This window comes from Lepidochelys kempii, chromosome 1 (genome assembly GCF_965140285.1).
Source record: "Lepidochelys kempii isolate rLepKem1 chromosome 1, rLepKem1.hap1, whole genome shotgun sequence".
Classification (NCBI taxonomy): domain Eukaryota; kingdom Metazoa; phylum Chordata; order Testudines; family Cheloniidae; genus Lepidochelys; species Lepidochelys kempii.
In genome coordinates this window covers 69,282,802-69,859,517 of record NC_136380.1, presented here as the reverse complement: position 1 = coordinate 69,859,517, position 576,716 = coordinate 69,282,802, and the positions used below count along the sequence as shown (strand labels likewise).

Below are 576,716 nucleotides of genomic sequence, written 5' to 3'. Positions count from 1 at the left end.
TTGTCCTATGTGAAACAAAGCATCTAGTTTCATATTCAGGTGTTATTTTGTGGTGGGGGAGGTTCTGTTAAATCTATCTAAATTTCTAAATTAAATATTTTTTCAAAATAAAAAGTCAAAGCATTTCATTTACAAAATCCTGAAACAAAATGTTTCTACTTTTTCAGGGTTAATTGGTGGGTTTTTGTTGTTGTTTTTTTTGCCAAAGTTCTTTTCCTTTTTCAACACAAATTCACAGTTTCAGTCAACCCCAAAAATGTTGGGTTCATTTTTCAGTGAACAAATTATTTGCCACAAATTTTGCCCAGCTCTATTGCTCATCCAAAAATCATACGCAAGTTTTTGAAAGTGCAGGTTTAGGTAGCATGTGAATGCAATATGTGTGCAGGCAAAGTGGGTAGTTAGATATTGAGCTGCTTGATCAATTAACAGAAATCCTAATTCTGGGGCAAAACAGGAGTATATCAAACGTGCAATTTTTGATAGATTTTTAGCCTCTTTGCATACTGCATCCCAAATAAAATCTAATTTTAAAATTTTGAAATGTTATAGTTATTTAGAGCCAAATTATCCCTCATGTCAGTTCTTCCAACATGGAGAACAGCTAATTCACTGAGATTTTACCTCCTTCCCCTGCCCCTTTACTGCCATGTATGGCCAAGTGTCAGTCTAGCCCCAGGCTAAGGAACAGTGTTTCAATGAAGGATGTTTTACACCAAATTCTGACAAGGGTAATAGCATGTCACTGAGACTACAACAAATGTCAGCAAAAGGCTGAAATCATAATGACTTTCTAAGAATCATTACCATGTCAATGGGAGAACTGTAATAGATCAATTTCCAACATATATAGTCTGCAGCCTCATGTAATGTGAGTGCAAGCATTGTGTCATTGCTCACTCATTTTACTACATAAAATCCCAACTGATGTACTGAGTAACATGTCAATTAGTAGCATATTACTCGGTTGAAGAACCATATTAACATTCACTTTGCATCAAGTCCTTCAGCTCTGATATGAAGCAAATGAAAACAGTGGAGACACTGATTATGTATAGAATTATTATTATGCAAAACCCTGACCATCAGAAGGAATCCTGCATTAGGCCCAAACATCAGAAATGATATGGCTGGGCAAGTGGGGGAGGGTGTCATTTTTATACTACCTTAAAACAATTACTAATCAAACATGGTTGTTACTGAAACTAATAAAAGTAAATAGGGTTAAGGATTGGACTACGACACCACCCTTACTTCACCTCATTGAGCCTAGATCATGTTGCACATGAGGAGAAATAATATTTATTTCATGTTAAGATATACAAAAAGCTGTCTATACTAGGCTGTAGGCAACTTGCCAAAATATTTTTAATCCACAACAGTAAAATAAAATAGAATTGAAAATAATAGGAAAAACTAAAACAGACCCCAGACTTTCCACGCAGATCATGACAAAAATCTCAAACCCTTCAGTTCCCCAAGAACCCTTTCAATCTCGCAGACCACCTTTCCCCAATATCCAAAGAGATAGGCCTTCAGCTATCTCCTGCAAAAATCCTCTGGGTCACTTCTGCTAATCAATCATTTAAAAACAGCTGGGAATCTAACAAGACCTCTAAGTTGTGTATCTAACTAACAACGGACAGATACACACTCTCCAAGTAGCCAATACAAACTCTGCCATATCTTCACATTGCTCTCTCTATCAACACCGCAATCTTATCCGAATTGAACCTCAGTCAAGTTATTCCAATCTCATTCATCCACATTCACCCATATGGAGACATAAAGGTGGATTTCATGAGCATTCTGAAAACCCAATTCTCCCCACTAGACCTCTTATCAGCCTCCTATACTTGTTTAACAAGAGGAGTGACAGAGTAGAACCTGACAGAGTTTGGAAGGCCAAAAAGTAATTGCCTAACCCTATCCTCTGTGTTTTCTCTGAAAGACAACAACCCCTCCTCGTGATCAGCAGTATCAAAAGCAGCTGGTAGAACTAATAATATCACCATGAACTTTAAAGGCCAGATCCTCAGCTTTCTTAAATTGGCAGAGCTCTACTGACTTAGTGAGAGGAGCAACAGTGGCTGGAGTGTAATAAGCGTTCACCCCAGAATCTCCTCCCCTTCCAAAGGGAAAATGGAGCCCCAGAGCTTCACAAGTACGATGTGCAGTTTAGAAATAGCCTTGCTCTGGTGAACTCTCAAACAAGGTCTCTTGCCCAATGGGAGAGACTGGCTGTAACCACTACCCACAAGAGGTGGTGGGTTAAAGCAGATGATTCTTGCAGTCCCTTCTAACCCTATGGTTCTATGATTCTGTGATAAGGCCATGCCATGGAAATAATGTCCTAATGCTAGAACAAAAACTAGATCCAGAATGTTTGCAGATCAAATGAGTTAAGCCTGCAATCACCCCATGCTTTCACAATGGCCATGAATTCCTGAGCCAATTCAGAAGACTCATCATCAGGGATCCTACTTTTCCATGATAAAAAAAAATTCTGATAAAAAAGCATAAAAATCTGTGGTTTTCTGTGATTAAAATGAAACACTGAACTTTAGTTTCCCTAGCCACAATATATATAGGTATCAGTTGAACACAACGTTTTATTGATATATTTATAATTGTAAGCAAGTTTGAAGCCAACCAGTGCCATCAATCATTGTAATAAAATAAAATTAATAGAATGATCCAATCACAGTGCATTGTTTCATTACTGTTGTCAATGGCCCTGCTGTTTCAGCCTCTTGTTTTTGTTTCTTTTCATTCAGTTTATGTTTAGCGCTTTCCATGTGTTCTGCAGTTGTCTGCCTTCTAATGTAATTGACAGCCTTGCTGCAAATGATACAGAACAGCACATTACCATCAACATGAAATTTGTCCTTGCCAGACTCCGTGACATGGTCTTTAGGGGTGATTTTTAAAGTTTTCACCATCTTTTCATAACTTTAATTACTCACGTCTGGAGGCTGAAGTGAATTTGAGATGCATTAAAACACAAAGCCCTAAATGCTGTTCAGTAACCTCTATATGATATGAAGAGTTTTGAGCTGCTCAATTTTGTTTCTTAAGCACAGCACTGGAAAACATTGCTCTGTCGCCATTAACTGAAAAGAAGAAGAAAACATGAATAAAATTAATTGAATTGGTAAGAAATGGCGTGGCAGGGATAGACGGTAACATTAAGGTGCTTAAGTTAACAATTAAGTATATACTAAGTAACTTTTAGTAATTTAAGTGTGGGTACAATGTTGGCACATAGCCAAAGACAATGAGATGGCAGTTTCAAGCAGTTCAGTCTATTGGCTAATGTGTTGGTAGGCAGTATGAACTGAGGTTAGGTAAAGGTCACTCAAAACTGAAGGAAGGGGGGGTCATTCATACATGCTCAGTCCAAAAACTAGGTGAGGGTCACCATCCTATAATAATCAACATCCCATAAAACTAAAATTTATTGTGTAACAGCTTTGATTGACAGTTATATTTAGCAGTTGTGATTGGTCTATAAGTATGGACCAATCAGAAAGTGTATAAAGATAATTGGAGGATAGGTATGCTAATGCTAGGATTGAAAAATAAGTCAATCAGAACAGGCCAAACACTCTATGAGGCAGAGAGCAAGCAGGCAAAAGTCAGTCAAGATAGGAGCAGGAGAAGGAGAACCAGGAGAGATCAGAAGAAACCTAAAAGAGCAAAGAAATCAGAAGAAACAGCAGAAGCAACCACAGGATGGCAGCAGCAGCCACCGCCATGGTCTTGCTGGGACAGAACTGAATGACCAGGACAGAATAGAGGGAGAGAAGCCTACAGAGAGTAAGCATGCCAGCCAGAGTATAGGACAGGGATCAGCAACCTTTGGCACGCTGCCCGCCAGGGTAAGCCCCCTTGCGGGCCGGGCTGGGTTTGTTTACCTGCCACATCCACAGGTTAGGCCGATTGCGGCTCCCACAGGCCGCAGTTCGCTGACCCAGGCCAATGGTGGCTGCGGGAAGGGCAGCCAGCACATCCCTTAGCCCGTGCCGCTTCCCACAGCCCCGATTGGCCTGGGACGGCGAACCGCAGCCAGTGGGAGCTGCAATCAGCCAAACCTGCGGATGCAGCAAGTAAACAAACCAGCCCAGCCTGCCGGGGGCTTACCATGGCAGGCCACATGCCAAAGGTTGCCGATCCCTGGTATAAGATATAGAATAGAAATAGAAATTAATTAATGTGTAAACTTGGGATAATAAAGATGAGTGTCTGTGGTGTGTATGTTTATGTTACTATGTATAAAGTTTAGGGTTTATTAAGATCGCTGTCAGTGTTCTGCATCACCACGTGCGGAACATCATCACTTAATACATTCCAACTGTATGACATTACAGTCTTGGATACTTTAACTTATATACCTGTGCTAAAGGATTTATGTTTAAGATTTAATTTAGGATTAGATTAATTGTTTTAGGAAAGATTGGTTACACTAAAAAAAGAACATACTTTGCTTTGGAAAAGTACTGCCAGGGTGTCAATCCTTTGAGTTGAAGGCTGTATCCGTGTCCTCCCAGGGGTGAACAGATCTACTTTGATCTGGGGGAATTTCCTGAAGGGCACGGGGAAATCCTGGGTAAACCCTGGCAATGCTACTAGGGCAGGGCCCCTCCTTTCACCTTTCAGGAACAGATTGGGAATCTGGAAGTAAGCAACAAGAGGGCTACTCTGGGATCCCTGAGCCTGTTCTTGGGGTAACATATACACTGGAAGCCATTTATTGGAGTATGATTAGCTATGTAAATTTAAAGTCCATTCAAAAACCAGTCACAAGAGGGGAAAGTTGCATGTATTGAATAAGCGACACTGTTACTTTCAGCAAAATTTAGTTAATAGTTAATATATATTTTTATTTTTTCACAAAATGTAATAACTAAAGATTCTCTGTAAAAACACAGATTATGTATTTTACCATGGCAAATGGATTTCTAGGATCCCTGCTCATCAGCTCTGCAATTATTAGAGTCACTGAGCACTATCAACCATGGTGATTAACAGCACCACAGTGAAGTTTGAGCAAGTCATCTCATTTCTAGGAGCCTCTATTCACCTACCCTACCTGTAAAATGAGGCTAATAATACTTACCTACCTGACACAGACATAGAAAGGGTTAATTAACTTAATGCTAGTAGAAGGACTTGAACATCAGTTGAAGTATTAGTATCAATCCTGCTGCAGCTGCCAGAGCTACATCTGTTCTGTGGCTAAATTCAGAAGTTTCCAGTGCTGTCAATCTGGGATCTTCCTGAATGACTAAATTCACTTATAAAATATACAAGAAAGAAAGAAAGATCCAGTAGAAACACTAAACCTGATTCTTAATCTCACTTTGATGTAAATCAGGAGCACTCCACTGGATTTAAAACCAGTTATGTGTAAGGTCTGAATCTGACTCAGAGTGTGTTGGAATCAAGCAATCATCTTGAGTTGACAGTATGAAGCTTTGTGCCAGAGACTCAGCTGCAGCAGGGTCAGTCTCCTAGTAACACACTGGATACAGCTGATCCTAGCTAGGACTGCCTGATTGATTGTACCTCCTGATTGGTGGAGGCATGGAGCTACCTATTACTTGACACAGCAACAGACAGAGCTCACTGGCTGCTGAACACTTTACATGCCTGTAGCTGTGATTGGTCCTGCTTCCTGTGCCTGCTCCAGTGCTTTCCCTTCTCCATCCTTGACACCCCTGGCTCTGACCATGGCTCCATTTCCTGACCATATCTCTGCGTCACCCATTGGCTTTGTCATTCAGCTTCTGATTCCTGGCTCTGACCCTCAGCTTGGCTCTCGATCACACCCCTGTGAAATCCATGATCCTGATCTTTGACTCCATTCTAACCTTAAGGCCTGACTACTCCCACAGCTCCAGCATTAGGCCCAATTGCCCACTTTACAGTCATGTCCCTGACAGTTGAGCAGCACAAGAAAGAAAGACCATAGAATCATAGACTTTAAGGTCAGAAGGGATCATTATGATAATCTAGTCTGACCTCCTGCACAACGCAGGCCATGGAATCTCACCCACCAACTCCTGTAACAAACCCCAACTTATGTCTGAGCTACTGAAGTCCTCAAATCGTAGTTTAAAGACTTCAAGGTGCAGAGAATCCTCTAGCAAGTGACCCATGCCCCATGCTTCAGAGGAAGGCAAAAAAACCCCAGGGCCTCTGCCAATCTGCCCTGGGGGAAAATTCCTTCCCGACCCCAAATATGGCAATCAGCAGAACCCAGAGCATGTGGGCAAGACTCCCCAGTCAGACACCCAGGAAAGAATTCTCTGTAGTAACTCAGATCCCACCCCATCTAACATCCCATCACAGGCCATTGAGCATATCTACTGCTAGTAGTCGAAGATCAATTAATTGCCAAAATTAGGCTATCCCATTATATCATCTCCTCCATAAACTTATCAAGCTTTGTCTTGAAGCCAGATATGTCTTTTGCCCCCACTGCTTCCCTTGGAAGGCTGTTCCAGAACTTCACTCCTCTGATGATTAGAAACCTTCATCTAATTTCAAGTCTAAGCTTCCTGATGGCCAGTTTATATCCATTTGTTCTTGTGACCAGGCTCGGCTGAAAGGCTGACCCCCGCATTAAGTCTTCCCTCTTCCTGACAAAGGTAATGGACACCTTGCAAAGGCTGCAGGCCCTGCAGGTACAGATCTTACTACCTGGGGCCGAGGTCCACCAGGAACTGAAGATTCTGCTGTCAGCCAAGTTTGACAGTGACGGGGGGGGGAGGGGGGGCAGAATTTTGCGGCTTTCTGAATTAATGTTGGCTCGTGTTCATGCCACAACTTCTGTCATTTCTCACTGACCTGGCCCAAGTGGAGCTCATTATCATCCTGTTAATCAGGGAGGCCCCAGTATGGGCATCCCCTATCCTAGAGACTTCCAGTCCCCTGCTGAGGCAGCTTGAGGAATTCATCTGAGCCATGATGATTTTGTCAATGACCCAGATTGTACCCACTCCACCAAGAGCGTGCTTTGGAACCTACATGAGGGGAATAGACCTGTCATCAGGTTCACCACAAAATTCCAGTGCTTAGCAGCCAACGCTAGATTGAACGAGGCAGCACAATGCTATCATTTCCAGCCTGGCTTACATGAAGAAATTAAGGATGAGCTGCCACCAGGACAGCCACCACATAACCTAGATGCCTTAGTCAAGCTGTGCATCAGCATCAATGATCACCTGGCTGAACGTCAACTAGAAGGGGAGTCCAGATTTCAACCCCAATTGGCCAGCTATATTCAACCCTGTCTTAATGACACAGAAAGGAGCCATCAAAGAGCTCGAGACTTTTGCCTACATTTTAGGGAAGGGCCCCAGAAGGACTTGTGTACTGCCCCAGTTGGGAAAGTCCAATTTGTTAATCAGTACCCTCATCATAGTTAGCCAGCAACAAACAACCCTCCAATTTCCTCTTTGGTTACAACATCCTGATGTTACTGATGTCAAGCTGAGGGCACTTGTGGACTCAGGAGCTTCCAGTACCTAAATGGAACCAGATTTTGCTCAGACCCGTAACATTCCCATTCAGTGTAAGACCATCCCAGATTTGGTGGAATCAGTGGATGGGTCCCCCCTCTCCTCTGGCCCAGTTACTCATCAAATGACACTACTGACTGTGACCACACTCCAGGGCCCTGGAAGGTTCTGCAGATTGGACTAATCTACACCCCTCACTTCCCCATCATCTTTGGTATTCCTTGACTGGTCGACCACAACCTGCCCATCCAGTGGGGAACAGGCACATTGAGCTTTACATCAAGATTCTGCCACCAGTCATGTCTCCAAAGGTCAGGTGTCAGACCGAAACCCCCTCATGATGTAGTGACTGAAGGATGGTCTTAAATGGTAGATGCTGGCCTCTCCATCACCCCTTCATCCACTTTGGGTATTCCAGAGAAATATCAAGACTACGCTGATGCCTTTGACAAAAGGACAGCAGATGTCTTGCCATGATCTCAGAGTTATGTTTACCCCTTCAACCTATAGCCCACGACTGATGTTCCCTTTGACCGTATTTACTCCCTCTCAGAACCAGAATTCCAGACACTCTAGGAATACCTCTGTGAGAATTTAGATAAGGGTTTTATTTTTCCTTCTAACTCTGCACCAGGGGTTCCGCACTTGTTTGTGACACGCACAAAAAGATGGCTCCCTGCGCTACTGTGTTGGTTACTGGGCTCTGAATAGAGTGACGGTTCAAAAATTGCTACCCTTTGACAATTATTAATGAACTTTTTGAGAGACTTCACTCAGCCAGGGATTTTGCTAAACTTGATCTACACAGAGCCTACAATCTGGTCCATATAAAGGAAAGTGATGAGTAGAAGACAGAGTTCCACACTCGATAAGGACATTTTGAGTAGTTAGTTATGCCATTTGGGCTATGTATCGCTCCAGCTACATGTCAGGATTTAGTGAATGGCATTTTCAGGGACATGTTAGATTGATTTGTTATTTAAATATATTCTTGTCTTTTCCAAACACCTGAAGTTACATGAGCAACATGTTCATCTTGTCCTTGACAGACTTCCCCAGAATCGCCTTTACACCAAACCAAAGAAATATGAATTCAACAAGGACATTATTGAGATCCTCGTTTATATTATTTCTCTCTAGAGTCTACCAATGCATCCATGGAAAGTGTCTGCCATCACTGGGTGGCGCACCCCATAAGATGCAAAGGGATTTCAGCAATTTCTCAGATTTGCCAATTTGTATCAGTGCTTCATTAAAGGATTCTCCCTGCAAATAAAACCAATAACTGCAATCTTCCAAAAAGAAGGTTTGTTTTGTCTGGTCATTGGAAGTACAGTCTGCCTTTGATCAGCTAAAGAAAGCCTTCACTTCAGCTCCTGTTCTTGTTCATCCAGACCCGAGCAAACCTATTACCACTGCTCTAACTGCACAATCAGGGCACTTTTGCAAAATGCAGGCCCACATAATCAACTCCACCCTTGTGTATATTATTCATGTAAACTAACCCCTTCTGAGAAAAACTACGGTATTTGGTACAAGGAGCTGCTCGCACTCAAAACAGCATTTGAAGCTTGAAGACATCTTATGGAGGAGCTCAGTTCCGAGGTCAGGTCCTCACAAATCATAAGAACTAATAACATCTTCAGATGGCCTGTAATCTTACTCAACAGCAGATCCATTGGTGGGGGGTCACTTTTCTTTGCCAGATTCATCAATACCTTCCACCCTTGGTCACAAAACAGGAAAACAGACACCCATTCCCACATGAATGAATACACCGAGCTCACCACAGCTCCCCAAGATGCTGTGATACAATCATCTAACTTTATCTGGGAAACCACAACCTTGGATTTTATGTGCCTTATTTGGACACTACTCCCAAAAGACCCACAAGTGGCTAAAATCTGTCAGACGTTTGATACCTCTGACACTCTAGTCCACTTGGATTTCCATTTGCACAATGGTCTACTGTATCATGAGAAGTGCCCTTACATTCCAAAAGGTCAGCACAGACATAAAGTGTTGAGAATGTGCCATGACATGCTGGTGGCCACCCATTTTGGCCATCATAAGACTCAGGACTTGGTGGTAAGAAGTTTCTGGTGGCCAGGGATAAATACTGGCATGAAAAAATATGTCATCTCCTGTGGCCTGTGCTGTTGGAGCAAGTGACCACCATACTAAACTGCTTGATCTATTCTTGCCTTTGCCCGTCCCACTTCTATCCTGGGGTGTGGTCTCATTGGATGTCATTGTAGAACTACCTCGCTTCCATGATTGTGCCATCACCCTGGTAGCTATTGATCTTTTTCACTAATATGGTACATTTTATTTCTTTTCACACTCTCCCCACTGCTCAGGATACAGCCTACTTTTTCCTAAACCATTTTGTTTAGCATCATGGATTTCCATTAGGAGTAGTGTCTGTACAGGGCCCACAATTCACTTCCCAATTCTGGCATGGATTCTGTAAACCCCTAGGAAATGAACTCTTCACCTCCTCAGCCTACCACCCACAGACCAATGGACAGATGGAGTGGGTAAATTAAATCTTAGAGCAATACCTTTGATGCTTCCTTAATTATTCCCAAGATGACCGGGTCACTCTCCTGCTATATGATGAGTTTGCTTACAATTACTCCATCCTTGCCTCCATCTGACATAGTCCATTTTATGCCAGTTACGGTTTTCACCCTCATCACTATCTAGTTCCACCTACAGACTCGCAAGTTTCTGCTGCGACAGACCTTGTTACCCACCTTCATCAAGTTCACCAAGAACTTATGGAGCATCTGGAAGACGAATGGTCTTGGGAACCAGAAAGGAATGTTTGTGCTCCACAGTTCATACTCATTTTTCACCAGAAGAACCCTAATCAATTCGATTTCACCAAAATCAAGCCCTAAAGCCCCTAGAAAGCACTTCTATGTGTGTGGCGGGGTGTTCTGTCAGGGAGCCAGCTGAGCAAGGTCACTCTCCCAGCAACGCACTCAACACACCTAATCCTAGCAAGGATTGCTTGGTTAATTTCACTTTCTGATTGGAGGAGGGGTGGGGCTAGCTACTACTTGACCCAGCAACAGCGAGAGCTTGCTGGCTTGTCAACACGTTCCATGCCTGGAGCTGTGTTTGGTTCTGCTTTCTGCTTCCTGCCGCCTATGCCTGCTCCTGCCCCATTGCTTTTTGTGCCTGCTTCAGCCCCTGCCGTTCTCCATCTTTGACACCCCTGGCTCTGACCTTGGCTCTGCTTCCCGACCATGTCTCCATCTCACCCATTAGTTCTGGTATTCAGTGTCTGATCCCTGGCTCTGATCCCTAGATCTGCTTCCCCACTACATCTATGTCTCATCCAGTGGCTCTGGCATTTGGCTTCTCCATGGCTCCACTTGCTGACCATATTCATGGCTCCCAATTGTCTTTGGCATTTGATCCTTCCTCTGCTCTCAGCTATGTCCCAGGTATTCCAGGGTTCTGATCTTGACTCCACTCTAACCTCCATCTTGGCTATCCTCATGGCTCCAGGCATTAGGCCTAACTGCTCATGTCCCAGTCGGGTCCCTGACACTTTGACAATTTGACCAAATATTTGTTTCCAATATTAGGCTGTGAGGGACCTGGATCCTTCCTCTGCTCTCAGCTATGTCCCAGGTATTACAGGGTTCTGATCTTGACTCCACTCTAACCTCCATCTTGGCTATCCTCATGGCTCCAGGCATTAGGCCTAACTGCTCATGTCCCAGTCGGGTCCCTGACACTTTGACAATTTGACCAAATATTTGTTTCCAATATTAGGCTGTGAGGGACCTGGATGGCTTAGGGAATTGTAATGGAATATGGAACATTTTAGTTATAGGTTACTATCTCTGTTCAAATGTGGCAAAGGTCAGCTGGTGAGTGGCCTCTACGAAATGAGTCAGTGGGTTTGTGTCAGGGGCCAGTGGACAAATATCCACATCCCACCAAAACTCATAGTGGCATCTGGCAAAAATTAGCTCCCTTATTGGCAGTGTCAGCAGAGAGTCCAAGCACCAAAGAGTCATTGAGACTCTTATGCAATATGGGCCAAATTTGACTCTCAGATATAAAGTCAGAGTAGTTCAATTTGCATTGAACTCCATTTGAATTAATGGCATTATTCTGGATTTGTACCAATATATAAGGAACAACACACATAACATATATGGCTCAAAATATTTTTGCTGATACATAGTACATAGAGTGGGGCATGACTATCAGTTATTGTTATCTATTTCTCTAAATGCTTGCCATGAGCCTGAAACATTTAAGGGATTAAAGTTATTTAAAAGTGGGATTCTTAGGGCTGGATCCTTAGCTGGTGTAAGTTGTCATACCTCTATTGACTTCAGTTGAGGATCTGGTCCTATATACAAAATGGAATAAATGTTTGTTAGGCTTCTTACAAATAGGTATGTGCTGCTCATTTGACTATATTCAATTCCATTCCATATCATCTAGCTCATATCAGACTTCCCAGTTTCAAACATCCATCAAAGGCTGTAAAGGGGTCTGGCCTATTTTACACATTTTTAATAATGTTACAAAGACAAACATGACACAAAATTCACTTTCTAGAAATCTAAAGAGAAAATATTTAGTGTCAATGTCAAGCTAAGTCACATATGTACTCATCACAAAACCATAAAATCAGATTAGCAAAGATTTTTAAAGAAACAAATGGCATTATCTCTCAGCCATAAAGCAGTGGGTGCAGAATACTGAAGGAGCTGATGCTTTTGGGAACACACTGACTACATCATCAGCCAATTTCCTTTTGGATCATCATGTATTGTTTTTGACATGGTGCTGCCTCTTAAAGTTAACATCCTTAATCCTAAAGTGAAAGCTAAATAATACAGAAGAGAAAAAAAATGAAAAGCTGTGCTCCACTTTCTTCAGTGAGGACCTTTTTAAAGTCCTAAGGCCTTCAGGAAAAGCTGTTTATTATTCCTAGTTGTGTTTGCCTTTTGCTTTCTGCTTGCCAGCTTTCATGTCTGTGGAATGACTTCTTTATGCTTTCACACCAACAGCCAACATGACTTGGATGAGAGCATGTGCCCACTCAGAGAAAGATTAATATGACTATAACAATACATTAAAATCACACACAAATGTCAGAAATTCCTTGGAATTAAGGTAAGGAAAACTTTTAAATTGAAAGCAAAATACCAAAGAAAAACAGAATGTATTGCCTGGGAACAAAATTTTCATAGAAAACCTAGAAAATATTGATCAAATAAATAGCACCAGTGCAATAACAAATTTATTAAAATAAGGATAACAAATATGATAGCAATACATATAATATTTTCAACTTCCTCAAGTCTTCAAATAGTCCTTAATCCCTTGCGCAGAATGAAACTATGGTACAGTTTTTATGGTTCATAAAAATTGGTTTTGCATCAGTATGCATTTACACCACTATAAAAATGCAGAATGCAACATTCAATGCATCTTTAACTAAATCCACTACTATTGTAATGAATCAGATTTTAAAGGTTAAGTTTGCATGGCAGGGACGCCTAATTAGTTAAGCCTCACTTTAGTGTTTGGATACTAGCTGGCAGCCACTTCTTCCCCCTAACAGCTGACATTATTTAAGTAAAATACTTAATGCAGGGCTGGTTCACACGTCTTGAATGATGGAGCAATAGGGTCTTATTAAACCTTTCCATTGCTCTCAGTGTTTGATAGAATCCAACTATCTTTCACTTTGCATGTAACTTATGGTGTCTCTGTCCAAACATGTCAATGTTTCCACAAAAGTGTTTTTGATCACCTGCAACATTCAGCTAGAATTAATCTGATTATGCATCCAATGAAGTGAGCTGTAGCTCACGAAAGCTTATGCTCCAATAAATTGGTTAGTCTCTAAGGTGCCACAAGTACTCCTTTTCTTTTTGCGAATACAGACTAACACGGCTGCTACTCTGAAACCATTCAGCTAGATGTTGACTTTTATCATTAAGAACATGTTGAATTCATTTGCAAATGCCTGAACATTCCTTTATGCACATCCCAATTTTGTTTTTAAAACTATAATGCTAGTTCACACCGTACTTTTCATTGTATTAAGTATCTGTGCTATCTTATGATATGCAGATACTATACTTCAGTATTACACAGAGACTTGAGATATAGAAATAGATATACAGATCAAAAATTTTGGATGGTGACTTTTCTTGGGATTACTGGGAAACTCTGATAAAGTTTGCAACGATACAAAAATTGGTGGAGTGTTAAATTTGATAAGGGCAAGGCAGGGCAATATAGCAATCTGGATCACTGAGTAAGCAGGGCTCACTTGAATAGCTTGTGTTTTAAATACAATGAAATTCAAGGTCATATAATAAGAACAAATAATGTAGGTCACAGTCACAGAACAGGCGATTGTATTTTGGAAAGCAGTGGCTCTGAAATGGACTTAGGGCACATGGCATATGCCCAACTGAACATGAGCTCCCACTGCAGTGCTGTAGCAAAGAGGATAATACAAACCTGGAATGTATAAATACAGGAATATTGAATAGAAGTAGGGGGTGGTATTAGCACTATACATAGCAATAGTGGAATACTGTGTTCACTTCTGGGGACTCCAATTTAGAAATGATTTGTCAAGTAGGAAAGCATTCAGAAAAGAGCTACAAGAAGGATTCAAGATTTGAACAACCTGCCTCACAGTGAGAGAATAAAGAAGATGAATCTATTTAGTTTAGTCAATTGAAAGTTTAGAGGTGATTTCATCATGGTGTATGAGTACATACAAAGTGAAAAGAGTTCTTATGGTAGAGAGCTCTTCAGTTAACAAACAAAGGCATGAAAAGATCCACTGGCTGAAATATGAAGCTAGACAAATTCACACTAGAAATAAGGTGCACATTTTTAACAGTGATGGTCATTAACTATTGGAACAGCTAACATAGGGATGTGGTGGCTTCTCTGTCACCTGAAATCTTTAACTCAAGCCTGGGTATCTTTCTAAAAGATATGCTTTAACTCAGCCAGAAGCCATGGACTTGATACAGTAATTACTGGGCAAAATTCTCTGGCCTGTGTTACACAGGAGGTTAGAATAGATAATTATGATGATCCCTTCTGGTCTTGAAATCCGTGAAAGCGTCCACGCAAAGGGCTGGTCTTGATGACTTCTTGAGGTCCCTTCTGGCCTTACATGTATATGATTTTATGAATCTAAATTATATATATTTATGTATTGATATTTATACAAAAAATAAAAAGCAGCACCTAGCTAAGGCCCCAGGCCACCCCTACTATAAATAGGGCCTTACCAAATTCACAGCCATGAAACACACCTCACGGAAATCTCATTTTTTGTGTGCCTCTATCCTATACAGATTTCATGGGAGAGACCAGCGTTTCTCATATTGAGGGTCCTGATCCCAGCACAGAGGTAAAGGTGGCAATACGATACCATGCCATCCTTACTGCTGCGCTGCTGCTGGTAGTGACTCTGCCTTCAGAGCTGGGCTTCTGGCCAGCAGCTGCCGCTTTCCAGAGGCCCAGCTCTGAAGACAGCACCGGCGCCAGCAGGATCACAGAAGTAAGGGTAGCAGTACTGCAATCCCCCCTATAATAACCTTGCAACTCCCCCCTTAACTCTTTTTTTTGGGTCAGGACCCCTACAATTACACCACCGTGACATTTCAGATTTAAATAGCTGAAATCATGGAATTTATGATTTTTAAAATCCCATGACCGTGAAATTGACCAAAATGGACCATGAATTTGGTAGGGCCCGAACTATAAATTACAAAAACAAATAAAGTTAAACTCCAGATTCACCATAGAAGAAAACCATATGGTCTAAATCATTATATATCGAACATTTGTGAAATCTTTCTCTCTCTTTCTAATAGCAGTTTGCTTTTGAAGTCAGTAAAAAATTGACCATAAAAAAGCATAATAACTACTACGTAGTCTCTAATTATCTTGTTTCTAAAACTGTGTCAGGAAATGAGAAAAGTGAAAAAGGAAACCATTTAAAACACTTCTCTCATGTTTGATTTATAATAACTTAAACCAGGGGTCGGCAACCTTCTGCATGCGGCCCATCAGGATAATCCGCTGGCGGTCCACAAGACATTTTGTTTACGTTGACAGTCTACAGGCACAACCCCCCAGAGCTCCCAGTGGCCGCGGTTCACCATTCCCGGCCACTGGGAGCTGCGGGGGGCCATGCCTGCGGATGGTCAACGTAAACAAAATGTCTCGCAGCCCCCCAGCAGATCACCCTGATGGGCATGCAGAAGGTTGCCGACTCCTGATTTAGACAATCTGGTAACAAACAGATAAAATGTAAAGTAAGTGATCTACGTCCAATTACACCTCATCTCACTACTTGCCACTGTTTATTGCAGTCTTCATATTCTTGCTTTATTTTTCTTTGGTCAGCAGTCTGTTTACCAGATATGAATAAGGATACCTTTGAGATTCTTTTGTTATTAATACAGTCTTTTTTTCCCCTCTTAACAATTGTACCCATTTATGCAAGCAGAACAAAGAAAAAGGTCAAAAAAAGCACATGATAAACAGTATAACAGGGGGTTTGTATTTGGCTTGTTTATTTTTATATTTTCTCCATCTCTCATGTTGTTGTGATAAGTAATGCAGCTGAAAATAGGCCGAAGGCAGAGTGAGGCCATAAGGCAAGCTTGTGTTCCTGACTGTATGAATGAGGCACAGAGGGATATGAGAGGGAGCTGATGTGACTTTGTTGCTCTACAAAGAAAAGTCTTCAATGGACTCCAGACACCAGCTGGATGAATATATCTATCTATCTAGATAGATATATATATATATATATAGATATAGATATATGCCTTAAAACAAAATGGAAAAAAAGATTACAGAAAGTAAAAAATTGCACAGTGCTTCAAGAAACTCCAAAGGGGTTTGGGCATTTGGGAGCTTCATTGTTTAAAGAGGATGTTGAGCATCAGTTACAAATCCCAAGTAAATTGCCCCACCCCACTACAATGCCTCTAAGTGCTTAATCCTAGAAATGAAGATGAATGAGACTAAAAGAGTCTTTCAGTAACTATTAAATAAATAATGCTAATGAGCTGTTCCATGTGAAATATCATTACTCACTATTGTATTTTAATGCCTCAGTTGACAATTGAACTGAACAATCCTCTGGCTGGTTTTTGTGTGGGAACCTTCTCAAGGACAATTAAAAAAAACAACAAATGATCTGGAAACTAAAGATACATCTGATAGCAACAGAGGCTTGTTTAAGTTTTGCTTTTCCATAACAATCTCAAGTATTTGCCCTGAAGGAAGTAAAGAAATATGCAGAGTCACGTACAGTTTGGCAGTTTCACCTTTCAAGACTTTCTGAGAATATTTTCTTTGATTTCAGTCCAAGGAGGTTTGCACCTCCCAAGGTTTGACTTAAGCTTCAGGTTTTAATAAATTCAGCATCTCAAAAGACAACTCTGTTGAAATCACTGAGTTTTAAGTTGGTTTTATCTTGAAACAATGCAAACAACGACATCCATATGATTTTGATGGAAAGCTGGCCCAACGTGTGCTTAAAACTGGGTCCAGATTCAGTTGAAAGGTCTGTGAATTTTCTAATGAAGTTGGCCTGAAATTCAGGTGAGTTTCATCAAGAGTATTGTACACAACTATAGAAATAAAGGGCAAGATCTTCAGCTGGTGTAAATAAACATAGCTCCGGACTTCAATGGAGCTAGGACATTTTGTACCATCTGAGGATCTGGATGAAGGACAACTTTCCATATAGATAGAAGGGTGGGGAGGGGAGTGTTCCTTTCATTGTTCACTGAGAGATGATCTGATTATAAAACATGTTCATGAGACATTCCAAAATTCTTGGAAGCCAAATAAAATTATTTGCAGCATGACTTTGTGTTTCTCAACTATCCACATCAGCTAGCAATGATAACTTCATTGTCACATTTCTAATCTAAACAAAGGGAAATTAAGTGAATGAGAAAGTATTTCCCCCTCCCCTTCTCCTTGTTTCTGTTGAATTTGGTTTATAATTATTATCCAAAAAAATGTACAGCATATTTTTATGTGAGTCAATGATCTTCATCTGATTTGTTGCTCAAGATCAGTGGCATTAAGAGATGACCCTTTCAAATGAGAAATATGTATTATAGTGTATACACCAACACTTTAATGAGTCCATCACATAAGTATTTCCTTCAGTTTCCTTAGATTCCACCTTCTGGTTTACCTAAAGGCTGCAGTGGTGTTATTGACAGGTACCATTGATACTTCATCAAATAAGAAGAGGATGTCAACCATCTTCAAATCTGCAGAGGTCCTACCTCTCATGAAAGAGAAATTACAGTACAGTCTGAAAACCATAACCAGTTTTCTAGATCTCCAGAAACATCAGCGGGTTCTCAATCTACAGCTAGAACTGAATGAGTGTGTCCATTTTCTATAAGATTCTTCAGATGGGGATCACATATTTCAGCCTACATGCTAGTTTTGGTTTCCTCACAAAGGTTCTGTTATACATTGCTGAGATTGATTATACTTGGTGATTTTAATGTCAATACTTATCACTTCAAGATTTCATGACTCCATGACAGCCATAAAACTAACTATTCTGGGTTTTGGCTTAAATCCTACATCTGGCCATACTCTGAAACTGGTTTTGAGATTGGCTTAGTGATCATTGGGTTGGGGTGGAGTGGGGAGGTGTGGAATACTGAATTAATGAATGCACTGAGGGAATTCAAGGGTAGAATCTGAGACCTCACCACATTTCGTCTTCAGCTAATGAGTCAGTGGAGATTTATTGATTCTGCTTTTGGGAAGAGTGTCAATTACTTCAGAACAAGGGTCGGCAACCTTCAACATGTGGCCCATCAGGATAATCTGCTGGCAGGCCACAAGACATTTTGTTTACGTTGCCTGTCTGCAGGCATGGCCCCCCGAAGCTCCCAGTGGTTGGGAATGGCGAACCGCAGCCACTGGGAGCTGTGGGGGGGGGGTTGTGCCTATAGACTGTCAATGTAAACAAAATGTCTTACGGCCCACCAGCGGATTACCCTGATGAGCCGTGAACCGAAGGTTGCCAACCCCTGCTTCAGAAGAATAGGTTGCCAGATGTTAATAAGGAAGCACCCGTGAAGCCTCTGCTTAAGAAATTATCTACTGACACTGAGAATCTTGCTAATGATCAGTAAGGGACTAATATACAATTTGGGGGAAATGTCATTGAGAAAAAGGAGAACAGGTATTGAAGCAACTCTGATGGCAACTGTAGTCTTCAAATACCCTGAACCTAGTTAGTCTGGTGTCAGGCATGGTTACAGCATAGAGACTGTGCTGCTGCCAATTGTCCTGATTATAGACAAGCATGTCCATGCTGATTCTTTTAGATCTATCAGCTGCCTTGGATTTACGGTTTGGCCTGATGTGAGAGTCCATCTCCAGATTCCAAAATCCTCTGCCCAGACTTTAGTGGTGTTTGGATCTGGGATTTTGGTGTGGGGCCATCTCCAATAATTCGTATAATACTTAGATGATAATGATAAACATTTTGGCTTTTATCCTTATGGATCTTAGAATTCTAGCTCTTTAACTGCAGCTTTAAGTAACCATGTTCCTTGATATCTCTCTCTAGCGAGTGTGGATCCCCTATTCCAGCTACCTAAGAATTTATGGTATTTGCAGCCAAATTAACATATGCTTCCTTTGGTGAGAATGAATAAAAACGATGAATTACGAAGCAAGGAAATGTCTGCTGGGTCAGCAGTGCTCCCATCTCCAGAGGTCCTAAAAATGTAAGAGCCAGATGTACAGTGCAAGAACATCAACAGAAGCAGCCTTATTTACTGTGTTTCTCAACTTCTGTCCAACAAAGAACAGCTTCACCTCAGGGTGACCATGATATTTTGTAACCAGGCTGTTATGTATATCTGTGATAGGGTCCCCTGTGGCTCAGATGGTCTACTGGTTAGCATCCTTAGTGCCACCTTCATAGAATCATAGAATATCAGGGTTGGAAGGGACCTCAGGAGGTCATCTAGTCCAACTCCCTGCTCAAAGCAGGACCGATCCCCAATTAAATCATCCCAGACAGGGCTTTGTCAAGCCTGACCTTAAAAACTTCCAAGGAAGGAGATTCTACCACCTCCCTAGGTAACACATTCCAGTGTTTCACCACCCTCCTAGTGAAAAAGTTTTTCCTAATATCCAACCTAAATCTCCCCCACTGCAACTTGAGACTATTACTCCTTGTTCTGTCATCTGCTACCACTGAGAACAGTCTAGATCCATCCTTTTTGGAACCCCCTTTCAGGTAGTTGAAAGCAGCTATCAAATCCCCCATCATTCTTCTCTTCCATAGACTAAACATCCCCAGTTCCCTCAGCCTCTCCTCATAACTCATGTGTTCCAGTCCCCTAATCATTTTTGTTGCCCTCCGCTGGGACTCTTTCCAATTTTTCCACATCCTTCTTGTAGTGTGGGGCCCAAAACTGGACACAGTACTCCAGATGAGGCCTCACCAGTGTTGAATAGAGGGGAACGATCACGTCCCTCGATCTGCTGGCAATGCCCCTACTTATACATCCCAAAATGCCATTGGCTTTCTTGGCAACAAGGGCACACCGTTGACTCATATCCAGCTTCTCGTCCACTGTAACCCCTAGGTCCTTTTCTGCAGAACTGCTGCCGAGCCATTCAGTCCCTAATCTGTAGCGGTGCATGGGATTCTTCCGTCCTAAGTGCAGGACTCTGCACTTGTCCTTGTTGAACCTCATCAGATTTCTTTTGGCCCAATCCTCCAATTTGTCTAGGTCCCTCTGTATCCTATCCCTACCCTACAGCGTATCTACCTCTCCTTCCAGTTTAGTGTCATCTGCAAACTTGCTGAGGGTGCAATCAACACCATCCTCCAGATCATTTATGAAGATATTGAGCAAAACCGGCCCCAGGATCAACCCTTGGGGCACTCCACTTGATACCGGCTGCCAACTAGACATGGAGCCATTGATCACTACCTGTTGAGCCCGACAATCTAGCCAGCTTTCTATCCACCTTATAGTCCATTCATCCAGCCCATACTTCTTTAACGTGCTGGCAAGAATACTGTGGGAGACCATGTCTAAAGCTTTGCTAAATTCAAGGAACAACACGTCCACTGCTTTCCCTTCATCCACAGAGCCAGTCATAGAAGGCAATTAGATTAGTCAGGCATGACTTGCCCTTGGTGAATCCATGCTGACTGTTCCTGATCACTTTCCTCTCCTCTAAGTGCTTCAGAATTGATTCCTTGAGGACCTGCTCCATGATTTTTCCAGGGACTGAGGTGAGGCTGACTGGCCTGCAGTTCTCAGGATCCTCCTTCTTCCCTTTTTTAAAGATGGGCACTACATTAGTCTTTTTCCAGTCATCCAGGACTTCCCCGGATCGCCATGAGTTTTCAAAGATAATGGCCAATGGCTCTGCAATCACATCCGCCAACTCCTTTAGCACTCTCAGGTGCAACTCATCTGGCCCCATGGACTTGTGCACATCCAGCTTTTCTAAATAGTCCCAAACCACTTCTTTCTTCACAGAGGGCTGGTCACCTCCTCCCCATGCTGTGCTGCCCAGTGCAGTAGTCTGAGAGCTGACCTTGTTCATGAAGACAGAGGCAAAAAAAGCATCGAGTACATTAGCTTTTTCCACATCCTCTGTCACTAGGTTGCCTTCCTCATTCAGTAAGGGGCCCACACTTTCCTTGACTTTCTTCTTGTTGCTAACACACCCGAAGAAACCCTTCTTGTTACTCTTAACATCTTTTGCTAGCTGCAACTCCAGGTGTGATTTGGCCTTCCTGATTTCACTCCTGCATCCCCAAGCAATATTTTTATACTCATCCCTGGTCATTTGTCCAGTCTTCCACTTCTTGTAGGCTTCTTTTTTGTGTTTTGATCAGCAAGGATTTCACTGTTAAGCCAAGCTGGTCGCCTGCCATATTTACTATTCTTTCTACACATCGGGATGGTTTGTCCCTGTAACCTCAATAAGGACTCTTTAAAATACATCCAGCTCTCCTGGACTCCTTTCCCCCTCATGGTATTCTCCCAGGGGATCTTGCCCATCAGTTCCCTGAGGGAGTCAAAGTCTGCTTTTCTGAAGTCCAGGGTCCATATTCTGCTGCTTTCCTTTCTTCCTTGTGTCAGGATCCTGAACTCAACTATCTCATGATCGCTGCCTCCCAGGTTCCCATCCACTTTTGGTTCCCCTACTAATTCTTCCTGGTTTGTGAGCAGCAGGTCAAGAAGAGCTCTGCCCCTAGTTGGTTCCTCCAGCACTTGCAGCAGGAAATTGTCCCCTACACTTTCCAAAAACTTCCTGGATTGTCTGTGCACTGCTGTATTGCTCTCCCAGCAGATATCAGTGTGATTGAAGTCTCCTATGAGAACCAGGGCGTGCGATCTAGTAACCTCTGTGAGTTGCCGGAAGAAAGCCTCATCCACCTCATCCACTTCATGTGCATAGGGTTTCCAGTCCAGTCACTCTCTTAATCAGAGGTGTATTGAGGTGGGCAGAAGATCTATGTCCCTCCTGTAGCAGGGGAAGTTGGTAGGGGAGCCTGGGTCTGCCCACTAACCAGGCTCCAACCCAGAGCCCTAGGAGAGTCAACTGTGTCTGGCTCCTGATGGTGCCTTGCAAGCTATCCTCCATGGATCACTTCCTACCATCCACCTTTCTCCTCCAGCCTCCAGTCAGAAGAAGGCAAAAAAAAAAACCCCAAAGAAAAGGCAAATAAAATCATCAGCCCCAATCGGGATCAAAATGCAGTCTTCTTCCCTCAAGAAGGCTTCTCCAGTACCTGTACCAGGATCCTTCAGGGTAGGTCTGTCCTCCTCCCCAGCCTTACTCCTTCTGAGCTGGGTTACTCCCTTTTCAACCCTTTCTGCAGTTGGAGCAGGCGCTGCTGGTCTGGAGAGGTGGGCGGGGGGCGGGAAACTACCTGGGTCCAGTACTGTCCTTTAACCCCTTCAGGCCCAGTGTGGGGTCACAATAAATGAGAACAGCTAAAACGACAAAGGTAAGACAAACACAAGGTGGAGACCTCCAGTTGGGGAGAGTGAAGGAAGAGAGGGAAAAAGGAAAAACTCAAAGCAAGCCCGATACTGATAACACACTGGACACTTTTGAACCTGCTTCATTACCGAAGGCTCTAATGAGAAAATAAAGATCATCGGTGCTGAGGATATAAGATCATTTCCCTTGAAAACTCGACTTCAATGCTCAAATACAGTTACAACTGCTGGCAGCTTTCCCTTGCTTTTCAGCTTGCCCACCTGAACTTAGAGTAGTGGCATGAAATAAAACAGTTTGACAGCTGGAAGGGGGGAAACAATGGAAACAACCCTAACTGCCACTACCACGTCAGGCTTTTGGCTGAAGCGTTCGAAGGTCACGGCATGCAGAGCAGTAAAACACAATAAGGCAGGACAGGTTTTAGATTACGTGCTTGCACACACACAAAATCACATAACAGCAAGTCCCTTGCCAGAGCGACTGCTAATTTACTTCATCATTAAAACACATTTGTCTAATAATGTTTCCAGTAGGTAACACTGAATTCGCCTGAAAATCCTGCATTAAAGTGCTACTCCTGCCATTAGGAGCTTTTAACTAAGGTCAGAAAGCTATAGCCAAAGCTACAGCCTAGCAATACTGCTACCCTCTAACTTAACAATATTTAGCCATTATACAGCATTTTATGGCATAGCTCCAAAGCACTTTACAAGAATTAATCTTCACAACATGCCTATGAGATTGGTATAATTACCCCATTTTATTGATGGGAACACAGACACAGATAAATGAAAACTTTAGCCGAAACCAAACAGTAAACCAGTGTCAAAACCAGGATTACAATGTGTTGCTTGCAGTCCCTACTCAGATTATTATATGATACTGCCAATCTATTTTCATTCTGAAATTGTATCTGTCATTGCCTGGGTCAGTAAAGGCTAGAGTGTCAGGGGGAAGAGAGGACCCAGTGATGCTGTTATACCTTGTGTGGAGCTAAACAGTTATTAACCTTTCCATAACTGTTGTTCTTTGAAATGTGTTGCGCAGGTCCATTCCACTATAGGTGTTTGTGTGCTCCACTTAACAGAGGATCTGATACTCGTGTCTTCAACTCCTCCACGCTCCTGGCTGATGTAATGGATACTAAAAACATTACCTTCAGGGAAAGGGGCAAAAGAGAGAAGATCACAATGAGTTCCCCCTGCCTTTGAGCCAATAAACTTTGTTAAGCTGAGATTCAAGCTGTGTGATGGAATAGAGTTCCGAATATGTGGAAACAGCCTGTCCAAACCTTTTAAATATCTTATGGCCATTCAGTTTGAAAACTTCTTCCATTTAGCAAAGTAAGCAGTCCTAGTTGATGGTTTTCTACTATTGATCAGGACCTCCTGGACTTCTCTACAGCAGATCTCCTGTCCTGATTTTAACCATGAAGCCTCAAGGCCATCAGGTGAAGGGCCTGAAGACTGGGATGGAGGAGGTGTCCACAATTCAGTTAAATCAAGTCTGAAAGAAGTGGGATTGACAGTGAGGACATGAAACATTGAGACATGAAACAGCTGTGAAAACTAGGGTTGATGGGGCCATGCCAGGGTGATCGGTACAAGATAGGCTGTCATGAGGTTTACTCACCTTTGGGGCATCAACTTGTGGCTGTGTTTGGGATTTAGCTCAGTTCTGACACCTTCATTCTGACAGATGTTCACACCACACACACACCCCCACTTCTCCCAGGACTCACAGAGCTCCTTCTTCATGATTCAGCCCTCCAGACAGTCCTCCCTTTGTGACAGTATCAAAGTCTCACTGGATCAGCTGTCCACATGCTGTTCCAGACTGGTTCCAGTTCAAGGCCAGGTCCCATGCCACTTCCTAGAGGCTGGTAGGGGAAAGCCACTACTCCAAGTTCCAGCCAGGAACCCTATGTCCAGCAACTATGGTTTGCTTGCTCCCAGACCTTGTGGCTATTTCCGTGGATTCCTTCCTACTCTCTACCTTCTGCCCCACCTCCTCTGGGTTTACTTGCCCAAATTTCCTTCTTCCAGGGAGTAATTGTAGACTGCTTTCCCTCATTGACTTCTTGCCAAACTCCGTAGCCACAAACAAACCTCCCTTTTTCCAGGGACTGACTGCACACTACTTCCCCTGAAGTCCCCTTCTATTCTCAGCTTCAACCCTTAACACAAGCCCAACCAGCTTCTTCCCAACTAACTTCATCATCAATTAGTCTTTATCAGTGTCTGGCTCTCCGCCAAGTGCAGCATATAAGGTTAATTGACCTAATTTAACCTGTTTTACCTTGTGTGGGGTGGACACCACATCATACAGGCCTTGTCCTGCTTGATCTTGCAGAGAACCTTGGACAGAAAAGGGATTGGCCGGGGGGGAGGAGAGTGTACAGCAGACCCTCTGACCACAGCAGTAGAAAAGTGTCCATTAATTAAATCAGACTGTGTTCCTCCTAGAAGCAAAACTGACATTTTCTGTTGTCTTTTGTCACAAACAGATCCACCTATGGAGTTCACTAGAGCTGGAAAATGGACCTTGCTATGTCTGGGCAAAGGGACCACTCATGGTGATTGATAAACCATCTGCTCAGGCAATTTGCCAGCATATTCTGAGCACCTAGGGGTAGGCTGCTTTCAGAAGTATAGAGTTGCTGACGCAGAAGTCCCAGACTAGGATTGCTTCCCAGCAGAGTAACAAGGCCTGGACCCACTCCCTTCCCTCCATTTGTATGCATAAAACATGGTCTTCGAATTGTCACTCAGCACGAACATGCCCCTTCCCCTGATGTGAGGAAGGAATGTCATGCAAGCTAATTGGATGGTTTACAACTTCCTGATGTTTATGTGTAGACTGAGATCTTGAGTAGACCACAGACCTTGCATCTGCAGGGGTCCCAAGTGAGCCCGACAACCCAGGTCCAAGGCATCCATGACTAAGGTAAAAAACAGTTTAGGCGAGACAAAGAGGACTCCCTTGCAGACATTAGTAGAGTCTTTCCACCAGTCAAGGGAGGACAACATCCATTTTGGTTCATGCACTAACATGTCTATGTGGTACCTCCTTAGCAAATTCACCTCAACCTTGAAGGAGTCTGAAGCACTGTCTGGCACATTGCACTATGCAAGTGCCCACTGCCAAGTGCCCCAGTAGGCACTTAAACAATCTCTCAGTGTGGTGTTGGGATTAAGCCTTTAAATCTAGAATGAGGTTTTGCATTGCATGAAACCTTGCCTGCAGTAAGAAGGCCCTGGCCATTGTCAAATCTAGGACCGTTCAAACAAACTCTCTTTTCTGAACTGAAGACAGGACTGACTTGTCTGTGTTAATTAACAGGCTGAGCGCATTGACGGGGCATTGGATTATACTTACGCTGGACAACTTGGATCAACCTCTTACCAGCCAGTAATCCAGGTAAGGGAAGACACAGACCTCTGATCTCTAGAGGAAGGCTGCTACCTTGTAAAAACCACTGGGGCAGCCAAGAGATCAAAGGGGAACACTGTGAACTGATAATGGTGACCGCTGACAGTAAATCTCAGAAGTTGTCTGTGGCCCTGAGGAATTGCATGTGAAAGTAGGCATCCTTTAAGTCAAGAGCAGCATACCGGTTCCCTGGTTCCAGGCAAGGAGTAATAGAAGCTAGAATGACCATCTGGGACAGTGGTTCTCAACTCTGGTCCACAGCTTGTTCAGGGAAAGTCCCTGGCGCACCAGGCCAGTTTGTTTACTTGCCGCGTCCGCAGGTTTGGCCAATCGCGGCTCCCACTAGCTGCAGTTCGCCGCTCCAGGCCAATGGGGGCTGTGGGAAGGGCGGCCAGCACGTCCCTCAGCCCACGCCGCTTTCTGCAGCCCCCATTGGCCTGGAGCAGCGAACCACGGCCAGTGGGGGCCATGATCGGCCGAACCTGTGGACGCGGCAGGTAAAAAACCAGCCCGGCGTGCCAGGGGCTTTCCCTGAACAAGCGGTTGAACCAGAGTTGAGAACCACTGATCTGGGATTTTGATATTTTTTTAGGAACTTGTTTAACTGCCTTAGATCTAAAATAGCCCTGAACACACTTTTGCCTTCAGGATCAGGAAGTATCAGGAGTAAAACCCCTTTCCCCTGAATGAAGGAGGGACCTCTTCTATAGCTCTTACAGGGAGAAGCAATTATATCTCTTGCTGCCTCGTGAGAGAAGTCCCTGAAGAGGGACAAGGAATGGGGATAGGAGGGGAATAGAATGAACTGAGTGTGTATCCCACTTCCACTGTGCTTAAAACTCACAGGTCTGTTGTGATATGGTCCCGAGCATGACAGAAGTGAGACAGGTAGTCTTCAAAAACTGGAAAAGACAAATATGGCATTCCTAGAACTGCTGCACTGCTCTCGAGCTGCCCATCAAAATGAGCTCTTGGAAAATGCCACCTGCATGAACTGGCACCTGCTGAAGCAGAGAGGCATGGTGGACTTCTTTTGTAAATTCTGCTTCTTCTTGGCAAGGCTTGGACTCCAGAGGCAAACCCCTGAAAGTGCTATGACTGATGAGGATGGAACACCTTTGGCTTCACTGCTGGGGTAAAAATGCCCAGGGATTTCAGGGTTGCTTTAGAGTCTTTGAGATTATGCAGCATCTCATCCATCTTTTCTGAGAAGAGTGATGGCCCTTCGAAAGGTAGGTCCTGGATTGTTTGTTGCATCTCTGGCGGGAGGCCAGAAGAGTGTAACCAGGACAAGCACTTCATTATCATAGCACAGGCCATGTTGTGAGCTGCAGAATCTGCAGCCCCCAGAACACCTGAAGAGCTGTTTTAGTGACCAACTTTCCCTCCTCTATTAGAGTCTGGAACTCCCGTTTCACCTCCTCTGGAAGCTTGTCCTTGAACTTTGAAACTGTATCCCCAAGGGTGAAATCATAGCTCCCCAGCAAAAGTTGCTGGTTTGAATACAAGCTGTAATACACCTGTGGAATAAAGCTTCTTCTCAAATAAATCCAGGTTTCAGAGTAATAGCCATGTTAGTCTGTATTCGCAAAAAGAAAAGGAGTACTTGTGGCACCTTAGAGACGAACCAATTTATTTGAGCATGAGCTTTCGTGAGCTACAGCTCACTTCATCCGATGAATTGAGCTGTAGCTCACGAAAGCTCATGCTCAAATAAATTGGTTAGTCTCTAAGGTGCCACAAGTACTCCTTTTCTTTTTGCAAATAAATCCAGCTTTTTCTCCTCTTTATTTTTGGTGGTTGGCACCTGGTGACCCGTCGTTCTCTCTCATTGGCTGCCACCAGTACAAGGGAGCCCAGAGCAGGATGATTATATATGTGCTCAACCCCCTGAGAGGGGACATAGTACCTCCTCTCCACCCTTTTTGCAGTCGGAGGCAGGAAAGCTGGGGTCTGCCACAGGAATATATTAAGCTTTAAGATAGCCTCATTTATAGGGAGAGCTATTCTAGCAAGTGCCACAGATGTCAAAAATGTCCACCAGCTTGTGGGATTTTTCCTAGATCTCCTCCAGGTAGATGTCCAGGGCCATGGCCATCCTCCTCAGTAACTGCTGATGAGTCTTAAAATCATCAAGAGATGGAAAAATAGGCTCCACCACAATTTCTTGAAGAGGAAGAGGATTACTACAACACTGGTCCAATTCCTGCTCCTCTTGTGTGCACTCATGAGAGGGATCCCGGTGCTGGGCTCAGTACTGATGCTATGGTATCTGTGGCGGCAATGTTCCTGATGACCTTTAGATGGAGCTTGCTGACGTGGCTGCAGGGATGCTCTCAGTTGAGGGGGGGAAACTCTGGGCTTCAAAAGGACCACTGGTATATCCCTAGTCCCAAACTGGGCATAGCCCTAGTATCCCTTCTATAAGTCCCTTGCTGGTGCTTAGGCTGAATCCAGAGTGAGCAGGTGACATACTCCTGATAATGGGACCAGAAACACTGGATCACATAGGATACCACTTCAGAGTCTGATGAAGAAAAAGCCAACTCTTATGATCATGGTGGTAGTGTACCCATTGGTACTGACGAAGGTTAAAACTCTGAAGAAAGAGGAGCTGACGACATCATCCGTGGCTTTTCCCTAATTAGTACCCTGATGCCTGAATCAAAAGGAACTGCCCAATGTGGACGTGAAAGCACTGATGTTGGTACCTTGAGTGTCGGTGCCAGGTGAGTCTGTTGAGCTGCTGGTGACAGCAACACCAAGATGTTTACTACTCTCTCAGCCTCAAATGCCTCAGAAGTAAATGGTACTGGGAAGACATTCTGCAATACTGGGGCATGAGGTGATGTCAATGAAGGCGCTTCAGAAGCCGGTCTCGACAGGCCCATACTGGGCGCTGTAGCCAACAAACTCCCCTGTGTAGACGTGTGCTCTGAGCAGTGCCTCTTCTTTGACACCCTCCCGAATCTTTAGAAGAACTCAACCTCTTTGCATCTTTCGATGATCCCGGTACCAAGTCCGAGTTCTGAAGCCTCTTCTTTGGTACCAGCAATGCCGATCTGCCTCTCAGTACTGGTAGCACCGACCATGCACTACTGACCAACATCAAGGTGCTCAGAATCCAGACTGAAATAGATGGCTCAGATGGAGGATTTCAGCAGCAGATATTTCAATCTAGGTGCCCTATCTTTTTTAGAGCAAGGTTTAAAGCCCTTACAAATATTACACTTGTCACCCACATTAGCCTCCCCCAAGTAAATAAGGCAGTTGGGGTAAAGGTCACTATTAGGCGTTGTCTTACCAGAAGAGCAGCAGGGCTTGAAACCTGCTGAGCATAACATATGTCTGATACCCGGGCCTGTACCCAGAGCCACACAAAGCAACTTTTTGTTTACTAACCAACAAACTAACTATAAGACTACACTGACTATACACTGGGTACTATTTACAGGCAAGGAAGGGAGCTTCAGCAACTGTCAGGGGTGGTAGGAAGGAACTGAGAGGGATCTATGGCAGCTCAGCCATTTATGCCTGTGTATGGTATATGAGGCAGTAGAAGGCGCTTTTGCTACCCTGACGGGTACAAACAGCTACAGTGGAATGGGCATTCAATCGCTTGAAGAACAACTGGGAAATATTTGTATTTTTTGTGGATGTTATACAGATCATTGAATAGTTATTTAAAATGGGTTACGTGCCATGGAGTTAGAAATGGGGCTGTCAGAGGAATCAAGCAGGAAAGGCAAAACAATGGCCTAGATAAGGAGCATCCCAGCAAACATGTAGTCACAATAGCCAGGTTAATAGCCAGTGCAAAGGTGACTCCTGGACCCCAACCTTGGTAACACAGCTGTTTTGCCAAGGCTGAGAACCTGGAGATCAAAAGATACTGAGAAGTTAAAAGATCCACTCTGCAGAAAGGGAGGAGGGAAGCTGTCATCTGCTGCAAGTTGACACAGGATGATGGAGAGTCAGAGTCTGCAACCAGTACACTGTAACTTGGTCTCCAAGGGAATGGGGGCACCCAAGCTAAGTCATGTCTACCTAGGAGCTAGAAGGAAATGCTGCCAAGCATAGGTGTTCTTTTAAATATATTTTTCTGAGTACTGTGCATCCTTTAAAAAATAAAACTATACTTTGTTTTGAAGAAGCTGCTTCTGTGTCACTGAATATTATTATTGTCTACAGGCTCCCAAAAGGTGTGGGGGTGTGCGAGGTATCAGGGATGGCAATCAGGGAAGTGTAACCTGGAGACCCAGTTGGAGAGTAGCTGGATTGTGGGGTACCACCCCAGAAAGAAGTGGAGCGTTGGGCCTGTCAAGTAACAGGAGTTCACCTTGGAAACTGGAAAAGGATCTCAGAAGGAGTAGCGTACCCAAGGATCATGACATTCTCTACTAGTTCAATGGAAGGAGGACACCTTATCTTAAACTTCATAGATAAAAGAGGGAAGGTCAAGAATATTCCTACTGAATGGCTAATGTGTGCTCTTAGGCAAGAGTAATCTTTGATAGGTGGGGAAAAACTGGGAGGAATTGCCGTCCAAGTATGCATAGTGTATCATTAAAAAACAAGGAATTCTATCAAGGCTACAGGCTTCTCTACCCAAGCACTATCTTTGGTGATAGATGCACCTGCAAACAGATGATGAAGTTAGCAGTGAAGGCTGGGATTAGGGAAAGGAACCACACTGAGATACTTTGGGTTTAAATTGTTATATATTGATTAAATGTGAGATACTTTAGTTTAATTACAAAATGAGGTCATGTAACTCTTGTGTTCATTATCCATTTAGCACAATAACAAATTGGCAGTTCTTCATCTATAGCCCAGTTTGAAAAGGAAATTGTTGACAAATTGAGGAATGAACCTGAAATATTTTTATTATACTAATTATTTGTACTACAGTGACACCCAATTTTTTTTATTTCTGCTAGGTCTTAATTTAGGAGTAAACTCTAGAATGAGGATTGGTGAAGTGGAGATAAGGAGCCAGCACTCATAATCACTTTCTAGTTGCTGTGTTCTTCTGGTGATGTGCAAAGAGACAGTAAAGAAAATACAGTTGAAATGGCTGGTTAAATCAGATTTAGTGCAGCTTTTTGCCACTAGAGCACAACAAACCAATCCAGATATACTGGTGAATCTGCCCCAAAGTGATATGAGTCTATGATTAGTCTGGAATACATATTGTGGAGCTTGTTGCTTATATTGTGGCCTATTCTTCTAGGTCAGTGGTTCCCAAACTTGTTCCGCCACTTGTGTGGGGAAAGCCCCTGGCGGGCCAGGCCAGTTTGTTTACCTGCCGCGTCCGCAGGTTCGGTCAATTACGGATCCCAGTGGCTGCGGTTCACTGCTCCAGGCCAATGGGAGCTGCTGGAAGTGGCGCGGGCCGAGGGACGTACTGGCCACCACTTCCAGCATCTCCCATTGGTCTGGAGCAGCGAACCGCGGCCACTGGGAGCTGCGACTGGCCAAACCTGCAGATGCGACAGGTAAACAAACTGACCTGGCCCGCCAGGGGCTTTCCCTGCACAAGCGGCGGAACAAGTTGGGGAACCACTGTTCTAGATTGTTATTCATGCTGGCTTCCTAGGATGCAACTCATAAGTAGTCCTGATTGAAAGACAATGCATTTACTACCAGTCTAGTTAGGAGGAAATCCTCATCTCAGGTCCACCTGACCTATTTCAGTTCGGTATGGGAGTCAGAATGCATTAGATGAGGCTGAAAGAAGGATTTTGCCATAATAAACTGAATCCCAGGCTTAGGGTCATATTATTGAAGCCCATTTTAAATGATGGAGGCCATAAAGAAAATACGAGATCATTTTACAACTCCTTTGCACATCTTTGAACAATCTAAATCTATTATATATTTAATTACAAAGGTCACCATTAAAAAGTTAGCACTTGCCAACAATTAGCATAAAATGGTGTCTGGGACACAACATATTTTTAGTGATATGTAAGCATTTTTCTCCTTAATTTCATATATTTCATGACCTAGTAAAGTAAATAGTCACCTACCAGATATCCCCATGCTCTTTCATATCCAAACTTTTCTACCCCAACTCTTATAGTTTACATTCCCAGCAATTTCTAGACTGGGCAATTTCTAATAAAGTGAGTGTGGTGAAACAGGGGAACCACCTACCACACAGAAGGGGTTAAGGAGAGGCTTTGGACCCAGCTAGTCCGTTCCGTTATACCTGCAGCCAATGCCAGGCCTGATGGGGGCGGGGAGAAAGAAAAAGGTCTGTCTCAATTCAGGGCTGACTGCTTAAGAGGCAGGAAGTAGCACTCCCTGCCTAAAGGGACAGAGCACTGGCCTGCCACCCAGGGGAGCCACCTGGAACTAAGCACTGGTTCCCCAGCCAAAGAATACTGCTGAGGAACCGCCAGCACTAGAGCTAACTGACTGAGCAAACCCCAGAGACATTGTGGGGCTGACCCTCACCAGTTTGTGGCTGCCCCTCCCGTAGAAGCCTGGGACCACAGTAAGACACCATTTGGATCCAAGAAGAAATGAAGCCCGCCGCCCAGTAGATTGGACTTGAGAGGCCACGTCCCAAACTGAACAGACTAACAGACTGGTAGGCAGTAGCCCAGAGCAGCGGATTCTGACTCCCTGCTGGGGAGGAGGTTAACATAAACAGGGCCCTAGGCTGGAACCCTGTGGAGAGGGAGGCCCCAGGTCCCTCTAACCCCCTCAACCTTAAAGACTGAGGCCACTCAGCCAGCAAGGAGCTGAGAGCTAGGCGATCTAACCACTAGTCCACCCAGCCACCCAAGCCCTGTCACAGTGAGATTAGTGGCAAAGAGTCCTGTGCCACCTTATAGACTAACAGACGTATTGGAGCATAAGCTTTGGTGGGTGAATATCTGATGAAGTCGGTATTCACCCATGAAAGCTTATGCTCCAATACGTCTGTTAGTCTATAAGGTGCCACAGGACTCTTTGCCGCTTTTACAGATCCAGACTAACATGGCTACCCCTCTGATACAGTGAGATTAGATGGTCTTTGTACTTCTCTCACCCAGGATGTAAAGACTGATTTTACCAGCTTAAAAAACAAATATAGTATCAGAGCAGCAGTACCCCACCACGTTTTTCATAAAAATGAGCCTCTTCCATCAATCAAATATTTAGTCACCTCCTACTACATTGAATATAACAGTAGTTACCCTGTTCCAGCTACCGCTAAATTTTTTTGCATTCACAATGTTACACTCAGTTCACCTAATAAGAACAAATCCAAGGATGAACATGCATTTGACTTTTAATTCATAGAACAATACCAGTGGTTAACACTGCGTTTCAGGTTCTAACAGAGATTAAAGTGATCCTACTTGCATACTAGTGAGTGAATGTATTAAATGTCCACAGCTCCTTTCTTAGCTCCTGTGTAATGCATGAGTTGCTCATTCAGTGAAATGCAGAGGCCCCGCCCTCACAGATCTAGATGTCAGATAGTCCTGTATCTCTTCTTCATAATTTCTTGTAGCCAGAGAGGGCACTTGAAATACCTTGTTTTTAGGAGCACACCAAGCTATGGAAAGGGCACAAATTGATGCCATTGTCATTCCAATTGAAGTTAAAAGCTTTTTGAATGAATGTTCATATCAGCCTGATACTAAATGTCACTTCTCTTGCACACTTCACAGCTCTAAGTGAAGAGTAGTTAGGTCATGCAGTCCAAGCACATTTAATGGGAGGCTGAGGTTGCATATTGTTTTGAGGAACCACCTAAGCTTAGATAATGTGAATTGAAAAGGTGGATCAGCAGAAGAGGAACTAATCAATCAATCTTATTTCAGTTTGCACAAACAGAGCTGTCAGATACTAAAGTCTTGGATTCACAATGCTTGAAGATAAGGAATTAACTACTTACTGGAAATATTACCTGCACTAACCTGTTCTAAAGAGTAACATCCTACAACAAAGATTGTTCTGTTCTATGTGCATTGGAAATCTTACCCGTAAGGCGGGGAGAAAAGCGATGCTTTGAACATTAGTGTACTTGGCACCAGAAGCTTCCACAAAGAAACAAAATTTCTTCATCACACCATTGTTCTAGATCATTTTTCATTTTCCTGACTTGGTTACCCATCCATGAAGCTCAATACAGGGATTAACTAAATTTAACCAACATTTTCAACCGTTAGGGTTAAAGGCCTAGATCTTCAGACAGTGTAAATTAGCATACCTCCACTGAAGTCACCAGGCTACTCTGATTTACACTAGCTGAGGATGTGGCCCAGTTTTTGCTGTCTAAAAAGGTGCATTCCATTGGTAACATAGAAGAAATATGAACTGACATATTGCACTGATTAACTTTTCACCAATATTGCACCAACACATTGCACAAATTGATAATGCACTTACATTAAATAATTAATTGTTCCGGATAAAATACTCCGATGACATCTATCGGAAGGTGCTGAGCTCCAGGGTTCACATGATGACTATTCTCATTTTCACTACAGAAATGACGCTTCTGCAGATACCTCCACATTCTAAATAAGGATTTGAACTAGCTATATGCCACATTTGCCTTGGGTACAAAGTTTCTGTAAAAGAGGGTGGCCAAAGAATATTTTCTCTCAACTCACCCTTCCTCCCAGCCCATCTGTCTCAAATCTGCCTGCAGAGACAACCAAATCAGAGCAAAAGACAGAATGTTCTTGTGATTAAGGCACTCAGATCTGAGTCATGTGAGGAAGCACATTTTGAGGCTTAGCTCTATAAACTGAGCAAATATTTTTTTAAAAAATGTTTAAATAATAATTTATTCAGAAAATGTCATTAAATTTAACCAGATAACTACTTTAGTCTAGTATTAAATCAGCTCAAATTGTTAATCAGGCCCCAAATTGAGGAGGAATGAAATTCCATGTTTAAAAAACTTGCATTAAAGGAGCTATCTTGAGAGAGAGAACAGAAGGCAAAGGAAGTTTCTGTTAAATGTTTACCATCTAGGATCTCTTGAGAACATTTCAGATTTTAAAGCAAGACAAGAAAAAACATCTGAACACAGAGAAATAAAACTCTCTGATTAATGTTTAATGCTAGAAAGCTATTCATACAGTATACTGTACAGGCCTTTAGGGGAAACCATCACAGTTTCTTCCTCCAGGCAGGAAGATGTTGAGCCCCCCACCCCGAACAAAAAGCTGTATTGTGCAGAGACGGTGTCAAGCAATTTGAAGTTATAAAATCATCATTAGCCTGAGGAGGAGGGAAGTCAAGTCCCATAGAAACTCCTCAAATGTAAACATGAAAACTGAATTTTAACAAGCACAAACAGCTTCTCTGTTCCATGGCTGACTTTTTTTTATTTAAAAAAAATTAAACACATGACGGCTGAGAACAGCTTGAAGGATATTGAAAATCATTTTTATTTAAAATGTCTTCTCTTTGAATTCAGTCAGAGATAAAGGGAGATTTTTAAGAACACAAAACTATGAAGTTTTAAATCCTCTAAGTAAGAGACACAGGGATTCCTGTAATCAATACAGTCCTGGGAGTAAACCATCTTCACTCAGTACAAAGAATCTGAGTCATTGCCTCTAGTGAGAGTTCCCTCACAAACAACACTTGACTCAATATGCCTTATTATACTTATGTTATCAAAAGAGCTGGAAATACTTAAGCCATTAAATAGCAGTAGACACAAGTCGGAAGGACGTTTCCCACTTGAATATTCCCCACAATGTTTTTCAATTTTATTTTGCATGTAACATTATACCAAAGCATATAGTAAGAAACTGCTTTAGGAGAGGTGTAAACATAAATGAAAACACTGTAGATGCAACAACTGGGCTATAAAAAACTAGACGGATCCATGCAAAAGCAGAAATACTGAAATGTATGACATTCTATCTAATTCAACTTATTACAGCTACCATGTATCTGCCAGAATTCAGTGATAACAGAAATAAATAGGTAGACTTATAAGGCTGAGCAAAATCAGGAATTCTCAAACTTTTTTTCACATGCAGAGTACCTTTTAATCCAAATATTGTCTTGTGGCACACCTGCCCTCTCATTTGCAAGTGTGCGGAAATCTCCCTTCCCATTAACAACCATTAGCATCGCTGTGGGAACCACAGCAGTTGCTAACCTAGGCTATGTCTGTGTAATGCCGACAAACCCTAGTCATTGGCAGACAGGATTGAACCTGGGACCTCTAGAGCTTAGTGCATGAGTCTCTACCACATGAGCTAAAAGCCAACTGGCTCATAGCTAAAGCTGTAGAGCAGACTCATTTTATTTCTCTCTCTAAGTGGTCTTGGTGCCACTAGATGGGACAGAACACCACACCCAGGAGGTGTGTGGGTTACATACTTCCCCTAGCAGAGAAAGCGTGTCCCAAGCTTCAGATACTTCCCAGTTGAAATCCAGGACAAGCCCCCACTTGTAACGCCTACAAACCCCAGTGGTCAGCGGGCAGGATTGAACCTAGGATCTTTGGAGCTTAGTGCATGAGCCTCTACCACATGAGCTAAAAGCTAACTAGTTTTTCGCTAAGGCTGTAGAGCAGACTCATTTTATATCTCTCTGTAAGTGCTCTCGGAGCCACTAGACAGGAAAGAACACCACACCCAGAAGGTGTGTAGGTTATATCTGCACTCGCACTTTTGTCGGTAAAACTTTTGTCAGTCACAGGTGTGAAAAAACACACCCCTGACAGACATGTTTCAGTGACAAAAGTGCCAGTCAGTGGGAGATACTTTCCTGCCAACATAGCTTGTTGGGGGTGGTTTAATTATGCTGACGGGAGAGATCTCTCCTGTTGGCACAGAGTGGCTACAGCAGAGACCTTACAGAGGTGCAGCTGCAGCAGTACAGCTGTGCCACTGTAAGTTCTGTAGTGTAAACGTAGCCCTAGTAAAGTGATCCTGGAGAAGTATTTAAGGTTTGGGGGGTTTTAACTTCTTTTAATGCAGCTGTAGGTAAGAAGGAGAGGCAGCTGCATGTCACCAGCAAGCTCAGTGCAGACCAGCAATGATCCATGGACTACAGTTTGAGAACCTCTGAGTTGGTCTTCGTCTCAAAAAAACAATCTACCAGAGAATATCACAGCTCTCACTGCAGGAAAAAAAATCTATAGCTCTTCCAGTGTATGGTACAGAGGCTACATCAAATTATTCCACCACTTGAATTTTTAAATGCTTCTTCAAGCAGCTCCACTTTTCTGTGTTAGGAGCACACAATACTAATTACACCAGAGATATTAGATACCCAGCACTTATAGGGAACACACTGACACTCTTTCTCATAAAGCATAGCCTCATCAAAATAGCACCAATGCAGAAGAAAAGCAAGCCACTGTATCAATAGTAATTCATGCCGGCATAACATATGGAGATGTTTACACACGACTCTGCTCTGTAACTGTTATGCAACACACAAGTCAATTAGGAGAGTAAGATTGAATTTCTGTTGTAATGCTTGTTGTGGCGGGTTTAGTGTATTGAAATTTCCATTTGGAACAACATATTCATGTTTTGGTCATACTCACACCACAATCAAATTCACTATGGAAGAATCCCTGCTATCCAATTCATATTGTAGATGACACCTGACAGTGTTGCCAGTTCTCATGATTTTATTGTGAGTCTTGGGATATGTTTTCTTAAAGCCCCAGCTCTTGGAGTACTGTGATGAAGTCAGAGACTCAGCTTTCATTTGAAAAAGAAAGTTTCTAGCCATCGTGGTTGCAGAGAAAAGTTTGAAAATGTGATCCATAAAGGCTAAATCCAGAAGGCCAATAGCTAGAATGCAGTTGTTTTAATCTCATATTTTTAAGCCAGTCTCTTGATTTTGGGCGCCCTGACTTGATTCCTGAATACTTGGAGCTGGCAATGCTCGTGCTTTGACATGTTTCTCTGACAAAAAGCTCTGCCTGCGCTGGACAGGGAAATCCTGCCAGACCTTTGCTAGCATGTCCATACAGTGAATACTGCAGTGCTGCTACCTCCAGAGTGAATCACTACGTCTCCCAGAGCAAAATGACCTGAGCAGCAAGTCTCTTTTCAGAATGATGGAAACTTCAGAAAGCCCAAAGAGAGTAAATTATTACAGATAAAAGGGAAAACCCCTACTAAGTAATTTCCTGTTACCAAGGAATTAACAAACCAGAACAAAAACACACGTACAATAGCTACTGCCTAGGTGAGTCCAACAATATATGGGGCTATATTCCAAACAGGGTGGGGGGCCCTTGGCAGCAGAAAATGCACCTGATGTGTGGTTTGCATTGACACAAGGCACCAACAGTGCCCCTCCACTAGGGGCTTGCAGCTATTCAGTGCTGCCCAAAAAATGAGAAGTATTGACTGGGGAAGGAGCATGGTTCAGACAACAAAAGGAGGCACTGAATTAACGTATCCCCAATACAATTTCTATCAGCACACTCCAACTACTGTTTACTGCCACTCTTCTCTGTTAGAAACCTGGGGGAGATGGGGGGCAGCAATGCAACCACCACCTTTCCTACCACATGGTTTGTCCTCACCTCTACCCTATGGTGGAGTAGACCCCATTGGCTCAGGGAGATGCACAGTCACACCAGCAACTCCAGATTGAGTTCATTGTATTTTGTACAAGGAGATCATGCACAAAAATAACTGACAAACATTATTTCGCCTGCTGTGCCAGGCCTAGACTAGCTGTCTGGGAAAATGGATATTTGACTAGTGAGCTAGCCGGTTCCCTAGGCTACAAAGCTGAGGTCTGCATGAATGCTGTCTCACTGCACTCCAGTACTTCCCTTCCTCTGTAGGCTTCTGAGAATATAGCAATGAGCTGTGCTTACATCTTCAGGGCACAAAAAATGAGGAGTTAATGTGGCTCTGTCTGTTTTGGTTCATACTACAGAAAATGTACAAGGAGGAAGATCCTGTGCTTGCCAAGTGTAAAAAGGGGAAAACAGGGAGAGAAAATTTATATTTTAGTTATTATAAACAATAGAGATTAAATGACAAAAATCAATATTTTAAAGAAACCTGCCTTTCAGAATGCTCTTATAAAAGTCATAGACAATACCAGAAATAATGGCTTCAATAAAATTGTGCAGAATGTGTCCTGTTTCATTTAAACAGGATGTTGCTCATCACTTGTATATTTTAATCATGATTCAGTTCCTCACGATATTATTGACATCTCCTTATCAGAGCTCACACCTGGAAACAACATTAATGAATTAAAGATTTGAGTACAGTATTAAGGAAGCAATAGTTGTTTCTTGTCACTAAGACTGTGTGGTTCTTTAGAGATAAACATCACCACCAGAATAATGAAAGGAAGAGTACGTAAAATCTGAAAGCACATTTTCTGGCTTGAGATATTGGAGCTGCTTCTTTCATTCAAACAATCAAGCCCTGTAGCCATATACCCAGGAAGCACAGAGATCTGAATTCTTGTTTCACCACGTACCTCTCTCTGTAAATGACTGTGTTGAGTGGGATGAATATCTGCTTACTTTGGAGATATGAGCTGAACATGTTTCTAAAGAGAACATCAGAATCAGGGAAGGTATCATTAGCATAGACACTACAGCAGAAACGGATGAATACTAAATGGTACTTAAAATAGAATAGTGCTAGAAAGGTTCCTTTTATCCACAATTTCACAAGGTTTTCCTCTACTATTATTTCTGAGAACTATTATCCAAATATCCTGTCATTGCTGCTTATATGGGCTTATCATTCCGTGAATCCAAACAAGCCCCTAAAAACGCACCCCTTCCAAGCTGCAGCAGCAGGATACCTTTCAAATGAACCCAACAGCGTAGTAAAGATGTAATGCTCATGTTCAAGGCAGATACCAAGTGTAAAAGCGATTTCACAGATGAAAGGCAAGTTATCAACAGGGTAACTGCTGTACTGGCATATTTTCTTTGGAAATTATCTACCGTATTCCACAGAATCAGGATAAAAGGGTAATCTAAGGGTGACACTGACTTTCAATCTCCAGAGTTCACTTCGTGTGTGGCTGACTCAAGTAGTTAAATTATGCCCCAGAGATGTGGCAAGAAACTGAACTGACAATGACCACATCACTTTGCTTTGTTGTGCTGAACTGAATGGCAATAGCGACTGACTCCTGTTTCAAATGATTCTGTAGATAAGTGCTACCCTCTGGAACCTCTTTGAAAGTGTGACAGTTCTTAAGTGCACCCTCAAAATATCTGACCTGCCTACCAAATTTGTTGTGTTCATCCAGCAAATTTTTCCTTTTCTCTTCAACTCCTCTCCAAATCCCTACAGTTTACATGTGACTAAATGTCATATACTAGCAATAATGAGAGACACAATAATAGCACTGTAAATGGACCCAAGAGGTTAGCATTGTAAAGGCAGCCTCACATGGCTGGATTTCTTTTACTTCTAATCAAGCTAAAATGCACATATAAAGGGAACTGAAGATAAGGCAACAATTTCTTTGTTGATTTTATCTTAATAAACTGGAAGCTATGTGTGAATAAGTGCTATTAAATGTTAGGGGGGCTGTGGAAGAGATTTTTGCTATTGCCGTTTGTTTGTGCAGAGTGGAATTTGTATCCTAAAAGCATGTTTAAAATAGTGTTAAACTGAGTGTTTGGTTGAAAGGAAAATTTAAAATTAATTAAATTATTCCAAACTGGACCACTGGGAGAGCTGCTCATTGTGGCTCTGATTTGGGAAACCTTCAGTGCCACACTGGCAGATATAAGGATATGTGGGAGTAGGAAAAGCTGGCTGAAGAAGCTCTACCTGTATGGAACTTGGAGGGAGAAGCACAGGTTGCAGGAGGGAAGAGCTGGGTGCTTCAGAATGACTGGGAGACCTTTCCCACTTATTGGGCAAACAAAGAAATCCAAAGATAGCAAGCCAAGGTATTAAAGACCTCTGTGCCAGAGTCCTGCCCAGGGAGGATGAGGAGCCACCAACAGGAGAAGATACTGTGACTATATTCTTCTTCTTGCAATAAAATTCTATTCATCTTATTGGGCAAGTGTTTCTGTGCTTTTTATTCCTTCCAGCTCTCCTTCATATTCAGAGTATAACAAATCTATTACCAAACCCATTTAATTAAATAACACTCAATATTCTGATACGAAAGTGTTTTGAGATCACTGAATGAAAGGCATGATATAAGTGCAAACAATTAACACGATTGTTTCATTCCAATATTCCTTCTAGTTCTTTTGGTATTTTCCTATTACATATTGCTGACATCTTTTAAATAGCTCAAATTTCTTATTATAGTCTCCTGGACTTTCCCCTTGGAATACCAGGTGATATAACTGTCCAGAATTCCCTGTGAACTGAATATCAAGATACATTTCCTCTAATCCATCATTCTGAGGCTAATTTCAGGGTGTCTTTTGCAAGAAGGCAAAGGGTACACACTTTCTCTGATGTTGCCTGTAGATTCCACTCCAATGGGCCCATACACACAGAATAGGTTTTGCTTCCCCAGCCTTTGATTTTACCCCTAAAACACAATTAATTGTCTTTGGAGCAATGCAATGATTTCTAATCATTTTTTATATTGTAACGTTATAACCCTGGTGTGTTCACTGCCTTCACAAGAAGCCCATAACCCCTCATAAAACCAGGCCCACAGCTGCTAATATTTGTGTCCATAAAAATGAGGGCTAGACTGAGAGCCAGCTGAACACACACATCCCATAATTTTCCAGTGTATATCAACATTGATATGGGAAAATGTGCACCAGATATCCAAAAAATGGAAAGTTGTTTTTAAAGGGATACTCTCAAGGTTGATAAATCTCACATATGACCCCTTCTCCTGCAAATGGCAGCCTTTAAAATACGCTATGGAAAAGACTATCAAACAATCAAAATAAGAGATTCCACAATTTTATTTTTAGGATTGCAAGTCAGGGCATAATTTGGTCCTGGATATAGAAGGCATAACTTACAATATACGTCTTGGTATCTTGGCAAGAAGACAGCGTTCTTTCTGAAGTCAGTCTGTGACCATCAAAAAGCAAAGTAAAGCAACACCCGGCTGACTGGACAGCAGGTCTACATTAAAAGCAAGCAGGCTTCAGGTAATGCAAATATAGCAGTGGAAAAAAATCAGTATGTTTGTTAAGGAGGCAGCAGACTTTTCTCTGTGTCTCCATCCTTCCATCTTATTTTGCAATGTGTAAAACCATCTTTTCCCGAAAAGGTTAACAAGTCTCTTTGAAAGCTCAGTCGATCACTGGACCTACAGATATGAGGAAGCATTCATACCTATAAAGAAAGTGTCATAATATATATCATTGGACCTGCAATACTTAGACGTAGAGGCTCAATAGAGAAAATGGAGTTGGAGAAGTGATCCTGTGAGCTGCAGAATTTGCACAGGTGCTGGACACCCACAAAGAGCAATGACCAAAGCAGATACTTGCCTAAGGCCAGGGATTGATATTCCCACCACAAAAGACATAGGGGAGCTACTGAATAGCATAGTGACAGGTTTCAGAGTAGCAGCCGTGTTAGTCTGTATCCGCAAAAAGAAAAGGAGGACTTGTGGCTCCTTAGAGACTAACACATTTATTTGAGCATAAGCTTTCATGAGCTACAGCTCACTTTATCGGATGCATGCAGTAGCTGAAGTGAGCTGTAGCTCACAAAAGCTTATGCTCAAATAAATTTGTTAGTCTCTAAGGTGCCACAAGTCCTCCTTTTGTTTTTTGTGAATAGCATAGGTGCTCTCTGAGGTGCCCCACTGCCTGCAAGATTCTTTGACTTTTGCTTTCTATGTTACGTCTATTTGGATTAAATGATTCTCGGTATCTTTCCACCATCTCCTTTCCTCTGCCTTCATTTAATTATTTTGCCACTGACCTCCTTTTCTTTGTCATCTTTGGATATTTTTACCAGCAGGCTCAGTCAAAGTAATCCAGTCATCTCCCTTCTGAAGACATTTAATACAGCTGAATTTACCATTGACTTGGTATTAACTCATGTCACCCAGAATCAAAATCAAGCAATATCTGGGAATAAAAAAAAAAAAAAAAATGCAGTCCAGAGAGGGTTTTATTTTATTTTTAAATCTGTAATGTTTTTAATGACAAAAAAATGCACACTTACAGTGACCAAAATGAGAATAAAATGAAGCTACAAGTTACTAAAAGCTATAAGCTCTATAAATTAATAACTACCTAACCTCTAGCCTTGGATTGTCCGCATTAAGAGTAAAAGACTATTTTCTCTACCTTTTCTTGAAGTGCACAAACTATTTCATAAAAATAGGCTATTTAAGTGGTATGTTATAGATGTTCATAGTTTAGTGTCAAATACTGAAGCTAAGAGTTAGAACTTCCAGCATACGGTACAACATTTAGTGCTCTATTTTGGCTTTTACAGCCTAAGCCAAAATCACGATGTAGACTCATTCTGTCCCAGCAGGAATCCTTGGAAACTTTCCAGCTGAGTGAGCCTGAATTCCACCTGGACCACACCACAGTTTGAAAAGATGCAACAGGTACTCTGTCAACAGGGGGTTAAGTTTCTGCACCCGCTATGAATAGGGAATAACCTATGGGGTGTCTACTACTCTTTTGTTACTGTATGTAGTGTGAGGACATAAACACAAAGAGTCATGCTGTAAACAGCAACTAGAGAACTCCCCTAACAAAGGACTTTCTATGCTGCAACATGCATCCTGGTCCTCTCTGGTAACCGGGGAGGACCAGTCTTCCAGACTGTTCTCAATTCTGTTGAGTTTGTGCATGGGGATCCCTGCAGAAGGGACTCCCTGAGAGAGTAACTGCAGGTTCCAGATCTTCTCTTCATTGTGGAAATATTGAAGATGAACCTGATTCATCCAGAATAGTCCTTTGGGAGTCTTCTCTAGGAGGATCTGGAAGTTCCTGACAAATTCTGAACAGTTCCAAATATCTGAGAGCTTTGGAGCCAAACTTTGTTCCCATCAAAAGTTCTGCTGAAGACTGTCCACATGCAAGCAGCGTTGATCGACATGCCAGGAGTACTTTATATGGGTCCACTGATATTTGCAGAAGTCTTTTAAGGCCTTCACTGCTCTCTCCACCTCCTCGTTGCTTTGGGGGTAATGTGGACAACTAGTTTGATGTTCAAAAATCAAAGTCCTGTGCAAATGCTAAGAATGTTTCAGAGCTAAACTGAGGACTTCAGGAGCTCCATGTCTTGCAAATATTGACTTTAGTATCCGGATGACCTGTGCCAATGAAGTCATTGTAAGTATAGCCAAGTCAATAAGTAATTGACTACAATGACGTATGTGTCCTTTCCAGAAAAACAAATCTGTGCCTGCGCACTGCCAAGGTCAATCAGGTAGCTTTGTAGAGAGTAATGGTTCTGGGAATTGTTTTTTAAAAATTTGTTACACATCTTGCAGCCCTCTACTAAAGTCTGAATTTGCCTACTCAGACCGGGCCACCAGATTGTTGTGCTCATGCCTTGCACTTGTTTGTACCTGGGTGTCCCTCAGAGATTTCAGAAAGCATCTCTTTCTGGAGTCCCAGAGGGATAAAAATGTTCCATCCTTTCAGAAGCAGGCCATCAGCCATGTGAAGGTCATTTTGGTCCTGGCAATATGGTAGTAGGTTTGTTGGAAGTTGACTTCTTTGATCCCACTATCTTTGCCACAGTTAAGTCAGTTTCTGGCAATCTCATCCTTTCATTGTTCATCTCTAATCTGCTGAAGTTGGCTGGCAGATGATGGAACTGCTGCCAGAAGAAGGTCAATGTAGACTTTTACATCTTTCTCTAAAGCCTTTTCTTCTTCCATTGGGGGGCTACTCAATTGTGGCTCTCGATAGAGTATCTGCTGCTCTGAGTGCTTTCCCTTGTATGTGTTCAAAGTTAAAAGAAAATCACATCAGCCATAGACAAAATCTTTGAATCTTAGGTGAAAGGCCATTCCATGGTTTTGAACCCAATGCCACTAAGAGCGTGTGGTATGCTTCTGTGTTAAAATTCAAACCAAACAGATGTGCACAGAGCCATTCACACGTCCAAATGAATACTAGAGCTTCCTCTTCCACTTGAACATATCGCTGCTCGGTTTTTGTGAGGATTCTGGATATGACTCTCACAGGTCTCTGGTCTCCTTCTGGCTGATCTTTGCCCAAGCCTCTTCCCTGCTTTTCCATTTTCCCCACTCATTCACTACTTTGGCAGTATGGGTGGGGTGGATGTCTCTTTCCTTTCTTTCTTTTTTTAGAGAGAAGCATATATCCTACTGCTAACACCATGTAGTGTGAGAACGTAAACACAAAGAGCCTTGCTTTAAGTAGCAACTAGAGAACTCTCCTAACCAAGAACTTCCTTTGTTTATTATTAAGTTCCCTGCTACAACATATCCTGGTCCTTTCTAATAACAGTGAAAACCCAGGAACTCTATAATCACTTCACACTGAACATCCTTGGGTCTTTAGATGCTACAAGCACAAGAATCAATATTGTGGCTGTCTGTTGTGTGGAAATGAAAAGGGAGGAGAGTTCCTCACAACCTCTCCCTCTGCACAGGGATAGCCACAATCTAGTCCTTATAGTGTAATTTATTATGTTTAGTATTTTTCAAATGAATTGTGTAAACCCTAGTTATAAGCACAGAAAATAGACACAATTGGAGCCATTTTTCTAGCCTACCTCATCATACTTCTTTCAGCATTTGGGGGTTCAGATACAAGAGTTTGGGCTCCATACCCCTTGGGTTTTGATTTTGGTGGTGTTTTCAAATTCAATTATTTCACTTTTCAATTTTTCACCAGAAGGTCCCATTTTATTTTTCATTTTTGTCAAAATTCTCCACAAGGGAAAAACATCATTTTTTCACTCAGCTCGAATACAGAACCTATGACAAACTCTAAAACAAAAAATAGCACTTTGTACTTTTCATCCCAAGATCTCAAAACATTTTCCAAAGTTCACCACAGATCACTAACCCCCATCCATTTACCCCCCGTATAGAGCCAAATAACCTGGATTAGACTAAAGAACTACAGTCCTCAATATAATAAACTATTGTATGCCACAGGCAAAAAATAGGAAGGACCAAGGTACATTAATGTCCAAGGCCCCTGAAATGGCAGGAAAATCATTGGGTGGGATATTTTAACTGTTAGCCCTTGTAGTCAGAGAGACAGCCACTTCTGTCAGCATTGTGTGACAGTTTTATGATGTATATAAATACACATGTATTTTTCAGAGTGCTGCAAAAGTAGGCCCATTAATAGCCATAACCCCATGCTCTGGGTGTCCCTAAATCTCCAGCTTCCAGAAGCTGGGATTGGATGAAATTGAAATTGCCCTGTTCCGTTCAATCCCCCAAAGTATCTGACACTGGCCACTGACAGAAGACAAAAACAAGGAGGAGTCCTTGTGGCACTTTAGAAACTATCAAAATTATTTGAGCTTAAGCTTTCATTATACCCAACTAAATTTGTTAGTCTCTAAAGTGCCGCAAGGACTCCTCCTTGTTTTTGCTGATACAGACTAACATGACTACCACTCTGAAACCTGTCAGAAGACAGGATTCTGGGCTAGCTGGGCCATCGTTCTGACCCAATATGGCTGTTCTTAAGTTCAATTTTTACATACAGGTAAACCACAACTAAAAATTGAGTTTGGGAGCCTCAGCCTACTCCCTACAAGACATTGTTATTTACATTTCTAGCTTCTTTTTTTATTTAGTCTTCTAAACTTATATCTTATTTCCTGAATCTCTCGTTCTTTTTTCTGTTTCCTTTACTAAATCCGTTCTTATTATTTTAATGTCTGATTCATCCTCTCTCAGGGGACTGTCACTGTATCTTGCACTGGCAAGGGTACTGGATGATCAAATGGACTGGATGATCTGATCGGTCTTTACCATCTCTGACTTCTATGATCTATTATGTACAAGTCATACCTTTTCCCCCCTTCCCCACCTTTATTCACTGAATCTGTCAAAACATTATAGAAATAGGGCAGAAGTTCACAGGGTTACTTTTGTAATCCCTGCAGTACACATACACACCCCAACTCTTTGCTTAAAAGCTTTTATAGTGCCATAGGAAATTTACTTAGAAAAGAACAATAACCCACATTCTTGTTTATTCAGGAAGAGCACAATTAAATAGCACAGATTCTACAATCATTCAGCACATGGTAATGACAATATGCTACTCAAGAAGACAAACTGCATGCAAGACGTGGAAATACATCATTAAGTAATACCAAAGATGTTACACATTTCAGTTGAGCCCCTCCCTCCCCCCGTTTTCCCCGAGAGAACTATATAATTGGGGTCACAAGTAATAAGCTCAAGGCTGGGAGTCAGGAGATCTTGGTTCTATTCCTGATTTTTCCCTGACTTTCTGTGTGGCTGAACAAGTCACTTACAATTGCTTTCACTCGGTTTCCCCATCTGTAAAATGACAACAATAAAGTTTTCCCACCTTTTGATTCACTTGGGGATAATGGAAGGAAAAGTATGGTGTAGGTGAAAAAATACTATATTTACATGCATATCAGATTTTCTTGGTAACACCCTTATGATGCCAAATTGCTGCTTTTGCATGAGAGAATGAGGAAAGAGGTAAGAGGAGGAAGGGGGAAATCACTGGGTTTCAGGCTTCCCTTTTTTTTGGCCAACTTTGAAGCCAAAGATGGTAATTTTCTCCCCACAGATAGTGTGTTAAAATTGTGGCACAGAATGGTTTGTTTGAAATGTTTTCATCAGTGAAGGCTGGTGACATCTGAAAGTAGGTAGATGAAATAGACATGTAAAAATTGCATCCATGGCCAATTTACAGCAGCAGGAAATGCTCATAATGCACCTGGTTCAGAACAAAAATAGACAATGCCTGGTTCTCATCTGAGAACTTCCTCTGTTTTTGAATGCAAAAATGTTTTGAAACCACCAAGACATTTTCTTTTGAAAAATAACTACTGGGTGTGTGAGCTTACTTATTTCTATACCATTTTAATACCCATGTTCTTTATCCTGCTGGGATGACCCTTTAAGGGAGCTGGGCTTAGTCTTCACCTGTGACTATTCAGCTGCCTCCCACCTGGGGATATAAAGGTCAACAAGTAGTTCACCCAAGGGTGAGAACTGTAGGCGACACTGGGTTAGGGAAAGGACCTGAAACGGGACTTTCCACTCCAGCTAGGTGAAAGACCTGGCTGAGGATCCCTGCTGTTTAATCATAGAATCATAGAATCATAGAATATCAGGGTTGGAAGGGACCCCAGAAGGTCATCTAGTCCAACCCCCTGCTCAAAGCAGGACCAATTCCCAGTTAAATCATCCCAGCCAGGGCTTTGTCAAGCCTGACCTTAAAAACCTCTAAGGAAGGAGATTCTACCACCTCCCTAGGTAACGCATTCCAGTGTTTCACCACCCTCTTAGTGAAAAAGTTTTTCCTAATATCCAATCTAAACCTCCCCCACTGCAACTTGAGACCATTACTCCTCGTTCTGTCATCTGCTACCATTGAGAACAGTCTAGAGCCATCCTCTTTGGAACCCCCTTTCAGGTAGTTGAAAGCAGCTATCAAATCCCCCCTCATTCTTCTCTTCTGCAGGCTAAACAATCCCAGCTCCCTCAGCCTCTCCTCATAACTCATGTGTTCCAGTCCCCTAATCATTTTTGTTGCCCTTCGCTGGACTCTCTCCAATTTATCCACATCCTTCTTGAAGTGTGGGGCCCAAAACTGGACACAGTACTCCAGATGAGGCCTCACCAATGTCGAATAGAGGGGAACAATCACGTCCCTCGATCTGCTCGCTATGCCCCTACTTATACATCCCAAAATGCCATTGGCCTTCTTGGCAACAAGGGCACACTGCTGACTCATATCCAGCTTCTCGTCCACTGTAACCCCTAGGTCCTTTTCTGCAGAACTGCTGCCTAGCCATTCGGTCCCTAGTCTGTAGCTGTGCATTGGGTTCTTCCGTCCTAAGTGCAGGACCCTGCACTTATCCTTATTGAACCTCATCAGATTCCTTTTGGCCCAATCTTCCAATTGGTCTAGGTCCTTCTGTATCCTATCCCTCCCCTCCAGCGTATCTACCACTCCTCCCAGTTTAGTATCATCCGCAAATTTGCTGAGAGTGCAATCCACACCACCCTCCAGATCATTTATGAAGATATTGAATAAAACCGGCCCCAGGACCGACCCTTGGGGCACTCCACTTGATACCGGCTGCCAACTAGACATGGAGCCATTGATCACTACCCGTTGAGCCCGACAATTTAGCCAGCTTTCTACCCACCTTATAGTGCATTGATCCAGCCCATACTTCCTTAACTTGCTGACAAGAATACTATGGGAGACCGTGTCAAAAGCTTTGCTAAAGTCAAGAAACAATACATCCACTGCTTTCCCTTCATCCACAGAACCAGTAATCTCATCATAAAAGGCGATTAGATTAGTCAGGCATGACCTTCCCTTGGTGAATCCATGCTGGCTGTTCCTGATCACTTTCCTCTCATGCAAGTGCTTCAGGATTGATTCTTTGAGGACCTGCTCCATGATTTTTCCAGGGACTGAGGTGAGGCTGACTGGCCTGTAGTTCCCAGGATCTTCCTTCTTCCCTTTTTTAAAGATTGGCACTACATTAGCCTTTTTCCAGTCATCCGGGACTTCCCCGGTTCGCCACGAGTTTTCAAAGATAATGGCCAGTGGCTCTGCAATCACAGCCGCCAATTCCTTCAGCACTCTCGGATGCAACTCGTCCGGCCCCATGGACTTGTGCACGTCCAGCTTTTCTAAATAGTCCCTAACCGCCTCTATCTCCACAGAGGGCTGGCCATCTCTTCCGCATTTTGTGATGCCATTACTGTTTAGAAAAGGTATATCTTCACTTCAAGATGGGGGTATAATTCCCAGCTCAAGGAGACCTATCCATGCTAGTTCTGATAGAACTAGCGCACTAAAAATAGAGTGTAGCTGTACCAGTGAAAATGGTGGGAGAGGCTAGCTGCCTTGAATATCTATCTATCCATGTTCTCAGGGTGGCTAGCACAGTTGCCAACTTTCATGCGGTAAATAAGCACCCCAACTTTCACAATAAGTCAAAAATCAAGCTAATCCCATTTCAAAACAAAGCCAAAAAAAAGGCCAATCCCTAAGAACCCCGACACTCTATGTGACTGGATCCTCCCTGCGTGTAGTCTGGGACTGTGATGGGCCCTCTGTGCATCTCTGACTCTCTCCCCCACTTGCCCATGTTTGCCAGGAGCCAATCAAAAAAAAGAAGCAACAAGCTACAAGCCAAACAAGCAACAAGCTATAAGCCATAAACTAACCAACAAGCAACTCACAAGCCAATTAAGCCAAAAACAAGCCCAATTTCTGCTTTTTTTTCCTCATAAGTTTGGCATGTCTGATGGCTAGCCCCTCCTGGCACTAACACCACCATGGCTACACTCCATTTTAAGTGTGCTCGCTCAATCAGATGTTGCATAGATATGTCTCCTTGATCTAGGAATCACCCCCTCAGATTGAAGGGTAAAATTCCCTTAGGCAGAGTGTTTGAACAGTAAATGCATCCATTGGTAAACTGAGTTGGGAAACTGAGGCAGACATGGGGTCTGATGCTGGGTCCTGTTACATATTGTGACAAAGTTCCTCCTCTACCTTGGTGGGTCTTGCGCTTATTGCTGGATTTGCTCGCCTTGGATCTTCACGGTAGCCCTCAGTTTGGCCATTTTCGTGGACCCACAGTCCAGGTCAACTCCTCCTGTGTCTGACCAGGAGTTGGGAGGAACCTGGGCCCGCCCTCTACTCCCAGTTGCAGCCCAGGGCCCTGTGGAAGGCAGCTGTCTAGAGTGCCTCCTGGAACAGCTGTGCGACAGCTACAACTCCCTGGGCTACTTCCCCATGGCCTCCTCCCAACACCTTCTTTATCCTCACCATAGGACCTTCCTCCTGGTGTCTGATAATGCTTGTACTCCTCAGTCCTCCAACAGTCCACATTCTCACTCTCAGCTCCTAGTGCCTCTTGCTCCCAGCTCCTTAAATGTGCACCACAAACTGAAGTGAGCTCCTTTTTAAACCCAGGTGCCCCAATTAGCCTGCCTTAATTGATTCTAGCAGCTTCTTGATTGGCTGCAGGTGTTCTAACAGCCTGTCTGTCTTAATTGTCTCCAGAAGGTTCCTGATTGTTCTGGAACCTTCTGTTACCTTACCCAGGGAAAAGGGACCTACTTAACCTGGGGCTAATATATCTGCCTTCTGTTACTCTCCTGTAGCCATCTGGCCTGACCATGTCACAATATATATGAGGAAATATATAATGTTGCATACCATAGTAAATATTATGGCATGCTAGGCTTAATATTGCAATAGTTTCAAATTGATCCTGAAACTTTGTCAGTGTTGGAGACATTTTTAGAACAGAAGGAAGTACATTTTCCATAGGTCACCCCTCTTTTGAGATAAAATATTTTTTACAACGAACTTACATTTAAAAATCTTTAGCAGTTGCCTTCTTCTCTTGCAACTGTAGGCTGGCAATGCTTCAACAAAGAATCCTCCTGCAAAAAGAAGAAAGTTAGAAAATCAAGATGCAGTATTCCTCATATTTCTAATGAAAAAAAATAAGCAGGAAAACCTTCTGAGTCTGTCTTCATACATCACAAATGGGCAGTAAAGAGGTTTATTCCTCTGCAGTTCACCTTTAAATTCAAGTGTGTTCATTCCCATTCATCCCTTTTGTTCATGTGTTTGCCATTACTGTTAGTCCAAACAGACTCTCAGTATTCATCTCTCTGTTACCTTGAGAACTGAATACCTCAGCTGGTTTCATTTATGAAGCAATAGTGATACAGATGCTCTGGCCCAATCATACAGGATGCTTGAACATCTCCTTTTATGTAGTAGTACGATCAACTGATTTATTGCAATGGCTGCTCTGTATGCTCAGACTCAGGCCCTCAGTTTCTCAAGTCCCTGTAACATTCTGATTGTAATGTGTTGAATCTGCTCCAATTCTACAGTATATTTCTTCTTCTTTGTGTATGCGCAACGTGCCTCTGGTGGCACCTGACCAGGATTCATCACCCAATTTGGTCCACTGGTTGGATCGTTAGTTTCCCCAGCCAGGGCTGGGTACTGATGGGGAACACGACATAACCACTGATCCATATTTCTTAAAATAAGATGACCAAAATAGTCAATGCTATTCAATATTTTTATCCATGATCTGGAAGAAAATATAAAATCATTGCTGTAAAATTGGTAGATGACACAGTGATAAATAATGATGGGGGCAGGTCAGTTATACAGATTGATCTGGATCACTAGTTAAGGGGAGCTCATTAGAACAACATGCATTTTAGTACAATCAAATACAAAGTCTACATCTAGGAATAAAAAAACATAGGTCACATTTTTTCAGATGGAGATGCTGGAAGACAGTGACACTGAAAAGGGTAATAATAGATACCCAACTGAACATGAGCTCCGCGTGTGATGTTGAATCTAAGAGGGTGAACGCAATCTTTGGATACATAAGCAGGGCAATAATAAGTAGTTCTGGCGATGTGATACTACCTCTGAATACAACATTGGTGAGTCTATTATTGGAATACGGAGTCCATTTCTGGAGTCCACACTTCTAAAAGCAGAAAGAGTTCAGACAAGAGCTACAAGAATGATTTGTATTCCAACAACCCTGCCTTACAGTGAGAGACTTAGAAAGCTCAATCTAAAAAAATAAAAATATAAAAAGTCACGGTTTCATCCAGACCATCTTTGCAGCTTTGAACAAATTTTCTAGATTCCTGTCGCTGGGGCCATCTCCCTTAATTACTTTAATTACAAATCAGGAATTTACCCCTAGGAAATATCAAAGTGACTATTTTTGTGGGTAAAGAGCTGAGATTACTGAATTCAGGCAGCTGTTCCTGGCTACTGATTTGAAATCATACCAAGAGGTATGAAATAATGTAAATAATATGAAGATCCTATAGTTTCAATATTTACAAGTCAAACATGTTATTGTGAAATCTGGATACTAGAAGGCTTTATCTGGACCTTCCTTTAACCACATTTGAGGAGTTGACCCAGGTGCAAGCTGGAACAAAAGATTTAATTCTTTATACAATTTTGACTGAAAAAGATGTTGATAAGTAAACAACCCAGATGAAAAGATAGGAGAGTGAGTTGACAAAGAAACTGATCCAGATGAATGGGTCTTTATATGAGAAAGGGGATACACATCTTCAATTTGAGTAGCTCATGAAGAAATTTTTTATAAATTACTGTATAGATGGCATTCGACTCCAGTTAAGATCCACCATATTTTTGCTACTAGGGAGGTGCTCTGTTGGAGGAGTTGCAAGAAAAGAAGAATATATCTGCACATGTGGATGTTGTGTCCAGGGCTGGCAATGCTTCAACAAAGAATTCTCCTGCAAAAAGAAGAAACTCTAGACAGTTTTGGGATGAAATTTTAGAGATTCATCTTTTTACAAAATGACAGCTTCCTAGAGAGCCCTTTACCTGTTTACTTAATGCTCCATAAAAGAATCTACATTTTAAACTGATTGACAAATTAATGTATTTTTTATTGTTAGCAGCCAGATTTTGTATTGCACATCATTGGAAAAATGTGACTCTGCCTATGGAATTGTGATATAGTAAAATATGGGCTATCTTCGTTATGGAAAAGCTTTCACACCAATCACATGCACAAAAGAAGTACCAAAAAGAGGATTATATATTTAGAAATGTGGTCACCCTTTTATCATATTCAGAGGTGGAGGGCTCCCCAGCCAGCAAGTCAGAATCTTTCACCAGATTCTTTGAATATTTACCTGATCCTGAATAAGTAATAAGTGATGTACGATGCAGTATATTAACATTCTGTTGTAACTTGGCTTAATAAAAAAGTTTCAAAATAACAACAAAAATAATAATAATTAATAGCTTTCCCCCCACGCACATAATAGGAAACAAAATGAGGTTGTGAGAGACCTAATACAGGTTGTCCCAATTGAAGACAAGTTGAAGGAGGCTAGGCTACGTTGATATTGACATGTACAGCAGAGACCCAACAGTTATATCAGTAGGATGACCCTTGCAATGATGGACAGAAGATGACCTAGGGGGAGGCTAAAGACTGGGTATGTGGGCCAGATATCAACAGACCTCTTTGTTATTGACACCTCCTCATCAATTATTGGGAGTGGACCACATCCACCCTGATTGAATTGGCCCTGTCAGCACTGATTCTCCACTTGTAAAGTAACTCCTTTCTCTTCATGTGTCAGTATATTTATGCCTGCATCTGTAATTTTCACTCCATATATCTGAAGAAGTGGGTTTTTTACCCATGAAAGCTTATGCCCAAATAAATCTGCTAGTGTTTAAGGTGCCACTGGACGCCTCATTGTTTTTGTGGACACAGACTAACATGGATCCCCCTCTGATACTTGAGAATTAAGTTCAAATATTGTAGGGGCTCCTCATATTAAAATACAAATGTTTCTGTGGGTTTAAGTATTTACGGATTATTTGGGGATTGTATGTAACTTGTCTAGGAGACCTGACTAATGTAAACTTGGGAAATGGTGTGAGCTTCAAAGAAATCTTTTAAATAATAGGCTAAGATAATAATGAACTTTAATAGTTAAGCAGGCTTCCCATGAAATCTCTAGGGAGAGATATGCAAATGAACCTCCTCCGTTTATGCAAGGATTTAGCCTTTTGAAGCTTTGTCTGGCTGATTACCTATTCACAGTGTCTTCAAAGACCTAAATGGGATAAAAGAGTGACCCTTTTAGGGTGCTGGTTCTGAGCTGAAACTGTGATGAACTTGAGACCACCGGAAGAATCCCTGTGTGGGGTTTGAAGTACAAATCACAGAGACCAGGTTGGAGTAGGGGTGATCTCTGGTCAGCTTATTAGAATGTGTGTAGATTATTTTATTGTTTTTAATATATTTTCTCCGTAATGCTTTCACCCTAAGAATAAATGTGCTTGCTTAGAAAAGTCTATGTGATAACTTAACTGTGGCAATTACGCTGTGGACTCTTTCTGAGGAGAGAAGTGAAGCAGGCCTGTTCTGGAAGTCTGTCTTTTGCTGGGTTTATCCCAGTATACTCAGGGAACTGTGCAGCCTGGAAATATTCCAGTCAGCAAGGAGAGAGCCATATGTCTCTACCCAAGAGAGCAACATCTAAGGAGCCAGAAGCCTAAAGTGGGTTTCCTTGCTGGACCACAGAGGGCAATACAGATGCAGTTGTCCTGAACTGAACCGTGACAGGCTATAAAAGTCACCAACCCTGAACAGGGAAGTGGCAAGAAAGAAAAAGAGACTCCCCACCACCACAAATAAAATCAAATAAAATCTCAGTCTACTTAATTTAGCCAAAATAAAAAAAAAAGGTGAAGAGGTGACATGTTCATGGTCTACAAGTAATTACACAGGGAAGCCATTTCTGATAGTGGGTGGCTTTTTAGAAGAAAAAGACATAATGAGATTCAATGATTGGAAGCAGAAAGTAGACAAATTCAGACTAAAAATAAGATACACATTTTAGACAATGAGGGCAATTAAACTTTGGAACAACTTACCTAGGGATATGGTGGAGTACATTACTTGAAGTCTTTAAATGAAGACTGGACATCTTTCTAAAAGATAGACTATAGCTCAAAACAGAAGCTATCAGCAGAAATTCCTGGATAAGGTTTTATGCCCTGTGTTATACAGGAGGTCAGACATTGTCCTGAAATTCTCAATAATTTTTCCCTATCAGAAGTAGATCCAGCATGTCGTCTCCTCCAGCTCGTGATGAAAAATGAAGTTGTCTTCTACACTGTAAGAGGAACTTTTTGTGATGGCCCTTTCTGGCCTCAAACTCTATGAATATACACAAACAACTATAACATTCTAAATGTGGCTTTGCTGTACTATCTGATATGGTGATAGAATTATTTTCTCAGGCTTATATTAAAGGGGCTAGATTTTCAGAGGTGTAAATTGTTGCAGCTCCAATGAAGTCAGTGGAGTGGTGTCATTTTACTCCACATGAGGATCTGGACCAATCTTTTTTTTGTTTCTCTGCATACCACTTCCTCTTACTAAATCCACTCCTTTTCACAATCTTGGCAATAAAGATCCAACATTCCCATGTAGACCTAATGAAACCTAAATCAGGCATTTATTTTTGAAAGGATCTAATGTCTTTTTGAACCTAGAGCCAAATCCTGCTTCCATGGAAAACAATGAGACTTCAAGGAGAGTAAGACCAGTATCCTTGCTTGTAAGTTCCTTGATACATGGACCATGTTATGCATGACACAAATGATGGCATATAAAAATATTAATAATAAATGAGTGTTGCATTTATTTATTGCTTTGTTATTTACTATTTCAGACTTTTATCCTTTGCTACACTCAGATATTCCCCCAAAGAATTATGTAATCTGACTATTTTCCTTTGAATATTTTTAATATCATATTGCCCCAATCTACAGTACCTTACATTTCTCAGTGCTGACGTGCATAAGCCATTTATCTGCCCAGGCTTCTAGTCTATTCAAGTAATTTTGAATTATATTGCCCTCTTTTGTCAGAGACTACTAGACCTGTTTCAGGACATTTTATCTCTTTATTGCACATTTCTACCTCCAGGTTATTGCTATGCAAAATGAACAGAACTGTTTCTAATACTGATCGTGGAGCACTCCCTTCCTCTCTCTAAATATTTAGCAATTATCCTCTGTCTTTGAGTTCCAAGCCAGTGCAAGCAAGTAGATCACCTCTACAGTGTATCTGCTGTCCTTGCAGACCCTACATTTTCAGAGCACGGTTTCATCTACACAATTTACTTCTCTAATAGGAACTGTGTAGCTAACAGCCTGTGTACTGAATAGAAAATGCATAAGAAAGTTAATGTACAGGCAAATTATATCCCTATCTTTCCTTCTTCAGCTTTCTGTTACTTCTTTAAAATAAATCAAATGGTGGCTACAACCTCCTTTTTGTGAAATAGTACTGACTATCCTTAATTAAATGACAGCTTCTTGGGTGTTTCCCTAGAAACTAGCCCTGATTAGTGTTTCTAGTATACTCTACTTTGTAAGTCAAATATATAAGTCTCTCATTTCTTGAAGTTTCCTTAACTTCTTGTTTCAATGCAGATGTTACATGAATTTCTCAAGTCCATTAGTTCCAGCACCAGTTTTCAAATACATCTCTACAAGGATCCACATTTGCCACCACCGCTACCCACTCCCTCACCTTGAATCCATCAACTTCTTGGTCAGATTAGAGAAGAAGGACCATAATTTATGCCCCAATAACCAAACAAATTAAGGATCCAATGCTTTCCTCCAACAGCAAAAAGAAACATAAGCAAGAGAGGAGTCTCTGCCAGCCCCTGAGGACCTCTGAGATAAGCAGAGTGAAACCATGCTGCTCCTAGGCCATACCTTGTGATGATCTGCTCCCCCACACTTACAGCAGGAAATCCTCCCACATTGCAGCAAGGCTCCCTTAGGAGCTATATGGCCATTGATGCAGTCTTCCAAGGCTGCTCTCTACTACCCTATTCAATAAATGTGGCGGGCATAGAAAGGAGTAGCTGCACATGATATGGGACTTTCTCAGATGAAATTTTCTGGGTACCTTTGGAAACATGACACAGAGAGTTGCAACAATTTGATTCCTTCCCATTTTACCCTGAAATCCCTCCCCATGTTCACTGTGGAGTGCCTCCACCACATGGATTGCTGTGGAGGTTCAAAACATGACAACCTGTAGCAATACCAACCTCTTCTATGCCCCAGTCCCACCTGCTCTGTTTCACTCAAGGTACCTACTGAGGAGAGCATCAAGTCCCACATTAATAGGTAGTATAATAGACAATGGAAGTGCCCGGGGGAGGGAGAATATAAAAGGGAACAAAGGGTAATATAATCAAGAAACCCATTTAAAATATTTCATGTTGATGCCCATATAGAAGCCTGGAATAGGTGTTGTCTGGGAACTTGAGTTTTAATGGTATTTCAGTGCAACAGAACATTTCAGCATTCACTGAAAGTTACTGATCAATTGGGATAAGAAGGAAACAACAAAGTATCTTTTGGGAAAAGATGGGAACAAAATGTCACCTCCATACTGTTGTCTCCCTTGGGGAACATACATCTGAGGAAATAACACTTTTTTCAGCAGTGAGAAATGCTTGCTAATTGCTTGTATTATCTGGTTACCTGTATTTCATAACAGGTAGTGGATAAATTGTAACTGGCAGACAGAGGCATAAATACACAGGGGGGAAAAATATAATTTCACTGATTACCTTCAAGCCCTTAATAAAAGTAGTTAAGGTCTGATTTAAAAGCTTTCCCTCCGACAGTAATGGCTTATTTGTCAGATTTTATTATACAGTGTTGATAGTCATTGTGCGGTAAAGTGCTTAGTGTTTAGTGCTAAATGTTGAATTTTTTCCAGATGTTTATATTTTGGAGAAATTGTCCTTAAGACTGGCAATACAAGAGGGAATATCAAATGTCTAAAACAAAGTCAAGCTTTCAAATACAGTTCCCAAATTGGCACTTATTTACTCCTAAAGGAAAAGCTATGGCATTTTATAAACAATAAATATCAATGACTACCTTATTCAACATTAAACCCCCCATGATAAAAATTGGTTACATTATGTTAATTCTAAATGAATATTTTATGAATAATCAGGATATGTTTTCCTCAGTATATAGTTACCTAAGGAGTTAAGGCCTTATCCTGTAAATTCTCAAGGAACTTCATGGGGAACTTAATGGAAATTCCATGCATGGATGTCTTTGCAGGTAAAATCTAGCCCTTATGTTTGTTACATTTTAATCCCAATAAACTATTTAAAGGTCTATTTAGTGAAATTCAATAACGGTTCAATAAACACCTGTGTATCTGGTGCCCTTTAAGGTTTCAATCTAGCTCCTATTAAAGTCAATGGAAAGACACTCATTGACCTCAATGAGAATTGGGTCAGGTTCTCAGTGAGTTTCTTTTTAAAGAGTTAGTATCCAAATCTCTTTCATGGAGTTTCATTGCATCATTTGGTTAATGAGTTGGGATGTTTTTGTTTGTCTGGTAAATTTTCTCTAGATTAATTTGGACAGAATAGGAGAGGGGAAATAAATTGAGCAGTCTGTCCCCGCATATATAGCATATTTCAGAGTAAAGCTGGTTGAAAAATACAGACAAAAGGGTTTTGTTTTGTTTTTATTTTGTCAGAATTAACCAATTCACTGAAATGGAAACAGTCTGTAAAGACATTTTGATTTCAGTGAAGTTCCTCCAGAAACACGGCAGGACCCCATTTGCTGGGCAACTTTCTAAAACTGTCTGGTGTTGTACCAGCTCACTTGCCTGGTTCCTCAAAAGTCCATTTGCTGGGCTTCTGGAGAGTCCAGACTTCCAGGGACTGCAGTTCCAGGACAACCAGCCAGAGAGGCTGCCTGGATATCACAGACCCCAGGTCTTCCAGAGTCTGTGACTCTAGAACAGTGAACCAGGTGGACTGGCCCTGAGTCAAGGACCCTTGGTCTTCCAGAAGGTGTGGCTCCAAAGAAGTCAACATTAACCAGGTGGACTGTCCCAGAGCTACTGACCCCAGGGTTTTCCCTTTCATCATGAATTTTGTAATTTGGGGGTTTGTTCCTAATAGAAACAAAACCAATTTTTTATATATTGAAAACTTCTGAAATAGAATTACCTTTCTCCATACAAGTTTACTTTGGGTACAGATTGTTAGCAAACATATGCCATATGAAAATCATTTCAATCTACCTATGAGCTAGCTAAAATTCAGCAAGTATTTCATTTGTTTATAATAATGTTCAGTGTATTTACATTAGTGTGAACTCATATAGAATCTAATAAGGATGAAGCCAGTAGGATTCTATAAAAAATACCCTAAAAACTATAAAAACTTTAATAGATAATTATATTATTTCTTTAACACATTTTTATTTACAAAATATCCCTAAAATAGCTCAATGTACACAACAGCAAAATACCTCATATTTAAAATGGAATAATAATATTCAACTTTAAAGGTGTTACAGTTTGTACTTTCAGGTGTACCAATTAGTTGTTACTGTGCAACTAATTTAACTACTGGGCATTCACTGCATGTACAGCAATAGTGTATTTACACAGCATTTACTTTAATATATAGTGTATAAACCAACTACCGAGTATTTTCAAAAAGCCAGGTGTACACAAAAATAAATGTGCAATAAATGTCCCATTTTTCATATAGTTACTGCAATTGTGTGTGCAAATGCTCAGCTGTGCGTCTAACTGGCCATTTACACATGCAAAAAATGTAACAATTTGTACATGGAATTGTGATAATTGCATCCAAAGATGTAATTGCACACTACGCTTTTTTTAATAAAGTGTTATTAAAACTAGGGCTGTCGATTAATCTCAGTTAACTCACGCAATTAACTCAAAAATTAATTGTGATTAAAAAAATTAATTGTGATTAATCGCACTGTTAAACAATAGAATAGCAATTGAAATTCATTAAATATTTGTGGATGTTTTTCTACATTTTCAAATATATTGATTTCTATTACAACACAGAATAGAGTAGTTTCTAAACTAAGGGCTGGGGAGGAAGCCAACCGGTATGGAGGAGCATGTGGTTCAAGTAGAGACATCACTTAGGGAAGGATCTATTAATGGAGATTCTATATGTCCTAGTAAAGAGTAAAGGATGTGAGATAATAAAATACAGGAAGTATCTGATGAGAAACAGTCAAATGGAAAAAAGTCCCATTCAATTACATCATGTAATGGCAGACAGCTAAAACGTGACAAGTTTTTAAGGTGCTTGTATACCAATGCTAGAAGTCAAAATAATAAGATGTGTGAACTAGAGTGCCTCGTATTAAATGAGGATATTGATAAAATAGGCATCACAGAAACTTAGTGGAATGAGGATAATCAATGGGACACAGTAATACCAGGGTACAAAATATATCGGAAGGATAGAACAGGTTGTGCTGGTGGGGCAGTGGCATTATATGTGAAAGAAAGAGTAGAATCAAATGAAGTAAAAACCTTAAATGAACCACACTGTACCCTAGAATCTCTATGGATAGTAATTCCATGCTCTAATAATAAGAATATAGCAGGAGGGGTATATTACTGACCACCTGACCAGGATGGTGAGAGTGACTGTAAAATGCTCAGGGAGATTAGAGAGGCTATTAAAAATAAAAAACCTCAGTAATAATGAGGGATTTCAACTATCCCCATATAGACTAGGCATATATCACCTCACGACAGGATGCAGAGATAAAGTTTCTTGAGACCTTAAATGACTGCTTCTTGGAGCAGCTAGTCCTGGAACCCACAAGAAGAGAGGCAATTCTTGATTTAGTCCTAAGTGGAGCACAGGATCAGGTCCAAGAGATTAATATAGTTGGACCACTTAGTAATAGTGACCATAATATAATTAAATTTAACATCACTGTGGCAGGGAAAACAGAGCAGCCCAACACTGTAGCATTTAATTTCAGAAAGGAGAACTACACAAAAATGAGGAAGTTAGTTAAACAGCAATTAAAAGGTACAGCACCAAAAGTGAAATCCCTGCAAGCTGCATGGAAACTTTTTAATGACACCAGAATAGAGGCTCAACTTAAATGTATATCCAAAATTAAAAAGCATAGTAAGAGATCCAAAAAAGTGCCACAGTGACTAAACAACAAAGTAAAAGAAGCAGTGAAGGGCAAAAAGGCATCCTTTAAAAAGTGGAAGTTATATCCTAGTGAGGGAAATAGAAAGGCGCATAAACTCTGGCAAATGAAGTGTAAACATATAATTAGGAAGGCCAAAAAAGAGTTTGAAGACGAGCTAGCCAAAGACTCAAAAAGTAATAGCAATTTTTTCAAGTACATCAGAAGCAGGAAGCCTGCTAAACAACCAGTGGGGCCACTGGACGATCAAGATGCTAAGGAGAACTCAGAGATGATAAAGCCACTGCGGAGAAACTAAATTAGTTCTTTGCATTGGTCTTCATGGCTGAGGATGTGAGGTAGCTTCCCAAACCTGAGCCATTCTTTTTAGGTGACAAATCTGAGGAACTGTCCCAGATTGAGGATATTTGGAACAAACTGATAAACTAAAAAGTAATAAGTCACCAGGACCAGATGGTATTCACCATCTGAAGGAACTCAAATGTGAAATTGCAGAACAGCTAACTTTAGTCTGTAACCTATCATTTAAATCAGTTTCTGTACCAAATGACTGGAGGATAGCTAATATGATGCCAATTTTTAAAAAGGACTTCAGAAGTGATCCCAGCAATTACAAGCCAGTAAACCTGATTTCACTACCGGTCAAACTGGTTGAAACTATAGTAAAGAACAAAATTGTCAGACTCATAGATGAACATAATTTGTTTGGGAAGAGTCAACATGTTTTTTTGTAAAGGGAAATCATGCCTCACCAATCTACTAGAATTCTTTGATGGGGTCGACAAGGGGGATCCAGTGGACATAGTGTACTTAGATTTTCAGAAAACCTTTGACAAGGTCCCCCCTCACCAAAGGCTCTTAAGCAAAGTAAGCTGACATGAGATAACAGGAAAGGTCCTCTTATAGACTGGTAACCAGTTAAAAGATAGGAAACAAACTGTATGACTAAATGTTCAGTTTTCAAAATGAGAGAGATAAATAGTGGTGTTCCCCAAGGGTCTGTACTGGGACCAGTCCTATTCAACATATTCAATAATAATCTGGGAAAAGGGGTAAACAGTGAAGTAGCAAAATTTGCAGATGATACAAAATTACTCAAGATAGTTAAGTCCAAAGCTGACTGTGAAGGGTTACAAAGGGATCTCACTAAACTGGGTAACTGGGCAACAAAATGGCAGATGAAATTCAATGTTGATAAAGGCATATTAATGCACATTGGAAAACATAATCCCAACTATACATAAAAAGTGATGGGGTCTAAATCAGCTTAAGAAAGAGATCTTCAAGTCATTGTGGATAGTTCTCTGAAAACATCTGCTCAATGTGCAGTGGCAGTCATAAAATCAATCAGAATGTTAGGAACCACCAGGAAAGAGATAAATATTAAAATAGAAAATATCATAATGCCACTATATAAATACATGGTACACCCATATCTTGAATATTGCATGCAGTTCTGGTCGCCCCATCTCAAAAAAGATATATTAGAATTAGAAAAGATGAGACAAAGGCAACAAAAATTATTAGGGGTATGGAACAGCTTCTATATGAGGATTGAAAAGACTGGGACTGTTCATCTTAGAAAAGAGATGATTAAGAGACAAGATGATAGAGGTCTATAAAATCATGAATGGTATGGAGAAGGTGAATATGAGGGAATATTTATCCCACATATAAGACAAGAACTAGGGGTCACCAGAGGAAATTAATAGACAGCAGGTTTACAACAAACAAAAGGAAGTATTTTTTCACACAATGCACAGTCAACATGTGGAACTCTTTGCCAGAAGATGTTGTGAAGGCCAAGATTATAACAGGCTTCAAAAAAGAACTAGATAAGTTCATGGAGGATAGGTCCATCAATGGCTATTAGCCAGGATGAACAGGAATGGTATCTCTAGCCTCTGTTTTCCAGAAGCTGGGAATGGGTGACAGGGGATGGATCACTTGATGATTACGTGCTCTGTTCATTCCTTCTGGGGAACCTGGCATTGGCCACTGTTGGAAGACATGATACTGGGCTAGATGGACCTTTGGTCTGAACCAGTATGGCCATTCTTATGTTAATAAGAAGTGTACAGTGTTCACTTTATATTATTATTTTTATTACAAATATTTGCACTGTAAAAATGATAAACAAAAGAAATAGTATTTTTCAGTTCTCCTCATACAAATACTGTAGTGCAATCTCTTTATCATGAAAACAACGAGGAGTCTGGTGGCACCTTAAAGACTAACAGATTTATTTGGGCATAAGTTTTCATGTGTAAAAACCCCACTTCTTCAGATGCAAGCTTATGCCCAAAGAAATTTGTTAGTCTTGTGACAAAGTTCTTCCTCTACCTTGGTGGGTCTTGCGCTTATTGGCGGATTTGCTCACCTTGGAGCTTCACGGCAGCCCTCAGTTTGGCCATTTTCGTGAACCCACAGTCCAGGCCAACTCCTCCTGTGTCTGACCAGGAGTTGGGAGGTTTGGGGGGAACCCGGGCCCGCCCTCTACTCCCAGTTGCAGCCCAGGGCCCTGTGGAAGGCAGCTGTCTAGAGTGCCTCCTGGAACAGCTGTGCAACAGCTACAACTCCCTGGGCTACTTCCCCATGGCCTCCTCCCAACACCTTCTTTATCCTCACCATAGGACCTTCCTCCTGGTGTCTGATAATGCTTGTACTCCTCAGTCCTCCAACAGTCCGCGTTCTGACTCTCAGCTTCTTGTGCCTCTTGCTCCCAGCTCCTTACACGTTCACTACAAACTGAAGTGAGCTCCTTTTTAAACCCAGGTACCCTGATTAGCCTGCATTAATTGATTCTAGCAGCTTCTTGATTGGCTACAGGTGTTCTAATCAGCCTGTCTTGTCTCCAGAAGGTTCCTGATTGTTCTGGAACTTCCCTGTTACCTTATCCAGGGAAAAGGGACCTACTTAACCTGGGGCTAATAATCTGCCTTCTATTACTCTCCTGTAGCCACCTGGTCCGACCCTGTCACAGTCTTTAAGTTGCCACCAGATTCCTCATTGTTTTTACGCGTCTACCCCTCTGATACTTTTTTGTGAAAGTGTAATTTACAAATTGGCCCTAACAGTCCTCCAGCAGCTTTCCCAAAATGCCCACTTTCCCGCAACAGTGACCGCTCTGGTCACAGTTATGAACTCCACTGCTCAGGAGTCAGAGAAACCTTTTTCTGATTGCCCAGCTTGGCGAGCACACCTAGCAGTTCTCTTATGTTGCATGCAACTCCACAGCCGATCATACCGACTCCACGCTGTAGATGCACTCCTGTCTGGAGTAAGTAGGAGGTATGGATCTCCTACGCCTGTGGGGAAAAGAGGCTGTGAAGGCACAGCTATGGGCTAGCCAGAGAAACAAAAAGATTTGACAGGAGATGCAGCCAAAGGAGTACCACAGGGCTCAGCAGCAGTGCGTCATGAAAATGAAGGAACTGAGCTGAAGACCTGCCATTTTTACAATGAGCCGCATGATATACTTGGTAGAGACCCCTCATTGTGCCCCCAGACCGCCATGAATCCTTCAGATGAGCCTGAGACAGAGACTGCTGCTATGAACAGCAAGGAGTGGGCCGATGAGGCCATGGTGGACACAGCCATGCCACAAGCCAGGACTAGTTCAAGACTCCATCACAATCTAGCTAGTCCCACCAGCAGAGAATGGAGAAGCATGATGAGGGGAAGGGATATCAGGTGGGGCCGAGGGGTTCAGAATGTGGGAGGGGACTCTGGGCTGAGTCTGGGGCAGGGGTTTGGGGTGAGGGAGGGGGTTTGGTCACTGGGAGAGAGTTTGGGTGCAGAATGGGGCAGGGGGTTGAGGTGTGAGAGGGGGTTTCGGTGCAGGAGGGGGCTCTGGGCTGAGCCTGGGGCAGGGGATTGGGGTGTGGGCAGAGGTGAGGGTTCTCTGAAGGAGTTCGGGTGCAGGAGGGGCTGGGGCAGGGGGTTGGAGTGCGAGAGGGGGTTCAGGGTGCAGCTGGGCAACGCTTACCTTGGGTGTGTAAGGGGACTGTTGCTCCCTTACTAACATTCAGTGGGGGTGTTTTGGTTGGCTAGCTCCCAGTACTAAAAGGGGAAGGTCTATGGGAAACCAGGACCCTGCGATTGACAGCCCCCAGGTACAATGGGGAGAGCCCAATGCTCCAGGTTAGCCTGAATGACAGGGCAGGCAGGCTAATCAGGGAGTCAGGAGGCCAGGAAGGTCCCGTCCTCTGTGTGAGCTGAATTTGCCTGGGTCAGACAGTGTGGTGCCGAGATAAGGAGAAAGCAGGAGCCCAAGCTAAGCTGGGGAGCGGAGCTGGGCCAGATCCAGAGGGATCAGAAAAGCAGCCCAGAGAGAGCAGACCTGTCCTGGGAGCAGAGCTGCAGCAACCAGAGCCAGAGGGGCCAAAGAAGCAGCCCAGGGAGCTGGAGGCAGAGCAGCAGCCGCAGCAGTGCAGAGACAGAGTGGTGCAGCTGGGGCTGGAGCAGTCTGGAGCTGGATGTGTTGAGCAGCTGGGAAGACCGAGGGGAACCCTGGGCAGCAGGCCCAGCACAGGGAGATGCCTCAGCCAAGGGGCTCTGCAGGCCAGGCTTGGATCGTAACCCCGACAGGGCGGGGGCGACACTGGGCAGAAGGGTCCTACCACTTAGAGCAAGTGTCCAACCCACAGCATCCCTGCAGCACAGCCAGGGCCTGAGAAGAAGGCCTGGGACTTACAAGGAACAGACTGTGAACTGCCCTGACGTTCCAGAGACACTGTTTATGATGTTCCCTGCCACAGAGCAGGTTGATGTGTTTCCTTTAACCTTTCCCATTTTCCCTTATTCTTTTTTAAATTAATTGTTGATTAAATAGCTTGCATTTGCTTTAAATTGTATGTAATGGTCAGTGGGTCAGAGAAGGGCCCAGTGCAGAGAGAGTACCCCGGAGTGGGGACACCCTAGCCCCTGTCCTAGGTGACCACAGTAGGGTTGGGGGTCGAGCCCCCAGGAATCCTGGGCCCAGCCTTGTTGGGGTTACAAGGACTCTGCCAGACAGGAGAGTGGAAGGGGAGTCCTCAAGGGCACGGAGGCCACTGGGTAAAGGAAATGGGAGCGAGGACTCAGATCCTTTCGTTAGCCCACTTCACTGGCGTAGTGCAGAAGCCAGGAAAGTTCCCCACAATAGTGGGACTATTCCCCCGCTTACAGGTGGCTCCCAGAAGCAGCAGCACATCCAACAGCTGCTCCTAGGCTCAGGGGTGGCCGGGCAGCTCTGCACGCTGCCCCTGCCTGCAGGCACCACCCCCACAGCTCCCATTGGCCACAGTTCCACGCTCCCTAGCCCCACCAGAGGCACCACCCCCCATGAGTCCTGATTGGAGGAGCACCCTGCCCCATTGATTGGGCCAGCTAAACCAGAAAGAGGCACAGGAAGTTGTCTGGGCAACTGGGCTCATGCATTGGACCCTGCTGTCTTGTCTGACTCCTGAGCCCTGCTTCCCTGCCTTTTTTCCTGATGTCTGCTTTCTGGGCCTGTTCTCTGATTCCAACTCTGGCTCTGACTCTTGACTCAACTCTCTGAATCTGATTCTAGCTCTGACCCTTGGCCCTGGCATTCAGTCTCTGACTATGGTTCGGACCCTTGACTCCATTTCCCAGCACAGACTCCTGCTCTGACCACTAGGTCAGACTACCCAAGTCCTGGTCCCTTACACACTGCCCTATACTCATACCCATGAAAAAGGAAATCAAAATTGTATTGTTTCATGCAATCAAAATTCCTTTGTCTCCCTCCCACCCAGGCCCTGGGCAGACCATACTCCCTGTGGCTGGGGCTGAGAAGCAATGCTGTGCAGAGGTGCTCCAAAACTGACATGTCAGTAAGCATGTCTTATTAAAAGTTTATATGGGAATAAAGGAAGGGGGTTCTGAAACTATTTTTCCTTTTCTGTTGTGACTGAAAATATAGAGATGTGTCTGTCTGTTTTTTTTCAGCCACTGTTGGCATTGCAGCCTTGAGGTTTGCCCCCTCGACATCTGCAGAACACCTGATACTGATGAGGAGGAGAAAGAAGAGGACTAGGGAAGATATGTTCAGTGAGATCTTGCAAACCAGTGTTGCCTCGGACTGCGAACAAAGAGCAAGGAGAACCAACATGGCAGACAGCATGGAAAAGAACAGAGCAGACAGGAGAGAGGCCCAGGAAAAGGACAGTGAGATGCATCAGTACGTAAGGGGTCTTCTCAAGCAGAAAACCCAAATGCTGCAGACCCTTGTTGGCCTACAGGCCCAAAATTCCCAGACCCCCCATCCTTTGCAGTCCTTAGAGATCTCCATGTTAGCAGCTCCTTGCACCCCCGCCCCAGAATAACACGTGACATCACAGGCCATATCCTTACCCCTACTGCTCCACTCCAGGGGACATCAAGGAAAACCACAGCTTCACTGACCTGTAAGAACCACAGTTGGTTTATGAGTAACCAAAATGGACTACATTTGTGCACTGAAAGCAACAGAAATGTTTGCTGCCTTTCCAATTTTAAAGTTTTGTTCTGTTGATTTATGTTAAAACTTTGTATTGCATTGCTTCTTTTTTGCACATTGTATTTCTGCATTGTTGTTCACACTCACTAAATTTCTATTTTCTAAAAATGAAATTATCTTTATTAGTTCACAACACACATTGCAGAATGCACAGTGCAACTCACAGCACCCAGTACTTGTAAATGTGTAAAGCATCATAGAACCCTTAGGTTCAAGAAAACACACACTATATGTGTAACCCACACACCTTCTGGGTGTGGTGTTCTGTCCCATCGAGTGGCACCAAGACGACTTAGAGCCAACTGGCTCCACTTGTAATGCCGACAGACCGCGGTCATTGGCGGGTGGAATTGAACCTGGGACCTCTGGAGCGCAGTGCATAAGCCTCTACCGCATAAGCTAAAAGCCAACTCCTTTTTAACTAAGGCTGTAGAGCAGACTTATTTAGCTCTCTCTCAGCGGTCTTGGTGTCACTAGATGGGACAGAACACCACACCCCGAAGGTGTGTGGGTTACATATGTAGAATACAAAGAAAGCACGGCATAATTCATAGCATCGGTAAAACACAGTTTAATATTTATAAATTGCAAGCACTGTTCAATTCCAAGCAGCGCCCAAAGCTCCACAACCAGAGAACAGTTCAGCACAGCACAATACTGCTCTTCCAAAATCCTTCTCAACCACATAGCTCCAAATGGGACTCTTGTACTGGCCCTTGTATCTGGCTGTTCAAAGTCAGCACACAGCTGCTCCACCTCACCTTCTCACTGAAATCCAATCTTGTGAATAAACACTGCCAGTGCCCTTTTTATCTACCAAAAGAATATTCAACTGTCATCCTGCACTTGTAGTTGAATCTTTCCTTGGTGCTGTCAAGGTGGCTAGTGTACAGCTTCATGAGCCAGGGGATCAAGAGGTAGTCTGTGTTGCCCAGAATCCCTATGGGCATTTCCATATTGCCTATGGTAATCCACTGCTAGTGAAAGAATGTCCCTGCTAGAAGTTTTCTGAACAGTCCTGTGTTCTTAAAGATGCACGAGTCATGCACCTTCCCTGACCAGCCAAATTGATGTTGGTGAAGCATCCCAGTGATCCACCAACACTTGTATAACCATAGAAAAGTAGCCCTTTCTACTGATGTATTCTCTGGCAAGGTGGACTGGTGCCAAAATAGGGATATACGTGCTGTCTGTTGCTCCACCACTGTTCGGGAACCCCATTGCTGCAAAGCCATCCACTACGTCCTGCACGTTGCCAACAGTCATTGTCCTGCATCGCAGAAGACTATTAATGGCACTGTATATCTGGATAATTATGGCCCCCCACTGGCCCGATTTTCCAGCTCCAGAATGGTTTACCGCTGACCAGTAGCAATCCAGTATTACAAGCCTCCAGAGCAGGATTGCCACTCACTTCTCTACTGTCGATGCAGATCTCATTTTGGTGTCTCTGCTCTAGATGGGTGGGACAAGCTTTGCACACAGATCCAGGAATGTGGCCTTTCACATCCACAAATTCTGAAGACACTGTTCATTGTCCCAATACTGCATTATTATGCCCTCCCACCAGTCAGGGCTCATTTCTCGGGCCCAGAGCTCCACCATCTGCAACAGCTCCATCAATACCACCAATACTTTGAATTGTTTTTCACGTCATCCTCTAGCAAACTGTCCTCAAAAGAACTGTCATGTCCCCCAGTGTTGCAGTATGTCCTTCAGGTCTGCAAATACAGAATGATCATGCCTCCTGTATTTGCAACATTGCATCTGCAACTTTCACAAGAACCCTGCAGAGTTCTGTAGGCTCCATGCTTCACTCAGAAATAGCGGATATCGAAAAATGCCATGCGGATTTGTGGGATTAAAAAAAAGGTGCAAAAATTATGGGATATGGATGGCATTATGGGATGGAGAAAATTGCATGTTGGGAACTTGACCCCTAGTGACCTAATCACCCCTGGGTGACTTATTTCTATCCCATAACACATTGCAAAAATTTCCCAACTGGCATTGTGCCAGCGTGGTGCATGGCACACCTATCTATGTTGCACTGCACTTTGCATTTACATAAGCACACTTGGTGAGTATATGTAGTGTCAATGCAAGCAGCCAAATATGCACCTGCACAAACAATATACTAACTTTGGTGGCTGCATGCTGATTGTGTCAACCAATATTTGTAGTGTAGACATGTCCTAAGTGACATTCTAGAAGGACACACAGAGCTTAGAATTGAACACAGGTCTCCTGAGCTCCAGTCCACTGCCTTAACCACAACCTCATTGTTCCTCTTTACATACAAAAATAGAAGTTGTTCACCACAGTATTTTTGAGCAAGAGAATAAGAAATGTTGGAAATCCCATGGGAAAGCAACTCTTTTTCCGAATTTTAATTTAAAATATCAAAATGACACAGTTTAGGTGCAGATTAGAGGCATTGTTATAAAAATGCAAAACATCTAGAAATTTGAGGGTTTTCAAATTTCATTACGAACTTGACAAATTATTCCCATTTGTGCAGGGAAATTTTAAAGGCAAGTTTAGGAGTATACTATTATTAGGAATATCTTTTTTCTATGTGGAGTGACACAGGAAGAATACAATGTAATTTTAAGAAAGCCGCTGCAGATATAAAACATCATGGTCTCTGAAAAAAAACATCTGATTCAGTGTACAATCCATCACATACTTCTTGTAGGGCCATACTATCACTTCAGGGTGAATCACACTGAAACCTGATTTACTGAAAGCTATTGTGAAAGCACCTGTACCAGATGATAATTTAAACTACCCTAATTCTCAAGTTTATGGGAGCACTTTGCCACCAAGTTAGCAGCCCTACAAACATTTAATATACAAAAGGGATGATGTTTTCCAAAAAAGTTTCCAGCTTGTCAAGCAAGCTATCCTACTAAATCCATTCCTAAGTGAATTCGATATTCCCTACAGATATATTTGAATATAGAGTTGTTGTTGAAATTAAGGCGATAGATAATAACAGCAGTAACAAAGAAACTACAGGTGTATTTCTCTCATAAACTTTAAATGATACAGAAATAAGATATTCAGTACTCAGAAAGCAAAATTAAGTATGCTACTGGGCACTGCAATATTTCTGTACCTACAGCATTTGTACAGCCAACTACTAATTACTATGTATTAACTACATTTTCACTACCAAAGGCTCAACAGAAGCACATTTATTCTTAAGGTGAAAGCACTACAGAGAAAACATATTAAAAACAATAAAAGAACCTACACACATGTTAATAAGCTGACCAGAGATCACCTCAACTCCAACATGGGCTCTGGTTAGTGATTAGTTCATCAAACCCCACACAGGGATTTTCCTGTGGTCACAAGTTTATCACAGCTTCAGTTCAGAGCCAGCTCTCAGTCTTGTGGTACCTCAGTAGACCAAAGCCCTGTCAACCATTCCCTAAGAATTGGGGACCCCTTCCACTGGAGGTCGTGTCCATTTGTTGGATCAGTAAGAAGGCCCTGAGCGAATTTTAACTCTGGCTATTTAACCACAAATCCTTTCTTTGTCTGTTTGTCCCTGGAAAATCTAGTTTGAACTAGTATATATGAACCTCTTTTCAGGGGGTGATAGCTGTCTGGGGGTGTTACAATGTAAGTGAATTTACATAACCACTGTTCTTAGTTCCTGGATGGTTCTGGCCTCCCTACCCCCAGGAAATTAAATAGAACCCCTCAATAATACATAAACATTTTCATTTTTAATACCATGAACTCCTAAAATACATAAAATTAGGGCTTGTTTTTACTACAGGCTAAATTGATGCAGCAATCAATTTAGCAGGAGCGTCAATTTAGCAACTCTGGTTAAGACATGCTAAATTGACGGGAGAGCGCTCTCCCATCCACTTCTGTAATTCACCTCAATGAGAGGTGGAAGCTATGTTGATGGAGGTATGGCATATGGATGGTCCCATAGTGCAGTGTAGACACCGCAGTAAGTCGGTGTAGGTTACAGCAGCATGACTTACATTGACTGTAGTGAAGACAAGCCCTTATTCTGTAAGACTTAATTTAATTCAATAAGGTTGTCCAGGATGTTTCAGGAAACTTCCATAACTGTCCCACTTAATAGTTTTGAAAATCAAGCTATTTATATTTAAGTGTTTAAATACATTGATTTATGGGTCTAACTTAAAGCAACTACGTTGCTAGAGTTTTACAACAGCTTAGTACCCAGAGTTTTCACAACCTGCATAAATGTTAGCAGTTTTGAAAATCTGCCCATTTCATTTACGGGCTGGAGTAACAGAGGAGTAATTTTGTAAATCTGGCCCCAATTGTGGGGAGCTGAGCTCTTTTAAAGTCTGGTCCCTATCCTTTCGGTGTCAGTTTTCATACCTATAAAATGGTGCTAACATTACTTACTTACCTACCTCATCCAAATATTGGGAGGTTTAACTGGTTAATATCTATAAAGCACTTTGGCCTCAATTCAGGAATGCATCCCTATTTGGGAAAGCACTTAAGCATGGACTCAAATGCTCTACAAAATGAGAGTCTTTGAAGGTTTATGTTTGAAAGATTCATCACAAGATAAACTCTGAGGTTTCCATATATTTTAGGATAACAGATAGCATCTGAATAGTTACACCTGTGGCTAGATCCACAAAGAGGATTTAGGCTAAGCATTGCAATGCCTAATTTTAGGTGGCCTGCCACAAAATAGAACCTACAACTCTAAATTAGGACTTAGGCACCATATACAATCCATGGGCACAGTTAGGCCCCTAAGAATGAGGTTAACAAAACCCAACATGCTGAACAGGAGCCACTACAACTAGCCAATAGGAAATGCCAAGGAAAGGCGTGTGTAGCCTAAGCCGCACCCTTCAAAGGGATTCAGGCACCTAGCTCCAGGTCAGAGGGTGGCACCTATCCCAGTTTGGGATTCTCAGCAATTCTCAGCAATGAATTCACTCCTAGAGTTAGACACCTAAGGCAGGTCTGCCCTTCTTGCAAAAACTAAAAAGGAAGACATGTGAGTGATGGTGCATTTTTACCCAAAGCACTCATCCAGAATGTGGGTGATCAGAGTTTGAGTTGGAGCAGGGACTTGAAGCTAGCTCTCCTTTCTCCTAGATTAGTGCCTTAACCACTGGGCTATCCTGAGGCAAAGCTCTCACAAGCCCCTTCTGTTGAAGGCCTCTTTGCATATTAAATATTCATTGGACCAGAGAGCAAGTGAGATTGACTCTACAGTTCACTGGTTAGGACACTCCCCTGAAGTGTCAGGTTCCAGTCCCTCCTCCTATGAATTTTTAAGTATGTTATGCAAAGTGGAACAATTTCAGGATTGACAGAAATCTGCCCCTAACTATCCTAGAGAACATCTTGGTTCAAATTTCTGCTTCTCTCAGCCTCAGTGAGGATTTGAATCCAGGTCTCCCAAAAGTGCTCTAAGCACTAGGCTATTGAGTAAAAGAAGGAGGGAACTGATCTGGTACACATGTCCTAAGAGAGCCTGGCAGCATGTCTACCAGATTGTGTCCCATTGGCAAGATAGGCAGGGAATTCTTAGTTTGAGGATCCCAGAGGAGCTTCAGCATGAACTGAGTGCTGGGTATTAGGCTGTGCACATGCCCACTGGCAGATGTGTAGGTGTCTAGAGCATTTTAATCAGTCAAAACTTAGGCGCCTATGGGGTTAGGTGGCAGCTGAACGGGTGTTTTGAGGATCAACATTTTTGAGTGAGGTACCTGAACTGGAAGTTAGAGGCCTTAATCACTTTGTAGATATAGCAGTTATACTTAAGCCAGCTTTTCAGATACATTTTTCAACACAGAGTTCAGTTCTTTTCTACTACATGCCTGAACTAATATCAATAGGTAACCCTATTAACCAATGGAGTGTTGTTACTCTGAAAGTGAAGGTATATCTCTCACATTCCCAAGGCCCAAAAATGGGATACAATTTGTATCAGAAACATAAGCTAAACAAGAAAAATAGTAGAACTGGACACCTAAAATGGCATATTGTTCATTTCTTTAGATGAAATGGTATATTTAAGGGACTTATTTTCCCACCAAATGTGTGCACTATATATTATTGTGTTGGCACAATAAAAGGTATCATACTATAGATCTTGTCTACTTTTTCTTCAAGACTGAAACAGTTACATGCACTATATGTTCAGCAGAAAAATAACTGGTATTACTTTAAGATGGTTATTGTCATAAATATAAAGGGAAGGGAACCACCTTTCTGTATACAGTGCTATAAAATCCCTCCTGGCCAGAGGCAACATCCTGTTACCTGCAAAGGGTTAAGAAGCTCAGCTAACCTGGCTGTGACCTGACCCAAAGGATCAATAAGGAGACAAGATACTTTCAAATCTTGGGGTGGGGGCTTCTGTTTGTGTGCTTTGTTTACAAGTTTGTTCTCTCTTGGGACTGAGAGAGGCCAGACAGAAATCCATCTTCTCCAACCCATCCTGATCCAAGTCTCCAATATTGCAACCAGTATAGGTAAGCCAGGCAAGGCGGATTAGTTTATCTTTTGTTTTATGTGAATCTTCCCTGTGTTAAGAGGGAGGTTTATTCATGTTTTCTGTAACTTTAAGGTTTTGCCCAGAGGGGGATCCTCTGTGTTTGAATCTGAATACCCTGTACAGTATTTTCCATCCTGATTTTACAGAGGTGATTCTTTTATCTTTCCTTTAATTAAAATTCTTCTTTTAAGAACCTGATTGATTTTTCATTGTTCTTAAGATCCAAGGGTTTGGGTCTGTGTTCACCTGTACAAATTGGTGAGGACTATTATCAAGACTTCCCCAGGAAAGGGGGTGTAAGGTTTGGGGGGATATTTTGGGGGAAGACGTCTCCAAGTGGTCTCTTTCCCTGTTCTTTGTTTAAAACGCTTGGTGGTGGCAGCATACTGCTCAAGGACAAAGCAAAGTTTGTACCTTGGGGAAGTTTTTAACCTAAGCTGGTAAGAATAAGCTTAGGGGGTCTTTCATGCAGGTCCCCAAATCTGTACCCTAGAGTTCAGAGTGGGGAAGGAACCCTGACAGTTATGTTTTGGGCTGAATTAATATGTCTCAAGATATCTTATTCCAAACTAAATGCATCACCACTTGAACTTTTGTACAAGGACAGGTATTGTAAGAGTAATCAATGTAAAAAACAAACAAACTGTATTTAGTTCAGATGGTAAGTTTATTCAATTGTATATATTGCAGTTAGGTACTGTTAACACTCCTGCTATCTTTCAGTACTTCATAATTATTGGTATTCAATTTACTGTCAATATACAGTGTACTTCAATATCTTTTTAGCTTCACCTATATTTAGACAGCATTTAACAGAGCCGAAGCTATGTTGCAGACATTGACAAATGTTTACATAACAACTGAGATAACTAATTTCTGTAAAATGGTGGTTATCTTTTCTGAGAAATATAAGTCAGAGTCTTGCCTTACACTGACAGCTAATACTGAATTCTCCATGTTAGAGTCTTAAATTATGATCACCCACTCCCATGATTCTTAAGCTGCAATAGAAGATTTATCTCCTACTTCTCAACCTTTCATGATCTTTTTTACAACATTTAAGTACTTTTGTATAAGAGCGGCAACTACCAAAAAGCACTTGAAAGACTCAAATACCTTGTAACTACTGACCCACTCTTGTCTTCTCTAGATCATAGCAGGCCATTTGCAATATATTCCCATGCCTCATACACAGGTCTCTAAAGCAAGTCCTCATGCAGAAAACTGTAAAAGCTACTGACAAAGTAATAGCTTTCTGCCAGCAGTACACTACATAAATGTGAGCACTTTCCCTAAACCACTAAAAACATCACTCACTAGAGTTTCAGTTTTCCAAAATTGCCTTCCCTATACTCAGAGGGCTGCCGCTCTTAAGACTTCAGATAATTTCACAAATTGCTTATGATTTATTACATAAGTTAGCCTGATGGAGCATTAGATTCAAAGTATTAGATCCTTAAACTCTTACACAAGGAAAACAAAATTTGATGCTTAAGATACTGACTGAGAATTCAGTTGAAAAGACTGAAACTGCAATATCTGCTTTATGGCATTATACAATTCCTTTCTTTTAACATCCATGAAAGCTACATTTAGCAACTATGAAGAGCTCTGGACTAACTACCTTAGAGACTAAAGTAATTTTCCTACCTACAGAACATGTTCAGCACCGTACAGCACCAGTGCAAGATTCCACTCACATACATTGCTCCACGAATGTGACTCAAAACTGGACGATCATTTCTTGGGATGAGAGTGAGACATTTTCCAAGTCCATTCAGATCATTGGTCTCTCAGCTGAAACTTCCAGCCAGGGTATGAATTAGTGCCAATTGTGATATGAGAGACAGAGAGAGAGTCTGTGTGTGTCTGTGTTGTGAACAGCTTTCTCTTTAGGTACAGGATTGACAAACAAATAAAATTTTACAACCACCACCAAACAGTCTTCAGAGGAATAGACCTGGAGGAATTTAAGTGATAACCCAGAAGTGTATCCTTTCCTTGTCCCATCCCCATTCCACAATTGTGGAATATCACCAAGATCAGTACTTTAGAAGCATTAATGAATTTATCACAGCACCCCTATAAGGGAGTATTGCACGCTTGGAGTGGAGTATTGCACATCTGGAGTGGAGTATTGCACGTCTGGAGTGGTTCACGACCATGATTACCAACCTCAGGACAGACCCTAAACTGGTGATATGTTCTATAATTATATTTCACCAACCCTGTAACAAATGTGAACTCCGGGGTCACTGTAGCAGTCTTACCATGGAGTCAAAGACAGTCCCCTGGGGCACTCCAGTCTATCTTGCCACCCAGGCAAGCTGGACTTAGTGACAAATGGTCACTTACACTAAAAATCACAAAATATTCAGGTTGATCCCAGTCCCAAGAGACCAGTCACTTACCCAAGGTCGATTGTACCTTAGATCTCACACCAAAGACAACACTGGTAGGTACAATCCTATAGTAAACTAAAGATTTATTAACTAGGAAAATGAAATGAGAGAGTTATTTACAGGTTAAAGCAGGCAACACACAAGCACAAATGAGTCACAGTCTATGGTTGCAAAAGGTGACAGAGATGTAATAATCTGTCCACTGCATGTCTTTTAAGGTTAAACCAGGTTGACCCTGGGGACTCTCTGCTTTTTTGTTTCTTAGCTCGAGGGGTCCAAACAGCAAAGAGAGATTCAGCTTCTCCTGGTCATGGATTTTTATCCCCTCCACTCCAGAGTCCAAACTGATGGAATGAGTTAACGTGTAGGTCTCTCCTTCATGGCAGGAGTTAGAAATGCAGTCAACAGGGCCATTCTCCTTTGATGCTACACAACACCCCATTTGCTTTCAATGGACCATCTTGTATGCAGGACTAGCCCTTTACCTTAATACCTTCTGTCTGGTGAGTTATACAATTACATACATTTACAATGCAAATACTCAGTATTACTTTGGCAATAGAAACCTTGCAATACCTCTCTGGTTGACCAGGGAAGGGAGGTAACTCCCTCCTGCATGAACAGGTTGTCACCAAGTAATATTTCTCCCTGTTGATGCATTTTAACCTTAAGACTATAAAGGCATAAACTTCAATATAGTTATATTATTCCTTACACATTACCCATACACACATCACACCATGATTATGAAAATCGATCATTTGCGAGCTTACATGTTACCTTTTATGGACCAATACCCTGTAAGCAATGAATTTGGCGTAGTGAGTTTGTCAGATCTGGGACGAGAGTTGTTTGCAAAAAACAGGGCATCCTTTGCTAAAGGGCCTCTGTGTCACAAGTGTTAAACCATATCTAGACTAGGTGAAAAAGCATATTTTAAAATGTTCTAGCTAGTACATTTTTAAGCATGACCCATTTTCCTAGTTTAGATGGGACCTTACTTGTGTCGTGGGTCTCAGTTACTTATAAGCATTCAGAGAATGTGAACATTATAGAAAACTAAATAATTTTTTACTCTGATCAACGGTTGTGGGGGGAGAATGGTGTGTGTATAATGCAGCAAGTTCTGCGTTATGTGGTAAGAGTACTGCCCTACTTGGTAAGTGCTAAGAGATCTACTGATGAAAAGTTGTATACAAGAGCTATTATTATTCTTATTGTTAGGATACCGCCAAAAGCTTTGCTGGGCATTGTTGGTTCTGAAAATTATAGCTTGTGATTGTCAGGAACTGGTAGGATGTACACTGAAGGCTTGATCTGGAGCCCACTGAAGTCAATACAGTCATTCCATTGATATCTGTAGGCTTTTGATAATTTCTTAGAACCTAATCCAAAGCCCATTTGTAATCAGTGGAAAGGGTCCTACTGCATCATAGAATATCAGGGTTGGAAGGGACCTCTGGAGGTCATCTAGTCCAACCCCCTGCTCAAAGCAGGACCAATTCCCAATTTTTTCCTCACATCCCTAAATGGCCCCCTCAAGGATTGAACTCACAGCCCTGGGTTTAGCAGGCCAATGCTCAAACCACTGAGCTATCCTTCCCCCCTAAACTATTGACTTCAATTGGTTTTGGAATGAGCTGAGCTAGAGTTTTTCCAGTTCATCTTGCAGGACCACAGCTGCAAAAGTCTTTGTGTTTTAAGTTAGGGGAAAGGTTAATTATAGGGGACTAGGACTAATATGGCTCCATTTTATAGTGCTTCTAGCCATCATTTGATATCTGACTTATAGCATCTGTCTTTATAAATCTTAATTAAATGCCTCTTCAGATTCGAAATTTAAACAGTCACTTATCATATGTCAGCAGTAGTGTCTATGTCCACTAAAACCACATGAAAATGCAGCATCTTCTGCCAATGCAGCTCATGCTGTGCTCATCTCTACAAGCATCATTAATGTTGAAAAGGTAGATATATGCTAGCCGCAGCATAGTGTTTTTTGACAGGTGATATTACAGCCAAGAGGACTGAATTTTTTTCCCCCATCTCACCTCTGTGTATAGTTTAGAATATTCTGTGTTGCTGATTGGTAGGTTCTATATTCATCATGCTTTGAATAGTGAATACACTGTATAGACTGTGATAAGAGAATCTCTGGCTGAGACTATAGAAACTTGTTAATACCAGGTAGGGCCTATAACTGTCACATTGTACCAGTATGAAAGGCAAGTAAAATATAAAGTGTAAAATGCACTCACTGTTAAAAAGAAAACTCTCCATAAACTAGGTGTCTCTGCTGTTCCTATAATGAAGATGAAGCTGTCTGTTACAAATTAAAGCTAGAGGTACTCAGAAATGAATTTGAAATGGTTAGGATTTGAAATAAGGATCTAAAAAAGACTACTAGCAGGATGTTTGGGCATAAAAAGTGGTATATTTGGCAAAGTGAACTGTCGGAATGGTGCTATTTTTCTAATGTATCACTGAAGTGACACAAATAAAAACATACAAAGGTTTTTTTTAATTGAAAAAGAAATCAAATCTAACACTTTGATATACATTCTTAACATGTTGCAGCACTAGCCCATTTGATAAATGTAAAGGCTGCAAAGCTACTGTCACCAAGTTAATATTAAGGTTAAAGAGCCTACCCATTTTAGTGCTGTGATACATGGCCTCGTCCTTTAAGACAGTGAATGATAGAGCTAGAAAGGACTGTAATACCAGCAGAGCTCAGTGTTAGTTACAATGATTAGGAATGAGATTTAAAGTTTAAGTCCCTTTTTCGTCTATTCAAGGAGCTGTTTTAACTCAAGCCTATAGGTCAACCAATGGCTCAAACAACTTTCTGGTATATTATCAAGATTATTTTCCCAAAAAACATTCAGGGATACTGAATTACTCATTTTTAGGTGGGGAATTACTCAAAACTACAGTTGTCTGCATTTCATGTCACTTAGTCATTTGTTCAGATTGGGGATGATAAGCAGCTGCAGGTGCTTCTAAAGGTGGTTTAGTTCCGCAGCTTTGCAATTTTCTGAGTCAAATGAAGAAAATTTCTAACAATATTTTCACTTATTTATGGACCTTTATTCCAGGATCTCAAAATCCTTTACAAAAATTAATATATTTGTCCTCGCAACATTCCCTCATGGTGGGAAAGTATTATTCCCACTTTACAGATTGGGAAACTGGGGCAGGAATAAAATGTAGGGTTTTTTATTTTCATTTTTGTACTTTAATCCCTAGATCACACTTACTCTTGCTCCTGCAACATCTGGAAATTTACATCTGAACAAATTCACATACATGATGAAGATGCACTAAACATGTAAAGTTAGCAGAAACATCAGCTAACACTTGAAATTTTAGGGATTGGGCTATACTAAAAATATTACAAACAAAAGGGTCTCGTTCATCAAGTTCATAAATTTGTTCTGTAGAACTATTAAATAGAGGTGGACTGGCAATTAAAATATTGATTCCATTTTATGTCTGTGGATAGTCCTTAAATACTCTTCTCCCATGTTGGTTTGCCTTTGTAATAGGGAGCCTAATATTATTATGTATCAACAATTACAGAAAGTATTGCTTCTAGCCAGGGCTGTCCCTAGGGGATGCGGGGCCCAGGACAAATTAGCCTGTATGGACCCTTCATGAGGCAGGGGGCGCGCTGGGTCTCCGCCGGGGGTGCTGGTGGGGGGGATGGGGCCCCAGCTGTTTCGCAGGGCGTCGGACGAGGAGGCTTACCTGGAGCAAGGCGCACCCATTGGTGGTTGCAGGTGCCTGTCTGCTGAGTGCCGGTGCTGGCTCCTGCCCAGCCTGGGCTGGGTCCCCCATACTCCCCAGCCTCTGCCTTCAAATAATGGTGGGGCCGGGGTGAGCGCACGGGGCGGGGGAGCTGCATTTGCAGCACCCCTCTGATAGTGCTGCCTCAGGCCTGGCAGGGGCCCAAGAGCTCAAGGAGGATGTGTAGTTTGTTCACAGGTGCCATTGGGGACCCCGGCTGCACACACAGCAGCCAGAAACCCCTGACCCAGGCCTGCCGAGCCCACTCACCCCCGCAGCTACGCCAAATGGTATGAGCCGCTGGGAGGAGGCGGGGCCAGACACACCACACTGCCTCCTGCTCATTGGCTGCCTCTGCCTGCTCTGCTCAAGGCAGACAGCAGCTGTCCTCACCCCATCTAACACGGTGATGTCGAAGCGCGGGGCCCCCCAAAACGCAGGGCCTGGAGCAGTCACCCCGATTAGCCCTACCCGAGGGACGGCTCTGCCTCTAGCAGATGGTACTTCTGGGAATGAGGTTATAGTGTTAACCAGACATTCAAGTCTGTTGTTGGTAGAGAAAAGATGGTCTTATGGTCAAGGCACTGGACTGGGACTTGGAAGATCTGGGTTATATTTCTGGTTCTGACACAGACTTCCTGTGTGACCTTGTAGAAGCCATTTATTCTTTCTGTAACTCAGTCCTTTATCTGTAAAATGAGGATAATAAACTTGTGACACTGGCAGACCAGGTGCCAGCTCATGCCAAGGCCACAGGCCACACTGAACACTTACAAATGCTGAAAACCAAACTTGCTTATCTGTATGTTAGTATTATCAAAATTGATATTAGATGTTACATTGATAAGAATGTGTTTAGTGTTTAGACTTCATAAAATGCTTGTAGGATGCTGCATATATTGATCTCACTTTTAGCCCAAGGTGTAAAGCAGTTTTTCAACCATTTTTCATTTGCAGACCCCTAAAATACTTCAGATGGAGGTGTGGACCCCTTTAATTTTAGACACGTTCTGTGCACCCCCCCAGGGGTACACAGACCACAGGTTTAAAACTACTGCTACCAGAGAAAGGAAATAAGCTATACCAGTAAAATGCATTTTATACAAGTATCAGTGCATTGTACAAGTAGAAATGTAAAAAGTCACAACATATCTGAAATAGGTACACTTATACAAAAGCTGAGTGTAGGCCATACCGTAGTATCTCTGGCACAAGACACACATCAAGGTTGGAGTTTCCAAAACACACACAGTTGGTCTAAGTCTGCTCTCATTGAAGTCAATGGCATTTTCCCATAGACTTCAATGGGAAGCAGAGTTAGATCACTATGGAGTACTCAGGAAAATCTCACCCTGAGTCATGTCATGTTGTTTGTAATAATATAGACTAGGTAACATATTCACGAGAGACCATGTTGTTGATAAGTTGGGTTAAGCATCGTTGCCCGCCAACATTGTGTAATGAGCTGTGTCATATTCACTCCTTTTTGCCTGAGTTTGCAGAAATGAGAAGCAGAAGTGTCCTGGTTTTGCTGTCATTGTCACTGTCTTTCATGTGACTGCCAGGGCACAAAATGCCTGCGGGCTCAACTTTCTTGTTACATACTTTTTGACACTGCATTTTAACTTAACACTGTCAAGAATGTTGTTTTAATTCTGGAGTGCCCAAAACTTTTCAGCATTGAGAGCTGCATTAGCAACTTGCTAGAAGACCGAGGACTGCCCTTAATTTGCATGTACATTTAGATCATTTTAAAAATAAAATATAATGAACACAACAATAACATTTGCTTCTCCTCAAATTTTCTTTGGTAGATGAATAGAAAAGGAATATTTTCCTTTATCTAATTTGTCCTTTTCAGTTTTATTACATACAACATTTTCTCTTCTCCTGACCTCTGTTTTTTCAATAATTATTTATATCAGGGATTCCCAAACTTGGTTCACGGCTTGTTCACGGTAAGCCCCTGGCGGGCCGTGTGACGCTTTGTTTACCTGAGCATCCGCAGGTACGGCCACTTGCAGCTCCCAGCGGCCGCCATTCGTGGTTCCCAGCCAATGGGAGCTGAAGGAAACCCTGATTTATATCAATAAAGCTCTGAAATAGGGTTCATTTGTTAGCTGCTCTTGTCAGGAAAAGATCAAGAGCACACACATTGTTATTGTGCATGTCCTACAAAAACAGTGAAAATTAATTCTCTTCTCAATACTTTTACTAATGAAAGTGGTGGACTTAAATAGGTATTTGAATTTAACAGTAAGTCAAACAATGGGGCCTTGATCTTGGTTGGTTCTTAGTCACTTCTGTAAACAGGATTAATAAATAAAATAAATAATAAATTACTTCAAAATGCCCTATCTGTGGCTTTCTCTAGCACTTACACTTACACAGCTTGTGTTATTGGAAGCCATAGTACAATCTCTATCCTTTTTTTTTTCCTTTTTTAAGAATTCTATTATTGCGTGGGTAATTTTGTTTCTGTGTGTTGGATGACTTGGCCCTTAAGTATCAACAAATGCAATCAAGAGTAAAATGGCATATTGTGACATTGAAACAGACAACAGTAACCTAACCCCCAAATCCACCTTTTGAATATGGGTATATTTCATTGTGGCATACATGCCTAACTCTAAGCACCTAAGTTTGAAAATTTTGGGTAAAAGCTCTTCTGAAGTTGAAGAAACAATGTTGCAGGATGCCAAGTGCTTTGAAAAGCTGACATTAAATTTCATGCCACTGGCATCAAAAATACTCACTTTGCAGCAAAATGGCTGAAATGATTCAGATTCAGAAATGACAAGATGGGTCAGGCAATATCCTTTATTGGACCAACTTCAGTTGGTGAGAGAAAGACGTGCTTTCGAGCTTACACCGATCTCTTCTTCAGGTCTGGGAAGAAGAGCTCTGTGTAAGCGCAAAAGCTTGTCTCTCTCACCAACAGAAATTGGTCCAGTAAAAGATATTACCTCACCCACCTTGCCTCTCTCATATCCTGGGACAGACGTGGCTCCAGCAACACTGCATAAATTCAGAAATGCCAATTCTAATGTTAAAAAGTCCCTTTGGACTCAATTCTCCACTGCATTCAAGATTGTTTAGTGTGGGCATCGGCGAGTTAATTATGGCTGTCCAATTCCATGCTGGCCCAGCATGAATTACAGCAGCTTCTAATGCTAACGGCGGATCAGCACAGCATAACACTGTCACCTTCCTGTACCAATCCTGACAGACCCTACTCCCCATTTAGCCTCTGCTGGAGTGAGGCATGGCTGATGCAGGAGCCTGATTCACTGTCTTTATAAAAACTGGAAAATCTTTGCTGGTCTCTCATAGCACTAATCCAACCTCCTTTACACCATTTAAGCCATGCCAAGGGACTGCAGCACAACAAATCTTGTCCTTTATTTGCAAATGTATTTCATGATCTACAACCTGAGAAGCATTTATCACCTTGTGAACTTGCAGCTTGCTGTGGTGCGCAAAACCGGTATGATTTCTTCTAAGAACAGGCACCCCTGTATCCAGATTATTAGGTTTTCTATTGCTACATAATTTTTGTTGGATATTATACTGCCTGTTAATTTTCAAAGCACACTTACGCTGAAAAGTTAGTAATAATAACCACAAATTCATGAACTGTGAAATTGGTGCACTGAAATAAATTGCATTAATTTGGCACTAGAGCTGAATGCTGTCAAGTAAATACTTGTAACATGATAATAAAAACACAGCAAAAACATAATGACTCACACTGTGAACGGATCTTTTAAACAGAAACACTCAGTTGTGTCAATCAAAAAGAGTCAACATTTTGCTGTTGCCATGGCGTCTGAGCTCTCAGAAAATATTGAACTCCAATTGTGGGTTATTCCTTTGCTTAGGAAAAATAATGTGATAACACAAGCCTTGTATATACACAGAAATTGTGCCAATTTAGCTTAATCTTTTTAAAAATGTTTTAGTTAAACCAATCAAACTCCTGTGTAGACACTTGTAGTTGGGATTAAGTGTATTTTATCAATGTAAGGGTATCTACTCAGCCTTTTGCACCTATTTCGAATCACATCTTACTTAAACTACAACTTTTCATATCAGCAAGTCCATAGACACAGGATCTTGAGCTCCTAGTGTAATCTATTTACAATATAGGTATTCTCTGGCAGAACAAAGTTCAGCTTGTAACTGACAGATGTAGGTAGCATCCCTTTCAGAAACCAAGCAACGCTTTGGGTTCAAGTTCTTCAGTCAGACTGTGTACCAGCAGCTGCTGTTTCCCCCAAAGACTTTGTAAAACCTCCCAATTCTAAGGGCTTCTGTACATTAGCAAATTGCACCAATCTAACGAAAGGCTCGTCTATAACGAAAACTTATATTGCAATAGTTATGTCTCTCAGGAGTGTGAAAAACCCACACCCCTAAGTCTCCTAGCTATGTCAAACTAATCCCCAGCATAGACAGCACTAAGTCATCAGAAGAATTCTTCCATCAGCCTACCTATTGCCTCTCTGGGAGGTGGCTTAACTGCAGCAATGGTCATGGGTGTAGTTTGGGAGGGGTAGGGGGTCATTGCAAGGCATCAGGGGCACACAGGGTCACATGCCACTGCCTCGGTCTCCTTTCCTCCCCCCACTCACTGGGAGGGGAGGGGGACTCTGTCTTTCCCAGTGGAGCCCACCCCCGGCTGGTTTCTAGCTCACTCAGCCCATCTCAGCAGCAGCCAGGCCTAGTCAGGCAGCAGTGGGGCCAGAACGGAGCTGCTTCTGCTGCCGGGTGAGGTTGGCCGCGCTGGCTCACTGCCTCGGCAGCTGGGTTCTAGTGGGTCCTGGGTCCCCTAGTGCCCATCATTGTTGCCTTCTGCATGTGCTGGGTACCCTGCATGGCCACCATCCTGTCTCCTGTACAAAAGTGAGTGCCTGCAGAGGACAGTGGGGAAGTAAGGGGGATGGAATGGAAAAGAGGGTGAGGGGAATGGGACAGGGGTAAGGGAAAAGAAATGACTTAGGCCTGGTCTACATTACAAAGTTATGTCAATGTAAGCTGCCTTGCATTGACCTAGTTGTGCAGGTGTCTACACTTAATTTTGTCTCCCATTGATGTAAGTTGACCTTTACACCAAGATAGTAACACCACCTCCCTGAGCGGCATTGAGCCAAAGTCGATGTATGGAGATCGACACTGCATTGCCTATGTCAACCCTACCAGTCCTCCAGCAGCTCTCCCACAATTTTTCTGCTCTGGTCACATTGTGAACTCCATTGCCCAGCAGTCATAGAGACCAGAAGACCCCCTTCCCTTTAAAGCCCCATGAATATTTAAAATTCCCTTTCCTGACTGCCCGGATTGGCAATCACCTGTAGCAGGCTCTCCATTGTTGAGTGCAACTGCCCAGGTGACCATGTCAGCTACAGATGTGCTCCTGCCTGGAGTAGACAAGAGATATTAGATCTCCTGGGCCAATAGGGAGAAGAGGCTGTGCAGGCACAGATCCCAACCAACCACAGAAACATCAACATCTTGCACAGATTGCATGGGGGATGCAGGAGAAGGGGTATGACAAGGACCAGGAGCAGTGCCACATGAAAACCAAAGAGCTGCAGCAGGAATACCAGAAGGCCAGAGAAGCCAACAATTGATCTGGTGTCAAGCCACAGACCTATCGCTTTTACAATGACGTCATACTCAGTGGAGACCCACTACCACCCCACACAACACCATTGATACCTCTGAGGAGCCCAAGTTACAGGTCCCAGCCATGAACAGCAAGGAGGAAGAGGAGGAGTATGCAGGACAGGCAACCAGGGGATCCTGGCGTGCAGCATGCCACGACCTGTTTTTGACTCCATCACAATCTAGCCAGGCCTGGCAGTCAATCACGGGCAAGCCTGATGCAAGGGAAGGAATCATGGGTAATTGTGTCATACATTTTCCATTACAGGGATGGAAATAGGAGGACACAGCTTTTGACTTTTCATTAATTTGCTTGTCCTAGAAGAGGTTGTGATAAAAGGAAGAAAGTTAGAGTTGCTCTGTGCTTTTCATTCCCCTAGAGTTGGGGGGGGGCATGCTGAGCAGTTTGTTTATTCATATAGAAGGATGTCCCTTGAATCATTCTGAGAGATCTAGTTGAAACTTTCATGGAGGTACGCTGCAATATTCTGCTGATATGCACTGTACAAACTGTAGAAAGACAGTCCCTGCTCCACCAAATAAGAAAAAAGTGTTCATCATAAAATTTATTTGACAAGTTTCATCATACTGCTGGATGAAGAGTGAAAACATATATAGATTCAATAATTTATTAGAAAAAATATTATGAAATGTATCATCTAAATTATTTGGCAAATATCAGTTGAACGGTACTAATCTACAGTGACTGTCAGCCCCTTCTGAGAGTTTCCATATCAGATACTTCAAGGAAGTTATTAATTTCATATCTTTACCTCTTACAGAGTGATTGGATGGGCCAAGGGATTACTGTGATGATCAGAGGAGGGTTGAGTTTAACACATAACCACTCCTCTGCTCATCTCTCCAACCTGGTTATGTGCCAGACAGACAAGGAGTTCTTATTAGATTGACTGAGGGAGAAGAGAGTAATAGCAGTAAGCACTCATGTCATTGGCAAGGTCAAAACTAGAGAAATGGGCAGGAATGGAGGAGGAAGCAAAGCAAAATCCAAATGTCCATCTAGTTCTGTGCAGTCTCTCTCCAGTCTGTGACTGAAATGTGGCAGCTCTTTGATATCCATCTTTATTCTTGCAACACAACTTGCTCTACAAAAGGGCCAAACAGTATGTTTTTTTTACCCTGTGCTCTTGTTATCATAGACTCTCACAGGCATCCATTAACATGCAAGGATTAGAACCTAATGGTACATACAACCAATACTTAGGTAATAGACTTAGGAGGTAATAGAGCTGAATTATTCTACCATTACCCAATTAAGGATGGAATAAGCAAATTAGGCTATGAAAAAACACAGGCATCTACAGTCCTTTATAGGTATTATGAGTTTTTTTCTACAGATCAGGAGGTAGGCAAATTGAACCTGCTATTAAAACCTTTGGGTCAGGTTCTGACATGGTTACTCATGTATCTGTAGAAATCAGTAAAACTATAATGTACTACATCAAAATGTACTACCCAATGCGAGTCAGGCTAAATCTGGACCTTTACCGCTAAATGCATATGCTGATGCTCTGTGGTGCTGAATTCTAGAAGATAGTTGATGTTAAAATTAGGGAGCTTTCTGGGCCTTCCAAATGCCAGAACTGATATAATTATGAGAACAGAAGTAGGGATTTCTTCCTATCTATGTTATCTGTGGGGGAAAGCTGTGTGATCATGGCGAATCTCAATTTGAGTGACATGGTGGAGGTCTGATGCTGACAGTACTAAAACATCCTTGGAATTTTTAATTATACTAGATGATGATTTCCTATCTCAAAAAGCGTTGCATCTAAACACAGGGGAATGCTATGTTAGACCTCGTCTCGACGGATAAAGAGGAACTAATCACAGAACTAAAAATTCATGGCCACTTAGGTACAAGTGATCATTACTTGATCACATTTATAATGTTCAAACAGAATATAGTATAGACAAGTAATATAAATACGTAATGATTTAAAAGGCCAATTTCACAAGCTGAAAACAATTATGATCCAAATCAGCTGGAAGGTAGAATTTAATGGATTAGAAAACATGTTTTATAGTAACAGACTGTAGAAACTCATTCTATTTCACTTAAGTAAGATAAGGTTAAGAGGTGACTTGATCTCACAGTCAATAAGTTTCTACATGCAGAGCAAATATTTGATAAGGGCTCTTCAATCTAGCAGAGAAAGGTATAATGCAATCCAGTGGCTGAAAGTTGAAGCTCGACAATTTCAGATTGGAAATAAGGCATAATTTTTTAACAATGAGGTTAATTAACCATGGCGGCATCAATTTACCAAGGATGAGTGGTAGAGTCTCCATAACTGTCATTTTTTAAATCAAGATTGGATGTTTGTCTAAAAGCTATGCTCTGTGAATTATTATGGAGAAGTTCTATGGCCTGAGTTATACAGAAGGTCAGACTACATGATCACAGTGGTCCCTTCTGACCTTGGAATCTACATTGCAGAGTAACAAAAATAAAATGAAATACTGGGTTAAAGAGACAAATCCTCTGCTGGTGTAAATTGGTTTAGCTCCATTGACTTCAGTAGGTGAGGCTCTCCATTGACTCTGAAGGAGCTGCAGCCAAATTATACTAACTGAGGCTCTAGCCTAAAAGACCATTTCTTTTACATTTCTTAAGCTGCAATATGTTTACTAGAAACTGGGGGAAATGTAGTTCCCTATTTAATATAGGCCACTTAGATAGTGATTTGAAGAATATGGGATTGGGAAAATAATGGAACTGAGCACAAAAAAAGAGGATGACAGGAAAGAGGAAACAATTAGAAAAGAAGCTTGATATATGTTGCTGCACAGATAGAGAGGGAGACAACAAAGTGTCTGAACTAAGTCTTTGGAATTATGATTTTTTAAAAGAAGATAATATATGAGTCCTTTAAAACCAATGAAGTATCGCAAATTCAGAATTTCACCTACAAAAACCACTGTGAGGGGACAATATGTGGGGATGCCAATAATAAAAAGTGTGTAACACTAGTTGCTAAGGCTTATAGGAGATTGTTATCTTTATTTGATGGAATGCAGTTTTTACAATGATATAAGGAAAATCAGGTGATGACCCGTAATAAAGGAAAGAAAATTCCTTTTCCATGAAAGAATGATCAGTTCTATCTCCTCTCACAGAGGACAGATAATTCCATGCTTGTAATTGCAACCTTTGTACATGTGGCTGTCAAGATTAGATAGGAAATAGAACTGCTGTATCATTTATATAGCATATGTTGTTTGCGTCTGTCATTTTCTTCCAATGTTTTCTTTCATTATTTTATTGTATTACTGTAAAAGCAGGGCTAATCACAAGCCCTTGTTTGGTTTTAACTAAGACCTTTCATATGTAATTGCTCTTCAAATGCATGGACAGGAAAGGCAGAATTCTCGGGGAGTTCAGAAATGGGCTATTTCTGTAATTGGGCCACCTTGGATCATCCATCATCACACTACACGAATATTAATATTTCTTCCATGGGTGAATCTATCTTGACCTTCACAGGTTCTACCTTCTTCATTAAAATTGATAGTAAAAGGTGATACTTAGTGAGTATAAGAACTCAGCTGTCTGCTTAACTAAACCCATATGTCCAGAAATAATAAGCTAAATAGTTTATCAGGTTATGAAGGTATTCTGATTTATGGAGAAACCAAATGAATCACTGTAATTGTATTTATTTCCTTTCTTTTTGAGCTGCCTTGGTTCTCTTACTGAATACAGTGACAACTTAGGCTATGTTTACACTTGGAGCTAGGGGTGTGATTCCCAGCTTGCGTAGATATACTCACAATACCTTGATGAGAACTAGCATGATAAAAATATTAGTGTAGCCACCGGAGCACAGGCAGCGGTGAGCAGGGCATGGACTAGCTGCCCTGAGTACAAAGCTGCCTGGAGACCCATGGGTATGTGCTTGGAGTGGCCAGCTTATCACTGCCCATGCTACCACAACTACGCTGCTATTTTTAGTATGCTAGCTCAATTAGAGCTAGCGCAGGTATGTCTACATGAGTGGGAAATCACATCACCAGCTCCAACTGCAGACATAGTGTGTGATCTTCAAAGTACCAACAAAATTTGGCTTCTTACCAAAGGTAGTCTGCTAATACAGATGGAGCAGAATTGTACTCAGTACATTTGAGACAAGAGGTTTCTTAGTAAGAATAGGTTTTTATACAGTTTTCTCTGGACTTGTAGCTTTTGTGTTTGCTACAGCTCAAAGTAATTTCCTCTACTGTCCTATAAAACGCAGAAAGTAGCCAAGCAAGAAAGTTTCCAAAGTGGTAATTCACAGGGTTCTATGGAAGAAGCAATATGAATACTCAAATACAGGTAATGTTCACATTCCTTTACATCTAAACTAAATGGCAGTGTTAGCAGAGGGCTAAATAAAATCTGAATCCAGGAAAGAATATTGAAGAAGAAGTGGTACATAATAAAGGATATCACATTAGTCATTTCCCCCTCTAAATCCTACTTACAATTCTAAGTAGGGGTAGTAATTGTAGTTGCAGCAGCAAGGACATTGTCATTTTAGCAGCTGATTGACAAGAGCTAACTGTATCATTAGATAAAAGTGAGTGGCAGTGTGAGGCCCAGAACCATGGTGGCAGTCTTCAGGCAAAGTAATTTGGTTCCTGTCTTGTAATCAAGTAATTATATACTTTATGAAGTATGCATTTTGTTACTAAAAAGAGGTCTTGGAGGGAAGGTGGACGTATGACACAATGAAAGGCCCAAGCAAGGTTGGAAGCATAAAGTTTGAAGTAGTTGTGTTTAGCAGTTTCCTACTTCTTTGTCAAATGCTATCATACAAAGCTGTAATAGCACACTGTAGGTGATCCCATCACAAAACCTAAGGAAATAGTGGCGTGATGTTTGTGAGGTGTTTTTAACTGTTGGTGCAGAATAACTAGACTTAGTACACGTGTATCCATGGCTGGCACATGATCTCCTCTTAGTGAACTTGGTGTAAAGCCAGAGTAATTCAACTAAAGTCAGATATACACCAGATATCCAGATGTACACCAGATATACACCAGCATAAAGGGAAACAGAATCTGACTCATTGTCTCAAGCTTTATATACTTCTTGTATGATATAATAGGAGGCCTTTTTGACAGATTGCAAGGGGCCAAAAAGCACAATCTTGAGCATTTGTCTCTCCATTTCAGACAACCAAGGGTGGGTAAAGCTGGATTTGTAGCTGTTGTACATCACTGGAGTAGCACAAAGTAGCTGGAAAGTGCTAATGAATCTAGTGATGCAAATAATAATGTCCTAAGTGTGGCTGTGATAGAGTGCTAGCAACAGCACCCCGTTTACTGATGTGGCTGCTGCACAGAAAAGGCTGCAGGCTTTGCTGAAAGTTAACCACTTTTCTACTGGGGGTTGTGGTGGGGCTGTGCTCCACCCCCAGGCAAGATTGGGCCACAAGAGGCCTGTGGGAGAGCCAATTAGTGCCGAGCAGAGGGCAGCCAATCAGGATCAGGCTCAGCCCTATATGAAGGCTGTCAGGAAAGGAGCAGGCAGTCTCTCCCAGACCTTCAAGGGAGAAGGTTGGTCTCCTAAGCTAAGGAGACCAGCACCTTGGACTCGGCAGGGCAGGGCAGGGCAGGCTCAGCAGAGCAGAGCAGAGCAGCGCAGCGCTGCGGGCCCTGAGGAAAGGGTCTAGAGGGTGCAAGGGGTCAGGGGGGAAGTGACCCAGGAAGGATGGACAGATGAGGGGAGTGAAGGAGGGCATAGAGGCCATCCTAGAGGGTCCCTGGGTCAGGACCCAGAGTAGTGAGTGGGCCTGGGTCCCCCCATTCTCCCTTGTACTACACCTGGCTGAAGAGGAGCGTGGCCTCATCCAGGCTGTGGCTGGTCCCTGCAACAAGGGGGCTAGACTCTGTGGCTGCAGCTGGCCACTACAGCAGGTGCAGATCATGGACTGCTGATAACACGAAACCCCCGGAAGGAGGCTAATCTGGAGCAGTGGGCATGGCCAGAGGGCAGCGTCCTGAAGACGCCGAGCGAGGAGCAACCCGGATCCAGACACCAGCAGGGAGAGAGATGGATGGGCCACCACCAGCAGAAGGCGCTCTGCACTGGACAGAGCTAATTCCCAGACTTGTCAGTGGGAGGTGCAATCGGTGGTGAGTCCAAAACCCATCACAGGGGATGATGAGCACCTGGTGGTATTTACTAGACTAGTCATGCAATTAGCAGTGATTGGGGGGATATAAGTGGGAGGAACAGGAAGTGTGGGGGAGGAGCTCAGGGGGTGGGCTGTGTGAAGAATAGAAGGTATGTGGAAAGCACCTGTTGCAATATGTCTGTATACTCTTCTGTTTGTAAAAGAACTATGGAATAAAAGGTACATGTTACTAAAGGAAACCAGCCTGGGTGTGTTTATGACCATGAGGCACAGATCAGGCAAAGCAGCACATCGTACAGAGTAGCTGAGGGAGCGCCCTGGGACAGTGGCTTACTTAGAATTGTATACATATAACTCTGACAATGGGAAAGGGAAAGTGGAAAAACAGTAGCACTGAACTATCTATATTCTATTATGTAAAACAGAAAAAAATCATTCATAGCCAGTATTGTTTAAATCTCTCTCAGCGTACGCGCAATGTACCAAACCATTTGATGGTGTCATCGTCAGCCAGATAGAGAGCCGACAGTCTGCAATCAAAATAAGTCAAAATAAAGGGGGCTGTGTTGGTGAGTATCTGTTGTGGGGACAGTTTGTCAGTTTGACCACGTGCTTGATTGTTTGAAAAGTGTGAATTGGGAGTGCTTTGTTCCAGGTGAGCCTTGAGTTGGCCTGACTGTTATAAAAAGCCAGTCAGCTGCAAACAGCGGAGAGGCTAACCGAGGGAGTTTGCCTGGGAGCTCGCCTGGGGAGAGCCCACTGCAGCTTTCATCTTGAAGGCTTCTCTGAGTAGTTACTACAACACCTAAGGAAACTCTTAGAATTAAGGTAATATGGATGGTGAGCGTTCAGCTGTTGTGACCTGGACAGGATATGCCATGTTTGTCTTTCTTCCACAGGACAGAAGCGACTTTGTCTGCACAAAGTGCAAACTGGTCTCCATATTGGAAGAGAAGGTTCAAGGTCTGGAGAGACAAGTATCTACCCTGCGTTGCATAAGAGGAAACTGAAGATTTCCTGGACAGACGTCAGGATATGCTTCTACAGACACAACATCTGAAGATTCAGAGCAGGCTGCGCAGCGGGGACAGGAGGACGGTGAAGAAATTTGGCAGCTTGTGACCTCCAGAAGACGAAAGGAGAGCGTCCATACACTAGCAATGCAGATACAGGTAAGCAACCGTTTTCATGTTCTCTCCACAGGTACTAATGCAGAGAGTGAACTAGATGATACATCTGAGGGAAGGGAGCAAAAGGAAACTCCGACGATTGGAAGGCATGAGATACTGTCCTAGGGATGGGGATTCCACGACCACCGCTCCCAAGAGAAGGAGGCGGGTGGTGGTGGTTGGGGACTCCCTCCTCACGGGGACTGAGTCATCTCTCTGCCGCCCCGGCCAGGAAAACCAAGAAGTCTGCTGCTTGCCAGGAGCTAGGATTCACGATGTGATGGAGAGACTGCCAAGACTCATCAAGCCCTCGGATCGCTACCCCTTCCTGCTTCTCTATGTGGGCACCAATGATACTGCCAAGAATGACCTTGAGCAGATCACTGCAGACTACGTGGCTCTGGAAAGAAAGATAAAGAAGTTTGAGGTGCAAGCAGTGGTCTCGTCCATCCTCCCTGTAGAAGAAAAAGGCCCGGGTAGAGACCATCTAATCGTGGAAGTCAATGAATGGCTACATAAGTGGTGTTGGAGAGAAGGCTTTGGATTCTTTGACCATGGGATGGTGTTCCAAGAAGAACGAGTGCTAGGCAGAGACGGGATACACCTAACTAAGAGAGGGAAGAGCATCTTCACAAACAGGCTGGCTAACCTAGTGAGGACAGCTTTAAACAAGGGGAAAGGAGGCTAACTCCCTGAGGTAAATGGGGAAGTGGGATACTGGAAGAAAGCAGGAGCGTGTGAGAGGGGAGGGCTCCTGCCTCATATTGAGAAAGAAGGATGATCAGCGAGTTACCTCAAGTGCCTATACACAAATGCAAGAAGCCTGGGAAACAAGCAGGGAGAACTGAAAGTCCTGGCACAGTCAAGGAATTATGTTGTGATTGGAACAACAGAGACTTGGTGGGATAACTCACATGACTGGAGTACTGTCATGGATGGATATAAACTGTTCAGGAAGGACAGGCAGGGCAGAAAAGGTGGGGGAGTTGCATTGTATGTAGGGGAGTAGTATGACTGCTCAAAGCTCAAGTATGAAACTGCAGAAAAATCTGAGTGTCTCTGGATTAAGTTTAGAAGTGTGAGCAACAAGGGTGATGTTGTGGTGGGAGTCTGCTATAGATCACCAGACCAGGAGGATGAGGTGGATGAAGCTTTCTTCCGGCAACTAACAGAAGTTACTAGATTGCAGGCCCAGGTTCTCATGGGAGTCTTCAATCACCCTGACGACTGGAAAAAGACTAATGTAGTGCCCATCTTTAAAAAAGTGAAGGAGGAGGATCCTGGGACTACAGGCCAGTCAGCCTCACCTCAGTCCCTGGAAAAATCATGGAGCAGATCCTCAAGGAATCAATTCTGAAGCACTTAGAGAGGAGGAAAGTGATCAGGAACAGTCAGCATGGATTCACCAAGGGCAAGTCATGCCTGACTAATCTAATTGCCTTCTATGACGAGACAACTGGCTCTGTGGATGAGGGAACAGCTGTGGATGTGTTATTCCCTGACTTTAGCAAAGCTTTTGACACGGTCTCCCACAGTATTCTTGCCAGCAAGTTAAAGAAGCATGGCCTGGATTAATGAACTATAAGGTGGATAGAAAGCTGGCTAGATCATCGGGCTCAATGGGTAGTGATCAATGGCTCCATGTCTAGTTGGCAGCCGGTATCAAGCAGAGTACTCCAAGGGTTGGTCCTGGGGCCAGTTTTGTTCGATATCTTCATTAATGATCTGGAGGATGGCGTGGACTACACTCTCAGCAAGTTTGTAGATGACACTAAACTAGGAGGAGTGGTAGATATGCTGGAGGGTAGGAATAGGATACAGAGGGACCTAGACAAATTAAAGTATTGGGCCAATAGAAATCTGATGAGGTTCAACAAAGACAAGTGCAGAGTCCTGCACTTAGGACGGAAGAATCCCATGCACTGATACAGACTAGGGACCGAATGGCTCAGCAGCAGGGGTTACAGTGGACAAGAAGCTGGATATGAGTCAACAGTGTGCCCTTGTTGACAAGAAGGCCAATGGCATTTTGGGATGTATAAGTAGGGATATTGCCAGCAGATTGAGGGATGTGATCATTCCCCTCTATTCGACATTGGTGAGGCCTCATCTGAAGTATTGTGTCCCATTTGGGGCCCCACACCACAAGAAGGATGTAGAAAAATTGTAAAGCATCCAACAGAGGGCAACAAAATGATTAGGGGACTGGAGCACATGACTTATGAGGAGAGGCTGAGGGAACTGGGATTGTTTAATCTGCAGAAGAGAAGGAGGGGGGATTTGATCGCTGCTTTCAACTACCTGAAAAGAGGTTCCAAAGAGGATGGCACTAGATTGTTCTCAGTGGTAACAGATGACAGAACAAGGAGTAATGGTCTCAAGTTGCAGTGGGGGAGGTTTAGGTTGGATATTAGGAAAAACTTTTTCACTAGGAGGGTGGTGAAGCACTGGAATGCATTACCTAAGGAGGTGGTGGAATCTCCTTCCTTTGAGGTTTTTAAGGTCAGGCTTGACAAAGCCCTGGCTGGGATGATTTAGTTGGGGATTGGTCCTGCTTTGAGCAGGTGGGTGGACTAGATCTCCTGAGGGTCCTTCCAACCCTGATATTCTATGATTCAATGATAAGTCAGTGGATCATTAGAAAAACCTGATTGGTTGTATAGTTGCCCTGTCCTGCTCGATACCAGTTCAGAGAAGACCACAGGTGCTTTGACAGATCAAAACCTGGTGGACAAATGGCTGGATCAGTGACAAGAGAGTGATTAACAACTGTGGTCACTGACCACTTGCTGCGCTAAGCAGCTTCCACCATCTCGTGGTAGCATAAATGACCGCAAAGGGTGTCTAGAAGACTGATGAGATGACAGGTGGTTGAAGATGTCTGTGTACAAAGCCAAGTCACTGGTCACATGGGTCTTGGCCAGCAGTATGACAGGGGCCTTCTCACAGCAAATATGGGGCAATGCTATGTTACTATGTATTGGCAGCTCTGGAAACAGAGTTGCACATAAAGTCCCAGTAACAATACGCATAGCTTTGTTAAGTTCTACAGTGACCGGCATGTGAAACAAGTGACACCAGACAGGAGCACAATACTCTGCTGTTGAATATTTATTCTTTAAATAAAAAAATATAAAGTTACTGATACTAAACCATCAAGTTAGGGTGTGACTATTATACATACATGAAATGTCAAATCCATGCATAATAAACATGTCAATCAAAAATATTTTTATGCATGTCTGTCTTCAGATCTCTGCATAATAAGGTACATATTTTAATAGACATTTAAAGGTAGCAGATGACATTTTAATTGATCATTTTTAGCTAAAACAAAACATAGTAAAAGCTCCCAATTTAGCTTTTTAAACATATATTTTAAAAAAAACACAACTTTCAACATTAGTGCCTAAAGCTAGACATTTACATCTAGATGTAAGTGCTTAAACACAGATTTAGACACCCTAGTTTGAAAGCTATGAGATAGGTTAAGAGCAAGCATAGTCAGTGAATACCACTGAAAGCAGAAGCACCATGGGGTACTTTTTGTTTAGAAGTGTAGGATGAAGTACAGCTGAAGGACATAAGGGAAAGTAATGCAGCATGTAGGCTTTTAAAATTAGTATTTTGTATGTCAGAATATGATGATAATACATAATACTGTCAAGTTATTCTTATAGAATTACATTTTTCCATTTGTCTGTTGTGATTTCAGAATGCTCTTATATAAATTTGTGTGTTTGCCTGGTAGGAAATTTTCTAGGAAGAGGATTAAATTGTGTTCAACAATTGTTTTTCTTTGAAATCATCTGACAAAGCTGGAATAGAATTCAACTTAACGTGATCAAATGTTTTAGCTATATTTGCAGCATAGCCACCTTTTACCTTATATCAGTTGGGGACCTACATGAGAAAACACAAAAGGAGGGTTTTTTTCTTCAAAATAAAGAGGGAATAAGAGTCCAAAAGAGTCATTTAAAAAAGGGGGAGAGAAATAGACACACAAATACACACAATTTATTGAGAGATAAAATAAGGTCACTCTGTTTCTATTCCTTCATAAATGGGTACAAGAATGTCAGACACGTATAAGAAGATAAAGGAATGCTGTCCAAATGTTCTCATTAAAATACACAATATTATTCTTCTTGGAGGGAATTTCAGAGGAAAGTCATCTTGTATTTCTTTAAGACTCCAAATATTCAATATGAGATAAAAATATCTAGTTCTCTGAATTGCTGGAAAGGGAGTTGTGATAAGGAAACATTCACATGCTTTCTGGCTCTGTCTTGTAACAACATTTTTGAACACTATTTCATTAGAGTGCACAAGTAAAAAAAATTTTAACCAAAAATTACCTTTCACTTTCTGAGTCACTGGAAAAAGAACCATGAGAAAACTGGACAGTAAAAGAATGCTCACTCCTGACATTATTATGGATAGCAGCCTAGAAATATAGAACATCTTTCTAGCTAAAATAAGACAAGCCTACAAATAAACAGGTCACAGTGCATCAGATCAAAGAAATGGAAAAACTCACTGTAACTCTCCACCTTCATGATAATGTTTTATTTCTAGAAGGAGATTTTAAGACATTGCTATGTCCCTGCCAAAATGTTAATGTCTTGATTGCTTTAAATTTCAACTTTTTGACATCTTGCTAAATCCGCTCCTCCTCCTCCTCCTAAGAAAGTTTGCTCTTTAATTCATATGCAGGCTGCAGTGATGGAAGGTGATCCTGGAATGGTGGCACAGAGTTGCAAACCACCTTCAATCCCTGCTCCTTTGGAGGAACAAACTGCCCAAGTGAGGAGGTCTGTCTCAGAAAGGGATGGAGCCAGGCTGGTGAGAAAAAGCACTGATTCAATCTCTCTCCCTCTTCTGACAGGGATTCTCCAATTTGAGAGATATCATCTCACTATTTTTTAACTCCCTTACCATGTGTTGAGATGGAATGTATGAAGGACACTCTGTAGAAATAATAAATTAAATTGCACTAGGTAGATGAATATTCAGGTGAATCTAACTGTATCCATGATAATAAGATAGCTAATATAGGCACTCAGGTAGAGATACAGAGTGTACTATATTAGTACACTGTTAAAACATGTAGTTACAATAGTTTTATTTCAACAACTGTAGTTCAGCTAGGAATTTTTTAAAATATTATTGTATATCAATATTCATTTACTGTTTTACTTATTTGCATAATTCTCAGTCAAAGGTAGCAGGAGGTCTGATTCTCCCTCGGACTACCTTTCTGCCTCAGTTTCCCATCTGCAAAATGAGGGTAACACTCAATTAACCCCCAGGCAGAAATGTGATGATTACAAACATTGATTGAAATGTTATATAACAATTCACCAGACTTCACACAGCACATAGAGTTTAAGCCTCAACGACCCAGGTTCCCTTGAGTTTTTCAAACTATTGGCAACAGTGGACTGAGCTCAATGCAAATATGTGGGCTCCATTTCTCCCACAGCCAGTGGTGAGGGCTGGGCTAAGGAATCCCACCCCTCTTTGATACAAAAGTAGCACTGAAGTATGAGGCTGTCCAAGAGAATTGTATGAATGCAAATATATTTCATTAAACCATTAACATGTACTTAAAATAAAAATCACTCATATCTTTCTGGTGGGTTCAGTATATTCCCTCAGCAAAAGTGGAGCAGTCTTCCCAGTAAAGGGAAAGTACTGGCAAAGACAATTGCTAAGGTTTGGTACTGACAGCTGTATTTTAATTGTACAGTAATAAGAACAATAAGGGTGATCAGATCATTAGTGCAATGTTACTCTTACTGTACATCTACTGTATGGTATTCTTAGTGCTCTAGATGTACAGTGAAATATTCCAGACAATTATATAATAAATATTAAAAAGATATATTGAGACAATGCCATTAGTGCAGTCCCATCCAGTCATCTTGCAGAATCAGCTGTGTTCTTCTCTGATAAAATAGCATTTGATATTAATGTGTGATGGGGTATGTACCCCACAGAGGCCCTGAAGGGGTTAATATGGGCCTGAGAGCCCAGTTATGGTACTTGGACTGCACTTGAAGGGAGGGCCAGGCTTAGTTGATCATGAGTCCCAGTGGGGCAGGAGCAGGCTGGTTAGTATAAAACCAGGAAGTTGACAGCAGAAGAGAGTGAAGGGAGGGACTCACAGAAAGGTGATGAGGAGGATACTGAAGAAACAGAATAAGTGCTAGCCCTAGCCCTGAAAGAAGAGTGAACCTATGGAAGTTACAGGGAAGAAAGGCTGAGAATAGCTGGATAGGAAGATGACCAGGGAAACAGCAGCAAGGAATGGGACTGTGCAGACCTTGGCTGCTGGTTATAGGGCCCCTGGGCTGGAACCCAGTATAGAGGCAGGGCCTGTGTTCCCCCACCAGCCACTGGGAAAGTGGGACAAGACCAAGATACTTGGAATGGAAGACCATCTGAGACAGCATCTGAGTCTTACTAATCTATTAGAGTTCTTTGATGGGATCAACAAACATGTGGACAAGGGGGATCCAGTGGACATAGTGTACTTAGATTTCCAGAAAGCCTTTGGCAGGGTCCCTCACCAAAGGCTCTTATGTGAATTAAGTTGTCATGGGGTAAGAGGGAAGATCCTTTCATGGATTGAGAACTGGTTAAAAGACAGTGAACAAAGGGTTGGTAAATGGTAAATTTTCAGAATGGAGAGGGGTAACTGAGTGGTATTCCCCAAGGGTCAGTCCTAGGCCCAATCCTATTCAATTTATTCATAAATGATCTGGAGAAAGGGGTAAATAGTGAGGTGGCAAAGTTTGCAGATGATACTAAACTGCTCAAGATAGTCAAGACCAAAGCAGACTGTGAAGAACTAAAAAAGATCTCACAAAACTAAGTGATTGGGCAACAAAATGGCAAATGAAATTTAATGTGGATAAATGTAAAGTAATGCACATTGGAAAAAATAAACCGAACTATACATACAATATGATGGGGGCTAATTTATCTACAACTAATCGGGAAAGATATCTTGGAGTTATCATGGATAATTCTCTGAAAACATCCACGCAGTGCGCAATGGCAGTCAAAAAAGCTAACAGGATGTTAGGAATCATTAAAAAAGGGATAGAGAATAAGACGGAGAATATATTATTGCCCTTATATAAATCCATGGTTTATATCACATCTTGATTACTGCATACAGATGTGGTCTCCTCATCTCAAAAAAGATATACTGGCATTAGAAAAGGTTCAGAGAAGGGTAACTAAAATGATTAGGGGTTTGGAATGGGTCCCATATGAGGAGAGATTAAAGAGGCTAGGACTTTTCGTATTGGAAAAAAGGACACTAAGGGGGGATATGATAGAGGTATATAAAATCATGAGTGGTGTGGAGAAAATGAATAAGGAAAAGTTATTTACTTGTTCCCATAATATAAGAACTAGGTGCCACCAAATGAAATTAATGAGCAGCAGGTTTAAAACAAATAAAAGGAAGTTCTTCTTCAGACAGTGCACAGTCACCCTGTGGAACTCCTTGCCTGAGGAGGTTGTGAAGGCTAAGACTATATATAACAGGGTTTAAAAGAGAACTGGATAAATTCATGGAGGTTAAGTCCATTAATGGCTATTAGCCAGGATGGGTAAGGAATGGTGTCCCTAGCCTCTGTTTGTCAGAGAGTGGAGATGGATGGCAGGAGATCACTTGATCATTCCCTGTTAGGTTCACTCCCTCTGGGGTACCTGACATTGGCCACTGTCGGTAGACAGGATACTGGGCTGGATGGACCTTTGGTCTGACCCAGTATGATCATTCTTATGTAGCATCTGGACATCTTGTCCAGTGGGACTTTGTTACCCAGGAAGGGGGGTGTGAGCAGATGTGCTAACGTGACAATTTCCCTTCTGGTTAGGCACAGCATTGCACAGAGTCTACTTGGTCTGGCGGGGCAGTCAGTCAGCTCCTCCTGCCTGAGCCCCTATGATAGTCCCATTCTGGGCTATGAAAGGTGCTAGCCACAGTCTCATTGAGATATATGGTTTCCCCTTATACTTGGTGAGGTTATGTTAGTCCTGATCCTCACGGGTCTAGAAACCCCTTTGGTTCTTAAGAATCTGAGGGGTCGGTAAGGGACCCCAGGCCAAAGCAGTCCACTGGTTTCCAGCTTGGGGCCCTTAAACCAGACAGGAAGAATCAAGCTTCAACACCTCCTCCTTCTGTGCTCTAAGCTCCTTCCTACCTCCCTTAGTTGTGTAGGTCCAGTCATCCCTTCTCTAGCATGTTGTCTCTGGGTGGCTTTTTATCAGCTAGCTGGCAGGACTGTCCTTCTCCAGCCTTCTTGTTCCTCTGGCAGCCACCCTGTCCCTCTGCTTCTCAGCTCTTTTATTCTCCCAACTGCTGTGAGCCTGCCAATCAGCACTGGCTGATGGTTGCTGCAGTAATTCATTAGTCACCATGCCAGATGGGGTCCATACACCCCATGACGGGGGGGTCTATATTGTGACCTTGCCCAAGGTCTGAGTCACAAAGAGGAAGCTTCTCTGAGTCACGGGGAGGAGGCACAGTGCGAGCAGCCAATGGAAGGGGGCATCAGACTAGGTGAGAGCTAATTCCCAGATCCAGCCACAAGGAGGCACACCTACAGTGAGTGGACCCTTTAACAGAATGAAATCATAATCCAATTTAAATGATGACATATTACACATCCAATAAACCTTGAAAACCCCTGAGCAATCAGCCCCACATTCTTCACAGTTATCTATACCTATAACTATTTAGCCCTGCTCCTTTCTTATGATTCCCTCCCTCCCACCGTCAGGTGAGCTAAATGTTTTCCAAACTTTGCACTGAGAACCAGGCCTACAGTGTGTTGCCTCACTCTTAAAATAAAGATGTAAAACTCATTATGTATGCAGAAAACAATTTTAAAAACCATGTCTTAAATGTCTGCAATCTCACAGTTAAATAACCTAATTTACTTGGAAACAATGAATACAACTGAAATAAAAACCTATGAAAAAATAATTTATACTTATTTGAGCAAATACTTTGGGTCTTTCAGTCAAAGGAAATTATATTAGAGTTGCTCTTACCCTTCTTCATACCAGCATGACCTCACATTTATGATACCCTGCGTATCATGACTAAGTGCATTTATTATGATGATAAAGTTGTCATGGAGGGAGAGTGGTTACTAGAAGACTTCAGATTTGCTCCCCATCCCACTCTCAGTCCACCACCTATCTTCCCACAAAATACATACTTCAAAATCTACCACCCTGATTACTTCACTCCAAGCCTACACCTACAAAGGAAAATGCCTCCTACTCTGCTCTATGACTCACACCCAACTTTCCTCATGAAAGGCCCTGTCCAACTAAAACTGAAGTCAGTGGAAGCCTCCTTCTTAATTCTTATGGGAGTTGGATCAGGTTCACAAGGATATGGCCTGCAGGCCTGTTTTCTCCCTTGCATCTATTTTCTCTGTCTGTTCCCACTGCCTCAATTGTTACCCGACCCAACTCTTTCCCAGAAGCTATGCTTTCATTCCTCCCCTCCCTCCTGCAGTACTTAACCCATGGTCTCTCCTATCATGCCGCTGCCTGATCTCCCATTTGAGATACCATACTTGGAGATTTCTTTTGATGATGATGCCATTATTATTTTCCTCAACTCTGAATTCTGGCTGTCCTCCTTATACTTACTGCAATGCCACAAACAGCAGATGTAGCATCCAAAAAGGCTGCAGACATAACAGCTACGTGAAAGAAACAAGAGCTGACAGCAGTTGAGTGCTTTGACAGAACTACAGAGCCAGTTGGTCCCAAACTTAAAGTGTTTCTCTTCACTCAGCCAAGGAATTAATGACCTATGATTGGGCTTGGGAGAATTCAAGTTTTGTTATGTAATTTCAACAGATATTATCAACGTTAATTTTTAAGCACTTTTTTTTCAATTTTTAACTATTTAAAATTTCAGTTGTGATAAATTATGCATTTTAGGCATTTTTTCTATAAATCAATTTACATTTTCACAGCTTCCACAGGATTTTCACAGGAAATTATGAGGTTGGGGGGTGTCAGACAGTAACTGTTTAATGACAGGAGACATTATAGTTTTATAACCTTTGAAACACAAATTGTCAACATATATAAAGTAAATATCCTTAAACTCTAGTAAGATCTCAAGCAGCCTGTTACATTACTTTACCTATATGTACATTTTTTTTAATCATCGATGGAAATATTTTTCCATCAGTTTGTGTATACAGTGAAATTGACATCTACCACTATTCCTTCCAAACCTACCTATGATACAGCATTGTACATACACATCCTGAACTATACTAGTGATGACTCCAAGGACTGGGGGGAGGGCATGAGCATAGAGTATATCGGGATGGCCAACCTGAGTGTGAGAAGGAGCCAGAATTGACCAATGTACATTGCCAAAGAGCCAAAGTAATACGTCAGCAGCCCCCACATCAGCTCCCCCCACACCCCACTCCCATCAGCTCCCCGCCACCCCGCTCCCTTCCGCCTAATGGCAGCCCCACCAATCAGTGCCTCCCGCTCCCTCCCTGTACTTCCCAATCAGCTGTTTCATGGCGTGCAGGAGGCTTGGGTCAGGGGAGGAACAAGGGCATGGCAGGCTCAAAGGAGGGGGTGGGAAGAGGTGGAGTGGGGGCAGGGCCTGTGGCAGACCTAGCGGTTCAGCAGTGAGTACTCCCCAGCACATTGGAAAGTTGGCACCTGTAGCTCCAGCCCTGGAGTTGGTGCCTACACTAGGAGCCGCATATTGACTTCTGAAGAGCCGCATGTGGCTCCGGAGCCACAGCTTGGCCACCCCGGAGTATATGGTCAGAAGATCACAATACACAGGCTAAGAATGACTAGAGATCTTTACAATAACAAAACTGACAGCAACTATACTGAATCCAAATCATATAAGATCTGATCTGTATAGTACAAATAAAAAAAAAATCTGACATAATTTGGGGAATAGATTGCATTGTCTTTTATGAAAACCTGAAATTATATTATTTCTATTATAGGTATGTTTGTCTTTTTTCTTTTCTTTTTTTTTTTCATTTTTAAAGTAAAACATAGTAGATAAAATACAGACTAAATGAATGTATCTGTTTGTCACTAAATTCAATCAATGCTTGAATAAGATTTCACAATAATTTTATACATTTCAACTACCCACTAGACACACAATCCCCATTGTAAAAATAAAAAGTTAAACACATTGCGTAAGGGCTGACACTGCAAATTTAAGTAATAAAATAAAGATAGAACCATAATAAAGTACAGTGTCTTTGTTTGGCTGCAGATGTATAAAGGCTGGTTTATGATTGGATTTGTCCCTTTTTATTTGTGATCTAAAAAGCTTTTTATTTTCTGTTCAGCTTCTTGTTCAACTATTGAGCATCTTGGCAGGGGATTAGACTAGATGACACTTGCTGTGATTCTATGATTTCAACATTAGTGAAGGGGAAAGAATCTGGTGGCTTGATCACATGATGAAAAAATAGCTAGAAACCATGCCATAATATTCGTATACATTATGGGCCTAATCCTATGCATTCAGTGTCCACTGAAGTCAATAGAAAGACTTCTGTTATCCAAGTCAATGCTCACTGAAGTCCCCAGGCATTATGGTCAGGGCTTTGGCTTGCCACTTTGCACTCCACGGCTGGTGGATTCTGGACCTAAAGTTCATGTAGCTTGCCACAGGAGGATCACCCCAATGTCGAGAAACCCTCTGGTTGTGTAGAAATGGCAGAAAGACCTGGCTACTGCTCCCAGCTGCTGTGCTGACCCATTGGGGTGTCAACGTAGCCATGAGTGTGCTGCAAGAAGGATAGCGTAAACCCGGAGGACCTGGCCCAAAAACTGCAAGACTTTTGCTTTACACTGAGGTCACTGCTAACATCACACAAGATAAACTCACTCCCTCATACCTTCAAATAAAAATATTTCAGGTAATTCCATGCACCTCTTTGGTGTATTCTACTTCCAGTTCCAGTGGAAATCTCTTAGATGGTAGCCATTTTCTTCACACACAAGAACAAACCTTTCCCTATAAGTCCAATGTAGCTATAACCAGAATTTAAATTTGCACACTGCATGCGCCAAAACCATTTTGGTCTTTTGGGTCTTTCATTCTGCTGTAACAATCTCTCATAGTTTCCTTTATTTTTCACTTATGGTTGTGGCCCAATAATGTTGTTGATGGTTGTTAAGTGCTTACAGTGTATTTGATGCTGCACACAAACAGATACCAAAATAAAGCCCACCCAGGAGACATTACAATCTAGACAGAGACACAGGAAGACAAGATACTCCAGAGAGATTTTCTTAAAGTTTTTCTCCCCATTTTCCCCTCATGTTAATTTAAATATGAGATGATAATATATTAAAATCTGTTCAATATATCTAAATATACTGCTCACACACAGGCTCTAGCATTCAAAATTACTTCCAGCTGAGTTACATGAATGCTGTGGCCAGCCACTCATGCATTACATACAGAGTAACACCAGCAAAACTCCCAGTTTCAGCCCTTGACCCCCAGAAATGTGTGTCTTTTACTGCCAACATCTGTTGGACAATGCAAGCTTATAGAAAGGCCATCATATTTCATCAATGGAAAATGATATGCACAGACGCTCTCATCTCAAGTGGAGGTTCCCACACACTTCAACCCAAACACACACTGGTTTGGATAAAACAATAAAACAAGTTTATTAACTACAGAAAGATAGATTTTAAGTGATTACAAATAATGAGGCATAAAGTCAGAATTGGTTACAAAGAAAATAGAAGATAATACGCAAACTAATACCTAACACAGCAAACTAAATGGATTCAAAGCAAAGGTTTTATCCCACCATATGCTTACAGCAATCTGTACTGACTGAAAAGCCTCCCAACCAGACCCCTCCCCCAGTTCAAAGGTGCTTCCTTTTTCTTTCAAGCATTGTAGCTGCCATGAGTAAAGATCAGGGGAGGGAGGAGAGAGGTGATATAGAGGCCTCTGTTTCTCATTTTTATACCCTTCTCTGCTCTTTGAGGATTATGTCCAGATGGGGTTCAGAAAACAGCCAGTCTGTTTACATGGAAACTCCCAGCAGTGTCTTTGCCAATATGTAACGTTCTAACTCACACCCTTCTTCCTGCCAAAGAATGGCCGCTTATTCAGGTGATAGTCCATGATAGTCCATTTGATTCTGCTGATACCTGGCCAGGATATTAGTGTTTCTTTTGTCTTGGACAACTAGTTTGGGCCTGCTTTTCTGACTTTGGAACATGTTACCACAGTGTTATATAATAGAATCTTATAACTGCATACAATGTTGATACACGTGGTTTATTGGGACAATAATGTTCAGCAGATCGTGAATTTTCAAACATTACCTCACAAGGCATATTGTGTATGAAATTTATAATAGTCTTGTAAAAATGGTGAACATGGGTACAGACTTGTCAAATATATGTATTATACTTATCAACCCCTCCTGATCCCTCCAATCACACCCCCTCTAGTGCTCAGGTCTCTGGCTGTCCATGTTGGGGTGGAATTATGTGATTCTACCACTCTCAGTGCAGGCTCTAAATTGCAGTCCCATGGTTATCAATCATGATTTACTTCAGCAGATCTGACGCATGTCCAGACACTGCAATTCTGTTCCCTCTGGGACAATGGCTAGTAATTATGGACCAATCAGCCGCCTTAAAGCAAAGCATTATATATTCGGAACTAAAGCATTTAAGAGAAAACACATTTTAAAAACAATAAAACAGACTACACACATGTCTAGCCTACCAGGTGTTTAAACATATACCACCTGGGGAACCTGGTAAAACTAGCTCCTTAGAGACATTTTCACAGATTTCCTCTTTGTCAGCTTGTTTCACTGTCAGAGCTCACTAACAACTTCCTGAGCAGCCCATGACAATCCTCTTCGCAGGCATCAGGACACTTTTTAACTGGTTTACATTGCATTGATCTGGTAACTCCAAGCTTTGCAAAATAAGGTTTGGAACATGTTGGAGACAGGATCCTTGAAGCTAATAGCTTGCCCCTTTGTCTTTCAAAAGCGTTTGGGTGTTCTTTTTTGAGAAGCTATTACATCACCTTCATGCACAGACCCCACTGAATTCAAGCAGCACAGGCACAGAGTGAACATTCTACTACCCCCAATGTAAGTTAGATCGATAGTCACATAGGAAATTTTAATAGCCCCATATGCAATAATTTGCCACCGCTGACACTGCCGCACACATTGTTCATAAAATGATAACATGTCAGTAATCGTAACATTACATATCAGCTCCACATCTGTCACAACTTTAATATACCCCTATTGTAATACTAGCTCTGGCTATTTTTTTCTGAACTTCTTCTCTTGTTTTATCAGCCATGAACTGTGCATTGTAGTTGCAGTAATACTGCTCAGAGGCGATGAGTAGACTTTCTGTTTGTACTATATGTCATCTTTATAACTGAAAATCTTTCAAATGTTGTAATACTTTTAAAAGGCATAAACAAGGACTAAAAAGGCCAGGTCAAACACCATCAAGCAAGGGTCTTCCTCAATAGCCCAAATAAATTACACTGTAGTGGACACATGACAAGAGGAAGGATTGGAACACTTCAAGAGGTTTGAAATCTCTGTTCAGTTTCTATAAGGAGTTGCAAAAGAGTTTATCTGATCTTTTTGGCACCTCATATTCGTAGATAGGTAACTAAGTAACAGACATCAAAGAGATGTCCTCCCCGCAGAGGGGCCTAGGCCTTCCCTGCTTAGATATCATCTCCAAAGTGGAAGACCCAGCAGCAACTCTTGGGCAGATTTAGGATTCAGAGCTCCCTCTGGCATATTTAGGGGACAGAGCTTGCTAAGCTTGCAGGGTTGGCCAACCGGTGGCTCCAGAGCCATATGCAGCTCTTCAGAAGTCAATATGTGGCTCCTTGTATAGGCACCAACTCTGGGGCTGGAGCTATAGGCGCCAACTTTCCAATGTGCCGGGGGGGTACTCACAGCTCAACCTCTAGCTCTGTCACAGGCCCTGCCCCTACTCCACTCCTTCCCATCCGCTCCTCTGAGCCTCCCATGCCCTCACTCCTCCCCACCCAAGCCTCCTGCATGCCACAAAACAGCTGATCGGGAGGTGCGGGGAGGGAGGGGAAGGCGCTGATTGGCGGGGCTGCCAGTGGGTGGGAGGCGCTGGGAGTGGGGCGGGGGGGAGCTGATTTGGGGGCTGCTGACGTATTACTGTGGCTCTTTAGCAATGTGTTTTAGTAAATTCTGGCTCCTTCTCAGGCTCAGGGTTGGCCACCCTGCTCTATTGCCTTTTCAGAGAAAGACTGGCCGGCCCATTCTTCCATCAAATCTCATCACATATCTTCCATGTTTGAGTAGCTTTCGAGCCCCGTTAAGGGCAATGAGAGTTTGTGAATGCAGCAGTGTTTTGTGTGACATCTTTCTCAACCACAGCATGTTTCAACATTATTAACAAGCTAGCCACTGCAGGACTCAGCAGAGTGTTTGTGGGTCCCACTCCTGAACTGAAAAATGCCTGCCCAAAAAGATGACCACCAGACTTTGGATTAAATGAATGGTTCAGCTGTCTGCTCTCTGAAAAGGCAGGAGTCTACTACTTGGTCTCTACCTCCAAAGGCAGTGTGAGGTAGGCAAGTGGGTGTAGGGAAGAATGGGGTGGTTGGACGTCTCCCATCTCCACATCTGAGGGAAAGAGATTGTGGGTTCCTTAACTGGATATGTCAGAATTTCCTAAAAGTTTAGTTCTAAAAATGAACAAAAGTTCAAGGAGAAAATGGTAGAATCGATTTTATCCAAACCAGTTTGCTCATCCCTCAGCAGGAGATTATAGATGTGGTTTTATTTTCATTATGAACTCTTGTCAATTAAAAAAAACAGCTTAGCTGGTGCTGGCCTGCCGAAGCTCCCAAAAGCTTGTTGGTTCCGCACTTACAAAGCTTTAACTAATCTAGGCCCCAAAAGAGAAATGCAATTAACGTGGAAAACAACATTAAGTCTTTCTACCAGCTGCCTGCAAAATAAACATATGAGGTACAGCAGATGAGTTACTTAAAAGCTCCAACAAAACATAAATACAAATCTTCATGAATCATGCTCAGAATTCTTCAGAATTCATTATCTGTATGTATTAATCTTTGGTATGCATCCTCTTTCTCTGTACAAGACATCATGGCAAAAACCAGAACTTTTTCATACATAAACATATACAGTCTAATTCAGGACATTATTGCTTTGAATCTCTCTGAAATTAGAAGCAGATATGATGAGAATTTTATCACATCCTTCATTCATTTCTACAGTACATGTATATATATATATTCAAAGCACTAATCTGCTCTCACCTACATGATGCAAAGGCAAAGGGATGTTTTTTCCTATAAAGTAAGTAGGTCTAATCCTGCTCCCATTAAAATTAATGGGAATGTAGCCATTCACTTCAATAGGAGTAAAATCAGTTCCTAACAGACCTATGCAAATTAGCTATCTATGCTGTCAGGAAAATACAGGTATAAATAGCTGAAAGAGCAGTATGTAGTAGAGTAAAAATATAGGACTAAATTTTGACACGGCTAACATGACGGAGCAAGGGACATAATGGGGAGCATGGTGGGGAACAAAGCAGGAGAGGAAGCAGTCTCCAGTGAGTTACTACTTCCCATCCCATCCCATCCCACTCCTCCCCTAGGTACAGGTGGACAGGAGAATGAAAAATAGGGTAGAAAATGGGCAGATCCTTGTCTCCACCCATGCCCATTTCACTAGGCAGAGTAGCTGTGCCGGTGCACTGGGCTGCACCAAAGATACACCCATTGCAGTTTACTCCCTCCCCAGCTGTAAAGGAACCAGGAGGGAGATTATGGCTCTGAACCACAATCTCCATCATGCATTGCCTGAGAGGCAGTGTGAAAAATTGCTACATCCTACCCAGGGTAGATCATCATTTCATCTAGCCAACAGAGATCAAGCTATTTCCTCATCTGTCTCCTTTGTCAAGCAAATTACCCCTGACAATAGGTCAGCATAAGTTCGCAAATTCAATTTGCCAACGTCTACAATAAAGACAAGTTGGGCCAGGCTCCTACCAGACAAAACACAGGCCTCTTAGCATGCAACAATACTTTCTATGCATGCTCATTAAATATGTCTTTCCAACAATTCTGCCTCCTTGCTGCATCATTTATTTCTAATGAAATCATGAACACCCGCAACTCCCAGTGCAGATAATAGCTGTAAAAGTCAATCCACTCTTTGTGGGCCTCATAGAAGACAGACATCATTGTCATTTTAACACATTCAGAGTTGTGGTTTCTTGCATTAATGTATGTTGTAAAATAAGATTTTTATACTGCATAAAATATCAGATTTGTCATACAGAGTACTGAAAATTTACCATATACACTATTTTAATACTTTAAATGTACAAAGGCAAACTGTCATTTCAGGCCAGATGACTCCTTTGAAAAGCATTCTCTCTAGAGATTTTCTGGTTACACAGCACAGGTTGTTGTATTTTTCTCTCTGGTTCTTTTTATTATTAGAAACATTTGCATGAAAACAGGATCTTTGTTTTCGATAGTTCATCTGCTCATTCCTCCCTTGAGGTCATACTCTTCTGTTTACAAAATTATGCAAAAACCAACTGTGATGTCATAAAACAGAATATTTTAATTTCAAGTAAGAATAAGCCTCTTAAAAACAGAGATCCTCTTTCCATGCTGATGTCAATAAAAATGACTTAAAATACATGTTTATATAAACAAAATTCTACCTTAAAATGCACTTCAGACTTTTCCAGTCTTAAAAAGAAATATGAAATCTCTAAACAAGAAGCACTTTTACCTTGTAGTGCTTCATTTTTCACCCACTCTTTAACAGAGTAATGACTTTCCTCATTTGGGATGGTTCCCAAATATGCCAACCTCTCCCTGGCCCACCTTGAGGAAGAATTTTTTGAAAAATACACAACAAAACCAATGATATACCTCAGATATATCAATGATATTTTCATGCTCTGACATAAACTCCCTCAGAGATTTCCAACACAACTTCAACAATTGCCACCCATCCATCAAATACTCTCTGGAACAGTGGTTCTCAAAGCCGGTCGGCCGCTTGTTCAGGGAAAGCCCCTGGCAGGCCAGACCGGTTTGTTTACCTGCCGCATCCGCAGGTTCAGCTGATCGCGGCTCCCACTGGCCGTGGTTCACCACTCCAGGCCAATGGGGTCTGCGGGAAGCGGCGCGGGCCAAGGGACGTGCTGGCCGCCCTTCCTGCAGCCCCCATTGGCCTGGAGCAGTGAACCATAGCCAGTGGGAGCCGCGATCGGCCGAACCTGCGGACACGGCAGGTAAACAAACCGGTCCGGCACGCCAGGGGCTTTCCCTGAACAAGCGGCAGACCGGCTTTGAGAACCACTGCTCTAGAATGCTGCCACACCAGTATCAACTTCCTGAACACCACAATCAGCCTCAACAATGGAACCCTACAGACAACCATATACAAGAAACCTACTGATCACCACACTTACCTTCACAGATACAGTAACCACCCCAAACACACCAAGAAATCTGTTATCGACAGCCTGGCACTTAGATACCACAGAATATGCTCCAAGGAGAAAGTCCAGGATACATACCTTAAAATACCACCTTTACCACAAGAGGACACTCCACCAGAGAAATAGATCACATCATGGAATGGGCCACCCAAATACTCTGAGAGAACCTGCTTCAGTACAGAAATAAAACCCCCACCAACACATCCCTAATTTAAATCTACCACTCACACTGGAACCCATACAGGGTATCATCAAACAATTACAACAATTACATACTTGATGAGGACCACATCTTGAAAGAAATATTTCCTGAACCCCCTCTTCTGGTCTTCAAACAATACCCACAACCTCACCAAGGGTTTTTTCGCTTTCCTCTGCAGCATGGGGTATGGGTCACTTTCGGTTTAAACTAGTGTAAATGGTGGAATCTCTGTAATTTGAAGTCTTAAACCTGATTTGAGGACTTCAGTAACTAAGCCAGAGGTCAGGGGTCTATTACAGGAGTGAGTGGGAAAGGTTCTGTGACCTGCAATGTGCAGGAGGTCAGACTAGATGACCATGATGGTTCCTTCTGACTTTAAAGTCTATGAGTGAAGCTCCTCATCCAAAGTAATAGACCACATAGACCAATACACACCAACTCAAATCAGCAGTAGGTCTTGCCAGAACAACAGTTGTAATACCTGCAGACATATTTGTACTGCTGTGATGATCAATACCTCCCACAATACCCCTTTCAGGATCTTACATATGCCTACCACAATCGTGGTGTACCTCATCCAGTGCATCAAATGTCCCAACAATTATGTGGGTGAAACCAGACAATCACTGCACTCTCAAATGAACACACATAGAAAAATGATAAAAGACACACAAAAAACCCTAGCACCTGTGGGCAAACATTTTTCACAAAACAGTTACTCCATATCTGACCTTTGAGCCCTTGTCCTCAAAGGAAACCTGCGTAACACCTTCAAAAGATGAGTCCAGGAGCTTAAATCCATAACTTTGCTAGACAAAAAAAATCATTGACTTAATAAGGATACTGGTTTGATGTCTCATTACAACAATCTTTAATGTACTAACTCTCTTTTGACCTATGACCGCAGGTGTTAATGGCCCACTTCACTTTGAACTGTTCCTTGTAACAGGTGGTAACTCCTATGCTTAACAATCTGTTCCACCTAAAATTTAGCTCAGGCACTCTAATTACCTTTCCCAGACTTGAAGAGCTCTGTGTAGCTCAAAAGATTGTCTCTGTTCCATCAACAGAAGTTGGTCCAATAAAAGATCCCATAATATTATCTGTATCCCATAATTTGCAGACCTTTTTTTCAAATACCCACAAACCCGAATCACCCACCTCGCTATCCGCCATCTCTGACAGAAGCGTGGAACCTGCACAGCTCTGCACTATTGTCATAAGCCCTGCAAGCACAGGGTGCACAATCCTGACATATTTTCAGAGCCACAGGAAGAAACAAATCAGTGAGGAACATGACAATTCCTTGGAGGACAGATTGCTGTGGGACATAAGCCCCAGTTCAAGGTTGTGAGGGGCATTAATGGAGCAACTGCAGATGGTGTGGTGCTGCTTATGGGCCTGAGAAATGAGCACTGACTAGTGGTATCGCACCTTAGGAAGGTTTGGGATGATGAGCAATGGCTGCAGAACTTTCAGCTGCTCAAGGCAACATTACTGGGTCTGTGCACTGAGCTCACCCCAGCCCTCCATCACAAGGACACCAAAATGAGAGCTGTCCTGACAGTTGAGAAGTGAGTGGCAATCGCACTGTAGAAACCTGTAACACCAGATTGCTACTCATCAGTCAAAAGTCCATTTGGAGTTCAGAAATCCACCATGGTGGCCACTGGCATGAAAATGACCAGAGCAATTAATTTCCTCCTGCTACTCAGGAGTGTGACTCTCGGCAATGTGCAGGACATGATGGATGGAGTTAGAATCATAGAATCATAGAATATCAGGGTTGGAAGGGACCTCAGGAGGTCATCTAGTCCAACCCTCTGCTCAAGGCAGGACCAATCCCCAATTGGATTTCCAAACTGCAATGGAGCGATAGATGGCACACATATTCCTATTTGGGCATTAGACCACCTTGTCACTATGTCAAAAGAAATGGCTAATTTTCCATCCAAACATTGGTCAATCACTGGGGATGCTTCACTGATGTCAATGTGAGCTGGTCAGGGAAGGTGTGTGACACTTGTCTCTTTAAGAACACTGGATTGTTCAGAAAGCTGCAAGCAGGGCCTCTCTTACCCAAAAAGTGGATTACCATTCAAAATGTTGAAATGCCAATTGTAATTCAGGGACCCAGCCTAACCATTGCTTCCTTGGCTCATGAAGCCATCCACCAGCCATCTCGACAGCATCAAGGAATGATTCAGCTACCAGCTCAGCAGGTGCAGAATGACAGTTAAATGTGCTTTTGGTTGATTGAGGTAGGCTGGTGTTTGTACTCACATGATTGGATCTCAGTGAGAAAAAATACCCCCATGGTTATAGCTGCCTGCTGTGTCCTGCATAGTATCTGTGAAGTAAAGGGGGAAAAGTTTCTGCCAGGGTGGCGGTGGAGTGGCTGTCTGCTGAATTTGAACAGCCACATACATGGGCTATTATAAAAGCTCAGCATGGGAGCTATATGGCTCTGGGAGGCTTTGAAAGACCATTTTAACAGTGAGACACAGTAATGCATTTGTCTTATTGTGCTCTACGTGGCCCTGCTCTTTTGTGGCCTGGTAGGAATCATCTGCTGTACGTGTAGGAATAAAACATAGACAATGCACTTATTAATTTTGTTTGTGAATGATCCAATGAGTTGTGCGACACCGTGCAGTTAAAGGAAATTGGTTGCTTTCAGAACTGCTGAGCACTTGGCAGCATCCTATGTGAATTGATAACGATGAATTACGTTCCAAACAATGAAACTTTACTGTGTAACAAAATCAGGGCAAAAAAAGTGCAATTTTAAAACAAATACATTCAAAACATAATAAAACTTGAATTAATTCACAGAACAAAACTTATAAAGGGGAAAGAGCATTCATATCAATTTAAGCTACAGCTACACCAACTGTGGCTTTCACAGTCCGTGTAGGTGAAGCTGTGATTGTCTTTAATGTCCCCTTGCGGAGCAGGTAAGGGTGCAGTGGCATTCCCAATATTGAGTACTCAAAGGGCTGCAGAGGGAGGCAAGCCCAGAATTGTTGAACCTGCAGGTCCATTAGAGTCTACAGCAGAGGAGGGTAACCTGCAGCCTATCAAGGTAATCTAATTGTGGGTCACAAGACATTTTGCTGACATTGACCGTCCTCAGGCATGGCCCCCCGCAGCTCCCAATGGCTGTGGTTCACCGTTCCCAGCCAATGAGAGCTGCGGGAAGCGGTGGGCCACAGGGACATGCTGTCTGCCGCTTCCCGCAGCTCCCATTGGCTAGGAACGGCAAACCGTGGCCACTGGGAGCTGCAGGGGGCCATGCCTGAAGATGGTCAACATCAGCAAAATGTCTTGCAGCCCGCAATCAGATTACCCTGATGGGCCACAGGCTGCCCACTACTGGTCAACAGCATCTGTATTTGCCGCCTGAGAATCCCCATTATATCCTTGTGCAACTCCCTCTCCTTTTCCTGTTGGGACTCCTGAACCTTTCTTCTCTCCAGGCTGCCTACAGTGTTCATCCTCCTGTGCTCATTGTCTGATGCAGCACTGACTTGCAGGATCTCACTGAACATGTCATCCCAAGACCTCTTCTTTCCCCTCCTTATTTGGCTCAGGCATTCCACAGGTGTGCAGGGAGAGACCCTGAAGACCTCAATGTCATCAGCTGCAGATATAATGCACAGAGGTACCATTGTCAGCATATTCACTATGGAAAACAAAACTTAAGATGCTGAACTTGCTCCCCTTCTCGCTTGTGCTTGGGTTTGATTATGCACACTGTCAGTCACAGCTGTGGTGAGTATGGCCCGCTGAGGGTGAGGGAAATGAGGAAGGAGTTGCTCTGTTGCATGATTCTAGTAGTATAGGGCAATGGCACTGAATACTGACACCATTTTCTACAGGGATTGTTAATTTTAGCTGATATATCACTCTTGAGGGTAACAAAGGCACAGAGAGGACAGCTGTTGCTGGCGTCCTGAAACCGCCTGAGCCTGTATGCTGTTAGCCTGTGTACTGCAATGAGGCCTGCCGAAGTTATCGCTGATTGGCATAGAAAAGTGTTCTGCTGTGGAGGAAGAAATAAGGCTGCCATCTCTAGAAACCTGCAGCAGAATATTGCAGAGTGCCTCCATGAAAATTTCATCGAGATCTCTGAGGAGGATTCAATGACATCCCTGTGTACATAAACAAACTGCTCTGCATGCCCACCCCCCACCTATTTCTAGAGGGGAAAGAAAAGCACAGAGGAACTCTACCTCTCCTGGTTGCACCACTACCTATTCTAGCAGGAGTAAATTAATGAAAAGTCAAAAGCCGTATCCTGCTATTTGGGGCAGGGGGTGGGGGAATCTCTGAAATGAAAAATGTATGTACATACTGTGACAAAGTTCCTTCTCTGCCTTGGTGGGTCCTGTGCTTATTGGCGGATTTGCTCACCTCAGAGATTCACAGCACCCCTCAGTTTCGCCACTTTTGCTAGTGGCTCAGACCTGCCGTTGACTCAGCTAACCTCATCACTGGCCAGCATGGGGAAATGGAAAGAGAACAATCCCCTCAGTCTCTGCTGGTCCACCTAGTAGGTCGGGACAGACCAGGGACCTTCCCCTCTGGTGGGACCCCCTGTATCCAATAGGGAGTTGGGGGGATGGGGGAAACCCAGGCCCACCCTCTACTCCGGGTTCCAGCCCACGGACCTGTGGATCACAGCTGTCTACAGTGTTTCTTGTAACACCTGTGTGACAGCTACAACTCCCTGGTCTACTTTCCCATGGCCTCCTCCAAACACCTTCTGTATCCTCACCACAGGACCTTCCTCCTGATGCCAGATAGCATTTGTACTCCCCAGTCCTCCAGCAGCATGCCCTCTCACTCTCAGCTCCTTGCGCGCCCCTCCCTGACTGAAGTGAGGTCCTTTTTAAACCAGGTGCCCTGATTAGCCTGCCTGTCTTAATTGATTCTAGCAGCTTCTTAATTGGCTCCAGGTGTCCTAATTAGCCCGTCTGCCTTAATTGGTTCTAGCAAGTTCCTGATTGTTCTGAAACCGCCCCTTTTACCTTACCCAGGGAAAAGGGACCACCTTAACCTGGGGCTAATGTATCTGCCTTCTATCACTCTCCTGTAGCCATCTGGCCAGACCCTTTCACAATACTTACCCATGGTTCCTTCCCCTGCATTGGGCTTGCCTGTGCTTGACTGGCAGGAATGCGGTGGAGTCAAAAACCAGTTCTGGCTCGCTGCACAGCTAGATCCCAGTCACCTATCCCACAGATTCCTCTTCCTCATCCACCACCTCCTCCTCCTCTTCCTCGCTGTTCATGGCAGGGGCCTGTGACTCAAGCTTCTCTGAGGTATCTACAGTGCTTTGGGGTGTGGCTGTGCGGTCTCCATCAAATAGGACATGCAGCTCATTGTAAAAGTGACATGTCTGCAGCCACAGCTCTTTGGCTTTCATGTGGCACTGCTGCTGGTCCCTATCATGCCCCTTCTCTGGTATCCCCTGAGCAATCTGCTTCTAGATGTTGACATTTCTGTGGCTGTTTCAGAGCTATGCCTGCACAGCCTCTTCTCCCTACAGGCCCAGGCGATCCAATATATCCCATCTACTACAGGCAGGAATGCATCTGGAGTGTGTAGCTAGCATGGTCAGCTGGGCAGTTTCACTTAACAATGGAGAGCTGCTAGGGGTGCTCGCCAAATCAGGCAATCAGGAAAAGAAATTCCAAAAATTCATGGGGCTTTAAAGGGGAGTTGGGGCTTCCACTCTCCTTGATCCCTGGGCAATGAAGTTCACAATGGTGACCAGAGCAGTCAGTATGGGGCATTGTGGGACAGCTGCACTGACCTAAGTGCATTGACCATAGTTCTATGCCACTCAGGGAGTAGCATTACTATGTTGGCATAACGAGGCACTTACATCGGTGTGCATAACCAGGTCGACGCAAGCTGCCTTGCATCAACCTAACTTTGAAAAGTAGACCAGGCCTGAATACAATTCCCAGACCTGAAAAGGAGCTCTGTTTAAGATCGAAAGCTCATCCCTTTCCCCAACAGAAGTTGATCCAATAGAAGATATTATCTCACCCACCTTGTGCTTAAAGTTAGGCAGGTACTTAAGATCCTGGTTGAACTGGGGTAAATTCTATTCCCTGAGTACAGAGATGCTAACATCTCATCAGCTGTGTAAACAAGTGCCAGTGTTCAAAATAGAGACCAGATTGAGGCCCTTCGAAAACATGACCTATTATTTTTATAATAGGAGTTACTTAACTTTTTGAGAGACACTACTATCAATATTACTTGTGGTCATTGTTCAGCCATGAAAGACTCAGGGAAGTTAACGGAATAGGATTAACCTAACATTATTAAATCAACCTGCTAACCTGCCTAAGTCCACTTTTCCATTCAGCATCTTTATAACCCTCTTGCTTTTTGTGGCTGGGTGTATTTTCCATTTTGTACTCTCACAGCCCTTAGCCATTGTGTCTATTTATTTGGGAGCTATTTTATAGCATAATATTTTGATTTTAGAATTATGATTTTTATTATCAGATAGACTTTGTATGACCAGTTGTCAGAGGAATTAAAATATAATGGGGATAGTTATAGGTACTGATCTTCTCAGTCACCCCCTGTGACACCCACAACACTCCTATAACTTAACTCAATACTTTCAAAGACTTTGAAAGCTAATAAACATTTCTTCATCCTCATGATTTATTTGTTTGCACTATTTAAAATTACTAGCAACCATAAAGGATAACCCTTCATCCTCCATACTGCCATGACCTTTCTGAATGAGGACTGCCATAAAAAAAAACAACACTGCAGCATTTCAAATCTTTATGACACTGTCTGACTGACTGTTCTTTCAACAGCTTGCTGGTTTTCTAATGATCCCTCTTTCTGTTTTATTTCTCCAAACCCATTTATTTTCAGGTCTATACTATCTTCCAAGGACATATACTTTCTCTCTGTACAATTTTCCTCTTTCCAATGATTGAATAAAATTCTAATAATAGGCTTTAAATAAAGTGATTTTTTTAAATAATATTGGTACATATACAAATATTTTCACTATCAGGAAGACAACAAGTACAGTACTGCCAACATTACTGCCCCACTTAATGTTCAGAAATGCTCCCACTACCACACTGAAAGGCTCTTTGATCCCAATCCTATATCATTAAAGCCAATGGGAGTTTTGCCATTGACTTCACTGAGTGCAGGATCAAGGTGTTTGTGAATTAGTAGGTGAAAGGGGAAGGAAGAAGTAAGGATGTTGCAGAAAAACACTCTTGTCTTGTCTATCGAGACCATAAGCTCTTTAGGAAAGGGAAGTCTGTTACTACATGATTGTAGCATCTAGCACAATGGGGCCCTGACTTCTGCTGAGGCATTTAAGCGTTACTGTAATGCAAACAAACAAAATAATAAGTCAATAGCAAAATGTGCTTTAAAATTAAAATAGCAAATGAGCATCAGAAACAAGTGACTGGGGTACAAGACACAAGTAATGTTGGGCAAAAAGTTGTGTGGGCAATGTTGCATGTATGTAACTGGAGGCCAAATTGAGTCCCTTTACATATTCAATCCCTAGTTTCACACACAATCTGAGTAACTCAAGGATGTTCTTACTATATCCCTCATTAGTTCTTCACCCCATTCCCCCACACCAATCATTTGTGTGTATGTTAAACAACTTGCTAAATTTACAATTTTTATTTTAAGCTCTTTAGGACAGGGACTGTGTCTTATATGTTCTGCAAATCATCTAGCACACCTCTACATGCTGTAATAAAGAACAGGAGATTTCCAGAGGCACACAGGGCAGTTAGTCACCTAAATCCCATTGATTTTTCCCTTTGTGCCTATGAATGTCTCCCACAATAATAAGAACAATATTTTCTGAAATATGAAATAAAATGCCTGTTTTAGAATGTAAAATGATTATAGGTCCAAGTATAGCTTAAAATATCATCAGTTATGAATACAGTATGCAAGCAGATTAAGGGTGTATATATGTTTATGTGTATGACTTGAGCCTTGTTTTTGAGAAGGGTTCCCCTCCATCTCTGTTCTCCATTCTGCATGTAAACATCATGACTAGAGCAGAGTGAAAACTCACAAGTTCCATCCTGTGCACAATTCCAACATGTGTTTTCATCCCAAATAGGATGAAAAGTTGAAATATCAACTTTTGGCTGAATGAAAGATTCCAGCAAATTTAGTGCAAAAATGTTGCACCGTTTCATTTTGACACTTCAGATCAAAACATTTCAACATTCACAAAATCAGCGTGTTTCAATTTAATTTGTTGAACTGATCCAAAACGCTTCATTTTGAGTCAGTTCAACATTAAACTGCCTTGAACCCATCATGGCACATTTCCCTATGGGAGTTGTCACTTGTGAGCCTGATGTCCTGTGAACAAGTAGCCTCCTCTTGGATGCCTCCTTAATGCCCTAGGACAGCTCTGCAAGCAGCCCCTCGCCTTAGTTTCTCCTCGTGGTTCCTCAATAAACTCAAAAAGAGGCTTTTACATGTCCAATAACAACAGCCCTCCTGGGTTAAAGTCCAAAATTAAACACAAAAAAATCTTCCTTCTAGATTTACACTGGGCATAGCCCTAAACTCCCCTGGTGTCTCAGGGCTTTCCTGCTTTAGCAATCTACTCTCAGCTCTTCTCAGCTGGGGAAACTACCCCAGTCTCAGGATCTTCCCTGCAGAAGCTTTTCACACTCTCTGCAGTCTCTCTGCAGCCTCCTGGGCAGCAGCTGCTGCCCTCCCTGCAGCTTCCTAATACTCTTTATAGGGAATCACCTAGACCCTAACCCAACCCAACCCACCCCATTCTACCCTATGGTCCAAGCTCCCTGGCCAGACTACTTCACCTATAATGCACCCAAGGTCATGTGGCTCCCATGAGCACCATGCAGCATCTCAGGCTGGTGTCTATGTTGCATTATGGGAGATGTAGTCATCCTGGAAGCCTACTGCAGGAGAGAATTGGTACCAGACCTACAACTCCTGTGAGGCAATGCACTGTTAGGGAAATGCAGTTTAATGTTTTGTTGAACTGATTCAAGACTAAATGTTGTGAGGCCATTCACAAAATAAAATATTCCATTTTTGGGTCCAATCAATCCAATTCAGTTAGATTTTCCTCATGGAGAATTGAAAAAGTTTAGCAAAATTAAAAGTTCCTACTTAAAATTTTGATTTTTCAAAAACTGCTTTTCTGCCAAAAAAAAATCTTTCAGATGGAAAATTCCCAACCAGCTCTAATCATCACATTATAATATAAACAACATGATATTGTGATGCTAGTGCCATAATGGTATGACATCACAATAGAAAGTTACCACTGTCACTGATCCAGGCCCTTTAGATGCATAATGTGTCCAAGACACCTTACTTCCCATAAGTTCATCATTAAAACGTGAGAGAGTGCATATGCAGAGTAGCCCATTACAGCTATCAGATTTAATGGGTCCCACTAAAAGCCTTGCAGAGTGGGGACCGGAGGAACTGATCCTAACATTGTAAAGTATTAATAATGAATATGTTTCATTTCATCTAAGTTACTTATGATATGACAAGCAATGGGTGCCTGAGGTAAGGAGTTAAGAGACTTTCTTATGACTTCGGTGTGATGTTCAAAATAATGCTAAACAAACCTGTAGCATTTTCTATTTAATGAATGAACAAACAAGAAAAGCCATCTGGGACTTCCAAGTGCCATATGAAATATCACTGTGAAGAGTACCATTAGTGTAATTATTTTGTTACTTGTCAGAGTAAAGTTGGCTCTACTTAGTGCTTTCTTTCCTCATGATCAGGGGGTTTTGCCACGTTTACTCTTATAAACTATGTGGTTTCATTCATTATTTTTATATGTCGCTGTGATATGGATTGATGCGCTCACAGTCAAGTACTGCCAAAGGCATAGAGCCTGACTTTCAGTCAGTAAGTATACACCTACACACAGGTATACCTGTAAATGCACTTCAAGATATGTGTCTATATGAGAGGTGTCTTGTCTTGCTCTATGTGCATAGAACACTGGGCTTTTGGCCTGTTTATCCAGTGGTGCACTGTCACAGGGTGGCTGGCCCCTATAAAAGAAGCAGTTCCAGCTCCCTTGTGCCAGAATATATGCTCTTGCTTCAGCCAATTAACAAGGCAGGGGCAGCACCTGGGGGGCTATAAAAGACCAGGAAAGAGAGACCTGGTGAGTTAAGGAGCCAGAGTCAGGAGACTGGAGTAAGTCTCCAAGAAAAAATGGAGAGAAGAAATCTCTCTGCAGGCCTTCCCTGGGAAAAAGGATGGAATTATCAGGAAGCCAGCAGTGGTCTAGCCTGTTTACTTTCAGGAGCCAGAGACAGTGCTGGGAGGCTGAAAGGGGCTGAGGACTGGGAGAAGCAGAGGAAGATGCCTGATGACTCTTGACCCTGGACAGCTGAAGCCAATGGGCCAGCCAGAGTGTGAGGAGGGATGCCGGGGCAGGGCTGGAGAGCCAGAGTGTGGTGAGTGAAGCTAGAGCTCTATTTGATATATGGCTTGGATTACGGTGTTTGGACTTGTAATGTGCCTGGGGTTTTCCCTTGTAATAAATAAATCCCACAAGAACTATGTTTATACTTGGACTATCTCTGTGACTCTGAAAGAGGGCAAGGGACATGTCATGTCTATCATGAGGCAGCTGAACACTCCGGGGGAAGAGAGGGCTGCTCTATGACACGCACCTGCAAATAAGGAACACAGAGGCACAATATGGTTCAAGTGTCCACCTCCACATCTACTGAAAATCAAACACTGGGGGAATATTTTAGTCATTCTTAAATATGCTACACAGTAGCGCTAAGTCACATGAACTAAACTTGCCAGGCAAAATTCTGTTCTTAGATGCACCCATGACCAATGAGGTCAACAGGGCTAGATGGATATAAGATAGAAGAATCTGGACCATTGTTTGTAAAAAAAAAAAAAAAAAGAGTCCACATTCTCTCACAATCCACTAACACTTAGGATATTTCAATACTCCAAAGAAAAATATGTCACTATGTGTTTTGCATTCGCACTGCAATTACATTTGCACTGCAATGGCATCCACACAGCATTCCTAAAGCCCTGTCACACCAAGGACTGGGCTCCGCATAAAATTTGAGAAGGAGTCTCTGGGAGCTGTCTTTTCTATGATTACCTCAAAGTCCTGGTCATGAGTCTGGTTGTGATATTCCTATGACATTATAGGACTTGTATGTACAAGTCAATCCACACTTGTAAAATGTATCTGTGTGTGCACTTTAACCATCACAAGAATTTTACCAGAAATGCTTGAGATTAAAAAGAAATATTAAATTAGCTGTCTGAGGACGAATTTCTGTTCTCTAATAGGTAGATTATCATGTATCTTATAAACCAGGTACTGCTCAGGCTGAGCAATTGAATTCTTTCCATTTTTCCTTTTCCTCTATGACTTCATGTAGATACTAGTGTCCTTGCAAAATTCAGGAGTCACTGCATGTACAGAGAGAGCTGGTCCTGGGCCACAGCACCAGGAGAACCACAGCAGTTTATTTAATATTCTGGATGCATCATTCTAAAAATTGAGGGCATGTTTTAAAAATTCCACCTTGCAATCATTTGTCATGCATGTGATCTAGCCCCTCAAAGCCTCCCCCATAGCAAGTCTTACTAATGGTGGTGCTCAAGATGAACATACACTAATGTTTTAAATTAATTTTTTCATATACAAGGTCTAGCTACAGACTACAGCCAAGGTAAATCTCTGTTCAGCTCTGCTGAAATGGGAGTCAATATGCCCCCTTTGAAACCATGGATGACTCATCTTGTTTTTGATGAGAGGTTATAAGACTGTGTGGCATGCCAGTGTGAACCAAAATTAAAATATATACTAATGTATGGCTTAGATACTAATGTGGTATGACTTATTGCAGAACATCTCAAGAACAAGAGGATCTCCATTCATATTCTGCTCTTAAAGGATCAGGAAACTAGCTTTCCTTAAGCAAAGTCCAAAGGGGTGTTTTTCTTAATCCAAATCCCAAAAGTAAGTCCACACTGTCACTCAGCTCACCAGTATTTCCTCAGCTCCACTCTTCTCCTATACTCCTGTGGCCCATGATGGCAGGCTCCTTGCTCCTCACAGAAACACTCTTTTCTAGGGTGACTCATTAATTGCCTCCACCTGGTCGGTCCTGTTATTATTTCATCACCACACTCACCGCAGGTAGCTGCACTCTTTCTCCTAATCATATGAAGAGAGTGAAGGCTCTCCTTCTCATTTTCTAGATGATGTCTATGAAGCCCAGCACAGACTCATACTAAAACATGACTTGTCTCTTTCAGAGGACAGACAAAGTTAAATATGTTTCTGTATGAATGTGAGAAATTCATATAAAGGATGATGAGCGTCTTTTTCCATTTTAGTAGTCATTCCTCCATTTCAATAGCATTTGGTGCCCAGCCTTGCTCCTGTTGAAGTCCTTGAAAAAAACTCCCAGGGATAAATGGTTTTAAAGAAGCCTCTAGTATTGGTGCCTCAAATTCTGGGTGCCCAACTTGAAACATATTCAAGGGTCCTGAGCACCCACAACGACAGCTAAACTAAGATTCTGCACAGTGTTTTCACACTTTCCTTTTTGTCAGCCTGAGGAAAGTACCATTTCCTATTAAACATGCAGGTGAGAGCTTATTGGGAAGTCATCATGGGCTAGACCTTAGGGCATGGAATTTGCCAATTCGACAGCACTTGTTTCTGAGTTTGTGGTGCCATAAGGAACCAAGGATCAAAAGTCTGATGTACCACAACACTCTTAGCATGCCCACCAGGGCTTCATGCATGCTTGATAACTTCCCATGTATCAAGATGAGACTATAGCCATGAATGTGGCTGTGTAACAACTCTGGAGACCACAGCACCTGCAGAGGTCTGAGAGACTAGAACTTGCTGTGATGTAAACACATTGAAGCATATTGTATATCTGACTGATTTTGAAATGTTGGTAACTTGCAGATGAGTTTCTGTTGCATTTACTTCTGCTCAAGACTTGTGTGCTTATTTGCATTTTGATATGCTTTGAGTCAGGGATGAGGCCACAGTAAGCAAATCTGGAATTACAGTCTCTTTAAAACGAGAAGATGAAATGCATTGAACACCTACACGTGTAATCTGGAAAAATAATGCTGCAGAGTGTGTTCAGACTACTACCGATTGTGTTTACATATTAAGTAGCCTTTCAACATGACACTACAATGATGTGAAGGGCAATTCAAGCCCTTTCTAAACTCCTTCCGTGCTCAGTAGGAATCGTGAGATACAGAAATGGCCCTTCAGAGGGTTATGTATACGATGTATGAATATTCAAAATATTCGGCCGAAACTAGATTTAAGAGGCAAGGTGGCACTTCAAGAAAAATAAAGCAAAACTTAGTTGAGCAAGAAAGGTCTTAACAAGGATATTTGTCTTCTGGGAGAATATTAGATCTATTGTAAGGACAAGAAAATGGGAAGTTAGAAGAGCTATTTTTGATCACATTTGTTAAAGATTATTAAGCCTTTTGTGGTACCCCAAGAGTCCTTGGTGTCTTTGCTTTTGAAAATCAAGATGAATGAGAAAAAACGGTCTTGGCTGGCTCAAAACTGTCATCCAAAACAGAATTTTTGGTTTATTTGCTGATATGAAACACACTCAAAAGTACTTATTAAGCTTTCCAACACTAATTTATCCTTGCCTATATGAATTTTACAACTCATAATCTTTCCATACTTGATCACATGTAAGCTACCTGGCAAATGCATGTGATCAGTTGAGACTGTTGAACTAACCTGGCAAACCAGTAGCTGTGTTGCACATGGCCATGCAGGAAGCTAGAGTTTAATTCTTTGTCCCAGATTCTTACTCTCTAGACTGTCACAGACTGCATTGTTAAGGCATAGTTAGGTCCTGGGGAAGAGGAAGTTGACAGTGACCACTGCAGAACAACACATCCCAAACTTTAGGAACTGGTGTCCCCCCACCCACTGCACCCAACTAAGAAATGTTTCATTATACCCTCTCCCTACACGTTTTAAAATGTATTTATTTTTAAAATTAAGATCGAATTTTTTTCTAAAATATATGCCTTAGGTCAAACGGACATTAATTTAGGGAAGTCCTGTGGCCTGTGTTATGCAGGAAGTGTCAGACTAGATCTGAATGGTCCCTTCTGGCCATGAATCTATAAACATTTAATCCTAGCCTCAAGTCATTATGGCTATAACCATACCAGGAATAACAGCAAATAGTGAAGTTTTGAAAAACAAATTTTATAGAGGGTGTGACCATGCCTGGTGTGGGTCACAGCTGAGAATGCCAAATTCAGGACAGACTAATAAAAAACAGAGTAGTTACCCCCCAAACTAGTAGTGTTTCTAACATTAGAGTTCACCAAATCAGTAGCAAAAGTGAGCTCCTGTATCAACTTACTGGTTATCAGAAAGACAAAATACAGTCCCCATTGGCCCACAGCCAGGCACAGAGAACCGCAGCCAGTGGGAGCCGTGATTGGCCGAACCTGCAGATGCAGTGGGTAAATAAATCGGCCAGGGTCTTTCCCTGAACAAGCGGCATCCCAAGTTTGGGAAACACTGTCATATAGAGTTCTTCTATTCCCAAAGTATCAGTCACTTCCCCAGGTCAATATATAGTTCAGATCTTACCCAACAATCCTGCTTGTAGCCAATCTTTTAGTAGCTAAAAACTAAAGGTTTTATTTATATAAAAAGAAAATAAAAGCATTATTAATTGGTTAAAGGACTCATACATTACAACTGATTTCAGAATTTGCAGGTCAGGAAAATAGCAGTGATGTTAAATCGGCTATTTTGTAATAAGTGTCTACGGTTCAAAAATTACATTGGGGGTCATCACTTCATTGTTCAAAGCTCTTCTTTGTTAAAAAATCATGTCCAGAAATCTGGAGCTGGAATGAAGACAAAGAGGTGATGTCACAGTTTCCTTTTATACTTTCAGCCCAAGTGCATGGAAAGATAGATCACATGTTCTTATCACATGTCCTTACATGCCTTGCTGAATCAGTGCTCTCTGAAATGTCTCCAGGAGGGGCTCATTGGGCAAGCCAATTGTCCTTAATGGACCATCAACTGGCTTGCTAGCCTTGATGCAAATCTGACTTGGGGTGTCACCCAAGAAAACAATATGTTTGAGATACAAAATCATAGCCAACATTCATAACTTCATATACAAAGATGATACATGGATTTAAACAGGATAATACTTAGCAGTTTGTAACTTTTCCATTGATACCTTACATTGTTACCAGGGGGTTTTAGAACCCCCAACAGGGGCAACTTAACTATTTCACTCCAGGCAGTGTAAGGAATAAATCAACAGGAACACAGCACTTCCATCTGATAAGATTCATGCAAGTAAGCATGCTCTTGTTTAGTAGATTTAAGTTTATTAGATTTAAGCACACACAAACATAAGCAATAGAATTAGAACTCCCAGATATTTACCTAACATCTGGAATGGTACTAAGTAATTAACAGCAGGTTTTCAGCGGCCAGTTGCTCACCCACCGTGGAAAAAGGATGTCAGGAAAAACGTCTTTCAAGATGGCTTCAGAGGACTGCTCCAAAGTACACGCTATTAGCTAACCTTTTATAACTAACTTCTACAAAAGATATAGGTCATAATGACTCCTACTATGTCATCACTTTTCTAACTTTCAATAAACTTTGAATATCAGAGGCCTCTAGACTCAAGGTTTCTCAACCACCAAGGTTTTCAGACTCAGATGTTTACATGTTTATCCCCTCCTCCCATTCTGATTAGCAGAAACTGCCAGCTAGATTTGACCTTGCTTCTGAAAGCCTGTCTCCAAATTAACGCTTAACTATGTGATATTCTATTTCATTACTTCAGGGTGGCCGAATGCACATAATAGGGTTGCAATTAGCTTGATCACATACTGGGATACACGCTTCAAAAATCCAGGGCAACAACATAAAATACTTTAAACAAGGTTTATTGTAATTTTGTAACAGTGATGATTGTATTAGTTTAACTAGTTCTCTTCTTTTTTATATAGCATCTCAGAAGGACAACACTTTAGCATGTACTAACAATTCAATGTAATGAATGAGTCTATCCTACTGCTAAGAGATATTCCACATAATGGTGAATTTAGGGAAATACACAGTAATCTTATGTCATTTTCAATCAAGAGATGATGGAAATGTTTTAGTTGTATCGCCACTGGGATAAAAGAGAGGCTCACAGAAATACAAAGATGAAAATACGATGAGAACTTCTTGGGAACTCCTTCAGAGACAGTCAAAATCTGCTGAGCTCCTGTCTAAGAGAAAGTCAGCCACTGGATATTGACACAGGAAAGGTCTATTAATTTGTCTTATAATCACTCATTCAGTGCTGCAGAGTCAACTGCAGCTTGGATGAATGGATGTGCAATTCATCTATTTTCTCTCTGTGGGTTGTCAGAAAAATTGTCCTGCAACCGAGTCTGAAGGTGCATCAGTTGCTGACTTATGAGTTTGTGATGGTTCCCAACCAACTCCTGCTTTTGGCAGCTTACACAGCCTTGAGAGAAACTCAGGATAAGACATCACAATTCACACTCCTCTTCCAATCGTTAAACCTATATTGGCAGGGAAAGAGTTACCACCTGTTGTAGCACAAAAATTGACTATCCAAAGATGGGCACTTTACATACACCACAGGGTAGGTAGTGCAGACGCTGCACAGAACCCCACTATGATTCAGGAATCCCTATGGAAAGTAGGAATGCCTGATGAATACCGCCTACCTCCGATGTCCAAGGATGTTTGGTGAGGTGCCAGCTATGCCCGTTTTATACCATCCGTGACTTTAACCGCTAGGACACACTGTCCCTTCGCGGCGGGCAGCCCGGGCTAGGCTGACGGATGCCCCAAGGTCCTAAACACCCGTGACTTTAACTGCTAGAGCTCAGAGCTCCTTCACAGTGGGCAGTCAGCACTGACTGACAGGTGCCCCAATGGCAGCACTAAGAGCCTCTCCACACCCGTGACTTTAACTGCTAGAGCTCAGAGCTCCTTCGCAGTGGGCAGTCAGGATTGACTGACAGGCGCCCCAAGAGTTTGCCCCATGGAGGCAGCACAACTCAACGCTAGGCTCTTAGTACTCTCACCTAATGGCCAGGCTTTAGAGCCAAAACGGCTGAGGTTCTTTAATTGTGTTGGCTGCTTTACAGTAAACCAGAGAAACAAGTCAGGCTTATGCACAAATGGTTACCAAAATTTATTAAGCTAGATTCTAATCATGTGGTTACAAAATTGCTAGTGCCTACTTATTTAAATGTAGAGATGTTACACACACAAACAAGTTACAAAACTGAAGCCACAATCCCAAAGAAAGAAAACAAAGTATAGAGCTCTATTTCAAAATATGTGTACACTAAAGATAGGAGATCAGGTGTGGGTGCTTCTTACCCTCCTTGCATCTCTCGATTCCAGAGGTGCCAAGCCAGGATCGGTCACTCAATTCCGCGGAAAGACGAATAAGGGACAAGGCTTAGGGACCCTCTTAGCTGCAGAAGCCTTGGGAGGCTGTCACTTATCTGACCAGCAGATAGATAGTGAAAAGCACTCAAAAATCATGGTGCTGTAGATCCCATACTTATACCTCTGTACTCCTTTATTCTCTTTCTCCTTTCTTATGCCAAATTGGGGCTGGTCTGTCTGGGTGACGCCAGCTCTCGCAAGAGTAGTTTACACTTGCAAGGGAGAGAAACAATAAGTGTCGACTACTGGACATTCCTTTTATCAGGGTAAATATTTTCCCACCTAGGATGTTGGGGTGTGTGCATCACGCTATTTAGTAGGGGCTAAGAGCCATGTCTGTCACAGCTTCTCTGTCTGCTGGGAGCCTAATTGTTGTATATGTTCCCAGAGGCACATTGGAGCAGCACACCTGGGCTTCTCACAGCTTCAAAGGCTGTGCTGGAATTGATGTTAAGTGCCCTGTTGTTTTGGCTCCCTTGTGTTCCCAGCAATGCTGGTCTGAGAGGGGGGGCTGGCTGTCTGGCTACAGTGCTGCAGAGTCAACTGCAGCTTGGATGAATGGATGTGCGATTCATCTATTTTCTCTCTGTGGGTTGTCAGAAAAATTGTCCTGCAACCGAGTCTGAAGGTGCATCAGTTGCTGACTTATGAGTTTGTGGTGGTTCCCAACCAACTCCTCAGTTTCCCTCAAAATCTTAAAGAGGAGGAAATTCCTCTTTGTGCCTGAGAAAGATCAATTTCACAGTTTTCTGATTAACGTTTCTACCCAGTCATGTGTGGCCAGAACATTCATATTTTGCCTCTGGAGAGAAAAGCTCAGCTCATTGAGATGTCAGAAAGATAGACTAGGCACACCACACAAAATGAAGTACTGAAGCCATCATCAGCAAGGGGCGATTGCTGATCATTCAGGAAAACATACACTCCTCCTGTCTCAGAGAGTCAAGTTAACACTTTACTTGATGACAGACACCTCACCTCATTGTGAAAGATAAGTTACTGGTGAAAGGAACCCATAGCATAATCACAAGCAATGTAAAAAGTCATGAACTCATTGGGCAACCTTCAATGAAGTTCACAGCATTAGCAGTTTCTGGATGCAGGTTTTCAGTTATTATCTCAGTAGCAGATATCTGGTGAACTGCATGAGAATGTGAAGCCAAGTCATTAGGTGCGGCTTTCCTGATCTCAGTGACCAGGATGGTAACCTTATTTGACCTTGGCACTATCAATCCAGCCTGCATCATCCTACGCCCACTAAATGTGGAAATGGTTGATTGCTTCTCAAAAAGTTTTGAATAAGCATTTTCCTGTTGTGCATCCTCACCCATCTTTACAAAAGAGCAAATCTTCAACAGAACCATTAAATCATAGAATCATAGAATATCAGGGTTGGAAGGAATCTCAGGAGGTCATCTAGTCCAACCCCCTGCTCAAAGCAGGACCAATCCCCAACTAAATCATCCCAACCAGGGCTCTGTCAAGCCTGACCTTGAAAATCTCCAAGAAAGGAGATTCCACCACCTCCCTAGGTAACACATTCCAGTGCTTCACCACCCTCCTAGTGAAAAAGTTTTTCCTAATATCCAACCTAAACCTCCCCCACTGCAACTGGAGACCATTACTTCTTGTTCTGTCATCTGCTACCACTGAGAACAGTCTAGATCCATCCTATTTTAAACTCGTATCCCAAACACTGGAAGCGGCACAGCTCCAGTGACATCTGCTGACTCATCAAACTGAATTACTCCAGTGAGCAGTCACTTTTCCTGTCTTGAAACAGCTACTCTCAGACATCCTTCACCACAAAGCATTGTTAGATTTGACAAAGGTCTTCTTCCAGCTGAAGAAGATTAGTCATAGCTACCACTGAAGCAAATCAAAGCTACTTTAATCATCTGTAATAGGGTTTTCCAAACTGTGGATTGAAACTTCTGCATGCATATATAGGTAGTCATGCAAAAAAAAATGATAATTCTGCAAAATTATAAATTAAAACAAAATAAATATCAGATATACAACACAAGCCCCGTAATGCAGTGTCTCTTCAAGACCACAATAATGTTGTAAACTGACACTACCTCTGGATCACTGTAGATTAATTCAGGCATCAGGCTGCTAGAGTGTCTCTGCTGGGCTAATAAAACTGCATTAAGGCTATATCCAGTGATGAGCTGCCAAAATCTGAAGAACCGGTTCCTTAACTCGCTCTGGGTCTTCAGCAGCACTGAAACACCGGCCGCCAAAGTGCCGCCGAAGACCCGAAGCGCCGCCAGGTGAGTGATTCTCAGCCAGGGGAGCGATTCTCAGCCAGGGGAGCCTCCCCAGCTGGGAGCTCAGGCAGGCCGGACAGGACAGTCCCGTGAGCCAAATGTGGCCCCCGGGCCAGAGTTTGCCCACCCCTTTAACAACCAGTTCTGGACCGGCTTCAAAATTTAACAACCAGTTTGCATGAACCAGCTCCAGCTCACCACTGGCTGTACCTCTGTATGTGCCTGGATTTACCTTATACAAAACAATACATGCTCCATTTACCTTATTTACTATGTTTAACATGAATTACAAGCATGCATGCATACAAACCGTGACATAATGTGTTACTGAACTGGACCACTGGATATGTGGGGATTGGTCCTGCTTTGAGCAGGGGGTTGGACTAGGTGACCTCCTGAGGTCCCTTCCAACCCTGATATTCTATGGTTCTATGATATGTACACAGCTCACTGCTGAGCCTCACCCAGACCACTCTGCACATGCTGTTTGCACTTTGGAGCTCAGTTCTGGCCAAGGGGTGATTCAGAAAGATTGATTATTCCAGAATAAGGACAGTAGCAAATTGTTCCAATGGTGGCTCAGAAACAAAGAAAAAAGTGAAGAAATACAATAACATAGATAAAATGTAAGATTTTACAACCATTGATTCAAAATGAAAGTATGTAGTTTGTTCTCAAGTGCAGGCTGCTCAGAGTGCGGCACCTTTGTTGTTGTTGCAACATTTAGAAACCAAACATCCATCACTGAAAGATAAACGTGAGGATTTTTTTCAGATGAAACTTGTAGCTGTGGGAAGAAAAAAAAAACTAGGTTCAATTACTCAAGTGGGCAATATCAACACCAATGTCTTTTAGGCATCTGATTTGGTGTATCTATAAATCACACAACAGAGCAAAGGTGAATACTGTAGCAGAAAAACTTATTCTACCATGCACAATAGCAATTGTTTTGAAAGTTATACAGCCTGCACCAGCTTCCCAATTGAAAAAAAGAATGGATGCTCCAACACAGGATCTTGAGTGAAAGGGATAAAGCAGGAGAAAAATGGAGGAATTTCCATTGCTGAAGCCTCACTGACAGGTAAATAAAACAAACATTCTTCGTTGATGCCTCAGAACCGGAAGCAGGCTTCATGAAAATTTTCGATCTCCTACAGACAAAGCTGTAAGCTCCCCCTACAACATATTTTTCCTAGATTTATGCAGAAATCTGGATGAATCTTTCACTACCTCAGGTACTACAGCTAAGTGATCATGATCAACAATCTTATAATGGATCTTGAACTGTAAAGTTCTGGTCAATGGATATTTTGTGGCCTACCACTAACCCAAAAGTGACTACCACATCCTGTTGCGGTTCAGTGATGAGACAGAACACAGCTTTATGCAAGCAAACAGGCTGGTCAGCAGAGATGGGCTGTTCTGCCCCCCCTGCCTTCCACCTTCTCCTTTTATTATATTTCTCCCCCTAAGCATTACACACTGCTACACAAAGGAATGTATGACGTTGATTCATATGCTTAGTTACCATCCTCTATCTACTACAATCCTGGTTCTCAGGCCTTGAGCCCAGGCTAAAGAAACCTCCCACAGTTGCTGTCCAAACAATCAAGTTCTCAGGGTTCATATCTAGCCCTTGTCCTTGGAATAGAGCAATGTGTGCATTGCTCCTAGGAAACAGTCAGGGTGTGCCCCGCCTGCTTCCAGGTGGAATAGCTAGACATTAACCCTTCAACATCCAATTCTTCTGCCACCTGTAACTAATGTGTCTCGCCGGTTACCAAAGCACGATAAGGTCACTAAGGGTAAGAGAAGAATTACAAACCCTTCACATTTCTTGAAAACAAACAGGCTTGGAATTGTTCTGCTTCTAGTCTCAATTGAGGCTGATGGTAATAGGTAATTTCCAATTCAAAGAGTAATGTTAGCACTGTGCCAGCCTCTGGCTCTGTTGCTTACCCTAACTTTAGATATGCTTGTTTACAGGAACAATAAAGTCAGGGAATTACTTGTCAGTACTAGAGCTTTATTTTTAATTTTCATATGCGTGTATTTGAATTATGCTTCACTAATTCCTGCCCCAGATACATATAAAACATAAACACCACATGTAATCATGAAGTAGGCATACAGTTCTGTGTAAGATACTATTGATTTGGGGGGGAGGGAGAGCTCAGTGGTTTGAGCATTGGCCTGCTAAAACCCAGGGTTGTGAGCTCAATCCTTGAGGGGGCCATTTAGGGATCTGGGGCAGAAATTGGGGATTGCTCCTGCTTTAAGCAGGGGGTTGGACTACATGACTTCCTGAGGTCCCTTCCAACCCTGATATTCTATGATTTTAAAGCCCAGGTCCTTGGTAAGCAAGAAAACAATCAAAATCTGGCTGATAAAAAAGAAACAGCAAGTACCTCCGTGAGGTTAGATAAGCTCAAGTACCATCTGGTTCTAAATGCAGTGAGACTATAAAATATATGCCACTCATCTTTTTGTTGAAAGAAAAGGGGTTCATTCAGTTGCAACAACAAGTGGAATCTGTGAAGGAGAGGCATGTAGCAGTACAGTGCTGGGGAGTTGGAGTGACCCTTCTGAGGATAAAATCAGCATTCATGCAGAATCAATTTCTGACTCTGTCACTCAGTTTCATCCTGGATAAAGCCTAGCAGGATTCATGATACCTGCTGTTGCTTATGACAAAAAAAAGCTGAGTCTCTGGATAGTTGCTTGAACTTAATATGATGCAGCATTTCTATTCCTAGCAGAAGTCCTTGCAGTAGGTATTTGAGATTTTCCTGGTCCAAAGACATTTTCCACCATGTTCATTTTAATAGTTTAGATCACAGCAAGAATAATGCAAGAGTCCTTGTCACATTGACAGTTTCTGCTACAGCTGTTATGCTGATTGTGCCTGATAAGGGTCATATTATTGTCCAATCAATACCTACTCCCAACAGAAGAAACAGCGGATCATGATGCTTTGCCCCAGTCACTAAAGCAAATCCTTGCTGCCACATTTATAGCATATGTCACAAGTTAAAGTAGGGAGGAAGGGCTGCTTAGGCTTCTTTTGGTTCCTCAGCATGCAAATTACACTTATTTAAACTGCCTTACACACCACCACAGTGTGTGTAATTAAGCCTGACTATAAGGGACTGTAAAGAACTTACACCACCACCTTACAAATCATTTCTGTACAAATCAATTTGACCTGCTGTATCCAGGCCTGAAGAAGTTACAGTTTAAACATCCAATATCACCCAAGCAAATCTGTCCATGACATTTACTCTATGCTATTAATATGGGCATTGGTATAAAGCACCTGATTCTAGATCTAGCGGATTTTACATCCTAAAATAAAAACATAAGAATGGCCATACAGGTTCCGACCAGAGGTCCATGTAGCCCAGTATGCTGTCTTCTGACAGTGGCCAATGCCAGGTGCCCCAGAGGGAATGAACAGAACAGGTACTCATCAAGTGATCCATCCCCTGTTGCCCTGTGATGGGTTCCCCCCGGGATGCCACCTGGAACTGGGGTACGACTGAGCCCCCCAGACCCACCAGCCTGGGCTACCTTTACACTGTACTGCTGTGACCAGCCTGCACTTTCACCAGCACACCCAGCTGCAGTTACATGCAGACGCTGTGACCAGCCCTGCACGGGAAGGCTTCAGCAAGGGAACTTCCCAGCTGCTCAGGCATGCCACCCACTGGAGCGTAAACCCAAAATTACACCATCTTGCACTGCACAGGGAAATGTATAGCATAAGCTCATGAAATTCGCCTCCTCCCTCAATGTGGAGAGGAATACACAACAGCTTTCTGCCCCGAGTTCTGGCTCCCACATAGTGGTTTTAAATAAAGCAAAAATAAGTTTATTAACTACAAAAGATAGATTTTAAGTGATTATAAGGGATAGCAAACAGATCAAAGCAGACTACCTAGGAAATGAACAAAAATGCAATCAAAGCATAATATTCTAAAGAGATTGGACACGAATAGCAGATCCTCACCCAAAGTGATGATACAAGCAGGCTGCAGATCCTTAAGGGTCAAGCTGCACTTGCTTATAGCTAGAATTCCTAGTTGTTCCATTCACAGGCTAAAAATCCCTTTAGCCTGGATCCAGCACTTCCCCCAGTTCAGTCTTTGTCCCTTAGGTGTTTCAAGGAGTCTCTTTGGGTGGAGAGTCAGTGAAGAACCAAGATGATGTCACTCTACTGCCTTATATAGCTTTTGCATATGGCAGAAACCCTTTGTTTCAAAGCTTGGTTTCCATGCCAGCCAGTGGAAAAATACTGCCATCCTAAGATGGAGGCCAGCACCAGGTGACCTGGTCACATGTCCTTGTTGTGTCACAGCAGCCATGATTTGGAGGCTGTCTGCAACATCCTCAGGAAGGCCCCCAAGTGAAAGATAAGCTTCTTCTAAGGCCTATTGTTTTCTCTAATGGCCCTTCCCCATCCAGCTTTTCAGAATGAAAGCATCTTGTCTAGTGGGCATTCTCCAGGTGTAAACACATTTGTAATATAGATAAATAGTCAATATTCCTAACTTCAGATACAAAAATGATACATGCATACAAATAGGATAATCATATTCAGTAAATTATAACTTTTCCATGATATCTCACATGACCTATCTTGCATAAAATACATCATAATTATATCATAATCATATCATAATATCACTATTAAGAATATGGGGTGCAGTGTCACATGCCCATTCCCAGCTTCTGGAAAACAGAGGCTAGGGACACCATCCTGTCTAATCATAACACTATGCTTTATAGACTGCTTTAGAAAATGTTTAGATTTTCTCTGAAAAGAGATGAGTAGTAATTTTTCTTTCATTCTACCTGTACATGGGACCTTTGAGGTAGAAGAGCAGAAACATAACAAATATTTTTTTTTAAATTATAGCAATTTTCTAAAATATGTGACATCTAGCTTATGGTCTGATGTGATGTAAGGCTTTTTCCTGGCATGAAACTTGGGTGACCATATTACTAATAAGCATCAAATCTATGTATGCCATCATGTTTTGTATACAAATACACACCCCATATACATTTGTTCTGATTCCAGACAAGGGATCTATAGAGAGAGGTATAAAGGACAAAAGTTTCAAAAGTGATCACTGATTGTGTGCCTCAGCTTGGTTGAGGCAACTAAAATTTGTGACCACTTTTGAAAATTTGGCTGCATAATACTAGTATGAGAGTGACTATGTAACTCATTTTATTTAATATTAATGTGAACATGATTATGTTAATATCTGTGTCAGGGCCGGCTCTAGGTTTTTTGCCATCCCAAGAAAAAAATTTGCCACCCCAAGCTCCAAAAGCACAACTGCCCAATCAAAAAAAAAAAAAAAGGGCAGCTGGAATGCTGCCCCTGGAATTGTGCCGCCCCAAGCACGTTATTGCTTTGCTGGTGCCTAGCACGGGCCCTGATCTGTGTTAATGCCTATGAACATGCACTGTGAAAACTAGATGTTTCCAGAAGCCTGAGCAAATTAAGTCTGAGCTGAATGTGTGTGCAGTTATTAAAATGCCGCTTCTTTTCTCCTGCCAAGGCTGACTGACACCTGAGTGCTTACTAAACATTACAGGAAGGGCTATAAGGAAATTTATTACTTCCCTCATCCCACTCCTCAATCAAATCCCTCCTGAAGACCCACTTGTACTGTGATTCCTATAAAAAAAAATAGCCAGCCAATGATGGAGTTCGGAGTTACTGAGCGTAGTCTTTATACCCTTTTGATGATACCACCACCACCACAAAAAAGCCACAATGAGTTTCAAATATTTTGCTCTACAAAAACACGGCCACTACTTATATGTATGTTGCATTCTCTGCCTCTGCTCAACTCACTTCCCCACACCCACTTTTGTTGCTGTGTTTTAGTCATTTGGGCCCAGATCCAGCAAAATCATTGCAAGTACATGAACCCCACTGCCAATGTAGAGCCCTACTAATTGAAACAGATGACTGACCACACACAATTTGTAGGATAGGGACTTCAGATAGTAAGTAGAGCTGGGTGAATAATGCATTTGTCAGTTCACTGTCAATTCAGAAAAAAAATCAAAACAAAATTTAGTTTTGGATCAAACTCATAATGGTTTTTTTTATTTTTAGCTAATTACAAAAAAATGTTCAGGTCAAATTAAACATTGTTTAAACCCAAATGAAATGTTTAATTTTAATTTCAAATATTAAATTAGTAATGTTTTTAAAAGGAAATTTCATCAAAACAAAAGTCACTTAAAATCAAAAAATTTAAACATGTCATTTTGAAAAGGTTGAAATGTTTAATTTTTTCAGAATTTTGAAAGGGAGGGTTGAAAAGAACTATTCAGTGAAACTGACATATTTGCAAAACCAGTGTTGGCAAATCTGCATTTTCGCCCCCAAAAAACAGTTTTCGTTGAAAAAAACCTCACACAGCTCGAATTGTAAGGTCTTTAGAACACAGCCCATGCCCTTTTTTTTTTTATGTTGGATAGCGTCAGGCACATTAAATGTGTTACCAGAAATAAACAACAATATACAAGTTTCACTCAGTGTGCAGAGAAAACAGCAACGAACTCATTTTAACAACACAGAAGACTAGACACAAACTGTGCTTGAATTTCTTGAAATATTTGAGTTGTAAATTCTGAAAGACCAAATTGAAAATGTTGATCAATACAATTAAACAGACTTCATAGCTCTTTCCAGTATTTCAACCACAATTTTATCGTTAGCAACTTTTCTTATTTAATATTTACAAATGTTACTGAAGTGCTGAACAAGTATGACTAATTCCAAGCTATATGCATCAGGTAGTTACCTACCCTATGATAGGTTTATCAAGCACAGATAATCACTGTTCCCAATACAAACAGTGGGGGGATTACTTTTTGTTTGTACATGCAGTGATTATAATACATGTAAGAAAGAAGATATGAGGAAATCATTGGCTTCTAGCCTTTCTGAGCGTTTATAACACACATTAGGATAAATGGGAGTTATGTATGTGCATCAAGGGAAAAATACACCACTTTGTATGCAAATTAAATTTGCCTAGCTTTAGCCTGTTTTCTTGTTAAAAAGTACTTTGGCTCAGATTTTAAAGAATCTTATTAGATGTTTCACTCAGCACAACATTCACTAACTGACTTAGGTGCCTACGTCTCATTTTAAAAAGTGTTTTAGGTGCCCTAAGGGCCTAAGTCCTATTAACTTTTCAAAAGTGATTCAGGGGCTCTGTGTGTGTGTGTGTGTGAAGAATTTTTTGTTTATATGTATATATACTTTGGACACACAGAGGAGAGAGAACTGTTTATATCTGGGGTTCCAGGCAAGTTTGTACTTAGGTGGCTAGCCCAAGCTACTGCTCATGCTACCCCCAGCTACACTACTATTTTTAGCGCTGGAGCTGGAGCAGAGCTAGCACCTGTCTGTCTACTCACACAGAGCAGCACCCTCCCAGCTGCAGTGTAGACATACTTTTTCAAAAGTGACTTAGGCAATTAGGAGCCCAAGTCTCACTGAAAGGAAGGCTTCTATGTCTAAGTCACTTCTGAAAAAGAAACTTAGGTTCTAAAGCCCGTTGGGCATTGCAACGTTGAACCTAGTGACAGAGGATGTGGAAAAAGCTAATGTACTCAATGCTTTTTTTGCCTCTGTCTTCATGAACAAGGTCAGCTCCCAGACTACTGCACTAGGCAGCACAGCATGGGGAGGAGGTGACCAGCCCACTATGGAGGAAGAAGTGGTTCGGGACTATTTAGAAAAGATGGACGAGCACAAGTCCATGGGGCCAGATGCACTGCATCCGAGAGTGCTAAAGGAGTTGGCGGATGTGATTGCAGAGCCATTGGCCATTATCTTTCAAAACTCATGCTAATTGGGGGAGGTCCCGGACGACTGGAAAAAGGCCAAGGTAGTGCCCATCTTTAAAAAAGGGAAGGAGGAGGATTCTGGGAACTACAGGCCAGTCAGCCTCACTTCAGTCCCTGGAAAAATCATGGAGCAGGTCCTGAAGGAATCAATTCTGAAGCACTTAGAGGAGAGGAAAGTGATCAGGAACAGTCAGCATGGATTCACCAAGGATAAGTCATGCCTGACTAATCTAATTGCCTTCCATGACAAGACAACTGGCTCTGTGGATGAGGGGAAAGCAGTGAACGTGTTATTCTTTGACTTTAGCAAAACTTTTGACATGGTCTCCCACAGTATTCTTGCCAGCAAGTTAAAGAAGTATGGCCTGGATGAATAGACTATAAGGTGGATAGAAAGCTGGCTAGATTATCGGGCTCAATGGGTAGTGATCAATGGCTCCATGTCTAGTTGGCAGCCGGTATCAAGTGGAGTGCCCCAAGGGTCGGTCCTGGGGCGGGTTTTGTTCAATATCTTCATTAATGATCTGGAGGATGGCGTGGGCTACACCCTCAGCAAGTTTGCAGATTGCACTAAACTGGGAGGAGTGGTAGATATGGTGGCAGGTAGGGATAGGATACAGAGGGACCTAGATAAATTAGACGATTGGGCCAAAAGAAATCTGATGAGGTTCAACAAGGATGAAAGAATCCCATGCACCGCTACAGACTAGGGACCAAACAGCTAGGCAGCAGTTCTGCAGAAAAGGACCTAGGAGTTATAGTGGATGAGAAGCTGGATATGAGTCAACAGTGTGCCCTTGTTGCCAAGAAGGCTCACGGTATTTTGGGCTGTATAAGTAGGGGCATTGCCAGCAGATCGAGGGACGTAATTGTTCCCCTCTATTCGACATTGGTGAGGTCTCATCTGGAGTACTGTGTCCAGTTTTGGGCCCCACACTGCAAGAAGGATGTGGAAAAATTGGAAAGCATCCAGCAGAAGGCAACAAAAATGATTAGGGGACTGGAACACATGACTCATGAGGAGAGGCTGAGGGAACTGGGATTGTTTAGTTTGCAGGAGAGAAGAATGAGGGGGGATTTAAGAGCTGCTTTCAACTACCTGAAAGGGGGTTCCAAAGAGGATGGATCTAGACTGTTCTCAGTGGTAGCAGATGACAGAACAATGAGTAATGGTCTTCAGTTGCAGTGGGGGAGGTTTAGGTTGGATATTAGGAAAAACTTTTTCACTAGGAGGGTGGTGAAGCACTGGAATGCGTTACCTAGGGAGGTGGTGGAATCTCCTTCCTTTGAGGTTTTTAAGGTCAGGCTTGACAAAGCCCCGGCTGGGATGATTTAGTTGGGGATTGGTCCTGCTTTGAGCGGGGGGGGGGACTAGATGAGCTCCTGAGGCCCGCCCCCCGATATTCTATGATTCTATGATTGCAATGCCTAAATACCTTTTAAAATCTGAGCCTGTAGCAAAACCACCCCAGGTGGTAACAGTCACTGAGGAGCTGCATATGTATGATTTTTCCCATCACCCATATCAAGATAAGTAACTAATTGAAATGGAAGAAGTTAGGAACAAGAAAAATCAAAATCCATAAACAAATTCTCAATAACATACACAGGATCTTAATTTAGCCACTACTTCTGTGGCAAGAACCCCTGATTTTGCAGCAAATTAACATTTCTATTTCAAATCAAAATAAACTAAGCACAGCAAATATCAAAGAAATATTGCCACCTTTCTGGTTAACTTTCTTGGTTCTCAAGTCACAGTGAACAGTTCTCTCCCTTCTGTTTGACCAAAATTGGAAACCAAAAAAAAAAACATTTTCTTAACAGGCACAAAACAAAATATGAGAAATAAGCTCCTGAGTGCCTGATTCACTTTTGAAACTTAATAGATCTTAAGTCCTTTGGAGCCTAAATCCCATTGAAAATAAGTCTTAGGCTGCTGGCGCTTTTGAAAATGTTATCTACAGACTCTAGACTTAGCAGTCCCATCTCTGGTATTTTTAATGTGTATTTTTAATGTTCCATTCTGCAATGAAAAGTGATTGAGCTGTGGAAGTAGGCAGTAATTGCTTCCCTCCATAAATGAGTAATTCTAAATAGATTAATAATTACTGACCCATTTCAAATTTTATCTACAGTAGGTAAATTACTAGAAAGGTAAATTACCAGAATGACTCCTCTATAATCAAGGGTATTATTTGCTGAAAATGTTTATTACCAGCAGCACAATATTCATTGAGCAGCTACAGCAATGGTGACAAATTGATAACTATACTCCTATGGATTCTATTTATTATTAACAATCATAATAATATTATGATTGTTAATTACTTTTATACTGCCATACATTTACACAGTGCTTTACAAAACCACAATTGAATACCTTGGGCCAAGGTATTCTTTGGATAACTCCCGTAATATTCAACAGGTTGAATCAGGCCCACTCTTTACTCCAAATACTTCACAATCCGCAAAGACTAGGGCGTACAATGACAGCTCAGTAAGAGATGATTTGGGGAATGAATAGTGAGGACTGAAAAGTAGGAAGGATTCCTGAACTAAATATTTATTTAAGGAGGGATAGGAAAGGAGAAGAGGCTGACAGGCAAAGGGCATAAGTGAGGTAACACAATAGAAGGAGTGACATGGAAATGGAGAGTAAAAGATAAAGGAAACGGTAAAAGGTAAAGAACTGAGAGTAGGAAATGAGAGACTGTGCGGGGACATGAAAGCAGAGATAGAGGCAGAGACAAAGCTAAACTGGAGCAGCAGTAACAGTGTGGACACACAAAACCGATGATTGAACAATTGGGTTTAAGCAATTGGCTGATATATCACCAGTTGATTTCTCTAATGTGGACAGGCCTATATTGCCACGAAATGTACTAGACTGATAGTTCAGTTCTGAAGTCCTCACTTAGTTTCACTATGCCCCAGCATAGTTCCACCCCCATGCTGAGCCCCTCCCCACTGCATGCATCCACCCCCACACAGGCCCCTCTACAGGCCTCAAAACCCATGCAGCAGCGAGAAGTGCATGCAAAATGCACAAGAAAGGGAAAGGAGAACATACCAGGGGACATGCAAAATTAGGGGATTATTCTGATGGCACCATTTGCACTGTTCAATGTTTGGTTTATACACTTTGTTTTGTTCGTGTTATTTCAGTGTTCTAGTAGCAGATGGCCTGCCTGGCAGCACTTTAATATTGTCATTTTTGTAATTCAAATAAAGTCTTTTATTTTATTAAGAAAATGTACTGCCATCACTACATCACATCTTATCATGTGTACTTGGAATAATAAAGATAAACACAGAGTGAGGCACGACAAGATGTATCCCAACATAATTCCTAAATACATCATTGGACAGCTATCAATAATGTAAATGCAGTTTTCTCCCATTATATTAATAGTCATAGCATCCAAAACAAAAATTCATGACAATCAATACCTTTCTCCGTTTACTGTGACAGTAACACCCCCCCTCATTTCCCTGAGTGATGTGACAGTACCTCGTTTACAATGTAAAATGTAAAAAAAAGGATGTTTATGAATGTACAAAAAACATTCATAAACATACTATTCTCCCTCTTCCTTTGGCCCATGCAAGTCCATAATATGAGAGCACAGAGCCGCCTTGATTTTGGTTGCTTGGGTGCATCCAGCTCCAGCTGTGAGGAGTGCACTTTCTGGTTGAGTGTAACATTTGAGCAATCCATTACTGACATCAGCCCACTCTGAGGCAAATGGCTCACCTTTGGTTTCACCCAAAGATTGCAAGCCACAATAACACAGACTGCATTTATAACACTGGAACCTTTAGACAACCAATGTATTTCACAGAAGATACCACAACCACCTCACATGTGGTAATAACTTTCAGTCACTAGCATTGCTGCTTAGGGTGAATTTGAACTTGGCCCCAGAGGTGAAAGTCTCAATGCTGTTCACCAACAACAGTGCACAATTTTAAAGTCAGACCATTTTAAAGTTTGTTCCTGCTTTCACTAGTTTAATGCCACTGACTTCATAGGAGTTACTCCTAAATTACACCAGAGCAACTGTGAGGAGACTCAAAGCCATATGGAAATTCAGGAGTAACTTCACTGAAAGTTAATGGAACTATGCTGATGTAAAATAACTGTGAAAGAAGAATCAGACTCTTGGACTTAATTTCACTATTGCAAGCTGCCTTTTATCATATCCAGAAAGGTAATGGAAATCAATGTAAATAAAAATAGGAATGATTATCTGTTGCCAGCAGCTTAATTACTGTCATGCAAAACCAGAGTAATGCATGAAATGTAATGGATGATTTACAGTTCCTAGAAATTAAGAGTATATTTTATAAGATAATAAAGGTAAACTATCTAATTTACAGGGCTTCTGTACAACATTTGGGAAAATTACTATCTCAGACAATAAGTGAATGACTTGGGGCAGGAGGAATCAGAAGCCAGGTGACATTTCAATCTCAGCACAAAATGAAATGGAATTTTAGACAGCCACATTTTATTCTGTTTTGAAATGATCTGCCATAAGGAGGTTTTGTGAACAGGAAGCTGCTTTCAAAAGTGTGAAAATGTTGTCATGTAACACTGAGTTCCTAAAATTCTTTTATTCATGCAATGAAATATGGGTACTTCGAGGTAATTTTCTTTATCCGTCAACACTACAGTTAATATTGACAGATCCAAAATAATCAGTATAGTAAAGAAGACCTTTGTGCACTGCCAGAGAGGAGGAACCATTCTCACAAGCTATCAGATAAATATTGAAGTCAACCAAGACAATAACCTTGGGTATCTCCAACACAAGGCCTCAACCCTCAGGACTCAGTTGGGTCAGAGAGGAAACCAACAATGAAGCACATCAGCCTGAACACCATCATGATTCCTAATTTAATTCCACCTTGTGACTCTCACATTTGGCTTACACACCTAAATCAATTTTTGGGTGGGACACCTCTTGCTTTGGAAGTGATGGCATAGCTACATCTTCTTTGTGTTCAATCTGTAGAAAGGAGAGCTACTAAAGGCCCAGTCATCCAGTATCAGTAATGTCAAACAAAAGCCATGTCAGTAAAAGCAAGTGTCTCATCCATGATTAATCACAGACATTGGTGACCATTAAACCTTGTATTGAACAGCATGAACTGCAGATTATGGACCAGAAATGGTTATAACCCAGATGATGAGATCAGTGGAACTGACAATAAACATACCAGACCCAAGTCTTTTTCTATGTCATCTCCTTACGCCCATCACGCAACAGATTAAAGGTGTCAAATCTCAGAGTCACTATGCTCCCACCTCACCTCATTGGTCCAAATCCCCAGCCTATACCAGTGCTGCCCAATTCTCTCAGCTTCCATACTGTGGCTATATCTAAATTGTCACACTGACACAGCAGACCATTTAAATAAGGACCATCTAGTGTCACAGACAGCTAGAGCCCAAACGTAGTATATTTTACAATGTGGTAGGGAAATAGTGTATAGTCCTAGCTCTCTCCAAATATTCAGCCCCCAAACTAGACTGGTTGTCCACACCAAACATCTTCCCACCCAGCTCCAGTTGATCTCACACCACCATGGTAATAAAGAAACATCGCACACCCGCATTTTCCCTGCCATTGAACTTGAGCAAAATCTGAATGAGAAACAAGATAACGGACACAGGAATGCATCAGACCAGTAAAACATCACAATAGGCACAACTGCTGAAAATGAGGAGGGCATATCTCCCTTCGTACAGCCACAGGATTAATATATTTTCACTGCTACCAGTTTTGCTCAAGCCACATGTCACCTGACCTAAATTCCAAAACAAACAAACACACACACACACAGAGCAAGATGTAAGTACCGCTTTGTACATAGATGGCAGGGAGGTTGGGCTGCAAAGGGGAAGCAGACCAGCAGAGTCTCTGAATCGCACAGATGAGGTAGAAGAGCCATGTGATAAGGGCTTCCTCTCCAGGAAGTAGTGAAACACTGAGTACCAGGCCACAATAAACGTGTGCGCGCCTTTTTTGTTTTTCAGACACACACATGAGTTAAATCCAGGTTCATTGTCTGCCTCACATGGAAATTAGCTAAAACTGCTATGGGTAATCTGCAGCCATTTGAGGAGTTAACTCCAGAGATAAACTGGGATCAAGTCTGCATTTGTATTCTACCAGCACTTAAACAGAGAACAAGGGGAACAGAACCATGAAACAAACAAACTAAAACAAAAAAAGATGAGCTCCATGATTCTGCCATGCTGAATAAAACATGGCTATACATGCTTTGTGTCCTGGGTCTGTGCTTTAAGCTGTACCCTGTTGGTTCTATAGCCAACTGCTTTGAAGCTAAAGCCTCCACTTTTAAGACTTGCAGAAAAAAATCTAGCTAAAGCGTGGCAATATTACGCTAGATAAGATAAAAAACAGAAGTAAAGAAAAATATAGCAAACTGCCAATCAACAATTCTTACCTGAGTCATCCAACATGCTGGAGTCTCTGGGATGAGATTGTTATGGGAACTCAATAGGTGGGGGAATTTGATGGGTCAAAAATGAAAGGAAACAGTCCCAGAAGCAAGCAGGGGGTGGGGGTGGGAGACATTGACAGAGGGACACCAAGTAGCTCCTCCTCACCCTTGGAGTCTCTGGCACCCACTGGCCAGCTGGGGGGGAAAGGGGCTGATTGGCCAGCATTCCTCAGCTCCCAGGATTTAACCAAGAACCGTAACGCTATGGCAGTTCTTTTGGCTCTGATACAGCAGAGAAAGGGTTAGTCACCATTCTGGCAGCAACAGAATGTAAAGGAATACAGATAAAGGCTCTGGGTCCCTTCTCCCACGGGTGGAGAGTCTGCCCTGGCAGTGGTGACTCTGTCCAGCTGTGAGGGTCATACCCCTTCCCCCCCAGCATGGAGGATCCCTCTGCTATCAGAGCTGGAGGAATTCCACAAGGGCTCCCTCCCCCCACCCTCTCTGTTTGGGGGAGGGAGGCCAGGGCTGCATGGGGAAGCTGACGAGGCTTCTGGGTCCTGAGATGGTGCAGCCCATGTTAAGCCTGAAATTGTGGCTTTCTCCCATTCCTGCCCCACCCCCACAGCTCATGGGAGGAGAGGACAGAAGATACGTGGGATCACTATTGTGGTGCTAAGGACAGGACGGCACAGCCAGTACCAGGTCCATTGGCACAGTCTCCCACCCCCACTCCTGTGTTCGTGGGAGGGGAGACCATGGACATGTCTCAGCTACCACAGAAGCGCACTGCTCCTTATGTCCTACTATACCCTCTCTTCCCATATGGGGCTTCGGCCAAGGGTGTGGCCAGAAGGCTTGTGAATTCCTGTTTCAGGAGCTACTCTGAGGGAGCCAGGCAGAATAACCACTCCCTTCCCCTGCTCTCTTGGGGTGGGGCACAAGTAGGAGGGTTGTCCTCCAGTTGGCACTGCCTTACTAGAGGCACTGAAAATGGTGGCCTTAGAGGTGGGTGAGGATTCATTTGGGCAGCTTTGCCAAGGAATTGTGGGCCTGGGATTGCTGCCTCATGGGGGAGGATGAGTTCAGTCTTCACAGGAATAGAGATCAAGCAAGGATCAGTGGCCCTCAACCAATGTGGATGAAGAGTTGCAGGATGAGGGGAACAGTGGGCAGGAGCCAGGACACCGGCTGGAACAATTCGCTTTGTGGATAGTGGTGAGCCGCAGAAGTGCATTCCGCTGGGATGGAGACCTGAACTTTCATACAAGAGGTTCATGTGATGGCTTCAGGGTCTGACTTTGAGGCTAGCGAGGGTCTAAGCCTCATTGAGGTGGATAAGGATGAAAAGGAATGAGTGTCCCTCACTCCCAGAACCCACCAAGAGTCCAGCAGGTCTCCTCAGGATACAGCAGTCGGAGTCTCCAGCGGCCTGCAAATGAGGAAGGAAGGAATTGTGAGCCTTGGCACTTGGGGAAATGGTGGTTTCCCAGGTCACTCTTCCCTGTGACAACCCCCCCAGCCCCCAGCAAGGGATTTGGGGTGACCTGGCCAAATTGTTGGCATTGGTGGCCCAAAGCTGGGCAGCCTGCCAGAGAAAAGTGAGCCACTCTCAGGCAATGGGATAACACTGTCAGAGATTTGGGGAGGGAGTAATATCCAAGGGATATGGAGCAATCGGGGAGGGACTTTCCTATCACCAGGTGGCAGCATTCCTAATAAGATACAGGCAGGAGACAGAGTGGCTAGAGCCCCTAGAACTTATGCGGGATCCAATCAGCCCCTCAGGAATCATCTGTTTAAAGGGGCAAGGAATAGATTTTAAAGGGGGATTTGTGAATTTATTTACCTTGCTGTTTCGAGAAGAGCACACAGAGGAAGGGGATAAAAAGGACAGGGAAGAGAAGGATTAATCCCACAGACCTAAGGTGCCTCAAACGTGTGAGAACTGGTCCACAGCCTTTCACATTTATGCAAGTATAAATTTGTGTGAGGAGCCCTGAAAGATGTATTTCCTTATTCAAGTTCAAGGACTTAATATCGAAGGCTTTGTGACGTTGCACTCCATAATGTTTTATGGAAATATGCTTGAGTGTGAATATGATGTAACTGGAATATGCTTTATGCCAACGGTGTCTTGTAAGGTATCATTACAAAGCTTATGATCTACTGAGTGTGTTCATCCCATTTGTTTGTAAGTATTATTTCTATGTCTGGAGTGAGGAAAATAAGTTATAAACTCGTATTACTGATATAAACATATTAAGTGGAAGCCATTAAGGGTGCTTCAGAACCAATGACCTGTGAATGGCTCTGTTTTCTTGCAAACCTTCTTGGGTACATGCGGGACAGCCCTGAAAGAATGGAGGTTGGGGTCTCCCAGCACATGTGAACATGTCACCTGATACTGAAATCCATCTTAAACCTGGTGCTTTTCCATTTAGAAGGAGGGGTGGGGACCCAGAGAGACAAAAGATTCCTGCCTTGTGCCAAAGGCCACTACTACTTTGATAAAGCCATGCCCATGGGATACTCGGTGTCAAGTGCTACTTTTGAATGATTCAGTTCCATGCTAGAGTGGGAGATTGTGCATGAGACTGGCCTGCATCACACAGTGCACAATCTCCACTACTCCTTATTTGCAGGAAGGTTAGGAGCAGGCATCTGCAAGTGCTTGCATCAGGCGCTCCAGAACCTAAGCAAGCACGCTGGGGTCCCCATCTCCACAGAGAAGACAAAGGGTTCTGCCCAAAGTTTCACATATCTGGGCATTGAACTGAACAGTTATCTGCAGAGAAGTTAAAATCGGTCAGGGCATTGATGCGGACTCTCAAACGGACAAAGAAAATTACGCTGAGGGAACTACAGGTGGTCATGAGGCACCCAAACTTTCAGTGCCAGGCGGTGGCTCCTGGTTGGGCATTCCGTGCCCATCTGGCATTAACCTCCTGAGGAGTACTAAAACTCTACCACTTTGTCAGAAAACAAAGGAAGTTTAAGAAGCATGGGAAAGATTCCTGAAACAGCTTAATGGGGTTTCAATATGACGTTTCGCATCGTTGCTCAAGACTGAGCTGCAGGTACAATCTGATGTCTCAGGAGGCATAGATTTGGGGTTTACTTTCAAGAATAGTAACGGGGGCACAGGTGGCCAGAAAGCTGGGTGGTTCAGGATGTCACAAGAAACATCACCTTTCTTGAGTTTTTTTCTTTACTGATGGCAGTCACTATTTGGGGAGAAAAATTGCAGAACCAAAACTTCCATTTCTGGTGTGACAACCAATCCATGGTCCATATCATAAATAGACAGCTGGCTAAGACTATTTGGTTAATGAAGCTGGTGATGGCCTTCATTTTACATTGTCTGTAGTTTAACATGCTTTTTCATGCAGTGCATGTCTCAGGAGTGGATAATGATGTAGCCGATTTTCTATCTTGATTTCAGGATGACATATGCTAGGTCCTCACCCAACCTTCCAGCAGCGATTTGTGGGTGATTTCCCCAACAATCTGAAACCTGGTTCATGACATCTGTAGGGCTAGTTGAGGACTTGGTGGCCCTGCAAACGTTAAGGACCTATAAGGCAAAGGGCTTCATCAGAGTGGCCCATATCTACACAACAGATGGCATGATATGTGGTGTCTTCAGCCTACCGCAGGTTGGCTCCCTCCACTATATCTGGCCAGCTAGTAGGCCTGTCCTATAGAAGTAGGCTGGTGGATTTCCCCAACTGATGCAGGGATTTTGTAGTACAGAAGCTCTTAGAAGGATGGTCAAGGAGGGTTGGGTGCCGGAGTGATGACAGGCTACCCATAACAGTAGAAACTCTGACCAGGTTATTAAAGGCTGTGCCACTGCTCTACCAAGGGTCTGGGAGGGATTCCATTTTATTTAGGATGACATTTGGTTTTGCCCTTTTTTGGACACTTTTAGTGACTGAGCTGGTGCCTTTGGAAGTTGCACTCAGGTTCCAGTGTGCATGGAACTTAAAGGATATATCACTACACACAGGAGCAGTGTCCCTGCACTTAAGGTACTCAAAAACAGATCAGAAGGAAATGTGGGGCTTATGTGGTGGTGAAGGAATGTGCAGATGAGTGTTTGTGTCCCATAAAAGCAGTAAAAGACTCTACTAAAAATCCAGAGTCAGCACCCAGGCCTGTGGTTGCTACACAGTGATGACAGCTTCCGGACAAGGTACCAACTGGCAGTAGTTCTGAGAAAAGCCTGGCGCTACTGTGGTCTTGACCCAGGTAAATTTGGGACCTTTAAGAATCGGGGTAATGATGTTAGCAGCTGCAGTGAGTTTTGGCCCACAGACAGTGCAAGTAATAGGGGCTGGAAATAAAGGTGTTACAAGACTTAGGTCTGCACCAAGTTAAAAATGGCAGGGAACAGTAAAAAAAATGTAACTCACCCCGTGCACTTTTTTTTTCCAGAAGATATCCAGAGCTTACTCAATATTTGGACTTGCTGGCACTCTACACTACACTGGCCACACAAAAGGGCAGCCAGGACACTGGTAGATCTCAGCTCAGGGCCAAAGATATTTGCTTCTAGTGGTTTGGCAAAAGAGGCATTCAGTGGGAATCAGCTCATGCCAGTTCTTCACTCACTGATGAACAATGCAGCCTCACCTCATGTCCTGGTTATTCACCTTCAGGAGAACAATTTTGGGGGGTGCACTGGAGTCAACTTCAGGGACAGAATCCAAGAGGGATATTAGCTTGGTTAGGCAATCATGGCTGGAGGTTAGGTTAGTATTGTGGGGCGCCCCGATGTGTTAGCACCACCACTGTGTGTGTGTGGGGGGGTAACTTTAATGAAAGTAAAGGAGTACTTGTGGCACCTTAGAGACTAACCAATTTATTTGAGCATAAGCTTTCGTGAGCTACAGCTCACTTCATCGGATGCATAAAGTGGAAAATACATTGAGGAGATTTATATACACACAGACCATGAAAAATACACATTGTAAGGAGAGTGATCACTTAAGATGAGCTATTACCAGCAGGAGAGTGGGGTGGGGGGAGAGAAAACCTTTTGAAGTGATAATCAAGGTGGGCCATTTCCAGGAGTTAACAAGGACATCTGAGGAATAGTGAGGGGGAGGGGGGAAGGAATAAACAAGGGGAAATAGTTTTACTTTGTATAATGACTCAACCACTCCCAGGCTCTATTCAAGGCTAAGTTAATTGTATCCAATTTGCAAATTAATTCCAATTCAGCAGTCTCTCGTTGGAGTCTGTTTTCGAAGTTTTTTTGTTGAAGAATAGTCACTTTTAGATCAGAAATCGAGTGACCAGAGAGATTGAAGTGTTCTCCGACTGGTTCATGAATGTTATAATTCTTGACATCTGATTTGTGTCCATTTATTCTTTTACGTAGAGACTGTCCAGTTTGACCAATGTGTCAAAAAGTTTTAATAAAAGTTACATCCTGCTGTTTAAAATCTATCTGTGTGTCTGTTCTCATTTCACTGCTGTGTCTGCATCGGCTGTCACTTTATCTGTCACAGCCTGGAATAGCTGAGCATGCTGATCCTGAGGAAAAGTGCAAGCAGAAAGCAATGTAGCTTCCATGTCTCCCAGCTGGTATACGGCAGCTACTGCAGAGAAGAACCAGGGAAATGTGTAGAATAGACAGAGAGATAGGCATCAGACAAGAACACTTCCATCAGAGACAGTGCTATCTTACATAGATGATGCCTTCACAGACATCCGCGGTGATATTTACCAGGAATTGCAGAAAGCCTGTTAGCAAGAATCTCTGCTCTATCATCAAATCTGAATAACTTGCAACTCAGAGTTTTTGAAGAGCATGGTGAGGAGTTCTCTGGACAATTAATGTTGATTTTCAATAAGTCTTGGAAAACTGAGGAAGTTCCAGAGGACTGGAAGAAAGCTAATGTTGTACCATTATTTTAAAACAATAAACAAAACAACGCAGGTAATTATAGGCCTGTCAGCCTGACATCAATCCCCGACAAAATAATGCTAATAGTGACACAGGACTCTACTAATAAAAAATTTAAAGGAAGGAAATATTAATCAGCATTGGTTTACGAAAATAGAATTTGTCCAATTAACTCAATATTCCTTTTTGATGAGATTACACGTTTGGTTGTTAATAGTGTTGATGCAATATACTTATGTTTATGCAAGGCATTAGACTTGGTACCACACAATATTTTGATTAAGAAACTAGAACAATACAAAATCAAAATGTCACACATTAAATGGGTTAGAAACTGGCTAACTAATGAGCCTCAAAATGTAATTGTCAAAGAGAAATCATCAGAGTGGGGGTGTTTCTACTGGGGTCCCACAGGGATCTTGCCCCTCCCTATTTAATATTTTTTTATAAATGACTGCAAAGAAAATATAAACCCACTACTGTTCAAGTTTGCAGCTGACACAAACACTGGGGGAGTGATAAATAATGAAAAGAACAAGGCACTGATACAGAGTGCTCTAGATTGCTTGGTAAGCTAGGTACAATCAAACAATATGCATTTCAATACAGCCAAATATAAAGTCATACATCTAGGAATGAAGAAGATGCCTTTGTGACCCTAAGTACCTCTGTATTCACACCCTACACACAATTATCATAAATGTGGTAAAAAAAATACACCTTGTAAGGTATCATTGGAAAACTAATAACTCACTGGTCAATAATATCATGGCAAAATGTATGTAGAAACATTCTATGTAAAGTTATGAATGTCTCCTGTATGATGAAGTGAGCTGTAGCTCACGAAAGCTTATGCTCAAATAAATTGGTTAGTCTCTAAGGTGCCACTAGTACTCCTTTTCTTTTTGCGAATACAGACTAACATGGCTGCTACTCTGAATCCTGTATGATGTTACGAGCACATGTTCAAGACCAGAGAGCCTTTCCTACATAAAGATATTAAACAGGTCTGTCCTAAGGAAAGGCTTACCTCAATTTACATATAAGCAGTAAACAGGGCCATCAAGTTAACAAAGGGAGGAGACTGCAGGAAACAACGCAGTTAGCATGTTAGCAAACACTGCCAAGAAAGAAAACAGTATGGCGATTCCTTCGCCACCAGACTCCATCTCGCCTTCTTCACAGCTTAAATACAGTTTACTTTGAGAAGAAACTTTCAGGAGAATCCATTTTCAAAGCTCCACTGGACTATAACAGAAAGGGGTAATGAACACTATATTACCTCTTTCAGCTAAGAAGACAAAGGAACCAGCACTTTGGGTTTCTGGAGGAGATCCTGACTGGGGAGGCGGGGGATGTCAGCCATCTTGCAGAAAGATTCTGGGTGAAAAAGTCATATTAGACAAAGACTTGATCTCACTTGTTTTACTTTTAATTTAAACCAACAGTGTTGTGTTTGAATTAGTTATCTCCAGTTAAAGTGATCATCTGTGTATTTTGTCCTACAGGTGCAAACAGAACTTATTATTCTGCTGAATGTTGCAGGAGAGGGCTGGACGTTGCAGAGCACACAGGTTTGGGAAAGCTTGGTGGGGTGTTTAGGGGTCACTTGCTAACTTTAACCAAGTCTGGTAAAGATAAGAGTGAGTCTGTGATAACTGCTTGTAGGCTGTTGGGTTCAAAGTGGTTGAATCAGAGCTGTACAGTACACAGAACACAGAGTGCATGCTGGCTGCATGTGTGTTCCAGGCAGGTACCAATAGTAGCAGAAGCATTTGGGGCACTCATGGTTATAAACAAGTGGTGACACTACATTTCAGTGGTCTGAATTGCACCCCTGAATGTGACAGCCAGACTTATAGGATGAGGGATCCTAGGAAGCAGACACTCTAGAAAAGATTTGGGCGTCATGGTGGATAATCAGCTAAATATGAGATCCCAGTGTTGCTGTGATTAAAAGGCTGATGTGATTCTTGGGTGTTTAAACAGGAGAATATTGATCAGGAGTAAGGATGTTATATTACTTTTGGATTCAGTGCTGGTGGAATTCTGTATCCAGTTCTGGTGTCCACAATTCAAGAAAGATGTTGAAAAATTGGAGGGAGTGCAGAGAAGAGCCACAAGAATGTTTAAAAAATTGGAAAACATACCTTGTAGTGATAGACTCAAGGAGCTCAATCTATTCATTTATCAAAAGAGAGGTTAACGGGTGACTTTATCACAGTCAATAAGTACTTATATGGGAACATAAATTTGATAATAGAGTGCCCTTAAATCTAGCAGACAGAGGTATAACAAGATCCAGTGCCTGGAAGTTGAAGCTAAACAAATTTAAATTAGAAATAAGGCACAATTTCTTAACAGTGACATAACGGTTGGAACAATTTACGGTTGTGATGAAGTCTTCATCACTGGAATTATTTTAATCGAGATTGTAAATTTTACTAAAATATATGCTCTGATTCAAACAGGAATTAATACAGGGTAGTCTTACGGTCTGTGTTACAGAGGATATGGTCTCTCACAGCAAGTTAAAAAAGTATGGATTGGATGAATGGACTATAAGGTGGATAGAAAGCTGGCTAGACTGTCAGGCTCAACAGGTAGTGATCAATGGCTCGATGTCTAGTTGGCAGCCGGTATCAAGCGGAGTGCCCCAGGGGTCGGTCCTGGGGCTGCTTTTGATCAACATCTTTATCAATGATCTGGATGATGGAATTAATTGCACCCGCAGCAAATTCGCAGACGACACTAAGCTGGGAGGAGAGGTAGATACGCTGGAGGGTAGGGATAGGGTCCAGAGTGACCTAGACAAATTGGAGGATTGGGCCAAAAGAAATCTGATGAGGTTCAACAAGGACAAGTGCAGAGTCCTGCACTTAGGAAGGAAGAATCCCATGCACTGCTACAGGCTGGGGACTGACTGGCTGAGCAGCAGTTCTGCAGAAAAGGACCTGGGGATTACAGTGGATGAGAAGCTGGATATGAGTCAGCAGGGTGCCCTCATTGCCCAGAAGGCCAACAGCATATTGGTCTCTATTAGTAGGAACATTGCCAGCAGATCAAGGGACGTGATCATTCCCCTCTATTCGGCATTGGTGAGGCCACACCTGGAGTATTGCGTCCAGTTTTGGTCCCCCCACTACAGAAGGGATGTGGACATATTGGAGAGAGTCCAGCGGAGGGCAACAAAAATGATTAGGGGCTGGGGCACATAACCTACGAGGAGAGCCTGAGGTTCCTGGGGTTATTTAGTCTGCAGAAGAGAAGAGTGAGGGGGGATTTGATAGCAGTCTTCAACTACCTGAAGGGGGGTTCCAAAGAGGATGGAGCTAGGCTGTTCTCAATGGTGGCAGATGTCAGAACAAGGAGCAACGGTCTCAAGTTGCTGTGGGGGAGGTCTAGGTTGGATATTAGGAAACACTGTTTCACTAGAAGGGTGGTGAAGCACTGGAATGGGTTACCTAGGGCGGTGGTGGAATCTCCATAGAATCATAGACTATCAGGGTTGGAAGAGACCTCAGGAGGTTATCGAGCCCAACCCCCTGCTGAAAGCAGGACCAATCCCCAACTAAATCATCCCAGCCTGGGCTTTGTCAAGCTTGACCTTGAAAACCTCTAAGGAAGCCTTGGTTGGGATGATTTAGTTGGTGTTGGTCCTGCATTGGGCCAGGAGCTTAAGTGCCATATTCACAAGTGACTTAAGGCCTGAAAATTGGACTTAAGCTTCTAAGTCATTTAGGCCCTTTTGAAAATTTGACCCAATACCTAGTGAAATACTAAAGAAAGAAAAACTAACAACAACATTTTCACTTGAATAATATGTTGGTTTTTTCCTATTGATTTTTCTTGATTGATCTTTGGTCTTGCTCAACATGCATGCATGCCCAATCAGGTTAAAGAATAATGGCCTCATTTGTGCATTTTCTTACACCTGGTGTATTGATTTACAGCTGTCCAAAAAGAAAGTAAAAGGCTATTGTATTCTGATTTGTAAGATTTTTTACACTCACTTTGTACCAACTTAATGACTACAAAAGGTGCTAGGCAGTACAGAATCAGATACCAAGAGTTGATATTCTATTTATTAGAGAGGTAAATATAATGACTCATGAATTTTCTCTTGAACTCAGGAAATCTGATCGTTCTTATTACTGTAAATCTCCCTAGAGCTAAGCCTAGAGAGTTCCACAGTGATTCATTGTTTTACATAACTCTAATATTATTGACTGTTTTTCCCTCAAGGATGTGCTTATAACCTCTCATTTTATTTCTATTTGTTCCCAGTTATTTAATTGAACTCATTTGTGTTACACATACAGAAACAGAGCTTGAATTGGATGCCTGTTTTATTGATTTCACAAAACAAAAACTGGAAAATACCTGGCTCAGCACACAGGTCTGACACAGAATATAAATACTATTATAAATACAACATAAATGCACACCAAACTAATACTTCCTGTTCCTCCTTAAAACTCTATAAGGATGCAGCTGGATCTATACATTATTATGTATAGATCCTGCACCCATACCACATTGTGCTGTGATCAAACCAAATGTTACATGCTAAGCAGAGTCAAGCCCATTTTGTACTTGGCCGGAAAACCTCCAAGGAACATGTTGTTGCTACAGGAAGTTGTGTTAGCAATTCAGGAGATGGCATTTCTCTCTCTAAGTCAGTACTGAACAAACAATCCAGAATAGCATAAAGGGACATTTTGCTGCTGGAGCTTCCATCTTTTGGACTTGGGTCCTGACCACTGCTACCAAACAGGTGCCTTAGCTTAACCAGAACTTTGATAATTACAGTATGCCTGTGTAAATTCCCCTTCAATTCTCAATTGGATATGGTGTTTTTTATCACTTCCTTTCAAACTGCTGCATGAGATTGGTATGCATGATGGGGGGGAGGGTATGCGAGTGAACCACTTTTAAATTTTCCAAATAGCATGAATATTAATGCTCTTCAGTAAGCCAAATTTGGGAAATAGTTAGCTCATGAATAGTGGGGGGAGTCCAATTCCTACCTACCACTAAATCTACCACATATGAAGATGTCATCAGCGGATCTGTACACCTGCAGTGAAACTCCTAGACACTTGAGAAAAGGTGGAGGAAAGTCACGCAAAAGGAATGGTGATCATTTCCACCCTATTGAACAGGAGGGTCACATTCATAAAATCACAGAATCATAGAATATCAGGGTTAGAAGGGACCTCAGGAGGTCATCTAGTCCAACCCCCTGCTCAAAGCAGGACCAATCCCCAATTAAATCATCCCAGCCAGGGCTTTGTCAAGCCTGACCTTAAAAACTTCTAAGGAAGGAGATTCCACCACCTCCCTAGGTAATGCATTCCAGTGTTTCACCACCCTCCTAGTGAAAAAGTTTTTCCTAATATCCAACCTAAACCTCCCCCACTGCAACTTGAGACCATTACTCCTTGTTTTGTCATCTGCTACCACTGAGAATAGTCTAGATCCATCCTCTTTGGAACCCCCTTTCAGGTAGTTGAAAGCAGCTATCAAATCCTCCCTCATTCTTCTCTTCCGCAGACTAAACAATCCCAGTTCCCTCAGCCTCTCCTCATAACTCATGTGTTCCAGTCCCCTAATCATTTTTGTTGCCCTTCGCTGGACTCTCTCCAATTTGTCCACATCCCTTCTGTAGTGTGGTGCCCAAAACTGGACACAGTACTCCAGATGAGGCCTCACCAATGTCGAATAGAGGGCAATGATCACGTCCCTCGATCTGCTGGCAATGCCCCTACTTATACATCCCAAAATGCCATTGGCCTTTTTGGCAACAAGGGCACACTGTTGACTCATATCCAGCTTCTCATCCACTGTAACCCCTAGGTCTTTTTCTGCAGAACTGCTGCTTAGCCATTCGGTCCCTAGTCTGTAGCAGTGCATGGGATTCTTCCGTCCTAAGTGCAGAACTCTGCACTTGTCCTTGTTAACCTCATCAGATTTCTTTTAGCCCAATCCTCTAACTTGTCTAGGTCCCTCTGTATCCTATCCCTACCTTCCAGCATATCTACCTCTCCTCCCAGTTTAGTGTCATCTGCAAACTTGCTGAGGGTGCAATCCACACCATCCTCCAGATCATTAATGAAGATATTGAACAAAACCCGCCCCAGGACCGACCCTTGGGGCACTCCACTTGATACCAGCTGCCAACTAGACATGGATCACTACCCGTTGAGCCCGACAATCTAGCCAACTTTCTCTCCACTTTATAGTCCGTTCATCCAGCCCATACTTCTTTCACTTGCTAACAAGAATACTGTGGGAGACAGTGTCAAAAGCTGTGCTCAAGTCAAGGAACAACATGTCCACTGCTTTCCCCTCATCCACAGACCCAGTTATCTCGTCAGAGAAGGCAATTAGATTAGTCAGGCATGACTTGCCCTTGGTGAATCCATGCTGACTGTTCCTGATCACTTTCCTCTCCTCTAAGTGCTTCAGAATTGATTCCTTGGGGACCTGCTCCATGATTTTTCTAGGGACTGAAGTGAGACTGACTGGCCTGTAGTTCCCAGAATCCTCCTCCTTCCCTTTTTTAAAGATAGGCACTACATTAGCCTTTTTCCAGTCATCCGGGACTTCCCCCGATCGCCATGAGTTTTCACAGATAATGGCCAATGGCTCTGCAATCACATCCGCCAACTCCTTTAGCACTCTCGGATGCAACACATCCGGCCCCATGGACTTGTGCTCGTCCAGCTTTTCTAAATAGTCCCTAACCACTTCGTTCTCCACAGAGGGCTGCTCACCTCCTCCCCATGCTGTTCTGCCCAGTGTAGCAGTCTGGAAGCTGACCTTGTTCGTGAAGACAGAGGCAATAAAAGCATTGAGTACATTAGCTTTTTCCACATTCTCTGTCACTAGGTTGCCTCTCTCATTCAGTAAGGGGCCCACACTTTCCTTGGCTTTCTTCTTGTTGCCAACATACCTGAAGAAACCCTTCTTGTTACTCTTAACATCTCTTGCTAGCTGCAACTCCAGATGTGATTTGGCCTTCCTGATTTCTCTCTGGCATGTCCGAGCAATATTTTTATACTCTTCCCTGGTCATTTGTCCAATCTTCCACTTCTTGGAAGCTTCTTTTTTGTGTTTAAGATCCGCAAGGATTTCACTGTTAAGCCAAGCTGGTCGCCTGCCCTATTTACTATTCTTTCGACACATCGAGTGGTTTGTCCCTGTAACCTCAATAAGAATTCTTTAAAATACAGCCAGCTCTCCTGGACTCCTTTCCCCCTCATGGTATTCTCCCAGGGGATCCTGCCCATCAGTTCCCTGAGTGAGTCAAAGTCTGCTTTCCTGAAGTCCAGGGTCCGTATTCTGCTGCTTCCCTTTCTTCCCTGTGTCAGGATCCTGAACTCGACCAACTCATGGTCACTTCCTCCCAGATTCCCATCCACTTTTGCTTCCCCTACTAATTCTTCCTGGTTTTGAGCAGCAGGTCAAGAAGAGCTCTGCCCCGAGTTGGTTCCTCCAGCACTTGCACCAGGAAATTGTCCCCTACACTTTCCAAAAACTTCCTGGATTGTCTGTGCACCGCTGTATTGGTCTCCCAGCAGATATCAGGGTGATTGAAATCTCCCATGACAACCAGGGCCTGTGATCTAGTAACTTCTGTGAGTTGCCGGAAGAAAGCCTCGTCCATCTCATCCCCCTGGTCCGGTGGTCTATAACAGACTCCCACCACGACATCACCTTTGTTGCTCACACTTCTAAACTTAATCCAGAGACACTCAGGTTTTTCTGCAGTTTCATACTTGAGCTCTGAGCAGTCATACTGCTCCCCTACATACAATGCAACTCCCCCACCTTTTCTGCCCTGCCTGTCCTTCCTGAAAAGTTTATATCCATCCATGTGAGTTATTCCACCAGGTCTCTGTTATTCCAATCACATCATAATTCCTTGACTGTGCCAGGACTTCCAGTTCTCCCTGCTTGTTTCCCAGGCTTCTTGAATTTGTGTATAGGCATTTGAGATAACTCGCTGATCGTCCCTTTCTCAGTATGAGGCAGGAGCTCTCCCCTCTCGCGCGCTCCTGCTTGTGCTTCCTCCCAATAGCCCACTTCCCCACTTACCTCAGGGCTTTGGTCTCCTTCCCCCGCTGAATCTAGTTTAAAGCCCTCCTCACTAGGTTAGCCAGCCTGCTTGCGAAGATGCTCTTCCCTCTCTTCGTTAGGTGGAGCCCGTCTCTGCCTAGCACTCCTCCTTCTTGGAACACAATCCCATGGTCAAAGAATCCAAAGCCTTCTCTCCGACACCACCTGCGTAGCCATTCATTGACTTCCACGATTCGATGGTCTCTACCCAGGCCTTTTCCTTCCACGGGGAGGATGGACGAGAACACCACTTGCACCTCAAACTCCTTTATCCTTCTTCCCAGAGCCACGTGGTCTGCAGTGATCCGCTCAAGGTCATTCTTGGCAGTATCATTGGTGCTCACGTGGAGAAGCAGGAAGGGGTAGCAATCCGAGGGCTTGATGAGTCTTGGCAGTCTCTCCGTCACATCGTGAATCCTAGCTCCTGGCAAGCAGCAGACTTCTCGGTTTTCCCGGTCGGGGCAGCAGATAGATGACTTAGTCCCCCTGAGGAGAGAGTCCCCGACCACCACCACCCGCCTCCTTCTCTTGGGAGCGGACCCACAACCCTAGGACAGTGCATCTCATGCCTTCCAATCGGCGGAGTCCCTTCCCTCAGATGTATCATCTAGTCCACTCTCCGCATTAGTACCTGTGGAGAGAACATGAAAACAGCTACTTACCTGTATCTGCGCTGCTGGTACATGGACGCTCCCCTTTCTTCTTCTGGAGGTCACATGCTGCCAAATTTCTTCATCATCCTCCTGTCCCCTCTGCGCAGCCTGCTCTGAATCTTCAGAACGTTGTGTCCATAAAAGCAGATCCTGACGTCTGTCCAGGAAATCCTCAGTTTCTCTTATGCAATGCAGGGTCGATACCTGTTGCTCCAGGCCTTGAACCTTCTCTTCCAATATGGAGACCATGATGTCATGATTTGGAGTTGTGCTGTTTCCTGACCCATGAATTTGAATATTATGTAAATATAAGACTATGCACCTATCTCATACCATACACTATAGCTGCACCATTTCACCCCAAAACCTCAGTTGATATATGGAGAGATCCCTGTCTATAAGTGTGCATCCATTTGTGAAGCACTTTGGGATGAAATACTAGATATTTTTAATGATATATTAATTATTGTGATTCCTTTTCAGAAATGAGACCAAAAGAACACTGATGAATGTAGTCCCAACTTATTATCAGTTTATTTAGATCTAAGGTTTCTTCCACAGATTGCAAGCAATGTGACTAATTTGATATAGTCAGTGCACATAACCACTCAAAATAGGAGCTTGCCGAGGCACTTTTTGATGGTAGTGGAGTGCTGAATCCTGATGATTTCTACATTAGTTTGTTCACTTTAAATTTATTCACCAGAAAAATCCGAGAGATTAAAGGCTATGGTTGAAGTCCATGTTATCTGTCCACTATGCTCTGTTTAAATCACAATGTTTTCATTATCTGCTGTATCTCTGTGATGATAAAATGAAATATGACTGCAGTCTGATTGTCAATCATAAGAACAACTTCACCAAACTAAGTTCTCATGTGGAGCAATGTGAGACTTATCATGACACATTGCTCCTTGACCTCATGTTAGATCCAGTTGTGTTAAAGCCACTGACAGCTGGGAGTTCAGCAGTATATTTTAATTCTGGTGCTATCACAAAGAATCCTTTAACACTTTTTGATTATAATGTAACTTAGCTAGCAGACTAAAGGTACTGTGTTTACTGTTGCCTTTTGACAGTTTTATATAAGCAACTTATTTATTACAAGACACATTTCCAGACTCAAGCAACTTATACTTAGGCCTTCCCCACCATCCCCCATTTCTGCTCATTTACTTTAATTTGATCACAGTTTCTTTCTCCTTAAGTTGTATTTCTGCTGCCTTTAAGATGTCTGTTGTTTTTATTAATACTCAGCAAACCGCCTCAGTCTCGTCACTCAATTTCTAGTTTCAAAACTTTACTCTCAGAGGCATATCATTGAGTGTACTGAATGGTATGTTTTCTATATACCATTACATGCTTATTCTAGCACTAACGCTCTTGTTACAGGTAGCCCACAAAGCTTTGTACTTTCTGTGACCCAAGGACCTCTTGGTGCCTACTGGCAGAGGGCACAAGGGGGGCATAGGGTTTTATAGGGATACCCTGGGTAATATATATATATATAATAATTCATCAAAGGGTGCCATGTGAGGTCTCTACCAAGAGCCTACTGGTCTATCATAATCATTGCATAATGTATGGATGAATAATATTTAAGAAGTTAGGTATCTATACTAAAAATTATGTTCTTAAGGTCTTGGAGTTAAGGCAAATCACCAGGAGGCGACATACCTCGGACATGTTCCTTTCAGGCAGGAGGTACCAGACACTTATCTAATTGTCTGGGCATGCATGTTTTGTGCATTGTGTATCTCACAATGGATTCCTAGTTACTACTAAGCGAGAAGCTGGTTGAAAGATTACAAAATCTACAAGAGAAAAAATCTGCAGGAAGAAACAAAACAGTAGGGGGAGAGGTTCTGTTTGTGACTAAAAACAAAGGCTTATTAAGGTATATCTGGGCATACAAGGAAACATACAGGGTTTTTCACCTAGGAAACAAGCTGACAACATATCTGTCTTATGAATGAAGGATTACAGCCACACCTGGCTGTAAACACTTCAAGGATTTTGGGTCAGCAATATTCTACAAGAGATTAGGTTATCTAGTTAGTTAAGTGTTGGCTCCAGAATACATATTATACTTTTATTGCATCTGTAACGATTTGTTTCCAAGATTTTTACTTGAATCTCTATTGATGAGGTGGATGAGGTGGATGAGGCTTTCTTCCGGCAACTCGCAGAAGCTACTAGATTGCATGCCCTGGTTCTCATGGGTGACTTTAATCATCCTGATATCTGCTGGGAGAGCACTACAGCGGTGCACAGCCAATCCAGGAAGTCTTTGGAAAATGTAGGGGACAATTTCCTGACGCAAGTGCTGGAGGAGCCAACTAGGGGGAGAGCTTTTCTTGACCTGCTGCTCACAAACCAGGAAGAATTAGTAGGGGAAGAAAAAGTGGATGGGAATCTGGGAGGCAGTGACCATGAGTTGGTCGAGTTCAGGATCCTGACACAGGGAAGAAAGGGAAGCAGCAGAATACAGACCCTGGACTTCAGGAAAGCAGAATTCGAATCCCACAGGGAACTGATGGGTAGGATCCCCTGGGGGAATAACATGAGGGGGAAAGGAGTCCAGGAGAGCTGGCTGTATTTCAAATAATCCCTATTGAGGTTACAGGGACAAACCATCCCAATGTGTCGAAAGAATAGTAAATATGGCAGGCGACCAGCTTGGCTTAACAGTGAAATCCTTGCGGATCTTAAACAGAAAAAAGAAGCTTCCAAGAAGTGGAAGATTGGAAAAATGACCAGGGAAGAGTATAAAAATATTGCTCGGACATGCCAGAGAGAAATCAGGAAGGCCAAATCACACCTGGAGCTGCAGCTAGCAAGAAATGTTTAGAGTAACAAGAAGGGTTTCTTCAGGTATGCTGGCACCAAGAAGAACGCCAAGGAAAGTGTGGGCCCCTTACTGAATGAGGGAGGCAACCTAGTGACAGAGGACGTGGAAAAAGCTAATGTTCTCAATGCTTTTATTGCCTCTGTCTTCACGAACAAGGTCAGCTCCCAGACTGCTGTGCTGGGCAACACAGCATGGGGAGTAGGTGGCCAGCCCTCTGTGGAGAAAGAAGTGGTTAGGGACTATTTAGAAAAGCTGGACGTGCACAAGTCCATGGGGCTGGATGCATTGCATCCGAGAGTGCTAAAGGAGTTGGCGGATGTGATTGCAGAGCCATTGGCCATTGTCTTGGAAAACTCATGGCGATAGGGGGAAGTCCCGGACGACTGGAAAAAGGCTAATGTAGTGCCCATCTTTAAAAAAGAGAAGGAGGATGATCCTGGGAACTACGGGCCAGTCAGCCTCACCTCAGTCCCCGGAAAAATCATGGAGCAGGTCCTCAAGGAATCAATCCTGAAGCACTTACATAAGAGGAAAGTGATCAGGAACAGTCAGCATGGATTCACCAAGGGAAGGTCATGCCTGACTAATCTAATCACCTTCTATGATGAGATTACTGGTTCTGTGGATGAAGGGAAAGCAGTGGATGTATTGTTTCTTGACTTTAGCAAAGCTTTTGACACTGTCTCCCACAGTATTCTTGTCAGCAAGTGAAAGAAGTATTAGCTGGATGAATGCACTATAAGGTAGGTAGAAAGTTGGCTAGATTGTCGGGCTCAATGGGTAGTGATCAATGGCTCCGTGTCTAGTTGGCAGCCGGTATCAAGTGGAGTGCCCCAAGGGTCAGTCCTGTGTCCGGTGTTGTTCAATATCTTCATAAATGATCTGGAGGATGGCGTGGATTGCACTCTCAGCAAATTTGCGGATGATACTAAACTAGGAGGAGTGGTAGAGATGGTGGCAGGTAGGAATAGGATACAGAGGGACCTATACAAATTGGAGGATTGGGTCAAAAGAAATCTGATGAGGTTCAACAAGGATAAGTGCAGAGTCCTGCACTTAGGACAGAAGAATCCAATGCACCGCTACAGACTATGGACCGAATGGCTAGGCAGCAGTTCTGCGGAAAAGGACCTAGGGGTGACAGTGGACGAGAAGCTGGATATGAGTCAACAGTGTGCCCTTGCTCCCATGAAGGCCAATGGCATTTTGGGATGTATAAGTAGGGGCATAGCGAGCAGATCGAGGGACGTGATCGTTCCCCTCTATTCGACATTGGTGAGGCCTCATCTGGAGTACTGTGTCCAGTTTTGGGCCCCACACTACAAGAAGGATGTGGAAAAATTGGAGAGAGTCCAGCAAAGGGCAACAAAAATGATTAGGGGTCTGGAACACATGAGTTATGAGGAGAGGCTGAGGGAACTGGGATTGTTTAGTCTGCGGAAGAGAAGAATGAGGGGGGATTTGATAGCTGCTTTCAACTCCCTGAGAGGTGGTTCCAAAGAGGATGGTTCTAGACTATTCTCAGTGGTAGCAGATGACAAAACAAGGAGTAATGGTCTCAAGTTGCAGTGGGGGCGGTTTAGGTTGGATATTAGGAAAAACTTTTTCACTAGGAGGGTGGTGTAACACTGGAACGCGTTACCTAGGGAGGTGATAGAATTTCCTTCCTTAGAAGTTTTTAAGGTCAGGCTTGACAAAGCCCTGGCTGGGATGATTTAATTGGAGATTGGTCCTGCTTTGAGCAGGGGGTTGGACTAGATGACCTCCTGAGGTCCCTTCCAACCCTGATATTCTATGATTCTATGCTTTGTTAAATAAAGTTATACCTGATTTCACAATAAACATACCTAAATGCTGTATGTTAAGCAGAGTGGTCATCTCAGGTGGAATTGGTAAGCTGAGGTATACTGTTTCCTTAGAAGCAGCAAATCTGTGAACATTGTGAGCATCCAGTAGACCTGGACATCCCAGGGAGATGCTCAGAGGGCTCCATGGTTGAAGTGTGTCTATCGCTAACCTGTAAAGAGACAGCAAGGCCTGTGGGATGTAGAGGAGAGTGCTTGAATTGCCTGTGGCTAGTGGAGTCAGGGAGTTGACTCCCAACAGTCCAGGCATTCTCATGCTAACTGCAGGTGGTAGTGAAGTGCCTTGTTACCTTGGGTACCCTGAGGAAGCATCACATTCTCTCTTATAGTTTTCCATTTTTATTAACTCAATATCAGTTGTTATTACATAGTATAGCATTATGTAGCATTTCCACGCAGAGGACACACCAATTTCATGAGCAATTGACAAACTCTATTTCCAGTTTAAAATATATTAATGCAAATAAGTTGGTCTGAATGCTTTGAAAACAAATTTGAAACCAAAACTATTGGTTTGAAGTCCATTTGCCATGAAAAATGTATGTTTCCTTTTTTTAGGAATGCTCTGTGCAGATGTAATTTACCTTGGAAGCAGGTAGATACTGTGGTGACAGATGCTATAAAATAAAATAAAAGACCTTTAGATTAGGTGAGAGAGAGAAAGATAGTAGTTGACCCCTAGTGCAAAGGTAACCACAACTGAGACTTCTGTTCTTTTCCCTTCTGTAATTATAAGCGATTTTGTGTGGGGTTGCTTGGCTGTTTGGTTTTTAAATCTAGTCTTTCTTTCATCTTGCTATGAATCTATAAATTTACATAATCTTCTAATAAAAAACAAGACTATGGGTAAAATTTTCAAAAGCATCAAAGTGACTTCAGAGCTTAAGACTCATTTTCAAAACTGACTTAGGCAGTTAGGAGTTTCACTGACTTTTACTGAGAATTAGATTCCTAAGTACTTAAGTCACTTTAGAAAATTGATTGTAGGCTGCTAAGTCACTTAGGTGCTTTGGAAAATGTACCATAAGCCTTTTACTGCTTTTTAGCCTGTAATTTACTTCTGATATTTTCATGTTGGGATATAACCAAGCTAGGTGGAGGATGAGATGAAATTCATTGTTGACAAATGCAGGGAGATGCATTCAAGAAGAAATAAGTTCTGTCTTTTTTTTTTAAGTTGATACATGTTTTATCACTAGGAATAGAAACGGGGATGTGTGACAATGAAGCTGCTTGGACCCACCTTAAATAAGCCACCTTTGCAAAGCTTAGCAGGAGATAAAACTTTCATTTATTTACCTCAACCTTATGTCTGGTTGTCCACAAAAGAGCTGCCAATTTGTACTTCCCATTTCAGACACATTGTTTTGTTCTTGTGTGTGAGTGGAAATGAAATTGAAACATCTGCTTTCATTTAACAACTTACATAACAACTTTTTATGCCGAAACATCCTTATTTACCATCAGCTATATCAGTGATGTCAGCCCAGGTCTGGGAAAATGTCTTTGGATGCTTCTGTAAAGCAGAAGGAAGCAAAAAATATGTGCAGATCCTCTAAAAATAATCTTATCTACCTTAGAGTAGGCATCTATCACAGTGATATGTAAACACTTTATAGCAGCTGTCTTTTTTACAACATTACGTACCGATGTCATAATAAACTGGAAAAATATTGTGATTACTTTTTACTCACTAATTTTTAACCTACAAGATTAGACACGATCTGTTTAATTTTACAGTCACTAGAACACTATACAAGTGCTTGCCAAGCACTTATTTTATTTTTTCTGGTCACTGGGGTGATAGAGGCTTTTTATTCCCCACCTGATTGCCAAATTATTGCACCAGCAAATTGTCGAAGTCAATGTGCACAATCAGTTGAAAATGAGGAAGAATCAGAAATATCTTGTTTTTTTGTATTCTTTAGTACTGAGACACACTGGACCCTAAGGACTGGTCTACACTAATGAGGTAAGTTACGCTAGTAACTGAAGTCAAGATATCTTAGGTCGATTTACAGTGGCATCTACACTGCACTCTGTCAATGGGAGACGCTGTCCCATCGACATAGCTTCTGCGACTGGGGGAGATGGAGTACAGAGGTCGATGGGAGAGCATTCTCCCATTGACTTGTTGTGTCTTCACCAGACCCTCTAAAATGACACTGCTGCATCAATCACAGCTTGTCAATTGAGCCCATAGTGTAGACATGGCCTTAGATTAATTTAGTGTATGAGAATGAGGTGACTGACATAATTATTATTGTTCATACTGCAGTAGTGCTGAGAAATGCCAATCAGGATTGGGGCCCCATTATGATAGGCACGGTATACACATAACAAAAGGATGGTCCCTGCCCCAAAAGCTTACAATCTAAAGGTATGTCTACACTGGAACTGGAGGTGTAATCTCCATCTGAGGTGGACATACCTGCACTAGCTCTGTTTGACCTAGCATGTTAAAATAGAAGTGTAACCATGGTGGCACAAGCAGTGGGACAGGCTAGCCGCCCTGAGTATGTACCTAGCGTTTCAGGCAGGACTGTAGTCAGGGAAGTTAGCCTGTCCTGCTGCTCATGCCACCACAGCTACATTGCTATTTTAAGTGCACTAGCCACCCAATCTGGAAATAACACCTCCAGCTCCAGTGTAGACCCTGAGTATATGATGAGAGACAATAGGTGAATACAACAAATGGAGAGGAACAAAAGGTAACAGTGAGATGATTATACTAGTGTACCAGCTGCTAGACTTACTATATCTCAGAATAAAAGCAGGTTAGACCTATCTCAACAACAAAAGTTTTCTAGTCAAGCATCCATACTCACATGGCATCCGTGCTATAAGGTCAGGTATTTAAGAGGTATGGTCTTCTCCAACTCCTGGGTAAGACACATAGCTGAGAAACGGTGAGGGAAGCCACTTCCCATGCTGGCTATGCTGTAACACATCTGAGGATAAAGCGAATAATTCTGTCCCCAACACTCTTATTCTGGCATTTTTCAGAAGTATCACATTCATTTCAAATTTAAAAGAAACAAAGAAAATCCAGTACAACTCTGTGCTGGCCATTTGTCAGACTTTTTATTAATTTTTTTTACGTTTGTTTCTGTTCTGTATAATGGACTAAGAAATACAGCCATAAGTATCTCTGCCTGCCCTCCAAGTCTCATTAATCTGAAGGAGATAACCTCATTTAGGATTCACTTTTAAGCAGTTTTTTCAAAATATCTCCCCTCTCATGATGAGAGATTTTTCAGTGAAAACACATTTCAGGACAAATATAAAAAAATGACTGCCTATATGTATATATAGAAACATTTGTGTGAATCTATGACATGAAAAACTTTCATTTACCCATGCAAAATGATTAACTGCATTCATACATAGAATCATAGAATATCAGAGTTGGAAGGGACCCCAGGAGGTCATCAAGTCCAACCCCCTGCTCAAAAGCAGGACCCATCCCCAATTAAATCATCCCAGCCAGAGATTTGTCAAGCCTGACCTTAAAAACTTCCACCACCTCCCTAGGCAACGCATTCCAGTGTTTCACCACCCTCCTAGTGAAAAAGTTTTTCCTAATATCCAACCTAAACCTCCCCCACTGCAACTTGAGACCATTACTCCTTGTCCTGTCCTCTTCCACCACCGAGAATAGTCTAGAACCATCCTCTCTGGAACCACCTCTCAGGTAGTTGAAAGCAGCTATCAAATCCCCCCTCATTCTTCTCTTCCGCAGACTAAACAATCCCAGTTCCCTCAGCCTCTCCTCATAACTCATGTGTTCCAGTCCCCTAATCATTTTTGTTGCCCTTCGCTGGACTCTCTCCAATTTTTCCACATCCTTCTTGTAGTGTGGGGCCCAAAACTGGACACAGTACTCCAGATGAGGCCTCACCAATGTCGAATAGAGGGGAACGATCACGTCCCTCGATCTGCTCGCTATGCCCCTACTTATACATCCCAAAATGCCATTGGCCTTCTTGGCAATAAGGGCACACTGCTGACTCATATCCAGCTTCTCGTCCACTGTCACCCCTAGGTCCTTTTCCACAGAACTGCTGCCTAGCCATTCGGTCCCTAGTCTGTAGCTGTGCATTGGGTTCTTCCGTCCTAAGTGCAGGACCCTGCACTTATCCTTATTGAACCTCATCAGATTTCTTTTGGACCAATCCTCCAATTTGTCTAGGTCCCTCTGTATCCTATCCCTGCCCTCCAGCATATCTACCACTCCTCCCAGTTTAGTATCATCCGCAAATTTGCTGAGAGTGCAATCCACACCATCCTCCAGATCATTTATGAAGATATTGAACAACACCGGACACAGGACTGACCCTTGGGGCACTCCACTTGACACCGGCTGCCAACTAGACATGGAGCCATTGATCACTACCCGTTGAGCCCGACAATCTAGCCAACTTTCTACCCACCTTATAGTGCATTCATCCAGCCCATACTTCCTTAACTTGCTGACAAGAATAATGTGGGAGACCATGTCAAAAGCTTTGCTAAAGTCAAGATACAATACATCCATGGCTTTCCCTTCATCCACAGAACCAGTAATCTCATCATAGAAGGCGATTAGATTAGTCAGGCATGACCTTCCCTTGGTGAATCCATGCTGACTGTTCCTGATCACTTTCCTCTCATGTGAGTGCTTCAGGATTGATTCTTTGAGGACCTGCTCCAGGTCTATTTCTGCATGCAACAGAGGATTTTATGCATATAATGGATGCTTGTCTAGGCTTTGCATTCACGATGTAGGTGCCTGCTTTTGAAATATTGGTTCCTAAAATCACCTTCACTTTTAAATCACCCTTGTTCAAATTGACAAAGCCCTCCTGCTAGGGGCCCCAGTTTCACCTCCTCCACACATCCCTCTGGTTTATCACCCTAATGTGAGTTATAGGAATATACTGTCAGTTCTGTGGTTGCTTTTATTTTGGGACAACAGCATAAAACCTGATAAATATACTCCTGGGTGAATTCTGCACTACTGCACAATGCAGAATTTGTGCAGAATTAATGGTCTGTGCAGAATTTCATCCCTCCCCCCCCACAAAAAAAATAGGCTGCCGAGTTGCTGGCTGCCATTAGGGGCCACTGGACCTGGCAGAGTCCAGCTCCCCAGATCACAAATAGAAGACCGTGCCAGGGGAGGGGAAGGAAGCTGGAGGATTCCAAGCAGCTACATTTCCTGGCATGCCCTGAAGGAAGGAGGTGACATGCAGGAAACTCCATACAGGTCCAGGATTCAGCATCAGGCTGTTTCTCCCTCTGGATCCCTGGGCTCTGGGGGGAGAGACCGTGAATGTGTGGGCTGGGAGATGCCCCACAGCTGTGCTCTAAGAGTAGGGGATGCTGATGTCTGGGCTGGGGTTAGGGTTGCCAACTTTCTAATTGCACAAAACTGAACACCCTTGTCCCACTCCCGTCCCATCCCTTCCCTGAGGCCCTTCCCCACCCCTTGCTCTCCCTTACCCTCACTTTCACCAAGCTGGTGAGGGGCTGAGGGCTCTGGGGATGGGCTGGGGATGAAGGGTTTGGAGTGCAGGAGGGGGCTCCAGGCTGGGGCTGAGGGGTTTGGAGTGCGGAAAGGGGGGTCTTGGCTGGGGCAGGGGGTTGGGGTGTAGAAGGGGGTGAGGGCTCTGGGATGGGGCCAGGGATGAGGGGTTTGGGAGTGCAGGAGGGTGCTTTGGGCTGGGGCAGGGGGTTGGAGTGTGGGAGAGAGTGAGGGCTCCAGCTGGGGGTTTGAACTCTGGGGTTGGGCCAGGAATGAGGTGTTTGGGGTGTAGGAGGGGGCTCCAGGCGGAGGCAGGGGTTGGGGTGCAGGAAGGGGTCAGGGTGCAGTCTCCATCCGGGAGGAGCTTACCTCAGGCAGCTCCCAGTCAGCAGCACAGAGGAGCTAAGGCAGGCTCCCTGCCTGCCCTGGCTCCTCATGGCTCCTGGAAGCACTGACATGTCCAGCTCCTAGGCAGAGGGGTCAGGAAGCTCTGCACACTGCCCATGCCCACAAACACCACCCAGCAGCTCCCGTTGACCATGGTTTCCAGCCAATGGGAGCTGTGGAGCTGGTGTTCGGGCAGGGACAGCACATGGAGCCCCCATGGCCACCCATGCGCCTAAGAGCCAGATGTCGGCACTTCTGGGAGTCACACAGAGCCAGGGCTTAGCCTGCCTTAGCCCCACCATGCCGCTGACCGGAACCGTCAGGGTCCCTTTCTGATTGGGCATTCCGGTAAAAAAAAGGAAACCTGGCAACCCTAACTGGGGGGGGAGGTGCCCTGCCACTGGGATCTGAGGGAGTAGGGTGCAAGTGTCTGGGCCAGGGGGCACCCCACAGCTAGTTCCTGGGGGGTATGGAGTGCAGGCGTCTGGCCCCCGAGCTGGGCTCTGGCAGGGAGGGGACAGAGAAACTGGAACTGGGTTGTCATAGGGGTTTCTTTAACTTTCTACTCCTGGGGGAATTTTTTTTGTCTGTACTGTTACAGACATAGTTGCTGACAAGTATTATGAAATAAATTACCAAAATAATTGAAACTGGCATGATTATACAGCGTTATTTTGATAAATAAAATATGCAGAATTTTCCGGAGTTTTAAAATATTGTGACAGAATTTTAATTTTTGGTGCCAATTTTTTAATTTTTTGGCACAGAATTCCACCAAGAGTATAAATAACACCATGTTAGTGTTAAATGCCAAAGAGAGATCAGGAATAATAGAAGAGTTCTTGAGCCAGATCTTCCACTTTAGTAAATAGGAATAGGTCTGTTTCTAGCCAATCTGTTATTTAGACCCCACCCCCCAAAAAAATCCTTAGCCTTTTTCCCACTTAGCAATGTTCTTTTTTCTATCCCCCACATTATCTCATGACCTGTCCGCCGTGAGACTTTTTAGTTACAGAAGACATATCGCCTAGTAGTTGCAAAAGTTACTGTAAGTGATGGATTAAACTAAAGTCAAGAAACTTACATGCATTTAAAAAAAAAAGATAGTCACTGATCTTTCTCTTTTTTCCATGCACTCAAGAGACACAGCTATCTTCCATTTTTGATCTTGAAGTTTACAGGATTAAAAATAACTGAAGAAAAATTCCTTTATCTTACTGCCTCTGTACTTCATTATTTAAGATAATGGAACTTCTATCAATTTTACCATTTGATTCAACTATTCTTGTTAATTTTCCTAGTACATTATACTGAAAGGCTCTTCTAAGGAAATACTTATGCCTCTTCTAATATATGCCAGTGTGATCACCGAGAATATATAAGATAAATAGTGGCACCCCAAAAAGATAACAGTGAAGTTCAAGAAATGGTTGTATATATAAGCTAATTACCTGGGCCTTTACAACCTTAACATATTTATATTATGGGCATTTCTTGCTTACCAAAACTTCCATTCAGTCACTGAGAGTTTTGGTCTTATGCTGATTTTGTTCTGCATGTAAAAATAAGGAGTAGGTGCAATGAATAATTGGAACCACAGTGAAAAGTTTACCCATTTAAATCCTACAATTTTTCTGTCGTGTATGGAACTTTAAGAACTGTGGTGTCTGTGTTTTATTATTGAACATTTAAGATCCAGAACATGCTTCACAGAACAATTCAAAAGGTTGGAAACAGTTGCAACTGTAGTTAAAGACGATACCTAAAAATAAAGTGGGACTGGATATAGCTTTTCAAAAAATGGTCTCTGTCATTGGCTAATTTGCTCATTTTGCTGTTGTTATTTTAACCCAATTAAAACAATCAGTAAATTAAAGGACATGACTGGCTGACTGGATTTTGGGGGACAATAAAATCACCATCACATTTTTCAATTAACCAAACATTCTTTTGGTACAGTACCTCCCAACTCCTCAGACAGATCATCTCTTTAGAGAAAAGAATGTTAATAGTTAAGTCAGTGGTATGACTATGATAGGAAATTTTACATTGCTTATCACTGCAAAATACAAAGGATGTGAGAAAATTCAGTGGAGAAGGGATCTGGAAATAAGGTGTAAGAAAAATACTTTTTAAAAAGGATGTGGATGCTGAATAGCGCATTTGTAGTGCTAATCAACACATATTATGCTTAGGTATTTAAACAATACGTTGGTTAGAAACTATTGTGATTACTTACTGAGTCAGAGCCCTTCCCTTATACAATGCTGGAAAGATGTTTCTATACACTGATTATCCTTGAAAAGGAGCCATATTTTACATTTCTTTTTTATTTAAAAAAAAACACACTGTGTAACAATAATATAGCAGCAACTTTAGGCAAAGTTTTAAAAACTGGGGATGGGGTGGAGGGAAACATATGATAAAAAGTGAACAAAATATTTCCCTATGTCAGACCATAATTACTACCAATTAGAGATGTCTACTTAAACTGAATATATCAAGAGCCTATTTATATTCTTATGTCATTATCAGCTGGGTCCATGGAAATCTTGACTGTACGATACAAACTTAGCAACCCATCACTCTTTCCTTGACACAGGCTCAGCCTTGCCTGTGGCCTACCCCAAATGTTGGTAATATGGCAACTTAATTATATTAGTGACCCTAGCTGCAGGGAATTAGGAAGGATTACTCATATAGAGCTGAGAATTCAGCCTAGCAGAAGACACTCCAGAGAAAGCAGATCTCTACTGCAGATAGAAGAACCTGAAGGCTCAAGTACCTGTGGGTGGGAACCCTGAGATAGGGCTTAAATAGGCAGGAAGTCAGGTAATAGAACCCACAGGAAACAGCTTAGGCTCCTGTGGAGGAAGCACTGAACTAGGGCAGACAGGGAGCAGGGAGATCTCTAGAGAAGCTGCCAGAGACCATGGGGAAGGGTGGCAGTGAGGAAAAACCTGCTAAGACAACGAAGAACAAAGGAAGAACTCTGCAGGAGCAGGTTAGGCTCCTGTGGGAAAGCCCAGAGTTAGGGTCAGTAAAAGCACTTCAGTGGAGTCCAGGGGTGGAATGCTGATTAGTTCACCAAACAATGGAGAAGCCAGAGACCTGAAAACCAAAGGGAGGCTGTGTTAAGCACAGGCTACAAGGAAGAAGCATTAGAGGGCTTAGTTGTAGAAAGGAGGAAACAGCAGCATATCTGAAGAACCAAATCTATCTGTTTAATACAGTGTCCATGGACCAGAACTGAGAGTAGAGGGTTGGCCTGGGTTCCTCTACTAGCCCCTGAGGAAGAGGCATGCAAGCCCAACTGCTGGAGCAGATCAGTGTCCTGGGAGGGAGTCCCTAAGGAAAGGCCAGTAAGAACACTTCAGTGGAGCCCAAGAGGGGTGGAAGAATTATTACTTGAATGTTCACTTGGACTTTCAGTTGGACATTTTAGATATGTCTATACTACATGCTGCGCAAAAGCTACGGGCCAGGTTTGATCCCAACTCACCCCCACAACACACACACACACACACGTTCCATCCACAAACAAATCAGTCTGACCTGGATCCTAAGACGCTGCGTGGGGGAGATAAGATCCTGAGTCCCATCATACCTTGTCATTTTTCAGTGTGGATGCATCTCAAGCCACAGGATGAGTCAGAAGGTCTGGGTAGTGCAGCATGGACAAGTTAGCATGGCTGTGAGACCCAGGTCCAGCAGTTATAAACCCAGGTTTATAATGCAGTGTGGCTGTTCAAACACAGGCTTGGAAACACAGCCCAAAAGCCCGGGTCCCACAGACCTGGGTTTACAATGCAGTCTAGACATACCCTTTGTTACTCCAGAACAGAACTGAACTTTGTTACTTGTCCGGAAGGCCGAAACATGGAAGATCCAGGGAAAGGCAGATGACCAACAGGAGGCACTGAAGAGAAGGACTCCTTGCAGCAATGTGCCCTGACAGAAGGGGGTGCTACAGATGATGAGTACACTACCTTACATTTCTCTTACAGGAAGAATGAGGAAAACGCATGGAAACAGATCGAACTTCATATCACTCTACTTTTCTCCTTTCTCCCCAACTCTTTCTCATTCTCTCCATTCTTTCTTAGTTATACTCCCTCTAAACGTCTGCATCTGATTCAAGAAATATAACAATATTCGCTTTAGTTAATATAGGTGTCATAAATATAAAGGGAAGGGTGAACACCTTTAAAATCCCTCATGGCCAGAGGAAAAATCCTTTCACCTGTAAAGGGTTAAGAAGCTAGGATAACCTCGCTGGCACCTGACCAAAATGACCAATGAGGAGACAAGATACTTTCAAAAGCTGGGAGGAGGGAGAAAAACAAAGGGTCTGTGTCTGTCTGTGTGATGCTTTTGCCAGGGACAGAACAGGAATGGAGTCTTAGAACTTTGTAAGTAATCTAGCTAGGTATGCATTAGATTATGATTTCTTTAAATGGCTGAGAAATTAAGTTGTGCTGAATAGAATGAATATTCCTGTCTGTGTGTCTTTTTGTAACTTAAGGTTTTGCCTAGAGGGATTCTCTATGTTTTGAATCTAATTACCCTGTAAGGTATTTACCATCCTGATTTTACAGAGGTGATTCTTTTTACTGTTTCTTCTATTAAAATGTTTCTTTTCAAGAACTGAATGCTTTTTTCATTGTTCTAAGATCCAAGGGTTTGGGTCTGTGGTCACCTATGCAAGGGTTGGGAGGATTTTGAGGGGAAAGATGTTTCCAAACAACGTTTTCCCAATAAACCCAGATAAACGTTTGATGGTGGCAGTGGAAGTCCAAGGGCAAAGGGTAAAATAGTTTGTACCTTGGGGAAGCTTTAACCTAAGCTGGTAAAAGTAAGCTTAGGAGGTGTTCATGCAGGTCTCCACATCTGTACCCTAGAGTTCAGAGTGGGGAAGGAACCTTGACAATAGGCAAAATTATTTTTTTTTAAATGGACGTGTATTTAGGTACCAAAAGGAATGGCTCAGTTCTCAAAAGCAGTTCCTGTTGACAACACACACATGTGGAAATTATTTTCTGGTTCTTTTCAAGATTTCAGTTCAGCAGAAATTGTTGATCAGTTCTGATCAAAATCTGGGGAGACTGAGTCACAGGACCCAATTCTCACCCAGAGATGTATACAAAACAGCCATTGATTTCACTGAGAGTTGTATGGATGTATGTGAATGATGGATAAGATATGGTTTTGTGGAAGGCTTCTAGAACCCTCTAATAACCGTGACTTCCATCTGACTAGAGACAAAAGCATTCAGAAGTGAGAAGTTCAAGGAATTACCCAATACCAGAGACAGGCAAAGGAGGTGGTGACTGGATCAGAATTGGGTTTAGGATAGAGTTTGGTGTTCAGAGTCAAGGTCAAATTAGGGCTAGATATCACAGATTTTCAGGGCAGGGATTGTCTCTCTCTTCTCAGAGGGGTAGCCGTGTTAGTCTGTCCAGCAAAAACAACACATGCATCTGATGAAGTGGGTGTTACCCCACGAAAGCTTATGCTTAGAAATAAATTTGTTAGTCTCTAAGGTGCCACAAGGACTCCTCATTGTTCTCCCTGTTCTGTGTTTGCACCAAGCACAGTGGGGTCCTGGTCCATGGCTGAGGCTTCTAGGTGCTCCCATGATACAAATATCATCATCATCTTGGCTTTTACAGCACTAAATCTCAAGCACAGCTCTCAGACACTTAGGTCCAACCTGAAAAATCTCACTAGCTTGGCTAATTCATGAGATTTCTACCCATAGGTGGGGGATAATATGGAAACTGCACAATTACATGCTCTGACTGTATTTTTATCTAGATGTTACGACCCTTATTTCCCACCAAAAGTGGAACATTGAATGTCCTCTTTGTGACTATAAGCAGAGGCGATTAAGGTTTTGTGGGGCACTGGGTCGCAAGTGGGGGAACCCCTCCCCACACCTTCCACCTGTGGTCCTGCCCCCATTCCACCCCTTTCACCTGTGGCTCCACCCACAGCCTCACACCGTTCTGCCCCTTCCCCCCACAGCCCCGCCCCTATTCTACCCACAGTCCTGCCCCCCCATTACACCTGCTTTTGCTCTTTTATACCCCCCCACTGCAGCCCCAAGTCTGGAGAAGCTCTGTCCTCTCGCCAGGGCCCAGGGCTGCCGCGGAGAGTGAGAGCTCCCCCAGCCATGAGGCCATGGAAGGGAGCCAGAGCTCCTCCAGGTCCAGGCCACAGCTGGGGTCAGGGTGCTGGGGCTTCCCTGCTCCTCCAGCCTAGTGCTGCTGCCAGGGAGCAGGGTCGGGACGCAGGGGCTTCCCCCGCCCCACCCTGGCACTTTTCTGCTGGGGACAGGATGCCCATTTTTCCAGGGCCCCCCAGTTGGCCGGGGCCCGTGGGCCCATTGGCTAATCCACCACTGATTAGGACTATAAGGACTATATAGGATTATAAGTAGGACAATACTTGTGGATAGGGTATGGGATTGGCAGTCAGGAAAACTAGGTATTATTCTCAGGTATGGCACTGAGTTGTTCCCTAGGTCACTTAGGGCCAGAGTCTGAAACTCTTATCCCTGCTGAATAGCATCTCATTCCACAAGCAGTTCCACTGATTTCAATGTAATTATTTGCAGGGTAAAGTACTCAGCGTAAGCAAGAACTTCAGAATATAGCCCTTAATCCCTCTGTCTCTCATTTTACCAACCCATAAAGCAGGGTTGGTATTATTATTTACCCACCTTAGTCGAGCAGTTTGAGATCTAAGCAAGAAAAATGCGAAGTATTATTAATCCAAAAAATGACTCCATCCACTACACCTCTAGCATTACTGTGCCCTCTAACACCATGATGTGGTTGGTATCTGCTCACACCAACGGAGAGAAAACAGTGCCACCACTAACAGCACTTCCCACAGAACCCAAGTTTTGCTTTTGATCCCCCATCCAAATATAGACTTGATTTAAGTTTACTGAGCTTATGACGTAGGATAGGGTAGCAGTGCAGGGTGGTTATGGGCTTAGGATAATTATTCCCTCCTGACAACACCTGCAGTCCCACAGTTACCCTATTAGAGTGACACCTGAAACAGCACATACATATGCTAAACTAATCACAAGGCATTGCGTTACTTTTCATCTCTTGGAGATCTAAAATTTCAAACACACTTTTAATGAATCATTAAGTCTAAGTACCTTCATCCATACCATTTACATGTTATAAAAGCTAGCGTTTAAAAAAATTAAATTTAAAATAAGCCTTTTACATTTATTCTCTTTAATTGTTAGAGTGGTTCAAACATAAAAAGACAATTTGCTACTCAAAAAAGTATTTTGTTGCATTTTGTCACAGCTGTGGGTGTTTAGAAAAGTGTGCTTTGTGGAAAAGCGCATGTCTTTTAGGGAAGAAAATGGCAATAGGTTCACCAGCCTAGTGAGAGCTTAATTATAGTTCCTTGCTGGTACTTTAAAATATACCCACTTCCACTTCTACTTCACTGCTGCAGAGCAGCAGCAGGAATGGGCATATTTTAAAGTGACAGGTATAAAAAATAATGTTCTCCCACATCTATTTGACTTCACCTTACCAGCAGCCGAATATCACTGCTGGCCACGTGAAAGCAGGTGAGGAGGTAGCAGCTTGTTTGCCAGAGTTTGAACCTTTCACAAAACAGCTTGCTGGGATTCTGATTTTTAATACATTTAACCTGCAGTCAGTGTGTTTTAATATCCAATCTTTTTTAAGTTCGCAAATTAAATCCCAATGCACTTACCCACAGTTTTATAAATGGGACCAAGGGGTGACATTTACCATTAACAGAGATTGAATCCTCCTACCCCCCATAAGGTTAAAGCAAAATTCTTTCCACTAAAACAAGGACCATGTATATTTTATGCACCAATATCTCCCATTCCTGAACAACAAATAACTTGTTCTTGAATCCCATTCCCTGAGGCAAGGACAAAAAAGCTAGTTACTGCTAGGCTATGGGATTCAGGTATCATTGTGCCAGCAGAACTCAACAGAGCAGACGGTAGCTGATGAAGTGCTGCTTTATGCAAGAGGGACTTCAAGCTGCATGAAACATTTCTTCTTCTGTTACAAAAGCTTATCAGGTTCCAGAGGCTTTAAAAACTCCACATGGGAAACTCAATTTATACAGAAGGTGCTTTAATCAATTATGCTAAAAAAAAAGTCTGAAAGAATGAAAACATATCCAACTGAACAATGTACTGTACAGAACAATGGAGGAAAGTAAGTACACACGGAGCTAGTGGGCCAGATCTGAAGGTCAGGCCTCCTTTGCTCTTGTGGGTGATTACGCTGCCTACATAATGCAATTATAAATGCAGTCATCCAGACACGATTCCTGAATTAATAGCAAATATAATTTTGAAGTAATCAAATGTTAGGCTGTGGAAACAGAATGATAGAGTCTAGTTAATGAACAGCTGACAACTGGTGCATTAAGTTTCAGTAAAACTATTCTAAATTCCAAGTAAAGGATACTTTTGTCCCCAGATACTTTGGGTAGGTTACACAACCTGTGAGTTACACTGGTACTATAGTAAGCCTCAATATCTCACCATCCCATACTAACTCTAGACTATAATTAATTCTATATGCCAGTCACAGAAAAGTGAAGCTTACCAGTAATTAATTTTGACCACTTTGTAGGACTGACTCTTGCTAAATAGACACCTTGTTTTCTGATTTTCCACAGTCAGAATCAATCTATATTGAGTTTACAGACAACAAATCAGATAAGATATGAAGACATAAGAATGACATTAACACCAGAAAAGCAACCTAAATTTGATGCATCAATTTTCTATAATTAACAGTAAAAAGAAATAGATATTTCTGAATTAACACTAAAGGAAATTAACGTAATTGTGAGATTTTCATGGCACAAGTAAGAATTGCAAATAGAGAGGAGATACTGTGTTTCATATTATAGGGAGGCTGCAAGAAGGTATCAACAGATGTTTAAATCATCCCTAAGAAGATCAATACATTTTATGAAAGGTGAATAGTTCATCATTTCTCCTGACTTATAGAAGTAATAAAAAACAGAGTGGCTTGGTGTAACCCCTGAAGTACTCTTCTTTAGGGTATACAGAGTATGTCCTGAAAAAGAAAAGGTTTCCATTATGCCAAGTGTGAGGTCATTGCAGTAAGATCACTTTAAGATACATGATGTATGTTGGCTAAGGATATAGCACTCACAGAGCCGAGTCTTTTAAATAAGTAACTGCACTTCTAAAGTGGGAACTATTAAAAAATCCATATTTGCCAACAGATACTTCAAATCAGCTACAGTTGCTTCCTTCTGGGTATAAACAGAGAAACTACACTCAGATATGACCATGTGGTATCTGTCGTCAAATGCTGACAAGTACAAATGGCTCTTCATATTCATAAAAATGGGGTTTGTGTACACAAATTAAATTGAAATTAGCACACACAGTTGAGATGGTGCCAACTATTTTGGTCACAGCTTTTGAGACTCAGACTCCCAATGGCTAGTTAATGTAAGGTTTCAATTTTAGAAAAATATCCTAAAACATTAGCTTGTTTAAATGCATGCGCAACAATGAGCAATATACCATCTGAAATGCCACATCTTTTTCAGATCATATGAAGATTCAGTGGCCCATGAAGTTATGTGGCCAAGTTGGTGCTGCTTCTGGTAAAGTTAGTTAGGAAATGGTATTTCAATGACTTATGTCATTTCCATCATGACTGGGCAGACTGACAAAAAATTAAAAGCTATCAATACCTATCTTCCTAGACTTCGCCACAAAACAGACAATTAATCCCTTTCACACCACCACCAATCCTGCCCACTGATAAACTACCACTCAGCTAGTGACCCAAATCAGCAAAACAGTACAGATGTTTCAGTCCAGGGACCAATATGAGCCAATTCCACAACAGGGCCACAGGGAAAGAGGCACCCTCAAAAACTATTTAGTATAGGGCTGATCTTAGCTGGGCTGTTGGCTGAAATCATGATACCAGTAGCTTACATTTTTAATGGTGGCTGCCAGTCAACATGGCAAAAAAATTGCCTTCAACTGGCAATTGAGCAGCCACCACTATCACAACCATATACGAAATACTTGAGCTCCTGCCTTCAAACCCTCCTGCCACATGCAGTGTCATCAGCAGTTTAAAAAATAGTTTTAGTTTAGCCCTTAAAGAAAGCAACACAAGGGGGCAAAAACACTGGTAACACCAACACATTTGAGTCATAAATAGATTTTAATGTTTTCAACTCCTCAGAGAAATCATCAATTTATATGTAAATCTTGCAACTTTTACATAAGGTTCTCCCCCAAAAAACAACCTTAAAATAACATTTTCAGCTGAAAGATCCCCAATGAGCTTTTTCACCTGATGTTTTTTAACTTTAATTTGACAAATAAATACAAGCCCCGCAGTAAGATGGCCTACAAAGTAGCTAAATAATAATGCGTAACACTTCCTCAATGAGCCATCCGAACATACAGGATACAGGTGGTGGTTTGAGGACATCCTGAGGAAGAAAGACAGCCCTGGCGAAGTGAGGATGGTCTGTGGTCAGTTTATGCTTGGAGAAGAAATTACTTGACAGCTGAAAGAGAACCCTGGCAGCACTGCCTTTCATCACAGATCAACTACAAGTCTGCCTACTCCCATCCTCCTGCTTCATCCTTTGTTTGTATTCCATTGAATTAGGTCTATCTTATGCATCATGGTATCTAAACACTTCAGGGCAGTGACCAGGTCTCACAATGCATTTTTATAGCACACCTATACTGCTACATAAATAATAAATAATCATAGTTAGGAAAAGGATGTCAGCTAAAACCAGGCAATTGTCAGAAAGGGAATGGGAGATAGGTGAAATGTTCTCCAGACATGGGGAGCTGATTTGAGAGAGATAAGCAGAGAGAGAAATCGCCCTCCTAGAAAGAGACAAACATCAGGCCTTGAAAGCAGAGATATTGCACCCTGAGGTCAGAAAGCAACAGTCAAAGACCATTTCAGAGAGATGCAACCTTAGGAGACCTGTGTAAGTCAGGTGTTGAATCTGTCCAGATATGTCCTTGGTAAATGAAGGTTTTTTAAGCTTTTACTATTTTCTTCATTGATGTGCTGCCAATATTTCAACAAGGAGCTTCCACAAAAGTTTCCCTCAATCTGTGTTAAACCCTGTGTACCAGAACTGCATGTCAGACAGGAGGGGCAAAGGACAGGGTGATCTAGTCATTTATTTTTTAATAAGTGGAATTAAGGATGAAACATTGTTTGGCAAACAAACTTATATTAAATGTATTTGATGAATTTTTTCTATGTTTTACTCTATTGAGTACATAGATAGTACATCACAGAGTTCAGCATATATCAATTGAAATGGATGTGGGGACAAAGATTTTGCAGGAAGAGATTGAAGGAAAGTCTATCACAGAATAAGATTTTTTAAAATACCTGATATGTGGTATAACCTGGTGAAACTACAATTCCAAAATATTTGCTCTTTAAAATTATTTGTATGACCTAGGGATATGTCAACCCTGACAGAAACGATATAGCAATAGCCAGAGAACCAAGCAAATTAAACTTTCACAGGGTTACAATGTATAATGACCCCTCTGGAAAAAAGAACCTTCCAATACAAGGAATGGGTCAACATTCTCCTATGAGATGTTCAAACACCATACACCATAAAGGCTGAATCTATGATAAGGCTAGATTCATTGCAATTACTATCACAGGGCTGTCTGTTATATGCCAGATTAAACGTGACTTCTACATAATAGTAAATACATAATCTACTCATTCCTTGATCCTGCATATCTAAACACGAAGGAATGCTTCCCTGGTGAGAAAGCAATTAGCACATTGATCAGATACAACTTCAGGGAGTAATCTAAATCTGTCCCTCAACCACCAGGGTGACAGGTAATAGCATTACATACTACATATTGTTTTTGAAGAAGTAGTGGCTAACATCCACTCTGTGACCCAGGGACCTTTGGGGCCACCTGAAGGAGAACACAGGGGTGCACAGCTTTTACAGGGATCCCCTGGGTCAGATATAGGCATTGTAGTTCACCATGTGGGGTCTCTACCAAAAACCAGTAGCCTTCTAGTCATCAGAGTCACTGTGAAAAGTATTTACAGATATTATTTATGTATCTATACTGAAACTATGTTCTTAAAGATTTGGGATTAATGGAAGTCACCAGGAGGTGACAATCCTCAGAAATATTTGTTTCAGGCAAGTGGTAACAGATGCTTATCTTTCTGTCTGGTCAAATATGTATTGTCTGCCTCACAATGCATGTCTATTTGCATATTAAGCCTGATGCAATCAAGCTATTGCAAAATCAACAAAAGAGGAAAGCCACAGGAAGAAACAATCAGCAGGGGGTATCCTGTTTATGAATAAGCACAAAGGATTGTTCTAATAGATCATGAGACACCAAAAGACACCCTGGATCCTTCCCCAGGGAGACAAGCTATAAGCATGTTTGCCTGCTGAAATCACTGCAGTCAGCATGGCTGTAAAATGCTGAAAGGACTTCAAGTGAGTGTTACTTTACAAGACATTAGAGTACCATGTTAATAAGTCTGGGGTCTAGAATGCCTAGACTTTTTATTTTATATGTAACCATTTGTTTCCAATGCTTCTGCTTGCTATTACTTTCAATGTCTATGGTTTGGTAAATAAACTTAATCTTGATTTCACTATAAGCACATCTAAGTGCTGTGTGTTAAGCAGAGAAGTGATCTGAGGTGACGCGGGTAAGCTGGGCTGTACTGTTTCTTTGTAAGCAGCAAATCTGTGAATACAGTGAGTGTCCAGTGGAACAGGGGCTGGACTCTCCAGGGAGACACTCAGAGGGTTCAGGGCCCTGTCGCTAACCTTTAGAGTGGCAGCGGGGCTTGCATAAGCCTAGAGGGGAGTGCCCGTAGCCAGTGGAGTTAGGGAGCTGACCACCGGCAGGCACAGACACAACTTTCTCATGCTAAAGGTAATGAGGTTCCTCTCAATGCTGGGTATCCGCCAGGAAGCATCTCACACTTCCAGCCAAAATTTCATGAAAATTATTGGAGACATTCCTGGTTAACAGCAAAAAAGTCATAGAACAATATGGCTTATGCAACACAATGACTGACTACAAATAATGACATCTGAATGTAGAAAATATGTTTTTAAAAACAAAATTGTGGAAGAAAACGCAGTCTTCACTCTTAGGTTGTTTCCAGCAAGTCAGAGACAGTTTATTCTCAAGCAATTGCAAGGGGGAGAGTGCACATGGACAGGGATTCCCCCTTCCTAGGCAGGTCTCCGCCAGATAAACAATTAGGGCAAGCATTTATACCTTTTGTTGCATACAATAATGATCAACAGCCGTGTCTTGTTTATACATATTCTTTCCTGAAATCTTACTTTTCTCAGCAGTTCCTGCTACAGTCTGCGTTCCGTTCTTATCTAACACAAGGTCAAAACAGCATCTCTTACAGTTTTCCCACTTGCTTCCCACTCACCCAGGCCCTGCCTTAATGTCTCGCATTATTAGAGTTTGAACGCAGACATCTTAGTTTTCTTAGGAATAGAGCAAGAGTCAGGCTAACTCTAATTCCCTTTATCCCTTTTTCTACTTCCACACAATAGAAACAATAAAAGCCAACCCACAAGAGCTGATCCCATGTATTGAATTGCTTATTACAATCAAAACCAATTATCCAGATATCATCCTCATTTTAAATGTGCTACAAGTGTCCCAGGCTCAACTCTATATATAGATCTTAAAAAATAAAAATTATCAGTGGGATATCATCATCCAAAATGTGCTGCTATTGAGCCCTCTCGGGATCTGTTCTTGGCTCAGTGCTATTCAATATCTTTCTCAATGATCAGGAAGAAAATATAAAATCATTGCTGGTAAAATTTGTAAATGTCACAAAAGTTGGAGTGATAAATAATGAAAAAACAGGTCAATTATACAGACTAATCTGAACTGTTTGGTAAACTAGTCTAATTCCAACAAGATTATTTTAAGACACCCAAAGGCAAGGTGATGCATTTAGGAACAAAAAATGTAGGTAGCATTTACAGGATGGGAAACTATATTTTGGAAAGTGGTGACTCTGTAAACATAGCTAAAGTTGGTTTGGCTACTACAAACATTGCAAATAAAGCTAAAATGGAACTGGAAAAAATGGTTATATCTTTGTCACATGTTAATTGTTTTATTTCAATTATTTGCTTTGATTAAAGTATCAAAAGGAATCGGTGTCAGGTTAACCAGCAACAACTACTGAGAATAGAGCTTCATCCATGGCACCCAATCCACCTGGTTTTAAGTCTAGTTATGGTGTGGTTACTGCAGTGGGTTTAGTCTCTTCATTTCAAGAAGTTACATCTATACAGGTATGGATTTTCCCATTTGGTTTTAGCCTAACCAGCACCTGTGTGCACTGGTGAGGTTGAACAGGAGTTTGAACATGAGAGAAGACTTTCAGCTACTTTGTAAACAGTGTAAGACTTCACAAACTGAAAAGGAGTACTTGTGGCACCTTAGAGACAAACTGTTTATTATTACAAAAATGAGAAGTGTGTGAGGTGAGGTGAGAGAATATGGAAATGCATTTTCTCACATCTGAATCCTATAATCTCCTTGAAGTCTGCTCAGATCCTCTAATACCCCTGGAAATTTTGCCTGAAAGTTTTAAGAGTCCTCTACCAAGTCAACGCTTCTAGCAGGGAGTAATAACAGTGTTGCACACAGGCCCAACAATGTGCTTTGTGAGCCCATTCACCACAAATACTAGAGGAGAATCTCTAGCCTATTTTAACTGCTCTTGCAAGCATCCATTAAATGTCTCGAGGGAACTACTGCTTTGTCCAGTCAGTCTCTTTATTATCTTCTTAAAGCATTATGTTGTCTATGATATCAAGCATTAGAAATAGCTTTTCTCAACTGATACTATTAAGAGCAGAACATACACGTCTTTTGACTGTGGTGAGCTACCTAGACTGTATCACCACAACTAGTTATTAGTATAGCACGTTTGAAGTATTGTAACACAGCAAGCAAAAAAAAAAAATGTTTTTGTCATGTCTCACTTTACAAAAAAGCATTTTCCAGAAAATACTGCAAGTTCATTTCATGTTTTGCTCAAGCTATTTCTGTTCTGAAGGGTTCATTCAAATAGGGCATTGTAAAACAATAAAAAGACAACACTACCTATTTTGCTCATCTCAGATGTATTCAGCTAAATAAGAAAATGACAAGTTAATTATGATACAAATTTACAACATATTCTTTACTTCAAAAATGTAGTATTATTGGTCTAAGGAAAGTAAGAACAAATTTACATAAAATGAACAGTACTGAAGCAAGGTTGTATCTATCCCAGACGAAAATAGTATATTTTATCTCATTATCATGCATGTGTTGATTTATGGACCCAGTGTTCTCCAGGGAGTGTGACAAATTCACATAGTATTCGTCAGTTTTATATTTTTGTTTCTGATGTAGCTGGTTGTTATGGAAGTCATAAGAAGCCAAAAATCTTCCTAGTGCCCCTATTGCTATGGATACAGAAGTGTGTAATTTATTCCACGTAAGGTTGACACTGACATGCTAAAATGTCCCCTTCCTAGCCATATTTTCCCCGATGACAGACGGTGGGTTAGTATTTTGTGCAGTTTCCGTCCCATTTTAGTCAAATTATGTCCCCTTTTATGGTATGATGGATGATCTGGAGTTGGGTCTTGTAGCGCTGCATCTTAGCAGTAGGAGCCTAATCAGATGTAACATCAGCCCCTTAAATACAGAGCGGGTGCCAGTTTATTGCTCCACAATGCGGGTCTAACACTACAACTGTCTGTTTAGGTTCTTATATCATGTCCAAAACAATAGTATTCAAGTTCCTTACAAGTTTATTAAAGCCAGCACAGTATATGAGGATATCTGATCACTCATGGAACTATTGCATACTTTTGCAGTTTAGTATACATTAGTCCCCAAAACTCATAGGTAATGTTCTCATTTATTTATCTATTTAGTCACTTTAATAACTGATGCCCTGCATGACCTCTACAGGTTCAGGGTATTTTTGTTTTGGGTTTGGGTTTTTTTCAGGTTTTGTAAATAATGAAAGTTGAATTTTGTTGTTTATATGCTATTTCCATCTTGTACGTATCTTTCTATGTTTTGATTCATTATGTGTTTATATTTTATATAAAAACAATAAAAATAAAGTTAAAAAGAGAATACAGTGAGAAGAGCATCCACATTTTTATTGAGTTCTGATTTATTTTAAGAACTTTCTTGTCTGCTTTTCTTTGCCAGGAGAACATTCGAAACATCTTTACAATGCTCTGGTGTGAAAAAAATCCTACATAAAGAAAATCTCTTTAGTGAGGGATAGGCTAACTAGCTTGCTTGCTTGTAATTGCCTATTAGACTGATATACAATGTACAGGTTTCCATGCAAGTGGATCCTCAGCCATTGGTCCATAGGTACTCCTCTCTTCTGCCTTGACTACATTTATTGTTTTCACAAGTTTTAAGGCCAAGAGTACAAACCTCTCCCCCCAAGCACAGGGCAGGGATAGTTCCTACCTTGCTCTTACCACAATAGCTAATGAAAGTAGCCTAGAATCACCCCCCCTCTCTTCCTGGAGTTTCCCTTTATGGAAAACTTAAATAACTGCAATATAAATCTCAGCCTAAGTTTTCTCCTGAGCGTAACTGTTCCTTGTGTTTTCGTGACAGGAGCCCCCTAGTTCTCTCTGCCTCAGAGAAGTACTCCATCTCACCTTATAGTCTTCTATAGCTAATAGAACTTAGCTGACTTAACATCAGATTGAATCAGTAAAAATAGTTCTGCGTGTCTAACACCTGACATCTGAGTGAGTCAGCAAAAACTAGGTCTGCATCCCACCACCCTGTTATAATAGTTCACTAGTCTAAATTTCTCATTTCCAAGCTCACCAGTGTATGTTGGGAACCAATAAAACCCAATTTTTGCCACTCCCCAAAGACTAATTCCACAGTATCTCTTTTTCCAGTTACTGCAGACACCTGGCCTAGAAAATGTGGAGATTTTAATTGCATCCATTCATTGTATCCTTAACTTATCAACTTTCTGTGAAGAATCTTGAGTTTTCAGGAGATCAGTTTTTAGTACTAAGACTCTAAATAACGGATATAAAAGGGGGGGGGGGTTGACAATGTTGTTAGATCTAATTTTCTCTGAAGAAGTGCAGAGTACCATGCTGCAAGGTTCATAAGTACTGACATAGAAGTTTGCTGACTACATGCATGCGAAGAACTGATCTGAAGAAAACAGACCCCCAATTCTCTTATGCAACATGTGTGAAAGTAAACTGATTACTGATTTTTCCCTAAATATGTTTTATTTGGGTTTGGGATTCCTTGAGTGGTGGGGGTTACCATTTAAAACTCAGACAGGGAAAATCACAATGTACACAGGTCACTGACCAGGTTTGCAAAATTTCTAAGACTGCTCAAAGTTAAATAGTACACATAGGTATCATTATATACTAAGGTAAACTTCTGATTGATCTCTTTAATTACCGTTGTTAGGCTAGTTTGATGGCTGAACAGATTAGCATCTACCAATAGTACAATACCCACAGTTTCTGTCTAAATGGCGTTGATGTGGGATAAGAGATTGGTTGACAGACATGTGACATTACTAGAAATGATGCTGTACTGAACGTAATCTTATGACCAAGTCCCCGGCCCAACTTACAGTAAGATTTGATATTTGGCTCAGAACCCCTAAACCACTGGGTTCAGCAACCACATTGTAGACTGTATACAAAAGAGGCAGTCCATTTTTAAAAGGACTGTTGATCTAGAATTACACACCTAAAAGATCCTTGAATATGATCTCGCCACCATCCATAACCAAGAGTTTATGAAGAGACATTACATGGGAAAAGTTGTGGAAACTGAATGAACAAATACAGTACAAGCAGTGTGTGAGGCAACAGAACCACACCATAAAGGGGTATGCAACTGTGTTAGCTGATGATTATCACAAGGAAAATCAAGAGATGGAAGAGGAAACACATATGACCCAGTCAGTCATGCAGCTTGAACAGTCTGGAGCTGGAGTCAATGTGAAACAATGAGACACTTGCTTTAGAGACAGCATATGGTGACACAAACCAGGTCAGATAAATGTGCTATCTTAAAATGGTAATGGTGCAGTCCAGTCGGGACTTCTGAACTCTTACTTTGGAGACTCATTACAAACAGCTGATTGGTAGTATAGCAAATAGTATAGGAGCAGTCATGGCAGATGGTTACCCACAGCAAATAATCATAGAAAAGAGTAGCAAGGAAGCAGTAAAATTAGGTGACGATACAAGCACAGGGAGGAGAATTGCAGGAGGTGTGTGAAACCTACTGATGTAGTGAAGCCATAAACAGTTCCATTAATATTTTGACTAACCTGATAAAAGGACTTGCAGTTCTGTACATGTGTGCTTCATCTATGCCTTACTAAAATTTAAATAGCTTCTGTACCTACATAAAGCTGTCCAATAAAAAAACGTATTACTGCTAACTTCCTTAAACATATTGTTCTTTTCAAGGTTGCACAACCATGCTTATGTAGCCTTGTTACCATTTTTCATGTGAATTGCAGCATTCTTTTCATCCTCCCACTATTCCATACCATTTGCAGCAGTGACTACAGTTCAAGATTTTTCATATGAGGAGGTCATTTTAGAGCGTATGGGGAATAGAAATCCATGTGCTCAAATGGACAATCTCCCTGCCTAGTTAGGTATGGATAAATCAACAGCACTCAAGGCCATTATCAATAAACTTTTATGTAAGCCCAGAAAGCATGGGAATTTGATAAGTAAGGTAATGGGCAAGTTAGCTACAGATTCATTTTCATCACAAGATGTAAAAACACCCTCAGTAGAAATTTACTAACCACAACATGAGAGATTATAGCTATTCATAAAGGGAAACAATAAACCAAGTAGAAAAGAATCACATCTCTAGTTCCATTAGCCAATTCATGCAAAAGATTTTTAAAGTAGAACCCGTGTACCTATCCCAATATATAAAATACTTCTGATGAGTGACACTTACTAGCCATGTTTCCTTCAAATCTCTCTAGAATTTATTCCTCGTCAGACTAAGATGACACTATCTCTCCTGTCTGTTGCCTTGGTCAAGTCAGTTGATTTATTTTTCCAAAGTCAGATACCTGAAGTTAGGTACCTAAATCCATAGTTCAGCAGCTAAATAAAGCGGCATGATTTCCAGAAGTGCTGAGCTCCTATAGATTCCATTGTGATACTCAGACTGTGTGTGTTTTGATTGTTTTTGTTTTCTCCCTTTTTAATGGAAAGATTTTTATTAGCACAGTACAGGGCCCCTGTTTGTGAGAAGTAATGAATACTTTATGGATAAGCCACTTTACCAAGGGTCTAGTCTAGAACAGAGTTCTGGTACAATTTTGCATAGTAATAAGGTTAAGTATTTCTTTAATTACTCCGCTCAATTGCTCAATGGGACTATCAGAAGTGAGGACTATCACATCATACCCCTCCAGTTCTTGCATTTCAGCGTACTAAGTTGGAAAGAGGACAATATATTTCTCTCCCTGTTTCCTGGACTGGCAAAACTGGCCAATCTAACTATTTCTAAAGATGAAGGTTGGTATTCCCACAAAGCTTTGAACACGTCCTAATATGGGACTGATGGCTGCCCCAGAGGTAAGGGGATTGTTTTTCTATGTGAGCCATTGCGGGGAGTCAAAATAAGGTAGTATGCCCTATTGTGCTAATAACATTCCATAAAGCTTAGTAACATACTTGCAAATATGTATCATAAAAATGTTAACTCACTGCAATTTTAAACTATCAATCAAGTCTTTATCATCATCCATTTACATTATGGTAATACCCAAAGACCTCATTGTGCTGGTCATTGTACAAAAAATGAAGGGGAAAGAATACAAGCCAAAACGGAAAACAGATTAGATAAATATTTACATAAATTAGATGTATTAAAGTCAGCAGGACCTGATGAAATTGACCCTACAGTATGTGAGGAACTAGCTAAAGCAATCTCATAACTATTAGGGATTATCTCTAAAATCTCTTGGAGGATGAGTGAAGTCCAGTGGACTGGAGAAGCAAAAACATAGTACCCATCTTTTAAAAGGCAGCAAAGGGGACAAGTCAGCCTAACTTCAATACCCAGAAAGATATTGGAACAAATTATTGGTTACTTAATTTGCTCAATCCTAGAGTATAATAGAGTGATAAATAATAGCCAGCAGGAACAAATCATGCCAAACACACCTAATCTTTTTTTACTGGGTTACTGGCATAATGGATGTGGGAAGCAATAGATGTGATATATCTTGGTTTTAGTAAGGCTTCTGACACAAATCCACATGGCATTCTCATAAGCAAACTAGAGAAATGTGGTCTAGATAAAATAACTATAAGATGGGTGTACAATTGGTTGAAAGATGTACTCAAAGAGTAGTGATCAATGGCTTGCTGTCAAACTGGGTGGATGTACTTAGTGAAGTCCAGCAGGGGTCTGTTCGGGGTCTGGTCTATTCATTGTTTTCATTAATGATTTGGATAATGGAGAGAAGAGTGTGCTCATAAAATTTGCCCATTACACCAAGCTGGGAGGGGTTGCAAGCAATTTGAAGGACAGGATTACAATTCAAAATGACTTTGAGACTTTGGAGAATGGGTCTGAAATCAACAAGATGGAATTCAACACAGAAAAATGTAAAGTACTACACTTAGGAAAGAAAAATCAAATGCACAAATACACAACGGGTAATAACTGGCTAGGCAATAACACTGCAGAAAAGGAGCTGAGGGTTACAGTGGATCACAAATAGAATATGAATCAAAAATGTAATGCAGTTGCAAAAAAACGCAAATATCATTGTGGGATGCATTAACAAGAGTGTTATATGTAATACAAAGGGTGTCTATATTTTTCCACTCTGCTCCGCACTGGTGAGTCCTCAGTCTGGAGTACTGTGTCCAGTTCTGAACACCACACTCTAGGAAACATTTGGACAAACTGAAGAGAGTCCAGAGGAGAGCGACAACAATGATAAAGCATTTAGAAAACACAACCTATGAGAAAGGTTAATTAAAAACTGGGCATATTTAGTCTGCTGGAGAAAAGAGGATTAAAGGGGGACATGATAACAGTTTCAAATATGTTAAAGGTTGTTATAAAGAGGATTGATCAATTTTTTCTCGATGCCCGCTAAGGGTAAGAAAAGAAGTAATCAGCTTAGATTGCAGCGAGAGAGATTTAGGAATGGTCCTTCCAGATTGGCACTGAGGCATTGTCTCCGAGCACTCTCAGTCTCCAATGAACCATTACCAAGCTCTCAGCTTCACGTTTAAAAAATTAAATCAAAAATTGTTTGGCCTGATATCTTAATAGAAAATGTGAATTTAAAAATGGATTTAAATCAATAAAACATAGAGAAGAAAACTGATGCTGTGCTCCTGTGTTAATGATGGCACCAGAATTCTTTACTACAATTTATTTATAACCTTGTAATTCAGTGACCATTTACTTTACAATAAATCTGATGTCAATCAAATATGGTCCCATGTGTTAGATGAATCAGCATGGAACACTGCTGAGGTGTGATTTTTAAAAGCATCTCAGTGATGTAGGAGCACAAGTGCCAGTGACTTTCAACTGTTTAAAATCCCACCCTGAATAATTTCACTGGAAATGCATTTTCCATCAGTTGGATGTGTCTTCCAATATGAAAGCAGCATATAATCTGAAGTTCTAACATAAACTCAGTTTTCCCAATGCAATATTCAAGCAGTGTTATCTGACTTCTTCATATTCCGGTTTCCATCAGATTCTGTCAATTATTTTCCCTCAATTATCACACCAGAGATATGCTATCTATCTGTATATATGCCCTTATGACATTTTTAACTGAAAAGGAAAAAAAAAACAGAACACACCTCTACATGAAACCAGCCCAATTAGTTTATCCTCTTGCTCTCAAGAAATTCCACTGAACAGGTTCAGAGAACTCAATAAGCATTAGGAAATAAATAAGTGAACTCCGCTAACAAGAAATCCCTGTGAGAACTCAATCTCTTGAACTGTGAAATATTCCCACCAGGCAGAGTGAACATACTAATTACCATATATCATCATCATCATCATTCCAATAAAGGATTTAGTCAGTGGACTAGTAGATGCAGCAAACAAGCAATTTCTGCTTGTCTGAAATGGAGACTTTAAAATAGAAATAATCTGTGTTCCAGTTATGTCTTTTCTCCAAGTTGAATAACAATCTCTGCAGTTGCCATATTAATCAGCAGCATGAGCAGGGTCTGATATAGAGAATAATACTGACTTTCATTATTATTTGATAGTATTGTAATAAATGAGATGTGCATAGAAAATCCAATTAAAGACACGGGGGGGCTCACAGTGGCCATGATCTCCATAAAGCTGATTTCATTGAATTAAATGAGTTAAAACTATACAGAAATAATACAGAGTTTGACCTAAACTCCTCAAAGAGGGAAAATCTGCACTCAGATTTAATTCTGCCTTTAACCCTCTGCCTGTTCCTAGGTACTGCAGGAATCACATCATATGCTGTATATATGACCAAATAGGCTGATTCTTCCTAGTATGCTAGTAACAGTAGCATGAGAAGACCAGACATTTTAGGTAATAGAGTGCTTTTTAATAAATCTCTCTCCATGGCACAGCTGCTTGTTCTGGGCTCCCAGGTCACAAGTGAAAAAATCTCACATGCTATGCTGGTCTCATAATAACCAGACAGCGAGACAATAACAATAAACCAACAATAACCAACGCCATCTAGTGGCAACTAATCATTATGTGAATGTAATGAAAAGTCCTAGCCTGTTTGACAAAAGAGAATGGAGCCAAAAACAATAAAAAGCACTTCAGGTGAGGGAAGGGTGACTGAGGCCAACAGATTGTATGAGACAAATAAGGACAGGAGACAGGGACAAAGTTGCAAGGTGCAGGGTCAAAACAAGGAATTCAGAGGTTGGCATGATCAAGCAGAGAACCCCAGACAATGCCCACTGCTCTGAGGAGTCGTCCAAGGAGTCAATGGACACCACTCAGAGGAACTCTGCACAGATGCATGAATGGACAAAGGACTGTAGATAGGCTGTAGATTCACAGAGAAATGCCCAGTCCAGCCTCCTTCTCTAGGACTGACAGATGGTCATCTAGGCCAGTGCCAGGAGGAAGTTGATGAAGAGGTATTAGGACATTGCAGAGCCACAGATAGGGAGCACATAGAGGAACAGGTGCAGGAAAAAAAGCAACCAGAAACTCAATAAGAGGTTCTGGAGAAGATGAAAGATAAGGCTGCAACCTGGCACATTGCAGTAAGCCATGTGCCAGGGTCCTCCAGAAGAGGCAGGCGCGGAGGGTATCAGTGAACAGTACCAACAGTGCTCCTGTGCTCATAGCCCCATGGATAAGGCCCTTTTTTTCACTATTTACAGATTTTATACTGGCAAAAACTGATTTTCCTGATTTTCACCCACACTTTGGAACATTCATGAAAATACTGATAATGTTAAGAAAATCCAATCCCCCTACATTGGGTAGATATGTTTATCTTAATAATAGATTAGTCTACGTGTAAATACGAGGCTGTCAGATAAAATAAGGCAATGTAATAGAAGATACACACCAATGCATGTGTGCACGTGTGTACAAACTGTTAATTTACAGTTCATGAAATAAATAAAAGTAAGGGTATTTAAATTGTTTTTACTTTAAATACCCCTACTTTGCCTCTACTTGTTGCTTTTTTCTGTCTTCCTATTCCCCAATACTAACCCAGACAAATTAATTTTTGCACTGATTTTTGCTCATTTATTAATTTATATAAAATACACGGATACATTTCTGGGAAATTTTAAACAACATAAAAACTGAAAACAAAGGACTCCCTGGAAGAGCTGTGAAGCAATGTCCCTGCAGGATGTGAAACTAGGGTGGAGTCACAACTTGTCCAGCATGGATCTACACCTTCACAAAGTGGCAGCAGGTCCTGCCACTTGGCATCAGGGTGAAGCCAAAGAAGTGCACAGATGGACAGCCTTGGAGAATGAACCATGTGTATACTCCCTGAAGCAGGCAAAGCATGTATAGTGAGAGTGCACACTTCCCATACTGCACCATCGATGTGCCTCAACCCTGTTCTGACAGGACCACTACTAGTGGGATAATGGAGTATTTCACTTTCCAGGCTTCCAGAATCTTTGACCTCTCTTTGGAGACTCCAACAAGAGCTCCCAGTAGTAACAGATGTGGAGGGAGTTGTATGATGTGGATACATGCCCACTGTGAACTGGACTGAGCCTATCAACTCATTTCACATTGACCACCGTGCAGCCTGAAGATGATGATAACTTAAGGCCACTATTGCCAGTGATTTGAATTAAAGGCTCACTTTTCTTATTACAAATACCCTGAGAAATACAGTCATGCTTTTGTGAGTTTCAATCAGACCTGTAACATTTTGTAAACAGAGGCCATGGCAGTTTTATACAATTTGTTTTGATGGTAGGAGAAATTATGGCAGTACTTAAAAAAAGGTGGCGGAGACATGTCAATCAGTATGTTTAAAATTTAGCTGAGCACAATACGTTATTCTTAATATGCATTCACGGTGCACACTGCAATGACTGAGAATGTTACAAATATAGAATGCAAATGGTTGTTAACGTGTCTTATAGAACCACAACACCAAATATATTCAGTCATGTTTTGAGTCTTAATTGACAGGTTGACAGATACACATTGACAGATTACACTGTAATGGCTGCTTTGACATCATTATTATGTACAATACAGTGCAAATGCATATTCACAATATAATACATTTGCATATGAAAGATCAATCATATGCACTGGTTCACTCTTATGTTTCCATAATGCTGACTATATAGTAAAAAACCAGGGTGGTGCAGGAACAGTGACTCTTTTCTCTACCTTTATATAATTAGTTGCTTTAAGTGTTTTTGGTGTTTTAAAGTAGTAGGTCCTTAGTCTTCATTATGAACGAATAATCTGAAATACAGATTTTAAATAATCAGTCTGTTTCTGGAAAATTAGGAAGATGAAACCAGTAAAGTCATAGGTGCGTACACATCCCAGCACTTGGGGAAAAGAAGTGACCATTTTATATTGGAGGAAAGTCACTCCTGAAACCTAGTGCTGCTTCTCCTGAAATTAATGACAAAGTGTGTGCCATACCATTGACTCCAATAAGAACAGGCCCCTACAATGGCTTTGACCTTGTTAGCTTAGTTTTAAAGCAAAATGAATGGTTATAGCTAAAATATTATTCCCTGAAAACAAGGATTTACCACACAAACATAACCATGGCATAAGCTATTGGTGTCACTGAAATATTAGACAACAATCTTAAATCTTTTTAACAGCTAATATTTGATAGCCAGCAAGGTATTTTAAGATCCCCAGAACAAAGCCAGTCAAAAAGGTGTAAACCTCTAATAAACATTTTTTATTTTCCAGCTTATTCACAAATTTACTTGTTGTTCACAACATTTACAAACAAATGCGCTGAGATTGAAACAAATGTTTCATGAGAAGGAGATTGATAATAAGGATATCCTCTATTAAGCACTAGACATACAATTAAACCTATAATTCTCATGACCATTCCACTATGAAATAGGTACTGAAAACTAAAGTCAAATTGAAGTATTTTTTCATTTGTAGAAGATCTCACACCTAATATAGGTAAATGTTCCACATACTAAAGAAATACATAGTACGGACTAAATACCTAGTGTATTTCAGTGAAGTGTCATAGCTGATTCTCAGTCTGTTTACAAAACAATAATTTGTGTTTGGACTTCGAATGTAAGTGCTATTATATTTATATTTTTCACTAAAACGATATTAACTTGGACATAAATGAATCACAGCAAACTACAGATTCCTTATTTGCTACATTTAATTAGAAATTATTCCAAGATCTATAGATTGTATAATCTCCTATCCCTCCTATGATTGCCATTGGCAATCTGCAGCTACAATAGGGAATCAGATCATACAAGAATGCATACTAATGAAGTGTCTGATGCAGCATTCTCTGCCAACACAGGAGACAATCAAAATGTTTCATTCCTTAATTGTACAGGTCATTGGAAACTGTGTAGGATTTTTTTCTGTACTATTAATATGTGCTCTAACGTTCAGTAGCATAGTGTGGCATGTCAATGCTTTAATCTCTTGAGGTTACCCCTCGTGCAAGTTTAATCAGTTTGCATTGACAGAAAGCCAATGACTTCTAAGATGTTTACATTACTGTGTGATTGATTTATTTTACTTCCCTTTTCCTCCTGTCTTCTCTTTTCAGAGCAAAGCTTAGCATATACTCTAAGCCCCTGCCAGAGAGCAGGAATTAAAGATACTGCTTTGAAGAGTAAGAGTCATCTTGAACCATCACAGAAAAAATAGAGAAACATAGCTAGACATGAAGAACTTCCTCTAAAGAGGTCTGGAAAAGAATTTACTGGCTGACAAAGAGATGATTCATTTACTGTACCTCTCACTATTTCTTACTACCCTATGTGCACTCTTCTGACAGTTTTATATTAAGAGGTGGCATCTTGTTATATATTATGTATAAGTACCACAAAAATCCCCCAAAGCCTATCAACGATGCTTCAGCTGAATGACCTTCTTCAGATTTCCAGCTGTGGTATATTCTCAGATACTGGATATAAAATAATTTGAGAAAATGGAATTTAAATTCACCAAAAACAAAGTTCTGAAAAAAAGGATACCGTTGCACTCAATTTTTTCACTGACTTCTTGGCAACATATTTCAAGTTCTATGTTGCTATTCAAAGTCTAAAGACATGATTCTGATCTCTGTTTAAATTTGATGAAATTCGTTTGACTTTCTCCTGCTTTAAACTGGAGTACCTGAGAGCAGAACTGCTTCTATAATAATAGTTTGATTTTCAAGGTGCTGAGCACCCACAGTTCCGAATGAAGTCAATATGTTGATAACTACAGTCCCCATTTACTTTTAGCCAAGGCATTAAGTATGTAACTGTTTCCACTGTGTGGGGAATCAAGCTATAGAAGCCTTTCAGGGAGAATCAATGCACGCCAAATATAGCACTGCTCATAAAAGTGAATTTTGCATAATTGGATTCACAAGGGTTCTAACAGAGGTCAGAATACCAGGTTCAATGCAACTTGAGCCGAGAAACAGGCAACTTGTATACATGTGGGGTGATGGTGTTGGGACATTTAGGAGTACCTTTGTAGTATTTAATTAATCTGGTGGAGCAGTCTGGAAATGGCCATAGTACTGGGGTATTATTATGCTGAAGCAGATTGAAGTGCTTATTAGCACTGTTGACTGATGCTGGAGCACTCTGATATGTTTGCAAAATCTGGTGTAGAAATTCTGCAGTAGTATGGAATGCTTGATGGCACTAGCATATTTATGACTGAAAAGTGAAGAGTGCCAGATAGCACTATTGCAGTGATGGCAAGGCAGTCCAGAATACTTGGTAGCACAGGTCTGACAATGTGACATGGTCCGGGTTGCTTGGTAACAGAGAAATAGTAATTCTAAAACAGTTTGGGTTGCGGCTCACCATAGCTTTTTAACCATATCTTTGATCCAGTAAGTTTTGTATAAACAAGAAATGGTGTTCATATATTCTAAGGCCAGAAGGGACCATTGTGATAATCTAGAGTCTGATCTCCTGCATAACAGAACATAGAACTTTCCTGAAATAATTCCTTTTTGAACTACAGAATATCTTTTAGTATCCAGTCTCAATTCAGAAGTTACCAGTGATGGAAAATCCACCATAACCCTTGGTAAATTGTTCCAACAATTAATTACCCTCACTGTTAAAAATTTGCACCTTATTTCTAGTCTGAATTTGTCTAGCTTCAACTTCCAATCAACTTTAATCTGGTAGATTGAAGAATGCTTCATCATCAAATACTTGTTCTCTAGGTAAGTACCTGTAAACTGTGATCAATTCATCTCTTAACCTTCTGCTTGAAACACTAAATAGACTGAGCTCCTCGAGTCTCTCTTTATAAGTCATGTTTTCCAATCCTTTAATCAACCTCATTGCTCTCCTGTAAACCATCTCCTATTTATCAACATCCTTCTTGAACTGTGAACACCATATCTGGATGCAGTATTCCAGCAGCAGTTGCATTAATGCTAAAGGCAGATGTAATATAACCTTTCTACTCCTACTTGAGATTTCCTGTTTATGCATCCCAGCATCTCATTAGCCCATGTTGGGAACTAATGTGTAGCTGATTATCCACCATGACCCCAAAGTCTTTTTCAGAGTCACTGCATCCCAGAATACAATCTATGGTCCTCAGTATATAACTTTACATAGGAATGGTAATAAAGGTCTACCGCTACTCTTCCTGGTTCCAACTCTAGTATCTTGAGATGTAAGGTTCAACAGGACATGCATAGAATCAAAGAATTGTAGAACTGGAAGGGACCTCAAGAGGCCATCTAGTCCAGCCCCCTGCACTCATGGCAGAACTAAGTATTGTCTAAACCATTTCTGACAGGTGTTTGTCTAACCTTCTCTTAAAAATTTCCAATGATGGAGATTCCACAACCTCCCGAGACAATTTATTCCAGTGCTTAACCACCCTGACAGTTAGAAAGTTTTTCCTAATGTCTAACCTAAACCATCCTTGCTGGAATTTAAGCCCATTGCTTCTTGTCCTAGCCTCAGGGGTTAAGAAAATCAATTTTTCTCCTCCTCGTAACAACCTTTTATGTACTTGAAAACTGTTATGTCCCCTATCAATCTTCTCTTCTCCAGACTAAACAAATCCAGCTTTTTCCATCTTCCCTCATTGGACATGTTTTCTAGACCTTTAATAATTTTTGTTGCTCTTCTCTGGACTTTTTCCAAATTGTCTACTTCTTTCCTGAAATGTGGCACCCAGCACTGGACACAGTACTCCAGTTGAGGCCTAATCAGCACAGAGTAGAGTGGGAGAATTACTTCTTTTGTCTTGCTTACAACATTCCTGCTAATACATCCCAGAATGATGTTTGCTTTTTTTTTTTTTTTTTTTTTTTGCAACAGTGTTACACTTTTGACTCATATTTAGCTTGTAATCCACTATGACCACCAGATACCTTTCTGCAGTAACTCCTTCCTAGGCAGCCATTTCCCATTTTGTATGTGTGCAACTGATTGTTCCTTTCTAAGTGGAGTACTTTGCATTTGTCCTTATTCCATTTCATCCTCCAGTTTGTCCAAATCATTTTGAATTTTAATCCTATCTTCCAAAGCACTTGCAATCTCTCCCAATTTGGTATCATCCACAAACATTATAAGTGTAATCTCTGTGACATTACCTAAATCATTGATTAAGATGACATTACCTAAATCATTGATTAAGATACTGAACAGAACCAAATCCCAATCTTTGTGGGACCCCCCCCTTGATATGCCCTTCCAGCTTGACTGTGAACCACTGATAACTACTCTCTGGGAATGATTTTCCAACCAGTTTTGCACCCACCTTATAGTAGCTCCATCTAGATTGTATTTGCCTAGTTTGTTTATGAGAAGGTCATGCAAGACAGTATCAAAAGCTTTACTAAAGTCAAGATGTACCACATCTAATGCTTCCCCCATCCACAAGGCTTGTTACCCTGTCAAAGAAAGCTATTAGGTTGGTTTGACATGATTTGTTCTTAACAAATCCATGCTGCCTGTTACTTATAACCTTATTATCTTCCAGATGTTTGCACATTGATTGCTTAATTATTTGCTTCATTATCTTTCCAGGTACTGAAGTCAAGCTAACTGGTCTGTAATTTCCCGGGGTTTTCCTTATTTTATGGACATATACTCACTACATGACTTCTATATATTTACAATAAATCACTCTTGAAGGAGTAATATATCGGGAGGAGGATATATCTCCTCACTCTCACTGTACCAGATCACAGAAGAATTACCTACCATCTGCCCCTTTGGAATGTGAAAGCCCCATTCTAAAGATTTAAGTCTCTGGCTCTGCTTAGCCTACCCTAATTTTTAACAAAACAGTGAGATTTTTCTGCCATCCACTCTATCTTTGATTTTTGAAAAAACACCTAAAAAGAGAATGCTCTGCTAGGGCAGATTTAAGCAAGATGCTTGGCTCCATCCTGGAGGTCTGAGAGGACCTGGCTTGCAGTAAGAAACCAAGATTTATGGGTGGACTAGATCAAGAAGCCTACTGGAGAGTTAAGGGAGGATTACAAGTGTGATGGGGCAAGGCCAGCTAGCTATGGAAAAGTAGTGGGAGATAGATATATTAGCTCCAGGCTAAACAAATCCCTGGTACCAGATTGAGTGAAATGGAAGCTGCTTCAGGTCAATTAAGACACCTGGGGCCAATAAAGAACTTTCCAGAAGGCAGGGAGAATGCTAGGTTGATTGGGACACCTGAAGCCAATCAGGGGCTGGCTGAAACTAGTTAAAAGCCTCCCAGTCAGACAGGGGGGTGTGCATGTCAGGAGCTGTGGAAGCAAGTTGCACTGTTGGAGAGGCTGAGTAGTACACACCATATCAGGCACAAGGAAGGAGGCCTGAGGTAAGGATGAAGTGGAGCTTGAGGAAGTGAGGGCTGCTGTGGGGGAAGTAGCCCAGGGAATTGTACATGTTATGTTCCTAAAAGGTCAGCTACCATAGCTGATACTATTAGGGTCCCTGGGCTGGAGCCCAGAATAGAGGGTGGGCCTGGCTTCCTGCCCCACCTTTGCCCCCTGATTAATCACTGAGACTGGGAGACAACAGAGACTGTGCAAGGAAGGATAACTTCTCCTCACCTCCCTTGCTGGCTTATGATGAAAATGGCTCAGTAGACTGTGACCCTTGTCTCTAGAGAAAGAAGGGTTCCGTACAGGGTCACAGTGAACCTCTGAGGCTAGCGAAATCTGCCAGGAAATGCGGGACCCACGGAGGCAAGGACAGAGCTTTGTCACACAAGAAATAATCTTTCCGGGGGATGATGAAGTTTGACTATCAGAGTTCAAAAGAGACCCTTTGATGTTCAAGGAGCCCTAAAGTTTTTGGTGGATCTGGGCCCATTTAGTGTTAATCCAGCCCTGGCTGAACAATTTGACCCCAGTGTTGATTGCCACCATCTAACTGATGATCTCAACATAAAAGCCAGTGGTCTTCTTCCCTCTATTTTGCATAAAATGAAATAAAAGAACCAAATAGTAAAAATGTGGCAACAAGAATAGCATTTCTGCAAGCTGCAGCATTGCACAGCAAAACTAGTTTATGGCATGGTGCTGAAAGTCAGGGAATGGTTCAACTACACGTGCCTAAACTTTTTCTGCTGTGTGGATTAATGGTGAACAATAAATCCACTGTGTTACTCTTTCATTAGCCTTAATATACACTCACTGGATAATAATCAAACTTTAAATTTCTAAGGCTGTAATTGTGATATGACATCACTCATTTTTCCTAGTACCATCTATAAATTATGACCAACTATATTATTAAAAAGCATAATAGAGGGAATGGTAAAATCAGAATATCAAAGTAAGGTAGTAGAAAGTAGGGTTCTGATTTTAAAGAAAGTATTTTACTTGTGCAGCAGAAAGAGGCATGTGACATTTTGTTGGAAGGGGAAGGAGACTGAACATGACACAAGTGTTCAGCTAGTAAGTGTTCAATGTAAGATAGTGTGACAGCTTCCATCTCGACCAACATACCAGGGATTGAACCGTTCCAGGCCAATGGGGACCGTGGGAAGCGGCGGCCAGCACATCCCTCGGCCCGTGACACTTCCCACAGCCCCCATTGGCCTGGAACTGCAAACTGCAGCTAGTGGGACCTGCAATCGGCAGGTAAACAAACTGTCTTGCCCCGCCAGCAGATTTTCCTGATGGGGTGCATGCCAAAGGTTGCCGATCCCTGGTCTAACCTGTTCTTAAAAACTGCCAGTGATGGAGATTCCTCAACCTCCCTAGGTAATTTGTTCCAGTACTTAACCACCTTGACAGTTAAGAAGTTTTTCCTAATGTCTAGTCTAAATCTCCTTTACTGCAATTTAAGCCCATTGCTTCTTATCCTGTCCTCAGTCTTTATAATGAGTATGAACTACAGCCTTTGGCCCTAATTAGTCAGAAAATAAGCTAAAAGGCAATGAGACCAAGAGTGTACAACTCTTCAAAGCTGTTTGGAGAAAATACTTCCCAGAGACATAGAAAACATTAACATTTTCCAACCACAGGAGAGTCTGGAAGACTTTAGAAACCAAAACTAACTATGGAGACAACTCACTCTTATGCCTTCAATGAGCTAGAAAGTATTGAAGTATGCTAACTATGCTAGACCTAGATATTTCAGTTTAAATTATGACACTACATCAGAAATGCTAGATTCCTTCCAAAGGCAACCAAAATCCCCAAAGCAGATGGCTATTTTGAATAATGCATAGAGAACCAGGTTATTTAAACTCTTTAAAAATCAAGTAAAAATATGTCTGTTAAAATTCTAAATTCTACAGAATTAATCCATAGAAGTACAAGTGCCTTAAAAGGCATAGAATATTCTTAGACTAAAGTAATGTAGGTTTATTTAAAATAATGCATTATAGAGTTTTATTCACTGCTCATTGGTGCACCATTAGGGCATCAAATAAAAGTGAAAGGTGTCGTAAACCTAGTGTGTGTAGTGAGGACAAAGAAATAATCCGAAGGGCCTCAGATATTTGAAATAAAATGAAATTCAACTTAGACAAATATAATCCTTGCCTGACCACTCCCAGTCATCTCCATCTCCCCATCACTGTTCCCCCTTCCAGTCCCAGAATCACCAGTCTACTCCTTTCCCTCCCCATCAGTCCAGCTTTACTCCTCCAGCTGCATAAAGTAGCATTACACAGCTCAATAAAGAAATGGCATGGAGTATCTGCCTGAGATATTTTGGACCTGTGCAGTTTTCTGTCTGCAGAAAAGACTCCAAACATGTCTCATGACTTCACTGACTAATGCCATAATTAATTAAATAATTGTAATTGCTTAGATTAAACATAACTTAATTAAAAGCTCTGAGTTTAAGTGTTTCAAATTAGCAACTTTTAAAAATTCATAAATTGATTTTCGGTGTGTTTTTGCTTTTGTTTCAAGTCTCTCCCTCTACCTAGCAAGCCAGTTTGCCAGGAGCTAATAGCCAATGCCTGCATGTTGTTCTCTCTCTCCAAGGGCTATGAGCAGTGTATTGCCAGCAGTTACCACACAACTCTTTCTAAGCAAGCACATTTATTCTTAAGAGAAAAGCACGCCTTAAAAAGAAAACATAATAAAAACAATAAACAGATTTAAATACACACTAACAATACAGAGAGCCACTCATCAGTCTTATGGAGCACTAGTAAGACAAATCTTTCCAACCCTTCTGCAAGGATTGGGACCCCGTTGGACAGAAGGTCCTGTCCATTTTTCATGGATCAGAAAGAAGGTTCTGTGTCAGTTCAAGCTCATCCCTTTTACACAAAGCTCTTTCTTTGTCTCCCAGTCTCTGGAAAACGCAGTTTGAACTGGTATATGCAAACAACCCCAATGGTTGGAACTTCTCTGGAGCTGTTTTACAATCCCAGAGGTACCATCCCCGACTGTCCTAGTTCCTATAGGAGCTTTATTAACCTTAACACACCCACCCACCCCGGAGTAGAACACAGTGACACAAATCATTCATACATGTAATACAACAGTCGCAAAACTACTGCCTGGGGATACAACAGCACTTCACAGAAGTTAGTTCATTAGATGGAAGAAATAGTATTTACCTTAGTCATAAACAGACTTGAATTTACATGTCCATGACATATTATAGGTGAGGCTGCCCAGCATGTCCCATTATAAAACCCTGTTTCAGTAGCTCGTAACTTTGCCAAACTACAACCATTTGGGCTGAAATTTTCCATCCTGGGTGTCTGCCTCAGACCCTGTCTTGTCAATGCTCTAGTGACCCTTTGCTTTGGAAAGGGTGTCTTGAAATTTAGCAGGGGGTGGCCTTTTGTCATCCCTGTGAAAATCTGCCCAAGTTATGAGCCTCTGAAAAAAAAATCATAGTTTGCACATACTCAGACACTTGAGCTTAACAATTAAAATCTCAGAAGGTTTCATACTCACTAACAGGGCCATCCTAACCCATATGCAAAGTGTGCAGCTGCGTAAGGCACCAGGAAATTTGGGGCATCAAATTTCCTGGTGCTCTATACAGCTGCATGCTGCTACAGCCCCTGCTCCGCCTCTTCCCCATGGCCCCTGCCCCGCCCCGCCTCTTCCTGCCCCTGCGTTCTGACCCATCCCCACTCCACCCCTTCGGGCGCCCTGTACTCACTGGGCAGAGGGAAGTGAAGCAGCCCAGCCCCAGCCTGCTCCACGCCACCAGTGAGTGCTGGGGGGTGGGTTCTCCCCTGCCCCCCAAGGCTGGGAGCCAGTGGGGCAGAGCAGGCTGGGGCTGGGTTGCTCTACTTCCCGCCACCCCGTGAGTGCAGGGTCAGGCCCACCCTATAATCACTGGGTGGCGGGAAGTGGAGCAACCTGGCCCAAAGCCATTCCGCTCCGCCGGTGGGTGCTGGGGGGTCATTTCCCTCCTGTCCCCCAAGCCTGGTTCTGCTCCCTGTGGAGACCTGGGCCACACACATGCCACGGTGGGGGGAGGGGTGCTGCATAGGGCACCAAAATCGCTAGGGACAGCCCTGCTCACTAAACACGTTTGAGCCTCCAATGTTCCTAGTGCTGACCAAACTGCGTGCATCATCCCCAGAAAGCAACTGAGCATGTACCATCTCGTCACATATTCTCCCTGCGACCATGCTGCATGTGTGCTCTCCCCACAGAGTGACTGAGCATGTTCTTTCCAGCCCAGGGCTATGGCAATACAGAAGGACTTTCCTTGTAATGGTTACCCACAGCTGCTCTGAGTCAGGGTGGGGCTGGGCACTGGAACTGAGAGTATGGAGCCTCTCTCTCTTTTGCTCTGAATGACTTCCTTACTGTCAGAGGGAGAAAAGCTGGATGGCGAGTGGGGTTGGGGAAGGAGTAGACTGGTGTCACTGGGAATGGAGAAGTAGAGAGAAACTGCAAATGGGAGTTGGAGACTGTGGCTGGTTGGGCAAGGAGACCAGAACTGGGAGCCAGTGAGGGAAATGGATGGGGATTGGAAGCCAGTTGGGAGATGGGGACACTATCGCTTTATAACTATTTTGTCTTTTGCCCTGAGAAACAAATGTATGAAATAAATAATCCAGTCCCTATGACTAAGTACTGGAAAACATATACAAAAAAAAGTGATTTTTCCAACTACAGTACTAACTTGAAATAGTAAAGCACTCATTGTTATAACACCACATTTCAAAGAATGAGACTTGGGTTTTCTCTGTTGTTCAAACAAGACACAGTTTAATAAAGAAATGAATGTTCCCAGTCTCTACAATTTACTACTCGTGATTCTTCTGCTTGCTATTTCATCTTGGAGCCTTTTACTCTACGGAAATATTTTGTGACACAAGGTTAAGAAACTGCAAGCTCGAAAGATTACATAAAAACATCAATCGATTTATGAATGAACCACCCCCTTTATAGCAGGAGGTTTAAAACCGCTTGGAGTCAATGGCTGTGTGTCTCCAGAAACATACTGGTTTCTTTATTAAAAAAAAAACAAAACAAAACAGTTCTCCTTGTTCAAATTGGAGTTGTCCTGGGTGGATTATGGGAAGGAAATACTTATTTTGTCAGCAGACGTTATGAAATCTTGCTAAAAAATCTCTGAGGCTGACAGTACTTTCTTTTCTTTAACATGCATAGTTTTTTATATGTAATAAGTTTTGAGCAATAGTTGCTGCACAATAGCTAAGAGGTGGTCAAATAAATTTAAGGAAAAAAGTCTTATTTCCCCTCAAAGGCTGACATACAATAAAAAAATCAAAAATAAATCTGCAGCCTACTACTAACAATACCAAACACTGCAGACAAATCTGATATCGATTTCATTGTACCGAAATATTAATTGTACTAGAATCAGTAATTCCCTATTACACTATATTATTAGGGCAAGGGTAGCAATGAAAAGCATGCTGTGAAATACTAATATAAGTATCTGATACAAAACGGTGATAGAAAGGTTAAATATTGGGAGCATCACTCAGGACCACGCTATGCAGCAACCTCACCAAAATGATCAGTAGGGATTAAGCTCTCATTTTATATGCCTGGAGATTAGCAGAGACCTGTCCACACTGGACACTGCTTATAGTCAGACCTGTCTGGGAACAGCTGGAGAAACATCTGACACACACCATTGAAGGAGGGTGTCCACCATTTATCAGACAAGTGCACAATTTAGGGGTGCTGATAGATCTTGGGCTGCTCCTGATATCCAAGGTAGCTGAGGACAAGAGCAATTTTTTCTCCTGGCAAGAACAGTACAATATTTTCTCTCTGATCTGGGCCCTCCCACAATACATTGTACACAAGGCTACACCTGGGGACTATCTGGAAGCTGAAGCTAGTGCAGAATGCTGAGGTCTACATTTTAAGCAGGGTCGCTGGCTGGGAACTCTGTGGTGTCCACTGGTTCCCAATTAGCTCATGGCTGAAATTCGAGGTGCTGGTTTCAACATATAAATCCCTAAGTGGTTTGGAACCTGGTTTCCTGAAAGATTGCCTCTCTCTCCTTTCAACATATGGCCACAGCTAAGATCAGCAGAGGAACTTGAGCTGGCACCCCTCACCGCTGATGGAGCATTCTCTGGGAGGGGACCTTAGTTTTCAAACCAGTCCCCCCCACTTTGTCAGCCAGAGCACAGATTTGTTACCCTTTCACACATGCTACATAACCCATCTTTTCTGAGACTACTGAGGAGGAGGAATGGACTGAGTTGTGATATTGCTAGACCACTCTCTTGTATTATTTTGTTTGTTTTAACCTATAAGATGGACATCTATAACTCCGAAGAAATACCTGTAAAACAAATTTGAAGTTCCTCTGAGTTTCAGAGCAGCTGGACAAGGGGAGAGTTGGTAGCCATGCTCCCTTGAAACATCCAGCCTCAGTATTTAGGCAAATGAAGGCCATTTGACTTTGGGTTGATGGATTTCTACAGAATAGATCTCGAGATGCTATCAAAACACAAAATTTCGGAGAATAACTTAGCTGGAATTTTCAAAACTGTATATTAAAGCATAATGTCATAATACTTTACATATAGTTTTTAAGCACAAGCCTATCAAATAAGTTATTCTATATTTAAAGCAAAACTTAAGTATATGCATACTGCATGTGTTCAATTGATTAATTTCATGTCTCATAACCTGAAGTTTGTTACAAGCAACATTTTATTAAACTTTTCATAGATTTAATTTCAAAATATTTAATTTTATCTTATTCAAAGATTTATATATTAAAACATTCAAAACAATATTATATAGGATGTGAAAAAGTGTCTTCCAAATATTTATGCAGTGAATTCTATAAATCATAACATTTATAATGTCGTTGTCCTCTGAGGAAAAAAAATCCATCATGGGTTTCATGAATAATATCTGAATCATGAGTCATTTAATGCAAACACACTGTACACTATTTATACAGCCATTATCAACAATTACATCAAACATTTTCTTCCAAGTAGTGTGTCTGACAAAGCTTTGTTTGCTTTAATTGTTTTATTAAGGGCATTTCTTAAAATCCACACTGTGCAAAAAAAAGAAAAGAAAGAAAAGAGTGTGAATCTTTGGAAAATTAATGTTCACCCTTACATGAATAATTGTTAGGTCACATGGTGGTTAGCTTCTAGTAATGTATATCCTGCATCTTTAATATCAGTAAATAATGCATAAGGGAAGATAGAACTCATACTTTGGCCCAGTGATTCTCTAAACTATTCATTTTGCAGACCACTTTCTAAGATAAATAGTCTATCATGGACTTCTCTCCTAGGCCTCTCAATCACCTACCTAATACAGTTTTGTTCCTAAGATACTGTACTCTTGGAACAACAAAAAGGGCTCCATGGATCATAATTTAAGAATCACGGCTTTTAGCTACATTTCTTCCCTTGTTATCTGTGGAAGGCCTTATTGTCTAATGGTAAGAGGACAACCCTGCAGACAGGTGCTGTGACCTTGAAGAGAAGAGATGAACAATGAGGTGGAAGTGTGGAGTAAGAGGTGAAGGAAGAGACAGAACGATTAGGGGATATAAAGGAGAATGGATTAGAAGGTTGGTAGAGAAGGAAAATGGAGGCGAGAATGAGAGGGAAAGAAACAGGGTGAGTAGAGAAAGGAAGAACAAAAATATGGACAAATGTCTGTTTTTTAAAATTGTTTTGTAGATAATACATTGTTAAAAATACAATAATAAATTACATATTCTCTGATTTAGTTGGCAGAGGACATTATTGTGTAAGGATGAAGGAGCTTAAAAGGTCTGGTTGTGGATGGGAAAGAGACAGTATTTTTCCCCAGAGACAAATTTTGCTGTCCTTACCCAGTCAAAACTCACATCAGCTGCTTTTTATTATGATTCTCAAGACAAAGAAAAGTTAAAACAAGAGCAAAACAAGAGAATACAAAATACACAGAATACACTAGAATACAAAAACAATCTAAGACTATCAAAAAGTTAGACCTCCCTGAACCCTGCAAATGTTTGTGCACTTTGGACTAGGTTTACAAAGGAAAGGGCAGGGGTTAGGCCCAGATCCTCAAAAGCACTTAGGTGCCTAGCTCCTATTGTACTGATCCTCTAGGCATCTGACTGACAGGCCAGAAGGAGGCACCTCCCTCCTCCCAGGATTCTCATTTGTGAATCCTCTCCTGGAGGGTTGCAAAAAAACAAAAGAGTGACACACACACACACACACACACTAATAGCCCAGTGGTTTGAGCACTCACCTGAGATGTGGGAGACACACACACACACCCCTCCTTGCCCCAGCTATCTTTTGTGTGAGTTAGAGAAGCTTTCAGCACGCCTACCAGATCATGTCTCACAGGCAAGACAGACTGGGGAATGCCTGGTTTGAGTATCCCGCTGGGGCTTAGGCGTAAGCAAGGGCTCCAAGCAACTCATGAGCTTTGAGGCAGTATCAGGACTTAAGTGGTGTTGCACATGCCCACTAGTGGGAATTTAGGCACCTACAGAATTAGGCAGCAGCCGAACAGTAGTTTTGTGAATGTGAGTGGTACCTAGAGAGACAAAGTGGGTGGTGAGAGACAAGCTTTCGAGCCACACAGAGCTCTTCTTCAGGATGCTCTATGTGAGTTTGAAAGCTTGTCGCTCTCACCAGCAGGGTCCAATAAAAGATATTACCTCGCCCACTTTGTCTCTCTAATATCGTGGGACCAACACGGCTACAACAACACTGCATACCACCATGGTACCTAAAAAGGCAGTTAGGCCCTAAGTCCCTTTGTGAACCTAGCCCTGTGTCACTTTCCCGTGTGAATAGTCCCACTGAGTTCCCTGGCACTGTACACATGCACACACTTGCAGGATTAGGACTGTAGTATAGAGAAAAGCTGACCATATTCTTGTAATTGCTAGTGGCACCTCCATAGTTAATTAAAGATGTCAGGAGATTATATACGGTCTCCATAAATTATAAGTATGCACAGTACAAGATTGTAAATATGAACAATACAGGAAAGCACTTTACTGTATTTATCATATTCTTATATTTATGTACACTGATCCTTTCATATGATTTCAATTATACCTGTCTGCATTAAATAAAGTTTCTCTGTGTGTCTCAGCACATTTCATTTTCTCAATTAACCTTAAGTAGCCGCCCAGGAAAAAAACTCATTATCCTTGACAAGTGTAAGTTGCAGCCCAATACATAATCATATAAATGAAATAATTGTTCCGGTTACACAGTGTTTTTTCCTCAAGCTTGATTATCCTTAAGGACCCTCTTTTGTCCCCAACCCTATCTCTGAGTGAGATATTTCCAAGCCTCATGGTTGGAGCTAACAAGATCCATCTGCCAGCAGGAGTGGATTCGGATTTTGTGGGGCCCTGGGTCCAAAGCAAATGGGGAGCAAATGGGGGCCCCTGCAGTTGCACCTGCCCCGCCCCCAGCGCTCCTGCCAGGAAAATGGGGTTAGGGCACAGGGGGCTTGCCCTGCCAGCCCAGCACTCCTGCCGGGGAGCAGGGTCAGGGGCTTGCCCCACTCCACCCACCCAGCGCTCCTGCAGGGGAGCCCCTGAGCCCCAACCCCGTTCCCCGGCTGGAGCGCCGGGCAGGCAGAGCGAGGCAAGCCCCCGCCTCCTGACACCACTCCCCAGCAGGATCACTGGGCAGGCAGATCGTGTTGGGGCACGGGGTCACCCATTTTTCTGGGGACTCCCAATTGTCTGGGGCCCCTGGGCATGGCTCTGTTGGCCCAGTGGTTAATCTGCCACTGCCTGCCAGCATGAGTCATCAGTAATTACTCTGGAGATTTATGCAGGGTACTAGCAATGAGTTTAGGGTGGGTCAAAAAAGGAGTTCTGCTGTCCTATGCACGAAGATCTGCCACCCCACTACACAGCACCATTGATTTTAGTAGGATTACACATCTGAGTAAAGCGAGCAGGATCAGAATTTGGTATGGAGGTGAGGAGTTACAGTTATTTTCCTATATGCAAACTATACAATAAATTTTTCTTGCTTAGTTTGAGGACAAGCTCCTTTCGGATTATTTCTCTGTGCGTCTCTCTTCATCTGCTTCATACTGCATTCCATCAATACACAGTGCCACATCTCCACATGATGACAAGGCCCAATATCACAGCATCCACCACCACTGGAGAACTTCCGTACCTATTTAGATTTAATTTTACCACAATCTGTCCCACTGCCACATCCTGTAACCAGCTCACTTTCACTACCTTCTGTGTAGTAATTACAGAGATCTGTAAAGAGTGGGTAGTCTTATGAATCATGCTAATACCTAGGCACAGCAGCAGAAGACTATGGGTACGTCTACACTGCAAAATAAATCTGCAGCAGAGAGTCTCAGAGCTAGGGTCAACTGACTCAGGCTCTGAAGGCTCCGGCTAGGGGGCTAAAAATAGCAGCATACACATTCTGGCTTCGGCTGGAGCCTGGGTTCTGAGACCCACCCTTTTGGCGAGGTTTCAGAGCCTGGACTCCAGCCTGAGCTGGACCATCTATACACTGCTATTTTTAGCCCAAGCAGTTGACCTGGGCTCTGAGACTCTTTGTCATAAGTCTTTTTTTGCAGTATAAATATACCCAGCATTTCAACCTCAGCTATTACTTGCTGGCTTTTATGTGTACCACTGGGGTCCCTGCAATTACTTTTAAATGTTTACTGGTGGATCTTTTAAAATACATTTATAGAATCAACAATTCTCACAGCAGAAGAATCATCAACTGCACTGTATGCTCATAATTGTTTAGTTCCTTATACTTCACTGACACTAGGGATCCTGATACCTTTTTTACCTTGTGAATTTTTTGTGAAGGCTTTCAGCCCACACAGGTGCTATTCATCAACTCTACAAAGGGACAAGATGCGCTGAGGCATTTCTAGCAGGCTGTCAAGAAGAAAGAAATAATTAAGTGCATGTGGGTATATAAATCAAAACAAATACCCTAACAACTCAATATCATACATAAGACACTGCAGCCTGTGTCAGACAAGTCACCATATTAGTCACCATTATATAAATTCTTTCAATTTAATAGGCAATACTAATATCCCCATTCTCGGAGTAATCAGGAAATGTAATCACTGATTCATTGTAAAAGTATCCCTTTCTAAGCAAAGAACCCTGAACATTTTAACAGCTCTACTACCCCTGAACTCATTGTGAACAAATGGGGTCATTAGGGACAAAAGGAAAAGAGATGAAAAATAGAATAAGTAGAGCATTTAGACCTCCTAGGAGGGTGACCACAATGAAATCCCAGAATATCCAGAGGCTGCAGGCTTGGCTACCTGGAAAAGTTTTACCAGTTATACCAATACAGGTATGATGGTATAACTCCAGTGTAGGCACACTTACTCTGGAATAAGAGTGGCTTTTTTGGTATAGCTTAAATCCCTTCCCAAGTGACAAACAAATCTGGAAAAGACACTCTTATACCAGAATAGCGTACCTTCAGGGCATCATGCCAGGATAATTTTATCAGTTTAAATTCTCACCTTATTTATACCCCCCAGAAACTGTTTACTTGTAAACCTCAGTAGATGGGGCCTCAGTAGAATGGTCATAAAGCAGCAGTGAAACCTGATTGGCCAATCTGCCAAGCATTCACTGGAGTAACCACACACAGAGATGGGGAGAAGGGGGTGAAAATATGATAGGAGGAGTGAGACTTGCTTAGTTCTGCAACTGCATGGAGGAAGTCATCAAAAAAATAGTAAAAGTGTCTGGGCTCTAAGGGGTTAATAGAGCCCTAGGGAGGCTGCGCAGGAGGCAGCCAATCAGAGAAGGGCTGAAGGGAGCAGCCGATCAGGGCCAAGCAGCCCCATATAAAAAGGGAGCTGCAGTGCAAAGGAGGGCAATTCTCTGCTGGGAGCCCAGGGAGGAAGGACTGTGTCTCGGGAGGGCTGAGAGAACTGTGCTGCTAGCAGAGACCAGGGGAGTGGGAGACAGCTTCTGACTGACTGCTGGGGTTTGCAGGCTGAGTCCCTGAAGCAAGGGCAAAGGGGGTGCTGGAGCCGCATAGGAAGCAGCAATGGACAATGGACTGCAGTTGCCACTGAAATAAGTGGCTAGACAGAAATTGCAGGTCCCCCGGAAGTGGGGAACACAGAGTGTGGCACAGCCAGAGAGCTGTGTCACTGAAGAGGATGCTGCGGTCCTTGGAGAGACATGGGTCCTGGAGCAGGAGTGATGGCTGTGAGGCATCACCAGAGGAGGGCACACTGGTGAACCTAGCTAATTCCCAAGACAGCCAGCAGGAGGTGCCACAGTGGTGAGTGAACCCCATTACAGTCCCCTTTATTTCTCCTCAGGGCATATTCCATTTCCTTGTAATGCCGGGAACAGTCAAATCATGTGCATGTGTAACCCATGCCTGCTTGGTGTGGCACTCTGTTCTGCTCCAGTGGCAGCTAGACCAGCAATAGATAGATGAGTCTGCCACACACTTGGCTAAAAGACATGTATCCATTAGCTCATGCAGTAGAGGCTCACGTGTTAAGCTCCAGAGGTCTCAGATTTGATCCTGGTTGACAATGACCAGGGTCCATTGGCTTTACAAGAGGGGGCACATCCAGGATATCAACTGGAAAGTCTCTGAAGCTCAAGACATACTTCCTCAGCTAAGGGAAGTATGTAACCCATGCCTTCTTGGTGTGGCAGTCTGTCCCCATCTAGGGGCAGCTAGAGCTTGATGGGCCTGCTACAGCCTTGGCTAAAAGACACGTGTCTTTTAGCTCATGCATTAAGTGCCCAAGGTGCCAGGTTTGATCCCAGACACCAACAACCAGGGTCCATCGGTGTTACACATGCAACAAAAGAATCAGAAAAAAGGCATCCCCCTTTCCCACCAGAACTTCCCAAAGGGATTGGGTAAAGGGGTGATCCACCAACATCAAGCCTCATTTTCTTTTTCCCTACCTCACTTTTCTAGTGCCTTGCATCGGGGCAATCTTTCTCCCAGTCAAGACCATTCAGATGCAACTTCCTCTCGAGATTATCCAAATCAGCCCAACTGTCAGCCCTTCCCCTCCTAGGGAGGTGTGCTGATTCAAGAATACACCCAGCCCTTGAACTGTGAAGAATGCAAATATGTAGCACAGCAGCCCAATATTGCCACTAAACTAGCATCTAGCACACTAGAGCCGTGGTTGTCAACCTGGGGTCCACAGACTATGTCTAAGGGCTCTACCAAAGACTGTCGTTACCATAGAATAGTGGTTTTTAACCTGTGGTCTGCAGACCCCTGAGGGTCTGCAGATTATGTCTAAGATTTCCAAAGGGGTCTGCACCTCCATTCAACATTTTTTAGGGGTCTGCAAATGAAAAAAGGTTAAAACCACTGTACTAGAGGCTTGAAACCTTATCCATTCAATTTAATGGAAACACTTGCCCTAAATTCAAGGGTACAGGACCAAGCCCTATGCAAATACCTAGTACAATATCGGTGCTATGAAAATAATTAATTAGTAATAGAAATAACTTAAAGAGGCTGTTGGTATGGTTCAAGAAGATGTTTTAAAGGTTTATTTCTGGAGATCATTATGTAGCTCATAATAGTAACTGCATTTCTGCAGAAAATAAAGACCACTGGGGGTTAATGAATCCAGGAGAACGTCCCTTTCAGCTGGCCAATAATCAGTGAGAAATACGTTGGTCTGAAATAATTGCGGCAGTTTAAAATAAAAGACCAAAGCCAAGTTAACAATAGTAGCTAAGAGCCTCTTCTGGAAAAGGTTGGTATTTACAGCCAAGTTTACATGCTGGACTCTTGAATTTTGTACAAATGAGACAGAATAGATATACCAAAAGGTTAAAGAAATAAAAATACATAGAAAGAATTTTGTGGTAAAGTAAATATTGGAAGGTAAAAATTGTATCAACATAGAAAATGGTAAAAATAACCAAGATTTAACCTTTCTGACAGCTGCTCAAAAGTTACAACATTCACAAAAGTTCAGTTACAATCACTAGAGCTTTACAATATGTCATGCAACATCTAACACATTTCAAATGGAATGGAGCAATAGGGGAAACTATTCCTCTGCCACACACAACACAGATCACTAACTTGCCTTCACACAATTTTCTGCATAATCACTTTAACTCTCAACTCAGTGTGTCCTTCTAAAATACTTGACTCTCCAAATTTCAACAACTAGCTGAAGTCTAAACAGGAATTTGAACTTTTTATTAACCACATTTAACAACTATTCTGTTTGAATACTGGATACGATTCAAGTCGACAAGACAGAAAGAAAGATATTAGCAGAGTTTGGGCTGTAATACATCTAAGTCAATTTAACTTTAGGGAAGTACTTGTAAGCAGTTTGGCTATACCGAGTGCATCCACTAATAACTGAAGTACAATAAAGGAAACAATTTCAGAATAATTATGATTACATTTTAAAGTTGTGACCAGCTAAGAAATAATAAAGGTGTTTGGTCAGAATCACGTAAAGACTAGCACAAAATTCAAAATACAACAAGTGAGGCACTGGCTATGCACTGTATTTTGCATACAACTCACTCAACAACAATAATTGGGCAGAGATTATCCTTTCTAGAGATTCAACTACTATGTACAGATGTACAGACCAGTCCTGAATTTATACATCCAGGCCTATATTTTATGCTGGAGTGTAGCTACACTGTGCTACACAGGTAGATTACTTCATTGCAGGGTAGCCTTCCAGTGACATAGCACTGATGCAGCAATTTCTACACTATCTCTGACTCTCACTGACAGCCCTGAAAATTGATGCTTGCCATATGGACTCCTAAAGGAGCTGGTATCATTTGGAGCAATAGTCAGGATGCTCTAAGTCACAGTGAGACACTGGTCCAGTACACAGATGTTCCAAGATCAGGTGACTACTAAGGCACCAGTTTATATTTATGTTGTGAGGTTGCCCACATGTTTCTGATTTACACAAGGAAGGATAGTCCAGTGTTTAGGATACTAGTCTTGGAGAGACAAGCTCAATTCCCTGCTCCACCATAGACTTCCTATGTGACTTGGATAACTCTCTTAGCTCTCTATGCCTCAGTTCCCCATCTGTAGAATGGGGATAATCCCTATTTCACGGGGATGTTCTGAAGACAAATACTTTCAAGATTGTGAAATGCTCAGATACTATGGTAAGATAAGCGGGGTCATATAAGTACCATAACCTGGATAGAGAGACTGCCCCAATCTGTTCCCCAGCCACCTCTCTCTCACTGGGACCCACCAACTAATCTCTCAGCTACTCCAGCTGCATTTCTCAGAATGGCACATCACTGAAACAACAGAGATCCTTCTCTATGATATAACAATATCGCAGAAGATTTTACAGATTTAAAATTGAGCGCTGTGAAATAGTGTCAGCATTAGAAGTATAAATATTTATCTGTGGCTCATCTCTGTGGCATCTAGGTGCCTCACAAGGCTTATGTTGGGATACCCAAGATCTCAATGACAGAGGACAAGTATCACATTTCCCTGCTGCCAGAAGCTTTACCAGTCAGCTAGAACGATCAGATACACATCCTGTTTTCATAACCCACAAGAAGACAAGGCATAGTTTCTCCTGCACAATCCAAATTTCATAATGGTGGTCATTCAATCTAAAAGGCTTGGATTTGCTCTCAAATTATGTTCAGATTACATGTATGCCTCATATAATACCACTAGCATTAGTCTGACCCTCTAAGTTTATCCAGTCACTTCAGAATATGAAGGCTGGTTCCATCACATAGGTCTGATCTTTCAGTAAAACACAAAACTCCCGGAAAGTATATGTCTATGCAATTACAACAGGAATGAACCTATGTAGATATATTGAAATTGTAGAGCTTACAAAATAGAGAAACATTTAATATTATTCTTCAATACCTGTAAAATACACAAATAATGAAGATTTCTGCCACTGATACAGTCAATTGCAAATTTGTTGAAATATTTGTACAGCATTTCAGGAAAATATTTTCAAATTCTAAGTGTGATTAATGGTTCTTTTAAAAATCAGATTTTTAAATTTAAATTAAATATAGGTTTATTTTTAAAGTATAAACCTGAAGTTAAATTTGAAACTGACAGCCTCTGTTAAGATCTAAATTTATTATAATCTATTATAATCATTTACATTAAAACCAATAAATAATATTAAGCAGAACACATTTGCTGCCAAGTTTTAAAGAAAGTCAATCCACTTAGGTAAGCACCTGGAACCAGAGTCTGTTGAAGCACTAAACTGACTTTTGACAACAGTAGCCACTTCTGCTTGTGCAGAGAGAATATTTTCTTCATTTCAGTTTATTCAGCTAACTCAGTTCAATAACTGGCTCATTTACAGTTGAGAAACTGATTGGGAGTTGAAAAAACAGGAAAGCTTGTTTGCCTCTTCCAATCTATAAATACTAACTAAGCATAAAAAAATGAGATCTGCCAGTTCTAAAATCTTAAAGGACATGGTGACCAGAAATAATCAGCTCAATTCACTATGTACAAAGAATACTTCCTTTGTGTAATAAATCAGTTAGTTTTAAATACAAATATGTTGATAAACTTTTTTCTTATTTATCCAGCATAAAGTACTTTTATGTAATAACAAAAATTAAATGCTGTTTTTGTACATTGTAATTGAATTTGAATTTCATTCAACCGTGCTTGTCACAAATCACAAGTAAAAGAGAAATCATCTCATAAATAAGAAACACAGCATTCACCATTTTCTGATATAATAAAATATGTAACAATTAAGAATCTGAAAATATATAAGTTAAGCTATACAGTTGCTTAAATAAAAGTGAACCAACATAGCGTATCTTCCTGGTTAGCCCAAAAAAGCACCAAATATAGTGCAAATGCTATATTTAATTGCAAATCAAAGAGTTTTAGTGGTTACGAATCAACATGAAATCAACCTTTCTTTAGGAAAATAACTGAAAAGTACAAACGCAAAACACAATTAAAATTGATTATTTAAATCAAGGTTTCCTGTGTGCTGATTTAAATCAGGATTAAAATCAGTTATTTAAATTGCTTTGATTTAAATCAATCCACCCTGCTGCCGTGGCATAGACCTCATTAAACAGAGATGACTGAAACCAACTACTTAGAAATTTCAAAAGAAAAATGCAATTTTATTCTACACCTTCATTTTCTTCCATTGAATTAGAACTAGAGCTGAATATATCAAAATATTTCATTAGGCTGTGGGGTTGTTTTTTTAAAAAAAAAGTCAAAACAAGCAATTCGCTGTTTACTCGTTCACTATAGAGACAATATAAAACTTAAACTACAATTATACTAATTACAGAACAGAAAAATAGGCTTTTGAAATTTTGGTAAATGGCTAGTAAAACCTAGCTCTTATGCATTCTGACTGGCTGCATCATCTCTTGCTTTAGCACTGTGTGTCAATTTATTAACATTGGATTAGAATAGACCAGAGGTTCTCAAACTGTGGGGCATGGAATGTATTCTAGGGGGCGTGAGAAAATTTAGCTGGGGGGGGCGGGGAACTTACTACACACAGTGAGATCTGGGCAGCCAGAGAGCAGTGGCTGCTGGCTGGGCATCCAGCTCTGAAGGCAGAGCAGCCACCAGCAGCAGCGCAGAAGTAAAGGTGTCAATACCATACCATACCATGCCACTTTTACTTCCCCTGCTGCTGGTAGCAGTGCTGCCTTCAGAGTCAGATGACCGGCCAGCAGCCACGGCTCTCTGCTCTGCCTTCAGAGCTGGGCAGCCAGAAAGCAGCTGCTGGCCAAGCGACCAGGGTTAGGGTGGGACGTAAATGACTACAAATACAAAGAAGGGGGCCTGATCAAGTAAGCTTGAGAACCAATGGAATAGACAAACGTTCCCATTTAGGTGATTTTATCCTTACCAAATCTAAATAAATTCCCAAAATTACAAACTTCATTTACAGGAAAAAATTAGAGAGTCACCGTTCACTGTAATATATTACCTTGACAGTTCAGAGCATATTCTCACTGCATATTTCAAGAGCAACCTGCCTGTGGTTTCAGTTTCCAGGACAATTAATAGTCATTAACTGATTGGTATGCTATATAGTTTCCCATTATTACTGTAACAAGAGAGAGATTATGCACCGTGGAAATAGGTACATGCACAATGGACTCATTTGTTCAATCCACATAGCTTGGAAACTAACTAAATTAATATCACAATGGAGAAGGGCCTGGTCACTATCCTTCTGGCTGCAAGCAGAGAGTACTCTCCATGCACTAGCGAACCTTAGGTGCAGTGTAATTCTAGAGTAGGCTCATTTGGAGAGAGAATACAGACTGCAAAGAAGAAGTTGTGGGCCCACATGATGCCATGCTTAGGATATAACTCATAAGGAAATACCTTGATATCAGTTGATCTCTAATCTTGTTTTATCCAGGACGTGCTCTGACCCCCGGTTTCATCCGTAATGTGCTCTGACCCCCAACAGAACAATTTAGTCAAAAAGTTCATTCACAAGCCTCTCAATATAAAAAAACAGCAGCAAAATGAAGAAAAAATACATAAACCTTAGGGACAGATTGTCAGCTCACCCCATTCACTTCTACAGAGCTATGCTGATTTACACCAGCTGAGGATCTACCCCTCCTAATTTGTTTCATTTACTCTTGCCACCCTTTAAATATCTCATCAAGTTTGTCTGTTAATATTCCCATAATTTTCAAGTCAAGCAATCTAGCTATTTCTGGGCCAAATGGTATATCTAGAATCAGAAAAGGGACCTTGCAACTTCCCTACTTGAAAGCAGCCCAGGGTAACTGTAACATAGCAAAATTATTCCAAAACATCAAACTGTTCCAATTTCCTTCTTAGATATTTTATATGAAGATATCAAAACAAAGTAACAAATTCTCAGTACGTCTAATAGAATATGGAAGAAGCCTGCACAACAAGCCTTCAGATCAAAATAAAGGTCACAAAACTCCACCATGTCTCAGAAGTCTTAAAGATCTTACTCAACAGTTAAAAAGACAGTGGACAACACACAAACCCCTGTTATTCAAACATTTATATGATCTATGGAAAACTGGCTTAAAATCAATAATAAGTATTTCTATTGGTATCTCCTCAGAAAGGATATTTTCTCAATGAAGGGCAAAAATGTAATAAGAATAAAAGATAATAATAAAAATAGCTACAAGATTAAAAAGCTGTATAAGCCCAGATTCAACGAGCTGACAAATAGCTCACCTCGACTCTCATTAACAGCTGAAATCTATTTGTGAGTCACTTAAGATTTGTATACAAAAATGGGAAATTACCTTAGGCCTGCAAGGGGGAGATAATAACTGATTCAGGTATAGGAACAAATTAAAGCACTCTCTGCTAAAGTTAAATACAAACTAATATTTTACATTATCAGCCATGAAAAAAATCACCTCCTATAAAAAAAATCTATTGTCATTAGATCAAAGTTGGATCCCACTTTGTGCAAATGTTCTGGAACTGTTGTAAAATGAAAAATATTCTGGACAAAGGCAATTAAATGCTAAGTGCCTGAGACTCCACTCCATGTACTGATGTAACACCAAAAATAAATGGACTGGAATGGAGAATTAGGAGTTTATGTGATATAATTAACATTTGGCTCTGGATTTCAAAACATGCACAAGTCTGAGAATGTTCAGCTCCATAGTTATGGTTCATCTCCTTATAAAGATAAGGCCCATTTTAAACAAATGTGGTGACATCCCGAGCCCATTGAACACAATGGCAGAACTCCCACTGATTTCATTGAGACCAGGATTTCACCCTTTGGCCTTTTATACAAATATGGGATGATCAGAAGTGGCTTCACCTTTGAGCTGTGGAAGGCCACCTTCCTGGAGTTGTGTACCAAGCTCACCCCAACCCTTCAGTGCCAACACACCAAAATGAGAGCTGCTTTGACAGTGAGGAAATGGATGGCTGTCATGAGTGGAAGCGTGCAACCGGATTGCTATCAATCAGTGGACAACCAGTTTGGGATTGGAAAAAAAATCTGTGGTAGGGACCTGTCATCATCCAGGTGTGCAAGGCCAGTAAGTGTGTCCTGCTGCACAGGATGGTGATGCTGGGCAATGCACAGGAAATAACAGATTCAGTGTAATGGGTTTCCCTAACTGTAGTGGTGCAATAGATGGGGACATATCCCAATTCTGCGCTCTCAGCTTGTTTTGCTGACAAGACATGCAATGCTTCAAGTTGCCTAGGCAACATGACTGCAGGCAGCTGACATCCTGACCAGCTGTGTATTGGAAAATGTAACAAAGGCAAGCAAATGTAGAACTGAATCGTCCGCTGGGTTATGGAGTGGTGCTCAGAGCCTGATGGCTGGATAGGGAGCAGCAGAGCTTGCTGAGTACCCACGGGCAGTTGCAGCTCAGCCTCTGTTCCCAGCTGGCAGAAGCCAGGAGCCCAGGTAGAAGGTGCCACAGCAGGAGGGGACTTGTCCATGGGACCTGAAGCCCAGCAGTGACAGGTGGAGTGGAGAGCAGGAGCCACTTCCCGCAGGTTCTGAAGAAGGCCTAAACGGAGCGAGGCATCGCGGCCACCTACTGAGTCTCCAGGGGTGGTGCAAAGGTTGGGGTGCCCTCTGCAGGGCCAGAGAGACACAGCAATAGCTGCCATCCCCTCTGAAGTTATGTGTACTGTGTGGAGACTGACCAGCTTGGGGCCATGCCTGAACTCCTGCCCACAGCATGCCGGCCCAAGCCAAAGACCCCTTGTCCTCAGCAAGCAACATTGAGGTTGACTTCTATCTGCTGTCCGTGCCTTCTCTGGCCTGATAGCAGGAGACTTCAGGCCCCTCCTGGTACTGAGCTGCCAGCTGTATCTGGAAGAAAAGACCATCAAGCCCCTCTCCTACTGAAAGAAGACAGTATGAAGTTAGCACCTGAAGCAGCACCTGAGCTCCCAGGTACATGTCCCTGCACCTGCCCTGTTCCATGATATTAAAAATGTCATGACACTCCATTGGTTAAATCATAGCCGTTCACGTTTTATACTGGGATTGAGTGGAAGGGGTACTGTGGCTGGCTATGCTGTTGTCTTGCTGGAGGTGGTGTGTATGGCATATGGCCCAAGAACATAGAATTGTTCAAACCTTGCTACTGGGGTAGAAGTCTGTGTGTGTTTTGCTTCATTATGTTTTGAAGCATCTGAGTTTGCTGTCTGAGGAGTGGCATGGTTCCTTAATGCACTTCTTGATACATTGTTCGATTCTTCTATCTTTCCTCTTGGTCCTTCTGCTTTTCTTTTACCATGTGCTTCCTCCAATCCGTGACTTCTTGTGAACCAGCCCCAGAGCACAGCCCATGAATGATTCATTTGGGACATAGGTTCTTGGACTGGAGAACCAAAGCACTGCCCCGTGCATGTTTACATTACATGTTCAGTTTTCAAGTTTATTCATAAAAATCAGCTAGTCTGAATGACCACTTACTGGATTGCTTACAGAGGCTATTTGAAATTTTCTATGGATTTTATTTGAATCCTCAGGAATCAGTTTCAGTACATTTCTTTTCATGTTTGTAATCAATGAACTGATTTATATTAGTAGAAATTTGACCTGGCTGCCCTAACAAAATCTTGAAATGGTCACAATCTTTAAATTCTTACAGTTTTCTCTAATTTTATTGCCAAGGCATGTTTTTGAAATAAAAATTGGCTACTTTACAAGGCAATTCCTATATTCTCTGCCCCTGCACTTTCTGTTTTGGAAGCTGAGGAGTGACAAACCGGGGGGTGGGTAGGGAGGTGTTTCAGGGAACATGAAGAGAGAGAAAACAAAAAGGAAATGTGTATTAATACACCTACCTGAACTCCCTTCCCCTCTGGATTCTGTCTCTGGACTCATCTGGTTCAGCTCTGGCTGCATCTCAAAAAAAGCTCCTGGCTTTTATCCCCCTCCTCTGTGAGCTCATCATTATTAGGCACTACTGAGGTTCCTTCCTCCAGATCTCATGAGGTGCCCACTGCCACTCATGGGTAATGGCAGAGTCCCTCCATTTATGGCATCCGGCTCCAGATAGAAGCAGCAGGCATGGGGGATAGCAGATTTTCTATTGCCCTCCCTCACTTTCTGGTAGGACTGTCACAGTTCATTCCCCTTTGCCTTGCATTGCTGCTCATTCCCGTGGCACCCCAGCTGCTGCATGCCCTCTGCAATGTCCAAATAGACATCTTTATTTCTATGGCTATTCTGCAGCTGGGCTTGTGCTGCTCAATCTTCCCACAGGCTGAGAAAAATCCAAGACTGCTTTCCTGGACCACGCAGCAGTGTAAAGTAACGTTAAGTGGAGCCATACCTAGGTGCTCACTAAGCAGGAAGAGAGTCATTTCAAAACCATCCTGGGGATTTTAAAGAGGAAGGGAGGCTTCCAGTCTGGGCAGCAGACTTCAAAATGGTGACATACCTAAGATAGCGTTCAGCTATCTTTAATCTAACTAGTGTGAGTACCGCTTATAATGAATTTACAGCAGCATGGAATTGAGCATGGGCTAGGCACCCAACAAAGTACCAGGCGTCCTTGGTGGGCCTGTACAGCTTAAGTCCATACTCCTGTGGCTTCCCTGCTATTTGTACTCACATTAGCTAGCTCAAAGCTAGTATGTCTACACAGGCTACCATCACATATCTAATGCAATGTAGGCATACCCCAAGTCTCTGTCTCTGAGATTTTACGCAGATCGGCCCACATCTTTTGTGAAGCCCCTCCCGTCTTCCGATCCTGAAGCCCAGCTAACCATGTGTATGAGAGTTTTAACAGTACTTTTTGATAGACTGGTGTCTGTATATTTTACACCTACATCTTTTGCTGTAAACATGTATGCAGTGTTCAAAGTGAGCAGAAGTTCACAAGGACTCGAGCCTCTGCAGTTTTCCTCCAGCAGGTGCTCCATAGCAGCACTTGTCCTGAAAAAAATCAAAAATTTTCTTGAACAAAAAGGAAATGCTAATGATGAAGAGTTTGAGAGAAAGAAATAGTACAGAAGGTTAAAAACCCATCTTGATTTTGGAAGGAGAGCAAACAGCTCAGTTAAGGGGTGGACTAGAACTGTTCTGCAGTACGTAACTTACCCTCCACCTGTACTTTGTTCCCTTTGAGCTGAAGCACCCACACAAGTCAACCTACACTTTTTCTTCTCACACTGAGCAGTGTATACGGAATGGGAACATTCGTACACAGATACAGACGTTACTTACTGATTTCATTTGATTCATATGTGGTTTACACTTTGCCTTTTCTAAATCAATATACAATCACTGTTCCCTCTGAAAATGATGGGGAGTTAATTACTTTAAAAGCCTTTAGGGAAGCAGATAAGCTTTTTGTCAATAATCTGAGTGTCAAAGTTGTACATTCTCCAATCCTTACATGATGTAAATACTGCTTTGTAGCTTACAAATGCAAAGCAAAATGACAGTATTAAAAAGAACAACTTTTTTTTCCATTTCACATGGTTTCTGTTTCTTAAAAATTATTTTTGTCACCCTGTGCAGACTTAAGATTATAGGTACAAACATACCAGTTACAAACTCAAACTCTTCTTTATGGATTGGACATGTCTGTGTTACTCTTTGTAGATCTGAGCTGTTGAGACTCACAAAGCCTGGGTTCCGGTCCAGGTTGTGAGGGGAATTTTAAGTATTTTTTTGTTATGCTTATTGCCACTTGGTGGCCAATGTAAGAATAACTATTTATTGGTAAAAGCCCCAAGACTGTACTGAGCATGTACCAGGGGGCTGGGGCAGGAGGTGAGGAAGTTTTTCCAAGATAGAGGCAGTACTAGGATAAAAGATCTTCTTTTTCAATTCTAATCTGTTCTAGGTCTCCATATACTACACTGGTGACAAGGAGAAATGGAAAACAACCACCAGCAAGTTCTACACACTGTGTGAGTAAGTGACAACCTTTTTTTATTGCAGAGAAAAATGGCTGAATATGGAAAAATCGAAGAGTATGATGCAGGGAGAGCCAGTACCCGGAGAGATTCTCGCAGAACTTCATTGCAAGTGATATGGAGGATGATAATAAGAAACACACCATTTTACTGAGCATTTGTGGAGGAAAAACTTAGAGCTTAATCTGAAGTTTAGTGGCACAAGAAAAGCCCAGTGCCAAATCCTTTGATAAACTGGTTAAAGTTGTAATGCACCATCATAAGCCCATGCATTCAGAGATGGTGCAGCATTTAAAATTTAACAGTTGGGAAGATGACTGCCTAGTCTTGGACCTCCTCACTCCCCACTTATCAGTTTGTCTCTAGCAATTATTTTCCTAGCAAATTTGCAATAAGTTTGTGACATAAATGCTTAAATTCATCCCCTCGATAAACTTCAACACAGGATAACCTGGCACAGAATATCACAACACTGAAAGAATGCCTCACAGACTGACTGGATTCAATCTCAAGTTATCTCTGGCATTTCCAAAGATATATATGACATAAAATCCTAAGTGGCTCACTTGGAACATGAGCTACAAAAGATTGTCATTGAAGCCAGTGAAATTAAAGAAGAAACTGCCTCCTTAAAGCTTAGACTAGACAAATTGGAAGGAAAACAGGATAATTTAGAAAACAAATCTCAAAGGAACAACCTTCACCTCTTGGGAATTGCTGAGGGTCTAGAGGAGAAAGATATTATTAGCTTTCTTCACAGAAGCTGCTTCCTGACATACTTAAATTGGACACCCAGTTGCCCCCATTAGATATTGAAAGGGCTCATCAAATGCCTCATACTAGAAAGCAGGAATCTTTTAAGACCAGACCCATCATCTTCAAACTCCTGAAGTTCAATGATAAAGTAATGGCAACAAATGCTGCCAGAAAAGGTGAAACCCTTATGTACAAAGGCCACAAAATTTCTGTTTTTCCAGACTTCTCAACTGATCTTAACAAAAAGAGGGCTGCATTCAATGGCATGAAGCAAATCCTGAGGGGGACCAAACTCAGATACAGCATCAAGTACACATCCACTTACATTATGGATTTATCAGACTCCCCTCCAGTAGCTCTGCATACGCACTACCCTGGTTTGAGATAGAAAAAAGCTTAGCTATTTTGGGTTCCCTCTCCTTTTTTTAATATACCTTAAGAGAAAAAAATCTGATCTTTGCATCTATATAGGCCATCCTGCAATACGTTAAGTGGATTATAGCATCCAGTTTTACTCATTCTCTTCTTGTACCACTATGGCATATCCCATGCCTCAGGATCAAAGCCAATTCCATGCTTAAGACTTTTGGATAGAACAAGGATTAACAAAAATTAAAGATCTAAAACAACCTGATAAACTGGCCTACTTTGATGACAAGTGTAAAAAATATCAACTACTGCTGTCTCCCAGTTCCTTCTTTCAGCAGCTATGCTCAAGGATTCATGAAAGGACAGAGACAATTGGTCTGTTTTGACTCTCTGATCTCTAGAACAACATGTTAAGAAATACGGAAACAAAAGTCATAGAATATCAGGGTTGGAAGGGACCTCAGGAGGTCATCTAGTCCAACCCCCTGCTCAAAGCAGGACCGATCCCCAATTAAATTGCCTACTTTTACAGTCACTTTGTAGGAATTACTTCTAGGTGGCTTAATGCTCCACATTACCCTCTCAGTCTCAAAGAAAAATGGGGAAAAGAACTTCGCCTTACTATCACCACAGAAACCAAGGAGGCTGTCTGAATTAATGTGAAAGATATGTCAAGTTCCTTATTCTTGCAATTCTTCTAGAACAAGCTATTAAAGGGATCCTGTGGGACTCCAGAACATCTCCACACAGCAAATGTTAGAGATGTAAACAGCTACATGCCAACCTTTCCCACATTCTCTAAACCTGGCAAAAAAAATGCATGTGTTCTGGAACACCACATTCAGCGATCTCTCAAAAATGTTGTGTCGCCATCTTTCCTTCTCCAAGATTGTGTGTTTCAGGGGCGCTGGATGAGTTGGTGTTACCAGATAACATTAAGACATGGATTGCAGGAACTATTTTAGTGGCCAAAAGAGTTACTTTGAGAAAACAGAAATCTGCCCTTCCTCCCTCAGCCCTGGTCTACACTAGGACTTTAGGTCGAATTTAGCAGCGTTAAAAAGATGTAAACCTGCACCCGTCCACACGATGAAGCCCTTTATTTCGACTTAAAGGGCTCTTAAAATCAATTTCCTTACTCCACCCCTGACAAGTCGATTAGCGCTTAAATCGGCCTTGCCAGGTCGAATTTGGGATACTGTGGACACAATTCGACGGTATTGGCCTCTGGGAGCTATCCCAGAGTGCTCCATTGTGACTGCTCTGGACAGCACTCTCAACTCAGATGCACGATTGTTTGCTGTTGCTCTGATGCAGGGAGGGGCGACTGACGACACGGCTTACAGGGTTGCCTTACAGGGAGTTAAAATCAACAAAGGGGGTGGCTTTACATCAAGGAGTTTTTCAGGCAGGACTTCACAGAGGGTTCCAATAAGAAATGGTGCACCTAAGTTATTGTTCTTATTGGAACAAAGAGGTTAGTCTGGCCTCTGATTGATACATGGCTAGATTTACCTTGCTGCATCTTCTCTGTGAGTGACTGCAGTGTGACCTAGAGGAATGAGTCCCCTAGACAGGGGGCGGGGGTTTGCAAATGAGTACAAAACAAATCTGGTCTATTTCTTGTTTCCATCTATCTTTTACATCTTTGGCTGGCAGCAGACAGTGCAGAAGGACTGCATGCCATCCACATCTCATGGCTGCTCGACAGAAGATGGTACAATAGGACTGCTAGCCATCCTCATCTCTTGCCTGCCCAGCAGAAGATGATGCAATAGGACTGCTAGCAATCCGTATCACCTGCCTGCTCACCATAAGATGGTTCAAAAGTACTGACTGCAGGACTAAAGAGAATGACCTGATCAAGTCACTCCAAATTTAGTCCCTGCGCCCATGTCTGCCCAGGTGCTCCTGATTGACCTCACAGAGGTGACCAGGAGCACCTCAGACATGACGATGACGGCTACCAGTCCTATTGCACCGTCTGCTGCCACAAGGCAATGGGTTGCTGCTGCTGTGTAGCAATGCAGTACCGTATCTGCCAGCACCCAGGAGACATACCGTGACAGTGAGCTGAGCGGGCCCCATGATTGCCGTGATATGGCGTCTGCACAGGTAACTCAGGAAAAAAAGCGCGAAACGATTGTCTGCCCTTGCTTTCACGGAGGGAGGGAGGGAACGGGGGCCTGACGATATGTACCCAGAACCACCCACGACAATGTTTTAGCCCCATTTGTTCTGTCCTTTCTGTAGTGGACGGCCCAAAACTGGACGCAATACTCCAGGTGTGGCCTCACCAGTGCCAAATAGAGGGAAATAATCACTTCCTCGATCTGCTGGCAGTGCTCCTACTAAAGCAACCCAATATGCCATTAGCCTTCTTGACAACAAGGGCACACTGCTGACTCATATTCAGCTTCTCATCCACTGTAATCCCCAGGTCCTTTTCTGCAGAACTGCTGCTTAGCCAGTCAGTCCCCAGGTAATGCATGGGATTCTTCCTTCCTAAGTGCAGGACTCTGCACTTGTCCTTGTTGAACCACATCAGATTTCTTTTGGCCCAATCCTCCAATTTGTCTAGGTAACTCTGGACCCTATCCCTACCCTCCAGCATATCTACCTCTCCCCGCAGCTTAGTGTCATCTGCGAACTTGCTGAGGATGCAATCTATCCCATTGTCCAGATCATTAATAAAGATGTTGAACAAAACTGGCCCCAGGAATGAGCCTTGGGGCACTCTGCTTGATACCGGCTGCCAACTAAACATCAAGCTGTTGATCACTTATCCCTTGAGCCCGACAATCTAGCCAGCTTTCTATCCATCTTATAGTCCTTTCATCCAATCCATACTTTTTTAACTTGCAAGAATACTGTGGGAGACCATATCAAAAGCTTTGCTAAAGTCAAGATATATCATGTCTTGATGAATGCACTATAAGGTGGGTAGAAAGCTGGCTAAATTGTCGGGCTCAACGGGTAGTGATCAATGGCTCCATGTCTAGTTGGCAGCCGGTATCAAGTGGAGTGCCCCAAGGGTTGGTCCTGGGGCCGGTTTTATTCAATATCTTCATAAATGATCTGGAGGATGGTGTGGATTGCACTCTCAGCAAATTTGCGGATGATACTAAACTGGGAGGAGTGGTAGATACGCTGGAGGGGAGGGATAGGATACAGAAGGACCTAGACCAATTGGAAGATTGGGCCAAAAGGAATCTGATGAGGTTCAATAAGGATAAGTGCAGGGTCCTGCACTTAGGACGGAAGAACCCAATGCACAGCTACAGACTAGGGACCGAATGGCTAGGCAGCAGTTCTGCAGAAAAGGACCTAGGGGTGACAGTGGACGAGAAGCTGGATATGAGTCAGCAGTGTGCCCTTGTTGCCAAGAAGGCCAATGGCATTTTGGGATGTATAAGTAGGGACATAGCGAGCAGATCGAGGGACGTGATCGTTCCCCTCTATTCGACATTGGTGAGGCCTCATCTGGAGTACTGTGTCCAGTTTTGGGCCCCACACTTCAAGAAGGATGTGGATAAATTGGAGAGAGTCCAGCGAAGGGCAACAAAAATGATTAGGGGACTGGAACACATGAGTTATGAGGAGAGGCTGAGGGAGCTGGGATTGTTTAGCCTGCAGAAGAGAAGAATGAGGGGGGATTTGATAGCTGCTTTCAACTACCTGAAAGGGGGTTCCAAAGAGGATGGCTCTAGACTGTTCTCAATGGTAGCAGATGACAGAACGAGGAGTAATGGTCTCAAGTTGCAGTGGGGGAGGTTTAGATTGGATATTAGGAAAAACTTTTTCACTAAGAGGGTGGTGAAACACTGGAATGCGTTACCTAGGGAGGTGGTAGAATCTCCTTCCTTAGAGGTTTTTAAGGTCAGGCTTGACAAAGCCCTGGCTGGGATGATTTAACTGGGAATTGGTCCTGCTTTGAGCAGGGGGTTGGACTAGATGACCTTCTGGGGTCCCTTCCAACCCTGATATTCTATGATTCTATGATTCTATGTCCACTGCTTTCCCCATATCCGCAGAGTCAGCTATCTCATCATAGAAGGCAATCAGGTTGGTCAGGCATGACTTACCCTTGGTGAATCCATGTTGACTGTTCCTTATCACCTTCCTCTCCTCCAAGTGCTTCAAAATGGTTTCCATGCTGCATTGTGGAGCTGTTTGGTGGGATCTGGCAGCTGCATGTGATCAAGAAGCTGCAGCTGCAAGGGAAGGAACTCTGGGCTCAGGCAGCTCAGACAAAGTACTTTCTGAGCTGCCTCTGCTCTTAACATAAGAATATAAGAATGGCCATACTGGGTCAGACCGAAGGTCCATCCAGCCCAGTATCCTGTCTACCAACAGTGGCCAATGCCAGGTGCCCCAGAGGGAGTGAACCTAACAAGCAATGATCTAGTGATCTCTCTCCTGCCATCCATCTCCACCCTCTGACAAACAGAGGCTAGGGACACCATTCCTTTCCCATCTTGACTAATACCCATTAATGGACTTAACTTCCATGAATTTATCCAGTTCTCTTTTAAACCCTGTTATAGTCCTAGCCTTCACAACCTCCTCAGGCAAGGAGTTCCACAGGTTGACTGTGCTCTGAGTGAAGAAAAACTTCCTTTTATTTGTTTTAAACCTGCTGCCCATTAATTTCATTTGGTGGTCCCTAGTTCTTATATTATGGGAACAAGTAAATAACTTTTCCTTATTCACTTTCTCCACACCACTCATGATTTTATATAGCTCTATCATATTCCCCCCCACACACACTTAGTCTCCTCTTTTCCAAGCTAAAAAGTCCTAGCCTCTTTAATCTCTCCTCATATGGGACCCGTTCCAAACCCCTAATAATTTAGTTGCCCTTTTCTGAACCTTTTCTAATGCCAGTATATCTTTTTTGAGATGAGGGGACCACATCTATACACAGTATTCAAGATGTGGACGTACCATGGATTTATACAAGGGCAATAAGATATTCTCCGTCTTATTCTCTTCAAAAATCCAGGCATAGCTTCTGATTTGAAAAACCCTCTGGGACAGATGGTGGAGGATCAAAAGAGAGGCGATGTCTGGGAAAACACGGACATATAGTAACCCGAGGGCTCAGGTCTCCAGGCTTCTTCCCTGCAGGGTACCGAGGCTCAGGGCTTTGGTCCTGCAGGGCTCTGGGCTCCTGGCTTTAGTTCTGTGGGGTAAGGGGGCTCAGGACTCGCAGACCCACTGAAACCAGCTCACAGACCCCCAGCTGAGAATCTCTGCTCTAGAAAATAGATCTAAACCCTATGTACTCCCTAAGAGTTGTTTCATTACATTTGCCTCCCATTTGAACTGTCAGCAGCTCCAGGTATTTTTCAAAGCATGCACCATGTCTGTTTATACCTCGATGATATCCTGGTTACAGGAGATGATGTGTCAGAACACTTGCAAAACTTGGACCATGTGCTGTAAAACTTGGCGGACACAAGTATGACTCTTAAGGGGGAGAAGTGTATTTTTCAGGTTGCTGAAGACATTTACCTTGGGCAGAAAATTGATGCAACTGATTTACATCCAGTTAGAGGAGAAAGTATGGGCCATTACCAAGGCACCACTACCAAAGTCAGCATCCAAACTGAAATCCTTTCTAGATCTACTAAATTATTATGGTAATTTTTTACCCAACTTGATATCCATATTGACTCAATTACACAAACAGTTACAGAAAGGGATAACATTCCAGTGGATTCAAAAACAAAAACTAGCTTTTGCAGAAGCAAAGAAATTGTTAAAGTCATCAAACCTTTTAGTTCATTAAGATAGCTGGAAAGAACTAGTATTGTCTTGTGATGCCTCACCATGTGGGGTGGGAGCAGTACTTGCTCATCGAACATCAGATGGATCTGAGCATCCTATCAGTTATGCATCAAGGTCACTAGTTCCAGCAGAAAAAAAATTATTCCCAACTGGAATCAGAAGGGCTAGCAATAGTGTTTGGGGTAAAGAAATTCTACTCTTTGCAATATGGCAGGTATTTTATTATAAATTCAGACCACAAATCTCTGAAAGGCCTGGTTGGTGAAAGCAAACCTGTACCCTATATGGTATCTGCCAGAATTCAGAGATGGACTCTGACCATATCAGCTTATGACTTCTGGTTTGATTATAAACCTGGAAAAGCTGGGTAATGCGGATTCTTTGAGTCACCTTCCTTTATCAGCTAGCTCACCAAATGTATCACAGCCTACAGAAATTATCTTCCTTGCTGAACTACCATCCGCGTCTCTGATCAACGCAGCACAGATGAAAAGAGACAGAGAGAAACCCACTATTGTCTTGAGTGCAGGGAATGGTTACAAATGAGTAAGAGAGGGTAAGCACAGAACTCCAACCTTATTACTATCAAAAGGAGACTTTAAGGGTCCAGAATGGGTCTGAATGATCATACCCAGTAAGTAGAGCAATGGTGAAGGTGTTACATGAAGCACATCCTGGCATTTATGGATGAAGGGGCTCTCCTGTAATTTTGTGTGGTGGCTGGGAATGGATCAGGAAAGTGAGACTGTTGTGCAACAATGTGTGATTTGCCATACTCCTGTGGAGGTTCCTTTGCACCCATGGGAGTGCCCTCAGCGAGCCTGGATGAGGTTCATGTAGACTATGCTGGTCCATTTATGGGTAAAGCGTTTTTAATAATAATTGATCCTTGGCACATGTGATGCCCTCCTCTGCAGCCAAGGCTACAACTGATAACTTGTGACTTACATTTTCCATTTTTGGACTGCCTGACACAGTGGTGAGTGACAATGGTACTCAGGTCACTGATGTTGTAGTTCAGGAATTTATAGAGAAAAAACCCTGCATCAAACACATTAGAACTTCGCCGTACCACCCTTCTCCAAATGGCCTAGCAGAGCAGGCTGTGCAAATCATAAACGAGGGAATGAAGATGTCATGTGGTAATGTAGAAGCCAAGATGGCCGGTCTCCTTTTCCAGTATCATGTGATATTATAAACCAGAATAGGAAATTCACATGCAGAACTCTAAATCAAAAGGAAATAAAGAACTCATCTGGACTCTCTACGCCCTGATGAAACTGCAGGCAGCACAAGTTTGTTATGAAGTACAAGCATCACCAAGAACATTAAGTGTAGGTAATACAGTATATACTCTTAATTTTCACCATGTCCCTCGCTGTTATCAGGTTGCATCATGGCACAGGTGGGACCACTTTCTTGGGTGATTGAGTTACCAGATGGGAGGCACATTCATAGACATCATAAAGGGATTCATCTGCAGTACCTCGAGGAGTTACCTGTATAACATTCTCATTCTGATGGTGAAGTACTACATTTTACAGAGTCATTAGACTACCTAATTGCTAATCCAGAAATAGCAAAATTGCTGGGGACCCCATACCAACCGCTACAGCAGACTTGGAAGTTGAACCTGCAGATAGACCTGTATCATCAGAAAGCCCTTCTGCATCTGCTAATAGTCCAGGTGTTTCCACTATGCCATTCAAGAAGTTCTCCCAAACCTAGAGACAGTCTGGACTTGTAGTAGTAAGACAGTGATGCTGGAGATTGCAAAATAATCCCTTGTAATTGCTTGGGGATTAGGTTAATCTGCCCCAACCTATTAATTAGGATGTTCTGTTTGTTGTTATAATGTTAAAGTTTTAAGTTTATTATTACTAATAATGTAAAGGGGGAGGAGTTTAACATTGCAGGTATTTTGATGTTTATTTCCACCTGGTGGCCAATGAGAGAACAGCTATTTACTGTAAGAAGATCTACTGAGCATCCTCCAGAGAGTTGGGGTGCGGGGGAGGAAGATTTTCCAAAATGGAAGCTGATTAGTTTTGTATGTAAACCTGTACTGGACTAAAAGATCTCATTTTCCAGTTCTGATCTGTTTTGGGTCTCTATATACAACAGGAATGTACTCTAGCAGTTACAGATACTTATGCCCTGTCCTCTCCGAGCCTAATCCCATTTTACCTGGCCCGAATCCTCCCTCAATTTGTCATCTCAGTTTCAGTCTTCCTCTCCCTCCACAGTTCTTCATCACAGTCTCCAGCCACACCCTGGCTCCTTGTCCCAGTCTCCACACACCCCAGCTACATATCCTAGTCCCTCCATGCTACCCTCAAGGCTACTTGTCCCAGGCTCCCTACTTCCCCAACCCTCTGTGTTCTGTCATCTTTAAGTATAAGGCAGGGTCTGAATGAGCTTTCCCCTGCCGTCTGTTGAGGAACCGGGAGAAAAGACTCACCTACTTTGCCTTTGGTGATCAGCAGACAGACCTGCTTTGCTAAAGTGATCAATTTTGGGTTAAAATTCACTTTAGTGTTGAATATAGGAGGAATTAAATGTTATCCTTATTGTCTGACTAAATGGCAGCAGAACTGTATTTAACATGCCTTCTTGAGGATGGTCACCATTTATCCTCACTTGCTAAGCAGGGGGTAGTGATGCCAAATCCAAGTGAAAGTCAGGGGTGAGGAGGAGACAGGTGTTCTTACCTGGGGGTGTGGACTCTGTTTAAAGAGTCAGAGCTACCATTTGGCCTTCCCCCTCCAGTGTTCAAGACTGGCTGATCAGACTCAATTTAGAGTCCTTGTTTTCTGGTCAGTGATCACTGCCACTGAAATCACTTATGAGTAGGGCTAGGGGACTGAACCTTAGACCTGGTTTGGGGATGGTGTTGCAATGAAAGACAACACAGAGGCTACAGCAGCAGTGAGGTTCCCCTCTACCTGGTGAAATCACTAAGTGCTGAAATCACTAAGAACTGAGTTAAGTTGTGAAACCTCAGAATATGGCATCGCAGCTAGAGGCAAAGATGGCAGCATGTGGCAAGTAACAGCAGAGACAGCAGCAGAGCCATTGATTGACCCCTCCCCTTCAGGGGTGGGAAGTGAAACCACGTGAACACTCCCCCCAAGTTCTGGGACTTGGCTGGTTTCACACAACCAACTGTGAGCGGAGTGCAGCAGAGGGAAAGGGGAGTGGTATGTGAAAGGGACATTCATCCTTTGGACTTTCATACTGCAAGGTGAAAAACTGAGGCAAACGAATACAGCCCAAGATACTGTGGGGCAGGCTTTTACTTATAGTTGGCATCATTTTGAATCATTGTTGTCCTGTTTTTCCAAATTAATGCTGGATTCCCTTTCCTTTTTAATAAAAGTTTTCTTCTGTTATATGCAGACTCAGTGCTTACGAGTGGAGAAGTGTTACCTCTTAGAGGCACCCAGGGGTGGAGTTCAGGTTTCCCAGATTTCTGGGTGGGAGCTTGCACCGGTTCTGTTTTGTAATATACAAAGGAACCCCTCAATATTGAATCCAACCTTGTTGCTGCCAACACCACTGGTAGCAGTGTTACATAAAGTCTCGTGGTGTTTGGAGTCCATGCACATTTATTCATTACTGTCTAGACCCCGTTGTACTACATAATCAAAATCACCTCCCCACACAAAGAATCCTGGCCAATTCTTGGGACCCCATAAAGGGCTGCTGTGCAGGCTGGGAAAACTTGGAATGCTACTTCAGGCTGCGCCTCGTTGAAACACAATGAAGTGAATGAAAGAAGGGCTGCTAAGCCTTCTCCCAACCCTATAGCAAGGAGCATCTCCAGCTTCACCCAGCCAGTCCAGAAGCCCCCTCAGTTCTTTCTGAGTCCAACACAAGTAAGGGAAATCAGGGTGGGGGAAGAATCACGAGGTGAGAAAAAATGATGCTGGGGCTGATGGAGGGTGGGAAAGAGATACAATATTTGGGGAGGGTAGAGAACATATGAACCTGGGGGTAGCTGGAATTGAAGTGACTGGCGAACTGAATGGGCAGGAGCCCGGATAGCTGAACTTGTTGGTGGCAGTACTGGATGATTGGTGGGGTGCGTTCTGACACATAGAACTGAATATGGGGATGCAGTAAAATTGGAGAACACCCAAAGGGAAAAAATGGACATGGGGAGGGAGCTCTCGAGGCAGATACAGTTGCAAAGAGTGAGAGCCCAGAAGCCCCCTCCCAAATGTAATAAACAGCAGCTATGAGGATTGGAGGGCGAAGGGAGCAGGTGAACTGCTGAGCCCTGCCCCCACTGAATGAGCAGCAACCATGGCAGTGGGGAAGTTAGGAAGCAAATAATCCATTCAAGAGATCCAAGTTCCCACAGCAGAAGGAGAAGATGGATGAAGGGGGGAACAGCAGGTGAACCCTAGTTCTAGTCCCAGTGGTAGGATCAATAACCATGAGGAATGGGGGAACCTTTGAGATGAGCCCATCCCACAAAAGGGCCAGCAGCTGTAGGGGGACATGAAGGTGGTACCACGTAATTAGTCCACTCAAAGAGCCCTCACTGGAAAAGCAACCAAAGTGAGGGAGAGAATCTGCTTGCTCTAGGGAGATTTTTGTGTGGGCATATTCTGAGTTGAGCTAAAGAAAATACCCTCCCATTCATATTAACATTCCATATCCTCTGGGTCTTTTAAATGTGTCCATTGAAGAAGTACCACAAACAGCTTAGTTTATTTAAAGAAGAAAACATTTGTTTTCCTCTTGGTTGGGTTGTTTAATCCATTAACAGTTAGTGCAACTAGATTCAGCTTTCCCTTTTTCTCCCCACTTAAACTCTTTCTTCAACTTCAAACCAAATTCTTGGACCTGAAAGATTACAGCTAGAAGAGATCCCTAAACTGTGTCACATATCCAAAGTTAAAACCACCTCATATTGAGGCCACAACCATTGTAACGGCCAGCATGATTTTTACACTTAAAACTTGTACACTTGTGATATTGGAATCTGTATTAATACAGGTTTCAGAGTAGCAGCCGTGTTAGTCTGTATTCGCAAAAAAGAAAAGAAGTGCTTGTGGCACCTTAGAGACTAAAAAATTTATTTGAGCATAAGCTTTTGTGAGCTACAAAAAATACTAAGCTGTTTGTGGTACTTCTTCAATGGACACATTTAAAAGACCCAGAGAATATGGAATGTTAATATGAATGGGAGGGTATTTTCTTTAGCTCACGAAAGCTTGTGCTCAAATAAATTTGTTAGTCTCTAAGGTGCCACAAGTCCTCCTTTTCTTTTTGTTTTAATACAATTGACTTTAATTCCAGTTTTAGAATTCCTCAAAAAACGTTAATAGACCTGTAATCTCTACAGCTCCACCCCCTCCAAACTGAGTACAGATAATAACAAAACAAAGAAATAGTGTGCGTTTTTCCCCTAATAGGAAAACAGTTGGAACAGAGAAACAAATCTAAACTGAAAATAACAAGGATGGTAGCAAAAAAGCCAATCATCCTCTATTGAATGCCACTGTATCTTGTCATTTTAAAAAACAATAAAACCTACAGATTAAGAGGTTCCCATGTGCAATAAAAATGGAAAGAAGACAGATATGCTTCCTCCTGGTGACCCCTTTGACCAGAAACTTCTGTAAACTAACAAACCTTCCCTCTGAGGATAGGAAGGAAAGGAACTCTGAAGGAACATTTTCTTTAATAGCAAATTTGGAGAATATCCAAACAACACATGGTATCATGGAACTAATAATACACAAAGATATAAGTGTCCTTTATCCAAAAACTGAATGCTTCAATTAGATTGAAAGACAGTGAATTTGAATATTTGAATTTGATATAATGTCTTCTGCAGTTTCCACAGTATGCATCCGATGAAGTGAGCTGTAGCTCACGAAAGCTCATGCTCAAATAAATTGGTTAGTCTCTAAGGTGCCACAAGTCCTCCTTTTCTTTTTGAATTTGAATACAGGATTAATAAGGCAACCAGCAGGTATATTGGATTGTGTTTTATTTACAACACTGCATAAACAGAATCACTCCGTAAAAACAGATGGGAAGTAGAATGCCCTATGGAAAGCCTGGGCCCAGAGACACCAATCTAATCCATACGGAAGCTAAAGAGTAGCAGGACCCCACATGCAAGCTGTTTATTTAGGATTCTCTCCCAAGGCATCCATTACTACAATCTTGCCTTATATAATAAGTCATATCTCTTAAACAGCACTTAACATCACTAAAAAGACTATTAACATTCAGTACTTTCCTCTCACTTCCAGAATGACATTGACCCAGCTCACACACTCCTCAATGTAAGAGAGATGAAAGGAAGGAACAAGGCTATGTCTACACTACTGCAGTAAGTCGACCTACACTATGCAACTCCAACTACTCCAGTCGACATACTTTAGGCCATCAACTCCAGTCAACATACCTTAGGTCGAGTTACCATGGGGTCTACACCGCAGGGAGTCGATGGGAGAAAATCTCAGGTCAATTTACCTTACTCTTCTCGTTGGGGGTAGAATACAGGGGTCGACTGGAGAGTGATCTGCTGTCAATTTGGCAGGTCTTTACTAGACCCACTAAATTGACCGCCGGTGGATCTATCTCAGAGCATTTATCCTGGCTGTAGTGTAGACCTGCCCTGAAACTCTTCAAGGTTTCCCCCAGGGAGTTTGTCAGATTCTTCCATTAGTATCCAATGGTTTACCCCACAACAGAAGAAGCAGGAGGAAATCTGAAGTCATAGGTCTATCCACATAGACCTCCTGTGCTTTGGCACTGACTCCAGGGCCACTGGCAGTGTAGCTCCATTTGTGCTTCCTCCAACTCTGGCAATTCACAGGACCCTGTTTTAAGAGGGATCCCTTGAAAGGAAGCAGCTCTCTAGAATGGATGACACAGTGTGAGTCTGCATCAACGTGTCTTGTGCAATTCCTGCAAGTTGTCTGTGTCTACTCCACACCCTCTAATGCTCACAACCAACCCTTTTCCTAGAACTGTTGAAGATGGTGACATGGTTGCAGCTCAATTCTCTTCCCTGCAACCAAGGACAGATCTACACACTTTATTACAAGAAACTGCTGCCTTGGCTTCCTCATCCCTTGTGGCAGCATGTCATTCGGGGGAACCATGTTGTTGATGTCTTTCAACCCAGCTAGCTCCAGCTTACCCAATCTAAAGGGACTGGAAAGTACACGTGGGCCACCCACAGGAATTAATGCTAAACTTATTTATTAAATGCAGGTTAGCTAACCAGCGACAAGCTGCTAATTAATGACAACAGACGATACAGAAGGAAAAACTCAAAATTAAAACCTAATGGAAATGAAAGGTACTACATTTTAACTGATGTGGTCTAACTGCAATGGGTGGAATAAAAATATTGAAATAAATATTTGCAGGAGAAAATATAGGTAGAAGGAGAGGGGGGAACTTTGCAAGACACAGTAACAAACACGAATGTATCAACCCTCCTCACCCAGGCCTGACACATTTTTATATATTGGCAAGCAGAGTGACCTTTGTCAGCCTGAGAAGAGAGATTATATCACAGCTACTAAAGAAGACAGAGATGACTTAAAACAAATAAAGAGCAATACACCTGACTTCTTCCAAGTTACTGAAAGCAACTTCCAATTCAACTTCAAAGAAAGTTTGCATGTTAGGGAGATTCTACTGAGAAAGCCATTATAGAAAGGTAGGATCCAAGACCAAATGGAAATATCAGTTACCAGATTATTTCATCTCAATAGCAGTAAGTGGCATCTGCTTGAAAATTAGTCCTAATACACAAACTGGATTCCTAAGCTACTTCGCAATTTGGCAAACTTTTATTTAGACATTTTCATTCAGAATTGGAGGGACGCAGCAAGTAAAATGGGTGAAAGTTTGTCAAAGTAATTACCAGAGAATCACAAAATTGTGTCAAGAGACGCTAAAAATCCAAGTAATCAACATGAGCACTTCAAAGAAAACAGTCAGAAAGACCCTTATCACGCTTATGCATTTGCCATACACATATCACTAAAGTATCTAGCACCCATTCATGACCAACTGAAAATAGTCCATTAGCTCTGTTTTTTCTCAGTGTTGGGTGAGGAAAGCATGTGCTGTGGTGAGCAGTATTTAGATTTTAGAATGGATCTGTTTGTTGCGTGGATGTAGACTCCTCTATTGGGAGGAAAGTTTTTCACAAATAAATGCAACTCGCATTTTGTTACAAAACTCATGGACTACTCCTAATCTCCAGCATTAGGATGTTCCACCTGTCAGACCCAAAAATAATTTTCCTTGGCACATGAGAGATACACCTTAAGTTTCATCAGTGTCTCTGTGAATCATGGTGTGTTGTGTGGAGGAAGTCCCTGAAGTAGCTAGGTCCTACCCTATGTAATGCTTTTAGATCAGGACTAGGACCTTACAGTGAATCCAGAATTCTATTTAACAGTGAAGTCTTCTCATGTAATATGTAATGATCTCACATTTAAAAAACACTCTTCTCCAGAATGTTCCAAAGCATGATACTCCAACCCAATGATGAAAAATACAATACTAGGGCCTTGTGGCACCAGGAAAAAACTTTGTAGGTCTCACTGAGCCATTTAGCTCAAACATTTAAATGGGCCTTTACAGGAATTGGCAAGATACCTTACAAGTCCCACATGTAGAGTGACCAGATGTCCCAATTTTATAGGGACAGTCCCAATATTTGAGGCTGTGTCTTATTTAGGATCCTATTACCTCCTATTACCCCCCATCACAATTTTTCACACTTGCTGTCTGGTCACCTTACCCACATGTATGATGTCCCTGATTCTTTCTGGCAATAAACACTGTGTGTACAAATGTATCTGCTTGCACTGTTCAGTAAAATACTGTTAAGAATAATACTTTATAATGGTTCTGTTCTCCGTAGGTGTTGACAGATTAAGGTTATTACAAATAAGATGATCAGATAAGAATTTAGCAAGAGCTGAATTTTTCTCAGTTTTACAGAAAGCATGCATCTTACAGAAATAAGGAATTCTGTACATCTAGATGAAGCCTTTCCTAATTAAAACTATTTTAAAAGTTTAAGGAGACAACTACTAGCAAAGTAATGCCTAAAATTACTGTAACTAAAATATTAGCAAAAACAATGTCTGTATTTCATTATTTTGTTTACTTTCTTCATTAAATTGGTCAGCATTTTGTGTACAGTCAGTTTTACTGTTTCCCCTGAATAGTCGGTGTCCTCTGTTTGTGAGGATCTTTCATACAGCAACAAAGGGAAAAATTTTTTAAATAGAAACATATAACTGTAAAGCTGCAAAGATTGGCAGGAAAATTCAGACAGGTGCAGTACAGGAAATCTCTCTGAACTCAATTAAAAAAAAAAAAAACTATCTAGCTATCGACTTAATGGTGTCCCTTGGGATTCTGAACTTTTACCCAATTCAAAACAACAAAAATTCATCCAGGCTCCTGATCATATGAGCTGATCTCATTTTGGCTATGATACACATAGATTTCTTCTATAGAACGGGGCCATTACTTTCTTGACCATATGAAAAGAAAATGTTTTCTGTCCTGCACAGTCACAGAATCCTGCTACATTCAACAGACTTACAAGAAGAATTGTCAAAGCCTGAAACATATTGTTACCAACATACAATGAAATCACATTCCCTAGAAGAGAGGAGTCTCATCAAAACGCAATGAATGTTTGAATTACTACAGCAGAAATGAAGAAGCCAATTTAATTCTAAAACAGTGTCAAATCAGAGCAAAACATATCCGACACACAATTAAATCGATCGTGTTAAAAAATACTGACCCAAAAAAGAGAAAATTGACATTTAGTCCTGAAACAAAGCAAAAGTTGTAACCTTTTGATGTGTGAACAGCAATTCAAACCATAATGTTCTAGTTTTCTTTTTTTAAAAACTGCAGTTTTTGAAGGCGCTGCTTATGTAAAAATGCAACATTCCTTTTTCTAATTTTCTGTATCATTCAATAAAAATCCACTGTGTCCCCTTGCAAGTCACCTACAGCAATGGCTAGGCTACAGAAAAAGATTTCTTTGATGCCTTGACATGATGGGCTGGGTATTAAAAATTCTTCCAGCTCCCATGAAAAGGACTACAGTCCCATATAACATTCAAAGAAGGCACATATACATTCATACAGATTTAGCAAAAATGACCAAAAAAGTGGGCAAAACTGCTACAGAAAGGCCAGTGATCAAATCAAAATATTCAGAGAAAATACAAAGGTAAGTACAATTCTGATCTGGCAAGTCTAAACAAACGAAAGCTACCACAGCATGACAAAGAAGAGGAGGAGGAAGAAGAAAATATAGCTAGAATGACATGATTCATCCACATTACTTCCCTGGATAATAAATACTTAGCAGTTACTTTAGAGCTTTACAGTTTCAAAGTGCTGTGTAAGCATTACTAATTAATCTGCCTTTACAGGTTTGGATTAGCAGAAGAGACACCCTTAAAAAAATTCAAGCAGCAAGAGCCCATGGAGCCAGATTAATTCGGAGCAATACAGCTCTTTTACAAGTTTTTAGGCCTTGCAGAGGAATAAGTGTACAGACACATATTTCACAAGGAACATCTTACATCTTGGTAATGAGTTTGGCAGATTATACACACAGTACCCATGTTTTATATGTAATGGAAAAAATAGATATGAACTACTAGGTATAAGGTTTATTGAACACAGTGGGCTCAACTGGGAGTTAGACTGTGTGCCTACGTAGAGTAATAGAATTGTATAAGGGGTCCCCTTGCATCCTATGTGGGCTACTCACATTCAGGCTGAGGGGGGAGGGGTAAAGGGAACTCAGCTGCTACCAGGATACAACTCCCCTTCCCACTCAGGTGGGTGGGGATTAGGTGGTGTCAAGATTCTTTCCTCACTCTGAACTCTAGGGTACAGATGTGGGGACCTGCATGAAAGACCCCCTAAGCTTTTTCTTACCATCTTAGTTAAAAACTTCCCCAAGGTGCAAACTTTGCTTTGTCCTTGGACCCTATGCTGCCACCACCAAGCGTGTTAAACAAAGAACAGGGAAAGAGACCACTTGGAGACGTCTTCCCCCCAAAATATCCCCCAAGCCCTACACCCCTTTTCCTGGGAAAGGGTTGATAAAAATTCTCACCAATTTGTACAGGTGAACACAGACCCAAAGCCTTGGATCTTAAGAACAATGAAAAAACAATCAGGTTCTTAAAAGAAGAATTTTAATTAAAGAAAAGGTAAAAGAATCACCTCTGTAAAATCAGGATGATAAATACCTTACCGGGTAATCAGATTCAAAACATAGAGAATCCCTGTAGGCAAAACCTTAAGTTACAAAAAGACCCAAAAACAGGAATATACATTCCATTCAGTACAGCCTATTTTACCAGCCATTTAACAAAAGGAAATCTAATTCATTTCTAGCTAGATTACTTACTAACAAGTTCTGAGCTGCATTCCTGATCTGTTTCTGGCAAAAGCATCACACAGACAGAGAGACCTTTTGTTCCCCACCCTCCAGCTTTGAAAGTATCTTGTCTCCTCATTGGTCATTTTGGTCAGGTGCCAGCAAGGTTACCTTAGCTTCTTAACCCTTTACAGGTGAAAGGGTTTTGTCTCTGGCCAGGGGGGATTTAAAGGTGGTTACCCTTCCCTTTATATTTATGACAGGTGGACAGGGGTGAGGAATGGGCAGAAATTTGGCAGGAATCAGTATGAAGGGGGAAGTAAGCTATACCAGGAAAGGGGCTGGTAAAGCTTACTTCCCTCATAGAAAGGGTAAGCAGGGGCCAAATTATGATTCTTCATCACAGTCCCTGCCTTGTAAGAGCTGACCATTACCCATTGCAAAATGCCCATCCAATATGAGTTTACAAGAACAGTTTGAAAGAGCACATGTTAACAGATGTAAGCAGTCAGGATGAGCTCCACCCTGACTTCTGGTGGTGAGTTGTGGCAAGTTGTGGAAAAGAACTTCAGGAGCTGATCTCATTTGCATAGGCACACCCACCCCGCCTAGCATGAGCCCATAGCTGGCCAAATGGTCACTTTGGCTGCTGTGGGATCCCCAGTTTCTCTGTTATTAGGGCAGGAAGAATAAATTGTTATCATGATTATGTGAATCAAGGACAGTGGAACTGTACTTGGCCTTTTGTTTGATGGAGGGACTTGCCATCAACTAAGTAGCACTCGCTAGGCAAGGGTCATGGGTTCCAAAACTCAGTAAATTGAGATAGGTTGGGGACAAATATTAATACTTGGTGGTATGGGCCCCTGGTGAGGGCCCTACATGCCAATTGCACCTCCTCCTCTCTCCACTGTGGAATATCAGAGCTAATTTTGATTCCATTAGGAGTCTAGTTACAGGCTGCTGAGCTGAATTCACTTTGGGCCAATGATGCACCAGCACTGAAGCTGAAACTACTACAGGCTGAAATCATGAAAGAGCTAAAATCACTAAGAGCTGAAATCACTGAGTGTTGTATTAAGTAGTGGAGGGGGGGAGGGCTGAAGATATATTGTGGAGCAGTTCACAGGACGGCTGGAGCAGCTCATGGTGGGGGGGGCTGGCAGAGCAGAGCAATTTGTGGGACAGCTGGTAGAGTGGAGCGGAGCCCCATGGAGAGGTGGGGCAATCAGCTTCATAAGGTGCCCCTTAAACCCCCCCCACACACACACACACACACACACCCTCCCTTTCTACCCAGGTTGGGAGGTAAAACTCTGCAGATAAACTTTCGCACTCTGGGGCTGCACTGACCACGGACAGAGACTTTGGGGTTGCTGGACTCAAGAACCAAAGGGAAAGGACATGGCCCAATTTGCTTGGGATGGGTTTTGCTCATGGGTTGTGTTATGAATCCTGTTGCTAGTGTTTCCCTAACATAATGCCACAATGTTTCTCTCTGTTATTAAAAGGCTTTTGCTACACTCAGTCTCTGTGCTTGCTAGAAGGGAAGTATTGCCTCTTAGAGGTGCCCAGTGGGGGTGGTATATATTTGTCCCAGGTCACTGAGTGGGGGCTTGAGCCAGTTTTGCATTGTGTTATTGGAATGGAACCCCTAGATACTGAACCTGGCCCTTGTTGCTGCCAACTCTGACGGGCAGAAGGGTTACACATACAAGATTCTCCTGTTCCTTTACAGCTGCACTTGGGAGTCCTACAGTACCTTTATGTTAACTACTTATGCTAAAAACTCTGTTCCGCCTTTAGCTGTGACATAGTGAGTAACTTTCACAGATATGAGAAAGAGCTCTGTGTAGCTTGAAAGCTTGTCTTTTTCACCGACAGAAGTTGATCCAATAAAAAATATTACTTGACCCACCTTGTCTCGCTAATATACTGGGACCAACTTGGCTAAACACTGCAAGCAACAATGGAAGATATTGAATTTTGCCATCCGAAAAGGAAACTCCACAATATAAAGAAAAAGAAGCAGAAGCTAACAGCAATATCTACTTCCTGAGCAAATGCAAGAAATAAAACATCCTCCCCGGAGGATTCACCATCTGTAACCCTCTGACCACTGCATACAATTCCAAATATGTTGAATAGCTCTGTAGAAGGACTTCAGAAAAACTGAGGAATCATCTCCTGCACCTCACATACTCCAGAAGTGACCATCCCAGACAAGAAATCTTCACATACTCACACACACTGGAAAGAAAAAATCAGGAAACGTACCTGGAGATCATGCAAGAACCCCAAAACAACTATAAAAACTCAGCAAAGAGCTGACAACAGCCATCCAACACAAAAACAAAAAGTGGAACCAACTACAACTGCACAAACCACAGTCCACCACCTCTGGGAGAAACCATGATACCAAGACCCACCATATGGACACTACATGACTCCCCAACATCGTTCATTTATCATCACCCCAACATCATCCATTTATCAATCAGAGCTGAATTATCTGTACTTTCCAAGGGACTGAACTTCTGGCCCAACATTAACAACCTCCCTCAGAACACCATCCTTGGCACCATAATGTCACTTCCCTACACATCAACATTCCTCACAATGATGCCATCTCTGCCTGCCTCAAATATCTACAAGACAATGAACAACACTCAGATATCCACCCCCAAACTCATCCTATTTCATCATTACCCATAACAATTTTACATTAAACAACAAACACGTTGTACAAACTATGGAAACAACCATAGGTACTAAGATAGCTCCCCAATATGCCAACCTCTTCAAGGGTCATCTTGAGGAAGCCTGGACAAGTGCATAAAGAAACCAATGATGTGCCTGAGATACATCAATGATATTTTCATCCTCTGGACCGACAACCTAAGTTACCTCATAGATTTCCACCACAACTTCAGCAACAACCATCCATCCATCAAACCCTCTCTAGAATATTCCCTTACCAGCATCATTTTCCTGGGCACCATGATCAGCTTCAACAATGGAACGCTACAGACAATTATACACAACAAACTCAAGGATCACCCCACTTATCTTCACAGATCCAGTAACCACCCCAAACACACCAAGAAATCTGTGACCTAAAGCCAGGCACTCAGATAACCACAGAACATGCACCAAGGAAAAAGTCTGAGATACACATTTTAATGCACTTAAAACGATCTTCACCAAACAAGGACACCCCAGCAGAGGAATAGATTGCATCATGGAATGGGCCACCCAGATACCCTGCGAGAACCTGCATCAATACAGGTGGGAAAAAAAACCCTCCGACTGCACAGCCTTAGTTGTCACCTACCATCTTACACTGGAACCCATATGGGGTATCTTTAAACAACTATAATCCATACTCAATAAGGACCACCTCTTAAAATAAATCTTTCCCAAACTCCCGCTTCTGGCCTTCAAACAACCCTCCAACCTTGTCTAAGCTCATCATCAGAGGCAAGGTTCCCACAGACGAGGACTCACCAACTCAAAGCAGCACCAGACTCTGTCATAACAACAGATGCAAACCCTGCAGACATATCTCCACTGCTACAATGATCAACACCCCCCCACAACACACCTTTCAATATCATTTGGTCCTACATTTGCCTCTTACAACATTTGGTTTACCTCATCCAGTGCACTAACTGCCCCAATAAACAACTGGGTAAAACCAGGCAATCACTACGCTGTCAAATGAACTCTCACAGAAAAATTATGGAAAACAAAACCACATCACCACCCATGGGCAAACACTTTTCACAAAGCCATTGCTCCATATCTGTCCTCTCAGTCCTCATCCACAAAGCAAACCTACACACTTTCAAACGATGAGCCTGGGAGGTTAAATTCATCGCTCTGTGTAACCGGGCACAGATTCATCAGGGGCGCCTCCTGCTGGTCGTCTCAGGGAATTAGCATTCCAGCCTCCGGAGCACCCTCTTCAGGCCAGTGTCTCACCTTGCTGCTGCTGGCCCCTGTATCCCTCCCAGGACCCCAGTGCCCCTTTCACTGGGTGCTGCCCCCTGGCAGTACCCCACAGTTCTGAGTCTCCCCCTCCCAGGGGAAACCCCCACCCACTATCCCTACCCTGCCTCAGTGGTAGGCTCCTGCCAGTCACCAGCTAGCCCCCAGACTGCAAGCTAGACTGCAATATGAGCCACGCATCACAGGCAAGTTTGGGTTTGGACCTGCTGCCTCTGCCTACCCGTGGCTGCCCCTGCAACCCCCATACCTAATAGGCCTTACCGAGCCCATAGCCTGGGGCTTTCCTAGGCCAAAGCTCCCTGGCTCCCTTGGCCTATCCCCAGTCCTGCTCCCCTCCAGATACTTAGTTAAGCTCCTGCAGCCAGGCCTCTCTCTCTCAAGGCAGAGAGAGACACTCTCTGGGCTTCTGGCTCACAGCCTTAATAGAGCCAGCTGGGCCCTGATTGGGCATGGCCCCCAGCTGAGGCTGCTTCCCCAATCAGCGTCGCTGCCTTTCTTCTGCAACAACCCTCTCTCAGGGATGTTTTAAATCCTTCTGGGCCCGAGCAGGTGTCCACCCTGCTACACTCTGCTAGACATTAAAAATCAGGGACAGAACAGACGCACAGGATTTATTGCTTATTACGCCAATCTGTAATCCACTAACCTCCCTTTTTTGTCCTAGGACTGCAGAGGTGTTAACTGGCCACTTCACCTTGAATGGTCTCTTACAATATGTGTTAATTACTTATGCTAAACCATCTGTCCCCGCCTTGTATTTCGCTGTGACCCTCTGAATACCTTCCCAAGAAGAACTTTGGGTTGTTTGAAAGCTTGTCTTTTTCACCAATCGAAATTAATGCAATACAAGAGTGACGTAATGGTGGGAGTCTGCTATAGACCACCGGACCAGGGGGATGAGGTGGATGAGGCTTTCTTCCGGCAACTCGCAGAAGCTAGTAGATCGCACGCCCTGGTTCTCATGGGCGACTTTAATCATCCTGATATCTGCTGGGAGAGCACTACAGTGGTGCACAGACAATCCAGGAAGTTTTTGGAAAATGTAGGGGACAATTTCCAGGTGCAAATGCTGGAGGAGCCAACTAGGGGGAGAGCTTTTCTTGACCTGCTGCTCACAAACCAGGAAGAATTAGTAGGGGAACCAAAAGTGGATAGGAATCTGGGAGGCAGTGACCATGAGTTGGTCGAGTTCAGGATCCTGACACAGGGAAGAAAGGGAAGCAGCAGAATACGGACCCTGGACTTCAGGAAAGCAGACTTCGACTCCCTCAGGGAACTGATGGGTAGGATCCCCTGGGGGAATAACATGAGGGGGAAAGGAGTCCAGGAGAGCTGGCTGTATTTCAAAGAATCCTTATTGAGGTTACAGGGACAAACCATCCCGATGTGTCGAAAGAATAGTAAATATGGCAGGCGACCAGCTTGGCTTAACAGTGAAATCCTTGCAGATCTTAAACATAAAAAAGAAGCTTACAAGATGTGGAAGATTGGACAAATGACCAGGGAAGAGTATAAAAATATTGCTCGGGCATGTAGGAATGAAATCAGGAGGGCCAAATCGCACCTGGAGCTGCAGCTAGCAAGAGATGTTAAGAGTAACAAGAAGGGTTTCTTCAGGTACGTTGGCAACAAGAAGAAAGCCAAGGAAAGTGTGGGCCCCTTACTGAATGAGGGAGGCAACCTAGTGACAGAGGATGTGGAAAAAGCTAATGTACTCAATGCTTTTTTTGCCTCTGTCTTCACTAACAAGGTCAGCTCCCAGACTGCTGCGCTGGGCAACACAGCATGGGGAGTGGGTGGCCAGCCCTCTGTGGAGAACGAAGTGGTTAGGGACTATTTAGAAAAGCTGGACGTGCACACTGGACTTGGAGATGGGTTCGGGGGGGGAGGAATATGGATGATAGGAAGTGACCCAGGGAGGCTACTCTAAGGGTGATGGACACTGTTGGCTCTCATAGGTCCCTGGGTCAGAGCATGGTGGAATGGGAGGGCCCAGGCTCCACAACCACCTGCCTCATTTCCATTCCACTCCCACTCTAGTAAGGAAAGAGCAAGGATGTTGTAAATCCTGAGGTGAAGCTCAGCCACACACAGGAGTTAGGAACTGGACTGAAAGCCCTCCCCACTGGGAGTTGAGACTGGGAACTGGGTGCACTACCCACCAGGCAACCTGGCCCTCCAGGGACTCATTACACTTCCCTTTACATACCTTTGACCTTTCTGGTTTCAGCCAAAATGCCAGAAAATGATCTAGCTTTTCTAACCTAGCTAGAAATGGAAAGTGCTGGAACTCTCAAGGAAGAGTATCTCCTCCATGATTTCCAGCCTGATTTCTTCCTGCATTTGTCCAGCAGCAGCAGCAGGCTGCAAAGTCAGATTACTCACCATTTCAACATTTCTCTGCAGCATGTAAGTTTTCATGAAAAATAAAAAAGGGGGAAAATGAGCGAGAGTAAGTGTGCAGCCAGTTTGGTTACAAAGAGAATCTTTCTAATATGAACTAACACACTTACATACTGCGCTTACTGAGAGCGCAGACAAGTTTGAAACAACACATTCCAACAGAGGTGTGGATTGCTGCAAAATCTGGTTAAAAGCTATTATCCAATTTGGTTTGATATCATAGAGATGTAAAAGACCAATTGACGTTCTCTTATCCAGCAAGAGGGCCAAATGATGGCTAGCCAGGGTTTTGTCCTGATCAGTTTACACTTTGGCCAGCTGGGAAGTATCCCTTTACTTTTCTATGACATATATAAAACCTCACTATTTTATCTCCAGTGGAGGTTGGACATGGTTCCCTCAGGAAACGTTTTTCTAGTTGTTGTTCCAAGTGCCTGTCCCAGAAGAAGGTTTCTTGGCAGTCTCATCCTCCTCTCTTTATTACGGAGGTGCCCGAGGCAAGTCTTATTTAGGGAGATTTCATGCTCAAACCACTTATGGACAAATAATTCAAACTGATGGGTGAAAGGTGTAACTGCAGCGCCTGTCCAGCAGAATGTATTTTCTGCAAAGAAAAAAAATCTGTGGGGGACATGAATTCTGTGCATGCACAGTGGTACAGAATTCCGCTGGGAGTACCCTTTTGAAAGCTGTGTCTCAAAACAAAAATTCACAAACCTTTTCCATATTGAACTTGAAAGAGTTCACCACAGCTTCAGTGGTGACAATACCGTGTTCTCCTCTGAAATCTGAACAGAAGAAGACACCAAGGCTGGGCATCTTTCTAAAATATATGGTCTAAGCTCAGCCAGAACTTATGGGTTTGATGGAAAATTACTGAGTGAAATTCTATGGCCTGTGCAGGAGGTCAGATTAGGTGTTCTTAATCGCCTTAATGTCTGTGAATAAACATCAACAAGTAAAACTAGGGAAAAATGGTCTGTAATGAAAGTAACTGGCACAAAAGTATATGCTCTAACCAGCACCAAATAATAGCCCAAGTTTTGCCATCTGCTATAGCAATGAAAAAAATCCAGAAAAAACGGCTGTGTTGTGAATCACAATGCAAATTATATTGGCTATGAATGTGATCCTGTGCATGCTGAGACATAAAAAGGAGCATTAGTATTACTAATTGTCAAGCTGGTGGCACATGTTATTCCAGGTATTTGCAACATAAATATAAGCACCACTGTCTAAAGTAAAGGAGACACTAACACGGTCATCATTTCTGACCTCAAATCAAAAGGAAAGACAGCCTTGCGTTAGTAACGGGTCATTTTTCTTAGTCCCACAGGAACAGAAGCTGCACATCATCTTCCCTCACGTACACACTATTCACTTAAGGAGAGCTCAGTAATAAGGAGTCATGCAGCACAGAGTGTCATTGATGTGATGAACCTGGTAAAGATGTTTATATTCATTGCAAGACAAAGAGAAAATAAAAGGGAAACATTTGTAATCTGGGTGGCCCATATAGGAGGAGATATCTTAAACATCATCATCCCTCTTCATCATAAAATACTTGGCACTTTGGATCTGTAGGTACTGCATTGCAGGATCCCATATACTGTGCAGAAACAACCCCTAAATTCTGTAGCAAAATTAATTTATTCTGTTGCCACACAATACCTTCTCTCTCCTGCACAACAAAGTTTAATAGTCAAACATACTTGCCAACATAACATTTATCAGAGCTTATTTTCGACAATTATTTTTTGTCCAGTGATTATTTCTGAGGATGAGAGCGTATGCTCTCCAGGTGGTCCCAGGCTTCAGCTCCTGCTATGTTTTCCAAGCACCCTGGACAACAGCAGGCTTCTTGCCATGTGAGTTAGGATAGAAAAAGTTTGTAAACTGATTTTGCCATCTAATATGCCTGGCTACTGCACTGTTTTTCAGTTAGCGCTGTGTACCAGCCTATATTTCTGGCTCCTCCACCCCCTGGCTGCAAACTGGACCCAAGCTCTGATTCCTAACCCCCTGCTCCCTGGCAGACTGAAGACACAGGTTCGCACCACAGCATTAGTTCACATGTAGTACAGTCAGCTGCACAGGTATAAGAATTTGATTTTTTTAAAAATGAAAGCTAACATTCTGGAGCACAATTCTGTGTCAAGGATTGTATTCTGCAGTTGTGGAATACATGGACCCCAGCTATATGTCTTACTTCTACTGTTACTGTCAGTATGACACGAACAGCCAAATCCTGAGGTCCTTAATTCAGTTTTTATGCAGTTTCATTCTGTGGGACTTTGAGAAATGAGCAAGTTAACCCTGAGTAAGGAACACAGTATTTAAGATCAATCAACACTATTACCACTACTTTAACCATCAAAATGAACCCAAACAAACAAAAAAAATTAAAAAAAACACCACATCATCATCAACATCCCATAACAGTCAAGCTTGGATATAATTACCTGAGCAAGAGATTGAATAAAATATTTTTTAAGAAAGAAAGAAAATCTATTTTATTTTGGAAGAAGATTATTTTACTGCTTTGGCTGGTATTCAGAAAATCGCTACAGTAATCTTGCTCTTTTATTCTCTCAGTTAGAGAGCTGACTGCTATTTCATTTGTGCCAGGTCAATACTATCACAGTGTATCATATTGGTTATGCTTTTTCTGTTATCTAAAGACCCAGATTCCTTTTCATTAAGAGGTTATGATTTGTTTCTTATTATCATGCTCAGCCACAGTAATGCAACTCTTAAATCATTCCCTTGCTGACTAGCACAAAGAGAAGAATCAACATGAGACAGATAATTAATGTGGATTTTAAATTGGAGCACAAGGACATACGATTAAAGCAGCTTTAGCAAAACATTAGTTATCCCCTCTAATAGTTGGAGTGCTAAGTTTGGGGGTTAAGAATAATATTTTTATTGTAAAGCAGTTTTAAAATGTTACCTACCTATTTCATACTGAGTTGTTTTTTCTCTTTGTAACAGTTATGTAGAATATTGTCAGAAATATTTTCCTTAGTGAAAATTTTTACAAATGTCTTATTGTTATTATCTACAATGCTTGACTGGTGTTCTGTGTCTGATTATCTTCCTTTCTAGGGTTTTTTAGCTATTTGAATGTAAGGATTAATGTCCCCTTTTTTATGGATAGCATTTTCAGGCTTCCTTTTCTGGAATATTCTGTACTTTCAAAAGGCTTGATTCTGAATGCAGTCATGGTTACATCCAAAATGTAACTATATCTCTTCACAGAGCATGTGGATCAGTGAGCATTCCTGATTATCCAAATGCATGCTTCATTCCGTGGTCCATAAAACTTCTGAGATAAATGAAGTTATGCTGCGGCAGTAACTTAATGTCTAAGGTATTCCGAATCAAAGGACTCTCATGGTGCCTAAGAAAATGTAACTGAAAGCAAAATTTATAATCAAAGCCAGAATGGTCCAGTAAACAAATATCAGATCAGGAGTAAAACAATGAATCCATATAATCCAATAAGAAATGAGCACTGGAAAAACCCAGCAAACTGAAAAAGGACACCATTGCCTTTCAAGGAGAGAGAGTGAGAGAGAGAGGGAGCATATGCCCATTCTGTAAAGTCCCAACATGGTTATCTACTCTGCTGGGAAAAGATGCTTCTGGAAATTTGTCAAAGTGAAAGGGTGTCTATATAGAATTTTGTGCCATGCCTATCACTGTGGTCAACTGTATAGTCCCATACTGTGGTGTGAGCCTCAGAGCCCCCCAATGCCAACTGGCAAAGGTGTCCTATCAGGCCTGACAAACTCACTACATCAAACACATTGCTGTCATATTTATCTATAAAGAATGTCACAAAAGGTATCTAATAAAAGCTTCTATCATACTGGTCATCATAAGCATGGTGAGATGTATGTACAGGTGTCATGCAAGAAGTTGTTTGTAGGTACAAAAATATCTTTAAACTAAGTAACCAGGAAGGGTTGAGAAACAAGTTTTCCATAGACAAAGGAACACTGATTTACCTGTCTGCCTAGGTCTCTGATGTAAAGGAATCAGGGTAAGCCAAACACAAAGTATGCTCCATTTGCATCTAGGCAATCAGAACAAACAAGTTAACAGGAGTATGAGAAAGCAGCATGGTGTGAGCACACCAGAGAATCTCATCTACTGGGCACAGTTCCAAAGGGTACATTTCAGAGGATTACTGGACTATGAAGAGGGGGAAAGAACCACTTTTGTGGTTCATCACTGACAGAGCAAAAAGGACAGCACTTTTTGTATCTATGAAAGCCGGATCCTGGCTTTAGGCCTGGTAACATTGAGAGGTTGCTGTAGGCAAGATGCTTATGTTTATTGCAGTATTGTTGTAGCTGTGTTTGTCCCAGGATATTAGAGAGACAAGGGGGTGAGGTAATATCTTATATTGGGCCAACTTCTGTTGATGAGAGAGACAAGCTTTCAAGCTACACAGCGCTCTTCTTCTTCAGGTCAAAGTCATGTTTAGCTCTTAGAAGTATGTTATTTGTAACCATTTCTGTTTCCATTATTCTCACTTTGTATCACTTAAATCTCTCTCTTTGGTAATAAACTTCCCTATGTTCTCATAAGAAGATCTCAGTGACCAGTGGAGTAAGCAAAGTGTGAATTCTTAGTTGAATCAAACAAGCTGGTGAGAACACTCTCTTTTTGGAGATAGCAAATTTGGTAATTTCTGAGGATTTAGTGGCAGGGGCTGGATACTCCAAGGAAAGACAGGGGGCTCGGGAACTGGGGTGCACAAAGTGTTATCTGCAAAGCGAAATGAGGGCTGACAGAGTCATGAGAAGTTTGTCAACATGGCTAACACAGAGGGGTGACAGCTGTCATGCAGTTTAGCACCGGCAAATCTCTCTCTTGATAAGTAATGGGGGGGGGGGAGTTTACACGATGACCTGCAGATTTGGGTGCATTGAAAAAGCATCACACCTGGATTTGCTGAATCCTTGAATCTTTGGATCTTATCCAGCTCTCACTGAGTCTATAGCAGTATTTTATGGGAGTTGGATCAGGCCCTTTGACATGGAGTTAGTTGAACTGGGATTCTATATGGAAGGAGGGAGAAAGGTAGGAGTTGAGTTAAAGAGTAGGAGAAAGCCAACAATAAACCTGGCATAACAAATATTGCACTGAACCACATGGATTCCCCTTATCTAGAAGCACACCCCAATCCAATAGGTCAGACTCCATTCTGCATTAAAAGACCTAGCTAAGGAATGAAATGGTATAAAACAAGAACTTTCCAGAATTGGAACTAATACTGTCTGGTTGAGCGGGTTAACACTCTAGAGGGCTGTGTAGATACTGGTGAATATGGGCTCAGCTAGCTGACTGAAAACATTGCGGGCTTGTGAGCTGAAACATTCCTTAGCTCTTTGCTGAAAAAATGATTTAAAAATATAAAAACCTGTCTTACCACCTACCTTGTGAAAAAGCTGGTGCAGAGCTCACCATTCGTGTAAGTGTGGCTTGTTCGAGTGAGTGAGCATCCTTGCCTTTTGTAGGGCGAGATCCTGGCTATATTATAATTTAGATAAGGCATTACATTCCTGACGAATGTTTAAAGAATACAAAGCATGATCTCTGTTTAAGACCAGCTTCCATCTTGAGCCATCCTTTTCCAATTTATCCATCTACGAGACAAGGATTCTAAGAATACAGGCAAACTATTGTATCACAGAGAAAAGAACTTGTTTCACACAGCTGGTGGACTGGGGAAACAACCAAAGAAGGGGAGGAGATATCATCTCCTTTGACTGGAGTAATAATTACCTTTTCTTGGTATCAGTAGTATATATTTACAGTATGGTAGCACCTAAAAGTCTCAGTTGTGATTGAGGCCCCATTGTGCGAGGCTTTGTATAAACAGAGACAATCCCTGGCCTGGAGGACTTACTTTTGTGACTAAATATGCAGTCTAAGGGTCCAACTGTAACTTTGGCTGCTTCTGTATGTCCAGAAAACAGGTTTGGCTAAGTGTTTTTCTGTGCATGTGAGGTTACAAATTATTACAGTGGATGCAGACTGTGTCATAATATTCATGCCTTTTATCCTTAAAGATCATTCTAACTTCAGATAGTGCAGACTATAGCTGCTTGTTTACTTGGAGCAATTTCATGCATGGGGGTTATTTAATCAGCATTCCATAGACTCCATTGGCTTCCAGATTGTTTCAGTAAATGCCAGGTGTCTGCATAATCTATCCAGTCTTACATGATTTAGGGGCTGTCTCTCTCAGGAACCAACCCTCTGATAATGCTCTAATCTGACAGTTAAGATCAGTGGAAGAATTTGATGGGCCCTAAAATTAGAGCTGGTTAAAAATTTTCCAATGGATGATTCCTCCACTAGAAAATGCCAGTTTTTCCTAATAGACACATTCCATGGGAAAATTTCAATTTCAGCAAAATTTCATTTAGAAAAAAATAATCAAAACAAAGCATTTTGATAAGATCAAAACTGCATGTTTCATTTTGAAATATTAGCGCTGTCAAGCGATTAAAAAATTAATTGTGATTAATCACACTGTTAAACAAGAATAGAATACCATTTATTTAAATATTTTTGGATATTTTGTACATTTTCAAACAATTGATTTCAATTACAACACAGAATACAAAGTGTATAGTGCTCACTTTATATTATTTTTATTACAAATATTTGCACTGTAAAAAACAAATTTTATTTTTCAGTTCACCTAATACAAGTACTGTAGTGCAACATCTTTATCATGAAAGTTGAACTTACAAATGTACAAAAAAACCTGCACTCAAAAATAAAACAATGTAAAACTTTAGAGCCTACAAGTCCACTCAGCCCTACTTCTTGTTCAGCCAATCGGTAAGGCAGACAAGTTGGTTTACATTTGCAGAAGATAATGCTACTCGCTTGAAGGGCCGAAATCTATATGCTATTTATGTAACAACCTGATATATAGACTGTGTCAGCTCTTTTTACAGGCCCAAAGTCCAGAGTTTGGTCAAGAGGCCAGAGCCTAAGGCAAATAGTGAACAATATTAGCTAAGAAGCAGAACAAACAAAAGACAACCTTGCTTATTGCTGAGATAAGCTTGGTCAGCATGATGCCAGATGGAGAAATATAACTGGTGGCTATATCTAAAAGTTGCAAACAGACCTAAGGAATGAAAGGGGCCCTGTTTCTTCCGTAGAAGAGGTGCCTTCCTACACACCAACCTTGAGTTTATGGAAGAGGTTCAAACTTGTCAGTATGAGATATGACATCCTCCCTCTCACAGATGTACACCCCTCCTCCAAGCCATTACCAGTGCCTGTCTTAGAAACACAAATGAGCAACTAAAAAGCAATCTTCATTGCCATGTACTTTTCATTTGTCTCTTTGCTTTAACCCCTAGGTATGTACCTGAGGACAATCAGAGGAGCTACTTCGTTCCTATGGATCCCGAATCAGAATTCAACATATATATTTTATAATAACACAGTTTATACATTGTTTAAAGGAAAACACCTGAGTACTAATTGTATGTTACTTCTTAACCTGAAACCATGGGCAGAGACATTATGTAATCGTTGTCAATTGGTTACTGTGCTTATTTTGTCTTGCTGCTAGACCTATCCAGGGGTTTGGGACTGCCTACCCTGCCATTTCCCTCTGCCCAAGGAAAATCCATATAATCCATTGTAATCAATTGTTTGGCAGTGTCTCTGAGCCTAATAAGCAAGGTGACACTCCGCCAGCGCTGTGCATAATAAACCCACGTGGTTGATTCTACACGGTGTCCATACTTTCTTCCTTCACTGCGTGTTTACAATGTCACCTGAAAGTAAGAACAGGCATTAACAGGTTACTGTTGTAGCTGGCATCACAAGATATTTACGTGCCATTTGCACTAAAGATTCATATGTCCCTTCATTCTTCAACCACGACTCCAGAGGCCATACGTTCATGCTGATGATGGATTCTACTGGATAACAATCCAAAGCACACAATGAAGACCAATGCACATACATTTCCATTATCTAAGTCAGATGTCACCAGAAGGTTGATTTTCTTTTTTGGTGGTTTGGGTTCTGTAGTTTCTGCAGCAGCATATTGCTTTTTTAACTCTTCTGAAAGCATGTTCCACACCTCCTCCCTCTCAGATTTGGGAAGGCACTTCAGATTCTTAAAACTTGAGTCAAGTGCTGTAGCTATCTTTAGAAATCTAACATCTTTGTGTTTTGTCAAATCTGCAGTGAAAGTGTTCTTAAAATGAACAACATGTGCTAGGTCATCATAGGAGACTGCTATGACATGAAATATATGGCAGAATGAAAGTAAAAGAGCACAGGAGACATGCAATTCTTCCCCAAGGAGTTCAGTCACAAATTTAATTAATGCTTTTTTTTAACGAGTATCATCAGCATGGAAGCATGTCCTCTGGAATGGTGACCAAATCATGAAGGGGATACGAATGTTTAGCATATCTGGCATGTAAATATCTCGCAACACCAGCTACAAAAGTGCCATGAGAATACCTGTTCTCACTTTCAGGTGACATTGTAAATAAGAAGTGTGCAGCATTATCTTCCATAAATGTAAACAAACTTGTTTGTCTGAGCGATTGGCTGAACAATAAGTAGGACTGAGTGGACTTGTAGGCTCTAAAGTTTTACATTGTTTTGTTTTTTTGAGTGCAGTTATGTAACAAAAGAATTTATATTTGTAAGTTGTACTTTCACAATAAAGAGACTGTATGATGTGTATTGAAAAATACTATTTCTTTTGTTTATGATTTTTACAGTGCAAATATTTGTAATAAAAAATAATACAATGTGAGCACTGTACATTTCTGTGTTGTAATTGAAATAAATATATTTGAAAATGTAGAAAAATATTCAAAATATTTAATACATTTCAATTGATATTCTATCGTTTAACAGTGTGATTAAAAGTGTGATTAATAGCAATTAATATTTTTAATCACAATTTTTGAAATAATCGCATGAGTTAACAGATTAATTGACAGCTCTACAAAATAGATTTCATTTCATTTTTGTTTCAAGCACTATATATGCATTGTTGATATAAAGTCAAAATTAAAACAAAACATTTTGATTTTATCAATACAAATTGACCGGACACCGGGGGTGGGGGGGAATATTGGTTCTTGGGAATTGATTTTTTGTTCCAATTCAGTGTCTGAATGTCACTCAAAGCAGATAATCCAAGTTTCAACCAGCTCTACCTAAAAGTACGTCAGAAGACCAATAGCAGAATGCTGAGTGGAGAACCTTGGAATCAGGAATTTACTACCCTTGTTAGCCCAACCAAACTAAGGTTTGTTAACTCTTGGGGCATACCTGAAAGCCTGCCTCACTAAAGGCTTTTTCTGAAAGAGAAGGCTTACTGAAGAGTTTTTGTTTCATTTTTCTCTTGCACGAGTGATTATATTTTTATAGACAAATTATTTAGACTGATATTAATATGCTTGAGTTTATGTTGTTTGTGTGCTTAGAGGTGTTTTGTGTTTGATAGATCAGTTTGGAAATCAAGAAAATAAGACATAAGGAGACCCATATTATCATCTTCTTTTTTCCATATGTTGGATCAATGATCAAGGTTAAATGCCGTGACAATATTTCATTTAAAAAATAAAAAGCCTTTCCCCTGAGAAACAGGTTGATGCAAACATTCTCTATCCAATCAAATCAATCATACTCAAGCGCCTAAAGAATCAGAGCAATGCAGCAACTTTTAAACAGAGTTAACTCAAACACAGGAAGGATAACTACTCCAGTATAGGACAGGGACTATAAAGATATGGAAAATAAGTTCCCTTCTTACATTATGAGAATCCCATGGTGGCCAGTTACACAAGCTTTCTAGTTACTGTGTACCACCAAGCAATGTACGTAGCTAGAGGGAGAAATGGGACATGGATGTTGACCTCAGTGCTTCATAAATAAAAATAGTTATGTACACATTTCATTTGTATCTGGACCAGTCCATTTACATTTGATAATTTCAGAATCACATGAGTGTGCCATAGAGGAAAGGCACATCATATTTTGTACAGATTCTTTGAATTTTCATGGATAAATTAAATTGACTTTGTATTGTTTTGCGTTTCACTAAATCAGACTGCTCTTTTCCTGGTTTTTATGGATTTAGTTCAAGAAAGCAAGAGATTTCAGATAATATAAAAAATTATTTCAATTTCACTGACTGCTTTGGTACATCGATTGTAGGGCTCTGTCCTTAATAATACTTGTCCAAGCACACAGTCTACTAGCACTGAAAAGACAAAACTACTTTTTAAGTAGCACTATAACCTGTATAGCTTTGTGAAGTTGAATAGCTGCTGTAAGGGTCTCATTGATAATGCTGGAAGGGAAACGTCAAACAGCAATCAGCAAACAGAGTGAAGCATGTGCATAAGTGTTTGCAGATTTGAGACCACAGTATTTGCCTTATATATTATATAAATTTATTTAATTACATCAGTATAAACCCTCTTTTTGTTGTAGTCGTTCTGGTATTCTTGGTGTATTTTGTATTAGCACTTAGTAGAGAGAAATTCAACTTCCACTCAGGAATGGATACTTTCAAACATGTTATTAACACTTCCTGTGATGGGGTTTACAAACCCCATACAAAGGCTGAGGCAGGGGAAGGGCTAGGCCCAGAAGGCCTTGTCCCTCAGAATCTGTCGAGCATGCTCCTGGGAAGAAGACCAATATAAAGGGAGCTCCTGCAGCCCCAGTTAAGGGAAGAAAGAGAGTGCATTTCAAGGAGTACCACTTTGCAGCAGCAGAAGCTGCTGCTACTGATGGGATGTGGCTGTGAGTTTCTTCCCTCCCCACCCCAGCCAAGAACCATGGGCAAGGGGGACGAGAGGGCCACAGGCATTGGCCCTAGACTGCAGGGATTTTGAAGTAAAGACTAAATAAACTACAGCCACATGCCAAACTGAGACACAAGGTCTGGTAGGAAGTGGCCCGGGGGGAAGGTGAGCAAAGGGCTGGCCAAACCTAGGCCATATCACACCACTGAACTTTCAGAGCCCTGGGTGGGGGCCAGGTGGAAAGGGAGGGTCCGAGTCCCCCTACCCACTGCAGAGATACAACTCCTGGCCCCAAGGAGGGCAGACCTAGGGGTTACCAGCCAAGAAGCAAATCCAGCTGGGCCAGTCCATCCAGAGGACCAGAACACCCCAAACTGATAAAAAGACTGGAATCATAGGCCCAGACCACAAGGTCTACTGACTGACGAAATCACCCTGCTAAACTTACCTGGGTGAAACTCACCTTTGTGCAGAGGACCATCACAATCATAGGACTGGAAGGGACCGCGAGAGGAAACAGAGCAGGAACACCTCATATATGACCTAGAAACCAGGGGGACTCCCTACAGGTTTCAGAAGTGCTACTGGTCTGGTGGTGGGCCCCAAAGACTCCCTAGTGGGCCTCAAAGACTCCTGGAAGGGACCTCAAAGACTCCTGGAAGGGACCTTGAGAGTTTTATAGTCCAGTCCCCTGCACTCAAGGCAGGATTAAATATTATCTAGACTATCCCTGACAGGTGTTTGTCTAACCTGGTCTTAAAAATCTCCAATGATGGAGTTTCCAGAACCTCCCTAGGTAATTTATTCCAGTGCTTAACCACTCTGACAGTTAGGAAGTTTTACCTAATAACAAATCGAATCCGCCTTTGCTGCAATTTAAGACCACTGCTTCTTGTCCTATCCTCAGAGGTTAACAACAACACTTTTTCTCCCTCCTCCTTGTAATAACATTTTGTGTACTTGAAAACTGTTATCAGGTCCCCTCTCAGTCTTCTCTTCTCCAGACTAAAGAAATCTTCCCTCATAGGTCATGTTTTCTAGACCTTTAATCATTTTTGTTGCTCTTCTCTGGATTTTCTCCAATTTGTCCACATCTTTCCTGAAATGTGGCACCCAGAACTGGACACAATCAGTTGAGGCCTAATCAGCATGGAATAGAGTGAAATTTTTACTTATTGTGTCTTGCTTACAACACTCCTGCTAATACATCCCAGAATGATATTTGCTTTTTTTTGCAACGATGTTACACTGTTGACTTATATTTAGCTCATGATCCACTATGACCCCCAGATCCCTTTCCGCGGTACTCCTTCCTAGGCAGTCATTTCCCATTTTCTATCTGTGCAACTGATTGTTCCTTCCTAAATGGAGTACTTTGCTTTTTGTCCTTATTGAATTGCATCCTATTTACTTCTGACTGTTTCTCCAGTTTGTCCAGATCATTTTGAATTTTAATCTTATCCTCCAAAGCACTTGCAACCTTTCCCAGCTTCATATCATCTGCAAACTTTATAAGTGTACTCTGTATGCCATTATCTAAATCACTGATGAAGATATAGAACAGTCTCGGACCCAGAACTGATCTCTGTGGGACCCCAGTTGACATGCCCTTCCAGCTTGACTGTGAACCACTGATGATTATGCTCTGGGAACAGTTTTCCAACCAGTTATACACCCACCCTGTAGTAACTCCATCTAGGTTGTTTTTCCCTAGTTTGTTTATGAGAAGGTCATGCGAGACAGTATCAAAAGCCTCACTAAAGTCAGGATATACCACATTTACTGCTTCCCACTTATCCACAAGGCTTGTTACTCTGTCAAAGAAAGCTATCAGGTTGGCTTGACGCAATTTGTTCTTGATAAATCCATGCTGTTACTTATCACCTTAATATCTTCTAGGTGTTTTCAAATTGATTGCTTAATGATTTGTTCCATTATCTTTCCGGATACAGAAGTTAAGCTGACTGGTTTGGAATTCCCCGGGTTGTCCTTATTTCCCTTTTTACAGATTGGCAATATATTTCCCCTTCTCCAGGCCTCTGGAATCTCTCCCATCTCCTATGACTTTTAGAAGATAATCGCTAATGGCTCATATATCTCCTCAATCAGCTCCTTCAGTATTCTAGGATGTATTTCATCAGGCCCTGGTGACTTGAACACATCTACCTTGTCTAAATAATTTTTAACTTATTCTTTCCCTTATACACCATTTCAGTCCCATTTCAGCCATCAATATAAGGCTTACATGGGACGTGGGTGGTGCACAGGTCTTGTAGTGCCTCTCCGCACAGGGATAAAATTTTACCCATTCTGCAATAAGGATTAAAATGAAATGTAGCCTTCCCCACCTGGGGCCCCTTTTTCAAGCTTCAAAGAAGATTAATTAAAACATTTCCAACAGTAACGGAAGCAATAAAAGCAAAATGTGAAACTATAAGAAAAAGTGAGAATTTAATATTCAACAGTTCAAGTGTAATCTATGTTCTCCTGTGCCTTTGAGTCTGTCTTTGGTGCTGTAAGCCCAGTTAAAAGTACCTTGATGCAAAACCATACCTTACTGTGCCACGTTCAGACAATATCTGTTTCCACAGCAAAGTACAATCAAGTTTTTAAAAGGAAGTATTTAGCTAAAATTATTTAGGATATTACTGTTGAAATACTGACCAATTATCCTTCATTAGCCTTTTAAGCACATTTTGTGAATAGCATAGCATGCAGAGTCATAACTTTGGCCTCAGGTAATTTTGGAAAAGAACCATATGAAGTTGTGTGGGAGTCAGTCCATGATTCCACTCTACAGTAATTACTGGAGATGTTCTAACAAGTTTTAGAATGGTTATTCTAGAAAAATAAAATAATATTAAGGGCCCAATTCTGCTTCCATTTAATGTAGTAGGAGTTTTGCTATTTTCTTTAATGGAAGCAGGAATGGATGCGTAGTCCACTCCAAATGAATAAAAAGTAATACTGAAGTTTATACCAAAGGATGAGTAAAATATAAGGCAAAGAACAGAATAGTGCACCGTGGGTTTATTGATGGCAGCAGTAACAATTTGCTTTTTTCATATGTAAAAAGTATTTTGCTTCATACAACTAAGAACGTTAAAAAAAGTCTTGTGTGCTGATCAGCTCTGGATTCCTCCTGATCACAACAGCAGTCTTTCTTGTATTCTGTTCCTCAGGAAAAACCAGAAGTTCTTCTAGAAGTCTCGAGCACTGGGGGGTTGTCGATGACTTTTTCCCCCCCAAGAACTTTGCTAAATGAAAAAAATAAGATACATAAGCTACAAAGCTCTCTATTTTCTGTACAATTTCTATTTTTCATCCAAAAGAGTACGTATCTATTCTATTGTACTTAAGAGAAATAAGCCTTTAGAAGAGTAAACTGGAAGGTTATACTTCAATGCAATAGACATGACTAATACTATATTACCAAAAAAACAAAACAACCCTCCCCTGCCCCACACATACACTTCTAAGCAATGAGAGTCTATGAAAATGACATTTTTTTTCTTTGGTGAGAACTTCAAGGGACTTTGACAAAGAGGTTTAGAGTAATTGTGACGGAGCAAAGGGAAGTCTAAAAAATAAATAAATGACCAAGGCTTTTAGGATCTCCTCAGCCTCTCTCCAAGACCCACAATCCACAAAAGCAGAGATTTTTTCTCTTTTAGTTATCCTCCTCCCCCTACATTACAGTGATATTATCTCTAGCAAAGGTGGGCTAGACAGTATTTTAATTGAAGTTAGGAGCCAGATTCTGATACCTTTACTTGCTTTGAGTAGTACATTACTCCACAAGTAGCACTGTTGAAATCATATCTTATGTGATCTAATTACTACTGGCATTGAAGGGACAGTTCCAGTGGGTCTTTTATTGATTCTTCAATAAATGTTTGAACTAGAATCTCCCTAGCCCTTTTCCTAGATAGCAGTAAAGTATCCTTTCTAGTTTGGGTGTGCCCAGTCTGAGTTAGGTTGCCAACTTTCTAACTGCACAAAACCAAACACCCTTGCCCCGCCCCATCCCTGAGGCCCAGCCCCCACTCACTCCATTCCCCCTCCTTCCGTCACTCACTCTCCTCCACCCTCACTCACTTTCATCAGGTTGGGGCAGGGATTTGGGGTGCGGTGCAGGGTGAGGGCTCTGGCTGGGGGTGTGGACTCTGGGGTGGGGCCGGGGATAAGGGCTTTAGGGTGCAGCTCCTGTCGGGTGGTGCTTACTTCAGGTGGCTCCCGAAAGGGACTGGAATGTCCAGCTCCTAGGTGGAGGGGCTGGGGGCTCTGCGCACTGCCCATGCTCACAGGTGCCGCTCCCACAGCTCCCACTGGCTGCAGTTCCTGGCCAATGGGAGCTGCAGAGCTGGCACTTGGGGTGGGGCAGTGTGCAGAGGCCCCATGGCTGCCCCTGTGCCTAGGAGCCGGACATACTGGCCACTTCCAGGAGCCGTGCAGAGCCAGGACAGGCAGGGAGCTTGCCTTTGTCCCCCTGCGCTGCTCACCGGACTTTTAATGCCCCTTCAGCAGTGCTGACTGGAGCTGCCAGGTTCCCTTTTCGACCTGGTGTTCCGGTTGAAAACCGGATGCCTGGCAACCCAAAGCCTGAGCTTCCTGCCTCCCCTACTTGTAATATTTCTTCTTGAAAGAATCATTCTGTTACTGTGTCTTCTCAGTGAAAGCTGAATGAAAATTTTTCAAATTTTTGTGGGGCCATAACAATTGCTTGGAATAATCAAGATCATAAAATAATTTGTGGGTAAATTTTTACAAACAACCTAAGGGATTTACAAGTCTAGGTCCCATTTTCATAAGTGACCAAGGCACTTATGAAGTTATTAGGCTAAGTCAGTGGAAGGCTCGTTCACCTGTGCATCTACCAATGTGATATATGCCATCATGTGCCAGCAATGCCCCTCTGCCATGTACATTGGCCAAACTGGACAGTCTCTACGTAAAAGAATAAATGGACACAAATCAGACGACAAGAATTATAACATTCAAAAACCAGTCGGAGAAGACTTCAATCTCTTTGGTCACTCGATTACAGACCTAAAAGTGGCAATTCTTCAACAAAAAAACTTCAAAAACAGACTCCAACGAGAGACTGCTGAATTGGAATTAATTTGCAAACTGGATACAATTAACTTAGGCTTGAATAAAGACTGGGAGTGGACGGGTCATTACACAAAGTAAAACTATTTCCCCTTGTTTATTCTCCCTCCCTCCCCCCGTTCTTGTCAACTGCTGGAAATGGCCCACCTCGATTATCACAACAAAAGGTCCCCCCCACCTCCACCCCGCTCTCCTGCTGGTAATAGCTCACCTTTCCTGATCACTCTTGTTACAGTCTGTATGGTAACACCCACTGTTTCATGTTCTCTGTGTGTATAAAATCTCCCCACTGTATTTTCCACTGTATGCATCTGATAAAGTGAGCTGTAGCTCATGAAAGCTTATGGTCAAATACATTTGTTAGTCTCTCAGGTGCCACAATTACTTCTTTTCTTTTTGCGGGACACAGACTAATACGGCTGCTACTCTGAAACCTGTCAGTGGAACCTAAGTCTCTTTTGAAAATGGGACTCAGGCAGTTTTGAAAAATGTACCCACCATCTGTTCAAACTGCATAGATTTCAGCAATTTTTAATGCCATTCATGCTTATGTCTCTGTGCAGGGAAGATTATCAGTTGCATTAGATAGGACAAAAATGAATAAGAGATATAAAACCTTCAGGATATAATGCAACTATGAACCAAGCTGGCAAGTTATACCTTGACTGCCCATCACCAAGTTTCTTGCATCTTCTAGGTCTTTAACTAATGACATAGGAACGACTTCACTTCCTGCCTGAACAGTACCAAATTACTCTTTAAAGAGGAAATGACACCCTCTCAAAAGTTCTCAGAAATAGATATGAGGAAGGGGTCAGCATTTGGAGCCTTTCCCCAATTACCTAAGATCTCGTTCCTACAGCCCTGAAAGCTCTTGTGAGCTAAAGAAGATAAAGGGGAAGGGTCCATTTTGACTTTATTACCTATATTTAAAATTGGGGAGGAATAGATTATAATGCTACTCCTTCCTCCCAAAGTTGGTTTAAAACAAAAAATACAAACAAATTCTGACATGGGGAAGTGCAAAGGAAAACATTTAGGATGAATTTTCAGCATTGGTCTAGCTCTGTTCCACTGATTTCAATGACAAGACAGTGAGATTAATTCTAAATCCTGCAAATCTCACCCAAAATGTAATGAACAGAGAGCAGCATAGTGATCTACCTGAAAAAGATACTAAGAGGGCCTGTCTGATGGATGTCTTAGCTATATTTGAAAACCCATCCACTGCAATGTAAAGCTGACCTTTTCTTCACCTGCCTACACCTCAGACAGACCAATTTCCTCTATAGATTCTGTTGGACTCATCACAAACTCCACAAAGCAAACCTAGTAAGCTCAGTAAAATAAAGAGAACTTTGAGATATACTTCAGTATCCAAACGGATTAGTGAAACACACAGTTTTAAAATTAAGCACAAATGCTTACTACTGAGATGGTTAAAAGTCTAACCCATTTCTGGAAAAGTAAACAGCCATGCCTCTTTTCTAAAGATTCAACAGCAAACACTGACGCGGTGTGGGAGGGAAATAACTTGTATTACAAATTCCAGAAGGAATAAAGTCAAAAGACTGTTTTACTTGGAACCGTTACATTATCTAGCCTAAATGGGAACCTTCATTAAGCTCAGATACACATATAATCCTAGGTTTCAGAGTAACAGCCGTGTTAGTCTGTATTTGCAAAAAGAAAAGGAGTACTTGTGGCACCTTAGAGACTAACCAATTTATCTGAGCATAAGCTTTCGTGAGCTACAGCTCACTTCATCGGATGCATGTGAGCTGTAGCTCACGAAAGCTTATGCTCAAATTGGTTAGTCTCTAAGGTGCCACAAGTACTCCTTTTCTTTTTACATATAATCCTGTTGCTTCTCCTGTTACCTTGCTATCACTTCACTTCTTTTCCTAATTACAGAATTTACTTAGAGAACAAAAAGCTGTAAATATAATTTTGCCTTAAAATATTAATGCTTTCTTTTGGTGTAAAAATGGAATAAACTTTTAACATGAAGTATAATAAAGATTTTCTCTTTGTAATTATTTCCTATGCTTGGTATTGGAAGTTTTCCAAATACAATCTTAAAGTTAATAATAAAAATAAAAGTTGATCATCATCAGATTTAAACATTTTTATTAATATAAAATATGCACACAAATCCACAAACACAAATGTGTAATTTTCACATTTTTAAATAGTTTACATTTAGTCATAGTTACTGAGATTTAACATTATAATAGGCAAGGAAAGCAACTCATTTAATTTTTTGATCTAGTCCAACTGAAGATTCATATTAGTCAATGTGCAAATGATATAGTTTCATAGTGAGTTGTAATGACAATGAATATTGGATATGCATAACCCCACTACATTTTATATTTGAACTGCATAAATACAAGTACGTTAAGACTGAACTGCACTGGGACTGATAACATTAGCCAACGTGTAACAGTCTAAGCTGCCATTGGCCATTTATTACATTTGGCCAATAACCCCAAGTTTTGGGTAAGAAATAGCTATTGGATGTATCTTTTTGAGCAAGTTTTGAAATAAGCAGCTTCTGTGCAGAATTGGAGGACAGGAAATATCTAATTTCTTCAGCTAAGGAATAATGTTTTAAATTGTGAGGAAGAAGTATAGTGATATTTTAAAACATATTATTTGGACTGTCTCTTAAAAGATGATAAAACATGCTAAGAAACTGTATTCAGCTTCATGAGACACCTGTTTTTTTTTTTAAATCCTCTATTTTCTTTTAAAATAAATTATATATCAATTTTCTCTGCAGAATTTAATTACTAACTGCAGATAGAGCGTGTTTAAGTTTGTTTTGTTGTGCAGATATTTTTCCACCTAAATATAGCCACTTAATTTAGAGAGGTTTCAGAGTAGCAGCCGTGTTAGTCTGTATTCGCAAAAAGAAAAGGAGTACTTGTGGCACCTTAGAGACTAACAAAGTTATTTGAGCATAAGCTTTCGTGATGCTCAAATAAATTTATTAGTCTCTAAGGTGCCACAAGTACTCCTTTTCTTAATTTAGAGAGTTTCTGCAAAAAACCAATCATGATTGACATTTTAGAAAAATGTTAGAAAAATTGTATTTGCCACCCAGGATCAGACCAGCAGGTCCAGCTAATCCTGTATCCTGTCTCTGTCGTTGGTCTGTACTTGATGCTTCAAAGGAAGGTGTGAGGAGCCCTGTAGTAAACAATTACAGAATAATCTACTCATTGAGAAAGTTTCTTCCGAAATCCCATCAGTTAGTGGTTTGCTTATGTTGTGAAATATGAGGGTTACTACCGCCTCCCATCCTATATTTTCACCTATTATGCAACTGAGGATGTTCCCATTATCCATAAACACGCCTAATCCTTTTTTGAATCCTATTTAACTATAGGGATTAGATCTTAACCCCACTGAAGTCAACGGGAAACTCCAGGATTTCACTCTTGGCCTCAATTTATCTCACAGTAAAGAGTTCTTTTTAGTGGATCAAAATTTGTTGACTTTCCTTTTAATTAAATATCCTTTAGTTCTTGCAATATGAGGAAGGGTAAGAAGGAGCAACCAAATATAACTCTCTCTTAAATCCCTTCTTTTCCATCTCACTAAATTAAACAATCCCAAAACGTTTCAATCATTCTCTTATGGAAGAGGCATGGAAAGTCTAACCATTATCATCATCCATCTGTGGACTTCTATTACTCTTTCTATATCTCTTATGCAATAAGAGTGACCACAGCTGAACATGGTATTCCAAGACAGCTTGTACCATCAATTCATATAATGAAAATACAATATTTTCATTATAATTTGCTATTTTGTTAGCTTTATTGACAGCCACTGAACTTTGAAAGGGCTGTTTATTAAGTTCACCATGACACGCAAGTCTTTTTTTTTCCTCAGCAGATACAGTTAGTTTAGAATCCACATTTGTATATACCCCACAAGATTTGGAAATACATAAAGGTTTGTTTGTATTTTTAATTATCTGTGAAATTTCTGGTGTTGGTGACTCACTCACCTTCTCTCAGCAAATTTCTCAGTAAATGTATTGGGTTTTAAAAATTGAATCTCTACAGAACACTAAACAGGGTGTTCATAATTAGCTCAATTATTACTTTGATACAAGTCAGGAATAAATTTTGTATGCCCAATTGCCAAAACTAAATGAATAATCTCCAAGAAAGCAGGATATTTTAGCATATGATCAGAAAAGGAAAGTATTTGTCCTTTCGCCTCAGAAACACTAGTTGTGTTCATTGCAGAGTATGGGTGGAACATCCCCACTGCAAAACCCTACCCATGCCAGACCCACATGGCTGTGTCCACAATGGTGCTGTATCAGCCTGTGCCCTGGGCTGGATTTCTAGCAGGATATCCCATGCAGCGCATTCAATTGTGCCACTCTATAAACTCATGCACAATTTGATATGGGAGACCTAGTCCCTGCACTGAGATTCCACCTGCTCAATTACCTCTGCTGCCAGCTTCTCAGAGTTATCATCACAGAACTCTTGATTATGGGTACATTGCCTGAATTATGGGTCCTACTGATATCACACACACAGCTTTACCAGAAGCCTGGTGTCAGCTTCTGACCAATTGGCAGCATGGAGGAAAGATTTCTTGGATGGCATATCTGTTCAAATGGTGTGGAAATGCAGCAGAAATGGAGCAGGCAAACATGGGGTTAAAATGCAGTGCAGAAGAAGGGAATGGTTAGACAAGAAGAGCCCAGATGGAATTGTGGGATTTGATTGGAGGACTAACCGCGCTCAGGTTTGATTATCCTGCATTCTCACTGTAAAGTAGGCAGATTGCCAGGCTGAAGTGAAACCCAAGCTAAAGCCATGCCAGCTAATCTGTCTTAAAGCACTGTCAAAACTGGGTTAGAGGTTTTTCTGTGTGGACAGAAGAGGATTTGGGTCAACACCCAAGTTATAGGTAGGGCCCTACCAAATTCACAGTTCAATTTCACAGTCATAGGATTTTAAAAATCATAAATTTCATGATTTCAGCTATTTAAATCTGAAATTTCACAGTGTTGTAATTGTAGGGGTCCTGACCCAAAAAGGAGTTGTGTGGGGGTGGGGGAGCAAGATTATTATAGGAGGGGTTGTGTTACTGCTACCCTTACTTCTGCAAATGCTTCTGCAGCAGTGCTGCCTTCAGAGCTGGGCAGCTGGAAAGCCATGGACGCTGGCCAGGAACCCAGCTCTGAAGGCAGAGCCACAGCCACCAACAGTGCAGAAGTAACGATGGCATAATATAGTATGGCCACCCTTACTTCTGCACTGCTGCCTGCAGAGCTGGGCCCTCAGTCAGCAGCCACTGCTCTCTGGCTGCCCAGCTCTGCAGGCAGTGCAGAAGTAAAGGGGGCAATACTGCAACCCCCCTAAAATAGCCTTGTGACCCCCCTGCAACTCCTTTTTGGGTCAGGACCCACAACTTGAGAAACGCTGGTCTCCCCTATGAAATCTGTATCATATAGGGTAAAAACACACAAAAGACCAGATTTGACAGGGGGAGACCAGATTTCATGGTCCGTGATGTGTTTTTCTTGGCTATGAATTTGGTAGGGCCCTCGTTATAGTCTAGACTAACTCCGCAAAACTAACTCCGTGAAAACATACTCTAGCAGATAGACCTTGCAAAGGAATTTAGAGAAATATACTCCGAGCCATGTGAAGGAGGAAGAGGACAGCAGAAGCCAACCACAAATTTAAGTACTGCTTAATAAAAACAAACATATAAGAAAACAAGAGGCAACTGAAAAAGATTCACTGGTTTATGCTCACCAAATATGATGCGACTTAAGACATCACTTCACTCATTACTGACCTTTGATCAACAGTTAAAGATTGAAGGATTCATTAGATTCACACGAAAGAAAAAGGCTAACAAGCGGGGCATGCTTGATAACTCAGCTGTTAATAGCCACTGCATTTTTGTTTTAATTTAGTAACATCATGCTTTTTGGGGGTCTAGAGATTATATGGTTTGCCTTTTACATTTGTTAGCATAGATGTGAGTTACATTTTCTGAGGATGAATCATCTCAATTTTAAAATAATAAATTATTAATAAATTAATAACTATAGCTGCAAAGATAATCTTCACTACAGATTCAGACCACAGTGAAGATTTTTATGTGCTATTTTTTGTGCTGAAGTCAGGTATCTTTTCACCTGACCATTTCATGATAGGCTCACTGGGGCCTAGACTCTAATGCAAGTTCTGTAGACTCTTTTTGCTGGGCTCAGTGAGTCAATAAAAAAGGGAAATTACTTGGCTGTGTACATTGCTCATAAAAGGGCTGAAGTGCGGGAGTCTTGGACAAAGGAAGACAATACTGATTTCAGTAGGAATTTCACTTATGTATCTGAGAGGAGACTTTGGGTAACTGGACATGGAACAGAAGGAATAGGCATCTGAATAGGAAAAAACAGGAGCAGTCCCCTGGCAACGAATTCCACTGATTGACTGTATCTTGTGTAAAGAAGTATTTCCTTATGTTAGTTTTAAACTGGCTGCCTACTAATTTCATTGGGTGACCTCTAGGTCATGTGTTACGTGAGGGGGTAAATAACACTTCCTTATTCACTTTCTCTATACCATTCATGTCATATGCCCCCTCAGTTGTTGCTTTTCTCAGATGAACAGTCCCAGTCTTTTTAATTTCTCCTCATAGGGAAGCTGTTCCATACCCCTAATTATTTTGTAGCCTTTCTCAGTACTTTTTCAAATTCTAATACATCTTTTCTGAGATGGGACGACCAAACTGGACACAGTACACAAGGTGGGGACGTACGATGTACTTAGATAGTGACATTATGGTATTTTCTGTCTTATTATCTATGCTTTCCTAATGGTTCCTAACATACTGTTAGCTTTTTTGGCTGCTGCTACACATTGAGTGGATGTTTTCAGAGAACTATCTACAAGGACTCCAAGGTCTCTTTCTTGAGTAGTAACAGCTAAGTTGGATCATATGGCGTCACTTCCCCTCCAGCGTGATCTACGCTGGTATTCCTATATATTTTGTACTCTGGTATTACTGTGTCCAATTTATTACCATGATTCCGCCAAGTTTCTGAGATGCCCATTATATCAATGCCCTAATTCAATACCAGGCACTCAAGTTCACCCATCTTAGACTTCTTGCATTTGTATTCAAGCACTTGTGAAATTTGTCAATATTTAGCTGTCTGCCTTCATGTGATGTAATTGAATGGGACTCTTTTGTTTATCTGTTTCTCTTCAATTCCTACATGTACTTTATCAACTTCTATCCTCTCCTCTTTAATAGGATATAGAGTATCCCCATTAATAAATCCTCCCCTAAGGGACGTGTCTGTTCGAACTATGTGGTCCTCCACACCTGTCCGCTTTCTCCCTGCCCTTAGTATACAAACTCCTCTATGGCCTTTTTAATTTTGCATGCCAGTGGTCAAGCTCCATTTTGATTTAGGTGGAGCCCATACTTCCTGTATAGATTCCTCCTTTCCCAAATTGTTCCCTGGCTCGTAATAAACCTAAATCCCTTCTCCGAACACCATTATCTCATCCACTCATGGAGACTCTAAAGTTCTGCCTGTCTAATTGACCACGTGTGTGGAGCTGGAAGCATTTCAGAGAATACTACCTTGGAGGTCCTGGATTTTAATCTTTCTTAGAAGCCTTAATTTGGCCTCCAGGACCTCTCTTCTACCTCTCTCTAAGTCACTGGTACTTAGATGTGCCACAACCATAAGCTCCTCCTCAATACTGTGCATAAGTCTATCTAGATATTTTGAGAGGTCAGTAATGTTTGCACTCATCAGGCAATTCACCATGCAATTCTCCCAGTCATCACAAACACAATTATCTGTATTTCTAATCACTGAATCGCCATTACTATTATCTGCCTTTTCCCTCCTAGGGGGGCACTGTCAGTGTAAGAGAATACCATGACATCATCTGGAAGTACAGACTAACACGGCTACCACTCTGAAACCTGCAACTATGAGATTGTTTCCCTCTGCTCCAGCTTGATGTTCTCCTTCCCCAAGATTTTCACCTTCTCAACAGCACAGAGGCTGGCAAACTGGGCGTGGGACTGCTCTACTGTGTCCCAGAACATTGTCTCTATGTACCTCTGTCTCTCTTATCTCCTCCAGTTCAGTCACTCTAGTCTCAAGAGTCTGCACTCAGTTTCTGACAGCCATGAGCTCCTTGCACCAAATGCACATACAGTGGTGGATCAGCCACTGGGCCAATGGGATCCGTGCCAGGAGCCTGGGCCAATTAGGGTACCTCTGTGCCCCAAACCCACTCTTCCCACCGGGCGCTCCTGCTGGGGAGCAGGATCGGGGTGCAGTGACTTGCCCCGCTCTGCCCGGCTGGGGCTCCTGCTGGGGAGCAGGGGAAGGCCCCGTGTCACAACAGTGCTCCAGGGCAGAACTGGCAGGAGCGGGGACAGGGTGGGACAAGCCCCCGCGCCCCAACCCCATTTCCCTGGCAGGAGAGCCGGGGGGAGAGGAGGACTTCAGGTTGGAAGGGTTGGGGAGGGCCCCCCCACTTGCTCTGGCCCAGGGTTCCACAAACCCCTAATCTGCCTCTGTGTACACATATGCCATCTGCCCACAAGGCAGGCAAACATACATGCTGCATTCAGTGCAATAAACTGGACAGCCCCCACTCTGCTGTCAGTATTCAGGTATACCTCATCAAAACATTCAGGGACAAAAACGCCAAATATATTTTCATCTGTCTATGTTCTGTCTACAGAATTGTACCCTATGTATGCACAATTTACTACCAAAAAGATATTAAGTCTTTATAGTTAAGGGGGAAAAGAACTAAATCAAAGCAAAACAGTATAAAATTAGTTGTGTAAAAGCTTTTACTTCTGACTGCAAAGGGTTGATTCTGAAAAAAATATATTAATAGTAAATTAGTAATAGTAAAATAGTAAATAGTACAATTTGTAATTAATAGTAAATCTTTATTTTAAAGATTACATATTAGGTTGTTTTATTATCAGCTTGATATAATATTTTGAAAGGAAAACATGAAACTTTTAAATTTAGTGTAATTGTTAAAACAAGTATTTTATAAAGACACAAACACTCTAGTACATACATAAAGCTGTAATAACAGTCATTTCTAGGTGTGGATTTTTGGCTTATGCCGCATTATACTTCTGAAAAATGCCATTATTACAATATAAAGCAGGCCATGTCATGTGTTACTGCTTACTTATTTTAATAAGACTTTTTATAAGAAACACTCATTTTCCCCCCTAGGAACTTTACACTGTAAATTTGGTCCTAGTATTTTATAATAGAAATTACTATAATTTATGGTACTTTTTCAACCTGCTCACCATTGGCAACTCAACACCGGAGACCTCAAGGCAACCTTGTCATTAACAAAGCTTCAAAGTTCTTTTTCTTTTTAATTATGGTAACTTTGAACAGGTTATATTATAACATTGAGGTACATACCCTTTGCCACAATGGATGCACTTTGTTGAAACTGAAATCCACAAATAAAATGTCACTACTACATATTTACCTTTTATTTTTCCTATCAGTTTCTAGCCCTTGGGGGTTGATAAAACTGTTGAGTTGGTCGTGTGGACCGCCTTGGCTGACCATCACCTCCTCTGCGGAACTCTAGAGTTTGTTCATAACCATCTTCCTCCTCCTCCTGCAGGTAAACAGCATTGTTTTAAACGTAGAAAGTAAATGAATGCATTATATATGAATAGAAACTGCTGCTTCTATGCAGATAATCACTCAGGAAACTACCATGACATGGAAACTGCCATAATGGATGACTATTTCAATTCTTTCAAATTTTTTCAAAACTGGGAAATCAAATAGTAAAATATTGAAAAGTTTCAAAACTAGATCTCAGAAACAGCAGGAAAAGGTTAAAGGGACTTGCAGCAGAGACATACATGTATAAAAGTACAATTATTTACCAAAAGTCATACAAGCAACATAATCAAAGAAGCAAGATATTTTTGCCAAAACCAGTGAAAGCTGGAGAAACTGGCCCTGGAGAGATTAGAAACATGGGGGGAATGCAACAAAGAGAAATTCAACATGGAAAAATGCAAACGAAGAAATCTGGGGAGAAATGTTCAGAAATACAGATCTGAAACAAGAGGTATATATCCATAAAGGAGTAATGCTGAAAAGGCCAACAAGCAACAGTGAACAGCAAATTAGATATGAATTTGCAATGTGCAGTGGTAATAAAAATAGCCTCTGTATATTTAGAGGCACCAGGTAATGGTGTAGAGAAGCAATTACACATCTAGTATATTGCATTCTGTCCTGGGCACCTCAAAACAAGAGAGATATTGACAAATTACAGCGAGTTCACAGAAGAGCAACAAAAATAATTAGGGGGCTGGAAAGATTGATTTATGAAAGAAGATGAAACGAGCTAAATATATAGCTTCTCTAAAATGTTTTGAGGTGCAAAATATTAGCTGTCTACAAAACTTAAAGGGTGTATACATTAAGAATGGGGAAGAATTATTTTGAGTGGCACAAGAGGATATAAAAACAGTTACCTACATTTTCATGACTGTTGTTTTTCAAGATGTGTTGCTCATGTCCATTCCATTCTAGGTGCGTGTGCCCCCATGTACACAGTTGTCGGAGATTTTTGCCTTAGCGGTATCCATAGGGTGAGCTGTTTTGCTCTATTGAGTGCCACACTCATGCATTGGTATATTAGGCACTGCTGACCCTACGACCTCTCAGTTCCTTCTTGCTGGCAACTCCGACAGAGGGGTAGGAGGGCGGGTAATGGTCGAAGAACAACAGTTAAACAAAAAGGCAGGTAATCATTTTATCATCTTCGTGTGCTTGCTCATGTCGATTCCATTCTAGGTGACTCACAAGCAGTATCCTCACAGGGGGGCTCAGAGTTCACAGTCTAGCGGCTTGCAGTACTGCTCTACCGAAGCCAGCATCATCCTTGGCCTGCTGGGTAACTGCATAATGGGAGGTGAATATGTGGACGGACATGGTAGGTGGCTCTGGTAGAGGGTTTTCTGAGTAGAGTCGAGGACCGGTCCAAAGAAATCTATGTGTTGTAGAGGCATTATGGTGTATTTTTTCTCGTTTATCAATAGCCCCAGATCACGACAGGTGGAGCAAATGAGATCGAGATGCCGCTGCACCTGATCCCAGGACCAGCCCTTTATTAGCCAATCATCAAGGTATGGATACATTTGCACCACTTGGTGCCTCAGGTAAGTGGCCACTGGTGCTATGCACTTTGTAAACACTTTTGGGGCTGACGAGAGACCGAAGTGCAGCGCCTTATTTGAAAATAGCAGTGGCCCAACACAAAATGGAGGAAACGCATGTGCCCCTGGAAAATAGAAATAGGTGTCATTCAAGTCAAGGGCAGCATACCAGTCTCCTGGATCCAGGGAGCGAATAATGGAGGCCAGCGAGACCATGCAAAACCTGAGAGACTTGTTGAGGTGGTCTGGGGCTCCCTTTTGCTTTTGGGATTAGGAAATAACGGAGCATAATCCTTTTCCCCTCAAGTGTGGAAAGACCTCCCTCTACCGCCCCTAGGCATAGGAGGCTCTCCACTTCCTGAACAGGAGTTGCTCGTGAGAAGGGTCCCTGAAGAGGGACGGGGAAGGGAGGTGGGAGGGAGGGTTGGTCACAAATTGCAGGGTGTAGCCTGAAAATATTATGTTGAGCGTCCAACTGTTCAAGGTCAACCGCGACCAGGCTGACCGGAAGGGAAGCAGTGGTTGAGGAAAGAACAGGGAGGTGGATCCTGGGAAGTGACTGGGGCACCGTCCGAGTGCACATCCTCAAAACACCTGCTTTTGGCTTCCTTGGCCTGTGGAAGAACAAGGTTGGAAGGAGGAACAGGAAGACAAATGGTCACGCCATTTAAATCCTTTGTCTCTGACCTTCTTTCTGTAGGATTTGGACCGGGGGACACCCCGGGGCCTCAATGGAGGTGAAGGCGGCAGTGGTTAGAACGGCTTTCTAGCCTGCTGGGGGGTTTCAAGGCCCAAGGAACAAAGAGTTGCACAGGAGTCTTTAAGGCCATGGAGCCATGCATCAGTCAGCTCCCAAAAGAGCCCTGCTCCCTCAAGCGGAAAAATCGTCTGCATCTCCTGGGAGCCCAGAGGATTGTACCCAGGAGCTGCACCTCATGATCATCATGAAGGGGACTATTCTGGCAGCTGAGTCCGTAACATCCCAGACCATCTGGAGGACATGTCTTGCCACCACTTTGCCCTCGTCCACCAACGTGGCGAACTCCTGGGCACGGTCTTCTGGGAAAGCCCTCCTTGAACTTGCTGATGGAGTCCTACAGGTTGAAGTTGTACCTGCCTAGCAGGGCCTGATGGTTAGACACCCCAAATTGCAGGCTGGCTGTCGAATAAATTTTCCTGCCAAACAAGTCCAGCCTGTTGGCGTCTATTTTTTGGTATGCCACTCGCCTGGGCCTTTCATTGATGGTGGAAACGACCAGGGATCCCGCTGGATGGTGGGTGACAGGTACTCAAATCCCTTTGTGGGGACAAAGTACTTCTTTTCCACCTTCTTGGAGGTAGGCGGAATGGAAGAGGGGGTCTGCTACACAGACTTGGAAATTTTAAGGACCCCTGGGTGAATGGGCAACATGACTTCTCCGCTAGCTCCTCTGCCTCTAAGTTAAGGTTGGCAGCCACCCTTTTGAGCAAGGTGCTCCTTGAAGTCATTGGGGGGAGGGGACTGCTTGTTTGCGAGGGGCTCACCACTGCTTTGTCCGGAGATGACAAAGATGAATGCACAGCAGGGGGAGGGGCTGCTCCTTGGGTGTTGGGGCCTGCTATGTCGCCCTGGTGTCGGATTCAGTACCATGCTCTGACTTAGGTGCTCGCTGTGCCAGAGGCAACTTGTCTGATGCGGCCTGGGAGAAACCATGGGAGTACGGGACCGACATAATAGGTACACACCATGGGTGCCAGGACTGCCACTGAGCAGGCCATTGCCCTCGCAGGCTGGTGGCGACTCACCTTTTACAGGCGAGGGGTCGGACGCAGGTCTCTAGCTGGACTAGGGATCCCACTGCAGCAGTACCCACACAGGTCCTTTGCCTGAAGCTCTGTTTTTCTGTCATGGCAGAGGGCCCAGGAACTCCAACTGCTTCTTGGGCACCGGGAAGGGGGAATGATGCCGGGTGGGTTCTGGTGCTGGTGAGGCAGTGCATGCTGATGCCGAGGTGCCGGGCATGGAGTCCGATCGAGAGGGCGCCAAGGTACGACAAAGCACAGCCTCCATGAGAAGGACCCTCAAGCAAATATCCCGCTCCTTCTGAGTTTGAGGGCGAAAGTTTTTGCAGATCCTGCACTTATCCTTTCTGTGGGACTCCCCCAAACACTTTAAACAGCTCTCGTGGGGGTTACTAATGGGCATCAGCTTAAATGAACATGGCTTAAACCCTGGGGAATGGAGCATGCCCTGCTCTGAGGTGAAGTCCCAGCTGACACTCTAACTCCTAAGCTACTACTTTAACACTTAATTTAAAGATCTAACTAAGTACCTATCAACTAATAACAAAGGAGACAGAACAATGGACTGTAAGAACTGTTAACACTCTTGCGATGCATGACAAGGTGCTCTGACCAACCGTCATGAGCGGTAAGAAGGAACTGAGAGGGCATAGGGTCAGCAATGCCTATTATACCAACGCTTTAGTGTGGAACTCAAGAGGGCATAACAGCCAACCCTACAGACACTGCTAAGGTAAAAAAAACCTGACAACTTTTCACGTGGGCATGCACACACCTAGAATGGAATTGACATGAGCAACAACAAAGGGAAAATTAAGGATTATCAGGGGAAAAAATCCTGACCACGGTGAATAATGAAGAAGACCGGTCACTGATTCAGAATGATCTGAATTGCTTGGTAAACTGGGTGCAAGCAAACAATATGTGCTTTAATACAGCTAAATGTATACATTTAGGAAGAAAGAATGTAAAGCCACACTTGCAGGATGGGGAACTCTCTATCCTGGGAAGCAGTGACTCTGAAAAAGATTTGGGGGTCATCATGGATAATCAGCTGAACATGAGCTCTCAGTGTGATGCTGTGGCCAAAAGAGCTAATGTGATCATGGGATGCATAAATAAGGGAATCTTGAGTAGGAGTTGAGAGATTATTTTACCTCTGAATTTGGCTCTAGTGTGACCCCTGCAGGAATAGTGTGTCCAGTTCTGGTATCCACAATAAAATTGGAAAGGATTCAGAGAACAGCCATGCGCATCATTAAAGGATTAGAAAACAAGTTTTACAGTGATGGACTCAAAGAGCTTAATCTATTTAGTTTAACAAAGAGAAGTTTAAGAGGTGACTTGATTACAATCTGTAGGTAACTACACGGGGAACAAATATTTAACAACGGTCTCTTTAATCTAGCAGAGGAAGGTATAACGTGATCCAATGTCTGGAAGTTGAAGCTAGACAAATTAAGACTAAAATTAGTATATTTTAACTATCAAGGTAATATAATCATTGAAATAATTTACCAAGGGTTGTGGTGGATTCTTCATCACTGACAATTTTTAAATCAGGACTTGGATGTTCTTCTAAAAGATTTGCTCCAGGCATTATTTGGGGGAAGTTCTAAGGCCTATCTTATACAGGAGGTCACATACTAGATTATCACAATGATCCCTTTCAGGCCTTGAAATCTATGAATCTATGACTGTTAAATAATCTCTCATAGGAGATGGTGGAAGCTCAATTTCTTGAGGTATTAAAACTAGCCTGGATGAAGCACTAATAAGTGTACTGTAGAAAACAATCTTGCTCTGGGGATTGGCAAAATGACCAACCCAGGTTGCTTTCATTTCTGATTTGATTCCTCAAAGAGGAATCCCCTGCCCAAGCACAGCACATTCAGTTCAAGAAAACAGTTATTTTTGTACTGAGGAGTTTTTCAGACAAAGAGGATAGTGGGATTGTGAAAAGTTGAAAAAGGGGACATTATTGGTTGATCCCAACCCTTAATCCTATGTTACACATCACTGAACACAAACTAGAGAATAGTTCATAACTTTATAGGGCAAAAATCTAATAAAGGGGTACAGGGAAATGTTAGCTCAAGAGGCGGAATGGGTGTATTAAGAAAGCCACATGGGAAACAGAGTCCTGCATGGTGAGTAAATTACTTTTGGTTCCCTCTTGCTAGTTGTTTTCCTCATAATGAATAGGAATATAAATCAATACTAAAAAGAGGACAAGGGAGAACTAGGATAAAAAAGACTAAGAGGAAGAAAAAGCATCTTTAATTCCGTCAAATACTATAACTAAGGAGGCAGACTTATTGGTTTCTTAAAAGTTCAGTAAGAAGCCACGAGTCTTTAGAACTGACATATCTTGCTATTCCTCTCCTATAATGCAGTGTGAAGTTAATAAAGAGTTAAGTGAAACACAGCAAAGTCTTCTATTACAAATGTGATTGAACGAGAGACATGTCTTATTTTCTAAAAGGGCAAATCTATTCTATTTATCCAGGGAATTAATCTGCAATCTGTTTCCTAAACAGACTGAATGATTTGGAGGTTATTTTAGAAATGCATATTATTTTCAAAGATTTTTCCTTTTTTAGTTGTCCAGCTGTTCAAATGAAGGTCCCCTTTATATAAACTAGGTTCTTGGACACAGCTAAGTTTCCTAGGGCACAAATGGATCTGATTGCCCTATGAAGGAGAGGCAATCTATACAAGAGAAGAAAACAGAATTTCCTGTATGGACATACAAGGGATATATAGGTGGGTTTTTTTTGTTTGTTTGTTTGTTTTTTACATTTTATGGATTCACTATATCCAAAAGCAAAGAACAAATGGGTTCTGGTATAAAAGCTCATTCAAATCAGTATTCAGCATATTGCACCTAATATTAAAACATTCTTCATAAAATGAAATAACATTACCAACATCAATTTCTCACAAACTAATAATGAGAAAAGTAGTAAAAAGAATGTAAAGAAGAAGGGGAAAGAAGGGTGATTATTTTAATCTGTCTTACATACAAAGTATCTCAAAATGTTTTGCAATGACGTATTAGTAATGTACAACTTTTCACATTAACTGTAGTCAGAGCTGAAGGACAAATGTAAGAACATGGAGTCGCAGGCAAAAGGGTGGTTATTTTTATCATTTGAATGCCTGCTCCTATTTAATCTCAAGGATAAACAAATTACTTGAGTTAACAAAAACACTGTCTTGACTAAAAGCTTAAACACAAAAGGAGTGAAAGCTAGCATTATAGCACAACCTTTTTTGTGCCTTAGTCAAAAATTTTCAGAGACTGTAGGTTAGAAACTGTGGATTTGGATATCTCGCCTTCTGTTATCTGTAAAGGTTTTACTTTCTTTGAAGTTGTATCTATTTTTCAATAGTTCATCTCTGAAAGGGTCTGGCAATTGTTTAGTCCCTCAAATAATCCCCTGCAATAGAACAAATATGGTTGATAGCTCTCAGTACATGAGGCAGAGCTGAAATATTAGTTTCACTTGCACAGAAGTTGATCGTGTGAAGGTACAGCTATAGCTTTATATTCCCAATTCTGTGAAGGTAATCATGTTTTGAAATTTTTTAGTTCGTTAACAGATACTTTATATTGGTCTTGTGGTTAAGTCTGAGGATCAGGAGTCAGAAAATTGGGGTTCTATTCCTGGTTCTGACACCAACCTCCTTTTTGACTTCTGACCAGTCACTTAAATCTCTTTGTGTCTCAATTTCCCTATTAGCAAAATGGGATAAAATACTTGCTTACTTCCAAGGGGTGTTGCAATGCTCAGTTAACTTTAATTAGTAAAAAAAACTTTGAATATGGATGGAAGATGCTATAGAAAAGCAAAGTATTGTCTCTGAAGTACCTCCCTTTAGGTCGCGCTCATTCATGCTAAGGCAAGTGAAACAAAGAAAGGGCTAGATCATGGCTTTTCAGACACTCTAGAATTGGGGTCGGAGAAGAGGAAGCTCTTAGTATCATCCTGGAGCAGAATACCTCCTGAAGCATAAGGTCAGCATGTACTGAGGCATCAGATTGTAGAAGGCATTTGACTCACCTGGGGCCAACTCTGAAGTAGTTTAAGGACTATTGCCCTGAACCTGCCCGAGAACTACTGGCAGCATTATACCCTCTTGTTCCTTGCAGTTCCTAAGTTTAAAGAATGTGACTGTGCCTATTCCCAAGCCCCTGTACAATCCATGTTGCATCTCCTTCCTCTACCCTCTAAAAACTTTCTATGTTAAAACAGTTCAAATAAATATGACCTCTGAACAATACACAACTCTAAATCCTCGTCACAGACTAATATAATTAATACCAAGAGTTTCTTTTCATGTCAAGATTCTCTGACTGATTGCACCCTTTCTTTCTTTATTTTTTGTTAGTGACAAATTAAAACTTCCATAGTAGATATTAACTGGACAGCAGTTGAGTGGGATCAGGGAAAACAACATAATGGATGAAGAGAATCTTCCAAGAATACAGTTTGCTCAACAACTGTTACCAAATATGTTTGACAAAACAAATGTGTTTAATGGCCTATGTAATGAAATCCTTTTCAGCTATCCACCTACAAAGTTGCCCCCTGGCAATCATTCTGTGTAATTGTATTGTATTATGAAAAGCTTACCAAAAAACTGAGTGTTCTAGAAAGGGAGAAACACCTTTCACAAATCACAGAACTCTCCATTATTTACCAAAGTATGTATTATTGTCATTAGATTCATGTTCTTGAAAACAAACTTAATATGTATCAACGTTGGTTGTTCTAAAATTGCAGATAAAGCAAACACAGTTAACAATGACATTTCAGCACCTAATTAACCCACTTTCATTTCTGCAACACTGAGCTGTATGAAATACAGAAGGTTTTTCACCTGCCACAGAAAAGAAAATAAGATCTACAATATAACAAACTAAAGTAAAGTAAGTCTTAGGACCTAAATCATGAAACCCTATTTTATACCATAATCAGACTTTTAGTACCGTCAGTGTAAAATTATTTAAACTTTGAGATGCTGAAAACTTTAATAGGAAAGTTTCCTGATTTTTTCATCACCGTCAGTATGTCTTTCTTTCTAAATTAGGGAATCAGCAGAACTGAAAGCAAAAAGTTTTTTATACATTTATTTACTTGCCAAGAGAATGAAGACAGATGCAATCTGAGATTTCCTACAATTCCCTGCCAAAGTCTTCAACCCTAAAATAAAAAGATTATCCTTCTTAAGAGTGAAGAATTAACCTGGTCTGTCTGTTAAATGTAGGTTTCTCTGGAACAGACAGACTATACTGCACAGAATTGTGGCTGAAGGTTTAGCAACGTATTCTAGTATTTTCAAACGAGTGTACTCAATCAGCCATTTCATTTTCTTTTTAACAGCCTAAGCCAGGCTTGAAGCTATTCAGTAGTTGCGTATACCATGAAAAACTCTACACATTATTTCACAGGAGTCCTCAAGAGAGACCCAGAAACTAAATTAAAGAATGAATTACCTTTCACCTGTAATGAATGGTGTCTCGTTGTAAGGATGACAAGCACTTCAGAGTAAAGGTCACTGATAAGGTACAACAAGAGAGTTTCCACAATATCTGGCTTATACAAAACCTCTGGTCCTAATGCTGTTGGTCCTGGGAACCCCAGAAACACAACTGATCAGTTGAAATTAAAACTAAAAATTGAGTAAGATAAATTTTACTGCACTGTCATTCCATTATAAATATAGTGAAGAGCTGAAGGTGCACACATTTCAATTCAGTTAGCTTTCCTACAATAGTCTGTAGTGAAACCTAAAAAAACCAACCGACAAAAAACATTTTCCCCTCTTCTTTGAAGCCTTGGGTGAATCAAAAGGAGGCTTTGTAACAAGTGAGAATGACAGAGAGATAGTTTACTAAACAACAGTCCATCTGACTCTTCCCTCTTCTTTCCTTGCATCCCCTCCCGATCTCTTTGCTCTCTCCAATACTTGGCTCTCCCTCCTCTGCTCACAATCTCCCACCCTCATCTGTTGATGTCTTGTCCCTTGTTAGCTTCCTGCCTTCTGACCTTCACCTTGTTTGATCTCAAATGCTAAATCAACTGTCTCACTCACCAAAATGGCCACTTGCTTGACCTTACCTTCACTATGTATACCTCCTTCTCTGATTTCTACATTCCCTCTCTGCCACCAGCACTTCACCTCCTTGACCACCGCCCACCCATTTATTCTTCAATCGCTAGCTACCTATCCATTTATGTCCAGGACTTCTCTGCCTCTCTAACTCATCTCCCTCTGTGGAGCCTGCTGTCTAATCCTTCCACTCCTCTTTGTCCTCCCTCTTGCAGCACAAAGTCCATCCTTTGGGTCATGAATGCTAGCTCATTTCCAAGATCCACTTCCTTGTTGCTGCTCCTGAACACCTCTAGAGAAGGTCCCATGACCAAATAAATTACTTACGTTACAAATTTGCTGTCCTCCTTCAGTTATGCCACATGCCTTGACTAACAACACTGTTTCTCCAGCCTCACTGAGTCATGTTCACAACTGATTATGTACTGGCTTTTGTAACTGTTGTTCTTCGAGATGTGTTGCACACGTCCATTCCAATGTACGTGAGTGCGTGCCCTGAGCATAGTTGCTGGAATTTTTTCCCTTAGTAGTATCCATCTACAGGTTAGGCGTAGCACCCCCTGGTGCCACACACTCATAGCGCCGGAATAAAATGCCCTGCCAAGCCCGCACCCTGCAGTTTCTTCTTACCAAACACTCCGAGAGAGGGGCTGGTGGGTGGGTCTTGGACAGGTATGTAAATATCATTGTAAAAGATAACCATTTAAATGATTAAAATTATATCATTTAGCCAGTTAACCGATTAAAGGGAGAGGGGCTGTGGCTGCTTCGGCCAGCCAGGCTGGGGCTATGGCTGCTCCAGCCGGCCAGCACGTCTGGGACAGCACCGGCCAGTGCGCAGGGGGTTAACGGTTAGAGTGGGTTAATGGTCAGACTTATACTTACCAGTTAACTGTTTAATATTTTACATCCCTGGCCTAGAAATGGACATGTACAACACATCTCCAACAACAAGTTACAAAAGGTCAGTAATCGGTTTTCTTCTTCAAGTGCTTGCACATAACCATTCCAGTGTAGGTGACTCACAGGCAGCTGCACCAGGGGTGGCCTCAGAGTTCAAGGAGAAGCTGCAACATAGCATGGCCAAAGTGGGCATCATCTCTAGATGCTGAGTGATTTGGATATGGGGGCTGTGAGGTGAGGGCTCAATCTCTGACGCTCTCCTGGCTGACATAATGACCATCAAAAAGGCCACCTTCCAACAGCGAGCATGTCATTAGTGGCTCAAAGGGCAGGTCTGTTAGTTTTGACAGAACAAGGGTTAGGTTCCAGGGGGGAATTGTTTCCTTTTTCTGAGGAAATACCCTCACCAGGTCTTTGAGAAAATGAATTACCATTTTGTGTGAGAAAACTGACCTACTGTGATGAAAGGCTGAAATGGCTGCCAGCTGAACCTTGACTGAAGAAAAAGCCAGTCCTTACTGCTTCAAAACCAGAAGATATTCCAGAACAAGCTGCAATGAGAACTGCATGGGCAGAACTCCATGATGGAAAAACCAGATGAAGAATCCTTTCCACTTTGCCAGGTACGTTGCCCTAGTGGAGGGTTTTCTACTGCCCAGAAGGATGCTACGAACCTGCTATGAGTAAGCCTGCTCTTCAAGGTTCACCGATGAAAGTTCCAGACCATCAGATGAAGCGAGCTGAGGTTTAGGTGGAGGAGCTGGAGATGGTCCTGTGTGATCAAGTCTGGGTGCAGCGGAAGCTGGATTGGGGCCTCCACTGAAAGGGTACAAGGATGGTGAATGAGTACTGCCTGGGCCAGGCCGGAACTACCAGGAAGACCCGTACTCGGTCCTGCTTGATCCTCATCAGAACCTTGTGAATCAACAGAATGGGGGGAAGGCGTAGAACAGGAAAGGTGTCCATAAGAGACCTGGGGCTGTGACCCCTAGGGAGCAGAACTGCTGGCATTTCCTGTTGTAATGGGTGGCAAATAGGTCTACATGGGGAGTCCCCCACTTTTGAAAGATGTCTCTTGCAATATCTGGGTGAAGGGACCACTCGTGGTGACTGGAAAAGGACCTGCTGAGGCAGTCTGCAAGCTGGTTCTGTGCACCAGGTAGGTAAGATGCTTCTAGGCTGACTGAATGTGAAATGCAGAATTTCCAGATAGACTGCCTCCTGACATGGGGGGTGGGGTGAAGAGAGTGAGCTGCGCCCTGCCTGTTGATGTAATACATGGCTGTTGCATTGTGAGAACTAAGACTGTCTTGTTTGTGATGTGGGCCAAAAACGCCTGACAGGCTAAGCAGTCTGCCCTGAGTTCTCTGATATTGATGTGGAGAGAAAGTTCCTCTCGACACCACAGGGCTTGGGTCTTGAGATATCCCAGGTGGGCTCCCCAACCAGCACCAAGGCATCAGAGACCAGATATGGGGATGGCCAGCACCTAACAAAGGGTACTCCCACATAGACTGTGTGGCAATCCAACCACCATGTCACTGAGTCGAGGACTCAAGATAGAACGGTGAGCATCATGTCCAGATGATGTCTGGAAGGAAAGTAAACCGTGGCCAACCACGCATGGTGAGGTCTGAGCTGCAGCCCCGCATATGATACCACATATGTGCATGATACCATGTGACTGAGGAGGCTCATGCAAACCTGCAACTGTCATGATTAGATGTGCCGGAAGGGAGCTTAACAAAGTTGAAATTGCATGGAAGTGGTCCTCCAGAAGCAGGACCATTGACGGCACAGATTCGAGCACTGCCCCGATAAATTCTATTCTCTGCACAGAAATAAGAGTAGACTTCTGGTCATTTATAATAGCCCCAAAGCTCGGAAGTTTGATTGCGTGAGATTGATGTTGGACTCCACCTGCGCTCTGAACGAACCTTTGATCAGCCAATTGTTGAGATATAGGAAAACATAAACTCCCCTTTTTAGAAAGACCAGTACCACTGCCAAACACTTGGTGAAGACCTGCGTGGCAGCTGATAGACCAGAGGTGGGCAAACATTTTCACTAGGAGGGTGGTGAAACACTGGAATGCGTTACCTAGGGAGATGGTGGAATCTCCTTCCTTCGAAGTTTTTAAGATCAGGCTTGACAAAGCCCTGGGTGGGATGATTTAGTTGGGGATTGGTCCTGCTTTGAGCAGGGGGTTGGACTAGATGACCTCCTGACGTCCCTTCCAACCCTGATATTCTACGATTCTATGAAACAATGCCCCGTGGGCCCATCCTGCCCGGCGCCTGAGCTCCTGGCCCAGGAGGCTGTCCCTCCTCCCCCGCAGCCACGCCACTGCACGGCACTATGCTCTGAGAGGCAGGGCTGCAGAGCCCGGCCTGACCCAGGGCTCTGTGCTGCACGGCGTGGCTGCTTGTCCTGGTGCAGCCGTGCTGTCAGCCACCGGTGTGCCAGGCAGTGTGGTAAGGGGGCAGGGAGCAGGGGGTGGGGGTTGGATAGACGGCAGGGGAGTTTGGGGGGTGGTCAGGGGCGTGGATAGGGGTTGCGGTGGTCACAAGGTGGGGAACGGGGGTTGAAGGGGAGCAGGGGTCCCGGGGAAGGCAGTCAGGAAGGAGAGGAGGGGTTGGATGGGGCAGTCAAGGGATGGGGGGGGCAGTCAGGAAGGAGAGGGGGAGTTGAATGGGGTGGTGGTGGGCAGTTAGGGGCGAGGGGTCCAGGGGCAGTCAGGGACAAGGGGTGGTTGGATGGGGCAGGGGTCCCAGGGGGGCAGTCAGGAAAGAGGGGGGGGTTGGATGGGATGGCGGGGGGGCAATTAGGGGTGGGGAGTCTGGGGGAGGTCAGGGGACCGAGAGCGGGAGGGGGGGTGGATAGGGCAGGTGGAGTCCAACATCGGGGGGGCTGTCAGGGGGTGAGAAGCAGGGGGGGTCAGGGTTGGATAGGGGGCACAGCCTCCCCTAAGCGGCCCGCCACACAATTTCAGGAACCTGATACGGCCCTCAGGCCAAAAAGTTTGCCCGCCCCTGTGATAGACCAAATGGTCATTGGTAATGGGTCTGGTTTACCAAAAATCTTAGAAACCATTTGTGGCCTTGGAAAATTGATATGTGGAAGTTTGTGTCTTCCAAGACGAGGGCAACATACCAATCCCCTGGATCCAGTGACAGGATGATGGAGGCCAAGGAGACCATGTGAAACTTCAACTTCTTGATAAAGCGGTTGAGCCGATGTAGGTCTAGGATTGGTCTGAAACTCCTCTTGACTTTTGGGACCAGGAAGTAGTGGTAATAGATACCCTTTCCTCTTAGTTGGTGCAGAACCTCTTCCACAGCCCCCCTCCAAAGGAGGGATTAGACTTCTTGCTCCAATAGTTGCTTGTGAGAAGGATCTCTGAAGAGGGATGGGGAAAGTTGGTGGGAAGGTGGAGCTGACGAAAATTGGAGGGTATGCCCATATTCTACTGTGTTTAGTGGTCTGAGGTAATGTGGTTCCAGGCACTAAGGAAATGGGACAGACGGTTGGAACATACAGGGGTAACTGGATCCTGAAGTGAAGAGATTGGTAAATCGACCTCGAACACCTCATCAAAACGAGTGCTTCGAGGTGCCTGAATAATGAGGGGTAGACTGTGATGGTCCTGTGGAGGAAGACGGCAGAGGGACCTATGCTCAAACCCCTTGTTCTTTCTCCTCTGCTGGTTGTGGTTGGGTGATTGAGAATAGCAGCACCCAGATTGTTGGGGGCTATCATGCCTTCTAAACTCTGCAGGCGAATATAGGCCCAGGGATTTCAGAGTTGCCTTAGTCTTTAAGGCCATACAGCTTTGGATTTATTTACTCCAAAAAGAGCAAGGACCTTTAGAATGGAAGTTCCTGGATCATCTGCTGCACATCCTGAAGAAACCCCGAGGCTTGTAATCATGAGTTTCTGTGCATGATGACAGCCGTGACCATTGATCTGGCCATGGAATTGGAGATGTCCAAGGCTGCCTGCAGGATGGCCTGGGCCACTGTCTTCTCCTCCTCCACCAGGGAAAAGAACTGTTGCCTGGCATCCTGGGGAAGCCTGTCTTTAAATTTTCTGCCTTGCTTCTCACACGTTAAAGTCATAGTGACTTAGCAAGGCTTGCTGGTTCGTTATGCGGAACTCCAATCCCCCTGTGGAGTAGGCTTTCCTGACAAACAAGCCCAGCTTTTTGGGGTCCTTCACCTTAGATCATCAAGAAGCTTACAAGAAGTGGAAGATAGGACAAATGACCAGGGAGGAGTATAAAAATATTGCTCAGGCACGCAAGAGTGAAATCAGGAAGGCCAAATCACACCTGGAGTTGTAGCTAGCAAGAGATGTTAAGAGTAACAAGAAGGGTTTCTTCAGGTATGTTAGCAACAAGAAGAGAGTCAAGGAAAGTGTGGGTCCCTTACTCAATGAGGAAGGTAACCTAGTGACAGAGGATGTGGAAAAAGCTAATGTACTCAATGATTTTTTTGCCTCTGTCTTCACGAACAAGGTCAGCTCCCAGACTGCTGCACTGGGCAGCACAGCATGGGGAGGAGGTGAGCAGCCCTCTGTGGAGAAATAAGTGGTTCGGGACTATTTAGAAAAGCTGGATGTGCAGAAGTCCATGGGGATGGATGCGTTACATATGAGGGTGCTAAAGGAGTTGGTGGATGTGATTGCAGAGCCATTGGCCATTATCTTTGAAAACTCATGGCGATTGGGGGAAGTCCCGGATGACTGGAAAAAGGCTAATGTAGTGCCCATCTTTAAAAAAGGGAAGGAGGAGGATCCGGGGAACTACAGGCCAGTCAGCCTCACCTCAGTCCCTGGAAAAATCATGGAGCACTACCTCAAGGAATCAATTCTGAAGCACTTAGAGGAGAGGAAAGTGATCAGGAACAGTCAGCATGGATTCACCAAGGGCAAGTCATGCCTGACTAATCTAATTGACTTCTATGACGAGATAACTGGGTCTGTGGATGGGGGGAAAGCAGTGGACATGTTACTCCTTGACTTTAGCAAAGCTTTTGAAATGGTCTCCCACAGTATTCTTGCCAGCAAGTTAAAGAAGTATGGGCTGGATGAATGGACTATAAGGTGGATAGAAAGCTGGCTAGATTGTCGGGTAGTGATCAATGGCTCCACGTCTCGTTGGCAGCTGGTATCAAGCGGAGTGCCCCAAGGGTCGGTCCTCGGGGCCGGTTTTCTTCAATATCTTCATCAATGATTTGGAGGATGGCGTGGATTGCACCCTCAGCAAGTTTGCAGATGACACAAAACTGGGAGGACAGATAGATACACTGGAGGGTAGAGATAGGATACAGCGGGACCTAGACAAATTGGAGGATTGGGCCAAAAGAAATCTGATGAGGTTCAACAAGGACAAGTGCAGAGTCCTGCACTTAGGACAGAAGAATCCCATGCACCGCTACAGGATAGGGACTGAATGGCTAGGCAGCAGTTCTGCAGAAAAGGACCGAGGAGTTACAGTGGATGAGAAGCTGGATATGAGTCAACAGTGTGCCGTTGCTGCCAAGAAGGCCTATGGCATTTTGGGCTGTATAAGTAGGGGCATTGCCAGCAGATCGAGGGACATGATCGTTCCCCTCTATTCGTCATTGGTGAGGCTTCATCTGGAGTACCGTGTCCAGTTTTGGGCCCTACACTACAAGAAAGATGTGGATAAATTGGAAAATGTCCAGCGGAGGGCAACAAAATTGATTAGGGGACTGGAACACATGACTTATGAGGAGAGGCTGAGGGAACTGGGATTGTTTAGTCTGCGGAAGAGAATGAGGGGGGATTTGATAGCTGCTTTCAGCTATCTGAAAGGGGGTTCCAAAGAGGAGGGATCTAGACTGTTCTTAGTGGTAGCAGATGACAGAACGAGGAGTAATGGTCTCAAGTTGCAGTTGGGAAGGTTTAGGTTGGATATTAGGAAAAAAATTTTCACTAGGAGGGTGGTGAAGCACTGGAATGGCTTACCTACGGAGGTGGTGGAATCTCCTTCCTTAGAAGTTTTTAAGGTCAGGCTTGACAAATCTCTGGCTGGTATGATTTAGTTGGGGATTGGTCCAGCTTTGAGCAGGGGGCTGGACTAGATGACCTCCTGAGGTCCCTTCCAACCCTGATATTCTATGATTCTAGATGTGTGTCCTGCTTGACCTTGGCAGCCCCTATCCTTGGTGGCTTCCACCACCAGGGATCCTGGGGGAGGGTGCAAGAATAGGAATTCACAGCCCTCAGCAGGCACAAAATATTTTTGCTCCGTCCATTTAGCTGTCAATGGGAAGGAAGGAGGGTTCTGCCAAAGAGCCTTAACAGGCTCCATAATAACCTCATTCAGGGGGAGATCCACTCAAGGCCTACCACTGCCAAGGTGTCCAGGAGGCCATGAGTTCTCTTTCACCACCTCTGCCTGGATGCCCAAATTTGAGACCAAGTCCTGACAAGAGGAGGTTGTGGGTGAGACTGGTAAGACCTCTAATCTCTCCTCTGTGTCAGCCAAGACTTGAGGGATGTGCTCCTGTGGCTCAGTACTGGAGCCCAGATCTGGTGTCTTGTGGCACAGAATGGGAGGTGCCCTACTCTCTGAGGCCTCGAGTCGGTGCCTTGGCCTGGGAGAAATTCCCAGAGATTCCAAAAACGCCACTGCATGGGTGCCGACCCTCCTTATCACATTGGCCAAGTGTTCAGAGGTACCACTAAACTAGATGCCCCTGTAGTGTAGGACGGGCATGGTGAGTGGCGTGGATGGCCCTGATGGTGGGAAGAGTAGGACTCCACCTCTGTCCCTGATGAGGAAGACGAGCTGCAAGGAGACCATGGTGGTGCCGACCCTCCCAGTGCTGGTGAGTGGTGTCGTGGGGACACCCGGGATGAGGTGATCAAAGTGGGTTTACTGAGGAAGAGTGGTCTCGGTGCCATTCGGAGGCTGGTGGATGGCTCTTTGCCCCATGGCAGCGCTGGCATTGTCAAGACCTGGATGTCAGGGGACCCTGGTACTGGCAGTGTGAGCAAGTCCCTAGCTACTGCACATGCCTCTGGGGTAGATGGTACCACGAACTGCCCAGTACACTGTCTGCTGGAGGATGGTGCGTTCCTTGCTGAGGGAAGCAGGATCGGCATGTGTGCCAGGGCCACTGGTGGGGTCTGTAGTGGTACTGGGGAGGGAGAGCAGCCCGACATGGGTCTCACACTGTCCCGATCCCCTTGCTTGCTCTCTTTTGGTACCAGGGAGTGATTTTTGTTTCGGTGCTTGCAATGCCTCCCTAGGCACTGGCAAGAAGGAATAGTGCTGAGTGTCCCTACTGGCGGGCTGCATGCTCTGTACTGAAGTGGAGATGCTCTGTGCCAAGTCTGATTGTGACTCTGATGCTGGTCTCAGTGATGCCTCCATCAGGGCCTTCAGCTTCACTGCCTGGTCTTTCTGGGTGCAGAGCTTGAACTCACTGCAGATCTGACAGCGAGCCTTCCTGTGAGCTTCCTGTAAGAAGTTGAGGCAACTAGCATGCTGGTCGCTCAATGGCATCGACTTGCCACAGGAAAAGGAGGGCTTAAAGTCTGGTGACCGAGGCATACCCCAGTAGCGGGGAATAGATAAGCCTCTCCAACAAGTGTAGAGGTGTCCAAGAACTCTACCTACTTAACTTACTAAAACTACTTTCAAACTAACTACTAAAAACTATATACAGAACAAATGAGAGGAAACCACTGGAAAAGATTGCTGAAACAATGAGGGATGGTCCAGCAACTGTCATGGGTGGTAAGAAGGAACTGAAGGTGCAGGCTCAGCAGGACCCTTTATTCCAGTGCTATGAGTGTGCGGCACCAGGAGTCACTAGAACCGACCCAACAGATACCACTAAAGGAAAAAATTCTGCCAATTGTGCATGAGGCGTGCACATACTTACATTGGAATGAACATGTGGAAGCACTCCAAGAACAACTACTATAATAACTATTTGGGACCCGTGTAGGAGAGGGAGGGTGGAGCATATTAGCATTCTTTAGCTATTTGCAATAGTTCATTTCTTTGAAAAAATGTCAAAATTAATCATACAGTATTTGCACTAGCATTACGTGAATTTCCTACACTACATCAATACTTAGCTCCTTAGCAAAGTGCTCTCCATCTCCAAATGCCTATCTTAAGGGCTTGAAGTGTTGCATGGAGTATCATGCGTGAAGTACTACCATCTAATCATACCCTGAAAGGAGGCAGTTTTTTGCCAAGGAGAAAGAATGCCACAAACTCATAGGGCAGAGGAAGGGAAGAAACTAAATTAAACCTCAATCCTTGAAAGGTCTTGAATAAAAGGCAAAAGACTTATAAAAATTAAACAAGGTAGTGTTTAACAGCCTTAAGTGGTATTGCAATTTCAAGTAGCCTTAAACCATAAGGTAAATCGAAATTTCACATGAAGGAATATATTAACAAAACACTCACTTGTATCCATTAATCTAAGAGGAGAGGTTAAACCTATCTGTCCACCTCAGCACTGTAATAGTCTTCAAAATACAAATAATATTATAAAGGAAAAGATAGCACAGGAGTGTATGTCTATGCTACATAGTTGCTAATCTGGATCATTACGATTAAGTTGTAGATGTATGGAAATATATTTGATTTTTAAAAATAACTAAAAAGACACCTATCCAAGGCTATAGGCACCGTAACACACAATTAAAAACACAATTTAAATTTCAACAGGATTAAAATCATCAGTTCTGCAGATCAACTAGACTGTCACCTACCATACATTTTTTCTCTCTCTATAATCTAAGAGACATACCTTCAGTCTTCTTCTAAAGCCCTATCAATCAGATGTTTTTTGCAGAGCACTGAAAGATGATGATATATCATTTCATTTTACTCAAAAGCTTAGATTAGAAGATCATTTAATTAAGAATTATGGGATTGTACAATAGTCACTTTGGGAAAAACATTATATTACACAGTGATGAGAATGTAATTTGAGTTTGGGATTAGAAAGAATATAAAACCATAACCAAAATAACTGTATTCCTATATGTTTGTTTTTCTTGCAAGACAAATTAAAAGGATAGGACGGGGAAAGGGAGGGCAATAGTGAAAACTAACACTATTATAACTGTACATTGCAAAACATTTGTAATTCATTTCAAATTAGAAGATTAATTTGCATAAAAGACAAATTATGCAGAAAGTAAAATATCTGTAATTATACTAAAAAATTCAGCCTGATTTGTATGATTAACCCGAGTTTGAATATCCCTCCCATAAATCACATAAATTACCTTTCAAAATTTAACAAACTTCACACAAAGAAATCCATGAGAGACCACATGAAAAGTCAAGTGTAACAGCATGTTAATGAAATAACTTCATGGTAGTCTTAATTCCTGACTAGCACATGACTTCCATAAAAAGGAAGATGTTCACGTCTCTGCCCTGGCACACATCTATACCTCTGATTGACAGATTGACAGAGCCAGAAGAGTACCCAGAAGTCACCTACTACAGGACAGGCCCAACAAAGAAAATAACAGAATGCCACTAGCCATCACCTTCAGCCCCCAACTAAAACCTCTCCAACGCATCATCAAGAATCTACAACCTATCCTGTAGGACGACCCATCACTCTCACAGATCTTGGGAGACAGGCCAGTCCTTGCTTACAGACAGCCCCCCAATCTGAAGCAAATACTCACCAGCAACCACGCACCACACAACAGAACCACTAACCCAGGAACCTATCCTTGCAACAAAGCCCGTTGCCAACTGTGTCCACATATCTATTCAGGGGACACCATCATAGGGCCTAATCACATCAGCCACGCTATCAGAGGCTCGTTCACCTACATATCTACCAATGTGATATATGCCATCATGTGCCAGCAATGCCCCTCTGCCATGTACATTGGTCAAACTGGACAGTCTCTACGTAAAAGAATAAATGGACACAAATCAGACATCAAGAATTATAACATTCAAAAACCAGTTGGAGAACACTTCAATCTCTCTGATCACTCGATTACAGACCTAAAAGTCGCAATATTACAACAAAAAAACTTCAAAAACAGACTCCAATGAGAGACTGCTGAATTGGAATTAATTTGCAAACTGGATACAATTAACTTAGGCTTGAATATGGACTGGGAGTGCATGAGTCATTACACAGTAGAACTATTTCTCCATGTTTATCTCCCCCTCTCCCCCGTTCCTCAGACGTTCTTGTCAACTGCTGGAAATGGCCCACCTCGATTATCACTACAAATGTCCCGTCCCCGCCCACCTCCGCTCTCCTGCTGGTAATAGCTCACCTTAAGTGATCACTCTGGTTACAGTGTGTATGGTAACACCCATTGTTTCATGTTCTCTATGTATATAAATCTCCCCACTGTATTTTCCACTGAATGCATCCGATTAAGTGAGCTGTAGCTCACAAAAGCTTATGCTCAAATAAATTTGTTACTCTCTAAGGTGCCACAAGTCCTCCTTTTCTTTTTATCTATACTTCTGTGTTACCTTATATTACCCTGCCTGTTTCACATAGCCCATTACATTTGCAATGTATCCAGTGTAACAGTAAGAATTTCTTTATTGTGCAGAACATTGTAAACCTTCTCCTGTAATTATTTCAGTATAGTGGCTTCAGTCATTAAACTCTGGATTCTTGTTCTCATAAACAAAACCAGTATACACTTATATAATTAGACACTTCAGTTCCCTAATGACAATGTTTAGTTAGAAAGTCAAAGAGGATCCTAAAAGGTTTTACCTACCTGTTTACCTTGGGTACAATATCTGTAGCACATTTATTTCTGCCTTTGTATTTAGAGTACTGAAGTTTGACTTGGAAATCCTAGACAAATTAAGGGCTTGACTACACTTATGAGTTACAGTGCAATAAAGGAGCCCCGGGCGCATTAGCTCACTACCAGTCCACACTGGCAAGGCACGTAGAGCGCTCTGACTCTGCGGCTACAGTGCTGCTGGTACTCCACCTTGGTGAATGGAATAATGTTTGCGGCGCCAGTGTGAACGAGGTGTTGCTTTACTGCACTCTGATCAGCCTCCGGAAATGTCCCTAAATTCCCTTAAGTCAAGTGGCCACTCTTGTCATTGTTTGGAATCGGCTGAAGGAATGCAGAAATGCCCTTTGAAAGCTCTGTTTCTGACAGCCGGCTGCTTATCTGCTCCGAGACAAGGCAACCATTAGTGTGGAATGCTGTGTGTGTGAGGTCTGCTGCTGTCTGAACTTACAAGACAGCATGCTGACATGCTTTCAGCCCCCCAAAACCCCACTCTCTCCCCCCACACATACACACAACACACTCCCTGTCACACTCCACCCCACCCCTCCATTTGGGAAGCATGTTGCAGCCACTTGCATGCTGGGATAGCTGCCCATAATGCACCACTCCCAATGCCGCTGCAAGTGCCACAAATGTGGCCACGCCAGTGCGCTTGAAGCTGTCAGTGTGGACAGACTGGAGCACTTTCCCTACTGTGCTCTCCGAAGGCTGGTTTAACTCAAAGCGCTCTACATCTGCCAGTGTAGCCATGCCCTGAGATTGATCAGGTGAATCCCCCCTCTACCCTTCCTGGCCAAATACATTATGAAAACAAGGAATTGGGAAACCTTCTCTTTGGGGAGACCACACAGGTTCCTTCCAACTCCGTTTTAAAGGACTCTGAGCTGCTTAAAATTCCTTCCAGGCCAAGACCAAGTGTTTCTAATGGGTCCAGGCTTTCCTTCTCTTCCTGTTCTTCCTGACATCTTTTGTACAAAATGGCAGCTTCCATGCATTAATAGGATAGATTCTAATCAGCTCACTGGATACAAATCCCATAATCCACCCATCATCACCAGGCAATTATCTAAGAGGTCAGTATTGAAAGACTAGGAAAGGTTTAGCTGTGAAAGAAAGAAAGACAAAATTTTAAGATCCTTTGTAAGGTTTTACATTATGTTTTAGGGTTTGTTATGTTTTAAAAAGTTTAAAGAAATTTTCTGGGTATTCTACAGACATGTTTTCCTGCCACTCTTTATGTGGGTTCTTCCCATGATGTACTGAAGCTTAGCTTGAGCTCTTTGAGATACTTTTTTCCAAAGCTAAGTGATGAAATGAGGACTTGATTTCACCCCTTTGAGCTGTCTTAGGAAGGAACAGGAGTTCTTCAGATTCTGCCTGAAATTCTCAAGGGTCCTTTTCCTGCCCGCTTAAAACATAACATTTTGCATAACCAGCCACTAGTATTCCTTCTATGATCTATTTGGTTATATAGTTAGGTAATCTTCATATTTTATATGGAGAGATAGATTGAAAATCTAGTTTGCCTAAAGTGGACATATTAATAAATATAAATAATATACAGGAACTTGATTTATTTAGGTGCACAGAATGGCATCAAGATGGTTGGCTTTATGCATATACATTTCTTTGCATCCCAGAAAGGTTGCAATTTATTTTTCCAGTTATAATTTTAAAAACATAGTAGTCTTGCACCTGGCCTGGGAGATGTGATTGCTTTTATACATGGAAGCAGACTTGATTAAAGAGCCTTTTCATGGGAAGGTCCTATATTAAGGTCGCTAGGTATACAGGCATGGGGAAACTGCAGTAAGGAGTTTTAAGGTGACTATACTCAACTGGAGTGAAATACTGGCCCCAGTGGCAAAACAACTGTTGAATCAAGGCTGTCGATTATTTGCAGTTAACTCAGGTGATTAATGAAAAAAATGAATTGCGATTACTCACAGTTTTAATCACACTGTTAAACAATAGAATACCAATCAAAATTTATTAAATATTTTGGTTGTTTTTCCACATTTTCAAATATATCCATTTAAATTACAATACAGAATATGAAGTGTACAGTGCTCACTTTATATTATTTTTATTACAAATATTTGTACTGTAAAAATGATAAACAAAAGAAATCATATTTTTCAATTCACCTCATACAAGGATCTGAAATGCAATTTCTTTATTGTGAAAGTGCAACTTACAAATATAGATTTTTTTTTGTTACATAACTGCCCTCAAAAACAAAACCATGTAAAACTTTGGAGCCTACAAGTCCACTCAGTCCTACTTCTTATTCAACCAATCGCTAAGGCAAACACGTTTGTTTACATTTACGGGACATAATGCTGTCCGCTTCTTATTTACAATGTCACCTGAAAGCGAGAACAGGCATTCGCATGGCACTTTTATAGCCGGCATTACAAGGTATTTACGTGTCAGACATGCTAAACATTCATATGCCCCTTCATGCTTTGGCTACCATTCCAGAAGACATGCTTTCACGCTGATGACGCTCGTTAAAAAAATAATGCATGAATTACATTTTGACTGAACTCCTTGGGGAGAGAATAGTATGTCTCCTGCTCTGTTTCACCTGCATTCTGCCATGTATTTCATATTATAGCAGTCTCATATGTTGACCCAGCACATGTTGTTCATTTAAGAACACTTTCACTGCAGATTTGACAAAACGCAAAGATGTTAGATTTCTAAAGACAGCTACAGCACTTGACTCAAGGTTTAAGAATCTGAAGTGCCTTCCAAAATCTGAGAGGGATGAGATGTGGAGCTTGCTTTCAGAAGTCTTAAAAGAGCAACACTCTGATGTGGAAACTATAGAACCTGAACTACCACAAAAGAAAATCAACCTTCTGCTAGTGGTATCTGACTCCGATGGTGAAAGCGAACATGCGTCAGTCTGCACTGTTTTGAATAGTTATCGAGCAGAACCAGTCATCAGCATGGATGCATGTCCTCTGGAATGGTGGTTGAAAATGAAGGGAGATATGAATCTTTATTGCATCTGGAACATAAATATCTTGCGACGCCAGCTAAAACAGTGCCATGAGAACATCTACTCTCACGTTCAGGTGACATTGAAACAAGACGTGGGCAGCATTATTTCCTGCAAATGTAAACAAACTTGTTCAAGTGATCGGCTGCACAAGAAGTAGGACTGAGTGGACTTGTAGGCTCAAGTTTTAGATTGTTTTATGTTTGAATGCAGGTTTTTTTGGTACAGAATTCTACATTTTTAAGTTCAACTTTCATGATAGAGAGATTGTATTACAATACTTGTATAAGGTGAACTGAAAAATATGATTTCTTTTGTTTTTTTACCACACAAATATTTGTAACAAACAATAAATATAAAGTGAGCACTGTACACTTTGCGTTCTGTGTTGTAATTGAAATCAATATATTTTAAAATGTAGAAAACATCCAAAAAATTTTAAATGGTATTCTACTGTTTTTTAATTGCACAATCAATCACAAATAATTTTTTAATTGCTTGACAGCCCTAATTATTACATATCAGTATTCACAGATTCTGACACATTATCATCTGCAAGTATCTAAAAAGTGTGAACCCCAAAGAAGGTGATAACTTGTTTTGGCTGATTTATAGGAGAATATCATGGTAGTAGTGGCCTAAAGTGATCAAAGGAAAATATAGGCTGGATATAATGAAATACTTCCTAATAGTGACATCTATCCAAGCCTGTAAAATGGCCTCCCAGTGATAGCACTGGGAAAACTGTAGCACTCAAGATTTAGCACTTAACATCATAATGTAGGAAAAATTCTGCTTTGATAAGGACATGGATTACTAGACTCCCTCTAAATTCCAGTCTCTCATTCTAAAAAACAACAACAAAAACAATAAATAAGACATTTTCCTTTTCCATGGATTTAAACTTGTACTTCTATTAGTGATTTAGGGATTTTTACAAAAATATATATTGCAACAGAAGAGTATTCCACCTCAATGAATAATAAGCCATTTTCCTCTTTTTTCTGGTGGTCCAAATCTGTCAGCTTTAAACTTGCTGAGTAACATTTGAATGTGTGAACACTGCCACTGTTTTCTACGTGATTACTCATGGAGTAAGCTACTACTACTCAGCATAAGTAAATGTGAGAATTAGATTTTAAATAAGTAAGTACCTTAAACAGATTATTTCATTTATGTATTCTTTCAGGACCTCGTTACTATCAGATGTACTCATAATTATTTTTTCTAAGATATATAATATATACACACACAGAATATATCTGTAGCTAGACTTACACAGTGTATAAATCTATCTATAGCTAGACAGCAAAATTGGCAAATCTGATTAATCTCACTCCAATTTTGAATCTTGAATCGTATGCTGAACCTTTTCAGCTTTAGCATCATCCTAACTGTAATAAAATCATTTGATTTACACAGTATTCTAAATGTAGTCTTACTAATAATATGGGATAATGGTGACAAATGGCACAGTTACAGGTATTATGAGAATTACAGTGAGATTTACTGCAAAATATTTTATTTAATGGGATAAAATAGAATTAGCATATGATATTATAAGATTTACTGAGAAATCTCTTGAGACGTTGAATAGTAGCTATGTAATTATTGTGTCAGCACAGTATATACAACCAGAATAATTCCTGTCCATTTATGCTCCATATCTACACATGATCCTGAAACAATCTTTATCTCTTATGCTGCTGCTCAACATTATGTAAATATTTTAATGTACTATCTAGCTATCACCCTATCTCCAATATCCATTCTCTGCAGTGTACCATGTCTTTTACATAGGCTAGGAGTTTGGTTCCCTGCTTCGCTGCTGTTTGAATATGGAAATTCATGAGCTACTGCAAGTCCATAAAACCACACTCCAAATTCATTTAATCCTTTACAAATCTTTATTCCTTTTTTAATCCACTGCTTTTGTGTTGTGTTTCAGCAACAAATGTTTACATTTTCATAAAGAATGCCTTAACAGAATTTCTGTCTGAAAGTAAATAAGTGATTCTAATACAGAAACTTCAGTAGGGCACTGCAATGTACCTTAAGCAGTTTTATTTTCCCCTGAAACTTTCCTATTTCCTTCCCTAAGCAAATTTCAACTTTTTGATTTCAACATTCCATTTTTTTGACCAAACTGTATCTCATTCATTACAAAGTATTAAATGCTTAGAAGAAATCGACATATATTATGCCTCCTATTTCTCCTTTCAGTAATGATTTCACAGACACTTTTTTACAAATGAAATTATAAGTCTACACTTCCTTGAACAATCCTTTGTTCCTTCCTTAAATATAGCAACTAAATTATTTGTACAAGACCTTTTCTACTACTTGCATCCCTAGTAAGCTGTCAGAAGTTGTCAAATTATTTTACATTTTCCTTGCTGGATCCTATGAAAGTCTATGATGTATTTCCATTGGGCATGGCATGCTGTCAAGTTTTTAACAGTCCTCATTGCTTTATTAGTCCCAATATTTCCCAATAACCAAAATAAATGCTCTTTACGTACTAAATTGGGATTCTAAATTGACAATGATTTATTTAGTAATACTGAAAATATTGGAAACACAGACATCTACAAATTTGAAAGCATTTACAGAGCAAGTAGAGCACCAATTGGGAAAATGATTATACTGTGTCACAGATATCAAAAGTCTTAAAGACAGCTGCCCTTTTAAAAACATTCTGTTAGATTAGTATTAGTATTTGTCCTAGCCCTTTTCTGGGAAAAATAGCTATCTAATATCCAAATGACAGGAAACGAATAATTCCTTATGAAAATCAAGGAATGAAAGATCAGGGCACGGACGAGAGGACAGATGACCCGTAGTAGACTTGAATTTAATAGAAGGTACACAACAACAACAGATGTAGCATCGACTATCAGCATTTCTTGACATTTCACTGGTTTGCTCCAGTTTTGAAGACAGGTCATTCATTTATTTCCTGAATACCAGACATCCCAGCAGATCTTACAATTATGTTCCTTTAAAATTAGGATCACATAAACCTGGGGTCCAATTCTCCCAGAGTAACTCCACTAGAATTGCTATTCTCCTGCGGCGGGAGATAGGTCCACAGGATGTCAACACAGGCCTTTCACATTTGAAACTATAATTATTGCCAGTGGCACATAAAAGACAGTAAAAATCTTATTGTGATCTATGCAAACATTTCCAGATGCAAGGTGTCATAATATTCTCAAAGACAGAAAATCATTATTTTTGAGAGTCCTTCTGAGATACTATTTTAGCTCCCTCGTAACACATTATGAAACCACTGGGTTACCTTGACATCTTGGTTAGCAGAACTGCTAATCAAGCATCTTGGTTTTGCTATCACAAAAATGAAGAGGTTCTTTATACTAAGCATTAAGAATGTGATCCAGTGGTAAATACCAGGCTGTAAATATTAGTTAGCAGTTAAAGACAAACTGATGCACTAAGGTATCTTACAGAAAAACCTTTCATTAATTAAGGCAGGACAGTAGAAATTTTAACAAACCACCAGGAAAAGAATCACTGATTAGAAACTGAGAATGCATATTGTATGTGTGTCAAAATATATACAACCCTTTACTTCCTGTGGAAAAATCCCAGAGAATTCTGTTTGGGTTCTTAAATCACATGTGAAAAGACAAGCAATCCAGCAAGTGGAAATAAAGATGAGTTACAGAAGACTATCCCAATAATTGGCTCAGTATTAGAAAAAATAAGTCTAAATTTTTAAATGATTGAGGTAAAAAAAAAAGATTTAAAAAAATTAAAATCTCTACAAAGATAATAAAGAATGATGATGTGTTAATTTGGTGCCATGTGGAATATATGCTTTAGGCAATTTCAGGGCTCTGCTTTTTTGAATTGAGTACACACTTAACAGAGATAATATGCTTTGCTTTTAGAGTAGGCAAAAAAATTTGCTATACTGCTGGACAACTGAGAAAACAATCTAGCGAGAATGACATCATGCATCCCGGCTTTTGGCAGTGGACAGAAAATTCAAAGGATTACAAGGAAGCCTCCAAAAGATAAAGTGAGAAAAACCACTTGGCTGCCAGGGTAAAAAACCACCATAAAAAATGATCATATATTTTTGAAAGTTACAATTTTTAAGTTAGAAAGAATTATATATGCACACGCATGATCCCAAATTTGGTAAGGAAATCCCTCAATCTGAGTTGCAGGCTGGAGTTTGGGCACATAGTATATGGCTAGTGAATAAACAAGCTCCAACTCTCATATGACTTGGGGTATTTGCATAATTTCAAATATGTGCACGATACTGAAGATTTAAGACAGAGTGAAGGAAAGAATGTGACAAAGCTAGTTAATATCTAGCTCTTAAAATGATAAATGAGGGAATTATTGCAAAAACAATTAAATGTTACAAATGCATACCACTGTTTGTATGGGAGTCCAAGAAATTTAAAAACTGAGAAAAAGTTCAACTGTCCATACAATAACTGAAAATTGAAGATTTTGTGAATAATTGTACGTATTGGCTTGCAAGGCAGTATCTCAACATTATGTGCAGACTTCAAAATTATAAATACATTTACATTTTAAAAGAAAATACATGCAAAAATTCCACCTTTACTTATGTGCTAAAATCAGAGTTCAGGATTCTGGGTCCACCTGCAAGAGCTGATGGTATCACGTGCACCTAAGGAGTGCAAGGATGTTCTCCTTTCAGGTGTTAGCAATGTCATCAGCTGCTGCAGGAAGAACAGAACAATGAGTCGGATTGCAGCAATTTTTAAGTCAACACGTAATCTGACATACATCTAACTAAAAGCTTTTCAGTTCACATAAGAAGCAAAACACTGCACAATAAAACCCAAATAAACAAGATTTACTCACGTTTGCAGTACTTCCTTTCCCTCCTTGATGAAGCTCGCCCAATGACATGGCATTAGATAGTCCTTTTCGGGTCAAGACATCAAGCTTTGGTCCGCAGTTCCCTCCTTTAATTGGGCTGAAACTTATGCTATAAGGCCAGAGTGATTCTCTCACTGAGGGCTCAACTTCACTCATCTCCTAGAACAGTGATGATGAACCTCTACGGCATTTGATGCCATTTCTGTTGGCTGTGCCACAAATGGAGTTCTGAGCCTTGGTAGAAGTGATGATCAGCAGTGGAGATCGCTGACGTAATCCAGTTGATGTCAGATGTCAAGAAAGGCAGGGCCAGAATGAGACAGATGACAGTAGACTGAAAGGAAAGGAAGGGAAAGACCAGGAAGAAATAACTGAAAGGGGAAAAATTTCAAGGAGAGGAATAGATTAGGTGAGAAAGGTAGAATAGGGAAGAAGAGTGAAAGCTAGAAAGGGGAAAGATTTAACACAACTGAAGCCCTTCTAAAGTCTGCATCCAATAACTAGAAAAATTTCACTTGTGGCCCTCTGATTCAAGAAGGTTCACCATCACTGTCACAGAGAGAAAAAGGAAAGGAGGTGTGCACTGAGGGAGCTCCATCAACAAAGGAACAGACACTGCTGCAACAGCTACACACTCATGTTTTTGTTTCCTCCTCAGTTCCATTTTGCCCACAATGGAAGATCTTTAAGAACAGAAATAAGGTGAAAAAGGGTAGGATAAGTAAGAACAGAGCTACCAGGACATCAGAGATAAAAAAGATGAGCTCAGGTAAACTATGTTGTAAGTACAGCAGGATGCCCATGAAATAACTTCACAAACTTTTTTGATTAACCTGTTCCAGTACAAGAATTATTAATTATTATTATTATTACTATCTCTAGCGAAATGAGTTAATAGTATATGATATCAAAGGCTTACAATAAGTTGACAGGAAAATTACTTCCAATAATTAACAGGCCAGATTCTAGAATATGATTCAACCCTGTTGTTCTGCTCAGAACCACTCGGAATTCCATGGTAGATGGTATCTTACTGCTGGCATAAAGCCTGCTTCAGTCACTCCTATCCCAGTATAAAGGACATAATAGAACAAAAGTCTGTGATTGCTAGATCTAGCTTTATGGGTGTAAGGTTCAGTAGGGCTAGCATAGACTGGCCCACAGGGTCAGGGAGCTGTAACTGGCTCCATGATGCTCCTATGCAGGGGAGAATCTGTTAGAATATTTCTGGCTACTGTACTATCAAAGCAATGCCTGGCATTTTGCTGAATGCTAATATGCCTCAGTTTACAAGAATTCACCCACAGTGTTATTTAGAAAATAATCTATATCACTTCTTAAAACATTTTACAACTAACAGAGAAATGTACTGCTCTCTTGATAACCAGTTGCTATTGTTTAACTGGATTCTTATTTATGGTACTTGAGTAGAGCTCATAAACACATTTTGAAAATGACACTCAAATCCACAGTTTTAGAAGTGAAGGAGCTGTTAGTCTTAAAAGTCCTTTGACATCCCCCCCACAAAAAGATTGAAGTATTCACTCTAACTCAATTCTGGCAGATTCAGCAGTTATAAATACTGTAATTATATGCATGAGTTTTCAGAGCCCAAGAGTTTAATTTGAATACTGAATTAAGATTTCAGAAAGATGCAAGTTTAGTTTTTCTGCATATGTGTTTAAAAAATAGTGTAGCTGTGTGACTAATATCTTTGTTTTTTCAATGGCTGTGCATTTAAATTATGTTAAAGCCCTGATTTCTTGGTTAAGAGTTTTTTTTATATAAACCAAAAGAAATAAAATGAACACTAATTCTGAAAACCCTAATGGAGTTGCTGTCAGGTGTACCTTTGACAGGATGTAAATTCTGTGAAAAGAGATATGCCAGATAATCTACAGTTGTGGATTATGTGCAGCTATACTGGTTAAAACACTTTTCTAACCTACGAGGTAAATCATCTCTATGAAACTTTTATCTCCTTTCTTACAGACTATGCAATTCGAAAAAAGAAGAGATGTAGGATTTTTTTCCACATTATTTCTTTCATACACTGGTGGCTATGATCCTGAAATTTGGAGAAAGGGGAAATGTATTCATATTTTTCATCTATCCATATTCTAAGAGCACGGGGTTGTCATTTTTACTAGTATGTACCAAGCATACTTTCACAGGGCCCAAAACAAGATGCTGATTTCCATGAGAGTTAAGATAGCTCAGTACACCTCACAAGAGAGATTTAGTACTTTACAGGATTGGACCCCTAGTCAGAAGGAGACCAATAAATTACTTCCAGTTAGACTTCAATTAGTCTGTGCCTAAATCTGGTTTTCAAGGTTGTAGGTCACATTACTTCAAAGATAGCCAATATGTTGTCATGGCATACATGTCATGGTTTCCAAGAAGCTGATTCTTGAGACAAGGTGTTTGCAGCAAGTTGTAAATGGATCCAATACCACTGAGTACTTCACATCCAGAAGACATTTCTTGCAGTTTGTGTTCTGTAACTTCGACTTAGAAATTAAAATACCCATACTCTGAATGTGTTTGAAACTACTCTTGAAGTATGGGACTAGGACTGCTGGCAGCTACATATGTAAATAATCACTATATCCTGAATTGAGGAACACAAGAATTAAGTTTCCCACTGTCTGTTCATATGGTAAGCTGCTGGTATGCTGTTCACTCCTATTTTGACTATGTGCTATTCTGAATATTAAAAATAGCATTTTACTATACTTTGCTATTACTTTTAGTGCATATACATGAGAAAGATGGAGATACTAGAACCAGATGTTGTCATCAGTCTTTAAAGTAGATATCAGAGGCCATTAATGACATAATGGCACAGGGAAATTTAGTATGAACTGTGAACTAACTTCTAACAACTTGGATAAAATAATACCTAGCTCTTCTATAGCACTTTTCTCATCAATAGATCTCAAGGGCTTTACAAAGAGATGGCGAAACTGAAACACAGGGACAAATGATTTGTCCAAGGCTACCCAGCAAACCAGTGGCTTAGCCAGGAATAGAACCCTGATCTCTTGAGTCCCAGTGCATACTCTATCCACTATACTACATTGCCAAGTTTTACTTACTTTCCATATCTCCCAGGTGGAGTGTAAATATCCAATATCCCACTGAGTAAGATATGGATTCTCAAAGAGGACTCAAAGATATGGTTCCAGGGTAAGTATTATATCCTGTTACTCATTAAAGTTGGGATATGTGTAAAATTAAAAAAAACCTTCAGTTTCTGCAAAGGTTTACATATTATAGTAGTTGGTTATATTGAGAAGACATTTGTATGAAGTACTCCAATCACCAAATTACTCAGGTCCTCTATGACAAAAATGGTTGTATATCGAGGGCCTTGTCTACACAACTGCTTAAGTCGACGACAGTTACGTCGCTCAGGGGTGTAAAACAATCAATTAGCTGAGCAACGAAACTTCATTGATTTAATGAGGCGTCTACACCATGCTACATTGGTGGGAGATGCTCTCCCGTTGACATAGCTTCCGCCTCTCGTTGAGGTGGATTAATTATGTCAATGGGAAAGTGCTCTTTCAATAGATTTATCACGTCTTCACCAAACCCGCTAAATCGATGTCGCTGCATCAATTGCACTGGTGCCGATTTAGCACAGTAGTGAAGACAAGCCCTTAGATGTGCCATAACAGTAGTGAGGTATTTTAACCAGAAGGGTAATATTTTGACTTTTACAGTCTGATCGGGATTGCATTTAACTCAGTGGTTCTTCTTAAAATTTATTTTGTCTGAATTACCTATGCAAATTCCCCAAAGAGATAAGGAAATAAATATCTGTCAAATTGCAAATTGGCTTAAATCAACTTGTTCAACAATGAACAGAGTTATTTTTTCTATTTCATTTCTTAGTTGTCTTAGATCTAGCCGTATTTGTACACCAACTAGCACAATGGTGTACTGGTTCATGACCAGGGAAACAGGCTCTCTGGTAATACATAATAATAATAGTACACATAATATAAAATGCATCAATGGAGATTATCTAAGAATTGAAGTACAAGACTTCAGTCTACAGAAGTGTCAATCTGGCTCTTTTTAAGACCTACCGTTTCACTTATAGAGTTTGCCATTAAAAAAGCCAACATTTGCCAACAGTAACTCCACAAGTGTATCTAAGATACCAAAAGCTAAATCTTATTTCTGAATATTAGGAAATACTGTGATATCTCCAATGCCAAAATATGATAACTACTGTCAATGGTTAACATTTTGGTAAAAAAAAAAGAAAATTAGATTATAACACTATTCAAATAAAACCCAGTATAAAGATAAAGGAAGATTTTCCCCCTAATTCCAGTTATTGAAATGCTTCAGAACTTCTCATATTAAACTATGTTTTGATTAACTTTATTAACTTTAGTGCTGGCTACAAGGGAAAAGACGCTAAGTTAGTTTGTGTAAGACCTAACTGGGTCTCAAAACTATGACACAAAAATATAGTTGTGCTAAATATTTTGGCAACTGAAATGCCAAAAACATTTTTTGGTTGTTTGTTCCACAGAGGATAACTAATGACATAATCTGACCTGAATTTTACAATTCTGTCCGCATTGGCTCACTGGTGCCTCGAAGCTTGAGGCTAAAAACGAAAACTGGCCTCTCCCACCTCAGCTCCCTTGTAAATGTCACTTGTCTCTCATCAACAGAAATCAGTCCAATAAAAGATATTACCTCACCCACCGAGGCTCTCTAATATCCTGGGACTGACATAACACTGCATACGTGGGAAGAACACACATGCAAAATTAGCCATATGTATTCATCTCATTATGCAACACAACAGATCAAAGCTAGAAGAGGAATTTAATGAAGTTGTTAGCTGTTCCCTAAATTTGCCTAACAGCCAAGCTTAAATATGGCAATTTTTATAGTGTAGATATTATTTTTATATAAGTCTCATACAGATAAATACCTCTCCAATTCAAGTTTTACATCTTCACAAGACATAAAAGCAGATTAATTTGTAGGAAATGTTATAGATCTCATGAGTTTCCTGAGCAGCACTGATTGTCAAACTATCACTATTCTCCTATAGTTGTAAACAGAAATGTCCAAACTCAGAAGCCTACCACCAGTTAACTCTCTAAACTGTAAAAGCCTTTCTTGGGACATGAAATAAACTATCAATTGAATTGGCATTGTGAACATAGAGGGAGACCCTCAGTACCATTCTTGCCAGTATTAGAACAACTGTCTGATAACTCAACCTGAGAACAAAAAATGGTTTGCTTGAACAACAGAAGCAGGAAACACAGTACTCTTAGCAAGTTTTTACTAATTGTCTTCGTATTTCTGCTATATTTTGCAGGTCTCAATGGGGAAAAAAAATATTCCCTATGATTTACCACTACCAAGGCAGGGAGCCATTTCACAGTCAATTGAAATTAATTTTTTAAGAAGTATTTCCTCAAGTGGAGAACATTTCTTGGCAGAGGGAATCTGATAATGCCTACAGAATGCCTACTAATGAAGAAAACCCAAATTATCAGGGCATTCGGTGTGACCATCCAAGGATGAGACACTAAACCTTCACCATGAGTTCTGTATCTACTGAATATGTACTGTGTGTAGTAGAAAAGAATAGAAAATGGCATACAATTATTTACTAAGAATACGGTTTGTCATAATTTCTTCTCTACCACTCAACATGTACATCTCCTCTTACCAGAGAGCAAAAAACAGTCAATCAAGGCAGGGATAATTCTTCGAGTCTTCTCACTTCCTTCTTTGTTCATAAAATTCCTGAGCTAATCCTTTAAGGGCAGCCAGTCAGACTCCCAAAATTAATGGGGGAAAAGAGGTTGGGAAGCAAAATAGAGAAAAGAGATTGGCAGCCAGACTCCCAAAATTAATGGGGGAAAAGAGGTTGTGAAGCAAAATAGAGAAAAGAGATTGCTTCAACAATTACCAGTCAGTAATTTTTTGTCAACCATTGTCTCTTCCCCCATCATATACTTCCAGATAGAGAGCAGATGTAGTGAAACAGTACCTACCCAAGAGGTGTCTCTATCTCTTTTCGTAACCGGCACATGTACTGACCAAATTAACTTCTGCACAGAGAATGCTTTCTCTATAAGAAATTAGATATTTCAACATCTTATTGGACTAAGGGAGCTAAACACGAGAGTTTATAAAGTCCCATAAAAAGAGAAACTAAAGGTGTCCTTTCAGATGACAAAAGGATTGTAAGATAGAAGTCAGAACAGCGTAGTCACATTATGCTCTGAGAGGCCTGGAAGCCACATTTTTTGAGGAAATGGGAGGGGGGAAAACAGTCCCTTTTAAAATTAAAGAACTTAAGGACTGTACCAAGAAAAATTACTCTGTCCCCAACATGAGAAAATCATCATACTTGATTCCTAAACCGTTGACTTTGATTAGGTTCAGTTAAAGACTTTCTGAAAGGTTAAAAGAGTGGGATGGTAAGTTTATCTTTTAGATGGTAAAGGTGTTTAACACTTCTGAGCAACCACAAAATGGGGAAAGGGATGTAATCTGTAATAACAAGTAGTGATATTACACAGGCTGGATGAATGAGAAATGCCTGAATGTAAGATGGGAAAATGGCCTACAATGGTCTGCTTGACGAGCATTTGCCAACCTAGAGTCAGAGAGAAACATGTGAAATTGTACAGCCTACACGTACCAAGATGAGAAATCTTCACAGACTCCTAATCCAGGTGAACCTCAAGAGCTGCTTTCCATACGGCTTGCATCTGTACAGGTATGTCTACACTGCAGCTGAGAGTGTGCTTCCCAGCATGAGTAGACAAACACACACTAGTTCTTTTTAAGCTAGCACACTAAAAATAGCAGTGTGGCCAGGGGTAGCCACCTGCATACAAACCTAGTCCAAGCCATCTCTTGGCTACATTGCTATTTTTAAAGCATGCTAATGAAAGCAGAGCTAGCACATATGTCCACCTGAGCTGGAAAGCATGCTCCCAGCTTTCGTGTAGATGTACCCTAGGGTTATGTCTGTTAGAAGATAATGAAGGAAAGGAAAAAACACTCTCAGAAGTATAGGAAACTACTCAAAGGAGAGTACTGTGTCCAGTTTGGGCCCCCACACTACAAGAAGGATGTGGAAAAACTGGGAAGAGTCCAGTGGAGGGCAACAAAAATGATTAGGGGACTGGAGCACATGATTTATGAGGAGAGGCTGGGGAAACTGAAATTGTTTTGTCGCAGAAGAGAAGAACGAGGGGGGATTTGATAGCTGCTTTCAACTACCTGAAAAGAGGTTCCAAAGAGTATGGATCTAGACTGTTCTCAGTGGTAGCAGATGACAGAACAAGGAGTAATGGTCTCAAGTGACATTGGGGGAGGTTTAGGTTGGATGTTAGGAAAAACTTTTTCACTAGGAGGGTGGTGAAGCACTGGAATGGGTTACCTAGGGAGGTGGTGGAATCTCCTCCCTTAGAGGTTTTCAAGGTCAGGCTTGACAGAGCCCTGGCTGGGATGATTTAGTTGGGGATTGGTCCTGCTTTGAGCAGGGGGGTTGGACTAGATGACCTCCAGAGGTCCCTTCCAACCCTGATATTCTATGAGTCTATGACTTCCTATGTAAAAGGAAAAGATGACCAAACATGAATGATACCCTTTGGAAGAAGTAACAGGAATCTAAGACTCCTTGCTGTTTCCTTTCTGTCAAAGTGTTCCCTCACAAGAATGGGGAAAGACTCAAGAAACTCAGAGACCCACAGCAAAGTCTTGTTTTAGTTTAACTGAGAAGAGATAGTATCAGAAGGGTAGCCGTGTTAGTCTGGATCTGTAAAAGCAGCGAAGAGTCCTGTGGCACCTTATAGACTAACAGACGTATTGGCGCATAAGCTTTCGTGGGTGAATACTTCACCCACGAAAGCTTATGCTCCAATACGTCTGTTAGTCTATAAGGTGCCACAGGACTCTTTGCCACTGAGAAGAGATTGGAAACTAAACCATCATAATGGAAAAACTGGATTTTGAAGGCACATATCCACAAAAACCCAAACCTAGAGTTTTCATGGGAGTAGAGAGATCATGACCATGAGACCCTTTATGGGAGACAGAGCCTGCAATGGTAGCCTTCCAGATGAAAACTATGTGAGTGTGTGGGTGGGGGGGTGGAGAGGAGGTAGTAGGAAATCCTGCATAAGGGAATCCTCAATCATTCATTCAACACATTGTGAATCCAACTATCAACCTGGAGGTTTTCCTAATGGTGAAAGAGCCAAAGAGCCAAAGTTCTTGAAGCTTATCTGAAGCAGATATAAAAAGAAGAATGTTGTGTTTCTAATGGATGCAGCTAGACATGGGTAGTTCTCCTAAGGCAATCTTTGAATTATTATATTAGATTGTTAGGGGTCCTCAAACTTTTTTTGCTGGGACCCTCTTTGAAAATATTTCAGACCGTGAAGACCCACCTCCATACCATACCTTACTTCTGCGCTGCTGCTGGCAGCAGCACTGCCTTCAGAGCTAGGCGCCTGGCCAGCAGCCACTGCACTCATGACCCCCCTATAATAGTCTTACGACTCCCTTTTGGGTTGGGGCCCTCAGTTTGAGAAACAGTATGTTAGAAGAACCTTACTTGGCTGACTCATTTTTAGGAGGCTAGACAAACAAGGTGATAAGCAAGAAGCCATCAGTAGTTAGATTAGAGAATAACAATAAAGTTGTCTCAGTCATATTCATTCTGTCTGCCTAAATATTAACAACAGGGAGGCTTGCTGCCTAAATGTAAGCTGTGAAAGCAGTGTGGTGTGATGCTAGGGCAGGGGCGGGCAAACTTTTTGGCCTGAGGGCCACACTGGGTTTCTGAAATTGTATGGAGGGCTGGTTAAGGGAGGTTGTGCCTCCCCAAACATCCAGGCGTGGCCCAGCCCCCGCCCCCTATCAGACCCCCGCTGCTTCTCACCTCCTAACAGCCCCCCCGGGACTCCTGCCCCATCCAACCCCGCCTGTTCCCTGTCCCCTGACAGTCCCCCCAACCCCTGACTGTCCCCTGACAGTCCCGGACCCCCAACCCCTGACTGTCCCCCAGCGTCCCATCCAACCCCTCCTCTCATTCCTGACTGCCCCCTCAGGACCCCTGCCCCATCCAACCACCCCTTCTCCCTGACTGCCCCCATTCGATGCCCCCTGTTCCCTGCCCTCTGACCGCCTATCCACACCCTTGCCCCCTGACCACCACCCCAAACTCCACTGCCCTCTATCCAACCCGCCCTGCTCCCTGCCCTCTTACCGTGCCGCCCAGAGCACCAGGACAGGCAGCCGTGCCGCCTGGCTGGAGCCAGACACACCACCACACAGCACAGAGCCAGGGGCACAGTGAGCTGAGGCTGCAGGGGAAGGGGGACAGCAGGGGCGGGACCAGGGGCTAGCCTCCCGGACCGGGGGCTCAGTGGACGGGCAGGATGGTCCCGCAGGCTATATGTGGCCCGCCGGCTGTAGTTTGCCACCTCTGTGCTAGGGCATTAAATACGTTAGTGCACAAAAAGAAAATCAGATCTTTCAAGTAATCTATAGTTGCTATAAATCAAGAGTCGCGGGGGGCGGGGAGTTGGAAGAGTTGCCCTGCGCCCTAGAATGACTGATTTTCAGACCCTGCAGCAAAAGTTTTCTCCAGCCAAGACACAACTGCATGACTGAGTGGAGGTAGAAGAGGCAGCTGAAAGCCCTGTCCGGTGCATTACTCCAACGAAGGAACGTTGCTGGAGAAGGGCCCTAAATTTCTTTTACTTACCCGGCACTAGAAACTGTTGTGGGAGAGGGCCAAAGATACAGTCTGCTTTAAGAAAGGGTCAGAACTTTTAAAGTGCCTACAAGTCTGTGAGGAAGGAGACAGAAAGCTGGAAGCAAGACCACCTAGAATTAAGATTGCTACCCTGCTCCAAAAGAAGTACTTATGCTAGCAAGAATAATGCAGCTGGAGCCTTAGACTCCTCTCTTTTTTCCTTTCCCTTCTGCAACCTCCCCATACTGGATAGTCCAAAACAAGAAATTACCTGATGAATGGATTCCATGCCTCACAAAGCCACAGAGTGTGGAGAAAGCATCATTATACTTATCTTGATTGACAGTTCTTTACACCTCCTTGCCTCATGGTTAGGAGACACTGCTCTCTATGCAGAATTGTACGGTGGGATTCAGGAAGAAGAGACTAACAACAAACAAACTATAGACTTTATTTTATAATCACTATTATTTAAGTAAAGAGGCACTGAGAAAAGCTCCTATGAACCTAATCCTATGAACCTAATTGTCGGGCTCAACGGGTAGTGATGAATGGCTCCATGTCTAGTTGGCAGCCGGTATCAAGTGGAGTGCCCCAAGGGTCGGTCCTGGGGCCGGTTTTATTCAATATCTTCATAAATGATCTGGAGGATGGTGTGGATTGCACTCTCAGCAAATTTGCGGATGATACTAAACTGGGAGGAGTGGTAGATACGCTGGAGGGGAGGGATAGGATACAGAAGGACCTAGACCAATTGGAAGATTGGGCCAAAAGGAATCTGATGAGGTTCAATAAGGATAAGTGCAGGGTCCTGCACTTAGGACGGAAGAACCCAATGCACAGCTACAGACTAGGGACCGAATGGCTAGGCAGCAGTTCTGCAGAAAAGGACCTAGGGGTGACAGTGGACGAGAAGCTGGATATGAGTCAGCAGTGTGCCCTTGTTGCCAAGAAGGCCAATGGCATTTTGGGATGTATAAGTAGGGGCATAGCGAGCAGATCGAGGGACGTGATCGTTCCCCTCTATTCGACATTGGTGAGGCCTCATCTGGAGTACTGTGTCCAGTTTTGGGCCCCACACTTCAAGAAGGATGTGGATAAATTGGAGAGAGTCCAGCGAAGGGCAACAAAAATGATTAGGGGACTGGAACACATGAGTTATGAGGAGAGGCTGAGGGAGCTGGGATTGTTTAGCCTGCAGAAGAGAAGAATGAGGGGGGATTTGATAGCTGCTTTCAACTACCTGAAAGGGGGTTCCAAAGAGGATGGCTCTAGACTGTTCTCAATGGTAGCAGATGACAGAACGAGGAGTAATGGTCTCAAGTTGCAGTGGGGGAGGTTTAGATTGGATATTAGGAAAAACTTTTTCACTAAGAGGGTGGTGAAACACTGGAATGCGTTACCTAGGGAGGTGGTAGAATCTCCTTCCTTAGAGGTTTTTAAGGTCAGGCTTGACAAAGCCCTGGCTGGGATGATTTAACTGGGAATTGGTCCTGCTTTGAGCAGGGGGTTGGACTAGATGACCTTCTGGGGTCCCTTCCAACCCTGATATTCTATGATTCTATGATTCTAATCCTAGTTGGACTCTAGAAACACCAGAATGAGATTACCATGTATGGAGGTGGGGGAAGACATAGTGTTGCCTTTCTTTACATTACAGGAAAAAAGCAGTTATAACCACAACCTAAAACTCTATCTGTAGATCCAGGAGCAAACCCTATCAGATTATTACCCAAGGATGACAGTAAGGAAAAGGAGAAAATAAATAAATGATCTTCATAGTGAAGTGACCGAGTAAACACTTATGCTAGAAAGAAAACCAGTAGTAATTAATAAGAAAAAATAAACCTAGAACTTTGAGGAAAAAATTAACACTTTAGGTTTAAAGTATTATCTTCACTTTATTTTATTTTTCAACACAACAGACTATTAATTTAGTCATGAAGCCCCTTAACATTTCATGCTTTTCAGTTTGCTAGTATAACTTTACATCTTATAATAGAAAAACAAGCAATTGTTATTTCTACAAAGGCTTTTTTGGTGTGTTTTTTGTCAGGAATATTACATTTTCATTAAGTGATCACTGCTACCTTTAGGGAAACAAGGGGGTACATTTTCAAAACCTTGTGTAGGAGATGACCACTAAAAGAATTCTTAAATAATGTAAAGTAAAAAAAAAAATTTTTAATTAAAAACAGTCAGATTGCAGGGCTTTTATACATATATTACAAGAACTAAGCAAAACTATAAAGATTTATTATTTTTGCATGACAAGTACAATGATAGTTGTTAATGGGGTCTTTAAAAAAACCAATACTCAGTAGCCCTTTTATTTACCTTGTGTAACCTATCAGAGCTAGGTTTGTAACATTTGGTATACTAATGCCAATGGTTTGGTTTTCTATATTTCTAGCAATCAGTATGTTTGCTGTCAGAGAGGTTTTTTTAAAAGAAACGTACCAGGATCCAAAGAAAATGAGATAAGGGAAGAACGCTACAGCAGGACTATCACTCTGCAGCAATAGATTTCCACATGTAATGTATAGCTCTAGGAACCTTCAGGTCATCTTGCATTAACTTCTTCAGATGAGGCGGAAATTAAAAGGGGATCCCAGAAATATCAGGCAGATGGGATCTACATCCCAGCAAAGAGAGAAGATTCTTTCACTAAAGCAGTCCAGTCCTATATCTATATTGACAATGAAAAATCTTTTTTTATTGATAACACCAAGAATCACTACACTTCTACAGTAAGCAGTTTGATAGTTATGCTTATGGGGAAAGCAGTATCTCAGCATCATTTGGGTGTGGTCATAGAGGATGTCAGCCAAAAGAAACAGAACAACATAGTGGTTAAACTGGATTTTCATATGCCTTCAGTTCAGTGTTTCTTACTTTGCTGCTGATTGACATAATATTTTTGCATCCTCCTCCTGCAGAGAAGTACTTTCTCTATTTTGATGTATGTTGAGAAATTTTAGGTGTGATTCAGTTTCTAAGCACCAAAAAAGTGTTTTGGAGAAAACAGTCACAAGGAATCTGAAAAATAGATTGAATATGCTTCGTGGTTTTATTGCAGCATAGACTATAGAGTTAAATCATTAAAGCTCCTCCTATCAGCACCGACACTTGCTTCAAAGGATGCTTTTAAATACAATGTGGGGAACCAAGCAGTATTACAGAACCAGAGCTGAAGTATGGGACAAAGAAGATGCCTGTGTGTAGGTAACAGCACATCTTCAATACAGATTATCAAGGACCAGTATTATGTGGAAAGACTAGGGTCAAACATAGAGAATCCCTCTAAAGGATGGAGCATAGCCACTCTTGTTGACAATAGAAAATGACTGAATGAAAGGAATCCCTGCAGTCAGTTTGGAGACAGCTATAAACTGGATCATACTGATCAAGCCCCAGAAAGTCTCAAATCTTATGGTGAACCACAAGACTTTAGAACTTCACTTTGAATTGCTGTATATGTTGCCTAAGTCACTCTTACATTGGTTAATGTATGAATACTGAGAGAGAGAAACCACAAAATAACTTAAAATATATCTACTAGCATTAGAACAAGATTCCAATAAGTGTTGAGAAGTTGAAGAGGAATGTATTTAAAATGAGAATTAGATCTAGCATCAGGACACAAAAGTAAAGCGCAAAGTGCAAATAGCTTTCTCGTGCAAGAAATTCAGAGCTGCAAGGATATCCAAGCAGCAAAATAGCGAAATCTCAGGGTTTCTCCATAAGCACTTTGAGACCAACTATCAGCCTGTGGTGAAACTCAAAGAGAGAAGATGGGAGAAAGGAATGAGGTGCCTTACAAGTGGAAGATTTTGAAATATCAAGAGTTGCGAAACAACTGTGTCCCAAAAGGTGGTAAGTAGCAGTTCGACCAGTGGAAATAAGATATTGAGACTTCATAGGAAAATTAATGCAGAAACTAGAAAACGTTTCAGATTCCTGTAGAGTTGCCAAACGAAACAAAAACAAAAAATCCACAAGGGAGGTCCACAGAATGAGAGGTAACAACTCAAGATGAAAGACAGTTGGCAGTGAACACTGGGTGACTGCATATTTCCAAAGCCTTTTAAAAAATAGATGCTATAAGGCCAATATGTTCTAAGCGAATCTCTGTAATCACACAATTTTGGCATGATATTTGGCAAAGAAGAAAAAAGTGAAACAAAAAAAAAAAGAAAAATCATGATACAAACAAATCTGTACTTTTTTACCTATACATATACACATAATAAAAATGTTTGGAATATATTTGTATATCTGAAAGGCTCTTTTCCTAATCTTTACATATTAAAAAAAAAAACAATAGCCATGTCTGTGAATCAGAAATCTTATTTTGACAATCACTTGGTATTCCATATATAGAGTAAACACAAACTTGAGAGAGAATAAAATATGCATAAAATGCCCATTTTGCATATACAAATCACTGTTTCTCTAACAAGTAAATAATGGTATTCATTTTCAAAACAATACAATTTAATTTTATTATACATGAAAAATAATACCACAGGATTCTTTTCTATTATCTAAGGGTGTTTATTTAAATAACTAAGGCAGATCTATTCAGTTTTAAAGTATTTTTCCACACCGTGCTTTTACATTTACACCCTCTGCAGGACTCATCTGTTTAAAGCTACATATTTTGTACAAATAATGTAGTTTATATCTTTGTATACAATTTGTTATCACATACCCATGCCTCTGCGTGAATGGGCTTGATGTTGCTTAGTAGCACCTCTTCATAGTTTCCATAATCACAGAATTTAACAACTGCAGTTGTTCCAGAAGAATGAAGAGCTTCAATTTCTGCTCTATAAAACTTAAAGAGAAATTTCAAAAGGTCATAAAACATTGGATTAAATATTACAAGAAAATCAGTAACATTTTAAAATATTATATTTTAAACAATTTATTATAAAATTTATTAAATTTTCAAAAAAATGTTTGTATCAAATATGCATATTCTAGAAACTCATGTCAGTTTCAAACCAAATGCAAATTTACATGTCCCTCATTACCTGGACATTTTTACACAATGGAAAAAAGATAGACAGTGGACAGAGCTAAAAATTAACAATTCATTTGGACTTTTTATTCAGAACACATTCAGATTATTACAAAAAATGTGTGAGCATTCCTAGACCAACAGAATGCCTAAGTGATTTAGGGTTTAAAATGCAGGGAAGTCCTGGTGGCATTATCAGAGACAGAAAAGTGGTATCAAGATGACAACTATTTTATCTTTCTAGAAGGATTTATAGAAGGAGAGTAGGGATTCACTTTTCTAATTCTAACAAAACAAGAAGTTTGAACAAGTACACTTCTAATTAATTTCTGCAAGGATCTTAAAGGGGATTTAGAGCAGCCGTGAGCCAAACTAACCTCAGCCTTTTCCCAAACAGAACTAAGCTGAAATATGTTCAAATCAGCTCACACAAATTAATCCTCCCTATCAAGCATCTATGTTCAGATAATCTCCAGACTGAAACAAATCTTTGGAGGCGATCCTATCACTCTTTATAGAGTTCAACAGGAAGAAATCATTATTTCCTATAGTAATTACAACCACCACTGCACTTGACTACCTGGCTACAGGATCTTTCCAAACAAGCACAGGCACACACCAGTCCACGACTATCTGCTGCATCAATACATTTCTTGTCGCTAATTTTCACCAAGATACACTACATCAGTAACAAGCAATGAATTACGTTCTTGCTTAGCACATTTTGTGAGTTCCTGACTATCCACAACCCAGCAATTCAAGCATCACACAATGATTAAATTATTTTTCTCAAAAAATTCCATCCATAATTTGTGTACACGATGCAAATGAACCAGTTCCAAATATGCACACATATTTGAAACATGCAACCCCCTATATTAACCTGTCCTCATGACGGCAAACATTTGTGTGTGAACATCTGACCATTTGTTTGTTAAGCCAAAGAGGCAGATTAAAAATAAAAAACCTTAATTGCTTCTTTATTTAAAAGAAAAAAATTCATTATTGTAAAAGTTTCCAAAACTGCCCTGGACAGTTCCCACTCTGAACATTTATACAGCAGAATGACTGCTTAAAATATTAAAATAATACAAATCACACCTGATAAAAAAACAGACATATGACATCATTAGAAATATTAGCTGTTAGACCAACAATGAAAAAATCCACATAAAAACCCACAAAAAATTAATGTAATTTTTCTTTTCAGATTATCAAAAAACTCAGGGTTGGGGGGGCAGAGATTAAGAAACCAAAACAGATGGATGGCAATAGCAATTGAGATTAACAATTGGGAAAAAATAATGTAAACTGGCCATAACAATGAGAAAAAAAAAGAAAATTTCTTCTCCTAATCAGAAGTAGCAGGAATTGGAAACATTAAAAAGTTCAAATGAAACAAGGGAATATTTATACTTTTAAAGTCAAGACAACAAAATTGTTGGTTTTTTAATATAGACACAAATAATTAACCCATTCTAGAAATATTTCAGCTAATAAACAATGTCCTGGTGACGTATAAAAATCAAACAGCAGGGAGGTGCCCATTTCCCCTGATCAATGTGATCTTCACCTATATTAAGAAGGGCTGTAGGCTGCTGCTGCTAGCACCAAAAATGTCATCTGTTCACCATAAAGATCACTCTGGACAGCAAGGAATTCCGTTTCCCTTCCCCAAGACTTAGTACGCCATGTACCTCACGTATGCGGTCCTAGGTAACAAGTTACTAGCTCAAATAAGAAATTACACACACGCTCTCTCTCTCCCCCCTCCCCCTTTGTGGCAGCACATTGAAGCCACCATCCCTTTTGTTTTTAAAGATACAATTTACAGTATTTCCTACTTGACTGGGGCATACCTTGTTGTCTTCCCAATAAAGAGCAAAACATTCATCCCTGGGCCTCCAGCTTTTACCATACTCCACAGGAATAGACGGTTCCAATATTTTTTCTGGTTTGATGGGCCCAGATCTCCTTTTCGGACCAGCGTTATAATATAACATTTTGTCTTCAAAAGGTGGAGCAACATTGGGTCCTGGTGATTTAATAGGTCCTACTCGTCTTCCTTTCTGTGGATATTCAGTGTCTCCATTTGGTAAAGCATTAAAACTATCAGTTCTAATAGGATTCTTGTAGTCACTATTCATACCAAAATGTTGCTCATTTTTTAAACTGAAAGTTTCATTACTTATTGTTCGTGTTTTCCTGTCATAAAAATTGTCAGGACTATGTATTTGGTTTTCCTTTTTTCCTCGTTTCTGATCATCATCATCACCAATGGTATCTTGAACACTGGTATTCTCTCTCAATTCCATGAATGCAGCCCCTTTTCCTAGTCTGTTTTGCATAGTATTATCCCTCTTTCTAAAAGAAACATCACTCTGGTGAATGGCTGAGGGATGACCAATATCCTTTAGCCTATCATTCCTTGGATAAAGTCTATCACACTTATTTTTATCCTCAGTCCACTGTTCTAGTCCTAAAGAGCTGTGTTTTTCAGGACCTCTGTTTCTTGGTAAGCCACTACTTTCCAAAACCTGTCTTGAATTCTGAATGTCCCTTTGAAAACGAGGGGGTTTCTCATTTCTTGGCTGTCTAGTATCATTTCGAGGAAGATGTCTTGGATGGGTGTAGTCTTTTATGCCATTCTGCTCTATATTGAGCACTCTGTGTTGCACTTGATGTGGTGGATGAGACTGTGATTTTGGTTCTACAAAGAAAAAGGACACAGTGTTTCAATTACTGGCACCATTAATTTGTGGCATGAACAATTTACTTCACATACAAAGAATCAGTTTTAAGAAATAACACGTCAGACACTGAAAGATACAGAGGTTCTATGATTAGTTTAGAAAAACAAGTGGCGTTCACGCACGTGGTGTGGCAATGGAATAGTACACCATGTTTAACAGGGACAGAACTAGGTTTGAACTTGAGATTATCATTCCCAAATCCAGTGGGAAATATGTACCATACTCTGTGGTACTTCCATCAAAACACGTACTCACCTGAAAGTGTGGGTGAGAGATCTGCAGGAAGCCACTCATTTTTCCCCAAAGGCAACTTGCTTGAACAGCTGCCATTTTAAGGAGGGGAGAGAAAACAAAGATTCCAGTGTGGAGAAAAGGAAGGGGAGAACACAAAGGGAAAAAAAAGGAGTACTTGTGGCACCTTAGAGACTAACCAATTTATTTGAGCATGAGCTTTCGTGAGCTACAGCTCACTTCATCGGATGAAAGGAAAAAAAGAAGATTTCTAATTTAAATTACGGCTTCCAAATTCAGAGCAAGATGTAGATGAACTCAGACATACTCAAGATACAACAAGGTGTGTTTAAGAACATAAGAATGGCATTAATGGGTCAGACCAAAGGTCCATCTAGCCCCGTAGCCTGTCTTCCGACAGTGGCCAATGCCAGGTGCCCCAGAGGGAATGAACAGAACAGGTAATCATCAAGTGATCCATTCCCTGTCACTCATTCCCAGCTTCTGGTAAACAGAGACTAGGGACAACATCTTCTCTTAATCTCTTCTCTCTGACAGCAAACGGGGACAGGTACAGTATCTGAAAAATGGATAGTAGCTAAACCTTTAAATGGAATGTAACAGGGAGACCTTCTTATGAAAAAGTCAGTGAGCTAACCAGAAAATTTACAAGCCTCAGAGACTACAAAGTAATACTAAAGCTTTTATCTGCTTATGCCATCTTTTCAATCTTTAATCTTGTCTGTTCCCAAACCCCCATTCACGAACATGGCAGGAAGAATCCAACAAGACAGCAATACCATTCCTGGATCGCTTTTGCTGGAAAACACTTGAAAATAAGGTGCATTTCGTTCTTTCACTATGTTCTTAACAGAGATCTTTCACGTTGGTTTTACATTTGCAAAAATATTCTTAAATGTTATTCCAAAGTTACACAGAACAGAAAAAATTGGGAAATAGCAACGAAATTACGTGAGAAAACAGAAAAAATATTTATAAACAGACATGTACAAATCTAGGAAAGAGCCATACTGTTAAGAACAAAAAAAAAAAAAAAAAAAAAAAACCCGACATTACCAGAGAAGTGCCAAAATAGACCTTGAGTCAGCAAGGAAAGTAAGCATATCAATGGCCCCACTGACTTCAGTGGGATTACTCATGTGTTTAAAGTTAATACATGCTTATTACCTTGCTGAATCAAATCCATACCAAGTACTAGCAACTAATAGTTGAGAATTATAATTGTATAATTGTAAGTCAAATTACACAGGACATTACAAAAACACATTGTGTAAGTAAACGTATTATCCTTCAGGGTAACCTGGCTTTTTTCTGGCCAATTATTTAGTGAAATTAATCACAATTCATTGCACATGCCCCTAGGGAAAATGATCAAAAGGAACAAACTGAATATAAAAATTTGGAACCACTGCTTATGTTACTTTATAGTCACATGTACGTCACTTAGTCCAATAAAACTATTTACCAAAAAAAAAAAAAAAAAAGGACTTTCACTGGGAATTGGGTCCTTGAAACTCTGTCAATTTTTGTATTTAGTCTTATGAAAAGGGTACAAAGCATTTTTATTAGCAGCACCTTTTAGCAAATTTTAAGACCATTCTTCCTTCTCAAGTAGTCTTTTCAAGTTCAATAGAGCTATTCACACTATTTAGTTTGAGATACAGCAGTACAGAATAATTGTAAAAAGTAAAGCCAAATTCTGTCCTCAATATACTCATTTGCAACCCTCCCAAAGTTAATGGGAGTTGCAGCTGTGTAGCTCAAGTCAGAATTCGGTCTCAAGTTAACACATTGCACCATGTAGCCATAGGTGTCAGTGGAACCTGATGCCTATGCCGAGCTCTGAGACCCTCCCACCTTGCAAGGTCCTGGAGCCGAGGCTGCCCCCAAGCCTGGATGTCTACAGTGGAGTTTAACAGCCCTGCAGTCTAACCCCTGTGAGCCTGAGTCAGCAGACACACGCCAGCCGTGAGTGTCTAACTGCAGTGTAGACATACCCAAGGGGTCCAGAATACCTGCAATTCCTTTAGGAGCTATCAAGGGATTAATGTAGGGTACATTGATTTAAATCAAGGCTATTTAAATCAGTGATTTAATTAATTATTTAAATCACCAAGTGGAAAGTCTCAATTTAAATAATTCATCGTAATCAACTTTTCCATTTGTACTTTAGTTATTCTCTAAAGAAAGGTGCATTCTCACTGGCTGATATAATCATTAAACATGTTGAGTTGAACTAAATAGAGCATTTACACTAGATTTAGTGCATCTTTTTGCTATCTAAGAGGGTACACTAGAAAGATGTACATTTATTTAAGCAATCATATAGTTTAATATTTTCAGATTCTTATTAACTGTTTATTTTTAGTATGAACTTCTGTTGGTGAAAGAGACAAGCTTTTGAACTACACAGAGTTCTTCTTCAGCTCCGTGTAGCTCGAAAGCTTGTCTCTTTTGCCAAAAGATGTTGGTCCAATAAAATATATCATCCCACCCACCTTGTCTCTCTTATTTCCTTGGACTAATACAGCTACAGTAACACTGCAAACATTTTTAGTATGTTAGAAAATGCTGAATGATATATTGCTTATTTACTAGATAATTAAGTTTTTGCACATGATTTGTATTAAGCTTCATTAGAATGGTAACTGGAATTTAATTAAACACACAAAGCAGCGTATAAGATTTATTTGTATTAAACAAAAAACCTTAAAAGATTTTGGATACAAAAACTTCTCTTATCAAAACATGTTTCACAATTACAACTAAATGATTTATTAAATGAGGGATTAACTATAGTCAGCTAATTAAACTGATTATTTCAGGTCAGCCTGGGAAAATTTTCAAATATGCTGAACTGAAAGTGACTGGAGCTTAAATTTCTAGTCACACTTCAGTCTCTTGAAAATAAGACGGCCTCCTAAATTACTTAGGCTGACCTACTGTGCCATATTTATAAAACTTGACCTCAAAAGTCAGATGTTTCCCCCTGATTATTTATATAGAAAAGCAGCCTTTAACTCAAAGATTTTGATAGAGGCTTACGGAGTCAGCATATTTTTTTTATTTACGTATTTTAAGAGATAATAAGTAGTTTAGGCCTTAACATATTGTGACGTGGTCTAATTAAAAAATAACCATGCAAATCAATGTTGCTACCACTGTTATGTAATTGAAAAGAATCTTATACAAAGCGTGACACATGGCCAGAAAGGGTTAAGCATCCTGCAGGCTAAATGACCCAAAGCCGACCATGAAAGACATATTAGAATGTATGTGAATGGTAATTAGGGCCTGATCCAACCACCAGGAGAGGAAAGTAATCAGGAACAGTCAGCATGGATTCACCAAGGGCAAGTCATGCCTGACTAATCTAATTGCCTTCTATGACGAGATAAGTGGCTCTGTGGATGAGGGGAAAGCAGTGGACGTGTTGTTCCTTGACTTTAGCAAAGCTTTTGACACGGTCTCCCACAGTATTCTCGCCAGTAAGTGAAAGAAGTATGGGCTGGATGAATGGAATATAAGGTGGATAGAAAGCTGGCTAGATTGTCGGGCTCAACAGGTAGTGGTCAATGGCTCCATGTCTAGTTGGCAGCCGGTATCAAGTGGAGTGCCCCAAGTGTCGGTCCTGGGGCCGGTTTCGTTCAATATCTTCATTAATGATCTGGAGGATGGTGTGGACTGCACCCTCAGCAAGTTTGCGGATGACACTGAACTGGGAGGAGAGGTAGATACGCTGGAGGGTAGGGACAGCATACAGTGGGAACTAGACAAATTAGAGGATTGGGCCAAAAGAAATCTGATGAGGTTCAACAAGGACAAGTGCAAAGTCCTACACTTAGGACGGAAGAATCCCATGCACCGCTACAGACTAGGGACCGAATGGCTAGGCAGCTGTTCTCCAGAAAAAGAACTAGGGGTTACAGTGGACGAGAAGCTGGATATGAGTCAACAGTGTGCCCTTGCTCCCAAGAAGGCCAATGGCATTTTGGGATGTATAAGTAGAGGAATTGCCAGCAGATCAAGGGACGTGATTGTTCCTTTCTATTCGACATTGGTGAGGCCTCATCTGGAGTACTGTGTCCAGTTTTGGGCCCCACACTACAAGAAGGATATGGAAAAATTGGAAAATGTCCAGCGGAGGGCAACAAAAATGATTAGGGGACTGGAACACATGACTTATGAGGAGAGGCTGAGGGAACTGGGATTGTTTAGTCTGCGGAAGAGAAGAATGAGGGGGGATTTAATAGCTGCTTTCAACTAACTGAAAGGGGTCCAAAGAAGATGGATCTAGACTGTTCTCAGTGGCAGTAGATGACAGAACGAGGAGTAATGGTCTCAAGTTGCAGTGGGGGAGGTTTAGGTTGGATATTAGGAATAACTTTTTCACTAGGAGGGTGGTGAAACACTGGAATGCGTTACCTAGGGGGGTGGTGGTATCTCCTTCCTTAGAAGTTTTTAAAGTCAGGCTTGACAAAGCCGTGGCTGGGATGATTTAGTTGGGGATTGGTCCTGCTTTGAGCAGGGGGGTTGGACTAGATGACCTCCTGAGGTCCCTTCCAACCCTGAGATTCTATGATCTCAGATCTGCTTGATGCTTCAATGCAGGGGAAGCTTATTTACAAGATTTACAAGATATACAAGATTGAGATCCCAGCTCTGACTGGACCACCCTGAATATAATTTGGACTATAACCTATGGACCAATTCTGAAAGAACTCTTTGCAACCACAAAGCTCACCATCTCTGCTATGAATCTAAACCTCAAGACTGTACTCATGTCTGTATGTATACTGATCTTTTAATCAACACTCTCTTTTCTTTTTTTAATACATTTTAGTTTAGTTAATGAGAACTGGCTGTAAGCATGTATTTGGGTAAAATCTGGAATATTCATTAACCTGGGAGGTAATGTGTCAGATCCTTTGGGATTAGTAGAACTTTCTTATATGATGAATAAGATTTTCAGTACTCCTCATCATATTTGACGTGGGTATCTGGGTGGAGGCCTGAGGCTGGGTTACTCTAAGGGAACTGTGCTGTTGGCTTCTGGGTAACCAGCGAGGTATTACAGAAGCTGTTTTGTGCTGGTTTGGTAAATCTACGTATTGGAATAGCCACCAACTTGGGGACTGTCTGCCCCATTCTTTGCATTTCACCCTAATTGAGTGACCTCGGTTGGCTCCTCTGCGACTCTGGTCACACATATTTTATATCAAATTGAGATTTCATTTTAAAAAGTTTTATCTTTAAAAATAAAAACTCCTATTATAATTTAAACAATAAAATAAAAAATCCAATTAAAATGAAAAAATCCCTTTTTTTTTTTTTTTTGGTTTTTAAAAACAATCATTGATTTTTCTCCACCCTGGTATAATGACAGTCATTTTTCATATTCCATAAATGAAAACATATTTACAATTTATTTTGATGTGAAAAGTAATATTACTTAGTGTATAAACTGTCACTCAAAGCATGTGATAGTTTAAACTAAATCTGGATATAAGTAGTTTTTGAAGAGCTTTTGGAGTGCATATTGGTAACACACAATTTCCCATGGTCTGAGGACAGTTTCTAGTTAAACTGATGACAGTCAGCTATTAAACAGACTGGTTTGCCTTGGGGGACATCAGAGGCATATGTTTATGTCTGCAGAAAAACTTGGAAGAGATTTTTATATTCAACTCCTGTGTCTGTTTTAGGGATGGGCAGAAATTCTATAATGGTGAATTTTCAAACTAATTTTTATGATAGTCATTCTGAAAAAGAAGGTGGTTAATTTATTGTATAGTCTGTTCATATCTTACATAACAGTATCTGATGTAATTACTATAAATTTAATGTTTTAACAGGTGGTTGGTTTTTTTAGTTTTCTTGCTGTGGGTTTAAATTTTTAAGTATCTGGAAACACTGTTTTGCCATTTTCTGAAATCTTTCTATGAATTATGTAATTATTTTGGTGGGGGTTGCAGTTTAAGGCCACAAGCAAGCAAGGCACTTAAGTATATACTTACAAATATAGAAGGTTTATTACCCAAAGTAAGAAATGTACAGTAAAGAATCAGTAGCATGCCATATGCTAGATTCAAATAATGCAATTCACTACGAAGCCACAATATAATTTCATATAATTAACAATCCCTGAACAGCAAAGTAACCAGCAACAAAACAGCTGGGATGTTGCAGGGCATGGTGTAAGTATCTCACACACTGATCCGCCCTGTAATTTCCTACACTACATTTGGATCTTGGTAGCCCCTTGCATCCATTTGAAGGGATTCATATTTTTAAGAGAGCCAAAAAATTTGAGCACAAGCCAAAAAACCCCCAAACAAGTCCATTTAATAGATGACTGAGATGTATAATAATGCATCAGGTATAACAGATACGCGTGGACATAATCACACAAATGTAATCACAAAAACTATTTCAGGATAATATTATAAAACTCCACAAATATTAAGCACACAGGTCTGGATGTCATGTAATAAAAAAAATTACACTTTGGGCCTATATTTAAAAGGAGTGTAATCTATGTCTTTTTCCAGCCATCTGAGTATGTCCTGCATCTAAACATATTGTGTAATGAACTCCAAATTGTTTAAAGTTTAGAGAATGTTCATGGCTACAAAATGAAAGGGCTCAATCTTGAACCACCTCTAACACCCATGGAGAGGAGTAACGGGGCATCAGGCACCCCATTATTTCCTTCAGATGGCAACCCATACAACTAATCTGTGCAAGTTGGGAAGAGCAGCTGCTGTGGGGCGCACCGTGCTCTCTACCACACAACTGAGCGGGGAATGGGAAGGCGGGGAGAAAGAGAAGGCAGTCTTGACTCTGCCCTCTCAACATGGATGAGTTGGTGTGCAGGTATGATGTGTTATCATTACAGGGCTGATAAAGCTTACTTCCAGTAGGGGAATAGGAGAGAGAAGGAACTGTGACACTGCGGACCTTCATTTAATCCTGGGGAACACTATTATATATAATTCCACAAACTAGCTTCAAATGTTTTTTTCCCACTTATTGATTTCAATTTCAAGGAATAGTTACAGAACATTACTAATTCAGATAATGCTTCTGTTCACTTTTTTAAAATCAAGATTGATTTTAAAGTCAAGAGAAGGAATTTTTAATGATTCAGAATTCAAATTATTTGTAAAGACAATCTTCTGTCTGGAAGATAATGTTCATTTAAGAGACAGACAGTTCATTTCTGAGGTGTGCAATTACCCTCCATCACACAGAGGAGCAAAAAGATTCAGAATAGCATAACAGTGATGTAGAAAACAGAAGCTTTTAGCAGAATGGTTTTGGCAGAGGGCTTAGAACTTGACACAGCTAAATATGTCCAAAATTAAGTTCTTGGAGGAACTCATGTAACAACCTTTTTTCCACACGTCAAAAATTTTAGCAGCAAGGTAACAAAGTTGGCAGAACATTGGCCTAACATACTGGAAAACAATGTGTTTCTAACGTATGTGCTATTGAGTAGCAGCACAGGGGGTGGTGACAACGGATAAAAACTTTATTGTTTTTATCACAGTATCCAAGAAATGAGCATCATTTAAAAAGATTCCACTTTGCCTAGGGAATAATTAGCTCCTTTAACAGTACCTGAAGATTCCCATGCTACTAAAAGAGGAGGTTACTCACCTGGGCAGTAACTGATGTTCGTCGAGATGAGCGTCCCTGCGGGTGCTCCACTGTCGGTGTAGGTGCGCCCCTGAGCTGCTGTTCGGAGATGTTTACAGCAGTTCCCGTATTAGTCACGCATGCACGAGCCTGCCTCACATACTAGTCTTGTCTTAATAGTGCGCATGTGTGGTCGAACTCCTCAGTCCCTTCTCTACAACGGAGGCTGCCCTAGCTCCGAAGTAGAGGGGAGGAGGATGGGGAGTGGGGCACCCACAGGGACACTTATCTCGAAGAACGTCCATTACTGCACCGGTGAGTAACCTCCTCCTCTTCTTCGAGAGGTGTCCCTGTGAATGCTCCACTGAAGGTGACTGAAAAGCAGTATCTCTCAAGGAGGTAGGGACTTCGGCTCTGGAAGGAAAGCAGTAGAAAGAACAGCTCTGCCCATACGTGTATCGGTGATGGGTCCCTGTGAAAGAGCATAATGTTTTATGCTCAAAAAGCCCAAATGGCAGCTCTGAAAATGTCCTTAAGGGGGACATTACGCAGAAAGGCCATTGATGCTGCTATGGATCTGGTGGAGTGAGTCCTGATAAAAGTAGGGGGAGTCACATTCTGTAATTGATAGCAGAGACAAATGCAACTCGAGATCCAGTTAGAAAGTCTGTGGTTAGGCACAGATGAGCCCTTAGAGCGTTCTGCAGTGGGGACGAATAGCTTGTCAGAACGCCTAAAGGTTTTAGTCCTGTCCAAGTAGAAGGACAAAGCTCTGCACATGTCTAAAGCGTGCATTGTAGATTCAAAGGAATTTGCATGTGGTTATGGAAAAAGGTAGGGAGAGGGATAGGCTCACTGACGTGGAAAGATGAGTGCACCTTCGGTAGAATTCTGGGGAGTAAGCGTAGGGTGACTTTGTGCTTAAAAAATATGGTGTATGGTGGATCTGTCATGAGTGCTTCAATTTCTCCTGCACGTCTCGCAGAAGTAATTGTTACTAGAAATGCAGTTTTCATAGAGAGATGTAGGAGGGAACATGTGGCTAATGGTTCAAATGGTTTTTGGGTTAGACAAATTAAGACTAGGAGAAGGTTCCAAGGTGGATTAGGCAGTTTGATGTCTTGGTATAGGGTTTGGGGTCCCTTAAAGAATTGCTTAGTAATGGGGTGAGCAAAGATAGGCCTATCGTCGGTGGCATCATGGAACATTGTAATTGTGGCCAAGTGGACTTTGATGGAACTCAGGGAGAGTCCAGAGAGTTTAATCTCTAACAGATAGCCAAGGATTAGCAGGAGAGGCACGGAAAAAAGGAGCGGTTTCTGTGGCAGCCTACCAGTGTGTAAATCTTGTCCAGTTATGAAGGTACATGGTGCATGTAGAATTCGTTGTGCTATGAAGGAGTACATTTCGAACCTGCTCTGAGCAAGTTCGCTTGGCATGAGAGAACCATGAAGGAGCCGAACCTTGAGGTGTAACATGGTTAAATTGGCGTGGAATAGTAGACCGCGTTGTTGGGACAAGAGATTCGGGTGGAGGGGTAGTGGGATGGGTGCGGAAGCGCCATCTTGGCAAGGAAAGGGTACCATGCCTGTCTGGGTGATCATTATGACCTTGGCTTGGTCTGTTCATATTTTTATCAGTACTTTGTGTATGAGTGGTATTGGGGAAATGCATACGTTAGGTTGGTGTTCCATGGAAACATGAACGCATCCCCCGAGGAGTGTTTGCCTAGTTCTGCTCTGGAACAAAATCTTGGGCATTTCTTGTTTGCTGCATTTCCAAAAGGTCTGTAGTTGGGTATTCCCATGTGTGAAATATGTCTAGTACTATATCCTCGTTTAGTTCCCATTCATGGTCTATGGGAAATCTTCTGCTGAGGTAGTCTGTGGTGGTACTGAGAGAGACTGGTAAGTATGCAGCTGATATTCAGTCATTGTGTCTGAGACACCAGTTCCATCATTTCATCACTTCTGTAGAAAGGGAGTGGGATTCCCTCCCCCTTGCCTGTTTACATAGAACATGCAGACAATGTTGTCAGTCATTATCCCAACATGTTGGTTTTGTATGAAGGGGAGAAAATGGAGGCAGGCATTGCGTATCGTTCAGAGTTCTAGACAGGAAGGGACGTCTCGGCAGGAGATGAAAGCTCCTGGGCAGTGTATTGGGGCATGTGTGCTCCCTATCCCATAAGGGATGCATCCATAGTTATGATAACCAGCAGGACATCCTGTAGAAAGGGGACCCCGGAGCAAACGTTGTGAGGCAATGTCTACCAGTGGAGAGAGTCCTTGACTCTGGGAAGTATGTATAAAAGGTTGTTCAGACCATAGACATTCAGTCTGTAGGCAGTGGTCATCCAACTTTGGAAACACCTCATGAATAGGCGAGTGTTCCTGACTACAAAAGTGCAAGAGGCCATGTGGCCTAGGAGTTGTAGGCAATCTCGTGCCATCACCTGTGGACTGTTGTACAGCTTGGCAACCAAAAGGCTGATGGTGTTGAAAAGGTGGAGTGGGAGAGATGCTATTCTTTTGTATGAGTCGAAATGTGTTCCTATGAACTCCAGTTGTGGGGTGGGAGTGAGTGTAGATTTTCTTTGTTCATTCACAGGCCAAGAGCATGGAAACATTGGACTGTCCGGTGTGTGGACTGAATGGCTTCTTGGAGGGTCCAGTCTTTGAAAAGGCAGTTGTCAAGGTAAGTAAAAATTATGATTCCCTGCCTTCTGAGATGAACTGTTACAACTGCGAGGAGTTTGGAAAAAGACACGAGGCGCAGTCAAGAGGCTGAAAGGTAGGACCCTGTACTGGTAGTGTTGTGAGCCCAGAACGAAGTGAATAAAACATCTATGGGCAGGATGTATGGTCACATGAACATAAGCGTCCTGCAGGTGGAGGGCTGAAAACCAATCTCCCTGCTTCAGTGCTGGGATTATGAGATTATGGGGTTACAAGAGTCACCATTTTGAATTTTTTTTTTAATAATGAATTTGTTGAGGTATCTGAGGTCAAGAATGGGTCGCCACCGCCCAGTTTTCTTTTCTGTTAAAAGTAATGGGAGCAGAACCCATTTCCTCTGTGTTGGTTGGGCACTGGTTCTACTGCTCCTAATTGGAGGAGGTGATGCACCTCTTAGTGGAGCAGTTGTTCGTGAGAGGGGTCCCGGAAAAGGGACAGGGTGGCGAGCAAAGATAGGAAGGGAACGGGCACTTAAGTAGGGATGATGTTTTCTATACCCTCGACCACATCTTCAGAGTTGCTTATTAGTGGCAGGGGGTTGACATGGAGTCGATGAATTGGTACAGCAATGTTGGTATCTTGGTTGCTGATGATGTTGTTCATATGGTCTATGACTTTGTTGTAGCGTGGATGTTGATAAGGTTGGTATCTATATTGTCGTCTCGTATTTGCAGGGGTTTGGATACAGAGACTGTAATATCGCTTTCAAATCCTTCATGGAGTGAAACACATTGTTGCTGTTACTGGCAAATAGTTTTTCACCATCAAAAGGGAGATCTTCGTTGGTATTCTGAACCGTGCGAAGAAAAGACAACGATGAAAGCCATGAAGCTGAATGCATCACAATTGTTGTAGCAGTGGACCTTGCAGCTGTATTAGCAACATCAAGCGCAGCTTGTAGTGCGGTACTGGAAATGATTTGTCCCTCAGAGACCATGGCTTTGAACTGATGGTTTTATTGCTCTCTGGGATGTCATCAATAAAGTCCATGAGTTTCTCATAGTTTTTGTGGTCCTATTTTGTCAGAATGGCCGAATAAATATCCAGAATTATAATGTGGACGAAGCATACACTTTACGATGAAGCAGGTCGGGCCTTTTACTGTCTTTAACAGTTGGGGTAGATCTTGGAAACTGGTGTTTGTTCTTTTGGTTAGCTGCCTCTACTACCAGTGAGTCTGGCGCTGGGTGAGTAAAAAGGAATTCAGACCCTTTGGAAGGAATAAAATATTTCCGGTCAGCTCGCTTACAGGTAAGTGCGCTAGTAGCCGGTGTCTGCCATGTGGTTTTGGCAGGATCCATAATGGCTGAATTTATAGGTAAGGCAATCTTGGATATGGAGGGAGGTTGCAGGACGTCAGTCAACTCATGTTGGTTTTCAGAAACTTCCTCTAGATTGATCCTCAATTCTTTGGCGACTCTTTTGATAAGGTCTTGAAATTTTAAGAAATCATCAGACAGCGTTGGTGGGGCAGTACAGCCTCATCCTGTGTGGATACGGGCTCCAGAAGGGTTGGGGAAGCAGGTGTAGCATATTTATCGAAGTGTGAAGTAACAACTTGTTGTTGTGTCTCATTCACAGCTGTACGCACTGGTGGTGGCGAGGTGGCATTGCTCCTATTTCTGGCACCTTGGCTATCATAGTGGAATCGCTTATATGGTGCTCATTGACCTCAGTATTGCCACTGACCGGGGAAGGGCATAGGTGGTGCCATCCACGGGTTTGTATACCAGGGAGGGAGGTCTTTGATGAACGAAGACCTAGATTTTGTGTGACCAGTGCAGATTTGGGTCTGTGACTGGGAGAACTGGTATGATGAAAAGTCTCCCTGCACTATGGCTTCCTCATCACTAGAAAAGTGAGGTATAGCAGGAGACAGCTGTCTGGACCGCATGTGAATGTCCGGGAAAAAAAAATAGGTGTCAAGTAGATGTGACTGTAGGTTAGGTGACATCTGTAGGTTTGGTGAATGAATGAACTGCGGTGCCAGAGAGCCTGTGAGAGAGAAACCCTCTGCTGGAGCGCCTGTGGCACTGAAGGGTCGTTTGGCACCAACTTTCTCTACACCGTAGCGATCAATGCATGCACTGAGGTCACTGGTGCCAGGGAGATAAGCGCAGCCCACGTCTGTTCCAGCAAGGTCCTCTGTGCTGGCACCATGTCCATTGCGGTGCCAAACGGTACCATGAGAAAGGCAGGCAACTGGAAGCCTGAACTCTCAGCACCGGGAGCTTGCGCTGTCGCCGCAGCCAGAGGCGGGATTAGCGTGATGCTGGAGGAACCCGGTGCATCAAAGGTGCGGAGCCGAGAGAAGGTCTGCATAGAAGAAATAGACCTGCTCAGTGACCTTTTTGCTTGCCATGTTTCCCTTCTGGGTGAGGGAGGCTGGCGTTTTCTCTTTTGTCCTTTCAGGAGGCAGGAGGGCTGCGGTTCACTGAGGAGCCCATACCTGGGTCAGAAGCAGGTCCGAGTGACTCCTGCCCAAGAATCATTTTCAGGCAGAGTTCTCTGTCTTTACATGCCCTGGATTTTAATTTGGAACAATGGGCACATTGTTGAAGAATGAGGGACTCCCCCAGGCATTTTATACACTGGGAGTGATCATCCAAGATAGGGATGATGTCCCTGCATGTAGTGCACTGCTTAAATCCTGGGGAGTCAGGCATATTAGCGTCGGCTGGAGGCTGAGGGGAAGAAGCGAGAACAAATTTTTTTTTTTTTTTTTTTAAGGAATGAACTTATCTTGTAACTAGAGTGCTAAATTAAGGGAAAAAAGGATGTAAAATGGGTAACAGAAAAAGTTTTAACAAGTCTGCTGTAGGTCTGACTCCAGCCAAGGATGGTAGAGAAGGAACTGAGGAGTTCGGCTGCCCGTGCACACTATTAAGACAAGACTGGTATGTGAGGCAGCCTCTGCGCATGCGAGGCCAATACGGGTACTGCTGTAAAAATCTCCGCACAACGGTGCAGGGGCACACCGACACCTACTGTGGAGCACCCACAGGTACATCTTTCAAAGAAGAACTTGACAGTCTGGATCTGTTAGAATTAGGGTTCAGTTCAATACAGAAAATTCAAACTGGCTCTTCTTTTCTATGCATATTTACTGTGACACGCAAGGGGCCCTTATAAAAATGCCTTATACCTTTACATTGAGAGAATCAAAATCTAACAAACTGTAAGTCTTACAACCACATTTAATTACAGGAGACAAACATATATTAGCCAAGTAATACCTATTGGACTAGATCTACTTCATAGCCAGGACCTAGCCGGAGGGTACTACATGAGTTTATTGTGCAATGTTTGACATCATCAGTTGTATACGGAAAAAATACAGAATGATAAGTGAAGCCTACCTGCCTTGTCATTCAGTGTTGAAAAATTTAGAGATAGGGTTAAATTTGCATGAAGGTTATAGTGTCTCAATAAACTTGGGCTATGTAAATTGGTCACTAAATAGGTGCAAGTATTCTATGCATCCCTTAACAGAAAAAGTTAACACTAATGGATGCTGGTCAAAGGTTTTCTTTTTATGCAGAGGTGGCAGACAGGGATGTCCCTTGTTTCCACTACTTTTTGCCCTCTCCAGTGAACCACTAACTAAAGCTCTCAGGAAAGCAACAGATTTCCATAGGGTAGCAAATACACAAAACTAAATTTGACACTTTATAGAGATGACATGCTGTTTTGTCACACAAACAGACACATCAGCCCTGTTATTATTATAACTGGAAGTTTGGGAAAATGGTTTGGAAAAATTTCCATTTCTAAATTAATTACATGCCAGAAGGCTTTTGTCTTCTGCCAAGTAGTTTTAAGGAAGCCAACTGGCATTTCCCTTTTAAACGGTCAGTCAATTATTTTACTTCTTTAGGCCTCCTTACATCTGTGACCTTAAGAAGATAACATGGAAAAAACCTTACTCCCTTTTTTAAAGGAATCAGCAGGAACTTGCTGAGTAGGAAATACCAGCCAGTGCTGTTTAATAAAATCAATTTTATTAAGGGAATGGTGTTTTGCAATATATAAAGATGTTATTTCTAAGTTTCTGAATATAAGTTAAGCAATTGGAAAGTTGTTTCTGTATTTCATTTGACACGAAAAAGTAAAGGGAAGTTGCTATTTTGTAATTGGAGACTAAGATTTACAAAAGATTAATTGACCTCGCAGAACCTTGAAGTAACATGCAACTAGAGGAACTAGAGGAAAAATATATATCTTTTTATTCGACGTTTTAGTTAAGTCTAACAGATGAAAGTAAGTATAGTAAAATAAATAATTAGAGACACATTAACAAAACACCAAAAAAATCAAATTTCCTTGCCGATCCTACCAATGTCAAACTACACTGTTAAAGAATTGAATATATCTAGTTTAATTTTCACCAATAATGTTGAATTACCTTTACCATCAATTTCACTTTTGTTTGTAGGCAGTTTCACTTTTTGGTTCTCATGTATTAGCACCATGCTGCAGTGCTTTTGATGCAAATACTGCACTGGAGTATTTAAGTCCAAATAAGAAAAGAATATTTTTTGATTCATAGAAATGATGCAATGAGGAAGTTTGGTTGTTATGGGGGGAAGGGTGGTATTCTTTGTACCTCCCCCCACTCCAAATCATAAATTTTGTCAGATAATACAAAAACCTACATTTAGGTGTTAATTGGATTGAATTGACGCAGGGAGACAATTTTTTTAAATTACATTTTTTTGTTCCGCCCTGACAAACGAAATGCACAATTTCATTTATAAAATTTTACCTTATTTTGAAAATGTATTAGGAACAACAACGTATTAGGAACAGACACATTTTACCTTTGTCTAGAATAGGAAATGAGGATGTTGAGGATGTGAAACATTAACTAACCCTAACCTTTTCTCAAGTGTAAAAATGAAGGTCAGTACCTTCTACCTGAAATCTGACTTCAGCCAAGTACATTGAAAGTGAAAGGTATGTAGACTTGTGTCTATGCTGTGGAAAAGGATGTGATTAGACTGGGGTTAGCAAACTCATATTAGTTAACCCTGGCCTAACCTCAAATTATTTTCCTAACCTAGACAAAACCTTTGAGAAACACTATAATGACAAAGTTACTTTACATAGAAGTTAGATGCAGAGTAGCAAATAATGTAAGATATATAAAATGCAGCTAGTAGCTCTTCTATAATGTGGGTCTATTAAAAATTCTAAGAACATAGATACACATTTTATTTAATTATAGAAATAGAATGTTAGCATATTTAATCATATTTAAATTATCATAGCAAAATGGAAAATTTTGTTCTTACCAGGTGATTTTATGGTGAGCTGACAGTTCCACAGTAAGATTAATATTAAATATTTTGATTTCCATCTGGGATTTCTTTAAGAATTACTGTATAGTTTAGCTACCTACCTTCATCCCCTCTTTTGATTGCAAAAATCCTTAAATCACACTAAATTACTAGTCCAAAAATGTCTCCAGAAGTAATCATCTTGATGAGTCTTATGAATTTGGTATCTTTCCCTTGCACAGTATTGAAACTGCCTTTTTGTATGTCCATCTCTTCTGGCTCTGCCCTCTCTCGCATCATCTTCTTTTCAATGCTACACTCGATACTGCACTTAATACTAAAAACCATAACAGCCTGTTCGATCACCTCACAGTTCACTGAAGCTTTGGGCACCTTGTGATATTTGTTTTATTCCGACTTAGTTATCACAGTTTAGGGTAACTGTGCCACTATTTCCCCCTCATGGTCCAGCAAGGGTAATCACTTTAGGCTTATGGTTCCACAGTTATCACCTCCCTCTGGTGGAGACCCATGTCTCTTTCCTTTCTGACGGGGCTTTCCAGGCTGTACATCTCCTTTCCTACACTGAGTTCCTCAGCATGCCAGACTGCCAAAATGGTCAATCTGCATGTTGCTTTCTCTCCAGTGGATATAAACAGTCTAATTTTCCACACTTGTAAGTTACCACACGGTCCTTTCTATGCAAGTACATTTGTTCCTGAGGTAAAAGCACTATAGAGAAAACATTAATAACAACAGAACCTACATACTTGCTAATAAACTTACCAGAGATCACCCCAACTCCAACAATGGCTCTGGCAGATGTCAATCCCACCCTTCAACTTGGACAGAAGAGGCTGTCTTTTGCAGGATCAGAAGGAAGGCCTGGAGTCAGTTTAAACTCAGACTATTAATCCAGAAGTCCTTTCTTTGTCTGTTGGCCTCTGGAGAATCCAGTCTGAACCATTACATGCAAATGTCTTCAGGTGGTGGTACCTCTCTGAGGTGTTACAACCGGAGTGAATTTGCCTAATCATCCCCCACTGTTCTTAATTCCTGGAGGAGCTGTGATTACCCTCACCTATGGAATTTCCAGACAATCCCTGGCACACAATGATACATAAACTTAACACAGTTAAGATCTCCCACACACACATTACAGGAAATTGCCATATCAGTCACATTAGTCATCAAATATTTTTATGACTGTTAATGGACACTAATTTCTGCTTAGGAAGATAGGGTAGGAAAGCCCTCTTGTACCAATTTTTCTGTCCACAGGCATATCAAGTCACTATGAAAGGAAAAGGAAAGTGAAGATCTGCCCAGAAAAAAAATGTACTCCTAGATAATAATTTAGTGGACTGACAATCCCTTTTAAAAAAAAAAAGATTGCTGGTAAGAGAATTAAGGACACACTATAATTTACCATTATCACTATGTTTTTTTATTGGTGGTCTGTATTTTCATATCAATAATTATCCCTTTTAGACCCAATTACAAGTACTCCTGTTTCAGTTCATAATTACAGGTAATGCTTTCTGTTACATCTCACTGCTATCATAATCCATTCCCCAGTCCATAGAATCCAATGCTTATAGCCCTTGAGCTCCTGCCAAAATATGGGATACATAATGCTTCTAAATTCCCATTTACTAAAGGAAAGATGTAGTTACAAGATACTTAAGATAAAAGACGAAGACAAAGGACTCAGCCCAATGTGATTCAATATATTTATCAATTACTTGAAGAAAATATAAAATACATCGTTAAAATTTGCAGATGACTCAAAAATTGGTAGAGTATTAAATACTGATGTTGATATATCAGTAATACAGACCAACCTGAATCACTGTTATGATGGGCTTATTTGATCAACATGCACTTTTATCGCAGCCAAATGCGAAGTCATATATATTCAGGAGCAAAGAATGCAGGCCACATTTATAAGATAGGAAACTGCATCCAGGAAAGCAATGATTCTGAAAAGGACTTAGGAGCCGTGCTAGATAACCAATTGAATATGAGCTCCCCCTGCAATGCTGTAGTTAAGAGGGTTAACACAATTCTTGGATGTATAAAAAGTAGAATATCAAGTAGAAGTAAGGAGGTGGTATTGCCTTTGTGTATAGTAGAGGTCAGACCATAAATTGGAATACCATAAATTGGCACCCACACTTCAAAAAGGAGGATGACAAATTGGAAAAGATTCCAAAAAGACCAAAAAGAATAATCTGAGGTCTGGAAAACATATCTTATGGTGGGAGAGTAAAGAAGCTCAATCTATTTAGCTTGTCTAAGAGAATGCTAAAAGGAGACTTGATCATAGTTGACAGGTACCTAACAAGGGAAATTGATTTGTGACAAGAGATAGCTCTTCATTCTTGCAGAAAAAGACGTAACAAGATCCAGTGCTTGGAAGCTTAAGCTAGACAAATTTAGACTAGAAATACAGGTCCAAATTTTACTGTAATTAACTACTGGAACAATTTCTCTTGGGACATGGAGGATTTTCCATTACTTCAAGTCTTTAGCTCAACACTGGTTATGTTTCTAAATGTTACACTACGGCTCAAATTTAAATATGAGATTGATACAGAAGTACTGGGTGAGGTTCTTTGGTCCGTATTATGTAGGAAGTCAGACTGGATCACCACAATTGTTTTAGGTAAGAGACCTCAATACTGATACAGAAATTATATTAATAATTTTTTATAACATAATTGCCACCATACTTGCCTGGGTCTTGATTGAAGAATAGGGCACATTTATCATTACTTTTAAACATATGGTGCTTTGGAAAAGGTACCTCAGATATATTTGTTTTTGTTTAGTTAGTTATGTGAACTAGGGGCTGTCAATTAATCACAGTTAACTCAAACGATTACCACAAAACAAATTAACTAGATAAAAAATAGTTGTGATTAATCGCAGTTTTAATCACACTTAAAACTTAATCAAATACCAATTTAAATTTATTGTAAATATTTATGGATTTTTTCTATATTTTCAAATATACTGATTTCAATTACAATACAGAATACAAAGTGTATAGTGCTTACTTTATATTATTTTTTATTACAAAACTACCACACCCAATTCCAGAAGTTTCTGGAATTGGGTGTGGCAGTTTTGGGTATGCTCAATAGGTTCCTGGTAGCTGGACTCAGACTCCACTAAGGGCAAGTAATCGGGGCAACTGCTTTGCAAAAGGCCATGTCATCTGTGTGTGCTGGGAGTAGCTGGGTCACAGGAGCAGAGAGAAGGCTGTTTTCCCCTAACTCTGAAAAATTTTGCAGCAGGTTAGTGATACTGTTAACACTCCTGAGTGACGTAGTTATATTGATATAGGTCTACAGTGTAGATCACACCTAAGTATTTCTCAGAAAGTCACAATTTATTAAAGAGTGAGACAACACGTCATTAATTCTCTCCATAGGCAATACAGCAATGTCCAGACTTTGTGTAAAATCAAAGCCTGAGAGAAAAGACAATTACCTGTTCTGTAACTGGTGTTTTTCGAGATGTGTTCCTCATGTCCATTCCATATTAGGTGTATGTGCTCGCCACATGCACCAGTGCTGGAAGTTTTTCCCTCAGTGGTATCTAGAGGGGACTGGCTCTGATGCCCTCTGGACTGGGATGCACATGCTACGGTATAAGGGGCACCACCGGCTACCCCACCCTCAGTTCCTTCTTGCTGGTAACTCTGACAGTGCAGAAGGAGGGCGGGTCATGGAATGGACATGAGCAACACATCTCAAAGAACACCAGTTACGGAACAGGTAACCGTCTTTTCTTCTTCGAGTGCTTGCTCATGTCCATTCCATTATAGGTGACTCCCAAGTAGTACCAATGGAGGTGGGTAAGAGTTCATGGATGTGTAGATTGCAACACAGCTCTGCCAAACCTAGCGTCATCTCTGGCCTGCTGTGATGGCGTAATGCACCGTGAATGAGTGAACCGAAGACCATGTTGCAGCTCTGCAAATGTTGTGGATGGGAATGTGCGCCAGGAAGGCCGCTGAGGACACCTTGGCTCTGGTCGAACGGGCCCCCATGCTCAGCAGTGATGGGACCTGTGCCAGCTTGAAACAGGTCCAGATGCCAGAGGTGATCCAGTTGGAAATCCTCTACGAGGACACCGGAGGCCCTTCATCTTGTCTGTTGTCATGATGAAAAGCTGGGTTGACCTGCACAAGCGCTTGGTATGCTCCAGGTAAAATACCAGGGCACATCTGATGTCCAGGACGTGCAGCTGCCTTTCCTCACTAATGGTGTGAGGCTTGTAACAAAACACTGGGAGGAAGATGTCCTGGTTGACATGGAAAGAAGACATAATTTTTGGCAGAAAGGCCGGATCGGGTCGCAGTTGAACTTTGTCCTTCTAGAACACCATGTGTGGCAGCTCTGATGTCAAGGCTTTAATCTCCGACACTCATCTCACCGATGTTATTGCCACAAGGAAAGCGACCTTCCATGACAGGTGGGAAAGGGAGCAGGAAACCATAAGCTGAAAGGGCAGGTCCATGAGCCTAAAAAGAACCAAGTTAAGGTCTCACAGGAGGACAGGGGCCCGAACCAGTGGGAAGAGCCTCTTGAGGCCTCTCAGGAATCTGATCGACATGTTGTGCGAGAACACCATCTGACCTTGGATCGGTAGGTGGAAAGCGGAGATGGCTGCAAGGTGCAGCCTGATGGAAGAGAAGGCCAGCCCCTGGCTCTTAAGATGAAGCACGTAATCTAAAATAGATTGTAAAGGGAGTTCGATGGAGAGATGCTACATTCAGATGCCCAGTGGGAAAACCTCATCCACTTTGCCAGGTAGGTTGCTCTAGTAGAAGGCTTCCTGCTTTCCAGGAGGACTTGCTGGACTTGTTAGAGCAGGCCTGCTCCTCCGGGTTCAACCACACAGCATCCAAGCTGTGAGGTGGAGGGAGGTGAGGCTGGAGTGTAGGAGGTGCCCATGATTTTGCGAAATCAGATCTGGTTGGTCGGAAAGGGGCCATGGAGGGTCACCGCCATGTCCATGAGCGTGCCGAACCAATGTTGGTGCAGCCAGATCAGGGGGATCATGATGACTTTGTCCTTTTCTCCACCTTTGACAGGACTCTGCTGATGAGTGGGATCGGCAGCAACGCATACATCAGACCCCCGGACCATGACAGGAGGAAGGCGTCAGAGAGAGAGTGTCCTTGCTCAGACCATACAGGGAACAGAACCGATGACATTTCCTGTTCTGTCTGGTGGTGAACAGGTCCACCTGGGGAGTTCAACACCTCTGGAAAAGCGATCAGGCTACCTCTGGATGAAGTGACCACTTGCGGTGAGAAAAAAAAGGACCTACTGAGGCAATCTGCCAGCGTGTTCCTGAACCCAGGGAGGTGACAAGCCTCCAGGTGGATTGTGTGCTTGATGTAGAAATCCCACAAATGGAAAGCCTCTTGACAGAGAGTCGACGAGCGTGCTCTCCCTTGACTGTTGATGTAGAACATCAAGGCTGTATTATCCGTCAGCACTCTCACCACCTTGCATCCGAACAAATCCAGCCTCTTTGAGTCCTTATTTTTAGGTATAGCTCCTGGTTGGCCTTGCCTTTCCCGCTCATTAACAGCTGCTACTACCAGGGAGTTTGGGGACGGGTGGGTATAGAGGTACTCATGACCCTTAGTTGGAACAAAGTATTTTCTTTCTGCCCTCTTGGAGAGGGGGAGCATAGATGAGGGGGTCTGCCACAGGGCATTTGTGATCTTTGACAACCTCTCATGCAGGGGCAGTGCCACCCTGGCCGGTGCTGTAGAGCAGAGAACATTGAATAGGGAGTCCAATGGTTCCTCTAGCTCCTCTGCATGGAGCCCCAAGTTAGAGGCAACTCTTTTCAACAGCTCCTGATGGGACTTAGCATCATCCTGAGGACCCGCAATCGCTACACAAGGTTTCAAGAAAAACACCTCTTTCTTCTGTGGTAAGTTGGAAGCCCAAAAGCATCCATTAAGCACAGTTTCAACACGAGAAACATAGGAGAAACTGTATGAATAAATCACTCTTAGTGAGAACGTTGCATGGAAAGTGAAGTGGGCGCCCTGACCCAAAAGACATACCACACTGCATATCACATTGAGTGTTACACCAAGAATGTATGTAATGTGTTGTGTCAGTAAAAGCAACAGAAAAAAATACTGATTTTATTCCTACAAGCTGCAATACTTAGCTGGAGTACAGAAATTGAATCACAGTGGCTCTAATGGATATGAAAGTAATGGTGATGGCCAGTGCAGAGGCTAAATACGGAGAAATATATGCTTTGAATGGGATTGAAGAGGAGCAAATGCTTAGCACAAGGCTCTTATTGAAGATGAACTGTGGGATATGACCATAGTTCTTAGCAATCCCATCCACAGAAATTAATCACAGTGCATATTCTTAAAGGCTACAAAAGATGTGATACCATCAAAAGCGGAAGAAAGCACTGATGTCAACACTAATATGAAGAGACTGTTTGCAGCTGCTACAGGGATCCATAGCAGATGCCAAACCTGAAAGAATATTACTGCCTAACCTGTACTACTACTTTAAGTGATGTATCAGTGGTTGAAGTGACTTTAGCACCAGCATGACAACAAGCAAATGGAGCAGAAGGCTGCCATTTATCACAAAGCCTCATGTACAAGTGCTTGAGTAAAAGGCAGGTTTTCAAAACATACACAACAACTGTGCGGCATACAGATAACCTACCATAACAAGCAGCTGTTGGTTTACCAATTGATTCCAAAACTTGTGGCAAATTTCTCATGTATCTTGCACAGCATTGGCTCCTCCACTGATTACAACAAAGTACTCCATTTGGAAAATGCAATTGCAAACAAGATTCTTTGCCACATGGAACTGAATGAAGAATTGTATGTTCTTCCAGACCTCATCAAGGGCAGGTTTAGATTTTGTGCTCCTGATAAGATATTCCTGGAAGATCCAGCAGGTGGCAACGGTACTATTGTGGTCTGCTATCAAGAGTGTATTAACGGGGCAAGTCCCAGCCTCAAGTGTTGTCTAGACAGTAAAGAACCGCTCCTTTAAGGAGCTTCCTGACTTCATGACTCACTCATTTTCCTACCAATGTACAAAAATTCCAAAGCCAAGAAGTCCAGTTTTCAATGAAGCAGCTGTTGAATCGACTACAGGAGAACCTTTTACATTCACTAATCTTGACATCATTTGGTTATTGAGAAAGAGTGGAATGCATTCCAGAGGTGAAAAATCACTGAATACAACTTCAACTGAAGAGATGAAAGAGGTAGCCTCAAATGATCTGTACACCCAAGACACACCATACCATAGCATTTCAGGAGACAGATACATTCCAACATGGCCTGCCTTTAATTTGGCACTACAGACAGCGCTAGAGTGAATGACCCATATATGCTTCCTGCCAGTCAGACTTGCCTATCCCCACTGATAGTTCAGTTAACATTCCTTACCCAGCTGGAACTGTCTAGGGGACTTCCTGATTGTTTTTGTTCTCTGAAGGTAAAAGGCTAACGCTCATTGGACATTGAGGGAGATTCTTCTGCAGATGAATGCTGTTTCGGGAAGAAAATCAGTCCGTGAATGGATTGGTTAATATGAAACTGGGAGATTACCTTTGGTAAAAATTTCAGGTGTTGATGTAAGACGACCTTATCCGAGTGGAATACTGTAAATGATGGGTCCGCCATCATAGCTCCAAGTTTCCCAACCCTTCTCACCGAAGTGATAGCAACAAGGAGGGTGACCTTCATGGAGAGAAGAGACATGGAGCAAGATGCCATTGGCTCAAAGGATGTTAATACTGAGAGTACCAGGCTCAGACACCATTGAGGCGCTATCACTTAGAGAAGTGGGAAGATTCTTAGGAGGCCTTTCCAAAAACTAGCAGTTAGCAGGTTTGTAAAACCAAAGTAACACTCCATAGAAGGATGGAGTGTGCTGATCGCTGCTAGGTGGACTCTCAAAGGGCTGAGGGCAAGATCCAACATTTTTAATGATAGAACATAGTCCAGGATTAGCAGAATCTCTTCTGCTTTTGGTAAAATCTATGTTGTGGCCAAGACGAAAAGCATCTCCAACTGGCCTGATAACATTATCTAATGGAATTTTTCCAACTATTAAAGAGAATGTCTTATACAGCAGAGGAACATGCCCGTTTGATAGTTGATGACAATCTAAATACCACACTCTGAGATGGAGCAGACATGGATCGACTGGGATGCTTGATCTTGCCCTTGTACTGGGTCAGAAGATTGGGACGGTCGAGATGGTAATCAGTGGGCAGGATGATATGTGCAGGAGATTGGGGAAGTGGTGTTACTAAATAGGTGTAGAGAGGCACTTACATCAGTGGGAGCCAAATTTAAGTGAAGACACTTCCACAGCTAGGTGGACACAAGCATCTTATATTCATCTAAATGTGGCTGAAGAGGAAGGAACTGAAACCCTATGAACCCAGAAGAAAAGGAAACTAGCCCTCTCATGAGAAAATAGTACTGTTTTCTTTGTGATAGTCAGGTCCCCTTTCTTGTAAGCATCTTTATTTCCTTTTACCTTCTGTCCCCCGCACTCTTAAGTGGTTTGGATATGCAGACCCACCTTGAGATAACCCAAGGCCTCGTTACTTCCAATCTGCTTCATGTCCACTCACCCATACTTCAGCAAAACCACACACTATTACCTCCACATCAGCCTTTTATCTAAGCAGTGTATTAAAAGAACTCACAGAAAATGATAATTTAACATTTTCATGGCTGTAGTGAGACGGAGTGGCCTCCCCCTGAGCCAGAGGGGGAGGGACGACCATGAACACACTACAATGGCAAACAGATAATGTAATATTTTCCATTAGATCCATGATGACGATGAAGTAATTAAGTCTTTTCCTATTAATAAACTTGTAACATCTCTTTATAACCAAGTGATAGTGAGAAAAGATGAATATACATTTTAATTGAACACCATACATACATGAAACATGAACAACCTGGATTTTCAGATGTTCTGACCTGACACAAATCTCAGTAACATCTATATAGAAGAAGGTGCTTAGCAACTTAGAAAAATTAGACCAGCGCTGTCTGATCTTGCTTCCACAGATCATTTTAATTTCAACAACATACCTTCTACTGTCAGAGTACCCATTTTGGACTCTAAGAAGTCAAACAGTGTGCTGGGTGCAGAAGGTCTGGCATTTCCTAGTTCCTCTTCATCTTCAGGTCTTAGTCGGCCTCTGCCCTTTCCTTTCCCTGTGGATATTACAAACAAATGACTTAGATTCAGACAAATCTACAGAAACTCTACATTTCTTTTTATTATAATTGTTTTTATAAAACAGCTGAAGCCATTAAACAGAAAAATATAATCAGATCCACAAATTACATGGATTATTTTCAATTAAGAACACTTAAGTGTGCGATTTTTAACTAGGAAACAATTATAGATATAATATACAGAGGTACTTTTCCAATATTCACTGTCAGGTCTTGAATTCATTACGACTCAGAGGAAAACATACATGCAATTATGCCCCTGCATATCTCCAAATACACTAACAAAGGCCACTATTATCTTTTTGTGCTTGTGGCACAAGATCCCCTATTATATAGACACTTTCGTCTAAAACACAGCTTTACAAGTTATACCTCTAGGTGGCGGTCCCTGGATAGGTTTCTGTTTACTGCTGTTCAGAAGAAAATTTAATGCTGCTTCTAGGCTGTTGCTATTATCCATAAGCGCCTGCCTTGCGGCTTCTTTACTGAAACCCATTTCTGTTATGTGCTTTAGAGCCTTTTCATCAACCTGTAATAAAAGATATACACAAAAGTAATCACAGGCTACAACACAGATTCCATAAAATACTAGGTTTGCTTGTAAATTGCATATTAATATTTAATTAAAACATTAATTTATTTTTCATGTATGATGATAAATACTTAGACAGGGCTATTTATAAAAATACTAACAAATAAGCTTTCATGGCTTCATGTAACTGACTAGAGTACACTGAGGAGACAGGAACAGATGGTAATTTTAGGAGATGGATTTTATGTGCTTTGGGAGGTTTCCTTTGATTTTTGGGTTTCGTTTTTTGGAGGGATTTTTGTTTTGTTTTTCTTTTTTGCTTTGATTTAATTTCAAATAGAAAACCAAAGAAATAATATTACATGATGTCAAACTCTGATTCCCATAGTTTAACTCTCACTCTATCAAACAAAGGAGTATCCTGACAGACAGCAGTATCTCTCCCCTTAGCAGGAAGAAAGAAGGCAAAAATATATCAAGCATAGTAATGGGCCAGCCTTTTGTGCTTGGTACAAACATTTCCAAAGCTATGACTGACAATGGCTGTGCAAAATCAGATTATACATTCTTCAAAATAGGGAGGTTAGATATATAATGAATAAAGGTCCTGCAGAATAAAACGGAAAGAAATACAAGTAATTTTCCTTCTTCAGAAATACATGACTTCTCATTCCCAATGATATGAAACATTCTGACAGAGAGCAAATATAGCTATCAGTGTACACATAGTAAAGGCGAAGGCCTTACATAATATTGCTGTTTGAAGTACCAAGCTGAAAAGTGAATCCTCCAATCCTCCATTTTGTTACATCTAATAAATGTGTAGTATGAGGAAAAGGTTCTAGCCTCACACACCTCCCTGTAAAAATGTCACACTTCTCTGCCTAAAAAAGGGGAAAGGGACAACCCTGTATTGGAACAAACATACCAGATAAACTGGACCATATCACTCAGTAGGTTCACAGTGCAGTGGATGTTTTAGAAATATTTTGGTATATGTGTCAAACATGAAAATTCAGTAATTCCTTAATGCAAAACTAAATAAAACCCAATTAAAAGAACACAATTAGTTTTGCTGAGAGATTAGTACAAGTTGTGCAACAACAAATGTAACCATGTGATCTTTTCATTATTACCCATTTTCTCCTATAGTCTGTTACTTTCACTAGTCTTGCTTCCAATTAGATGCATCCCAGTTACGGCATATGGGTTCTACTACAACACAAGTAGTAAACAACAGTATTTAAACATCAGCCATCTAGTTTGCAGATACAAATATCCAAATTCATTTCCAAAACCAAACTGGAGCATGCAAGAATAACTTCTAAAAAAGAATAAAGTATAGTTGACTGGGGATAAACAAACTCCTACACTTCTGGCTAAACTGATTCCACTTCCTTCATAATTCCTTCCGCATCCCCAAATAAACAAGTCCACCCAACAATATTCTTAGACTGAATGTCCACAAACCGAAGCACAGGACGATCACTAAATAAAAACACTTATAATTACTCATGTCCTCTGCAATGTCGTAGGAAGGATGGTCTATGTTAGTAACACTAAAGTGACATACGTACAATGCCCAGCTCAGCAACAGATTTCCCATGTGAGGCTGAACAAGTTAATCTAACTTGGGACTCAGTCTCTCATCTGTAAAATAGGCATAGTGCCTCCCTATCTTACAGGGGTGTGATGAGGATAAAATCCATTAACAACTAAAAGGCACACAGATAGTACAGTGACATGGGCCATGTAGGTGAGCATATCAGTAAAAAAAAGGCAGATTAGAATGCAGCTCTGCTGGAAAAAAAACAACAGTGCTGGTTTAGAATCCACTCCTTTAGTGCCAGCTGGAGGCTGCCCAGTATATCTGTTCTACTGTTCTGTCTCCCTTGCAGACAGACAAGGTGGATGAAGTAATATCTTTTACATAGTTGTCATAGAGAAGAAAGGATATTCTACCATGTACCAGTAGTGCAGCACCTCCTTTCGGAGTTGGAAATACTCAGTGTTCGTGTCTGCTGATGTATATGACAGCTACTGTTTTCACTAGGGAGCTAAGCAGCAGCCACAGGCTGCACTGTTGAGAGCTAATCTTGGACAAGACCATAATCTGAGACATGAGGGAAAGGCAATTTCCCAGAGACCCTCTTTGTCACATAGTCCTTATAACATTCAAGGTATCTCTTTCTTCTCTTATATATATATTGTACTAAAAGCTTCTCTCTCTTCCTCATTCTTATATATAAAGACCGGAATGAAAAATAAAAAAGTAAGATTAGAACAGGAGGGTCTGTGTTTTAAAGCTGAAGGAGGCAGAATGATTGACCTGAAAGTAAGTCATCTGGTACCGGTATAACAGCTATGACAGAAACTAGTTCATTGCTTCATAGTACACGAGGCAAAGATGTTGTGGTATCAGATTCCTTTATAGGATGTGGGAGAAGGTAACATAATGAAAGAAACCATCTTTGTTAAAGATTTCATTTCAAATAAACAACCATGCCTAATATTAGGGCTACAAAGGATAAAAGGAGCTGATTCTTCACTGTCTTGGGACCTTGAATAAACATTTACATTATCACACCACCACCAAATCAGAACACTGTTATATGCAGTGTTGTTGTAGCTGTGTTGGTCCCAGGATATTAGAGACAAAAGGCAGATGACATAATACCTTTTATTGGACCAACGTCTGTTGATGAGAGACAAGCTTTCGAGGTTACACAGATCTCTTCTTCAGGTCTGGTCCACACTACAGTTGATCTAAGTTACATAGACGTACCGCAGTCACAGCAATTAAATCACTTTTACATGTCCACACTACGTTCCTTGTGTCAGTGGTGCATGTCCTCACTAGCGGCGTTTGCATAGATGCAGAGAGCAGTGCACCCTGGGTAAGCAGCCCACTGTGCAACTCGCCACCATCTAGCGCAGGGTGTTTTGTAAAGGGTTTGCAATGCCTCCTGGGGGCAAACGAGACATGCAGGGGTGACTGGGAACATGATTTCCAGGTCCCATGATGGTGTGTTCTCCATCCCATAATTTTATCTACATCCGGTAATGTTTCGCACCTATTTTCGAAAGCCCCACAAATCTGCGCATCCACCATCTCTGTGAGAAGCCTGGTTCCTGCGTAGCTCTGCACTGTTGTGATGAGCATTGCAAACACACCGTGCCTGATCCTGCAGTATTTCCAGAGTCAGGAGAGGAGCCACATGGAAAATTGCGCCATGGAAAGAAACAATTCCAGGCTGTTGTTGGAAGTTGCAAAGCAGCTGCAGAAAGTGGAGTGTTGGTTCTGGGCCTGAGAAACAAGTACTGACTGGTGGGATCATACTGTTATGCAGGTATGGGATGACAAGCAGTGGCTGCAGAACTTTCGGATGCACAAGGCCACTTTCCTGGAACTGTGTGCAGAGCTCACCCCAGCCCTCCGCTGAAGTAACACCAAAATGAGAGTTGCACTGACGCTGAGGAAGCAAATGGCAATCACGGCATCGAAGCTTGAAGCAATGCCAGATTGCTACTGATCAGTCGGGAATCAATCTGGAGTTCGGAAAGTGTTCAGGGCCATTAATCACATCCTGCTACGAAGGATTGTGACTCTGGGGTATGTGCAGGACATACTGGATGGTTTGCTGCACTGGGGTTCTCAAACTGCACTGGGGTGATAAATGGCATGCATATCACTATTCTGGCATCAGACCACCTTGCTACAGAGTACATCAACAGAAATACTTTTCTATAGTATTGCAAGCACTGGAGGATCACCGAGGACATTTTACTGACATCAGTGCAGGATAGTCAGGGAAAGTGCATGACGCATGCATCTTTAAGAACAAAGGCCAGTACAGAAAGCTGCAAGCAGGGACTATTTTTCCAGACCAGAGGGTTACTATTGGGGATGTTGAAATGCCTATAGTGAATGTGGGAAACCCAGCCTACCCCCTTACTCCTGTGGCTCATGAAGCTGTTCACTGGCCACCTCGACAGCAGCAAGGAACGCTTCAACCATAGACTCAGCAGGTGCACAATGACAGCTGAAAGTGCCTTTGGCTGCTTGAAAGGCCGCTGTCACTGTCTACTCACAATATTAGACCTCAGTGAAAAAAATCCCCATGGTTATAACTGCCAGCTGTGCATTTCAGAATCTCTCTAAAGCAAGGGGGGAGAAGTTTCCAAGAGGGTGAAGGTGGAATGGCTGTCTGCTGATTTTGAGCTATATGATTTTGAGACACCAGAGCTATAAAAAGAGCTATTTGGATCAGGGAGTAAAGACCATTTTAATAAGGAGCCACAGTAATGTGTGTTACTGTTGTGTAGTGTGCCTGTTTTTTTTTTTTTTTTGCACCCCAGTATGAATCTTGTAAGGAGTGCTGTGCAAGTGGTAATATAACACTGCAAATGCCCCTATCACTATTAACTGTGAATGATGTCAGCCCCGGCCACCATATGTTGTGAACTAATGAATATGAATTAAGTTTCCATAAATAGAGTTTTATTCCAAACACATGCAAACAGACATTTATAACTGAATGAAACTTTATGAATACAGGGAAAAGAACTTTTGAAGGGGAAAGAACATTTCCATTTTGCAAACACATACACCAACTGTCTCTCTCAAAGGTTGGTGTATATGCGGCTGTGATGGTCCGTACTCTCCGTGGGGGTGGAGTGGTAGGGATAGTGCAACGGCCGCAGATGTCACGGGGAATGTGGGCGGAGGAAGTGTAGGGAAGTCCCAGAGTGCAGTTCTCTATGGGCTGCAGAGGGAGGCAATCATGGATTTTTTTGAGCCTGAAGGTCAACAAGCCTCTCCGGCATGTCTGACTGATGCTTCAGAAGTGCTATCATCTCCTGTGTCACATCATTCTCCTTTTTCCATGCTTTTCTCCTGTCCGCACTATCCCTGTCCATTCTGCCCACGAGCTTGATCCTCCAAGCCCTGTGCTCAGTACCCGCAGCACTAAAGGCTTGCAGGATCTCTTCGAACACATCATCCTGCGCCCTCTTCCTTATCTGGCTGAGTTACTCCACTGCTGTGGTTGGAAAGACCCTCAAGGCCACATTTCCAGCTGCAAAAAAATACAATGCACAGAGGTACTACTGTGAGTGTATTCACAAGATAAATGGAAACTTGGTATACTGAACTCACTCCCCTTGATCCACACAAGTTATAAGCATGACATTCTCACTTCTGCTTGGAATTCATAGAGTCCCAGACACGGCAAATATGGTGCGGAGAGGGAGGGGGCGAACTGGCACAGTAAGAGGGAGGGGAGCTCACAGACATGAGTATATGCAGCTAGGGTAATTAAACTGAATACTGGCACCATTTTCCACAGGCAGTGGTGACTTCAGCTGATATCTCATTCCTGAGAGTAACGGAGGCTGAAAGGGAGCTGCTCCTGCACGTGTCCAGCTGCAGACCGGGTCCATAGGCTGCTAGCCTGTGTGCTGCAATGATGCCTGCTGAGTGGTGTGGAAAAGTGTGGAAGAAATAAGGCAGCCATTCCCGGTAGTCTTCAATAGAGGATTGCAGAGTACCTCCAGGAAAGTTCCCTCGAGATCTCTATGGAGGATTCACAGGACATCTTGGTACACATAACAAACTGTTCTGCAGGGTCCCCTCTGCCTAACTGTACAGGGGAATGAGAAGCAGATAGCAACTCTACCTCTACTGGTTATTTCACTACGTCTTGTAGCATGGTAACAATGAGTAAATGAACAGATCATAAAGAAGTCCTGGCTCACTGAGTCATTGGATCCCGGGTTGCCTGTCCCCCATTCTCCTCCTCCTCTTCCTTGTCCAACACCTCGTCCTCAGGGTTCACTCCAGTAGCCTGTGACTGTGACTCCTCCCAAGTACACATGGGGCCCTTGTAGATGGTGATGGGTCACTGCCAAGGATGGCATGAAACTCTTTGTCAAAGTGGCATGTCTATAGTTCCACATCAGAGCAACTTGACTTCTGGTACACCTGCCACAGGGTCCTTGACTTTCACATGGCACTGCTGCATGTCCCTGTTGTAGATCTTCGCTCCCATGCCCCAAGTGATTTGCTCACAGATATTGACATTTCTGTGGTTGGATCAGAGCTATGTCTGCACAGCCTCTTTTCCCTATAGACCCAGGAGATCCATCACCTCTGGTGTACTCCAGGCAGGAACATGTCTGCAGTGTAGGGCCAGCACGGTCAGCCATGCAGTTGCTATGTGAGCTCTCCATGCTGAGCAAACAGGAAACGGAATTTCAAAAAATTCATGGGGCTTTAAAAGGAGAAGGGCATGTACCTGTATATCTGGCAGCGGAGCTTAAAATGGTGACCAGACCGGTCATGGAGTAGGGGGGCATTGTGGGACACTTCCTGGAGATCACTGAAGTTGATGTAATTGCGTGTCTAGACTGACACTGCATCACCCTATGTCAACCTAAGCACTACACCCCTCATGCAGTTGGAGTTGGTCATGTGAGGAAGGCAGAATATTATAACTTAACTTATGAAAAATTCCATTTTTTCAACTCCATATAAACAGCACCCTGTACTGTATCTGTGACATGTATCTCACATTAGGATATAAATGTAAGAAACACTTACCACATTAATGATCTCTGACTTTTTTTTTTTTTTTTTTTTAAGTCTTTAATTACATTTAGCATTTTTAAATCCAGTGCTGGAGGCAGCCATCTTGCTGAAAACAGATGGCATTTATGACACACACGGTCTAAAAATCCTATTAAACAGTTACTTTAAACCAGTCTCTAACCTGCTTTATCAATGGTTTTAACAGTTGGAAGAAAAACTAGACATACACAATATTTTTATATTATTAAGCAATTATTAAAGCAGGTCAAACTAGTTTACTGTCTCTTCTATGGTGCTACCCCATTGTCACAAATGACACCGCTTTCCAGCAAGATGTCTGCCTCCAGCACTAAAACACAAAATGTCAATTGCAATTACATACTTAAAAATATCTTTCATGGTTTGTTCATAGCGAAAAACATTTCTAACCTTATGAACTTATAGACCATCGGACTGAGCAAAATAGATGCAGGGTTTTTTTAAGGACTGTTTGTATATACTATCAATTTTGCTCAGTGGAGTGTTCTGAAAGTTCACATAACTAATAACACTTCTGTCATAAATATAAAGGGAAGGGTAAACACCTTTAAAATCCCTCCTGGCCAGAGGAAAAATCCTTTCACCTGTAAAGGGTTAAGAAGCTAGGATAACCTCACTGGAACCTGACCAAAATGACCAATGAGGAGACAAGATACTTTCAAAGCTGGAGGGGGGGAGAAACAAAGGTTCTCTCTGTCTGTGTGATGTTTTTGCCGGGAACAGAAAAAGAATGGAGTCTTAGAACTTAGTAAGTAATCTAGCTAGATATGTGTTAGATTCTGTTTTGTTTAAATGGCTGATAAAATAAACCTTGCTGAATGGAATGTATATTCCTGTTTTTGGGTCTTTTTGTAACTTAAGATTTTGCCTAAAGGGATTCTCTATGTTTTGAATCTGATTACCTCGTAAGGTATTTACCATCCTGATTTTACAGAGGTGATTCTTTTACTTTTTCCTCAATTAAAATTCTTCTTTTAAGAACCTGATTGCTTTTTCATTGTTCTTGAGATCCAATGGTTTGGGTTTGTGTTCCCCTATGCAAATTGGTGAGGATTTTTATCAAGCCTTCCCCAGGAAAGGGGGTGTAGGGTTAGGGGAGGGCAAAAGGTAAAATAGTTTGTACCTTGGGGAAGTTTTAACCTAAGCTGGTAAAAATAAGCTTAGGGGGTTTTCATGCAGGTTCCCACATCTGTACCCCAGAGTTCAGAGTGGGGAAGGAACCTTGACAACTTCTCACCAAGTAACTGTGATATAGATTTGAAAATATTGTTTTGAATTAAAATGGATAGTTCTGAGCCTCCTGCCAGCGGCCCCCATCTTACAAAACGAGAGACATTATTTGTGACCCAGACAGCATGGGGTTCCAGGATGAGAATTAACAGGAGTTTCCCTCTTTTATTACCAGCTAAAATAGCAGAAGCAGTACTTCACTGCATGGTTTAAACACGAAACAGTAAGCATATTCTTTTGATGATAAACTAATACTAATCCAGAAGGAAAATAGTCTTAAAATGTGATATAAAATTGCCATTGATTATAACAGTTAAGTTACTTCAACTTGCAAACTGCTGCATTTATTTTAAAATTCAAGAGAGAAAAATATTACTGTAATGAGCCTATCACACAAACGTTACAATTTTTTGTTTTGTGAGAGTTTCTACTCAGTTGCAATATACAGCCTGATTAATTGTATCCTCCATGAGTTAGGTATTCCATGAAAATAAACCAATCTCAACAGAGAGTAAAATACAGAAATCTATACAACCTTTTAGAGAAACTGAAGGAAAATCCACTCTCTCATAGTTTTTAGTCTACATGTCAAATACTGATATTTAAGGTTCCATTTAGATCCTCAGCCTTACCAGTTCACGATAGACACCTTCATTTTTCCCCTCAGGTTTTGTTATCTTTTCTTTCTGGAACACTTCCCTGTTTCGATTCCCTCCAGCACTCACATTAAGATTGCTTCTAGTACTGCCACCGCCTCCTCCAAATGTCTTGGTCTTTAGATAAGAAGGGAAAAAACCTTCAGTAAACAACACAATTAGGAAAATAACCTTTAAGATGCTACAGAAAAATGCAGTAAATCTCAGGTACCTAAATGTTTATCGTTATCCTTTATATAGACAAATAAAATGTTAATTTCCATAAAATAACAGAGTAATTTACTAGCTAGAATTTCCCTTCTCCCCTATGTCCAAGCGAGGCTGTAAAAACAGTGATATAATTTTAAGTTTTATGAGTTACTGTGAGGCAAATCATAAAAATAAAATTAAATGGAAAAGTGTAAGGAAGGATATAAAATAACCCAAGGATTAAACATGTTAAGTTCCATACAATTCAACATTACCGAACATAATGAATCAAAGTTTTTTGGGAGTTGGAAATAGTGGTTGAATTTAATACCATTACCTTAATCTCAGCATCAAAATAGCTTCAATACAGGCCACCGAGTAAGCAAGTTTTGCTTACTCAAATTGTACTGTCTGCATAAAGCAAAACTGAATTATAAAATTCATCATATTTTAGCAGACTTGGTTAGGTCAAAATTAGATCCAAAGAAAATATTCTGTGGTCAGTCTACATCATATTACCTCTTTAGAAAAATAAAAAATCTAAGGCAATGAGTCTTTGAAAATATGATGTGTGTTCTCCCTTTTCTAAATATTTGGAAGACAAAGGAACTTACGAAAACAGACACCATAATGTGACTCACATTAAGGAAATAAATACTTGAAAAAACTAAAATAATGAAGTACAATAAGTAAAATACTGTAGCAAATGTATATTCTAACCTCCTTGCTCTTTGCTACTTCTGCAATAGCAGCTGTTCTCTGTTTTTCAAATTCATCATTGTCTCCAACAGGCTTAGCAGTGCTCATCATTTGCAGAGTCTTTCTCTGATCAAGTTCCCTGCTGTCCACTTGCACAGAAGACACACATTTCTGTAACACAAAAGCAGTATTACAGAAATTTACTCTCTCCTTTCTATTTTCAGTTACAGAACAAAATATTCATATTTCATTAGAGTATTAACTTTTGAAAAGAGTTAATCACAAAAAATATACAGTTAGGACAACTAAACATCTTGGTTTACAACATATGTCTGGTCCATGGGAGAAAGTGGCTTTCAAACTTTCACCTCTAGTAAAGGAGGAGGGGATCAAAATTTTGGCACACAGTCTAACCCTCCAAGGATGGAAGATCCAGTTGCCAGGGAAATGTGGCAAGAAAAATTATAAGGGGAAGTTTTCAAAAGCCAAAGTTAAAATTTTTGAACTTGGCTCACAGGCGCTAGCTATAAATTCATTAGGTAAACCTCTAAATAAAAATGATCATCAGAGGTATTAAAGCAAATCCCATTGTCTTCTGTGTGAGTTGGGGATGCACAACACCTCTAAAATCTATTAAGTGTTTAACTTTAGGCACCCCTAAAGTTGTATATTTTGGCTCACATACACACCAGATATCTGATAGTGGAGCAGCATTTTGTATTTGCCAACCACTTAGAGTTATCGGGTCTCAAAGATAACTAGTGTTGAACAATTCCCTGGATGATGGGTTGATCAAGTTCAGTACTTTGGCAGGTATCCAAGGATCCACCAGTATCATCACATGATTGATTGCAGGAGTTACTAGGGATCTTAATAAATAACCTGAAGTCCAAGCCTGCTCCTGTGAAATATCTGGAATTCACAGAGACACAACTAGATACTATTTATTTTATTTTTAGGGGTCCAAGATATTGTGGTCTGAACAGAAATAATTAAGCAGTCAGCCAGAGACATGGCTACAGGGCAAACTGTGCCTCAGACCTCTTTTTAGTCCCCCTCAAATGCATCTCTTAGGTGACAGACCGGGCCTTCTGCACCTAATTCTGGGTGGAACCTCACGTTTGACCACTTACAGACTAGATCTCTAGGCTGCAGTCCCACTGGCTCATAACTACGTTAACAATCCAATTTTGGCTCCTGTAAGAGTTTCCATTTGGGAGCCAGTGAAAGCGTATATTAACAGTGACACAAAGCAGTGTCTTCAAAACAAAGCATTATATGTTCATTCCTCAAAGGCATAAAGCATTTTCCTAAATGAGTTAATAGAATGAAAGATCTGATGTGCTCTTCCTTCTAAAAATTTAGCCTATCAGTAGCTCTGGGAGGTGCAGATTACTCACATCAGTGAACCTGTCCCACTCACAGCATACTCCCCCTATCTCTGCCAATCTGGGTGTCAGCTTCCATGTGCTCACAACCCATTCTCACACTCCTCTTTCCCAAGGACAGCATTTTTTCTTATATTTAGGATTCCCTTTGATCTTAGGCTCAGCCTAAGAGTAGACCATCCAAGCCTGGATGAGTCATTTGGGGTATTCCCCAATAAAAAGCTTTTCCTTGGTTTCCTCCAGGACTCTCATGTGTGTCATTGTTTCATTTTCCATTGGTTTCTCCCTTAACGGTCTCTTTTAATTTAACTCTTGGCAGTTAGGCAGGCTAATATCAGAGATAACTGCAGGGCATATGATAGTCATAAAAATAATACACAATTTCCTCATTGTCCACAGCCAGTATTATCTTGGACAATGTATTGAATGTTAGCCTTGATATCTGCCATGGTGTCTATGGCAAAATGTTTCAGTTACTTATAAAGGATCAGAGCCTGACACCCCTGACTTCAATCTACCAAGGTCAAATATACTGAAAAGTAATCTCTCTTTCCCACACACACTTTCAATAGCCATTAGATTGCATTTTAAGTTATTTTCAGGGTGTTTTGGGATTTTATTTTTTTTTAATTGTAAAGGGACAATTTTGATCATGACTTGAAATCTATGAGGTGTTGGAATCAGCAATATTCCGAATTATCTAAAGAATCAATTTGCCACAGTGGTAAGCATTTAACTAACATTTTGAAAACACGTAAAAAAGTGCGTTATCTTGAAAAATCAAAAAGAATGTATTAAAATAAAGATTTCACATTTCCTATTAGTTAGGAAAATAGTCACTCTATCCATTCTAACAATAGAACTTCTAGTCATTATGATTTTAAAATTATTTTACAAAATATTAATCCTGATTACATCTATACCAAGGTCAAAAGTGTAAAAAAAAAAAAAAAAAAAGACTACTATACCTGCCCAAATGGCACAAAAGGGGGTGGTCCACCTTCTGTTCCAATGTTACTTCTATTGTGTTTTGATAAACTCTGTAAAATTTAAAAAAACAGCTTTTGATTAACAAGTTGCAAATGAAAACATGGCAAGGTTATCTGACAAACGTCTCAGTATTTTAGGAAGTCAATGGAAGTAGCAAGATAAAAAATTCCTGAACATTATAAAAATGTTTCCTTTATGCCTTTTATCAACCTCAAACAGGAAAGGCCCTTTACTATCAATATCACTTATTTAAGGTAAATTTTTTCAAAAGCAAAGTCCTTCACAACATAAGAATTAGCTAGTCGTTCAGTAGCAACCTATGCACTGTATCCTAAAACAGAGAGATGAAGCTAGAATATGAAAAGAGTGGCAGCTGATATACCTCACTGCTAACCCTCTGATGTAGATTTCTGAAACCACAATCATACCAGATGTGTAACTTACCACCTCTTCACCCCCAAGTTCAACACCAACCCACACCTAATTTCAGGAAAAGGAAAGATTCGAGTGAGAAATACAAATTGACACTAACGCAGCTTCCAAGCTGTGCATACATTATCTGATCTTCAGCATACCATATAAAAAGAAAAAGCTGTCTAACTTAATAGGGAACACTTGCTGGAAAGGGTATTTATTTTACTGCACCACAAAGCAGTACAGGGTGTTTAGTAACTGAAAAATTAAATTTTTGATAACTATTTTCTGTACATGAGCTATAAAAATAAATTAATATAAACTGAGCAGTCTGTAGATTTTTTTAGGGTAAACACCAAATGTTAATGAAATAATATGAAATGATGTAATCTGAAGTGAACAGTCAATTATTTCACTTTCATTCATTCAAAAAAATTATTTAGAAATCAGTACTATAATCACTACTATACTACTTTGATCTAATTTAGGTTGCTGAGTTTTGTGTGGGGTTCTAGGTGGTTTTGGTGTCCTGTCATATGCAGGAGGTCAGAGTACATGATCTGGTGGTCCCCTCCGGCATCAATCTCTATGACTCTATATTTCTAACACTTACATTAAGAATTTACTACTATAATTATTCATTTAGTTCTGACAAAAATGTACAATGTACAAAAGGGGCTTGTCTGTCCAGAGCTCATTGAAGGATCAGGGCCTATTCTGTTCTGCATCTCTCCGGTTGACGCTATTCCATTTTGTATAAATATTTAAATATTCACTCGGCCAAAGATAGAGAGTGAGAACAACTCTATAGCCTGATGATTAAGACACTCAGCTAGGCGGAAGAAGGTGTGGATTCAAATCCCTTCTCTGAATCAGACAGAGAGAAGATTAGTTTTGGGTCAACCAAAACTGCATTTTTCAGAGAACTGACTACTTGTTTGAAAAATTTCACCTAGCTCTAATAGCTATGCCAGCAGAAAGTCATAGTGTAGACCTAGCCTCATCATATAAACTTAGAGAAGTCATAACTTCTCTGTATTTCAGTTTGCCCATCATTAAAATGCAAATACTATCTGCCTTGTTGAGTTTGTGAATTAATATGTATAAAGTGCTTTGAGATCCTTGAGTGGAAGACATTACTGTGCGCAAAGTAATAAGGCTAGTCTACACTGAAAACTTACATCAGCACAGCTATATCTCTCAAGGGTTTGAAAAATCCACGGTTTTGAGAGAGACAGCTATGTTGACCTAACCCTTGTTGTAGACAGCATTAAGTTGATGGAAGAATTCTTCCACTGACCTAGCTACCCCCGCCTTTCAGGGAAGTGGATTACCTACAGCGATCGGGAAATCCTACAGTCACTGTAGTGAGTGTCTACGCTGAAGCGCTGTAGCATTTTAAGTGTCGACACAGCCTTATACAGCCCCACCTTCTCCCTACTTCCAAATAAATTACAGCAGAGGCTTGACTATACTCAGCTACAAACTTAGCAGAAACAAGAAAGCTCTAGAAGAGGGGCAAATGTATATTTCAGGAAAAGAACTGTTTTCATAAAACGAGAGATTTAAAAGACTACTTAGTTTAAAAAGGACACACATGAGAAGAAATAATAGACATATACCAATAAACAGTAGCTATATAGATGTTTACACTATGCTCTCATCAACATAATATCGAACATAAATGGACATTCCTATATGCCCTTTCCAAGAACACAAAAATAACAAGGCTTTGAAAGCCATAAGACTAGTATAATTTAAAACAGTAAAAAGAAAATTACACAGTATCTTGCATAAAAAATTATTTATATGGGGCCTTTCATGAGCGTTTAAAAATTACTATCTATATAAAATATTTAATTTCATCCTCAAAGCAATTCAGCCACTTCTGGGGTGAATTGCGACAGTGGTTTTAATAGTGCTAACAATACTACAAAATATCAAGGAATAGGAATTAGCCACTTCCCCCTTCTTCTTATGGGCCTGCTTCAGGAAAGCATTCCTGTTCATGAAAGCACTAAAGAACATGCTAAATGTTAAGCACTTATTTCAGTGCTTTAATAAATCAGGGCCATAAGGAGTGTCTGTGAAAAAAACTGATCCAAGATATATCACTGAAGTAAATAAGTTTAGTGAGATTCACAAAAGGATTATTCATTTATAGGAATAAAAATAGTTCATGTGGTTACATTGGCTAAGATACAATTACAAGGACTATAAATACTATAATTACTTCTGATTAAGATGATCTTCTGGGAACAAAAGAAATACCACCCCAATGGTAAATAACTTCACAATTAAGTGAAATATAGGACTTTGACTCTCTCATCTGAGGCATGCGATATTGGCTATTGCAATAGGCAGAATATTAGAAGAAATAGATCTGCTCCATTATGGAACTTACTTTGGAAATTGATGAAACTCCCTCCTGCATATATGGAATATCAAACTGACAACACACACAATTATTTTAAAAACAAAATTGCTGACCTGTAACTGGAGATTCTTTGGGATGTGTGGTTCCCATCTGTATTCCACTGAGGGGTTTTGCACATGCGCCATGCATCAGGAGCCAGAGCTTTTGAAAGTAGTACTGTTCGGAGGTAGGTAAATGTATGGCTCGATTGAGGTGGAACTGGGAAATCACCTTGGGTAGAAACTTGGGGTGAAGGCAGAGAGAGACCTGGTCATTACGGAAAGTCATGAAGAGCGGGTTAGCCACCATGGCTCCCAGTTTGCCAATCCTCCTAGACAATGTAATGGTGATGAGGAAAGCAACATTCATAAAAAAGAGAGATAGAGAGAAGGAGACCATAGGTTTGAAGGTGGTGGTCATCAATGAGGTGAAGACGAGGTTAAGGTCCCATTAGGGGACAATAGGCTGAAGCGGGGGAGGGGTATTTTCAAAAAAGGCCCTTCCAGGATCATACAGGTAGGGGGTGGGCAAAAACGGATTGACCATCCACCAGTGGGTGAAAAGAGCTAAATGGCAGCTGAATACACCTTGATGGAATTGAGGGCCAGCCTTGAGTCCCTCAGAAAGAGTAAATAATCCAAGAGTATTGGGATGCCACTCTGGAGACAAGGCCCTGTCATGTAGCCCAGGAAATGAAATGCGTCCATTTGACTCAATACAGGCATCTTGTGGAATCTTGTGGAAGTGCAAGCTGGTCTCCATATTGGAAGAGAAGATTGAAGGCCTGGAGCAACAGATAACGACCCTGCGTTGCATACGAGAAACTGAGGATTTTCTAGACAAAACTCAGGATAGGCTTCTAGGGGCACAAAGCTCTAAAGATATAGAGCAGGTTGCACAGAGGAGCCAAGAGGCCAGTGAAGAAGCTTGGCAACATGTGACCTCCAGAAGAGGTAAGCGGAATGTCCGGGTTCCAGTAACACAGACACAGGTAACTAACCGCTTTCATGTTCTCTCCACAGGTACTGTTGCGGAGAGTGGACCAGATGATATGTCTGGGGCGAGAAAGCAGAAGGAGACTCCGCTGGTTGGAAGGCATGAGATGCGATGTCCTGAGGTTGGGGGTTCCACGACCACCACTCCCAAGAGGAGAAGGCGGGTGGTGGTGGTCGGGGACTCTCTCCTCCGGGGGACTGAGTCATCTATCTGCCGCCCTGACCGGGAAAACCGAGAAGTCTGCTGCTTGCCAGGGGCTAAGATTCGCGATGTGACGGAGAGACTGCCGAAACTCATCAAGCCCTCGGATCGCTACCCCTTCCTGCTTCTCCACGTGGGCACCAATGATACTGCCAAGAATGACCTTGAGCGGATCACTGCGGACTACGTGGCTCTGGGAAGAAGGATAAAGGAGTTGGAGGCGCAAGTGGTGTTCTCGTCCATCCTCCCCGTGGAAGGAAAAGGCCTGGGTAGGGACCGTCGAATCGTGGAAGTCAACGAATGGCTACGCAGGTGGTGTCGGAGAGAAGGTTTTGGATTCTTTGACCATGGGATGGTGTTCCATGAAGGAGGAGTGCTGGGCAGAGACGGGCTCCATCTTACGAAGAGAGGGAAGAGCATCTTTGCCAGCAGGCTGGCTAACCTAGTGAGGAGGGCTTTAAACTAGGTTCACCGGGGGAAGGAGACCAAAGCCCTGAGGTAAGTGGGAAAGCGGGATACCGGGAGGAAGCACAGGCAGGAATGTCTGTGAGGGGAGGGCTCCTGCCTCATACTGGGAATGAGGGGCGATCAACAGGTTATCTCAAGTGCTTATATACAAATGCACAAAGCCTTGGAAACAAGCAGGGAGAACTGGAGGTCCTGGTGATGTCAAGGAACTATGACGTGATTGGAATAACAGAGACTTGGTGGGATAACTCACATGACTGGAGTACTGTCATGGATGGTTATAAACTGTTCAGGAAGGACAGGCAGGGCAGAAAAGGTGGGGGCGTAGCACTGTATGTAAGGATCAGTATGACTGCTCAGAGCTCTGGTACGAAACTGTAGAAAAACCTGAGTGTCTCTGGATTAAGTTTAGAAGTGTGTGCAACAAGAGTGATGTAGTGGTGGGAGTCTGCTATAGACCACCGGACCAGGGGGAAGAGGTAGATGAGGCTTTCTTCCGGCAACTCACGGAAGCTACTAGATCGCATGCCCTGATTCTCATGGGTGACTTTAATTTTCCTGATATCTGCTGGGAGAGCAATACAGCGGTGCATAGACAATCCAGGAAGTTTTTGGAAAGCGTAGGGGACAATTTCCTGGCGCAAGTGCTAGAGGACACAACTAGGGGGGGGCGCTTTTCTTGACCTGCTGCTCACAAACTGGGTAGAATTAGTGGGGGAAGCAAAAGTGGATGGGAATCTGGGAGGCAGTGACCATGAGTTGGTTGAGTTCAGGATCCTGACGCAGGGAAGAAAGGTAAGCAGCAGGATACGGACCCTGGACTTCAGGAAAGCAGACTTCGACTCCCTCAGGGAACGGATGGCCAGGATCCCCTGGGGGACTAACTTGAAGGGGAAAGGAGTCCAGGAGAGCTGGCTGTATTTCAAGGAATCCCTGTTGAGGTTACAGGGACAAACCATCCCGATGAGTCGAAAGAATAGTAAATATGGCAGGCGACCAGCTTGGCTTAATAGTGAAATCCTAGCTGATCTTAAACATAAAAAAGAAGCTTACAAGAAGTGTAAGGTTGGACATATGCCCAGGGAAGAGTATAAAAATATTGCTCGGGCATGTAGGAATGATATCAGGAGGGCCAAATTGCACCTGGAGCTGCAGCTAGCAAGAGATGTCAAGAGTAACAAGAAGAGTTTCTTCAGGTATGTTGGCAACAAGAAGAAAGCCAAGGAAAGTGTGGGCCCCTTACTGAATTAGGGAGGTAACCTAGTGACAGAGGATGTGGAAAAAGCTAATGTACTCAATGCTTTTTTTGCCTCTGTCTTCACTAACAAGGTCAGCTCCCAGACTGCTGCGCTGGGCATCACAAAATGGGGAAGAGATGGCCAGCCCTCTGTGGAGATAGAGGTGGTTAGGGACTATTTAGAAAAGCTGGATGTGCACAAGTCCATGGGGCCGGACGAGTTGCATCCGAGAGTGCTGAAGGAATTGGCGGCTGTGATTGCAGAGCCATTGGCCATTATCTTTGAAAACTCGTGGCGAACCGGGGAAGTCCCGGATGACTGGAAAAAGGCTAATGTAGTGCCAATCTTTAAAAAAGGGAAGAAGGAGGATCCTGGGAACTACAGGCCAGTCAGCCTCACCTCAGTCCCTGGAAAAATCATGGAGCAGGTCCTCAAAGAATCAATCCTGAAGCACTTGCATGAGAGGAAGGTGATCAGGAACAGCCAGTATGGATTCACCAAGGGAAGGTCATGCCTGACTAATCTAATCGCCTTTTATGATGAGATTACTGGTTCTGTGGATGAAGGGAAAGCAGTGGATGTATTGTTTCTTGACTTTAGCAAAGCTTTTGACACGGTCTCCCACAGTATTCTTGTCAGCAAGTTAAGGAAGTATGGGCTGGATGAATGCACTATAAGGTGGGTAGAAAGCTGGCTAGATTGTCGGGCTCAACGGGTAGTGATCAATGGCTCCATGTCTAGTTGGCAGCCGGTGTCAAGTGGAGTGCCCCAAGGGTTGGTCCTGGGGCCGGTTTTGTTCAATATCTTCATAAATGATCTGGAGGATGGTGTGGATTGCACTCTCAGCAAATTTGCGGATGATACTAAACTGGGAGGAGTGGTAGATACGCTGGAGGAGAGGGATAGGATACAGAAGGACCTAGACCAATTGGAGGATTGGGCCAAAAGAAATCTGATGAGGTTCAATAAGGATAAGTGCAGGGTCCTGCACTTAGGATGGAAGAATCCAATGCGCCGCTACAGACTAGGGACCGAATGGCTAGGCAGCAGTTCTGCGGAAAAGGACCTAGGGGTGACAGTGGACGAGAAGCTGGATATGAGTCAGCAGTGTGCCCTTGTTGCCAAGAAGGCCAATGGCATTTTGGGATGTATAAGTAGGGGCATAGCGAGCAGATCGAGGGACGTGATCGTTCCCCTCTATTCGACATTGGTGAGGCCTCATCTGGAGTACTGTGTCCAGTTTTGGGCCCCACACTACAAGAAGGATGTGGATAAATTGGAGAGAGTCCAGCGAAGGGCAACAAAAATGATTAGGGGACTGGAACACATGAGTTATGAGGAGAGGCTGAGGGAGCTGGGATTGTTTAGCCTGCAGAAGAGAAGAATGAGGGGGGATTTGATAGCTGCTTTCAACTACCTGAAAGGGGGTTCCAAAGAGGATGGCTCTAGACTGTTCTCAATGGTAGCAGATGACAGAACGAGGAGTAATGGTCTCAAGTTGCAGTGGGGGAGGTTTAGATTGGATATTCGGAAAAACTTTTTCACTAAGAGGGTGGTGAAACACTGGAATGCGTTACCTAGGAAGGTGGTAGAATCTTCTTCCTTAGAGGTTTTTAAGGTCAGGCTTGACAAAGCCGTGGCTGGGATGATTTAATTGGGGATTGGTCCTGCTTTGAGCAGGGGGGTTGGACTAGATGACCTCCTGAGGTCCCTTCCAACCCTGATATTCTATGATCTTTCCTGCTACTTGAAAGGACATCTTGCACTGCCAGAGAGCACTCCTGAGCTAGTGGTGGTGTCCATCCAAAAACCAAGCCATTAGTTGAACAGTGTGCAGGTTGGAAGTCTGAATATGCTATTGTGTTGAGTCAGTAGCGCCGGGAATGCCTGAAGTGCGAGTGAAGGGTGCTTTGAAATGCAGAGGAGAAGCAGGAGGCAGAATTGGTGAGGCCAGAAAAGGGAGATCAGAATGGTTGTTGCTTTCTCTCATTTGATTTTATGGATTATTCATGCTATGAGGGTAAGGCGAGGAAGGCAGAGTTCATGCTGCCTGACCAATCAATGACTAGGGCATCCCCCTGTGATTGGGCTCCAATTCCTCCCTTTGAACAATCCTGGTTATATTTGGTGGTGTTGTGGGATTTGAAAAGATCACTTGCTGGGGTTCCCATCAGCCAAAGATGTCTGCCATTACAGAGTCATGCAATTCCCATATGTGGTTGGTTGCAAAGTTTCTGTGAGAGCATCAGCAATCACATTCTGGGTGCCAGTCAGTTAGGTTGCTGTCAAAACAATTTTGTGCATAATGCACCATTCACACAGGCATATAGCTTCCGTATACAGAGCTCGGGATTTTGTTTCCCCCTTGCTTGTTTATATAGAAGACTGCAGTAGTGTTGTCTGATATGGCAAGTACATATCAGTCCTGGATGTTTGGCAAAAATGCCTGGCAAACTTTGCATACTGCCCGGAGTTCCAATATGTTTATGTGCATCCGGAACTCCCATGTTGTTCAGGTGCCTTGTGTCATGCAGTCACCCATGAGGGACGCATCCATTATGATGGTCATGGTGGTTGCGGATGGGAGGAAGGTCATTCCCGAATAGACTTATACTGGGTTCATCCACCCTTGTAATGAGGAGAGAATTCTGGTGGCATGCATACCAGAGTGTGAATAGGTTGATGCATGGATGAGTAGATCCTTTGTAGCCAGAGTTGAAGGTGGTGCAGATAAATGTGAGCGAAGGGCGTGACGTATGTGCAGGTCATCATATGTCCCAAGAGAGCGAGGCATATTTTGGCCATAGGAAGGATTGGAAGTCACCAACGTATTTAGTTCCCTTATTGTATGGAATCTTTCCCATGGTAGATAAGTTTGTGTGGAAGTCTCATCTATGCAAGCTCCTATGAACTCCAGGGATTGTGTTATGGCATAAAGTTGATTATTCGATGTTGACACTGGGCCCCAGAGAGAAGAGGGGTAGAAGCAGTTGGGACATCAATTCCTGTGTCTTTTCTTTGACTGTGGTGCTATGAGCCAGTCATCCAGATAGCGAAAAATGAGGATCCTGTCACGTCTGAGATAAGCTGCCACCACTGAGAAAACTTGTGAACACTCGTGGGGCAGTGGTAAGTCAAACAGTAGAACCCTGTACTGAAAAAGCTGAGGTCCCACCTTGAACCTCAGGAACCTTCTGTTTGTCAGGTGTATATCAATATGGAAGTAGGCATCCTGCATATCGAAAGCTGTAAACCATATGCCTTTTTCTAGGGAGGGAATGATTGTTGCAAGTGTGACCATGCAGAATCTTGGTTTGGAAATCGAACAGATGAGGCATCAAAGATCCAATATCAGTGCCCATCCCCCATTTGGGGGGTGGGAGGGGAGAGAGACTAGGAAGTAGCTCAAGTAGAACCCTGTTCTCTGAAAGGGAACTGGGATTAGTTCCAGAGTTCCCCTCCGCAACAGGGAGTCATCCTCTAGTTGGAGGAAGTCATTGCGTGCGTGTTGCACGCATGTGGACCGAGGAAGAGGGCAATATGGGGGCATCGCTGTAAACTCTATGACGTAGCCACCCTAGATAATATCTAGGACCCACTTGTCCATTGTTATGGCTTTCCATGCTGGCAGAAAGAGTTTGAGGCAGCCTCTAAAAGAGGGTCGGAAGGATGGGCATTGGTGTATGGACAGTACTAAGGATACTCTTGTAAAATTTTGGAAAGTGGATCACAAGGCTGATAGGAGAGTAGAAGCTCCGACTTGGACCATGTGTCAGTGAAAAGGAACTGGAGAAACCGGTGGCTCGCTGCATTCTCTATCGCCTCGGGCAAAACCACAAGGCGGTACATGTGTGGACTGCTGAACAGTACTATTTCCAAAAGCTCCAGCTCCGGACACATGGTGCACGTGCATAACCCCTCCGTTGAATACAATATGGACATCACTCAAAAAAACCCAGCATCTGCATTTGTTCCTAAAAGAGCTACTACAACTTCTCGTTTTTCAAAAAAAATTCAAAATGTTTAATTGTAGCTCCTTCACCTTACCAGATGTGCTTGGATTATTCCACTGAGATTAGTAATTATAAAGGAACACTCCAATACATTCATACAACAAAAGGAGAGGCTCATATCTGCTCAGCAGTTTGCATGCCACCTACCCATCATAAAGTCCGTCCCTCCCACTTCTTTGTTATTATGAATTTCTCTATGTGTGTCTATATTATGTAATATATACAGACCCATCAAATGTTGTCACTCATCACCTAAAGCAGAATTTACTAGCATCCATATGGACCATCCTCCAGCTGCAGCGGCACAGGAGCCAGAAAACAGAGCTGTAAACAGGGGAGTTTGAGTGGGAGTTCTGTTGGAGGAGAAGGTATTTGTATTTGGTTTTGTATTGGTAGTATTTGTACGTGGAGAGGCTTGTAGGGGCTTTGTGATGGGAGAGAAGCTGAGCCCTGATTAGGGGGCGGGGCTTCTCTGACTAGGGGTCCTATAAAGGTAGCCAGCCAGTCAGGCAGTGGCACAGGAGCCAGCAAACAGAGCTGTAAACAGGGGAGTTTGAATTGTGGTACTTGTTTGGGATTTGGTTTTGCTGTGGGTGCTGGTGTTTTGGAATGGTTTGTGTTTCCCAGATTAACAGGATTTAGGTGGGAAGGCTATGACAGATACAGAGGCAGAAGTGGGAGTGACCCATGTAGTGGAAGACACAATGAAGATGACTGGATGTGGAAGCTGCAGTATGTACATGATCCTGGAGGGGGTACTCGGTAAGAGTTTTGTCTGCATTAAATGCTGTCTGATAGAGCTGATAGAGGAAAAGATCTGAGGTTTGGAGATGCAGGTGGAAAGTCTGGTTGAGTTTAGGAAGGAGTCTGAGCAGATTATGGAGCAAAGACATGAGGTATCGAAGGGAAAAGCTCAGACTTGCAGATGGAAGCAGGGCTAAGGAATTCTGAGGGGAGACTGGGTGAGGAAAGTGGTCAGTAGAAGCATGTGACTAAAAGAACCAGGCAGAGGAAAAGACGTGCTAGTAAAGGAGAAATAGAGCTCAAGAACAGGTTTGTAGAGTTGGAAAATGAAGAAGGGGCTCAGCAGGTAGTCGCTGTAGGTAGAAGGTCAAGGAAGAAGAGAAGAGCGGCTAGTCCTATAGGAAAAGGGAAGAGTCAATGGAGACTACACCAAATATGAGCCCTAGGAGGATACAGGATGGGTTGAAGAGGATTACAAGGGAGAATAGGAATGGAAAGAACTTGCAGCCAGAGGGAACAGGGGATAGAGTGGAGAATAGCACCATCACCAGGAAAAGGCAGGTCTATGTGATCAGGGACTCTTTACTGAGAAGAATAGACAGGCCTGTAATCAGAGCTGATCCAGAGAATAGAAGGGTGTGCTGTCTTCCAGGTGCTAAGATATGGAATGTAGACCTGAGGTTGAAAAGGATCCTAAAGGGAGCAGGAAAGAATCCCCTAATTATCCTTCATGTGGGAACAAATGATATGGCTAGATTCTTGCTGGAAAGTATTAAGGGACACTATGCTAGGCTGGGGAAGACGCTTAAGGAAATTGAGGCTCAGGTGATCTTTAGTGGGATTCTGCCTGTTCCTAGAGAAGGGCAACAAAGATGTGATAAGATTATGACTATTAACAGATGGCTTAGGCAGTGGTGCGATAAGGAGGGCTTTGGGATGTATGGCCACAAACAAACATTCATGGACCGAGGACAGTTCTCTCGGGATGGACTTCATCTGAGTAGGAAAGGAAACAGACTTCTAGGATGGAGGCTGGCTCAACTGATTAAGAGAGCTTTAAACTAGGAATCTGGGGGAGATGTCCAGGTAATCTCCACGCCAGATTTTAGCATTGAGAGGGAAGAAAACGAAGAAAGAAAGGATACAGCCATGGGTAGGAGAATGTATATAAAGAGGAAGGGCAGTGTGGATACCAGTCTAATAGGTTATACTGGCTGTAGAATGACCGTGCCTAATAGGGTACAGAATGTGAGCGAGGCCAAACAGCAAAAATTAAGATGTTTGTACACCAATGCAAGGAGCCGAGGTAACAAAATGGAGGAACTAGAGCTACTGGTGCAGGAAGTGAAACCAGATATGATAGGGATAACAGAAACATGGTGGAATAGCAGTCATGACTGGACTACAGGTATTGAAGGGTATGTTCTGTTTAGGAAAGACCGAAATAAAGGTAAAGGTGGGGGAGTAGCATTGTATATCAAGGATGAGGTAGAATGTAAAGAAATAAGAAGCGATGGAATGGATAAGACAGAGTCCGTCTGGGCAAAAATTACATTGGGGAAGAAAACTATTAGAGCTGCCCCTGCGATAGTGCTTGGGGTGTGCTATAGACAGCCGGGATCTAATTTGGATATGGATGGAGCCCTTTTTAATGTTTTTAATAGAGTAAATACTAATGGAAACTGCGTGATCATGGGAGACTTTAACTTCCCAGATATAGACTGGAGGACGAGTGCTAGTAATAATAATAGGGCTCCCATTTTCCTAGATGTGATAGCTGAGGGATTCCTTCATCAAGTAGTTGCTGAACCGACTAGAGGGAATGCCATTTTAGATTTGGTTTTGGTGAGTAGTGAGGACCTCATAGAAGAAATGATTGTAGGGGATAACCTTGGTTCAAGTGATCATGAGCTAATTCAGTTCAAACTGAACGGAAGGATTAACAAAAATAAATCTGTAACTAGGGTTTTTGATTTCAAAAGGGCTGACTTTCAAAAATTAAGGAAATTAGTTAGGGAAGTGGATTGGACTGAAGAACTTATGGATCTAAAGGTAGAGGAGGCCTGGGATTACTTTAAATCAAAGCTGCAGAAGCTATCGGAAGCCTGCATCCCAAGAAAGGGGAAAAAATTCATAGGCAGGAGTTGTAGACCAACCTGGATGAACAAGCATCTCAGAGAGGTGATTAAGAAAAAGCACAAAGCATACAGGGAGTGGAAGATGGGAGGAAAGCAAGGAAAGCTACCTTACTGAGGTCAGAACGTGTACGGATAAAGTGAGACAGGCTAAAAGTCAAGTAGAATTGGACCTTCCAAAGGGAATTAAAACCAACAGTAAAAGGTTCTATAGCCATATAAATAAGAAGAAAACAAAGAAAGAAGAAGTGGGACCGCTAAACACCGAGGATGGAGTGGAGATTAAGGATAATCTAGGCATGGCCCAATATCTAAACAAATACTTTGCCTCAGTCTTTAATAAGGCTAAAGAGGATCTTAGGGATAATGGTAGCATGACAAATGGGAATGAGGATATGGGGGTAGATATTACCATATCCGAGGTAGAAGCGAAACTCAAACATCTTAATGGGACTAAATCGGGGGGCGCAGATAATCTTCATCCAAGAATATTAAAGGAATTGGCACCCGAAATTGCAAGCCCACTAGCAAGAATTTTTAATGAATCTGTAAACTCAGGAGTTGTACTGTATGATTGGAGAATTGCTAACACAGTTCCTATTTTTAAGAAAGGGGAAATAAGTGATCCGGGTAACTACAGGCCTGTTAGTTTGACATCTGTATTATGCACGGTCTTGGAAAAAATTTTGAAGGAGAAAGTAGTTAAGGACATTGAAGTCAATGGTAAATGGGACAAAATACAACATGGTTTTACAAAAGGTAGATCGTGCCAAACCAACCTGATCTCCTTCTTTGAGAAAGTAATAGATTTTTTAGACAAAGGAAACGCAGTGGATCTAATTTACCTAGATTTCAGTAAGGCATTTGATACCGTGCCACATGGGGAATTAGTTAAATTGGAAAAGATGGGGATCAATATGAACACTGAAAGGTGGATAAGGAACTGGTTAAAGGGGAGACTACAACGGGTCCTACTGAAAGGTGAACTGTCAGGCTGGAGGGAGGTTACCAGTGGAGTTCCTCAAGGATCAGTTTTGGGACCAGTCTTATTTAATCTTTTTATTCCTGACCTCGGCACAAAAAGTGGGTGTGCGCTAATAAAGTCTGCGGATGATACAAAGCTGGGAGGTACTGCCAATTTAGAGAAGGACCGGGAAATCATACAGGAGAATCTGGATGACCTCATAAACTGGAGTAATAGTAATAGGATGAAATTTAATAGTGAGAAGTGTAAGGTTATGCATTTAGGGATTAATAACAAGAATTTTTGTTATAAACTGGGGATGCATCAATTAGAAGTAACGGAGGAGGAGAAGGACCTTGGAGTATTGGTTGATCATAGGATGACTATGAGCCGCCAATGTGATATGGCTGTGAAAAAAGCTAATGTGGTCTTGGGATCCATCAGGAGAGGTATTTCCAGTAGGGATAAGGAGGTTTTAGTACCGTTTTACAAGGCACTGGTGAGACCTCATCTGGAATACTGTGTGCAATTCTGGTCTCCCATGTTTAAGAAGGATTAATTCAAACTGGAACAGGTACAGAGAAGGGCTACTAGGATGACCCGAGGAATGGAAAACTTGTCTTATGAAAGGAGACTCAAGGAGCTTGGCTTGTTTAGCCTAACTAAAAGAAAGTTGAGGGGAGATATGATTGCTCTCTATAAATATATCAGAGGGATAAATACCGGAGAGGGAGGGGAATTATTTAAGCTCAGTACCAATGTGGACTCAAGAACAAATGGATATAAACTGGCCACCAGGAAGTTTAGACTTGAAATTAGACGAAGGTTTCTAACCATCAGAGGAGTGAAGTTTTGGAATAGCCTTCCAAGGGAAGCAGTGGGGGCAAAAGATCTATCTGGCTTTAAGATTAAACTCGATAAATTTATGGAGGAGATGGTATGATGGGATAACATGATTTTGGTAATTAATTGATCTTTAAATACTCATGGTAAATAGGCCCGATGGCCTGTGATGGGATTTAGATGGGGTGGGATCTGAGTTACTCAGGAAAGAATTTTCTGTAGTATCTGGCTGGTGAATCTTGCCCATATGCTCAGGGTTTAGCTGATCGCCATATTTGGGGTCGGGAAGGAATTTTCCTCCAGGGCAGATTGGAAGAGGCCCTGGAGGTTTTTCGCCTTCTTCTGTAGCATGGGACACGGGTCACTTACTGGAGGATTGTCTGCTCCTTCAAGTCTTTAAACCATGATTTGAGGACTTCAACAGCTCAGACAGAGGTGTGGTTTTTTGCAGGAGTGGATGGGTGAGATTCTGTGGCCTGCGTTGTGCAGGAGGTCAGACTAGATGATCATAATGGTCCCTTCTGACCTTAGTATCTATATTTGATTATTAATGAAGCCAGGAACTCGCAAGTCACATGGGTGGAACAGGAAGAAAATCAACAGTAGCTCAAAAAGACAACTCCACTGCTGAAAAAATAAAATGACTTCTCTCTTCAACACTAGAATGCTGACAGCATCCTGAATATAGCATAAGTGTAGATTTTTGGACCATAATTATAAAGACTTTTTAAAGTACCCTTAAGATTAAATCTGACTTTTTTAGAACACCGTCAAGTAATAACAGCATTTCTGGATTACATGAGATACCAAATAACTCAGTATATGCAACTGCCAAATCATTGCCTTCTATAGGAGCCCCACTTGCAATGGAAAACACAATTACTGATTTGTTTGATGAAAATAAAAGCTTACAGCACTCCTCAAGACTGATTCATTGAGAAGCACTTGAAAGTAGCAAATCACTCAGACAGAGAAGTAAACACTTAAGGACAGAGCCCATGATACTGTTGCTCAGCCGACTTTCACGCTAGGGTCTTACATTTACTGGATTTAACCCCCAGACATCACCACTGAATAGTATGTATTGTAATATGTAATATAAAACAAGAACTTTTTGAAAATATTTCTAGCATCTTTCCAACATCTTTGAACCTGGAAGTTTATATTCTCTTGTCAGAGATTAGATTAAGATTTGTATCCTCCCACTAAACAGAGCATTAAATTCAATTTCACATTCCTACCAACAGAAAAAAAGTGGATCACCAGAGGCTGGAAATCAATGTGCATACATACAACCTCCTATAGTCTACTATAAACAACTAGGAAAGGAAATTATTTTGACAGAAACAGGAGAGATCATTTTAATTAAAAATTGATGTGTACTTATATACGTAATACCGTATAACTTATAAAATCCACTAAGTTATCAATGATAGAATGAAAGAGAATGTTCCTTGTTGTTTATCTGTGTGCAATTTCATGTGCTAGGAAAAAAATATTCATTCCTTTATGTATTTGAAACTTGTGCTTCTTTATATTAGAACATACTGCCCTTTGTTGCAAGTTACTTAGGTAATATCTACACTTACCTCCAGAGCAATTGATCCAGTGGGGGTTGATTTATCGCATCCAGTGAAGATGTGATAAATTGACCACCGAACACTCTCCCGTCGACTCAGGTACTCCACCAGAGCGAGAAGCGTAGGCAGAGTTGACGGGGAGCATCAGCAGTCAACCTACCATAGTGAATACACCGCAATAAGTAGATCTAAGTATGTCGACTTCAGCTATGTTATTCATGTAGCTGAAGTTGCGTAACTTAGGCCTGGTCTACGGTACGTGGTTATTTCGGAATTAGCCAAGTTACCTCGAAATAAAACTGGTTCCGTACACACGACCAAACCAGTTTTTTCGATTTAAAGGGCTCTTTACTCTGATTTCTGACACCTTGGCAAGTGGAGTAGTGCGAAAATCGAGATCGCAGTTCCGGGTTACAGGTACTGTGGACGCAATTTGACGATATTGGCCTCCGGGAGCTATCCCAGAATGCTCCCTTGTGACCGCTCTGGACAACACTCTGAACTCCGATGCACTAGCCAGGCAGGCAGTAAAAGCACTGGGAACTTTCGAATTTCCTGTTTGGTCACCATCAGCACAAGCGACCATGCAGAGTCCACCATCTCAAGAGACCATGCAGTCCCGGATTCGCAGACGAGCTCCAGCATGGTCCAAACGGGAGGTACTGGATCTCACTGCATGTTGGGGAGACGAATCTGTTATGGCAGAACTACGTTCCAAAAAAAGGAACGGAAATACGAACATTAAAGTCTCTAGGGCCATGACGGAAAGAGGCTACTCCAGGGACACAGAACAGTGTCGTACAAAAATCAAGGAGCTCAGGCAAGCGTACTAAAAAGCCAGGGAGGCGAACGGGCGCTCTGGGTCACAGCCCCATACATGCTGCTTCTACTGTGAGCTGCATGCAATTATGGGGGGTGATGACACCACTACCCCAACACTGTCCGTGGATACCTGCAAGGGGGGAGTAGCACGGAGGGAGGAGGAGGAGGAGGACAGTGCATACGCAGCAAGTGGGGAATCTGTTTTCCCCCTTAGCCAGGAACTATTCTTAATGCTGGAGCCAATAGCCTCCTCCTACTCCCAAAGCATGCTCCCCGACCATGACCCTGAAGAAGGCACTTCTGGTGAGTGAGAGCTTGATCGGAGCCACGCGGTGGGGGGAGACCCAGCCACGCTAGGCTGTTTGCGTTTAGTTTAAAGGACTCATCCCTGCTCAGATCCTCATCGGAGCCCCGCGGTGGGTGTGTGTGTGGAGGGGATGGAAGGGAAGGGTGTTGTGTGAAGCGATCATCTCAGAGAGCCCGCATGCTGCCTGCAAGCTGAATTCTGCTGCCTGGCTGCTGCCTGCATGCTGAATTCTGTTGCCTGGCAGCATGTGATGGCTTACTCACACCAAAGCGGCAGGCACTTCAGCATAAGAGGCAAAATGAAACCTTGTACAGAAAGATCATGTGCTGTGTACTATGAAGTTCCTGTTTCACTGAAAAACAGTGTCCCCTTTGTTCTCTAAAATGTATCTTTTTAAGAAACAAACAACACTCACACTGTACCCTGGCCACTCATGAAACTGGCTTTCAAAGTTTCTCTGATGTGCAGCACACCCTGCTGTGCTCTTCTAATTGCCCTCTTGTCTGGCTGTGCGAAACTGGCGACGAGGCGAGTTGCTTCAACCTCCCACCCTGCCATAAATGTCTCCCCCTTACTCTCACACATATTGTGGAGCACACAACAAGCAACAATTACGATTGGAATATTGGTTTTGCAGAGGTCTAACCGACTCAATAAACTGCGCCAATGCGCTTTTAAATGTCCAAATGCACATTCTACCACCATTCTGCACTTGCTCAGCCTATAGTTGAACAGCTCCTTACTACTGTCCAGGGTACCTGTGTACAGCTTCATGAGCCAGGGCATTAAAGTTTAGGCTGGGTCCTCGAGGATAACTATAGGCATTTCAACATCCCCAACAGTAATTTTCTGGTCTGGGAAGTAAGTTCCTTCCTGCAGCTGTTCAAACAGACCAGAGTTCCTGAAGATGCGAGCGACATGCACCTTTCCCGGCCATCCCACGTTGATGTTGGTGAAACGTCCCTTGTGATCCACCAGTGCTCGAAGCACCATGGAAAAGTACCCCTTGCGGTTTATGTACTGGTAGCTCCGGTGTTCTGGGGCCAAGATAGGGATATGCATTCCGTCTGTTGCCTGCTGCAGTTAGGGAACTCCAGCGCATTAAAACCATCCACAATGGTCTGCATAGTTCCCAAAGTCACTACCCTTGATAGCAGCTGGTCAATGATTCTGTGGGATACTTACAGTACAGCAACCCCCACAGTAGATTTCCCCACTCCAAACTGATTCCCGACTGACCAGTAGCCATCGGGTGTTGCAAGATTCCACAGGGCTATGGCGACTCGCTTCTCAACTGTGAGGGCTGCTCTCATTTTGGTGTCTTTGTGCTTCAGGGCAGGAGACAGCAAGTCACAAAGTTCCATGAAAGTGGCCCTATGCATACGAAAGTTTCTCAGCCACTGGGAATCATCCCAGACCTGCAACACTATGCGGTCCCACAAGTCTGTGCTTGTTTCCCGGGCCCAGAATCGGCATTCCACAGCATGAACCTGGCCCAACAGCACCATAATCTCCCAATCACCACATGCCGTGCCGTCTGTGTCCATGACCTCATCACTATAGTAATCGCGCTGTTGTCGTTTCCGCGCCCAGTTTTGCAGGTACTGCACATACTGCTGGATAATGCGTGAGGTATTTACAATGGTCAAAACTGCAGTGGAGATCTGATCAGACTCCATGGCTATGGCGCCTGCATGGGTAATCCTGGAAAAAGAGCACGAAATGTAGGAGAGCAGAGTGGCAGTGGAAGCTGTGCTGTTTGATTCACGGTAGCCGAACAAAGGCTGAAAATGGTTGTCTTCTGTGGCTTTCACGGAGGTGGTAGCCCAGGACAGACAACATGGAGAAGCTCGGAAGCGTGGCAATAGCGGGAGAGCAGAGTTGGTGGTGGAAGCTGTGCTGCTTGGTTCACGATGACTGAGCAGAGTTGAGTTGGAGAGGTGGATTCATAGTAGCAGGAGAGCAGCGGTGCACCGTCTGCTGAAAGCAGGATGGCATCTGCACGCCAAATAAAGCGCGAAACGATTGTCTGCCGTAGCTTTCTGACGACACACACCCAGAAACACCCGCGAGAATGTTTTTGCCCCATCATGCACTGGGAGCTTAACCCAGAATTCCAATGGGCGGCAGAGACTGCAGGAACTGTGGGATAGCTACCCACAGTGCACCGCTCCAACATTCGATGTTAGCCTTGGTACTGTGGATGCAATCTGCCAAATTCATGCGCTTTAGTGGGGACACAGAAGACCAAATGTATAAAATAGCTCCCGAAAATTCTAATAGAATAATTTCGTACTGTAGACGTACCCTTAGATAGATATCCCCCCACCCCGTGTAGACAAGGCCTAAGATGGCCATCAGAAATAAGCCTCGTATTCCATGTATCATATACCTCACTGATATCCAATTATTATACATTCAACTTTTAAAGGAGAAGATTTACCTTATCATAACATTTACTTTATCATCCTGAAATGGTAACAATTTTCTAGAACATAAGAAGAGAGGTATTTATAGCACAGCAAGCTAAATGTTTCCTTTGTAACACAGTCAACTATATGCTATTGCATGTCTAATTATTTCTGCCCTGAGGTAGGCACTGACAGTTGTGGGCCACTCCAGATAGGAGGTGCAGATTGCCACGCTATCACAAGGAGTAAAAAATGTAACAGAAAATTTCATTACAAAATTATAAAAAAAACACACACCCATCAAAACACACGCCAAACTTACCTTGCTTGGATCCCTTCGCTCATTTCTCACTGTTTTGTTTACTTAGATTATAATTTCTTCAGAACAGGGACTTGTTTTCCTATTGTGTGTTTGTGAGCTGTTCAACACATCACCCCAAAGAAGGAGATAAACAGAAGTTCTATTTTGCACTGCAGTTTCACTGACGTAGACCTAGCAAGCTCCTGTAAGAGCATTATGTCTCAGTAACTGCTCAAGACCCTATACAAATGCAAAGCCATAAATTAGTGAGCTACAGCCCGCATCTGTCCACCAGCCATTTTAATCCGGCCCTTGAGCTCCCGCTGCGGAGCGGGATCTGGGGCTTACCCTGCTCCAGCCGGGGAGCAGGGTTGGGAGGTGCTCTGCGCGGCTCCTAGAACCAGTGATGTGACCCCTCTCCAGCTCTTATGCGTAGGGGCAGCCAGGGGGCTCCACTCTGCATGCTGCCCCTGCCCCAAGTGCTGCCCCCGCAGCTCCCATTAGCCGGGAACCACAGCAGGGGCAGAGCCTATGGATGGGGCAGTGAGGAGCAGAGCCTCTTCGCCGCACCTCTGCGTAGGGTCAACATGCTCCTTCTTCCGGGATACACTTGAGGTAAGTGCCGCCTGGAGCCCTAAGCCACCCCCCAGTGCCCCAACCCCTTGCCTCAGCCCTGATTCCCCTCCTACACTCCAAACCCCTCATCCCCGGCCCAACCCCACACCTCCTGCCACAGCCCCCTCCTGCACCCTGAACTCATTTCTGGCCCCCACCCTGGAGCCCACACCTCCTCACGCATGACAACTCCAATTTCATGAGCATTCATAGTCCGCCACATAATTTCCATACCCAGATGTGGCCCTCGAGCCAAAAAGTTTACCCACCCCTGCCCTAAGGGCACGTGTACACTTCATCTGGGAATGAGCCAACAGGCCTGGATCCACAGACGTGAGCACAGCTTGCGCCTGCACTCTAAAAACTGCTGTTTAAACACTGCAGCTCAGGCTGAAGCTCACGGCCGGAGGCCTGGAAAGGGGTAGGCTTGAGAGCCTGTTCTCCAGCCCAAGCTGCAATGTCAAAGTACTGTGTACACAACTGTTCTTAGAGTGCTAGCTGGAACCTTGCTAGCACAAGTCTGTGGGCCAAGGGTGGGAAGCTTGCTGCCAAATACAGTGCACAGGCCCTAACAGGCTAATTGAGATGTTATTACCAAGTGATTAATTAGCACAGAGGTACATGAAGGACACACTGTGGATTTAGATACCTAGGATTTTTGGATAAAGGGAATTCTGATAACTAATTATACTACAGTGCTTTTCACTGGTAGATCTCAAAGTGCTTCATAATCTTTCAAATACGTATTCCCAACATCTCTGTAGGTGAAACATTATAATCTCCATTTTACAGATGGGGAACTGAGGCACAGAGGCTAAGTGACTTGCCCAAGGTCACACAGAAAGTCCATGACAGAGCTGGGAACTGAACCCATGTCTCCCACTTCCTAAACATGTGTTCTAACCACTGGACCTTTCTCCTGCCGACAAGGAGATTAACAAAATAATCTCTCTCCCCACTCCCTCGCCTTTGCAGGCATATGAGATGTAGATACAAGTAGTTCTTGCTCTCACTAGAAAATAAACACATTGGACTAGCTTCTAGCAGCTTCTGTTTCTGGAGCTGTGATCGTTTGGAGGAAAAAATCCAAAATTCAGGCTGGGTTATTATAGAGTACACTCTTCGTATAGAAAGAGTTATTTACAGAATTTTCATCGGTATTAAAGCCAGAAGAGACCGTATAATCTTCTAGTTTGACCTCATCAGAGTATTATTATATCAATAAAGGACAGTTGGAGCCCTATGTGCCTGTCTGCTTATATTCTGGCCATGATGACAAGCAGCACAGATTGGGTGTGGAAGAGCAAGGAGCTGGAAAGACCCAGGCCACTTTCTTTCGACAGATGCAACCATTTTCCTTTTGAAAATTAATAAAGTAGCACCTAAAGGCCCTAATCAGGGACTGAAGACCCATTGTGCTGCACATCATACACACATAGATCAAAAATGGTCCCTACCCACAGCTCTTACAATCTAAGTATATGAAAAATGTTTTCTTATCTTACCTGCATATGGATTTTACTTTTTTGAGCTCAGTGTCTATGACTAATAATAAAACCATGCAATGGGGTGCTGTACAACAAATGTACTGATGAAAGAGTTGAAAGAGAGAAGAGGTTTTGATCAAGCTGAATGTGTAGAAAATTCAGTTTATTGCATTTTGACAAATGTTTCTCCTATTTTCTCTCCTCAGGAAAATCCACTCCCTATTTATTTCAAAAGGCTGACCAAGAGCTCCTGCATTTCCAAGACACTTCACCACTGCTGAGATTTCCATTTATTGTGTACAGATTAAGCCCTTTCAAAGGTTCTCTTGTAGTGCAGCTCTTTCATCATTGTAGTAACAATATCACAGAGATCAGAAAATCTGCAGATGGCCAATGATTACACAATGTATTTATTTACACTTGTGGACTATCTCCTCCTCAGTAAGGAATCTAACAGGGCCACTGGGATAGCTGTGGAAGAACTGGGGAACTTTTGTACAGGAAAATATGCTCCTGTGGTGGGTTTTTACACACTGTAAAAAAGCAAAGCAGAAGGGCATACATTAACTTCGCTACAATATAGCTCTTGAGTGACATCAAAATGGTGGCATACAGAAGACACCAGACAGCCATCAAATTTTCATTAGTCCGCATGTTAAAATTTTTTTCCTATAAATGGCGGCATGCCAAAAGTTGTTGATCCCTGGCATAGAACATGGACACCAAGAGAAAATTATGTCAACCAGGATAAAACCGTTAAGGATCACAGTTCACATAAGCTGGGAATGGGTGACAGGGGATGGATCACTTGATCTGTTCTGTTCATTCCCTCTGAAGCACCTGGCATTGGCCACTGTCAGAAGTCAGAATATTGGGCTATATGGACCTTTGGTCTGACCCAGTATGGCCATTCTTATGTTATGTTCTTATGTTCACACAACACACTTTGATTTTAGCAGCTAAATTTTCAGAAGATCTCATCCTCATTGAGCATACTCCAGCCTCTCTCAGCTCCCAGTGCTGACAACACTGCATAGACACCATCCCCACAAAGCAACTGAGCAGACTCCATCCTTTCTCAGCTGCTACTTGTGACAGAACTGCATGTGGGCCATCCCCATAGAAACAGAATTTCTGAGCAAGCTCCATCCCAGGGCTACTAGAGCAAAGCTGGACTTTCCCTCTACTGGCTGTTCCCACCTGCCCCAGGATAGACCAGGGTGTGGCTGAGCACAGGAACAGAGAGCCTCTATCCTCAATTCATAGATCCCAAGGCCAGAGAGGACCATTGTGCCCATCTAGTCTGATGTCCTGTATAATGGCCATAGAACTTCCCCAAAATGATTTCTAAAGCATAGCTTTTAGACAAACATCCAATCCTGATTTTAAAATGGCCAGAAATGGAGATTCTACCACAACCCTTGGTAAATTGTTCCAATGGTTAACTACCCTTGCTGTTAAAAATTTACACTTTGTTTCCAGTCTGAATTTGTCTAGCCTCAACTTCCAGCCACTGGATCATGTTATACCTTTCTCTGCTAGACTGAAGAGCTCATTATTAAATATTTGTTCTCCATATAGGAACTTACAGCCTGTAGTCAACTCACCCCTTAACCTTCTCTTTGTTAAACTAAATAGATTGAGCTACTTGAGTCTATCACTATAAGGCATGTGTTCTAGTTCTTCAATCATTTTCTTGGCTCTTCTCTGAACCCTCTCCAGTTTATAAACATCATTCTTGAATTGTGGGCTCCAGAACAGGACACAGTATTCCAGCAGTGGTCACACCAATACCAAACACAGAGGTAAAATAACCTCTCTGTTGCTACTCCAGATTCCCCTGTTCATGCATCCCAGGATCACATTAGCCCTTTTGAACACAGCATCATACTGGGAGGTCATGTTAACCTGATTATCCAACACGATCTCCAAATCTTTTTCAGAGTCATTCCTTTGAAGAATAGAGTCTTCCATCCTGTAAGTATGGCCTACATTCTCGCATGCACTTACAGTTAGCTGTATTAAAATGCATATTGTTTGTTTTTGCACAGTTTGCCAAGAGATCCAGATCACTCTAAATCAGTGACCTGCCCTCTTCGTTATTTACCACTCCCCACATTTGTGTCATCTGCAAACTTTCATAGGGTCACAGAAGATTAGGGTTGGAAGAGACCTCAGGAGGTCATCTAGTCCAACCCCCTGCTCAAAGCAGGATCAACCCCAACTAAATCATCCCAGCCAGGCCTTTGTCAAGCTGGGCCTGTTGATTTTATGAATGAAATTATTTTGCTGTCGGCCCCAGAGCTGAATTTTCAAGGATATTAGCGGAGCTCTATACCTGACAACCCTTACCTTTGGAATTCTCTTCCCTTTATGACACCAGATTTGGAGATGCACAGGACATGAGATTACACAATTTGATTTAGCATTTCGGACATTATTTGTATGAAGGCAGCATAGCTTAAGGATACCTACACAGTTTACAGATTATATTGATTTTTTTACAACTATTTTTCAATTACCGGAGCACAAAAAGACATGTTAACACACATTTTCTTTATTTGTGTGTTTTTATAAGTCAAAATCATTCAAATCAATTATAATTGAGTTTGTCCAAAATACCTTAAAAAAAACACTTCCCATACTAAGACCAAAGATAGTTTCAACAACAACAAAGAATACGTTTGCCAAAATTAATGTCAGTTGAAAATAATGCTCTTGGGTAAGATGCTCTTTGATTGGTTGACATATGCAATAGGTCTACATTCTGAACCATTAAATATTTAAGATAATTCAGTGAACAAATATCACTCAATGGTCCCTAAATCCATTTGGCAAAGTGACTAAATCTACATTAGTCATTTAGTATAACAGTAATCAATCAACAGGCTAGAACATTGTCACAAGTCCAAGTCCAAGATTAGTCCCTACTCTGGGAATAATCATCATTGCTTTGTCTTATCATTAATATTGGAGAAGAAAATAGCCAGCCTATAACATTTTCTCCACTGATATGCTCTCCTAATTTGGCCATATTAGAGTGGAGTGAATGAAATTAAAAATCTTTGTGATTTCTTTAAAAGCTCTCAACACCTTCAGTTCATCTTACGTGACTGCAGCCTTATTTATACTACTGTTGAAACATAAGCAAAAATTATGTTTAAGCACAGCTGACGTAAAAGTATGCTTACAGACTACAACTGAAAATCTTTTATTTTAAAATTCTGTTGCAAGAAAAAAAAAATCTATATGCACTGGTCAGGGAAACCACAACCACCATCCTGCCAATCACCACCACGCTTAAATACATTGCAACAGACAGATGGCCACATACCTGCTTCAGGTGAAGAGAATGATTAGCTAAAAACAGTTTGCTGGCCAATATAATTTTTAACCCACATTTTAAATTTAAAATTCTGCACAATAAAAAATGAATCATTTGTTGCTCAAAAGTTTTCACTTATTTCTGCATGGGCAGCATCTGAACTGCAGCATAAAATATTACATTTAATTACAGTGATTTGGCTTTACCCATAACAATAACTTGGGCAGCGAAGTTCTAAATATTTGCATTTAAAATACTATTATTGCATAAAAACTTCTAACATTTTATTAGTCACAATTAGCTTGCAGAAGTTATATATAATTAACCTCCTGTAAGACAAGCATTCACAGTGATGCTACCTCACCCTTTGTAACTCCCACTTTTCTATAAGATGATCCACTTCACCGCCGAGAACGACAGTGTTTCTGTCATCCAAAAGCAGGAATCCATTTTTCACTTCAACAATTCCTGACAGCTTAATTTTTGTTCCAGGTGGTGTGTTCAAGCTAAAAACAGAAACAAACAAAGAAAATCTCAAACATTACATATAGAGATTCTACCAGACAAAACCCAACCACAGGTTACTAAATAGCAGTACATTTAAATAGAGTGAAACAATGTTGACAGAAAACTACCTATAAATATGTTTTCTTATATAAACACAAATGATATTCAGTTACTTTTTAAATAATAATATGTCTGAACAAACCTATTTATGGAACCAAAGTCAATACTTCGCAGCTATAAAACACTTGAACCATTCTTGGAGTGGGTTGTTGGGATTAATTGGTGTTTTTTGCGAAATTTTTGATTTGACTGAAACAAACAATGCATAGGAAAAACTATCAAATTACTAAGATAAACAGCTACAAAATCACCCTTGCAAAGTATTAAATAATAAGAAATACAATAAATAAAACACAGTATTAGGATTGCATGTTTTAAAGTAAATTTGATGTTCAGGAAAGACTCCAGATTAACCACGCGGAAAAGTGAACTGATCTCTTTAACTACACAACAGTTACAGCACAAGGAATGGTAATACAAACTTTCCCGCACTCCCCTGACATGTATGTCCCTGTACTCTGTTCTGCAGATAACAATTCTTTCAGGGAACAGTCTCCATGCCTGTTCAGTCTTTGACTTCTCTGCTTAAGTGCCAAGAAAGGTACTAATAAATGCCAATTTTGATGGCAGTTTTTTGTTATGTGGAACTCGTTCATTAGTGATTTTTGGATTGAAACACCTACTCATTTCACATAAGCCACTCATCAGCTGTCAGATGATAATGACTTCTCAGCAATTACCAAGCATGCCAAATTCAAGCCAGTTACATAGAAGCAACCCCGCATCCCCAGCCACCAATACTCATTTCCCCAAGCCAACCACAGGATATTTTGTTACTAATTCATTATTTTATTTCAGACCTATTGCCCTACGGCTTTATACTTGCTATTTTTATTAGCACTGGGCTACTATGGCAAAAAAACCTGCCTTGTGACCAAAATCTAAAAAATAAAATCATCAGGTTCCACTATAATTAAAACAGAGTATACCAGGCTGCAAAGAATTCTGTTGTGAAATAATATCCAATAACTACAAGTCACAACTACTTTAAGTAATGCAAACAAAAACCAAGTTCTATGGGGTGGACTGCACATGTACAACAGTATAACCAGTGCACAGGTGGAATACTTTGGACTAGATTGCGAGCCTGAAATTTGTTTTTCAAGGGAACTGGACAATCAGCTACAATTATTAGCCAACTATAAATTCACATGTTCCCTGGCACTAGCTTTAATGATCAGCTTGCATAATAAGATCAGTGCTTGGGTCAGAGCTACTTTTCTTGTCTCTCCTTTTCCTGAGTCACTACCAGTTTCCCTAAACTTTACCACACAGAGGAACTCTGGAGAGAAGTTTAGGGTGGCTTTATGAAGACACAAGGGGAGTATGACAAAGTAAATATTGTTTAAATAACAATGGCTCTTAAGCAGCACAGGTTACATTAACAGTTACTTCAGTAGAGGAAGAAGAAAACCCATAGTGGTTTCTGGTACTATTAAGTGTAGCTACTGATGCTTTGCTTATATTGTATGTTAACAGAATACTGCAGTAGATCCACTGGCATACAGAATGGATAACAGATTTGAGATTTCAAGCTTTTATTGCAAATAAATACAGAGCATTTACCAGATCTACTAGACTGAAATTGGAAAAAGTACCTAACTTCATATACTGTTTTATTAAGGTATTTGCCACATGCAAGTGCAAATGACAACAAATGTCAGACTTATTTTTTCCTTTTTTTTTTTTAAAGTAGTACAACACCAATCAACTTCTGTTGTTGGCATCCTTTCATCTGTGAGGCACAGTGGGAATTGCAGCCTATGATGTAGATGGTTTGCAATGTCTCATGTGACTGAATAGGCCAATCCGAGATTTGCATGATCTTTGGCAGTTACTGTAAATGTATATATCTTAGTTGGGAGCTGCTTGCTTCCTACTGGCTCTTTTTTCCTCAGGCTGTAGGAGCCAGCTCCCAGCATGGACTTTGATACCCTGATGGAGAAGATGGCACCACTTGTTACAATCACTTGCCAAGATTTCCCATTGGTCAGGATCAATTTCAAATTCCTTCATATCTCACTTGCATATGTCTTTATAGCAAAGCTTGGGATGTCCTGTTGTTCTTGTTCCCTCTGATAGCTCCTCGTAGAGCTCATCCTTGGGTATGCATCTACCTTCCAACCTACTCAGATGGCCCAGCCAGCGCAGTCGTCTTCACTTGAGCAGGGCTGTCACAGTTGGTAAATTTGCCCTTTGAAGATCCTCTGCATTGGTGACTTTATCTTGCCATTTGGTGTTGAGTATGCAGTATAAACAGCATAAGTGGAAACTGTTCAACCTTTTCTCCTGATGAGCATAAATTGTCCATGTTTCCTGATCATACATGAGAGTGCTGATGACGCAAGCTTGGTACACTAGCATTTGGGTCTTGATGGTAAGGTTTGAATTGTTCCATGCTCTTTTAGTTAGTCTGCTAAAGATGATGGCAGCCTTTCCAATGAGAACATTTAGTTCTTTATCCAATGAGAGGTTGGTAGTCACTGTACAACCTAAATAGTTGAACTTTCTTTTAGACTACTTCTAGCTGGTTTGCACTTAAGGTAATTGAAGGATCTTGTGGAACCCCCTGTCCTACTACAACTGTTTTCTTGATGCTGATGGCAAGAGCAAATGTCTGACAGGTACTTGAAAGGCGGTCCATGAGTTCTCGTAATAGATCTTCATTGTGGGCTATGAGGGCAGCATCATCAGCTAATAGAAGTTCCCTGATTAGCACCTTTTTGACTTTGGTCTTTGACTTAAGTTGGGACAGGTTGAATAGTTTCTCATCTGATCTTGTGTGAAGATACACTCCATCTTCAAAAAGAAAAGGAGTACTTGTGGCACCTTCGAGACTAACAAATGTATTTGAGCATAAGCTTTCGTGAGCTACAGCTCCGATGAAGTGAGCTGTAGCTCACGAAAGCTTATGCTCAAATAAATTTGTTAGTCTCGAAGGTGCCACAAGCACTTTTTTTTTTTTTTTTTTGCGACTACAGACTAACACGGCTGCTACTCTTAGTGCCGAATACTTTAGTTAGGTCCACAAAGGCTATGTACAATGGTTGGTTTTGCTCTCTGCACCTTTCTTGGAGTTGACGCAGAGAAAATATCATGTCTATAGTTGATCTTCCAGCCCTGAATCAGCACTGTGATTTAGGGTAGACAATTCACCAGCTGTTGTAGGCGTACTAAGATGACTTTTGCAAAAGCTTTTCCTGCTAAGCTTAGTAGCAGGATACCCCTGTAGTTGTTGCAGTCATTCTTTTCACCTTTATTTTTATACAAAGTGATGATGTTTGCATTGCGCATCTCTTGTGGTCCCCTCTCCCTCTTTCCAGCACTTAAGTAGCAGCTGATAAAGATATGGTAATAGAGCGTCTTTCCTGCACTTGAGGATTTCCGCTGGGATGCCATCTTTTTCAGGAGCCTTGCCAATTGATAGCAAATCAACGGCCTTGCTTAGCTCTTCCACAGTGGGCTCCACATCTAGCTCTAGCATGACCTGAGAGCTGGTATTTGATCCAGTGATTTGCAGGTGATGTTTCTTTCCTGTGCATATAGCTCTAAATAGCATTCAACCCAATGAGACAACAGCTTGTTTTTATCTGTAATGATTTCACCACTGTGCAATTTGAGAAGGGCAACCTTGTTGACAGCGGGACCTAGAGCTTCCTCAGGCCATCATACATGACTTTGAGGTTTCCTATGTCTGAGACTATCTGTATCTCTTCACAGAACTTGATCCAGTTAGGAGTTGCACAGCATCTGCTTGCTTGGTGTATCTCAGTTTTTGCATGTGGAAGTCTCACTTTGGTACACTCTGTTGGCTTCCTGTTGTGATCCAGATAGGCTGTGTTCTTAATGTTGATGAGAGGTAACAGTTCTGCTTCATTTTCTTCAAACTGGTCATTTTTGATGGTCTCTTACCCCTAAATGTAGCTAAAGCTGTTTCATGGATTGTTATTCTTAAATCTTCCCAAAAATTCCTCTGCCTTCTCTGGTAATGACTTCCCATGCATGCTAAGTTCACAAACTCCTGGCATTTCCTCTGGTTTTCAGAGTTAATAGCATTGATTTTGGGCTGGCTCCTAGGTTTTTCTCTATGTAGTTTCCTGGCTGTAATCTTCACTGCTAATAATCAAGGAGTGTTCAGTGTCACAATCAGTGCTGCGGAACATGCGAGTGTTCTGCACTAAGGGTAGGTCTTTTCTCCTGATGATAACAAGGTCTAATTGGTGCCACTGGCCTGACCGTGGAAGTCGCCATGACAATTTGTGGCAATCTTTTCCTGTAAATTATGAATTAGTAATACACATTTGGGTTTGGGCGCAGAATTCAAGAAGTCGTTGGCTGTTCTCATTCATCTTGCCAATGCCAAAATGTCCTAGGCAATCTGGCCATGAGTTGTTGTCTGCACTGACTCTTAGCCCGGTCTACACTACGAGGTTAGGTTGAATTTAGCCGTGTTCGGTCTATTTAAAAATGACTGCGTCCAACAACCAACCCCATTCTGTTGACCTAAGGGGCTCTTAAAATCGACTTCTGTACTCCTCCCCGATGAGGGGAGTAGAGCTAAAATCGACCTTGCTGGGTCGAATTTGGGATAGTGCAGACGCAAATCAACAGTACTGGTCTCTGGGAGCTATTCCAGGTGCTCCATTGTGACTGCTCTAGACAACAGTTTGAACTCCGATGCACTAGCCAGGTACACAGGAAAAGCCCTGGGATCTTTTGAGTTTCATTTCCTGTTTGGTCAGCGTGGCGAACTCAGCAGCACAGGTGACCATGCAGTCGCACCAGAATCGTAGCGTGTAGAATGTTTCTACGCTCCCCCTATCATCTCCATTCCTGAGGTTATCGCAGATTAGAAGGTGAAAAAAAACCGCACTCGCAATGATATGTTTTCCGAGCTCATGCAGTCCTCCTGCACTGATAGGGCACAGCTTAATGCATGGAAGCATTCAGTGGCAGAGGCCAGGAAAGAATTAAGTGACCGCGAAGAGCGGAGGCAGGACGCAATACTCAGGCTAATGGGGGAGCAAACGGACATGATGAAGCGTCTGTTGGAGCTGCAGGAAAGCCAACAAGAGCACAGAACCCCACTGCTTCCACTGTATAACCGCCTACCCTCCTCCCCATGTTGCATAGCCTCCTCACCCAGATGCCCAAGAACGCGCCGGCGAGTGCGGGGGGGGGGAGGCTCCGGGCACCCAGCCACTCCACTCCAGAGGATGGCCCAAGCAACAGAAAGCTGTCATTCAAACAGTTTGATTTTTAGTGTGGCTACAATAAGCAATGTGGCCTTGTCCTTCCCTCCTCCCCCACCACACCCCGGCTACCTTGTCTGTTATCTGATTCTTTTTAATTACTAAAGGAAGAATGCATAGTTTCAAAACAATAGTTACTTTATTTCGAAGGGTGGAGGGTGGTTGGCTTACAGGGAATTAAAATCAACAAAGGGAGCGGATTTGCATCAAGGAGAAACACACACAACTGTCACACCGAAGCCTGGCCAGTCATGAAACTGGTTTTCAAAGCCACTCTGATCCGCAGCGTGCCTTGCTGTGCTCTTCTAATTGCCCTGGTGTCTGGCTGCTCAAAATCGGACGCCAGACAATTTGCCTCAACTGCCCACCCCGCCATAAACGTCTCCCCCTTACTCTCACAGATTTTAGGAAGCACATAGAAAGCAGCAATAACAATGGGCATGTTGGTTATGCTGACATCTGACCAACAGAGCCAGCAAGCTTTTAAAGGTCCAAAGGCATATTCTATCACCTTTCTGCACTTGCTCAACCTATAGTTTGAACTGCTCCTTACTACTGTCCAGGCTTCGTGAGCCATGGGAGCTAGAGGTAGGCTGCGGCAGGTGTGACTGCGCGGTGCTACCGGCTGGGAGAGCAGCCTGAGGCAGAAGCCTCCAGCTCACAGGAGAGCAGAGTTGCAGTAGAAGCGGTGGAGCTGCACACCATGCCCTGGAGGTTGCTAGGAGCCGGGCAGGGAAGACGTTCCCGGAACCCCCGGCCAAGCTACATGTCCTACGATGACGGCTACCAATCCTACTACACCGTCTGCTGCAGAGTTGCAGTGGAAGCGGTGGAGCCATACACCATGGACTAGGACAGCTAGCAGCCCTATTGCACCGTCTGCTGTGAAGGCACCCAGGAGCTGCTGCTGAGTAGGAATGCCAGCTGGGGGTGCTTCTGTGTCGAATGCTTGGAGGTCCTGATAGGGCAAGACACCTCGGCCAAAGCAAAAGAGCAAGAGCCCTGTAGCTGTTACATGTGTCAACCACAGAAATGCTACGGGGTGTTACAGCGCCCACTGGACTGGAATGTACGGCTGCAAGACTTCACCAGCGACAAAGGACAGGAATATGATGCACCTAAAATCTAAAAAGGCCCACACATTTTCCAGAGTACGACCCTTGATAACAGAACGTCAATGATTGCATTGGCTACTTGGATCACAGCAGCCCCAACAGTAGATTTGCCACAAAAGCAGCAGTGATGGTGAGCTGAGCAGGCTCCATGCTTCCAGTGGTATGGCATCTGCCTGGGTAACCCAGGAAAAAAGGGGCGAAACGATTGTCTGCCGTTGCTTTCACGGAGGGAGGGGCGACTGACTATATGTACCCAAAACCACCCGTGACAATATTTTTGCCCCATCAGGCACTGGGAGCTTAACCCAGAATTCCAATGGGTGGCGGAGACTGCAGGAACTGGGATAGCTACCGACAGTGCACCGCTCTGTAAGTCGATGCTAGCCACGGTCGTGAGGACGCACTCTGATGACTTAATGCGCTTAGTGTGGACATACAGAATCAACTGTATAAAATCAAATTCTAAAAATCGACTTCTATAAAATCAACCTAATTTTGTAGTGTAGATATACCCTTGGATTAAAGTTACCAAGAAGGAAAAGTTAGTTGCTCAGCTAATGGTATTCTTTTGACAACTTGATGCAAAGAGTTGTAAAATGTATCTTTCTCCTCCAGGCTAGATTTGAGTATTGGTGCACAGGCACTAATGATGTTCACAGAGCTGACGGTCATCCGAAGTTTAAGTGAGATGATACGCTCTGACTTCCCAATGGGAGTTTCTAGAAGCTTTACCCATTTGTTTCCCACAGCAAAACAAAAACCGTGCAGACAATTTTCTTCGCTGCTACCACCTTGCCAACAGAAGTGTAACTGGCTTCTTAGGATCTGCAAGTCAGAACGAGGAGTAATGGTCTCAAGTTGCAGTGCGGGAGGCTTAGGTTGAATATTAGGGAAAACTTTTTCACTAGGAGGGTGGTGAAGCACTGGAATGGGTTATCGAGGGAGGTGGTGGAATCTCCTTTCTTAGAGGTTTTTAAGGTCACAATTGACAAAGCCCTGGCTGGGATGATTCAGTTGGGGATTGGTCCTGCTTTGAGCAGGGGTTTGGACTAGATGACCTCCTGAGGTCCCATCCAACCCTGATATTCTATGATTCTAAGCCTTGTTTCCTGAAGTGCTGCAATGTCAACAATGAGTTTGTACAGCTCACAATGTATCAAAGATGACTTCCATATGCTGCTTGTATATTGTAGGTCATCATCGTGAATCCCAGACACATGGTTCTGACATTCCAGCTACCAAGCCGGAAAGTTCTTGGTTTCTTATTTTTGTCAGGTACAAGGTTTCCGTCTGCTGGAACTTTTGGGCCTAGGCCCACACACCCCATGAGGCGGGCAGACTGTGGCAGATCAGCACCAAACTGTCTGGGGGCTGCCTGGCTTTGTGGCGGGCGGTGGCCGACCAATAGAACACAGTTATCCCTCCCATGGTCGAAAGTGACCCATGTACACCAATCAAGCCAGAGCTTATAACCCGTAACTGCCACCTTCCGTGTTGTGTCCACGTTACCAGCAAGGATCAAAGAAGCATAGATTTTAAGGTCAGAAGGGACCATTATGATCATCTAGTCTTACCTCCTGCATAACGCAGGCCACAGAATCTCACCCACCAACTCCTGTAACAAACCCCAGGGAGAGAGAGCTCAGGGATAGTGGTTTGAGCATTGTGCTGCTAAATCCAGGATTGTGAGTTCAATATTTGAGGGGGCTATTTAGGGATCTGGGCAAAAATTGGGGATTAGTCCTGCTTTGAGCATGGGGTTGGACTAGATGACCTTCTGAGGTCCCTTCCAACCCTGATATTCTATGATTCTATGAACTTATGTCTGAGCTATTGAAGTCCTGAACTTGTGGTTTAAAAACTTCAAGGTGCAGAGAATCCTCCAGCAAGTGACCTGTGTCCCAAGCTGCAGAGGAAGGCGAAAAAACCTCTGGGCCTCTGCCAATCCACCCTGGAGGAAAATTCCTTCCCTACCCCAAATATAGCGATCAGCTAAACCCTGAGCAAGTGGGCAAGATTCACCAGCCAGACACCCAGGAAAGAATTCTGTGCAGTAATTCAGATCCTACCCCATCTAACATCCCATTACAGGCCATTGGGCAGATCTACTGCTTCTAGTCGAAAATCAAATAATTGCCAAAATTAGGCTATCCCATCATATCATCTCCTCCATAAATTTATCAAGTTTAATCTTAAAGCCAGATGTGTCTTTTGCCCCCACTGCTTCCCTTGGAAGACTGTTCCAGAACTTCACTCCTCTGATGGTTAGAAACCTTCATCTAACTTCAAGTCTAAATTTCCTGGTGGCCAGTTTATATCCATTTGTTCTTGTGTCCACATTGGTGCTGAGCTTAAATAATTCTTCTCCTTCCATGGTATTTATGCCTCTGATATATTTATAGAGAGCAATCATATCTCCACTCAGCCTTCTTTTGGTTAGGCTAAACAAGCCAAGCTCCTTGAGTCTCCCTTCATAAGACAGGTTTTCCATTTCTCGGATCATCCTAGTAGCCCTTCTCTGTACCTGTTCCAGTTTGAATTAATCCTTCTTAAACATGGGAGACCAGAATTGCACACAATATTCCAGATGAGGTCTCACCAGTGCCTTGTATAACGGTACTAAAACCTCCTTACCTCTACTGGAAATACTTTGCCTGATGCATTCCAAGACCGCATTAGCGTTTTTCACGGCCATATCACATTAGCAGCTCATAGTCATCCTGTGATCAACCAATACTCCAAAGTCCTTCTCCTCCTCTGTTACTTCCAAGTGATGCGTCCCCAGTTTATAACAAAAATTCTTGTTATTAATCCCTAAATGCATAACCTTACACTTCTCACTATTAAATTTCATCCTATTACTATTACTCCAGTTTACGAGGTCATCCAGATCCTCCTGTATGATATCCCGGTCCTTCTCTAAATTGGCAATACCTCCCAGCTTTGTATCATCCACAAACTTTATTAGCACTCTCCCACTTTTTGTGCCGAGGTCAGGAATAAAAAGATTAAATAAGATTGGTCCCAAAACTGATCCCTGAGGAACTCCACTAGTAACCTCCTTCCAGCCTGACAGTTCACCTTTCCATGTGACCTGCTGTAGTCTCCCCTTTAACCAGTTCCTTATCCACCTTTCAATTTCCATATTGATCCCCATCTTTTCCAATTTAGCTAATAATTCTCCATATGGAACCGTATCAAATACCTTACTGAAATCTAGGTAAATTAGATCCACTGCGTTCCCTTTGTCTAAAAAATCTGTTACCTTCTGAAAGAAGGAGATCAGGTTGGTTTGACACTATCTACCTTTTGTAAAGCCATGTTGTATTTTGTCCCAATTACCATTTACCTCAATGTCCTTAACTACTTTCTCCTTCAAAATTTTTTCCAAGACCTTGCATACTACAGATGTCAAACTAGCAGGCCTGTATTTACCTGGATCACGTTTTTTACCTTTCTTAAAAATTGGAACTATGTTAGCAATTCTCCAATCATACGGTACAACTCCTGAGTTTACAGATTCATTAAAAATTCTTGCTAATGGGCTTGCAATTTCGGGTGCCAATTCCTTTAATATTCTTGGATGAAGATTATCCGGGCCCTGCAATTTAGTCCCATTAAGCTGTTTGAGTTTGGCTTCTACCTCGGATGTGGTAATATCTACCTCCATATCCTCTTTCCCATTTGTTGTCCTACCATTATCCCTAAGCTCCTCATTAAAGACTGAGGCAAAGTATTCGTTTAGATATTGGGCCATGCCTAGATTATCCTTAACCTCCACTCCATCCTCAGTATTAAGTGGTCCCACTTCTTTTCTTTGTTTTCTTCTTATTTATATGGCTATAGAATCTTTTACTATTGCTTTTAATTCCCTTTGCAAAGTCCAACTCCACATGGCTTTTGGCCTTTCTAACTTTATCCCTACATGTTCTGACCTCAGTAAGGTAGCTTTCCTTGCTAATCCCTCACATCTTTCACTCCTTGTAGGCTTTCTGCTTTTTCTTAATCACCTCTCTGAGATGCTTGCTCATCCAGCTTGGTCTACAACTCCTGCCTAAGAATTTTTTCCCCTCTCCATGTGATGTGGCTGCAATAGCCTGGGCAGTTGATATGGAGGTGCTACTTTGCCCATGTGTCAGCATCCCTCTCTTAACTTCGCTAGTTTGGACCAAAGGAAGGACGGGAGTCGATACATTTGGAACCAGCTACGCTGCAGGAGTTGCCAGAGCAGACGAAATCTTCCACTGACTGCCTTTCGGGGCTCCTCTCCTAGACTGGTTATCAGCCTCAGCTGAAGGACCCAAATTGGCAAAAACACTGAGTGAATTTGCTTGTCCGCCTCTTGATGGCATTTCCTCCATCAAGGGTTCCACTACTCTCCTCAGGAGCCCATCAGTCCAAAGCCATTGGCGCTTCCTGAGGTTTCTGGGTTAATTAACCACCGCCCAGCACTCGGCATTGACCAATACAGATTATACCGCTTATGGTCATGGCGGTAGCATGTTTTCAATCCTGACTTGGCCTATCAAGTACTCAGTTCAAATTCAAGCTCTAGAATTCCTAGAGTTAAGACTTGTGGATTATAAGGCGTTCCTTAGATTACATTTATAATCCATAACAGCATTCCTATTCCAAACACAGTTAAGTGTAGCAAATCTAGCCTAAATCTAACCTCTACTATATGAGCAACTCTGCCATGCTCCCCATCAAAAGTCTGCCTCTCACCCACAAGGCACCTTTCCAGCAGGTTTCCCCAGGACAGCCAGTGCTACTTACACACAGATGTACTGCAGTGCACAAGCTAAACTATCTTTCCTTGGAAAGCCAGCAGCACAATTAAATTGATTAGAATCATGCAATCTTGACTACTACAGCTGTTTCCACGAGTAGAAAGGCAAACCATGCGTAATCTAAGTTGTTTTGTGTACAAAAGGACAAGACAAAAATAGGAGAAAGTGGAACAGGCAGAGAAAGCAACAAAGAGAAAAAGATGCTAACAAATGAGCACTGAGCAGAGAGAATGGCAGTTCCACATTCTACCCATTAAGAACTACATGGGTCACTAAAGTTTAGAAGTTTGAGCTACCAATATTGTCTACTGGTAGATGAGCAAGTGAAATAGTGAAATAATGATTTAACCTATATTAAACCACAAATGTCAATCTTGAAATACCTAGACTTCTAGAAGCCAAGGTTTAAATCTCAACAGGGCTGACTTAGGGTATGTCTATACAGAAAAGAAAACCCCACAGTTGGCCTGTGTCAGCCAACTCAGGGGTACAGGTTTTATAGATTTCTGGGCTTGGGCTGAAGCCCAGACTCTGGGACCCTCCCACCACACAGGATCCTAGAGCTAAATCCCTAAATCCTAAATCTCGGTCACTCATCAACTAAGGGAAATTAATTGAAGTATACCTAGTTTACTAGATATAGAGTGGCAGGAAGCTTTCAAGAGACCTTAAAAATAAAGGTCTTGTCTGTTACTTGCCTCCTTGTGTCCTTAGTAAAAAGTTACCCTAACATAGGCACCCAGTTGGGTAGCGTACTGGCTGTTTGTTGACCCCTCCCATCCTAATTGTTGCTGCACAATTACTCATCTCATACATAGTTTTCAAAGTTTTTTGGGATCCTTCATTATGAAAGGTGCTGTTATATATACATACGTGTGTGTGTGAGTGTATTTATTTTACAAAGATATATATATAGTTACTTACCTATTCTGTAACTGTTGAACTTTGAGATATGTTGCACATATCCATTCCACTTCAGCTGTGTGCATGCCCGAAGCTGGAAATTTTTCCCAGAATGGTACCCTGCATCTGCTTATGCTCCCAGCTGAGAGTATAAAGGGCAGACCCCACCCCAGCCACCCTTTAGCTCCTTAACATTGGAATCCAAAATGAACTGGACTCTGAAGCATTGTGGAAGAAGGACATATCATGAAAGGGACACATGCAACACATCTCAAAGAATAATAGTTACAAAACACACAAGTAGACTTTTCTTCTTCTGCAAGTGATTGCACATGTCCATTCCATGTTAGGTGACATCAAAGTAGTTCATGACAGAGGTGGGACTTGGAGTCTATCTGAAAAGGTATTGCAGAACCACCTTTCCCAAGCTGACTCCATCCTTGGAAGCTACCGAGATATGTAATGCTTGGTGAACACTGGAACAGATGGGCAAGTAACTGCTCTGCAAATGTCAGAAATAGGGATGTTTCCTCAACAGGACATTGAAGCTGCTAGAACTATCGCGGAGTCTGCTGAGAGTATTTTTGCATGAGGTGTTATTTTTATAATCTCATAACACATTGTTATTAATTGTTGTAATTAAATAGAAATCCTTTGTGTGGAAACCACCTTCCCCTTCAACCTATCCGCACACAAGACTAACAACTGAGAAGATACAATTTCCCTATCCTTCTGGTCGATGGTAAGGAAAGCCACTTTAGCTGAAAGATATAAAAAAAGAATGTGAAGCCAGAGCTCAAAAGGTGAACCCATCAGAACGGATAATACCAGCTTCAAGTCTCAGGGTGGTGTTAGATAAACAGAATCTATTTCTTTATGTGGAGAAAACATTTCAGGACGTCCCAGACTTTAGTCTGCAAAGAAGGAACGCTTTATTCCTGAGACCAGACAGAAAAACTCTTCCTTTCGTAGTGTCACTGTATCTAGTGGATGGTTTTATACTGTTAAATAAAATGATCTGGACAGCCAGAGAAAAGACAGTTACCTTTTTCCGTAACTGGTGTTCTTCGAGATGTGTTGGTCATGTCCTTTCAACTTAGGTGTGTGTGCTCGCTGCATGTACTGGTGCCGGAAGTTTTTCCCTCAGCAGTATCCGTAGGGGACCAGCTCTGGCGCCCCCTGGAGTGGTGCACATCTGCCATGGCATATAGGGCGCTGCCGGCCCCCTCCATCCTCAGTTCCTTCTTGCCGGAAACTCCAACAGTGGGGGAGGGAGGGTGGGTTGTGGAATGGACATGAGCAACATCTCAAAGAACACTAGTTATGGAAAAAGGTAACTGTCTTTTCTTTTTCGAGCGATTGCTCATGTTCATTCAACTTAGATGACTCCCAGCAGTACCCCTGGAAGCAGGTAAGGAGTTCTAGAATATGTAGATTGCAGTACAGCTCTGCCAAACCCAGCATCATACCTAGCCTGTTGTGTGATGGCATAGTGGGCCATGAACATGTGTACCGAGGACCACGCCACAGATGTCCTGGATCAGAACGTATGCCAGAAATGCCGCCAAAGATGCTTGAGCTCTAGTCGAGTAGGCTCTGACTATTAGCAGTGAACAGACTCCCACTAACTTGTAGCAGGTCTGAATGCAAGAGCTGATGCAGTTAGAAATCCATTGCGTGGACCCTGGGAGGCCCTTTATCCTATCAGCTGTAGAGATGAAAAGCTGAGTCGACGTAAGGAAAGGTTTTGTCTGATCTAGGTAAAAAGCCAGAGCCTTTATTACGTCCAAAACATGAAGCACCTCTCTTCACTAGCCTCCTGGGGCTTAGGGCAGAAGACCTGAAGAAAGATGTCCTGTCCTGGAAAGCGGACACCACCTTGAGAAGGAAAGCTGGGTGGGGCCAGAGCTGGACCTTGTCCTTATATAAGACCATGTATGGCAGTTCGGAGGTCAGGGCTCGCAGCTCAGAGACTCGCCGTGCCAACGTCACCACCACCAGGAAACCTACCTTCCATGATAGGTGAGAGAGGGACCATGAGGCCAAAAGCTCAAAGGGCAGAGGATTTAGATTTAGGGCAGAGCTGTGAGCCTGGACAGAACCAAGCTGAGATCCCACTGAGGGGACGGAGATGGGACTTGAGGTAAGAGCCTCTTGAGGCCTCTAAGGAATCTGACCATCATGTCATGGGAGAACACAGTCTGACCCTGAATTGGCAGATGAAAGCCGAAATGGCCGCCAGGTGCAACCTGATAGAGGAGTGCGCCAGACACGGTTCCTTAAATGGAGCAGGTAGTCTAAGATCGACTGCACCGAAGAACGTGAAGGGCAGATGCCCTGTTCGGCCGCCCAATGGGAGAACCTCGTCCACTTTGCCAGATATGTCTGCCTAGTGGAGGGCTTTCTACTCTCAAGGAGAACCTTCTGGACCCTGTCCAAACAGGCCCATTCATCCGGGTTCAGCCACGCGACATCCATGCCGTGAGGTGGAGGGACGTGGGGAGCAAGAGTCGGCCATGATCCTGTGACAGCAGGTCCAATCGGTTCAGCAGGGGCCACAGAAGGATCACTGACAAGCTTGACTGCATCCCAAACCAGTGATGGTGAGGCCACACCAGAGCCATCATGATAACCTGCGCCTTGTCCCTCTTGACTTTCACTAGGACCTTGCTGATGAGTGGAATTGGAGGGAATGCATACATCAGGCTTCCTGCCCACAGGAGGACGACGGCATTGGAGAGGGAGCCCTTGCCCAGACTCTGTTTAGAACAAAATCTGTGGCACCTCCTGTTCTGCCTGGTGGTGAACAAATCCACTTGAAGAGTTCCCTACCTCGGCAAGATCATGCCAGCTACCTCTGGGTGGCGCACCCTCTCATAGTAACAGGAGAAGTACCTGCTTAGGAGATCTGCTACCATGTTCCTGGCCCCTGGAAGGTGACATGCTTCTAGATAGTTTCCATGGTCAATGCAGACCTCCCAGAGACGGAGTACCTCTTGGCAAAGTGCCAAGGATCATGCTCCGCCTTGCCTGTTGATGTAGAAGATCAAGTCTGTGCTTTCCGTGAGGATTCTGACCACTGCCCAACAGGTGAGGTAGGAAGACCACTCATGCTCTGTACACCGCCCTGAGCTCTTTGACATTTATGCGTTGTATCGACTCCTCTGGGGACCACATACTTTGGGTCTGGAGGGTGCCAAGGTGCGCCCCTCATCCGAGGCGTCCAAAACCAACTCAACTGAGTGAGGAGTGCTGACGAAGGGAACTCCTCCCGGGATTTTCCCGGGGTCGATCCACCATCGCAGCGTGGTAAGTACCATCGCAGAGATGGTGACGACCTTCTTCAGGTAGTCCCTGGACTGGGAGTAGACCTTCGCTAGCCATTTCTGCAGGGGTCACATCCAGAGCCTGGCATGGTGCACCATATCTGCACACGCCACCATGTGACCTAGTATGCGTAGGCAAACCCTGACTGTGGTCAGGGGAAAAGCAGAAACTTCCATGATGAAGTCCATTAGTGCCCTGAATCTCTCCAGTGGCAGGAACGCCCTGGCACATGTCGAGTCGAGCACCACTCCGATTAACTCTATCCTCTGTATCAGAACTAATGTGGATTTTTTGTTGTTCACCAACAGGCCAAGGCGACAGCACGTGACTAGCAGCACCGCAACATCCCCTTGGTCCTGGAGGTGCCCTTGATGAGCCAGTCATTGAGGTGTGAGTAGATCTGGATATCCTGACATCTGAGGTAAACAGCCACCACCGACATGCACTTGGTAAATACCCGTGGTGCTGTCGGTAGGCCAAACGAGAAGACCATGAACTGATAGTGGTCAGGACCTACCGTGAACCAAAGGAAGCATCTGTATCCCTCAAAGATGGCGATGTGGAAGTACGCATCTTTGAGATCGAAGGCAGCATACCAGTCTCCCGGATCCAGGGAGGGGATGATGGAAGCCAGGGAGACCATGTGGAACTTCAGTTTCGCTAAGTAGCAGTTCAAGCCCTGCAGACCTAGTATGGGCCGCAGACCGCCCTTGGCTTTGAGTATTAAAAAGTATCGGGAACAGAACCCCTTGTTCCTGTACTCCACAGGAACTACCTCCACTGCAACCAGCTGTAGTAGACCCTCTACCTCCTGTATGAGAAGATTCTCATGAGAGGGGTTGCTGAAGAGGGATGGGAAGGAGAGGTGAGAAGGGGGGTAGAAAGTAACTGAAGGGTGTAACCCTGCACCACCTTATTGAGGACCCGTTGGTCCGATGTTATAGACATAAATACAGGGAGGAAGGAAGAAAGACTGGCGGCAAACAGAGGGCAGGAAGGATCCGGTGAACAGTCCGGTAGGTCACCTTCGGGCATACCCTCAAAATGGATGCTTGCCAGTCTGCTTACTATGGGTCAAGCCCGCCTGGGATGTAGACAGGGGTTGGTGGCCAGGCCAGGATAACCCCTGGATCTTTTGTGGGGAGGTTCCCGGCTCTAAGGGTGGCTCCCCTAGCTCTAAGGCTGCTGCAGCTTAAACCGCTTGCAGGCAGAGCCAGGGACGTACAGGTTCAGTATTTTTAGGGTCATATGGGAATCTTTCAGGCCATGGAGCTTAATGTCCATCTGTTCCATGAACAGGGTGTGCCCATTGAAAGGGAGGTCTTGCATTGACTGCTAGCCTCCAAGGAAAGACCAGAAAGGAGCAGCCACAAAGCCCTGTGGAATTAATCGGCCAATGACATGGTACAGGTGGCGGTATTCACAGCATCCTATGCCACCTGGAGAGCTGCTCTGGCTGCAATCAAGCCCTCATCCAGGATCGCCTGGAACTTCTTCCTCGAAGCCTCAGGAAGGGTGCTCTTGAACTTGGTCAGGGCCTGACACACATTAAAATGAGAGCCCCCGAACCTGAAGCAAATACTCACCAGCAACCACACACCACACAACAAAAACACTAACCCAGGAACCTATCCTTGCAACAAAGCCCGTTGCCAACTGTGTCCACATATCTATTCAGGGGACACCATCATAGGACCTAATCACATCAACCACACTATCAGAGGCTCATTTACCTGCACATCTACCAATGTGATATATGCCATCATGTGCCAGCAATGCCCCTCTGCCATGTACATTGGCCAAACCGGACAGTTTCTACATTAAAAGAATAAATGGACACAAATCAGACGTCAAGAATTATAACATTCAAAAACCAGTCGGAGAACACTTCAATCTCCCTGGTCGCTCAATTACAGACCTAAAAGTCGCAATATTACAACAAAAAAACTTCAAAAACAGACTCTAACAAGAGACTGCTGAATTGGAATTAATTTGCCAACTGGACACCATTAAATTAGGTTTGAATAAAGACTGGGAGTGGATGGGTCATTACACAAAGTAAAACTATTTTCCCATGCTTATTCCCACCTCGCCCCCTGCCACTGTTACTCTCACCTTCTTGTCAACTGTTGGAAATGGGCCATCCTGATTATCACTACAAAAGGTTTTTTTCTCTAGCTGATAATAGCTCACCTTAATTGATCACTCTCATTATAGTGTGTATGTCTATTTTTTCATGTTCTCTCTGTGTGTGTGTGTATATCATCTTACTGTATTTTCCACTGCATGCATCCGATGATGTGGGTTTTAGCCCACGAAAGCTTATGCTCAAATAAATATGTCAGTCTCTAAGATGCCACAAGTACTCCTTGTTCTTTTTATTAAAATCATAGTGCCTAGTAAGGCCTGATGGTTGGCCACCCACAACTGTAGACTGTAGGACAAATAAACTTTATGCCCAAACAAGTCCAGTCTCCTTGAGTCTTTATTCTTAGGGGTAGCCCCCTGTCTCTCCCTGTGGTTGACCGCTTCTACAACTAGGGAATTGGGAGCAGGGTGGGTATAAAGATACTTGTGGCCCTTGGATGGCACAAAGTACTTGAGCTCCGCTCTTTTGGAGATTGGAGACTGGGAGGAGGGGGTTTGCCAGAGGACATTTGTAATTTTAGCCTCATCTAGAGGCAAAGCTACCTTGGCCGGGGCCACAGGGTAGAGAACATTAAAGAGGGAATCTGCAGGTTCCTCTAACTCCTCCACCTGGTGGCCCAGGTTCGCGGCAACCCTCTTCAGCAGCTCCTAATGCGCCTCAGCATCATCCTGGGGCACCAGTGGAGGGGGCCCCACTATGGCCTCGTCTGGTGACGACTAGGAGGAAGCAGTACCAAGGGGTCCTCCGAAACCATAGGTGGTCTGGTGGCTTGCTTGCCCACTTCCTCCTGTGCCTGCAGGGTGCCTGCAGCCTCAGCCTGTTCGGCTGAGAGGGAAGGGAAAGGGCGGTAGCCAGTCTCTCCGAAGCTTCAAATACCAAGCAGGCAGCCTGAGGGGGCTGAGTGAATCCCCATGGGTACCACTGTGTCAGCCATGGAGTCTGAGGCCACGGGCCCGTCTGCGGTGCCGCTGAAATAGGCTGAACCGTAGGTGCCGGAGCCTGTCCCGCCACTAGGGAACCTTGCTCCGAACCTGAGCCAGAGCCCAAGCGGTCACTTCCCTGCAAATAAAGATGAGGCTGATTTGCGGCTCCGTCTCAATCGCCCCTCCTGGAGTTGGATCTGGCTGACCTTGACAAGCATCTGGATTGGGGCCTCAGCAACAGGCGGCGCTCGGTGGATCTGCAACGGCCCTGGGCCGGCAATCTATGCCTCACACTTAACAAGTGGTACCAGGATGTGGAGCGGGAGCAGGAACTAGCGCAGGCTTGGCATTGTGAAGATGTAGCCGCACACGGTCACGCCGCCCTGGGGGATGAGCGATGGTCTGGGGAACAGTACTGTCAGTCCGTCGACCTGTCCCTGGAGTGGTACCGGTGTCATGAAGATTCCAGGCACTGACCCTGAAACTCCGGGGGGGGGGGGGGCGTGGCAGTGGCGGGGGGTGTGCCTGCAGAGGTCTGAACCCAGTTACCGGCAAGCAGTGCCTTGAGCTTCTCTGCTCTTGTCCTAGTTCCGGAGATCGGATGGGGCTATGAAGCTTCTGCCTGTCACAGTAAGAAGCATGTCAGCTGCAAGAGGGCGACGATTGGCAGGACATCACCCGCGACGGGGAGCGCTGCCAGAAAGGTGGAGACTGTGGTGGTGCCAACCAATGTTCCCTCTAATTTTTAAACAGGCCGTGTGAGCAAAAAACTTCTTCTGTGCAAATTTTTTGACAGGCCATGTGCGCAAAATTTTCTTTTGTGCAAATTGTTGTGCTTCTGTGTAAATTTTTGTGCACACAGTGTTTCGCTGTGTGTGTGTGCAGGGTTTAGGATCCGTGTGCGCGCGGGAGGGAACAGTGGTCCCAACGCAGGTTTACCCCGGCACCCCACAGGGGATGGAGTGGGCGGCACCGAGGGGGACATAATGTCTTGCACCACTTGAAGGGCCTCTGGCGGAGATGGCACCTGGAGCTGATGAGGACCTCCACCACTATCCGGGGTAGCCAGCAGGGAACGGGCTGAGTTATACCGCTCGACCTGAGCTGGGGCCCAGGATCCCAAAGGGGGTGAAGAGGCGCCCCAGACAGGGCCTTGGTCCACCTCAGACTTGTTCTTTCCCTTGCAAGAAGCTGGAGACCTTCCTTACCCCATCTTCCTGGGCTTCTTGGCTGAAGCCATGGAAGAAGACCAGTGCTGGCTCATAGATGGTACTGATGGGGCACTACGCACTGAGGTCACAGTGCTCAGCACCAAATCAGAGCACTGCTCTGGCATCGGGGTAAGGGCAGACTTCATCAGGAGTGCCTTCAAGCGAATGTCATGCTCCTTCTTCATCCTGGACTTGAAGGACTTGCAGATTTTGCACTTATCCCTAATGTGACCTTCGCCCAAACACTGTAAACAATTATGTGGATCGCCAATGGGCAGAGGCCTTTTACAGCGATCGCAGGATTTACAGCCTGGGGACCGGGGCATGCCCCATCCCAAGCAAAGTCCCTTTAGGGACCTACTAAGTCTCTAATTTAACAAACAGGTTGAAATAATTAGAGGGAAACTATGTACAGTAATATTTACAAGAGGCAAAAGAGTTAGAACAAATGAAAAAAAACAGCTCTAGCTGAAGCAGCAGCAGTTCCATGCACCATCACTGTGGCAAGAAGGAACTGAGGGTGGACGAGGCCAGCGGCACCGTATATGCCGTGGTATACACACGTCACTCCAGGGAGTGCCAGAGCCAGTCCCCTACAGATACTGCTGAGGGAACAACTTCCAGCACCAGTGCATGTGGCAAGCACTCACACCGAAGTTGAATGGACATGGGCAATCACTCCAAGAAGAGCAATTTAATTCCCTTGCCAACCACCAATCAGCATCCAAGCAGTCAGGTGCAGGTTGTGAGGGTTCACAATAAGTAAATGTCTGTGATTAAACACTGGAATAGGTTTCTAAGGGAGGCTGTGGAGCCCCCATCATTGGAGATGTTTAAGAACAGTTAGACAAATGCTTGTCAGGGTCGTCTAGGTTTAGCTGGTTCAGCCTAAGTGCAGGGGGCTGGGCTAGATCACCTCTGAAAGAGTCTTCTAGCCCTACATTTCTATGATTCTGTGATTCAGAAAAAATACATTTCTGACCTGAGTTATGGGTCACCAAAGAAATAACCTCTGAAGGTCCAAAAAAACAGTGCTGCCTTGGCAAGCATGGGCTATTAAGATCAACTGGTATATCCCTGCTTCAATTTGAAAATCACCTTCAGAATTAAAGGTACAGGTGGGAACACAAAGTAGATTGTTCTTCCACAGGAATAGGAATGCATCCATGATGAAGCCTGGACTGTGGCCCACTCTGGATCAGAACTGATAGCATTTCCTTCTGTTCTGTTTCATGGCGAATAGGTCTACTACTGGGATTTCCCAAGTTTGAAATATCAACATCACCTCTTCAATTTTGAGAAACCACGAGTGGTCTATCCAGAAGGGTCCGCTAAGATGGTTTGCTCAGCAGTTCTGAATTGCAGGCAGGTAGAACACTGAGCATTACTGAAGCAGAAAGTCCTGGCAAAGCTGATTGGATCTGGCACCTCTTCCTCCCTACCCGTTCAAATAAAGCCTGGCCATCATATTTTACTTGAAGACTTGCATCGAACTCTCATTGATGCAGGAAGACCTGACAAACCCAGTATACTGTGAAAAACTACCACTTTTAAGTGTAGGGATAAGTCCTTATCAAATCAAAAGTCCTTGGACTCAGAGATCTAAGTGCACTCCGCAGCCGAATGACAATGCATCCGCGACTAGGTGATGGGAGGTGAGAAGGCAACTCCCTTGCAGATACTGTATGGATCCATCCACCAGTTCAAGGACAGAACTCTTACTGGTAACATGAATAAGCACGTAGGTGCCTTCATTGACAGTGGGTGCCTTGATTGACAATAGACAGACGTCAGTCACCCCTGTTTTCACCTCAGGTGAAGTCTAGCATGTGAATCATGTACATGTGAGCAACCATATGCCCCTAGTGTGTCAGGCAATCTCTTGCAGTAGTCGGAAAGTGAGCCTGAAGAGTGATGTGCAAGTCCAATCACCAATCTTTGAGGGGGTCAACAAGCATGCAGAAAAAGGAGATCCATTGGATATAGTGTATTTAGATTTTCAGAAAGCCTCTGACAAGGTCCCTCACCAAAGGCTCTCAAGCAACATAAGCAGTCATGTGAGAAGAGGGAAAGTTCTCTCATGGATTGGTAACTGGTTAAAAGATAGGAAACAAAGGGTAGGAATAACGGTCAGTTTTCAGAATGGAGAAAGGTAAATAGTGTTGTCCCCCAGGGATCTGTACTTGGCCCAGTTCTATTTAACATATTCACAAACGATCTGGAAAAAGGGGTATAGAGTGAAGTGGCAAAATTTGCAGATGACGCAAAACTACTCAAGATAGTTAAGTCCCAGGCAGACTGCAAAGAGCTATAAAAAGATCTCACAAAACTGGGTGACTGGGCAACAAACTGGCAGATGAAATTTAATGTTGATAAATGCAAATTGGAAAATATAATCCTCACTATCCATATACAATGATGGGGTCTAAATTAGCTGTTACCACTCAAGAAAGAGATCTTGGAATCATTGTGCATAGTTCTCTGAAATCATCCACTCAATGTGCAGAGGCAGTCAAAAAAGCAAACAAAATGTTGGGAATCATCAAGAAAGGGATCGATAAGACAGAAAATATCACATTGCCTCTATATAAATCTATGGTACACCCACACCTTGAATATTGCACGCAGATGTGGTCGCCCCATCTCAAAAAAGATGCATTGGAATTGGAAAAGGTTCAGAAAAGGGAAACAAAAATTATTTGGGGTATGGAGGAGAGATTAATAAGACTGGGACTTTTCAGCTTGGAAAAGAGGCGACTAAGGGGGGATATGATAGAGGTCTATAAAATCATGAGTGGTGTAGAAAAAGTAAATAAGGAAGGGTTATTTACTCCTTCTCATAATGCAAGAACAAGGGGCCACCAAATGAAATTAATAGGTAGCAGGTTTAAAACAAACACAAGAAAGTATTTTTTTTTAATGCAACGCACTGTCAACCTCTGGAACTCCTTGCCAAAGGGTGTTGTGAAGGCCAATATTATAACGGGGTTCAAAAGGGAGCTAGATAGATTCATGGACGATAGGTCCACCAACGGCTATTAGCCAGGATGGATAGGAATGGTGTCCCTAGCCTCTGTTTGCCAGAAGCTGGGATTGGGTGACAGGGCATGGATCACTTGATGATAACCGATCTGTTCGTTCCCTTTGGGGCACCTGCCATTGGCCACTGTCAGAGGACAGGATACTGGGCTTGATGGACCTTTGGTCTGACCCAGTAGGGCCATTCTTATGCTCTTATGTTCCAGAATCACTTAGAACCTGGTCTGAGAAAAGTAAGCTGTTGCTGTAGTGGAACCGAGAACCCACCAATAAATTCTCTCTCCTACATGGTGTACAGGACTGACTTGTTTTTGTTGATTAGCAGGCCAAAGATATCAAAAACAGACTGGATTTATCTGATGTTGTCCTCCACATGCTGACTAGAGCAGTCTCAGATCAACCAGTCATCCAGACACAGAAATACCTGAATACTGATTTTTCTGAGGTAAGTATCACTACTGCCATACTTTTTGTGAAAACCCTTGGGGCTGATGACAGGCCAAAGCGGAGGACTGCAAACTAGCAGTGAGCATTTGTGAACCTGAGGAATTATCTGTCACCCAAGAGGACAGCCACATCGCTCAAGTCAACAGGAGCATACTAATCATCAGGATCTAGCGAAGAGATAACGGATGCCAGAGAAACCATGCAAAAAAACCTATCTAGGATAGCCCTCAAGCCACCTCTGGACTTGGGTATGAGGAAACACTAAGAATAAAAACCCCTTTCCCTGATGAAAAGCCATATAGCACCCACTATATGGCTCCTGACTCAAACGGTCTGTTGTGATAATTGGGACTATAAATTTACCTTAATTCTAAAGCTAACTGGACGAAAGTAGGTAAAGGTTCATGAATTTGTTACAATAACCTGTTACATAAAATTGTTTAAGAAAAGATTTGAGAAGGAGACAAACACTGAATTAATTTAAACAGAAAAGGTTGACTGACACTACTCAAGGACTGTGTTAAGATTACGACAGGTACATAAGAATAGTAGGATACTGGAAATCAATGGATGAATAGGGATGCTTCAAAAATTCAGCCTAATTGCTGGGCAAAATAATGAGAGGATGGACCATTCCACTCACCCTTTCTGTAGCTCTTCAAGAGAGGCTTGATGGAGAAAAAAGAAACTTTTTACCATCATGGAAGCTGCAGCAGCAGAACTGTTGGCATAGCAACGGACCTTGATACTCCAGTGGGGATGCATCATTGCTGCACTAGTGAGGACACCAAGCTGATACATGTGAGAGCCTGCTCTGTCTTTCCCTCCTTCTTGTGTTACCCCCTTCTATCCTCCACTACTTTCCTCCTGTCCCCTCTCTCAGATTTTGATCTGATCCTGCAGTAAACTCTACTGCTCAGCACCAGCATGGGGAGATGAGACATCCCATCCAGCTTTGCTCAGCCTGAAATGGACCACTGAAGGAGAGAGATAGGACCGATCTAATCAGATGATGTCCCTGTCCAAGGAAGAGAGCCTGGGGCCAGAGCAACAGCTGTTGTGTCCAACCTACAGTATCCATCCATGACTGACCGGCCACACTGTTATCCTGAGATCAACAACAAAAGCCATATTTCTCCCATCTTCACCATCTCTTCTCCCTGGTGTGTGTGTCTGTTCTGTCTAAAGCAGAAAAGCAACTATCATTCTTGACTCAGAATTGAACAGAACTAACCCTTTTTTCCCCCACTAAGGAGGATTGTTTGGCAGATTAAGAAACAGGCCAATATTCATCTTCTTTACAAAGAAAGTTTGATAGGTTTTAAGTAAGTTAGTTCTGCAATACTCAATTTCAGTTTCATTGAATTTTACCTTTTCTTGATTCCTTTCCTTTTGTGCGTTTTAATCAATAAACTTCTAACCTTTAGCATAAACTTTCTAGTGTGTTGCCGTGGTATTAAGCAGGCTGAGGTCTCCATACACCAAACCTCATATCTTGTTTAACACTGATTAATGTTGGATAGTGATACGGTCATGTAAACACCTTTAACCCTTTGAATCCATATAGTTAATCTAAATTAAACAAGTCTGTATTGTTTGCTTGAGAATAGCCTCAAGAGATTGGTTTCCAAAAAGGGACAGGAAAGTGGTGTGGATAAAAGGGATAAAGAGAAACTGCAGATTGTAACCCAGTCCCACAGTGCTCAGAATTTATCGGTCTATTATGATGATGATCCAAGCACTGAGGAAATAAGACAGCCTGTTTCCAAGCAGGAGTAGGACAGGGAAGATTCTGATGGGTTTCATATACTGACCTCAACCAAAGAGTCAAACAGATGTCTTTGATGTACATGGCTGTTTAGATGAAACTAAGGTGGAAGGAGGAGGTGATCTCCTTCAGAGACTTATGTCTTCTTCTAGCCTGGCCAGGTTGTCTCAGGGGATACGATGACTGCCTCTGCTGATTCTAAGGGTGTTATTATTTCCTGTTTGGAGATGGCAGGTTGATGCCCAAGGACCCGAGAGTATCTCTAGAATCCTTAAGAAAATGTAGAGTCTCACTCATTTTTTCAGAGAAGCGTTTGCTGGACTTCCATAGGTATGCCAGAAGATTGCAAACCATGGGGAACAGTGCATAGTTATCACCGTTGCTACTACCTTTGCTGCTGTGTCAGCCACATGGAGGTCTGCTTGGAAAGCTGTTCGTGCCACCACAGAACACAACTGCCTGGAACTCCTCCTTGACCACCTCCAGCAGTTCATCATGTCCCAGCTGGAGAAATCATACCTAACCAAAAGTGCTTGATGATTGGCTATACCAACTTGTAACGCTGATACTGAAAAATGTTTAATGTCCAAATAAGTCAAACTTAGAGTATTTGTCCTTAGGGGTAGATTTGGAGCAGCCCTGATGAGTTTTTTCATCAACTGCAACAACCACTGAAGATCCTGGGGGGTCAGGTGGAACAATGGAAGGTAAAGGTGAGGGTGTCCACCAAAGAGTCTTTGTTGGTTCCAGTGTATCTTCATTAATTGGCAATGCCACCCTGCCTGGAGTGGAAGTGTGACAGATGTCCACCAATCTGTATGGATTTTCCTGTATTAACTCAAACTGTATGCCCAAGGAATTAGCCACCCTCTTTAGTAGTTCTTGATACATTTTAGAGTCACCAGGAATTGGAGATGAAGATTTGAAAACCAGAGGCACATCCCGGGATGATGAAGATGTATTTAATGTGAGGGAGAGCAGCTTCAGTATGAGTTGGTTGTTCCTGAGGGTCTAGTTGTATACATCTAGCTGCTAAAAAATATATTGCCTCAGCAGCAGTGGTGCTGAGGCTGGTACTGGGATAGATACTGGGCATAGCTGACTCCCTTCTATGCAACACAGACTTTGATAAAACAGGGGAGCCGAATCTCAAACTAGACGGCATACTCCATGGATAACAGTAGGGCCAAAGTGGAACACAGATGGGCATAGGTGGTCAGTTGTACCGACTCCAAGAAGCCCTGTTTCTGGGTCTACTTCTCTGTGAACATATACAACATACACATAAGCAAGTCTCAAAGGAAGGAGGGGAAGAACCCCAGGAGTTTCTGTAATACAAATGGCAGACATATGAACCAACCTTCAACTCTGATGAAGAGTATCAATACTCCCATGGCATCTGAGGCACAGTACCGGGCTAACTTGTTGGGGATTAAGATCAGGACTAATGAGTAGGCACTGGTACCAGGAATAACATCAGTACTTACAAGTTCTTGGTACCCTGTCATCCTTGAATTTGCATCAGAGACTTCTTCACAGTTGGGACTGAAGAAAGGGTTGGTTGCTAACAGTATGCATCAACTCTGCTGGCAAGATCATAAGAACGGCCATACTGCGTCAGACCAAAGGTCCATCTAGCCCAGTATCCCATCTTCCAACAGTAGCAAATGCCAGGTGCTTCAGAGGAAATGAACAGAACAGGTAATCATCAAGTGATCCATCCCGTCACCCATTTCCAGCTTCTGACAAACAAAGGCTGCCACAAGCATTTGCACCATGGAAATGAGTGGTGCTGAAATGTCCCCATCAATTTAAAGTAGTGGGGAGTCCAGCACCATGAGGTACAAAAGGTCCTTAGCAGTTTCATCTGCCCTTAGTGTGGTCAACATCAAGAGGACTGGTTGCACCAAAGTATGTGGTGGTGTTGAGGTTGGCTATGCAATAGACATCATCCCCAGAGGCCTCACTATCTAGAACCCTCTGACCACAACATAAAACTTCAAATATGCTGAAAAACTAAGGAATCATCTCCTAAACCTCACATACTACAGATGGGAACCACCTCAAACACAAAATCATCACATATTCCCACACACCGGAAGGAAAAAAAAAATCAAGAAAGCTTATCTGGAGATCATGCAAGAAACCCAAAACAATTATAAAAAATACTTGATGATAGTCATCCAACACAAAAATAAAAAGTGGAACCAACTACAACAACTCCATAATCCACAGAACACTACATTTGGGAAAAAACGTAACAGGACCCACCACATGGACACTAATGACACCCCAAAAATCAATTATGAAGACTACCCCTAACTAGAGTTGAATTATCTGCACTCTACGATAGACTGAACTTCTGTCCCAACACTGATACCCCCTAATAGGGCTCCAGCCTGCCATCCTTTGATCCCTAATCCCTTTAGGATCCCTTAAGAAGGAGCAGGGCTACTCAGGTAGAACAGGGGTTTAAAAAGACACATCCTAAGCAACCAGAGGAACTAGTGAACAGCATCAGCAAATGGGAGTTTTGCGAGGGAGTTCTCCAGGTAAATGAGAAGATCCTAGGGGTGAGTTTGTTGTCCATTTGTTTGTTGTTGTGTGCTTTCTGCTTGCCATGTGCCTACTCGATTGAAGGTTTAAGTGTGGTCTGTTTGGGGGACTGCGTGCTGAGCTTAGCGGCCAGCTAGATAAGGCTGAGAGCCTCTGAATGGGGGTCTAGCCTGCCATCCTTTGATCCCTAATCTGTTTAGGATCCCTTAACAAGGAGGAACGGGGGTTTAAAAAGTCAGCTCCGAAGCAACCAGAGGAGCTAGCAAACAGGAGCAGCAAACATGCGAGTTTTGCAAAGGAGTTTAGAGGGGGACCATGAGAGCCAGATACACTTCACATTCTCTAAACTTAGCCAACAAACACCCCCCACTCCACCTAAAAAACTCCACAACCCTGTAAGGGTAAAAATAATGCAGCTAGAAATCCAGTAGTAGAATGGGGGCTATCCAGTTTATTGCACTGAATAGCATATGCGCGCATTCGGTGCAAGCAGCTCATGGCCCTCAGAGACCGAGTACGGGCTCTTGAGACAGAGTGGCTGAACTGGAGGAGCAAAGAGAGGCAGAAAAGTACACAGAGGAGAATTTCCGGCATTTAGTAGAGCAGCCCCCCAGACTGCCACCTCCAGCCTGACAGCCTCTGTGTTGTTGAGGAAAATAAAAGTTTCGGGGAAGGAGAATATCAAACTGGAGCGGAGGGAAATGACCCCATAGTTTGGTCCCTCCTTCCAGATGATGCCATGGTATCCTCTTGCACTGACGATACCCTCCAGGGGAGGGGTCCCCAGTTATTAGCAAAAGATAGGTAACAGCAATGGGGGATTTGATAACTAGAAATATTGATAGTGGATTTGTGATGACCGGGAGAACCACACGGTGAACTGCCTGCAGGGTGTGAAGATTGCAGATCTCTCGAGTCATCTACAAAGACGTATGAGCAGTGCTGGGGAGAAGCTGGTGGCCATGGTATAGGTAGGTACCAATGACATAGGGAAAGGTAGGAGAGAGATCCTGGAGGCCAAATTTAGGCTGCTAGGAAAGAGACTCAAGTCCAACACCTCCACAGTAGCATTCTCTGATATGCTTCCAGTTCCACACACAGGGCCACTTAGACAGGCAGAACTGCCGGGTCTCAATGGGTGGATAAACTAATGGTGTAGGGCGGAGGGATTTAGTTTGCTAGGAACTGAGAAATCTTTTGGGAAAGCAGGAGCCTGAGGAAAGATGGGCTCCACCTACCCAAAATGGAACCAGACTGCTGGCATATAAAATTCAAAAGGTCATAGAGGAGTTTTTAAACTAAGGACTAGGGGAAACCAACCAGTGAGGAGGAACACATGGATCGAACAGACTCATCTCTTATGGGAGGATCTATTAAAGGGATTCTCTATATCCTAGAAACAGGAGAGAACAAAAGTTGATAAAGTACAGATATGAACTGAAGAGAAACGGTCAAATGAAAGAAAGTCCCATTCAATTATATCACAAGAAGGCAGACAACTAAATGTTGACAAATTGTATATGTGCTTATATACAAATGAAAGAAGTCTAAATACTAAGCCGTGTGAACTTGAGTGCCTCGTATTAAATAAGGATATTGATATAATAGGCATCACAGAAATTTGGTGCAATGATGATAATCAATATGACATGGTAATACCATGGAATAAAATATATAGGAATGACAGAGTAGGTCATATTGTTGGGGGAGTGACACTATATTTGTAAGGAAGTATAGAATCAAATATAGTAGAAACCTTAAATGACTCAAACTGTACCACAGAATCTCTATAGACAGAAATCCCATGCTTGAATAATAAGAGTATAGCAGCAGGAATGTACTACTAACTACCTGACCAGCATTGAGATGGTGACTGTGAAATGCTCATAGAGATTAAAGAGGGTACATAAATAGAAAACTCAATAATAATAGGGGATTTCAGCTATCCCCATATTGACTGGGTACAGGTAACCTCAGGACAGGATGCAGAGATAAAATTTCTAGACACCATTGATGACTTGGAGCAGCTAGTCCTAGTACCCATAAAGGGAGAGGCAATTCTTCATTTAATCTTAAATGCTGAATATAGCAAAACCAGTCAGTAATAGCGACCATAATGTAATGAAATTTAACATCCTTGGGGAAGGGGGAATGAAACGTACCAAAGAAGCTCACCACCATAGCATTTAATTTTAAAAAGGGAACACAAAAATGAGGAAGATAGTTAAATGTAAATGAAAAGGATGAGCGTAATACTTGCAAGCTGCATGGAAACTTTTCAAAATCATCATAATAGAGGCACATATTAAATGTATACCCCTAATAAGAAAATAGTAAGAGAGGACCAAAAAAAAGCCACCATGGCTGAACAACAGAGTAAAAGAGATGGTTAGTGACAAAAAGACATCCTTTAAAAATTGGAAGTCAAATCCCACTGAGGAAAATGGAAAGGAACATAAACTCTGGCAAGTCAAGTGTGGAAAATATAATTAGGCAGGCCAAAAAACAACCTGAAGAGTAACTAGCAAAAGACACACAAAAAACCAGCAAAAAATATTTAAATACATCAGCATCAGGGAGTCTGCCAAACAATCAGCTGGAAGATTGAGATGCTATAGGAGCACTCAAGGAAGACAAGCCCATTGAGAAGCTAAGTTAATTACTCCCATCAGTCTTCACTGCAGAGGACGTGAGGGAGATTCTCACACCTGAGTCAGACTTTTTAGGTGACAAATCTGAGGAACTAGCCCAGATAAAGAGAGTCAACAGAGGACGTTTTAGAAAAAAATGATGAATCGAACAGTATTAAGTAGGGCCCTACAAAATTCACTGCCAGCATCAGCATAGAAGGATGGTATGGCATGGTATTTGCCACCCTTACTTCTGCGCTGCTGCCTGCGGAGCTGGGCCCTCATTTAGCAGCCGCCACTCTCTGGCCAACCAGCTCTGAAGGTAGCATTGCAGAAGTAAGGGTGGCAAGGTAAGGTATTGCCACCTTTACTTCTTCACTACTGCTGGCAGGGCACTACCTTCAGAGCTGGGCGCCTGTCCAAGAGCCACCGCTCTCCAGATGTCCAGCTCTGAAGGCAGCACAGAAGTAAGGGTGGCAATATCGTGACTCCCCCACACCCCCAAAAAAATAACCTTGCACCACCCCCCTGCCACACAACTCCCTTTTGGGTCAGGGACCCTCAATTAGAGAAATGCTGGTCTCCTCCATGAGATCTGCATAGTATAGGGTAAAAGCACACAGGAGATCAGATTTCATGGGGGGAGACCAGATTTCACCGTCTGTGATGCGTTTTTTCATGGCCATGAATTTGGTAGGGCCCTAGTAGTAAGTCACCAGGACCAGAAGGTATTCATCCGAGTTCTACAGTAAATCGAACACGAAATTGCAGAACTATAAACTGTAGTACGTAACCTATTACTTAAACCAGCCTCTACACTAGATGACTGGAGGATAGCTAGTGTCACGCTGAGCCTTTAAAAAAAGCTGCAGAGGTGATCCTGACAATTACAGGCTGATAAGCCAACCTTGATACCAAGAAGGGCAACAAAAATTATTAGGGGTGTGGAATAGCTTCCATATGAGGAGAGATTAAAAAGACTGGGACTGTTCAGCTTGAAAAGAAATGGGGAAATGAGGGGGACATGACAGAAGTGTATAAAATCATGAATGGTGTAAGCAAAGTAAATAAGGAAGAGTTATTTACTCCTTCACATAACACAAGACCAGGGTCAGCTGATGAAATTAATAAACAGCAGGTTTAAAACAAACAAAAGGAAGTACTTCTTCACACAACACACAGTCAACCTGTGGAACTCATTGCCAGGGTCAAAACTGTAACTGAGTTAAAAAGAAAATTAGATATATTCATGGAAGATAGGTCCATTAATGGCTATTAACAAATGGTATGGGACGCAACCCTATGCTGTGGAGCCTTTGACTGCCTTCAGAGCTGGGCGCTTGGCTGAGAGTGGATGACAGGTGATGGATCACTTAGTAATTGCCCTGTTTTGTTCATTCCCTTTGAAGCATCTGGCAGGAAGCACTGTCAGAAGACAAGATACAAGGCTAGATGGATCGCTGGTATAAACAAATGCTCAAATGGCCATATTGACTGTTCTTCTAACAAAGGGAGAACTAGAAGAATTCTTTTCCCAACACCGCCTCAAAGAATTCTTCCATGACAAAGATGACACCACCCATGTCCCAACCAACAGTAAGAGAAAAAAGAATCATTTGATTGGATACACCACAGTGGATGAAAACACAGCTGATCATTACATTGATTGCTTCAGGGAGGAAAAAAATCAACTGTGAAATCCTAAGGAAACACCATATCCACCACAATCATTCCACTGCCAAGAGGAATCATAGAATTCATAGAATATCAGGGTTGGAAGGGACCTCAGGAGATCATCTAGTCCAACCCCCTGCTCAAAGCAGGACCAATCCCCAGTTTTTGCCCAAGATCCCTAAATGGCCCCCTCAAGGATTGAACTCACAACCCTTCATTTGGCAGGCCAATGTTTAAACTACTGAGCTATCCCTCCCCCCATAGGACACCTATACAATCCCTGAAATCCAACAACCACTTAAAGATCAAACCAAGGGGACATCATTAGTTCTCAGCCATGATGACTATATCAACAAGGCCAACTGACAATTCTCCTACACCACTTACTATAAAAAAAACTCGAAGACCACGCCACATCACAATTCACCCAAAAATTTCATGATATTGACAAATCCTTTACCATACAACTCTCCAAGAGAAACTCTACAGCCTCATTGCCCATGAGCCCACCCCAGGGACCTTGTTTGTGCTTCCCAAGATACACAAAATAATGGAAACCATCATAATGCCAAACTCATCCATTTCATCCTTACCCATTACAATTTTACATTCAACAACAAACACTTTGTCCAAACCATGGGAACAGACATGGGTATCAGCAGGGCTTCCCAATATGCTAAACTCTGCCTGGCCACTTTGAGGAAGAATTTCTGGACAAATGCACCACAAAACCCATGATTTACCTGAGATACACTGATGGTATTTCATCCTCTGGACTGATAACCTAACCTCCCTCATACATTTCCATCCAACATCAACAACCACCATGCATCCACCAAACTCTCTCTAGAACACTCTGTTACCAGTATTGACTTCCTCAACACCACAATCTGCTTCTGAAGTGGACCCTACAGACAATTAAATACAAGAAACCCACTGATCATCACACTTACCTGCACAGATCCAGTAACTACCCAACATACCAAGAAATTGTTATCCACAGCCAGGCACTCAGATACGACAGTATATGCTCCAAGGAGAAAGTCTGAGACATATGCTTTAATATACTTAAAAGCACCTTTCACCAAACAAGGACATTTCACCAGAGTAGTAGTTCGTACCATGGAATGGGCAGCCCAAATATTCTAAAACTGTCTGGTTCAATACAGGAAAAAATACCCTCCCATCTCACACCCCCAGTTGTCACTTACCACCCCCCATTGGAACTCTTATGGGGTATCATTAAACAACTACAATCCATACTCAATGGGGATCACATCCTGAAAGGAATCTTTTCCAAACCCCATCTTTTGGCCTGCAAACAACCCCCCCAACCTCACTGTCAGAAGGAAGCTCCCCACAGACCAAGATTCACCAACTCCAAACAGCTCCAGCCCCTGCCATAACATCAGACGCAAAACCTGCAGATGTATCTCCACTGCTACAATGATTAACATGCCCCTGCAACATACTTTCAAGATCCCTGGGTCCTACGCATGCCCATCACAATATGCAGTGTACCTCATCCAGTACATTAAAAACCCCAATAACAACTATGTGGGTGAAGCCAAACAATCACTATACCCTTGAATTAACCCTCACAGAAAAATGATAAAATACAAAAAAACCCAATATCACTGTGGGCGAACACTTTTCACAGAACCATCATTCCATATCTGACCTCTTGGTCCTCATCCTCAAAGGAAACCTGCACATCATCTTAAGATGAGGAGCCTGGGTGCTTAAATTAATAACTGTGCTAGACACAAAACACTGCAGATTCAATGAATATATTGGATTGGCTCATTACAACACTCTGTAACCAACTAACCTTCCTTTGTCCTATGACCAAAGAAATATTAACTGCCCACTTCACCTTGAATGGTCTCTTTGCAACAGTATTAACTCCTTATGCTTAAAGAAAAGGAGTACTAGTGGCACCTTAGAGACTAACCAATTTATTTGAGCATAAGCTTTCGTGAGCTACAGCTCACTTCATCGGATGCATTCAGTGGAAAATACAGTGAGATTTATATACACACAGAACATGAAAAAATGGATGTTATCATACACACTGTAAGGAGAGTGATCACTTAAGATGAGCTATTACCAGCAGGAGAGTGCAGGGGGGAGCGGGGACAAAACCTTTTGTAGTGATAATCAAGGTGGGCCATTTCAGGAACGTTTGAGGAACAGTGGGGGGTGGGGGAGGGGGAATAAACATGGGGAAATAGTTTTAGTTTGTGTAATGACACATCCACTCCCAGTCTCTATTCAAGCCTAAGTTAATTGTATCCAGTTTGCAAATTAATTCCAATTCAGCAGTCTCTCGTTGGAGTCTGTTTTTGAAGTCTTTTTGTTGTAATATTGCGACCTTTCGGTCTGTAATCGAGTGACTAGAGAGACTGAAGTGTTCTCCGACTGGTTTATGAATGTTATAATTCTTGACATCTGATTTGTGTCCATTTATTCTTTTACGTAGAGACTGTCCAGTTTGACCAATATACATGGCAGAGGGGCATTGCTGGCACATGATGGCATATATCACATTGGTGGATGTGCAGGTGAACGAGCCTCTGATAGTGTGGCTGATGTTATTAGGCCCTGTCCCCTGAATAGATATGTGGACACAGTTGGCAGCGGGCTTTGTTGCAAGGATAGGTTCCTGGGTTAGTGGTTCTGTTGTGTGGTTGCTGGTGAGTATTTGCTTCAGGTTGGGGGGCTGTCTGTAAGCAAGAACTGGCCTGTCTCCCAAGATTTGTGAGAGTGATGGGTCGTCCTTCAGGATCGGTTGTAGATCCTTGATGATGCATTGGAGAGGTTTCAGTTGGGGGCTGAAGGTGACAGCTAGTGGCGTTCTGTTATTTTCTTTGTTGGGCCTGTCCTGTAGTAAGTGACTTCTGGGTACTCTTCTGGCTCTGTCAATTTGTTTCTTCATTTCAGCAGGTGGGTATTGTACTTGTAAGAATGTTTGATAGAGATCTTGTATGTGTTTGTCTCTGTCTGAGGGGTTGGAACAAATGCGGTTGTATCGTAGTGCTTGGCTGTAGACAATGGATCGTGTGGCGTGGTCTGGGTGAAAGCTGGAGGCATATAGGTAGGAATAGCGGTCAGTAGGTTTCCGGTATATGGTGGTGTTTATGTGACCATCGCTTATTAGCACCGTAGTGTCCAGGAAGTGGATCTCTTGTGTGGACTGGACCAGGCTGAGGTTGATGGTGGGATGGAAATTGTTGAAATCATGGTGGAATTCTTCAAGGGTTTCTTTTCCATGGGTCCAGATGACGAAGATGTCATCAATGTAGCGCAAGTAGAGTTGGGGCATTAGGGGACGAGAGCTGAGGAAGCGTTGTTCTAAGTCAGCCATAAAAATGTTGGTATACTGTGGGGCCATGCGGGTACGCATAGCAGTGCTGCTGATTTCAAGGTATACATTGTCCCCAAATGTGAAATAGTTATGGGTGAGGACAAAGTCACAAAGTTCAGCCACCAGGTTTGCCGTGATATTATCAGGGATATTGTTCCTGACGCTTGTAGTCCATCTTTGTGTGGAATGTTGGTGTCGAGGGCTTCTACATCCATAGTGGCCAGGATGGTGTTTTCAGGAAGATCACCAATGGACTGTAGTTTCCTCAGGAAGTCAGTGGTGTCTCGAAAATAGCTGGGAGTGCTGGGAGTGTAGGGCTTGAGGAGGGAGTCTACATAGCCAGAAATCCTGCTGTGAGGGTGCCAATGCCTTAGATGATGGGGAGCCCAGGATTTCCAGGTTTATGGATCTTGGGTAGCAGATAGAATACCCCAGGTCGGGGTTCCAGGGGTGCATCTGTGCAGATTTGTTCTTGTGCTTTATCAGGGAGTTTCTTGAGCAAATGCTGTAGTTTCTTTTGGTAACCCTCGGTGGGATCAGAGGGTAATGGCTTGTAGAAAGTGGTACTGGAGAGCTGCCGAGCAGCCTCTTGTTCATATTCCGACCTATTCATGATGACGACAGCACCTCCTTTGTCAGCCTTTTTGATTATGATGTCAGAGTTGTTTCTGAGGCTGTGGATGGCATTGTGTTCTGCACGGCTGAGGTTGTGGGGCAAGTGATGCTGCTTTTCCACAATTTCAGCCCGTGCACGTCGGCATGTGTATGATAACACCCATTTTTTCATGTTCTGTGTGTATATAAATCTCCTCACTGTATTTTCCACTGAATGCAACCGATGAAGTGAGCTGTAGCTCACGAAAGCTTATGCTCAAATAAATTGGTTAGTCTCTAAGGTGTCACTAGTACTCCTTTTCTTTTTGCCAATACAGACTAACACGGCTGCTACTCTGAAACCTGTCCTTATGCTTAATCTGTTCCACCTTTTATTTAGCTGCAACACTCTGGAGTGCTTTTCCCAGACCGGAAAAAGAGCTCTGTGTAAGCTCGAAGGCCTGTCTCTTTCACCAACAGAAACTGGTCCAATAAAAGATATTACCCTCACTCACCTTGTCTCTCTAATATCCTGGGACCAACACAGTCACAGCAACAATGCAAAGTGTAGTTGGTGTCAATCTCAATAGTACAAAGAATAGCACCAGGAGCAGACAACTCCAATATGAGCAGATAAGTGAAAGAGAAGAAAGTAAAAAATAAATAAATAAATATCCCAAATGAGACCAAAAAACCTACTCCATATATCTATGAGCTATTAAACAACTATTTACAACAGGAAATACTTCTCTTCAGGGAAAAAAGGTTACATACAAACACCCACAAGATGTTCCAACTACTGACCACAGTCAATAAGAAAGAACCGAAGGGCGGGCAGGGAAGTTCTGGCCTTTATACCCTTGGCTGTGAGCACAAGCAGATGCAGGGGACATGTGCTGGCCCAAAAGATACCACTATGGGAAAAATCTCTGGCTTGCCTTCCTCGAATAAAGAAAAATGTAGAGTTAGGTATGGTTTTGTCAAGGTTGCTAGTGGTACGGCAATTTCCTAATATATCCAACGTTTTCACAGCATGCACTGAGATCTATTTATTAGCACTAACCAGAAAAATGCAATTTATAGTTCAAGTCACTATCCACGACATATGATCTTTTGGAGGGGTGAGGCAGGACTGCATTTCCATCATTCTTGCCCTTTCAATATGAACACCCTATTACTTTTCCTGAAAAATACCATGATCAACAAGCAGTCACTAGCTAGGCAGCTGATGAACCAGGAACATAACAATATTGTAAGAACGCAATGCAAAAGTGCATGTCCCAAAAACTTTACCCATTTTCCTTTCTCCTACCCCACGGATATTAGTGTCTTGGTCCCTAAGCTTTTCCCCAGAGTCAATCCAAAGCCCTGTTACCCACAGCAGATAAATAAATATCATGTAAAAAAATTGTAAAAAGAGACCCTTATGAAAGTGGGGCCATTTTCATGGGCTATAAAATTAAATCTTTCTGAGCTTCTCTTCTCTCCATGTCTAGTTAAGATTCCACAATTAAAAAGCCTCAAAAAAATACTTCTGATATTCTGGGGAGCAACTTCATCTACTCATCTCTCTCTCTCTCTGCTTTTGATACATTATCAGTATTGCCTCACAGAAACGAACAAAAAGTTACATTCTGACCAAGAATCGTGACCATGTACTCAATCTTTCATTGCTTGGTTTTCTCAAATCTTTTGGCTCTTGTATGCCAACAGCTAATTTTACCTGGGTTGCTTGGTATTTCACTATTTTTCAGGTTTCCTCTTCATCTCAAATTTACCAGACAACTGTCTCTGACTTTTCTATTTATTCTCTATGGAACTTAAACCTAACAATGACAAGGAAAAATGCAAGCTCTCTGGCATAGAAGGAGTAAAGAGCAAAAGCTATGTTATTTTTTGGATAAAAACCAAGAACAGCAAGGGAAGAAAAGGGAAAAAGGCAATGCAGTCAGGAACAAAAAGGACTATTGCATTGTAAGAATTAATTCTGCTTATTTTTTGAGTTATTTTGACAAAATATTTTGCATATTACTGATTTTTCCATTAATCCTATATAATGTTTAAATGTTGCAACAAAGAATTGGTGAAGAAAATTGTTGTTCACCTTATTTTTGACATGTAATTATATTCTATTGCTGTGCAGCTTGTGTGTCCATCAGTCATCTGCAAACGCAGCATTCTGGGAGCAGCTTGAGATTCTTCATTATCCTTTGGTGCAGCAACATTGCGTATTTTTTGTATCTGCAGGACACATGGGCCTTCTAGCTATAAATACAAAATGAAAAAATGCAAAGTGAAAACATGAAAAACTCAATCAAGCTTTTTTTTAAAAAAAACATTGGGATTTTGCTACATGGTGTTGTCTAGCCATACAAACCAAAGCCTATAGGCAAAACACAGCCTAATGGTCTGTAATTCTGAAACTTCATGTTTTAGACTATTATTGTACATAAAATGGATTTGCCGAGAAAAGGCATCCTTCTACGTATGTACTAGCTACAATGCCAATTATCTGAAGGGGATGAAGGGTATTAAAAAAAAAACCAAAAAACGCTATGGAAATATTGTCACTTTCAGATTCTCATGAAGGCCAAACACTAGGATTTGAAAATGCTACACCACAGGTTCCCAAAGCCAGAGTGCAGAAAAGAGAACATCAGCTGGCTTTACAGACCAGCTGGCTTTAAAAGAGCTGTATTCCAGCTAGCTTTGGCAGCTAAACTAGCAACATCGGGTCTTCAAATAGGGGGTTAACATAATGTATGGCCCCCAGAAGACATTAGTGAAATTCACTTAACTAAATTCAGTAAATCCACGTTGTACTAGATATCCCACAGAAATCACCACATTTTGTTTGAATGAGAGTCAGGACAGATTGATACAAATCCAAGTAATTTTAATCGCCAATTTTGATTATGATTTCAATGAGCAAGCAAAAACCTTGCTTTAAATAATTTTTATCTTGTTTTACATTTGTACTTTTTAGTTATTTTCCTAAAAAAAGGTTGGTATAACCACTAAAACATGTTGATTCACAACCAAATATAGCTGTTAGCAACAAAAAAACCCACTAAATTTATTGTAACCCAGAGTATACGTTATAGCTATATACATTTTATTTAAGCAACTATATAACTTAACATACATCTATTCAGATCCTTAATTTTTACATTTTTAGTATGTTAAAAAATTGTAAACAATGTATTTACTGGATGATTTTTTTTTATTCAAGATTTGTGCCAAGCTGTATTAGAATGGACATTGGAATTCAATTAAAAATGCACAAAAACAGCATTTTAAATTTGTTTTTATTAATTAAATAAAATTACCTTGAATGCGCTGGATACATAAGAAAAAAAACTTTTAACAAAATATACCTTGCATTTAAAACTAGGTGATTTATTAAACAAAGAAAGTATTAATTGTAGTTAGTGACTTGAAGGATTGTTTCTGGTCATCATGGCCCAAATTTTCAAAGCTATTTAGGTGCCTAAGGATGCAGATAGATGAGTTAGGCACATAACTTGCTTAGATACTTTAAAAAAAAATCTCCCTAGTCACCTATCTGCATCTTTGGATGCCTAAATACCTTTGATAATCTGCCCCCTGTCTTTCAAGTTCTTAGAATTAGTAGATGTCATCTTCTCCCACTCATTTTTTATTTATAGATTGGAAAAGAAAAACAAACTCTCCTGCTTTTACAACTTGCAGTTAGATTCCAAACTTTAATGAATTACTCCAAATGAAGAAAATATTGTCTCTGTGCCTGCTAGCTAAACTGAAACCAAAAATAATTAAGGCAAAAGCTTTCCTGCAGAACAGAAACTGAAAGTATTACATTTAGAAAAAAAAATCTAAATACCAGCATTCACTCCATTGTAAAAGCTGAAAATAATATAGATACCGAATGCAACATGTGACATTGTAACTTATTTATAAAGCTTGAGTTGACCTGGCAAACAGAGGCTAGGGACCTATCCTCCATGATCATATCCTATGCTCAAGTTATTGGGCTCAATACAGCAATAACTGGACAAAAACTTAATTTAAATGGGAACTGGGGCAATGGTGACGGTAGACAACTCTGACAAGGGACTGGAGTAAGCAGGGAGAAGTGGGACCAACTAGGTGAAGAGACTGGAACTAAAAGCTAGAGCGGGAAGAAACAAGGAGCCTGAGATGGGCATGCAGGAGAGGGACACCTATCTGCATCCTTAGGCACCTAAATAATTTTGAAAATTTGGGCCATGATGACCAGAAATAATCCATCAAGCCACTAACTACAATTACTTTCTTTGTTTAATAAATCACTTAGTTTTAAATGCAAAGGGACAACTGAAATGTGATGGGTTACCCTGGGTGGGAGATTAGGACTGGGTCCCAGGGGAAGGAAGGGGGGGAAAGAGAGCCAGACTGGAAAAGGAGCTGCGAGATAGGGGAACTGAGACTGATTGGAAAAGAACAGTGGGATGAGAAGGCTGAAGAGTGGAGTGTGGGCAGGCAAAGAGAATGGTACTAGGATAGCCAGGGAAGAGGAAGAGACAGGACTGGAACAGGGACAGGACAGAGATGATGAACCTGATGGGGTCAAGTTTGGGAGAATGGGCAGAAGAGCTTGAGCCCACGAGAGCACACTCCCCTCCACAGCCTGGAATGGAACTCAAGATTCTTGAGTCTCGCACCATTCCTCTGCTGTCAACAAAATTTCTGTGAAACCCACTGGCAAACTGTGTGTCTTGTTCCCCTATACTGTTGGTCCACATAGCAGGAGAACAACCTACTTTTGCTACCAGTTATTCCATCAGTAAAGTGGCAGAGGTCTTTGTGATAGAGCTCCAGGTTCCAAGCCATCTGATGAACCAGGATGCTACATCATGAAATTTCTATTTTTATCAGTTTGCTTTCTTTAAAAAAAACAAACTAACTTTTTAGGGCAATTTCCTAGGTTAAAATAGTATCATTAAGGTTGCTAAATGATGTACTCTAAAGTTAGGAAACGCCAGAATTAAGGTCGACTGTGCAACCTTAATTTCACCCCCTTGTATCTATGATTATGATACAGTCTTTAAGTACATGATCACATTCTATATATACACAGACATCCACATATATACGTGTACACACACACACACACACACAGGACCCATGCCTCATTCAGTACACAGGATGAACCTGATCTCGGGATGAATATGGGTTGGGTAGTGAAGGAGGCTGTTGGATCTACGACTCCGTCTCATTTGTTGAGTAAGTTGTGATGTGTACTGAAAGAGGCAGGGGACTGCAGGAAAAGAAAGGACAATCTCATGGTTAAGGCTATTGAATACTGCCCTGAAGAAACAGGTGCTATCCTTTCCTCTGCCACAGCATTCCTACATGATGCTGGGCAAGTCACTTAAACCAAAGTTTTCACAGTTGGTCACTAAGTGCATGTTTCTCATTTTCTGGGTGCCTACTTTGAGACCTCTGAGTCTGATTTACAGAAGGGCTAAGCATTTATAGCTTCAGCTGAAGTCAGTGGGAGCTTTATTTGAACATACAAAGTGCTTTACAATGCTAAAGATCAGGTCCTCGGTGTTTCAAATTGACCACACAAAATTAGTGTACACTTTCGACCTGAAGTTCTCTGTGCCTCTGCTCTCCATTTGTAATATCACCCGCTCAACTCACAGGCCAGACATCAAAATTTAATTAATTAATTGTCTGTAAAGCATTCTGATACTGTATAGAAATTGGATCACAGACTGTAGGATAGGTACTCGCAGGGCATTGCTCACATGGCCAATGATGGTGCTCCCACTGTGGATGTAATCTGTCGACAGAGGAAGCTAGTATGAACATGAGATTCTGATTTTTATTATGTCGACTTTTGGGTGTCAACATCACTTTTGTCGACAAAAATTGGTAGCGTAGACATGGCCTTAGACTTGGAAACCCATCAAAGCAGAAAGAGAGCTGAAGATAGTGCATTTCTGGTAAATGAAAAATTGAAAAAAAACCCCACAATTTCTTCTCTTTTTAAGAAGGCAACAGAGAGCTCTGAGACCCATCATTGAGCTAGAATAGAACTCGTGGATGCATTTGCAAGTGCTAATACACCGTTAAAAAAACCTGATCACCCAAAGCTGCGTGAGTTCATTCAATGGAATGTACAAAATGCCGGTTGCTTACCAAGTGAGAAGCAGCTATGACAGGACTACCTTCCGAAGGTTTTTGCTACACATTTTGAGAAGAAGGAGTCTCAAATTAACCTATTTGAGTCTTTTACAATGATTTCAGATGAGTCCACAGATGAGCAAGACAACTAAACACTGCACGTTCTGTTTGATTTTGTTTCTGAAAAGGCTGAAGATGTACGGACAGAAAAGCTAACAGTGCTTGCCGACTGCATTTGCTGTTAAGTACACTACAGTTCCTCAAGCAATAATTAAAACCGTTTCAAAATATAGTGCAAACTTTGACAAAGTATCTGTTTTCATAAGTGACAATACACAACTTATATGACAATCTTTCAAATCAGTTCTCCAAGGTCTAATGCCAAATGTGGTCCATCTTACATGTAATGCACATCTAATTTCTCGTCAGGGAGCCGTGGAGGTGCGAGTTTGGTAAAGTTGATAAACTGGTCTGCTACATTAAATAGATCTTTTAACACTGCCCTAGCCACATACTTTGATACAGGCAGCACATTGCAAACGTGACTGAAATTGGGGAACAAAAAACTGCACTTCCCCAAGAGCCAGTAATTACTCGTTGGGATTCCTAGTTTGGGGCTGTACAATACTCTGCAGCTCATCTGAAGCACTACGCTGACTTCGTCTCAGAAGAGCTGACACTGACACCAAAAATGCAGGTTTTAACAGAACTGTCAACCCTTCTAAACTATGCTCAGCTGAACGAGGAAGTTCAGTTCGTTGCCATGGACTTAATCGCTTGGTTTGAATCTCAACATGCCACCGTCCACCAAGCGTACAACAAAGCAATGGATGTATTGTTCTGGGCTGAAGCACAGTCAAACGAAAATCACTCTGACAATGCTGAGTTAAATGCCAGCGCTCACCAGGTGAGTTCGTGAATGGCAAAGAAGCTCAGACAACACTCTACTGCTATGGAGAAGAGTCAATCGACATAGCAAAAACAGCTCAAAAGTTTCAGCAACCTGAAACTTTAGGGTTCCTAAAAGCAGTGTGTATTTCTCACCCTGCACAAATGCACCTGTTGATGTCGGATTTAACCTTGCTTAATGCAAATCCTGGCTCTGATAAGAATTGTAGGTTGGAAATGCTTGCTTACAAAAACATTATGAAAGAAGAGGACTGTAGTTTGTCTGTGCTACAGTTTTGGAACTCAGTGGAAGGCAGAATCCCACATCTTGCAAGTTTAGCTCAGTGCTATCTGACAATTCCAACCAACTCCATGGATGCAGAGACAGCAGTGTCTAAACACAGACAGCTGTTTTCAGCACAGAGACAGGGAATGAAGACAGACACGGTTGCTGCATGCTCCATGCTGACATTCAATTAATGACATTTGAAACCAGAACTTTTTTCCCCCCACTTGTTTCTCATAGAATCATAGAAGATTAGGGTTGGAAGAGATCTCAGGAGGTCATCTAATCCAATTAGGGTGACCAGACAGCAAGTGTAAAAAATCAGGACGGGGGGGAGGGGTAATAAGTGCCTATATAAGAAAAAGCCCCAAAAATAGGGACTATCACTATAAAATCAGGACATCTGATCACCCTAACTCCAACCCCCTCCTCAAAGTTTTTGTTAACTTAAGGCTGTGGTTCTCAAGTTTGAGGCTATCAATTGAAATCACTACATTACAAAACTCAGATGCTCCTACTTGCCAATCAGGGAGTTGAGCCCTGAGTGTTATTTGCTGCTAAGTGTCAATCAATAAACCCTGTCAAGTTCACATAAACTTTATTTATTTTATTGAAACAAGCTAATAATTGCATCTGGAAGGGGGGTGCACCCTGTAGAGTCACCCCTCCCCCTGCGGAGCGACGGGGGCAAGAAGTGGGAAGGAAGGGTGCAGAGCTTTCTGCAACCGGGAGAGATACCCAAAGAGCAGCCGTGCAGATGAAGAGCAAGTCTTGCCCTACATTCCCCCTAAGGTGTGCGGCTGCGCAGCAGGCCACCAAGGGCCACGCACTTAATTAGCAGAGCTGCGCAGGCATGCACTTTGTACTCAGGGGTTTGGCCAAGGTGGGCCTGGAAGATGGCAGTGGGGTGAGGTGAGGGTGGCGATGGGGGACCTTGGGGCATGTAGGGCTGCAGCACCGCCCCCAGCCCAGGGCTGCAATGCAGCAAGGAGAGACACCTCTTTCCCAACTCTTGGGCTGCGGCAGGGCCAAACGCCCCCCACTCCTGACTCCGGGGCTGCGGTGGGGCCAAACGCTTGCTGCCCACCCCCCTCCCCCTGGGGCTGAGGTGGGGCCAAACGCCGCTCCCCCGCCCCAATCCCGGGGCTGCAGCAGGGCCATACACCTCCGCCCACAATGCTGCTGCACCAGGAAGAGAGGACTCCCCCAGCCCAGTGCAGCTTGTGGGGACCAAAGGCTGGAGGGGAGTCCTCTCTCCCTACCACAGCCCCAGGGCAGCCTGCTCCCCAAACCCCTCATCCCTGGCCCCACCCCAGAGCCCGCACTCCCCAACACCCCAACCCTCTGCCCCAGCAAATCACCAATACATTGGTGCACATAAAATTCAGTTGCACACGGATGGGAAAAATTAGAAGGAACATTGGTTGTCCCTTCCAAGACGGCCAGGATTAGCAGCTAGGAGCCCCTGGCTGGGGCGCTCTCAGCAGCATGGGTGAGATCCGACCCACCTCCACCCCCGAGAACCTCCTGCGGCTGCAGGAAGCTCTACTGTTGCTGCCTTTGGAGTCCAGCTCTGAAAGCAGCACAGAAGTGAGGGTGGCAATCCCATGATCCTCCTACAGCAGGTTTGCGAACTCCCCGCCCCCCGATCCCTTTTTGGGTCAAGACCCCCACAGTTACAACACCATGAAATTTCAGATTTAAACATCTGAAAACGTGAAATTTACCAATTTTCAAATCCTATGGCCATAAAACCGACCATAATGGACAGTAAATTTGGTAGGGCCCTAGCGATGGTGTAAAGACTGTATTATAATGCACATGAACGAGGAGGGATGAATTAAGATTGTACAGTCAACCCTAATTCTAGCTTAATAATAATTCAATAAAAATAATAATTCAAGCTTAATAATATTCTTGTAACATAGTTTTTGTGCTTTATTACATACAAACTTGCCACCCAAATACTGAAAACTTAAAGTCCAATGCTCCATTAAGAAACTAAACCCCTAATGAAATATATGCTTGCAATATCTGTTTACTTAACTAATTAAATTAGTTTATACGCCTTTTGTAAATTAAATATTTGAAAACAGTTCCTTCTTCACTTTGGAGCTCAAAATTCTGTATTTCCCTTTCAAAAACTGGTGATATCACAACTACCTAAAACAATATGGGTATTGGACAGGAAAGATGGCTTTGAAGCACAGGACTGAAAGTAAGGACTTCCAGGCCCTGTCCCAGGTAATGTCATGTACTCATTTTGTGACACTGAGCAAATCACTTGTGGGTTTATTTTCAGAGGTCCTAGGGAGCTACAACTCCTATTAAGTTAGCCTCAGGCGCTCAGCCTTTTTAAAAGTCAGCCCACTAATTTCGGGGCTCAGTTTCTCCACTAGTACAATAGGGATAATAATACTACTTTACCTCACAGAGTATAAGCCTTAACTCAGTTTTAGTAATGCTTTGAAATCTTTGGGTTTAAAGCACTGCAACTGAAAAGTACTTTTAACTCTATGTTGAGAGTTCCACAGGCAAGGACTATGTTACTTGCCTTTATCACAAACATAATAGAAAAAAATACCACCTGCTGTCACAGAGCAAGACACTGACTCTTGAACACTGGCTTCTGCAAATTATATCGGGGCAGGTATTTTTTAAATGGTCTGATTTTAAAACATACCCTTGAAATTGTTAATGATTTTACATTTTAAAGGTAATTGCCAAGTTTAAAAAATCAATTGAAAAGACAATCATTAAAGAAACCATTAGAAAAACTAACATACAAAAACAAACTAGATAAGAAAAGCTTATATTACAGATAGCATCCTTCAACTATAAAGCTTCAGGCTAGGCTTTCCTTTCCTTTCCTATGTTTAAAAAAGAAATTAAAAGGCAAAACCTACATAGATCAGGTCACTTTAGTACATGAAGCAATATTACAGAAAAAAATTAAGAGCAAAATGCATCAACTAGCTTTCTTCCAGCAAAGCATCCACTAAAATATGATCTCCTACCTTTTTCTTAACAATCTTAATCTAATCCATTTAAAAAAAATTCTGCTTGATCTTGTAACTGCAGTTCTCTCTCAATTTTTAAGTTCTTTTTATAATGTATTCCTAGCTTGAAGCACATAGGACTCTCAGAGACACCATGTCATCACAGCAAACTATGCGCACACCTTTTCTGCATGTCAAAATATACCTATAATTTAAGTTTTTGGTGGGGAGGAAGACTTCCCCATTGATGCAAAAATGATCTTAATGAAATTATTCAACATTTTTAATATTAGGTCACTACAAACTTATTTGTGCCTTTACAAGTGTGGCATTGCATTCCATATGCTTTATGGAAATATGCTTATGAGTATGACATAACTGGAATATGCTTCACGCTAAATACTCCTTCTATGGTGTCATTAGAAAGCTTGTAATCTACTAAGTGACGGTCCCAAGGGGATCTATGTGACCAAACCCGTCACAGTAGCATAGTCGGCAGGATATGTGCACAGTTGATTGCTTTGAGACACTGGTAATGACTTTAAGTGAGCTTTGAGTGTGGTGGCTGGAGAACAGACAAAGGAGTTTCTATTTGCTTATTTCGGGTAAGGGAATTAGGGACAGAAAAATAAGCAAAATGAGCAAGAGCGAAGCTCAAAAGAAGTTCTCAAAACTTGGAACTGCACAAGTTGCAGATTGCTGAGAAGGAAAATGAATACAAAAGGCAGATGGAATTAAGACAAATGCAAACTGATGCACAAATTGCCAGGGAGAAAGCTGCGCACCAGCAAGCCCTGGAACTCAGGCAGCTAGAGGCTAATGAAAAAAGGCAGGAGAAAGAGAGACAGAGGAGCAAGACCTGCAGTTAAAAGACAAAGAAACTGAGGCCCAGAAACAGGCTCAGATAGAAGCACAAAAACCTGCACTGGAATTAAAAGACAAAGAAATACAGGCCCAAATGCATGAAGCATGGACTGGGTGTAATGAAGTGCAAGATACAGAACTCTTCAGCAGCTGGCTTCACTTCTCCAAAAATCCACAAATGGGAACGGTTATGCCCACCATATGATGAATCCAGTGATACTGCCGAATATTTCATCACCTTTGAGAGACTGTGCACTTTCCATGCGATTCCTGAGGATCAAAAGATGACTACTTTGGTTGCAAAATTGACTGGAAGAGCTCTGGACATATTCAATAAAATGGCTATTGCTGATGTTTCAGACTATGGTGTATTTAAGGAATCAGTTTTGAAACAGTTTCAGATTATACCTGAAACCTACAGGGTTAAATTCAGGAGCCTTAAGAGGGAAACTGGATTAAGTAATGTGGCTCATGTAAATGAAATGAGGGATTTGTTAGGCAAATGGCTAAGGGGAAAAAGGCATTACAAGCTTTTAAGAAATATGTGATTTGGTTGCTCAGGAGCAGTTCCTGAATATGTGCAGTGACGATGTAAAACAGTATTTGTGGTACAAAAAGGTGGATGCAGTAGTATCCCAGGCTGCTGCCTCTTACCACACAGGATTTGTAAAGGTTGCTTCTACACAACCAAGCAGTGAGCATATACATGCTGTTAAGCTTAATGGCAAAGTGCTCCAAGCACCTTTAGCTAAGGTACACATGGAAACTGGTGATTTGCTGAACTGACTGTCACAGTAGTGACACACAATTTTGCACCGTTTCTACTGCGGCATGACTTTTTTAATGTGACAGATTCTGTCCCAGCGTTTGTTAGCAACAAGAAGGAATCTTGTGCTGAAAGCCCCAGAGCGGAGGATGAAGTCACATGTGCTGCTAGGAAAATAGAAGAGTGTCTCTTGAATTCCTCTGTAGCAGTGGAAAATGGGCTTTTGGGGGCAGAGATGGTCAAGACCAGTTCCTCTAGCCCCAGAGCTGAAGGCAGGTCCTTGAGGTGGATAGAGCCAGCTCCTGTCCTGTGATCATCTCCCTGGGGGAAGAGGATGATCCACCTGGTAACAGAGGGGCCTTCCCAGCTGCTGACTGCCAGGAAGTTGCAGGTCAGCAGGGGACAGGCCCTGCCCTAGGGTGCACAGGGACATGTATCCTGGAGGGGAGAGTCCACCCAGCTGACCTTTTGGAAACAGAGAGTGAGGTGACCGAGGGGATCTTAACAATCCAAAGCGCTCCACTGAAGGATGTTGTTCCTGCTACGCTTGTAAGAGATAAAACTGTTCCTTCAAGGCAAGAGGAAGAAACACTTTGCACTTGGGAAGCTTCACAAGCAGGTGAGGCCTGACACAAAGAGATTCCAGAGGGAGGGGCCGAGGGCAGGTGTCATAAATATAAAGGGAAGGGTAAACCCCTTTGAAATCCCTCCTGGCCAGGGGAAAGCTCCTCTCACCTGTAAAGGGTTAAGAAGCTAAAGGTAACCTCGCTGGCACCTGACCAAAATGACCAATGAGGAGACAAGATACTTTCAAAAGCTGGGAGGAGGGAGAGAAACAAAGGGTCTGTGTCTGTCTGTATGCTGGTTTCTGCCAGGGATAGACCAGGAATGGAGCCTTAGAATTTTTAGTAAGTAATCTAGCTAGGTATGTGTTAGATTATGATTTCTTTAAATGGCTGAGAAAAGAATTGTGCTGAATAGAATAACTATTTCTGTCTGTGTATCTTTTTTGTAACTTAAGGTTTTGCCTAGAGGGGTTCTCTATGTTTTGGAATCTAATTACCCTGTAAGATATCTACCATCCTGATTTTACAGGGGGGATTTCTTTATTTCTATTTACTTCTATTTTTTATTAAAAGTCTTCAATGAAAAAGCATTCAGTTTTTTACAAGTTCTCAGATCCAAGAGTTTGGGTCTGTGGTCACCTATGCAAATTGGTGAGGCTTTTTATCCAACATTTCCCAGGAAAGGGGGGGTGCAAGTGTTGGGAGGATTGTTCATTGTTCTTAAGATCCAAGGGTCTGGGTCTGTAGTCACCTAGGCAAATTGGTGAGGCTTTTTACCAAACCTTGTCCAGGAAGTGGGGTGCAAGGTTTTGGGAAGTATTTTGGGGGGAAGGACGCGTCCAAACAGCTCTTCCCCAGTAACCAGTATTAGTTTGGTGGTGGTAGCGGCCAGTCCAAGGACAACGGGTGAAATATTTTGTACCTTGGGGAAGTTTTGACCTAAGCTGGTAAAGATAAGCTTAGGAGGTTTTTCATGCAGGTCCCCACATCTGTACCCTAGAGTTCAGAGTGGGGGAGGAACCTTGACAGCAGGCATGGCTGCAGTGTACTCTTTCCTTGCCAAAACCCAAAACACATACCTGAATTAAGAGCCTTCACCAAAAAGACAGAAGACTCTGTGTCTAAACCCCTACCATGGTACACAAAGAAATTAGGAAATGCAACTGACACTGCACAAGCTAAACGGTGCGCACCTGTCTGCCATGGATTTGCTAGATATCTTGTGTCTTTGGCTACTGCACCTATAGGTCAAGACAAAGGAGTTAATATTAATGGTAAATGCTTTGAAGATGTGTAACATACCTGATTTTTGGAAAAAACTTTTATACATGCTAGGGATGGTGACAAGACAGTCCAACAAGCATGTTGCTTTTCAGCTTATACCTATAAACAGGCTGGAAGCTTGGCATAGCAGCAAAAGCATAACAGGCCTATGCTGCTGTGTGGAAAGGGAAACTGAGACACACCACCTCATGGCATTGGTGGCTAAATGCCAAGACACTTACAGTTTAATAGATATTGCTGTCTGCATTCTGTTAGCAATTCTACACCCTAACACGTTTTCAGGCACCTGGGGACCAGGAACCCAGAACTTTGCAAGAACCCCTATGAATAGCATTATAGTGTTTGATAATGCTGGATGGGGGTATGACCAGAGCTGAACCAGAATTTTAAATGTGCTGCCTCTGCCATGGACAGTGTCCAAGTCTCTGGCAATAAGTTCAGGAGGAGGGTGTGATGTTGCACTCCATATGCTTTATGGAAATATGCTTATGAATATGACATAACTGGAATATGCTTCATGCTAAATGACACCTTCTTTGGTGTCATTAGAAAGCTTGTAATCTACTAAGTGTGTTCATCCTATTTGTTTAAATGTATTATTTCTATATCTGGAGTTCGGAGAATAAGATATAAACTTGTATCACTGATGCAAACATATTAAGTGGAGGCCGTTAAGGGTGCTCCAGAAACAATCAGTTGTAAATGGCCTTAGTTACTTAAAAGCCTTCCTGTGTAAGCATGGACCAGCCCATAGGGAATGGAGACTTCAGTGACATGTGACCATGTCACCTGATAATGAAATCCATCTTATATCTGGTACCTTTCCATTTAGAAGGAGGGGTGGGGACCCAGAGAGACAAAGGTTTCCCACCTTATGCCAAAGCTATAAAAGGGGATGGAGCAGGACAAAGGAGGCCAATCATGAGAAAACCCCAGCTTATCACCTGAGATGTCTGCTGGAACTAACAAGGACTGTACCAGGGGAAAGGATTGGGCCCAGAATAGGAAGGAGTCTAGTCTGTGAAAGAAGCTTATTGGAACATCTCTGAGGGTGAGATATTACCTGTAATCAGTTTCTTAATGTATTAGGCTTAGACTTGCATGTTTTTGCTTTATTTTGCTTAGTGACTTACTTTGTTCGGTCCATTATTACTTGAAACCACTTAAATCCTACGTTTTATACTTAATAAAATCACTTCTGTTTATTAATGAACCCAGGGTAAGTGATTAATACTTGGTATTAATCTGTATTAAGCTGTGCGTATATCTCTATCAATGATATAGAGGGCGAACAATTTATTAATTTACCCTATATAAGCTTTATACAGAGTAAAACAGATTTATTTGGGGTTTGGATCCCATTGGGAGCTGGGTGTCTGGGTGCTGCAGATAGGTAACCTTCTGAGCAGTTTTACTAAAGTCTGCAGCAGGCTAGTATGTCTGGCTCAACAAGGCAGGGTTCTAGAGTCCCAAGCTGGCAGGGAAAACGTACTCAGAGGTAATTTCAGTACTTCAGGTGACAGTCCCAAGAGGATCTCTGTGACCAAACCCATCACAACAAGTATGTCATAGCCGAGATATTTGAAAACATAACAATACTGCATATTTTAATTAGTTTTGTTATAAAAAAATTTAATTAACCAAAGGAATTTCCAGGAGGCTTCTGCTTTCTGGTGTTCCAGAGACAAGTAAGTCTCATGGATGTAACTCCTCCTTGGCTATAAAACCACATTTATTACTCCTAAGGGTGTTTATATAAAATCAGAAAAGCTGCATTTTTAACTTTTTCTTGCTTTACATTTTCTTTGCCAATTGCTTTTATACTATGTTTTGAAAAATGGATATATGCTTGGTTGTTATGATGGGTATGTCAAACAAAATGTAGGATAGGAGTTTTAAATGTAAAGGCTTCAACTAGTAAACACAATTTGGTCAAAAGGACTTCACAGAGAATTAACACTGAAGATCCTTATCAAACCATAACACCTAGAGGTAAAGTAAGCCCAGCCTTCCCCTCTTTGCAAAGAAAAGCCTCTAGGAAAAACGTGTGTAGTTGGAAATGTTTTAAACCTTTTGTTAATTTCTTAAATGCTGAAATGGAAAACATCTTTGTGAAATGTATACTTGCAACTATGGTAGCTAAATGCAAAGCTCCTCATAATTCCTAATATCATTAACTGTGTAAATAGTAAAATGCTTTGTGCAACAACATGAAATCTAATGATATTGCTAAACTAATTACTAGAATAAAAAGCCATTTAAGTACAGAATATTTATATTAATGGATAATTAATTACTGGCTTTGCTCAAGAAATTCCCTCACCTACCTCAGGAAGACAAGAAGAATCATTTCTCCAAAAACTGTTATAAAAAATCAGCAATTTCTTTAATAACTATTTATGCTAAAGATTCTTTTTAAGAATTACTGAATTGTTTAGAACAGTGTTTAAAAGGAAGTAAAAAGCTTTCAATAAAGAACTGGAGTGTTCGGAATTTTTGAAAACGGAAATTAATTTCCAGCTGGTCTCTCATAAAATTAAAGAAACATTTCAGAAATGGAGTAAAGAAAGTTAAAATTAACTTTAAAGAAGTCCTGAGAATTTCCCGTCATAAAGAAAAAGGAAATATGACTGTCAAGAAAGAATGACAACCCTAATTCATATATGAATTAACAAACTACATGTTCATAAGATGAAGGGGCTACAAAGGACAACCGAATAGAAGTTAATGAGCCAAAGATAGCAACCATCTTTAAATCTAGAAAACCCTGGAAGAGGTCTGTTTTCCTCTAACTTCATGGGCAAAGGAAGAAGAAGAGTATTTAAAAAACCTCTGAAGTGAGCAGTCCTCAAACAAACACGCTCCCTGATAACCATGCTCAAACACACGCACACACCCCGCTAACCTATTTAACCAGCAAGCATGCATCAACTTATCCTATTAATCTCTAAAAGCAAGCTACCACAGACAGCTAAGAAAACCAGAGCAGATTCAAGAAGAAATCAAACCAAGAACTCTTCCCAAGACTTCAGCAAGGATTGGTAAGAGGAAGTTAACTAAGACACTTTCAAAGGACCTGATTTACAAATGTGTGTGATTTTTTTATTGGGATATGGAAATGCTGTTGTAACTTAATATCTTAACAGTTTCTCCTTTTAATCACCAAATGGTTACACCATGTATTCCTGGAGAGGAGACAGGGGATAAACACTGCTGAACAGAGAAATAGTGGGGTTTAATCATCTTTAAGAATCTTCATATTTGTAATTAGCTGTTTCAAGACATCTCTTTAAATGGCTTTGCGATACAGCATGGCCAGAGGGCAGCAGGAGAGTGTGAGAAAGGGAGCCTTATTCCCTGTAGAGGGAAAAAAGTTTGCTATAAATTAATTAAAGCACCTGAAGCCAGTCAGAGCACCTGAAGCCAGTCACATGATAAAAAACCCTGCTTCAATCAGACAAGAGGAGGACTTGAAGCAGAGTGGATTGGTGTTGGAGCAGAGAGCAGTTTGGAGGAGTTGAAGCAGAGTGGATTGATGTGGGAGTAGAGAGCAGTTTGGAGGAGTTGAAGCAGAGTGGATTGGCACTGGAGCAAAGAGCAGTTTGGAGGGAAGCAGAGGAGAGTTTGGAGAAGTGCTGTGGTGGGCTAAGACCACCTAGACCCTCGATAAAGGGACACCTGGTTTGTGCAGAGGGAGGGCAGGAAGCCCCAAAAGCTGAAGAGCAGGAGACAGAAGTAGCCCAGGAGAAGGAACTGCTAGTTCTAGTGGTTTACTGCTATCTCTAGGGCCCCTGGGTTGGGACCCGGAGTAGAGGGCAGGCCCAGGTCCCTCCCTCTCCACTCCCCTCCTCCAGGACACTAGTGGGGCAGGTAATACCCCAGTTCAGGGGCAAGAAACGGTGCCCTGAACCCCCTCTCCCCCCCCCACCAGAAAAGGAAGCGCGAGACCCATCATAGTAGTGCCGGCAATTTGCCACAGGCTTCTTCTAAGTAACTGATTTAAATATCTTCTTTGATTTCATAAAACTACTTATTTTGCCCTGTTCTAAACTGTCTGGTTATTATTAATAGCTAAGAGGATCCTCCTGCCCTTAAACAAATTCTTTTCCCAATTATAAAAACTTAATAATTATTATTATTAATAATTAATATATATAATATATATAATATATAATTAATAATTTTATTAATAATAATAATAGTAACCTATGAGATACTAAGCTGGCCTTAGTAAATTTGGGACAACATATACTTAGGTTTTAACTTATCAAATGAAGAACATCCCCAGAGCGGTTTACTTTCCAAGATGTAATCTCTGTTTTTACTTTCCAAGATGTAATCTCTGTTAAATGCTCTCAGAGGCATAAAGAAGAGATTTTAACACATGTAACCAATTTATTATTTGGGTTCTATCATTTTGTTTCCTGTTTTCTTCTCCTCACTTTAATAATAAAATAGCCCTAGTTAATAATTTAATATTTTGTTTGGCTTTAATTGTGGCATCTTCAAAGATATGTAAAAGAATACCTGGGATTAAAGCAGTGGGAATCACACCCCTGAACTGGCAGCAAGAGAAACAATTCGTAAGAGTTGACCTACCACTTCTTTTTAGTCATTTTTAAAATAAAATGACTTGGTATCCAACAACTTAAAATTATCCCTTTTGACCCCACATGTACTAATTAAATAAATCAAAATATCATACAATAGCTCAGAGTTGTAAAGTTAAGCTAAGTATTGCTCAATTTACTTTTGTTTTGATTTATACATTCGTTCAATATTAAGGAGTGCTTATACTTTACTCAGAGTATTGCTTAAGTTTAAAAATTCAATTATATAAATAGACAAATGCACTGACCTCCTTCACAGAATTAGAATATATAAGCAAATGAAAACATACTGTAAATATTTATGATTTTCCAGCAGAATCTCCCTCACACCTACAGCAAATGGGCCTACCAGCATGTCCAGAAGGTTAATAAACTATAACTATTTTGGACCATGGAGCATGGCTCTAGATAAAACACTGGTATTCCCATTACATCAGTCAAGAACTGATTTTGGAGGCAGGTGCTTGACATCTTTCTCTCAAACACAAGGCTGGCCATAGTACAATGTATATTGAGTATCAGCAAACAGAATGCCATTAGTGCCTCTCCTTCTGAACACAAGTAATAGAAAGTAGAATTCTAGCCAGGTAGGGAAGATACAAAGTGTACAAAAAATGTAAAAAATGAGTAATCTAGACAGAGTATATTTTCACTATTTTATTTCACAAGTTGATGCCTGTGGGCCCTATGTCATGAAAATATTTTTTTATAAACTGTAAGCAATACCTATCTTTTATAATTCAGGTTATGTTATAGGATGTATAACTGGCAAATGGAATATGCACAACTGTTTCCAAAACTGCTGTTATACTTCATTCCCAAATGCCTGAAATGCATTATTTTATCTGTTCCCAAACTGCTCTGTAGAGTACTTTCTGGGAGACCACAGAGTTGACATGTCAAATTGGTTTGGCTTCTTCTTGTATCCAGTGTCATGTCAGGGTCTTCTTAAAGACTTCCAAGCAAAAACAGCTTCTTTAGAGGCTAACGATGCATAAAAGAGGACGTGGAAGCAGGAGCTGTTCAAGAGAATGGAGGCAGCAGCAGGACTGAAACTATAGGCAACTATTGAACTACCCGCCACCCTGCTGTTGGGTGTGGAGTTACAAGTAATTGGCAGGTGATAAATGTGCAGGGGAGCCAAGGAGTAGGCAACACAGGCTGAGGAGAGAAGAACAGAATAAATCAGATTAGAGATTAAATGAGATGCAAAAGGAGACTGATTTTTTCCCTAAAATGAACACCACACTTAAGATATTAATTAGTATGATAGCACCTAGAAGTCCTAGACATGGACCACTGAGCTAGGCGCTGTACAATTGTCAATTTTTTTTGGTAGGTATCATGGCAAAGGACAGATTTTTAAGGAGGAATTTGAAGAGTAATCAAGTGGCTTTGTGGAAGTTTAGAGGGAGCATCTCCCAATCATGAAGGGCAACATAGAGAAGCATGAAAAGGTTTGTTTGAATATAGAACAGTGAGTGCTCAAAGCTGATGTCATGGGCAGATCAGAGACAAAAGCCAACATTTTGATGCTGAATGAAAGGTGATAGGTAGAATGAGGACAGGCCATGAAGGGCCTTGAAAGCGAAGACAAGAAGCGTACGTTCAACACAATAGAAAAGAGGGAGCTAATGGAGGGAAGCAAAGAGAGAGGTGACAGGGTCTGTCATAAATATAAAGGGAAGGGTAAACACCTTTAAAATCCCTCCTGGCCAGAGGAAAACCCCTTTCACCTGTAATGGGTTAAGAAGCTAGGATAACCTCGCTGGCACCTGACCAAAATGACCAATGAGGAGACCAGATATTTTCAAAAGCTGGGGGGGGGGGGGACAAAGCCTCTCTCTCTGTCTGTGTGATGCTTTTGCCGGGGACAGAACAGGAATGGAGTCTTAGAACTTAGTAAGTAATCTAGCTAGATATGCGTTAGATTCGGATTTCTTTAAATGGCTGAGAAAATAAGCTGTGCTGAATGGAATGGATATTCCTGTTTTTGGGTCTTTTTGTAACTTAAGGTTTTGCCTAGAAGGATTCTCTATGTTTTGAATCTAATTACCCTGTAAGGTATTTACCATCCTAATTTTACAGAGGTGATTCTTTTTACTTTTTCTTCTATTAAAATTCTTCTTTTAAGAAACTGAATGCTTTTTCATTGTTCTTACGATCCAAGGGTTTGGGTCTGTGGTCACCTATGCAAATTGGTGAGGATTTTTATCAAACCTTCCCCAGGAAAGGGGGGGTAAGATTTGGGAGGATTTTTGGGGGGAAAGACATTTCCAGACTAACTCTTTCCTAGTAACAGGTGTTAGACGTTTGGTGGTGGCAGCGAAAGTCCAAGGGCAAAAGGTAAAATAGTTTGTACCTTGGGGAAGTTTTAACCTAAGCTGGTAAAAGTAAGCTTAGGAGGTTTTTATGCAGGTCCCCACATCTGTGCCCTAGAGTTCAGAGTGGGGAAGGAACCTTGACAGGGTCAAAACCACAGACTAGGAAAATCACCTTTGCAGCAACATTCTGAATAGATATAAATAAGGCAAGACTGCTTTTGTCAAGGCCAGAGAAAAGGATGTTGCAGTAATCAACACATGAGATGATGAGATCTTGGACAAGAGTTTTAGCTGTGTGAGTGGATCTTAGGAAAAGACATATCTTAGAGACATTATATAAAAAGAATCGGCAAGATTTAAACACATCCTGGACGTGAAGACCCAGAAAGAAGTCCAAGTTGAAGGTAACACCGAGGTTACAGGCCTGAATGAAAGGGATAATGATTGTCTTGTCCACAGAGACCGAGAAAGAAGATACCACGGATGGGCTGTAGGGGTGGGGAAGGTGCATTAAGAGTTCTCTTTTAGGCATGCTGAGCTCGAGCTGTCAGCTAGACTTCCATGAGATATCAGAGAGACAGGCAGAGATTTTAGTTTGGACAGAAAGAGTTCCATCTGGAACAGAGAAGTACATTCATGAGTCGTCAGTATACAGTTGGTAGTTGAATCTGTTTGCAATGAGCTTACTCAGAGATAAGGTGTAGAAGAAGACAAGAAGGCGGCCAAGGGCAGAGTCCTGTGGAACAGCCACAGAAAGCTGGAGGGTGGATGAGGAGGATCCTCCAAAGGCATCACTGGAGAGGTGACCAGAGAGGTAGGAGGAGAACCAAGGAAAGACTCAGGTAAGTCAAGGAAGGATAAAATTTCAAGAGGAGGAGCATGGACCACTGTGGCTACCAGATAAAAGAGAATGAGGATGGAGTACTGGTTCTGATATTTGGCTATACATGTTGATGAGAGCTATGTTAGTTGAGTGCAAGTGCATTCAAGATTAAAATAACTACTTACCTAACAACACATTCTTATGTAAGCAATTACTGTAGTTGTCACAGTCACAAGTGGGATAACAAATGAGAAAGGAATAGTTCCACAATGTGATCTTTCTAAAATGTGGCTCACATTATGAAAAAATTAGACCATCCTGTATTACTTGATTGATTTTACAACTAATGTATACGACAATCAATAAAAAAAATGGCCAGTGAAAACTGAGGAAGGAACAAAAGTACAGAATCATGTATGCTGCTGACATGACTTAAATTACTACAGAAATAGTAGAAAACCTACTATCTAACTTTAAAGAGAATGCATAGTAATTACAAGGTAACTCATAACTCCAGTTAGGTTTGATTACTCCAAAAGCACTGTGATTAATGCAAACAAAAGTATTGTTAAACTAAAAATGAACAAAGGTATTGTCAATGTTAGGCCTCAAATTTCCAGAAGCTTCAGAAAGCAAGATCCGCAAAGTTAAACTGAAACTTGAGGTCAGAATGCGCTGCAACCACGTAACACTTTAGGCTGGCTCATATGTATGAAGATAAACTATGCACCTGAGCATAGCTTATAATATTAAAGCAACCATGTCATAACCATACAGCTAAAGGTAGCCTAGAATTCCTCCTTACCTGTAAGGGGTTAAGAAGCTCAAATAACCTGGCACCTGACCAAAAGGACCAATGGGGAAAGAAGATACTTTCAAATCGTGGGGGACGGGGGGGGCGCGAGGCTTTGTTTGTGTTCTTTGTTTTGTGTGTTCTCTGGGGAAGCAGAGACGCATCAGGTCAGAAAACTCCTTCTCCTAAAATCATCCTAAAATAAGTCTCAATATTGCAAAACGAGTAAGTAAATAAGGCAAGGCACATTAGATTATCTTTTGCTTTTAGCTTGTGAATTTTCCCTATGCTTAGAGGGAGGTTTATCCCTGTTTTTGTAACTTTAAAGTTTTGCCTAGAGGGGAATCCTCTGTGTTTTGAATCTGATTACCCTGTAAAGTTACCTTCCATCCTGATTTTACAGAGGTGCTTCTTTTACTTTTTTTCTTTATAATAAAGTTCAGTTTTTTAAGAATCTGGTTTAACTATTTGGTTGGTTTATTATTCTCAAGCCTCCCCAGGAAAGGGGGTGAAGGGGCTTAGGGGGATATTTTAGGGAACAGGAACTCAAAGTGGTCCTTTCCCTGAATCTTTGTCTAACTCACTTGGTGGTGGCAGCAGTACCGATCCAAGGATAAGGAAGGATTTGTGCCTTGGGGAAGTTTTTAACCTAAGCTGGTAAAAATAAGCTTAGGGGGTCTTTCATGCGGGTCCCACATCTGTACCCTAGAGTTCAGAGTGGGGAGAGAACCCTGACAAAGCACATTTGAGATAATTGGCTACATGAAGATAAACTATGCAGCCGCTCATAGTTTATAATATCAAGGTAACCACACTAACCACACTAAGAATTTTGTCCACCCTGATTGGTTGGTCTGTTTTAAAACACGGCCAACACATAAGATAAAAAGTACCTGAAGGCGCAGAACTAAGGTGTATGTGTCTTGATCATAAGGGGACCCCTCTTTGATCAGGAAACCTGACCCACACCCCCTGAACTGAAGGGACGTGCACGTCTCGACTGTCTGTACCTGGCCAGTGTGGAAAATGGCCGACTGAAGCGTAACGTATTTTCGGACGAATGCAGGGTAAAATTATGAAGTAAAGATATCTGGTTGCTCGAGCTGAATTGATCTCAAGTTTGTATTGATACCATAGTGTTAAGAATAAAAGTAGGTAGTTGGTGAATAACTTTACATGTACTTGTGCTTGTCTTCAGTATAACTTGCCATTTATATTAATCCTTATTCAGTACTGGACTTTAATCTTTCTTTTCTTGTTTTGTCTGTGTTGCTTTTATAGCCGTAAATCATTAAAAACCTTTTTTGAAGAATAATTAGTAGTTTTAAATTCTCTTATACGGGCACTACTCAACCCCATTACATCTGTGTTGGGTGGTGGGAAGTAGCAATCGCCCAGGGCACAATTAGGGCCCTGATGCGTGTCCCTTTCTTCCTTAATCTCCGCAAGCACCTCTCAAATCAATCATCAGAAATGAAGTTCCTTTTTAGCACTTTTTCTGAGGTGAAAGTTTAACTTGTAAAATGCATCTGATGAACTGGGTATTCACCCACGAAAACTTATGCTCCAATACGTCTGTTAGTCTATAAGGTGCCACAAGACTATTTGCCGCTTTAACTTGTAACAGAAAACTAAAACATTTTAAACATGCTAACAATAAGCAGCATTTTACAAGTCTTATTTGTATTTAATTCAAAATGCTTGTCGGTTATTCATTGCATTTATGCATTTGGGGGAGAGAGGAAAGGATTTTTAATTTTAAGCTAATGTAGCCATCTGGTGGTTAATATTGGTAATACAGATTTTAAGAACCATGCAAAACATACAGAGAATAAAATGTGTGTGTTAATACACACACAAATGCAATGACACGGTGTGCCAATGATGATATTTGAACACCTGTGTCACACTTCACATCTCTTGTCTGTCACAAAATATTTTATATGGACTCTGTGCAGTCTTTCAAGGTATTTAACTGTGAGTAATTCTTAAGACTTAAATCTGCAAATCTCTGTGTCTGGGCACTCACATTAGTTATTTTACAAAAAAAAGTCATTTCCCAAGGAAGATTAGATTTATTAGAAAAAAAAAGCTACTCACCTTTGTAACTGTTTTTCTTCGAGATGTGTTGCTCATATCCATTCCAGTTAGGTGTGCATGCGCCTCGTGCATGGCCATTAGAGAATTTTTATCCTAGCAACACCCGGGGGGTCAGCTGTGGAACCCCCTGGAGTGACGCCTTTATGTCACTCGATATATACCCCAGCTGACCCAGTGGCCCCTCAGTTCCTTAGAATCATAGAATATCAGGGTTGGGAGGGACCTCAGGAGGTCATCTAGTCCAACCCCCTGCTCAAAACAGGACCAACCCCAACTTAATCATCCTAGCCAGGACTTTATCAAGCCTGACCTTAAAAACTTCAAAGGAAGGAGGTTCTACCACCTCCCTAGGTAACGCATTCCAGTTCTTCACCACCCTCCTAGTGAAAAAGGTTTTCCTAATATCCAACCTAAACCTCCACCACTGCAACTTGAGACCATTACTCCTCGTTCTGTCATCTGCTACCACTGAGAACAGTCTAGATCCAGCTACTCCGACAGAGGAGAAGGGGGGCGGGTTTGGAATGGATATGAACAACACATCTCGAAGAATAACAGTTACAAAGGTGAGTAACCGATTTTTCCTCTTAGAGTGCTTACTCATATCGATTCCAATTAGGTGACTCCCAAGTCTTACCTAGGTGGTGGGGTCAGAGTGAAGGAACGTAATTGTAGGACAGCTCTACCAAATGCCACATTGTCTCTGGCCTGCGGACAATGGCATAGTGCAAAGCAATAGTCTACTGAGGACCAAGTTGCGACTCTGCAGATCTCCTGGATCGGCACCTGGGCCAGAAAAGTCGCCAAGGAGGCCTGAGCTCTTGTGGAATGAGCAGTGAGGGGCGGGGTTGGAACACTGGCCAGGTCATAGCAAGCGTGGATGCAGGATGTGATCCATGAAGAGATCCGCTGAGAGGAGACCGGTAGGCCCTTCATCTGGTCCACCACTGCAACGAAGAGCTGGGTCATTTTCCTGAACGGCTTCGTACACCCAATGTAGAAGGCAAGGGTACCAATCAACTTTGAGGGAATGCAGACGCTGTTCTTGGCAACTGGCATGCAGTTTTGGATTAAAAAAACAGAAGAAAAATGTCCTGGCTGATATGCAAGGTTGATACCCCCTTTGGAAGAAAGGCTGGGTGAGGCCGTAGCTGCACCTTATCTTTATGGAAGATCATGGAGGGTGGTTCTGAAGTAAGGGCTCTGATCTAGGAGAAATGCCTCGCCGACGTGATGGCAACAAGGAAAGCCGTTTTCCAGGAGAGGTATAAAAGAAAGCAGGTGGCCAGCGGTTTGAACAGGGGCCCCATGAGTCTGGAGAGAACCGGGTTAAGGTCCCATGTGGGGACTGGCTGCCGAACCTCTGGGTAAAGACGGTCCAAGCCCTTGAGGAGCCTACCGACCATGGGATTGGCGAAGACAGATCAGCCATTCGCACCTGGGTGAAAAGCCGAGATGGCCGCCAGGCGAACTCTGACAGATGATGTCACCAGGCCCTGCTGTTTCAGACTCAGGGGATAGTCCAAAATGACAGGCGCGGACGCTTGGAGGGGGGGGTGTGCTGCAGTGAGTGCACCAGCACGAGAATCACTTCCACTGAGCCATATACATGGCCTGAGTGGAGGGCTGCCTGCTGCCCATCAGTACTTGCGTACTGAATCCAAACAAAGAAGTTCTGAATGGTTCAGCCATGCAGCATCCACGCTGTGAGGTGGAGAGATCGTAGGTCGGGGTGATAGAGGCGGCCATGATCCTGAGTGATCAGGTCTGGAAGAAGGGGCAGCGGGACTGGAGCGTCCACAGAGCTCTCCAACAGTGTAGTGTATCAATGTTGTCTGGGCCACGCCAGAGCTACCAGAATCACTCACGCCCTGTCCCTGCACACCTTGAGCAAGACCCTGTGCACAAGGGGAAATGGGGGGAAGGCGTAAAACAGTTGACTCATCCATGGGAGCAGGAAGGCATCTGTGAGAGAGCCTGGAGAGTGACCTTGGAGGGAGCAGAAAGCCGGGCATTTCCGATTGCTGCAGGAGGCAAACAGGTCGACCTGGGGAAACCCCCACCTTCGGAAGATGGGGTGGATGACAACCAGTCTAAGTGACCACTCGTGGGAATGGAAGGATCTGCTTAGGTTGTCCGCAAGTGTGTTCTGGACCCCAGGGAGAAAAGATGCCACTAGGTGAATGGAGTGGGCTGTGCAGAACTCCCACAGTCGAATGGCCTCCTGACAGAGGGGAGAGGAATGGGCCCCCCCTTACTTGTTGATGTAGAACATGGTTGTGGTATTGTCTGTGAGGACTGCCACACAACAACTGTGCAACCACTCCTGAAAGGCTTGACAAGCAAGACATACTCCCATCAGCTCCCGCATGTTGATATGGAGGGAAAGTGCCGACGGTGACCATAGGCCCTGCGACTGAACATCCCCAAGGTGGACACCCCATCCCAGGGCTGACGCGTCTGTGATGAGGGACAAGGAGGGCTGAGGGTTGTGGAAGGGGACTCCTTTGCATACCACCCAGGGATCTAGTGGAGGGAGGCCAGGATCCACTCCGGGACGGTGACCACCAAAGTTCAGGCTGTCTCGATCTGGGCAATCGACTGATGCCAGCCAGGCTTATAACGGCCGGACCCGAAGTCTGGCGTGCCTGGTCACGTACGTGCAGGAAGCCATGTGTCCTAGAAGACTCAAGCAAGTTCTTGCAGATGAGGTTGGGAAGCTCTGAAGGCTCCGGATGAGGCTCGGTATAGCTTGGAAATGAGCATCCAGCAGGAGGACTCGAGCCTGCAGGGAGTCCAGGACTGCCCCGATGAATTCTATTCTCTGGGTCAATTCTAGTGTTGACTTTGCCACGCTGAGGAGGAGGTCTAACCAACGAAACGTGTCCGTGACCAAACTAAGGTGGGACTGCACCTGTTCTCTGGTGCACCCCCAGATAAGCCAGTTGTCGAGGTAAAGGTATACCTGCACCTGTCATCGATGGAAGAAGGCAGCCATAACTGCCATACATTTGGTAAACACCCGGGGCATACAGAGACCAAAGGGAAGGGCTCAATGGATAGCATTCGCGGTTGACCAGAAAGTGGAGGAAGCGTCTGTGAGCCGGATGGATCGCTATATAGAAATACGTATCCTTCACGTCGAGGGTGGCGTGCCAGACTGAGTGCCCAAGGAGACCATGCAGAACTTCAACTTTACCATGAACTTGTTGAGTCCACGCAGGTCCAGAATGGGCCGAAACCCACCCTTTGTCTTGGGAATAAGGAAGTATCACGAGTAAAACCCTCTGCCCCTTAGCTCTCTCGGAACCTCCTCGATCACCCCCATGGCGAGGAGCATCTGAACCTCCTGATTAAGGAGTTGCTTGTGAGAGGGGTCCCTGAAGAGTGACAGGGAAGGAGGGTGGTGGGGAGGAAGAAAATGGGATAGCGTATCCCCTTTCCACCATGCAGAGGACCCAGCGGTCATTGTTTATGTGAGACCAAGCATAGTGGAAACGGGATAAATGATTCAAGAAAGGTGGGATAGGATCCTGAATGAGGTCTGGTACATCATCCTTGGGCGTCCCTTCAAAAGGTTTGTTTTGAACCTGTTGAGGGCTTGGACGGGCCCTGGCCCTATCCAGACTGGTGGTTGGAGGGTTTCCTCCTACCATTACTCCCCCGTCTCCTATAAAATTCCTGCCTCGGCCGAGGAATGGGATAGGAGCACTGTGCAGGCTGCTGGGGGGGCTTCCGCGGCATAGCCGGTGTGTGCATGCCCAGGGACCTCATTATCACCCTTGAATTCTGAAGGCTTTGTAGCCTTGAATTGGTCTTCTCTGAAAACAAGCCCTCTCCATCAAAGGGGAGGTCCTGAAATGTTTGCTGAAGTTCCGGTGGCAAGCCAGAAGCTTGCAGCCAAAAGATGCGCCTCATCGCAATCTTTGAGGATAAAGTACGTGCGGCAGAGTCCACGGCATCCAGTGAGGCCTGCAATGAGGTCCGTGTCACCGTTTTGCCCTCTTCCACTAATGCCTCAAACTCCTCTCTGGACTCCAGAGGTACTAACTCCTTGAACTTCAGCAGGGAGTTCCAAGAGTTAAAACTGTAGCAGCTCAGGAGCACCCACTGGTTAGCGATCCTGAGCTGAAGTCCCCCCAAGGAATAAACCTTGCACCCAAATAAATCAAGGCGCTTGGCCTCCTTTGACTTGGGTGCCAGGGCTTGAAGGCCATGCCATTCTTTTTCGTTCACTGAGACCACCACAAGTGAACAGGGCTGTGGGTGAGTAAATAGATAGTCATACCCATTAGCGGGGACAAAGTATTTCTGCTCCACTCCCTTAGCAATCGGGGGAATGGATGCAGGTGTTTGCCAGATTGTTCTGGCAGTGGTTTGAATAAGGGGTAGTGCCACCCTTGATGGAGCTTCGGCAGACAAAAGATCAACCACAGGGTCCTCCACCTCTATCACCTCTTCTGCCTGTAGGTTCATATTCCATGCCACCCTGCGCACGAGGTCCTGGTGGGTGCGGAAGTCTATCGGAGGGGGACCCAATACTGCAGTACCCACCACCGCCTCATTGGGAGGGGAGGAAGAGGAGGCCACAGGAGGAAGAGGGTCCTCTGGGGCCTCTTGCAGAGCCCAGTTGCCCTGTGCCAGTGACCTCGGTGCGCAGACCAGGAACCGGAGTTGGAGGGGGACCTGAAGCAGGGAGAGAAGCCATCACTGTCTCCATGCCTACAGGGGCGGGTCGGCTGGCAGTAGCCTCCGGCACTCGCGGCTCAGACAGGGCTGATTGAGAAGCCCCAGACGGAGCACCCTGGGCCTGGTGGTACACCCAGGGCATCCAGAACGGCCACTGAGTAGACTCTTGAGCGGGACCTTGCTCCTGTGCCTGCCAATGTCCAGCCCCTGAGTCCAGGTGGCTGTGGTCCAAATGGCGGTGTTCCAAAAAAAGCAACCCCACCTCCAATCCTGAAGAACGAGAGGCAGAACGTGATGGCCACAGTGCTGCTGAGTGGATCTGCCCCGAGTCACATCGACGAGGCGATGAAGAGCTGTGCCACAATGTTGGGGAACGGTGCCTGGACCGGTACCGGGATCTGGACCTGGGCCAAGATGATGACTGGCGTCGAGAGTGGCGTTGTGACAGATTTCTGTTAACAATCTACCTGAGGCGTCAGGTGATCAGGCTGAGGCCGCAGGATTGTTAGGGGAGGAGATGACAGAGCACACCAAGTAACTGAGTTTTAAAGCTTTATTGGAAAATAATAGAACAACAGCAGAGAGTGCTGGGGGTTCCCCACATCACCCAGAGGAAGGAAGAAAGCATTAGTGCCCCAAGCCCTAAATCACTTTCATACTCACACCCACACTACCCGAGGTTGGCCAAGCCTGGGTGTAAAGTAAGAAGAAGAGGGGGAAGGGTGGACAGGAGTTCTTGTCCCATGCACGGGTCTTCCAGGGTCTGCTGTTGATCTCCAGCTTGCTTCAGCTCTCGGGAAGGTTTTAAGTCCTGGGTTCTTCTGGGGGGCGTTTCGTCCAGGGACCTTTGTCCCCCGTGCTCTCTGTACCAGTCCCAACAGGCCTTCCGAGGCTTCCTTGGCTTCCCCGAAACACATCGGCTTCAGGGTCGCAAGACTGTTATGTTCCCATTTGCTGACCTTTGCATTCTCACTAGTTCTGCACCCCCCTTTCAGGTCTGTCTGGTTCAGTTCTCCTTTCCCACAGGCTTTTGGCTGTTTAGCAGCAGGGAGCTTGTTTGTGTGTCTGTTGGCCTTGAGAGGCAGTTTCGCCTCTTATCTTTGAGGCTAGCTGAATCTTCGAATTAACTCATTCCTTTTTCCCTTCCTCCCGCTTCGGCCTCTTGCCACCTGCAAAGGAATCTTTTGTTCCACACTCACACCTTTAACCCTTCCCAAGATCCTTTCCAATATATACAAAAGCATTAGCAATATATGATGCTGCTGTTTACTCAGGGGACCCCCCGGGGGGGGGGGGCGCGGAGCGGTGGGCAGCTATATTGTGATACCATTGGGTCCGGGATCTGCTCCTCAACGGCAACCGGAGCAGTGCCGAGCCCGGTGCCAGGTGTGGGAGTGGTACAGCGAGTACGACCAGCGTCGCGACAGACAGCAGTGCCGGGACTGCAAACGGCACCGAGAATGGGATTGATGTCGCAGCTCGACCGACGGTGCCAGCAGCTGGATGAGTGCCGGCTTGCCCCAGGATGGTGCCACACATGCCAGTTCCTTGGTCTGAGGCTGAGGGGACGCCAGTACTGTCAAGGCAATAAAATCCCTTGCAGCCGCGAAGGTATCTGGGGTAGACAGCAACTGGACCTGTACCACGCTGCAAGTTGGGGAGTCCAGAGTCACTGGACTCAAGGGCTCCGCCCTCAGGGCCAGAGTCAACAGTGCTGAAGCCACAAGTTGTGCCCCTAGGCGCTCTGCTGCAGGATGTCTCCCCGCTGGTGGTTCCAGGGAGGCTGGTCTTTGCTGAGGTGAGCCAGCCGTTTCCGGTGCCTCTTCTGGCCAGGAAAGTGGAAACGATGCCGGGCAACGTCGGTGCCGCAGGTCTCTGTCAGAGTCCAACCGCGGTTCCGTTCCTACCGCTGCTGCCGGGGCGCTGCGCACCAAAGCACTCGGTGCCGGATCTTGGCTTGCCGCAGAAGGCCGAGGGCTACGAACCGCCTCAATGATGAGCTGTCTTAAACCAAAGTCACGCTCCTCCTTAGTCCAGGGACGAAAGCCTTTACAGATCCTGCACTTCTCAGCTTGATAAGACTCCCCCAGACACTTCAGGCAAGAGTTATGGGGGTCGCCCGTTGGCTTAGAGCAGAAACCGCAGGGCTTAAAACCCGGAGCCTTGGGCATGAGCCCAACAGAAAGATGGGAAGGAAGGAAACCCCTCCAAACCCACTAACACTAACAACTATAACTATTAAACACTATAACTACAACTATTAACTATGAACTATTAACAAGAGTATGAGGAATATGCTAGGGAGAGTGGAGAGCAGCAAAACCGAACTCCACAGTTCCAACGACCGTCACGGGCAGTAAGAAGGAACTGAGGGGGCACTGGGTCGGCTGGGGCCTATATCGAGCACCATGAAGGCGCCACTCCAGGGGGCTCCACAGCCGACCCACCGGGTGTTGCTAGGGTAAAAATTCTCTGACAGCCGTGCACGCACATCTAATTGGAATCTATATGAGCAAGCACTCGAAGAACGACGCATTTATTCAATATGCAGACAGTTACAGCTGACCTGAAAATACTTTCCAAAATAATCTAGAAACTTTTAATCATGTGTTAAATTCAAAGAGGAAAGTAAAAGTGGCACTCCACCCATAAAAAACTTGAAATGTACTTTCTAATTTTTTCTCTCAAGTTCCTCTCAGTGACAAATGACTGGTTATGGCTTGGAGAGAATCCCAAGCAGCAAGTATTGTTGAATCACAACAACCAGGCTTATTTATATAATGTCCCATTTTCACAAGATCTCATGTGCTTTTGTGGTGTTGGAATAATTTATGGTACATCCCATAAAAGTAATAAATACTAAAAAGTTTGAAGAGGTTGTAAGATTTGCTGCATATCAGGTGATTTTAATTACTCAAATATTGCTCAGTTTAGAAAATAAACTTACTGATATGGTACCTGTTGATCTGGACCTGTGACTGAGAACCAAAGAGATATCCAGATAAAAAGTTCTCCTCACCATTCATTATCTCATTATCTCAGAGGCTGAAGGATAATTTACCTCTCTTTGGAATAGACTATAGGGAACTATATCTCAGCTCGAACATGATTTAAATAAAATAAAGTTTGCTACAAAAACTGAAAGGAGTTGTTCATAATCAAAACTGAACAAAAAAACTCCACAGATTTCAGACTTCCTAGCCTCCTTGCACCTAAGGAAGTGCAACTCTCTCAAGTTAAAGAAATTCTAATGGTCACATCTTCAACAATGTGTGTCCATTTTTCAGACCTTTCTCCTCTTATCCAATATATCAGAGCTCGAGGCCCAGGTGTTAGCGATGTTCTGTCTGTGCAAGGAACACCTCCCTCCCTCTCTCTGACATCTTCCCTCTTCTTTCTCTCTTATGTTATACCCTTGAGCAGGAAGGAGACCAATCAGCAGTAGTGGTTTTGGTACCAGCTGACTAAGAACTAATCTGGAAAACGAGTCCTCTGGATCAAAGCTTCTTATCATAAAGGCTGCACAGGCAGAGTACGGTTTCAGGGGAAAGCTTTTTTCCTAGGAATTATATACAAGCATGCTAGGCTGTACATATTACCACATGAAATGCAGTAGTTACTACCTGATTACTTCTCTTTATTTGCCATGAATCCAGCTACTCTAATACCTAAGCTAAAACTGCCTTTCTACTTTTAAAAACTATATTAAACACTAAAGCTAAATATTTAAAACGACCAAAACAAAGATGATGGCTCAAATACCATTCACACTCATGGAAAGAACTGATGTTAGGTGGACGGGACCTTTAATAAATATGGTTTGGAACATTTGGTTCTACAGTCAATGTGCATGTGTTCCCCAATTATTAAATTGTTTTAAATGATTAAGAACATAAGAACAGCCATACTTGGTCAGACCAAAGGTCCCTCTAGCCCAGTATCCTGTCTTCCAACAGTGGCCAATGCCAGGTGCCCCAGAGGGAATGAACAGAACATGTAATCATCAAGTGATCCATTCCCTGTTTCCCATTCCAGGATTGCAAACCACAGCGTGCAACTCCTACACTGCTCATCTGCAGAAGCAATTTCAGAAGGGAGAGTAATATTTTTTGGTCTCCCTTAGTGGTCATATAACTGGGCCACAATGTTCTTTCCACAAAAAGAAATGGATTTGCTTTTATTAACTGATTCTGCTGATGAGGCAGTCAAAATTCTAGAAATAAGTTTTGTTCAAGATCATATAGTTTATCTATAACCTTCTGTGTACTTTGACTCTGTCTTTTTAGGAGAGAAGTTATAGAGTGGTTAGAGTTCCTGGTCCTCCACTGTTACCAGACAGGATCAGGGTGTGTTGTAGGGGGAGCTTAATAATGAGAGGGCCTTCTCTAGTTACTGCTTAGGCCAGGCATGGCTCTTTCCATTTATGCCAACGGTCCTATATTATAAGGGACATACCTTATTTAAATAAAAAGTGGCCTCTCTCATACTAAATCAGTATAGGACACCTTTTATCCTGTATTTCAAGCATTGCTCCTGCACCTGGATTCCAGGACAGAACAGCACTCCAGCACTTCACTTTGCAAAGTGCTGCTGGTTGGCAACTTGACCAGGTGCACATTTTTGCACTGTCACTCAAATTTGGCCCTGCCACCCATCTGACATGGTGAAGGGGTTGTTGGACCAAATTCCTGGACCCCTGCTGAAAGTTGCCCCTCCCACTGAAATTTGAAATGGTGTCCCCTGCTAGTTGCACCCAAGCCTCCCAGAGGCGCACAGCACTGCAGTAGGCAAACACTACAACTTCAGCCTCTGACAACTCCAGGCACCTGTGCAGAACCTGAACAGAAGTCTCAGCAGCTGCCCAGCACCTGAGGACCTTGGTTCTGTGCAACACCCAGAGTGAAAGACAGAGAACTCCTAGAAAGAGCAAGGGAGAAGGGACTCAACCTCAGAGGCTCAAGTCAAGACGAGGAACATCTGAGGTCTGTCCCATATTTCTGAAATACAGTGTTGGCAGCTGTAGCTCACAGTGAGATAATTCTCAGAACCCAATTATGTTGAAGTGCCTTCCACTTTGTGGTTTTTAAAAAGGTATAAGGTCAGCGGGTCTCAAATTTCATTGCACTGCAACCCCCTTCTGATAACAAAAATTACGACATGACCCCAGGATGGGGGACCAAAGCCTGAGCCTGCCAGAGCCCTGCCACCCTGGGGGGAAGGGACAAAGCCCAAGCCCCGTCGCCCATGGCAGGGGGGCCCAAAGTCAAAGCCAGAGCCCACTGCCCCAGGTGAAGGGGCCAAAGCTGAACCCCAAGAGCTTCAGGCCCAGGCCGGGGGCCTGTTACCTTGGCCTTTAGCTTTGGCCCTGGGCGGTGGAGCTCAGGCTTTAGCCCCAGGCCCCAGCACATCTAACACCAGCTTTGATGACCACATTAAAACTGTGTCACAACCCACAGTTTGAGAACTACTGGGTTAGCTGATTTGTGCTCCCTCTACTGGGGGTCTTCAGCAAAAGAACAAAAACACAGTACATTTCCAGGCATTATGGTTATTTTTTTTTTAATTCTTACAACAGAGGTAGGTAAGAAAAATCTAGAATAGTCAAGCTGATATTTAGAATCCAAAAGATAATTCTCACTAGATAAGTCTTAAATTGGATATTAAAATTAACTAACAAAGATATACCTATTGCAATTGACGTGCCTGAGTCTCCTGATGCTCAGGCTATGTCTACCCTAGACAGCTTACGGCAGCACAGCTGAACTGATACAGCTGCCCTGCTTTAAGATCTCTTGTGTAGCCGTTCTATGCTGACAGGAGAGAGTTCTTCCGTCGACATAATTAAGCCACCTCCAACAAGCAGCAGTAGCTATGTCAGCGGGAGAAGCTCTCCCACCAACATAGAGCTGCGCACACTACCACTTATGCCAGCTAAACTTATGTCGCTCAGCGGTTTTTCACACCCCTAAGCAACATGTTTTGCTGACAAAAGTGTTAGTATACACATGGCCTCAGTGACAACTAGGAATACATCAGTTCTGGACTCAAAGGTCACACATTACCCCAACATGATCTGATTTTTAGATTAACCTCTTATATTGCCCCCAGATTTCTATGCTCAGTTTGCAAGCAGTGAAGTGAGATTTACTAGACTCTTCCTCTTTGAAAACCTACGTGCTCCTCTCCGAGCAGATCAACTCAGCATAGCATGACAGAGGAACGTATTAATAGGAAAAGATGAATAAACAAACCAAAAAAAGCAAAGAGAACAGGAGAGAAAAAATGAAAGCAAAACAATAGGTTGATAAAAATAATTAAGAGAGTTTATTAACCTCTTAAATGCTCTGTGAATGTTCGACGTGCATTAGACAAATTATCTGCCATACAAACCCTATTGGATATATATCAATATCATTATGTACTACGTTTTGCACACAGGGCAATAAATGCCTCAAAGTGTGAATCACATCCCTCAAATACACATAACGTAGCAATATACATTAGATTATGCCTGAGAGATAACAACAGATTTATAAAAGAGCTTTGAAATTTAAACTAAGGGTGATGAACTATTTTTTCATCTCCCCAAGCAGAAGCTTTAAAGCACAGTTCAATGGTTTTCTGCATGCAATACCTGCTATGTACAGCTGTATTTCTTGTCAATTTCTTCCTGTAACAGCCAGCCATTACTATCTCTGTTACTTCTAATGCACCTATCACCATGACATCCAAAGGCAGAGCCCTTTTTGAAACAGAGTCTTGGGAAAACGCATGACAGAGTTGCATTCTCTAATCTGTACTAAGATGGCATTAAAAACAGAATTGAGTGGTGACCAGAACAACTGGATTAATAACTAAGTTTTCAGTATGCAAATATATTTCTGAGAGAGAATGGCCTTCACATTTTGAACTAATGAGGTCATGGTAACAAATATTTCAGCAAGCATTTTCTTTGAGGGTAAAGCCCTGAAGTAGATGACAAGTACAATTATCTGGTCTACTCTAGTGATCAGTGAAAACTAATGAACAGCTACCCTTCAAGTAATCCATAAGAGTGTAATAAGAGGTCAGAAAATTATAACACTTAAATCATTTTAGAAATTAAATCAGTTCTCAAAGCTGTGTGTTTGCAAGGGTCTGGTGGATATCACATGAGAAAAAAACCAAAAACCCAGTGATACTTCAACACTGATCTGAGGTGCAACCATTGTGACAAAGTTCCTGCTTTACCTTGGTGGGTGTTGCACTTATTGGCTGATTTGCTCGCCTTGGAGCTTCACAGAAGCCCTCAGCTCGGCCGTCTTTCTGAACCCACAGTCCAGGTCAACTCCTCCTGTGTCTGACCAGGAGTTGGGAGGTTTGGGGGGAACCCGGGCCCGCCCTTTATTCCCGGTTCCAGCCCAGGGCCCTGTGGAATGCAGCTGTCTAGAGTGCCTCCTGGAACAGCTGTGAGACAGCTACAACTCCCTGGGCTACTTCCCCATGGCCTCCTCCCAACACCTTCTTTATCCTCACCATAGGACCTTCCTCCTGGTGTCTGATAATGCTTGTACTCCTCAGTCCTCCAACAGTCTGCGTTCTCACTCTCAGCTCCTAGCGCCTCTTGTTCACAGCTCCTTACACATGCACCACAAACTCAAGTGAGCTCCTTTTTAAAACCCAGGTGCCCTGATTAGCCTGCCTTAATTGATTCTAGCAGCTTCTTGATTGGCTGCAGGTGTTTTAATCAGCCTGTCTTAATTGTTTCCAGAAGGTTCCTGATTGTTCTGGAACCTTCCCTGTTACCTTACCCAGGGAAAAGGGACCTACTTAGCCTGGGGCTAATATATCTGCCTTCTATTACTCTCCTATAGCCATCTGGCCCAACCCTGTCACACTAGGTTGACGTAGAAGAAGCCTGAAGTATTTTTTATTCCTTTTCACGCTAATTTCTCAATGTGACAAAAGCTATCAACTCATCAACTGGATATAATTTTTTTTTCTTTTTGAAAAAACTCGGAAAGCAGATATGGAAATACATAAACAAAAAAATTCTAATGAAAAACAAAATGAGAAGAGATCACTCGTGTGATGTGAAATGGAAGCCTCAAACTTAGACAGAATATTATTTAGAAGCTTCAATGGCTAAAATAATCCATCTACCAGCTACACATGATAAAACACAAACTTGAAAGTTGCTAGAAATATTTACAAAAACATGGTTTTGATGGATTAAATAAGAACTGAAACCCTTTTCAGAGAAAGCTTGTTTATTTAAATAGTTAAGAGCTACATGCACACAAAGCAAAGTTTGGTTCAAAACTCAAATCTACTCTGCAATACAAAATGTCTCAAATCAGCTTTTTATGGTTTATTATCAGTTTCTTCTTCACTAACGCTTGCACTACATTTGTCATGGTTTCAGACAGATAACACAGCACCAGTGGATGATCAACTCCATACAACAGGTAGCCACTTCTCCACTCTGCAACCTTACTGAAAACAAACCTGTTTTTACTTAGCTCAGCAACTAAGTGCTAATGAAAAATGTTTCCACAAACCTTCCCATCAGCAACAGACAGTCAAAATGTAGAAATCAAAAATAACTATTTGCACTGAAAACTACCACCACTTATAAACAAAAACAGGGGAGTTAAATTAAGTATGAAGACTAAGCACACAGAAACCCAAGTTGTATAAATGAATCAGATTTCCATTTATTTAATTGACTGAAGAGCCTGTGCTAAAACACAGACAGAAGTGGCTTACACTTTTCAAAATTTCCAAAACTTGTGAACGAAATATATGTATGCACTGAAAAAAAACAAACATACATACCATGCAGATATTTAGATATTTATGAAGTAACGTGAGCCAGAATATGCAAATTGGATGAAACATATAGCCATTATCAAGAAGTCAAAATGAACAGAGGAAGATAAATTAGTAACTCATATTCTTGGGTACCTTTTCCACCTTTCCACCATTGATGTCACTGGGGAGGAATTTCTTGCCGATAGTTCTTAAATCTGTCTGAAATCAAAATAGAGGATAACAAAATTTCAGTTTAAATATATTATCCCAAATATGCTTTGCTAAATACAGTAGCAGAAACAGCCTACATTTTCCAGTATTACACACAATACTTTTAGCTTGCACGTTATGTGTTACATATACCAGTAAGTATACATTTGAATAAGAAAAGAAGTTCTTTTTCTTAGAACAGGGTGGGAAAACCTTTTGGGTTGAGGGCGACGTGGGAGTTCCAAAACTGTATGGCGGGACGGGTAGCAAACAGCCTGGCCCCCACCCCCTATCCGCCCCCTCCCACTTTCCACGCCCTGACTGCCCCCCTCAGAACCTATGACCCATCCAACCCCCCCGCTCCTTGTCCCGACTTCTCCCTCCCAGTACTCCCCGCCCCAACCCCTATCCAACCCCTCCAGCTCCCTGTCCCCTGACTGGCCCGACCCCATCCAAACTCCCGCCCCCTGACAGGCCCCCCGGGACTCCCACACCTATCCAACCGCCTCCTGCTCCCTGTCCTGACTGCCCCCTGGGACCTCCTGCCCCTTATCCAACCCCTCGCTGCTCCCAGCCCCCTTACTATGCCACTCAGAGCACCAGGACTGGTAGCCACGCCACCTGGCCAGAGCCAGCCATGCCGCCGCACAGTCTAGAGCATCGGGGCAGGCCAGCAGCCACTCTGCCCAGCAGGAGCTCGCAGCCCCGTCACCCAGAGCGCTGGCGGCATGGCGTGCTGAGGCTGGGGGGAGAGGGCACAGCAGGGGAGGGGCCGGGGGCTAGCCTCCCCAGCCAGGAGCTGAAGGGCTGGGAAAAATGGTCCCATGGGCCAGATGTGGCCCGTGGGCTGTAGTTTGCCCACCTCTGTTTAGAAGAATAATTACTACACACAGAGAGTTATGAAGATGGTTATTTTAAATGCATACTCATTCTTATGAACTCATTATTCTAGACTGCTTTTCAAAAATTGTTAAAGTGTTTAAGTTGCATATTTTTTCTCAAGTATTAAGCAACACTAATCATTAAAACATTAATAGAAGTCATTTAGATATTTAACATATGTTTCTTTCTTCCTCTCTTCACACTTTAAAAAAAACAAAATGATTTCCAGCTAGATGTCTTTCAGATCACTCAAAGTTTGTGAAAAGAAAAGGAGGACTTGTGGCACCTTAGAGACTAACCAATTTATTTGAGCATAAGCTTTCGTGAGCTACATGTAGCTCACGAAAGCTTATGCTCAAATAAATTGGTTAGTCTCTAAGGTGCCACAAGTCCTCCTTTTCTTTTTGCGAATACAGACTAACACGGCTGTTACTCTGAAACCTGTCAAAATTTGTGGATGATTTTCACAGTTATATCCAGAGTTTACATCACATTTACACTAAGGAATTAAATACTTTTGAGTTTAATTAACTGTTTATTTTGGGATTGTGCCAAGTAGTAAATCAGTATTGTCCCATTCAGCAGACGTATGACAGGGACATCAAAAATTGGAGAAAAAGCATTCATATGACCAAGGAAGCAATTGGACCACAAGCACTCACAACAGGGGATAGAAACACAATTTAGATAAGCATTTTAGTTACTCTGGGTTTGGATAACAGGATGGTACTCCATGTCTAAAATCTGTACCACACAAAATTAGTGGAACTTAATCCAAATCTTACTAAGCTTCTTGTATGACTCGTTACTGCAGCTACATATGTTACAAGAAAAACCAGCAGCACAGCCTAGACTGGCATCTAAGGGTTCATCTACACAGGGACTTAGTGTGCAGCAAGCCAGGGTGAAAGCACGGCATAGTAGCCTGCCCCGCACCAAGTCACCGCATGGGACTCTGCTACAGTGCATTAAAAATTCTGTCATGCACTTTGACATACTGCTTTTTGACACTTTTTGCATGTGGTAGCAAGGTCCACAGAGTGACTTAGTATGCAGCAAGCTACCCTAGCTTGCCATGCACTAAGTCCCAATGTAGACAAGGCTCTATATTTTTTCTACATTTCAGTGTTTGAAATAAGTCTGTTGCCTTTAAAAAAAAGAAGTTATGGATAATGTAAATTTCTCTGTTGAACACAAAGCACTTTCTTATTTTATTAATGCTGTCTTACAGATTTTGAAAATGGCCTGTCATATATTCATACAAACCTTATTCATCCAGACATGTAGAATGGAATTGCTACTGTTACTTGGATATTTATTTGCCCTGGTATCAGTGGGCTATTATCTTATATGGGCTATCATCCTAATTCAGAACTGACAATTACTGGTTTTTAGCAGCTAAAATGAATTAAATCCAATGTTTTGTGCTTTTACTTTTACACTTACGTAGTATTGAAACTATTCACACTTTATAGAATGGAAGCTGCTCACTGGTTTTACTCTAAATATCTATTAAAAAAATGTCCAAACCACTTTCTGCCCCTTTTCTGCAGTGTAAAAAGAGTCAAATACAATGTAAATGAGAAAAAATATTTGCTTTTGCACTTTCATACATTTTGTTGGACATGAGCCTTTCCTAATTTTAATATGCACATAAGACACATAAGTTTTAAAGTTCAACTTGTACTAAAATTCTTAAAATTAAATTTAAAAATATTTTATAGATATTTTAAAAACCCTAACATAACACTTTTTGACTTACTGTATTCATTTCCCCAAGCTCCTTAAATGTAATAATATAATTAGGAATAACAGCCATAAAGTATTGAAATTAAAGAGAAATTCATGTTCAATGTACTTGAAACAATATTTTGTTTTGGGTTTGGCGGGGGGTTGGGTCTCCCATTTCACCAGATGGCAAAAAGTAATCAACAAACTTATTTTACAAGAATGCTCTGTGATCTACTGTATTTCTGACACTGGCTAAACTGTATTTTATAAATTATATAAATGTGTTTTGCTGCCAATGTCATGGAGGAGAAGGGAGGAGTCAAGAGACAGAAAAATATCTCAACTGATGTACAAGTTTCGTGAAGCTGATTGAAATTACAAGAGTTCTAACAACCATCTTCTATAAGTATCAACCTTTTGATTCTCAAATTTTTATTAGTAGAGGGATTCCTCTACCTGAACATTCTTGCATTTTGATTTACGTTTTTAGTTCAGCAAGTGATGGACAGTGAGCTTGCATGTGTGTGGTTTTGAAAACAGCACCTACAGGATGGTTTCTCAAAAATCTAAAACAGCATAAGGTTAAATAACCTCATTTGTCTGAAATATCTCACACGTTTATATTTTGTAGGTTGGAAGATGTGTGTTTAAATCTTGAAAAAATGTTATTTTCACCTAAATTTGTGTTTGCCAGTTTCATGTAACAACATGTGTCATCGTGGATTGTACTGGAAAAACTTTTATAATGATATATTTGGAAGGAGGGGGAGATCAGTTATTATTAAACTATCATTAGCAATTTAGACAAACTACCTTTAGCTGACATCAAAGTTGTAGTTTAAATATTAATTTCACCTCTGCAGTTATTTAACCCTCCCAGCATCAGCCAGTTGGTTTGAATATAAAAATATAAATTGGCACTGAAATTGGTGTTAATTATTCTTGGGTGAGCACCAAACAAGATCTACTTCCTTCCCAGATTAAAGTTTATAAATAATGATTGGGTTATTTTAGATTCATGTGATGATTTGATATTAATCCATTTTATTTTAATTTGATGATGCTTTCTTTTATGTTTTTATATAGTTTGCTAAAATTATATAACACTAGAAAAACTTAAATAACTTATACATAAGTTGGTCCAGATGGTTATTCTCCAGACTTCAGAACTGTAAGGACTCAGTGGTAGATAATAGATTTTTCACCTTCTTTAATCATCACACAGAATTTAAGCGATCTGCAGGGAACAGACATGTCATTTGGCAATGACTTCTCATTTTCAAAAGCTAAATCACATTAAGAGTTAGCTAAATAGGTATTTCATATTTCCGTAATATTCCTGATCATGGAAGCAGTTGCTATAGCTGTCACAGAGACATTATGCCATCCCAACAATGACAGGATGGGTATCCCATATAACACTCTTGTAAGACATTGTGCAGACAATGAAAACATTTGGAAATCTTATCTAGCATATTTATTCTTACTCAATGTTTAGAAAAAAAGAGCTAGTTCCTTCTTAGCTTAACCCGGTTTTCATTAAAAATCCCAAATAAGTCCTTACACTCCCAACACTACATTCTTTCCTCAAGACTACACTGCTATTCAAAATTCACAACTTGGCCAACCTGTGACAACCTTGGATATGATGAGGAGGTTACTTACCTGTAACTGAAGGTTCTTTGAGATGTGTGGTCCCTATTTGTATTCCTATCATGGGTGTGCATGTGCCAGAGCTGGAAGGTTTTCATAGCAGTGTCCATTGATCCTCAAGTGTTGTGTCTCCCCTCATGCTCCCGGTCAAGGTTATAATATGCCATGTGGGTCAACCACTCTCCAGTGACACTCTTACCGCTGAGTATGCTAGTCCCCAGCAGAGAGGATGGAGAGTGGGTACTGGAATACAAACAGGGACCACACATCTCAAGGAACCTCCAGTTACAGGTATCTAATCTCCTCTTCTCCTTCGAGTGATGGTCTCTATGCTATTGTAATTGTGGGTGAGTAGCGAGCAGTAATCAGCATGGAGGTCCATGCGACGATACAGGAGGAAATGTCGTCTGTAGTACAGTGCGGCCCACGGCAGCAACTGCAGCTGCCCCTTGGGCGACGGCATAGTAGAAGGTGAAGGTGTGAATGGAGCATCATGTCGCTACTGGACAGATATCTTGCCATGAGACATCTGTTAAGTATGTTGTTGTGGTAACTTGTGCTCGCATACAGTGCGCTATAACTGTATGCAGCAGCTGTGTGCTGAAGCGCGCATACCATGTCCAGATGCACCCATTTCCGTTGTTGAGGAGAGCGCTCGACTTTTGTACCAGTCTGCAATTCCTACAAACAGCTTCAGTGATGCCTGAAAGGCACGGGTCCTCTGGAGATAAGGCGGCTAGGACATGACGGACATTGCAAAAGCGAAGAGTCCGGTACACATTGGAGGTATGTGCTTTGGGACAGAAGACAGGGAGGTGAATGGACTAATTGAGATGGAACTCTGACACCACCTTTGGGAGGATCTTAGAGTGCAGCTTTAGCGAGACATTATCTTTGTAAAACACGGTAGGAGGGACCAGCCATCATGGCCGCCAGCTCACTGACCCATCTAACGGAGGTAATGGTTACCAAGAACAGAACCTTCATAGAAGAGATGGAACAGAGAGCACATTACCATCGGTTTGAAGGGCGGCTTCGTGAGAGGAGATAAGGACAAGATTAAAGTCCCATGGGCTTGTGGACTTGAATATCGGGGAAAAGGTGTTGGGAAGACTTCTCATGAAATGGTGGTAGGGTGAGGAAACACTGAGGCACTATCCATCACATGGAAGAAGGCACTAAGTGCTGCTAGGTGGACCCAGATAGAGCTGAAGGTGAAGCCTGCCATTTTGAACTCGAGGAGGTAAGCAAGGATGATGTATATAGAAATTTCACTGGTGATGGTGGTGAGCCCAAGCACTGAAATGTTTCCATTTAACTTGGTAGCAGGCCCTCCTGCTTTGAGAAAGGATGTGGTACCCTGGGGTAGAGCATGCTTTGTCTATCCTCGAGCTCCATCCAAAAATCAGGCCATGAGGTGAAATAGGTGTGGACTGTGATGACAGACTCATCCCTGATGTTGCGTGAGGAGGTCTGGGAGCGTTCTGAGGCAGAGAGGTGCCTGGGTGGAGAGTCTGAGGTGGTACAGGAATAAAAACTGATGTGGCCAATACAGGGCTATGACTATTATGGCAGCCTGGTCTTGTCAAATCTTGCAGAGGACTTGTGGTAGGAGGCATAGCGGAGGTGCCCCAGGGCTCCCCTGGGCAATAAAGAGGCAACCTGCAGTTCTCATGAGTGGCAAAAAGGTCCCAGACTTGGAAGAGGTAGCAGAGAGTGGGGTCGTGCTGTTCCCACTCACGGTTGAGGTGGAGAGTACTCCTGAGCGGCATCAGCTATGGAATTTGGGTGCCCAGGAGATATGTAGCCTGGAGCTTGACGTGATGGTGGATGCACCAGTTCCACAGGTGTATGGACTCTGCGCAGAGCGATGGAGACCTGGCGCCCCCTTGTTTGCTGATGTAGGCGACTGCTGCAATATTGTCCAAGAGGAGCTGCAGGTGCTGTGATTGGATCACAGGAAGAAAGGACTGGCAAGCTAGGCGAGCTGTTCAGAGCTCCGTAATGTTGATGTGGCATCTGGCCTTTTGTGGCATGCAAACACCCTGGGTTGTGTGATGGTGTAGGTGCACTCCCCAGCCCACCAGGGAAGCGTCCATTGCGATGGTGGTCTGTGGGGTGGGACAAGTGAAGGGGGTACGAACCGGGACATTGGAAGGGTTGGCCCATGAGGTGAGGCAGGCCAGAACCATCCAAGGAACAACAACCTTGGCAGTCAGCTGATCTCTGGGGGTCTGTACAGGGAGAGGAGCCACTGTTGTAGACAACACATATGTAGACACACACATGAGGTGTCACGTATGTGCAGGCCGCCATATGGGCAAATAGTGAGAGACAATGACATACCATGATGTGAGGGGCACAGCGGAGATTCGTCACTCGGGCAGTCAGCGTTGCGAAGTGGTGTGGTGGAAGGAAGGCTCAAACTGCAACTGAGTCAAGCTGTGCTCCAATTAAGTTGATCATCTGCGTAGCTAAGAGCACTGGTATCTACTCATTGATGCAGACGCTCAGAGAGCACGAAGAGCGGAAATGGCAAAGGTAAACTCCTGTCGAAAGAGCACTATGAGGAGCCATTCACTGAGGTAGGGTAACACCAAATAGCTGAGGCGGTGCGTGTGAGCCATCACGACTACAAAGGCCTTCGTGAAGACTGATGGAACTGTCAAAATGCTGAAACAGAGGACTCCACGTAGAGCAGTGGTGTTGCCCTATGTGGAAGCAGATCAAGAATGGGACGGCGCCCTTTGCCCTTCTTGGGGATGGGGACATATGGGAGTAGAAGTCTCTGCCTACATAGGAAGGTGCCGTGGTCTCTATGGGGCCCTTTGTGAGAAGAGCTTCAGCCTCTTGTTGGAGAAGACATTGATGGGTAGGGTTCCCTAGGGGTGTCTGGGTTGGGAGGAGTTGCAGGGGAAATGAAAGAAATTCTATAGAGTAGCCGTGGTGGATAATCTCCAGTACCCAGTGGTCTGTGGTAATCTTGCCCCAATTGTGGGAAAATAGGGCAAGATGGCCTGAAAAGATAACGTATGGGGCCACAGGTGGCAACAGGGCGGTTTGCAGCTCCCAACCAACACATCGAAACTGTGACTTGGGTTGTTGGTGGGTCAGGGTTGAGGAAGAAGCCACAGCACAGATTGTGTGTCACTGATGCTAGGACCAGTGGTGCTTGCATGGGGGTTCCTGGTGCCACTGGTAGTACCGCAGGTAGGGTGTATACGACCGGGGGAGGAATTTTTGGCACTGCTGTTTGCATCGTGGGGCTGGAGTATAATCCCAAGGGAGTGTAGTGTGGCCCCCGAGTCCTTTAACGAGTGAAGGGACTAGTTAGTCTTAGAATAAAATAACCTGTCCTCATCAAAGGGGAGGTCCTCAATCGTCGTTTGGACCTCTCGAAGGAAGCCAAAGGACTGCAGCCAGGAGTCGCAGCACATAACAGTGCCCATTGTGAGTGAGCATGAGGCTGCATCAGCTGTGTTGACAGCCTCTTGGAGGCCACCTTGGCTATGAGGCACCCTTTGCCCACTAGCACCTGAAATTGCTGCTGCTGGTCTGGGGGTAGCTTGTCCCTGAACTATGCTAGCCTGGCGCAGGTTTTGAAGTTGTATTTGGCTAGCAGAGCCTGATAGCTGGCGATGCAAAATTGCAACGCTACACCAAGGAGTAAACCATCCCAACCAAAAAAAGTCTACCATTTCACTGCCCAGATGGGAGAAGTGGACTTCTAGGCATATTGGCATGCCCTCTCTGTGCACCACCAGGGAGCTGGGGGTGGGGGGGGGGTGGAAGGAAACAAAAAGTCTGCCTCCCTTACCTGGGATAAAATAATGCTGTTCTGCTTGTTTTGATGTGGGAGTAAAAGCAGCCAGGGAGATCCACACCGCTGTACAGGCTGGAGTATGGCATCATTAATGGGAGTGCCACTCTTGAGGGTCCCTGAGACTGGAGGGTGTCAAGGAAATGGTGCTGCTGGTATTGAACCTCCTCCAGTAGGATGCCCAGATCCACTGCCACCCTTTGTAACAGGTCCTGATACTGCCTATTGTCACCATGGAGAGACATGGAGGCAGGAATGAGATTTGTCCAAAGAGGAGGAAATGGCTGTAGGGAACGCAGAACCAGCAGCACGGGCCCAACCTCCACCTTCTCCTCAGACCCCGATCATATTGGTAGAGGAGCCAGGGTAGACTGGTAGGAGACCTGAGAGGGCATATACCAAGGGTCGCATTGGTCCCAGGGTGGCCAGTGTAGCCAAAGAGTATGGACCTGGGGTCACGTATTGGTACTGCATCGCCAAGCAGGAAGATAAGGCGGGCAGAAGCAAGAGTCAGCGTTGCACCTGGATACAGGGGAAAAGGTTGGGTCTTGTTCCAAAAATCCCTCGGAGTCCGAAGATGCCTCCGGTAGCAGAGGAGCCAGTGGTGCAGGGGAACCACAGTGCACGGTTGGCATGGCCCTCTCTGGCAGGAACAGTACTGGCTCGTCTACTGGAGTGGGGACTGCAAGGGTGAGTGACAGGCCAAAGAGCAGCAGCAAAGATGGGTAGAGCAGCCCCAGTTCTTCCATGGATAGAAGGGGCTCCAGATCGCCCAGGGACCTGGGGAGCGTCCTTGGAGGCAGCTGAAGATGCAGGGAGAGTCCATGGAGCCAGCTGCAGTGAAGGTTGCAGAAGCAGCAGCAGAACAGGTGATGTGTGAACAGGAAACGGCACAGACTGGGCAGGTACTGGGGCCACCAATCAGTGCTGTCAGACCCCTTTTCCTCTTCAACTTACCCTAAAGGAAGGGAAGTTTGGGCACCAGTGCAACAGTGCCGGCAGGCAACATCCCACCCAACCTGGCATGGCTCTAGGAGGAAACGCTGCACTTAGAAGCAGCCCTCACTGCTCTCATGTCTGGGCTTGTCGAGGACTGCTGGTGCCACCGGATCTGAGGAATGGGAAGTGCTGAGAGACATGCTCACTGCCGGTGATGAACACTGCACCATCAGTTCCAACGATCCTGGATGCAAGGGTGCATGCAGCCTCATGGCCTCCTCCCTAAGGTGCTTCCTGAGGCGAAGTTGTCACGCTTCACAGGTCCACAGCAGCAAAGTCTTACAGATGGCACATTGAGCAGTGATATGGGCTTCCCCGAGGCAGCAGAGATAGCGTTGGTGCTCACTGTTCATGGAGAACGAGTGAGGGCACAAAACACAGTTCTTGAACCCTGGATTGTAGGACACAGTTCCCAGAAGGAGGAGAGAGTCAAACCCTGACCAAGAAAAACTATAAGTAACTAACTATCACAACTATGTAAACTATCTATACTAAAAAAAAAAGAAAGAAGAACTATATACAACTACAAGAAACTACATGCATGTGAAGAAGTGGGTTTTTTACCCACGAAAGCTTATGCCCAAACAAATCTGTTAGTCTTAAAGGTGCTACCATACTCCTTGTTGTTTTTTTAACTATAAGAAAGGCTCTCTTAGCATAATCACTAAGAGCACAGAGGAATAGGGGTTCCAACTCCAGCCATGCAACGGAAAGAGGGAACCGGAGAGGCGTCAACCTGCATGGTCTATTATAACTTCACCTGGGAGCACGAGGAGATACACGATGCATGTGTGGGTCAACAGACACTGCTACAAAAACTTTTCAGCTCCAGTGCATGGGGCGCATGCACATCCAAAACTGGAATCCCGACAGGCACCATTACTCAAAGAAGAATCTGTATTCCCGTGTACCCAAAATTTCAACTGACTTCAGTGGGAATTTTGGGTCTACAATGAATGCAGGCTGCAGCTACTCACATAAAATATATGACAACTCTATATAGACTGTAAAACTTAAATAAATCTCACTATATACGTACACTGGAACTCGTCAGTATTAGCTCCTGCATGTAATTTCATGGTATGAATGCAAGGTAATACCTGGCAATTACTCTGATTTTTAAATATTAATTCTTCCAAACATGCCCCGGCATGTAAATTCCATAACCATCTATGCATGCTCAAATGAGCACACAAGTTCATAAACAAGCAGATGGCATATTTTGAAAATCTGGGCCTTAAAGTGTGTGGTTTATCTTGGGAGTCATTTTACCTGAACATGGTACTATAGGACATAAAATCTGACACAATTTGGAAGAGTAAGTATTGTTTGATAGTAGTAAATCAAACAGTAGGATTTTCCTGCACCCACTTTTCTAGCAGCCTATTGATAGCGAGTTATAGAAAAAGATAACTAATGGAAACAGGGTATTCATTTGCATGAATTTTTTTTTAAGTTATGAATCTTTTAAATACTACGTAGTGGGAAGTCAGAACGATGATCAAAGACCCAAGAATGCAGGTGTGTTTTGTTTCTGAGAGAATAAACACTGTTTTTCAATGCTCCCTAAAAATCACGTATGCAGTGTTGTTGCAGCCCTCTCAGTCCCAGGATTTGAGAGAGACAAGAGGGAATATCTTTTATTGGACCAACTGTTGTTGGTGAGAGAAACAAGCTTTCGAACTTATGAATAGCTCTTTTTCAGGTCTTGAAGAACAGCTCTGCCTAAGCTCAAAAGCTTCTCTCTCCCACCAACAGAAGTTGTTCTAATAAAAGATTTTACTTCACCCATCTTGTCTCCCTAAGAATAATGAAAGTCCAAACCATGAATCAAATGTGCAAGTGGAGTAGCTGAACTACAGGATCAACGTTGCTTTGGCAAAGGAAAATAAGTTGTGGGGCTATCACAGCTCCTAAATATTGAAAACACTCCGACATGACTTAAAGGGAAAATATTTAGGTTTGGTGCAACTTGGAACAACTTATCAAGGGTTGTGGTGGATTCTCCATCACTGGACATTGTTAAATCAAGATTGGATGCTTTTCTAAAAAAAGAGATTCTCTAGTTCAAACAGAAATTAATTCAGGAGAGTTCTATGGTCCGTGTTATGCAGGAGGTCAGACAAGATGATCACATTGATCCCTTCTGGCCTTAGAATCTCCGAATCTATGAGCATATTCTCAGATTTGTGCTGACACCTTGCCATGTATTTTGGAATGAAGAGTTTACATGTGCACGCTCTAAATCAGATTTTACTTTTTTAAGATATGCAGCCCTGTACAGGAGATCAAATCTTAGCCTTAGCATGAACCTAGGAGAGACATACAGTTGACTCTCTTCATATCCACATCCATTAAACTGAGCCAACCAACATGCATGACTCTGCTCTACAAAAGAATCTTTTTCAGTGTGGTCTTCGGCAAATCATTTAACTGTCTCCTGTATGCCATATTTTTACATTAATTCTTACAATCCCTTGTAAAGCACTTCAAGCCCTTAGAATGCAAAGTATTAAGTGCTGCATAGTGTTTATTAAATTTTCCTTGGTAATTTCTTTTCTTTATAGATTTTTTTCTGCTTTTTTCACAACCCTCTGCTCAACGCAACTCACAAGTCTACTCAATGACAGCCCAGGGCTTTAGGCTAAATGGCAGAGTTAAAGTTTAGTTATCAAAATGTTAAAAGGTATTAGGACTAAAACACACACAAAAATTAAAAGGAGCAAAGGGATGTATGCTTTAAAGCTTTCCTTCCTGATGCAATAAATAGGGAATCTCTACTGAGGCACACAAAACTAGGATCTGCGATAAACATCTTTACAAATTCAGACACGAAATTTTTGTCTTTTTCTCTGTTGATTTTGTGGGAAACCACAAAACATGAGGGTTTGAGTATCTTCTTTTATTTTCTCTGGGTTCTACATAAAAATGGTACAATGGAAATGCTTGTACAGACTAGGAAGAATTTCACACTGGATTTTAGATAGTTAGATATGGATGACTCAAAAATTCCAATCACTAACGTAAGCAAAGGACAGGTGAGACCTCTCCCTCACTAGTATTTTGATATTTTGGAAGAATATAGATATAGATGACTAATGAACAATGAAACTATTGCTGGGTGCAAAACAGTTTTCCCATCCCATATAAAGTTATGAGATTCCAAAAAGTTCCCTGTTCCGCATCAGGATGAAACAGAGATCTTTCAATGAAAAACCAGGAGACAGACATCCATCCCACAAACAGCCTTTTTTTTAGTGGTTAGGGGCCCTCACTCAGGATGTGGGAAATCCAGGTTCAATTCCCTGCTCTGCCTGATTCAGAGCAGTGGCTTGAACGTGGCTCTCCCATATTCCAGGTGAGGGTCTTACCACCAACCTATATATAGGCCAGTGTTTCCCAAACTATGAACAGATATCCCATGGGCGTCATGAAAGGATATCAAGGGGATTATGAGACTTCAAACCATAGGGGTTTGAAGGAGGAAGGGTAAAAAGATGGGGAAGGCAGAGGCTCTGAAGGGTGCATAGCCAGCACCCAGATCCCACTCCACCTGCCAGGCCATTCTGCTGGAACCCAGCAGCAGCTCCTCCAGCCACCAGAGAAAAGTAAAGAGAAAAGGGGTAGGCAGGGGCCAGGAGCTCCATTTAAGGATGGGGAGAGGCAGAAGACTATTCATGGTTCTGTCCCAAGCGGGGAAGAAAGACACACAGAGCTGACTGTGGAGAGGCTGTTCCCTGCTGCTGGCAGCAGAATCCATGGGCCAGCAGTGCTGCAATAACCCCCGCCCCAGTTTGGCGGGAAGCTGCAGCACGGGGAGGGATGGGGAACCTGTGCTGCTACTGCAGCTGGGGTCGGGGGTGCCCAGCCCGTGTGCTCCTGCCCATGATGGCAACTCTCTCATGAGGACCCCAGGAGGTGGTGAGAACAGGACAGTGCGACAGTGAAGGAGCGAACAGGGATGAAAAATCCCTTGCTCCCCCGCCCCCCTCCCCACCACCAAATATCTGAATTGGCACCACTGCTCCTAGGGGTTATGTTAACGCAAATGAACCCAAAGGAAGTCATGCATGAAAAAGTTTGGGAACCACTGTCTCAGTGATAAGTCTCTCTCATTCTCTCCTGCTGAAGCTGTTCAACTTTGTATAAATACATATTTAGTTCGAGCAAGGGCTTGAATCTGTGTCTCCCACCTTCCACCTGAACACCCCAATCTCTGGCTAGAGAGTCAGCCCTTGTCTACACTACACAGTTTAGTCGACAAAAGTCAGGTTTCATCAACAAAACAGTGGAGGTGTTCACCCTACAACATTCCTTCCTCCAACAAAACTCTCCTGTTTTTCCAACAAACTAAAACCACCTTGACGAGAGAACTTTTTTCAGCAAAGTTACACTGATAAAGTGTCAGTGTAGACACTGCGCTTAGTTATATTGCTGCAAATAGCCTCCGGGAGGTATCCCACAATGCCCACCCTGATCACTCAGCGGTTCAAACTCAGCTGCCCTGCACCCAGGTACACAGGCTTCTTCCCTCTTCCTTTAAAGGCCCAGGAATTTTTGAAATTCAACTTCCTGTTTGCTCAGTGTGGAGAGCTCATATCACATCTTCTCAATTGACTATATTGGCTCCAGGCACTGAACGCATTCCTGCTTGGAGCACACCTGACTTGCTGGATCTGCTGGCGCTGAGGGAAGAAGAGCCTGTGTAGTCCCAGCTCCGCTCCAGCCATAGGGACTTTGATACCTACAATCAAACTTCTCGTGGCATGTTGGAGAAGGGCTACAAATGGGACACACATCAGTGCCATGTAAAGATCAAGGACCTGAAGCAGGCGCACCAGAAGGCAAGAGTGTGTAACCGTCACTCTGGTGCTGCGTTGAAGACCTGCCGTTTCTATAAGGAGCTGGATGCCATCCTCCGCAGTGACCTCACCTCCACCATCAAGAACCCCCTGGATATTCTGGCAGGGCTGGAGGCAGCAGATAACCCCGAGGACAAAGTTGTGGACGAGAAGATCGAGCTGCAAGACAATGCAGAGCATACGGCAGGGTCATCTGGTAGCGCAGCGAGTCAGAACCTCCTTTCCACTCTAAAGAGGCCTAGCCAGTCCCAGCAGTCTGTCTCTGGGGCGCATGATGCAAGAGAGGAAAGCTCTGGTAAGTGACCTTTTTGAGCTGTTGCTGTTCGGTTACATGAGGTATAGCTGCCCTTTGCTTTTTAAATTATAGAAGTGCGTGAAGGCATAGAAATGTACAAGACTAGCTGTATTGGTGTGTGCTTCACATTCCCCCTGTGCAGCTAAGCAGTGCAATGGAACAGTGTGTTAATGCACACTGAGATTTCACGGGAATCCTCCAGAGAGCTCTCTAGGAAACTTTCCTGGAGGTACTGGCCAATCTCTGTGTGTCTCCTACACATGATGGATGCTGATGGAATTAATACACCATAGCAATTTGATCATTTCCTGAGTACAAATCATGGTCAGTAATCATCAAAGTTTTCATGCACGGTGGCAAGTTAACAAAGCATGGCATAGTGCTGTATAGAATGGCACATAACTGGATCTTATTGTCAAAATGGTGCCTCAAAGCCTCCCTGATTCAAATAACCTCCCCATTGTGCCCCTCTAATAGCCCTGGTATCTAACTGCTCAAAATCAGCCACCAGGCAATCCGCATCCAACTCCATTCCAGGGTAAACTTTTCACCCTTAGCCTCACAAATATTATGGAGAGCACAAACAGGCTGCTATGACCATGGGACTATATTCTTCATTTAGGTCTAACATGCTATAAATCAGCGCCAGCGTGTTTTTAATCTGCCAAAGACATATTCAGTGGTCATCTACACCTGCTCGGCCTATTGCTGAAGCACTCCTTGCTGCTCTCAAGGTTTCACGTGTAAGGCTTCATGGGCCATGGAAGGAAGGGTATGCTATGTTTCCGAGGATCACTATGGGCATTTCAACATCTTCCACTGGTATCTTCTGGTCTGGAAAGAAAGTCCCTGCTTACAGCTTTCTGTACAGGCCAGTATTCCTGAAGATGTGTGTGTCATGCACCTTCCATGACCATCCTGCATTGATATCAGTGAAACAGCCACGACGATCCACAAGCTCCTGCAATACCATCCAGAAATACCCCTTTCTATTGATGATCTCTGTTGCAAGATGGTCTAGGGCCAAAATTGGCATGCGTGCACCATCTATCACACCGCTGCAGTTAGGGAATCCCATTGCTGCAAAGCCATCCACTATTTCATGCACATTGCCAAGAGTCATAATCCTTTGTAGCAGGATACAATTAATGGCTCTGCACAGTTGCGTTAACTCAGCCCCAATGGTGGACCTCTCGACCCAAGGTGATCCATGACCAACCTGTAGCAGTCTGGAGTTGCCAGCTTCCACGTGGCAATCGCCATGCTCTTCTCCACCAAGAGGGTAGCTCTCATTTTTGTGTTCTTCCGGTGCAGGGCTCAGGTGAGCTCCACACAGTTCCAGGGAGGTGGCGTTCCGCATCTGAAAATTCTGCGGTCACAGCTCGTCATCCCAGGACTGCATAACAATGTGATCCCACCACTCAGTGCTCGTTTCCCAAGCTCAAAAGCGATGGTCCACTATGTGCAGCTGTTCCGTGAATGCCAAAAAGTAATCTGGTGTTGTATCTTTCCATGGTACAGAGCAGGTGAAGTACCTCTGATTCCTGTTCAGATTGGCTGTTCATGATATACTGCATGACCAGCCGCAATGTGTTCATAACAGTGACCATAACAGTAGAAAACAATGCAGGATCCATCCTTTCAGACAGAGATGGTGGGTGTACAGTAAACAGGGGCCGCTGAAAAATGTCGCAAAATGGAGTTGGACACTCATGGAATGATGGGACAGAAAAAAAAACTGATCAAGGGATGCTGAGCCTGCACCAATGATGCACTGTGATCCATTCCACCCTCCCACAACTCCTACCTGCAGAAGATGGCGAGTAGCACAGTGGGATAGCTACCCATAGTGCACTGGTCTCTCTGTCAGAGCTAGAGCATCAACTGTGGACCCACTCTGCTGACAGAATGAGCGTTGTGTGAACATGCACAAGCAATGTAATTATACCTTTTTTGATCATTACCATAACTTAGATAGACAAAACTCTGTAGTGTAGAAAAGGCCTCAGCCTCTCCCTCACTCAATGAACATTTATTTATACGAAGCGTAACAGCAGCAGCAGAGACTGAGAGACCGACTACAGCCTGGCAGTTAGGGCCCTCATCTGTGATATAGGAGATCTAAATTCAAGTCCCTGCTCAGCCTGGGGACAGAGTCTCTCACATTCCAAGAAAAGAACAGGAGTACTTGTGGCACCTTAGACACTAACAAATTTATTTGAGCATAAGCTTTCGTGTGCTACAGCCCACTTCATGGGATGCATGCAATGGAAAACACAGTAGGACGATTTTATATACACAGAGAACATGAAACAATGGGTGTTGCTGTGCACACTATAATGAGAGTGATCAGTTAAGGTGAGCTATTAACAGCAGGAGAGAAAAAAAACAACCTTTTGTAGTGATAATCAAGATGGGCCATTTCCAGCAGTTGACGAGAACGTGTGAGGAACAGTAGCGGGGAAAAATAAACGTGGGGAAATAGTTTTACTTTGTGTAATGACACATCCACTCCCAGTCTTTATTCAAGCCGAATTTAATGGTGTCCAGTTTGCAAACTAATTCCAATTCAGCAGTCTCTCGTTGGAGACTGTTTTTGAAGTTTTTTTTGTTGTAATATTGCGACTTTTAACTCTGTAATCGAGTGACCAGAGAGATTGAGGTGTTCTCCGACTGGTTTTTGAAGGTTATAATTCTTGACGTCTGATTTGTGTCCATTTATTCTTTTACACGGAGACTGTCCGGTTTGGCCAATGTACATAGCAGAGGGGCATTGCTTGCACATGATGACATATATCACACTGCTGAAGTGAAGAAACAGACTGAAAGAGCCAGAAGAGTACCCAGAAGTCACCTACGACAGGACAGGACCAACAAAGAAAGTAACAGAACACCACTAGCCATCATCTTCAGTCTCCAACTAAAACCTCTCCAACGCATCATCAAGGATCTACAACCTATCCTGAAGGACAACCCATCACTCTCACAGATCTTGGGAGACAGGCCAGTCCTTGCTTACAGACAGCCCCACAACCTGAACCAAATACTCACCAGCAACCACACACCACAAAACAAAAGTAATAACCCAGGAAAAGACAGTTACTCACCTTTGTAACTGTTTTTCTTCGAGATGTGTTGCTCATATCCATTCCAATTAGGCGTATGCGCGCCGTGTGCATGATCGTCGTAAGATTTTTACCCCAACAAGACTTGGTGGGTCAGCTGAGGCGCCCCATGGAGTGGCGTCTTCATGGCGCCGGATATACGCCCCAGCCGACCCAGCGCCCCCTCAGTTCCTTCTTGCCGGCTACTCCGACAGAGGGGAAGGAGGACAAGTTTGGAATGGATATGAGCAACACATCTCAAAGAACAATAGTTACAAAGGTGAGTAACCGTCTTTTGTTCTTAGAGGTCTTGCTCATATCTATTCCAATTAGGTGACTCCCAAGCTTTACCTAGGAGGTGGGGTCGGAGAGAGATGTCGCGGAGTGAAGGACCACTGAACCAAATGCAGCATCACCCCTGGACTGCTGAATTATCACATAATGGGCAGTGAAGGTATGCACCGATGACCAAGTCGCTCCCCTACATATCTCCTCTTTGGGTACGTGTGCCAGGAAAGCAGAAGATGAAGCCTGAGCCCACGTGGAGTGGGCGGTAAGGTGCGTAGTTGGGACACCAGCCAAGTCATAGCACACACGGATGTATGATGTGATCCAGGAGGGGACCAGAAGGCTCCTCATCTGATCTGCCACAGCAACAAACAGCTGCGTTTTCCTGAAAGGTTTTGTTCGCTTGATGTAGAAGGCGAGGGCCCTGCAAACGTCCAGGGAGTGCAGCTGTTGTTCTCGTTGAGAGGCGTGCTGCTTCGGGTAGAAGACGGGGAGGAAGATGTCCTGGTTGAGATGGGAGGCAGACACCACCTTAGGGAGAAGGCCGGGTGGGGTCGCAGCTGTACCTTGTCCTTATGGAACACCGTATACAGTGGCCCTGAGCTCAGAGACATGCCTCGCCGAAGCGATAGCTACGAGGAAGGCTGTCTTCCACGAAAGGTACAGGAGCGAGCAGGTGGCCATCAGCTCAAACAGGGCAGCCATTAGTTTGGGGAGGACCAGGTTAAGATCCCACATAGGGACCGGTTGTCGAATTTATGCGAACAGGCGCTCCAACCTGAGAAATCTGCTGACTATGGGATTGGAGAAGACCGAACGCCCTTTTTCGCCTGGGTGGAAAGCCGAAATAGCTGCCAGGTGCAGTCTGACAGATGATATTGCCAAGCCCTGCTGTTTTAAGGACAGGAGATCTTCCAAGATGATAGGTACTGATGCCTGTAGGGGGGCCATATGACTCTGAGCGCACCAGCAGGAAAAACGCTTCCATTGGCTATGTACGCGGACCTGGTAGAGGGCTTCCTGCTACCCAAAAGGACCTGCTGTACCAAGCAAGAGCAGCACAGCTCAGATTGAATTAGCCATGCAGCATCCACGCTGTGAGGAGGAGAGATTGCAGGTCGGGATGACAGTCTTCCATGGTCCTGAGTGATCAGGTCTGGTTACAGCAGGAGTGGAACGGGAGTGTCCACCGACAGCTCTAGGAGAGTGGTATACCAGTGCTGCCTGGGCCATGCCGGGGCAACTAAAATCAGATGGGCTCTGTCCCTGCGCAGCTTGAACAGGACCCTGTGGACTTGCAGGAATGGAGGGAAGGCATAGCACAGGTGATCCTTCCACTGTATGAGGAAGGTGTCGGACAGGGAACCCGGAGAGTGTCCTCGTAGAGAGCAGAACACTTGCATTTCTGATTCTCGTGAGAGGCAAATAGGTATATCAGGGGAAAGCCCCACTTCAGGAAGACAGAGTGGATGACGTCCGGGCAAACCGACCACTCGTGAGTCTGAAATGATCTGCTGAGGTGGCCCCCTAAGGTGTTCTGGACTCCAGGGAGAAAGGACACCACCGGATGGATCGAGTGGACCATACAGAATTCCCACAGATGAGTGGCCTCCTGACAGAGGGGGGGTGACCGGGCTCCCCCTTGCTTGTTGATGTAAAACATGACCGTTGTATTGTCTGTGAGGACTACAACACAACGGCCTTGAATGAGCTCCAGGAATGCCTGACACGCCAGGCGCATAGCTCCGAGTTCCCGTACGTTGATGTACAGGGATAACTCTCCTGCCACCCATAGCTCCTGTGTACGGAGGACCCCGAGATGGGCTCCCCATCCCAGGGATGATGCATCCGTGATTAGGGACACAGAGAGCTGCAGGGCGTGAAATGGCACCCCTTCGCACACTGATTTGGGGTCCAGCCACCAGTCTAGAGAGGCCAATATCCATGGCAGTACAGTAACCACCGTGCTCAAGCTGTGCCGACCTGTGCGGTATACTGTTGATAGCCTGGCGTGCATGGTCACATATGTGCAAGAGGCCATATGTCCCAGGAGGCATAGGCATGTTTTCACGGTCGAGGTTGGGAAGTTTTGCAGGCTGCGGATGATGTTCACCAGGGATTGGAAGCGTATTTCCGGCAGAAGTGCTCAGGCTAGGCCTGAGTCTAAGACTGCTCCGATGAATTCTATCCTCTGGGTTGGTACCAGAGTAGATTTTGCGACATTGAGCAGGAGGCCCAATCGATTGAACATGTTCATGGTGAGCTGGACATGAGACTGCATCTGATCCCTGGAGCAGCCCCAAATAAGCCAGTTGTCGAGGTATGGGAACAGTTGGATCCGTTGTCAACGAAGGGAGGCAGCCTCAACAGCCATGCACTTAGTAAACACCCTGGAGGTCACAGATAGGCCAAAAGGAAGGACGGTGAATTGAAAGTGCTGTTGATTGACCACAAAGCTAAGGAAGCGTCTGTGCGCTGAGTAGATTGCAATGTGGAAGTACGCGTCCTTCATGTCGAGTCTCCAGGATCAAAGGAAGGAATAATGATCCCGAGAGAGACCATGTGGAACTTGAACTTAACCATGTATTTGTTGAGTCCCCGTAGGTCCAGGATGGGCTGAAGCCCGCCCTTGGTCTTGGGGATTAGGAAGTAGCAGGAGTAAAAACCCCTGCCCCTTGACTCTCTTGGAACCTCCTCTATCGCCTCCACAGCTAAGAGTGATTGGACCTCCTGTAGAAGGAGGTGCTTGTGAGAAGGGTCCCTGAAGAGGGATGGGGTGGGGGGGGGAAGCAAATTGAAGGGAGTAACCCCTTTCCACCATGCGAAGGACCCAACCATCTGATGTTATGTGAGACCACGCACGGAAGAAATGGGAGAGACAATCCTGGAAAGGCGGGGAAGGATCCTGAATGGAGACTGATGCTCCATCCTCGGGCGCACCTTCAAAAGTTCTGCTTAGGCCCAGGCGATGGCTTGGGAGGGCCCTGGCCTTGGCTGGCTTGGTGGCCAGTCTGTCTTCTTCTACCACCTCGGCCGCGTCTTCTAAAGAAGTCCTGTCTTGGCCGAGGGGGAGGGTAGGCTGCAGTCTGAAGGGCCTTCTCTGTGTTACTCGGGTATGCATCCCAGTGAGGGCATAATAGTTCTCGAGTCCTTCAGACCCTGCAGCCTTGAGTCTGTTTTGTCTGAGAATAGGCCCTGGCCATCAAAAGGTAGGTCCTGGAGGGTCTGCTGTAACTCTGGTGGTAAGCCAGAGACCTGCAGCCACAAGATGCGGTGCATGGCTTAGCCTGAGGTCAGGGTCCTAGCCGCCAAGTCTGCTGCATCAAGAGAGGCTTGCAGGGAGGTTCTGGCCACCTTCTTACCCTCCTCCACTAGAGCCCCAAATTCCTCTCTGGACTCCTGTGGAACCAACTCTTTGAATTTCTCCATAGAGTGCCACAAATTGTAAGCGTATCTGCTCAGGAGTGCCTGCTGGTTGGCCACCCTGAGCTGCAAGCCTCCAGCCAAGTTCACCTTGCGCTCAAACAACTCTAGGCGTCTAGCATCCTTTGATTTGGGCACCGGGGCCTGCTGACCGTGCCACTGCTTCTTGTTGACTGAAGCCACGACAAGGGAACAAGGTTGGGGGTGCGTGTAGAGGGGACAAAGTACTTCCTTTCCACTCCCTTGGCAGTAGGCAGAATAGAGGCTGGCAATTGCCAGATTGTCTTGGCATTGGCCTTTTTGTCCATATGACTGGGAGGGTCACCCTGGACGGTGCCTCCATGGACAGAATGTCGACCACCGGGTCCTCTACCTCCATCACCTCCTCTACCTGGAGGTTCATATTGCGTGCCACCATGCAGAGCAGCTCCTGGCGGGCGCGGAGGTCCATAGGAGGAGGGCTCGAACCCGTAGTCCCTGCCACTGCCTCATCAGGCGAGGACAAGGAAGATACCCCCGGGACTAAGGGATCCTGTGTGGGGTCCTCATGTGGAAGAACTTGTTGCCCAAGGTCCACCAAGCGAGGGGTGTGGGCCTGTGTTGGTGCTGGAGCAGTCCCCTCAGAACCCCCTAGGGAGGGCGAGACACAGTGACCTCTGGTACTCGGGGCTCCAAAGGGGCAGAACGGGAAGCCCCCGAAGGAACCCCTTGGTCCTGATGGTATGCCCGGGGGGCCCAAAAAGACCACTGTGGAGTTCCTTGGCCCGGATCCTGGCCTTCATCCAGCCACTGTCCTGCACCATCCTCACCCTGGTCCTGGGCATGGTGGCCACCTTGTGAGCGTGACGATGTGGAGGCGGAGCGAGACAGCAAAGGAGGTGACACGTGTCGGCGCAGAGTCCCCTGGTGCTGTACGGTGCCGTGGTGCCGGGGACCGGTGGCGAGATGTAGAACGGTACCGAGATGTTGATCGGTGCCTGTGGTCGTATCGGTACCAGGAGCCTGATCTGGATCTCGACAGTGACCTTCGATGAGACCAGCACCGGGATCAGCTCCGGGTCGAGCGCTGCTCTGACCAGTACCGGGAGCGGTGCTGACAGTCCAGTCGGTACCGGCTGTACCCGTGATTCGGATCTTCGCGAGCTGGAGCAGCGTTGCAAGTACAACCAGCGCCGAAAATGGGATTGGTGCCAGGACTGCGAGCGATGCCGTGAAAGGTGCTGGGACCAAGATCGGGACTGGGACCAGTGCTGCCCTGCTTCACTCGGCGACAGCGGTCATATCAGGGACGGTTTTCCCTTCAACCACAACACCCGCACCGGAGGTGCCATTGGCTGCAGGGGAGTCGGCTCTGTGAGCGTGATCGAATCCCGCGTTGTAGAGAAGGTCTCCAGCATGGAGTGAAGCCTTAGCTCGATGGCTGTGTGCACCGGGGAGCTAACATGCACCAGACTCGACGGCCCTTGCAGCACCGGAGTCGATGGTGCAGGAGCTGTTACTTGTCCTGTGCGCTCCAGCAATGGACACAGCTCCGGCTGCAGGAAGCGTCAGTGGCTGTCGAACCAACAAAGAAGAAGCAGTCGGCACCTGCTTGGGCTGTTTATTCTTCTGGCCCGGAGACAGGGACTGGTGACGTGGTGGTGGAGGTGCCGGGGGGGCCTGACACCGCGAGTCGTTAGCAGAGTCTGAACGCGGTGCTGGACCAGTTGGTGCCGCAGGGGCACACCACACTGAAGACGACGCCGAGTCCCAGTGCATGGAGGAAGGGACCGGGCTAAGTGCCACCTCCATAAGGAGCTGCTTGAGTCTAAAGTTCCACTCCTTTTTGGTCCTCGGCTTCAAGGCTTTGCAAATGCGGCACTTGTCCGCTTGGTGGGATTCCCTCAGACACCTTAGGCAAGAGTCGTGGGGGTCTCCCATTGGCATCGGCTTCAGGCAAGCCGAGCAGGGTTTGAAGCCTGGAGACCCCGGCAGGGGCCCCAGTACCGGGACGAGGGGGAGGGGAGAAGACCCTGCTCCACCCTACTAAGTACACTAATCTAACTACACTAACTATTAACAAACTACTAACAACTATAAACAACTATTAACAATGAATTACAACTATTAACAGGTAATTAGAGAGAAAGCTAGGGAGAGTGGAGATCAGCTACGCTGCGCTCCACAGTTCCAACGACCGTCACGGGCGGTAAGAAGGAACTGAGGGGGCGATGGGTCAGCTTGGGCATATATCCAGCGCCATGAAGGCGCCACTCCAGGGGGCGCCTCACCCAACCCACCGAGTGTTGCTGGGGTAAAAATCTTCCGATGATCATGCACGCAGCGCGCACACACCTAATTGGAATCTATATAGATTCCAGCACTCGAAGAAAAACCTATCCTTGCAACAAAACCCGTTGCCAACCGTGTCCACATATCTATTCAGGGGACACCATCACAGGGCCTAATCACATCAGCCACACCATCAGAGGCTCGTTCACTTGCACATCTACCAATGTGATATATGCCATCATGTGCCAGCAATGCCCCTCTGCCATGTACATTGGCCAAACCAGACAGTCTCCATGTAAAAGAATAAATGGACACAAATCAGACGTCAAGAATTATAACCTTCAAAAACCAGTCGGAGAACACCTCAATCTCTCTGGTCACTCGATTACAGACCTAAAAGTCGCAATATTACAACAAAAAAAACTTCAAAAACCAACTCCAACGAGAGACTGCTGAATTGGAATTAGTTTGCAAACTGGACACCATTAAATTCGGCTTGAATAAAGACTGGGAGTGGATGTGTCATTACACAAAGTAAAACTATTTCCCCATGTTTATTTTTCCCCGCTACTGTTCCTCACACGTTCTCGTCAACTGCTGGAAATGGCCCATCTTGATTATCACTACAAAAGGTTGTTTTTTTTCTCTCCTGCTGGTAATAGCTCACCTTAACTGATCACTCTCGTTATAGTGTGCACAGCAACTCCCATTGTTTCATGTTCTCTGTGTGTATAACATCATCCTACTGTATTTTCCACTGCATGCATCCCATGAAGTGGGCTGTAGCCCACGAAAGCTTAAGCTCAAATAAATTTGTTAGTGTCTAAGGTGCCACAAGTACTCCTGTTCTTTTTGCCAATACACACTAACACGGCTGCTACTCTGAAACGTCACATTCCAAGTAAGGCCCTAAGTTTCTTGACCAATGCTAACTTAAGACACATTGACAGGCCTCTTTCCCTAGCTAGAAGATCTCTATTCTTTGAAGAGTTATTTATAACCTGGGGGGAAACCAGATTATCATCTCCATCATGATTATTGAGGAGGCAATTAATTTGACTTCTGAACAACTTTTCTAAACATTTCATATCTACTTTTCTCATCTTCTAAAAAGATAAATGAGTAAGATGTGGCTGAGTTATTTATACAGCATTTATATTTCTTTATCCACATGCTGACAGGAATAGATAGACTATTGATCCAGATTAGTTCAGTAAATGCACATTTATTTAGTGCCATAATTATGTTGTATTTATACTGTTTTCTATAAAGCATCTTCAGGTATGCCTTTCTTTCTTTATACAGTCCATGGATGGAATGCAATACAAGAACAATATGCATAAAAGTTACAAGCACAGAGTTACAAAAGTTGTAATACAAGAACAGTATGTGTAAAAGAGTTTCAAGCACCGCAAGGTTTTTTGAATATATTTATATCATAAAGCAGTATCCTTAACAAAGGATGCTATTAACTATTCCCCCAAAATTTAAAGCATTCAATTCAATTGTGGCCTTTTTCATTTAACTAACTTGGAATGATTAGGGCTGTCAAAACAGACATGGGCATAATATTTGCTAACTAGTTTTTATTGCAGGGCCAACACACAAAGCACCTGCAACAGTACACTTTTTGCTTCCAAGTTGTATCTTTGTAAATACATAAATAGATAAGAGTCTAATTTCTACATCATATCACTTTTAAGGCATGTTGGATCTCAAGCCTGAGCTACCGTAAGTGCCCAAGGAAATACCTTAATTACCACAACAGTTAATATTTGTATTTATATTTACATGACTGTATGCATTCATAAAATGTAATGTATTTTGGGTGTTGATGTTTGTTTTTTAATAAATGAACATCCAGCTAAAAAAGAAACACTACATATTTTTCTATGACGAAATATGCTTTAAAAAATTTCCTTTAGCTTGAAGTTTTTAAGAAAATCACTGCCTGGCAAAGATGGCACTTCTGAGATCTAATTCAGATATACTAAATTTAACAACACATGGAAATAAAAACATTGTGTATTATGTGCAACATGTAGAGACTGAACAATCTGATAAGATTTTTCCAAAAATTTCACAACCGTAACCTACATTAAGGGCAATCAGGATAACGTCACTTATATTGACTTTGTCAGAAGAATTTGTGCAAGCTTCAATTCCTTCATCTGAAAGATACCTGTTAAAACAAAATGAACTTATTTTAGGAAGGTATTTGAAACACATTTTAGACTAAGCTATTAGTTAATCCTCCTTTTAGATTCCTTAAGTAACCACAATGGCAGGACTTCAGGCTTATTCAGTAGGAATATATGTAATACTCTGTATTTTCTGTATTCTTACAATGCAGTTTAGAAAACAACTGACAGATGAAAGGATTCCTTCAGTTGAGGAGTTCCTTCACACTGCCTCTATGTGGGCGGTTCCCTTATTGATCATTTCTGCCATTCCTACTTCCTTTTTCTCCTTCTCTTAAAGATTTATATATAAAACTACTAATTATCTTTATGTGAACTCCTAGATGCATACACTAATTTCCCAATTTATCGTATAAATTACTGCACCATGGCCCTCATCTACCTATCCACGGTCTTATCTCCTTCCCTCATCATAACTTAGGCATTCAGACCCAGGCAGAAAAATAAGCTGATCCTTGCACCTGTAGCATCCCACTGAAATCTACAGCAACACTATCTGAACAGATCCAAGTGAATGATCGAGACACTAGTTAATAAGTTCTTACAGGCATGCAAAGATATATTTATGAAAGATTGTGATTTGGAGACACTCCCTCATAGGGACAGTGTTGTGGGTGTGGACATATGCCCTGGAAGCAGTTGTTGGAAACACCACATGGCTGTGTGTGGAGCAGCTCACTACAGAAGCTCTCCAGTTTGTTTTATTAAAGTTTTATTGCTTTGTCATTCACTGGTTTGTTATTTAATGAACCCCAAGATTGTTACAAGGCAGAGACTATTTTTTCTGTAAATGTTAAACAAAGATGACACGATCCACACAAACAAGTGACAGCCTACGCCCAGGTTTAGTAGAACACAGTGGTCAGCTAAGTTCAGTTACTGGAGAAGATAAAGTGCTTTTCCCAAAGATGTTAACTGACAACTATTCAAGTTGGACAAAATTTTTCTAATGAAAAATATGACAACTTTTTAGCTTTCCTAAAAGAGATTTTATAAAAAAAATGTTTTCTTCGAATTAACAGAAATTTTAAATTAAAAATGGCAGCTGTTCTGCAATATTCTCATTTTTGTGCTACACACACAATTAATTTTGTATTGCCAATTTTGATTGATCAGTTTTATCACGATTCAGTTTTGGAATTTCCAATTTCAACAAAAAATTGTACAAAAACTCCTTAGAAAGTTGCACCCAAAAAAAAAAAAAACCTTATGACAACAGAATGAAAAATACTTTCATATCTGCAAAAAACTTCTACGAAGTTCACCCCCTGGCTGTTTTTTGATCAGCTTTCATAACTAAAAGAAGAATTAGAACAAACTCAAGATTTGTGAAAACTATCTTCTTAATGAGGCAAAATGAAAGAAAATAGGAGAGGGAAGCTAACAGAAACATACAGCAGTCAACAGGGTAAAAATATTATGTGTCTAATTTTTGGTGGATCTTCTTAGACTACGAATGCAGTTATCCAAAAGAAAAATCTTTTTGCAACATTAAGGATGATTGTATGTTTCCTCAAACGTCAGGACAGTGAATACTAAATTCAGTTTTAACTCTACCAGTTATAATTCTGTCAGTCGTTTTATACCGTATAATTTACACACACACACACACACACACACACACACACAAATAAATTTTGGGAACCAATGCAGAAGTATATAGTCTACCAGTTGCTACCAGATGAAAACAGAAAAAGTTGCTTGCTTAGAAGCAGTGCTTTCCAGATAGTGGCTCAACTGTTTCCTAGTAAGAGAAACCCTCTCTCTATTGAATAACTAAAAAAATTACGCACTAGAACCTGAAATTTTCCTAAGCAGCATACATTATTCCCCTGCATCAAGTAGTACACTTCTGATAACTGTTACTGAAAAGGGATTCTTTGCTCTACCACTGAATGTCTCACCCTAAAATGAGGATTACAAAGTGGATCATAAGACTTGAGGTACTGATCACTTAACCCAGGTGTCAACTGAACTCACTCACTAAACCAGAATATTTCCCCTCCCCTCCCCCAGAAAGACACCGGGTATGTCTACACTATGGAATAAGGTCGAATTTATAGAAGTCGTTTTTTTAGAAATCAGTTTTATATATTCGAGTGTGTGTCTCCCCACAGAAAATGTTCTAAGTGCATTAAGTGCATTAACTCGGCGGAGTGCTTCCACAGTACCGAGGCTAGAGTCGACTTCCGAAGCGTTGCACTGTGGGTAGCTATCCCACAGTTCCCGCAGTCTCCGCTGCCCATTGCAATTCTGGGTTGAGATCCCAATGCCTGATGGGGCTAAAACATTGTCGCAGGTGGTTCTGGGTACATATCGTCAGGCCCCCCTTCCCTCCCTCCCACCGTGAAAGCAAGGGCAGACAATCGTTTCGCGCCTTTTTTACTGAGTTACCTGTGCAGACGCCATACCACGACAAGCATGGAGCCCGCTCAGGTAACCGTCACCCTATGTCTCCTGGGTGCTGGCAGACGCGGTACGGCATTGCTACACAGTAGCAGCAACCCATTGCCTTCTGGCAGCAGACGGTGCAGTACGACTGGTAGCCGTCCTCGTCGTGTCCGAGGTGCTCCTGGCCACGTCGGCTGGGAGCGCCTGGGCAGACATGGGCGCAGGGACTAAATTTGGAGTGACTTGACCAGGTCATTCTCTTTAGTCCTGCAGTCAGTCCTATTGAACCGTCTTATGGTGAGCAGGCAGGCAATACGGACTGCTAGCAGTCGTACTGTACCATCTTCTGCCGGGCAGGCAAGAGATGAGGATGGCTAGCAGTCGTACTGTACCATCTTCTGTCGAGCAGCCATGAGATGTGGATGGCATGCAGTCCTTCTGCACCGTCTGCTGCCAGCCAAAGATGTAAAAGATAGATGGAGTGGATCAAAACAAGAAATAGACCAGATTTGTTTTGTACTCATTTGCTTCCCCCCCTCCCCTGTCTAGGGGACTCATTTCTCTAGGTCACACTGCAGTCACTCACAGAGAAGGTGCAGCGAGGTAAATCGAGCCATGTATCAATCAGAGGCCAGGCTAATCTCCTTGTTCCAATAAGAACAATAACTTAGGTGCACCATTTCTTATTGGAACCCTCCGTGAAGTCCTGCCTGAAATACTCCTTGATGTAAAGCCACCCCCTTTGTTGATTTTAGCTCCCTGAAGCCAACCCTGTGAGCCGTGTCGTCAGTCGCCCCTCCCTCCGTCAGAGCAATGGCAGACAATCGTTCCGCGCCTTTTTTCTGTGCGGACGCCATACCAAGGCAAGCATGGAGGCCGCTCAGTTTACTTTGGCAATTAAGAACACATTAAACACCACACGCATTATCCAGCAGTATATGCAGCACCAGAACCTGGCAAAGCGATACCGGGCGAAGAGGCGACGTCAGCGCGGTCACGTGAGTGATCAGGACATGGACACAGATTTCTTTGAAAGCATGGGCCCTGCCAATGCATGCATCATGGTGCTAATGGGGCAGGTTCATGCTGTGGAACGCCGATTCTGGGCTCGGAAAACAAGCACAGACTGGTGGGACCGCATAGTGTTGCAGGTCTGGGACAATTCACAGGGGCTGTGAAACTTTCGCATGCGTAAGAGCACTTTCATGGAACTTTGTGACTTGCTTTTCCCTGCCCTGAGGCCCATGAATACCAAGATGAGAGCAGCCCTCACAGTTGAGAAGCGAGTGGCGATAGCCCTGTGGAAGCTTGCAACGCCAGACAGCTACCGGTCAGTTGGGAATCAATTTGGAGTGGGCATATCTACTATTGGGGCTGCTGTGATGCAAGTAGCCCGCGCAATCAAAGATCTGCTGATATCAAGGGTAGTGACCCTGGGAAATGTGCAGGTCATAGTGGATGGCTTTGCTGCAATGGGATTCCTTAACTGTGGTGGGGCCATAGACGGAACCCATATCCCTATCTTGGCACCGGAGCACCAAGCCGCCGAGTACATAAACCGCAAGGGGTACTTTTCGATAGTGCTGCAAGCTCTGGTGGATCACAAGGGACGACAACCAACATCAATGTGGGATGGCCAGGAAAGGTACATGACGCTCGCATCTTCAGGAACTCAGGTCTGTTTCAAAAGCTGCAGGAAGGGACTTTATTCCCGGACCAGAAAATAACTGTTGGGGATGTTGAAATGCCTATATGTATCCTTGGGGACCCAGCCTACCCCTTAATGCCATGGCTCATGAAGCCGTATACAGGCAGCCTGGACAGTAGTCAGGAGCTGTTCAACTACAGGCTGAGCAAGTGCAGAATGGTGGTAGAATGTGCATTTGGACGTTTAAAGGCGCGCTGGCGCAGTTTACCGACTCGCTTAGACCCCAGCGAAACCAATATTCCCACTGTTATTACTGCTTGCTGTGTGCTCCACAATATCTGTGAGAGTAAGGGGGAGACGTTTATGGCGGGGTGGGAGGCAAATCGCCTGGCTGCTGGTTACGCACAGCCAGACACCAGGGCTGTTAGAAGAGCACAGGAGGGCGCGGTACGCATCAGAGAAGCTTTGAAAACCAGTTTCATGACTGGCCAGGCTACGGTGTGAAAGTTCTGTTTGTTTCTCCTTGATGAAACCCCCCGCCCCTTGCTTCACTCTACTTCCCTGTAAGCGAACCACCCTCCTCACTTCGATCACCTCTTGCACAGGCAATAAAGTCATTGTTGCTTCACATTCATGTATTCTTAATTCATTCATCACACAAATAGGGGGATGACTACCAAGGTAGTCCAGGAGGGGTGGAGGAGGAGGGAAGGAAAATGCCACACAGCACTTTAAAAGTTTACAACTTTAAAATTTATTGAATGCCAGTCTTCTTTTTTTTGGGCAATCCTCTGTGGCGGAGTGGCTGGTAGGCCGGTGGCCCCCCCACCGCATTCTTGGGTGTCTGGGTGTGGAGGCTATGGAACTTGGGGAGGAGGGCGGTTGGTTACACAGGGGTTGTAGTGGCAGTCTGTGCTCCAGCTGCCTTTGCTGCAGCTCAACCATACACTGGAGCATACTGGTTTGGTCCTCCAGCAGCCTCAGCATTGAATCCTGCCTCCTCTCATCACGCTGCCGCCACATTTGAGCTTCAGCCCTGTCTTCAGCCCGCCACTTACTCTCTTCAGCCCGCCACCTCTCCTCCCGGTCATTTTGTGCTTTCCTGCACTCTGACATTATTTGCCTCCATGCATTCGTCTGTGCTCTGTCAGTGTGGGAGGACAGCATGTGCTCAGAGAACATTTCATCTCGAGTGCATTTTTTTTTCTTTCTAAGCTTCACTAGCCTCTGGGAAGGAGAAGATCCTGTTATCATTGAAACACATGCAGCTGGTGGAGAAAAAAAAAGGGACAGCGGTATTTAAAAACACACATTTTATAAAACAGTGGCTACACTCTTTCAGGGTAAACCTTGCTGTTAACATTACATACATAGCACATGTGCTTTCGTTACAAGGTCGCATTTTGTCTCCCCCCACCACGTGGCTACCCCCTCAACCTTCCCCCCTCCCTGTGGCTAACAGCGGGGAACATTTCTGTTTAGCCACAGGCAAACAGCCCAGCAGGAATGGGCTCCTCTGAGTGTCCCCTGAAGAAAAGCACTCTATTTCAACCAGGTGACCATGAATTATATCTCACTCTCCTGAGGATAACACAGAGAGATAAAGAACGGATGTTGTTTGAACGCCAGCAAACATACACTGCAATGCTTTGTTGTACAATGATTCCCGAGAACGTGTTACTGGCCTGGAGTGGTAAAGTGTCCTACCATGAAGGACGAAATAAGGCTGCCCTCCCCAGAAACCTTTTGCAAAGGCTTTGGGAGTACATCCAGGAGAGTCGCGAATGCCAGGGCAAAGTAATCCTTTCACATGCTTGCTTTTAAACCATGTATAGTATTTTAAAAGTACACTCACCGGAGGTCCCTTCTCCGCCTGCTGGGTCCAGGAGGCAGCCTTGGATGGGTTCAGGGGGTACTGGCTCCAGGTCCAGGGTGAGAAACAGTTCCTGGCTGTCGGGAAAACCGGTTTCTCCGCTTGCTTGCTGTGAGCTATCTACAACCTCATCATCATCATCTTCTTCTTCTTCGTCCCCAAAACCTGCTTCTGTATTGCCTCCATCTCCATTGAAGGAGTCAAAGAACACGGCTGGGGTAGTGGTGGCTGAACCCCCTAAAATGGCATGCAGCTCATCATAGAAGCGGCATGTTTGGGGCTCTGATCCGGAGCGGCCATTTGCCTCTCTGGTTTTCTGGTAGGCTTGCCACAGCTCCTTCAGTTTCACGCGGCACTGCTTCGGGTCCCTGTTATGGCCTCTGTCCTTCATGCCCTGGGAGATTTTGACAAAGGTTTTGGCATTTCGAAAACTGGAACCGAGTTCTGATAGCACAGATTCCTCTCCCCATCGATCAGATCAGATCAGATCAGCGATCAGATCCCGTACCTCCCGTCAGTCCATGCTGGAGCTCTTTTGCGATTCTGGGACTCCATCATGGTCACCTTTGCTGATGAGCTCTGCATGGTCACCTCCAGCTTGCCACGCTGGCCAAACAGGAAATGAGATTCAAAAGTTTGCGGTTCTTTTCCTGTCTACCTGGCCAGTGCATCTGAGTTGAGAGTGGTGTCCAGAGCGGTCACAATGGAGCACTCTGGGATAGCTCCCGGAGGCCAATACCGTCGAATTGTGTCCACAGTACCCCAAATTCGAGCCGGCAAGGCCGATTTAAGCGCTAATCCACTTGTCAGGGGTGGAGTAAGGAAACAGATTTTAAGAGCCCTTTAAGTCAAAATAAAGGGCTTCATCGTGTGGACGGGTGCAGGTTTACATCGATTTAATGCTGTTAAATTCGACCTAAAGTCCTAGTGTAGACCAGGGCACAGAGAACAAACTTGAGTCACTTTTTGGCTAAATAACATCTCTTTAGCCAGCACTATTACAGTCATTGTCAACACAACAGTCTCACCAACAACAAATGTCCAATTAGGGACATCAGCTAAGGAGTTTTCAGCAGCTACTTCATCACTTCAACATAATTAACAGCTAACAAAAAAACTAAACTAAATTAAAACTTCATCCAATATTTTAAAATATTTTCTAAAACACAATGTATGTACCATTAAAAAACACTGTCACGAGTAAATTAAAGAGAAAATGCAAGATCCCAGTTACATTTTAAGAGAAAGTTTGAAGGTGTGTATTAGAAAACTGTTTTCATTTTTAAGTAACAGAACTTTTAACAGCAACACTACTTCGATCAAGAGGAAAAAGAAAAGACAAGTATAGAGTGAGTCTCAAAAGATCCCTCTGCACACCTGCACTGACAGACCTCAGGAGAAGGATCAAAATGTCTAGAGCTTTCTAATGAGTTCCCAGGTGCTGCCTGTAAGCAAATAGGACCCAAGAGTGAAGATACTACTGTAAGTACCAAAAAAACCTCTTACCCTAGAGAATTCCTGTTTACTAAAACAACTGGTAAGAGCACGTTTTTTTCCCTCCCTAATGGGAGCTCTGGATGTGCTGTATTCCAAACCCAATCATTTCTATTCTAACTAAACATATATATGTACACATTCAGCTTTATTAAGCACAACCTGAGCTCTAACTAGACCAGATAGGTTTCCTGTAGAGTGGCTAAAAAGAGAAAAACCTTTCAGCTAGTTTCTACTTCAGCGGTGTGTTTTTCATAATCTCATTGTCCATACATTGTTCCATCACAGCTAATGAAAAATCTCAATCTCTGTTAATTATTTGGTTGATATATTTAAAGGCAGCCCACAAATTATTTTAGTGAAAAATTATTATTCACAAGACACCAAAATTTTGTCAATTGAAGCATTACAAATAAAATATGCTTTACGTTTAAAAAAAAATCTATTACAGAGACTTAGTACACTTAACATGAAAAACACACACCCACCTCAGAAATTTGAAGCTATGCCCAAGCGGGGATAGAGCTTGCAAAAGATAACTCTTGAGATTGGACGTGGGGGAATCCATTCTCCTCAATGTGAGGGACTACTCAGTCCCTTCCAGGCACAACAGAATAAGGTACCGTAGTGCCCATCATGCCCAAATGCACAGAATTTGTGTGTATGTAATCCCCACTCTCATACTGGGAGTGTGAACTTCCAAATACAGCTGTCTGTCCTTCAGTCCCTCATGCCCAGCTCTTTCAGAACCTACAGACCTTCTCCCACTTCCTTCCAAATGTACCAGACCTGTTTTCTCTTTGGAGGCTCTCTTCCAAGTACTGACCACATTTAAATCTGTTTAGTGACTGAAATTATGTACCTTGGAGGTAGAGCTACATTTAAAAACATGTAATACAGTGGTGTGTATATACTATGGGGACAAGGGAGAGGGGAAAGATTAAAGTACCCACTTTCATGTTTGTCTTTTAAGTCAAATTTAATGATAAAAGGACAGACTGCTTTCCCCGGACATACCACTCCATAAGTTTGTGTGGGAACAAAAAGTCTCCCTTTACATCTGCTTTCCACTAGAGGTTGCGGCACTATTGTTGCAGTTGACAGACAGGGAGAGTGCTCTTCTCAGCAGGCACCTGAGAGCACAGTACTCTGTGCCTCGGCTAGTTCTTGATTCCCTTCGCCTACCACTATCCATTCCTTCCTTCTCAATAAGGAAATGAAAGGAGCGATTAGCTGGGATAGCAACAGAAACATTCCCTTAATACAGCCTCCCACACACATATACACTCTTAAAAAGCATATATTTGCTGAATGAGGAAAAAGAGTGCAAGAGTAATGGAGGAAGAAGAACACAAGGGAAGAGAGGACAAAGAGGAGAACCAGAAGAGACTGCCCCACAAAAACACTTACAGAGAAGTAAGTCTGCTGTCCAACCCACTACATAGATGCCAAGGAGGGTAGGAAGGCATGAATTATTTCCATAATGTAAACAGGAAAGCAGATGAGGTTGCAAGGCCTGGTGGAAGAAAACTGAAGTCCACACAAACATCTGAATTTTTGGATATTACTCCAAAATGTTCCTGAGTACTGAACATCCAATAATTATTCCTTTGTTTACCCATATTATACATACCTTGCAACATTGGTATTTTGAATTTTGTAGATAATTACAATGTTGCATTACGGTGATGAGCACTGGTCAGCACTGCCAACTGGGACGTTAAAAGTCCCATGGGCGGTGCTGCCCACCTAAGGCAGGCTAGTGCCTACCTTTTCTGACACTGCGCTGCAGCCCAGAAGCCGCCAGCAGCAGGTCCAGCTTCTAGGCAGGGGGCCACAGGGCTCCACACGCTGCCCCCCTGCCCAGAGCCCTGAACCCCTCCTGCACTCAACCCCCTGCCCCAACCCTGAGCCCCCCCAAACCCGGAACCCCTTCCTGCACCCCAAACCCCTCATGCCCAGCCCCACTTCAGAGCCTGCACCCCCAGACATATACTTAGTTTTATTTTCCAATTGTCCCCTCATATTAAATGAAGTAAATACTTAACATCCAAAGTTTCTATATTGCAGGAATATACCCTATTCTGTTGGAGGCATAATAACCAAAATTTACAGCATCTCTGATTGCCAAAAAATCCATTCGCACTGTCCACCTATGTGTCCATCTGTCTTATTTTATACCTTTTAAAGAAAGCAGGTGACAACTCACATATCTAAATATATAAAGCTTATCTTTTTTATAACAGTAATAACACAAATGCCTGAAATGCACAACCAAAACAACGTTAGCTGAAATAAGATCTGCTTTTATTTGCCCTCTAGTCTCTATAAAGATGGATCAAGCCAATAAAAATATATATCTATTATTTAGAAGCACCCTAAGTATGAGTACTTAACGTTGAACTGAATCAATCAGGTAAGCTATTTTCAAAATAAGATTTACTGTATAAAATAGTAAATTCTCTTTTAAAACGTATTAAATTATCACTTTTGGGCTTTTATGGTTCATATGCACATATAAATATTCAACTATTTGTACTATCGCCATCCCATGATATTATATTCCTGTCACATAAATCTATTTTAGTTTTCTTCTACTCTCATCTTTCTAGTTACACATTATGCAAGAAGCAGCTCTGGCTAAGAAGAAAATAAAACAAAAGTACGTGAAAGATGCATAATTTTCAATAAATGTTCACTAAAATTAGCACTCAATACAGAGTCACATTTCACCACAAACCCGCTATTAGTGGAGGCAGAAGATACAAATCAATTTTACATTATTTCCTGTAACAGCTTGTTTTGAACTCAACTTCAGTCACATAAAGCAGTTTTGAATCTCATGGCCAAACTTTATGTATTCACTGAACCTTGAATATGCAGATATCAAAAATTAAAATCCTTTTTCAGGTTGTCAAACTGAGAACCCAGTCAGAATTTTTTAGCTCTCCTGCAAAATATAAACCTCAAAACCAGAAGAGAATTCTTTAAATTCAGTATCTGAATTTACAACATGCAATTTTTTTTTTGGTCACTGGACAAAGATAAGATAATTTTATAACTTTGTATTTAATCTAAAATAAAGTGTACGTAGAAGGTGAAATTACAGAAAGAATGCACAACATTGAGACATCCACTAGGTGGCACCATTGCTACATAATAAAAGAACAATATTGCTTTTCTATATCACTGAGTCACTTTAAACTTGGGGAATATTTTGCACAATATAGTTTCAAAGGTTTCTGCTCAAGTTACATCAGTTTTCTAAAGGAAGAAAATTTTGCTGCAGTGTCATAAATTTTACTGAGTGACTATATCATTAAACCTTCTAGAAATGTGTTTTACAAATATTTCTATATTAAAGTAGGAAAATCATAGATTTAAAGAGAAGAGTTTTTATGCACTTCCCTACTACCTATATAACAGTAGGAACATATTCTGCTACTGCAGCAACCAAGATATTGTAGTTCTTAAAAGAACTGTGTGTTTTTTTCCCCCAAGAATCTGGGGGTGGGGTGGGAGGAGGTATTTATTTATTTAAAGAATAACTTAACATTTTACCAGCTGAGAGAAAAAGAACAAATACAAGATCCATCAGAATTACAATGTACATAGCAAAAAGTATCTTCTGTCACACTATACCACCATTAAAAGTTCCAATGATATGTGAGTTCACAGTTTTCCTAATACAGTAGAACTTTGCTAATTCACACTGGCTGAAAAATCCACCAACGATTATAAAAATCTGTGTATTAGTGAACTAGTATTTTGCAGAAATAGATTCCAAGTGCCTTTAGCTCTCATTTGAGTTAGCAGGGATTGAAAAATGCTCAGCACCATCCTCACCAGCTCACAGGATTAAGACCTAAGTAAACAATTTAATATATTTAAGAAACTGCAACAGACATTCTTTGTTCATCAGGCATTTTAAAAGTGTAGTTTATCTTTCATCGTTTGATAACAGTACAACATATTAGTAAATATACTGTAATAGGTTTCATAAAAGTAAGGAAATCTTAGTAATATTATTTGTATTCCAGTGGTACCCACATGGTGCTAGGCACTGTCCAAACACACAGGAAAATTTATGTGCCTCAAACAGTTATGGTAATGTAATAGTAAACTTTTGTGATGAGATACAATATAAAGTCTTTCAAGCCAATCTGAACCCGGCAAAGGTTGGTACTGGGGAAAAAAAAAAAAAGGTTTTCAACACTGGATGGCTTTTCAGTATCGTACGTGAAATGAATGTGTTGGTCTCAGCACATTAAACTATGTTCAAGCACCTTCATCACAAGAACCACCATCACAAGTGACACTAGCTTGCATGTTTGTTGACCGTCTCGGAGGGGGAGGGAGGGTTGGAGGGGGGTGGGAAATGTCAAGAACTGAATGAACACAAAAGAAAGTACTCTTTTGTCTGTAGAGGTGGTCCTTTCTGCAGGCTGAGGTAATTTGACAAAAACAGGGGTGAAATGTTTGTATTTTTGCCACCTCTACTGTTCCTGTTCTATAAAAAGAGAGCAAAGGCTTCATTCTCCACAGAAGTGTCAATCTGCACATTTCAGATTACTAGAGTCATACATAAAAACCCAAAACAAACAAAATACTGATGAAAGTTAGGAAGTGATTGGCAGGCTTTTTTTTCTTTTTGGGAAGGGGGGTGAAACAAACACCATAGATATGTGGATTAGTGAGGTTCAGCTATAATATTTTATAATTAAGAAATATTTCAAATTTAGATATTTTCACTTGGAACACAGACGTAAACTAAATTAGATGTGCATATTTAGAACTAATTAGAAATTGCAAAATATCAATTCCATACTTAGTAACATCAATGAAGCCCAGTATCTCTTTAGTCAATATTAATCTATTAAGCAAATTAAATTACAAATATTAAAAACTGTATTTAATAATGGGTCCTTTAAATATTTTTCAATTGTTTTATTTTTGAACACAGTTTTGTTTTGTTTTTTGGCACATAATTCTAGATTTGTAAGTTCAACTTTCATGATAAATAGATTGCACTAAAGTACTTGTATTAGGTGAACTGAAAAATACTCTTTCTTCTGTTTTTACAGTGCAAATATTTGTAATAAAAAACAAAGTGAGCACAGTATACTTTGTACTGTGTACTGTAATTGAAACCAATACATTTTAAAAAGTAGAAAACAGCCAAAAATAAATAAAAGGTATTCTGTCATTGTTTAACAGCACAATTAATTGTGCAATTAATTTTTTTTTATCGCTTTACAACCCTAATAATTTTTAAAAACAGTAAAACACAGATTTACATTTCTTACAAGAGACTGAGCAGCACTCTCTGAAATGCGGCTCTCACAGCTGCGTGTAAGTCCAGCTGTCATTATGAAATATGTCCCTAGGGGTGGAGTGCAAGGGGTACTGCAATGGGCTAGAACCATGCCAGGAACGTGTGGGGGGAATTTCTGGAGGACATGGAACGCAGTTCTGTATGGGCTGCAGAGTGAATAGAGCACGGATATGTGCCGACTGCAGCACAATCAGAAACCTCAGCATCCCTCTTTGGTCCTCCATCAGCTTTATCATCCACTCCTGCCCCTCTGTCATCCACTCCTGCCCTTGTCTCCTCTCTTGGCTATCCATTCTGAGTTTTTCATGGACTCGTTCTCTCTCCAGGCTCAGTGCTCATTATCTGCAGCATCAGATCATTGCAGCACTTCTCTTAGCAGTCATCCTTACACCTTATTCACCTCCATATCTGACAGAGGTCCTCTACCAGTGTGTAGGAGATGGCCCTCAAGGGCACATCCTCAGAAACAAAAGAAACAATACAAGGAGGCAGTATTTTGAATCACAAAAGTTACATACACCTCTTTACATACACCTTGGCAAGCACGCAGCACAGCAAGAGCCCTCCACATGGTGAGTTTGTTCTAGGAGGGAAAGGGACAACATGGAGCAAAGGGCCTGGGTGGTTTCAGAAGTACAAGCACCTAGGGACACTATTCTGAATGCTGCCACCATTTTCCACAGGCAAGAGTGATTGAAGCAGATATCTCACTCCTGAGGGTAACCAAGGATGCATCTCCTGCACGCATACAGCTTCAGACCGGGTCCGTATGCTGCTCGCCTGTGTGCTGCTTTGGTTCCTGCAGAAGTAATTGCCGACTGGCACACCAAAGTTTCCTACAGCGGGGGATGAAGCAAAGCAGCTCTGCCAAGGAACCTTTGGCAGAGGATTGCAGTGTACTTCCAGAAAAGTTTGCAAGAGATCTCTAAGGATGATTCCCAGGGCATCCCGATGTGCATTGCAAACTTTTCTGCAAGGCTCCCACTGCATAGCTACACAGGGGAATGAGAAGCAGATGCACACAGTATCTAGTGTTGTTAATTTCTCTCCTTTACCCCACTTCTACCACGTAACAAAATAAAGGACACCTCTACCTCATGTCACCATGCAGTATCAAAGCAATATAAGTACTTACCTGTGTTCCCCTCTCCTGCTTCAGGAGAGCCAGAGCTGGACAGCTGGCTCCAGATCAAAAAAGAGGTCCTGGCTCACCACACCACCAGATGAACCTGTCGCATATCCCACATCTTCCTCCAACTCTACTTCCTCAACCACCACTTCATCCTCGGGGTTGACTCCGCTGGCCCCTGCCTCTGTTCCCCCCCCGAAGTATCCACAGTGTGCTTGGCGGTAGAGGTAGAGTCACCGGAGAGGATGGCATACAGCTCCTTGAAGAAGCAGCATGTTTTCGGCACCACACCACAGTGACCATTGCCTCCCTTGCCTGCTAGTACACCTGCCTCAGCTCCTTGATCTTAGCACAGCACTGCTGCGTGTCCCTTTAGTGCCCCTTCTCCTCCAAGCCATCAGCAATCTGCACATACATATCAAAGTTCCTACATCTGGAGCGGAGCTGTGACTGCACAGCCTCCTCTCCCCACAGACCCAGCAGATCCAACAACTCCAGGCAGGAGCATGTTTGCTGTAGAAAGCCAGCATGGTCAGCTGTGAAGATGCTATGTGAACTCCCACTGCAGAGCAAACAGGAAATGGAATTTCAAAAATTTCGAGGGCTTTAAAAGAGGTCTGTGTACCAGGGCAACAGAGCTGAAACTGCTGAACAGTGCAGTCAGGATAGCATTGTGGGATATCTCCTTGAGGCCACTTATGGCGACATATGCAAGCACAGCATCTACAGTGACAGAGCCATTCTAACTTTGTCGAAAAAAGCTCTATGCCTCTCGTCAATGGGGTTTATTATGTCGACGTAGCTGAAGAGTTAAATTGGCGGGAGGAGCATTGCAATGTATACACCTCCGTGTTTTGTCAACGAAAGCAGACTTTTATTGACAAAATTGCATAGTGTAGACAAGGCCTAAATGTCTTGGTTTGTTTCCTTTTTTCCCAGTCTCTCTCTCTCTCTCTCTCTCTCACACACACACATACACACAGAAGAAAGTTGCTAAAAAGCACATTATTAATCAGAGAGATCATTCTCCCATGTAATTAGTCAGATTTTTTTTCCCCAAATGCACCGTTTTCAGCCACTAGAATGAAATGATTCCTAATGGCTGTTTATAGGATTACAAACAGCAGGTATTTACAATTTTTCAAGTATTACATTTTAAGACATATTCGATATTCAGGATTTTGTTTTATCATGGAATTATGTATTCACGTAACTGTTCAATCAGAATATCTTTGAGATGCTGTGGTCGACAGATTTTTGTACAATTCAACAGTTGTTTTTCATTTAAAAAAACAAAATTCTATTATTATTAACCCACAAAATGGACTGACAACCACCACCACCACTCCAGGCTTTATACAGTGAGCAGAAGTTGTATGAAGCCAGATGAAATACTCTATTTTTCATGTTTAATTTAAGAATAGCTGAAAGCATTACCTTTTCAAGGTTTGGGCTGTATTTTTGCCTTATTTTGTTTTTCAGGTGGGAGGGTGTATTTATATTTTAAACTGTCATATAACATAGTATAAAAATTTGCCAGGCCAACTTCTTTCATTAAAAAAAGGATACATTCAATTGTAGGAAGGTGGGGAATGGCATCCCTATAATGATGTAAAGTAAAAAGTAAAAGCTGCTGAACACATATGTCCAAAGAAATGTTAAAAAGGCACTCACTGAATCTTTAAAGAAAATAAAGATATTTTATCATAATTAAAAAAGTAAAATACCACAACATTTTTAAAACAAATATATCTGCTTACCAAGATATTTTCCTTGCATACACATGCTGGATAAGATTTTGTGCTGTCTCACACTGTGTTTTCACTGATACAAAGGGTATTTTGTTTTCTTTTTTTTTTTATCAGTGAGATAAACTTGCAATAGTACTTCTCTGTAAAATCCTAAATGGAGACAAGGCACATGTAGGGTTTACCAAGAGTAGGTAGGACAGGTCAGCACTATACTCCTTTTCCCCACACACACCTGCTGACCTCAGCTAGCCTTGTAGTAAAACTCAAGTGCCTTGTCTCCAGGATGTTTTTACACACAATAGTTATCCTGTGGTACAAAACATGCTTTCTGTCAGGGAAGATACAGGCTAAGAGGCACAGCACACAACTCACAGGCCAGGGAGCACAGGGGACCAAAATGACTGAGTCAGCTTTCCACATGCCTAATCTTGGGATGCTCATGGTGGCTGGAAAAACTCACAGAATAAAAGACAGCCTTGGGGACCCAGATAAATTATGGAAGGCTCCCAGAGCTGCTCTATGGGCCATAACACTGTCTTCCATCTCCACAGTGCTGCACACCCCCACACTTCCTGCCCTCAGCCCAACCCCCAGCTCTGCTCCCAACACACCCATTATGCCCAACTCTACGCCTTATACCACAGCTTTCAAAGAGATGCTCTGAACACAGCCTTATGGTTCTCTTTCACCGTTCCTGTGCTGGCAAAATTCTCTTCCAACTGGAATCAGGCTTTTTAGGCCTGCGTTACACCACTCCTGACTTTTTAACCCAATATGAAGAGTTAAGTGGAGAAGAGACTAATTCACTGTTTCTTCCTAAGGTACTCACATGGCCCTCAATACTATACTAGCTAAGCAACTTCCCAAACTGTAAAAGAAAAACTGTTTGATGGGCTGAGAGGAAGAGAAAGTGAGAACATATATAACTGAAAAAATGAGTTCTACATTATATTCAAAACACAATGAAGTCTGTGTTTTTAGTATCTTCTCGATCAAGTTCCATAGACTAGGTCCAACTCTTGTGAAAGTTCCATCTCCCACACTCATGAGTCCATCCAGAATAGTTTAGCAATCCATGATTCCAATAGAACACAGTTGTTGTAAGAACTATCGTCTCTGAGAGAGAGAGGCCAGTCCCGGTGAGAATTTGAGTATCAAGACAGACTTTGAATTGGACCCTTTATTGAATAGTGAGCCAGTGCAAAGACTGCAACACTGGAAGAGATATTTGTGGTGGCCCATGTTTCTGAACAGAATTGCTACATTAAATAAAAAACATTATACAGAATCAATCAGAAAGTCATGCAGTACTCCTACCTTGCAGAAGTCTAAGTAAATTATGTCTTAATCAACCAAACCTATCTCATCAAAACATAATACCAAGTTTGACAAGACGAATTTTAAATAAAATCATATTGATTGGCATTAATTTTCAGACTGTTCTTTAATTCTAAACATTTGCATCCCATATCAGCCTTTCCATGATTTTGTCTGGGACAGATGTCAATGTCACCTAGATTGTCCCTTTTTAAATACTGGAACATTAGGTTTGGGGTATTTTTCTCCTTCCGTCCCCTGGAAATTCCTGTGTTCCAAAGTTTGTTAAAATATCAAAACCAAGGGCTCCAATTGCTCCTCAGCCAGTTCTCTGAAAATACCTGAGTACAAGTTTCCTAGTCTTGCAGTTTTAAAACACGTTTAATTTTAACAGTTGCTGTTTGCAAAGCCTCTAACTCCAAATAATACTAACACTAGTAGGGCTATTGTATGCTTTTATAGTCCATTTTCTCATATGAAAACTGGGCTGCTAGCAAGCATGCATTTTTATTTTTTAAGCCATTCATAAAGATGAAAAATAACCTAACTCTTTGAGACAGGCACTGCGTCTACTTTTGTGTTTGTACAGCATCTTGTTCACTATGATACCAGAAATAATTATAATGCTTGAAATTATATCACTTGTTGCCCTCAATACCTCTCCACTGCACATACTACACACTCTAGATATATCCTTCATTACTACAAGCGAACAAACACAATACACACAAATACCTTATAGAAAAAAGAGACACCAAAAGTAAAAAGAAAGGGGGGGAGGGAGTTGACTTGAAAGTTAATGTCTTTCCAAAAGAAAATATGACATTAACAACACTTCACCCACCTATAAATAACTAAAGGGAGTGGGACAGTTATACATACACACCAATTACATTATACAGTATTGAAATTTTCATAAATTCAGTCCATAAAAACAATTCCAAATATACATTTTTAATTCACTGAACAAAGAACATGTTAGGTGCTTTCTAATCTTTCCTAATCTTTAATTATTTGGGTTGAAATTTTCTATGCCAGGTGTCTGCTCGTGGCAAATTTCAGCCAAAATGGTTAAGCTACTTGAAAAAACTTATCAGCTTCACTCTCAATGTTAAAAAAATTCTAACTGTCTGAAATTTGGCCAGAGGTGATCCTTTTTCAGGCATGTCCCTTTTGCTATCCCTGTGAAAATGTGCCCAAATTTTGCCAAGTTAGAAACCTTTGAAAAAAATTCCAGTTCACACATGCACAAATTACAGAATTAAGGTTGGCTGGGGTCTGATTTGCAGAAGGACTGAGCACTCGGGGCTGCAACTGAAGTCACAAACGGAGCTTTGCTTTAATGTATTAAGTGCGATATAATTCTGAAACTGAACAATCTGGTCCTAAGCATGTCAGATATTTAAATTAGCAGATACTTCTTTAAAAAAAAACCTTAATCTCTCTGTGCCTCAGTTCACCATCTGTAAATTGGGGATACTGTAGAGCCTCAGAGTTACGAACACCTTGGGAATGGAGGTTGTTTGTAACTCTGAAATGTTTTTAACTGAACAAAACATTATGGTTGTGCTTTCAAAAGTTTACCAATGAACACTGACTTAATATATCTTTGAAAATTTACTATGCAGAAGAAAAATGCTGCTTTCTCTTTATTTTTTTAGTAGTTTACACAGTAGTATACTGTATTGGCTTTTTTTTTTTTTTGGTCTCTGCAACTGCCTGATTGTGTACTTCTGCTTCCAAATTAGATGTGTAGTTCACCGGTAAGTTCGTAACTCTGGTAGTTCTACTGTAATATCCATGCATCTCACCAGGACGGTGTAAAATTAAATGCATGAAAATTAGTGAAGCACTCACATCGTAGCGATGAGCACCACAGAAAACTCTACAAAGAAATTAACAGCTCTGTCTTCAGAGTAGGATTTGAGTAGTATGTTGTAAACAAGGGGTTATGGGGCCACAAATTGAATAATGAGAACAAAACATTGAATAGTTACTCACTAAGCGAGCACTGTCCATTCTGTGCACTGACTTAAAGACTACATCATAATCCATACGCTCAAGGGGAGCAAATTAAGACTGTGGAGGCAAGCTTCATTCTGACATTTTCTATCTTTTGAGTGCTTGACTTTGTAACCTTAATGTTTTTAATATAGTTTTTGCATATCATAGCTATCTAAAATACACAGTAATAGCAAAAGTATACCTTATTTCAATAAAATATATAGAATAGAATTGAAGAATTTCTTTTAAAAATTAATTTATGAATTAATAAAAAGTATTTTTATACAAGTCTGATTTGATCTCTTTCTGTGATAGACGATAAATAAGGTTGAATTTCAAGAGACATGTAATGTAATGTAAGCTTTAACTTATTGTCCTTGTAATCAAACTATTAACATCCTATTTCTATTATGATTTTAAAAGTTAAAATAGATTTTTCACAATCCCTGCAGCATAAATATGAACATATCACAAAAAGATGACAGTGAAATCTAACTAGATTTATTAAACTATTGATAAACGCTATTAAATGCATGCTATTTATATATTTTAAAAATACGCTGTCTTGCCTATTTAACACACAACAATGTGCCCAGTGTTAAAGCTGAATATAATAGGGTGCACACCTTTGATTATGCTTTTTTTGTCTAAAGTCAAAATTCACAATTTAGTGGTCAAAATTCTGCACTATATTCTTATCTTCAGTAATATTTCTTCCTTGCATCATAACTAATCATAAATGTGATCACTCATATCTATTTTTAGCTTTTGCAGCTGACAAACTTTGTCTTCCTTCTGTTTAGCAGTTTGTTTTCTTTAATTATCAGTAGCTTTAAAATGTAAAACAATGCATAAAGAGATTAATTGAAGATGGTTGATCATGCATGACAAATGCAGTAAGTTAGATATTCAAGTTTTAATTTTTTATAAGTGCTTTCTCACTTTAATGGTAGAAGAAATTATACCATTATAGTAAACAAAAAGCAAACAACTCACAGTTAGCTCATTTGTAAACCTACTGGAACGCCCACACTCCAAGCGTAGATAGATGCAACAGTCAAATGCCTTACACGTTTACTACATTAAGGCCAAGTCTGCACTACAAAAGTAAGTTGACCTAACTTATGTTGGCATACAGCTGCCACAATAATTACATTGCTTCCGCTGACACAAGAGGGGTTTTTAAGTTCCTCTGATCCTGTGTAAGAAAAGCAGCACCAGGCAGCTGCAGAGGGAGAAAAAACATCGTGAAAAGCCAAGTAAGTATTACAAAGGTGGTAACAGTATTATGATGCTTTAACTTGCATAGAATTGTAGTTTGTTTTAGAATTAAGACTTGAGATAAGTGGTAAATAGTGACAATTTACAGCGAAAAACCCAAAATGGCAGCCGCAATGATTCTCTATTATAGATCTTAAAATGGAGGATGCAGAGCAGACAAGGGATAAAGGTTAGATAGAGTTTAATGGGGAATGACTCAGCATACGTCAGAACACCTAAAAGGGAGGGCTCCGGAGAGAGGAGGATCTATGCTAGTAAGTCAGGCGAGCAGAGGATCTACGCGACTGAGTTAGGAGGAGGAGCAGCTTGAATAATAGGTAAAGCTGATTGGCTAAGCAAATGTCGCTACATTGGGGAGGATCTATGCTAATGAGCTGGACATGAGAAAGCAACCAATGAGAGGAGGGCTGGTAATCCTATATAAAGGCTGACAGCCAGCAGGCTTGTGTGTGGGTGTTTGAGCTGCGGTGAAGAGATCAGGAGCTGAAGAGAGTGGTGGGAGCTGAAGAAGCCACAGCAGCAGAAGAAACAGCAGCAACTGAAGAAGCCGCAGTAGCAAAAGCAGCAGGAGAAGCAGCAGCACAGGCAATATGAAGCCCAATAAGACAGATCAAAAGGACCCTGAAAGATGAATTGGAGGAATTTTTGAGAAGGAAGAGTGTAAGTCTGATTTTCTATCTGTTTTAAAAGCGTGTCTGGGTGTGCCTTTAAATACAGTCAGATGTCTGCGTCTGAGTGACATCCACCGCACCCATTCTGTGACAGCTTGGCCGCGGCTCACAGAATGTTAATGTTAAATAGTAACGTCTCTTTAAATAACATCATAATCCCTTCCTGTATGTATGTATAGAAGCTCTGCTTGTCTCCTTGTGATAATTGTAGCACTGTGTGACAACATTGCATTGGGGGCTCTATGCATGTGTATGAGAGGTCTTTATGTACCTTAAGTGCTACACTATAACTGCTATATACTCTGTGTATTCTGTGCATTTTATTCTATTGCACTGCTTTAGTGTATAACTTCTAAATGTAAAGCAATTGTGTTTCACTATATCTTATGTATTGTAGTGTATTCTTCTTTTTTGCTTTAAGTGTATTGTAATTGATTATTTCTTTTAAATGAAATTACTGCTTGAATATCAATCCTTCGAGCGGAAGGCTGTATCCGTGTCCTCTCATAGATTAGGAGAAATAGTCTGCTCTGGGGAGTCCTCCACAGTCAGAGACAAACACCAAGGTAAAACCCCAGCAATTCCTCTAGGACAAGCCACCCCTCATTAACCATTTGGGTGAGACAAACTGACAATTGGTTTATGGTCATAGACAAACCAGTACTGAGGTGCCTTCGGTCCAAATTTTGGGGTAACAGTGCACGTCTACACTCCTTGTGTTGGTGGTGTGCATCCTTACCAAGAACGCTTGCACCATTGAACTATCGAAGAGGGTAACTGGTGAATGGCTTCTGAAAGCCAGCAACAGTTAATGTGAGCAACACAGTGTCTACACTGACTCTGCATTGACCTAACTACTTAGACATGGACCAATTAAAAATGCGGGATTAACTGCATTAAACCTAATTAGGTGGTCCACGGCCCACCTGTGGCCATGCTCCTGCCTAAACTCAAGGTCAGTTTTTTAGCAATAATAAAGCAACATGAGTCTGGCAGTCAAAAATGGGTGGGGGGGGAATGAAGGCGAGGCAAGAAGACAAAGCTAAGCAAAAAGACAGTTTGTCATCTTATTTTAAAAAGCTTGAAGTATTGAATAGTGAACATTCATCAAAAAGTATGGGCGAGGAAACATCTGAATTATCTGATCACTTGCCGAGTTCTGAGGATACCACAACGACTGCAGAAGTTGAACAAGTGGACTCTGAAGTGACAATGGAACTACAAAATATTGGTGATTTTGTCAAAGGAAGGGAAGAAACCTAGCCTGAAGACATTGCATTATGGCCAAAATCTGTTTCATTGGCTATGATAGAATATTTCTTAGTAAATAAACTGAAAAAAGTAAGTAATGTGGAAAATTTGAGAAAAAGAGTATGAGGTTGCAGGACAAAAGCAATTAAGAGGTCTTCATGAGTCTTCATTTTCTGAGGATGAAAAAAATGGAATTACAGAAATGACAATTTGGTTAATTTTTTCAGAAACCACTAAGGCAGTCTACTGTTATGTTTGCAAATTATTCCCTGATCATAGTAAAAGAAAACAAACATTTGTCAATGGGCATTCTAACTGTAGAAACATTGCAAGACATATTGCTGATCATGAAACTTCCAAAGCTCACGTTAATGCTATGTGTAAGCAAAGGTGTAAATTATCTGGAAGAATTGATTCTGTATTACAGGCTCAGTTTGAAAAGGTATGTCCTTATTGGAGGAAAGTGCTGAGACATGATGTTGCCACAGTCAAACTGCTGTCTTCTTTGGGACTACGTCTAAGAGAACATGATGAGTCATGTTTGTCACATCGAAAAGGTAATTTTTTTTTAACTATCTTGACGATTTTCTCAAAGAACATTTGAAAAATCATCACTATTGTGGCTCAGAAATGACCAACTTTTTAATGCACCAAACCTATGATGAATACATCACTATAATAGCAGAGCAGCTCAGAAACCAAATCACTGATGAACTAAAGGATGCCAAGTACTATTCCATAATAGTCAATTCAACACCAGACATGATTTTGAGGTATGTGACTGGCAATGGTGAAGTTGTAGAGCGATTTCTTTGTTTTGCCCCGCTAAAATCCCACACTTCTGAGACAACTGTTTTTGGGGGGAGGGGGCATGCCTGCGGACAGTCAATGTAAACAAAATGTCTCACGCCCCACCACCGGATTACCCTGATGGGCCATCTGACAAGGGTTGCCAATCCCTGGTCTAATTATTGTGATGTTTCTTGTATGAATATCTTGGTTAAGCTCAGCAGGGGCCTATCTGGAAGAAACAGGTAGGAAGGAAAAGAACGGCTCAAGACAGTCACCTCTGAGCAAACCTTTAAGTGGTGGTAACTGGCAATGGCAGAACTATTCCTTTGATGATTTTACTTATATCTTCAGCTATTCTGCAAAAATCTCATTTGGACCAGGAAAGGTTAAAGCCCAGGGAACAAATGAACTCTGGCAAGATTAAAAGGGACCAGCTCAAGAGAGAGTGGTTGTTCAGGGGAACCTGACTGAAACACAGGCATCAGCTGTGGTGTCTGGAGAATCTAGGTTTGTGTAGGTCAACCAACAATGGTGGGGCTCAGTAAATCAGGCATGCATGTAGACCGTTGTTTAAAAATCCTTTTTTCTCTGTTTTATTTTAGCAGTAGGAACAAAATACCTACTTGTATTTTAAGAAGGCTTTCTGATCACTGTATATCACTGGATACAGAGAACAGCAGTTAAGTACCAGAGCTCAGTTGGACATGCAGGGTAAGAACGGTACCATAGCCCAGGTCCCAGTCTAAGAATGGGAGAATTATGAAATTCCACCCCAAGATAAGCAAAGGAATGAGGCATTATACCAGAGTGGTAGTACTTAGAGACCAGAAAGGGAACAGAGTTGCAACCCTAGCTCTGCAACTGTCACAATTCTGAAGCAGTCTTAAACAAAAGAAGCTATTTCTCAAATAAGCACATATGGAACTGAAGTTATATTTCAGAAAATGTACAAACTACAGGTTTCAAAAGTAAAAGTTGGGACTCAGAATCAAAGGGTCAAATAAATTTGTCCAACATTTACATCTCCTCTTTCCGATGCACCACCTCAAGATGCAGCAGAGAAGAGCTCACAAGTAGATGAAATAAAAAAAGTAATCTGAGCCAATACACAAATCCAGTTAAACCATTAAACAAAGTGGATAGAAAGCACATTGAAACTGATGCAGTTTATTAAAAACAAAAGGGGAGGCCAAAGTAATAACAGAAGAGGCTCAAATAATACAACTAAACTCAGAGCAACAGAAGATGATACAGCACAATACAACCATCTGAAATTAGCCCAAGAGCCATCAGAAGTTCTCAAGTTCCAGCATAGTTCTGCATAAAGATGCTATCATTTAACCTCAAGTTTTAGTTGTTGAAAAGAGTCTTGCAAAATCAATCCCATGGGTTAGGGCAAAATAATTTTTAGTTAAAAAAAGTTAATTGCGGATAGTTATTAAATCTTAACTTAAAGTAACATTTCAGTCTTTCCTTTCAAATTCTGCCTGGTCAGACGGTATGTTCCTGAAAAAAAAAAGACACCATGACTAAGAGATAGATATGTGAGGAACCAACATCCAGTTCTCTGCTGTTAGACTTGGGTTTTCCTATCTGCTGAAGTGTCACAGTTTCACTTTCCAGCCACATAGTAGTAAGTAAGCAAATACTGTGATTGACACATTTCACCTATATTTTCTAGTATTCTACTAAAACAGAGTTACTAATCATTCTATTCTAGCAGGCAGTAACATATATTTGGGGGAGTAGCAGCAGCAGAAAGCTAAAACAACAAGACAAAGCACCAAAGCACTCTCTCTGAGTGAGAGAGAGGAGTAATAGTTTGTTCAAATTGCATGATTTCTGCCCCAACTCCTCCCTTTCTTCTACCTTTATTTACTTACTTTATTTACTGAATTTAGTGCTGGTGAAAATTAAATTACCTGGACACTCTGGAGAGTGACAGTTTTCTTTCTCTATAGCACGGGTCTAGTCTAGTACGGGAATCACCAGTGCAAGCTCACTTACACTGCTCACTGTCTTGATGCCTTAGTCTTACAGAGAGGATCAACTCTGTGCTTGAGAGATTACTTCCATTTCTGTGCCTTCCAAAGTTTTTCATCTTTGAATGCCAATTACTTTAAACTGGGATGATGATTATTGGAACATGGATGCTCTTCAACTGGGAATTGAACCAAAGCCATGTCATTTAGGCACCTGAACAGCAACTGGATCATCATTTTTGGGCATTAATGATAATGGGCTAGATTTAAACTGATCCAAACATTTCCAGTTCCCTAACCATACAAAACATTTTTTTAAAAGTTGTTGTACAGCGACAACAAAATTACATTCTGCTCCTGTGAAAAATTCAGATCTTAACTGATGCAAAAGAAAAATATAAAAATTGTTGCCAATGTCAGTAACACCTTAAATAAAGCAGAAAGGTAAACAGCAGGCATTTAATGGTTTCTCACAGAACTATTACTGGACTCCTTTTTCCTCTTCCCAAGTAAGTCATTCATTGCTGAAAGTGTTACTGAGTTCCTGTAAAGTCAATTACCTCTAGATTTGCTGTATTACATAAATTCATACCAGTCTTCTTTAATTCTCTCCTCTAGCCTTTTATAGAACTTCTAAGACCTCTAATCTGTGTCATGTAATCAGCTTGGTTACTAGAGGCCATGTACATACCAGCTGTTTACTGTATGCATTATAAAAATCAGTAGACTACCGCATTTTATTATAGTCCTTTACAACTTCAGAGATATAAACCTTAAAGCTCTGTTAGGACTGCTGTACAAAGCAGAGTATTAGATAGGGAACATGTTTTCAAAATTAAATCGGATTGAAGTACTGCCATATAAGCTCTGCATATGAATATTGATGTATGCTTTGGCTTAAGTTGTAGAAATGTCTTTTTCAAAAGCAGCAAAAACTTCATCTTTTTTGTTTCACCTTGCATCTGTATATAAAATGCATGTTTGATAAGTGACGAATAGAGGAAGTTGTTTCATCACACTGAAGATTTACCAAATGAATAAATGTAAGCAAATACAGTTTACCCCAACGTTCAAGAGGAAAAGCAAACTGATAAGTATCACAATTTCCGTACAAAAATTTTATTAAATTTGGAGTTAAGTTTAAATATGCCTGAAGAAGAAAACTTTATAAACAAACAAAAAATATCGGTTGAAAGCCAAACCATTTAAAGTTAATGATATACTTAAACGCTAAATTGGGAAGGTATATGGGAATGTAGTTACGGTACAACAAAACTGTAGATCTTCACTTGTGTCCTTGCCACCCTCGAACTCTCCACGTAAAACAGATACGTGGAAAATAAAATAAAGTGGGAGTGGTTAAGATTCAGTGCATGCGGATGCTGCCTATATTTACTATGGGAAGTATAGTTGAACTGTTGTCTTACCTACTGAAAAAAGGGTAAAGACAGGTTAACTGTACCTATTATATTACAGCCAATTAATATTTTAATTGATATGGTTAATATGCCTGTTTGGCTGGTATCATATTAAACCTCATGAGCATTAAGTATTTTACCTGTAAACCAAATGCCAGGGTATATAGGATTTAAGAAAAAAAAAGGTTTTAAAATTTCTAAATATTACAAAGAGAAAAAAAAACAATGGAATCACTTTATTTAGATTAAAACATTTCTGGCATGTTTGACAGCACAGAGCTTCCTACATTACCCAGTTTATGAGAGTAAGACCCACTTCCTGTAGAGGACACTGCTCTTCAGGGGTCTGATCCTGCTTCCATTGACTTTTATGGGAGTTCTGACTAACTTCAGTGAGAGAACTGGGCCCTAGTTAAGCAGATCAATTAGTTCTTTACTGAGAGAAAAAGCAGATATTTTTAACTTAAAATCAACTATGTTCCCATGGCACACAGAAATGAGAAACTAGATATATCATTAACCATAAAAAGAGCACAGAACACATAAAAGAAATCACAATATGAAAATACAGAAATGTACACAATCTAGTCTCCAAAAATCTATTTTTCTGAAAAATTTCTTGAAACTAATTATTGTAATTAAGTTCATGATTAATTCCCTAAACTTCGTTGTTTTCCAAGTGCCCTAATATTTCTTAATTACAGGATCTTGTGTTTTTGATTGGCATAATGCAGAGTTTGTACTTTACAAACATAAAACCCAATATTAGTATTTGGAAAACAAGTTGATAGAACACCGCCAAACTCATGAAAACATTACACCATTATTTTAGCAAAGCCTTCTTAAACAGTTGTGAAATTCAAGAAATTTAATATCACTGTTGATATTTCCAAAGATCAGTATCTCTACAAATACTCTCTCTCCTTACTAGTCAGCCTTCTCCAGCTTTATTAATTTATCTTTATTTGTGATATTCAAAGAACTGTATGTATTTAATGAGGCTTTAATTTTGATTTTTAATATCTCCATGAGTGTGATATTAGTTTAGGCAACTGCAGACAACTAATTAGCATATTAAGACTAGTATATATGATTTCTCTTTTGTTCATAGGTGTGTATCAGAGCATAATATGGTCCAAGTTGGTTTTGTTGTCGTATTTTAATTTTTAAAGAATAGTATACGATTTCTTGCTCCTTCCTGCTATTCCTACTTAAATCTCCTCTTCGATCTAAACCTGACAGCTCTCACTCCAAGATTAAAAGTGTGTGTGGAATAAATATATTTATCTCAGGTTATCATATAAAATATATGACAGCATGGTGTGGTATCAGGATTTTGTTGCCATGGAATTGCCACATAACTCACAAGTACAGCCTAAGTTCAATGCAGGTTTTTTTGTTTTCTTCTATTTTGGGGGGAGGAGGGGCGGGGAGAAGGGAAACATCTCTGGTAGCTGGAACATGATTCTTTATTACATTATCCCTACCTCATATATGGTATATATGCACATATCTATGTACACTGGCCTCTTTTTGCATAAACACAAGCTTATACGCTCAGACACTTGCATGTGTTTTTTAAGCATTATTTTTTGCATGCACCAATTATATTTACACGGACAAAAAAAGATTTGTCCAAATATGCTCTGATGGTAAATCACTTGCATGTGCAAGCTACAGTGCTCAAAAATTCACATGGAAGTGTCTGGGCCAGCATGAACCTCCTTTAACCTGTATTGCTCCCAAGTACATTTTGAACCAAAAAAGCATACAACTTGAAAATATTACTCACACTCTAACCTAGAGAGGTATGTTTCTTTGTTTCAATATCTCTTTCTCCATATTTTCTGCCTAACATACGAATTCACCCTTTACAGTCTAAGATGGATACAAAATGCCATAGAGTTTTCCATTTACTGGTTTCTCCCAAGTATTTTTTTATTCTTATTCACTGTTTGGAGGTTTTTGGTGGGTTGGTTGGTGCAAAATGAAGTACATGATCTCTGAAAAGTACCAGCTAATATAAACAAATGCAATATTTTCTGGAAAAAGAGATATAGAACTGTACCACTCCAAGTCAATGGCAAAACTCAAAAATGACATTAGTGGGAATAGGAACAGGCTTTACATTAAGTGTCATAAGTGAAGAATTCAGCTCCAGCACCCAACTTAACAGTCCAGCCCTCCTCCACACAGATTCACAAAGCAGTCAGTGGCCAACTGAGCTGGGTATGCTGAGTATTGTGTGCATCTGGATGGTAACCAATCCTACTCTGTCCTTCATAACCCATCATAATCCAGTTTTGTGTTAACCTGTGCCAAAAGTCCTTTGGCTCAAAAGGAGATCTCCTATTAGGCAGAAGGCAGCCCTTCCGTCAACTCCACACACACACACACACACACACTGCCTTAAGAAGAGCTGGGGGTGAAGCAAAGGGAAACTACAAAAAAGCAAATATCTAGAAGAAAACTCAATTAAGCCAAAAGCCTAGATGAGCTCCAGGAAAAGCATCACCCCAAATTAGCACTCTCTAAAAGTTAAGGAGTCAAATCCTCATTTTTCTTCTTTAGTTAGTACTCCCAAAGGACAGGTCAGATGTGAGGGTCAGCAGAATATTAAGAAATTGATTTTCAAAAGGTTTTAGAATTATCTACATAGACTTGAGGTTACATGTGTATAGAAACTTCTGGTTGGTAGCTTTGCTGGCAGACACAGTAAGAAAAATAATATGAGGGGAAACTGAGATCATCAAAAAAAAAAGGAGTACCTGTGGCACCTTAGAGACTAACAAATTTATTTGAGCATAAGCTTTCGTGAGCTACAGCTCACTTCATCGGATGCATCGGATCATCAAAATAGCCATCATATTTAAAGAGCTACCCTTTGAATTTTTAAAGAGATTTCATCATTAGATAGGTTTCAGAGTAGCAGCTGTGTTAGTCTGTATCCGCAAAAAGAACAGGAGTACTTGTGGCACCTTAGAAACTAACAAATTTATTAGAGCATAAGCTTTCGTGGGCATAAGCATCCGATGAAGTGGGCTGTAGCACATGAAAGCTTATGCTCTAATAAATGTGTTAGTCTCTAAGGTGCCACAAGTACTCCTGTTGTTTTTGAATCATTAGATACAGTGCCAAAAAAAAACAAAAACACATGCATATGGCAATGGGATGGCATTTTATTTGCTAACCATTAATCTCAATGATTTTGATCAGCTGGCTTTTAGTTCTGAAGGCTCATCTTACATTGACGGGGCCAGGTCCCTGGTGTTCTCAGATTCCTGTGCTGCTTTTGAGTTCAGGCTTCTCTTTAGAGTGGACAGTCAAATGGGTTTCAAAAGTAGCCATCACAGGGGCATAACATTGACAAGGATTTTCTTTATTGGTTCCAAGAAGTCATGACAATTTCACATTTTTAGAACAGTCTTTGGGCAGGCACCGGGCAACATGATACATTTTTGATAAAAGAAAACAGAACACCTCTTGTGCATACCTTATAATTTAAGCACAGAAATTAATGCTGAAACTGAAAGAGTCAGATAGTCCTTGAGAAAACATTAAGATTAAGGGAACAGATCAGAAGTCAAGAATGCAGTAAAGGTTACCTTGAAGTATTTACAGTCCATAAAAGATTTATTAGTGGTGCTATGGCTGATGGACTCATAAGTCATCATCAAATGTGATCACCACATGGACCTGCAACTGCACATGGATGTCTCTAGGAGGTCTTTGGTTTGGAATCTATTTTTCACGAGCTGGAAAGCTGCTCAGTACTGGGTTTAAACCAAGCTGAAAAGGAGTATACATTTTAGAAATTTTCTTGATAATAATGGTAATTAACCAAGACAATGCTCTCACCTGAAAAAAGAATGCACTTCAGTCAGACAGCTAAATGGCTGTAAACACTGCCAACTGCCAGATCACCAGAGGTTATGGGCACAGTGAAATAATTAGTGTTATGATGTCTCTAAAGAAATATTTACTGACACCTTCTCTTGATTACGGAAATAGGGTTTCATATTTAATCTACACATATAATTTGGCTCATAGAATAGCATGCAGGCAGTTTGTGTGGCAGGATGCCAGCCAAGCAGCTGCTGGCAGCATTTTGTGACAGACAGCCTTTGCAAGAGGTATTCAAGCTAGGACAGACCCACTCAATGGCAGAGACTACCTGGACTCTGTCTCAGTAACAGCTCTACAAGGATACACTGTGGCTTACAGTCCAAGTCATGTGTCTAGGGGCTGGGCAGGCAAACAGTGTATCTGGCAGGGCAGCCAATCTGACCTTAAGGTTGGCCAGCGATAAACAGCAGCTAATGGCTAGTCTGAACAGCTACAGCCACTCTTTGCTGCAAAAGTTACATTCATTTCCCAATTCTGTTTAAATTTGTATTGTTTGTTTATTTAATAAAGTTTGGCTTGGTACTAAACTACCCTGGCTTGTAAACTCATCTTTTGGGCGAACCTTTGGGCATCTGAGCTCAGTTCCTTTAGCCCTCCTAACCACACATGGCAGTGTCTGGGTTTTTTGCTAGAGGATTGTTGGCCCTCCTAAGCAATCACAGCCCACACCAGAGGTCACACCTCTAAGAACCCCTCTTCTTTGCCCTAAAAAAGGAAAGTGTCCCCCTTCCAGCTGTGTTAGAACAAAGGGCTATTCATACTCTCCTGCTGCAAAGAGGAGGACAGGACATAGAGGAAACACTCAAATCCTTATCATCAGTGTATTTACCGGTGTTTCATTTCTGGATGCACTTTGTTCTAATACTGACTAAACATTGCTTTCTCTTCTCTGTTTGGGTCAAGTGAGAATTGCATTTGGGCATGTTTCAGTATATTATGTTACAACTTTGGGTGAGGTCAAAATTTATTTGGCTGTTTGAGTCAGGAACATAGGTAGGCAGAGGTATAGATTCCATTTGGAGTTAAGACTGAGGGCATGTCTACACTACTACGCTACATTGGTGCAGCTGGTGAAGACACTATGGGAGAGTGCTCTCCCATTGGCATAATTATTCCACATCCGCAAGAGACTGGAGAGAGAGTGTTCAACGCTTTAAGCCAATGTAACTTACATCACTCAGGGGCTGTTGTTTTCACATGCCTGAGCGACGCAAATTATATCAACTTAAACAGCAGTGTAGACCAGCCCTTAAGACTCACTTTTTGTGAATCATCTGGTAATAAAATTCTAACATGGTGCTCTGTACCTTGATACAAGCCAAGTATGTGTAGCTGTCCTTCTAACATTTAAGGCATGCAGGAACCAATTTTGAGCTTTACATTTCCTTCACTATTTTCCATCTACTACCAGTGATAATGGTAAATACTGTAGTTCTTGGTGGATCTTTATGAAAAAGTTAGAACAGATCTATACATAAAAATAGTCAGTACTGTACATTCAGTGAGGTATGTATACTGTAGAAAAAGTATGTGATTATATCATCCAAGATTCTACCATAACACATATCTACAAGGAGGCCAATTTAAGGTTGCACAGGTAGCCCCAATACTGGTGTTTCCAAACTTGGAAATGTTTGACTTTGCAGCCTTAACATTCTCTTTAACAAAAGTTTTTTGTAAGTGATATACATGTATATTCATATACTCATACAAACACGTCTATATGATATTTTTAAATTTCTAGCTTGTTATTCTGTGGGACTTGTTAGCACACACACAAAAAATGCATAAATGCTAATTATTTTTCCTTAGCTCTAAGCAATACTCTCTCCTCCCATGTAATTAATACATTGTGGGAATTTTTTTTTTTAATTCATCACTTCTTTCCATAAGGAAAATTTGTGGTACTTCAGAAGTTACTTTCCTCTACCTCACACGATCTACAGAGGACTGACCAATTTCAATAATCCATACCACGTTTTACATTTGGTTTCCTTCCATTTCACCCTTCTTTTTAACCCATGAATATATATATATGAATACTCCTACTGCAGCAATGTAAGGTATAGATGAACTGAGTCCACGTGTATTGTCACAGAATACAAACATTAAAAAAATAGAAGTGAACCTGAATTATTGCAGGTTAAGGAGAACACAGAGCCACTTTTCCCTTGAAAATTACAGTGGAATAGTTCCAATAAAGGAGAAAATGATTAAGTAATAAAAAAAATATTCATGGTTATTGACAATTGGAAAAAATTTCAGCGCCAACCCACAGAAACAAATTAAATGGCAATAAACTTTGTTAATGCAGAGTTAAGGTTGCCTGGTGACAGCTCATGGCCTCCCAGAATGCCCAGTTCAGCAAAACTCAAGCTTATGAAAACCAGGAAATGCAGAATTAAGGTAAATGCCCCGGCAGACTTAACTCCTGGAGCTGGCACTAGCCACAGGGAATTATGTGCATGCACGCCAGCTGCATTGTGTTAGATACAGCTGTAATGAATGGTGGAGGATTAAATTGGAGCAGCACAGAAGAGCTGTGATTGCGATAGTCAGTCATCTTCAGGGCTTTGGCCCTCTGTGTGTATGTGTGAGCCTCTCTACCTGACCCCCGTGTGTATGATCAAAGGAAAGAGGTACATAGGTACCTTGGGAAATCCAGTATGCCTCATGTTAGTACTATATTGTGTAGAGGCTGCATCACTAGTAGGGCACAGGGGTCTTCTTGCCATGGGTATTGTCAGCAGTTAGGAGGGAAACAAGTGTTCTCTATGAGTTCAATGAAGGGTAAGTGGAAAGTATAGGGTTTGATGGTATCATATGCATAAGGGTAAAGGGACTGTAAAAGAGGCTGAAGAAGTTGTAAAAATATAGTGCATGTGGTGTTCTTTCTGTGGAGTAGGCTAAGCATATGAGTGTACACAGTGCCTATGCAGTACAGAAAGAGAAATGTGTTGGTAGGGGTGGTGGTCAATTGTAGTTTTCACGTAGATGTGCAGTTCAGACACTCCTGGGGACAGGTAATGATCATACCTAGTTCTTACATAGTCCTTTCATCAATTGATCTCAAGGAAGTTAATTACTCCCCTTGCACAGACGGAGAAATTGAGGAGAGTCCAGGTTTCTTGAGACCCAGTCCACTGTTCTCTCCACTAGGCAACATCATTGCTATGCACTTTTTAAGTCACACACACAGGTAGCGAAATGGTGATAATGGCTGTGCTCTGAAATGGTTGGTGTGTAATCGTTAACAGCCAGTGAGAGAAATCTCAGACCGTTCTTCGTCCCAAAAATGTGACAGTTTTATTACAAGGTACTCACAGTACCTTTAAACATGCAAGAGAAGACTGGTATATATCTTTTCTCCCTCCCCGCTTCTCCACTGTTTCCCACCATATATAGCTCTCCCTACCACCATTTCCAGCTCACCCTCTCCCACTCCTGTCACATTAAGCCACTGGTATTTTAGAAGCCAGGTGACCACAAAATCCATTGATAAAACCTAGGGTTTTTTCCTCAGACACATCTTACTCAAATGACCCAAAATTTAGACCACTAACCCTACAGTACAACACCCTCCCCTGCGCGCACCGCACCCCCCAATATTCTGGAGATGAATGGAGATTTTGGAACACTTAGAAAAATTGTCCTTTAAACATTGGTTTAATCTTAACTGTAGCAAAGACTTTGCTATACTATTTAAGATTTTATCAGCGACTACTTTGCTATATGCAAATTCCCAGCACAGAATATTCCTGAAAGTGGCAAGATCTGAGAGGTGTGAAGTGGCTCATTCATCTTAACAGGATGCTCCCAACTGAATGACCACACCCCACGGAGATTGATATGGCCTGAAACAACTGTTCGGAGACATGTGAACTGCTCCATTCATGTTGGCTGGTGTTCCCATCCTCCCTCCCCAGCGTTGCAGAGCCTAACGCTGTGTCTACTACACCGCCTTTAGCGACCCGGCTGTGCTAGTACAGCCGTGCCACGAAAAGATGCGCAGTTCAGCCACTGTTGGTCAGCAGCAGAGAGCTCTCCTGCTGGCAAAACACTTCCACCCACAACGAGCGGCATTAGTGTGGTCGGCAAGAGAGTGCTCCTGCCGACCAAGCCCTATTCACACCAGCGCTTGTCATCAGCAAAACTTTTGTCTTTCAGGGAAAAGGGGGGTTAACACCTCTGAAAGACAAAAGTTTTGTCTTTCACTTGCCAGTGTAGACAAAGTCTATGATAAGCATCAATTATCATAAGCATCTCCTTAGCCCAGTCACGGCAGCATGTGCATGACTCCAGTATGTCAGTAGTGGGCTCTCCACCAAAGGAGCAGGCTTCCCAAGATCCTGACTCACATGGGTGGGGGAGGGGGAAGAAGCCCAGACACCCCCAAAGGGGCAGGCATCCCCAGAACCCGGCTCACGAGGAGGGTGACAAACCCCCATATATAGTTTCCCCCTCCCCTGAGTGTGGCACAGACTCCCCCTAGAGGGACAGGGGCAGGGAGGGGGGCTCAGATACCCCCTAAAAGGGCAGGAGCTGCCCAGATCCCAGAACACAAACGAAGACAGGGAGAGGGGCTCAGAATCCCCCAGATTCTGGCACACAAACAGAAGGAGAGAGTGTATGGGTCTGACAAGTGCCCTGGCCTCTACTCTCCCTCAGTCCTCCTGCCACTATCCCCTCTCCCTTCCCAGTATCCCCCTATCCTCATTTGAGACTCCCAACTCCTCTCCAGCGATCCCCATTTATGCCCCCTCACTGTAGTCTGGCAATCCTCTCCCCCTACTCCACAACCCACTCAACTCCCCCCTCCCAAAAAGAATTCACTTGTCCATCGACTTGACACTGGCTGCTAGATTCAGGATCAAGGGCTTACTGTTCATGCCCTTGAGCTAACCAACTGCAGTGAAAGCTATCCACTTAAATACTCTTTGGCTCTCTCTTTGCACTTGCTCAATGTAATCTGTTTGCTCTTGCATTTTAGGCATAAACCTAACCGGAGAAGCAAACTCTTTTGCTAACAATGTTCTCATTTTGCTCCCCACCCTCCAAAGAGCTAAATGGGTGCCATGAAATTTCTGGGGATAACCTCAAGTGAGTGCGACTCTTGAGCCAGGATTAGAACCATGCTTTGATTCCCTGGTATGGGCAGACACACATTGGCAATACAAGTCAACTTGAAGAAAAGCTGTTTTATTCTCAGAGCATTTTACACCTCAGGAACCCCTTACTCAACTGACTCCAAATTTGGACCACTGACTGAACCCTCGCATCACTTTGAGGTAAACCAAATATCAAGATAATCCAATTAACTGTGTGGATTTTATAGCATTTAAGATTAAAGCTTCAACAGAAAACTGGTCTTAACCCAACTGTAGCACAGCTAGCATTCCACTACAATCTAGTGTTTAAAAGGAGACAACTCTACATCCTTTATCCTAGTACCCTGAATAAAGAGAGATTCAAAAAAGTGAGAAGTTTCTCAGTGTAAATAGTAACTTTTTGAATTTGAATAAAATAATTATTTTACACCAGTTTGGATGCCCATGAAAACTTTTGAGAAAAAACTGTCCCATCACTAGAAAGCTATAAACCTCCAGGCAATGAAGCTTTTCAAACTTCACAAGACTCTTCTCAGACTTTGATGCCACATATTACATTTTCAATTTCACACCCTGCATTCACTTTGAAGTCTTATTCATTTTTATGGCACTACTGCCTTGGGCATCCTTCAGATCCTTAAATAACAAGGGGAACTACACTATCAATATCTGTGCCACAGTATATCACACATCCTGATTTACACATAGTTTTTGTTTCAGTGTTACTATTTTGGGGGCAAAGGGAGTTATACCAGGACAGCCTCTAGCACAGATGCAGTTATATCAATAGAAAAGGTGCCTTATACCAGTACATCTTATTCCCCTTCCTATACGGGTATAAGCATACTGGTATGCTTCCATCCATACGTGCATCCACATTAGGAGAGCTGTACCACTTTAATTATACCATAATAGTTAAATCAATATGTGGGTGTATAGACCAGCTCTAAGTCACCTTAAGGCTTACTCTGCTACAGAAGAGAAGGAAACTAAAATCAAAAGCTTAGTAGTAAAAACCTATCACAGTATAACCACCCATTATTTTGCTTAATGTTCAGTATTTTCTACAGATACGTAACACTGCATTAACAGTGTAATATCATGCACAGCAATTCACTGTATATAGTGTCAGATTAGATTTAGGACACTCAGTTGTCATTGTCACAGATCCACAGGATGGGTGCTACACCACCAACTTTGGAACAGTCTCCTGGAGGAACTCACTCAGTGTGCCAGAGCCCCAAGGGGATTCACTCTTCCTTCAGGATAGGTCACGAGGCCTCATCATTTCCTAAGACTGAACTTCTGTGGCTTCAGCACTCCGGCTTCACATCACAAGCTCTATTCAGTGAGTCCAACTGAGACAGACTCCTGATAGAGACTTTGTATGTTCTTCAGGAATTAATGCATCTCACCAAGCATTTGCAGAGACACTTAAGCTACGTTGTCAAAACCGTAGGGTTTATTCGTCAGCTGGCACACAACATAGGAAGTCCTCAGGTTAGCATAGAGAAATAAAGGTTAAGGCATAGATCATTCTGGTTAGCCCACAGTGCCCAGCCAAGCTGTAGGAAACCCCAGGTTCAGGTTCTGTCTCTCTTCATCTCACCTCCTTGTCAGTTCCTCTGTGAGGACCCTAACTCCCTCAAGCAGCCAACATTTAGCCCCCTGCTTCCCCCTCAGACCTTCCCAAACTTTTGTTCTGGAGCTAAGAGATCTTGCTCAGCTTTTTTGCTGAGAGGCGGGGAAATCCATCTCTGTCTTGGTCTATGGTTGACAGGTGTCAATGTCCTGGTGATTGGATTTGCCATTGTCTTCTCAGACTCTCCACTGATATGGGATCAGCCTTGACCAGTCCTTTTTAATGGCCATTCACATTCAGCTAGGCAAAATTCATACCTATCTCTCTTAGCCTACCCTGAGAGCAAACAGTAATTTTTCTCTCTCACTGAGTAACCATGTGCATTATAGGGAAAACTGAGGCACACAGAAGATTCATAGTCTTATTACAGAAAATTCCTGCTTCATCACAGTCATATTAGGCTTTTAATCAAACACTGCAGTTATCACAAAAATAAAAAAAGTATGTTTTCTACATACTAGAAATGGTTAGTTTCTTCATTAACCAATGAAGAAAAAGCAGCCAAAGCCTAAATTAGTCATTAAAATTATGAAGTTTTATCTACAGAACAAAGGGTGTTTGAAGGCTACAACAACAGATCAGAAATACTTCAGAGAAAAAGGAGGATGGTCCAGTTATTAGGAGACTAACCTATGAAGACCGGAGACCAATTCCCTGCTCCTCCACAGACTTCCTGAGTCACCCTTGGCAAATCACAGTTTGTCTACGTCTCAGTTCCTCATCTGTAAAAACAATAATAGCACTCTCTACCTCATAAGACTGTTGTGAGGAAAAATGCATTGAAGATTGGGAGGCACTCATTTGTAGTTACACCCAAGATGCATCTACACTAGAAACACTACAGCAACAGCTCTGTAGTGTAAACATTTACTACAATGACGGAAGGGGTTCTTCTGTCACTGACATAAATCCACACCTCCAAGAGGTGATAGCGCAACAGAAGAAACCACAGCTTAGGTAAGCTTAATTACATCACACAGAAAGTGAAATTTTTCACAATCCTGAATGAGCTATTTAATTCCCGCTAATTTTTTAGGGTAGATCAGCCCACAATAATTACTTATGTTTTAAGAGATCAGCTACCACTTTAAGGGTCAGGAAAAAATTCTGCCCATATCATGCCCTCCCCTCTCCACAAAAAAAAGGGTAAAATAGGAGAAGGGGGAGGGGTGGGTTTCTGTCCAGTTTTAGTGCTGAAGTTGTTCATAAGTCTGTCTCACTGTAGTGATATAGAGTTATCTGGATGACCTTTTTAAGTTACCTAGTTTTACCTACTTCCTTCCCTCCTCTCCTCTCCTCCCACCCTATCCCGCTCCAGTTATGGAAACCCAAGGTTAACTTTCTGGTTGGTTATCTTCTTTAGGTTTTGGTATGGACTTGAAATGAACACCTGTGGTATTGATGTCCTTAACAGATTCCTAAAAGGCTTATGTATGTATTGGTCAGGACAGCTGTGCAACACTGATGTTTTGTCATCCCCATGAGAGAGTGTTAATTAACAGAGTACAATGGAGTAAAACATCATTGCGTGCAGAAACTCAACATCCCAAAATGTACATAGCATAGCACTTCTCATGTGACCAAGAAGAAATCTGCAGGCATAAAGTAATTCACACAGTGGCTCTAATATAGGGCCTTTGGCTACTACCTTTCCAGCTTTTCTGAAGCCAATGCAGTCATTGTAGTGTCATGTAGTAATTGTTATGTGACTATGTACGCTTCTTGAAGTTTGCATGCTTTTTAACTATTAACTCCAAAAGTATAGTTTACTAATTTTCTGAAAGCAGTTAAATGGCAAAGTGGGTAAAAGGGTTAACCCTAAGTTTAAAAAAATATATATATTTTTTTGTTTATGAAGAGCAGAAATCTGAAGATAGGTTCAAAAGGGGTCTGCTTATATGCACAACACCCCTACTTTTAATTCACCAAAACCCCAAGAATATGATTAAATTAAAAAGCCTGTGCAAAGATTTCATGAGGAAAAAAGGCCTCAAAAACAAATTGTCTAAATAAAAGGCATGGTATAACAAGATACTTTTAATAGGTTTGATGTTAATATTAAATATTGGGATAAATTTAATGTTAATAAAGTACCCCTGTAACAATGTATAGGGTGTATGATTTTTCAAAAAAAATTTAAGGTCATATGGTAATGATGCTTCTCACCTGTTACTTGGGAACAAACTTAAAGCTTAGCACTGCAGAAAAAACCATTACAACTTGGTCTGCTGTATAAGAAAAACTGAGGTACACCACCTCATAAATTTAATAACTGAACAGCGGGATAATTCACCCTAAACCCTTAAAAGGTAGAAGCCATTGAAACCTGGCCTGCTTATAGAACAAAAACACAGGAAACTCTGGGGGTAATTCCTCCGTTTTGCCTGCAATCAGCAAGGGTATTTGTAAAAGAAAGGGATATTTTAAGCGATAATCTTCCACCCCAAAAGGAGTAGAAACATGTTCTTTTTGTCTTTCAGAAAATCAGAAAAAGCTGGTACCAGCTAAAAAGCAACCCAGAATACCAAGAACCTACTATCACGACAAAAATTGTGTTTTGTGTTTTATGTTTTGTCTTGTGTTGTTTGTCTTGTTGCTAGCATTGTTGTGTATTGTGTTACAAAAAAAACCTACTGCATTAGGCAAAAAAGAATTAATAAGCATTTTAACTGTATTTACAGAAACCAATGTTGCAGAAGGGCAGATGTCAAGGAATGCCAGTCTGTTAACAGAAAAAACATCCTCAGGTAGCAGACACCATATTAGGAGGGATTGGTTTTTGGAGCAGGGATTATAAATACTGTAACCCTGGATATAATTAAGAATAAATTAAGTTCCTTGTCACAACTGCAAGATAGTCTCATTCACAAACAGGCAGATACTACTGTGGACTTGGTAAAAATAGGTCTGGGAAACCTGAAAGCAACATGGAAAATGTGGTGGTGGTTAAACACCACCACCTGGCTGCTGTATAAACAACAAAATTAGGGAATAAAACTACCTTGGCCATAGGATGTACTGAAATGCAAATTCTTAGTTTAGCATTACTTGAACACAAAATGTTTTGGGTGATACCTGGAAATGTTAGGGTATTAACGCATCTTTTAAAACAATGGAAGAGGTCCTTGTTTGACAGCTACAAATATGAATGGATGCAATATGTTTCCAGCATGGTTAAGCCTAATTTGTTATTCGGTGAAATTATTGTTAAAATTGCTCACCGACAGTCTGTGGAGACAGAAATATGGAAAGTGAGCCAGCTCCCAAAATTGACCATGGGATCCCCCGGATTATGGGTCAGTGGGCTAGGAAAAAGGAGAAATTATTGAATACCCAAGCATGTATGGAGTGGAGCTGGCCACTAGATTGATCTGGAATCTGAACTGGTAACTATAACATCAACTGGTGGGACAGTGTGTGCATGTGTGTGTGATTGAATGCATATGCTAATTGTTGTATCTCCAATAAATGCGGCATATTGCCTTTTCCCCTGAAAAAGATTCCGTGTGCTTCTTATAAGCCTAACAATGTGACTAGTTTTGTTTCTTTTTTGTGGATAACAAAGACTTGAAAGGTCACCCCCACCCAACCTGAAAAACATGAGTAGTCAGAAGGCAACAAATCTGGAGTTTCTAGTCCTCACCTACGTTAAAAACAAACCCTAAATTTCTAGACAAAGCCAGCTTAATTTATTTACAAACATTACAAAAGTAAAAACCGTCATTTTAAAAAAAAACCTACTTACTGAGCTGACACCTAGTCAGATTTGCCTCTGTATCTGCACAAAAATTCTACCTTGGCATAGGATTAGAAATGTGAAATTTCAGACAGATTCAAATTTTGATCATGCGACGGGGCTAGTAAGCACTAGGCTTATAATGGAAAGCTAGCTTCAACCTAAAGTATGTAGAGTCTAATATCTTTAAAAACCCCACAAGCTTTCCACAAAATGAGGTAACAAGTTTAAAATCTAATACATTAATCTGCTGTATCTAAACCAACTGCTAGCAAGATTTTTTGTCAAGGGTTTTATTGGTTAGAGCAAAAAAATGCAGAAGCATTATTCTGGGCAATAAAAATCAATGTATCAGCATATCACTCTTTGTGCCTTATTAAACATGTGGCAACTTAAGTTATCATTACATTTTATTATTATAAAAGTTACATTTTAAATTACTCTGTAAAATATTTAATGGGGCTTCTGGGTTATGGGACAAGAGATAGATGTGCAATTATTTATTAGACACAGCAATATCTTAAGTTTGTGTTTTTCTATCTATTATCAGGATCCATCCAATGATCAGACTGCAAATTCCCTCATCAGTTTTCCCAATCACTTTATCTACTTGCATTCAAAAAAGATCAAAGAGTTTTTACCCACTTCATTACTCTCAAATACACGTTTGCCTTTCCAAATTCCTCCCATGTCATTCTGTCAATGTTGTTTATATCTAACCATCACTATATTGCCGTATTTGCATGACACTCCACATTTCTGCAGCCTTCCTCTCCTCTTTACTCATATCATGAGCACTTCCAACAGATAATAAAGGCAACACCTTAATTTGACAAAATACTATTTTTTAATAGCATATGTGCAAAGATATACATATTGTCTCAAGATCCTGGATACCACTGACCAAAGGACATTTTCTTAAGACTAATGCTTTCGGTGAAAAATAACAGTTTACTGATATAGTAATCAAACTGTTGCTACTATGTTGATGCTTCTGGGAATGATATCACAGGCGAAGGAATCAACTCATACCTTTAGGTGGTAAGTAATTAAGTTGTTAGTGGTAAATAAATTACCTAATTTTAATATTTCTCTTTTAAACAAAGACATAGTTTTTTTGTTTTCTCATAGGCCTTTTAATGATCTATCTGTTACTAAGAAGGCCTCAAAACCTGCTTGTGGCCACAACACACAAAAACAATGCAAAAAATTCAATTCTATTAAATTGAAGGGTACAATTTTAATCCTTAAAACAACATGCCCATTTGGAAAATTAACAAGGAAATACAGAAAGATACCAAAGCATGTTCAATATTATGCTAGTTTTATCAGTAAGATTTTTTTTTAAATAAGTTTCATTCTGGGACACTTAAAAAAATCTAAATTATCTCAAATAATCTGTCATCTTTTTAACACTTTCTCAAGCAGAATTAATGTGAATTTTTCTCTTTTTAGTTGTATTATGCATAATATAGCTTAGCACATAGTTCTGTCATATGGCTAAAAAGTTACATTAATTATCTAATAAAAAGTAAAGTTTCACAATTTTCAGCCTCAACACATTCCTACTGATAACAGTGTAAAAATATGTGTAATTTAAGCTTTAAAGTAACAGGCTGAGGTACAGTCATAGGCCTACATTACAAACTTATGTTGACTCAAGTTACACCAGCATACAGCCACCGCAGTTAATACATTTTTTATGTGCGTGCATACTTGGCTCCTTGTATCAGCAGTGCAGGTACTCACCAGGAGTGCTTGTATCGATGCATAGTGAAGTGTACCTTGGATAGGTATCCCACAATGTAACCTGCCACCATTCAGTGCACTTGTTGGAAAGATTTGGCAATGCATGATGGGGCCGAAACAAGTCATGCAGGGATGACTTGGACTGCAGGGTAAGTTTTCCAGTTTGCAATGGTCTCCACCTCATAATGTTACTTGTATTCCATAGTTTTCATGATTTTTTTCAAATGCCCACAAACCTCCGTGGCACTCCTTGCTGTCCACCATCTCTGACAGAAGCACTGACCTTGCACACTCTGCACTACTGTCATGAGCGTTGCAAGCACAGGACACACAATCCTGGAATATTTGCAGAGTCGCAAGAAGAATCAAATCAGTGGGGAACATGATGATTCCTTGGAAGACAGATCGCTGTGGGACACAGCGAGAACCAATTCACGGTTGTTGTTGGCATTCATGGAGGAGCTGCAGCTGGTTGAGTGCCACTTCTGAGTTCAAGAAAAAAAGCACTGATTGGTGGGGTTACACCATAATGTAAGTTTGGGATGATAAGCAGTGGCTACAGACCTTTCAGATGTACAAGACCACATTACTGGATCCGTGTCCAGCACAGGGACACCCAAATGAGAGCTGCATTGACAGTGGAGGAGTGAGTAGCAATCGCACTGTGGAAACTTGCAATGCCAGATTGCTATTGGTCAGTCACAACTCAATTTGGAATCAGGAAATCCACCAGGGGGACTGTGGAGGTGAAGGAAGCAATTAATGGCCCTGCATACTTGCTACACCAGACTGTGACTCTTGGCAACGTGCAGGACATACTGGATGGACATGCAGCAGTAGGATTCCCAAAGTGCAGCAGAGCAACAGACAGTACGCATATCCCTATTTTGCCACCAAACCACCTTGCTACAGAATACATCAACAGAAAGAGCTACTTTTCTGTGGTTATGCAAGCACTGGCAGATCACCAGGAATGTTTCACTGACATCAGTGTGGGCTGGTCAGGGAAAGTGCAATACATTTGCATCTTCAAGAACACAGATCAGTTCAGAAAGCTGCAAACAGAAACTCTCTTTCCTGAATAATGAATTACCATTGGGAATGTTGTGATTCTGGGAGATCAGCAGTGATCCTGAGGGATCCAGCCTATGCCTTACTCATGAAGCCGTACACCAGCCACCTCAATAGCACCAAGCAACGATTCAACTACCAGCTCAGTAGGTGCAGGGTGACAGTTAAATGTCCTTTTGGTTGTTTCAAAGAAGGACATTGGTGTTGTTTACTCACCAGACAGGACCTCAGTGAGAATAATATCCCAATCGTTATAGCAGTCAGCTGTGTCCTGCATAATAATAAATAATAAATAATAATAATAATAATGTAAAGAAAAGGAGGAAAAGTTCCCACCAATGGGAGGGCAGAGGTGGAGTGGCTGTTAGTTGACTTTGAACAGACTGATACAAAGGATATTAGAAGAGCCCAGCACGGATCGATATAGCTCAAGAAAGCTTTGAAAGACTATTTTAAACAGTGAGCTAGAGTACTTTGTGTTGTAGTACGCTCTACCTGGCCCTGTTCTTTTGTGGCCTGCTGTGGTTATTGCTGTACATGTACGAATATAACTTTGTCAATGCACCTATTAATTGTTAGAGCATGCTCCTAGGAGCTGTGCAACACCATGCAGTAACAGGTGTTGCTTTCAGAACTGCTGTGCACTTGGCACCATATGTTGTGAACTAATAAAGATAAATAATGTTCCAAATAGAATTTTATTCTGTAACAAAACCCGTGCAAAAAACCCTATACAATTTTAAAACAAATACATTAAAAACTTGATAAAACTTAATAAATTAAGAGAACAGAATGTATGAAGGTGAAAGAGCATTCCCATCCATTTAAGCTACACCTACCATGACTGTAACAATTCAGTGTATGTGAAGCTGTGATTGTTTTTAATGTCCCTGGGGTGCAGTGGTAGGGGTAGCGACCCCGATACCACATGGAATGTTGCGGCGGGAAGTGTTAAGGAGGTCCCAATATTGAGTTCTTAATGGGTTGCAGAGCGAGGAAAGCCCAGGATTGTTCTACTTGCAGGTCCACCAGACCTGTGTTTGCTGCCAGAAAAAAACCATTAAGTCCTGGTGCATACTCCCTCTTCTTTTCCTGCTGGGACTCCTGGGCCTCTCCCCTCCCTACTCTTTCCTTCTTCAGGCTGTCTGCAACGTTCGTTCAGGCCTTGTGCTCACTCTCCGATGCAGTACTGGCTTGCAAGATCTAATTGAACATGTCATCCCAAGTCCTCTTCTTCCTCCTCCTCATCTAGCTCAGGTGTTCCACGGGTGTAAAGGGGGAGACTCTGAAGGCTGGAATGGCAGCAGCTACTGATACAACACAGAGGTACTACAGTCAGTGTATTGACTACAGAAAGCAAAACTTAAGATGCTGAACTCACTGCCCTTGCTCCCCAGAAGTTTGAAGTACTACCTTCTCACTTCTGCTTGCGGTTGCTTGTGCCCAGCGCCAGTCACAGCGTCAGCCATGGTGAGTATGGCCTGACTGGGGTCAGGAAAATGGGGAGGGGCGGGGGGGGAGTACTCAGTTGCATGATTCTAGTAGTATAGGGCAATCGCACCGAATACTGGCACCGTTTTCCACAGGCAGTAGTAATTTTAGCTGACCTCTGACTCCTGATGGTACCAAAGACAGAGAGACCACAGCTACTGTTGGCATCCTGTACTGCAGCGATGCCTGCTGAAGTTATTGCTGAGTGGTGCGGAAAAGTGTCTTACCACAGAGGAAGAAATAAGGCAGCCCTCCCTAGAAACCTTCAGCAGATGATTGCAGGGTACCTCCATGAAAGTTCCAAGACTTCTCAGGCTGTGTAGAGCCATGGTCAATATACTTAGATCGACCCAGAACAAGTACAGACTGTAGATTCAAGGGACATCCCTGTGTACATAAACTGCCCTGCATGCCACCACTTCACTTCACCCCTAACTCCAAAAGGGGACACTAAAGCTGATAGCAACTCTACCTCTCTTGGCTGTACCATTACCTTTTTTAGCATGAGTAAATTAATGAAAAGTCAAAAGATGTGTTCTGCTACTTTGGGAGTGCCATCCCCAGAATTGAAAATTTATCTACACTTACCAGAGGTTCCTTCTCCTGCATCAGGCTCGCCTATGCTCGACTGCTGGGACTAGCTGGACTGCAGTGGAGTCAAGAACAGGTCCTGGCTTCCCCCACAACTTGATTCCCCAGTCACCTGTCCTCCAAACTCCTCTCCATCCTCACTGTTCCCAGCAGATGCCTGGGACTCAGGCTCCTCAGAGACATCCATGGTGTTGCAATGGTGGGGTCTCTGTCAAGTACGGCATGCTTTGTAAAAGCAGCAGGTCTAGGGCTCAGCACTGAATCAATTATTGGCCTCCCTGGCCTTTTAGTATGCATGCCACAGCTTCTTGACCTTCAAGCAGCAATACTGGTGGTCCCTGTCACACTCCTCCTCCTATATGCCCCTAGCAATCTGCTCATATATGTCAATCTTTCTATGGCTGGTACAGAGCTGTGCCTGTATAGCCTCTTCTTCACACAGGCCCAAGAGATCCAATATTTCATGTCTACTCCAGGCAGGAGCACGTCTGGAGCCTGTAGCCGGCACGGCCAGCTGGGCAGTTGCACTGAATAATGGAGAGCGGCTAAGTGTGCTCGCCAAGCCAGGCAATCAGGAAAAGGAATTTCAAAAATTTGGGGGGCTTTAAAGGATAAGGGAAGAGTCTTCCCGTCTCCATGGCCTCTGAGCAGTGGAGTTCACAATGGTGACCAGAGCCGTCAGTCTGGAGCATTGGGAGCAGCTGCTGGAGAACAGTTAGGGTTGACATAAGTAACACAGTGACTACACTCACCCTTTGTCCACCTAAGTACAGCGACATACAGCATTCTACAAATGTTTCATAACATCTAAATACTAAACATATTTTCATAAAACTTAACATCTATTTATTTTATAATACTAACACAAACGTGAGCCAGACTGTTTTCCAGCTATGTTTGTGTCAATGTTTTGTTGAGAATTTGGGGCCTTGGCATGAGTTGACACCTGGTCTGCCAGCATCACAATGTAAATTTATAGCTACTGGTTAACCACCACCCTGGTACTGAAATATTAAATTCAGAAGGTTTTTAAGATCAGATACCATCAGAAGATGAAGTATGGTACTAGGTGTAGCAAGAGCACACCAAGACCAAAAAACATACAGGAGCATCAAGGACAACAGACTAAACCTAGGCAAGTTATACAGACAAAAAGCAGCAGCATGAGAAGGAAAATCAGCATTAGAGAGCAATAGCAATGAAAAAAAAAGCTCACTAAAAATGAAATTAAGATATTATACAAAAGTTAAGATACAAGGCAAAACATTGAAGAAGACTGATAAAAATCCATCTTTGCTAAATGTCATTGCTTTTCTACCAATCAGTTCACACCAGTAGTAGTAAAATACATGTGCAAGTTATACTAGGTACTGAACAAACCTCAGTATGTGCGAATGTAAGAATACAACTAAACATAAAAGTGAATCTTTCAGAATATGGTTACATACCAATTTAAGCCTGGGCTTGATCCTGGGTTCAAGCCTAAGCCCCCTTGCATCCACACACCAATTCTGTTAACCTAGGGCTCAAACCCAGTACTCTGAATGGCTGGAGGCTCCAAGCCCGGGTTCAGCTGGGATGCAAGATCGAAGTCCTATTGCTTTCTTGTGTGCACACAGCCCCAGCTTGACTTAAGTCCAGAAGTGCTCCAGATGTATACCAGAGGTCCTTGAGGCAATTTCCTTAGTCCTCTCTATGCCAACAATGCATGGTGCAGTATATTGTAAATGGAAGCCACACCTCCATTTGCAAATTGCGGCAGTTCAGATCAGCGTTAACCCATAGTCTGCTGAAACACACTATCAGAGAAAACCTGTGGGGTTTTCAATGGAGATCTATCAGAAGAATTGTATTTTATTATTTTTTTTGCAGAGACTGCTTCCCAGTCACAAGCCAAATTTTAGTGCATATTGCCCAGATGCCCGTGCACACACAGCCCCAACGAAGGCAGGGGTCCCATGAGCAAGGACCAGAAAGCAGAGCGGGGACTAAGTGGGTGCCCTTTAGGGGAGTGGCAGAGCTCCTGGCTCAGTACACCTTGGGGAGGATGACCCACAACACCCCAGCTACTCCCCCTTTCTTCGGGGCAGCTGTTTAGTCCCCACTCCAATCTCTGACCCACCCCCACTGCCCTCCCAGGGGCTGCATGTGCAGGGCAGCATGCACTATCAGGGTGGCAAGTGGGAGCCAGTCCCAAAACCTCCTCACAGCCTCCTGAAGGAGCAGCTCCAGCCCCTGTGCCCCGTCGCTACTGTGCAGAGCTTGCCTGGAGCAGGAAACAAAGCTGACAGGTGGGAGGTAACTTAGAGGGGAAGAAGAAAAAGAGTATTTGTGGCACCTTAGAGACTAACCAATTTATTTGAGCATAAGCTTTCGTGAGCTACAGCTCACTTCATCGGATGCATACTGTGGAAAGACAGGTTTTCTCTCCCTCCCCCCCCACACCCCACTGAAAACCTGAATTTGTGCTGGAAATGGCCCAACTTGATTATCATACAGATTGTAAGGAGAGTGATCACTTTAGATAAGCTATTACCAGCAGGAGAGTGGGGTGGGATGAGGTATTTTTTCATGCTTTGTGTGTATAAAAAGATCTTCCACACTTTCCACAGTATGCATCCGATGAAGTGAGCTGTAGCTCACGAAAGTTTATGCTCAAATAAATTGGTTAGTCTCTAAGGTACCACAAGTACTCCTTTTCTTTTTGCGAATACAGACTAACACGGCTGTTACTCTGAAACCTGTCATGAAAGGGGAAGGAAAATGGTGCAGAACATGGACTGTGGGTGGAATCAATTACAATTTGCTACTGAAGAGTGGAAAGTAGATGGGATTAACTGTTAACAGGCTTGGTTTGTCAGAATCTAGAAGCTTGTGGAAAGTAGGCAAAAGGCACATGGTAACGACTGAGTTTTTAAATGCAGCTAAATGGGTCTTCTTACTTTTCAGTTTTCAATCTTCACAACATTAAATTTACTATTTCAGTAGGTGGTTGATTCTCATCTTAACTGTATGTATTGATGAAAGGTGCAGACCAATACTGCAAACAACTTAGCAGTGTTTGGTAATTACCTAGTCTCAGTGTAAAAATTTATGACTCGGAACACAATAATTTGAAGGAACTGGTAAGAAAATGAAGAACTGAATGAAGTAACAAATGCAAATAATTCTTCTTAAGTGTAAATATCGTCAAGAGTTAAGTCACAAGGTAAAGAAGATTTATTTATGATCTCTTCAGATTCAAAATGAATGAAACCTTGTCTATTCATGTCCAATAGAGAACTTTGAATTTCATGACCCAGCAAGTAACACTTAGTCAATGCCATCAAAATGTAGACTCAAGGGTTATTTTAGTCTTCCTTCCAGCAGTTCTCCAACCTCCACTTCCTGTTCTGTTCTGTTCATCTTTAACACCCACTTATGGCAAAGGCCAACAGGTGATTAGGCCATGTAAACATTAAATCAATTCCATGACTAGGGTTTCTAGGTGGCTACAGTAGTATAAGTAATCAGGTGCATCAAAAGGTGGAAATGATAGTAAGAAAGAAACAACAGAAGAATTCAGAATTTTGCTAAGTTATAAATTTTGCTAAATTATAAAAGTCTGTATGCCTTGCCCTCCAGTTAAATTTCAATCACGTATGTCTAGCACATTCTGATAGCTGAGATCAGACTTGTGATGTGCTAGGAAAAAACTTACACTGAAAAAGTAGTAAGTTGGCAAAAGCTTATGGCTAGCAAAGGGCATTTATGAAAAGAATAGTTACCAGATTAGGTACTTAGTTAATGTGGTTTGAGGTTTCAATTATACACTTGAAAGATTTTTGTTTTCAACAGTATGTGCATTTTTATAACTGGGATGCTTCTGAAGTGAATCACATGTTGTATGTTTTATCTGATAGCGCCTCAGGAGACTTTTCAAGTTTTACATTATAACAACATAAGAATGGCCATATTGGGTCAGACTAATGGTCCTTCTAGCCTAGCATCTTGTCTTCCAATAGTGCCTGGTGCCAGATGCTTCAGAGGTAATGAATCACTCAACGATTGTCTGGTCTGTTCATTCCCTATGAAGCTGTCATCCACTCCCAGATTCTGGCAGTCTGAAGTTTAGGGTCACTGAGAGCATATGGTTGCCACCCAGACTATGTTGGCTAATAGCCATTAATGGACCTATCCCTCCATGAACTTACCTAATTCCTTAATGAACAAAGTTATATGTTTTGTCTTCACATCATCCCCTGGAAATGAGTTCCACAGGCTGAGTGTGCATTGTGTGAAAAAATACTCTTATATGTTGTAAATTTGCTGCCTATTAATTTCATTGGGTGACCCCTGGTTCTTCCATTATGTGAAGGGGTAAATAACATTGGTTTATTCATTTTCTCCACAACATTCATGGTTTTACAGATCACTATCATATTCCCTCCCCCCCCCGCCCCACCCCCAGCCATCTCTTTTCTAAGCTGAACAGTCCCAGTCTTTTTCATCTCTCCTCATATGGAAGCTGTTCCATACCCCTAATCCTTTTTGTTTTGCCCTTCTCTGTACTTTTTCTAATCCTAATATATCTTTTTTGAGGTGGGGTGACCAGAACAGCATGCATTATTCCAGGTGTGGGCATTCCATGGATTTAAATAGTAGCATTATGATATCTTCTGTCTTATTATCTATCCCTTTCCTAATGGTTCCTAACATCGTTAGATTTTTTGACTACCACTGCACAAAGAGCACATTTTTGAAGAGAACTATCCCCAATGACTCCAAGATCTCTTTCTTGAGTGGTAACAGATCATTTAGACCTCATCGTTTTGTAGGTATAGTATGGATATTTTTCAATGTGCATTCATACATGGCATTTATCAACATTTGAATTTCATCTGCCATTTTGTTGCCCAGTCACCCAGCTTTGAGAGATCTGACTCTTCAGAGTCAGTTTGGCCTTAACTTAATCTTGAGTAATAGAGTATAGTCTGCAAGTTTTGCTACCTCACTGTTGACCCCTTTTCCAGATCATTAGTGACTACGTTCAACAGCACGGGGATATGTACTGGGACATTGCGGTACCCTGAATTATTTTGTGAGATTCAATACAGACTGTGGACAAGGGAATTCTCTCATGAACCCTGAGAATTCTTTTCTTTATCTTACTGCCACTTGCATTTTCTTTCTGATATGCGTAGCCAGAAGCAGCAAGAGAGAGAACTAGGTCTGAGAACTAGGAATTTTTCTAGCCATGGTCCTTCTTGCAGTAACTACCCCACCACTGCAGTTCAACTGTTGTATTCATAAGAAACCCCACATAATCATGTAAAATAGAAAAACATGTTTTAAAATAATATGTCGGCCAAGAGACATTGCCATCTGCTGTTGTGCAGGCTCTTGCTAATTTTGAGGCACTATAGCCCAAAAGACAGGGCACAGGAATGAGAGTCAGAAGAGCTGAGCATTCCCAACTATGCTACCGACTCTATGTTCATCACCTCTCACTACCTGGCACAATAAGCTCCTAGACCTATGTCCGATGCATCCATCTGTAGCAGGAACTTCTTGTAAAATCAGGGCTGTACAAAATAGGTTCTCAGCAGAGTTGGGCTGTCAGGGCTTGAAAAGGCTCCTCACAAGCTTTGGTCCACTGGATTTTTTTTGGGGGGGGGGGGAGGGGGGGAGTGCGCTGGGGCCACCAGCCCTGAAGAGGTCAGTGAGGGGTGCTACGATAGTTGAGGAAACCCAGAATAAAATCAGCCGTAGTACCCAACTAATCCCAAAAACCACCGTAGCAGTTTCCTTGAGGAAGCTATGGGGCACAAGGGCCTGGACCTTGGTGACCAAGGGTCACACTGTGTCTTTTCCTAACGCGTACCCAAGGTAGGTTATTTCATCCTTACTCAGGATTTGCAGTAGGCCAGCTTTCTGGAGAGACTGTAACACAGCCATCATATGTTGTACGTGGTCCTGCCAGTTCCGACGGTAGACTATGCTGTCATCTAGGTACATAGCCACATACTGGTTATGGGGTTGGAGCATTGGTCCATCAGCCATTGGAACGTGGCTGGGGCCCCATACAACCCAAAGAGCATTGTCCAGAACTGAAAGAGCCCAAAGGCATGGAAACAGCTGACTTTTCCCTGGACTCTCGGGTGAGGGGGATCTGCCAATATCCCTTTGTCAGATCCAGGGTAGTGCGTACTCTGCTTCCCTCAGCCAGTCAAGTAGTTCATCAATGCAGATCATCACGTACGCATGAAACTTTTAGATTACATTGACCTTTCAAAAGTCAATACAAAACCAAATGGTTCCATCAGGCCTAGGGACCAACACTATGGGGCTTTTCCGGTCACTGAAGGATTCCTCAATTACTCCTACTTCTAGCATTGATTGGAGTTCTTGCTATATGGTTTCTCGGAATTTCTGGAAAAAGGGTGGAAGATTTTCTCTGACTTTAAGCACGAGTTCTGTTTGGATATTATGGGTTATTAAATGAGTCTGACCAGGCTGAGTAGAAAATATGGAAGAGAAGGTAGCGATCACCTGTTGAGCTTGGGCTCTCTGGTCCACGGTGAAGTTATTTCCAATTTTGACCAGAGCTGGCTCTGAGGCCTCAGCAACCTGTGGACCTAATTCTGGTTCAAGTGGGTCAGGGGTTATTAGCAGACTTCCTTGTGCTTTCCACGCTTTTAACAGGTCCACATGGTAGATTTGGCGTACCTTTTGTTTAGCCAGTTGTCTGATTTTGTAGTTTACTGTCCCCACTCATCGCAACATTTCATGGGGCCCTTGCCAATGGGCTAGAAGTTTTGATTCTGAGCTTGGTCGTAATAGGACAACCCAGTTACCTGGCTGGAACTCCCAGAGATGAGCCCTTTTATTATAGGCTGCCTCCTGTGCATTCTGGGCATGTAGAAGGTTCTTTCTGTCGAAGGAGCTCAGGGCATGAAGCGTCTCCTGTACACTACATTACTGGTCTGAGATGGTTGTTCCTCTCACATTTCTCAAACAAGGACTAAAATCCCTCCAGGTTGCCTCCCATATAGCAGCTCAAAAGATGAAAAGCCAGTGGAGGATTGGGAAATTTCTCTCACCGCAAAAAGGAGAGGATGGAATAACTGGTCCCAGCATCAGACAGCCATGAGGACAAACTTCTGGAGCATCGTCTTCAGTGTTTTGTTAAACCTTTTCCATCGGGCCACCTGTTTGCGGATGGTGAACAGACATACCAAGGGCCTTGATTTTCAGCAACTGACATAGTAGTTGGATTGCCTGAGACAAAGTTCATTCCCTGGTCTGTTAAGATCTTCCGAGTACCCCAACCAGAGTAAAGATTTTCAGGAGTTCAGTGGCCACCATTTTGGTGTTCATCAAATGTAATGATGCTATTTCAGAGTACCTGGTTACATAAACCAAGATGACTAAAATGAACTGGTAGCCTGCATCCACATTCCTCTGATGCCTAAGAAACTAAGCATAGGCTGCCTAAAATACTAGAATTAAATCTGGCAAACAGGCAGAACTTGAAGAATATGCAAAAACACATTGATATAGTTTAAATCATCAGTTGGACGTAGCCAGTCATGCCTGTCAAATTGCATAAAAAAAGGGGAAACACTATGAGAAATTATTTGAATATCTTTACTCTTCCTTGATAGTGGGTGCTGCATCAGGCCTTGGGCCATTCAGTACCTATGTCTCTGCTCATCTGTATTGTCATTCTGCTAATGAGTCTCTGCTAACAGCTAACTTCTACTTCAAACAATTTGCTGCTTCAGTGCCATGCTTCACTTGACATTCTGTAGCACGTGTGAAAATGCTTACTATAAAGCATCTCATTGTTCTTGATTTTTCTTCTGAAAGGAGACACTTCAGTTCCTTACCCTGCAAAAATTCTACACTTCTCCTTTCATTTGTTTTCAATCATTTGGGGATTGTTTACTCCAAATCTGGTGTTTTGTTCATAATTCATCTTCTTATTGACTCAGTTTTGGAATTATATTCTTAGTTTCTGCATTGAAATGTGAAATGTCACTAACAAGATGGGCCGTGGTGCTAGCCCCATACTAAACTGGAGAAGCGTAAACCATGCATCTTGCTTTAGATCCTAGTCAGGCCCAAAACTATGCTCATGTCAACGCAGCCATTTTCAATGCCTTGGAAATCTGAAAAGAGAGATTCCTGCAGCACTTCCATGTCTTGTTCTGTTTGGTGGTTAAGAGGTCTACTTGAGGAGTACCCCACCTGTGGAAGATCATCCGGGCGACCTCAGGATAGAGCTCCCACTCGTGGTGAGAGCAAAAGGCACTGCTGAGGTGGTCCACTAGCATGTTGTGAATGCCAGGGACATGTACTGCCTCCATGTGGATTTGGTGCTGGATACAGAAGTCCCACAGACAGATGGCTTTCTGACAAAGCTGGTGATTGTGCTCCCCCTTGTCTGTTCACACAGAACACACCTTCAGCCCCCAACTAAAACCTCTCCAGCACATCATCAAAGATTTTCAACTCTATCCTGAAAAACGATCCTCGCTCTCACAGATCTTGGGAGACAGTTCAGTCCTCGCTTACAGACAGCCCCCCAACCTGAAGCAAATACTCACCAGCAACCACACAACAAAAACACTAACCCAGGAACCTATCCTTGCAACAAAGCCCGATGCCAACTCTGTTCACATATATATTCAAGTGACACCATCATAGGAACTAATCACATTAGCCGCACCATCAGGGGCTCGTTCACCTGCACATCTACCAAGGTGATATATGCCATCATGTGCCAGCAATGCAACTCTGCCATGTACATTGGCCAAACCGGACAGTCTTTACACAAAAGAAAAAACGGACACAAATCTGACATCAGGAATCATAATATTCAAAGACCGGTAGGAGAACACTTCAACCTCTCTGGCCACTCAGTAAAAGATTTAAGGGTGGCAATTTTGCAACAGAAAAGCTTCAAAAACAGACTCCAATGAGAAACAGCTGAGCTTGAATTAATATGCAAACTAGATACCATTTACTTGGGTTTGAATAGAGACTGGGAGTGGCTCAGTCATTACACATATTGAATCTATTTCCCTATGTTAAGTCCCTCACACCTTCTAGTCAACTGTCTAAATGGGCCTTCTTGATTATCACTACAAAAGTTTTTTTCTCCTGCTGATAATAGCTCATTAATTAGCCTCTTACAGTTTGTATGGCAACTTCCACCTTCTCTGTATATATATATATATATAATCTTCTTACTATATGTTCCATTGTATGCATCTGATGAAGTGGGCTGTAGCCCACGAAAGCTTATGTTCTAATAAATTTGTTAGTCTCTAAGGTGCCACAAGTACTCCTGTTCTTTTTATAGAACATGGAGGCCCTGTTGTCTGTCAGGACTAGTACTGCTTGACCCGACAACTGGGGAAGACAGACCTCACAACCTAGACGGATGGCCCTGAGTTCTTTGACGTTTCTGTGCAGCGCATGCTCCTCCAGGGACCAAGTTCCCTGGGTCCTCAATGTTCAGAAACGTGCCCTGAGGCATCCAAAATCAGCAATATTGTGGGTCAAGGGTTCACAAATAGCACTCCTGTCATCACCCGCTTTGAGTCGGACCACCACTTTAGGGAGGTGAGTACGCTGTATGGTATCGCAACAACCTTGTCCACGTGATCTCTGGACAGCGAGTAGGCCATTGCCAGCCACAACTGGAGAGGCTGCATTTTGAGCCTTGCATAGTGGACCATGCAGCCGTGTGGCCTAGAAGTCTGAGACAGACTCTGACTGTGGTAATTGAGTGCACGAAGAGTTCAGGGATCAGCTCTGACATTGAGTTGAACCTGTCCTGTGGTAGGAATGCCCTGACTTCAGTAGAGTCCAGCACTGCAACGATTAACTCTATCCTCTGGACCTGGACTAACGCTGACAGACCCAGAACTTAGCCCGAATCCTGCAGCACTTTGACACTGTGCTGGACTCAGGACCTGGAGTGTCCCTCGATGAGCCAGTCCTTCAGGTATGGGTAGATCTGGATTCCCCAACGCCTGAGGTAAGTGGCCACTACCAACATGCATTTGGTAAACACCCCTGGTGCCATTGCAAGGCTGAAGGGGAGCACAGTAAACTGGTAGTGAGTGGTCCCCACCAAGAAGCACAGAAAGCATCTGTGTCCTTGGAATATTGATATATAAAAATAAGCGTCTCTCAAATTGAGGGCGGCATACCAGTCTCCCGGATCCAGGGAAGGGATGATGGAGGCCAGGAAGACCATGCGAAACTTCAACTTCTTGAGATACCTGTTGACATTCTGCAGGTCCAGAATGCTGTGGAGACTGCCCTTTGCCTTTAGAATGAGAAAATGCCAGGAATAGAAACCCCTTCCATGCACAGGGACTTCCTCTACAGCACCGACTTGTAGAAGGGCATGTACTTCCTGTCCGAGCAGCTGTTCATGAGAAGGGTCCCTGAAGAGGGATGAGGAAGAGGTGGTAGGAGGGAGGAGTAGAAATAAACTGCAGGGTGTACCCCACTGCCACAGTGCTGAAGACCCAATGATCCATAGATATTGCGAGCCAAGCGGGGAGGAAAAAAGAAAGGCGATTGGTAAAACAAAAAGGGGAAAGATCCAGTTTGCAGTCTGGGAATGTCGCCCTCAGGTGCACCCTCAAAATGCCCATGTGTTCCCTTGAGGGAAGCAGGACAAACCTGACTGGGAGGCTTGAGCCTGATTGGTGGCCCTGGCAGCACTTGTAACCCCTGTCCTTCTTATGATAGGGCTCCGATCTCACCTGACTGGTAGGTCTATGAGATTCCTGCGGCTTGAACCTCTTTCTAGAATGGGCTGGTGTGTAGAGGCCGAAAGGTAGCCCTGGAGTCCTGTAGCCCATGTACTTTTGTATCTGTTTGCTCTGCAAACATTGCCAGGGTTATCAAAGGGGAGGTCCTGTAGAGTGAGCTGAGCTTCCGTGGCCAGCCCAGACAACATTAGCCATGAAGCCCGTCTCATCACGACTGCTGTGGCCATGGACCTCGCAGCCAAGTCCATTGCATCTGACACTGCCTGGAGAGAGGATCTTGCCACCGTTTTCCCATCCTCAATGATTGCCTTAACTCCATCTTGGACTCCTCAGGCAGCACATCCGCGAACTTAGCAATAGACTGCCAAACATTAAAATCGTATCTGCCAAGCAGGGCCTGGTGCTTAGCCACTGAGCTGGAGACCGGCAGATGAATAAACCTTCCTTCCAAACAAGTCAAGCCTCTTGCCGTCTTTGTTCTTGGGAGTAGGGCCAGGTTGCCCCTATCTCTCTTGTTAACCACACATACCATGAGAGAGTTTGGGGCAGGGTGGGTATACAAATATTCAGATCCCATCACCAGGACATAGTACTTCCTCTCCACCTGCTCGGAAATGGGCAGGACGGAGGAAGGGATTTGCCAGAGGGCCTTCACCAGTTTTGCCACCCCTTCATGCACAGGTAGTGTGCACAGGGCTACCGCTGCCAGGATGTCAAACAGGCCATCGGAGGGTTCCACTAACTCCTCCGCCTGTAAGCTCAGGCTTCCTGCCACCCTCTAAAGCAGCTCCTGGTGGGTCTCAGCATTGTCCTGAGGAATCAACTGGGATGGTCCCGCGACTGCTTCGTCAAAGATGAAGACGACCATGAGGCAGGGCCTGGTGGAAGGGTGGGTGCGACTTCCACCTCTGGGTTAGCCTCTACCCCCATAGTAGGGTCCAGGGCACCACAGTCTGACGCCGCGTCCGATGCCAGGGGAGGGCAGGATACGTTCGCTGATCTCCTGTCTGATGCGCCCGACACCAAACGCTGTATGAGAGTCCCCAACAGCTACGGAAACCACCATGGAGTCCAGAACTGCCATGGGGAAAGCCACTGGCCTGGGGGCCAGGCACCAGCTGGTAACCCCACAGAGCTCCTCCGTTCTTGGCCAAGAGTGGCTGGCTTGAAGGGTTATGCCTGAATGAAGCCAGTTGGCACAGCGGACCTCACGACACCCCCCTCAATAAAGAGGATCTGCCACGTCGTGGCTCCACTGGGGACCTGCACCCTGGGGAGTGATGTCTCCTGCCCGGAGAGTGGTGCCACTCCGGGACCTATGCCAGTTCTTGGGTGAGCGGCGCCGTCCTGCGGGGGACTGGAACCAGGAATCCCGCCAGCAATGCCGGGAACTCTGGTCAGCCTGGGCAGGTCGGAAGTGCATCCCCGAGGATCAACACTTCAACATCGACCACCTCAGTGCCGGGGAGCAATGCCACACCGATGAGGATCGCAGAGCAGGTCCCAGCGCTGGCTTCCCTTTAAAGACAACCATGCCGGACCAAGGTGTCAAAGGCACTGGCAAAGACATAATGTCTTTGGCCGCCTGGAAGGCCTCCAGGCTGGATGGGGTTTCCAGTAACTGGGGACCTCTTCCACTAGACAGAGTACGAGTCTTGGGGGGCTGGAGGGCCTGGCCAGGGATGTCCGTACTAGGCTCAGCACCGAAGAACTGCTATCCCTCGGGGGGCATGTGCGCCTCCACAGCCTTTGCCCTCACCCCATGTGGAACTGGAGAGAGCCCTCTGTCCTGGCACTTTTTAGGCCTCTTCGCCGGTGCTGGCAACTGGGACCAGCATCAGGAAGTCAGTGCTGAAGACGCACTCTGCACAGATGACGATGCACACAGTGACTTCTGTGGCTCGGAAACCAGTGCGAGGGCTGATTCCACGAGGAGCGCTCTGAACCTTATGTCCCGCTCCTTCTTGATTCTTGGCTTGAAGCTCCTACAGATTTGACACTTGTCACTCATGTGGGCTTCTCCCAGGCACTTTAAGCAGCTTTGATGCAGGTCATTAATTGGCATGGGCTTCCGACAGCACTCACACGGCTTAAAGCCTGGGGAACGGGTGGAGGGGCCAGAGGCGCCCCTTATACAGCAGGTATGCATGCCACTCCAGAGGGTGCCAGAGCCAGTCCCCTATGGATACCACCGAGGGCAAAACTTCCAGCACTGGTGAACGTGGCGAGCACACAGACCTAGAATGGAATGGACATGAGCAAGCACTCAAAAAAGAACCTTAGTTTGGTGTCCTGGTGCGGACACCTTATGACAGTTTTAAAATACATTATCAAAATTTTTTTTCACAGGATCCCTGCCTCATTCAGCACCTAGGATGGACTATGCTCACTGAATGGACAGTAATTCAACACTTCTATTTATCCTTATTCAACGTGCAACCCAAGGCCTTCTTAACCACACACACCTAAATCCTGTCCTGAACACAAAATTATGAGCTTCCTGTGGGCTTTTCCATGACATTGTCACCACAGAATCTGAGTGCTCCAAAACTGCTAATGAATTTTTATCCTAAAAAAAACCCATGTACAGTTATTATCCCCATTTTAGCCAGATAAGGAACAAAAAGTACAGGGGCCAAAACTGTCAAGAGTCCATTAATTTTGGGTGCCCAACTTCAAACAACTAGTCTCATTTTTCAGAGTACTTAGCATTTTTAAAGCACTTTATATGTTCAAAGCACAATTCTGATCAACTTCAGTTCAGTTGTGAGCACTCAGTACTTCTGCAAATCTGGGTGCAGGTGTCTTAAATTAAGCAGCCAGAAAACAAGTTATTGACCTCCTGCGAAAATTTTGGTGTAAGTGGCTTGTTCAGCATAACACATGAAACTCTGTGGCAGAGGAGAGGCAGGAATTCTCCAATTCACTTATTCATATGCCTTAATAAAACACATCCTTTCTTCCTTCAGTTCCCTATCTGGTTCACTACACACCTTCAAACTTTTGCAACAAATGAGATGGGTCCTACAGACAACTGTCTCCTTCATCACTACATAACCCTGATTCATTTCCAGAACACCATCTATCCTGTACACTGAATGAGGAAAGTGTCCAGTGGGAAAATAGCATGTGATCATATAATTATGCACTATATCAGAATGCACATGCACAAGATTGTACAGCTAGCCTTAATGCAAACATTTCTTAAATTTTGGTTGCTTCACTTTGCCATCTTAACATTATTTTAACTTTTTTATACATATAACTTCCTATGTATTGTTTGTTTTAAAAGCACACTAGTCCCTCCACCCATTTTCTTCATGTGAAACAATACTGACCCCCACATGGACAGAAAGCAAGGATGGAATCTTTCAATCCACAGCATAGGCTTCTAACATTTGAAGCTAATTAAGTAAACGTTAGCAGGAATAAGCTGTTACATTAGGTAAGCCAGCCACTAGAGTGGAACAAGGCAAACATTTTGGCAATAAGTTTCACAGCTGTTTGCTAGACAACAAAAGAATGTTGAGGTTCAGGAATTCTGGTTCAATTCCAAGTTCTGAAACCGGCATGTTCTCTAATAGTTGTAGATCCTTCCACCTCTGTCCTCCATCCATCCCCAACCCACAGTTCCTGCTTCTACCCCCTCCTCCTCTGTTTTGGCTCTTGCTGCTGCTCCTCACCCTCATGCTACTTTTGCCCGTTGGCTCCTGCTCCACACCCAGTTTCTCAACCCTTTGCATTCAAATCAAGCAGTTTCCTCCTCCTGCTGCTGGTGCCAAGACAGCAAGCAGGAGAAGCATTTAAAGCATAGTCTCCTTGCTCTCTGTTTTGGTGCCCAGTGCCATTTCAGCTCCTAGAAGCCACGAGGAGCAATTGCGGGAAGAGTCCTGCTCAGCTCCAGCAACTCTGGAGCCTGCTCACTCACTCTGTGGGGATGTTACATGTGCAGTCCAGGCAGCAACTGGGAGATGTGTGAGGATGAAGCATGCTTGCCATAGATTGACTTTCTGGAGAATGTAGCTGCTAGCACCTAACAAAATTTCGCTAAGCATGTGCCAACTTAAATTTTTCAAAAATTTATCATTTTGGCAGATTTTCATGAACACAGAAAAAGGCACACTCTCAATGCTATGGCCACCCTTCTCTATATTCCCTCCACCGATGCATGGAGGACTTGGAGTTTCTAAATGAAGCAGTTCTCAGACTTATTTTAACATGGGCAAAACAACATTTCTGCCCAAGGCACTGTCTCAGGAATGGCTGGGCCTTTGGGTATCTGAAACATTCAAAAAATATTCAGCCTGTGATAGACATTCAGCATAGAAAATGTCAGCTCTAACACTTAAAGTTTGGCAAAGTTAGAAGCAACTGAAAACAGGGTCTTATAATGGAAAATGTTAGATAACCTTAACTATAGCCACCAGTTCTGCCAATAATATGCAATATTCTATAGATATACATTGTTCTCATAGTAACATTCACTTAGTTCCCCGAGTTAAATGCATTTAAGTGTGCAACAACCATGCTGTATTATTGTTATAATTCAGTAGTGTCCAACATTTGATGGGCTAGAGATCTGTAGCATCTGAGGTGAATCCTTGGGGAAGGACAGACCCCACTCAGAGCAAATGAAGTTGTGCCCTTCAATCTAACACTGGAGAGCCACAGGATTATTGCCAGACACTTACTCCCCTTGTGTCCTGCTGTTTCTGCTGCCCCTATGTTCTCCCCTGCTAAGACCCCCTCGATGTGACTTACATAGCACCACTCACTGCAATTTCTATAGCAAGAGGCAAGTACTGGGGGAAGTTGAAAGCCAACACTCAAAATGGCAGACACCACACATGAACAATGGTAGGGGGTGGGGGAACTAAGGGAAAACAAGATAGCAAGGAGAAGAGGAAGAATCAGATTAGTACACTAAAAAATGACTACAAAAAGCCATTTATAAAAGACACACAGTCCTCCTGAAAACTTTACACTCAACGCACACACAAAAAGTGTGATTAATTATATTTTAAATTCAATTTGTCACCTGTATCTTTCATACATTTATCTGATTAACATATGGTTGATGTAATAAATTCGGGTGTTTTTTTAATTAAATGCTATGATATACAATGCTAATGTCACTTATATAATGTAAGTGACAATAATATTGTTAGGGTCTTAATGCAGATGAAACTAAACAGCTTTCTGTGTCAGAAGTTACGGCATATTCTTAACTTCCGTTGATTTGATTTTGTCACAAACAAGGAGAGACTGAGATGATACCAACAGGTTGCAGTCTTGCACCAACTGAAAACAAGATGACTGCAATGGTGGGGTCATGAAGAAGGTACATTTTTACAGGAGGTTTACCGAGCTGAGGACAGAGGAAATAGAGCACAAAGCTGACCACAAATAAAGCTGGAAGATAAAATGGAGGAATTTAAAGAAGTCTAAATCCTCCTATACTCACTCTTGCCAAAGAAAGAAGACTTACAAGGGACCATTCAACATGGAAGTCCATTCTACGCACCATCATAGCTATATCACAGCCATGTGAATCTGTTGCTACTTAGCATAACAACTTTAGCAGAACATTTCAATTTCTGCGTTGAGGAAAAGAGGGTGTAAGGCTATTAAAAGCTGACTATTCTTGACAGCCCTCACCAATGAAATAAGTATAAACAAATCAATTTACACAGAGAATACAATGATAAAACTAAAATAGAAAAATTTACTTGACTGCATCTAATTCAATTTCATTTTCAAGCAGATGATTGAAACCATGTCAAGCAACGTTAACCTGACCAATAATGACATAGATGAAGGTCCTCCTGTCACCAATTCTGAAAATCCAGATTAATTCACAACTGTACAAGTGAGAATGTTATGAGATGCATGGAAAAGACACTGGTTGACATATGATGCTGACAGCTTTGATGTTCTGCGCTTGGTGTCAGCAGTATGATAAAAGCCAGGATATTAGCAGAAATCATTCTGAGAGCGGATGAAGTACATTCAAACTACACATTATTGAAGCTCATGAAGTCTTCGCTGCAAAGAAAAATGCTGAAAGAGCATTCACAGGCAAACGAACAAAAGTATAGGACAGACCAGGAGATAAATATGTACGTGTTATGAAGCAGGAAGTAACTGACCAAATGAGTAAACAGTTCTGTACTTATTTTGATACTGTTATAACAGAGAGGCCATTCACCTATTTTCTTCAGCCTGATGCCATTACAAAAAAAAAAAAAAAATCAATCAGAGCAGATGTCATCCAAAAAGAAAGCAGTGACAAAGAAGGTCTTTTTAGACACTGTAGTATACAGGTAAAGCAATATTATGGCCAACATGTTATATAAACATTTTTTAATTGATTCTCAAAACAGATAATGATAGAGTATAGGGGCACTAGCACCTATATTTGACAACTCCCCACAAGTAATGGGCTTTTTATCTGAAAATTAGTCAATGTTCCTAAAGCTAAAAGCAATACCAAAATGACCATTTGAGTACTAAAATGTCTGTTGGGCTGATGAAAGTTTAGAGTGGGGAGCTGCTGATAAATGCAGTCTCAGAAGCAGCCAGAAAGACAGTAATACTACAGTAACTGCCACAGGGAGTCCTCTCATTTGACAGGCCTTTCACTGGAGTTATGTTGCAACGGGGGGTAACATGCTGTTTACAGCTGCTCACAAGAGAGGCTTGGCTGTTGCTGACTTCTTAACTTACTACTAATTAAAATTAAGCACAAGATACGAGAGACCGCTTAACACAGTCATTCCTTCCATGACTTCATTGAGGGATTCTGTATCTCTACTATGGTATACTGAAAGAAGGAAAAAGGAAAATATAGCAGTTTACCAGTTCTCAAGGCTCCCTCTAGCAGATCAAGAGAAATGCAGCAATGAGGTTCATGTCTGCTTCTGGATTAGAAGGAGGACGACACCACGGCTCATTTATATTCCCAATTAAAAAGAATCAAGGCATCTCACCAAATATAAAGGAAGGAAACCACTACTAATGTGAAAAATTAGAACAGATTAGGAAGAAGCTTTTTTTAACAGAAGGTGCGGGGAGGGCAAAATTAGTGAAGTAGAACAGAGGTATCAACCATATTCTTTCTGAGCTCCCCCTCCTACCCCCAACATGCTATAGAAACTCCACAACACACCTTTGCCACAACTGTTTCTCTCTATATCCAGTAGATTAAAAGCCAGGGTCAGTGTAAGGGGGTAGCAAGCAGAGTAATTGCCCAGGGCCCCACACCACAGTGGGCCTGCAGAGTTAAGTTGCTTGGGCTTCGACTTCAGCCCCAGCTGGCGGGGCTCAGGCTTCAGCTTTCCGTCCTGGTCCCCAGTGAGTCTAACGCCAGCCGGCTCTCTGGTTTATTTTGGTGGACCACCTGAAATCTGCTTGCAGCCCCCAGCGGGCCCCAGACCTGTGGTTGAGAATCACTATAGTAGACTATAGAGCAGGGATAGGCAAACTCTGGCACACGGCCCATCAGGGAAATCCACTGATGGGCCAGGACAGTGTGTTTACCTGCAGTGTCTGGCCGATGGCAGCTCCCACGGGTCGTGGTTTGCCATTTCCGGCCAATGGGGTTGCAGGAAGCAGCGGCCAGCACATCGCTCGGCCCACACTGCTTCCCACAGGTCCCATTGACCTGGAACGGCAAACCACAGCGAATGGGAGCTGCAAGCGGCTGAACCTGCAGATGCTGCAGGTAAACAAACCGTCCCGACCCGCCAGCGGATTTCCCTGATGGGCCGCGTGCCAAAGGTTGCCGATCCTGGCTACAGAGAAACAACACAGCGAAACCCTAGCCTCCCTTACTTCAGAGAAACAACTAAAATTGCCTCACAGACATTACTGTGCTGAAGTTGCTGTAGCCAGTTATCTCAGTATCAGAAGACGGTTTCCAGCAATCTTGATATAATGCCCCCAAGACTAACAATAGCCCAGTAACACTTAGAATACAATAAGAGGAATATTAAGATAAAAAGGATCCCTTTTTCCTCTTAGTTTTGTATTCTTGTGCTTTTGAGTAGGTGGTCAAGTAATGCCTTAAAACAGCTACTGAAGGTAGTTCAAACTGCCTGACTGAATATTCAAGTGGGGGGCCACTCTTGACGTGCTCTGATTGACTCAGACTTTCAGTATGTCTACACATGAACTAGACACCCTGGCCCATGCCAGGAGACTCGGGTTCACGGGGCTCGGAGTGTGGGGCTGTTTCACTGCTGTGTAGACATCTGGGCTTGGGCTAAAGCATGGGCTCTAGGACCTGTGAGGTGGGAGGGTCCCAGAGATCAAGTTCCAGCAGGAGCCTGGCAGCCTACGCAGCAGTGAAACAGCCCTGTGAGGCCAAGTCAGCTGGCACAGGTCAGCTGCAGATTTTTCTTCCCTATGTAGATATACCCTTTAAGGCCAGAAGGGACCATCATGATCTTCTACCCTGACCTCCTGCACATCACAGGCCACAGAACCTCAAACAACCCCTCTTAAACCAGAAAGTGAGCCAATCCAGGACTGCCAATCTGACCATGGGGAAAATTTCTTCCCAACCCCAAATATGGCAAACAGTTGAATCCTGAGCATGTTGGCAATTACCCACCAGCCAAATATCTGGGAAAGAATTTTCTGTAGTAACTCAGAGCCCTGCCCCATCTCCAGCCACTGGGGATATTTACTACTAGCAGTCACAGATGGGCCACCTGCCATTTTAGGCAGTCTCATCATACTCCTCCCACCCACCCCTTCCATAAATTTATCAAGCTCAGTCTTAAAACCAGTTAGGTTTTTTGCCCCCGCTGGTAGGCTATTCCAGAACTTGACTTCTCTGATGGTTACAAACTTGCATCTAATTTCAAGCCTAAACTTGTTGATGGCCAGTTTATATCCATTTGATTCCTCTCCCTGGCATTTATCCCTCTGATGTATTTACAGACACCAATCCCCTCAGCCTTTGCTTGGCTTTTGGCAGTTCTAACTTTTTCCCTATACTTTCTGACCTCCAAGAAGTAGCTTTCCTTGCTGATCCTTCCCATCTTCCATTCCTTGTAGACTTTTGGCCTTCTCTTAATAACCTGTTTAGATGCTCGCTCATCCACTTTGGTCTGCAACCTTTTTACCAATTTTCCCCCCCTTGCATGGGATACAGGCCAGATACTTTAAGTCAAAGTTACAGAAGCTAATTCCAAGCCTCCTCCACATCCAGATTCTGGAGTTCTTCAGTCCAGGCCACTTCCCTAACTAATTCACTTACCTTTTTTAAGTTTACCCTTTTAAAATCAACTTGAAGACCTATTTTTGTTTATCCTTCCATTTAGGGTTTAAAATTTAATTATCTCATAATCACTGCAAACAAGGCTGTCTTCTACAACCAATTCTTCTGAAAGACCCTTGCTACTTACCAATACTAAACCTTAAATGACATCACCTCCTTGTTGGTTCAGTGACTATTTGGTGAAGAAATCTGTCAGCTATCCCATCCAGGAACATCTGGGTCCTGCCATTATTAATGGCACTTGTCCCTAATCTAGATCTGGGAAACTAAAACCTCTCATAATCACACAATTCCCAGTAGTATTTCTTTCATTAAAAATAAGAAAGAGGTCTCTAGCCGTATCCAAATCGAATCCTGAGGGTCCGTAGCAGACCCCAAGCACTATCGCAGTGGGGGCTGTGTTATCTTTGCTCCCCAAAGTTATTTTGACCCAAAGAGGTGGTTTTATCCATTCCATTACTTCTAATTTCTCTACAGTCTACCTCCTAATTCATATACAATGCTACTCCACCACCTTTACCTTTATTTCTGTCTTTCCTGAAAAACAACTTCAATACCTGTGCTACAGTCATGACTACTAATCTACCATATTTGTTATCCCTAGAATATCTGGTTTCACTTCCTAGTTTTTTCCTCCAAGGAGCTGCAAGCAAGAGTAAGACCTGTTGTAATGGATCTGTAATGGATCTGTGGACTTTTCCACCAAAACAGCTGTTTCGCCACATTCAGGAGGCTTGCGGGTGAGGCGGGAGGAGAAGCGACGCAGACTCCCCCATCCCTCCCACTCACAGCAATCAGGTGTTTTGCTGCATTTAGGAGGCGCAGATAGGGAGGGGATAAGGCGCTGCTCCGCAGGGCCTGCCAGGAGGTGCTGGGTTCCAAGCCCCGACCCACTAGCTCCTACGGACTGCTCTTCCAGATAATCCCACAAGTAGTGGACAAAATACTCTACTAGCAGGCAGCGAGAAAAAATTCCCTGGAACCTAACCCTTTCTCCCCCCTTTCCCCATCTACATTAATTCTTATGGGGAAATTGGATTCGCTTAACATCGTTTCACTTGAAGTCAAATTTTTCAAGAACAGAACTACAACATTAAGCAAGGAGTTACTGCAGACACAGAGATCCTCTACCACAGACCGGATTGCAGGATCAGGGCTAAAGTAAGTAAATGCAAAAGTTAAGGTTTACACACTAGTAACTAATCCATCTATACTGCACATAAGACTAACTGTATTTGAACAGGCACAAACCTGTCATAAACTGGCAGAAAACAGTTCATTTTATGTTCAGGTATACTTTTAACAGCATAGATAGTGATCCAAAAATATCCATTATATAAGACACAAGAAGTCTCATGTCTATTAACTATTAACTTTAACACTAAAATTTTAACCACTAAAGTTACAGAAACTTAGATTAATGTTTATAAGCGCTCTTTTTTAAGGGAAAATGTTCTTTACATAGCAACCTGGAGAGGAAAAAGAGGAAGGTCATGCAAAAATGAGTTTCTTTCCAGAGCCTCCTAAAGACACTCCTTAGTAAGTAAGAGAGAATATTAATGGGTGATGTGAAACATTTCTTTCTGCATGGAATGAATATGAAAATTTAGTAGCATTTCCAACCCTTGTTGACGTACAAAGCAGAGACTGGGCAACTGATATTGGTTTCACAGACTTCAATTAAAACCTAAAACAAAACCATCATTATGACTCTTACTTACCACATTAAGCACTACATTCAGTAGCTTTCCCACTGTGCGACTGGCCACAGAATTCTTTGGAAAGGCTTTGCAATGCCTCATGGGGCAGGTACGTCACACAATGCAGGATTCTCAAACCCATCATTTCATGGACATCTAGATTGCCAGTTGCTTTTCCACTGAAATGGGGAATAAAGAGTAGAGTGTGTGACAGAAAGTGGCCAGGGTGTGGACGGGGGAGACAGAGACAGAGTATGTGTTGGGGGAGAGTGAGTGTCGGCATGCTGTCTTTTTAAGTTCAGACAGCAGCCAGAACCAACCAATCCTGAGGCAAGGAAGGGGAACTCCCCACACACATCAGCCCCCGCCACCTTCCCTGGCTCTGCACAGCACATCAGTCTCTCTCCCATCTCCGGCTGCTGCTGTGTTTCTAGTGCCAGGGAGAGCAGGATTCCACATTAAGGGTTCTGTGATTCCCTCAGAGTTCTTCCACATCCTCTTCAGCTCACAGATACACCCCTCCCCTATACTTCAGGCATGAGAGCATGTTGCTGTTTTCCTGCCAGGCATGCTCAGCATCAGTGGTGAAGGAGATTTTAACTTTTACCTGTACAGTACCGACCCCTGACCCCACTCCCCTACACAAAAAATGTTCCATAACCATCAACACAATAACCTCAGGGTCTCAATAGCTAGCTAACTTCAACAATAGTTAGACCAACTGATAGTCACTCAAATAGCTAATTCAATTAGACAATTTAATAAAGTAATTTTCAAATTTATGACAGAAACTTACCAAATCAAAGACACTTCCATAGCGGTGCATAGTAGGCCTGATTCTGTTGCTTTGCTTGCTCTCGTTGTGCCATGCCCTCAGTTGAATGGGCCGCCTGATGTCCCTTGCTCAGCCACGATTTAACATATACAGCAGGATTCCACTCAGTGTAGGAAGGTCCAATCATTGAAATGAAAAGTAGATCCGCCACACGATGAGCAGTCAATGCAGTCCATTTATCCATGATTATGTTGTTCATAACGCTGAAGCCTCGTTCACAATCGCATTACTCGCTGCAAGAGTATCTACAGTGAGGAGTAATTTCTTTAATTTCTCAGGAACAGTCCGTCCTGCACAACACTTGTATTCCACAAATCCCAGGTGTGTTTCATGGTGACTGACTTTCAGAGGTTCACACAAAAAGAACAGGAGTACTGGTGGCACCTTAGAGACTAACAAATTTATTAGAGCATAAGCTTTCATTGGCTACAGCCCACTTCATCGGATGCATACAATGGAACATATAGTAAGAAGATTATATATATACAGAGAAGGTGGAAGTTGCCATACAAACTGTAAGAGGCTAATTAATGAGCTATTATCAGCAGGGGAAAAACACTTTTGTAGTGATAATCAAGATGGCCCATTTAGACAGTTGGCAAGAAGGTGTGAGGATACTTAACATAGGGAAATAGATTCAATATGTGTAATGACCCAGCCACTCCCAGTCTCTATTCAAACCCAAGTAAATGGTATCTAGTTCGCATATTAATTCAAGCTCAGCAGTTTCTCATTGGATGATTTTGGTAATTAATTGATCTTTAAATATTCATAGTAAATAGGCCCAATGGCCTGTGATGGAATGTTAGATGGGGTGGGATCGGAGTTACTTCAGAAAATTCTTTCCTGGGTATCTGGCTGGTGAATCTTGCCCATATGCTCAGGGTTCAGCTGATCGCCATATTTGGGGACGTGAAGGAATTTTCCTCCAGGGCAGAGGTTTTTCGCCTTCCTCTGTAGCATGGGTCACTTGCTGGAGGATTCTCTGCTCCTTGAAGTCTTTAAACCACGATTTGAGGGCTTCAGTACCTCAGACATAGGTGAGAGGTTTATTGCAGGAGTGGATGGGTGAGATTCTGTGGCCTGCATTGTGCAGGAGGTCAGACTAGATGATCACAACGGTCCCTTCTGACCTTAAAGTCTATGATTCTATGAGTCTGTTTTTGAAGCTTTTCTGTTGCAAAATTGCCACCCTTAAATCTTTTACTGAGTGGCCAGAGAGGTTGAAGTGTTCTCCTACCGGTTTTTGAATGTTATGATTCCTAATGTCAGATTTGTGTCCATTTATTCTTTTGCGTAGAGACTGTCCGGTCTGGCCAATGTACCATGTTTCAGGTTTGAAAACAGACACATTCTCAATCAGGTTGTGGTAAGCAATTTTAACTGCTTTCTGCTGTGCTTTGATTAGCCTGGTTAGTAGCGGTGGTGAATAATTTGCACCTCATGTTGTCAACAATGGGCTGAATGAATTGTGATGGATTAATTGTGGGACTTTTCCCAGCGCCTGTCAACTTTGTGTTCTTGAACATCATAGCCTCTTCGGCTCGCTGTGCCTGTTCAGTGTGCAATACAGGGTTTCTATGTAGGCTCTCGATTCTCTGCAAACAGATTTTCATCAGGTTGTCTGCTTTTGGGATTGTCAGTTCTCTGTCTTATAAGAGTTCAGACAAATTCTTGAGCTCCGTTAGGACATGCAACATTAATGATAGATTTTTCACAAAGTTAACCAAACACAGCTTTGAGAGACGTTGGAATTTTGCTTATTCCCTTCTATCTCTTGACTGGTCTTGTGAAGCTTCCTCAAAATGTTTAGCTAATGCTCGGTAAGTCTGCCAGACTGTATTGACAGCTCTCCATGTTGAAACTACCCATCATAAAAAAAAATTGGTAGAGTTTTCAGTTTAAGTACAACATGCAGTTTGGTTGCATGTGTACTGAGCTCACGGGCATTTTTTGGTGACTGACTGTAAAGCAAGTATAAGCTGTCTAAAAATGGTCTGATATCGTTTGTACCCCCAGTAATATCCAGTGTTTGATTAATGGCCAGTTCAAGTTTATGGTTAAGGCAATGCCACAAAATGAGATTTGGGAAGTCTTTTTGTAGGAGTTTGCCCACCCCAGCTTTGACTGCTAGCATGACATTTGCACCATTACTACAAACACTGACAGACCTAGGTCAGTAATTCCACAGTGAATCCACAACCTAGTAAACATTTGATTATGTCTTGCTTTATGTTCTTAACCGATGCATTGTCTAACTCAATCAATTCCGAAGGAAATGCTACTGGATTTCTAACACCACCAACACTGGCTTGTAAAAAATTATAAGAGTTGATTTTTGAACAAGAGTAATAGATTGGTCAACTAGTATCGCAATCTTGGATTTGGTCTTGATTATCTGCGAGACAATTTTTTTCTTCATTTCTGTGGAGACATGCCCTATGATATCACTGCAGGCAGGTTGGCTTTGAAGCAATCGCCCGATCTCAACCCCATTCAGTTGCTGCAGGTCAGTCAGGCTCTTGTGGTCAGTATACGGCCGATTCATTTTCGCAATGCAGTAAGCCATCCTGAACACACAAGCAGTTGTTTCAAATTCTGCTTCTTCACTTTTTGCATTGATGTTTATCAGCATGTCTTTCTTAGCTGTTTTTAGAATTTTTGTGCCATCAGTATGAGCAGCTGACTTTTTGTGTTCATTAATTTTTTTGAAGTGAAGCGAGCGTTGTTTCTTTATTCTTCCCAAAAGATGAAATCTGACACTCAGCCCATTGAGAAGCAATATTCATGCCTCGAGCAGAGAAACTTTCAACTGGAAATGTTACCACATGTTCTACACCCTAGCTCTTCACTGGAAGCCAACATCCAATCATTTTTCCTCTGAAATTCCTCAAATTGAACCCTCAACCACACAGCTGGGCATTGCTTTTCATTAGGAGGCTTACCCCACGATTCAGCAGATCTCTCACCCTCCTCAGGCTGTAGATTTGGCCTTTCTGTGGCTACATGCAGTGTTGGTGACAGATTTGTCAGTTTTTTTAGAGGCCCTACTTTTCTCCACATCCATCCTCTGCTTTACGCTTGAACATTTTTAGTAATGCTTGTTGCATTGACATTGTGATCGATCCTTAGTAACCAGTTTAAAAAAAAAAAAAATAGCTAGCTACATTTTGTTTTCCCAATTTGGCTGTCTTCAATTTTACTCACTGCCCAGATTTTTAATTTTCGCGCCATGCAACAGTGGCATAGATGCATAACCATGACAATTAGGATTCTAAATCAAGTGTCACACACACAAACTAGATTTGCATTTTTAATACACCAGGGGAAGACTCTCTTACCATTCGAAAATAGTACGGGCAGCAAAGGATTATTGTCAACTGATGATATCGTCGTCCCCTTCAAGGGTAGTAGACAAGTTAGATTTATTGCCATAACTTATCCAAGACTATGGCAATGCTTCGTATAGCCTATTGGGAGGTTCATGAAAAACAAAATAGCCACCAGGCCATATCAAAATGTTGTTTGCCATGGAGAGCTAAAATAAAACTGAAGAAAATAAAAAATTATGCCAATCAGATAAACAGAAACAAGTTATGGCCTAAAAAAGACACAATCACTTTCAAGACCACTATTTTTCCATCATTTTAGTTGTCAACGGAACACGTTTGAAATAATAAAAGGATATTTAAAAAAACAATTCAAGCAAAAACAAAAGAAAACGTAAAGAAATGGTTTTCTGGCCGGGACAAAGACATAGGAACGTGGAAACAGCGGTGCAGAGAATGGGTTTTTACTGTATGATGCACACATTATACAGCCACGTGGTGTGGGGGGGAAGGGCTGCGGCACCAACACATTCTGCCGTCTGCTCTCTCGCTCACCCTCAGTCCCAACTCCAAAACTAAACTTAAACTGTGGCTTAAGCCTCCACCCCACACCTAAATATTCTAACGCCATGTGGTAACCACTGACCCAACCCCCCAGTTAGTTACCACCTAACCCCATAGCAACTCGCTCTGACATCAACACAATCCAATACACAACACATACAAAGGACTTATTTTATCAACGGAACCCTCTCATAATTAGATAAATGTGCCAGCCCACTCTTCCGATATCCTTACGAGGATAACAAGAGGAACTAGTCCACCAACTAGTCTCACGCAGCTGCACTAAAACACTGCACAACTTGCATACTGGGACAGCTACGACACCTGGCACATTACCCAAAATAGTCCATGACAGCGGTTAATTTACAAAAACAGTATTTATTATTCATTATTCATTCTTGAAAATACCAGCAATAAATGTCTTAACGGTACGGCGTACTTGACAGTACCAGCTTACTTTGCACCATTGCTCAGCATATGAACTCTCCATGCTGAGGAAAGTCAAAGCTTTGAAAGGGGAGTGATGCATGCCTGCAAAGCAGTAGAGTTCAAAACAGTGAGCAAAGCAGTCACTGTGGGAATTGTGGATACTGTGGAAGGCTAGTTACATTGACACAACAAACCACAGAGTCTACACTAACGCTTTGTCGCTTTAACTTTGCAACAAAAAGCTCTATGCCTCTTGTCAAGGTGGTTTTATTTTATCAACAAAACAGGAGAGTTTTGCCACAAAAAGTAGCACTGAAGAGTGTACACCTCCACTGTTGTGTTGGCAAAAGCTACCTTTTGCCAACAAAACTGTAGTGTGGACAAGACCTAACTCGATTTCAGGTGCCCCTTAAAACAAATTGCATGCTCATTCACTAGTCTTAGCAATCTGTTTTTCTTTCTTTCCCTAATGATGGACATGTGTACCATGGTTGTCACTGAGACTTAAAAACAGGAACTTATAAACTTGCTCGAAATTACTTATGTTCTGGAAATGTTATGACTGGATTTCAAATTTGCAGGAAAAGTAAATAATTTGTTGCCATCAGGTTTCAACAGTTAAAAATTTACAGATGCAAAATGTTTTTAACCACTCCTTTTGTTGAAAGAAATATCATCCTAAAATACACATTTGTTTGTCTTCAGTGGATTTTAAAAAAGCTACAAGTCTAGAATGTGGATATGATGGCATTGGCCATGAGATACAAAAATTATACTGGTCTTAGAAATGTGGCAAAGGCAGTGTAGAAATGTTACCACTATGTTAAATGGCTTTCTAGGTGTTTATAAAATGCTGAACCTTTTAGAATAATTTATATGATATGTATTTCATAATTAGGGGACAAAAAAGCAAGTTGACGATAGTACAACAGGCAAGTTCAACAGAAAAATTTTGCACACTCAGTAATATTGCACAGCCACCTAACTATTCATTCACAATAGAAATATCATATTACATTATTCACCATGCCTTAGGGAATGGCTACACTTGCAGATGTAGAGAGCTGGGAGTTAAACCAGCCTTTGGAGACCGCAGCAAGGAAAACGCTACTGTGTGTTTACACTGTCAGATTCAAGTGCACTGGCGTGGCTACATTAGCAGCTCTTGCAACGCCACAGACAGCAGCGCATTGTGGTAGCTATCCTAGAGTACAAGTGGCTGCAACATGCTTTTCAAATGGGGGTGGGGAGTGTGACAGGGAGCGTGTTGTGTGTATGTGGGGGGAGAGAAAGTGAGTTTTTGGGGTGCTGAGAGTGTGTCAGCATACTGTCTTGTAAATTCAAACAGCACCAGACTCCTCCCCCGGCTTCTCTCTCTCTTACACACTCACAGCAGCAACATTCCACATTAATGCCAGCTGTCTGAAACGGAGCTTTGAAAGAGGATATCCGCATTTCTACAGCCGAGTTCAAAACATTGACAAGAGTGGCCACTTGACTTCAGGGGATTATGGGACATTTCCGGAGGCCAATCACAGCACAGTAATGCAACACCTCGTTCACACTGACGCTCAGGCGTTTCAGCCGGAGCGCAGCAAGCGTTATGCTTCTTGTGGAGGTGGATTACAGGAGCGCTTCAGCTGCAGAGTCCGGGCGCTCTAAGTGCCTCGCCAGTGTAGACGGGTCAGGAGTTAGGGTGCCTGGGGCTGCTTTAATGCACTCTAACTTGCACGTGTAGCCAAGCCCTTAGTGTGCATCAGGCTACATAGATCAACAACCTCCGCTTGCTATGGACTACCAAACTGTAGACAAGCCCTTAGCCAGGCACTCAAGAACAGCAGTCTTTACTAGTATGAAAGTGGCTATGATAATAACTGCATTAAGATGCCAAGTATGAACTTGATGCTTCCAAAAACCTGAGCAGACTCAAAGCTGAACACTCATGAAGTTAATAAAATTGCTGTGGCTTCTCTCCAAACACGTATCACGTGTACTTACTAAGTATTATTACCAGACAAGAACTACATTAAATTGGGAGTTAGGGTTGAGAGTATTTATCAGTTACTTCAGGATAAAAACAATACTAGGATGTTGTAAGTATCCACCCTTTACCAAACAAATAAAAAAGGTACTACTAAGCCAAGAAATTCAGCATTACGGTTAAACTTAAAAGAAATGAAAAACCCTTTAAGATATGGAAATACACAGCCAAGACAAACAACCAACCTTATCTCCACCCCGCACTAACATCATGAAGCATACATGTAATTAGAATTATGCATATTATTATTCATAGCTCCAAATCACATGAAATACATTTTAAGGACATTAGTTTTTTCCAGTTTTCTTTATAGTGTCACCACAGGGCAGATTTGTTTGGTTTTAGGAGGTAGAAATGTAACCTAAATAGGAGGAGGACCAAAAAAGAGACAACAGCAGGAGGAGAAGGGGCTAGAAGAGGGAAGCCTCCCAATAAGATGACTAAGGAATACAATAGGCCAGTCACAAAACCTTTTCCAGTATTTATGTGGGGAGCCCAGCCTTCCCTTCCCAGAGCCAGGGCAAGAGAGATGGTTGCTCTTTTGTCTCAGCAGCCCAGAGACAGTAGGAAGCCTCAAAATTTGCCAGGCAGTTGCTACACACAAGATTGACATAAAAGGACAAATCCAAATCTGGAAACAGTGACAGCCAAAAGTTAACACCCCACAAGCACCAGAAACAGATTAAAAACACAGTCTTTCCCCCTCCCCCACCATTTGCCACCTGTAGACTCTCTCCAAGTTTTTGGAATATGTCTCTGGCTAATCAGCACAGACCTTCAGGTAATGTGTGCACAGCAAATGTTTCAAGTCATGTATGACATCAGTAACAGCCTTTGCTATCACAGAAAAGCAGAGATTAGTCCACCTGGTATTATTTAATGTTTGCAGAGTGCTTTGAAAATATAAAGTGCTATATAAATGCTAAGTAGTAGTGTCCTCAAGTGATCATCTATGGAAGTATCACTCAGGTCCAAACCTGCTTAGCTATTGAATATCAGTTGAAAAGTAAGGGATTTTCAGGTTGGGTGACCATTCCCTTTTTACTTACTAAGACTTCTGTGGTTCATTAATACCAGAATGAATTTGTAATACTGAATTTGTAATGTTAGATTTAAAATATAATATATACCACTTTACAGACAAAAAGTTGAGGATAATATTGCCAAGAATAAGCATTGAGTAGTGCTCACCCTAAGCAAGAATTCCAAAGTCTGTAGATATTTCCAAACTTAATGAACAGTAATTAAATGTTCCTCATCCAAGTCATCCATTTTCTTGAGGCTATTAAAATACATACACACAAACAAATATAGACATTTGATGTGTGCCATATCCAAACCTACAAAAATTCAGTAAGATACACCTAGCTGTGTTTAGGGAAAGTAGTACACATATTCATAGTTCCCAGAACTTGTTTTGAAGGAATTTCTCTCTCAAATGAGGCAAAAGAATTCTCATTCATGATATTACAAAACACTGTTTTTTTATCTGAGGCTCTTCTCAATATTCCCAAATTCCATTATCCCTTCAGACTCATATTATTAGACTCACTCAAAAACTGCTGCTGTGAATAAAGTCAGAAACAGATCCCTGAAAATAACCCACTTTCTTCTCCCACTCCTGCACTTGCCCCTAACATCACTGAATAAAAATTCTTAGCACTTATATAGGGTTCTTCAACTGTAAATCTCGAAGTCTTCTAAAAAGCTGGCAAGCATAATCAGATAAGGCAGTTCCATGACTTTCCTTGGGTCATACATAAAGACACAGGAGAGCTGGGTATAGACTCTAGAGTTTAGAATGGCAGTGTGAATGGGGCCCTAAACAGTGATTTAGAATTAAACATTTCAACCTTAAAACTCAACCTCTTTCTATGCTGTGATACTGCAATTTAGCATGGGGAGGGGGCAGGAGATTTTCAAAGGCACAAGAGCAGATAGGCACCCAATTACCCTTTGTACTTTTGAAAACTTCCCCCATAAACTTTATGCATTGACCCTAGCAGTAATGAAGTGTAGGCATTTATATGACAAGAGGGATCTTCTCTATGAGTTTTCTTACGGATAGTTGTATTTCAGACAACAGAACTGAAGCAAAATTGATCATTTCTAATATAAAAGTAGTATTAATGTGATATAACAGTGGTTCTCAAACTTTTTGGGTTCAGGACACATTTGTAAGCCTTGATAGTCTGTTACGACCCAGTAAATAGATATAGTGCAAAAAAGTCTCACTTACTTAAATATTTCATAGAATCATAGAACAGGAAGGGACCTCAAGAGATCATCTAGTCCTGTCCCCTGCACTTATGTCAGGACTAAATATTATTTAGACCAGTAGTTCTCAAAGTCAGTCTGCTGCTTGTTCAGGGAAAGCCCCTGGCATGCCGGACCAGTTTGTTTACGTACAGTGTCCACAGGTTCGGCCGATCACAGCTCCCACTGGCCGCAGTTTGCCACTCCAGGCCAATGGGGGCTGTGAGAAGGGCAGCCAGCACATCCCTCGGCCTGCACCACTTCCCGCAGCCCCCATTGGCCTAGAGCGGCGAACCGCAGCCAGTGGGAGCCGCGATCAGCCGAGCCTGCGTTTGCAGCAGGTAAACAAACCGGTCCAGCACACCGGGGCTTTCCCTGAATGAGCGGCGGACCAGCTTTGAGAACCACTGATCTAGACCATTCCTGACAGGTGTTTGTCCAACCTGCTCTTAAAAATCCCCAATGATGGAAATTCCACAACCTCCCTAAGCAATTTATTCCAGTGCCTAACCACTCTGACAGTTAGGAAGCTCTTCCTACTGTTCAACCTAAACCTCCCTTGCTGCAATCTAAGCCCATTGCTTCTTGTCCTATCCTCAGAGGTTAAGAAAAAAAATGTTTCTTCCTCCTTCTTGTAACAACCTTTTATGTACTTGAAAACTGTTATGTCCCCTCTCAATCTTCTCTTCTCCAGACTAAACAAACCTAATTTTTTCCATCTTCCCTATAGGTCCTGTTTTCTAGACCTTTAATCATTTTTGTTGCTTTTCTCTGGACTTTCTCCAATTTGTCCACATCTTTCCTGAAATGTGGCACCCAGAACTGGACGCAATACTCCAGTTGAGGCCTAATCAGCGCAGAGTAGAGTGGAAGAATTACTTCTCGTGTCCTGCTTATAGTACTTCTGCTAATACATCCCAGAATGATGTTTGCTTTTTTTGCAACAGCGTTACACTGTTGACTAATGTTTAGCTTTTGATCCACTATGACCCCCAAATCCCTTTCTGCAGTCATTTCCCATTTTGTATGCGGGCAACTGATTGTTCCTTCCTAAGTGGAGTACTTTGCATTTGTCCTTATTGAATTTCATCCTATTTACGTCAGATCATGTCTCCAGTTTGCCCAGATCATTTTGAATTTTAATCCTATCCTCCAAAGCCCTTGCAACCCCTCCCAGCTTGGTACGGTTCGCAAACTTTGTAAGTGTACTCTCTATGCTATTATCTAAATCACTGATGAAGATATTGAACAGAACTGGACGCAGAACCGATCCCTGCGGGACCCCACTCATTATGCCCTTCCAGCATGACTGTGAACCACTGATAATTACTCTCTGGGAATGATTTTCCAACCAGATATGCACCCAGCTTATAGTAACTCCATCTAGGATGTATTTCTCTAGTTTGTTTATGAACAGGTCACGAGAGACAGTATCAAAAGCCTTACTAAAGTCAAGATATACCACATCTACTGCTTCCCTCCCATCCACAAGGCTTGTTACCCTGTCAAAGAAAGCTCTCAAGTTGGTTTGACATGATTTGTTTCTTGACAAACCCATGCTGACTGTTATTTATCACCTTATTATCTTCTAAGTATTTGAAAATTGATTGCTTAATTATTTGCTCCATTATCTTTCCAGGTACAGAAGTTAAGCTGACTGGTCTGTAATTCCCCAGGTTGTCCTCATTTCTCTTTTTATAGACGGACACTATATTTGCCCTTTTCCAGTATTCTGGGATGTTTCCCACCTTCCATGACTTTTCAAAGGAATTGCTAATGGCTCAGATATCTCCTCAGTCAGCTCCTTGAGTATTCTAGGATGCATTTCATCAGGCCCTGGTGATTTAAAGACATCTAACTTGTCTAAGTAATTTTTGATTTGTTCTTTCCCTATTTTAGACTCTGATCCTACCTCATTTTCACTGACATTCACTATGGTAGACATTCAATCGCCATCAACCTTCTTGGTGAAAACCAAAACAAAGAAGTCATTAAGCACCTCTGCCATTTCCACATTTTCTGTTATTGTCTTTCCCCTCTCATTGAGTAACGGGCCTATTCTGTCCTTGGTCATCTTCTTGCTTCTAATGTATTTGTAGAATGTTTTATTGCATGGGTCGGCAACCTTTCACAAATGGTGTGCCGAGCCTTCATTTATTCACTTTAATGTAAGGTTTTGCGTGTCAGTAATACATTTTAACGTTTTTTAGAAGGTCTCTCTCTAAGTCTACATATTATATAACTAAATTATTGTCATATGTAAAGTAAACAAGGTTTTCTAAATGTTTAAGAAGCTTCATTTAAAATTAAATTAAAATGCTGATCTTACACCGCCGGCCCACTCAGCCCGCTGCCAGCCTGGGGTTCCATTCACCTAGGCCGGCAGCAGGCTGAGCAGGGCCTGCGGCCGGGACCCCGGCTGGCAAGGGCCGGCAGCCAGAACCCCAGACTGGCAGTGGGCTGAGTGGCTCAGCCCACTACCTCTCAGCCCACTGCCGGTCTGGGGTTCCATCCGCTGGCTCCTGCCAGCCAGGGTCCCAGCTGCCAGCCCCTCTCAGCCCGCTGCCAGTCTGGGATCCCGGCCCTGCCCACATAGAGTGGGTACCTACCTTCTCCCTAATTCTAGCCCATTCTCTTCCTCTCTCTCTGCACTGAGTTGAGGGTGGGAGTGCACTGAGCAAAGGGCTGGGGGCGAAGGAGCAGGCTGGGGTTAGGGTGCAGGGTCTGGCCAGGAGCTAGAATGAGGGAGGGGACTCAGGGTTGGGGCAGAAGGTTTGGGTGTGGAGTACTTACCTGGGCTGCTCCCATTTGGTGCGAGGGGTGCAGGTGGGAATGTGGGAGGAAGGGGTGCAGAAGCTCCCATTTGGTGCTCGGGGGGTGCAAGATTCAGGGCATGGGGTCGTAGGGAGGTGCAGGAGTCAGGGCTGGGGTGTGTGGAGGGGGTGTAGGGGTCAGGGAAGAGGGCTGGGGGTGTGGGCTAGGGTCGTGGGGGTGCTCCCAGCCCCCTGCCCAGAGCGGCTCATGATGGGGGCTGGAGGGGATATGCCCGAATTCCACCCCCTTCCCCAAGGCCACCTCTTCTCCGCCTCCTCCCCGGAGCAGCGAGCGCCCTGCTGCTCCGCTTCTCCCCTTCCCGCACAAGGGCCATCAGCTGATCAGCGGCAGGGAGGGAGAGGAGGAGGGGCAGGAACCCAGCATGCTGGGGGAAGAGGCAGGGGAGGGGGGAGCTCACCTGCCCTGCAGCAGCAGCCGGCAGGACCAAGCTTCTTTACCCTGCTCCAGCGGGGTGGGGGGGGGAGAGAGGTGGAGAACAGCGGGCCGGGGCGGGCAGGATTTTTAATGGCATGTTGCTGCGTGCCAGGGTCCCTGGCTGAGCAGGGCCGGCAGCTGGGACCCGGCAGGCAGCAGCGTGCCATTAAAAATCAGCTCGCGTGCCGTCTTTGGCACGCAAGCCATAGGTTGACAACCCGTTTTATTGTTTCCTTTTAAGTCCTAGCTAGTTTGATCTTGTTTTGTGCCTTGGCTTTTCTAATTTTGTCCCTACGTACTTGTGTTATTTGTTTATATTAATCCTTTGTAATTTGACCCGAGTTTCCACTTTTTGTAGGACTCTTTTTTGAGTTTTACATCATTGAAGACCTCCTGGTTAAGCCAGGGTGGTCTCTTGCCATATTTCCTATCTTTCCTACGCAGTGGGATAGTTTGCTCTGGTGCCCTTAATAATGTCTCTTTGAAAAACTGCCAACTGTCTTTTTTACCCACAACATACAATATATACATTAACAGAACAAGCACATTGTACATAACACAGTGGCATTCCCAGCCCCACAGGGCTGGCTGGGCTTGGCTCCCCGCTCCAGGCATCATGACCTTGGGAGTCACAGCATCGCTCAGGTTCGGTCCAGCCATGCCACATTTGTGCCAGGTCGCAACATTACTCACACATGAGATTGCAGAGCCAATCACTCAAATTTGGCCTGGCTGGCTACCCATCATTAGAACAGAGGGGTGGCTGGGCCAAACCTGAACACTTTTGCAATCCCATGCACCACGTAGGAACGCCTGGAGTGGGGAACAGAGTCTAATCAATCCCACAAGACCAGAGCCTCAGGAGACACTGCTGTGGGGCGGGCTCTACAACCCCTCCCCTGAATCCTCCCATCCACACCCGATTCCACTCCCCTCCCTCCCCCAACCTACGCCTCCCATGCAACTCTCTGATACATTCTGGTGACTCAGTTTTGGGTCATGACCTTGCTACAGCACAGAAGCTTTATCTACGATTTTATCAAGCCATTAACATGTAATAAACTGAAAATCTAATGGTTAAAATTAACATTTTTTCTACTCTTTAAAGGAATTAACTCCAAGAGCAGTTTGTTCCACCAAGGAAATAGCCCATACATAATAAATGTTGAATCAATACTACACAACTAAATTCTTGATTAAAACACTAGTAGAGAGAAGAAAAGCCTTCTACACTTAATTATTCGTTTCAACTTTCTTACAATTGGATCTGCAAGCACTTTGCTAAATGGACTGAAAGGTTGTCCAAATTTTCTGTAGCTTCCAGAAGTACTTGCATCCTTCACTGAAATTATATTTTGTAACATGTTACAGCACTATTTCAATGAATCATGACATATCTTCCCATCATCATCTATGGACACCATTGGTCAGTAAGACTACTCACATGTAGTCATTTGCAGGATTGGGGGACACTCTCTAGCTTATGTTGCAGGTATGATTCCCTTTTGTACTTTTCATACAAGTGACCTTCTTTAACTGTTTAGCATACACACATAGTATACACTCCCAGAAGTTGCTACAAACGCATGTAAGGCTATAGGAAAATGACAAATTGGATTATTTGAGAAGCAGTATGGGAACATTATCCATATACATAATTATCCATATACATAACAAATGCATAAGAGGTACATTTTTCCATGACCTTAAAGCTACACATGTGAAGCACTTTGTAACACTGTGTACTGCTGCTCTGTGTATCTCAAACAAAAGAGGCTACAAAACACTCCTATGAAAATTACGGGTCTTAACTATTATAATACATACCACGGAGAAAAATATCTACAAACCAAATTTACATCAGGGAAGATATTGAACCATTATGATAAATCAGTGTAAGTACAGCAAAAGTAGTGCAAATATAAAAAAAATTACCAATACTACACACGTACCTATTATTGTAGAATATTTTTAAATGTTATAGGATAGTATACACTCCTGTAATTAAAGATTATAATGCACACAAATGGGGAGAATTAAGGCAGACCATGCAAGATTGGAATTTCATGATTTTGAGTACCTTACTGGATGAAGTGAGCTGTAGCTCACGAAAGCTTATGCTCAAATAAATCTGTTAGTCTCTAAGGTGCCACAAGTACTCCTTTTCTTTTTGCGAATACAGACTAATACAGCTGCTACTCTGAAACCTTTCAACAATCTGTTCACATACGATTTGGGTGGAAGGAGGTTGTTTTTATTTTCTTTTAATTGAAATAGCTATAATCCAGCATTATTTTATGGTTCTAGCCATGATATGTGTGCAACAACAACTAACATCAAAACAGAGTTACAAAAGTGATTTTACGATACACCATAATGTGTAAATAGTACATCCTGATAGATTCTTACATTACATATTTTTCAAGTGCTATATTTTAGTGATATATCCTGAACGTCAGCTATATTATAAAACATCAAAATTGGAGCTTCCAGTATTGAAAAAGTATTTCAGTTCTCATACAAGTATTTTACTACAGTAGACTATTTACTACTACATCAGAAGAATATATCTGTTAAACATATGTATTTTAAGTGACTAAGTAATACTTTAGGATTACACTTTAAAGAATGGAATTTCAGCATTGATTCCCATATGTTATAACAGGAGTCAGACCTACAATTACTTTATAAATATAGATTTAGTGATGGACATTTTAATCAGCACCCAAGCACAGTTGTTCCTGTGAGAAAAAAATTAGAACTTGTCAACAGTTAACACATAGTGAGCAGTGTCTCATGTTCCCGGTTTATCCCTATACTAACAAATAGATGGCCTTAGTATTAACTATTGGCAAACAATGCTTTCTATTAAAGGGGATCCTGGTAGCAAGCCCTATATTTAGGTTGCCTAACACTTTTCATTAAAAAAAGATACTTGCAACTTTTTTTTTTTTTTTTTTAAGATTCAACACATCTACTATCATAGAGAGCCACTGAAATCTGGCAGTGGGGAAGCCCTGGGGTTAGAGAGGTGCATTTCCTTTGTCCCATGAAATTATGTTAAAGTTTTGCTGATACACAACTGTTGAAAATTACCTTATCCCTCCACTTAGTTGCATTCCTCAGGAAAATTCTGGGAGCATGCCAAAACATTAAAGTGAAAACAAACATTCTAAGGCTGGGCCTATGCAAAAGCAGCAGCAGCTGCTACACTAGGAACCATCCTGAAGCTGTCTGAGCAACTGCAGCAGACATCTGTGGGAGAGAGCCAGGCCAGGCTTCCATCAGCAGCAACCATCCAGACTCAGCACATAACCTCAGAGACCCAACTCCACGAGCATCACATGGTACAAAACCTCCCCCAGCTTGGCGGGAGGGCAGGGTGAGTGAAAGAGTCAAGGTGTGCCAGGCTCCGCAACAACCTTCTGGATCCAGCACCTGTCTTCAGTGGTTCAATCACCACCCTAGGGTAACAGTCTTCTCCTATTGCCAGCTAATACAGTTAGTTCTGTAACTCGTGTGGCAACAGGATTATGTGCTGCAACACTAAAGGAACAGGGTTCACACACTGCTGACAGAAGTATGATGAAGGAGGTGTCACAGCTACGTAGTATTAAATATTTTTACTTTTTTCCTTTAAAAAACCCTACAAAATTACAAAGGTTAAGAAAAACCTTCTTCCTTTAAATAAAACAAGAAAATGACATACAAAAAGACTTTAATGTAAAGTTATGTAGGTTACAAATGATATAAAGACACACTGAAGTCCATACTTGAAAGCACGTCAATTTGATCCCAGCAACTAGGAAGCAACAGTCCACAGCAAAGCAAGGTGGTGGCAGATTTGTCAATAACTGCTTTAAAGTGAGGCACATTAAGACCTTGTCTACGCTGCCACTTTACAGCGCTGCAACTTTCTCGCTCAGGGGTGTAAAAATAACACACCCCTGAGCGCTTCAAGTTTCAGCGCTGTAACATGGCAGTGTAGACAGTGCTACAGTGCTAGTAGCTGCCCTCTCGGCGCTGGTAGCTACACCCCTCATAGAGGTGGGTTTTTTATAGCACTGGGAGAGCTCTGTACAAAGCCGCGACTACACAGCCACGTTAAAGCCTGCACCCCACACCCCGCATCCTCGGCCCCACCCCAGAGCCCGCATGCCCCACCGGAGTCCTCAACTGTACCCCCCACACACCCCCTGCCCCAGACCTGACCCCCTTCCCACACTCCAAACCCCTCAGCCCCAGCCCCACCACATGAATTTTGTTATGTGCACCAATATGGAGGTAATGTGTCAAACAAACACATTTTGTTATGGGCACATAACAAAATTTGTTCCGCCTATGCATGGGAAAAATTAGAGGAAGCACTGGTCTGACCTCACATATATCTGTTCACCTATAGTTTTGGATGAATCTCATACATCAATGTGAGACGCCATCATCATTTTTTAGCTTAAAAAGCCAACACTCAGAAATTAAGCAATGTCAGATTTAAAGCTTCCCATGCTACTTTTTATCTGCCACTTTGTGTGTATGCATTAGGATAGAAAAAAAAAAAACTGTTGTGTAATTTAGGATCATCACATACACATCTTCCACAAGACCCTAGCTTCATTCAGAGCACAGGTTGGACACACAAGAAGGCTGAATTAAAAATCAATGGCACACCAACTCCCACATTTTTACCAAATGAGAAACAGAAAATGGGACACCTTTGGAAACAGAGAGAAAAGAAGAAGCGTTTGGAATTCAGTTCATTTTTGTGGGCACCATAAAATAAGTAAATCATAAAGAAGTTAAGGCATTCCCAAATCCAAGATTCCAAATGACAATTTTTTTCTGTTGTATTAAATTTTAAGATTCTTTCATATATAACACACACACAAACAAAATATTGTGCAGAATTTGTCAGATTTTATCTACCATCGCTGCCAATACTAGTTATGACACAGCCCTATACTACCTGAAGTTCCTACTGGACTCCCAAAGGGAAAAAATTCCAAACTGACCAAAGAAGCATAAGAAAATACAACTACACTAACATCAACGGGGGCTGAATCTCTAAATTTTCCAAACGAGGTGAAGAAATACATCTGCTGTAATTACTGATCACTATTACCAAAATTACACTTGACAGCAAATAAATATAATGTTCACAGAATTTAATAAAATACATTTTGTAATACCAACACAAATATACAAGATAAATCTCTAACATTTCCAGTTGGATGTACCGTAGATATTTCTTTTCTATCTTAAGTTTTATTTACTCGGAATCAGATAATATATCTGCAATATCCCTTTGTGCTTATAAAAGTATTTAAGTTCTTGCATTAGGTGGTGTGTAAGATGGAGTCAAGTGGAAATTTCAAACTACACTCTTTAATGGACACATTTATCTAGAAAAAAGGTTAAGATATCCCTACATTAAAAAAAATCCAAGTGCACTTCTACTCTGCAAAATGACTGTGTAATGTTACCACCTCCTTACTCAACAGACCAGCTCCATAAATATATTTAGAGTTATATCTGCTTACGTCAGCACCAACAATTAGTTTTTACTACTCTCAATTCTTGTTACTGTAGCAGAACCAGTAAGGATTTGGGAAAGCAAGCTGGAGTACAGGGTGCCTCATAAATCAACAGATATGTTAATTAAATTGCAGTTGCAAAAGACAATGGTGTTTCACATATGTAAAGAAGAGCACATCTGGTGTAAATGAGTACAGAATTTGGCTTATAGCGTCTTTTAACCTTGTCTCTAAAGTAGGAAAGGTTCCCACTTCTCGCAAGAGGTGCCAGCAACAGTTGCAACTTAGCTGGTGCTGATCATGTTTTAAACTACTAACGTAGACTAGAAACACACCAAGTTAAGTACCAGTTCTGAAGACTTCTTTAAAATCTGCTTGAAGCTCTGCTGCTGCTATCAGAGGGTGGAGGAGTCAAGGAAAAAATCACACCCCACAGTAGAACATCTTGAGTACAGATGCAGAAAAAACTAAAAACATTAGTTGGGTGTTTATTTAATGATATTTCTGTTGTTCATTCTCTTCTTTCCAATCCTTCTCCCCTTCCTCCTCCTCCCCACCATGTACATCCACTTCTTTCCTATATGATACCCCCCCGCCCCCCAATAAGACTAGGCTACAACATGCCACTAGTGACTGAACAGTGCCTGGCAGTCAGCCCACTACCCACCACTGGCTCACCTCCTGCAACATCATGAGGGCACAAATCAAATGCTTAAGCACATCAGCCACTCCCCAATGCTGTAGCTTGCCAAGGTCCAGGGCACACACTGCAGAAACTGTGTGAACCATTTCAGTTATTTAATATAAGCTAGCCACTAAAATGTTTGGAAATTTTTTTATTTGTAGTACAAATATCAACAAGCCATCTTCTTAACACTACATTCATTTGACAGTCAAAATAGAAAAGTGGCAGCAGCCTAAAAATTTCAATTTGCGTGTTAAGACTAATATTTTAAATTCACAGATTCCAAGCCAAGGAGGAACCATTGTGGTCATCTAGTCTGATCCCCTGTGTAACACAGGCCACAGAAATTCTCCCAAAATAATTCCTAGAGCATATCTTTTAGAAAAAAATCCAATTTTGACTTTAAAAATGGCCAGTGATAGAGAATCAACCACAACATTTTGTAAATTATTCCAATAGTTAATTACTTTCACTGTTAAAAATGTACACCCTATTTCTAGTCTGAATTTGTCTAGCTTCAATGTCCAGCCATTGGATCATGTTATATCTTTCTCTGCTGGATTGTAGAGCCCATTATTAAATATTTGTTCCTCATGTAGGTTCTTACAGACTGTAATCAAGTCATCCCTTAACTTTCTCTTTGTTGAACTAAATAGACAGAGCTCCAATCTTTCACTATAAGGCATGTTTTTTAATCCTCTAATTATTCTCATTGCTCTTTTCTTAACTAACTTCAATTTTTCCATATCCTTCTTGACTTGTGGACCCCAGAACTGGACATTCCAATATCCAAGCAGCAGTTGCACTAGTGCCAAATACAGAAGCAAATAACCTCTCTACTCCGATAAAACTGTATCTATATACTGCATAATAAGAAACGAGAAACAAACAAAAAACAAAAAAATTACGTAAAGTATAAACTACTTGCCTGAAAAGTTGGTTAATTTCAACTTAAAATTGCTGATACAGTTCCTTCAATATAGTTATTAAAATTAAGTTACCTTTAGTGCCTAACATCTAGTGGCCAAGAGTCATTACCCTGTGTACTGAAGTCTGCACATTAGAATAGTGTTAAAAGAATATAATTTCTGAAATTAGCACCTTTACTCCTTTGCCAAGCATCTGCAGAGAAACAGACCAAGCAAGACACCTCAGCTTCTCAGGTTGATCAATGATTCCATAAAAGAACAGAAGGTTATTTCAAAGACAATACAAGTTTTTAGGAGCAGAAAGTTCACAGATCAGCAGATTTATAGTCTTCCCATAGATTATTTTCTCCAGAAACTGAACTTTGAATTAAAATTTGAAGAACCAGCATAGGTGTTACAGTATATAAGCTCCAGCAATTAAAATGTGACCTTTGTTATGATCCTTTTAAAGTGGCAGCAATAAATTTAGGCACTCTAAGGCCCCAATCCAACAAAACACCGGAAGGAAGGAGGTACATGCTATATTTTAAGCATGTGGGATTTTAAGCAAGTATTCCAAGCAAGTCAATGAGCCTACTCACATGCTTGACGTTTATGCATGTACCACAGTAATTTTCCAAACTAGGCCTAAATTACTAATTTTTACAATGAGCAGATATTTCAAGGTGCGCTCATTTTTACAAAAGTGTTGTAAAATAGTCAAGAAAAAGTCTGACCTAGTAAATAAATAATACTAAACCATACCCTGCTAAGTATGTGTATGCTTTGTATTGAAAAAAGTGGTGAGTCTGGTAAGTGTTGCCTTTTGAGAGAAGTAATATGTCTAACGGTTAGCACAAACTGGAGAGAGTCACAATTCCTGGGTTCTAGTCCTAAGTCTGCTCTCACTATAGCTTTGTCTACACTAGCCCCCCTTTTTAAAGAAAGAGTTTCCTACCCATGCAGCACAACCAGTAGTAGTATTAGTGGTCCAGAAAGGCGTGTGCCTACACTGTTTTAACTACATCTCAACTAAATCTATTTGCAACATATCTACATGACATTTCAGTAAAAACTACCATTGGTGGTTAAGAACCCTGTCTAAATCAGCATTCCCACTGTTGTTACCATGGAGCTGCACCCAAACATCATTGTTAGCAATGAGGGGAAACTGTTCAGAGAAAGATTGGAGTAGACTACACAAGGCCTACGAATTTAGATAAGACAACTTCTTGGTGCATTAAGCTTTACTTTTGATCATTTCTGTAACATTAGCTCAATAATACCAACTCTGAGGGATGCTGGGAAACTTACTTCATTAACTAGTGTTAACCTTACTTTCTGTTTCATTTATGGGAGATGATGAAGGGAACCCACTGCCCAGGTGCATAAAATAACTAAAAAAGCCACACCATGCCTCTGCAAGGAGAAGCAACTACAGCCCACCTACCCATGTAACAAGTAGGAAACATGCAGGACAAGATCAACCCTTCACTGTATAAACTGGGAAAACTGAGAAAAAGAATACCAAGTCTGGCCCCTGGATCTTCTGCTCAGGGACTGTGCCTAACACATCCCCTCTGAGTGACCCAGAAAAGGTCAAATCAATAGCTAGCATTCAAATGCGAAAGCTACCTATCTTCCCCCACCCCGAGCACTTCCTGCTCCTCTCACAAGGCGGGGGGAGGCACCTACTGTCAGGGTGGAAAGGGGCAGGAACCAGAGAGGCCTAGAGCAGCAGCAGCCGTTTCCCAGCCCCGAGCCTCCGGGCAGGCCCCGAGTCCCACCATCGGCCCCACGGAGCCGCACAGCGGACAGGCCCCACTTACCAGCCGGACTCCGAGAGCGCGGAGCTCGTCCCGCCAGCCATGGTAGCTCCGGCCGTCGCCGCCTCCGTGGCCCTCGGCTGCTGCTGCTGCTGCTTCCCACAAACTTGCCGCGGCGCTGGGCGGCCGGCTGGGCCCGTACCCGGGAGGGGGGGGGCAGCGGCGGGGGAGGAGCCGCGTGGCCTGGGCCGCCCCTCCCGGCTGAGGGCCGCGCCCCCGCCGGGTCTCGGCGCAGCTCGCCGGCTCCAGGCGCAGACCCCGCCGCTCGCAAGCGAACAAAGCCGCCGGGCCGGGGGAGGCTCCAGCCGTCCCGCTACTGAGGAGGCGCGGGCCCGGCGCCCCCTGCCAGCGCCAGGGAGGCCGCCGGCGCCGCCATCACGGGGGCGGGCAGAAGAGGCGGCGCCAGCGCCGCGGCCGCCTCAGGGCCTGGGCTACCGGCGGGCTCGGGCCAGGCTCGCTGGCGGGGGTGGGGGGGTGACTTGACTGTCCGGCTCCCGCCGGTGATTGCGGATGTTGGCAGGGGAGCTCACGGCCGGCGTGGCTCGGCCACATGGGCCAAGGGGAGAGGGGAGGTTGTTGTCACACACCCACCCCGGGCAGGGCGGGAATGCAGTGGATGCCCTTGATGGCAGAAGGCCGTTTGTACGAGAGCTCGCCCGCTCAGGCGGCCCTGGTCTGAGCTCTTGCACGGGGAGGAGGGCAGCTCTGCCAGAGTCAGGGGCATGGGGGGCCCCAAACCTCTGTGTGTAAATAAAATAATCGGGGAGGTAGCGTGGCTCCCAAAGGTCTCACCAGGCCAGGGCTGTAACGCCAGCTCCCAGCACTTAGATATG

The 576,716-nt window shown here is 42.4% G+C and overlaps 1 protein-coding gene and 1 long non-coding RNA gene across 11 annotated transcripts; one reads left to right on the top strand and one right to left on the bottom strand.

Annotated features, from left to right (window-relative positions):
• Positions 1-133,222: 133,222 nt before the first annotated feature.
• Positions 133,223-576,222, bottom strand: TDRD3 (tudor domain containing 3). 7 transcript variants are annotated; one of them, XR_012159206.2, is made up of 15 exons: positions 575,887-576,219; positions 486,732-486,816; positions 461,250-461,315; positions 425,263-425,423; positions 387,151-387,292; positions 361,485-361,556; positions 359,150-359,299; positions 358,217-358,357; positions 349,567-349,723; positions 349,045-349,170; positions 323,096-323,946; positions 320,925-321,050; positions 277,232-277,366; positions 267,428-267,509; positions 264,992-265,819 (listed from the first exon to the last, which is right to left on the bottom strand). XR_012159206.2 is itself a non-coding variant. In XM_073346164.2 (14 exons), the coding sequence occupies exons 1-13, from the start codon at positions 575,925-575,927 to the stop codon at positions 277,247-277,249; spliced, it is 2,238 nt and encodes a 745-aa protein (XP_073202265.1). In that variant the 5' UTR covers positions 575,928-576,219; the 3' UTR covers positions 264,992-265,819; positions 277,232-277,246. The 7 variants fall into 7 exon arrangements, 6 of the variants coding, with proteins under 6 accessions (XP_073202259.1, XP_073202303.1, XP_073202265.1 ...); XM_073346164.2 differs by lacking the exon at positions 267,428-267,509; XM_073346179.2 differs by lacking the exons at positions 264,992-265,819; positions 267,428-267,509 and adding an exon at positions 270,837-276,583.
• LOC140912051 (uncharacterized) lies at positions 507,302-528,173 on the top strand. Of its 4 annotated transcripts, XR_013635930.1 has the most exons (5): positions 507,302-507,718; positions 509,408-509,537; positions 522,139-522,366; positions 526,309-526,575; positions 528,115-528,173. It is a non-coding gene; the product is annotated as an uncharacterized LOC140912051 (long non-coding RNA). The 4 variants fall into 4 exon arrangements; XR_013635931.1 differs by lacking the exon at positions 522,139-522,366; XR_012159211.2 differs by having other exon boundaries at positions 522,139-526,575.
• Positions 576,223-576,716: the final 494 nt, after the last annotated feature.

Bases quoted from the DNA above. Each gene is read 5' to 3' on its own strand.
- TDRD3 (XM_073346158.2), bottom strand. From the start codon at position 575,927: ATGGCTGGCGGGACGAGCTCCGCGCTCTCGGAGTCCGGCTG. The intron at 361,557-387,150 runs GTGAGGTAGCAT...TAAATTTTACAG, and splicing joins AAAAGTGGGAGTTACAAAGG to AGTTTATCAAAACACAATAG. The intron at 358,358-359,149 runs GTTAGAATATAC...TCTTATCTAAAG, and splicing joins AAGTAGCAAAGAGCAAGGAG to ACCAAGACATTTGGAGGAGG.